We start from the raw sequence: 503,328 nt of genomic DNA on the forward strand, positions 1-503,328 counted from the left end.
GCTGGCTTATGGGGGCAAGTATGCTTTTTGCCTATCTGTTGAGTGCTGGAGAACAAAGACTTGTCTTTGTTGGAAAACCTAATTTTACAGGCTTGCACAGTCCATCGACCATCACAGTGATAAACATTTATAGACTGCATAGGCCATTTTAGGGGCATGTTTTACAAAAAAAAGTTGCTTCCTGTAATGGAAACCAAGGTTAAAAATGATATACAGTAGCTTACCACAATGTCCAACTGGCGTATTCAAGGAGAACTTTGTGTTAATATCCGTGGAAACCATTTCCTCTTGCCCTGTGATGTAATCTCAGGCTTGTCAGTGCACAGAACTCATCTGTGTACAGGATCTGGAGGGCGGCTGACGATCCCCCATCACACTTCAAGGACAGTATGGCACTTATATGGGGGCAGAGACAGTGCTTTGGTTTTGGATCTTGGCTTCCGGTGGCTTCTAGACATGTTCACACAGTTATTGCTTGCTAGTGCTTGTCCAAACATTCTGACCCCAGGACCCAGGAATAGATACATTTTTAATCAAATTTTGTCAAACAACTGTTGGCACGCTATCGAAAACGCAACATATATTAACAGTTAGAGCGATGTTGCTGGTGTGAAGGACAAGTGTATTTTATGCAGTATGGTATATACTGTATATAATAACTCACTGTTTGAGAATTAGCCCAATTATCAATACTGAGAAACTTCCAGAATATAATGCAAAAATGAATTTCATTTCCTCAACAGTAAAAATGATCTCAATAGTCATTACACATTAGTGCTTCAGTATTTCTAGCTTGTCTTTGGTATCAATTTAACAGCTGCAAAAATTCTTGCATGAATAAAGGCTTCATATAACACAAGTTTTACATAGTTTCCTTAAAAAATTTTAATTGCAGAACTATTTACAACAAATTATCATTAGCAATAATTTAATCTTTTTGAAAGAGGTAAAGACAAAACAGAAATGGGGAAAAACAGATAAGTACATTTGTACTGTCAGCAGAAAAAAATAAACACACATTTCAAACAGGAGGATGACATTTATACAAAATGACGAAAACAATAAATGTAATAAGTACATAAATAAATAATATATAACAATATGAAATGACCTGTGCTAAGCAGCAATATTATGAAGCAAATAAACATAAATTATACATTCAGTATCAGTCTCCTGCATGCCAATCCAATAACTTCTCAAAATAATAAATAAACAAACAAACAAATAACAAGTAAATAAATAAATAAATAAATAACAAAGAATATGTGTTTAAAAAGCATGGTAAACAGCATACAATTTAAATTAAGCATGTACATACATAGATGTATTTGTGTGTGTGTGTGTGTCTGTGTGTGTGTGTGTCTATTTTTTTGTTTGTTTGTTTGTTTGTTTTTTGGTGCACACACATACACAAATAATGAATGTTTGAATATTTGGTATTGTAGTAATTGATTATTGATATGATATTTAATCATTGAAAATTGTTTTAGCTAAACATCTACCTTTTTATAATTTTTTTTTCTGCCTATTTTACATTCCCAATACCCAAGGGTGCTGTGGAAATTAATTTCATGTAGGTTTCCACAAAATAACATGAAGGCTATCTCCCCTCATGGAAAAAGTACTATTTATGGTTTCGATTCCACATGAAACAATGAAACAAAAGGTGAATGAATACGTGAAGACAACTGCATTTATCTTGACTGAATATATGTTGAGTTTGACCAATTGAAATTCTTCAAATAAATGGTTCTTCTGATTATGGGTCATTTTTAGTAAGCAAATAAGCCTACTTATTGATAAATCGGCGCATACTAAATGAGTTACACTGATGACAGGCACATGTTTCCCTATTGGTTGTTACAATCATAAAAAAAGTGAATCTAGGGATATTATTATATCTCCTTACAAAAAGAGAAGTAGGAAAATGGTTATTGGTAGGCAGTTTGCAAGCTAATAGCTAGCTTAAATATCAGTAGGCAGATTGCTAGCTAGCTTGCTATATAGCCTACTAAATCTAGCTAGCTTTGCATGTTTTGACATTTTGTTGTCAGAATTATCCTCTGATTCCATAATGTGTCTTCTTCTGAACTATACAATTGACTTGTTTTTAGTGTCTGGCTTAACTCGCAAAACAAATGTTATGAACCCACTGTAGTGACCATGTTCACTACAAGACCAACTCCTTTTCCTTCATAATTGGTATAGCATACTTCAGTGGCTTAATGGACAAACAGGGTGTTTTTTAGGAGAGAGATTCTATTAAAAATCAAAAAAAGGGACATAACCAGTTCACTCACATTATAATATTAGAAGGTAAAATGATTTGTAATGAATTACTCCCGTTTTGCATGGGACAATGCACAAAAAAGGAGTAAGTAAAAAAAAAAAAAGAGAACATTTAGACAATGGTACATTTAGTCTTTTTTTTTGCGGTGATGGTACACATAACAAAATCATGTAAAGGAAGGCCATTTGTTTCTGTGGTCAGACAGCCAGGGGAGGAATAAAGAGGTTCTTGGGGAGCAGTAGGCTTGGTACTGCAGAAGGAAATCTCCTGGGCTATTCCCTGACCAAAGCTATAAAAAAGTGCTGAAAAACAGTAGATGACATTACAGAATACGCTGGATACTTTTTACAATTTATTTTTCTACAGACAGCCCTCTCTATCTACAAGTCGATAAATTCAGGGAGATTAAAAATGGGGAACACCTTGTTTTGGAAACAAAACATGCCAAATATGGAAAACATCCTAAAAGAAAACCTTATACTACTACCGAAGAACAAGAGTCATGGCTCTAGGTTGACTTTATCGCCTTCTTACACCTCAATACATAACATGTCCAGTTCTACATGAGATGTAAAAAGAAAACAATGCTTATAAAATCAACTTATTTTGAATTGAGATAAAAGGAAGGACTGTCTGTCACACATGAAGGACGGAAAGGAGTCTATGAGGATTATTATGCTTGAGGACTTTGTTTACACTCACACTTTAACAGCATATTTTAACTGCATACATGTATCCCTTAGAACATTCTTGAAGCCCTCTGTAGGAGCTATATCTCATTCATGAACTTAATTTGCATAACATGTGTTACATTGTCCCTCAAAAGGAATTTCATGAAGGAATTTCATTTATTTAAAATTCATTTTATGAAGGCCATATGCCACGTTTATGACGTTGTTATATGCACTACATGAAGGCTTTCAGAATGCAGCAGTCCCTTGCCTCTACAGATTCCATGTACCCAGAGCTGTCCCTTTGTTTACAGTTTCGTCACCCACAGCATTACGTTTGATGCAAGGCATCTACATTACTCTGCGGTATAATGTGTTGCAGATTTAATAACTCCACTCAGCCTCCCGTCCCCCACCACAGCTCTTCCGTACTTGTTCTGATCTAACAATGTTGCACTGAAATGCATGTTTTCATTTCCACTTCCACATAAATTGCTTAATATTTTTCACGACACATTTCTCGCGTGTTCTCGTGGTTTTTGAGTGTGTGGTTTGGAGTTTTTGAGTTAGCTTGATGGAAGACAGTTCCTCCTTTGATGAGTCTTAACTGTTGCCATGGAACTTAACCTCTTATTTTCTATAAGCGTTTCGACAACTGCCATTTTGCCAGCCGTGTGAGTATGTACTTAATTTTAATTGTGGCTGAATTCAGTATGTTCCATAGGAAGAACGAATGTATCTGAAGCATTATGATAAGCATATGACAAAATTACATCATAATAATACAATATAACTGTCACACCAAAGAACCAGGAAGAATGTGAAAAGAGTTCCAACATTTGGCACAAACACTACATTTTGGCTATCACCCTGAGCGAAATGCATGTAAAAAGACAAGTTGTAATGGTTCAGGTTACTGCAGTGACAGATAGAACAACAAGAATGCTGTCAATCAACTTCTAAACTTGTCCCAGGTCAGACGCCATTCTCCTGTAATGGTCTATTAATGGTTGGCTGGACTATTACCGATTACTGTGAGGACAGCCTTCCTTTTACTCTGGTAAATATAGGCTGTTCTTTTCCTTACTGATGCAGGTCTACAGGGACTACAAAAACAGTATGCCACTTAAACCATTCAATGATAACATACACATCACTGGCAAGTTCTCAATGCCTGATTAACAACTAAACTTCAAACCCCACTGCAATCCTACCTGTACAATACCTGGCCAAAATAGTTACATATATTTAGTCTCTCATAGTTTCACTTTTAGAAGAAGATGGACATGGACATGTACATATCAGCAATTGTTACGTTACATTTGATGACCCAATTGCAGCAAGGGACTGTATCAACAAGGAACTAAAGAGGTTACTTCCAAGAGAGGACACACGAAGGGGAGTAGCTGATGACTTCCTTTGATAGGCGACTGGCTTAGCATCTTGCACCAGTCCGTTAAACATTAGCCCTGTTGGCCAACGAGGCTAACGGCCATAAATCAGTACCCTTCACATACACTAACATTACGTCTGACCCCAATGGAAGGTATGTGGATGATTTATAACACCCCCATTATCCCAGCCAATATTTACAGTTCAGTACTGGGATACTAAGAATTTCCCAACTTGACCCCAGAGATATAAAAGGAGCATCTTTGCCTTCAGCTAGAATTTGATATGAATCCACCAGCTTTGCTGAAAAGCAATCGAGGTGTGCTCTGCATGAATATGGCAACAAAGACAGTAGACTTATGACTCTCCAACTACAACAAGTGTCCTCATCTCACTACAGTTCTCAAATATGCACACCCTCAGGTGTCACCACTGATCCACTGCTAATTGAAAAGAAATTCAAAGAGTTCTATATGTTGCTGGAGCAGACCAATTAACTTCTAGCCCTTGAGTTTTTCTGACCTCCTTAGAATTCTCTCTGTAGGTCCAGACTCCCGAAGGGGCTATTACTATGGAGGAGTTCACTCAAGTAGTGACCCGAATGCAGTCTGGTAAATTCCCCAGCCCAGACGGGTATACCATAACATTTTATGAAAAATGTATGGATAAATTGGCCCCAATATTGATCAACATGTACAATGAATCATTTCAGTTCTGCAAACTACCTGAAACCATAACCCAGGCATTTTAGCCTTACGCCGTTCTCCTTCTATTATTTCCCCCGATCAAGCTAGGTTTATTAAAAATAGGCACTCCTTCTCCAATAACAGAAAATTGTTCAGTGTTGTGTATAATTTGTCTCTTTCTCTTCCATTATCTCAATGGCTGTCCAGAAAGCATTGGACCATGTAGAGTGCTATATGTTTTTTTATAACAGATAAAAATGTGGACTCTGAGATAATTTTGTGACCTAGATTAAACTTTTATATTCCTCTCCACAGGCCTCTGTCAGATCCAATGACACCTACTCTGACTACCTCCCACTCTGGCAGTCAACAAGACAGCATTGCCCGCTGAGTCCTTAGCTCTTCGCCATAAGCCATCATGCCCCTGGCAATCGCTCTCCGGTCTAACCCTTTCATAACAGAGATTATTAGAAATAACAGAGAAGAACAAGTCTCACTTTACACAGACAATTTAGTTTTATATTTCTCAAATTTAAAGGTTTCAGTTCGCCAGTACCCTTGAAATATTTGAATCTTTTGGCACCATATCAGGTTAAAAACTAGACCTTTCTAAGAGTAAGCTCTTCCCATTAAATTCGGCAGCCTGTGAATGTCCTTTGCATAATCTCCCTTTGAAGGTGATGCAAGACAAATTCAAATATTTGGATGTTCAGGTCATGACCAAATTTAACGATCTATTCCAAAATAACTTTACTCCACTTTTAACCAAAATCAAACAAGACTTTGATCACTGGTCTCTGCTCCTATCACTCTTGGTGGCGAGGGTCAGTTCAATTAAGATGAACACCCTCTCCAAATGTTTATCTTTATTTAAATCAATTCGTACACAAATTGGATACAAAAATTCTATTATTCATCTGAAATGGGAAGCCACCCTGCCTGTTTTGCAGAGGCCTAATTTGCTCACTGCACGGCATGATTACCACATTTTCAGGCAATCTTCAGGTGTTACAGTACTGGTCTCTCTCCAAAACACTGGTTCACCCTCAGAATGGCAGCAAATTGAATCCTCCTCCTGTTATTTTACATTGATGCTGGCCCTCTTACACTCTCTTCTTAATCACCCCATCTCCTCATATACTTATAACGTTGGGGAAAGAGCTTCCCTCAAAATCTTGGAGGTAGTTGACCCTCCTTTACCTCTGATGCACTAGAAACTAATCATTTCTTTCCCCAAACCTTAGTAGACAATGCACATTAAATTGGTTCAACTTTGGTATTGAAACACTCAAAGACCTGTATACCAATGGCTTTTTTTGTTGCATCCTTATGGCAACTCCCAATTCCCTTCTCACTCTGAGACCACATAATTGGATATCTTTTTGAAACCCCTACCCATACCTAAAAGTTGATTATAAAGCTTTACAGTACTAATTTACTCTTTACAAAACTACTTCTTTAACCTCCACTATAGACCAATCGGAGGAAGATTTTGGAGAAGAATTTAAAGAGGAGGAATGGTATAACATTTTGCACTATGTTCATTCACCCTTGATACCTGTATGTATTAGCCATGACATAATCCACTGCTAAACCATTTATCCAGAAATAGACTCAACATTTGAGCCATGTCAATGGGCCCCACCCTCCATGATTCGTTCGTTTTTGTCTTGCCCATCCATGACAAACTTTTGATACTTAGTACACTTTCAGATGTGCTCCAAGTTCAGTTCAAACCCAATCCAACCATTGCATTTCTTGGGCTAATAGCCTCACGATATCAAACACAATTACTGTATATGACTGACCTTGTGGCCATTGTAACTCTTTTAGTGAGACATTAAATACACCTTCAATGGAAAGCCTCTGCTTCTCCCTCCCACTCCTCATGGATAATATATTTTTTAGCACTTGAATGAATCAGACATACCCTGAAGTCTTTCAATGGTAGATTCTTCAAAATGTGGATACATCTCCTTTCATATTTAGAAAATCTAGATTTGTCCATCATCCCAGAATAGTTTCACTCTCCCAAGTCATCATCCTTTCAGTTCATAGGATTTTACACACAGGCATTTACTACCTCTGCAAACATAGACTGACACTTCTATAAGCCTGCGGTATACCGTTGCTTGTAAGTAGACACACAAGCACGTCTGTCCAATGGCATACCTAATCTTACAGCAGACATGTGTCTTATACTGTACATGGGCAGCTTGCCCCTCTGCACTCTGTGCCCGTCACTGAGCTCTGTTTCTCAGTGAGATGCATCTCAGCTTGTTTCTTTGTTTTAACAGTGACTGTCTTTTAAGGGCTAAGTTAAGCAACTGTTTATTATAATTATTTGATTGATATTTCACTGCATTTATGAGCCATGTCATTCAGCACTATTCATACACTTGATGTATTGACTATAAATGACTCTTTCTGTTATTGCGATTAAAATGCAATAAAAAGGTTTTGGAAAAAAGTTTTTAAACATTAAACTGTAACAGGAAAGATTTTAAAGTACAATGAAAGTTGTCAGTCTAGTATTTTTTTAATTTCCTATCATAGGTTTCAAGGTATCGTCAAGTAGGATGTGTAAAGAAATCAGTATTTAAGGGCTTTTGGATTTTACGTAAGAGTAATCATTATAATTATATCTAATTTAATTTTTAAATAACTATGTCAACAACAAAAAAGAATGTTACACACATAACAAGCTCCCATAATTGACTTTCATTTTTGAAAGAGCCAGTGCCAGACCAGATTGTACTCTTTTTGCTCAATTTTTTCGAGTGAAATATACAGTATTTTAGATTCAGTCAAAAAGTACATGATTATCAGTTTTATGTTTAATATTTTCTGAGAAAATGGAACATATGGGGCAGTCAAGCGATCACACAACACTGTTTTATAGATGTTGAGTGACCGTCTCCATATGTTAAATTATCTATGATATGCTTTTTAAAAAAATAGATAAATATGTGTATGTACAGTTGAACAAATATATGTATGTACAGTTTATTAGATATAAAAACAGGGAATCAAGGGTTTTCTTTTGGACCTGTTGGCTGCTGGGCATTGCAAGTGCATCAGTGACGCATCACTGAACTTGATGAAAATGAAACACAGGCAGACTGCAAATTATAAATAACAAAAGAAAACATTAGCCTTAAAATAAATCAACTAATCATCTTTCAGCTTAAATCAAGCCAAAACAAAGCACACAAACTAACCAGCTAACATTCACCATGATTCCCTCCACTATTTCACTGGTTGACAACTAGTTCCCTATGTTGACAACATCATGCCTGAGAAGACTTATTCTGAGGTGCCATAAATGTGATGCATCACATTTATGAAAAATGACAAACCTACCAGGTGCTGTGGCCTTGTTGTACAGGTATAAAAGAGAAAGAAAGTGGCCAACCAAATTGACCACACTGAAACCAAACCCCTACCACACCCAGAGACAATTGACTCCTCTGAATCCAACTTCTACACTTTTTTCAAAACTGTGCTGCAGGTGCACTAGAGTCTGGTCATAGAATTACCTAAGTTGGACACATCTTAATTAGTTAGAGCTAGAGTTCCACAATTGCTGCTTGCCTTTGAAAACAGGGACTCTTTCTGCATACTCAAAATAGAGGAAGCACAGTTAAAAATGGTGATCAAGTTTTACTTAAATTTCAACACTTTTTAGAACTACATTATATATATATATATACACACACACTAGAGCATGCATGCAGAAACTAAAAAAATAAATAAATAAATACCACATAACACCATAAAATAATGTGGGGTGCTTCCACTTTTTTTGCCATAAATGTCTAAGAGCTCTTGAAAAACATATTATTCTGTCCAATTACCCTCAGGATACAGCAATAAAATAAAACAAAATAAAATGGAATAACTAAATAAATAAATAAATAAATAAATAAATAAATAAATAAATAAATAAATAAATAAATAAATAAATAAATAAAATGTCACATCTTACAGTCACTAAAATAAAGAGTATAACCTTCAGCATCTTCAGCTCTCTACACTTTTTTTTGTGTAAAGAACTATAGCTGGACATTTTTAGATATTTAGATATTCTTGGAAGTCATATCATGAAATGCAGTGAGTTTGCTCAGGAACTGATAATGACCCCCAGCACAGGGTTTACAAATGATGTTTCAATTGCGCATAAACCCTATTTGATCAGTTATTCTATACAGCCTGAAACACAATGACTTTTTCCCATAGCTCTTTGATATGAGATGGACTCCTCATTCAAACACACACATTCATACTTAGTGGATGGTCAAGTTTCTACCAATACGTTTCATTTCCTTCTAAATAACCACTTTGAAACTAAAAAAATAACTTCAATATTAAGACTTAATTTAAGTCTTAAGATTTAGAATTTTAAGGCACTAAAAGACATTTCCTCTCCATTAAAATTGTTAAAACCTACAATGAAGTGCATTCCTCAGCAAAGCAGCATCAAAAGAATGCATCTGTGTATCTGCTATCTGATATAATGTTTACGATTGTATCAGTGTGTATCAATCTAACCTAATCTAATTGTTATGTAATAAAAAAAAAACTGATTGCACACCGCTTCCAATCTGAATTCAAATTTCTGACTGTAAACTAACAGTGCAAGGTTTATAATTTACAATTAACAGATTGGATAATCGTTTGATTAACTTCCAACAAATGGTTATTTAAGCACCATACCCATCAGCAGTTGAATCTTAATAGCAGACTGGATATGGATGGCAGTATGGATACAGAATTTAATAGGCACAAAATACTAAGCAGTACCTACCAGTTCCGAATGAGATACATTTCATTATGTAAGACTTTTCATTATTATTTTGGTGCCATATCAGGAAACTTTATACAATAATTATATGGTACACTGCATTATTTAATAATAGCCAGTTCAGTGGGTGGTGCAAATCCCAAAAATGCAACCCCCTGAAAAAAATGACTCATGTATGTAATACGTATGTATGTGTGTGTGCGTGTGGAATACCTCAAACAGAAATGTAATACCTTTAGTGATTGCTTTCAAAGTGCTTTCTTGTCCATCTTTGGCACTAATTTGGCTACTTAAAACCCATTCCTTCTTTTATTCTCAGACCTTTCAGCTTAGCGGTAATCATGCAGTGAGTATTACAGAAACTCTGCCATAAAAAAAGGTCAAAAATGTGACTACCTTTAAATAAATGTTCATTCATCCCAAAAAGAGAGTGAACAAAATGATGAAATCATCAACTGTTTAAATATTGCAGCAAAAAAAAAAAAGGTGTAAAATTGTTAGTCATGTTTTTGAATGTTCCTATCTATTCAGCGGTTCTACAGTCATGGACTCAATAGACATGTGTATTTCACTTTTCATTAGAGAAAAATTTAAATATTTAAAAAAAAAATTAAATATTATAATAACAAACTATTTTTATGGACTGCGTCATTAGCCAACCGTGGCTTGTATTTCATTACAGCAGGGAAGAGTTAGACTTGTCTTACTGGGATAAAGTTAGGGTTAGGTTAGTCTTGCTTTCCTAAGTTAGCACCACATGCTCATCAGGCGCCTAAAGGTTACCAGTAGTCTCCTACTGTACATTCCCTTTAGCTTTATGACAGGTTAAAAACCTTTTTTCAAATCATTTTCAGAACTACATTGATGTAATACAAAACAATGCAAGATATGGGCCATAACACTCAAACGCTTGATATTTCAAACTTAACCACAAAAAAGAACCGATGACTCAAAGCTTTCCAAACAAATTAATTATTCATAATACCGCTGCCTGCAGCTATGAACCTTTGATTGCCTATTTGTTCTCCTCATTAACTCCAGATAACTCCTGCTTTCTGTGTCATTTCCTACAGTATTGCCTGGATGTGATTAACATTTGCCTGTAACTTTAATTTACAAAATCTGAGCGACTTGTACAAACACAGTTTTGTGAGGTCCTTTCGGGGTTGTCTGAAGGTCGAAACTATAAATGGAAAATTAAGTCGTCAGCCTGGATTTAATCCAGCATTCGTCTCACAACTAAACCCAAGTGGTTGTTTTACTCTTTGCTGACATTGTTTAGCATGTTCAGACATCACCAAAATAAACTCGCCAACTACTAAGGAAAAAAGAAATGCATTTGTTTTTGAGTCAAAGTTCAGTATAAATGTTCAGCCAACCCATTCCTTTGAGTCAAAGATAGGGACAAATATTAAATGAGTCAAGGCTTATTTCTGATTACAGCTTGTGCTGATTCTGTGGACACTTGAGATGTAAAAAACGTGAGTGAGTGTTAGCCGATAGGCAAAACTATATCACTGTCACATCAGTATTTTAGGATTTGTGTAGCACCAGTTATGAGCTTCAATCCAATACTCAACTAGCCTAACTTACTGTTTTCCAGTAGGCTACGTTGTGTTTGCGAGAGGTTTTGTGATACAACACTACTGTCACTGCCAGTGTCCAGAAAGTGTGTGCAGTGACTTGTGTCCACTGAAATGCAACTAAGCCACTTCCCTCCTTTATACGTGGTGGCCATGCTGGATCTTCATAGACTAATCAGACAGACTGCACGGATGTGAGCAAGATCATTTCTAAGCAAATTAAATTCTTGTGTGTTTGCTTCCCCAAATGAATAATTTAAAGATGCAATGACACACCAAACAGACTAATCCTCCCACTAGAACGTCTGTGTGGCTCAGGTTGTTTTCCTAAGGCTCTCTCATTTATAGCACCATTTTCATTTTCAAATAAATAAGCTTATAATATAATAATATGACATATAGAATATCATGTCACCAAACATGGGTGGGAATTTCTCACCCATGAGGACGAAACACTAACCTCTTTTAGTGTTTTCTGAACATTGGCCGTGCTGTACGTCCTCATGGGTGAGAAATCCCCAAACTCCCTCTAGGAAACATAGGCTTGGATTCAATCAACACCAGCCTGTAAATGACATTTGCAAATACGCACAAGTGAAATATTTTTTCTTCACAGTTTGGCGAGTAGATTTTGGTGATCACTGAACCATTTTGTGAAGGAAAAAAAAAGGTGTACCAATTACATTTAATTGATAATTAAAGTTACAGGAAAATGTTATTAGAGAGGGATCTGAAAAAAATAGCAACTACTGAAGATGAAATTCTGTGTCCTCTTCTGCCATTTTTCCTTTTGCTAGCCAATATACAGACCAGTTTCCCAGTTTTCTCCTGATGTTAAATACCACTTTCTGGGTTTTTAAAAATATACTACTTCAGTTTTAATGTCAGTTTTCAATTGGGCCTTTGTGTGTGTAATGAATGGAAATTCAGATATTTAGCCAAAAACACTGAAGTAAAATTTTTAAAACCCAGAAAGCTACCAATCCATTTAAACATGGATTGCCTTAAAGTACTGAATATCTGACATTGTGCCCGAAGAACTCTAAGTTTCTCAAAATAAGAAAAAAATGTACTTAAAAAGAAACATTGATAAATTGAATGTGAGCTCTTTCAATGGTCAGTTTGATTGAACAAATCTGCCTGACTCAAACACAAGGACACAAGGACACAAGAAGTAAATTAATCTCTGAAAGAATTTTAAGTTAAACTTCACTTGGACTCTAACTCACACAACCTAAATATCCTTGTCACAGGCATTGCACGACACCTACAGTATTTTACCCAGTCATGACAGCATATTTCAGTTCATGACCAATATCATAACACTATCACGATATCCAATAGTACCATTTTGAATCACTGCATACATTATAATGTGATAATGTACATGATATTATCATCTTACATTCTGAAAGGAAATGTCCATGTGTTGTATTGTATTTCTGAAAAAATCCATTATTTGAATACAGTAGGGTACATGGGCAGAGCACGTAAACCCAGTCAATAAGGTAGAGCCAAAATCAATAAGTAAATGAAAATCACTTTCTAACCTCAGCCAGTCAGATGTAAAAAAATGAGCATCATAATGTGCACGTGTTTCCCTTGGAAATGATCAGAATTATCAAAATTGTGTGTAACTGCCTCGGGGTGCTTTAAGACACAATTTGTACTCAATCACCCCCCCCCCCCCTTTTCCAAAAGCTTGATTACTAAAGACAACAGAAAACAAACAGTTGGCACAGTATGGCTCTTGCAGCAATGGTTCTGCTTCAAACTATGCTGAGAATACTGTATGGAGGACTTTCAGTGGAAATAAACGCTCAAGATGGCGGGAGCCTTAAATGTTGGGACAATTCTGGTCTATTTCAGCCCAAATCTAACGGCATCGATCAGATCATCACCTGTTATCCTGTTCTTCTACGGAATTGGATCAGGGGAAGCCGCATTTCCCAACGGTTTCCGAGCAAGGGCTTACAGAGGCGACCAGAGATCGATTCAGAAGCGATTGCTTCTCTCGCAGCTGCGAGCTATGGCACTGCATGCACGATTGAGGTATTTCAAGCATTGGCACTTTTTTTTGTCGTTTCCTTTAGGAAGGAGTACTCCAGCCACGGTGTGATTTTACACAGCCGGGGACGAGTCCGACAGAATCACAAACAAGAGGGAATTCGAGAAACCGTCAAAGTATGAGGTGATATTTTAAAAAAAACAGACAAACAGACAAACAAAAAAAAAGAAGCCTAGTATGGAGTCATGATTTCTGACCTCCACCTCAGACCCTGGAAGCGAGCTCACGGCTCTCAGGAGTTAGCCAAATACCACTGCTGCTGGTGGGTTTTTGTTTTCTCAAGTTGCACTTTGTGATTGCCTTTGATAGAAAAATCTGAAGCATTTGACGCACACACCCCATCATGGCTTGGTTAACACCCCAGGAATGGTAGCACTATAGATCTAAAGCACAGGGATTCCCTTTATAACCATCTCTTTCCCGTAAAACCAGTTTTAAATCCACGGCAAGAAAAAAACTAACTGCTACAGTAGATATATACTAATATATATATATAAGGGTAAGAGGGGGCAGTCAGTATATTTTACTGGAAGGAGGAGGGGAGAGTAGATAAACATCTCCTTTCTGCATTATGGCTGTAGTGAACGCAAAGTTGCTCTAGCTGTATGAAATGACAAAAAAAAAAAAAAAAAAAACATTTTTGGGATGTTTGGTTGGGGTGGAGGGTGGTGGGGAATTAAACTAGACAGGGTTGCGGGGGCGCCGCAGTGTCTCTGTTCTCAAAGGCGGGTCTGGGCCTCGGGGATGTAGATCTCGATGCTGTCCGCGCGCTCGGTCGCAGAGTTCTGCCGGAAGGAGGCGGCCCGCTTGGCCGCCATCAGCCGCTGCCGGGCCTCCTGCCGGTGCCGGTCCGGAAGGTCCAGAGACCTGTCCCGGGTCACCGACTTCCCCCTCAGGGTCTTCTTTGGTACGGGGGGTGGCGGCTTCTCCGTTTCAGATTCAAGGGGAGAGAAACACAGAGGTAAACGCTCTGAGGGGAACAGTGCGCTTCACAGAAACAGATTTTTCCAGGCACTAGTTCCCACCCTAGGAAGAAGCCATGCTGTTGGGCATTGCACTCTGTGTGTGTCAGCCTTGCTGACATGTCACTGTCAGGAAACAACCAAGCTGAGGGGGAAGTGTAAATGCAGAAAGCCAGTTTTTTATGGGAATTTGACCAGGACGCTGCTGATAACACCCACACTCTGTAATGAGCATGGCTAACGTCTCATCCGAAGGATGACACTTTCTGCAGCGCAGAGACCCCATCACTGTGCTGGAGGGGTACTGGATTTGATTGTTTTTAGTCCAGTGGGAACTGTCTCCTACTGGCCTGCAAATGGCTCTTCATAGTACCTTGTCTTCTTAGTGCTGTACCCAGACTCAGGTTCAAGCCATATAATTCAACCAATTTCCTTTTCCTCATTTCAGTGCAGAGAAAGTTCCCTCAGTACTGCCTGAGGAAGTTTGGCTGGAGAATACTGCTTGTGCCTGATTCTGAGTTTAGCTACGGCTGCATGTGTATTCCGCAAAGTTATCGTGGTCAGACCAGTGGCTGTATGAAATTCTCATGCTAACACCCAACCATTATGTGTGAGCATAACAACCTCAAAAAAACTCCAGCACCAAGGGCAAGGGTATTTTCAGAGATCGAGGAGTCATGTCTGAAAAGGTTCTTCAGGTCATAAACAGTCAAGGATGGACAGAATGGCCTGGATTCAATCAACATTTGTTTTTAACTTGACTCCCAATTAAAGTGTTTGTTGCCAAACTAGAGCCAAACTGGAGCTAAAATATTATATTTTTAAGTCAAAGTTAAATGAATGTTGATTGAATCTAAGCCAGTGTCTTCTGTTATGCCAAGAATATACCAGTTGAGTTTGGCTGTTAGTCCTCCACATTTAATTATCTCTGTAGTATATGTGTATAGTATATAATGCATAACTTAACTTGCTGATAAAGTAGTCATTAGGCCCAGCTAGCGTTAGTTATGAAGTCGTGTCTTGCCAATGATGAATTACTGCAGAACGAAGAGTCAGAGTATGTCGGGGTGCACACCTTCTTCTCAGGGCTCTCGATGGGCATCCACTTGTTATTCTTGATGTGCTGCAGTTTGTCGAACTTCGTGGTGACATCATCAATGGACAGCTGCAGCAGGTCCCAGAATCCAGCCAGGTCCTGAGATGTGGGGCGGGGCATGGCACTGGGATCCTATGGTGAAAAAGAATTTCAGTAAACATTAATGTACAAAAACAATGACAACAACAACAGCAATAATAATAATAATAATAATAATAATAATAATAATAATGTGGGTCATGCTTTGCACCCACCAACAGGACAGCCCCCATCTACTTGCAGGACATGACTCAATTCTATGTGCCTGCTCGACCACTCCGCTCTGCGGCAGCAGGGTGCCTTGTAACCCCTCCCACCCACCCAAAGGGATCACAGAGCTTCTCCACCCTAGCTCCCCAGTGGTGGAACGAACTCCCCGTCCCTCTCCGAACCTCCCCCTCACTACCCATCTTCCGCCGTGGCCTGAAGACTCATCTCTTCAGACTATACCTAGACTAACCACCACCACGCTGTTTTTCACTCTTTTATAATAAAAAAAAAATAATTAAAAAAAATAAAAAACCCTTTTCCTGTCACTTGTTACATGTTTCCCCATCCCAGCACTTCTTGGTAATTTGTATTTGTCCTAATACTGTAGCTTATTCTTCTGCCTAGTTGGCTTTGCAGATGTTAGGCTAGAATAGTGTTCACTGTTCTCGGCTAGAAATAGCTGTACAAAATAAATATTGTACCTTACTGAACCCGTGTTTAGCAGTTGTCTACGACCATGAAATTCACTTTTTGTACGTCGCTTTGGATAAAAGCGTCTGCCAAATGAATGTAATGTAATGAATGTAATGTAGAGGCTCACTCTCATTCTCATTCTTAATACAGAGTCAGGATTTTACCAAGCACTGCAAGTACTGCAAAATGTCAAACTCCAAAACCTCTTTCATCCATTTCAAAGCAGTTCCCCATAACTGGGGGTGCTGCTGGGTCAAAAAAGTTTCAGCAAGTGTAGTAATTTTATCCTTGCTTACCCAGCCAATTAACAGATCATACTGTAATATTTCTTGTGTATGCAGACTGACCATAAGACAGTCAGTCCACATGCATACGAGGACTTAACTGGACTTAAGGGTAACTGAAGTCTTGTCAAATGTCCAAAGATTGACTTACTGTAATGCCTTGTAGAGTTTTATGATTGGTAACATAAATAGTGACAACATTTATCAGGATTGTGACTGGTAATCGATACCAGACACACATCACTATGAAAGGGAATATTGTGAAGGACATTTTGAAGGTTTTCACCTATTTCTTCCCTGAACCACTAGGTGGCACTGTAAGCTCTTTGAGAGACACTTTCAGCCCTTTGTGGTGAGCCACATACCTGTTTTTTTTTTAATTTTTTTTTTTAAATTAAGCATTAAGAAAGCTTTCACAACAAGAACATGGTCATGTTATGAATAGAGTACAGTGAGCTCCATAATCTTAGGACAAAGTCACTGTTTTGATTTGACTCTGCACTCCACAATATTAGATCAGATCAGTGCATACTCTCAGCTTTTTTTATATACTGTAAGGGTATTTCTATACACTTTGGTTTCACCATGTATAAATTACAGCACTTTTTATACATAGCACCCAAATTTCAGGTACCATAATGTTTGGGACATACGAATGCTATGTGAATGAAAGTTGGTTATGTTTAGCACTTTCTCGTATGAAATGACTGTCCATGGCCTATAGACATTACCAGGCATCTTCTCTGGTGATGCTCTGCCAGGACTGTACTGCAGCCATGTTCAGCTCCTGCATATTTCAGGGAATAGTTGCCTTACTTTCTGTTCAGCATATCGATTGGATTCAGATTGGAATGGGCAGTCAAGAATTTTCCAGTTTTTGCCTTTGGCTTCCTTCACTGGCACAACCCTGTTCCTCCAAAGGCAATCAAAAGCCTAGAGTCAAGACTAGATACTGAAAGCTCTCTTATACCTACGCCAAAGAAGCAATTCAATACACCTGATTAATCAGAAACACCTGTGAAGCCATTTGGCCCAAACATTATAGTGCCCTCTATGTATAAAAAAAATGCTATAATTTCTTAATGGTGAAACTAAAATGTATGAAAATACCCTTTAATAAAAGCTGAGAATCTGCATGCTACCCACAATTTAATTATTAATAAAAATGTGTGCAGTACAGAGCCAAAACAAGAAAAAAAAAGTCTTTGTCCCAAACATTATGGAGCTCGCTGCATATGTTTCACTAATGACTGCAGACTCACAAATGAAGCATAGAAGCATAGGGCAAAACAGTTATTTCAGGCTGAGGAGGTAGATTGTTTTTCTCAGGAATAATATAAACCTATTAAGTAATATCCTTTAGACACAGTCTATACCAAGCTGGACACTAATTCAGTGCAGTATTGGCGCCCAGGAAAGTCTTGCTCGGGTCTTAGTCCTTTCTCTCAAGGGGCTGGGAATTCATATCTTTCTGACACTGAAGCCGCTCTGTTTGCTGTGAATTGTCAGCTGGCACACTGCTGCACTGTCATAACAGGCGGGAGAGAGTGGTAACCCGCCCCAGGGGAAACGGGGCATATAGCTGAAGTAAATGGGCAGTTACTAGTGTACCATTCTCATTTTGGCAAGGCCTGGTGCCACATAACTGCCCAAAAATGCTGTGCAATCGAGGTGACTTGATTGACAGTTGAACAATTGATGCTAAAACGAGTGGCTCAGCCCCCACATTGTCTCCAAGCAAACCACAAGGTCAGTTCTCCATACTTGAATATTTGAATCTGCGTTGTGGTTTTCTGGCTCATTAAAAAAATTCATGGAGGGGTGTCATTTAAGAGAAAACATTGATAGCCGATAGCACAGCAACACAGATGGTTCCAGAAACCTCTAGTAACCAGCCTGGAAACATACATATTTTTTGATCCATTTACATTTGCTCACAGTGCACTAGTTAGCGTGTACTTTAAGTAGTTTCTGAATTAGCCAAAAATATTTATGTGTACAGTAAGTGAATTTGCTCTTTACAGTGGGTCTTATGCTCAGAAAGTTTAGGAACCCTGCTGTAAGGCAGGCTGCCCATCCGAACACTGGCAGATACCGTTGCTCATACTGGCCACCTGTCGCTCAGTCGCAAACAGGTGGCATCTCTGCACAGTCTCCGCAGGGACCGGATGCCAACTCACATTGGGATCCTACGAAATTGAAGCCGCAATGTGTCAACATGTGACTAAATCCAACGCCGCTCTCCCCAGAGAGTTTCTGTCTCCATTTCATTTTTTTGTTCAAGCCAAGATCTACAATTAATCTGATGATAAAAGTCAGTATGAGCAAAAGCTCTTACTAAACTCTTCAACCCACTTGCTTGGCAAGCGGAGTCTTTCAAAATACCAAAATCTGTGTTCTCAATGTGTATACACTTTTAAAATAAGGCTTTCCTTGAAATGTCAGGGAAGGAAGGTGTATCTCACAAGCTTTGTAATTTCTGGTAGAAGTAAAATCCTGAAAGCAAATAACATGAAGGGAAAATACTAGAAAGAAATATTATTTAAACGGGGCACAGCAGTCAGTTCACAAAAGAGTCAATTCACATTTCAGTTACTTTGGGGATATAATGAGAAGCATTGGATTTGTGATTTAGATATAGCTCTTCACTTATAATGGAAAGACCAGAGGCCTGTGAGTACAGTTACAGAACAGTGCAGACATACAGAACAGACCTGGGTCAAATACGTATTTGTTTTGAATTCAAATACTTTTCTGTGCTCTATTGATGGTGTAATTGAGCCTGCCAATATGACCAGAAGGCGGGGTTTGCACTTTTTGAGAGTATTTAATTGGTTCCAATACACCGGACAAGATCAGTAAAGCGTTGAAAAGTATTTGAATCCAAAACAAATACGTATTTGACCCAGGTCTGATACAGATCATTTCTTCAATAGAAAATAAGTTTTTCCAATTGTACAGTTTTGTACATCTCAGAAGATGAAACAGTGAAGATAATTTAAATAATCTTGCGAGAGCCTGTGTACATTGACCATTAGTGTCACACACACACATGCACATGCACACACTGCCTGGTTTACATACCAGGTTTTGCTGACACAGCCAGTAAAACTGCTGGAATTTCTGAGACATGAGGAGCTGAGCACTTCCCACCGCGCTCCGGATTTTACCGAGAACTAAAAGACAAGGAGTGAGACACAGCTTCACAAAAAATCCACACGCCACATTGCACAGAGAATTCAATTACACGGCTCTGCAAAACAAGGATGAGACAGTTCGAAGGGAGCTTCTTAGGGTTGAATTCTGTGCATTTGCGTTCCAGGATCTGCTGGCATATCCCCTGCTTTTCAATCATATTTTTCTTCGCCAGTCTGGAAGAGGTTATTCTACCGATAAACTCGCCAAAGTACCACCCAAACTCCACAAAAAGAGCGCCGCAGTCAAACTGCCTGCACTCCCCCAAAGCCAGTGACTTTTATACACCCTTCATGCCACATGAAGCTACAGAAAAAAAGCCAGGGCTGATCACAGAGGCATAACTGTAACTGATGACTGGTAATAAATGAAGCATTGAAGCAGCGACCCTGGGGGTGTATACTGGGCTGCTGGGTGGTTTATCCTGTTAATGCACTGTTCTAGTGGACTGATGGTCCCCACGGTCCGAAACTGTATCCAGACCATGCCAATGCCGACTGTGGCCTGCAGCCCCACAGGGCAGCTCGCAATTAGCATCAGCCAGGAATAGCAGGCTTTCAACCGGTCGTGAGGACAGCACCTCGTCGCTCACTAGCGACCCCTGCTGGTCAATGATTGGGAATTCCAAATCAGGGACAAAAAAGGGGATAAAGCACAAAAGGGCATAAAAAGGTTGTATACTAAAAAGTTGTATATTAACTGCATTTCACATTTTAAATGTGATACACAAATCTCTGCGTCAGCCGTTCCTTTAAACCCCTCGCCCCCCCTGACCGTAGCCCCGGACTCACTGTCCTCCTCCAGGTCGTTCTCCTCGGCCTCCCTCTCCATCTCCTTGCACCAGCCCTCGATCTTCTTGGTCTCGGTGTGGAGCAGCTGCATGAACCAGCTGCCGTCGCGGCGGGCGGGCGAGGCGCGGCCGGTGTCGGCGGCCTCCTGGGGCGTGTCGGCCAGCCAGGGCTCGGGGCGCTGGGGGCTGGGGGGCTCGGCGGGCGCGCGGTAGTCGTCGCGGTAGGTGAAGAGGCCCTGCGTGCGGACGGTGCGGACCACGCCGTAGGGCGTGGGCGTGCTGGGCTCCGAGTGCTGCTGGCGCTGGAAGGAGCCGCCGAACTGCAGGCCCTTGTCCTCCGTGGCCACGGGGAAGCCCTCCAGCTCCAGGTCCGCCTGCACCGCCGTCGTCACGCTGTTGGAGCGCTTGAAGCGGCCCAGCCTGGAACGCGGACGCACGGGGACAATTACACGGGCACGTGAGCACGCACGCGCATGCACAAACACGCGCAAACACACGCACGCAAGCACAAACGCACGCACGCACACACACACGTGCGCGCCACACACATGGACACAGACACACAAACGCGTACAAACGCACACACACAAACCCATGTGCACCATACATACACACACACACCACACACATGGAAGTAAACGCACATGGACCACACACATGCACACACACGCGCGCAATCATACACACATGCATGCACACACAAACACACACGCGCATGCGCACACATACACACATGCAAACACATGTGCACCACACACACACACACACACACATGCATACAAATACACAGATGCATGTACACTCACAAAGACACACAAATAGACACACAGGCAAATGTGCACACACACACACACATAAATACATACATACACATGCATACACAAAGAGACAGAACAGAGGGTCAGTGACAAGTTGCTTCCTTTTATGTTAATTAACTGCTGATGCTTATCCAACGGTTGCAAATGTGTCACTACATAATGAGTCATGAAGACGTATGACAAAAGGATTCCCACAGAACTACAATGCTGTTTGCAGTCACTGTGCACAATACACAACATAATAACAGGCCATCAAATATGTATGTGTGCATTGAAATGATACCGTATTTCTTTTCATAAAACACTGGGTCTGCACGCCACGTACCTTTTCTCGTCCTCCACTTGAATCCCTATAGAATGGTATTCTGTGGGACGTTTGTTTTCTGGCTCTGGATCTGTCGCTGTCTCCACCTACCACAGCAACGACAGGAGCGACGAAAAACACCACAGGCTAAAGACCAAAATTCCCCCACAGTAGAGGTCACTGCATGGGTCATCATCCACAACATTATTTAAAAAAAGAAAATTATTACAGCATAAAACAGCATACAACAGCATACACAAAATCTAGCACTTAAAGCAAATCCTGAGAGATGAACTGTCTAACACAAATTGACAGAGACAAACCTTGAGAGGTTCAGTGTCGTTATTAGAAGAAAACCAAGAAACCCACTTCCCAGTGGAATCCTGGGATATGAAGCACTTGAAAAATGCCATTCTCATCAGGCTTTTAGAGACTTCAATAAAAATTCAATCAACATTTCTCTCTTCACAACCACAGCTTGATAGGTTCAGGGATCACCAAACCAAAATTAATGGAAAATCCTGTGCTTTCTTTGAAAAAAAAAAAAAAAAAAACTTTATCGGGAACCTTTTACAGCTTTATTTATAGTAAAGAACAACTGTTGACGGAATTCAGACTTCAGAGACGGTAGTCTGAATTCAATAGACGAATGTCCCTTCGACTTATAATTAAATGTTTGTTTGTTGTGTGCTGTGAAGAAAACAGATAACACAAAACCAATGCAAGCTCTCAAATTCAAGAGAAAATTGCCTTCAATCAGAAATCATATTAACTGTAGTTTTTTTCTTTACTGTTCATGTTTGGTACAAGTTAAATGCATATATGCGTGTCTGTGTGTGCAATTCTGTGATTGAATAACTGTTCTGCTAACCATCAAGCTAGGACTCCACCAGTACACCACTTCCTAGTTGTTACCTACCATCAGCATCACCTCTCCTGGGAGACAGAAGTAGCAAAGTCTTAAAGGGTCAGCACCAGATATTATAAAGAATTAAATACACCAGCCAAATGGAAGATGTTGCCCTATTTTGTGATTCACAATGTTACAAAACACAATTTTATCGCTTACTCCTTTTGCCCTGCCCTTTTCAAAATCTTCGGAATGATCACCTATGAGGAAGTGAGATGCTGTCAAATCAGCTATAGCTATCCCCTTTTCCATTAAAGAATTAGCTTAGAATTAGAATTCAAATAATAGATAATAGAATAAGAAAGTTATTGTGACAAGACTAATGGAAAACAAGTTCGACATGATGCTGGACTAATTCGCTCACTAGAGGTAGATCCTAAGATAGGAGCTAAGCTAGCTAGTGCTGTCCATCTGCAGCCATTGATAGAGCTAACAAAGTTAGTATGTATGTAGTATGTATCCCGTATTGTCTATTATCCTTGTACTGGACGCTCAGGGATGCACACAATTGGTATCGGTCTTCTCGTATGAATCTGGGCAGGATTACTTAAAAGGGAATTTCCCAGAAAGTGCTCTGGTTGTTGGCTTCGGGAAGAATCCTCCAACTCTGGCTCAAACCTGAGCTCAAACTTCCAAAACAGAATCAGTGATTATGTCTTTTACAGACTCATCAGAGTCCAAGTAATCTGAGTTGCTGATAATGTCCTTTGATTCAGATTCAAAGTCCATTTCAATCAAAGTCCATCTGTCCATTTCTGTCATCTTTCCAACCAAATGCTTTGCAGCCTAAAGGTATAATAGCAGAGCTATTTGTCTTCTGTGCATTACATCATGCATCACAGATTATTTTTCCAGCGTGATTTTGGGTTTTTCCATCAGGAGTGATCAATTTGTCCAATTTAAAGCCATACTAACAATTTCAGCTTAATTTAATGAAAAACTGGACTAAAATGAATTTGATCTGACAGCTATGGGGAATGCCATTATGTGGTGTTTAAATACAGTCAATTGAGGGAAACGACTTGTAATTACCTCAAGAAAACAAAATAAAGATGAGAAATGAAATACAATATATGACTCCAACTGTAAATTGGAATTGAATGTTGAATGAATCCAGGCCATCACCCTAGGGCCTACATTCAGGCAGTACAGAATAGGTATACATAGTCTTGATTCTTTTTTTTGTTTATCCAGGTGCAGACTGGATAACTGGGTGCATGGAAAGGCCGCCATTAACTGCCTGCTACATTATCACCACTCATGTTTAGGGCAGAAGACCTTTGAGGCCTGGGTCTCTCTCTCTCTCTCTCTCTCTCTCTCTCTCTCTCTCTTGCTCTCTTGCTCTCTCTCTCTCTGCTTGTTTAATGTAATTGTATCAGGATTGCTACATGTTGACACAATCCCTGATGAAAAATTCCAGGGCTTAGGTTATAAATCAAATGTCTTCAATCACTTTGCCCCAGTTTAACATCAATGATGACTCAAGATTTATATATGTGGGGAAATGTCCGGTAGTTGTATGGCCAATAAGGGTTTTAACGCAATTTCTTTCATTTCTAACCGAAAATAATTCAGAGTAAAACAAATTGAAAAGTTAAATGTTTTCTAGAAGATCATAATACTTCTACCGCAGAATTAATGGCTCAAATTAATGGCTTGAGACTGATTCTGGATGCGCAACAATACCTCCAAACAAGTAACTTAAAAAAAATCTTTTAAAACTAGGAAAAAATAACACTAATTATAACTCTAATTGCTCCCAGTCCGTGGTTGACAGGTCCTCATTTGAAGCCTTGGCACCAGCAAATGATTGTCTGTTTTATATGCAAACATGCACATTAGTGTGTGAGAATGAAAGGTGAAAGGTCATATTGGAAGTGTGACACATCCTTGATACATCATGTGTACTGCCAGACACAGAGAAGTCAGGCAGTGATAAAATTAAATGAATGCTGTGCTAATTCTGATTCAGGCCGGCAGGGGTAGAGCAGGTTTATGGTGGTCAGGAATTCTTGGGTTATGGCTACATTAGTCCTTTTAAATACAAAGTCATTAGACTCTTGAAGTGACTCAGCTGGTAGTCCACAGGCTACCAGTCAACCTCAATGAAAGATACACAACATGGCCAAATGTAGACACCAGACATCCAACATATCATCCAAAATAATGGGCATTAATATGGAGTTGGTCCACCCTTTGCTGCTATAACGACCTCCACTCTTCTGCGAAAGCTGTGTACTAGGTGTTGGAGCATTGCTGCGGGGATTTGCTTCCATTCAGCCAAAGGAGCATTAATGAGGTCAGGCACTGATTGGGAGATTAGGCCTGGCTGCAGTTGGCTTTCAAATCGATCCCAAAGGTGTTGGATGCGGTTGAGGCCAGAGCTCTGTGCAGGCCAGTCACACTGTTTTCATCAAAATAATTTCTATATTGACCTTCTTGTGTACCTAGAGGTATTATCATGCTGAAACAGGAAAGGCCCTTCCCCAAACTGTTGAGGAAGCACAGCATCATCAAGAATGTGACTGTATGCTGTAGCATTAAGATTTGCCTTCACTGGAAGTAATGGGGCTAGCCCAAACCATGAAAAACAGCCCCAGACCAAGGGGTGTCCAGATACTTTTGGTCATATAGTGTACACCTCGACTCCAAACGTGTAAGCTCTCCTGTAGAACTGAGTGACCTGCAGCACAGGAAATGATCAATGACTCAACGGTGAATGTATGTCCTCCTTGCAAGAGAGCAACTGGTGCAGCGCTAATGCGACCCCGTTAATTCAAAGCCAACTCGTTTGGTAATTACCCGTTTGGGAGAAAAAAGGGCAATGAATTGTGCAAAAACACGATGTCAACATTGTTTCACAGATGTCTCAGTGAAAGGGATTCTCCCAGGTCACATTGGAGTCCACTGCTAAAAACAAACCATTTTGTAGTTCACTCACAACATCGGAGTCCTTCTGAATACCAATACAGTCAGGGAGCCCGGCATGTGCTGGCTGCTTTCAAGATGATTAAAAACTGTGTAAATCAAAGCGGTCACCAGGGTGGTAATTTCAGTGGACAGGGACACAGCCACATGTGCATGTGCAGAGCCTGCAGTCCACCATTAAGCACAAGCCCTTACATTCATCATCTATCATCCTCCATGCGCTGGCTGTACACCAGCAACTGAACAAGGATGGCTCCATGACGCAGTATTCAGAGAGAAAGAGAAGGAGAGAGATTTAGAGGGAGACTGACAGCTATAGATCAGTAGCATCCCACAACCTTGTGTAAATACGTGAGGATTTCAAACAGATGGGCAGCAGGTTTGTAGACCAAAGTAGCAATAACAATGACCATAAAAGACAGCGCGATTATTAAAAATGATGAAAAAAGAATGGAGTTGACGTATTTTCCATTATACTTAGCGGCAGGTCTGGCAATTCTCAGAGGGAACTGTAAGATTGCATTGATTGGAGTGGGAGTAGTGGGGGAGCAAAGCAGCCATTTTGCAATGACCCCTTCAGAGAAGAACCAATGCAAAGGGAATCCTAATTACTGGACTGCTGATGCAGCTGGATGACTCGTCGGATGATAATTTCGGGAATGAGAGAGATGTGTTGCCGGGGGAGTGGGGGTTCCCCTGTTTTAACAGAACCCACCTGGATGCCGATGGACGAGCGCGGGGTCTGGAGGTACTCCTCGGCCCTGGACACCAGGACGGCCTTGTCGCATGTGAGCACCGAGCTGTGGCTGTCCGTCGACGGGTGGCGGTTGCTAGCCGCCATCTCCATGGCGATGGTCACCGCCTTGGTGCTGTCCAGGCTGTCGGTGGAGTTGTACAGCCCCTCTCCGAGGCTGTCCTGGGTCCACGGCGCCCCCTGGGGGTGCCGGCCCTCCTGGTAGGCGTCCTGCGTCGACTCTGTGCTGCTCTGGGCCGTTATGGAGATGAGCGGCTTGGAGGTGGTGCGGGGCGGGACGGGGGGAGGAGTCTTCTTATAACTGGGCGTGTATGTTATCGCTGAAGGACAAGCCAAGGGAATGGAAGAAAAATTAATGAAAAAAATTAAATATGCATCTCATGCTGAGGCTATTGATCAGAATTAAGCATCAATGTGCAGAACATAATGCATAATTAGAAAATAGAGTAATATCACTTGATATTACAGTATACTGTAAGTGCATATCCAGGAAGTGCACTTAATGTGTATGACATAGCAAATGGCCAGAAAGTTTGAGGGGGAATGTATCCTTTTGTAACCCCAGTACACCTACTGAATTAAAAACAAAAAGGATCTGGTGCTGACACCAGATCCTTCATGGTGCCCCCTCTCTAAAGTTCCTTTTTTTGATGAGTAAGGGCTCTTTTGTAGAATATCTTCTTTCGTGTGCAAATGAGATTATGACCCTAATCCACAGAGATGGACCCAAAGCTAAATTGTTCTCAGTTTGATTTTGGCCTCTTTTTTTTTCTTTTTTTTTTGAGCAACCTGAGAGACCATGTTTTTATCATCTTAAACCTTTCTTCACCAGCCTAAATTGGTTTGTTTATTAAAGGGATAACAGGTCCCACAGCCATGCTCTTAAGCTTCCCCTCACAGACAGTGTGAGCAGTATGAAAAGTTCCATTGTAGTGTTTTCGACAAAGACCCAACTTATTAACAAATACCTGGCCTTGACATACTAATGCACCTCTGTTGGTAAAATTGGAGGTTTAAGTTCACATCCTTCTGGAGCCTGTATCATGAAGCAGGATTACTGAGATAGCTGGAAAAATTCCGAACCCTCCTAAATCTGTAAAAGGCTGTTCAGGGTTTTACCAGCGCAGTTATCCTGCTACAGTAACTCAGTAATCCTTCTTCATGATACAGGTCCCTGGAGTAAGCTTTTCAAAATTGGAACATGTTTGGTTAGATTGACCAAAGAAACATGAAGTACAGCATGTGAACTATTAGCTGTCTTTCTTTAGTCACAGAAGAACATTCTAGGCATGTTGCCAACAACCCTGTTGGTAACCATCTCATGATAGCTATCATTTAGTCATGAGAAGCAATTGATATACCATATTTTTATCTTTGTTAGCATTTCTGATAACATTAAATGCACAATAAAACAGAGAAAAAGAAAATTCTCATTTTCAAGCACCATCCAGGAAACCAGACAAATGCATGTGAAACCCGGGAGTGTTCGCCGTAACTTTATGGCAATGGCCAGGCAACCAAAAATTCACCTTGTCTGGGGAATGGCATAACTGTATACACACCCCATTAGTCAACTTCATTTTCACTGTTGATTGACAAATTGATTTATTTCATGCAACAGAAAATAACCGCTTCTATTAAACCATAAATCAAATGAAAGTGCTTTCCCAAGAGACTGGTCTGTTAACACATAAACAAACAAACTGTGTGAGTTTTTGCACATCAATGAGAATCGCACAGATTGAAAAATTTCCAAACATGGAGCTCAAATAACGCACCAGTTTCAGGGTGGTTTCGTCTCTTGGCGTATTTGGTTAAGTATACACTTTTTTTCTCAGCTCAAATTTAGCATGGTGAAAAACACAGCATTTCAGTTTTATAAGCCTTTAGAGAAACACAGAGAATCTCTGATGAATTCCATCATCAGACATAATATTGGGAAATTAAGGGTAACTTCCCCATTGAAGTTCCCATGGAAAGTAAATTATTCTCCCTATTAGTGAACTGTAGTCTAAATACACGTTACGAAAACAGCATCTCTATCATTATGCCAATCATGGTATTCACAAGGCGTATGTTCAGAAGGCTGTATTAGTACCCTAAACATTTTTTTTTCTTTAGCCCCCCCTAAAAAGATCATGCTGTGGTTGAGGACCACCACATCAACAAAATGGAAAATAGACCCCAGTTTGCAAACCCCTGGTGTGTCTTAAGATTTGATTCGCAGAGAAACATGATTATTAAATTACAAGGTTATATACAAGGAGGCTATTTTCTGGAACCGTGCCATGATGGTCTGGTCACAGATTCGAGGGAGCATCAGTCAAGAGCGCCACTTTTGAAACAGAAGGTCACGTATTCCGATTGGCCCTCTCTTCCCGTGGCTCTGGGAGGAGGGGACAACAATTTCACATTCTGCGCCCGTTTCCAATCTTCTCGCCAGATAAACGCCGGCACCCTCATGAATCAATGCGACTGATTACACAGCCGCTCAAGGAGAAAGATGTATGGCGAAATTACTATACGAGACCCTGAAGGCTTGATAGCGAGCTGACAAGATATTTTTAGGGATTATTAATTAAAGTGAAGGTGAGGTGTATTGTCTTTTTTTTTTTAAAGTCTGTGAAGTATTCGGAAGGATATTAAGACAACATCTCGTTCACAATTTGGAGCTCCTTGTCTTAACAAGCACACAGAAGTGCTGAAAATGGTGCTTTCAGTCCATCTTCACATGTCACTTCAATAGAAATACAAATGCGTATTCATACATTTTAACACAGAGGACATTTATCACAGTATCAAGTATCAACTGATCTTGATGGATCCCAGTGCTTCTAATGAGAAATGGCCTGAAAGATCTATTCAGCAAGAGTATCCATAGAGATGAATAGCCTTTTTAACATGTATCACAAGTCTACAATGCTCAGGGGAAGAAAATGTCACTGAACCCTTCCCTTATCACTGTAAATAAGTATCAATATTTTGCACAAATTTGCCAATATTTTGTGCAAGGCATTATGCAACTGATTGGTCTGGTAATCCCTGTATAAGAGAGGCCACTTTCTTATCCACAGACAATTTCCTACCTTGGTTCCAGTAATATGTGGTTTCTGTATTTTTTGATAATTGACTAAACGTTTTTGTTCATTGCTTACAGATGATCTGACCATGTTCTGCATATAGTTCATCAGACTCTTCTGTCTTATTTGTTTAGTGCCATTTCTTCGGAGTTGTTAACACATCTGCAACTTCTTCACTGGTGCTGCTTGCAACACATTTTTGAACATGCAGTACCTGAGATGTGGCTGTTGCTACAAAAGCTGAGTGCTCTCTCTATTTATACCTTCACTAGCTATAAATGTCCTGCCCTGCTAGAATATTGAAACATATATCAATGTTTTTTTTTCTTTCCTTTTCATTCTTTGCAACCAAGATAATTTCGTTTTGAAATAGCCTTTAAATTGGGGTTTTACAATGAGATATATGAATGCAACTATTTTTGAATAATTGATTTTTAAAGTTTTGGAACACACATATGTTGAATGCTGTTTATAATTATTCATTCATATCACAACTCTATGTGACTGCTCTTAAATTCTCTCACTTAAAATGATTTAATATAAGTTTGAAAACCATAGTGTGAAGAGGAGGTGGCTATTTAATCACCTACAATATGATTATAATTTAATCCCTGTACACTTCAGTCACATTATGCAAGGGGTGTCAAAGGTACTATAAACAAATGTCATTTACAACATTCAATGAGCTTGTTAGTAACAAGTGCTTTTGGCTCAATTATTTCTTTAGATCTATTTACAAATTATCCATAAAAACAATTCAGCAGCCAAATAAAAACAGATCACCTTGATCACTTGTGTATTGGTGAACAGTATAATGTAAATCAACATTGACAGGCTATATTTGAACCCATTTATGAACTGTGAACAATTAATTGCATTACAAGCCATATAATATGTAGAGTGTTTGAAGATGCAGAAGTCATATTCTCATGCCTTTTAGTGGTATGGACAGAAGATCTCCACGGCACAGGCTCCACTGAGCAGAACAGCCCCTTACCTGGAGGCTGCTGTGTGGTCTGCTCCACACTGCAGGGTGAAGGGAGGCGAAACTGGATCCCTGAAACAAGACACAGATGGCGCTGAAAGTTAAGGGGTACGGTGTAATACCTTTCTAATGGCTGCCTAATAATGTGGTCTAATAATGCAGACTTCACCACCTCAGGACTTGTTCTCCTGTTTTTCTATTTCTCCCACAAATCACTGAATAAGTTTAGACAAATGACTCCTCTAAACGTTTGGCTATGTATGAGCACTATGAATTTCGTTAGCATGCCAATGTTAAATTCAAATCAACGGAACATTCATGTATTAATACACTAGATAGGGAATTGCTACCACCACCGAGATGGCTAAAGTCTTCAAAACAGATAGCTAGCAAGCTTTCCAATCTACCAAAGAGCAGCGAGTTCAATTAAACTAAATACATTTCTTAAATTATATTCAAACCATTATATTCATCCCTGCTGTGATTTATTTTCGATATAAAATAATTCCAAATTGCAGGGCAGAATTCCGAAGGCTGTTTCCTCAGTCTCATCATAAAAGACAGGACACAGACACACACACACACACATACACACACACAGTCAGTGAGTGGTGCTGTTGCTTCCTTAATTCCCAAGCCGTGTGTTCTAACCTTGTATTTTTCTATTAGCATCATTTTATTGACGTGTTAAACAGCTGCAAGCGTTGACATGTTGACATTGGGAAAACACCTTTTGTTAGACAGTCAGCAGTGAAATCAGGTGGGGGATTCAAAAACACAATCCGGGAGCTCTGAACAAGCATAACATTACTCTCCACATAGACACTATAGATATTCTGGTAATTATTAAAATTGGTATAATACAGCATACACATTCATATAGAAATGACAATTTATATGCCTATTGAAGTTCAAACTGGGGACAACATATACCATATTTATTGGACAAATGTCTTTAAAATATAAATTAAGTTTCTTGTGGCAGGTATATTAGCAGCAATATTAGTTGTTTGCTTTATTTTCAGATGTTGTGCTCCATATTTGCATATCAGTGATGCACAGTCACTCACTGAGTCATCTGCAAGACAAACGGCACTCAAATGAGGAAGTTTATTGATTTAAAAGCAAGTCAATTCAAACTGACAATCCCTCCAAACGGCTATTTACATATTTTCAAAGATATCATTTGCGCAACCACAGTATTGTGTAGCCTCATAGTGTTCATGGGTTAAAGATACATATTACAGCCTTTTGCATGACATATTCGTTTTGTTCTTGGTCTCAGACGCAGGCATTGATTCTGTCAGAATTTGTCCTCTACCAAAAAGATAAGTGTTAAATATATATAAATTTGCAATTATTTGAAGATGAAAGAACAAATGTTGATTGAATCTGGGATACAGACTAATGTCCAGAATCCCTACTTACTTCAGTAAAAAAAGCACTAAGAATATAATTGTAGAACACAAAGAGAACCAGATGACAAAGTAAGAATATGAATAAACAACTGAAAGACCTTGATGGGCATCAAGTAGGATCAGAAGAGTCTTAGGCTGTCTTCCGTATCTTACCATGTCCTATGGGACTCCAAAGGGACAAGGGGATCGAATAGGGAGGCTAAAGTCACAAAGGTGAAAAGGGTCACATTCAAGCAAGATTGAAGCTATTGGCTCATTTGCATCTCATATGTCAAGATGAATTTCTGAAAGCTTCCTGCTTCAGGCCATGGTATGGCTTTGTAGCTAAAAACACAAGGAGATTAAATGGAGCAGCACATATTGGCCATAGTGTCACCTACGAGTAACACACGCCAGCCTACTCCATACTTACTCAGTGTCTGCCCTGATGCCATATGGATGGAAAGGTCTAAATGATGTCATTGACTAGCCCTGAATCTTAAGGATAATGGATTCTCACTAACAAGGAAAAAGCAATGTCAAGTTTTATATTGAAGGCCTTTATATTCAAGGCCATTTTTATATTTAAGGCAGATGCACTTATTCGGAATGACTTATGCAGCTTACATTCTTTACAAACAATCAATTTATACAGCTGGACATGGAAATCAGATTAAGTAACTTGCTCAAGAGCACAACAGCAGTGATTCAAACCTACAACCGTAGTTACAAGCCCAGTTCCCTAACCACTACACTTCAGATGTGTCATTCGGTTATGATGTAGGATTCCACATCTGAGCAATATGGTGGGTTAAACCACACAGCTTAAAGACCTCCATGTTCACCGGACTCCACGTCGGTCTACTGGTAAAGATCAGATTTCTGAGGAACCTGCAATCAACATGCCTTCAGCTATCAACTCAACCTTTGAAAGAAGAACAAAACAAATGGAGACAAACACATCCATGAAAGCCAAAATGTATGCAAATGACCCTCTCCTATCTCCTGGATGAACAGACAAAAGAAAGATGACCTTTTGAACTTTTGAGGCTCCATAACTGGAATTTAAAATATTTTAATAAGGGTCCCTTTGTAGGTCAAGTCTTGTGACAGTAGTATGGGACATTCCAGCTCAACAAGCATATTATTAAATTCACCATAATTCAAAAGCTTGTACTTGGGGTTGAGTTTTCCTCCTGTGGTAAAATGTAGTTTTAACCATTTCAACCATCGTGGCTGGGTAGTAGCCTTGATCCTCAGCATAACTTTTTCTTTGTTATCCCCTACTTCTAATGCATATCTTTCAAATACATACTTTGAATTATGACATTTTGGGGAAACTTAATTTCAAGTAGAACATACTCAAACAAACACATGTTGATTGTGATCATTTTGTAACTCACCACAGTTTTGAAAAAAATAAAATAAAAAAATAACGTGAGTATGTGTGATGGGAACATTTGATTCTATTCAAAAAAGTATACAAATTTGTTCAAAATTGTAAAATAATTCCCATGTTAATTCAATGTAAAGCCTGGCATCACATGCCAATTTCCATATTTTATTCTATATTAATTTCATAAACTGAAGTGCAGCTTTTGTGGTTGAAAGAAAGCTGTTAAGAATCTAGTTTGGATTCATAGAACAAATTATCCGATATTACTCTAAAATCAATCAAAGTTGCCGCATGTACAGTATTTATGAATAAGGATTGAATGGGGCAATGTTTCAAATTTCAGACTTACACTTATATATTTCATAACTATAATTGTGCAACATATGCACTGTTCCATATCAGTAATATCTCATGCATACATTGGGGCATATTTCTACTGGCTTTCTTTATTAATACTAAGAAATGTATTGAGTAATGTAAAACATTTCCTCTATACAATTTACTTCCCCTAAGCTTCACTACAGTCACCTATTATTAAACTAAATGAAAAATAAAACATCAGTAATTATGGCATTATTAGGTACATTAGTAATTATGGCATTTCACAAAATTTTACTGACACATTTACAGACTTAATGCTTAATTAAACAGACAAATTACAGATATTTAGTATAATTTTCCAGGAGACCGGGGAGCCTTTATCTTTGTGATAAAGTGCCATGGGTTTTTGACCACTGGGAGTCAGGATCTTGGTTTAATGCATGGTCTAAAAGAAAGCTTCTCCTGCAGTACAGGTTCTCTTTTCTTAGGGTTTTTTAACAAGGCAAGGAGGAGAAGAAGTCATATATTCCCAGACCAAAAAATTCTGGTGATAGGTCACTGTTTTGGAAGGCCATGAAGACCAAGGAATTTTCCAGAGAGAAATTTAGTGACAAAGTTGTAGCACAGATAGGAGAAGGGTAGCTAAGCAAGGTCAAAACTAGTTAGAGAAACCACTATGAGGTCTAAATGCAATGATCTGAATACATTTGCAAAATGTCTCCTCCTGTTTTCTCACATAGTGCTTCTATGCTCTGCCAGCTAGAGGTCGCGATAGCCTCTTTGTCAAGCCACTTCTCAAACAATTATCCCATTTGCACCACCTCAATAATCTAAGTTGATAAAGTAATTGCCACTAATTAAGCACAGATGATGATTGACAGTGATGTCTACAAGCGACCCTCGTGTTAAATTCAGTTTCATTACTTACTTCCATGGACATGCTACAGAATCTTTAAATGTTGCGCATGGGCATGTTAGATTTTGTCAGAAGCAGTGGGAAATGCCTAAATTATAAATGATAGCAGTTACATAACATTTACCTTGCACAAAAAAGTCAAACAAAAACACTTAATTCATGATTCAAATAATTAACAAATCATGGTCCTAAAGACCTTAAGTAGAATGAATTGTCTTAGTGCTGGGCTAAAGCAAAAACCTGCTTTATATGGATGCATTGTTCTTTTTATCTTACTCAATCCTGGTTTTGTACAACGACAGAGTTAGTTAGGACCGCAACAAGCCGTACAAGCACGAATGTCTGTGACTGACTGAGTGACTGAGTGATTAAGTTACACCATTGGTCGGCCGTGTTATGATGTTACACCATTGGTCAGCCGGTCCAGACATATACTAGGTTTTGACCTGGTCTTGTTTCCTTAAGATCCGCAACCGATTCAGACCCAAAAACCGAGGTTACCAGAATTAACTGTGCAAACAACTGCTTTAACCAACACATTGCTATGGAACTCTATTTTAAACAGAACATGAATTATCTAGAATTATGTGTATCCCCCCCACCCCCCCAAAAAAAAAAAAAAAATCGCTATTATAAACAATTTTGCCCAATTTTTTTATTGAAATTGGGCAAAATTCCCAAGCATAACTTCCTGTGGAAAGTTTCTGGACAACCCAGCACTGGACTTACACATATTTTTATCTTTGGATATGGACAGTTCCTTTGAATATATTTTTATACTTCTGTGCTTCATTTTGCTTCTTCCTTCAGCTTTTTTTTTTTCTTGCTGTTTTATGTAGTTGTACTCTATGTGCGTTTTCCCAATGAGTCTACTTACGAAAAGCAGCCCTGTGGCTGAATTAGGTACAGTGGATTGCATGCCGTGCCATGGATGTTTAAATTGTACACTGTCCCTGAATAATGAAGAGTAAATAATGAATGAAAGCTAAGTGCTTTACCAAGGCCATCTGAGATTTTGGGGCCCCAGAAAGAAGTGCACTGTAGGTCTTACAACCAACATCTATGTACGTTCTCTGAGATACTGTGCATAAACCAATTAGTGAAATTAGCGAATGAGGAAAAAACCTACTAGCTCCCAGGTCTCACATCCAAATGTATACAAGTATGTAAATGACGTAAAGATACAAAGGTGTATGTTTCTAGGGCTTATGAAGTGCACAGTTACCTGTTGTAGATCTGATGGTGGAGGTGACCGTGGAGGACGTCATGGAAGGTATGCAGTCATCGTCTTGGGAGTAGCCGGCCTGGATGGCACGGAGGTAGCTGTGGCTCCGGGTTCGAAAACAGCCGGGGAGATCCAGCGCCTCCATGGCCTGCGTCTCCACTTCGCTAAAAACGGACTCGCACACCGATTCAAACTGCCCATTGAACTCGGTTTCACTCACCTGAGAGAAGGAAAGAATGGTACAAGTTTCTCCACACTGAAACTGAAATAAATCTGTACAGGTTAATTAAAACTGTGAACAAGCTTTGGTTGTGGGCATGGACAGAATGTAATTTCCCAGTCCTGTGTATGAGCTTATTTTATTTATAAGGTATACTGTATCTGTATTAGTTCAGTTGATTGGAATAACACAACTACATTTTAGTATTGTTTACTGACAATATATTAATGATTATTTCTGGAAAAGGATATAAAGCAAGTATGGGTATAAAGCAAGTAATTTGAATTACTTTGGGCATGTGAAATATGGCACACACTGTAAATCTCTTTACAATGTTTCAATAATTACAGCTCTTAAATGCATCCCTTGACTTTCAGTTCCTCCATTACTAAATTTCTGAGGTTACAATCTGACCTGGAACACCTATTTGCTGTTGTTTTAGACAACATCGGGTGCAACAAAATATAATAAAAAATTACTATCGAAGCAAATAGATGACATTAAGCCAAAACTATGGTGCCACATGTCTCATCATTTATTAACTTTTATAATATCATTATTATTTATCTTAGTTTTTAATGTTTGAGTATTCAGCTGACTAGATTTCCTTTCAAACTGATATTTATCTGTGTTAAGCTGTCTACTGGAGGTTATGCACCATTTTCAAAAACATGTCAAGCTAACAAGGTGACAACAGCTCTAAAACTCTACTGGCACCAGCATACTGTGAAAGATAAATCAGTGACACGCCATCACTCAATCCCATCGACCCAAATAAAATTTCTCTCTGTCTCTCTTTGTTTCATGCAGCTATCTCTCAAAAGGCAATATATTACACGGGCTTATTAGTAAAGGATATTATGCTACTATTGTGAGTCTCTTTCAAAGGCTTTATGGCCAGTGTCTTGCAGTGCTGCATTGTTAAAACATATCACAGATGTGAAAAAGTGATAAAGTAGGCCCATTTATGATTTTATAATTGGTTTACAGGACTGTTGTTCTTACTGGGTTTACTTAATATTTAGCCATTTTACAGAAATGTTTGACTTCATGTTCAAATATTTTAATAAACACACACTGATTCCTGAGGCTGAATGGCCAGGATTCAATGATCACTTCTTCGTAATTATTACAAAAGATTAAATGCATTTTTTCTTTTTCTTCACAAGTGCCTTTATATGATCACCGAAATATGAGTGCAATTTAAGTCTGCGCTTTTATTATCTTAAAAGAGAAATGAACATAGGAATGTAAATGCTTGTTAATGAGAAAATCTTAAATTGTCTTAGAGCAGGGATCAGCAACTCATGGTCCTCAAGGGCTGAGAACTGCTGGTTTTCCACCCTCCCTTTGACTGGGAATCAGGTGTGAAGACAGTCTGGCCAATCAGTAGCACTAATTACCCAGGAGAAAAGAAAACCAGGGCTGGATTTGGATTGGAGGGCCAGAGTTGATGATCCCTGTCTTAGAGTGATGGCTGAAGCCCTGCTTTAGGTCTCATGTAATGCTTGATGGCCTAAAAAGATGTCTGAACTGTTAACCACCGTTAATCAATCTTCACAATTACATTTTTACAAATACATTTGAAAGTAAGACATGGTCACCTGGTTAACTGGCCCTCCACTGAATCCTTTTTTAATATTTATTCCATACTTCACTTTACTGTTAAGTTGATTTTTGAGTGTTCATTAATTGAAGCAGAGGACCATTTGTTGTTGCTAAGTAGCATGTTTTAGCAATTAATAAAATGGGTGCGTTTTCAGAGATTCCTACAAGTCAATATCACTGCTCCAATCACAGTTAATTAAAACACAATGTGCATCTGGGGAAAACTAGATTTTACTTCCTTGCTTTCTCACACTCCCCCTTTCATATGGCCAAACTAAAGCTCTCTTACCCCTTCCTGTCCACATAGGGTCCCAAAATAGACTCCTTGCCTTGCCCTCTCTGAATAGGGCCACACTGCAGCCCTCTCCCCTCCCTGCACAACACTATAGTTCCCCTCCCTCTCTACAAAGACCCACCCTGTAGCCCTCCCTCTGTACATAGACCCACCCTGTAGCCCTCCCTCTCTACATAGAGCCCCACTGTAGCCCTCCCTCTCTACATAGACCAACCCTGTAGCCCTCCCTCTGTACATAGAGCCCCACTGTAGCCCTCCCTCTCTACATAGACCAACCCTGTAGCCCTCCCTCTTTACATAGAGCCCCACTGTAGCCCTCCCTCTCTACATAGACCAACCCTGTAGCCCTCCCTCTGTACATAGAGCCCCACTGTAGCCCTCCCTCTCTACATAGACCCACCCTGTAGCTCTTACTCTCCACATAGAGCCACGCTGTAGCCCTCACTCTCTACATAGAGCCACCCTGTAGCTCTCACTCTCTACATAGAGCCACGCTGTAGCCCTCACTCTCTACATAGAGCCTCTCTCTCTGCAGATGGCCACATTGCAGCTCTCCCTCCTCCTCTCAGTCTCAGAGCAGCAGAGACCGCGTGCAGGCCGCACTCACCTGGCTAACACAGCTAGCCTGGCTGAGGGTGCTGACCGCTCGCATGTAGCTCTGGTTTCGGGACCGGAACTTGGGGGAGTTGCAGTTCACCGACGGGTCCAGGGTGACACTGGGGTGCAGGTCTCTAGCAGTGTGCAGGTGGGAGCTCTGACTGAACAGAAAAAGGGGGCCACAGGCATTAACCCCATCAGTCCGTTTTTTCCCTTCAGAATTTTGTACGCCTGCCCCCATCACAATGACCCCTGTACAGGGGAGTACTGCAAGCATAACGCCTAATAGTCTGTCAGAGATCACAGAAGGACACTATTCACACAATGAAACTGTTGATTGCCCCCTCTGAAAACATGGCAGAGAACAGAAGGCAATAAAACTTTGATTGAAAAATAAACGCAGAGCTCTCAGACAGCAGTATAAACAGACTCCTGCACTCCACAACAAGACATTTGATCATTTACCCCCAGGGAAGGAAGGGCTTTTCCGAGAAGAAAATATTTGCAGCGTTCAACAAGATTCTCAAAATGGCAATTCGATTTACCACAGAGCTGAGGCGTGCAATCAATGCCTGGTAATGACACACGATGCAAATAAGGGGCTAGTTAGCAAGCAGCATTTCCAAAAGGGCACAAGCTGTACACAAGTTCGATGCTGAAGCTACTCTAGAGAGACGGCTTTCCGCATTCGTACAAAGTCACCTCTCAAACGCACCAGGAATGCAGTGCTGGAATAATTAGGTATAATTGAAGAGGTAACATTATTATTAAAATTTATTAGAAAAAGAAAATCATATTTGGAACAAAATTGTAAACGGATACTCAGGCAGTATAGATGAAACAATAAATAATGTGCTTTTGTTGCTGTCGCAAGACACCAGTGTGGTTACATGCAATGACCTCTTATGACACAGTGTTTTACAGCAACACTGCGGGGGAAAACTTGATAATTGATTTACACTACTTTTTTTGCTCTCCTTGTTATATGAAGAACGTCTACATGAGAATCAACAGGATCCATGCTAGAAGCTTGTCTAATTAGACATTAATCAGTTATGCTTGTTGGACACTTCCTTTGAATATATACAGTCTTCTACATTATTGGAGCTCATAAAGGACACAGGTTATTTAACTGTCCTTAATTTTTCAATTCCAAAAAGGAAAATGTGCAAGTATCTTCCCTTCAAGAACTGGCTGTCGTTATTTGGTTGATTGCTATTTAACACAAAAAGAAGAATCAGAAATAAGCAACCATAGCACCTGTTTTGTGCTGGTGTACTATTCTATTCTATTTTATTCGTAGATTAATAACCATTTTTGAAGTAAAAACATCAGCTACTTACTTCTGTGTCACAAGTGGTGCAGTTAATGCCTAGACAACTGACTGTTTATATGCGCCCAAATCCTCTTTGAATAATTGCACAAAGCAGAGAAAAACTGAGGAAATGGTCAGCTCAGCCAGAAGAGATCCACAGAGCGAGTCCCCATCGTATACTGTAGGTTAAGGGTACTCCAAGACTTCTATTCCATATAAGACCCCTTAGGCTAAAAGACATAGGCCTGAATTTAAATTAACCTCTGTGCATAAACTTTACCCACAAATCAAGGCAAGTGCTAGTTTTTTTCCCCCTCATACGCACAGTCATTTATGTTTTCACTAAAGTTGCAGCTGTGAAGTTCTTCCGATCTCTTTTATCTTGCTATTCCTTCAACAAATCAGGCACAATGACAAGCAATGGAGCATGGACTGAATATCAAATAAAGATGTCAGAGGTTGCTGTCAATGATCAATTTAGTATGTGTTTTGTCAATAAGTTGTAATGTAAGGAGCATGAAGTGTCAATAAAAAATGTGCCAAATCCATTGGCTCCAGTCCATGCCTGGAGTGGTGTTGAACGGGAGGAAGAAACTTAAAACAAAAAAACCTTAATTTACCTTAGGTCTGCTGCAAAATTTGTAATGTACCCTGACACGTCTCCATTCTTTTTTTCCACACGCCACAAGCTGTGAAAAGACAAACAAAAAAACAAAGTGGTCAACATCATTCACGGGTTGCAAAAAGAGGGAAGAAGATACTGTAACTCAAGAATCTAAGTCTGTGGCTATTTTCAGCAACATGATATCCACGAAACACCACATTCTTGAGAAGAACAACATTTATATATGAAATGTAAATGGTAAAATGACACCTGAAAATTATGGCCTGGATTCTATCAGAATTTGTCATAACCATGAAACTCATTAAATTACTTTGATGAATAGCTTTTGCTCTTCACTAAATTCGCAATTCACAATCACCAAAATCAACTCAAAAAAACTAAAGAAATTATTTCTATGTCAAAATTTTGAACAAATATTGTTTGAATAAGGGTTTTATTAATATAATAAAAATGTATATAATGGCTAATATTTATGCAATGGATAATCATTTAGAACATGTAATCATTTAAAAATAAATAGTTTTTATACTTCATGATAAATGAGACTCCACTATGACGAGATTGAAAGGACACTAGCAACACCAATTATAAAATCAAATGACCGCTAGAAAGATGCTGCCCATTTTCACCCATTTAAAGAACCTTCAGTTTAAGCCATGCCCACTTCTGGTTTTCTATACGAATACATATACAGTACATGTTGTGTCACCTCTGCATACCTCGTATGTATGTGTGCGTACATCTTATGTTCAAACACACACACACGCAAGCAAGGACACAAACACACACACACAGAACTGACATTGTTTTTCTGGCCTCTGCATCCTATTATATACTGATTGGGCTATTTCTGAAAATTGCATTATCAGTTTTATTTGCTTTCCCTGGCTCCCGCAGTTATTAAAGTAGCTCCGCTGTGGCCAGTACTAAACGGTGAGATGATAGAAACGACAGGTTTCTGCTTCCATCTTCATTTCAGTCTCGCCGCAAAAATCTCCCATGAATTCTTTCAGCAATGCCACGCAAACACAGAGCAAAGTGTTGATTCCCAGCTGTGAGGGAGCCAAAGAAGTCAACAGAGCACAGAGTGCTGAAATATATAAAACTAAAATGGACTTCACAAAGAGAACGGTTACCCTCAGAGTGAACGCTGAAGAAGGCGAGCAACAGTCTCGTAAAATGATTCTTCTAGGTTACGACCAGGAAGTCTACAGAAACACAGTGCTTGGAACGTATGGCCCTGACAACATAATTACATGGAAAATAATAACTTTTCCCCCCTCGCTGGTATGGCATTAGGCCGCAAATGTGTTTTGTCAATAAGACGCGAGCTTAACGAAAAGTGACGTTCGGTTTAATCTTGGATGAAGAGCAGTGTGGCTGCACAGGGTAAGGCAGGATTCAAGAGATGCGACATAACTTGGTTACACCACAATAAAGCCCCCATGATCCATCATGCTTGAATAATAAGTTGACTGAACTACATTAAGAGAAAATGAGGGTCACAAACAGGAACACGGCAAATGCATCCGTCTTCCCGTGCGGATGGCCTTTATTTAGGCTCATTAATGTTTTCCTCCACAAACACACAGGGCATTTCATAACCAAAAATCAACCTGATGAGGGTGCTCTGGAGCAGGGTATCAGCAGTATATTTCTCTGAGGAAATTTTTTCCAATGGATTTTCCAGATCAATTCAATCTTACTCATTTAGCGACTTTATAGGGATACTGTCACAAAGAAACTTTATAGTAAAACAGGAAATAGAAAAATGTGGAAAGACCGAACCTGAATCCCTTAAAATACAGAAAATGAGGAAGAAAAAACTTCCCAGTGGGAGTGAAAAAACACTCAAATAGGGCAAGAGAAATCTCCCCGGTGGGAATAAATCTCAGGAGGAGCCATTCCCCACTGGTCGGCCTGGTAACAGGAGTTAAATAAAAACTAAATGGTACTTAAGAGGTAATGGGGAAATTATTGGAGCAAATAATCATAGTGGCTGAGCAGATGATAGCCTGATAGCCAGAGGTATTAAACTAGCTGATAAAAGAGACCATCCAAGCAAAGAAGTGTATAGCAATACTTAGTTCATAAGAGCAAGATGATGCTACTTCAAGGCATCTTGGTTGCATCATGGCATGGGCGTGAACCAGGAGAGGGTTTGGGCTAACTTTTAATTTTAAAATGCTTAATCTACAATACAGATACTTCCTCTGCAAGGATAATTTGCAAGGACTGAACCAAGGGCGAAAGCTATTTTTCTTCAAGAAACCTGTTTAAACTTCATACAAAATTTTAAGGTCTGGATCAACCAACATGTGTCCTTAAAGGTCCAGGAAACTAAAATCTGTGAATTCGTTGCTGATGTGTTGTTTTAATTCACACATCAGCAAAAAAAATTTCATAAAATCCAAAATTGGCATGCTTTCTCCCTTAGCCAGGTTTTCAGTGGGCGGGGTTAAATGAAAATTTGCTACTTAACAAAAACCTTAAGTCCAATTAAATCTTCTTCTGTAATATGTAAATGACGCTCTTTCCACTTCTGTGCATATAAGGCAAGCTACGTTGAAAATGCCTAAGCATTGCCCCTTCTTTGGATGTGGAGAAAGCAATAGGTTTTTTTTTTTTTTTCCCCAAAAATGAAGGGACCAAGAGAAACAAGTTTTATTGCTGGAGCCCATGGGCACTACAATATTACAATAACCCACACAGTTAGTAGTTGCACTGCCCATTTCACCTGGAACCTGTAAGCGCTGGATTGGTAAGTACGCCTATCGTTAGCTAGTGACAATTAAATAGCTTTCAAGTAGACATGTGGAATCAAATACTTTCTTTATTTGGGTGTAATGTCTCAAGTTTGCTATAGAGTCTGAGGGTAGTGTTACGGTAGTTCAGCGTTACAACGTTGTTACATACCGAATGATCTTCAGGTTTAACTATACGATGGTTGAGTGAGAGCACCTATTATCAACCAACTGGGGGGGTGGGTGGCTGTATCTACCACCAGAAATGCTAACATATTTATTTTATATTTATTCGAGATGACTGGATACTGTTACATATTAAAATACACATAAAAGAATGTCCACATGAAAAAATCACCTTCATACATATACATTTTGTTATATTAAAATGACCTCTTTTAGACTAGGAACTCAGAATTCCTTAATCGCAACCATTAATTGGAATAGCATAAACATCACTTCACTATTTCCAACTGCTTTCCTAATGGCTATTTTGCTTCCTGCAACTTGGGTTACAACTTTGAATATGTATGGATTGCTAGTTAATGTTGATATGGGCCACCCTTTCTCATATTAACCTCAAATACACAAGATGGGACATATTGTAGAAGTGTCCCATCTTGTGTATTTGAGGTTAATATGAGAAAGACAAGTCCCATTAATCTCTATGGGTGGTCGATTCAGGTCCCCTTAGTTCATAAGAGCTCTCATCTTCATCAGGGTACACTGATGATAAAACACAGCACAACTGCTTAAGCGTAGTTCACCTGAATTCATTTCAATCAGGGAAACTGAATTTGATACAGTTGTACTTGTGTCTAGGGCCTGATGATCTTTTGAAGATATGACAGAGCAGTCTCTTTAGCTGCCAAAAAGGTTAGCACCAATGTTTTTAATTTGATGTGAGTCAATACTGGTAACCAGTGGAGGGAAATAAGAAGTAAAGTGACATCGCTGACCCTGGAAAGGTTGTAGATCGGACAATCAGCAGCCATTTTGACTATGAACTCCGGAGGTTTGATGGCAGAGACAGGAGATCAGCAAGGATGGAGCTGCAGTAGTCCAGCCAGGAAATGACCAATGGCTATAGTAAGAGTTAGGATGAGTATGTGGTGATGAAGATGCAGATTCTCTGGATATAAAGGAGGAATATACACACCTGACACACCACTGTGATATTCTCAAAGAGGAGTTCATAGTCAAAATGGCTGCTGATTGTCTGATCTACAACCTTTCCAGGGTCAGCGATGGCACTTCACTTCTTATTTCCCTAAACTGGTTTGTCTAGTACCACTCAGAAATGAATAGGTTGACACCTATTCACACCTGGTGCTGTCCAGGGTAAGTGAAAAGTCATGCAGGGGGAGGCTTTCACTGGGAACTTTTCATCTGCAACCACTGCAAACCAAGTTTGGCTTCAGGCAATGGTTTACCATCCAGCTCAGGGTGTCCTGTAGGCAAGCTGAGATTCAAGCTGTGTGCATAATACATTATACATGTATTGTGTAATCAGCCCTTTTCAATGAACCAGTACCAGCCAGCGACAGAGGGGCTACCCCCTCTAAGTTAGGTTCTACTCAAGGATTCTTCCTGTCACCAGCCAGGGAGCTTTTCTTCACCACTGTCACTCTAGGGCAAAATCTCTGTGAAGCTGCTTAGTGACAGTGCCCTTTGTAAAAAGCACTATACAAATAAAATTGAATTGTATTGAGTTCATGCTGAGACTGGTGTGTTGGAGGGAGAGAAGGAGAGAAAAATTGTGTCCTATCACTGCAGCACTGATAAGGCAGGCTATTAAAAGAAATGACAGAGCCAAGAGATGTAGAGAGACCAAGGACTGAACCCTGGGGGACACCTGTAGAGAGGTTACAAGGTCCCAAAACTTCCACCATGCAACCTGGAAGGGGCAACTATCATGGTAGGAAACAAACCACTTAAGAGCTAAGCCGCAGATCCTTGGGGTAATCAGGGAAGACTGCTGCAGACAGGTTTAGGAGTATTATAATGGAGGAGAAAGAACCCGTTTTTTGCAGAGTGGAGCTGCTGAAATATCATTACAGGAAGGATCATATGGCTCTGATGGACCAGGCTAAAGGGTCATGGTTATACATGCAGACACCAGCCCGTAAATGCAGGCCATCTGTATCTGCACATTTTAATATTTGAGCCAACTGACTTCTCAAATAAGTGAGTAGCTAAAGAGTCTATTGCATTTGTATGATATTTGTTAGAATGTAAAATGAAGAAATTGAAGAAAGACACTGCAATGTGAAAATAAGAATGTTCTTGATTGCTATGAACTAATCACCAGAACGTCTTGAGTGAAATAGTCACTTATGAGTGATCATCTGAAATCCTTTTTCATTAATCTGTGGTTCAAAGCCCGCAGGTATCTGTATCTAGTATCTATCTCATTATACTATCCGTCTTGGATATGAGGAACTAAAGATAGTAAAATGTTCTCTGTCCATCCGTCAGTGGCAGTATAAAGATGACTTCTCTCATCTTTATATCTCTAAGAGGTCTAAGATATCCAGCGAAAGTGTAACAGCAGGCAAAATAGTAGTTTCTCTGATTTTGTAGAAGGCCAGGGGGACAAAAGAAATTAAGTGAGTATCTACTAGTTCGTTCTCTTAGCCATGCCATTGGAAGCAGAGTATTCACTCATGGACCTTCAAGTCTTGAAAATGTTCTTCTGGGCTCCCTGTGGTTTTCTTCTAGCAGGGTGAAAATGTTGAGTTCATTTGTGATATTCCTCATTTAGGAGCCTGTCTCAAGGTGCCTTTGAAGTTGAGCCTGTTCTTCACCATTTTTCATTGGCAGACAGTGGCCTTTATCACTGCAGGGCCAAAAAAAGTTCCCAATTTATAGCAATACCTTCAGAGGAGGGACCTTGTCTCCCTCCTTTATGTTGGTGAGGCTCAGCAAAAGATCACAGAGCATCATGACAGATTATCCCTAGTCCTACAACTAGCAGCACTGCTTGAGACAGGCAGAGAATTGAATTATTTGTCAGAATCTCAAGTCTCAATACCTCTCTGCACAGAACAATATAATGGGGAAGGCAGGGGAGGGGTGGAGGACAGCCCTTGAGTGGGATTTGTGTAGAAGGAGCTAACAAGCTGGCCAATGAGGACTAGGGGAAGGGTCAGTAATGGCAGTTTAGGTATATCTGACACCCTCACCATGAGGACAGGGAACTCTGCTAACAGGGAGCAATCTGATGCCTCTTGCACCACAGTTGCTTTGTTTGGAGTCATGAGATGCATAGACAGCTGAGAAAGAAAAGTATATTTTTTGTTTGCAGCCTCCCACTCGTCCTCAGCTTTAGGTGAGTTGGAACGTGCAGGGAGCTGTGCTGGGGGGGGGGGGGGGGGGGGGTTTGGATGGAAGATGGGGGTGCCCAATGCTTTGCACCCCCATGCTGGATTGCTTTTGCCAGTATAAGGGGTTGAGAACAAATTTGTGGAATGTAATCGCCCTGCTGGTTTTATGGAGGTTCTCTGGCATAATTTTAATTCTCTGTCTGCAGCTGGAATAAAATCCATATGATTAAAATTTATGAAGGCTGAGTCAATGGGTACGAGACCCATTTATAGTGCAAAAGATGCTACCAATGATCAACAGCTGGCTTCATTTGAGCTTTATTCATTCTGCTATTAGATTAAAAGCTATTTCCTTATAGAGAGCTAATAACAGAAGATCTAGGTAAACTGGAATTCAGAAAACAAACACATTTAACCAAATTAAGGCCAGAATTTCAAGGAGAGTTCAAGCGATGGTCCTGTCCCGCTTGGACTACTGCAACTCGCTGCTGGCTGGTCTGCCAGCATCTGCCATCAGACCCCTGCAGCTCATCCGGAATGCTGCAGCGCGTCTGGTCTACAACCTCCCCAGACATTCCCATGTCACCCCCCTGCTCACTGACCTCCACTGGCTGCCTGTTATGGCTCGCATCAAATTTAAGACCTTGGTGCTTGCATACCAGGCAGCTAAGGGGTCAGCACCAGGATACATCCAGAGGATCATCAGACCCTACACACCAGCCAGACCTCTCCGTTCTGCCACCTCTGGACGCTTGGCACCTCCCCCTCTTCGCGTCTGTACTTCCCGCTCCCGTCTGCTGTCTGTCCTGGCCCCTCGCTGGTGGAATGACCTCCCCGTGGCGGTCAGAACAGCATAGAATCTGACTACCTTCAAACGCTGACTAAAGACTCATCTCTTCAGGCTGCACCTCTCCCCACCCCTCCCTAGCCTATAGTTTAGCTCAATGTACCTAGTTAGGCTAATACGATTACGTTAGTTTTTATTTGGCAGGATTGTTTTTGTTTTTGTCTGATTCTGATTAGGCAAATGTGATTTCAGTGCTAGTTTGTACTTGGCAGGATTGTTGTTTGCTGAACAGGTTACTCTACAGGGTTGGAGTCCTGATCTATGTGGTCACTTCTGGCACTACGATCTTTACTTCACTCTAGTGTGTTTCTTTTGCACTTCTGCACCTTGAACTAATGCACTTGCTTAAATTTTCAAGATATATCCAGAAATTCTGATCTTCTTGAATACCAATAATCCTCTCTCCACAAGGTAAACACTCAAAATTTTATACTTGGCATTAACTCCAACCGCATGCTAAAATTCGCACAAAATTGGCCCGAAACTGGAATAACACCTGATTAGTTGACACTTGTGCAAAAACCTACCCACAGACCTGAATAACAGACTCATTTTGTAAGTCACCTAACTTGCTTTCTAGGTAACATATTGTGTGCTTGAGTTTCTGAAACTTTCCATGGATTACGTTTCTTTTCTTTACCGTACACTGCATCCAGTATTCCAAGAGAAATCCTCTCATAATAGATTTCCTGCAACAGTAACCCAAGCAAGCATATAAGTGCTGTTCAAAAAAGGATGAAGAACCCCAGGAGTGTAAACTGTATTGCCCAATAAGCTCGCTGAGCATTGATTACAAAATCGTTGTGTAGATTCTTTCACCTCGCTCAGGTTTAAGAACCCTGCTGGGAGAATGACTTAAGGAGGAGGCTACACTGGGCTGATCTGAACATGGTGGGAAAAGCCCTGTCCTTCTAGATTCCAAAAGACCCCCCCGTGCCTTCCTTGAGCCATCTAGAACCAAGGTTTTTTTTTTGTCCTGGCAACTTTTTTGCAGCTAGTATCCTGTGCAAATAATTGCCTTACTTTAATCAGCAAATATAAGACATTGTTTAATAACTTAGGAAACACAGAAATAATTCCTTTTCGAAATCCATAAACCGCCAATTACCTTGTTAATGTTCTTTTGTGCTGTCTATAATTTTTTTTTCACATGATATTATTTCCACATAAATTTAAAAAAAAAATCCTCACAGATGAAATTACCAAGATCCAGGGATCCACTGTCTAAAGCAAAATTAAAAATCAAACCTGATTAATGCATAACCAGAATCCAGACTTAGCTCTTTTACATTTGATAATACTGAACAATCTTCTTCACAGGAAGTGCTGTGTACATTTTGCATTGGAATATTTTGATATGGGTGTGAACAAAGAGCAGCTATTTATACTTGAGATTGGGGGGGGTGGGGGGGGGGGTGGTGAATGACAGCTTATTTACCTCTACATGTGGCACCATTATAACCCAAAGCCACTGCTATAAAAATTGCACAGAGCACACGGAGTACACTTGGGGATGTAAGATTACTACAAGAAGGGGGAGAAAAAATTTCCCCTTTTCCCCTGACACCAACCACCACTAAATACAAATGAATAATGGTTCATGTGTGGAGCTTGGAGTGGTGGGCAATACAGCAGGTAAGTACACATGAGTTCACAAATTGAGGGCTAATTCTTACTAACATCTTATTAACAACTTTATAACAATTTATCATTAATAAATGATTACTAACCATTACTTATCTTTTTGATAAGGTATCGTTTGTACTGTACATCATTAGTCCCATCTTAAGGGGTTGTTAGTCATAACATCAATATTAATAAGTATTTTGCATTTTAGCTGTTTGTAAATAAGTTAAATCCTACTAATTCATTATTTGTGAGTACTTCATTAAGTTTCTTGCTTTCGGTTAGTGTATGTCACATGCCAAGCGTGACACACCGGGCAGGGAGATTCGACAGTACCGGGCAACACCGTTGTCTGTCGCATGGAGAGAGAGAGAGCACTCCCACACAAAGATGAAATAAAATAAATGGACCACTTCACCCTTCCCCCTCAAGGGTTCCGGGCAAAAACAATTAGCTAAAATAACAAAGACAAAAGAAAGTAAAACAGAGCAGCAACTTTTCAGTTAGCCTGCTCTGTAGCTGACCCGCCTTCCCGGCCAGGTCCAGCTCCTCCAGTATCCCAGCTGAGGACTAATTTTCTTTTCAGTCTTTAGTGCTTAAAATAAAATGAAACGAAACGGAACGGAAATCATAACTGAGCTCTCGGTGTTAGCTCCCGGTCTCGGCCCCGAACTGTGGAGTGCAGCACACCTTTAAGCACCTGGGCTGATTAGCTAACACAGCCCAGGTGCGTGTGCTGTCTCCACCAGCCGGCACAGCCAAGACCAATCCGCCTCTCAGGCGGACCGACTGCCACAGTGTAATATGATATAAACTATCCCACTTGATCAATTAGGCACCAGTTTGGTGCAGGAACTCCCAGCCTCGAGAAGAAAATGGTGAATCCGATTTCATGTTCTTTAAACAGTAAAGCGGTAGTAAATGTTTAATTGACAGCGCCAATACAATCAGCCAATCAAATGTTCAGGTGCCCAAAATCATCTACCAATGTGGTTCCAGGGTTCCGATGTGTCAGTGACTTATATAACACTCGTATAAACACTCACCAAAAACTTAACAACTTTGCTCTAATGGGAAAGGCACTTGTCTAATCAACAATACACACCCCCCTTTAGGACCTTGACAGACTTTGCTGCGCGCCACAACCCGCATTTTGTCTGATCATCAAAAGTGTGATCAGAGAGTTGGTCTGCTACCATCCGTGAAATAAACCAACCTGGGTTATTTCCCTTCAACAGCTGTTTTGAGTAACAAGAGTAACAGACTTTTCCTCTAAATCTCCCTTGTGGCCAGACCCAAATGGAGACCTGTGCACACCCAAGTTGTCTTGACTGGAACCCCATTGCGACCCCAACTTCAAAGTTTCCCAGGAGTCCACGCACCTGCCCTGACCTTGGATCAGCTGACGAGCGGACACATCACCTAACGGAATTAAGGATGAGCCTCCCCTTTTATTGCCATTAAGTATAGAACCACATTTCATATAACACTGGCATCAAACAGTAGGATAGCGTAAAACTTTTGATACCTGAATGGGTCATTATACTGCTGTTTGTTGTTGTGTTTTGTTTTGCTGTGTGTGTTGCTAATTCCCTGACCTTGTTGTTTTACCTTGTTAAAACATTTTATGAGAATGATTAAATAAACTCACCACTTAATATAGAGTAGCATGTCACTAACCCATAACACAAGTTAACCCTTGTTAAATGGTAGCACTGTTAACTTCTATATTTAGCATAGTTATCATTTGCTCTGATTAAGAATGGTATAATATTATTCCTCATAATGCAAATTATTGCTATCAATTAGCCTATTCATATATTCATTATCATAGCCAATAAATATATGTAATTTTTCCAAACCATTTCCTTGTCTGTCCTTTAACTAAGTTGGGTTCAACAGATGTACAAAATTCTGATTGGTTACTGAACTTTGAAATTTATTCTGAATAGACCTGACCAAACCTCACTACACAGCCTTGTTCTGACATGACATTTGCTGTATTTAGAGAAAAGGGTGAATCTTTGTATCTCTGGGCCAGCATGTTGTGCTCCACCTTTGCTTAATTCTCAGGCTGGCTTTTTGGTGGAAGGCAGGCAGAGGCTGTCAGTTTGGAAGTGCCCATAAATTGTACGACGTTGGGCTTATACTTCACACAGGAGACTATAATTTTCTTCTGTGTGAGATGCTCCGGACAAAGGCTTCGTAATGTTTTTTGTCTAGGCTCACTGTTTCTGCACTGTCACCAATTTTGGTTATCTGACACAAAGATAACAATGTGCTATAACAGCAGATCTAGTACTTATTTTAAGGATGTAAAACAGATGCTGACTGGCTACAAAGAGATCACATGTTTTTTGTGATTCTATTCAGTTACCCTGAATTTTCACAATGGATCATAAATCTACAAACTGGAGCTCTATAAAATAAAGATAAAATAAAGCAGCCAGAAACCACTGTAAAAATACATCAATGACAATTGACTGTACCAAGCCGTTCTTAGAAATTTTCCTTGTGAAATGTAATTGTAGATGCAAGGTCACCAGGGTGGAATAGCTGTATACCAGCAGCTACAATTTTGGCTGAATGTGTTAAAGGCTTCTGCTTTCTACGACTTGTGGTGTTTCTTTTTTGTTTGTTTTTTTTTCTGGGAAAGGCCAGTACAGAATAACAACAGCCACCCTCAGCTCAGGGGTAATATCGCATTAGATTCCCTCATGGCATGAAAATCACATCACAACAACTAGGCTATGTAAGCGAGGATCACTGGAACACGGCAGCACCAAATTACACGCCAACCCCCCGGAAGTCATCACATACTATTATAAACTTTGCTTGCTTTCTCATCAAACTTTAATTAATCAGGTCTCCACACAGTAATATGTTGTGGTTGCGAATGCCCTGCTCAGAACTTAAGAACATTAATTTATGTACCCACTGACCTCATATAAACACACAGAATACAGATACAACTTTGAACATCCACACAATAAAGCCCCAAACTTTTGCCATTTTCTCCTTTTTTCTGTCGATTTCATCATCACAAATTCTCCAGTCCCACAATCAATAATAATTCTAACCACTGGATTTATCTACATCTGCCAATGACAACACCTGATCAAAGCAGTCTGGTCAAAGTAGGCAATTGCAGCATACCCAGATTCACAGGCAATATGGACATATAAGTAAGTGCACATGTAATGTTACTTCAGCCATTTTAAACAATGTGGTCACCATCTGTGTTTTGTGTGGAAGCTAATGGCCAAATAATGCAAACCATTTGGTAATTATTAGTTAGCAAGCAAGCTAGCTTACATTAAATGACACATAATAGGGTTTGTGTTGTTTACCAGGACACCAGTTTTAAGATGCCTGTAACATGTCATGAAGCATTCAGGAGCATTGCTTACATGGCCTTGAAGGGTTCATGGGTAAGTGTTGCAGCTAAGCCACAGCACACCATGAATTTAAAGACAAAATTCACCAACCTTAGTTCAATCAATGTACTGTTCTAACATCCCTTTTAACATTCTGTGGTGCGTGGAAGAACTAGTCTTTTGATTTGGCACTGCAGTACATTTTCCATCAAGGAAATACATTTCGCCATCACCCCACATAAATCAAGACTTTGCAATAAACTATCGCTTGAGGCAAGGGAAACATGTAAATGGCTGCAGACACTCTCTTTTAAGATGAAGTTCTAAAGATAGGACCATTGAGTTGATATCCCACATTTCTAGACTGACATGTATCCATGGTGTATCTATAAATTGTAAGGATAATGTCAAGTAGCTGATAACATGAGTGCTCAAGTACATCCTGTACGGTACGTCTCTCATTGGGAGTGATTTGGAGCCCTATGTTGTGAATCAGAATATTACATATATCATGCTGAGGATGTTTGTATTATTGACAGAGATGTATTTTACATTTATGGATGATATTTCGTTCTTAAATATGTATGATCCGTATTTGTGTATTTACATATTTAATGCACAGTGAGCTTCATAATGTTTGGGACAAAGACATACTTTTTTCTTGATGTGGCTCTGTACACTACAATTGTAGATATGTAATTAAACAATTCACATGTGGGTAAAGTTCACATTCTCAGCTTTTAGGGTATATTTATACATTTTGCTTCCACCATGTTAAAATAACAGCACTTTTTATAAGTAGTAACGGCTTTCCGATTAATCAGGTGTGCTCCTTAGTGCCGGTATAAGAGAGCTTTCAGTATCTAGGTTCGATTCTGGACTTTGATTGCCTGTGCTGTCTGATATTGGCGCTTGTCAACATGTGAAAGTCAAGGAGGCCATAATGTACTATAAAATAAAAACAGTCAGAGACATACCATAGGCCAAACCAAACTCAACTATTTGAACATGATCAAGAAGGAAGAGAACACTGGTGAGCTCTATAATCACAAAGAGCCTGTAACACTACAAGATGCAAGCAACTAGTTAATCACAAAAACAAGATGGCCTGGTTACAGTTTTCTAAGAAGTACCTAAAACAGCCTGCAGAGTTTTCAAAAAGATCTGCTGGACAGATGAGACCAAGTTACAGTTGTAACAGTGCGATGGCAACAGTAAGGTGTGGAGGCCAAAAGGAACCACCCACAGCAACTGATACACCAATAGCAAACCTAAGGCAACTTGCCCCCAAAACAAGCAGGAGCTCCAGCACAGGCCTGGCAGCGCATCACCAGAGAAGATACTCAGTACCTGGTGATGTCAAGCAGTCATTGCATGGAAAGATGTGTGACAAAGTATTAAACAAGTATACTTTCATTTACATAACATTAATATGTCCCAGACATTATGGGAGTCTGAAATGGAAGGGGGAGGGGGAGGGGGGGCTATATATGTGCACTTCAACCACATGTAAACTGATTACAAATATAAAATTGTGGAGTACAGAGACAAATCAAGAAAACATTGTCTTGGAAAAAATGTCAAACATTATGGAGACCTCAATATTAATTATTCACTCTATAAATAAAATAAAACAACCATGAACATCACTGATATGTTTTGCATTAATTATTGAATTTACAGCACAAAAACAAATAGACAATTTTCAACAAAGCATTAAACCCTAGGAAACACAACAGTGTAATAGCTCACATTTTCTCCGTATAATGCACTTACTGGACTGAGTGCAGTATTATGGCTTGTAACAATGGCTTTATTAAGGGCACTATATTTAATGAGACTTGATTCATTGGTTCCGTTTCCTTTTCAACCCAAGACTGAACACATGCCCAAATGGCACTGGATTACGTGTGTTTGCTCTGAATGGCAGCACTCAGAACAGCCCATATGTCAGGGAGAGAGTAAAAAATTGGTGATGTCATTTGCTCAAACCGCTCACGATAGCGATAAAAACTGTGTTCAGCTGCCAGTGTTAATGCTGTGAGTCCAGCACTTCATCAAAACTGATCATCACATCATGTGCCATCATGGATGAAACTGAGGACGCCCTTTCATATGTAAGTAATACCAACCGTTTTCCTGCAGTACTTGCTTTATCATACACTGGGTGAGATGTGTTTGTCAATACAGTCGCTTATATCATATTATCATATAATATTCAAATGACAAAAAAAACAAAAAACATTTGAACAGCAAAAAGAACAGTTACAATTTAAGGAGGAACCAAATTTGCATATAACCTCAGTTGGTGAGAGAACAGTTTGTTAGCCTTGTTCAGTATTTTTCATTGGCTGTATGCGTATATAAGGAATAAACCAGGACAGGCTGTGCAGTTCTCATGATAAGCACACCTTGGGTGGAAACGTAGCAGGAGGCTGAAAGCTGAGTGCAGTTCTCGTCCCAGAAGTGGTAATATATCATGACAACCATACAGCTTGGAGTGGGCTATTTCACTAATACCACTGCACTTACCATAAATTAAAAGTAACATACTTATCAAGTACAAATGGCCACATGTTCACATGTGTACATCCACCAAAAAATATAGTTCTTACATTCTAACGATACCGGAATAGAGTGCATCATTACATTTCTACTGCACTAGATAGAATCAATAGTTTTACGTAGCGTTGCAGATTAGTTGCCCTCTCCGTTTGTAAGTTATTCAAATTTAGAATAGTGTTCTAACAAGCGGTGATGGAGAAGTAACGTTGATCCTTGCCCTATACAGCCAGTATGTTTGCCCTTGGCCTACCTTTGGGGGTCTATGAGGGGCCTCTGCATGACAGACTTTATGAGGGCGTCTGGGCGAATGGCCTTTTGGGGCGAGGTCTTGGGGCTGGTGTCGGACTCCCCGCTGTCGTCGTTCCCCATGGCTTGGATGTAGCTCCCGCTCCGCATCCTCCGGCAGGGGATCTCCTCGTCTTTGTTGATCCCCGGGTAACCCCCCCACTCATCCTGCGGCACCTGCGTAAGCGCGTGAGAGAGGAGACCGCCGTTACCGTCAGAATGAATCCCAGAGCGCCCGTACAAGCACCACATGAGACAGGAGAAAATCAGCAGCCCCCCCACCCCCCACCCCCTGATTCATCCTGGAACGCCTTGGCACAGTGATACATGTATGCATGTGCAGCAAGTCTGAACAATGCTCAGAAGCCATTCATAAATGTCACTGCTACCTTCCCATCAATTACAACTGCTCAACATTCATCTTGCAGTGACATCACATGACGTTACATCCCTTCTCAAGGGTGGCACGTAGCACGGAATCTCTGTAATCACAAGATGACAAGTCCTACCATGCTCTTTAGTCCCTTGTCATACCGAAGGTTCTGGTTAGTAACAGGTGTTCCTGGTGCAGTAGCACAGTTAGCAGATATGCACAAAGCGTGTGTCCTAGAACAGGACATTCAATGCCACTGGTATTGCCCTTTCATGAATAATGATTGAAGAAAAGAAGATAGATCTTTGAATGGCATTAATACAAGGTTGCATTACTTGAATGGTAGAAGCACTCTCTGAGGAACATCTGGTGAAAGGCATGATGAATATTTTGCTTATTTGCCACAAGGTCACAATATTGATGTCGGATTTACTAACGGTCGAAATGGGTCAAATGACTATTAGGATGTATTTTGTGGGCATTATGTCACTGCGATTTTCCACTATGACTTTGATGCACAGTTTAATATGTTCATGCATATGTATACTGTACCTGGAGTGAATGCACTAAAACAGGGTGGAGACTGGGCCAACTAAGTATTCTGTCTAATTTATTAAAGTATGCATCAACTGCGACTCCCTTCTTTTGCATGAACTCCTGAAAGCAGGAAGTAATGTGCGCTAAGTTAGCCTATGGCTCATCCACAGGGTTCCAGAGAAGGGTGTCAGGCTGTACACATGTCCTCGGCAGTCAAATCAGTTTCCGTTGAGGACTTCATGAGGTGAAGATTAATGAACGCATCCTCTGATGCATAGCACTCTGGAGAGGAGACTGGATTTAAAATATGTTTCGCACACATTTCTACAAATCATTTCTCATTTATTTTCAGATACAATGGGAAATTATATTTGTTTTATTGAAAGGACACAAGGCTTCTATTGAAGTCATCAGCCAGCAGTCAAAACTGCAGTTCTGAATATAAACTATTTAAACAACTGTCTTGCATATTCAACAGGATGATGAATATCAGAATTGACTTTTCCATTTTGCGGGGATTTTTTACCTGTTGTTCTGTCGGTGTTAATATTCTTTCTCTTAGTCGAACATACCACCCATGTCGTTTGCCCTCATAGAAGTTTTTCTTTTGGTATGCTGCCTAACATCATGCCATCTTTTCTTTACATTGTACACAATTTGTTTAATTATAATTATTCAATTAATTGTGTATGTGATGTCACTCCAAATGTTTATCCTCTCCATTGGTATTGCATTCCTCTGCTATAATTACAGTGTTGTGAAGCTGTAACGTGTCGGCCACTGCCTGTATTTCCTGATCTGTGAATTAAAGTATTTTTCTTGTGGTTCCCTCGCTACTGTGCCGTGTTGCTCTATATCCATTTTTTAGCACCCTGTAATCTGGGCGTGTAAACATCACATATTGTTTCTGACCCTTTTTATTGGTGTCTCCTACTGCAAAATTGCGAATGAGGCTGTTGAATTTATTTGACTGCCTAAATAGAAAGTGTCGTGGTAAATCGGTCATGAATGTGTCCACATCTGCAACCACAACAGAGCCACAATATAGAGAAAGTTTTTCACTGTGACTAATTCCTTAGTAAATTTGGCCCTGATTGCGTTACAGTGTCATGTGCGGATATGACAGGAGAAACAGTGAGAAGAAATGGGGACAGTTTTTGAAAAAAACTCCAGGAAGGACTTACATGAATATGATATGATTAAGTAGGCTAGGATACTGTGGTAATATTTACTTCTTAAACTTGTCATATGATTGTCTCTTTACTGTCTAAAATGCCAATTAGTTATGGAAGTGACACAGCTAACTTAACAAGTAACATTTCCATTTGAAGATACTTATTGATAGCTGAGGATTTTGTGATATGCATGAAGATTTTCTTATGGATCCATCCATCCATACAGTCATTATCTAACCCACCTATTCCTGATCAGGGACATGTGCTGGAGCCTAGCTCTGCATGCATTGTGCGAGGGGCAGTATTACACCCTGTACAGGTCCCCAATCCATCACAGGGCCCACACGCCATTGACTCACACACTCATACTTACGAGCAATTTAGACTGTCCAATTAACTTAGCCTGCATGCCTTTGGACTGTTGGAGGAAGCAGGAGTATCCATAGGAAACCAACATGGACACAGGAAAAGCATGCAAACTCCACACAGAAAGGTTCCAGCCAGGAACAGGGGTGGAGTTTGCTCGCTGTGAGGTGACAGTTCTCTCCAAATGGATTTGTAAAGGAGTCAGCCGCCTTCATATTATAAATGATGTCAGTGAGACACCACACCCACTGAAAGGTCTTTTTCCATTTTCCTAAAACATCATAAATGCATGTATGTGTAGTGATGCTAGATAAAATATTTGCTGCTGTCATTCAGTTTACTGTGTTCAGTGGTAGGAGGATGATGTCAGGGCTGTAACAGAAGCTGCAATACGTTTTGTTCATAGCTTTCCTAGCACCTTCACAGCTCATAGTGATTTCATGCCTAGCATTTGATGGAAACATCCTCCTGAGACCCGACAGAAAAAAAAGTATAAACATTTTTTTGGCATAATACAAGTGTCTTGGATGACAAAACAAGTTGCAGTGAAAATATTTTCGAAAATGTTATTTATGAAATTTTTACTGAATGTCTCTTGTAGTGTAGGTTTCATCATGAAATATGTGGTTCTTCAGATTATGACCAGAGACTTTCCTCCTACAGGGGAAAAAATGAATTGCCGGGTCTTAGGAGAATATAGAATACATCACCATAACATTTAACATTCAAAATTGTGTCAGAACCAATAACAAGTAAAATGGCCAGCTAATGTTAGCTACCCATGTTTTCATGGGCTATAAATTTGGTATATATGATTATACTGTTGTGTTGAAGTTGTGCTGTCAACAACATTTTTCTATATTTAAAACAAGTTCTGTCGTTAATCCATAGCTGATCCTGTAATGGGCAACTATCCCAAGCAGTAAATTGCAGAGGAAGTAGAAAAGATGTAATTTCCTGCATTGCAGCAAATATGCTTCACAGAGGATTTATGCCACTCAAATGATGCTGCAGCCAGCCTCTCTTGGGCCATCTGGTTAGGCAAGAGAATCTGAGCTTGTAGTGCACGTCATTCCATTCATAATGTTGACATTTATAGAAATCTCATAAAGGGTAGCAAAGACACATTCCTATTCTCACCACATAATTGCGATTCGGCCCGTCTTTCAGTGACATTTACGCTGAAAACAGAGAAAGCTCAGCTAATTTCACCAGGTTCACAGTTAGAGCTGTATGGCTTCATAAGACAAACAGTAAAGGAATAATCACAGAGAAATGACATACAAAGATACTGTATGTATGTATGGATATATTGGAAAATTGATCTTCTTGAGTACTGGAATGTACTGATCTGCTGAAGAGAAAAACCTGAAAGAAAATCTACCTGAAACAGCTGATATGCTGTGAATCAGTTTATATGTCTTTTGGGAGTAAATTCCATGGGATCTCTTTAACTCCAGAGCTATACTGTCAATGGTTCTGTATCCCATTCGATGCACAATGTAATGCTTTGGACTGCATGTTTAACGATTTATTAATAGTAAACAGTAACTTACTGATTGTACAATTAATGTACGATGCGATTTTTACTTACTCTAGCATACTCTTTTTTTGCAGATGTCTCACAGATAGTAGTTGAGTTTTCCTAAATACTGTACTTTTAGTTTCAGGTTCAATATACAGGCACTCATATGCTCATTAACCTGGTGGTCCTTGTACGCATCATCTTCACAGTAGAACAGAAGACTTTGGAACGCAACGTCCATACTAGCTGTGAGAATGTTAGAATGCACCTATGAGAACATCCAAACATATTATGAGAGAAGGAATGCAATTTCTTTCACGGAGCTACTGTTTACATATTTCTGTATTATGCTCACATCATAAAATAATTCATTTCAGGAATACAGACCTTTAACTGGCTTTTGTGTTTACAGACCACTAATTGGGTCTCACACATTATATTTTAATATTCATACATTTGTTAAAAATCAGTTTAGTTTTTAAATATAGAACGAGGGTTCCCACTCATCCTGAAAAACCTTGAAAACGTGGAAATTTATTGACTAGTTTTCCACTCATGGAAAACACCTGGAAAATGAGGAAATTTGTAAAATGTTCTGGAAATATTTGTGAGGTCCTGCTAGGCTAAATAAGTCAAGCTATTAAACAGTATATTTAGAGCTGAGATTTTTCTGTATTTTGTTCTGTATTTTTCTCCGCTTTTCTCATTTTTATTAGCTGCTGAGATTACATGGCAGCACAAAGTTTTGAATGGTTATGGTACTTGCACATTGCCCCCCACCCCCCGCCACCCGGTCCACCACCGGCTTTGGACTTCCATTGTCCATGTTTCATGTCTGTAAGTCTAAGTCATGGAAATTGTCCTTGAAAAGTCCTGGAAAATGATTCCCTAAAATGAGTGGGAACCCTAAAATGAGTGGGAAATGTTCCATTCTTACATTTCTAGATTAATATTAGAGGAAAAGCTTCTGAATGAAACACTTGCAAGTTTATACTTTCACTCCCCATTTATTCGATTATGTTTGCTCTCTCTACTAATATAACAACAGTCAAGCCTTCTCCAATTTGGAATTCTTACACTAATTGCCACACTAACAGCTTGAATAGTTGATCAATTACAGTGAAATTACCATTTGCCTTTGTTTTTACTAGCTTAAAAGAATTCAAAACACTTGCTGAACACGTGTAATGCTTGGCTGAACAGAACTCCCTCACTATTCAAGCGCTTAGGACTGATTAAAAGGCATCGCATGCGGAGAGCTCTGATCCTCGTGAGATTCTGTGACAGAAATAACTTAATTCTAGAGCCAGTGGAGAGCACATGCACCTTTCTTTCATGTGTATTCTAGTATGCACATGTACAACTGTGTAAACACAGTCTGCAGGTGGTTTCATGGCACCCCTTAAGGAAATCAGTATTTTTGCCATTTAAGTAATTGCTAAAAATATAGAGGAGTCTTGAAAGCTGTGGGAAAATTCACAACTGGCTCAATGTCATTTGCAATTAAGATACGTAGGAGGCCAGAGGAGAATATAAATGGTAAATGCCCTGGGACAGCAGGGAAACACTGCCTGTGGGTCCATTCCTTGGACCCTGAGGTAGAGGTTTGGTTTGGGTCAGGACTAGACGGGCTTCCAAAATTCAGTCCTGTGGACAGCTGTGCACAGTAGTATTTTGTTGCATTTGCCATTTGCAGCATGTAATTAGTTATTAAATGAGCTGTAAACGGCTAACCTCTGCTAAACAAACAACTGTCTTCGTTTGATTGATTTATTGATTAATTAACGAGAAGATTCACACACGAGTGTTAAATGCTAGCCGATCATAAAAAAGCAAACTCTAATGAGCCTGCATCCTGGTTAATCAGATACACGAATCACGGAAATACAAAAATTAATGTTGTCAATAACCTTAACTAATCATGGGACTGGCTAGAACAAAAAACACCCTACATGGGAACTCCCAAAGACTGTTTGGGAGCATACCTTTAGGGACTGAGTGCTGTGTCATGTGCGGATATGACAGGAGAGCTGGGATTGTCTCTGTTATTGTGGAGGACGGGACTCCATAGAACAAGCAGAACAATGCTGTAAATATTCTGCACTGCGAAGAGCAGTGACAAGAAATGAGGATGACAACCCTGTTATCAAGCTTACAGAAGAAATATCTGAGCATTGACCAGGGTCATCCTTCTTGCATTGATATTGCTACCATCTCTTAAGGTTATGAATGAATTCTTGCTGTGTGTGTGATGTGTGTGTGTGTGGGCGGGTGTGAGTGTGTGTGCGCGCGCGCGTGTGCATGACTATCTGTCTGTCTGTCTGTCTGTGCTATAGGAAATGAGCATTCTAATTTGTTTTTTCAGCCACTCAGAGCACAGTCTTGCACTCTGTATTCCTCACACACTAGACACATATTATCACTGCCGAAACAACAGCATGGTCAGACTCTCATCCCTAATCCCATGTTGTTTCTTTCAGTCAGTCAGCCTCCTTTTGACAACGTTTCCATGGTTCTGAGCTGTAAGTCACGGAATACAAAGTGACTAACTCTCCCGAAGGCTTCTCTGGAAGAAGACATGAGAGTTCTTCTGTTGCCGCGGTTTAGACATCGCTGAGCCTTGATGCTTCACAGAGCGAGCTGCGCCTTCATTGAGTCTGCGAAAGGTCTGGAGAGGCCACCGAGGGCCGCCCTGGCCCCTCCCCCTTCTTTCTGCGCTTTCGTTGACGGTGGCAAGGGGGCAAGCTCTCCGGAGGCACTGACACAAGGTGCGGACAACGTATTTATATTCCTCAAGCACTGTTAGGACACCGGGGATGCAGGTAGCCAGTCAATACAACAGGGTCTCTGAAGCAGAGACACTTTTCCTTTTATAATTCCAGTCATGCAGCAGTTAAGTTTGCCTTTTGTCAGGCGTTTTCAAGCCCAAGCCGGCAATTCAAAAGAGACATTTCATTTGCTTGTTAATTCCAACTGCAATATCCAATCAGCATAATTATCAACAAATGAGCCACCTTTTGTAACCTTAAAAAGCAGTTATTTGGCCAGTGACAGGCCCCCCTGCAGTTTGTAATTGCACTTGCAATTATCCCACTGGCCCCACATTGAAAATGTCACATGACTAAAGCAAGCAAAAGGCCAAAAATAGCAGTGGATTCTAGACAGTTACTGAAACTGAAGCAGCTACTGGCAAGATGAAGGAAAACATGAAGCAAATTTTTTTTCTGTTGTGTGGATTGGTTGGATTTACATTGCAGCTGCAACTGCTAGGACCAAGGTACTCAGGCCTATCTTACCACATGATCTCCTCAAATCTGCTATTCCCGAAGCCATGAAGTATATCAGACCGACACCGACAACATTAGCATTTGTACGTGGTATATGCTATATACTACAGTTTTACATCAGAGCACTCCCCCTGTTCAATCATTATATCATGCAGTCCTTATTTACCACTATGGAAAGGCAGTGAAGTTCCAGTGTGGGGAAGTGTTCTTGGGAGCCAGAACAAGGAAGCAGTTTATGATGAACGCTACTTTTCACTCTCACTTAATTTAAGACTTTATTGCACCATCAGCACCAAACACAGCTCCTTAATTAGGTCTTCCAGTTCTACTATCATGGGAGCTGGGGAAGCTAATTGGGACCTTTTTCTGGGCTAATTTGGGCTAATTTCCTCAGGAAATAAAGGCCAGCGGTTGGTGATACTCATGTCGGTGGACAATTTGTATGTTTCCTCGTTTAAGGAATACTTAAACGTGTCCATCCTTGAACTATTTTGATGTTCTATATTCTACTGAACATAACATTATTTAATATTATTTAAAGCTATATATCTTTAAACAGTTACCTCGGTAAGTTACTTACATTTTTCTGGCCACTAAGAATGTAACAGAGCATTTGTGGTTGATATTGAAATTTGATGTTGAATCCTGTAGTATTTTCAGATTATTATGAAAGGAACTCTGTTATGCATTTAATATTTTTACAGAAATTTAAGATAAAATTTTGCAAACTCTCCCTTAACCTTAGTCTGACATTTATTATTATTATTAGACCATTAGAGAAATGCGAAGAATTTCTCATTTTTAATCCATCCTCATTGTTCTGGTTAATGCAGTAGCCCCGCTACATTGATTACACTCACAATGACAATGGATAGCCAATGAGAGATGGACACTTCATAATGGCAATCGTGTTATCAGCTCATAATAATAATAATAATAATAATAATAATAATGCCAAAACCCTAAGAATAATGTTTTATGCAACAGCAAGGTTTACAGATTGCACCATCTGCCAGAAAATAATTCAGAATAAGAACGAACTTCTCACAGTGGAACACCCACCTTGTGTCTCATTGTTTGCTATTTCTAAGCTCAGATTTGTAAGGTAATGCTTTTCCATTCCGTGCTGACATTTGGCAATCACGACATTTAATCTGCACCATCTGTATACACAAGTGAATCAAAGCCGAAACACTTGATCTTTAAACAAGATGTTGACTAATATTAAATATGACTTATGCAACTGATTGCCTTTATGCATAGTCCGTGATACCAATAGCAATAAGTTTTTGTGGTCTCACCTTCAGAAACTTTTATATCTGAAAACATCCCTGCACCTTACTTCCTTGAAAATACATCATTGTCCGAATAGGATTGATAATGTTGACTAAAATACTTCTGTGACTGAAAGCTCTCTATTTTTAGAAGCATGTGCTTACCACAGCCAGGAATCTAATTAATCTGATAAAATGCATTTACTGTATGTCTGCCACTGTCTCAGAAGGTTTTACAGTCTGGTTTGGTGTACCTGACGAGTCTTGATCTTCCTAAATGCTATCATTTAACTTTTTCATCCTTTTGCTATGTGAATCAAGTACAAAATCACTAAAACAAAATAATTTTTTGTTCCTGTCACCTTTCAAATTTCACTATATGACATTTCGGTCAGGACAACTCATGGGTTTAGATGAAATATTTTAATGAATATGCGAGTATATTTTTTGGCTTGGTGCTGAATGGATCTGCTTCAGGTACAACAGTGCACACGCCAGTGTGCAATACCCTATCGAACAGCGAGCACTATACATTTCCCCGACTAAACAGGAGGAATACCAGAAATACCCCAGTATCTAGAAGCAGATACAAACAACAGGTTTTGTGTAGCAGCAAGTGAAGCATGCAAGAGCAGCACTGGCAGTCAGCTGCACCGGAGGCTTTGACTGCTGACTGGGTGCTCCATTGGTAACGTGTGCATGTCATTGAATGGCTAGGAGAAAATGTGTTTTGTGTAAGTGATTGGTTGATTATGGAATCATGTATGTGATTGCTGAGGCCGACCATTGGTCAGCAGCAGCAAAAGTTTTCTGACCAAACTTGCTCTGGGCATTCCAAACAGTAAATTTAAGTTTATTGGCCCAAATAATTTTGAATGCACCACACAACTGAACTGAAGAACAGAGAGGCTTAGTCCATAAAGGCACTTTACTAAGTACAGGCTACTGTAATCCAGGGATGTACAACTTTGGTTTTAGCAGGGGCTAAAAAATTTATGATAGGACTATGATGGGGCAAAAGCACACATATACCCACACACGCACTTCACACTAAAATCACATCCACACATAGCGTATACTCTTCATTGTAGAGAAATTGCTTTACCAAGCTTATACGCTCCCAACAGTGCTAGCCAGAGAGAGAGCAAACTTTCACATTTGAGGAAATGAAATGAGTTTCCAAAAGTCGATTGCCCGCTCCACTCTCTCCCCCGTGGACAGGAAAAAACATGTGGGCCTGTAGCTGACACACTTCCATTTGCAGTTCATGGGGTCGCCTATTGTTGACTGCGGAGAGTGGGCCTCTGAAAAGCAGTAAGCGAGGCCGCTTGCAGTGTCTCTACATCGGCAGCGTACCTGCTGAACCGTGACTCCCATGACGGGCACATCTAAGGCCAGCTCAGCGGATGCTGGGAGGTGGGCTAAATCCAAATATGACAGGTGATCGCTGCTGTTCCGTGCAATGGGAAAAAAAGTTCTTCAAGCACATTAAGTGTGCTGTCAGTTGCCATTGCGAATATCAGTAACTGGCTCATGCCTGTCCCGTTGGTATTCTCGTCTGAAGCTAAGGAAAGAACGAGCAGTCATTCACAATACCTTAGTGTCCCATTCACGAGGCGCTGCATGTCAAAAAATCTGTGCGTCACTCAGCAACTTGACAGAGATACACACTCAAAGTTCTCCTTGCCATGTTATCATCCCCAAACGCCTTAACCACATGAATTGCACATCGTTTCATCATAGAGGCATCACTGATTTTGCAAGTTCAACTGAGAAAAGAGAGGGTGCTGTAACAAGCGATTGCTGTACTGTGGTCAATCTTTAAAAAGTCTTTTAAAAATGGTGTTCATGAATCATGCTCTTGGAGAATACAACAACGGTGGCTCTAGTAGTGTTGTGTCATGCTTAATTTTTTGTTGGCAATAGTTCTGATTTGGGTTGAATCCTGTAATCACAAATACAAACTGAAAGCAAACCAAACACTGATTTCACTTTGAATTCAATAAGAAGTGATCCCGTTTTGATTTGACTTAATTGTTTTTGGTGTTAATGAGCAGCTGCAGCTGGAGGAGGAGAATTTCTTGGATGCACTAGCCATTAGCCAACCCACAGTGATTAGAGTGCCCCCTTCTGGTGAAGTGTATTTTTTTATTTATTCACATGTACTGTATTTTATAGCCTAATTGTAAAATTAAATCAACAAAAAACAGAACAGACTGAATTGTTGAGGGTGGGAGTTCCAAAGGATTTTTTTGGTAGTTTTCAAGCGACCTCTTACACCAGGGTTTTTCAACCTTTACCCCACCCAAACTTTAAGGCATCCAGGGGACTCCCATCAAAAGTTAAAGAGGGTTAGAGTTTTTTAAAAGGCTGTTTGTTTAGAGGGCCAAGCATCTCTGGTGCGAGGCATCCTATTGTATTGTTTGGGGGGGGGGGGGGGGGGGGCATGTGCTTTTCCGATGATGGGAAAAAGAGAGGCATGCTAGTGAGAAATACCTTTATTATTTACAAGCATAACACAGCCAGTTACCCAACATCTGTGCATTTCGCAGAATGTTCTAAACTGTTTTAAACACATGATATTCTGACAACTACCACCTAGTAGGTTATTTGTCATTATTATTAATATTATTTCTTCATTATTATTCATGTTATCCAATCACATCAATTCAGGACTTATTTCAGAGAATCGTACTGGTCCAAGCACATGTCTATCAATGTTACTGAGTTTGCTGCTGTTTTATGGTCTGTTAGAGGCAATGTCATGCGAGGTCAGTCACCGCATATGTTTCTCTGATGTTATTCTCTGACGGTCTGGTTAAAGTAATCATATTCACACTTGTTTGACACGGTTAGCATCTGCCCATTGTCCTTTATTGACAGGCTATTTAATAAGGTTGCCGTCTATAAAGTCAATATTTTAGACTGGTTGCTACAATGTCAGTTGAAACAGGATATGTGATACTAGTCTCGCCCAAGAACCATTAGAAGATGACAAAACGGGGACACCATTTTAGGTCCTACATGGAAGACTGACATCATAGTATCAACGATGTTATGCAAAAGGCCAGTTTTTGTTCTAGCTTTTGTTTTGTTTTGTTTTTGTTATTTTGGTTTACACCTTTTATAAAACTATATACAGTTCAGTCCATAGGTATTTCGACAGTTACATCATTTTTGTCGTTTTGGCTCTGTACTCCAGCACAGATTTGACAATACACAATGAATCTGCAGTTAAAGTGCAGATTGACTGCTCTAATTTGAGGGTATTGACATCTATATTGGGTTATCCACGTAGGAATTATAGCCCTTTTTATACATAGTCCACCCATGTTATTTATTTGAGTCCAAAATCAAATCCATAACAATTTCCTATTTCAGTATACAGCATGTCTTAATAAGACCCCTTTTGCACCTGATGTATTGGAAATGGATTCTACAGAATATATTATTATTTAATAAAGCTTTAAATCTCTACTTGCACTTTGTATCAATATCCTTGTGATTTGTTAACAGTGACTTGTATGGGATCAGTTGAAGAGGTGAATTCAGCATGGTAGAGCAGTAAGCCAACTCCTCCTGCCCTCTGCCCCCTCCCCCCTCTCCATATGTGTGTCGGTAGAAAATGGAACCAGATCTAATTTCTCAGTAGGTTATCACTTGGTCTAGTGACCCAAAAGCACATTTTCACAGAGGATTTCTGCACAAATGTACATACCCCAAAATGACTATGACTGCTGCTTCCTGCATAGTTCTGTTGGGCAGTCAGCAGTATTTCTTTTCAACCACAACAACAAAAAAAGAAACGTAAATGAGAACAATTAGTTACAGCATCCAGAGGCAAGGAGTTGATTCATTTAGCAAAGATCCCACCGTTCGAACCACAGCGAGTTTCCAAGAAAAGCCATTGTCAATATAGGATGAGTGGTTTCATGCAAAACGTTATCCGCCAGCAATGATTATCCCACCAAAGCGTTTAGCTGACATAAGGAAAAATACGCAGGGATTTCAAAGTCCTTTCTTCTCCCCTCTCAGCACCTTTCAGTGTTAACACAGTCATCGATTCTTCCTGCTGCACTGCTGGTTTCAAAGTCATCACCCACAGAATTATGGTGCAATTAAGAATTTTCTTACAAGCGGATGAACAGGAACTTAACTGCAGTGCGGCCCGTTTCTACTGCATAGGTCTCTCACCATTGACCCATTTAAGTTTTTTATGTGATGTACCAATACTGTAATGATTAATGCACGCCACTAGCCAACACCCTAGACGACTGGAATCAATGGTCTGGGTTGTTTTGACGTTTTTGTTAACATCAGCAAAGTAGGGTCAATAATCACTGGTTGAAACCCACCTAGATTGTTGCATAGTCTTCTCAGAAACTTCTCTAATTTCCCTCTACCCTAGAAAAGTGTTGCATGCTGAAAAAACGAGGCTTTTGGTATACTCCATTGGGAGTTGGCATTAAACACTCAAAGTGTCTCCTAATTTGTACTGTTTGTAAAACAAACAGAACATTTGCATTTGTTTGTTAATAAAAGGTAAGGACAAATTTTGTTTGAATCAAAGCCTAAATCAATACCCAGCTTGAATTATTTTGCAAACAAAGTGGATATCCGAAACCAGCTGACTCACCTGCAGGTAATGGCAGGGCCTCAGGGATGGCTTCAGGTCCTGATGCATCATGGGTTTCTCCAGGTTTAAGGAGGACTTGCGGTAGGCCTCCTTGGCCTGGCTGACGGTAAGCGTGGACCAGGAGCTCCTTTTCATGAACTTCCCCTCGGGGGCCACAGGGGCCAGGCCCTCGCAGGCAGAGCACTTGACGTCGTTGTTGCTCTTGGAGGTCTTGAGGGTGAGGTCCCCAAACTGGCCCTGCATGGAGTCGGGGTAGCAGTGGCCGATGACGTGGTCGCCGTAGTGACGGCTCATGACGCTGGGCGTCCGGTACGTGGAGTCGCTGTCCAGGTTGTCGTCGGAGCTCCACCAGCCGGTGGCCGGCCGGTGCTTGCCGTCGGCCTTGCGCTCCTTGCTCTTGCTCCTCTTGCTGTGCTTTTGGTGGCCGTGGTGGTGGTGGCCGTGGTGGTGGCTGTTGCCGTCCCCCTTGAGGCCGTTGACGTTGGTCTTGGACGAGCCCTCGAGCGAGTGGGACTTGGTGAAGAGCTTCTGGACCGAGTGGACCAGGTGGCGGATGCGGCCGGGGCTCTCGCTGCGCTGTTCGGTGGTGGAGGTGCGCTGGTACTGCAGCGTGTGGAAGCCGTCGCGGTGGAGCGGCAGCTGCTTCTCGAACTGGTCCAGCAGGTTGGCGGGGATGCGGTTCATCTTCCCTCCGCAGCCACCACCGCCGCCGCCGCCACCCCCGCCCCCGCCCCCGCCACCGCCGGACGCGTGCGAGGCGGTGCAGTCGTCCCGCGCCCCGTCGAAGTGGGAGCTGTAGTGCATCCTGGGGAAGGTGCTGCTGGAGACGTGGTCCGTGGCCACGGCGACGGGCAGCATCATGCACTCGGAGTGGATGGAGCTGCGCGGGGAGCAGCGGTGGTGCTCCATGGGGCAGCTCTCCGTGGGGCTGAGCAGGTAGGACGGCGACCGGGGGTCGGGGCCATGGTGCCCGTAGTCGTGCGGGTGCTCGCACTCGGGCAAGCCGCAGGTGTGCCCGGCGGTGATCTGGGGTTGAGGGCGGCTGCCGGATAGACCCTTCATGTTCCTAGGTGGCGGGGAAGAGTATCTGTCTTCATCGAAGTGCTGAGAAGAGCACCATGAATACTGCTGGTCTGTCAACAAGAAAAGAGGGAAAAGAGTCAGGCGTTTTTGATGTCAGTCAGGAGTTTTTGATGATGGGCATCCGCAATGGGTAATCTGCAAATTTGGGTATACTAAACAAAAAAAGTCCAAAGTTAAAAAAGCACATAGACACAAATGTCGGAGAGAGAACACTAATTATCGGATCATTCATTTCATTTGCTGTGTCTTATCTCATTACCAGATACCACTTGTATTGTGCTACTGTTTTTGTTGAGGAGTACAATGAAACATTTTCAAATTAAAGAATTATTAAAACAAAGATAGTATATCAAATAATAAAAACATGATTAAACTGTAACAATGCTCACATTTTTTCCTTAAATTGTTACCCATTTTATATTCAAGGAGCAAAGCCTTATTTATTAATAAAATAGAATTTTTGTATCCTTACAACCCACCACTCTTGATTGTAAATTTCGTTCTATTCATGAAGCTGAATAAACAAAAGTGAACAAAACCTGAAAAAAAACAGATCACTAAACAGCAATATTATAGACCATTGATCCCCGAATTAGAGTAGAATAAATATATGAAAATATATCAAAGTAAGACAAAGTAAGATAACTCTTCACACAATGCTGGATGCAGTGTGCTTTCAATAAATATCAACCATTCTAATTTTGTCAGCAAAGGAATTTATATCCATCCAGGAGAGGCTCTCTCTTACAGGTCATCTTACTTTTAATAGACTTATATCCCGAGATGTGAAAAACACAGCTGAGGCCTTCCATTCTCTCTATTCTCTCGTTCCCTCGTTCCTGTCTTTCTGCACCAAACCCCGCTCTCAGGTACCGTTTTCATTTATTCAATGCAAAGTAAAATAATAGGCTATCATTTCGGAGCTTGGGTGCCATCCATCAGAACAGGGATTGGTTTGGAGGGGGATCAGAGATCGTCCTTGGGAGGTGTCCGTTGTGCTCCTCCCCTCTGTGTCTTCATCTTGGGATTAAAAACCCATGCCGCCCATAATCTTTTTATCGCAGGTGGTCAGTGGGTCTTTAATTATAATGCGTTTAACTCAGTAAGCACAAAGCCCTGCCATGTCTGACCGCTTATTAAGGAACTTTAGAACGTGGGCACGTCTGTGAGCGCTGAGGAATTTAAATGAAGGGCTTTCCGAATGAGTGTTTCTAGCCACGGGACAAAGGCAGCTTGAGCAGGCAACTTTCAAGAATTCTCTCTGAAAAGCTTCTGTGTGTCAGTTTTCTGTAAAAAAAAGCACTATGCAAATGGAACTGGAATTGAATCAAAGAAAATATTTACTGTTGCCATGCACTTTGCAATCTTAACCCCACTGTATGTGGGACTGAGCCAGTGGTGTGAAAGACCAGCTAATGTATCTGCGCAGTGTTAGGCAGGTGCCAACCCCCCTATCCTCCCACCTCCCAATAGAGAGGGCCAAAAAGCTGATGGTGCTGAGAAATGGGGGGGGGGGGGTGTTCCAGTAGCTTGAAACCAGGCGATAGGGCCCCCCCCCCCCCCACCCATTAAACCACTGCCTGCCTGTGCAGTGTATAACTGAAATTTGCAACAGACACCTCCAATCATGGCTTCTCATTTACAATGCAGGATGGTTCAAGAAGAAAGGACGAGAGTGCAGCCCTGGGCTCGGTTACAATGAACCAATATTAATGTTGCAGTTTTGCTGAAAAAGCTCCCTGGAGTTTTGCATGTAGGGCTCTGGCTCTGAAAAAAGGCTTGCCCTAATGTTCATTTACCATATATCTCATTAGAACCTGAATTCAATTTCTGTTCTACAAAAAAAAACAAAAAACAAAAAAAAAAAAACAGTAAGCAACACCAAGGAATATATAAACGCACAATCCAGGGCCTTACCAATCACTGATTTATAAATTATATACTATACTATACTATACTATAATTGTATCCTACCAAATTGTCCCCGGATTGTTTTACATTTAGAAACAACCAATTTTATCATCCTAATTATGCAAAATCTTATGAAATTAAGTCTGCAGAAATTAAGTACTGCAGGGCTTCAGTCAGAAAGGTCTGACACTAGAACGGGAATATTCAGAACAGATGGGGCCCAGAACGGCAGCTCATGCCAAACACTTTGATTTATCTCATTCCTATGTGCTCCCCAGGTCACGTTAGTTCAACCACAGTGTGGTTCATGCTTTGGAGAACGATGTAGACGTATGACTCTATCTCTGAGAGAGCAACGCATTTTGAGTGCCTGACCCTTTCCCCGTCATGAAATGATCTCTGAAAGTCTTGGTTGAGGTTGAATGAATAACCCAAGAGCAGGATTTGACATTTCTCTTGAATGCACCACGGAGACCAACTACATCTGTCACTGTCTTTGACATTTTATATATAGAATAACTTTGCAGCAGAAGAGCAGAGGATCGAGAGACCAATTCTGTAATGGCCTATTAATATTCATGGCCATTGGCGAAAACCATCCATAGGAAAAGGCCCTATAGATAACAGGGTATGCGTACTGCATGAATGTAAAATGTCCGTGCGATTCATCCTCTACAAACCCACCATGTCAGAATAAAAATCTGAGTTGGATGGCTGTGGCAGGGAAGCATTTTGGAGAGACAAATGGGTGGTGATGTAACAAAAAGCCATACTCCACATGAGTTTTCCACCCTCAGCAATTGACTAGCTGAGGGTGTTTGGAGAGAGCGGTTTGGACTTGCAGCGATACATCACAGTCGGGAGGGGGGTGAGAATCTCATCTCCGCTTAACCATTTCGGTTCTCAAGCACCGCATGCTTTTTTTTCTTCCTCGTGTTTGCATTCGCTAGCCTCCCGCTAAGTCGCGCCAGCAGGGAAACCTGGTGGAGCCGCCTAGCAGGCTTCAGCCTGCAGAGGGTTGAGTTGTGCTTTCCAAGTACAGCACAGCCCCCAGCCTCCCGACCGCTTCGGTGCCAGATGGAGGGACGGCAATATCGGCCCATTTAAGAATCTGTCTATGTTTGTGGGGTGTGACATCCACAGATCCCCTCTGAAAAGCAGTGGCCATCTGTACTATAACCTAAAATCTTTACAGAAGGAACCAGGAGACCCTCCTCCCACTTCCCTGCTCTCCCAAAACAGGGTCCTCTATGTGGCTTGATTTGCGCCCTCCGTGGCTGCAGCCAAAAGCCACCGGACCCAAGAAATGAATGGTTTGTCTTCGCTTGTCATCACCCACAGCTCGACACTTGCGAGCTACGCTCCTGCTAGGGTGTCTCGGCACATTTAATTTAGAGCTGTAAATCCAATTGTTTTTCTCTTGTGCATTTGACATCCCCTGTGCCAGGTGTTCCCAAATTGCTTTTTGTCAGGAAAGGTGGCATTCTGTTTAAATTTAGTGAGCCCCACCAGTGAGGACTTAAGCAATCATTTGCATCAGAGAGCAATTGAGTTATTTTTATACCAACCAAGTGCGAGATAAGTTGGTATATTTTGTTTTGCTGTGCATTTAGAATAGTTATTTTTCATGTTCCCTATGAACTGTCAATATAATCTACAGTGGTGTTCATCTAACCTTATTATGCACACAGAGTCATCGCTTCGAGTAAGAATTTCTGCTGATTTAACCGTAAACAGCAAAATATTTTTGAAAGTTCATGCAAGCTTTATTGATTTAAGCTTTACCCTTTAGCTCACCCACTAAGTACATCAATGTCATCAATGTTATTCAGATAATACTGGTTCAATGTTATTTTACTCTTAAGAGAAAGGAAAAGGTCCTTCCAGATCTGCCTGGGTTATCTGCACATGAATGAAGGAATCAGTCTCCTTTCTTGCAATAATACCTGAATCTCTCAAAAGAGCAAGCATCATAGCATTTTGCAAAAAGTCAAGATTGGAGGCAGGTCACACTTTCTGAGTTTAGGTATAATGATCTCTAAACATTATGCAGGTACAGTGCTGCATTATTACATATTCATGAACTGTGTTTCCTTTAGGAATTTATCTGGGAGTGCTATAAACAATTGCCTGGAGCAGCAACAGACAATTGCTTTGTCTGGTGTGACTCGAGCAAGAACAATGCATGTTGGTCAGTGGAGACTTATACAATCAATACATCCATTGTTTGCAATCTCGGTTACTGCACAAATAGGCATAATACTACAGGTATAATTTTCCATTTCCATAAAAACTATCAACTTAGCAAAAAATCTAGGGTCTAGTCTAGCATTTGGTATGAAGGTATGAAATGTTATATTTCATTTATACGCACACAATGATCATTGATCATACTGCTGGTACATCTTACAAAAGTTGGAATTTTGACATCATTAAGCATCATGCATTCAGGCAAAAAGGAATATAGCCATGGAGATAAATTATGATGGCAAGGGTAGGTTGTGTGTATTGGTCTAGTGTGGGTGTATTGGTCCAAACAGGGGCACTGAGGAGAGTTAGATTAGAAAGGAGGAATTAAACTGTCGTTGTCACTGTCAGACTACTGCTGTATTATTCATTATCTTTGTGCATGTGGGTGTGTGCGTTAGAGAGAGAGAGAGAATTACACTATAACCGCATTCAAACTCACACACACACACACACACACACACACACAAACACTGCACAGTTGCAGTTGTAATCTTTTCCCGAGTACACGCTGAAACTCCTTTCCTGCGGCGTTGTTGAAGCAGTGGAGTAAAGCCATGATTTCTCATCCTCCTGCAAGCAGTTCCGAGCTCGTCTTTCTTGGCTTGCGAAATAATTTTTCGGCACCCCCTTGCTTTTCCTTTTCACAGCGCCTTGGACCGGCCAGCGTTATAAAGGCATCTTTCTCTCCAGCAGCACTTCTGTGGCCAAGAATGCAAACTTATAATCCTCTTATGATCCATCAGGTAAGCTTACAGCCCACAGTGCACAGGCCCTCTTCCTGCATCGAGCTCAACCTCCATTTGTCCTATTTGTGGGGTTCAGTGACCGAGCCAAGGGCGCTCACGCCTATCTCATAGAAGATTACAGGCCCCACCCCCTCACCCGATAAGATCAACAAGTTGAAGCCTTCAAAATCATAAAGGAACAAATTGTTACAATAACAACAAAGAACATCGTCCACTGCTTCCCTCAGCTCTCCACAGTACGCAGACGTGACCGACCCAGACAGAAAGATAACAGAAGATTCGAATTCGGTTTTCGAAATCAGTCCTCCATTATTTGAACATGCAGCTAGTCTAGCAGTTCCATTCTGCTTAGGAAAGATCAAAATCATTAGCGCTGAGCAGAAAAGGGCACAAGTTCCCCAAAAAGTACCCCGCCCTGGGCATGTCGAAGTGTCCTTGAGCAAGACACCTAACCCCTAACCCCTAACTGCTCTGGCGAATGAGAGGCATCAATTGTAAAGCGCTTTGGATAAAAGCGCTATATAAATGCAGTCCATTTACCATTTACCATTTACCATTTACCAAAAACAGCCCAGCCGTCTTCCATAAAGAGCAACAAATCTCAACCATGTCAACCAGTGCAGCTTACAAACTATTTTTTTGCAATGTTTCAGTCAAGATTGTAGAGAGTAACAAGCTTGTAGCAATATCTTTAACAATTATTTTTACCTCAACCAAAGCACAACACTTCATTAATGGTATTAATAGCTCTAGCTCACACAGCTCTATATTTTTTCCACGGGAAGTCTAACAAAACCATGAGCACACAAAACTGTCACAACCTTCCACAAGCTACATAATAAGTGTATTATCACCACATGTTATGTTCTCAAATTATAATTTTTTATCATTAACATTTTAATCAGGTACTGCAACCAAAGTTGCCAAAGAAACTACTCAGTCGTTCAGACATCTACAGGCATACATATGTACACATAAACACACAAACATACATAGGCACATACAACGAGCACCATAATTCATTAGACAGTGACATTGTTATTTTGGTTCTGTACTCTAGCACTTTGAGTTTGAAAGGATACAATAAACAATGAGGTTGAAGTGCAGACTGTCAGCTTTAATTTGAGGGTATTTTCATCCATATCGGATGAACCATTTAGAAATGACAGCACCTTTTGTACATGGTCCCACCATTTTAAGGTATTACAAGTATTTGTTGAATTGGCTTCACAGATGTGTTTTGTTAGGCAGGTGTATTCATTTGTGTCGTTAGTGAATGCAGAAGAGAGCTGTTGATGTCTAGTCTTGATTCTAGACTTTGCAGTTGCCTTTGGAGATTGTTGTTGGGGTGTGACAACATGAGGAAGACAGCAGTGTCGATGCAAATTAAGCTGGCCATCATAAGGCTCAGAAATGAAAATCAATCAATCAGGAACATTGCAAAAACCCTGGGCATGCCCAAGTCAACAGTTTGGTTCATCATTAACAAGAATAAAACAACTGGTGAACTCTATTATGTCAAAGACCTGGTAGACCGAGGAAGACCACTGTAGTGGATGACCGGAGAATACTCTCTATGGTGAAGAAAACCCCTCTGACAACAGCCCAACAGATCAAAAACACTCTCCTGGATGCAGGTGTAGATGTGTCAAAGTCTACCATACGTAGAAGACTACACCAGCAGGACTACAGAGGGTACACTACAAGATGCAAACCACTGATAAGCCTGAAGAACAGAAAGGCAAGATTACAGTTTGCTAAAAAGATCCTAAAAGAGCCCCAAGAGTTCTGGAACAAAGTCTTGTGGACAGATGAGACAAAGATTAACATGAACCAGAGTGAAGGAAAGAGGAAAGTGTGGAGAAAAAAAGGAAATGCCCATGATCCAAAGCATACCACCTCATCCCTGAAACATGGTGGAGGGGGTGTTATGGCTTGGGCCTGTATGGCTGCCAGTGGAACGGGCTCACTTGTCTTCATCGATGATGTGACTGCAGACAGAAGTAGATCAATGAATTCTGAAGTCTACAGAAATATTTTATCTGCTCAGATAAAACCAAATGCCTCCAAACTCATTGGACGGCACTTCATCATGCAACAAGACAATGACCCGAAACATACTGCTAGAGCAACGAAGGGGTTTTTGATGGCCAAAAAGAGGAAAATCCTTGACTGGCCGAGTCAATCACCGGATCTGAATCCAGTTGAACATGCATTTTACATGCTGAAGAGGAAACTGAAGGCAAAAAGTCCCAAAAACAAGCAAGAACTGAAGATGGCTGCAGTACAGGCCTGGCAGAGCATCACCAGGGAAGATACCCAGGGTCTGGTGATGTCTATGCGTCGCAGACTTCAAGCAGTCATTGCATGCAAAGGAGATGCGACCAAATATTAAAAATGATTACTTTATTCTACATTATGTTAAACTGTCCAATATTTTTGATGCCCGGAAATGAGAGGACTATGTACAAAAGGTTCTATAATTTCTAAATGGTTCATCCGCTATGTATGAAAATACCCTCAAATTAAAGCTTACAGTCTGCACTTCAACCTCATTGTCATTGTATCCTTTCAAACTCAAAGTGTTAGAGTACAGAACCAAAATAACACAAAGTTTGTGACTGTCCAATGAATTATGGTGCTCATTGTAAATACACATGCCCAAAAACACACACGCATACTAATATAGCATAAACATACATACAGCATGAGCACGCCCTGGACCGTGGACAAACATATATATATACAGGACATGGCACATGCGCACACACACAAACACACACACACGCACTCTCTCTCTCTCTCTCTCTCTCGCTTTCTCTCTCACACAGACACCCATCCCCCAAGCTGATGCCCGTGAAAAAGGTGATGAACTCCTTTGAGAGAGATGTACGCAGGCACACCACATTGTGAAATTTAATTAGCGTAAGTGGAAGCCACATTGTTTCCCTGGCTGTTTCAGCGACTGTGAGATGAATAAAGGCCACTGTTGACTTCAGCTGAAGAATGCTCCAAATGCATCACACAAAGGGCCATTTTACCACTGCTAAAAGCCAAAACCAAAATAACCCTTTGTGAAGTTCCACTGAGAACCTTCTCACGTAATACTATAAATGGCTGTCTGTAAAAACACACAAAGACACTGACTCAGGTACAGTATAAGGCAGGGCTCTATCCCATTAAGGTGAAAGAACCGTTCCAGCATTTTACACATAATTATCTACCAAATGGATAACTGATTCAGTCGTTTACGTAGGTTGATGATGATTCAGTGAAGTCAGTCAAGTGAACACACTGGGTTACAATGAAATTATGGATGAAACTCCAAGCTGGAGGTGGAAGGGTTCAACCCTGGAGGACTTGAATTCTGAGGAAGAGTTGTCAAAAATATATATTTACACATAGCCATTTACATTTTGTACTGCTGGCCAGAAATTCTGGCTCTACAAATTTTGCTGAGGGAAATACCTTAAAAGAGTGATTGATGACAAGAATAGACCATTCATCTAAAGCACAGACATTCAGTCTGGACAAGGGCCAATTTGGGTGCAGGTTTGTGTTTTTTAGCCCCGCACAAAAGACACATTGATGCTATTAATCAAGGTCTTGATTGAAGACCATGATTGGTTAATTAATTGAATCATCAGTCGTAGTGCTGGGATAAAACAAAAGTCTGCAACCGCATTGGCCCTTTTCAGATAAGATTGGCCACTGCATGAAGCCTGTTTATGAAAACCCCACGTTTCTGTTATATGACCTACCTAACAAGCCATCCCATGTATGTGCAATTTACAAAATGAATGCTTGCATTTTACAATTGATTTGTGGCACTGTCCTCTGTTTTGTTATATTGCGATATTGAATGTAGGAATACTGAGATGTCAACTTTATGCAAGACTGTCTTATGTTGATGAGATTATCCTATGTTGAAGTAATTTGACAAAAAAAATATCTGGCATACTTCACTTCTTTTAAGTTTGTTCTCAAGCTTAAAAAATCTTTCAGAGAGTACAGACATTTCAGTGGATGTGAGTGTGAACTATATTAAGAAGTACTACGCTGCATTGCAAATTACAGGAACTGCAGACCACAGATAATTGTGAATTTAGCACCTCAGAGACCTGTTAATCTGAGAAAAAAGAACATTCTTGCTAGGGCTTGCAAGTTTTTCCCCCGTCAATGCTAAAAATAAAGTTCCTATCTGTGGTTAAAAAACATTCTGTAATTTTGTCTATTTGGTTCCTCGTAATATAATTATACTTCCATTCCCATCCAAACATGAAAAGAGAAACCACAACCCATTGGTTTTTCACATGTACACGTTTTTACCATTCATTTCTTGGGTCCCATGACTTTATATGTGCACTTTTTTATACAGGTAGCAATGCAGCAATGTGCAATGTCGGTATTAATGCAATGCTTTTTATTCTGTTCTGTTAAATGTTTTTATTTTTTATTTTTTGAAACTCATTTTAATTGTGCGGTATTCACATGGCGCAAACAGCTTTTTTGATGCAATTGTTCTTGCGTTGGTTCCATTATGGAAGAAAATAAGGTTCAAAAAGATTGAATCTAAGAACACATTGAATCTAAAGGATTTGGATTTTTCAACTGTGAAATTAATATATTTGGAATTTAAAAATGTGAATTAAATACATCTGAATGTAGAGATTTTAATTCACATCTCAAACATTTAGCTTCCCAAAATTCAAATCTCAAAAAACCAGGCTCCCAAAAATTCAGGTTACATTTTTTCCAAATTCAGTTTTTAAGAATTTTTGGTTTTCAAATATCAGTTTGTAGAAATTCAGTTTCAAAACAAGTACAGAAAATCCAAATTAGCCAATCATCATCGATCTCTGTGAAAAGGGCCAATGAATGACGATTCCATGCTGATAATCTGAGACCTGAGCCAGCCGCAGCAGACCAAACACACACAGAAATTTACCAACATTAGCAAACAAGCAATGCATGAATGGTGAGTGCAGCTAGTTGTAGGCCTATTATTTATACTATTTATCATTAATCACTTTTGCAGCAAGTCAAGCAAACAAATTGCCAGAATGGTATATGTGTAAATTATATAACGAGTAAGCCAATAAATAGCATTCTAAAAGAGAGTTTAGCGTCGGTTAGTTTCTGCACTCCCACCCTTGTTTTTGTTTAACTACAAATGGCCATAGGCAATGTGCCATGGAAAGTGGAAAGTGCCTCACGGTTACCAAAGTAACAGAGTGTGAAGAAAGCACCCATTAACCTGGCTGAGGGGAGTCATGTATGTGATGGAGAGAAGTTTGCTCTTCCTGTCAAGTTGAGAAGCTTGCACGCTGTTATCTTTAAAAAGTGTGTTACATTCGTTCTTAGAGTTTCAGAGCATAAAATCTTACAGAAATTACCACCAGAATTTAATTTAAAAAAAAATTTTTTTTACCTTCGACTCACTATAGAGATTAAACATTTGTTTTAGCAATTTGGCATGCTCAGCAACTGATAGTCAAAGTTAATGCCAAAACCTTTTTTTTTCACTTTCATGAATAAGCTGTCATATTTTAGGACAGGCTAATCTTTTCAACATACTTCTTTCAAATTTGGGGTAACACAAACTACCATAATAATTCTCCACATCAAGTGCTTCCAACAACTCTGTAAATGTCTTAAGCGACAATGAGATAATGAGATTAACCATGTTTAACTTGATATCTCTTAACAAGTGACAGATCTACAATCAATTACATACATGCATAAATCCAATTATGGCATTGCATCTGTGTGCTGTATGTCAGTGTGATATCTCACTTGCAATCATGCATTAATGAGGGCTCAGCAGTTTTCCACAGTTTTTGCTCCTCTTTCTACAAAAAATAGAAAGCTGCAAAAATTTTAGCTGAACAAGTTTACATTTTTGAGCATGCACCTTTTTTGGTATTAACAGGCAGTTTAATGGAGGCGAACGTACCTTAACAACCAAAGGGCAACCAAAGGGTTGGTGTTAAATGAACTTCAAGGGCGTAATAGTCATCCTTAAATTAGTTTTTAAACAGTGCCCTCCCATTACAAATTAGACTGGATGTCAGCCAAGAAGTTCATCATCTGATTTTCAGTTAGTCACTGAATGACATTTACGAACCCCATAAGGACAGAAGAACTGTCAAATAGCGACAAGCCAAATTTACCACTTGATGATTTTTTTTCACCGCTATTGACAATATATACAAATGATGGTGACGTTGAACACATTAAAATGGCATCAGCGAGAATGTAATAGCACAACATCTGCTCATCCTTGTGTGGAGGCCAATTAAGGCCAATTATTAAAACCCACTTGCTTTCTACTACAAGGTGCCCTGGGGTATTGATCGCATCACGTCACGGTTGCTCCCTAATGGCTGTCCTTGAGACAAAAAATAATAATTCAGCAAGACAACCATTATCATTCATTCAAACATGAAATACTGTAGCTACCACTTGGAAAAGCAAACATTGAGGCCACTTTGGCCAATACCTGATAATTACCCTCAGCACATCTCTCAGAACAGTCTAGATGAAAGCTTTGACATACAAAGGCAATACAAATCTCCTGTGAAGATTGATGAACACAAATTGAGCCCAGTTTTTATTTATTTATTTATTTTTTCTTCATAAGTACACCAAATATGAGGTCTGTACAATCAGACAAACAAACAAGAAATATCATTTCCCTTTCTGCAGTGACATGTGGGCTGCAGTAGAGGGTAGAGCTTCATTTTATTAGTAAGATTGCTCACAGAGGTATAACGCATGTTCACTGTACTTAATGTACTTAATGACCCACCTAGGCCCCTTCTAGAGCCTGGCAGTGTTTTCTCAACCACAGCTTTGGACCACTGACTTTGATGGGCTAAATATAACATTTGTAGCATCCAAAAAAAAAGCTCTGACAACCACTTCAAAGTAGAAATAACCACCCTTTGAGTGACAGCACCAAGCCCACAACCTGAAGCCAGACAAATAACACAAGCATGTTTCCTTTTGAAGGACAAATAAAACCAGAAAATGATTTTTATTTAGAGGGCGGTTGGAGGAGCATTGGTCTGTTGGATGGATATTGTTTTGCTTCAGTGAATACTGAATATATTGCCATAAATATGGCCACAAATGTGCTTTACTTGAGCACAGTATTATTACCTAATTATGTTTCACTTGTCATTATTCATACCAGCTGGGTTCACAACTGAAAGAGAGAATTTACGCGATGCCCTCATGAAACCTTTGGAATCCTAATTTGATCATTGTATACAGTGGTGCTGAACTAGAGGTTTGTATGAGACTATTTTCATAATCTAACTATTGCAAGATTTCATCCAGCCCTAAAGGCTCTGTCCATGAGAGACATGGTTGCTTTACAATTATCCCCAACAAACATGAAAAATTGGATACTTTTTAACTACTTATATAAAATGACATTTGTATGGCAGAATAAACCAATTACACTTATCATATAACAAATGCCACATTTTTTAAAAATGATATGGCGTTTGGGAATACCATGGGGCGTGGTCCAGCCGTCTCTCCGTCCATATACAAATCCCCACATGCCGAGGGTTGGATTCCTCAATTTTACTATTATCCTACATAGGAATAACAGGAAATGTCAGTGCTTTAATTCATTTTCCATCGGTCATACTATATATCTTTATACATTTGTTCATGTGTTTTTCCTCAACTTGTGTTGCTATGTTTGGCTCTTCAGGGGACACCATAATTCCAGTTCTAGGCCCTGTGACCTTGACATGATAGGTTGGAGCTTGTACTTTAGCCTTAGGTAATGCTTCATTGTTTTACCAATACATTAGTTCTTCCTGAGGACAAGTCAGGCACAAAGAGGCAACCAGATGGTCCTGCCCTCTGAGCAGTGCTAGCTGCCCTGTAGACCTTTACACTGTATGGTGTAAACTAGAACATTGGGCAGTTAGTGAGGACAGCAGCGGAGCACATGCTTTCGTCACAGTGCTCAATGTGTGAGTGAGAATGGCACAGGGCTAGCTCTAGAAAAGAAAAAATGAAAATATAGCTGCAAGCAGCGATGTGGGGGGCCATCCACAGAGGATACCACAGTTGTGTTGCTGGGGTGCACTACATGCTTCAATGGGAGAGGGAGACAGGTTGAGGCCTTTCCTCTTCCCAGCTTGGCACATGCACACATGTGGTCCTCATGTTGGTGGAGCACCAGGTCATTTGCCCCTCAGGAGCAAAAGTACGCAAAATTGTTGATTTTCACCCCATTGTCTGCTGCACATCCTTGCCTTTTTGCCTGTACCATTTTCTCCCACACGTGGTCATGTAATGTGAAATGCAAGTAAAGCACACTACCCAAAAATATAGAAATATAGGCTATGGATTATAAGTAATATGTTCCCTGGGTTCAAACAAAGTTGGTTAAGCGACAAATAGTGTAACACCAGTAAATGGCACGTGGCAGCAACTGAATGCATTTAGGCATGTAGACATGGTCAAGACGATCTTCTGAAGTTCAAACCAAGCATCAGAATGGGGAAGATAGGTGATTTAAGTGACTTTGAACGTGGCATGGTTGTTGGTGCCAGACGGGCTGGTTTTAGTATTTCAGAAACTGCTGATCTATTGGGATTTTCACACACAACCATCTCTAGGGTTTACAGAGAATGGTCCGAAAAAGAGAAAATATCCAGTGAGCGGCAGTTCTCTGGGCGAAAATGCCTTGTTGACGGCAGAGGTCCGAGGAAAATGGCCAGACTGGTTCGAGCTGATAGAAAGGCAACAGTAACTCAAATAACCACTCGCTACAACCGAGGTATGCAGAAGAGCATCTTTGAAAGCACACCACGTCAAACCTTGAAACAGATGGGCTACAGCAGCAGAACACCACACGGGGTGCCACTCCTGTCACCTAATGAAGTGGCCAGTGAGTGTATGTTATTATTTGTTCAAAATGAGGTGGTAGATATGTGGAAAAGATTGTGGTAGATATGTGGAAAAAATGGTGGATGTACATCAGACAACATGACGTAATAATTTTTTCAACGTTGTAATTTTGCAGGTGGTGCTCTATCGCCACCTAGAGTGCCAGTTGTATGCATGTCATGCATAATAAATTGGCAGCCATACTGAACATGCCTGCCAAATTTCGTGAGTTTTTGAGCATGGGGAAGGGGTGAAAATGTAGTGAGTTAGAAGAATCCTTGCAAAAACATTAGGGGTTCCACACACCCACTGTGCTTGGGCCCCTAAAAATATTGAGGGCTTGTAGAATAATTGGTTGCATTTTAAATAATTTATCTGAGCCATTTGGTGGGACCCCACTTAGCACATGCTGAGCAGCACAATGGCATTTCTGCACCATGAACAGAACAGGACACGGGCTTTTGGCAGGAGCCACGGCAATCTGTCAGAGTGTGTATTCATACCAGCATACAGTGTGGAGCTATACCAAACAATAATCTACTATTCTGTGCCACTGCCCAATAGCTTCCCATTAATAAATGAAGTAGCAGTTTTTGCTATTCAGGCTGTGTATTGAAAGACAGATGTGTGCATTTGTGTGTGTGTAAATGTGCGTGTGTGTGTGTGTGTGTGTGTGTGTGTGTGTGTGTGCATGTGTGCGCACATATGTGTGTGTGAGGGCGGGGGTGGGGGGGGCATTCAAATGCAGATCAAGGGAGTCTATTTCTTGGGGTCTAATTCCCTCAAGCAAAAATGCATAAAGGAATCAATTAATATTATAGGTGTGATATCCAGAGGAGGAATTTGCCACCATGAAAACCATGCAATTGTGTGGGGCCCCAGACATTTTGGGGGCCCCATATTGGTTACAAGCAGTAGCCTATATATTAACCTTGAATACTGGTGAATACGTAGGGGCCATTTCCACAGGGGATGCAACTTTCTTAACCAAATGCAAACAAGGCGTGAGAAAATCCAGAACTCAAAAGACAAACAACTAGGCCTACTACCAAGTGTATTATATGCTCTCGATTCAACAAACATATTGGCTTCATGGTTACTCACTTTACAATTTACACTTTCACTTTACAAAAATTTACAATAGCCTCTGCAAATGTCACACGTGCAGAAAATTTTTTTGCAAACACTATGATATGTTCTTTGGCAGCAATTGTCTTTTCTGATATGCAAAGACTTCTGGGAAATATGTTTGTGTATGCTGTTGTCCAATGTCAGGTGTCTTTTTATAATATGATGATGCAGAATCATACAACAGGCAACCTAGTTTGGCAGTGAAATTTGAATTTCATCTAGTTAGATAGTGAGGAAGATAACTCTTGCAAGATAGGAGTCTTACATAGCTACAACTAAGCAAATCTAAATGCCTCATAAGCACAAGTGGATCTGAGTAGAGAAAATAGACCAGAAGAACAGGTAGCTAAGTTGTCACAGTTGGATTACTCTTATTAAAAGCGGTCGCTAGTAACCCGTGACCCTACCATGGCAAAACATCTGTGTGACCACTATCTACAGTAGGGATATATCAATAACCTTCCCAGCTCAACTGCTGTCATTCCGTACCTCTTATAGAGCTGAGATTGCTCAACACAGGTCAGTCTCCCAACTAGGAAAAATGCTTATAGTGGAATACCACCTGCGTAACGTCTACCTTTGCTGAGGTGTGTAGCTAAAGTACACGTGCGCAGGCCGGCTAGGTTGCAGTTTTCCCTCCTTGTTGTTAGTTCTGAAAATCTGTGGATTTATACAAGCGAGGGAGCATTTCCGCTTACCACAAGCACGGGATGGGGAGAGCTGGTTTGTTTAGAAAACACAACGGTTTGACCAATATAACAGAATTTATGTAACACTGTGGCTTTTACAGTGAACTGCTTTGTCAGCGAACTGTCAGTAGCTTTGATAAATTGATAAACCCACCACTGGTGATATCAACGCAATATGTGATAGGTAAGTGATCGCAAAAGCAAAGCCCTTGATATTATGAAATCCACTTCTTTGCAAAAAAGTTTGTTAAAACTTTGTGTTCTCATGATTATGTCAGGTTTTCTGTAGAAAGTGTAAGTACTTTTTGGGTCTATTTACAACAGAATTTGTGAAAATTGTGACAAAGAGATCTAAAAACATTGCTACAGTGCTGTTATTCGACACTTTACTGCAGCATTGTAAAATACATCGTGCTGACTGGAAATAAACTGAGAAAATCTAATTCCATTGACCTGTCAAGTACACATTCATTTTCAGGACAGGTATCAGCGCATCAAAATCACAACTATCAGGAAAGAAACAGCCGGTCCCTGAAATGTTTATTAGGGCAAACCAAACCGTCATTTTTTATGGTTCTATTCGGAGAACAGAACAAAACAGGCCTGGTTCAGGCAGTATTTACTTTTTCTCTTCACAAACAGCTTGTTGAGTTGATTTTGATAATTCTGCTTCACAAAACCATTTGTGTTTGTGAAGAAAAAAAATATAATACTAATTTATTTGAAAGTCAAGGACAAGTTAAGGACAAATGTTTTTTGAACATAGGCGCTAAATTCAATCGAGCATTGCACCTAATACGCGAAAAATCCATTTTTTGGGGGGAAGCTGAACGGACAGGCGTTTTCAGAAAGCAGACAGTGAGGCAGAAAGAGAAGTGTGAGATTCAAGGCTGAACAGGCTCCAGTGCCACATGGAGAGTCTCCACAGGCCTGCGAGAGAGATTTGGGGGCGGTTACGTAACCTGGCACCGATGAGCCCTCCGCTCCCATCCCACCGTTGTCGTGCCAACCGTCAGAGGGAGGAGAGCGAGACGCAAGCCTCGGGGCGTTTTCCACAGGACTGAAAGTAAAACGAGCAGTTGAACCGATTGTCACCTTCATCCTGGGAGTGTTGGGGGGCGGGCGGGGCGGGGTGGGGGGGAGGGGGGGTTGGGGGTGCTGGTTAGGAAGGATTGACCACCACAGTTTGTGGGCCAGTCTGCGCAGTCCTCTGTCCTTAAAATGAGAGGGATGTGCAACGCAACAGGGGGAAAGGACACCGTTTTCTTTCGCTGGAGCATTTTTTTACGCAATTTTTTCGCAAATTTGGAGTCACTTGTTAGAGCCGTCAAACCGCTAATGTGCTACCAGCACCAACTGATGAAGCGCTGCAGCTGGACTGCACGCACTCCTCTGATATACTTTCTCACAAGCCAGTCAATAGACCCATATGTAAGTGAACAGGCGTAGCTAGGCGCATCTCACACTGTGACTGACACATGAGGACTGTTGGCCTATAGGCTCCTGGTGCCTCAGTGGGAGGAGCTACTACAGAGGTAACCAGAGGAACCGTGACCTGAACCCCGAATTAAACCCACTTTACCCCTGAAGAAGCCAGTTTACGTTTCTGCACTGTGGACTTGCACAGTCCTAGGGTTTTTGTGGCCCTATACAAAAATGTTGGCCCAAAAATAAATACTTGAATTGCATCCACAGATGGTTATGGGTCTAGACGACTGCGCAGTGTTTATGCCAGCGGGCGGACCCTGGACTTGCTGCTATATTTAGCTAATGTTCTTAGCCCAGACTTGAACCTGCAATGTTTAAGCGAATGGCTTCCAAACTTTCTGTGCCAACGACTCACTTCAGTAAGCAATTGCATTTTCTGTGATCCATGATTCATAAAAATTGAAGATGACACACGATCAAAATATGCCATTTAAATATTTTTTACTAGCACCTTGCATGTAAGAGCGTGATCTTTGAATCTATTGCTATCAACGGAAAGGGTGTTATAATACATCATTTTATTTTCTTTTATGCATCATCTCTCAACCCACTCGAACACCACCTACAATCAGAGGTGGAATGTTACTTTTACTCAAGTGCTGTACTGAAGTGCTGTTTTGAGGCATTTGTACTTGACTTGAGTATTTCCATTTTGGAGGACTTTACATTTACTTATTACTCCACTATATTTATCTATAACATCTGCAAGTAACTATACTTTAAAGGGCTCTGCATATAAAACATGCAATCAGTTCATATAAATTCTGTATTTTGTATTTATGTGAACTGTATTTCAGTTTATATAAGTGCCCATCAGGGCAACATTTAGAAGTCCACCAACCCTTTTAGCTTCACTCAAAGAGGGTAATGCATTATAAACAACTGGCCCGCCAACCCTTTTTGATTCACTTACACAGGGCAAAGCATCAAAAATGGAATGCCTCTTTGTACCAGAACATGAGGACATATCAATCAAGTACTTTTACTTTTGATACTTGAATGTTTTTAACATTGTAATGACTTGTCTTCTGTGCCTCTCTGTTTCTCTGCTGGTGGGGATGTTTTCTTGTAATTACAGGTGTGTCGGGTAGCAGCAGTGCGCAATCTGATTTGATTGGCAACACTGGCCTGCCTCTATTTAGAAGACTGTTTGCTGTGGTTGTGCAGTCTGCTTATTATTTGTTGTTGGTTTTATTTGTGCCTATGCAACACCTACAGTGGCAACCAAGATGAATAAATGGACAGATAGATATCCAGCTAGCTAGGTCAACTGGTAACTACTGTTAGACTAGGTATTTAAAATAGTGAAGGATTTTGAATAAATTAGCTAGTTAGCATTGCAGACGGATCAAGGGACAACCCTGGTCCTGGAGGGCCACATGATCTGCTGGTTTGCAGTGTTATTCTGCATTTAATTAATCAATTAAAACAGTTTATTACACAGATAACTCAGTCCACCTGGTTACTTGGGTCTGAATTTGGTGAAGATTTTAAAGAGGAATTACACCGTAAAATTGATTTATTATTGTTGAAGAGCAGCAGTCTGGATTAAAATGAGCTCTCAGCCAGCTTTCTAGCTTTAGTAAGTGCAAAGTTGCTCAGCATCCTTATTCTGCATACCCTGAATAGAAAGTGAATAAAAAATTGTATTTAAAGAGGATCCATGCAAGTTAAATTTTTTTAAAATTCATATCACTTTATAATCTTTTGTATGAATTAAAATTATCAAATACAAATTCAATATAATCAAATTCAATTCCTAAAATGTATACACAATTTCAAATGAGGAAATACAAATTCAGATAAACTAAATTCAAATTGACTTGTCTGGTAGCACAAGATTTACACTATAGAAGCACTGATTTGGGCTACAGGGCCAAAATCTAATTGCCTGCTCTTGTACGAGGCTCCTTGACCAATTAAATCACTTGGGAGCCCATGTTCCGCAGCACTTAAGAGACACAGAAGGACTGATGGGAAATCATGAGATAAAATCTGTGCTTAGATATATTTGAAGACCGCTGGGAATGGACTGTAATTACAATTCAATCCAGCTCACGCTGAGGAAATCTCTGGGGAAAAGCCCAGAGAAGCGACTGTACTGCTGGCTCATTACGGCAAGATACTACACTGTGAGTGGGTGCAAGCACAGCACACGTTTTTTTCCAGAACCATTCTTCTTATCCAGCCAGACTGGGGTCCCCAGGCCATGCGTTCTTCAACTGTGTGCAGCGGTTTCGCATAAAAAAGTCTGTGTGTGTGTGCGTGCGTGTGTGTGCGCGTGTGTGCGTGTGTGTGTGTGTGTGTGTGTCTGACGTAAACGGAATCCAGGGAAACTCTGACTGATCTAAATACAAACGGAATTAGAATGAATCTGCCAGAGAGCATGTTCACCTTTGATTTCTCCGCCCACTCCCTCCTACAGCTACTCTCCCATTTACCAGACATCGGCTCATCACATAACGATGTCACCGGTGACTCTATACGCTCTCTCTTCCTCCTTCCTCTCTTTTCACTCCTTGTTCTCACTCCCTCCCACTTTCTTTCACTTTATCTTTTTTAAATCTCTTCCTGATTTGTTCATCTTTTTCATTCCACTTTTATCTCTTTCTTCTTCCCATTTACTTTGTCCTCTCTCTCTCTTTCTCTCTCTCTCTCTCTCTCTTTAATCAGAATCCTAATAAGGGCTGGGCTGTAGACATTAATGATACAGCATCCTCAACCTTGGTTACAAAGGCAAATCTAATCATCTAATCAAGCAACTAATTCAATTTAATTATATGAAACTGGACCTGCAACAGCAGGCATTTTGTATTCATGAGTTCAGAATATCGTTCTGAATTTTATTCCAAAGGTTACATGGCTCAGTGAAATATAAGGTATTTGATTTTCAAAAGGATCATAACCAGAAAGCAACCTTCTCCCTAATGGGCATGTCAATTTTCAATTGTGTGTAAAGACCACATCATTTAAACACATGTACAATTTACCACTGCCCAACACCATGAAAAGGGACATATCCTAGGAATGAAGTGGGTAAGGTTTTTATAATCATCTTCAGCCTTCTGGTCAGGTACAAGATTATGTGTGGGCTGGTTACTCCAGCAGTTGGTCTTTGATCTTCTAGACAGGCAATTTTTCCAAAGGGGAGGGTGTTTGCCAGTGGGGGAAATTTGGCAGCACATCACACTGTGGGTATTTTTACATGTCTGGTATTTGTAAAAGTGACCTTACAAGTGTTGCATACTGGCTTGGATTCAAAGGATGTTTGATCTTAACTTTGAACTGCAATTAAATTGAAAGGTATTTGTTTTCTGTTTATGCGTATGGTTTCTCTTTCTTCCTAAAAACACAGTTTGAGTTCAGCAATAACCAAAATTAACCAAAAGAAATAAAGATACAGTTCGCACTTGAAAAAGTTCAGGACAATTAATGTTGATCATATCCAGGCTTTGTGCATAACACCCATGAAGTAAATAAATACATAAAATCTAGAAAATGGCTCATTGAAGTGCATGCTGCTAATTGTGAAGAGGTGATATTAAATGCTACACATTTGTGCACTGAACTAAAAATGGATCTAGTCATCATTTTGACAATCTTAACGGTTAGTTTCTTTCTTTTCAGAAACATTTTTTCAAGTTCATTTTGGCTACTGCTAAACAAAAACTGCTTTTGTGAAGAAAAAATGAACACTTAAATGTGATTCAAAATATCAATCCAAACTTATAATGGGATACCAAAGGTCAGTAGGGTACCCCCCCCCCCCCCCCCCCCCACACACACACACACGCACTAGGAAACCAAATTTATCTTCTTGTCTCCAATCTCAGCCTGGACATTTATGTTGTTAAATTAATTTCTGGCTGTCTTTCATAAACCGAAATAAAAACCCAAGTGATTTTCAGTCAGGCAGGAGTTTTAGCTTCTTGTCACACAGCTGCCAAGACTGTCAAACAAAACATTTTTAGCTTTAACCCCCCCTTAGATGTCGTTACCTCCAACACTGTTTTCCAACTGCAGCATAGCTTTTCATGGTGTAAAACTGTATTAGCACATTACAGTTAAAGACATATGCACACCATACACGACCAGCAAGAGGAGTCAATTTAAAAAAATCTGTGTCTGTACATGAGCAGCGTAAAAACGGTGGAAATATATTTTTTATAAATAAAATCATTCTACACACTGAGCAAGTCCTAATTCTACTCAATAAATGAGGCAAGAGACCAAGCCAACATAAGCACAAAAGTTAAACATTTGAGAAAGTTTATGTTCTACGGTTCTAGAGAGACCTTTTAACCATACAAACTGTTGCCATTACTGAAAGCCAAATGGCTCTTGGTGACACTGTGTATGGTTGCGAAAGAGTGAAGGGCTTCTGGAATTCAAATTACATTACATTACAGGCATTTGGCAGACGCTCTTATCCAGAGCGACGTACAACAAAGTGTATAACCATAACCAGGAACAAGTGTATTTGTGTAAATGAAACCTACTAAACCAGTCAAAAAAATCGTTATCATGTTAATGCTGTCAACAACAAGAAACCCCCATTTGAGTGATAATGCACATTGTTCTTTTCTGTGCTAGTATTTAACAATGATTATACTGTAAATGATTTCTGAAGCCAATTTTAAGATAATCTTAACATTTAACATGCACTTAACATGACTACATAATTACACCACTGGATACATACTGGCCCATTGAGCATACAAATGAGCATACAAACTGAGAACACTGCAGACCCATTGAGAATACAAATGTAGCACCAGTTGTTGAAAATGATCAATAAAAGAAAGCCAGGCAATCCTTTGAGTGAGCAATCCATTAGGCTATTAAATTAAGAATTGACATTGGTTATGTAAAATATAGATGTGCTTTAATGTTACTGCTGAATGAAGAAAGAATCTTGTTATTAGAGACCTATTATTAGGTATATACTACAGTTACGTTAGGTTCACTCTCTAGAGAGAAGTCGGAAAATAATATTGTTAGATGTTAGATGAGTCTGTTCAAAAATTGTCCTACATATGTTCTCAGTAGACACAGAGATAAAATAATCAGCCCAGATGGGCTAGGCCCAGATGTTGTACGTCGCTCTGGATAAGAGCGTCTGCCAAATGCCTGTAATGTAATGTAAACGGCCAGGTCTTGCCATTACGTATTCTTGTGTTCTTATAACCTACATTTAATCATACACCAATATCACGGAGGGAATATACGAACGCCCCCCCGAGTTCAGTGGCACTGCGGACTGTCACTCAGACAAAATTAGCGGGACATTTCGCCCTGCGACTTCACCTCGCGTCAGCGATCCCAGAGCCCGCCGGGATGCAGGGGTCACGGGGGCGGCAGCGGGGGGCAGGGCCGAGCTCCAGACTCCGCCAGTGGGACAGCCCTCCAGAGACGGTGCCCCGTTCAACCCCCCACTGATCACATTATTGCCTCGTCAACAGCGCTGAGAGTTAGCTCCAACGGAAGCAAGCCCCGACGGCAGCATTCAAGGTCTTCAGTAAAGGGCACCCAGGCAGGCTAAAAAACACAGGACCAAGGCGCACCTCTGATCCACGGTTTAAAACCTTAGGCCCGCAGACGGTTCTTAAATCAATGTTTTTTTTCATAAGACAGACACCCATATCCAGAATTATTAGCAGAGTTTACATTTTACATACTTTACAGTTATATGGCTGGATAGTTTAACAGAGGCAATTCAGTTTATGTACTTTGCTCAAGGCTAAAGCAGCAGGGCTCTGCCTGGGATTTGGCACTGCAGTATCTGAAAAACAAGCCCAGTTCCCAAGCCAGTGTGCTACACTGCCCTTGTGAGGACCCTTGTTATTATTATTGTCAATAAATATAATAGAACTATTGTGACACACTATTACATACCTTTATATATACTTAATTCCTTCATTCATAATAAAAAGCTATGCTTCTGGAATTACATAAATATGTATATAAAATTAAATGCAAGACGAAACAAACAGATAGATATGCTACATTTCCAAAAGTATGTGGACACCCCTTCTAATTAGGGGCTTCTACTATTTCAGCCACACCCATTGCTAATAGGTGCATAAAATCAAGCGTACAGCCATACAATCTCCATTGACAAACATTGGCAGGTGTGGGTTGTACTGAAGAGCTCAGTGACCTTGAACGTGGCACTGTCATGGGATGCAACCTTTCCAGCTTGTCAAATGTCTCCCCTGCTAGAGCTGCCCCAGTCAACTGTACGTGCTGTTATTGCGATGTGGAAACGTATAGGAGCAACAACAGCTCAGCCGCAAAGCGGAAGGCCTCATAAGCTCACAGAATAGGACTGGCAAATGCTGAAGCATGTAGCGTGTAAAAATCATCTGTCCTCACTACGGAGTTCCAAACTACATCTGGAAACAAAATAGTTTGTCAAGAGCTTCATGAAATGGGTTTCCATGGCTGAACAGCCGTACACAAGCCTAAGATCACCATGCGCAATGCCAAGCGTCAGCTGGAGTGGTGTAAAGCACACTGCCATTGCACTCTGGAGCAATGGAAACGCGTTCTCTGGAGTGATGAATCACGCTTCTCTATCTGGCAGTCTGACGGACAAATCTGGTTTCTGCCTGACAATGTCCCCATGCACAAAACACGGACCAGAGGAAAATGGTTTGCCAACTTCGGTGGGGAGGAACTTGACTGGCGGGCGCAGAACCCTGACCCCTAACCCATCAAACACCTTTGGGATAAATTGGAATGCTGACTGCAAGCCAGACCTTACGCCCAAAATGCTCTTGTAGCTGAATGGAAGCAAATCCCCGCAGCCATGTTCCAATGACTACTGAAAAGCCTTCCCAGAAGAGTGGAGGCTGTTACAGCAGCAAAGGGGGTCAAACTCCACATTATTGCTATGATTTTGGAATGGTACTTCAACAAGCACATATGGGTATGATTTTCAAGTGTCCACAAACTTTTGGAAATGTAGTGTATATTCAAAAGATCAACTTAATAGATAGATAGATTAATAGAAACAATAGAAATATGTGTGTGTGTGTGTGTGTGTGTGTGTGAGCGTGTGCGTGTGTGTGTGTGTATGCACGCGGATTCGGATTTCAGCATCCGAATAAACCTCAAATATGATTTATTCATTCAGTAAATCTCATTCTACACATTGTAAGAAATTATCAGCATTCCTGTAAAAACCTAATATGTCTTTGCCACTATTTTATTTACCCCAGATGTGTTTCTTTTCAGGCCTTTATCTTCTGAGTAAATATATTCTTTATGACATTTTAAACCACTTATTTTGCAACTCTAAAAAAAGGCCAGAATCCAAAAGATGGTAATCGCCCCCAATGAGGAAGAATAAGTGCCTTTAGCTAAGCAGACTTTGCACATGAAATGATTTTAATTGTGTTTTGCTTGTGATTAGGGCAACCCAACTGAAACATGCTCTAGGACAAATAAATGTGTAATTAAAATAAGTGGTTAAAAACAAGACAAAATCAAACATTAACACATTTGTGTATTCCCAGCTTGTTCCAATGATCCCCTCCTATGCCAAAGTACTATGCCAGAAATGCCTAAGTGAATATATATATATATATATATATATATATATAATATTTGAACAGTTGTGACACTATTTTTGTTGTTTTGACTCTGAGAATAAAGTGCAGATGGTTTGCTTTAATTTAAGGGTATTGACATCCATATCCAATGATGCCTGTAGGAATTACAGCCCTTTTCATTCATAGTCCCCCCATTTTTGGGGACCAATAGTAATTTGTCTTAAATAAAGCCGTTATATTTAGTACTGTATGTGGTTGCAAATCCTTTTCATTCGATGACTGCCCGGAGTCTTAGAAATCACTAGATGCTGGCTACGATCCCTGGTTATGCTCTTGCCAGGGCTGTGCTGCAATCATCTTCAGTTCCTGTTTGCATTTTGCACTTTTTAGCTAGAGTAAATCCAAGCTGGGCATTCTGGTCCTGAGGCTTACCACTGGTTACCATCTTGTGGTGAACCCTATGAGGTTATACTGGTGTAGTCTTCTCTTAATGGGAGGCACATCTATGCCAAAATCCCAGAGAGTGTTCTTGATCTGTTTGGGGTTTTTCTTCACAATTGAAAGCATTTCTTTGGTAATGCATAGTCTATCAGGTTGTTTGCTATTGCTGAGCTCACCAGTGCATTCCTGCTTCCAAACAATGTTTCAAGCCGTTGATTCTGATAATGTTGGTATTTCTAATAAAGAATTTTAATGATTAACCGGATTTGGTAAAGTGAAGAATGAAAATCGGTGAATAACGATGCAAGGATGGCTGCTATGAATAACGATGCTATTCTGAAGACTTCATGTTACAGTGCAATTGTAACACTCTCTAAACTTTGCAGGAATTTGTTCAGTATTGATTCAGCTATGGATTTGCCATGCAAATACCCAACCGATAATGTTATGCAGGGGAACCAGAGGCACTGAATTCACCAAATCACCAAAAATCAAGATAAGAAGGACATTGGATGAAGTAAAAAGAAATGACGTCCATTTGAATGAACTTGAACGCTCAAACCACCATCCACTCTCAACAAAAGAACCTGCTGGTGGTACTGGTGGCAGTACCTGTGGCAGCCATACATGCCCAAACCATAACACCCCCACCACCATGTTTAAGAGATGACATGGTATGCTTCAGATCTTAGGCAGTTCATTTTGTCATCAACACTTTGCTCTTGCTACCACTCTGAAACAAGTCAATCTTGGTCTCATCTGGCCACAGTACTTTTTCTCAGAATTCTGCAGGCTCTTTTAGGTACTACATATATATGGAGTATATTTGGGAGGTGTCCACTATTTATAGTTACATAAAATATCTGTCTGCAGTAGTTGGCCATATCTCAAAAGCATTCCTGGCGCACTGTTCTGAATTTGAATGAATTACATCAGGGTTTGTAATACTTGCAGTCAAAGGTATGCATCTATTTCAGAGATAGAAGTGTATTTGAGTTTAATACAGTCAAATGCTCTGCTTCCAACTTATATGATTCACAAACAAATCATTTCAGGGTGAAATATCTCTGCATACTGGGGGTATGTGGCATCCCTTGAGGCCATACTCACCTGTAGGCAGTACAACCAGCCGTCTCAATTCAAAATATTGGTTGGTATGATGAGCTCTTCAATGTATAATCTCTAGAATATATTCAGCAGATGATAGATGGGCCATTAAGGCTTGTGCACCCCATGAATAAAAAAGACAAATGACACATTCTTAGTCTAAAATGTATCTAAACTCTGTAGCTTTACTTAACTGATGTTTTGTGCAGAAATTCTCCATACTGGGGAAGTATAGTCCCAAGGGAGACTGCGAGAAGTGTATACTCGAATGTAAACTTGTCAACCACCCTGCTGAATGTTAAGCTGTTAAAAAGAACAAGAAAAAACCTACTGAAATGAGAAAAAAAACACTGAATCACAGCATAGCAAGTGAACTCTGTGATCTGAGACTGATAACAAGGCTAGATTTTGGTAGCTAACCAATGGTAGATATCCAAAAAATGATAGCTAACTGCAAAAGCACGCTATTTAGCTAGAATTTAGAATTATATTCTAAAATATAGCAACTTTATTAGCTACCTACCAGTTCTGATCAGAGTACACCCTTGGTTGTTTCCCAGATTTTTTCAACCTTTTTTTGATTGGTTGAGCAAGTAAACTGGCTAAAAGAATAAGTGGTCTGAAGTACATGGAAAATTGCCATTCCAGATGAATTTAACCCCTGTCTGTATGGTATGGCACAGAAATAGCATGTAATTGACTGGAAGACTGTGCAAGGGATCCAGGTAGACAGGCGCATGTGACAAAATGCACAGTTGGGAATACTCTGCCAACTGAAACACACTCTCCTTGTGTGGCGGATGGCCAATTTTCCATCTTCCCACAAGTCTCTCAGCCACTGTCAGCACTGCCACATGTAGGCATTGATCCAGGCTGTGGGATACATCATTGTGCTAAGACCAATTGCCTCAGCCGGGTGCAGGACTGAGGAGAATTTGCCTAAACCTACTTGATCCAATGCCACTGGAGCAAGAGGCCACGTTTTATTAACTGAGAAATTCATCTGGTCTCTGTGTGTCTTTTCTTATTTACCTCTGTTACCCCAGGTTAATAGCCTGCCCAGATATGGCAATTTGCCGGCGTTAACCAGATGTGACACGGCGTATCAACCGTCACCGGTGAAATGAAAATGAAGAGTAACGTTTTAATGGGTTTTCAAATCAGCCACGGGCCTGGTCTGCCAGGCTGGCAGGTGAAAAAGGGTGGATGAGAAATACTCTCCTCTATTGTGGTTTAACAAGCTTTTCAAAGACTCCCGTGTCATTTAAATCCAACGCCGATACATATGCATAGATATGGGCGGCCATTGCATTGCATTCCCACAGCCTTCCTGGAATGTAAAAGGTTGCAGTTGCATATTAATCGTGCTAAAATTTAGCTTCTTGATCTTCAAGTAACATGAAAAGCGCTGGTGTCTGGGGGTCGGGTTGTCGATTTTGGTGACTTAGCGGCTGCTGCCACATCTCCCATGAAACGACCTCAAAGGTGGAGGCTTAGATGTCAAAAAGTTGCTTAGGCGAGAAAAAAAGGATATCTTTTGTCAAACAAGCTGGAATTTAAATTAAGTGCAGTGCTGTCTCTTATCTCCTGACAGAACCCCTGAATTTCCCGGCAAGAAAGGAGTCATTTTGAAGAACATGCTCTTTAATTTAACCTGAGGGCATACCTCAGTAGTTTCACATTAGGAAAAACGACACTTTCTTCTGGGGGGACGATATACTGTAAATCGACAGGTGGAAAGCTTCCTGTGAGTGATGCTGGAATCATGGCTTAAGGGAATAAAACCTCTAATCTGGATCTGCCATTTGCATCATGGTCCATCTACGCATCATCCACATTGTCTAGTCTGCCACAGCGTGAAGACACAAGAAACAGCAACCTTAATGAAAAAGCTATGAGAGCATGCTGTGCTCACAGCTATGCTATCGACAACTCAGCCCTCAGTGTGGCTCAACCGAAAGAACAGCACAAATTGATACTGCAGCATCAGCAAAGCGACTCCTGATGTGAATTGGTGGCAGCACTGTAGTCAATGACAGGGCTGTCTGGTACAGAGAAGGGCAAAAGTGCACAGTAACACACTGGAGTTGCATCATTCTCATTCCACAAACTGACATCTTCACTGGCTGTTTTGCTTTTTTTCTGTGTTTTCCTTTTCATGACTACAACACACACACACATACTTGCAGAACTGGTTTCCCCCCATAATTTCACAATCCCACAATGGTACTTGTCATTTTCATGCATAACCTTGGGAGGTGTGAGCAAAATATATGTGTACAGTAGGTAGAGCACAGTGAGAGTGGATTTGTGGCGACACTTAGCTTGACTGTCACAAACAGTAAAAACCAGTCACACAGAACATTTGATATTGACACAAAATTTAACGCTGCTAGATTAAGAAAAAAACATTTCTTTGTACAAGTCATAGCAGATACAACTTTCTCACGGCACAATATTTATTTCCCAACCAAAACGCTTACCTGTGGTGCGCACGTAAACACAAACTTTCATATTTAAACCAGGAGGTTATCTAAGGTGAATGATTAATGGGTAAGGAAGTCGTTACACAGAGACTATTAATCAAATCACACTGTTAGGCACAGGTACAGAATTGATCAAGATAATAAGAAAAAGCAACCATATTAAAGCAATTGCATTCACTCTATCTGCATATTTATGTGTTGTAGAAGGAATCCTGAGGCTTTGCCATTAAATAAAGTAGAGTATCAGGCCCTCCCTGCCTACCACTGTTTAGTTATACATGCATTCCCCCGTGAACAAATGCTCCTTCAGACCATAAAAAATGCAAATAAGAATTCTGATTGTGTTTACAATTTACTGAGAGAGAAAGAGAGAGAGAGAGAGAGAGAGAGAGAGAGAGAGAGAGAGAGAGAGAGAGAGAGACTGATGAGAGACTGGTTGACTGATCAATTTTGCAAATGTGGTTAGTTATTCTTTCCCTTTCAATTTTTCATATACTGTATATTGTATATTGTGGCATTTGATTGTGTGATGTAGCAATGTGTTTTTATATGCATATGCTTTGAGACAGAGATGTAAACCTCCAACCTTAAGCCCATAAATCACTTTTACATAAAAACATATAATAGTGAAACACCCATTGAATAATTCAGCTGTAACAAATATAGATATACAGTTAAATGCAAAAGTATCTGAACAGTTGTGTCAAAGAAAACTGTAGATGAGGGTCAGAGAACTGAATATGACAACCAAGAAAGTTATTGTGAGGATGAAAAAACAGAAAAATATCAATTAGAACTATTGCAGAATGTTTGTATATTCCAAAGTCAACATTATGGAATGTCTTAAAGAAGAAACTAACTACTGGAGGACCAGCAATCAGGTTGTCAGTAGAATACATCAGAGCCTTATGACAGGATGATGAAAAAAATGCTTGAGTGGTTGCTAATGATCTCTGTAAATTGGAGTGAAAGTATTGCAGAACATTGCACAGAAATTACAGAGGCTACACTTACAGATGAGAACCTTTCATCACCACCAAGAACAGAACAGCGAGATTGGAATTAGCAAAACATTTTTAAAAAATAGAATACAAAGATCAGCCTGATGACAGAAAGAAAGACCGGTCTTATGGACAGATGAGACAAAGATAAACCTTTACCAGAGTGATGGAAACGGGAAAGTGGAGAAGAGCTCTGGACGCTCAGCATGCTACTCTTTACAGTACATGCATACATCTGTCGAGCATGGTGGAGGCAGTGTGATGCCTTGGGCTTGTAGTTAAAAAAAAAAAAAAATAGGCTTCTTTTTTTTAAATAGACTGCTGAATTTAAGGGCAAAGAATTTTGTCACATTCGCATGGACTGCAGGCATTTACTGTAGATGGCGCTGCCATGAAATGACCTGCCGCAGAATAGTTTTGTAACTTCATTTAATGCATTTAATTTAATGTACAGAGCTTTAAATAAAGAGGAGGAATTTTACTATGTGTATAAAATACAGGCAAACAAAGGATTGTATATATAGCAATCTGCTATATTACCATTATACAAAGTACATAATTACTCATAAAACTGATTCCATTCATCTGGCAAAAAGTTAAAAGTAACTGCCGAGCTGGAGACTCTGATCTATAGGAAACAAAAACACAAGAAAGAACTTTGGAGTACGGTCTGTACATTCTGGTTGCCAGAGGGTGAGCAAATCCCTCCAAATGTAGCAAATTGAAAGAAAAAAATTGTGGGGTAATTTTCATTTATGAGAGTTAGTGGTGGTTGGAGGAGATGGATGCAAACAAATCCAAACTCAACAAACTGTGATCAGGGACAAATAAACCCTTGTGGGTCATTGTGACTAATGACAAATGGTGATTGAATTCAGGTCAATCTCCTGATGCGATGCACGTAATGAACAGAGAAGAGGACATTACATTCATTTTTTCTCATTACAGTCTTGTAATGCTGTTCTGTCTGGAAGTCCCGTAGGGCCATCTGCAGAATGCTAATATGCTGCAAAGGGATGGCAAAGCCATTATATAGGCACCATAGCGCATTTACTATAAGTAATATGTAAAAAAAAAAAAAGAAGTATAAACTGTGTGTACAGTAATAACATCAACACTCTTCTACAACCAATACTTATTTGTGCTATTTGCATATATTTAAAGTGTCAACCCTTAATTTTTTCTTATTAAAAATGCCACATTTGATATATTTTCATGCTCACATTTGTAGCAATATTCATTTGATGTATGTGTGTTCTGTAATTGCTGCTCAATATACAACATTGCAGACCGTCTTCTTTCTTCAAAATACGCTACCACTGGATTATCTTCTAAGAAAATTGAACACTTGATGTGCTCCTAGTGCTATGCAAATTAAGGATTGAATCTTTAAGCTGAAGATCAGACTTTTTTTTTTTTGTCCCGAAAAGCTGAAGAAATCAGTATTTTTAATTTAATACATCTTGCATGCTATTATTTCACATATGTACCTCAAAAACAGTTTTCCATATGGTAGAGGTCTGTAACCTTGGCCCTGGAGAGCCAGTGTGTGTTAGTTGATGTTTTCATCTTATCCAGCAACCAGTTCAGACCCAAGAACAAAGGGAGGTGATTTACTGGATAATCAACTGAACTAAGTGATACAACAAGTGCTGAGTTAAAAGCAAAGACCTGCAGACACAACAGCACCCGTGGTCTAGGGCTACAGACAATAACAAATGCTGGGATTTACTGGGGATATTTATTCTTTATTCTTTATTTAGCACATTTTAAAAAGCCAAAAAGACAATTTACACATACAAACATTGAATAAAAAGAAAAAAACATGCAAGGGAAGCCCAAAAAGCACTCAAGGGGCTTGACAGGAGGAATTCTCTGAATGAACATTACAGGAGTCATTATAATTCTGAGATATGCACACGAATGCATTCACTCTCACACACACACGCACGCACGCATGCACGCACACACACACACTCACATACGCACACACACACACACACACACACACACAGGCATTAAGATACGGTTCACATACTTAACACTGATAACATTATTCCTAGATCATTTGTTCTCTGGTACATCCAACAATATTATTATTAAAAATGTCATTCTTATCATTGTTACTGGCCAAGCATATTTCATTGTCAAGATTATTGCAATAATAAGGAATTTGATATAAAACAACTATATTTACCATTCTTATGCAGCATATACAGTCAAGGCAGGTGAGTGACAAAGCAATTTTAAACAGATTTGTGGTATTCCCTTTTGTCAGGATGGATTTTCAGACCTCCACACAAGCATACAGCAATAAAGGGAAGCTGTAGCTTTTCATAAAAATTCTCATGACAAAAATGTGCTCATGACTTGACATGTCCATGGGGCGTTTTGGAAAATGAACCAACTAAATTTGGTTTTATTGACAGTTTGACGCTTAGGGTTGTGACTGATTGGTCAGACAGCAGTAAAGGACACTCATTTGGTTACATAAAACATCAAGTTGACCGAGGACAAGGTCAACTTCTATTTGTGTTCTTTATAAATATAGCATCATTTAAAAATTTACCATGGTGTTGAAACATGAAGGTTTGTATTTGTATTTCACTGGTACATTGGTTTATTTAAATGGGTAACCAACAAGCTATTTTGTGAATGACCTATGCATTAACCCATGCAATCTGAGATACACGAAATTACACCCAGGGCCAGCCCGTGGCATAAGCGGTCTATGCGGTTGTTTAGGGCCACAACGATCCAATGCTTATCTAAGGTAAATAACGTTATTTTCGTAATTACGTTATTCATCCCCTATCGCGGAACTCGCGGTATAAATTTTAATTAGAATTGCTACAGATCATTGATGATGGATATACACAGAGATTTTTTTTTACCTAGAAAGTTTACCATAATTCAAATTCAAGTGTGAGTGGGAAAAACTTGCAATCAGTCAAGTGGTACAAAAACTTGGGTGTGCACAGCTTTTCTGGGCTTACCACCAGGTCACCAGCTCCGTAACCCACTCTGTACGAGAGCATCTGCTTAGTGATTGCAATGTAAGTGATTGTCACAGCACCAAGACCATCCTTGTAACCATAGAATACACATTGGCGAGGGTACGTTTTTTCATCTTTGAAAAACTTCCTCTCTGCCGAGCCTCTTTGATTGACCATCCAGGCTATCACAGGGAATAGGACTGGACCCGAATGGAGTTCATCAATACGTCAGCAAAAAGGACCCCCATGGCTTGCACCAGAGGATGAATTATCAGTCAGTGGGCCCACTGCAGAGTAGCTAAGTGTGGAGGAATTGATTGCTCCAGAGAAGGATCCATACTCTAAGGAGAAGAGGGCTATCTGACTGATGAGGATGGTGCTCCACTTTATATATCTTCATACAGCATTCAATACTTATTTCCCATACTCTATCATTCTGGTTCCAATGTAGGGGAAAAACATTAAGGACCAATTTTTAAAAAAGAAATTACAGGTTAAACCCTCGCTCTGTGGCAAAATATAGAAAAGTGTTTTTTTTATTTTATTTTATTTTTTTACTTTCTAACCACAGTTTTGTCCACCTCTATTTTTCTCCTGCTCAAATGGTTTTGAAATGGCTAATCCTAATTTTAAGGTCCATTTTCCAGGTCAGGGGGGCATACACTACCAAATAAAATATCTGTGCCGCTACCTCCTGGTGGGCAACCAAGAAGTGTAGATTTTAGTTATTGTTCCCGGAGGATGGTGAGTCCCTTCTGAGCGATGAGATTGAGAATAGCTAGCCAACCAAACCTTCCTTGCAACACCATGGTTAATTTGCAAGTGTGCACACAGTAATTCCAAAAGGGCAGTGTGTGTGTATGTGTGTGTGTGTGTGTGTGTGTGTGTGCGTGCGCGGCTTTTTGTTCAAATAATTACTCTGGCTTAATTTATTAAACAGTTGCGCACATCGGTGCTAGTTCCCTTCCATATCAGACTATAGTAAAACATTTTGAGCAAGGATGTATATCCTGCAATCTGGAGTTGTAATACATGACTTCATAAATGTTAGATGTAGGTCACATGAATTATTGGGTTAATTAAATCCTTAAGAGAGTACAAAACCCAGGTGCAATCAGTTTCAATGTCATTCAGCGAGCACCAAATACTTGTTATGGTCCCCTGGCAGACAACAAATCTCCAACCATGTGCCTCTTAGTGTGAGATGCACTTGTGTCCTCTAACAGCCAGGTTTACCATCAGGTTTTTAATCATTGACCCAGTAGTGCAAAGTTGCAGCTAGTGTCTATTTTATTTGTTTTTTGCCCCTAATGATGGATGTTACATGTGTGTTACATAATTTTAAGCCCCAGTAAAACAGGAAGCCTTGGGAGGTCAATACGATTCCCTAAGGTTGTAATCAAGTTAGCAATGAAATCCGAAAACCAATCCAAAAAAGCATTTGTTGTAGGGAAACTTTGTTGCTAGGATGGCCAGGCAGACAAAGGGTTAACTTTGCAGTTAATTAAGCCCTCCTAAAATACATTGCATGGCCAAAAACAGGAAAGGGCCTTCCCCAAACTGTTGGGGAAGCACAGAATTGTCTATAATGTGATTGCATGCTGTAGCATTAATATTTGCCTTCTCTGGAACTAATGGGCCTAGCCAAAACCATGAAAAACAGCCCCAGACCAAGGGGTTTCCAGATAATGTTGTGTGTCAAAATACTTTGGTCTTAAAAATCTTTTTGAAGTTTAAACATATTTTGTACTCATGAATTCAATTTTTTTTTACTGCTAAGTGCTTAATTTGTGTGTTGAGTTTGGTGTACGAACAGAACTTTTAGCTATTTGATAAGATAAGCTATGAAAACAGGACTTGGCCTGGGAAAATAGCTTTCATTTTAATGAACTGTTTCGTTAATCCACTTCATTCAGCCATAGTAAGCAATTTTAGATGTTACGTTTTTAAGATGGTGACAGGAGGCTTAAAGTAGGTCTTAGTGTTAAAACTGCAGGTCTCTTAATCATTCTTATGGATGGCAGTCATGTATGCCAATCCTCACATAGGAATGTTCTGCAATCTTTTACTCTATTATTTTGAAATATGTCAGCACTGTGTGTTTTTTAAAATGAAGAACAGACATTAAAAGAGAAACACACTCAAATGTAAATGATGTATGATCCCTGCTTACATCTTGGCATCAGGAAAGCTATACGGTCTCACTGCTTGAATAAATATTTAATCCCAATTCTAATTCTAACTAAATGTCTGGGGGGGGGGGTATTTCAGGAAGCAGGACTACTGAGCTAGCCGGACAACTGTGCAGAGCGAAACCCAGTCCGTGTTCCAGATTTTGGAGAGTTCCGAGTTTTACTGAGTGCAGTTAACCAGCTAATTCAGCAATCCTACCTCATGAAATGGCCTAGAATAACTAAATACCAAATGAGGAAAAACACAAAATAGCTGCATCAGCACCATGGAGTAGCTACCGTACGATGTTCTCATGTGCCATGGGGTGCACTCATTGTAAAGATCATTATAACACTGCATAATTACCGTTACCATCCATACAGAATCCTTCATGTTGCTAAAAATGCTATTTTCAATATCTTTGACCTCCCCTTTTCGCCTGACATTTTGCTTGCAGCGCTCAAGGGTGTGTCCTCATCAGAGGTGTGGGTGAGGTTCAGGACTAAGGTCGTGTGAGAGGGGTTTACAAACACAGACTCTACAAGGGCCACAAAATCCTACATAGTATGCCTTTAAATATGTTTCCGTCATTATTGTCTGACACTGGAAAAAAAAATAGTTGCACTAAATGGCTGATTTGACTGGAAATTGAATAAACAAAAGGGTGGTCTCTGACTTTTTCACAGTGTTGTGTGACTGTATATACAGTACATAAATGAGTCGCGCAGTTCTCTGTCAAAACACTACTTACAGGACACACAGTACTGTATATTTGAATGAAAAGTTTGCATGGACTTAAAATTTTGCACGAGTTATGTAAACCTTGCACCACACTTTATAAGTAAGCAAAACTGAATGTTAATAAATACAGTTCTGCCAATTACCTCAAAGAAGAATTTGCACAAACAAATTTTGTTTCAGTCATGCATTGACCTCAACTGGAACCTGGCACATGCACCATCTGTCGAGCCACTCAGCGATGTAAATGGATTATTGAAATTAAAAATCCATGTTGCTCAATTCAATATATACACTGCAGGGGGATATGCATAAGAAAATTATATTACTGCCCCACGGTGCCCCAGTAGATTAAATAACTACTGTCTTGCATCATATTAGATTACTGCAAAGTACAAGCCAGAGAGCACTTCAGAGTTGGAATACAAGCTTAGAAGATTTTATTTCTTTGTTTTTTTGACTAATGATTCAGGGGATCTTCACATGAAAACATTTTTAAGATGTGTTTGAACTCCCACAAAATCACAAATGTTTCCACAACAGCACACAATAAAAATACTGAGTTCTATCAGCTAATGGGGCTATCACTGAAAGTATTTGCTTTGCTATACTGAAAGAAAAATAAAAGCTTGTATAAATCTATTTTAATATCCCCACTTGTTCAAGATTCCACTTAAGTGATTATATTCAAATACCCTAAGTGCTGAAATCTCACAGGCGTTGTCATGACTTGCTCCATAAAGTTATGTGCTTACTGTAGTCGTTAATATAATTTGTGCAGAATATATATCTAGCCTAAGCAAATATTTTCAATGACAGCCTCCCCTCCATTCCTTAATATTTAATGCATTTTCTGTCAGAAAGCAGGTGAGTGTAGGCTTGCTATCTTTGGAAAGGGGCACATTTTTGTCAGCTCTCCACTGTGAAAATTCCCTGAAGAGAAGCAGGAACAGGAGATGCGCTAACAAGATTCAGTGCATGCTTTCACAATGCTTATTGACGCAATTTCCCAATAATGCGCATGGAATAGGACCTTCATGGTAATTACGAACAGTCTGCACCATGGCACAAAAGGCCTTGAAGTTTACAATGGCCTGTTGTTATAGCAACAACACGAACTGGCGGCATGTCAAATGTGATCCCTGACGTTACACTGTACATTGTACACACGTGAAAAACGCAGTGGACTTTCTCTGACAAACGCAGTGACGCATGTTCAGTTAGTAGTGTCGCATCTTGGATTGTTTTAAACAAATCTGAATAATAATTTTGAAAAACCGCTGTCTAAACACTTTCGCAAAAAATGAATCATAACAAAAAGAGGATCTCTGTCAAGTTGACAGCTTGGCCATATCTCATAACTAAGACTATGAAATAAAATATGCATGTGAGCTATAATACAGTATTATAAGTACTATAAGACAGCGAGCACCATTTGACAGCAGACTTTGCCTGTGCCAAGAGAATCAGGCTTCCTGTGAGAAGACAGTGACGCTCTACAACTGACATCAAGCACAATAGCAAAGAGCTAAAACTGTACCCCTTTGCTCTGGGGGATTCAAAATTCAACATTACAAATTAATTATGTCTGTCAAGCGCTTATGGGAAAAACATTGAACAACATTATTTGCATCGATGCCCCTGAGAGGTAGGTTTTGACGACCCTGTGTGTTAGAACATGTTGGTGGCACCAGGCTTTGCCAGGGCCAGACTAAGACTGGGGAGGTCACTCGGCACTTGTTCTGTATATATGAACCTCCACCATGAATATTGGCGATTAAGTAACACTGAATGTAACAGCTGAAATCGAACAAACTGAATGCAAATTATTATTTTTATTTTGCCATTTTCCTCCATTTTTTGCTGCCTAATTTAGTCGTTATCACAGTCCTGGTCGATGCGCTATCCTCTGTCGGTCTGGGGAGGGTATAGATTACCACATGCCTCTTCCGACATGTGGAGTCGCTAGCCGCTTCTTTTCACCTGACAGCGAGGAGTTTCACTGAATTTCACTGGGAGAGCGTAACGCGGAGGTTCATGCTATCTCCCCCAGATCCCCTCCCTGCTGAACTGGCGCCCCAACCAACCAGTAGGAACGGCTAATGCAACGATCAGGACTCATACCCTAACCGGTTTCCCTCCCGAGAACACTGCCAATTGTGTTCGTAGGATCGTCTGACCAAGCCGGAAGTACCACTGCCGGGGACTGAACCCAGGTCTCTGCGGTGGTAGGCGAGTGCTTATACCTCTACCCTACCCAGACGGCCCTGAACTGCATGCAAATTAAGCCAACTATGCTAAAAGATGTGTTCACCCGTCTAGTCTTTCTGGCAATGATAAATCACAGTACCTCCCATAGCAGATAGTCCAGTAGGCAGGGAAGAGGGAAGGGGTGCTTATTCACGCCTATGTGCTTTCGGACTGATTTGCACCATGATTCCGCAGTGAAGGACGCAAATGAAAAATCAGACGACAGTTACCAGCATAAATTCATATTCCCCAGGCACTGGGCAAATTATTATATTATTTGAATGCTCAGAAACATTCAGTCAAAAGCATTGCTTTATGTGTTACATATTTATAATTCTAGCATTCAATACAACGGCATACAGAAAGTGAACAAAGTGCATTAGGATTCATAGACTTGTTAAATCATTGACTATGCAGTATATAGGCAGGCCCTCACACTCACAGAGAACACCCAAAAACTAAAGTTAGACTGCACCGTGCACTTCTCACTGCCAGCATTCCCAGCACATTTGACCTTCCCATTGGAGACATGTAAACTCAAGCTACCCTGATGGTAAGACAACTCTATGAAATCCTAACAAGACATGCCATTATCTCGCTGCACTGTAAAACCTAACAGTACATCTTAATAAAAGAAGTAAGTTAACATAACTTAATCTTGGAAAAAAGTTGGAGTCACTCATCCCCATGAATTTAACTAAAAAATGAATTGGTGAAGTAATAACTCAGTTGTTTTGAGTGCACTTACATTTTTGGAGAATTTTAAGTATTGGTTATATAATTCCAGTTTGTTCCATTGACTCATTTTCTTTAAGTTGACTTTATATCATTACAAAAATGTAAGCCCTGCTGATGGGCTGCTATAATGCTGAGTATGGCTTAGGATTTTTTCCATTTTTGTTTTTATTTCAGTTTATAAATCATCATATTGCACCCAAGTAAACATTACATTACATTACATTACATTACAGGCATTTGGCAGACGCTCTTATCCAGAGCGACGTACAACAAAGTGTATAACCATAACCAGGAACAAGTATGACGAAAACCCTAGAGAGAAGTACCGGTCCAAGTGCAGGGAACAACCGCATAGTTCAACTTGGACGCTGAAGGTTAAACTGATTAACACTAACACAACGAGAACGGCAACAACGCAGTCTATGGAAAAAATACAAGCAGTAGTTAAGACAGTTAATGCACCTAAGTCACCTACGAAACAGCTGCCTAGTTACAAAAATTAATCAGCCACTATTTTGACAATTGATTCATTCTGTAAGTACATTTTCAAGGAAAAATGGCCATTATTTTATGTTTCTAGCTTCTCAAATGTGAGAATTTTTTGCTTTTCCTTGTCTAATAAGGAAATTGAATATTATGGGTTTTGGACAGATGGTAGGACAAACAAGGTATCTGATGATATCACCAAACAATTAATCAAAATTTATTTTTTTTGGCAAATTAAGTAGTTAGTTGCCCACCTAAACTTTATTCACTCTTCATTTGTATTTGGGCAACCCAGTTTGTTGTATCCTGCCCAGAATATAAACAATGAACCTGCCATTCACTTTGTCATCTTGCATGTGGCAATGAGAGAGAGAGATAGAGAGAGAGAGTGGGGATGTGACCGGTTCGGACCAGTCCAGTTTGCACTCAGCACTGGAATAACGGAGAAGCTTGGGAGGACCCATTGTTCTGCGATGTGTGTTTGTTATTTCCGCCTGGTGAGAGCCTGGAGGGGATTATGCGTTTGGTCGCGTGTGTGCGTGTGTGTATCTGTCCGCAGCTAATCTCACATACTACTGGGCCGATCAGCCTAATACTTGTTGTGCATGCTGACAGCAGGCCAAGGACCTGACTTATAGAATATTTTGCACATCGGTCAACAACAAGTATTTTATTTGAATTAATTTCCATCATTGTCCATTGAAATACATTGAATGCTAACTCCTCACTCCTCCCAACCGGCCGGTAGGGGCCGCAAGTGATCAACAACTGCTTCCATTTGGAATGAAAGATGAGCGATTTCAACGTTAAAATGCCAACATAATAATCCGCCAACTAACGGGGTATGTTAATATTTGAATCTGTGGCAATTATTTTGTTGGCATTTTCACGTTGAAATTGATATTTTACATCAGTGGTCTTTTGGAATTGTTCCTGTCCAGATTTGAAATGAAAGTGCCAGACTATAACGTCAACGTTAGCTCTAACACATCGTGGCTGATATGAATCAAATTAGTTAACATGTCACCACCTTTAGCGTTAGTTCGCTGAATCTGCGTTTTTTGGATTTTCAGTGGCACATGGTAAAAACTTGTAATATTGTATTTGTCTGGTTGCATTGATTGTGTAACCTCTATTGTTGCATCAGCAAAGCTAACATGCCTGGCGGAGATCTGCACTTTACTGAGTGCACTCTTCTAGTTTTGTATAGCAACTCAGAGCTGGCATAACTAACAGCTGTTACATTTATACAGACAGGGACATCATGTTTTTTATATAGCGCATTTCACAAACTATTTTCACAATACACTTTACAGACAATCCAGGCCTAAAAGGCATAGCATATTGACACTTAAAATAACCATTTCATGACAATGTTAAGTTAAAAATGGTACAACCAGTATTCTTAGTTACAGTACTTCAAAAAACATAAAAGATCCACATTTCTTTCCACAACATGATATTTAATTTCTGTTTTTGGTCCCAACTTGGCTAGGGCTGTATTATGTCTTCATAATATATTGTATTAATTATAATAATTAATATCATAATGTATATATTGTCTTCAGCCAATCACGATGCACCATTACAATAGATGTGATCAGTATGTGTGTCACATGCAATAAAACAAATATATATTTGATGAAGATCACATGATGAAAAGGTCAAATTAACAGAGCTGCATCTGCATTTTTCCAGACTGGGAGAATTGTCAAAGATACATGGACTATCTATGCTCCAAACATGCAGAAAGAAGACACCTTCTAAAGTTTCTTCTGAGCAAGTCAAATTACCTTTAAAAGGGAAAATAAAGTCATATTCTGTTTTTTTCCACTGCATATTTAACTAGCAAAAACATCAAGTTGGAAGCCAACAATATAATTTGTTATCATTATTGTTACAGTCTTTCAACTTTAGCACCATGGAGAGCAATGCTGACATTCCAAGTATAGAATTCCAAGTGCCTAATGGAATACAGTGCATACTGTTGCCTTGGCAACAAAGATGCCAGTAGATGCCATTTGAAAAATTATTTCTGCTCTGTAGAATTCCAGTAAATATTATGTTTTAAATGATTCATCACAATGGATGTACTTCACTATATATGCAACTCTCTGATTCAATTACACACAATTGCTATTCTTAACAATATTTGGAATTATAATATTGGTTACATAATTGGTTTAATTTGTTAAGTTACTTGTACTTCTTTTTCAGGAATTGTTGTTGAAAAAATATATTTAGCATAGCATGTGAGCATGCCAGCCAACGTGTTTTCACACTGGCGGCTGCTTATCCTACCCTTTACCCTTTTCCTTTTTCTAACACCTGTGACAATTTTCAAATTTGGTAAGTTGAGTAGGGGTGAATTTGTTTGAATTTGATGATACCTGTATGATGCTAATTGAGAATATTGATGGCAATCAATTATAACAGACACTTAAATCTGTATGATGCTTCTTGTGAATATTGAAGGCAATCAATTATAACAGACACTTAAATCTGTATGATGCTTCTTGAGAATATTGAAGGCAATCAATTATAACAGGAACTTAATCGGAGGAAATTATTTTCCTATCAAGATTATTTGGGACACATTTGTTGTTCATCTTAAATTTGAGCATAGCTGTTATGAATAATAATGTATTCACATAAGTATATTATACAGAATAAGTTTTATGTTAAATATCTAACCATCTCTCCATATTGGTTTATCTGCCTTTCCAAAATTAACCAGAATAGTAAGATTTCCTCTGATGGAATTTACAGAACCTTGTTTTGCTTGTATTTGAGAGAAGGTGCTGTTCTCTGAATTGTGATTTCAGTAATATTCCTTTCATTTCTTCCCCAGTGCAAATTTCCCCAGTGATCCCTACGTTCTCTACGGAACAATTTCATCAGCTGTCCAACTCGGTACATTATGCTAGTTTTTAAAGGATTTATTATTAATTACTGCTTGTATTTATATTATGTGATATACTCATATTACCAAAAAGCAATTGGTGTCAAGTGTGCATTCAAATACCAAGTTGCCATGAGTTTTCTTCCTCAAAAAACCTTAGTGATGAAGGGTATCAATCAATTTAACTGATGGGGATTGGCCTATTTTATACCCAGCTGAGGCTATGTAAAATCATTAATGTTGATTTTGTTTGTTGCTGTATAAATTGCGTTGAGACTGACTCAGGTTGGTTTTACCTGGATTGTTTTTATGAATCTTTTTCAGCTCATCACCCACCTTCCAGAGGGCTGGAGACCAGGTCCTAGCTTGGGAGATACCATCCTACTCCTGCTATGGGTGTTGACAATATGGAGAACCGGAATAGCTGTAAGCTCTTCTTTCATTATGTCTGCAAATAGTCTCAGAGCCCTTACCTATGACCTTCTCGATGATCAAAACTTATTCAGCTACTGTAATACAGTAGTTTATGTCAAGGGTATTGACTATTTTTTTCTCTTGTCTCTCTTCTGTTGTCCCCAGGTAAAAAACAGGATATACCAATGTAAGTTCAAAACAATTTATTGAGCACAATAATATATTTTATAACACCTTACAGGATTGCTTACACGTGTCAGAACTTTTGTGAATAACAAGGTTTGATTTTAACCTTGGGTTTTCATTTTGTTTAGGGACTAAAAAGAAAGTTGCGAGACTGTCTGCGGAAAGAAACGCTGCCATGAATGACATTTTAGATCTTCAGAAAAAGGTGAGTTTCAGAATCTCTTTTGCTGTATTTGTTGGGTATACCTTTAAACTAATAATTTCTTGCACTTGTGCATTTTAGAAAGAAGACCTTGAAGACCATTTCAAGAGCATGCAGAACACCATAACCTCCATCACGATGGACAACAGGCTTCTTAAAGTAAAGAGTGAACATTGTGATTTCCAATAACACATAGCATTGTGCTACAGCAAAAATTTTTGTATCAGAAATACCTTTATAGCTGTGATTTTTACATGTAATTCATGGCTGAAATAATTGTGTTTATCATTTAGACATTTTTTTGAATTTATTGTATGCATTGTATATTATATACAATTATATAGTATATATATGTCAAAATTGGAATATCTAATGACCACTTTTTATAAAATGTACTTTTCAAAAAGGAATGGTGCAAGGCATACGAAGACAGAACTTTGGCTTCAGATAAGCTGAATCGTGGATTGAAGATCATCATGGAGAACAAGGTGAAAGACCTGGAAACGGAGGCAGAAATCCTGAAAAACAGCCTGAAGATGACTGCCAAACGGCTGCAACAGAGGGAGGGCTTTCTACAGCAGTAAGTTTCAAGCATGGAGGAGATAGACCTTGAAGTGACAGGATAATGGTTTTATAAGCATTTTAGTTGCAATGATATTGGTGATTTTGGTAAATATAAATGTAACTGATAAGATAAGTCTTCACTCTGGATTGAGCCCTGCAGTATGACAGAAACTGTGCCCGTACTGAATTTTAAAAATGTTTTATTTGTTCAAATATGTGGTGAGGGATATATACAGTTACTGGACATAATAAAGGCATTTAAAGAATAATCTGTAAAAATAGTCTCAACACCCGGTGGGCTCAATCTGCTGTGGTCTGTTTCTCAGGAAACTTGCTCAGGAGAAGATGCTTCGTCAGGAGTCAGAAGAAAAACTGAACTTGGGATTTAAAGCTTCTGAACAGAGCATAAAGAAAATGAACACGGAACATGAAGCAAAAGCGAGTTCATACAAGAACCAGGTGAACAAGTCCAGCTAATCCAAATTCACTCTAGTACTTTTCCCATTGCATAAATCACTTGTTCATTTTGTTTTTGTGGTTCTACACATACTGAAAAATATTTGGGAACAGTGCTGATCATCATGTGTCCTTTCCTTTGCTTCTCCAATTCCAGTTTGAGGAACTCACAAAATGTTTGCGTGACATGAAAACACTGCTGGACTCCACTAAATTTGAACACGAGATGCTGAAGGTGAGAAGCTGAAATGGGCCTTTAATCCACAAGCCAATATTGTCAATAGCACTTTGCTAACCTTCTGATCATGTGAATAATGGCTGAAAGTCAAGTGTTTGCCATGCAGAAATTTCTTGTTTCCACAATTTCATATTTAAAACAGGAATCCAGCAAGGCCTTCCAGGCAATGACCGTGAATTCAGCTAAGGAAATCTTCAGGGTCAAGACAACCGCTGAAGAGGAGCGTAGAGCACAACATGAAGAAATGAATGCCCTCAAGACCCAGCTAAACATGGTCACCATTCAGGCCCAGGAAACGGAGACCACTTTACAGAAGTAAATATCAAGTAAAACTGTCATGAAAAATTAGCTTTGATGTGACAGACATAAAAATCAATCCAGGTTAACGGTGGTGTAATAATAATAGTTGTAATGATACTTATTTAAACAGCCGACACACATTGTCCTTATTAAATGTAACTAATAAAACAGTCTTAATCCTAGATTTGTAATGCAAAATTATAGAAACTGGATCTTTGTATTGCAAATTCATAATTTGTTCAAAAATGTATGGAGGATGTAACTAGCTATGGGACATAATGAAAGTATTTGAGAGTACAGGAGTAGTAATATAATGCTGATAATAATTGTGCACTCAATGACTTAACACTCCCTGCTCTGCTGTGGTCTGTGTCTCTTAGCAAACTTGCTCAGGAGAAGGCCCTCCTCCAGGAGACAGAGGCCAATTTAAAGGAATCTAATTTGCAGTGGGAAGAGAAACAGGGATCAGACAAGGCTCAGGTGACAGCAAATGTAAAAAAAATTTTAAAAGTACACTAGTGTAGTACTTCTCCCACTACAAATATCACTTGTGTGTTATTTTGGATTTGATTGAATAATTTATTAGTTTTCATGTTCCCTTTGTTTGTCCAATTTAGATCAAGGAACTGTTAGAACATCTGGCAAGCGCACAACAACTGGCATCGTCTACCAAATCAGAAAATGAAGAGCTGAAGGTAAGAAGCTGATTTGGGCTTTTTGGCCCACATGCTAACATTTTCAATAATGCTGTATGAACATTGTTATCATGTGAGATGCCTGAAAAGATCAAAAAGTGCTAAAAATGCAGCAACTAAGCGATTTCATTTTTTTAAAAGGAGTCTTGCAAGGCCTTCGAGCAAATCGTGAAAAATTCGACCGAGGAGATGCTTGGGGTGAAGGAAAACACCATGCAGGAGCGTAGCATCCATCAGGATGAGGTTCAGACCCTCCAGAAGAAGCTGGAGACAATGACCATTAAGATGGAGGAGAAGGAGACCGCTTTACTGCAGTAAGTGTCAAGCAAAAAGACCATGCACAAGATGTAAAAATGATTTTGGTGTTTTAATAATGTTAACTGCAGTGATATAGCATAAAGAAATCTCAGATTTGAGTGCTGCACCACTAGCTATAACAGACAGCACCAACTGTTTGGAGGCATAGTCCAAATACAAAAATTTGGTTGGAGTAACGTGTACTGCATCATGCTATTTTAAGGAAATGTGATTCCTTAAAAATGAGTTGTACAGCGGAAAGTTGGAATTTGTGCTTTGCTGAATCGCTTGGACTCTTGTATGTCACAGGAAACTGGCTGAAGAAGAGGCCAGAACAGCCCAAGCGCATGGGAAATTTGTAGAGTACAAAGACGACTTAATCAGAGTCACTAAAGAGCGCCAACATTTTCTGAAGAATGAGGTAAGCAAATTTACCCAGTAACAGCCGTATGATAGTGTAATAACATTTGTTTCATATTTTCCAGTGTAATAGCAGTTTACTTAACTTTTTCACATGAAATAACTCATGATAATTAGGGATTTTCATGACCATAGTGTACATTAACCAAGTGCAGAAGTTTGTTTATGTTCTGACTTACATTCAATCAATCAAGAAAGAATTCATCTGGTGAGTTCTCTCTTTTCAGATTAGACATTTTCAGGGCAGAGCACAGGATAATTTGGTAAGACATCCGGACACGATCACATCTTTATGAGCAGGTTAGCTACTTCATGCATCAGACCATAGCCGGATGTTAATTCCTCTCTCTCTCTATGCCTCCAGACGGCTTTTCGAGATGCTGAGAATCAGCTAGCCAGGGAAAGGAGAAAGACAGCAGATCTGCAGAGAAGGTGGGCTCAGTAGAGAATTCCATTGACATTGGATAGTGACCAATACTGACACAAATTACAAATGATTAAATCTGTTAATCAGATGCTGAATACAATCAGTCGGGTGGGGTGGTGAGTGTGAATTCACTGGACTAGGTTCCAAATTGCTGAAAGTTCTTGTAGGGTAAAGACTAGGGACAGAAATCAGAAGGAACATAAAGAATCTGAGGCTGAAACATGCAATTTTGCTTCATGTAATTTAGCCCACTAACAAACAATTAACTAATGTTAACATGTGAAAAAAACTTTTACAACACATTAGCCGAAACATGGTCTTGATTCATAACTGAATCGATTTTTCACCCATCCATAGTTAATACTGGGTTTTGCCTGAAATGCATTTGTTGGTTTTCAGGCTGGATGCACTGAATGAAAAGTTGGCTCAATGTTCCCAGACATCTTATTGGGCACTAGGTGAGTTCTGGGCCCTGTTGAATAGTACATCCTGCTATGATATAGGATTCCATTGTATGTTTGTGTCCCATGTACTGGGATACCTACAGAGCAGCAACAAACTGGGCTTAATGTCACCCAGGGAGGGTTTCAGTCAGCTGGATAATTCTGGTGTCATTGCAAGCATGCAAGTCATCAGGCGGTTGAAGTCTGTTACTGGTCTCAAGTCTTTCCCATATACTTTAATAAATTGTCATTTAAAATTTATTGTCTTCTCCCTGGTCATTTTATGATCTGTCCCTTCCAGATGCCACTGCTCAGGGAAGTGTTCAGTACAATTCAGAAAGATCGGTGAGTTTTTTATCACAGTATCTGTGAATATAACTGTGATTAATTCACATAATTCATCGTAACTGGTGGTGCATCAGAATTGGAGGTGCAGTCATCATTTGAACCAACATATTTATTTGAATGGATTTGGATGTTTGAATTAGTCGGTTATTAGCCTGGTCTGACACTAAATATCTGTGAAATGTTTGATTTCCAGTTGATTTATTTGATGAAAAACTAACATGAATTTCCCCTCCTTTTCCTACAATTGAAAGGCAGTGGATCTACACCGCCAAGAGAGACAGCCAGCCTTCAGAGCCCGTAGAGGGAATATGAAATATTTTTATTAAAATGATTAAGAAAGTGAATATTTGTTAGTGTGATTATCACTATCCTGCAGCAATAGAAGAGAAAATGTACTTCAAGAATGAAATATCACTTAGTTTAGGTAAAAATTGCAAATGTTTCTGGTTGTTAAGGATTCTGGTTTTAATACAAAGTGAATATTACTTTACAAACAAAAATGTTTTACAGAAAAAGTACATGAAAATCAAAACAAGGACCAAGGTTTAAAATAAAAGGTGTAAAAAATGAACATGCTTAAATGAATGAAGTTTGAGTAAATTGAAATACAATGTGAAGGCTCCTTTTAAACAATATATACTTTTTGAGAATGAGAGTGAGTGAAATGCACACTACTTGTTAGTGCTAAAGTTGTACAAATTTTCCTTGGCTTCTGTCTGTAGGAAAGGGCTTCAGCTCTTGGCCCCTGCAGAAGATGAGCTATTATGCTAAGTCCGCTTCAAAAATGCTAGCATGGGAGCAGGCCACGCCCCCTGAACAGCCTACGGCCCTTGTAGCAGCTCTTCTACCACAAGTCAACAGGAAGCCAGCTAGACCAATAGCAGTCATTTCAGGTGAGACAATTCAGGCCATAACAGTTGAGGTCTTTGTCAACCGACAAATTGAAAAGCTGTGTCAGTTTTGGTGTTTCATCAGCAGATACCCAGTCAAGGAAAGACATTTTTAAAAATACCCACAATCATGATCAAATTATATACAGTGAGCTCCATAACGTTTGGGACAGAGACATATATATTTTTTTTCTGGATTTGGCTCTGTACTCAGTTTCATAATTGCAATTAAACAATGCCCATGTGGCTAAAGTGCAGCCTCTCAGCGTTTATTACAGGGTATTTTAATCCATTTTGGTTTTGTAGAACCAGAACTAACAGCCCTTTTAGCACCTGAATAATCAGAAATCCTGTGAAGTCGTTTATCCCAAACACTATGGTGTCCTAAAATGGAGGGACTATGTCTAAAAAGTGTAGTAATTTCTACATGTTGAAACATGTTGTTTGATTAAAAATTCAAAATTGTGGAGTGCAGAGACTAATCATGAAAGAATGTGTTACAAACAGTATGGAGCTCACTGTGTGTGTGTGTGCACATGTATATATATTTACAGTACAGGCCAAAAGTAATAGGCCACACCTGTAGTATTAAAAAAAGGAATGCCATTATGTGCATTTATTGAATGACAAACCATTAGAGTATATGTATACACATTTATTTTCTAGTTTTACTTGCAATAACACAAAAAGATGAGTTTTACTTAAAAAATAATCCCAGACATGACTATAGCCACCTTCGGCTTCAAATACAATTGATCAGTATTGTTTTATTGGGAGGTGGAGGGGTGGGAGGGACGTGGAGGGGTAATGAAAGAGTGAAATGTTATCTACCGTTAGTTTTTTTTAAAACCATAGGTAACCCAATACCCAATTTAGTGCAATTAAAATAGGCCCTAAAATTGCAATAAATATCAAAAATAAGGAGCAGTTGTCAGTTGGCTTGATGTGAGTAAGTAAACATATTTGTGGCAAAAAGGTTATTCCCAGTGAGAAATTGCAAAGAAGCTTAAGGTTAAGCTTAAGCTTCCAGGTGCATTGTTCAGCACACACACCGAAGGGTCCAGCTGTTGGGCAGTAATATTAACAGGAGAAGACCAGGAAGATCAAGAGGCACAAAATATAACTTCTGTTGTCTAGCGAAAGAAACCATCATAAAACTGCACCACCACTACAGGAAGTCAATGCAACTAAGGGTTAGACCAGTTTCCCCAATACAGCAAAATGGCGACTAATATCTGCTAGTCTAAAAGGATGTGTATCTGTGAAAGAGCCCTTTCTACGGGCTGTTAAAAAGAAGAATAGACTCCAGTGAATCAAGCACCATTAACACTGGACCAAGAAAGATTGTGAAAAGGCAGGTAAACACCCTTTTTGACTAGCAGATTATAGTTGCCATTTCACTGTAGTCAGAGAAACTGGTTTCTCTCTAGTTGCGTTGAGTTCTTACTCTAGTGCAGTTTTATGATGGTTTGTTTTGCTACACCACAAGATATTTGTGCAACTGGCACCTACTAATGGTAAACAAGCACAGAGCTCAGTTTACCCTGTCCAGAATAGGGTTACCGGGACCCATCCCTGGAGCCAGGCTTGGGGGTGGTGTCCACAGGTGAGTGCCTGGTGCTTGGGCAGCCCGCGTATCTCTGCTGGGCCAAGCTCGAAAAGATTACATGAGACAACCATGTGGGCCCACCACCCGCAAGGTTCAGGGTAGGGATCGGGTGCAATACCTGTCAAGAAGGGGGCAGGAACAGGGTAGTTCCAGGGTTTTGTTCCAGAGCCAACACTGTATGTAGAGGTGAGTCCAACTATATCTAGTTGGCACTTCTCAGCCTCACACACTTCCCCACCAGTGAGGTAACATTCCCTGTACAAAGAATCAGTTTCCGTCGTCTGGGCAGATGACAACCGGATCTACCCTATTCCTGCCTCCTACCTGATGGGCATTGCACCTGATCCCTACCCTGAACCTTGCAGGTAGTGCAGGCCCACACGGTTGTCCCATGTAATCTTTTTGGGCTTGGCCCGGCTGAGGTACGTGGGCTGCCCAAGCACTAGGTGATCGCCTGCGGACACCACCCCCAAGACTGGCACCAGGGATGGGTATCAGTAACGCTATTCTGGACAGGGTAAACTGAGCTCTGTGTTTGTTTACCATTAGTAGGTACCAGTTGGACAAATATCTTGTGGTGTAGCAAAATAAACCATCATAAAACTGCACTATATGAAGAACTTAAATGTAACTAGAGAGAAACCAGTTTCTCTGACTACAGTGAAATAGTAACTACAACCTGCTGGTGAAAAAGGATGTTTATCTGCCTTTTCACAATCTTTCTTGGTCCAGTGTTGATGGTGCTTGAATCACTGGAGTCTTTTCTTCTTCTTAACAGCCCATAGAAAGGGCTCTTTCGCAGATACACATTATTTTAGACTAGCAGATCAAAGTCGCCATTTCACTGTAATTGGGAAACTGGTTTAACTCTATTTACATTGAGTTCTTCTTGTAGTTGTGGTGCAATTTTATGATGCTTTCTTTTGTTAGACAACACTAATTATGTGTTGTGCCTCTTGATCTTTCTGGTCTTCTCCTGTTAACACTACTGCCCATCAGCTGGACCCTTCAGAGTGTGTACTGAACACTGAACCTGGAAATCTTAAGCTTCTTTACAATTGCTTGCTCAGAACAAACTTGCAACAATCTGCTTATTTGGCTCCACACATCTAAGCTTAACTCTGCCATATTTCTTGCAACTTTAGTGCCTATTTTACTTACACAGGCTAAAGGCTTTAGGCTATTGGTGATTTACAAATAACAAGCTAGATAAGATTTCAGTCAATTTAACTACCACTCCATCTCTCTCCCACCCCTCCTCCTCCCATATTGTAAAATAATTTGTTCATTGTAATCAAAGACAAAGAAGACTATTTTGAGGTCATGTCTTAATATTATTTCTAAGTAAAAGTCATCTTTTTGTGCAATTATATGTAGAAATAAAAACAAATGCTAGTACTTTGGTTTGTTATTCAAAAAAGGTACATTAATTTAACTGAATTCTTCTCTACTGTACAATATATGTTTAAATATACTATAAAAAAGTCATTACAAGGTCACAGCAAATACACTAAGCATTTAAATAATGGTTAGGTGTCTATTGGGAGCTTTATATCTTTTAATGTTCCCTCTACTTTGATTAAAATGACTACTACTGAAAGATTGAAAAAATGCTTACATTTCTGAACCTTTTAAAAGGTATATAGCAAAATGTTTTCTCTAATAATGAGATCTTCAAATAATGGGCGATAATTGATCCGCCCATATTTCATGTGTATAAGGCCATATGGTTCATTAGACATTATGTAAACCTTAAATTTTCATTTTGCCTAAACTTAACCAAATACATTTCAGTGTAAATAAAACCAATAAATAAACCAATAAATGTCATATACATCAAACCAATATACATCATAATCGAACCAATAGATGCATAAATTAAAAACCAATATATGCGCAAATGACTAACCAATACATGACATGCCTATATTAATGCAATATGAAAGTGAAGCCAACCAATAAACACAACAAATAAAATAATATATGTCTAAATAGGAAACCAATATATGCGTGAATGACTAACAAATACATGCGTGCAGCAAACCAATATAAATGTGAAGCAAACCACTATACATGACAATGACATGTATAAACCAACAGATGTGTAAATAACAAACCAATATAAAACCAACAATGACAACACAATATTTGCACAAATCAAACCAATAAATGCGTAAATAACAAACCAATATGCAAGTATCTACGTCAAACCAAAATATATGTAAGCAACAAACCAATATATGTACTAATTATTAATTCATACATACGTATATCAAACCAATATACATAAATGACAAACCAATATAGACGTAATTGACAAACCAACAGATGCGTCAATGAAAAACCAATACATGCGCACATCAAACCAATATATATGCCAAGCAACCAAAATATTTGTACACAATATGGAATATTTTTCCCTAAATGGCGTCCCATAGTGTGTGGAGGTTTTTGTAATGTCTGATTAACCGTATGGCCTTGCAAGCTTGAACTGTTTTCAGGTCAACTCTCACCCATTTTTTGAAAATCTCATCATCAGGAAAAAAAAAATGCTACATGAATCTCAAAGGGTTCAAAAGTATAAGCATTTATTTTAATTTTCAAAAGAGTGAGTACATTCCAAATAAATAAATAAATAAATAATAAAGCTCCTCATAGACACCTCAATGTAATATAAAGAACACAATGTTAATTTAGGGATTTTGAATTTGTTATTTTTTCAAGAAAAGGTCTTTCCTTATTTATTTTAAAGCTGGGTATCTGCTGCTAACACTGAAACTCTCATGCTCTGCAGTTTTCCGGTTGACAAAGCCCCCAACTGTTATGGCTTGAATGGTCTCACTGGAAATGTCTGTTATTAGCCTAGCAGGATTCTTGTCGCTATATTGCAATAGAGCTGTGACAAGGGCGGTGGGCTGTACAGGGGTGTGCCCTGCCCTCTTGCTTGCCTGTTCTCGATGTCCCCACTTAGCATATCATTTTAGCTTCTGCAGGGGGCAACAGCGGCAGCCATTTTCTCTGGACAAAGCCTTCACAGAATCTGTGTAACTTGGCATTTTACATCTCACTCATTCTTCTAAAAAAGTATTTTTGTGTCTGAAGTTGCATTCACTGTGTAGCATGAAATATTAAAATTAGGCATCTTTTATACCTTTTGTTTCAAACTTTTACTATGTGGGCTTGTATCAACTGTATTTAAATTCTTGAAAAAGAAACTCATAAGACTTGTTGCACTTTGTATTTAGCTTTTTCGCACCTATTCCAATCATTTTTTCTCCTAAAGTAGCATTCACTTTGTTTTAAAGCTTTAGACAGAACCAACATCTTTCTGTAACCAATGATTGTTTTAATGTTTATAACCCTTTGTACAAATAAATTCTTTTTCTCCAATATGTCTTCTACCTGGCTTAATTTATTACACACTGTGTGTGAGTGAATGGTGTGTGTGATAAATTGGTAATAGATTGGTGTATTCCTGCCTCTTGCCCAATGCACACTGGGATAGGCTCCAGGAACAACCACCAGTCGTCTGCTTCAGAAGGTCGTACTAGCATCATTGGCATCATTACTATAGTTCAATTAGCAATTAAAGCAGCTTTTTGAATTAAAATTTTACATAATAGTTTATGTAAGGCCATGTACCACAAAAAGTGTGCACATGTATATGGGAAATTTGACTATGCATTTTAGAATTATTTTATTGTAGTGTGAAGTCATTTTTTATGTGTAGTTTTTGATTTTTAAGTGTTTTTATAAGTGAGTGGTAAAAGATGAATTGGGCTTAAACCAGTTTGAGGATTAGGATCTGTGGTCTCTGTCATCAGTGTCCAAAATATTTACTTAAGCTGGTGAGTAAAATGTCATAACAGATCATAGACCCATTTGGGTTCCTGTTGAATATGCATACACATTGTTTTATGTCAATTTGATTGACTTAGATCAGAGGCTGCAAATACTGATGATAATGTGAGGGTGAAGTCTACTGAACTTTTAAGTTTCAACTTTGAAGGGGTGTTTTTTGTGAAAACTTCATTAATAGGTTAAAGAACAAGCGCGAAACCATGCAGACCCATGGCGCAGCTGTACAAAGTGTCATGAGTAAAACTTGGCTAACTATATAGCTAGCTAGCTATGGCATGTCCTCACCTCTGTAACGTTATTTGCCCTCCGTGTATCCATACATCCGTATCGGTGGTACGTGCTAAGTAGGTTAACTAAAGTAGGCGAAATGCTAACACGTTAGGGTTAGCTAAAGTAACGTTAGGCGATAAAGCTGTGCCTAAAATTGTTGTGCTGTTCAAAGTAGTGATTTTGGGAGATGCACCTGCGCATGCGTCCTACTAAACGAAGCACCACCTGCGCATGCGTCCCACCAAACGTTCCTCTCAGCTCGTCCGTGAGTGAGTGAGTGAGTGAGTGACCACAATTTGCCATGCATATACCACAGCGCACAGGAAAAACAAAAGTAAGTGGAGAGGAGTAAACTATTTCGAGAGCTGTGAACATTGAAATGTTTTATGTTGAAATGTTATGTATTCAGTTATGACTGTTCATCATTCAACTAAATAAATTGTTTAAGTTGTGTCAGGCATGTGTTTATATTGTTTTAATCCAACTTAAAAGGTTCAGTTTCCTCAAATGAATTGAGTAGCTACAACAAAGTTTTAAGTTGTCACAACTAGAATGTAATAATTTGCTTTTGTGGAAGAAAACTGAGTAAATGAAACTTAAGTGGTAACATTTGTGTAAAGAAGATCCATTTAAGTTAGTCTTACTTAATTCAGATAAATTCTATTAACACATTTTTAATAAGTTTGGAGAAATGCTACATATGAGTGTAAAATACTTCTTAGTTTTAAGTTCAATGAACTGAATAGAATTGGTACTATTAACTTTATTTACCCAAGTTACCTCAACAATAAATACTTGAGTTACTTGTATGCAAATCAAATAATTTTTCATGCTTAAATTGTTTGAGTTAATAAACTAAAATGGTTCAAGGTCCCCAGCTAAAGGAGCTTCTCCCATTCTTGCTTCACATTCTGCCAATGAATGATCACCTGTAGTAGAATTTTCCCGCTGAACCTTACCTCTTTTAAATGGATTCTTTTTCCCACCCTTTGAAATTGCAGTACCAATTTATGGTAGTTTTCAAATTCAATTGAAATAACTTTATTTTCCTGTGAGGGAACTTCTTGTGCAGCAGATGCCATTTACATTCATGCATAAATAAACCCTGACGCTTATAACACCCAAGACAAGTAAAAATCTAGAAATTCTTCATTTCCATCTACAGTATTTGATGTCAGATGTCATCAACGCACTCATTGCCATTTTGCTTCACACCTTCATCCTGCTCTTATCCAAAGTCCCTATGTTTTCAGTCACCTTACAATTGGGATCCAAAAACCTTTTTGTTAAAAACACTGACCATACTTTTTTTACTTTACTCATACAAGGGGAAAGGAGAGTGAGTTAGACTTAGAGAAAGGATTGGCCCCCAGGTGGGAAGATGCATATGGGTTGACAGTCAGCTCGCCTATAGAATGCACCACCTGATCTTTTTTCTTTTTTAAAATGTATATTTTAGAATGTTATAGCCTTAACTAAAAATGTGGTGCTGCTAGCAGAAAAAAAAAGTTGGCTGAAAATGTTAGGGAAGTTGGGGCTGGCAGTGCGTGCTAATAAAATACGCTAGCTGGCTGTAATAGATTTTACCTTCATGTTATTCATCTAGCTGACTTGCTAGCTAGATGATCTACTGGTGCCTATGCTATGCTTCATATTAACTACCTACAAAATTAGCTACAGAATCTTGCAAATGTTATATTCAAAATCTGGTATTCCTCCTTTCTGGCAAACTGTCTTAGCTTTCCATACCTAGCTACCCAGCTAACTATAGCTCTCTTGATTATTTCACCTCAACAGTTTGATCATTAGCTAGCTGACAATGGTTGTTAGTTAGCAAGGCAGAGGAGGCTTTTTTGAGGTGCCATCAATGTATGTGACGATATGCTATGCCCTTGATGCACAGCCATTAATGGAGAGAACACGGCCAATCCGATTGGCTATGCCGAAACCAAACCTCCCTCACATTTATAGGGCTACCTATTCACAGGGCCTTGCTGCGCTGTTCACTTGATCAGTGCTTTTCACGTACATGGGGAGGACTCATGCGTTCTTGCATCACCATCTGCGCATGCACTGAGATGACCTTGAGGAAATTGGGCTCCTTGTATCTTCCCACGCTCACTCCCTCACCCCCTCCCTCTCTGCCCGTCCTTCTCTCTCTCCCTCTCACTGAATTATAATGCAGATCTTGTGACTGCGGGCACAGTCTGGCACTTTATGATCTTCTTGGCTCTCAAAAGCATAAATTCAGTGAATATTTTTTTTTTTTTAAAGCATCGTAAAAAGGGAAGGAATTTTTGGCTTGATGAAGAGCTGGCCTCATTTGTATGTGACCCTCTCCTCTCACTTTTACCTTTATAGTACAAGGAAGGTTACAGACGCTACCAGAGTAAACTTGATCATTTTGAAAAAAATTGAATAAGGAACAAGATAGCGCTCTACAGACTTTGAACTAATAATTTTCCAGAAAACTTTACATTTAAGTGGCTGAAACCTGGTGGTGGCCGGGAGGGGGGGGGTGCCATTTTCACATCATGTTAAAAATAAACCAACAATTGCTTTGGAAAATGTTGTTGCTATTTTGCTCTGGCATTCCTTTGTAATATTCCAGAATGAAATTAATCTCCTCCCAGCTATTCATTGTAACACTTGCCACACAATGCTACCATGGCAGATGGTGAGCTTCAAACAGGGGAAAATAAATTAAAATCTGACCTTGAGACCAGCCTAGGTATGTTGTTTCCTGCATTTAATAAGACTGCCAACTGCATAAATACTCCGTACCCTCTTATGAGTAGATTTTTTATTCTTTCTCATTCCAGTGCTTATGTTTCCTCTGGGTACTCTGGTTTCCCCACAATCCAAAGACATGCAGGCAGACTAATTGGAGACTCTAAATTGCCCATAGGTACAGTATGAGTGTGTGAGAGAATGGTGTGTGTGCCCTGCGATAGATTGGGGGCCCTCACCCAATGCGCACTGGGATAGCCTCCTGCACCGCCCGCGGCCCCGCCCAGGATAAGCGGGTATAGATAATTGATGGATGGATTCTTAAAACAAAACTCTTAATTCTAAAAGCAGACAAAGACGAAGCCTCCACAAAACAAATCCTGAATATAACACTTCTTATATGGTACATTGTTTGTTAATTGCTATGCAGAAATGTTGTGACTAGAAGAAAAAACTACTCTGAACTTGATGTGCTGTGTGCAGCCCTTGCACAGAAAATGATAAAAAATGAACCCATGTGGTCAGCAAATATAATCAGTGTATCTGTGCAAACGCTGCACAGTTTTGTTAAATAACACAAAGAAACACTAGCTCAAGATGCAATTAAGAGAGGGAGAATTACCTGCCAACTGGCTATTCTGCTACTTCACGGTTTAACTGTGATTTAACAGGCAAATGGCAAAACTTCCTGCCTCTATTTTTTTACCTCCACAGCTGTCATGGAACACTGCATGCTACACAGACCCAGTTTATACTCGCCTTTTTGTGCAACACATATTAGTTTCCTTGCAAAAAAAATACATGTTACATTTGATAACTGAACACACGCAATCAGATGTGGATTATCCAAATCTGCTTTGAGTCACATCTGATGGTTGCCTGGGTCAGATTCTGCCAGTATGAAATTGGAATGTAAACCCTCCGACGTGCCTTTTTCTGTCACCAACACACCAACATTCTACTGACTCATAACATCTCCGAAAAAGCATGTGACTCTCTGTTATAGAGCTGGTTGTCAGATCTAATTAAGCCCTGAGCACAACAAGAAGATCTCAGTCTAAACACACGGAAAGCAAATAAGCAGCACATTAAAACATCAAGCGCAAACACATGACCGCGTACAGTATATCCGACATGTAGAAACTGGAATTGCCAACTATATCAGACATGAGGATAATAGGTCCATACTGTCACATAATAGGCCTTAATATGCTGTTCTTACTTGACCCATCGATTTTATGATCCAAGTAATGTAAAGGGTAAAGTCTCCTTGTAATTCATGGCTATAGTTGAATGACTGAGAGCCTGAATCCTCAGTAACCCACCTCACACCAGCAACTCATTCCTCACTGCATGAGGAGACATTTGCGATGGAAAAAGGCTCAGCAGCAGTTATAGAAAAGCAGGCCCATTACATCACATCCATTGCTAGCATCGCATTCATCGAACACAACGAACGCAGATGACACATGAACCTGGTGCTTTATGTTCACATGTAATGGAGTTAACCGCCCAGGCCCGTTTGAAAGGTAAGCGTGAGGTAAAAAGATGAACTGAAAAAGAATCGCACTTTCACGGAGAGCGGTGAACCGGGCGACGCGGAGCAGACTGCCGCGGCGTGAGACATGCAGGTCTTTAGCGGAATGAGGGACGGCGATGGCGTTAGCGACCGCCGGTGGTTTCTCCCGTCTGGGATGAGCCCGGAAAGAGGGCGAGGGCGGGGCTCAGGGGCTTCGGCGAGGAAAAGCTTTTCATTTGATGGAGTAAATGTGTACCGCCCCACCCACAGGGCCCCGCCCACTCATGACACGAATGGATGACAGAGGACTCCGGGAGAATGGAAAGAGCAAAAAAATACATAAACCTCCCCCATCTGCCCAAGCATGAATGATGGCAAAAGCAGAACGTAAAAAACCCCTGCAAACTCACCTTCAGGTTCACCACACAGTGTGCACTGTGACTCTACAAACAAGAACCAGAGGAGACAAGAGGCAAGAGTTTGTTACTGCACATTTTTCTCACCGGTACTATCACAGATCAGTAGAATCTCTCCTCTATGCAAATTTCATTACCACAATAATTATAATACAGCAAAACCTCTGAGATATCTCTGCACCAATGACAATATGGAGCTTGATAAGGCATAGTTGCATATTCTCCATCCGGTTTCATACCCGCTCAGTCAGTCCATAACTATTCATATCTTTTGATTCCACTGCGATGCACTTTATTTACAAAGAACGTTTTTATCAAATAAATTGCCAATGCAGGTCAAAATTGAAACCAAATAGAGTAGCATATTGCAACCACATGCACCATATTTATACAAAGATGTTATTACATGAAATACAAGCATAAAATGTACAGAAATGGAATGATCAGCAGTTCCCTGTGAATATATAAACTCTTTATATTTTGCAGCAGTGAAATATTTTATCTGAAAGTGGCAATAATTTGTATTTTGTGTTACAGTATCTTCATAAAATATTTTCAGTAGATTCTATTTTTGTAAGTGAGTATAAAAAACAGATTCTTTTTTTACAATTGATGTACCTATTGCAGATTATAGTTTTCATAAAAAAACATTTATTTGAAAAATAAAAAAATGAAATCTAATTATTAAAAAAGGCAACCGTTCAGGTGGAAGCCAACCAATTTTTAAAATATAATTTATAAACTTTAATCAGGTATCATTCTTTTGTACATAGAAGCAAGGTTTTTCATGGTGATGGTTCACGAAATCTTAATCCTGACCCTGCTTTTGAGACCACCCATGGAACATGGAGTCATCTGGTATCAGTTTATCTAAGTATTCATTCAGTTTGTTTGGCAAAGATTAAGTGTTCCTCATTATGACCCTAATCCTATCATAGCCTTAGCAAACAAAACAACCATAGCATAGTTTGGAGATGAAAGAATTATATCCTGTCCGAGGTGAAGCCATTGTTCTCTCAGCATTCTACGCTGTATGCAATTCTTTTCATGTTTAAAATACAGCATTCATGACAAGAAGGAGGATTGAGTATAATTTGCACACACAATCCGAAACTCAAATCAGAATTGTAAATTACCCATACATTTCACACCTCATATTTACGGCTTTAAGCCCATTTGGGGTCATGTCCACAAATTAAATTCCAGCACAAGTCCACCTCCATTTTACCTCAATTGATTAATTGAATCAAATAAAAAATAATCTATATTGCACTGTTATGGTGATAAATGAAAGACTTTAATTTTTGTTTCATTGCTTTCTTTACACCAAAACTAACTCTGAATCACTTTTCAAAGTAATAACACCTACACTGACTTCACATGGAATGGAAGGACCAAAATTCATAAAATGGATGAATATTTTAAATACCAATCCACAAGCATATATATCTACAAATGGCATAATTTCTCATCCATTCAATCTGCATTGAGACACAAAATAGGGCTATTCCCTGTCACGACTACTGTTTAACCTGGCAATAGAACCACTAGCCTGCAGAATCAGATTCTCAGATTCCATCACAAGTATTAAAATCATCAATCAAGAATACCAACTACCCTTGTATGCAGATGACAAAATACTATGTATCCCAGAATCTATACCATCTATCAAAAATAAAGACTGATATTAGAAATTGTCAGGTTATAAATTAAAATGAAATTTATCAGAATGCATGCCCATGAACCCCATATGCAGAAGATCAGACATACCTGTGATCAAGATTCAATGGTCAGAAAAGGAAATAAAATACTTGGTCTTATGAATCACAATTCATCAACCAAATGAGAATCATGCAACAGATAAAAACAAATATTACAAAATGGCCCAACATGCCATTAACACTGTGGGGCAGAATAAATACAGTCAAAATGTTGATAGTACGCAAAATAAATTGCACTTGGAACATGCCGCCAGTAATAATTACAAAAAAAATGGTTTGACACCCTTCACCAACACCTGTCCAAGTTGATATGGGGGGATTAAAAGGCACACTGCTCATTCAGCAGGCTAAGCAGCCCAACCAACAAGGGAAGGTTAGATTCCCCAAGTAATATTTTCTGGTGGTATAACCACAAATAAGACAATGGCTTACTTCAACGTCAATCAAACAACTACTGCACTAGGAACTCCAGTTGAAGCATCACTGGAAGTAATAAAATCACCCCAATAAACCAACTTTATCACTGAATCAACCAATATGGATCCTGGTTTTACAAAGTCAACAATAAACCATTCATTTGGCTCAGCTGGGAGGCCTATGCCATCCACAGTCTACAAGATCTAATTAATAATAATACTTTCATTTCATTCCCAGACCTGGTCGCAAAACATTAAATATCTAATAATGAATTCTTATACTGGCTGGGTTCTACACTTAAACTGGACAAAAACACATTTAGGTTGGAGAACAAACTCACCAAATACCAAGACTGCTAGGGGGCTCCAGAACAATATTTATTCAACCGTTTACACTAAACAACCCAATGCACTTGAGCATCCAAGACATGACTATCGATTAGTTGAACCATTAAGTATCATTCATAATAAGATTTATTTGATTAAATGGCTGGCATTAGTTCATGTCCTCAAGTGTGACGAAGGAAATGGAGAGCAGGTTTGTTTTGGCATTCTTCTTCTGTATTACACATATTGTACCAAGTTGGACTAAATTCCATAGATTAAATTTCAATTCAATTCACGATTCCTGATGAATTTCCATAAATAAAATTCCAGTTGAATTCTCATTTTCCACTGAATTCCCATTACAAATATTGCCATTTTCAAAATTCTAATTCAATTCAAACACATACAGAATGTTTAAATTCCAACTCAGTTTCAATGCAATTGCATGAAGATTCCCGTAATTCCAATTCATGACCCCAATCATGGTTTTCAGTTAAATCGAAGCAAAATCTGTCTGTTTAGTAATGCTCTGCATGTATTTGTGTGAGGGAGTCTGAGAACACCAAGTCAGAAATATTTGCAAATATTTACAAATTGCAGGGATATCACAGGGTTTTCCTGTGATATAAATGTGTGTGTTCTCAGCACAACAGTGTGAATTATCATGTCCATGAGTAACATCAGCTGGAGGAATCATTCCCAAAAGAGAACAACAAAAGACTGAGATTGGACCTGTGGGAGGTACTGTATGACACAGACCCTCAAGAAACAATTCTAATAATCATAAATTGTTGTACAGAATTTCAAAAGCTGGGCTGTTCATACAGTTATTAATGCCTTATTAAAGCTTAATAAATGTACTGTAATCCTCAAAAGTGGGGCATATTTTACTTTGATTATGAAAGCAACAATAGCCTGACACAGCAGATTATGTACATTATTAGTATATTTATTATATATTATAATATTAATACAAATATAGATTAAAACAACTGTTAGATCTATTGGTGCTAATGAGAAAATGTTGAATGTTGAATGTTTTCTATACCCCAATGTACAAACACTGCCATACTGTTCCGTGGAATACAACAGACCAAGTTGAAGTAAATTGTTGGCATTCCACAGTACAGTCAACATAAGGAACTCATAACAGTGTAAATATGTGTTCCTTGAATATATATTGGAGGTTCACATATGTGTCATAAATGTTTTGTGATTAATAAATTCAAATAATTAAAGTTAAAATGATTAATTGCTACACACTTCCCATGACATTGAAAGAGCTATGACCTTATCAGTTATGGAAATAATTAAAAAGTTGCACATTTATTTCTAAGTGAGGAGTAGTTTTTAAAAGGGAACCAACTTCATAATGCTTCCTTCCTTCTTTCAGAGCCCGAGAGTCTCTTGGTTTCATTAAACCACAAACCTTATTTACCTAATGTAATGATTAACCTGCTTCACTGAATAAGCAGGACCATTTAACTTATTGTTTAAATGTTGTTAAAATCCGTCCACACGGTCGGCAGCCATGCCTCGGTGAAAGTCAAGGGTATCCATCTTGAAATATTTATCTACAAAACCTGTCGGGTGACACAGGCAGCACTTTGCCCTCAATTTAGCAGTACATCTGACCTCCCCCTGACCCCATCTGCCACAGAGGATGGCACTTGGCAGCCGCGCCGTGTTGGCTCAACACCGGGGTTTAAAAGCCTTGCTTAAAGGTGGTGAACACCGGAAAAAAAAGGTCTGAACCTTCGATGATTTGACATGAGGAGTCCTGTCCTCGGGCTCGTCACGTGATTGGCAGCGCTAACCGAGCTGTCGGCTTCCCGGAGGTTCACCTCCAGAGCTGCGAACGAGGGTCAGCGACCGCGCGGACATTGCAGCGCGGGGCTTCGAACCCCTGTTCAGACAGAAACCCTGCGAATGCTGCGCATTTGTTTGCACTTACTGTATTTAGTTACGGGGATTAAGAACATGCATTAATGTGCTTCCATGCCTTTAATTAAAATGGTCGCAGCACCTTCAGTGTTTGGGGGTATGAACTATTGAACTGCTCTCTGTGACTTAAAAGGTCTGCCAACGGTAAGATTTATGTCAAAAAGGAAACAGAAATAACCATTTCACCGATCCATTTGAGCCAGACAGCACCCATTAGTACTTTATTGTTCTGACTTGGGGGTGTGAAGTCCATCGTTTTCGAAAAATGGCCTTTGATGAAATATGTGTGATGATTTCATCAAAACTATTAGACAAGGCCTTCTTGAAGGCAGTGCACAGGATGAAGCTACAAGCAATAGCCTGCTAATTGCAGATTAATTGTGCGATAAAACGTGATAATTTTCAGTGATTCATCATAATAAGCTGAGACAACTGTTTCCATTATTTGTAATTGAATTGAACTGCAATATACGTGTGCATGTTAACATACAGGCATCTCTCTCTTTTTTCTTTTTTTACTTTATTTTGTTATTTCAAATGCAAAGTGTTTGTCTTCCAGTGTTTTCTATAACATGCCTACACATAACAAATGCATTATTTTTGCAATGGCAGGTAATTACTCTAACATGCAAACATTTAAAGGCATCATTTATGTTTGCACCAGATTTCTGGTGTTAAATCAGGATGCAAGTTTGGCTTGTTGCACTTGCTTTTCATACACATTTGCTTTACCCACAGGCAGCTATTATATTTCAACAACTGGTCATCCACATTTGAGGCATTTAGGACATCACAGTGGTTTTGCCAGTCAGCCGACCAATCAGTCAATAAATCAATCAGTCAGCCACACAGAGATACATAATATAGTCCCTTTACAGGCTAATAGCTGTAAATATCTATTTCAGCTGTATCCCTTTATTCTCTGAGGTTCATGCCGTCTCTCAAAAGCCCAGGAGGCCTTCAGCACCATGGAGAGCTACAATCTCACCAACAGGCACACACCTGAAGCTGAACTTACACAAAGCTGAGCCTGTACAGTACCTACAGGCATGCACAGCGGGGAATGATTGATATTCAGCCCAGGAGTTGCTTGTTGGCTTAATAAGGCCTTGTGTTCCGCCGTGTTCCTTCAATTCCACCGTGCCTTCTGGGAGATTAATTCGAAAACACAGCCACTGCAAGTTTTGACTCCCCAACTCCCTCATATTTTTGCTGCGACTTCCCAGTATCAGCAGAAGAACTTCCCGTGGGTACTGTTTATTTTTTATTTATTTATTTATTTAATGTTTTTCTTAGAACACAAATGAAGGAATAATACTTGATAACCACACTCATCACTGCACAGTTGTTCACAGGCAAGTTCAGGGTCAATTCAAAATTTGTACATTTATTCTAGTTCAATTCATGAATTTGCTATTTTAATTTAAAACAGATCAGTGCTGTAAAATTTGCACCTCAACTGGAATTACAGGATGTGTAATTTAATTCTATGACATTGAAAACAATTCGGCTCAATTATACTGTAGAACATTAGTTTCATCCATTTTCACAGTTATTCCTTCTAGTTTTTGGACAGCTTTCAAAAACTACCACAAACAGTGTGGATACAGTTTAAAATAGGACCTGATGTCGGATGCCATATAACCTTATGAAAATAAGTAATTCAACAATTGTTTTTCTTCAGTATTTTTTAGCACTGCAACCTGGAAAATGTATTTTCTTAAATGTTTAATAAAATCTAAATGAATTATACTACATTCTTAGCTATAAGTATAAGCAACCTACTGGGTTTCTTAAGGAATGACTTTTCAATCCATCAATGAATTTTAATGGTGAGTGTTTTAAAAATTCAATATTGGAATTATGTTTTACACATGATTCTGAAAACAATATGCCATTGATCAAAGTAAACATTATTTAATGTGGTAAATAAAATAAATTGGACATTCAATTGAATTCATGTGTAATGAATTCAATGAATACATTTTCATTTCCTGTAGTTTGTGTACGTTTATATATGTCATTTATTTCAAAACAAAATTATTATAATAGTATAATTCAGGTATAACAGCGCTTCCTGTGATGGTTTTATAGTTTTGTCTGTGACTCTTTTTCGCGGCTAAGAAGTCATTTATATTTCCTGGCGCCTCTCCATTGTGACAGATAGCATAATGAGTGCATATCACGAGTTGGTTTGAGATTGGGAACTGCACTGAGCACTGTAGAAATTTACTGGTTTAATTAACTCTGTCCCCACCTGTTCCTGGCAAGGAGGCGGGAAATTGGCTTCATTATTCATTTCAGGGTGTTTGTATTTAAAGTAGAGCAAAGGCCCTTAATGAATTCTCCTTTGTGGGCCCATGAATCTATCTTCTCCGCACCCCAAACTTGAGAGGAACATGGCATTATGGCGATTTCTCTCTTTAACAGGCAGAGAGAATCATCCATTTAGGTCCTGGATCACCAATTCCCACTCCAGGGACCAAAAGCATTGAGTTAAGGCATGCCACGTTGCTGTGGGTGGGATTCAATCTATGAGTTTCAATAATATAACTGACAGGTTATTTGTCTGCAAACACAGCCCACTAAATGTTGAATGCTCAAAAGCATAACCATTTCCTTGAATCTAATGTTGCACTACTGCTTGGTTCGTCTCTGTAATTGACTCTGATTTGTCTGTGATTTCATTGATTTTAAAAGTCCAGAACTGTTATTTTAGCCTTGCTATATGCTGCACTTATTCCTTGCACCGAATGTACCATACTGAATGCTTTAATGTAGATGGAACCAGATCTGGAGTTTGCATGTTCTCCCCGTGTCCGTGTGGGTTTCCTTTGGGTGCTCTGGTTTCCTCCCACATTCCAAAGACATGCGGGTAGGCCGATTGGTGACCCTAAATTGCCCATAGGTATGAGTGTGTGAGTGAATGGTGTGTGTGCCCTGCAATAGATTGGCGGCCTGTCAAGGGTGTATTCCTGCCTCTTGCCCAATGAATGCTGGGATAGGCTCCAGCACCCCCCGCAACCCTGCTCAGGATAAGCGGGTATAGATAATGGATGGATGGATGGAACCAGATCTAGACCATTTGAATCATGAAATATCTTGAATAAGAATTTTGGCCATGATATGCCATATAAGGGATATATAATGAGAACCCACTTTATACCATGTATATTCACATGGTATAACAGGGGACTGAGTACCATATCACTTCTGTAAAACGGATCCACTCGCAGATCATTATAGAAAAGTATGATTAGGACATTTTAAACAGAAAATATTGATGGACATATATAACTTCTTTTTTTTTTTTTACTTTTGCAAGCTGAATTCATTTTGCCACTAAGGAGCTAGAGTCCCATTTCTAAATTGACGAGCATTCTTACAGAATGTAATTAAAGGACCACTGTAATTTCAGTTGCTAATACAATGCTAATGGTTCAGGGCAAGCAAAGACAAAATGTGGCATTACAGTATAGAATTACTCTCTTAATAAAAATAACAAGAAAGATCCTCATGAAAAGCACTTTGAAGGACAAACTTTTCATTCACTCACCACTATTTTCTTCTACAGTACATGCACCAGTGAGTGAAACACTAAACAGACCACTTTGAAGATGCAGACATTTAACCAGGAATGCTTAATGAGTTGTCTCAGTTTTATAATGTATTCTAGGTTGTTTCGATATCTAGGTTGCTTGTGTTAGTGGAAGGCATAATGATATTAAAATTATATATTAAGATCCTATTTAGTTGTGCTATACTGTGGATATCAGCACATCAAGCAATGCTAACTGACCAACCAACATCCAGGACCAGAACTGTGATCCCATTTTTATCTGCAACCCTCTCTGTTTTCTCCCTGTCTGAATGATGTGGAAAAAATGCATTCAGAGGGCAGATGCCACCTATCTACTATCTGCCTTGATGTACTAATTAGTAATGTGTTCATTTTGTAGGTTTTGACTGTCATTTAATAAAACATAGAAATACATAGATTTTGCCTCAGCCCTGAGTCGATTGCACCTGTAAAACATCACACACATATTTTACACTCCAATACTATGAATGTAAATTTCATGTCTCACATTCTCAAGCAACTGCAAAACTCTTCCACAGATGTTTAGATAATGCCCACAGGCACACACACGCGCGCGCATGGATGCACGCGCGCACGCACATACAGCTGTCACTCCACTGGGCAGAACAGAAATGGAACCTTGCAAACTACGTAGAAATGTCTCATTAACATTCACGCTGCATAGTGCAGTGTCTGGCTATGCGCACGCATCAACTCACAGTACCTTTTAAATAAATGTTGCTTTTTTATACCGTTTTTGAATGCCCATCTAGCTTTTTTCAGCAATAAAGTCTGACAGATTAAATTATAATACCACAGTAAAATCAGAAATCTCATTAACAAGAACATGCCTTTTTGAGTACTCTGCTGTGGACTGAAACTCAAAACATAATCGAATTTCTTGACAAGAAAAGGACCACGCGTAGTACCGCGGCACCGATGATGCGTTAATGTTCAAACACATGATCAAATCGAGGAAGGTGAAACACCAGGGGAGCCCATTCAATGAATAGGTTCAATATTTTGGCGGTCTTCCATTAGCAGTTCTTTACCTTAAGTGGTACCGGTGATACAGTATAATTCCTCTCGGGGGAAATCACATTTCCCTTAGCGAAATAAGCTTCCCGATGCTCCATGAGCGAACGCCACTGTGGATCCGGAGGGCGCAAATGCTGATCTATACGGTCCTAGAGGCTTTTCGGAGTTAATTTTGGGTGACTAAGGTAACCGCTAACTACATTCATCCGTACTCAGCCTTTTTAGGCAAAGAACAGGCACGAGATTCAGTGCTTCGTTCACCAATGAAATCGTTACATGCTGACGCAGGTTTTTTTTACACACTACGCTTAAAAATCGCCGGAGGTATTCAGGTTAATTACGGAGGAACTGGCCATCGGAGTCACTATTTGTTTATCTTTCACCTCATCTTTAATGATACCACGTAAAGAATGTTCATGTAAACCTGAAAGAGAAATAGGTGCACAATCCATTTCTATTCAAAATGTTTATTACCTTTTGGATTTCCTCCCCAGAGTTAAGTACTCATTAATAGGCTACCTAAAACTAGAGGCACTTATTTGCAATTGCACTCTAATTGACCTGTACACCTGCGGTGATGTTTTTATTAGGCATATAACTGCATTTACTACCACTTCACCGATGAAGGCAGTATGCTAAAATATTTTTTTTAATTTTATAAATGAAATTACTGAATTCCCTTGATATGCACACCTCGTTTTTAACCTACAGGGTGTTCTATTCAGTAAGGTAATTAGTCAAAGGCACATATGTTTTTCCTTAACAGGAAAGGAAAAAAGGCAACAAGTGCCATTTTTTTTTTTTTTTGTACAGGATTTCACAGCCACCTCCAAGCATCTCTGTAATGGTTTTAGATGTGTGGATGCCTCAAACAGATATGCTTGCACTGCAGAAGGTGATTATGGGGGTGGCCCCAGCCATTGCGTTTCACATGTTGAATCCAGAAGAATGTATTGCAACATCCATAATGTCGCAAACAAACCCCAAAATTGCTACAATGTGCCAACCCTGGAATTAATTCCTGTCCTCAGTATCCAAATGCTCTTGACCCTCCTACCTTCTACCTTTAAAAAATAGTTGTTAAATTGTTCATAGATTCATAAAGAAGTGAAAATATCTACAATCACATCCAAATTATGTCATAATCACACACACAACCACGGACACGCACAGGTGCACACACATACACATGCACAAGCATGGACAGCAAACACACATGCATACACACACACGCACGCATGCGCGCGCACACACACACACACACACTAATATGTGTGCGCACACACAGAGCTCTTCTGAACAGAAAGCTGGCGCTTGAAGAGGTCAATGTCAGCTTTCACCTGATTAGCCTGTCCCCTGGCCACCTACTTCAGCACTGCGGTGGCCTCTCCACTTACAAAGGATCCCTCATGATAATGTCTTATTGTGTCAAGTCAAATTATTGCTCCTGCTCGGCTATATAACATCCTACAAGAACTATTGATTTTTCATAATCAGAAATAATCGCATGCATATATTATGAAAACAGTAGCCACATTTGATATTACTGATTATTGTAGTGTAGAGGGAGGGTCATATAATTCACAGACCGTATCATTTTAAAGGGCTTCACTTTTTCCGGAACATACTTTTCCCTTGGTACTTTCATTCGGCCTGCCACAGCAAACCCCTGGCAAACAGCGGCTGAACTTCCACAGCACTGTTTATTTCCCTGGGCTATGTCAGGGAGTGTGATCGTTCTCAAAGCCCAGGTGTTTCATTTCTGAGCTCTGCACAATAACTGATTTTTTTTTTTCAGTTTCACATTCCCCAATCTTCCTCCAATTTAAAATGCAGACCTGTCATTCCACCGCTGCATCCTTGGTTTAGCAGAGCACAGGCTAACACCTGCACATACCCGGCCACTTCCTGTGTAGCCCGCTAGCCGAGCAGTGCATTTACCGCGCCGGAAGAATTTTTAAGATGCCGTATGCAGATCCCAGATGCCCTATTGACCCGAGAAGCTCGGTCAGAGATATTCTTATAGACAACCAGATGGTCTGCTCCATTCCTTCCATTCTCCCTCTTTGCTAACGGCGGAAAATTCCGGTGCCTCTGAGCATCCATGGAAATCGTGCCGCATTTGGCCACCCCAGTCTGGAGATGCATCAGATTGAAATGTTTCCACATCAATGGATGGGAGAAACAGTAGAAAAACATGGGGCCTCATTCACAAAACATGAGTACAACACTTATTGTAAACTACGTGTAAGAACGTTTCCAAAGACATTTCAGCATTCATCATTTTTTTTTTCTTATCAGTATTTGTTCATGGCTGTTTCCTTATGATAATCACATGAACAGGATTGCACGTAAAATTATCTCTGTCAGCATTCATCATCTCATATATCTGGGATATGCACAAAAACAAATGTTTGCACATTAATTCCATATTGGTTTTTCATTGGAATATTTTCAAGAACAAAAATAAGAATAATTTAAGAAAATTTTTGTGAAAGAGGCCCATTATCTGGTTAGCCTATATTATCTGTTCCTACTGAGTGAATGGGGGGGGGGGGGGGTACACTACAGGCTGATACTCTCTCTCCCTGGGAAATCCAACTTCTCTAAGGAGACTTTTCATCTCCACCACTGTGAATTGTTCAGCACCAAAGACAAGTAGCGTTCTGAACAATTGTGGCTATTCATCTTGATAAAGTCTGATAAAGAGTCACAATGGTTCAAAAAGCTAGTTGTTTTAAATGCAACTTTAATTTAATAAAGATAAAGCGAGACGATGGAATCCTGGCCACGGTCTTTCATGCACATGAACATGAACAATGAGCATTGCGCTCAGCTGAACTTCAATACAATGTTTTAGGTTTTGTCTGATAACCTGCAAAGGCCAATGCAAAAAATGCATCAATTGATCTTATTTAACACTTGCTCAGCTGAAAATCTGTGGAGGTGGGACACATTTGGCTGCTATGGGTCAGCTATGGGTCCACAGGGTCACCTTGGAATTGCAGTACTTCCTCCCAATGACAGGTCAGGTTCTCAAAACTTGTGTCAACGTCACAATGTCATCCTCTCACTTGACTGGTGCTAGCTCTTTCCCGTATCATTGTGAAATCAGCAAAGGTACAATAATCAATGTAATGCAGGTCAGTGGAATTCAGACATAGCGCTCCTGGTATAACAGTGGACTAAGGGCAACACAAGGCACTTTCAAACTGGGGGGTGGGGGGGGGGGCAAGTATTTAAAAAACAAGGTTCCTCATGATGTCTGTTAGTACTTGTTAATGGGAGATGTGTTAAGTAAAATAGCAGCCATCCTTAGGTCAGAACAAAACAGCAAATAAAACCATCCCAGAATCATCTATAGTAAAGGGTGGCGTAGTAAAGGGACAATGAAAGCACAGGGCTTGGTTTTTTAGCAAAATGTTCTCTGAGCATTTAAGCAGAACCTACTCTGGAATACAGGGTCCAGGACGTCAGTGCAAATCAGATTACTGCACTGAAGTGTCTAGCTTAGCTGCTGATGCAGCTACAGCATCTTTCAAAAACAACAAATAAACAAAGTGAAAGGCTGTGTAAACAAGAGCATCTCAATGGGAGTAAAGCTACAGAAAGCAGTGCTACGATGTGTGTGTGTGTGTGTGTGTCTGTATGTTTCCCTGCACGTGTGTCTCCATGGGTTCATGCCTATGCGTCTGTCATTGCGCATTTATAAATGTGTGTACACCTTTGTGCATGCTTGATTGTGTTTACCCATGTCTGTGTTTGTGTGGAGCTTTTGTGTGCTTGGTTACAGTACTTTTCCTGGTGTGTGTTTGTGTGTGTGTGTGTATGTGTGTGCATGTGTGAGTGCGTCTGTGCAAGCGTGCGTGTGTGTGCACGCGCTTGTGTGAGTGTGTGCATGTGGAACTGTAACATGAAAAAGAGAGTTCACAGGGGTCACCATTTAGGAGAACTGACACAGTGTCACATATCACATCCTCACTCTGTAAAGTAGCCTCCCTCATTTGTCCATTTACAAGCCCCTCCCCCAGAAACCATAGCAGCTGGGGGCCCATAAAGCCTCATATCTATTTGCCATCAACTCCCAGGGTCTGCCCCGGATTTATGGGACTCTCCAATGGTTGCGTTTGTCACCTCAAGGGGAACGGTGCACACAGGCCGAATGTGTCATAGAGAATATTGAGCTCATTCAAAAGTTAGCTTCAAAGCAGGAAGTGTAGACAAAGCTGTTATTAATAACCTCCTTCACGCCCCGGTGCTCTTACGTCTTATTGGAACATCTATCAGTGAGCAGTCCGACCCGCTCACTCATGTATGCTCACACAGGCCCGCGCACACACAAAAGCGCACACACTCATAGACACACACGCACACCCTCGCACAATTACACTCGCACATGCACGTAATGTAAAATTCTAACTTGCACACAAACTAAAATAGACACAGATGCATGCTCACATAATAATTTTACACACGCACACACACACAAAGCAGACACAGACTGTCAATGTGTATACACCTGGCGCAAGGGCTGTTTTGCTTACTGTAATATATTCTTCGGCATTGGCCATTGAGCATAATCGCGACACTTAACTTCAGTGTGACCGCAGGCAACTTGACCTTTAACACCAGGCCACAGAGGGGACCGTAAAGCAGATAAACCTACTTCAACCGCACATTCAACCATGCACTCCAAACGAACTGGACAGGGAAGAGCGTCTGCTTCTTCCCCCTTAACAGACCAGCCCTTTCTCCCACGGCGCGGAGGAACTGGCGCCGTGGACTATGCACGGCAAATTGTGGTCACTCACCCTAACTCACAGATGATCTGAGAGGGACGTTTAGTAGGACGCATGCGCAGGTGGTGCTTCGTTTAGTAGGAGTAGGCTAAACGGGACGCATGCGCACGTGGTGCTTCATTTAGCATGAGTAGGCGAAACGCAAACACGTTAGGGTTACCTAAAGTAACGTTGGCCATAAAGCTGTGCTTAAAAATGTTGTGCCGTTCGAAGTGGTGATTTCGGGAGATGCAGACAGATAAAGGCGTCACGCTAACCCAGTTCGCGCATACGGATTGCCTACCTTAGTTAACCTAGTTTGCGCGTACGGATGCTATCCTGCATGCACACACAGCTACAACCACCGATACAAATGTATGGACACACGGAGGACAACAAATGATGTTACAGAGGTGACGACGTGCCATAGCTAGCTAGCTATATAGTACGGAGGGAAAAACGGAGCTTTAGAATGTCGCCAGCAGTGTATGCGCCTGAGCTCGACAACACATTTCTCATAGAAAAGGTCGTTTGTAGCCTTTTTTTAGTTCATTACAATGGTGGTAGAAGTGACAAGAAGTAAGTGGTACTGTGCTGTTAGCCTTTATTGATCGCCGTACAAGGTTAATGTAAAGTACCTAGCACAATCTGACAGCACTTACCCATAAAAATGTACTGTGAATGGTACTTCCTCAATTGAACGGTAAATGTGAAAAACATTCGATAGTCAGCGGCACCGAAATTTTCTGTCACACCCTCAATAAACGGCAAAACTCCCAGTAGAAGATTGAATTACGTCTTTTAAAGTTATATATTTTCTGAAACGTTATCGATTCCGCTTGGCCACAGTGAGTGAAACTAGGCGATCTGAGTGTATAGTTTCTATGTAAACTACGTCAAAAGGATTCAGCCTTGTTGTTTGCTACCTAAACTTCACAGCACAGTCATTGCCGTTATCATAATTGTAGCATGAAGTGTCCATTTTCAAAATCCATTTAAACCATTCACAAATGACCTGGGACTTTGAAGTTATAAGGCGGGATGTATCAAGTCTCCAGTGAAAACACTGACCTGCCTATCAGTCAGAATTCTGAGAGAACCAACTGCCAAATATGAGCGCGTAAAATCAACCAAAAAATATAGTTTGCCAAGTTGCGCCGTGGGTCTGGGCGGTTTCGTGCTTGTTCTTTTCCCCAGCACACTATACGCTTCAAGCTCAATGTTCAGGTTGACAGGCCTAACACAGCGCACACTGAACTTCACCTTCTAAGGTAGGCCCAAAGACATATTCCACATACAATGGTGGCCTTAAATACACAGACAGCTATAAGCCAATCAACTAATCAGCAATACCAGGAGGAATTTTGTCAGTTTCCACATTTTACAGTGGTGTTACACAGTATGTTAAAAAACATGGCTGCCATTAGCTTTTCTATTTGAAATTGCTATCATCATTATGCATAACACTTTGACGTCATTTTATGAACCATGCAATATCTTAGTGAAAAGTTATTTGTTACAATCTTCTACATTAAGCAGTGGCTATGAATAACCAAGATAATTTTAGCCTGCAAATTGCCTCAGAGTTGTGTGCATGTCGTAGTTGTAATTATAATCATATAATTGTATGCATGTATGAGGCAGAACAGAGTGTGCCATTTAGTCATTCGGTGATAAAAAAGACACTCAGGTGGTGACATACATTTGCATTTTTTTATTACTTGTGTCTCATTTAAAAGAATGCTGACATGTTGCTGAACTTGTTGCAGATCTAGATATTGTAAGTAGGACCGGACCTGTACACACAAACACACACACACACACACACACATACACTTTTCCCCCTCGTCTAATTACACGCATGTAAGGTTTCCGTGTTTCGTCTGTGTTCAATATCTGTAATTCTTTCATTATATTCATGTATTCAGCACAGTAATTATTCATTTCCCTCTTTATTACTGCTTGTTAATAACTTGTTTTTACTGGCGGTGGCAGTTATCAATTAGTTAGCTTGGAATAGACACCAGGATGACTATGTGTCCGGCTGGCACACTTAGCTCATTAGTCGCTCGTTCTTAATTAGAACTGCTACAGCCTCCTGTGTCATTGCACTCCAATACTGCATGAATAAAATTATCTATGATTATTCTGATTGTAAAACAAAGACCCGCCCCCACATCCCTCACCCCAGTGAGCAGTCCAATCAATGCTCACGAGCCTGGACAGCGGCCATTCCGTTCACCTGATGAACTGTCGGCCAATCAGCGCGTTCGTGTTTTGGACTGAGCGTCAGGCCCATTTGCATCGCTGCCACCGCTGTGATCATTCCTGTCCTCCAAACGCTAACTAACTGCCGCCATCAACACCTGCTTCTCTCTTCTCGTTGGCTGGCGGACAAGCTGTCGGAACGCAAGCATTTCCAGAGAGTGGCGGGTCTGTGCGTTTGTGAGGAACGGGGGCGCCTTGCAGTTCATTGTGGAAAAGGCTTGATCATACAGAACTTTGTGACATTCCAATGCCAATGTCCCCTCAAAGAGGCCGGTAGTACTGTGTCTATTAATTGAAACAACTGTCAGGGGGTATAGGCTATACAGGGGCCTGCAATCAGTATGCAGAAGTGCTACCTCTATCATCAAAATCACATTTTTAAAGACATTTTGGAATTTGCTGAAATATGTAAAAAAACAGCTCTTGAATTTCATTACAATTGTTATTTCATATGTAATTGTATAAATGTTGATTGAATGCAGTCCAGCACATGGTTTGGTTCAAATCTAACTCTACTGAAGGTTAAATAACTCAAAAAGGGATTACCTGAGTAAAATGTGCTTTCAGAGTGTTGAATTAATACTGAACATTTCGCAATGAGTAATTCCATAATTACACACGTGTAGCAAGGTGATGGCAAAACATGCTCTTCCCATGTTAGCGCTGCATTTACACCCGACGGTTTTGCACGCCTACGGAAAACAAGGCCGTCTAAATGCCGACGCTCGCACGGCGCGATTGAATAAACCCCGTCCGTCCGAGTCGAGATCACTTTTGTTCGCATGGCGACAGCGAGCGCGCCCGGGATTTCTGTGACGGTTAATAACAGGCTGCGGAACGTGAGCGAGCGAATCCGGGGAGATGGCTCCTTCCCTTTGTAACTTAGCAACCGTCTGCAGAACGGCCCTGTTTGGGCTGTAAAGCGCAGATTAGGGGGAGCACTTCAGTCAATTGCAGAGGCAGAGAGAAAAGAAGCTTAACAAACTGTTGGGTAGACAAGAAATGCGGCGGAACGACTCGGAACAGCTGTTAAAAATGTAGCCGTCCAGAGGAGAGAGAGCGCACACCGGGGAGCAGGCCTGCGGAACAGGCACAACAGCCATCCGCGCTACGCGGGTGATTCGCTAATGCGGCTGTCGTGAAAACGTGCGAGCAGAGGGGTTGAAGGGTCTGTGAGGTCTACCTCATGTAAATAAGAAAATATCTTTGATGAATTCCTTCATATCATTTTGCAAATGTTGGGTAATACGCCCCAGTTAAGCGACACTATAGGTTCTATTTCATTTAGCATTGAAGGTCAAACAGTATACTGAAGAGGAGGATGAGAAGGAAAATCAGCAATTAGACAATCACCAACACAACCCACACAGCAAGTTCTGCTGGTTGCAAGCCCTCCAGAGAACTGTGGTATGTGTGTGTGTGCGTGCGTGTGTGCGTGTGCTTCTTTAATGTTGTTCCTTCTGCACTGGAGTGTCACATACAATCCTTCGCTGCCCGTGTGCAGTGATCCATGAACTCCAGCCACACCCTCCCAGTTCTGCCCAATGGGAGCCAAGCATCGCTCAGGGCCGGGTTGTCCATTGGTTTATACAGGTCTGAGATTACAGCCAGCTTTTACTAATGTGATGTCTCACCCAACAGGAGAGGCTGAAAGAATTTGCACTGTTCCATCATTTTTAATATCCTTCACTGCTATTGACTTTAATTACCTGCTAAGTTTAGTGCGCTAATTTCACTTGTGACAAGAACGGGCATTAGCTGCATTAGCGTTTGGTCTCAATTTAACCAGGCACCCATATGGTGAGACGCAGAAAAAAGAGGCTACAGTGATGACCTTGTAACCAAAATGTTTTGAGTAATAAGAGCTTGTTAACACTTGTAAGGAGCTCCTGCCAAACCGTGTGTAAACAGCCGTGATGCAGTATGGGGAAACCATCCTCGATCCATCAAATTAGGGTGACATGTTTGACTCTGATAGCTCGCAGCATAATGTGCACTCAGGCATCAGAGCAGTGTAGTGGCAAGGAAGATGAATGCATTATGCATAATAAAGCCTTATTATTGCTAGGATTATTATAATCGGTTAATACATTATTATTATTATTATTATTATTATTATTATTATTATTATTATTACTATTACTATTATATCACCCTTGTAGGTTAAATTGAAGTTTCTAGATAAAAATTCAGTTACTACATTTATATAAGCTTTTTTAACTGAAGATGTTTTGGCACACTTTGTCAGGTGAAAAATGGTGTTATTTGCAGAATCATTTTGATTTATGCACCTCTATTTTTAACCTGAAGGCGTTATTTAAACCTAAATGAGGCAATTACAGTTTAGAACTGTAGGCACGGGAGTCCACACTTGAGAATGCAGCATGTTCTTTTCCCTCCGGTTTGTCAGAGGTGAACTGAGGAAGGCCGAGGCTGAGACAGGATAAAATGGCTGAATGTCTCCGGTCACATTCACAGGACACAAAAACGTGATCGACTGCCTTTCAGTGCCAAACAGGTAAACGGGCTGTTGTGTGTCGACCTGACCGTGAGAGCAGGAGTAGCAAGAGCACAGAGGGGATGCAATCAACACTAAATAATGTACTCTGTTACTCTGTTAAAATATATGTATATGTATATATATATATATATATATATATATATATATATATATATATATATATATGCCTATAAAATCTATGAGTCATCTTGCATCAGAGTCTGTCAGCTCCTCTTGAGCAATTACGAATATTATACAAATACATTTACATATTCATACTTTCACAAGAAGATTTTTCTCTCCCTTTCATGTAAGCACAGCACCATCAAGGTCAGATTTGTCACTGCGGTGAACTGGAAACCGGTAAGTACAGTTTTAACCATGATTTCTTGTTCCATTTCATTGCTTACACATTAGAATGTCCGGTTGTATTTTTAAGCTCACCCCATTGCTACAACTTCTTCTGTTATTATTTCTGCAGAGCAGTGACAAGCACGCACTTGAGTCTCCCAGCTGGGCTTCTCAGTCATCGACTCAGAGGAGTGCACTTCACACGCAGCTGGTGCAGGCAGAGCAGAAGGGGTTAGCCGGTGTGTGATGAGAGGTGGAGACGTGCATCACGGCAGCGGCTCGCGGGATCACATCTCAGAAAGTTCGTTATTGGCAGGGGACCCGGGCACCTTGCACGTCAAATCCTGGAAGCGCGCCGTCCAATGATTTACAAGAGCCGAGGCGGGCTGGAGAGATCCATTAAGACAACAGCCGGAAAGCCAGCCAAACTGATGACAGCGGACTTCATGGAATCCAGAGCCATTTGTCAACCCGAATGATGCAAACCACCGGCGAAGAAAATTTGTGTCTGTCGTGATGTGAAATTAACGCAAAACGTGCGCGTGCCGACGATGTTCAAAAATAACTAGTTGAACAAACAGAGCTGAACTAATTTGCGAGCAAATCGGATGTCTCGAACAAAGCCCGCGGTATGTCACGGAGGCGGAAAAGGCAGCATTGACATTTGGGTAGCGCCGACAGCCGCGCCGCAGAATAAACAGGAAACGTAACCGCAATGAGATTTCTCATGTCTGATTAGCCAGTGAGTCAACGGGCTGATTAAATCCAGTCCCAGCCTCAATTTCTGACTGATATGCAGGCTGGCGAAACAAGATATTAGACACACATCTCACAAACATAAACAGAATTTAAATCCCCAGTGCTATTTTTAAGGTATGAATGTTCCTGGAAAACACTACTTTTGGAACTTTTTAAATTGCAGTATGGCTGGGGTGAATAAAAGAGTAGAGTGGAGAGCAAGTAACTTTCAACATTAGGTGCATTCTGGGAAGGAACCTGAGCCTATTGACCTTTCACCTTACTGACAGCAATCATCTGAAAGTATCCCAAGCATGTTGCCCTTTTCAGTTATTGTCCCATGTTAGTCTAACATTGACCTGTGGTTTAACTACTGTAAAGCAAGAGTTCCCAGGACAGAGGCCGACCTTCATGAGGGGGTGCCATGGGGTCATCGGTAAACTGGAACAACTATATACTATTTAGTTTTTGCTAACAGGCTTGTTTTTCCTGGGTTACAGTATGATCAAGTTTGATGGTAACAGTATGAGTTTCCCCCCGACCTACAGTATTTAGCCTTGGTGCCTGAGACTGAATTTGCATTTCACCCAACTAAATGTCAGGAAAAACATGATTTATTTAATAGTAACAAATGCTCAGAGTTGCTTCAAAAGAAATTAATCAGCTATAGCTGTTGGTTAGGAGACAACATTGTAACTAACATTACAGAAACTGAGAAATGAGTGTGCCTGCGAACAGACCTAGAATCATTATTACATTTAGCCGACATAGACACTAGGTGAGGATTAGCTGACCCTTGACCTTAATTAACATCATTGGTATTTCCGTAAACTGCTGGACCGCTTATTGTTAAAAATATTTGTTTAACTAATTAGCTATCCAGCCATCATAGCTAGCTAGCCAGCAATGAATAATCAAGTTCAGTCCAGATATAGAGAACTGTTTTCCAAAGGCTCAAATGGTGTGCAATTTAAATGGTGTAATTCTACCCTATTCAAGAAATGTTTATTGGCTACCGTAGCAAATGTGTAACAAGCCCTACGTAAAATCTGCGTTGGCTAATTTTAAAAGTATGAATAACATAGTCTAGGAAAACACACACACACACACACACACACACACACACACACGATAAATATTTATTATAGAGAAGTTAGGTCTATCTGACTTTAAAAACAGATATGTTTGGAACAAGTAGAATAATAATAGCATTTTCAAAGACTTGGGCCTCCTTCAGTCTACAGTCAGACAGACTGTACAAATGGAGAAAATTCAGCACCACTCCTACTCGCCTAAGGAGTGGGAGTCCAGCTAGGATCACAGCAAGAGAATGTCGTAAAATCAGCAAGGAGGTGCAAAGAACCCAAAGGTAACAGCTATGGATCTGCAAGAATCTCTTGCACTTTCTAACATCAGTGTCCATGAGCCCATATAATGAAAGACAGACAGTACAGTCTACAGTCTAGTCTGTGGTACTAATCGGAGCACTAGGTACAATTTAGTAGGGAAAATGGTAAGCATTGTTGGGCTGAATGGTCTGTTCACATCATTATGTTATGTTATGTTATGTAGCAAAAGTCACAAATATGTAGAATAGATTTACTCATCTGTAAAAGGCTTCACAAATCAGTAGAATGGATTTACAAATCTGGAAATGATTTCCCAAATCTGTAGAATGGATTCACATATCTGTGAATGGTTTCACAAATCTGTAGAATGGATTCACAAATCTGAAAATGGTCTCACAAATCTGCAGAATGGATTCACAAATGAATGTGTAAATTAATGTGAGGAAACACGTAAGAACACTTTCAAACATGTACAACTAGAGCACAGACAACTCAGTAATTACAACCTCTCAAATCAACTATAGCAAAGACAACTCAGTAATTACAGCCTCTCAAATCAACCTCTTGACTTCTGCACCAAATTACCTAATCTTTCAGTGTACCTTGAGAAAAAGATTTGCAAACTTGTAAAATTGGATTTGTAGTTGTGCTATTGCTAATTCTCTAGTGAGAAGGGTCAATGCCTGTTCTTCCAACCAATTAGACAAGGGGATTGAGGATGACACTGTACTGGCGTTACTTTACTTTTAAGATGAGAACCTGACATCTAAAGCCAAATCCTAAAATAAAAAACTAAAAAAAGGCAAGGAATTCACCCATGGAGAACCTTCCTTGGTTTGACCAAGGCCCCTTAGTTCCAGTGAAGGCAAATCTTAATGCTACAGCATACAGCATTCTAGACAATTATATTACATTGTGTTCATCTATTGTATGACTTAGATAAAGATGAGACCATATTTCAGGTCTGGTCATTTAAAAGGGTTCACAAACCTTTTATCGCAACTATAGACACACACACACACATATATGTGTGTGTGTGTGTGTGTGTGTGTGTGTATGATATAATGACATCATATTTCCATGTACCATACTAGAGGGTTAAATACCCAGTACATCGCATTAATGCTTGCAGTGAGTGTTGCTGTTGGATATTCCGCACTGTAGGTGGGGGTCCTAAGCCACAAGACCTTGAGATGAGAAAATCCATGTGAGCTCCGGGCTCTAGCGATGGTAATGCATTGTCGTTTAATGCTCTGATAACTGTGAACTCGCGCACCATACCGGAGCATGGTTCACATTAGGCAGACAGCCTCACTGATACAGACGTGCTGCTCAGTGGGTTCCTTTCCCTACCCGCCTGGCTTAATAGCTCTCCCTTTTATTTCCCAGCATGCAGCTGGCAGCTGCCACGGAAGACCCACGGCAGACTGATCCCAGGTGAAGTGTGTGTGTGCGTGTGCGTGTGTGTGTGTGTGGGAGAGGACCTAAACCCATATGAGACGATCAACGGCAGACTTTAGCGAGATTTATGAAAGCGAAAGTGGAGAACGCATAATGAGAATTGAAGGGACAGAAAGGCATTGGCGGTTTGACCTTGAAAGTATTTCCCATACCACTACATTATTCAAGGGACAGTGTAAGCTTGCCAGCATGACTTACGCGCAGTGATTTCCGGCACAGCGCCCCCGCTAACTTCTCTAGTCAGAGGGCTCATCTCTGAGGCCCTAAATTGGCCCTTAAGCACATATAGAAAGCCTGCTCTCTGCCAGGGGACTGCTCCCTGTCACAACTGCTGAGAAATAGACTACCAGGCCAGAAGATTTTGTGAATGAAAACAAGAATATCCTGGCATTGAGAGGATTTGTTCAGTGATGCTCGAGGTAAAGCAGTGCAGTGCATTGGTAAGAAAACTGCTCTGCTATGACAATCTTATGATCCAATCCATTATATGGTATCTGTATAATCTGTCCAACCACATACTATTTTCCAATCTATTATACTGAAAGTATATTGAACATAGTACTGCTTATAATGTTGAATGGATTTCCCAATGTGGAAACCCTAGCATCCTCTTAAATATCACATTTACAAATACTTTTTCATGTCGGTTACAAAACCAACAGTGTACTTTTCCCAGAAGTATAAGGCCATCATTAGTGCTTTATTAAGCAGTAATAACCACATGGTATTCTAAAGTGTTGCCCAAGTATTAAAATGTCTCAAAGTTTTTCACTGACCACGACTGGGTAGGAGTGCATTCATCACCACACCTAAATTGCAGCTTTTGATTAATTAAGATATGGCAAAAATAGTGTGAATAATAAACCTGTCACTGAATATTGTCGCCCTCAACAGAATGCCATGAATTTCTTTTCTTCAAATTGATCTGCCGTATTAGGTTAACCGTCAGGAGTTAATTAAGTTTAATGATTAGCCCGGTCTTGCTCTTTTAGTTTGCCCCATTGTTGTTTTAATGATTTTCAAAAGCCAGAAGATAAATACTGAGATACGGATAAGGGGAAGGCAGAGGTAAATCATTACTGAGATGCTGATAAGCATAAGATAACCGAGGTAAAGACGTTTAACATGGGTGTGGCACTTTTGCCTCAGTACCCAAAGGCTTCGTTCTTTTATCAGCCCCTAAAAACGAATCCAGACCAATCGGGACCTACATTTTGTGTGATGAGAAAAACAATCGCAACCTACCATGCTTAAACAAATGCTTATTCTATTTCAGTGCATCAATTTTCAATCACTGGCAGTGCTTTAAAATACAGTTAAGCTGTAAAAGCTTGAACATTATCCATAGCTCTATTACACATTGCAAAGAAAGCGCTGCAGATGGTGTGTTTATTAAGCATTAAGGTGGCAAAATTAAGAAAGCTCAACAAAATGCATTGTCAACATGGGAGTATATGCTGTTTAAGATGAGCAACAGTAATGATTGCCACCTTGTGTGGGGTTTCTCAATTTGGAAACCACAGACTCCGCCTGAACATCACATTTACAAATGTGCCCATGCTGTTCTGTAAGACAAAAACACATTTATCAGGAAGTATAATTCAGTTATTAGTGCTAGTGTTATCCAAGCATTCATTACATGTTATGCACTTAATACGAATGAAAGATGTTTACACTGGAATTACCGTTGTGAACTCACATATTATATATAATGTGGCCAAGTTCTTCTCACTTACATTAAAGTTACATAAGTAAATGTAAGTACTGTGTACCTCAATCTATCAATCTACTTATTGATAGATCGTCTTATTAGACATTATATACTTATATAGCAATGTATATAGGGTTTTTTGATAGGACTTGTATTTATGGGTAGGACTGTAGCATTATGAATTATATTTACTAAATTATTCTCAGACTCTGACTTCCCTCTTTTTGTGTCCTGGAGGATAAGAAGTTAATTGGACCTGGTAACTTTTGGTCAAGGGTCGAAGGCAACATCCTACTTTGTTGGCACAGGTAAAGCTGGAGAATAACAGTGATTTATTCTAAGGGCAAATGACTTCTTTTTTTTTTTTTACATATTCTGTCAAAGATTAATTTCCATAAATCAGAGTTGTGCTCTACATTTTTCTGTGCCTATTTCCAGATGTCTGTACCAGTCACTGAGGCTAAAGTATAGAAAAAGGTGGAACTAGCTGCCAAAGCTATCAGCCACGTACTGTGGTGCAATGAAGATCTCGAATAAGAAGATAAAGTGTTATTCATTACTGTATCCCATAAGCTGACTAAAATGACCAGTGCTGGCAAGCAGAGTTATTTCAGTAACTCTTCAGTTCATTATCTTTGCAGTTTACTGTTCACACTGAAATATTTCATTGATTCTGCTTTCTTAGCAATTTATTTGCTCAAACAAAGCAAAAGAACATTGCACACCCCTCCAGTCTAATTCTCTTTCTCATTTTAATTATGATTATGCATTACATGTCTTCATTAGGCATGACACCAGTGTTGCAATGTTGTGTTTCTCATAACTACATAGTGAAAGCAATAAGAATATCATTAACAGCACATTCATGATATCATACCATTGATTAATGCTATTTATGTTCACTGTTGTCTGAGACTTATGCGTACACAAAGGGCATTTTGTTTTCTGTATTGGACAAACGGCGTATTTGTTTGCATATTTTCACGTCAATACAGGTTGGGCTGTGTAATAGAAAGCATGTAAAATTTGGTGTGGTGCACTACATGTCCAAAAGTATGTGGACACCTGACAGCCAACATCTCATCCAAAATAATGGCATTAATATAGAATTATTCTACTCCTTGCTGCTATAACAACCTCCACTCTTCTGGGATGGCTTTACACTAGATGTTGGAGCATTGCTGCAGGGATTTGTTTCCATTCAGCCAGAAGAGCATTTGTGAGGTCGGGCACTGATTGTGAGGCCCGGCAATTAGGCCTGGCTCACAGCTGGCTTTCCAACTGATCCCAAAGGTGCTAGATGGGGTTGAGGTCAGGGCTCTGTGCAGGCCAGTCAAGTTCTTTCACACTGACCTTGACAAAACCATTTCAAAACCATGGACCTCACTGTGTGCCTTGCTGTCAGCATGTAGTTGGAAGAACAGAATCGCCTAGAATGTCATTGCATTAAGATTTGCCTTCTCTGGAACTAAGAGGCCTAGCCCAAACCATGAAAAACAGCCTCAAACCAAGGGGTGTCCAGATACTTTTGGTCACATACTGTTGTGTAATTTGGTGTTAAACAATTAATTTGCATTTGAACTCACCCAGACCAGCTCTTAGCTCAAACACATGAACCTTGTGCTGTCTGTAGTGGCTTAAATAATGCAAACCTGTAAAGTTTTAGTACATTGGATAGACAAGCAATCAAACATGACTGTTTGATGGATTTTGAGAGAAGAAAGAGAGAACCTAACCTCGAAGATATTAACGCATAGTTAAACTGAAATGTTTCTATGGTAACTTACATCAATTTAAAGAAGTCAGATTCTTTCATCGGAATTGATACTTGAATTGCAGTTAACTTATCTATAAATAGGCTACTCTCAATGGCAACCCAATGGCAATTGGGTTTTCGCTGTTTTCAAAATCTGCTTTCTAAACATACATCTCCTTTTCAGTGATCCGTTATCCAGCAGAAATGTATTTGTGTTCATAATGCAGAGTAACCATATATTTTTCTTTCTTTGCATATATGACTTTTTTTATTTCACCACAACTCACCCTTTTCAAACAGATTCTTTATATCAAATAATATATAGGAATTATGCCACACTGTCAGTTCCAGTCAATGGGGGAAAAAAAGTCCACAGTTGGGATTGGGCAGGAAAACAGGGCTTTGCTTTGCATACACATATACATAAATAAAGTACACTTTGGATTCACTAAGGAGAAAAATAAAATAAAAAGCAAGAAAATAAATAAATAAGAACAATAATAAAGAAAAGTACATACTCCAGATGTACATGAAGGAAGATTACATTTTTCCAGTTATTCTTTTTGTTTCACTGCTGTTGAGAGAAGCATAACACCATACTCTTTGGCAGGGCCTCCTACCAATAGAGCAAAAACAGGTCTCTTATATGTTCTGTGGTCCCCACCCCTAAAGGTGATTATCCAATCATGGCAGGTGGTTTTTACAAAAACCAATACAAATACTCTTTTTCATTATTTAACATGATGAACAATATACTGTGCAACTACGTATTTTTCACAAGCCCCACCTTGGCTTGAATTTCCCTTGTCATGTTTGATAGACCGAAATGGATTTTATTTCTATCCTGTACATTCAGTCCATCTCCCTCCATGCATACAGCATGAATAGGTACACAGGCTTTGGTATACTCCATTCCAGATGTCATGTGACCCCACTAGTGAAATCCCAAACATGTCTGGCATGGTAAAACAAAATTGAGCTTAACCTCAATTCTCTGTTGGCTAGCAAAAGACTCAATAATAGAACATTCTTCGGCTTAGCTCAGCATGTCTGGAGTCATACCTACAGATGCAAACACACATGGATATGCAAAAGGCAAGCATGTTGTGTGCATGCAAGGAATGCGTTATTTTACATATTTGTATATGTGATACCCCTACATCTCTGAAGTTTTTGCGAATGCAAATATTCATGAAAACAGACCCCCGATTCTAATAAGGACAAATGATGCTTACACCAGTGGTATTAAAACTTAACAAAAACTAATAGAAAAAGAGAAATAGCAATGCACAAATTCCCCTGCACAGTGTATTGGGACAGAGTGCTCTGCCACACAAACACAGTATTTTTCCTGATTTTATTCTTTAGTGCTGAGGCATAGCTTTTTGTCTAATTCTGATAGCATTTTGATTTCTTATCATGGAAAGTGATTTGTTTCACTTTAATGCTCGTCTGCATTACAGCTCGATATTGATAAGGCATAATTGCAAAAGCTACTTTGGGTTTTTATGGGTTCGGTTGACAGCTATGCCGAGCTGCTTGCAGAGCATCACAAATGCGAAACATAATTGAACTGGAGAATATGTACTGTGACACTTAAATAGTTTGGTAAATTCAAAAAGTAGGACAGTCTATAAACAAGCTTAAGCACTACAATTTGTAATAAAATAGAAAGAAATTACTAATAATAAATCAAAGCATTCGGCTTAATACCTGCTCTGATGAAAATACACAAATTAAACAACTAACATCACATCTTAACCACCTCTAAATAACAGGCTATCTTGACAACATAATTTGCCTGAAGAAGTATATAAATGTGAATGTGGTATCTTCTGGACAAGTATATCAGACATGACAAAACAGACATGATGAAACTATGACTATTGATTCATATATCTGATTGGCCAAAATAAAGCCAAACCACCATACCCTCAGGTAATCTATTCCTCTTAAACCAACCTCTTGTACAGCTACAGTCTCCAGTCACAAAATTACTGAAATTGAATTGGACATGCCTCAATTCATCACTGCCATGCGCTACTGCTAGAATTTGTCAATTGCTCTTTCACAGTGGGGGAAAAAGAACCCAAAATCAATTTTTGTACCAATTGTATTAGTCACTAGCCGTTAACATGAGCAGGGAGTGTCACATCATCATTCAGAATGTTCTAGTATAAAAATTGCCTGGATTTGTCAAAGCTAAGAATGGACACACCGGTCTGCTGGTACATACCAAAGGGATAAGTATCACCATTTAAAATTGACACACGATTCATAGAGTACAACTTTCTTTGCGATTGAGGGTATGGGGGAATTGAAAGGCAAATGTTCAGTCTGCAGATTGCTTGAGTTAAGACAGTGAGGTAAAAACCATTATCAGGTACTTGAGAATTTCAGGTACCACAGTGAGCTGAAGGTGCATTTATTATAATGTAGTCTTGTACATAACTGTGTGAAGTTTGAGATTGCAGATCTTTTCCTTTGCTGTCTGGGTCCACACTGGGTCCCATAGACTGACACACATCACCTGGAAGGCCTTGGAATTCTCACTGGTTAGAAAGGTTAAGGAGGGCTTAGACATCAAAGTATTTCATTGGAGGGAAACACCGAGTCATTATTTTACTGTTCCTTTCAGTAAATGGTGAGGCATAACAGGGGGTTTATACAGAGTTCACAGTACAAGCAATCTTATGCCTCCATTAACTTGGACTGGAGCTAATTCTGTCAATGTATTACTCAACAGTCACGTAGTGTAAACAGACAAATTTCATATACTATTATTATACTCAGATATTATAGGAGACAAAAAATCCAGCACAGAATATGCCCTTATTTAAGCTGTTTTTCCTCTAAACAATTGTAGTTCATTTGAAAGTATTTCAATACATATATTATTCATTAATTCGCTTTCTCTTAAGAATTTAATGAATACAGTAAATGAACGTGAACAGTGGTCATTCCAGTGATAGTGAGCTCAGTTTAAACAAATGCATCTCTTCTCTTTCCTGTGTCTGGAGTTCCTGACCTTCTTTACTGACCATCTTCTTCTTTAGCTCAGTCCTGCACTCTGATATTTTCCCTTTAATTCACTTTCTTCTGACATGGCCCCCTACCGAATTAGAGATCCCAGCTGTGCTTCCAGCTGAGTTGGGTTATAACCAAACTCGATTGACTCATCAGATACTCAGCTCCATATTCTTAACATAAAATCTCCCTGTCACTCAAGCCAAAACGTTTCAGCTTGATTATTCCAATGAATATTCATGAAGGAGCATGGGCAAGTTGCAAACCCGTAGATGTTCTGTAATGTAATATGGGACTGACGCTCCTGTCACCAACTAGATCATCCAGTGTTAGGATGATTAGAAAGGATGGGAGGAACACAGGAGCTGACCATCTGGTTAGCCTGTAGAACTCAGAGATGTTCCAGTGGCTGGGCAACAGCAACAGCTAGGCCTCTCAGGCTGCCCTTCATTACACCAATCACCTGGAGGATATTGAATTCTTGTACAGAACACGGCAGAAGGCGGAGCATCTGTGTTTTCCCATGATAGCCGCCGATGTTCGGCTGTGATGCACAGGGGCGGACCGACGGCCTCATTGGCTAACCGGCAGAAGAGAAATGATTCCACTACATGGTCCGATGGCATAACAAATGCTTACAGCAAGGTCAATTTACCTGGTTTAAAATTCTCCTGTTTGATACTGTGGGGCAATTCAGGATTCATGTGTTCACTGCTCAAGGGCAAACCAGCTACTGGACTGAAAGCATACACAATTTCTGGACAGATGAATGGCTTTAGACTAACTGACCACAGTCTGATCATTATACGGGTGCATCAAAGGTGTACTGCATTGCTGTGGAATTGCTGTGGAATTTTCTGGGTGCCCAGTGAACCTTAAATGAATGGACATCATCCCTTAAGGATCCCGCAGCAGAAACAGCTCATATTTTTCACATTATCCCATTCACATATCCCTGTTCTCATTCAGGCTAGGCTCTGTGTGCAAAGTTACAGAAACATACATCCCTCTTGTTAAGAAAAACAGCCCCTAACAAACTGTTTTCCATCTGTATAACCGCAGTCATTACCTAAAGAGGTTAACAACAATGCAATGCTTGTTGATGTGAGTTACCCCCCTTTCACTGTACAAATGAAATTATTATTATTATTATTATTATTATTATTATTATTATTATTATTATTAAGAAGAAGAAGAGGAAAAAGTAAAAGTTTGGAAGCCAGCACAGGTGGCATCAGCTAAAATGGGCTGGTTGGCCAAAGTGAGCACCTATTGTGCTATTGTCATTGCAGATACAAATAATAATTGCTTCATTTACACTTGTCAAAACCAAATGAAACAATCATACACATTTGTAACAAAAGTTTAAAGCCTTAATGCATTTTTACCACATTGTGCTGAAGCAGAAACTAAACTGTGACTCACTAAATGATTCAGATGCTTTTTCCCTCCTACCCAATGAAACCAGTGAGAAATACGGCCAAAAAACCTCTTCAGTACGCTTGTGTCATCTATCCAATGCAGAATTATTAGCACATTATTGTCTGCTGGAAGCTCTTTTTTTCTTTTCAAAGTAGCTAAAAAAATATGTGTCAGTTAATTATTCAGAATGTTGACAAATCTGACAGATGCTAAGATCTTGCAGTCTTGGCTGAAAAAGGGGGACAGATGTTAGTGAGTGGGAGTGCCCGGGAGAAAAACAAACGTTAAGTACAGAACCGTTAAAGGCAAACGGGCAACATCGTTGAACCGTTCCTCGGCTCTGCCCGTGTTTACACTCTCGGTCTATTCCTCTCACTGTCTTTCCCGCACACGCTAGTAAACACACCCCCTCACGCCCACAGACAGACGCAGTGATCTGGTGAGTCCAAAGAAGTGACAGTGTTTGGAGCATTATGGAGTGGGGGGGGGGGGATGCTAGAGATAGAGGCTATGGCTCCTGTGTCTCCATGGAAACAGGAAGGGAGGGTAGCCCACGATGCATTGCAAAAGAGCAAAAGAATTTAAACCTCAGCAGAATGCCCGAGGACAACAATGAAACACAACCAGGGTGTTTTTTTATTATTTTATTTTAGTTCTTACATGAACAGAATGCATTACTGACCACCTTGATCTCTTTACTGAATGTATTACTGACCACCTTGACTTAACTTGTGTCAAGAACATTTCCACGGTTTAAAGCACAGCTGAGTGGCCATTTGTTTGTTCGTTCATTCATTCATTCATTCATTCATTCATCAGTTCACTATGCTTGAGAACTATCCGTATCGCCATCCAGGCATAGATGGACACAGATGGGAAGTACCCATGTGATTTCTTTTGTTATATGAAACTCTTTCTAAACCCTTAGTTTAAGCATGCAAATTGCAAATTCAAAATTAAAAGAAACAGGTATGGCTTACAGGTAAACATTTTACAATGATCTTAGGTCTTATTATTTCCTGCCCCCTAGTTCCACCCCTGCCACTCACATTCTCATATTAAAAGAAAAAATTTGTTAATCTGTTAAATATTTTATTTAATTCTAAAATAAAAAGAAATGTTGGTAATACATACACTTTTAAACACTAAGGCAGCCATAAGAAGGCTTATTCTCTTTGTAAAGATTTGGCTTTTTTGCTGGTGGCCACAACTGCACAAAGTTTAGAAATAAAATAAGCCTAAGAGGCCCCAACTGTGGCTTGCCACCATTATTGTTATAGTCAGGTTCCTGAGGTAGAATATAGTTTGCGATTTATTATAAAACTAACAACAAACTTCTTACAAACACAGGGGCAGAACCAAGGGTGGGAGGGGCAAAGTGTAGGGTGGGCTTTAGTTCATCCAATAAGAGGGAGGTCAAGCTTAAAAGATTTAAAGACAGGTGTGGCAAATGACAGAGTGCAGAATTCAGGCCAATCAGTAAGGCCGAGGGGAGAGGGTAGAGTTGGGACTAGCCATTGAGAGAGGCCGAAAGATGGACTGGTTAGCTCAGGCCTAATCCCTGCAGAAGTGAGAGGCGAAGGGCAGCTGTCAGCACCAACATCACACAGTCAACGCTATCAGAGATTCAGAAGAGATTCTCCCTGATAAGAGCAGCATGCAGCTACTGCACAGCCACAATCTGTCTATCACCTTTTATTACCATATATTTTAATTTTCATTGCATAGTGTTGCCCATGAATTAGTGTGTGTTGTGTGTGTGTGTGCGTGTGCGTATGTTTGTGTTTGTGTGTGTGAGCGTGTGTGTGCATGCGTGTGTGTGTGTATGTGTAAGCATGATTCATTCCCAGCAACCACTGATATGGCAAGTTTGGTGGCCAGAATTTGTGAGCTAGCAAAAGACAGAATATGCAAATATGCGCCATTACAGGCTACTTGGTTGACTTTTTTCCTCTATTAACTTCAGCTGTGTTCATGGGTACTCCCCCTCTTTTAATCCTGACAGTGGTATTTGTTAAATAGCCGGCTAGCTTGTCATCTCCAACAGGATTGGTAAGGGTTTTGCATAATTCACCAGCGGTAAAACAGCTTCAGTGACAAGTGCTTTTCCCCACTGTGCCGGTTGCAGCTGCTCTTATTTTGTAAACCTCTAAAAAGCCGGCCCTCTGTGTGTTGCACTAAAAGTCAAAGGCACAACTCGCAATAGGCCTTGGGGTCTTCTTGCTTTTGTAAAGACAGTTTGTTATTTTGACACATTTCGCTCAGAGACATGTCAGCCACCACAGCTATTTAGTGTCCGTGATGGCACTACTCTGTTAAAAAAAAAAAAAACTCAATATTGCCTTCAGTGCAAGCTGCATTGTGTGTGTGTACATGTCGTTAAATGTTCGTGTACGTGTGCGCGTGCGCCTGTGTGCGTACATCTAAAATTATACATGTTTGTATGTCTGTGCTTGCATGTGCATGCGCTTCTTTGTTTTGATTTTATGCATGTGTTTAAAGTACTTGAGACGTGAGAGTGAATGTGTATGAGCATGAATGAGGATGAGATAGGTTACATTCTCATTACATTAAGTAATCGGTAATGGGAATGTAATTTTTCAAAAATGTAGAAAACCAATGAGGTTTTCTTTAGTATTTAAAATATAGGCTGTCACATGCATACAGGCTCATATTTTTCATAAAAAGGCCAACCTGATATCTTAACAAGCCAAGGAGCAGACCTACAGCTAGAATTCTAATACAAGCATGTACATTTCTGACAGCCTATCAATATTGTTATACTGCTCGCCCATAAAATATTCATGCCCAAAGTAAAAGTCCCTCCTGGATTAAAGCTAAGAAGAAGGTGACAGTTTGAACTGCACAGGGATCAGTGATTGATCTTCTTGTGGAACAAGCTCAAATTTATGATATAACTCATTCCCCCCCCCCCCCCCCCCCCCCCCCCCCCCATAAAGTCATGCAGAGAAGGGAAACATTCATAGAGAAAAGACAATGTAAATCTCCATCTGCAATAAATGATGTGGCGATTAAGGGTGGGGATAGGCTAATTGCTGTCAAAATCGGGTCCGTGCTTCAAGAGGTAAAGTTTGTAAAATTTCTTCTCCTCAGCAATGCAAACCCAGAGCCCAGCAAGGGAAGGTGTACTGTAAGTACATCGAAAGCATTAGATGGCAGAAAGTAATTATGCTGACTGACCCAATAAGATGTTGTAGGGCTGTTCTCATTTTTGGTGATTACTGCTGAAATTTCAAAACTGTGACGTTAGTTAAAAACTAGCACTCGCATTTAATAATAAGTAAAGGTTCAGGATACATTTTGATTAAATCCAGGAAGTATCAAGAACGTATAGTCTACAGACTTAATTTATTAGCTATAACATCATTAGGCATTTTACACATGTAATTTACTCAAACAACTGTTACGAAACACATGTAACCATTGTGCAGATGTCGTTTAGGCAGAAAATGACCCATATAAAATTATCTCGCATAACATACAGCTCAAAGCAACATGATGTCTCAGCATTGTTAATACGAAAATCATGAGCCAACTGACATACAACACCTATAGGCATAGATTCTGGAACTAAATAGTACTAAAGTTATAATTACATCTTGTATTTAACAGAGAAATTTATCAAAGGTGTAACTGAAATTAAAGGTGCCACAGCCAGTCACAAAATGGTTTAACTTTCATCATTGGACAGGAGCAGATGCTTAAGATTCCTTTTTTGTGAAATTATGCTGAAAGAGCACATTAAGTACAGTTTCTTCCAATACGTCTCAACTAAAGGAGGAGGAACTCCGTGCCTTCTCTAAAAACAACATGAAAGGAAAATTATACAAAATCTTTTTTGTCTTTTTGCTTGAAAAGATCATTATCTTTGGTCCCTTTAATGTCCTGCTCCTGATGTGTACTAATATACTGCACAATAATAACTTGAGTTGTTTTCACACCATTGGATAGCATTCTCAATCAACTGCACATTTCTGTGATGGTATAAAAAAAATCATTTAGAAAGTTTGTTTTTTAATGAAGCTGTTGCAAATGATGTTAATTTGTAAATGTAAGGGATCGATCTACATGCAAGCCCACTTGAACCAATGGGTAATTTGAATTCAATCGTTTCTGGTTGAGTGCTCAATATCATACACACAATATGGTTGATTGCAGTCTCCAGATGTTCCATCAATATCCAAACTGATATTTTCTATAGTCACAAGCTATATATATTATAGCATGAGCCCCTGTACTCCTGCTATCCTGTACTTTTGAAATAATATCGTAGTATATTATACAAGAATGAAGGATTTAGGTGTATAACGGTTAAATAGAGGAAACCATTTTTATTATTTAAAAAATTACATAGTTTAAAAGAGCCATGCTTTCATCCAAAGCAAGCGTTCACACCCTCATCTTGGAATGAAAAATGCCTGAGGCATGACAAGGTAATGAAGACCTGGTGCATGCTGTTCCCTTGGCTATTATTTAAAGCTTGGTGTGAGTCTTTTATTCCGGTCTCTATTTTAATGCTTTGAATTAACAAAGTCGCTCATTGCTAGTACTCACAAAGAGCTTCAGCAATATTTCACACTATTTCCCCACCTGTACTACACGCTTTCTTTAGTAACTTCCTTTTCTTTTTTCAAGGGCACTTACAAAAACCTCCGTCCCTTGCTTGAAAACGGCTCTACTTCAGCTTCTCCTGTAATAGTCACCGTTTGTGTATGCTACTGGATTTCTGCCTGTCCTGAAGATGCAGTGCATGTTTGGCCATGTTGTAGTGCTTCGGCACAACAATAGATTTCATCCAGATTTGAGACAAATTTGCTCCCAGTCTCGATCATCAAAAACATGCTGGATGAGACTGAGAAACAGCTGGGAAATGTTTAATGTGTGAAACTACAAAACAAATTGCATCTGCGTGTGAGATGCTCTACTCTTTATAGAATGTATGTAGCTGTGTGACAATGCCTTTAGTATAGTATACTTTAACAATCCTACACAATGATATGCAGCACTAAAGTAGCTATGATTCATAGCAAAGGTGATTTTGCAAGATTAGCACTGCATAGGATGCACCTTGGACCACTAGAACAGTTTTGAAAAATAATGAGCAAAAACCACTACTGTACCATCTTTATATTTATATTTAGTGCTTTAAAATCATTCCGTTTATTGTAAATAAATTAATCATGTACATATCACAAGGATCATTACTAACCAGGTAGATTATGTACTACATTGCAACACAATTTCCCTAAGCTACACAAATACTCACAAGGTGGCTGCCTAGCTACCAATACTGCATATAGTCAGACACCCTGAAAATGCCATTAGCTACCTAGCTTCATTTTATTTCTTGGTAGATGTATATTAACTGTCAACATAAAAAAACTTAGGTAGACCATTTTTGCTTTTGCTAAATATATAATGATTAGAAATTGGAGACAATATTGAGGAGCTTGAAAGCAAATATTTTTTGAATGCATCAAAAATGTTGATAGGTGACTGGCTAACTCTCTCAAACTGCCTGCTATATTAATAATAGTAGATAACTAGAATGTTACATTGCATACAGTACAAAGACCAGCTACTGTATGCAATGTAACATTCTAGTTATTGGCTAGCAATGCTGTCTTGCTAGTTTATATTCGTAGTTTCATTTCTGTCAGGAGAGGAAAATTATCCACCCTTAACAGACTGGTCAAAAGCAGAGTAGGTCATGTGGTAGTCCAGTACCATGGCAATTGCTAAAATGTTTCAAATCTTGCCAGTGGCAAAATTACAGTGGCACATGGCAAATGTGAACATACACACACTCATGTGGTTAAATAAAGAAGAAATTGGAATTAAATTAAAAACTGAAACCACAGACAACATGAGAAAGCCAATATTATGGATTTCTGGCCTAGATGAAAAGTTTATGGTTAAAAGTTTAAGATCAGTCAGTCACAAGATATTTTCTAATATTGTTAATACTGCAAGCATACAGCCCACCAGTCTCACCCTCATCAACACATGCTCTAATATGGTAACTGGCTTTTAATATTGAATTCAAATTCTGTTCACATAAAAGGTTGGGAATGAGCAAGTCACTTCCTTTATATGGATGTTAAAATGTGCCTTTCAAATGTTGATTTAGTCTCCTATGTAATGTCTCCCCAATGTAATATCTGAGCAAGTACTTTTCATGTTATTAGTAGTAGAATTTTCCTTTGTGTTTTTGTTCCTGATTGAAGATAACAGACCTAATTATTTGTTAAATAATAATGGGCTCAGAGAGGAAGTCATATCCATAATAAATAACTTTATGTCTTTTGCAGTGAATCTGGTGATTGAGGAAATCACAAAACTGTTTGATGTTATTTGTCCGCCAAAAGGAAGATTACAGTCAGGCCAGAATATGCATCCACAGAAATTGAATCAGAAGAGCAGGATTGAGTGTGTAGGCCTGTAAGACTCAAGAAAACTAAAGCAATTTCTGTTGTTTTGGCTCTGTACTCCAGCACATCAGATTTAAAATGAAACACTGAATATGAGATTAAAGTGCAGACTGTCAGCTTTAATTTGAGCAATATTCACATCCACACTGGGTTATCAGTATAGGAAATATCCAACTTTTTATATATAGTCCCCCAATTTTAGGGGAGCAATGGTATTTGGACATTTGGCTGCTCAGCTATTTCTTGGCCAGCTGTGTGTCCTTGGATCATTAGTCCATGCACAAGAAAGTAAGCAAAAGGTCTAGAGCTTCTTCTAGGAGTGGAATACATAGCCAATATCACTCCAAAGAATTTCACTGCAGTGCATGTAGTGCATGCAGAGCTTTGACTCCGATGCTGCTGTGCTTCTGTGCCTGAGCCTCAGTTAATGGGGATGGTGGAGACGTGCAGGGGGATACCCAGATAGACCGCTTGTTAGTGACATCAATCTCCATCACCTCCACGCTGGGACAGACACGCCAGGGCAGCAGGGGCTCAGGGGCATGTGACGGAGTATGTGTGGGAACAAAATCATTTTTTTTTTAGTTTAGCCAGCTCCAGATGTGCACAGATGTGTCCCATCAGCACACTCATTCACCCAGACACTGACAGGCACGTGCACGCATGCACGCGCACACACACACACACAGATTACAGGAGACAGATATTTCACACTTTGTGAAGTACGCTGGACCACTGCAGTCTGCACTCTGTTGATGAGGGCTGCACTGTTTGCCACTCAAAAGGGAGAGTCCATTCCCTACTTAATCCAGGGGACTGTGAATATGAATATTGCTAGGCAACATTATTCCACAACTGTTCAATTACCACATTTGAAAAATATCTGGCACTACAAAATCTAACAAGGTAGAGAGATATCTGCAAAGGTTTTTCAGGTTAACTGATGCCAGTAGCATACTGTAGCATTTAAAGAACAAGAACATACAGCATCTCCAGCTTGCCTAGCATGCAGGTCCTACTTCAGTCACTTAAAGTTGTGACTGTCATTTTGATCCCTCTTGGGTTTGCAACGCCTGTGGATACAACACAGGTTGCTGCCTTTTCAGTTTTACCTTCTGAGAAACTAGAAGTATCTGCAATCTCAGTGAGATGCCTCAATCATTGCATGGCAGGATTTTCACTCAAAATCAGGACCTTAGGATGCCAACGCCAGATGCAGCTTTTGAGGCTCGATAACTACAACTTCAAGCACCTTGACTGCCTGTCCAGTCGCATTTCAGTCAGAATGTTGCAGCACAAGTAAGGAGCGAGAGTCTCAATAGAGGATTCAAAGAACAATTTGTTGCCTGAAAAATGTGAAGCAACAACTCTGGCCATTCACCTGCCATATCCAAATTGTAAAGGTAATATATCAAATAATCCACCATGCACTTACCTGGCAGGGTGTCTATATGATGGGGACATCTGATTACATGGGATGCCTTTTCCTCATGCAGTGACAGAAAAGCACAAAATAATCATGAAAGAGGATTGTCTTCCTGGCTTCCTGTAAATATGAACAGGGTCTGCTGCCAGATCTTGCTTTTCTTTTCTTTTTATCCAAGCCCCCAGAACACAGAGAAAGGGATAAAGAAAGAAAGAAAGAAAGAAAGAAAAAAGAAAGAGGAAGAAAGAAAAAAAGAGCTCAGGATGCTGTGCTTTCCCCAGGACCACTTTGCAGGAGAGCGTTAGATTCTCTACTGCAGCAGTGGGGAAGGAACGGGCTGGCGATGAGTTCCACAGAGCCTGGCTCGCCGGAAAACATGGAGCCGGAGTAGGATACGGGATTCCGCTGCGTTCTCTCACTCTCTCTCCCTCCCTCTCTCTCTCTCTCTCTCAGAGACAGGAGTCTTCTCTGCCTGTCCTCGCACTGCAGAGGAGCTCCATTTATCTCCCTCTCGTTTCTCTCCGTTCCCCGTCCCTCTCCCCCCCCCCCCCCCCCCCCCCCCCGTGCCTCGGCAGATTGCCAGGAAGCAGGACATCAAAGCCCTTTAAAAAACTGAAATGCCCCTCGTCTGATGACATCACTCCCTACAGTTTTTACCAAACATGGACAACTTCCTCGAGAAACATCGCAGACTCCGACAACAGATGTGTTTCTTCTTTCCAGGGGGGATCCTCATGTTTAAATGATTGACAGACTCCTATCCCTATATCCCTCTGCTCCGGTATTTATTTATTTAAAATCTTTGTCTATTCTAGAGTCATTCCATTTTATTCCACACTTCTCGGCTAATAAAAATATTTACACTCATAATATCTCTCTTTCCCATTCACTTACAAAACTACACACACACACAGAGCCACACACAGCCCACAAACACACACCGTTTGACTGGAGAAAATGCAGATAGAGAGTATTACAAGACACATATCAATTTGACAGACAGGCTGTAGATGGTTGTCTGATACTTCTGTGCTGTATCATAGAAACATTATTTCTTCATGAAATGTCTACACAACACCTCTAAAACATTTATGAATGTGGTCAGATACAGATTTTGGTGAAGTGTGTGTGTGTGTGTGTGTGTGTGTGTAGGTGAGCACGCACCTAGGCATGCATGTGGGTTTCAGACTGACCAAAACGTAGCTGCCCTGTCGATGATGTGTCCACTAAATGACCCTGTCCCTCTCCCTTTTTTTTAACGATTCCAATCACAAAGGAAGCCGTCCTTCTGAAAAGTGAACTGTTTGCCTGAAAGCGAACGGCCCGCACACCGCCCATGTCTTCAGTCACTTTCACGAGGTAGTAAAGAGAAACACGTGTAACAGATTGTTTAGCGTGGTTTTTTTTATCGGCGCGCTGCATTATTCATCGGGGAGTATTTTTAGCAAGGTGAACCTGCGGGGGGCGTAAACCGGCTTCTCGGGACCGCTACCCCGCGTCCCGTCACAGCCGCTGAAGGTCTGTCCGCAGACGCGGCGCTGAGCCATTCAGTGATTAATAATGACAGAGTCGATGGAACATCTGTCAATCAAAATATAAAGCCCGGCCAAAGACACAGCCATCTCCTCGGCATGCTAATAACTAACTGAGAGGCTGCATTTATATTACAGTTTTAAAAAATATTTTTGCTCACATATTTGCATATCTAATATACACAAAAAATGGAAAAATGTTATTTTCTGAAATGTATTTTTTCAGCATCATGCAAAAGTCTGGTACTGCCAAAAGCAGTGTTTATATTTGTCATTTAATAACACAGTATATTTTAGTCATATGGGATTTTGAATTTTTGTAATAAAAGTAAAATGAATGTCAAAAAATTGAAAAAGGTTGTTTTGCTATGTCACTAATATATACCACAACTGCATACTGATTACACAGTAGTTACAATGGAATTACTTTTGATTTATTAACGTGGTCAATTCCTTAAAAAAAGGTTTTACAGAAATGTCAAAAAAATTATAATTTATTTGAAACAGATATTTTTTTAAAACTTTATTTAACCAGGAAGTCCCCTGAGATTGAAAATGTCTTTTCTGAGGGAGACCTGGCCAAGAAAACAGCTATGCAGTATAATTACAAGATGAATTGTTTAAGGTAAAGGTCTGGTTTTAAGCCACTCTCAAAACAATATTGAATTTTAGTGTTTTTTTGTTTTTTGTTTGTTTTTTGAAGGGAGTGAGATTCATATCATACCAAAATGGAATTAAAATTCATCTCTACACACAAAATGTACATTTTATGTACAGTCCAGTGAGTCATGATGATGCTTAATCCAGATCGCACAGAATGAAAATAGAACGTGCGGTACGCATGAGTACTGCTCACAGCAGGGGGTCCCCACCCGAAGTACAACCAGCCACATCGTACCGTCTCATCTCTTTTAGATGGGGTTAATATTATTACACAAATTATCGAGATGGCCATTTTGCTACCATTCACGGCTTCTGAAGCATAGAACATGCAGTATCTTCAGAGCATTTCTCCCACCGTTTCGGTCTAAACTGCCAGCTATTTCTATCAATTTGATGTTCTCTCGCTGTTCCCTCTGATACGTTTCTCTGAAATTCTTATGCTTTCCTCAATAGCTCAATAAGCCTCTGTCCAATGCATCAGCAGGACTTTCGAAATATCTCTGTCAGCCCCTAGAGGGCAGAGGACCAGAGAAGGTGCTGTCAAATCATATGTCATGAATGCACGGCTTACCATTTAATTTCATTGTGTCTGTTTATTTAAAAGGGAAAAGTACAGACAACATTGACATTTGCAATAGCACTGCCATATGTCCTACATGTTTATAGCCGAAGCTAATTTCCAACACTAGTCCCTTATGGGCATTAAATATACATCAATCGCATCACAAAATCCAATTAATCTAAAAAGAGAAAATCTAAGAAATATGTTTAAAAATTCAAATTATTGCAAGCCAAGTATTTGTAATTTACAAAATATAATGACAGCAAAAAGAATGACACTACATTCCCAGTTTGTTCTGTCCTCAGAGAGCAAAGAGGAAACTAAAAATAAAATTCTTCGGCTTCCCAATGGCCCTTTAATCAAAATCTAAAGTTAATAATGTACACCTAAAGAGAAGCAATTTGCATAACCCTTTGGCATGACTAAATGACACTGTTCATCATTTTTGCCCCGAACATACATTTAATAATTTACCGCAATTTCTACTACTCTTTCAATTAAGTTTGTTTTAGTAAACTTTTTCATGCAGTGTATGTGAATTTTGTTGAGTGTTCCTCCCTCATTTTATGTAGAAACAAATTTCAGTTCATAGACAAGGATTAGAAAGGGAAAGAATAAACCTACAACTTTAACTCGTATGCAGGTTTACGCTTGTATCTTTCTGCTTTCCTGGCTCTCTCATTATACTGTTCTTGTGCTTGCTGAAAACATAATCATCATAGTAGCAGGCATAGCAACACATTCATCAAACATTATGATGTAGACTAGTCATTCATTTCACTGGCTGTTGGCAGATCACCTCGTAAGCTCAACTCGTGAAACCCGACACAAAATGTGATCCTGGTGCAAATTTTCAGACCTGCCAGAAATTGAAACTCATGAATGCAGATGGAATCTTCCATCTTTCTGTGGTAAACATGTGTAAGGGTTCTAAATGGTATTAACATCATTCACTGCCAGTGTTCACACTGCTTTTTCACGCACATTTTTTTTTTTTTGCATTCCGGTCTAATAGAAACATTAGAGGGGTATATTTACCCTCTGACCGTGAGCAGGTGTTCATTTTACCAATTAAGTAGGTAAGTAATTAAGTAGATTCTGCATTAGTTGTAATGAGGAGTGTTACAAATAGGAACATAACTTACTTAAGGACGGCAAGGTTTCCATATCTTCAGTTGTATTCTACTATGCAATCTGGAATTTCTTCAAGAAACTCTGCACAATGCATGCGTTGTTGCCCATATTGGGGCACCCTGTTCAGGGATGGACTGTGTACAAGCTTTTGCGATAAATTTTGCTTCCTTTTGGGATGCAGTTTGTCAGTTGGGTTTGCAACCTAGCAATGAATAAACAAAAGAATGCATTTGAAGTGTGTGTGTGTGTGTGTGTGTGTGTGCATGCGTGTGTTTTTGAGAGAACTCACGTAGGTGTTCTAGTAGCTTGCTACCACTCTCCACCTATTTTGACAAATTACTGAATAGATTTATAAATATATCTCTTTTTAACAACCATTTCAGACATTCAATAGTGCGTTTTCTTTCACGATACATTGAGCATATCTTAGCTGGTATGGGCACCCATGATACTTATGCCTGCATTGAGTATTACTGAAATAGTAACTAATGTTATATATTATTTAAAACATTATGCTACTGGGTTACTATGAAGTTAAGAATAGTACAATGGTACAACATTGCTGTCTTCTGAGTCTCAACTCAAATTAAATAATGTTTTAAAGTCAATGAGGGAATGTTCGCTTTCTAAGACTTGCTAGCTTGTTGGGCAGCTGGTTATACACTGATAATGATAACTAGCAATGTTATTTGTAATGAAAAGTGTTCTTAGTGGTCTCAATAATTTTGGTTTGAATCTCATATTGAATAGATTTTGTTCATGTCGATCAGCACTGCACAGGACACACAACAGACATGGCTTACCAGATTCTCCATTTATAGGCCACTGTTTCTCATGTGCAGTGCTTATCCACCAGGTCCTTGAAAGTTACAGTTATAAGCAAAAGTATTGAGACGGTGAAACAATGTTGTTGTTGTTTTCCCCATTTTATGCGAGTAAACGTAATTGAACAAATGAACATAATCTGAAATAAAGTCTGCATATTTAGTACTTCATTGCAAATCCTTTGCATTCAATGACGGTGGTGACCCATAGACACCACCAGTTGCAGTGAATCTTCTCTGGGATTGGTCTGCCAGGCCTGTGAAGCAGCCATTTTCAGTTCCTGTTTGCATTTGGTCTTTTCTTCAATTGGATTCAGGACGGATGATTCATTTGGCCAGTCAAGAACATTCCACTTTTTGGCCCAGAAAAATTAATTCGTTGCTTTAGCAGTACATTTCAGGTCATTCTCCAGCTGCAAGGATTTCAGGTATTTGGTTGGGTCTGAGGAGACAAGATGTTCCTGCACACATCAGAATTCATCCTACTGCTTTCATCAGCAGTCACATCGTCAATGAAGCCAGTTCCACTGTCAGTCACACATGTCAAAGCCATAAGACTACTTCCACCATGTTTAAAAGATGGGGGATGCTTTGGATCATGAGCAGTTCCTTTCTTTCTCCACAATCCTCTTTCCATCACTTTGGTACAGGTTAATACACATCTGTCCATAAGACTTTGCTACAGAACTGTACAGAATGTTTTAATGTACTTTTTAGCAAACTCTAATCTGGCTGTTCTGTTCTTGAGGCTTACAAGTGGTTTGCAACTTGCAGTGATTCTTCCAGGTTATGCTGGAAGTCTTCTCTTTATGTCTCTTTAAGTTTTTAACACACCACTTCCTATATCCTGGAGGGTGTTCCTGGTCTCTTTGACAGCTGAAAAGGGGTTTTTCTTCACAATTGAAAGTAGTCTTTGGTTATCCATGATGGTGGTCTTCTGTGGTCTACCAGGACATTTGTTATTGCTATATCAGACAGATGATTTTGACACACCCAATGTTTTGGCTACGGCTCTGATTGATGTATTCTGGGGATTTTGCAGCTTCATAATGGCCTGCGTTACTGGTATAGACACTTCATTGGTCCTCATGATGAGAAACATCAGTAGAAGACTTCAAATTCCACACCAAGAATCAACTCTAGGCCTTTTGTTAGCTTTCTTGTGCATGAACTAATGATACAAAGACACAAGTGGCCAGGAAACAGCTGAATAGCCAATTATCCAATAACTTTTGCTCCCTTTAAATGGTGGGACTAAGCATCAAAATGGCTGTAATTCCTAGCTGACAATCTGCCCTTTTTATTTCAAAACCAAAACAATAAAAATTGTGTCACTGTCTCAATACTTTTTCATTTTTCACTGTGAATTAGACAGTGTTGCTAATGCACCTTTGATACTTTTATTATTCTAGCTAGAGGACCTCAAGTTGTTCTTTGTACATCTCCCATATGAAGACAGATGTTTGATTAATACAAACAAAACTGTTAGGAACAGGTATTGCAAGATATTACATCTAACTCATAGCTTTAAGAACTTTTAAGTATTGTCTGATTGAATCCAAAACAACTTGTCTGATTTGATTGGATTGAATATGCCCTTACATTAGCTCAGTGCATTTATTTGAATCTACACAGTAAAATGTTAATGGTTAAATCAACTCTGACAAAGTGCATATGGTCCTACTCTGGTCCCTATTGGACTAATATGTACTCTGTCAGATTCAAATTAACACTGGACACTTTACTGTGTCGGGGAGAACATGACCTCATCACACCAGAAAAATTGAACATTTCCCAACATTTATTCTGATTTTTCTTTTTTCAGTTTAGTGGCTGCTTTGGGCTTTTTTGCTTGCTGAAATAATGTTGAGATTTTATTTCATCTTCCGTGACATGACATCTGTAAGCAGTTTATTTGCCCTCATTCTGTTGACATTACAGGGCATTAGACATTTTCAATTATATTCCGTCGCCCCTCCAGGCACCATCTCTCTAGGAGCCAACTTCAAACAGTCACTCATCAACTCCCGAGTGTGACCCTTTTAGTCCTTTAGTGTTCTGCCTCAGCGCTCTTTTCAATATTCAAACCTCAAAAAAATTCATGATACAAAAAACGGAATGCTGGTACCTCCAGTCCCCTCCCCGAGCAGTTGTACTCCAGAAAAGCCCATAGGCACACTCTTATACAAGCTATGAACACTCAGATGTGTGGGTAAGTCAACAGAAACCCTACTCGGGCTAGCACATTACACAAGGCAGCGATGGCCATTTGAGAGAGCTGCTAGGCTATGTAGCTACTATAAAGCAGGGAGAGTTCATTCCTGCTATCAAAATAAGGCTATCAATTCAAAATGATGAATTCATGTGAACCACAAAAAGGGCATGGCTCTTTCTGTGGTTCTCGTGAATGCAGGAGGGAGTGGAACCAACCTAATTCAAATGAATAAATGCACAAATGTCAGTTTAAATTGACAATGCTAATAAATGCCATCGGGAGGATATACAGCATAGCTGACAGGAAAGAAAAGTCAAAGTACGGACATTGATGAAAAGGCTGGAGGCAAGATGCCATTCGAGATTTTTATTTCAGCGCTCTCACGCATTCAGACAAGTTGGTCAAATAAAAGGTGTAGTTTCTTTATTCTATATAGACAGAATGGATATTTCATGTTTTAATAAACATCATAGTAATGTTTCAGTCTAAACTAATGAAAGAGATAAAGATCTCCACTCCACGTGAAGACAAAAAAATCTGCAAATCCTGTCCTCTTTGAACAGATGCATTGTTACCAGTCTATAGCCAGTATAGATACTGTGCCTTATTCTAAGTGACTACAAGTGTAAAAGAGGAGATTCATTTCCTACCAGCAGTGTCCTTATTCTTCCAATAGGCTTTTAAAATAATTTACTTTTTGTTCAAGGCAGCAAATTAAATTATTTTAGTGTATTTCCTCTTGTTTCAAGGCTGAGAGTTACATATATATATACATAAATAAATGAATTTATAGAAACCCTTTTGGAAACACTGCAACAAAAGATTTCAACATCTGGCTTTGACACAAATGCAAAATTAAAGAGTCGTTAGGTCCAAAATGAAAAAATCACCAAAGTACTTCATTCGACATTAAACCTGCTCAGTCCTCCGCGAATCTCAGCCTGCACTCACATCAAAGGAAAGGGCACATCTGCAACGTTGCAGAAACATCATTACCAAAGCCTTGCCTTCCCCACTTTCCTAAGGCATTTGCAAAAAGACAAATATCCACTAAGCAACGAAATACGCATTTGTTACACATTCGCAAGGCGCAAGACCCATCAACATCAAAAAAAAAAAAAAAACGCGCCCAATTAGTACCGCGATCAGAACGGCTGTCTGGCGAGAGATGACATGACGGGAGAAAGCGGGCCTCGCTAAGAGGGGGCCGTCTGCGTCGGCACCAGTTGGCGCCCGTGCGTCCGTTGGCTCCGGCGTCCTTCAGAAAAGGGCGGCCGCGCTGCTCTCTCCGCGTTCCTCGCAGATGTTGGGGTCATGTGGGAGAGCGGAAAGCAAGCGCAAGGCCGGTCTGCGCCGCTGATTCAGCCACAGAACGGAGGGAGGATGACCTAAGTTACCCCCCTCTCCAAAGGGGGAGGGCGGACCATGTCCAGCAGGCTCCCCTCGTGACTGAAAATTTTGCTCTTTCTGGACTCACTTGCACAGTAAGGAGTACAGTGGCAATAGATTTGTGCAGGACCGCTCCCTGTGAATCCATGCCTCGCCCAAGGATCAGAATTGCTTCACAAGGCATCCGACTCCAATGCCCGCCTCGCTGGGTGGCCATTGAGGCAATTTACTGTTGCCTTCATCTAACAGCGGTCGATGGCAGTTGAAATCTTATGTTAAATATTACTAGAATTCAAACAGATGAATCAAACAATGTGATTCTACATCAGGTATCTCTTGACCTATCTTGATATTTTTCCATCAGACAACATTCATTTGTGTTTACTTAACCTGTTATCTATGAATACAATGATAATTAATAATAATGCATTTTAAATCCCTTTCCAATCAATGCAGTTAAAGTCTTTTTATTTCTATGTATTATATTTTCATTTCTTTCTGGCGTGTACCTTTCAAAGCAGTGTAACAGTAGCGCGGTTCCAAAATTCAACAGTTCAACTGTTTCACAGACATACTGTACAAACCAAAGAAAAGCTCATTCTAAACCGTAGCACGTCCACCCAGACCATGAGCTTCAAAGATGGCGGGAAATGCTGATCGTCAGAGAGCAACAAACTTGTGACCTTTTCACATTTCAGAATCTGAATTTACGCTCTGGGGCCTGTGAATCACCGTCCAACGCTGGGGCCTCGCCGTGGCCCGGAGTCAAAGCGAGCGCCGGATGTTGGATGATTAGCATTGCTCCCGGAGATGGCTCGATGAAATTCGGGGGTGAGTCATTCGCGAACGAAACCGTGATTAATAGACACCGGTGGTCCAGGCTTGACCTTCCGGAATGGTCCTACTTTCTGGCATGGTCTCCGACAGAAACACTCCAGAGACCTCAGGGCTAAAAGAAGCGCCCTCTCAGCGCTTTTTCCCTCAGACTCTCTCCTTCTTCGCTCAGGTGCACAAACTATGCAGATGTTAAACAACTTAAAGGTGGGTTTGGGTGAGTCAGGTGAATATGTTTTTTCTCCGGAGCCATGTAAAAAAAACTTTCCTCTCCCTAAGTAATGTTATTCGATTCGCAGGAGGAGCCTTTTCACACTGTTTCCATATTTTTCTCCCAATCATGTTCATGTCGCTTCAGGAGATGCGCTCTCATCTGAAGCATGTGACGTCAGCCGCCACTTCTTAGCACCCCGCAGTTCACCATTCAGGCTCACACAGACATGAGTTGGAGAAAAACACTTCACATGCGGCACTGGCATAGTCCAGATTTAATATCCGACTGTGTGGCACATCCACACACAGAACAACGCATGAATAGGATGAGCCATCCAGCAGACCTATCACGTTTTTGAACCAGTTTTTTGGTTGTTGAGTTATGAGAGTACAGTTCATACAGCTGGATGACATTAAGTGGAGGGAGACTGTAGGCAAGTCTGCACACTCAAGATGCAAATACATCTTGTTATGTCAGGTTTTTGGCAAGCCGTTTTAGCTTTAATTCATTTCTAGAGGATATCGCAAATTCAAATTCTAACTAGTTAGAATGCAAATTCTTGATATCAGAAATTCAATTGTAACTAGTTATAATGTGTATTTCTGATATCAGAAAATCATTATTTTTAAAACGGGTAGGCACAATAAGCTCAGGCTTCAACCTATACCTTTTTTTGTGTGCAGAGAATGTTATGTTTTGATTTTGGTTTATTTTAATACAATGACTTGGTATTATTTAACCTTTTTTTCATAAATGTATGGTAAAATTGTTGTTAAGACCGAAAAAATAAATAAAAATAAACTAAACTAAAATAAACTAAACTAAGATTTTAACTAGTTAAAATGCATATTATTAATATCGGAAATTAAATTTTAACTAGTCAGATTGAAAACGTTTTTCTTATTCATTTAAATGGGAGTTGGAATTTGACCTAGTTAAAATACCTATTTCTGATATCATGAATTCAATTTTAACTAGTTTTAATTGGAATGTTCAATTTTAACTAGTTAAAATTTAATTCTTGATATCAAAAATGAAAGGTCTCATTGGAATGAATGGGGAAAACGCTTGAATTTTAACTAGTTACAATTTAATTTCTGATTTCAAGAATTTGCATTTTAACTAGTTAGAATTGTATTTGTGATATCCTCTAGAAATGAATTAAAGCTACAACGGCTTGCCATACAGGTTGGATGGCTAAGACAAGCAAGAGAAGCTAGCTGGTCTCAGCTGGTCAGACAGCTGAGGCTGGGTGACATGTGTGGTTTGTCTTTTCATTAGCTGGTTATACTTTCCAGATATTAAGCAGCATATAGAGAGTTGGCTATCAGCTACAAGTGAGCAACCAGTCAGTATGTACTGCATTTAGACATGGCAAGTTCACGCTTCTATAGCTACTGAACTCACGCTAATGAACCCAGTGCACGCTACAAAGTATGTGTTAGCAAAGACATTAGTATGCTTTTGGCTTTGTTGTGCATGGCTCTCAGGTACTTGCACAATGGAGCATGGATATGCAGGCCTGTATAGTCATTATATAACCTTCCCCAATAAGTGCAAAGTATGTGCAAGAAATACATAATTACAAAAAAGTAAATACAAAGTTTTTTTTCGCGTAACACAGATGACAATTTGCAATGACAATTTACCATCAGAATACAACAAGAATGTTCAAGCACTCAAGAAAACATAAAGATCAAAACAACTGACAAGAAATGAGCATTTAACATGCATATGAGTGAGGAGATTATATTTAAAATCATTGTGACCTTTCTACTGCAAATTAGTACAGAGATTAAAGTCCTGGAAATTGTTGTTTGAGATTTTATCACCAAAGGAAAAACATTCTTTTTACATGCATATCCCATCAGGCCACAGCAGGGGTCCTCATACCAAATTCACCCCTTTAAACTGTAAAAAAAAAAATTAACCAAGGGATGTTTCCTGTTCTACACATTTAAATAATAAAACCAAGTCTTGTTGACGCTCTGGGATTTGTTTCAACGCACGTGATTTGAATGGAGATGGCAAGGAGAGCTGAAGAGGCAGTTTTTATTTCCTGTGATTTAAAATCCTGCGATTTTATTTCCAAATAGGTGGAACAGGATTCATGGCAACTGTTAAAAACATGAAAGATTAAGGCAGAACAAATGCATAATTTTTGGGCACTGGGAAAGGTGATGAATTGGCAAACTACTATCAATAATTCCATTCTATATTTTATTAACCGTTGTTCATTTGTTGAGCCATGAGTTGACGTCTCGTGTAATGGGTTCAGGATTACCTAATTACTACATGAGTGATGGTTACTACATGGTAAATTGTTAACGCATAAATTTGTATATTCATCACATACAAATAATCATGTACTTTGCAACTGTGTTTTTCTTTTTTTCACAATGCAGCTACCCTCTCCCTCCACCCTTGCAGATGCAACCTCCACCCTTACCACCACCATCCGACACAATGCCCGCATTACTGCGCCCACCGCACCTAGATGGTGGTCGATCTCCTGATCCCTTTTTCTCTCACTCGTGAATAAGACCCTGAGATACATGAACTCCTCCACCTGGGGCAGTTTCTCCCCCTCACAAGCCATCTTTTGTCAGGAGAGGTCCATGGCCACAGACTTGGAGGTTCTGATCCTCATCCCAACCAAATCGCACTCAGCTGCAAACCATTCCAGTGCGCATTGAAGGTCACAGTATGATGAGGCTAAGAGGCCGACATCATCGACGAACAGCAGAGATGCCACACCTATGTCCTCAAACCGGACACACTGCATACCTTGGCTGCGCCTTGAAAATCCTGTCCATGAATACCAAGAACAGGAGGAAAGACAAGGAGTGTTCCCCAAGGTATCTTGTGGGAGGTTGCGGGAGTATGGGGTGCCGAGGTTGCTATTGCGAGTCACTGTACACTCAGAGCGAGAGTTGTGTTTGCATTCTTGCCTTTAAGTCAAGCTTATTCTCTGCCACATTCATTCTAGTCCCTGCTTATAGTCAAACAGAAAGCCAGCATTATGCTAGGTTTGCTGTCACTTGCGTTACTTAATATTAAAATTCTATTTGAACTTGGGTCAAAATGGAATCTCTATCATGGATGACAAGCTAGCCATCTACGACAGCTACAGCTATTACTGTCATAGCAAACACAGCCTAACAACACAGGCTAGCACTTAGTGGATACTTGCTAAATTGAATAAAATAATATTGCACATATTTACACCGAACTGCATAGCTAGCTCAGCGTGGATGTAACAATTTTATGTAAAACTTGAGTTCTTTATTATACATTTCATCTTCTGCAATTACAAGTTCATATTGTTTTGTAGCTACCTAGCACAGTGTACATACACAATTCCTTGCAGATGTTAAATTTAGCTCATAAGGAAAAGAAACGTTACACCATGTTTTACCGAATGTTGACATTGTCTTGAGAGTCCATTTAACATTGCCTGTGACTAAGGCATCTAGGCAGCACCCTAGATTTCAGTCATATCATTACAAACTTCTCAGCTCGAAAAAGCAAGAAAGAAGAGCTTCTAAATTAGTAGGCTACCCCTCTCTTGTTTCATTAAAGCCCTGATCTACTTGGAATGCTAATGCGACATGTTATTATTTTGATTATTGGGTCTATCAGACTACATTGGGCCTGTAAGGAGGTGGTTCCTCAGCTGTTTAGGCCTGCGCTTATGGTTGCCATCCATTCTCATTTGGATTTGACTCACTGTAGATTCTTATGGTATGCAAGATTGGCAGCTTGGTATTATTGAGCTATTGGTTATATTACTTAGTTGCAACTGACTGAAGGCTATAATTGATGTGTTCTTCATGTGTGAGCTGTTCGTTGAGTAGCAGTAGACGTACATATGGGCAGTATATTGATTATGCGTTCACGTTCAGAAACGTTAGGCCGTTGCTCCTCAGCCATGCCATGGTTGTCTCATAGTAGTACTAATTCAGAGATGTGAGCTGTTGTTTATTTGGTTACATTTTATAGTTTATATATAACCCAGGTGGCAAACCTAAACTGGGCACTTATGCTTTTCTGTGCTATCACTTTTTATTTTGGCTGGACGGGGGGGTGGGTGGGAGCTGATGGTGGGCTAAAGGCCCAGGACCCATGTAGTCTTAATCCGGCCCAGCGTAGCACGTGACAAATTATGCATAAAAGCAACCGTTAGCCTCATCCCAAACCTTGACATTTCGGAGTGCATGGCCAGTCTATTTTCAGAAGTCATTAGCACTTTGTAAAGACTTTGCGTTAATCACAGCTTGTCACTTTTGTATGGGCCAGTTGCTGTCTTTGTCTCAACCCAACATCTGCTGTCATGACAGCATGACTGATTAAAAGTTCTTTTTCAGTGTTCATTAAATCATTTTTTCCTTAAATACATAAAAACATAAAATTATTTTGTACAGTTTAGTGCCATGTGAACCTGGTTCATGGTGTAATTTTGCCCATGTCTGAAGCGGAACAACATGACTTTGATGAGCTGCATTACATTTTTCTGTCATTGTAAATGAGCATTTTTTTAAATTGTTCTTTACATGCATAAAATACATGCCAAACAAGGCAGTGCAGAGCCTGGTACAGGGTCAGAAGGTTTAGAATAGGGCCAGGAAATGGCCAGCACCTTCAGCCCGAACAGAATTAGCTGTTAAGTTCACTTCAGAGTCAAAAATCTATATGTTGCAGTCCATCTATCAAACAAAGCCAGGAATATAGACCAGGTAATATGAAAAAAAATAAGTTACTACAAATGTGACCCATTCTGCTGAGGAAAATGTATGCTTTGATGAAGCTGAGAGGATTATAAGAGCACAAGACAATGCTCCAGTCTTTACGCTGTATAGACTTCACAATCCTACAAGTTTGTGTGAGTCAGGTAGGTAAACACGGAGTGATAAGCACACAATGTTCATTTATTATTTGCCCCTCTATTCCCCAGAAAATGGATGAACACACATTACTTATTAATAAACACAGTAAGAAATAAATATAGCCTCGATAAAATTCTGAAATGACTATGAAGGAATAAATGAACAAAAAAGTAAACTGGATGAAAACAAGTGATTGGTGCCGTCCGTTAATAAACCACCAGTGTTCCACAGAAGAGGTGCATCCCACATCAGACAGACCTTTTGGAAAGCTACGCGTCTCATCCGAGCCCTGTAATGACCTCCATCAAGGTCACAACACGATGCTAGCAATGCCCATATGGTCCTCCTTAAAAACAATCGCCCGGGGGAATAGCAACGGCCCTTTTCTTGGCACATCAAGAGTTAGAGACACCGGCGGTTAGCGATGTTCACGCCACATCTGTTGGTGTGAGGTTTTCACATGTGGACCTGTGCACACGAGTGAGCGGCGAAGAACTGGGCCGTGATGTTCAGGCAGTTTTTAATGGGGAGAACAGAAAATGAATCTGCCGATCGGAGTAAGGGTCAGAACCTCAGAGTATTTCTGTTTTGTCAGGAAAATGCTCCTTTCCACCTGTCTTCATGTTTATGTTCCACTATTGTGCCATTCGGTAGAGCTCTAGGTGGGACAAGTGTGCTTTAAAAGTCAAGGGTGTAACCGGTAATGTTGGGGGGGGGGGGGGGTGGGGGGGGGTTGGGCGGTCGTCGTGGTTTCACCTTGAATCAATATGTCCTCATTTAACTGCAAGTTAAATTTCAGAGCGGTCGATGTATTTTAGCATGCATCGGCTGTGGTCTCATTCGAGGGGCATAACTCTATATGACACATAAAAGCTGTCACCTGGTTTAAGGGAAATGAGTATATGCTGCATATAGGCTGTCGTCTTATACTGTATGTTCACAGAGCTATCACCTCCGCTCTAGGGACGTGATACTCTTTAAAGTCCCTCGTCCCACTACTGAATTTGGTAAGATGGGTTTCAGATATTTTGCACCTTATAGTTGGAACAATCTGCAAAAGAATTTTAAACTTGACAAATTAATTTCAATTGTGGACTTTAAACATGCAATTCATGACTCGAAGTGACCGAAGTATGCTCCTGGCTTTAACCTCTTCTGTACTTTTAATTATTGTTACACTCTGTCTCATTCCCCAATGTTTGTACATTTTGTTAGGTGTAAGTCTTGTTGGGTAACTTTGTGTTTCATGTCAGGTCCCCCTTGCAAAAGAGATTTCAATCTCAATGGGGTTTTCCTGGTTAAATAATGGTTAAAAAAATACTGTGACCTCCACTGTACTTCTTTAAGCTGTTTCATTATTTATAACATTTATTCACACAAAGGAGACTGCTCATGCCTAAAATTCCTTTCAAGTCCCTCTGATTTCTGCGACTGACCTGGCTGCACCTTCCAAAATGGAGCACGGAAAATCCTCTCTCCCCTATATGATGGGTCAAAGAATAATATGAGAGAGAAAGCTTTATTCTCATATTCCCACTGTTTCACCTGATTTATATTCCTTACATTAACTCGCTCCATTTGCATTCATCTGATACGGGCATACCTTCAGAGACGGGGCGGTGCCACCCGATGAATTGGGAACATCGGGGGGGATTTTACAGCTGAGCTGGCAACGTTGAGGGGGATTTTAGCACTGAATCAGGGATTTTAAATTTATTTGGGCTCAAGAGGAATTTCTGGAATTCGAGAGAACACCACCCAACGTCATTAAAACTGATTGCTGTGTAGTAGAAACTTACATCACGCTGTCTGTATTTATATATAATCTACTTTAGCTCTATGTAACGGTAAAGGATTTTACATTTAATATGAACTCAGGGGATGCCATTTTCAGTGTGTGTGTGTGTGTGTGTGAGCGAGAGAGAGAGAGAGAGAGCGTGGGGAACATTTGGGAAGAGTTCCTCTCACGTTGTTTTGACAGTTCATGCCACTAAAAACTAAGCTCTATAATCTACAGATTTTTCCTGGTGTTCCAGCAAAAAGGGTTAACTGGCTGATCTCATGGTATTTTTAAAGATTCTGATGCTAGAAGGGCTGGCAGAGGAGTGAAGAGGATCTGCTTCCCCTTTTTGGCTTTATCAGCCGTTGCTCACATTTCCCGAAGGCATTCAGGACCTTGGACAGCAGCACTTTCACCAAAGGCCCCCACAACGGAGGCTGACTGGTAATTTACTCAGCCATAGCTCGTTACTTTTTACAGAGAAAATATTTGTCATTATCTATCAGGCAGCCTGCAGAAATTGCAATACTTCACTTTAGGGCCCTAGAGCTTTCATGACATTATATTAGATAACATCATTACTTTTTTCATCATGTGTTTACAGTTGACATACTGTGTATCCTATTATTACTACTGAAGAAAGTAAAGTCCTTACTCAGTGCTTAAAAACAGGGTATAACCCTTCTGACTGCTACCCTGGGCACAAATTCAAAAAGCGTATCTCACTTATTGTAGAACAGAGCTCTCACAAAAAAATCAGGTATTAGCATTAGGCCCGGTCTCCAACCATGCAGCGCATTTGTATCTGATTTGCAGGCACTGCAGACACATTAATATCGTAATAGCATGCATCATTTCACAACTGTCAGAGCCAAACCCTCCCTAGAGATTTTTGCATCAGACGATTGTGTCTGCATCTCTGTTCTCAAATTACGTTTACTGACACATGCCACTGAATCCGGTTTTCGTCCTCCTTCACTGTGACAGCGCAACTCTTTCAGAAGGCCAAACATCCACTGTGGCTACAGCAGCGCCATAAATAATAAGGCAACGCATGTCGGTGCGTTACATTGGGTTGGCCCTTCTAATGCAGACAAAATGGCTGGAAAAATCCATCTCCCATATGTATTACCTCAGCCCGGGAGAAAAACGGAGATCCAAGGTGGAATTCTGGTTTCACCGTGCGTGCCATTAAACAGCATGTTCTGTTCAAATGCAAATGGTACCATCCCCGGCAATTTCCCAGCGCTTGGAAACATTTTTCATGTTGCCTGATGCCCAGTTCTCCCTTTTATCCTTCATATTTTACCACCCCGATAGCAGCTTTCGAGCTTTCGATGCACTTTCGACCAGAATATTTCTACAGCAAGCATTTCATTTAGGTTTTACTTTTCAAGCATACTGCATATCTTTCTATATTTACAGTAAAAATAGTACATACTGTACATAAGGGTAAAAACAATACATAAACTAGTTAAGATTGACAATATTTTATAAACACCCCTTTTTTGCATCATAAATGTGATATAATTTAAGTGTAATATCAATATAAAACAAAAATTAAGAAATAATTTTCATTTGCGTTAAACAAGAAATAATCATTACACCTTCCAATATGTATTAGTTCATACCTACATAATTGAGCTGTCTAATACATCATATACAGATGTATCTGTACATCTAATACAGGTGACTGTTTTGAATACATTTTTACATATGAAAATGGCTCCTTGAAACAACTACAGAAGAAAGGACACAGATAAAAGATTTAAGAACTAAATTTAAGTTTCCATAATTTGTGCCTGTACTGTATGTCATGCAACAAGAATAATAAAATAAAATTGCATGTTTTATCTGTAGAAACAACATTTTATTTTGAGACACGAATACATTATATTCGGAATTACTTCAGTAAGTTTGGTATCCAGCAGTATAGATGTACAAAATATAGAGAAAAGGGCTATGTAAATCATTGTAGATTAGAGTGCCTGTTAATCAAATACATCATGTCAGGGGTGTTTTCTACTTGCAGAAATGTCTTCCTGATAGCACTCTCGGAACAGAAAAAAAAAACCATAATTCCTTTCTTTGAATGTCAGCTACTTCAGCTAGCTGCGCATGACAAATTGAACCGCCAATCATTTCTCAAGAGCCCGCCTTAGTCTCAGTGTCCCCGGTAATTCTCCCTGTCCTATTCATTTCCCTCACCTGTGCTACCAAACGCTTGTTACAGAATGAGAGAGATTGAAAGCGAGATTGAAATCCATGAAAGCGACAGACATCCTAAAATATTGAGGAAAAAAACTTCCCGTTAGGTAGAGCGAATCCTTCAACAAGTCGAGTGACTTTCTTTTCATACATTTATTGCACACAGCCTGACAGAGCAGAATTCAAATTTAAAGTGAGTGTAGTTAATGTCAAAGTAATGTGATAAAGAACCAGCGTAGATGTGACACATTTGACACAGGTGACACTGTTTCACCGGTTATTACTTAGCGAGGGAGGAGAGGGAAATGGTGGCTAAATCAGGGGTCGAAGCACAAAAAAATTAGCCCTAAAGGCAGAAGTCTGGTGAGATCCCGCTCTTTTAAAGGGATATAGGAAGTCTCTCGCCAGAAAAACCAACTGTTGCAAGGGCAGATCGATCTTTTTTGTGTCTCGGTTGCTGTTTTCACCACTGGTTTTTAGTGCTTGCACTAGTTGGGCGAAAAACCTGGTTGTGGTCAGTCGCTCGGGGGTTGGATCAGTGCGGATTGGCACGAGCAAATGATGTGGTGGTATTTCAATGGATTTACAGGGTCTGAAACTTCCACCACTAGAAACCTGGGTCAGAGAACACATGACCTTACACCGAGATCACCAAAGTCAGAAAGGCAGTGATTGTGAGATTCAGAAAATATCTAATGGCTTCTACGCATAAATGCTACTACAGTAACATAATTTTTTAACCCATCATATTTCAACAAATAGTTATATTGAGTGACCAATAGTTTTTATGTTATATTTAAAAAGAAAAAAGTTGAGCACACAAACAAGCATGTGTTATGCCGCTCACAGATTAATCAAGGCAGCTCTGGAGTTTATTACAGGAAGGGTAGCCGATACCATATATTTGTAGAGTCAACTCTTGGAAAGGCCTGTTTTGCTCAAGAGTAATGGTCTGTATATACAGCATGGTGACGCGAGGACAAGAAATTCTAAAATTGCTTATAAAAACCTTTAACAACACTTAACAGTCCAAAAGAATAAGCACTGGCCCTAAGACATCAGACAACCGTGAGCCAGGTTATAAATCTGTGATCTTAATATCATCACGTTTCAACATAACTGAGCTGTTACAAGCTCCACATCAGTTATTGGTTTATGAGATGTGTCGCCTGAGAAAACCATTTTGCTTTCCCTTATCTGTTGGTGTATTGGCAGCAGATACTGCATCGCTCAGCAATACGCTTATGTGACACGTATCAACGTACGGAAGGATCCAAATGCAAAATCACACATTGCTCACGGTTGCCAGTTTCCTGGGGCTGGGGCCACAGCTTAGTTCTCACCCTTTGGCAGAATTTTGCCAGCAGGGCTTAATTTATGCGGGGGCTAGAGAGGGCTCAGTCCTGGCAAATATGGAGAATTCAGTTTTGCACTCCGAGAAATGATTTACTCCAAAGCATTGAACCAGGTGCAAGAATGTTGATAATTAACTTTAAAAATGTTGAGAGCACTCCACTGAATCTCCCACTAAATGGTGATTATTATGAATGACATTCAAATGTTGATGGCCATTCGCTACAACGTGCAAACCGTAGTGAGTCAGGGTTAAGTGCGAGCCAATCAAGACGTACAATGTAAAATAATTGATCTATGAATGGACACTTTCTGCAGACTCAAATTTGCAACAAGTTGCAGATTGCAGTTCTTCCAGGCGAGCTTGAAAATGTACCGCAGGTGCGATCAGGCGTGGTGCAAAAACTGCATTTTTTCCCATAAAACTGAAAAGGTTTTCATTCCAGAACCATGTGTTTGTCTTATAAACCAACCCAGACCAGGTTTAAATCCAAATCGACTGTGCTATTTTGGTGACAGACAGAAATATTTTGTTTATTTTCATAAATTTTTAAAATGCATGAGAGAGTAGGGCCTGATCGACTGCAGAGCTGTTTCTCTTGTAAGTAAACACTCATCTTATCAAGTGCATAGCTGAAATGAATGAAACTTAGCAGAAGTGGAGTCTAATTAATTATTAAAATAATTAAACAAAAATTGAAAGCAAAGAAACAAAGAAGCAAGGACTGGCATATATGGAAAATCTATTTTGTTTAAGGGAAAATAAATATAAAAATTAAAATCAATCAGTCTCAGCTTTCATTTTTTTGTGATGGTTTGAATTCCTTTTGAACCAACCAACTGCGCCGTAGTTGCTTAATTAAACTTAATGCACAAAATTACCAAAATTGAGTTGGACATGCCCTGATTCACCAGCACCAACAGTTACCACTAGTGTTTTGACAATTAACACCTTAACAGCTAAAATAGGGCCTCTTATGTTCGACCAAATGAACTAGTGTATTACCATAATATGTGTATTGGGTTGCTATTACTCAAGTGTTGTTAAGGGAAGTTTCTTAAGGGAACATAAGGGAAATTCTACTGGACAAGGTTAGAAGAACAAGCCACTTCCTTTCTACTGAATTTGGATTCTAACATAACATCACAAAACAGTTTCTGCTCTTTCAGAAGTCACACATTGCATTTAGGCATGTAATACCCACACCCAAAAGTTTGCTCTGTTGCCAGACAAAGAGGAGAATAATAAAAACAATGATATCTCAAGCAAAGATGAAGGCCAAAAATAGAAGTTGTGGGTTCAGGAAAAAAATATTCATTCAATCAACTTTTGGCTCCACATGGGAATAAAAAAACAAAGTTTCGGCCAGGTGGGTCTATATCAGGTGAGGCTTCATGCATGAAAGTAGTGCACTGGTAGGTAGCACAAGCTCACAATACAAATAGTTTGTTCCAGGCTGGATTTGTGAGGGAGAACCAAAAAAAAAAAAAAGAAAATCTGACTCAGCAGATACCGCCTCTCATCTTCGTGGGCGTAAAATGCTCTTTGAGAAAAGAAAAAGGCCCTTTTGTTCTCCAACCACCTTTAAACGTTGCTTCAGAAATCCCCATTTATATTGCCCTAAAAGAGCTGAGTGTTCAATAATACCTTTTCTTGGAGTTATGAGTTTAAAAAAAACCTTTTAAATAGTGAGGCAAGCTCACTGCAGTGCTCACACAGGTCATCACTGTCATGATATAACACATTTATATTTGTATGGATGTCGAGTGAGTATTCTTCTGTCACACACTGAGGAAGGCATGGCCGAATAGGCATTCTTTGGTTCAGACTGCTGCGTTTTTCTTTTTCAATGAATCGAGACTAAACAATAAATCGAGACTAAACAATTATTCCATTACGCTCTTCTGACCCAGTAGTCAAAGAGTTTTTGTCTTATTTTTTCGCTGTTAGATTTCTGGGAGTTGAGCACATCAGACGTTCTCACTGCGTACCTTTAGAAATCCCCGATATGATTCCTCTGGTCTATTTGAAGGCCTGTGCGTTAATACCTTTTCTTGGAGGCACGTGCAAAAACCTTATTAAGTACTGCTGTGGCTTTCATAATGCAGCACGCTCCCTGCTACGCTCACATAGGTCAGCACTGTTACCTGTGATAAAGAGCATCCTTGCGTTGATTAATTACCGTGATCTGAAGAGCAACACAGGTAGCAAAATCGAAATGCATGCCTGCATCTATAAAAATAGATGACTTAGAAAAGAAAGGGCTTTCATTTATAACAGTGGGCCTTTACTGAATGGGTGCTCACAAATTGCCAATTAACCTTGATCATAGACATAATAAAGGCAAATTACAAAACACTACTCACACATGACCCCCCACATGTGATTATTACTACTTTTATCATTAAAATTCTAAAATATTTGTAAATTGCTCGAGACAACGGGGAGGTTGTTCAAGGAGGCTGGTGTAGAAAAACTGCAGGCGCCCACATGACCAGAGGAGGGCGCTACAAGACACATGCAATCCAGAAGAATGAGGCTCACCTTACCCGGGTGGCTCTATGACAACTCATGCCCCGCCCAGCAGGGCTTCCAGCTGCGGTCGGCACTGGCACAGTCTGGATTCAATACCAGACCGTGGGGCACATCCTCGCCCCACAATCCTTTAATTAAGTCATCTCCTATTCATTTGCAAAATGGGCGAGTATGGAAGATGTTGCACAGCTATAGATTTTGACTAAACAGTGCCGAAAGCTTGTGTGAATTGAGGAAAAAAGACAAAAAAAGAACAACCTAAATCGAATAGCAACAAAAGAAGTTAAGCTGCTCTGTCCTGAAAAACCAAAAAAATCCATATTAAGCACATAAGAAGCATGAATATATAATGAGGAGAAAAGCCAATTCAGCCCATCTGTGCCTACACAGCAGTCTCACCTTTGCAACCCTAACAGGACACCCCCCCCCCCCCCATCCATAGTGAATATGCAACTATACCTGTCTATGAAGTGCAAATACAGTGATGGGGCTTGCGATGTCAAGCCTTCCCTGGGCTAGCAATTAAGCCTATATGCAAAACGCAGTCACCTTTAATTCCAGGCTACGGCCTGCGGGACGTTCTAGAAAGCAGCTAGACGCTCTGAACGTGCGCAGACCGAGTGCTTTATGGTCCACCTTTTCATTTGCGTTCAGAACTAATGCATCGGTACCTGCGGTAAATCTAAAAAACCGGCCCCTTTGCTTAGCGTGAGATTCCCGCCGCGTCAGCAGATTTCAGACAAAGAAGAAAGACCACTGGCAGAATGCATAATGAGGTCCATTTATAACATTACAGCGTCAACCCCCCCCCCCCCCACCCACCCCCCCCACACTTCTACGCACTACAGGGATGTGTGTGCACACACAAACGGGCATGAAATCCCCTGTTCTAGAACCCAGAGTCAGGTGGCATAATTGGAATTGCTAATTGGATGAATGATCCAAAAGCTACATTTGTCCAAAAATATCAAAACAATTGCCAGTATGAACATTCATTCATAGACTAATGGAGACACATAGTGTTTCTCTTGATCATCCTTTCCATCCATTATCTATCCCAATTATCCGAGTCAGGGTCAGGAGGTGTGCTGGGGCAAATCCCAGCGTGAATACACCCTGGACAGGTTGCCAGTCCATCACCGGGCACACACACCATTCACTACTCATACTCATATCCACGAAACAAACACACAAAAATATTTGTCACAGTTCCTTCAAACCATTATGCCAATAATTCATTTAGCAAATGTGTTCAAGTGCTCTAGGTGGTATTCATTGCCTAACTCAGGAAAACAGTATGAGTGCACCAACTCAGGGTATAGACTAATGTCTGATGGCCCAATGTCACAAGCACTATAACTGAGGGGTTAGCAAACTGAGGTCCAGGCATAATCAGTGGAATGTGAAGAAGGTCTAGGGGCGTCCTTTGCAAAAAATGAAAAAATATTTCGCTTTTTCTTTCATATTTTGCATTTCCTTACTTGGTAAATTGTGTATTTTAGACCTTTGGTACTGTAATGATCACTGAAATTTGTGATATACTTGTGTTACATTTCATACTCATCTGAAGTATACGATACTGCCTTCTTAGAAGTGCTTTCATGTACTAGTATGTTAAATATCCAGAGAAATGCAGCAATGTTTTGGGTGCCGGATAATGGTGTCCACAGTTCACTTCACTGACGGACAGAGTGATGCCATTTGCAATGAAAACGTTTGGGAACGCCAGCTCTATCAAATGCCCCACATCTTACTCCACATATTGGAAAATGTTCATAGTTTTATATGCTTTCAAGCATTTTATTTGTTCCATTCAATTTCCACAATTATTTTTGCTTATAAAAGGAAATGACGTGTTTGCTTGTAAAAATATGAACATTGAAGTCAGTTTGCTGTGATCGCACTACAGAGTATGTCTGCCTGCGTTGGTGTGGAAAGTAAAATCCCTTATTGGACACACAGCACCATCTTATGGCGGGATTCAGGAATTCAAGCACTCATCAAGCTGTCCATTGCAAGAAATGCAGAGGGAATAGCAAGTAGATATGCTGGGGCAGGACCGTATGTACTGATTCAATACTTACAGTATGAAACATTTTATTAAACATACTATTACAGGACTTGCAACACATAGTACACTTGCATTAAATTGCATTAGGATTTTTCTGTCTGAATTGATTTTCAAGGTCATTGTGGCAAACAACAAGTGCAAATAACCATTTTAACTACAAGCCCCAGAACAATGCACAAAGAAAATCTATATATTTCTTGTCTCATGTCAAGACACTGGCGGTATTTCAGAGTAGAGGCACAGGAAGATTGTGTCTAATTTTCGACCTCACAAATGAATACAGTGGCAGCAAAATTCCTTAAAATCAATCTAGTAGTTAAGACATAATGGAGCCTCCCTGTCTTCAGAGGAGATATCAAAGCAAGAACAGCCCACAAAACATCAAAAATAATTGGTTCCTTGCAAGACTGCATAGCTTGGGCCCTTTGGGCTCTTTGCTCAGTGACACGGATTCTGAAGTTTTCATACATTACTTTAAAAAAGATGAAACATTCTTCTAAATAACTTCTTAAAACTGTGCGCAAATGTGCAATAACTCTGGCATATTTTTCTCCATCAATTTGTAATGCCCTATCATAATTTTAGGCTTGTCCAATCCCTGTACATCGCGCCCCAAATTGAACCCTGAGCGTGCCAGCGCTGACTGTGGTTGGCAGCCTTGGGAAAAGCACAGCGAGGATAATAAGCACCATCCAGGGAGGAAGGGTTTCACGCCTCGTCGCACAACAGCGACTCCTCTGGTCAACTGGGGGACCGCGGCCTGTCTGTGGCGGTTATGTAAGTAGTGCAGTTCTCCGATTCAATGTCTGCAGAGCTCAGCTGACGAACCGAAAAATGAAAAGCAGCGGAATGGTTACGTGCGTTTTAAAAGACATGCAAGCTTGTCTAATCCCACAAATTCATGGGATGTTGCAGCACCTGTAAATACCATAACATACAATGGGGGAAAAAAAGAGCTTTCTCAAATAATTACAATGTATTCATGTTTGTTTCCTATGAAAGGACACAAGAATGGCAAAATATTTAAGTACACAAATTTAATTCGTTTTATCTGAGAACCAAAGGTGGTCACGTGCAGGACTGGTATTCTGGCGATAGAACTGCATCAAACCGTTGCATTTTGCAGAATAGACCGCAGCTTTAATGTGCATGCTGTACTGTGACAGCAGAGCTTTAATCACCCATTAAATCTGCTAAAGAATAATTCAGCTAAAGAAAGGCTAGACATTTTTCCTTTCTCTGTGTTGCATGCTCACTGCATCCAGCCGAGTTGTGACTCTCCTTTCCTTTCTGTGTATTTTCCTGTACATAAAATATTAAATAGCTTAGTTGCTAACCTCCTCGCTTTTTACTTACAGATGAAACACACGCACTTACTGTACCATATCTAGTGTTATAGATCTTAGAAATTTTAGCATTTTGATGAGTAAAAAAATGCATTTATATTCAGGGGTTTCAGAACTGAATAAAGAGATCAGCATTAATAGAAAACCTTCTCAAACCATCCCGGAGTTATTATGGTATGAATGTGGTTGTATATGCATTTATAATGATCAAAATAAAATCAAAACAAAATTGCTCATACACTTTCTAACATCTGTTATATCAATGCGCGGATGCATTTCCTCTCACTACATAAGCAAGAAATCCTCCTAAGTGTCAAAAGATATTCAAAATGACAAGAGATTCCCACGTAGATCTCCAATCACTTTTGGCCACGGTTTATAGTGCATCATTAAAGTTTGGCCAGTATAGCCTCAATCCAAGTTCCATACCATCAGTTCTCTGGCAAGAGAGTGTTCCAATGACACATTGGTGCTTCACAGGAATTGAACCCCATATATTTTCATGACTGTCTGTTTTATTATCTTAGCAAAGTCCAGATCAACAGCCCTCCTCGAGGAAAGGCAATATTTTCCTTTCTCAGTGTCAGGGTGTTTGAAGAATGGTGGCCTAAGTTGGCTTGACTGGGTGAGTAAAATCCTTTGATAGCCAATAATGGTGTCTATAATTGAATTTTGCTACAGATAAGCGTAACTGCGAGAACAACTTGCAGCTACCAGATTCACTGGGGACACTGCAAAACTGATAAGCCTTTAGTGATAATGTAACAGAAGCAGAGCTGCCGTGGGCATCGAACTGCAGTCCACTGATGTACTTACGGCACAAGAGATGCGACTAGCTTGCTGAGCTAAAGGTCCATGGTCCTTTAATGTCAAATTAATGCCATCCTAACTTTGGTGTGATCCCATAATGTTTCAAGAACACTGGGCAACACTTTGGTTAGCAGTTATGACAAGACTGCTTATTTAGTGATTTGTTGTTCTGAAAAAGTTCTGTCAAGGTTGCAGACAAACATTCCGCTCATTTCACATGCACATTTATACTGGTGTACCCCCTCCAGGGGCGTGTCTAAAGGGGTGGCACCGCCCCCCCTGAAATATGATTGGCCCTCCCTGGTGCCCCCCCCCCCCCCCCCCAAAAGCCATTGGGCTAGAGTACTGTCAATCTGACAATGCCCAACGCCATTGGATCAGAGCGCTGTCAATCACTGCCTGATTCATGTAATACCACCTGTATTAGGGCACAGGGCACTGCACTAGAGCCTGAAAATCGTGCCCAAAGTTTTCTAAGCCAATTTTCAACGCTGTGCCACCTCATTTAAAAAATCCTGGAATCACCCCTGACCCCCTCATGGAGAAAAGACCATAGAGATTCACTGCGTTTTTCAGTGTTGCATATGAAAGTATTTTACCGCCTGAAACAGTGTAAGAATATGAATCACTTTGACTGACAATACAAAATTGAGTAACAGTTAATTTGTTAAGGAAAGTTTATGTACAGGTCCCTGTTTCCCTGTGAGTTAAACATGACAATGAAGAGACATCTACAAAATAGGACAACATGTTGGCAACATTTTGTGCAGTAACATTCAGAAAAATGCCTTGGAATAGAATTTCAATCACGCAAAATGTTCAGTTGTGCTTCCAAACTCTGCAACATTCCCTCACTATATCATTATATATTAAATTAATTCACCCTGAGAGGAACTACAAAAAAAATTGCTATTGCGTGTTTTTACACCAAATGAAAAAAGTTCCTGAATGTACCTGAATAAACCTTTAGTGTATTGGCTAACAAATCCCACCAACCAGCACAGTCAAAAACTGTTTAAACATCTGTGGAAATTTGAAACCATTAGAATTTAATGGTTGCATTCATTGCGTAATCATTACACAATGAACAGTTACACCCAGTTGTTGCAAATAATTACTTATTTAAATTTCAACTTAACATTTTCGACATAAGATTGTAAAGTAGCCAATATGGTTGGTGTAAAGTTGTGGTGAATAACATTCTTAGCAATGTTACTTTTCTACTACCCCAAAGGCGTGACTTTCCAGCTGTGTTGCACCGAGTAGACCACAGATACACCTTTGAAGGACGTGTTTGCAACCTGACAAAATCAGAGGAGCGCAAAACACCGTTGAGATGGGGACTCAGACAAGGAGCGGAGCAGATTTTGGCAAGGACATGTCTGTCGCGCTCGCTCTTGCCTTTTTAATTTGCACTGAGGCAGAATGGTAATCAGTCCCCGGGATTCGCAAGACCTGCTGGCTCATCGGGGGGGGCCGTCGGGTTGGGTCACGCACACAGCCGCTAAAACGCTCGCTCCCCGGCAGCGCGGCGAGTTGTGCCAAGCTAATAAGGCTAGCGATGATGAGGGCATCCCCTTAATCGGGGCCTTGGCATGCGTGGACGATTACTGGCGATATTGGCAGCTGAGGAACACGATGCCCAGCAACGGCTTCGAAACTGTTCGCATTCCCTTTCGGAAGCTTGTCTGTTATCACGTCGCGGCATTCTGAAGAGTGGACTGAAGCGCGCTTGTTTCCTTCTTCAGAAGAATCCACTGAATAATTGATTTTACTCAGAAAAAGGGAGCTTGCTTAGAGAAACAATCACTGCTGGTCAGACCGGCGCTTTAGCCTACAGTGTAGACAGTGAATCTGCCCGAAGGGGGAAAAATATGCTTCTTAAAAATGAAATTTTTAAGAAGCATATTTGCATATGTGCAGCATGCATATCTTATCATTCGAGCTGCACCAAAATCTTGCGTCTCCAAAGAAATTTAATTCTCAGGCACAGCATTGAAGCTTTTACGTTGCCGTTCACCAACCCAATGTTACGGATCGTTTATATGAGTTATAAACCAACTTTTACTTAATTAGGTATTGATCTACTGGACATTTACAAAATATTACATTACATTTAAGGCACTGAGCTGACACTCTTACCCAAAGAAACTTAAACAGTTTTCATTCTTTTTACAACAGAATCCATATATAGAGCTTACTGAAGCACTCAAGTTCAGTACCTTGTTCAAAGGTACAACAGCAGACTGAGAATCAAAATAACAACCTCAGAGTTACAACCCCAGTCCCGTAACTGTTACTCTGCCAACCTAATCCCCAAACACAGTCTGAGAACTTTCAAAATGTCTAACAAATTAATGTTTGCTTTTTTGCTCAAGGCCAGAGAGATACACCCATACATTTTCTATTTAACCATACAGTCACATCCACACAGCAGTGCTGGAACTTACGAAAGCACATCGCTTGATAGTCAAGGTCATTCATCATATACACATCAAGCTTCTTTCCCCAACATTGATTTTGGCTTTCTGTTATTCGTAAAGCAGAAGTGCTGGTACAGGATGGTCAATTTTTCATCTCACAAAATACAATCAGCAACAAATGCACTGCATTTGAAAGCTTTCTTCATTTTCAAGGCTAAGAGAAAAGAATCTGAAAAAATGTGCTTGGAGTTCTTGCACGCTTCCACCTGACATCACAGACAAACAGCAGTGTTGGGTCAATGCGCCTGGCTTTTTGTTTTTCTTGGCCGGTGCCGCTGGTCGTTTCATGGCCCTGACCGGCTGGCGTCAGCTTGTGCAGTACGAAGGCATTGTGCCTTGCATTCCAACAAATTATGCCGGCCACAGAATAAATCCTCCATTTTGATATCCTAGCCAGCTATGCTATCAAGCCCCCTGATACAATACCTACCTGATACAATGGAAAACGCGAAGTGAACGAAATAATATCTTTTTTCTGGTTTCCAATATGTGCTGAGAGATGCTCATCAAGAGGAAGATTAAGGAAATACAGCTTTTTCATTTTCATAACTGAACACAATAGTTCTGCTTTAGCTGACATATTTTTTCTTATTTCTCCACAAAAGAAAACCAGGTACAGGAAGTGAACTACCGAAGGCTGCCACAGACCAGGCAATGAGGATAGTATTTATGAAAATGATCTTATTTACTATAAGAGGTTTGAATAAAAAAAAGCATGGGTGCACAAAGAACAGTCCAACCTAATGTGCATTGACTGAATATATCTGTTATTATGATTATACATCACAGATGCACTCCAGTGTTTTCCTCATATCAATAGCTTTGCTCATATATCTAGCTATGTCAATGCACATTAGGTTGGCCTGCTCTTCATACACCCATGTTTTTACAAACTTAACATTATTCTCTAATTACCCAGATCTTTAATAATAAAAACAAGCTTTTAAAACCTGCAACACAACAAAATTGAGTCCAATTGCCATTTAACCGCATTTGCATGATGTTTACATTGAGAGAAGTTTATATTAGTCACGGTAGTACAATGCTTTTAATTCTTCAGATTTATTTAAAACTACATAATTACTTTTCGGTTGCTATGGCATTTTTTAATTATGCCTTTACTTTCTTGTTCAAAAATGTACAATGCTTTTACACCAAGGGTTCTCAAACCTTGAGGTCCTGGGGCCCAAATGTTTGTCAATTTTCATTCCAGCCACAATAGGAACTCCTGAACAAGCTATTAATTGTTCTTAATAATAAAAAAGTTTTTACCTTCTTAAGGACACATTAGGTCAGAAATAACTACACATGCCATTACAAAAGATCAATATTCCCAGGACTTTCAGTCAGCCACATCAGCATGTACTTTCATTGAACTTTTGTGCTAAGAGCAATATGGCAAATGATTCCTTTAGTGAGAGATTACATTTGTTAATTGATTAAATCATAGTGAAATCAAGTGGGGTAAAAAAAAAAAAAAAAAGTAATGAAAACTGCTTAAAGCACTTCACAGAAACTAAACCGTTTCCGTGACACATCAAATAGAAATTAGTCTGCGTTGTATTAATACCCCTATGGAAATAATTATGAAAGAACTTAAATAAATTCTTCTGAAACAAGACCCACCATACACCCACTGTTCTATACAATGTAGAATCATAGACTCCTTCGTGGCTGCAGTTCTATTGGAGTGCAATTGTCCTGTTCCTTTTGCCGGGATGTTTGAGGACTGCAGCATATTTTCCTGAGACCCCTCGGGAAGAGGTTTTCGACACAGTAAAACTGCCTTGGATGACAAAACAAGTAGCAGTAAAAATATTTTTAAAAATATTATCTACTTTATTTTTTATTGAATGTCTCTTGTAGTGTAGCTTTCAGCGTAGTAAAATATGAGATTTCTCAGATTAACACCAAGGACCCGCGCTCCCTAAAAGGGAAAAAAAAATGAATTGCCGGATCTCAGGAGGTTGTGCATTTACGTGCCTAATTTCAAAATTGTCCCAAATGTCAGCAGCTGGCCAAATGACAAGGACTCGAGGGGCCAATATCTGGGCTCAGCCGCAAAATGGTAATGCAGGAGAAAGGTGAAGTCCGTCAGCTAATCAATGCGCATGCAGACAAATGAGGTCCTTCTGACGAAGAAACTCGATGGATTGCAGCAGGGAAAGCATTGTTATTATCTCATCTTAGTCACCTAATAAAGAATGCCACAAGCACTTACGCTGTCTCATTATGTATTTAATGCAGAAATCAACGGCGGAGCGCTCAGCTTGGCTTATTCACGTGCCTAATACGGTGGGTTGAAAAAATCAACATATTTTGTCCGGGGCTGGCCAGATTGTCGGAGGAATTAAGAAATACCATATTCCGAGCCAACCTGAGAATGAACACACTGATCAGATCAGTATCTGAACAGCAATAATTTCCATGTTCTGGAAAATAAATATACCGTAAAAGATAATTGAGTTACTAAAAATGCTGAAGGATGTAAACCAATCTAAGTTCACATGGGTGTCAGAGACACCCTGGGTCCAAGGAAAACCCAACATACTGTAAGTACAAGAAAAAGAATGCCACACAAGTGGTCCCCTGTCCTCCTGGCCCCATATGAAGCAATCACAAAATTCATCCCTTCGGCTGAGGGGGAGTGGGACTAGTGACATAAGCAGCTGAACTGTGCTCAAACCAGAGCCATGGAGTTGTAAACCCACATGCAATAGCATGTTACGTACTTATTTACATAAATCGTGAGAGTATTCACAGTGAACCACTGCTGCTGCAGTTTCCAGTATGACCTCACAAGATACACATTTCAGCATTCTAGATTTTTATAGTAAAGAGAATGATGTTTACATGTGTATCATCTTCAGGGTGATGATGTGAATATCAAGGTATAGGAACATGACACATTGTTTTCTATATTCTCATTTACGCAAATGCTTCCTGAAGCAACATGAAATTTGTACCTCAACGTACCATTAAGCAGCGCAGATCAATTAGTATGCTAGCGTGTTATTCACGTGTACAAAAGCATTGCGCGTGAAATGCTGCTCGCCACCCGCACTGGGCAGGTTCAAACCTCCACGTCCCATCATGCATCATTGACCTCCGTTGATCAAACGGACACTTGCGGTCTGCCCGCGCCAGCTGTGCGTGAAATAGCCTACTCGGGCTTCTCCAGCGCGGCGGCTGCACGGGTCAGCGGGCAGACTGCAGCGGCGGCTCAGCCCTCAGAGGACAGCGTGCGCTCGGTCCGCGCCCTCCCAAATTAATGGAGGACGTTGCAGAGATGAGACAGGTGTCGTCAAAGCGCTACCCCGCTGTCTGTCTTCATAAACAGTCATTAGCCTTATGGGTTCGCTGGAGCCTGGGAGAACAGATGTGACGCCTGGTTGTGCCGTAGCGTTATTCTCAGAAAGATGTTAGCATTAGCGTCCTATCGCAATTCGGTTCAGCAGCAGAGGCAGCCGTCTCATGGCTCATGCTATAGGGTCAAAGGTCAAAGGTGAAATATCCAAGATACACAGGATGCTCCAATGCAACCAAAAAAGGGACGAATCTCAAATTTCGCTGTTTATCCATTCTGTCGACATTGTTTTCCATCTCCGGTGGCAAAGAAGTCTAGAAATTGTGAGGGGTAAATTGTCATAAGCACGGTTCATATGCCCTTACCCTCGTCGATAGTTTGCTCATACTGTACCCATCGCGCTTGTACAAGGGCCAGCCATGCCAAGCATTATACAAAGTCATCCTAAAGATCCTGAAGTTTTGGCTACATCCCAATATCCACTGCACTGCAGTCTGCACGGCCCCCTGCTATCAAAGGCAACACATATGCAAATTAATGCCACTCTAGCTTTAACCTGATCAGTTTCATAAACAGTTTTTTACCCTGTGGGATTTCAAAGGACGCGTGCTCTGAATGCAGAGATTTTTTCTGACCTTTTTTTTGCTGTCGTCTTCTACGGACAATTTAGCAGCTCTGAACCAGATATTTTCCTTTCTGTAAAATCATTTAGGCATGATTATATGTTTATTAGAGCATTTTACGGTGACATCTTTGTTTCAATCGTGTTAGAGTACATTTTTGTATATACACAGATGTTCATTAAACCTTATCGGCTGCCCAGTGTTGTAAGTCAGATAACAATGTCTGTTTTGGGAATGTAATACAGGGTAGTCCATAAATATTTGAACATCATTTTCTCTGTACTTCAGAGACTTGGAATGAAACAATGAATATGAGGATACGTGCAGACTGGCAGCTCCAACCTGAGGGTATCTACATCCCAATTGGGTAATCCGTGTCGGAATTACAGCCCTTTTTATACATAGGCCCCACGGTTTAGGAGGCCAAAAGTAATTGGACAATTGGCTGCTCAGCTGTTTCTTGGCCAGCTGTGTGTCATTACATCATTCGTTTTTGATTAAGGCAACAAAAGGTCTAGAGTTGATTCTAGGTGTGGTATCTCCATTTGGAGTCTGGTCCCCATGTCTCTCAACATGGGGACCAAAGAAGTGACAATACCAGTAATGAAGGCTATCATGAGGCTGACAAATCGGAGTAGATCAACCAGAGACACAGGCAAAACATTGATTGTGTCGAAATCAACCATTCGGTACATTGTTAAGAAGCAAGAAAGCACTGGCGAGCACAGCAATAGGAAACAACCTGGTAGATCATGGAAGGCTACTGTAACTGATGACTGAAACATACTTTCAATTGTGAAGTAACGCCCTTTTTAAAATGTCAAACAGATGAAGAACACTCTCTAGGATGTAAACATACAGTAGATGTGTCAAAGACTACCATAAAGAGAAGACTACACCAGCAAAACCTCAGAGGGCTCACCGCATGATGCAAACCACTGGTAAGCCCCAAGAAAATGACCAGGTTAGAGTTTGCTAAAATAAGTAAATTAAAAGACTGTAGTGTTCAGACTATGTATACAAAATGCTGTAATTCTAACACAGATCACCCACTACAGATGAATACCCTAAAATTAAAATGAACAGTCTGTGCATGTTCATTGTTTTATTTCAAATCCAATGTACTCGAGCACAGAGCCAAAACAACAAAAACTGTCCAAATACTTACAGACCACACTGACTTTAATAAGGAAATATTTCAACGATCAGTTATCAAACATTCTGATCATTGCAGTCGCCCTGAACATTCACATAGCTGTGTTAGGTGACGTAGGTATGATAACTGGTCTATATTACTATAAAATAAATGAATTCTCTCAGCCTCTCTCCTTGATGTCCGCAAAGAAATGTCTATCAAATAAAAGGAAATCTGAAAATGTACCTACAGTTAAAACCTTGGTGGAATGAACTGCTATCTTATTGTACACCAGAAATATAATGCATAGTTTTCATCATTTAAAGATCTTGGCTCTAGTCATGGAAAGCATTTCAAGTATTCAAACCAATGAGGACAATTCAATTTTCTCCATGAGAAACTCCAGTGAATATATAGAAATAAATTGCTGCAAACTGACTTCAGTTTTGAAATGCATAATGATATAGTAATTTTATGGCTAATATAATTTTTTTTAATGTAACCTTTATTTACCCAGGGTAGGTTCGCTGAGGACGTATGCTCTTTTTACAGAAACACCCTGCTTCACACTCATACACATTCACACCTGGGAGCTGCCCAGTACAACCACAATCCTCTATTGTTGGCCACTGAGCAGCTCCACTGGAGGGAGAGGACATTTTTTTAGCCAATTGAATAAGGGGATGATTAGGTGGAAAGTTTTGTGAGAGCCAGATCTGGGATTTTAGCCAGGACACCGGGGAACCCCCTACTCTTTGCGATAAGTGTCATGGGATATTTAATGACCACAGTGAGTCAGGACCTTCGTTTAACATCTAATCCGAAAGGTGGCATCTCCTACAGCACAGGGTCCCTGTCACTGCACTGGGGCATTGGGGTTTATTTGACCAGAGGGAAGATTGCCCCCTGCTGGCCCACCAACACCACTTCCAGCAGCAACTCATTATTCCCTGGTGGTCTCCCATCCAAGTACTAACCAAGCCCACACTTGCTTAGCTTCAGCCAGTCGGCAGTGTGCGTGGTGGTATGGCTGCTGGTAAATAAATATTCAAATAAATTATTCAAGGTGGGAATGAAATTGCCAATATATTTAACTGTTGCTTCTGAGATTAAACATGTTATTTGTGTCATCTATGAGGTTGATAAAGGATTATGTTCATGCATTCAAAACAGTATTGATAACAATGGTGATAAAATATGGTATATTTTTACATGTACATATGTAATTTTTTTACACTATTTTCTGCAATAAAGTGATAAAAATATGATTTTTTTTAAAATGCTGAATAAATGTTAATGTAAATAAAATCTGGAGTCCTCACTTTAGGACTGAACTTTGCAGTCAACTTTGCAGTCTTTGCGCATTGCAGTCAAGTGAATATGTCTCTGTGGCATTCACAGTGGAATTACAAATAGTTCTGAAAGACAGAGACAACACAGACAGACACACACACACAACACAAATCACACACATACTCACGCATACACACATATTCACAAAACAGAAAACACACAAATAAAACACACATACAGATGTCCAAACACACACACACATCCAAATCACACATACATGCACACACATACACACAAACATGCGTGCAGCATCGATTACTGCCATTTTCATTGGGATAGATTATTTTTAACAAATCTATAATCTATCACCTATATTGTACATAATTTTAATATGTAACCTATGCTCTGGCAACACAAGTGACTATATTTGTCATTCCAATAATGCACTTTGAAATTTAAGAGAGAGAGCGAAGGCAAGAGTGAGTGAGTGACAGAGAGAGAGAGAGAGAGACACGGTTGTCCAGAGAGGACAGGATTTGCCAACTGTGTCACACTCAGGACGTGGATTCATAGCTGTATTTCCTGACTACATGCAAAACGACAAGTAGGATAAGGGCGCTGATCCTTGTTGTCAAAATGCAAGAAAATCCACCCTGGATTTGAGACTCTGTCAGATTGGTAAATCCAGGTCTTCCCACACTTTTTCATCTCAAGGCTCCCGGTCTGACACCTTACGACTTGCCACTTTTAAAAATAGAAAACTGTTAATTGCTGTAATCCAGCACCCACCACAGGCTACAATTTAGCACAACAGTATATCCTCAGACCCAGCAATTCATTTCTGTCCCCCGTAGAAGACACGAGTCTCTCGTCCGAATCCCAAGGACCGTATACTATACTATGCTGAAACCTGCACTACAAGGCACATTCACTAAAAATAAAATTAATATTTTCACAGCAACATGTTTTTTGTCATCCAAGATTTTTCTATTATGCCTAAAAAAAATTTTTTTTTTTAAATAAAAACTTTCAACCAGGTCTCGGGAAGATATGATGCACATGGAAAATGGAATGTCATCCTATGTCATTAATTAACGCGAAGATTCAAATGTTAAAAATCTGGGCTCGTTCCAGGGGTCCCGGGACCCCAATTTGAAAACTCTCAAGGCGGGACACAGTAAGTCGTGAGAGGAATAGAAGGTGCCGGCGAATCCTCCGCTCCCCTCCTAGCCGAAAGTCGAACGTGAGCGAAATGCGGAATCCGCGCCGAAACCTCTCGGAACAGCGGCGGGTTTGCAATCAGATTGCAATCAGAGGGGTCCCGAGACCCCGGCTCCCCCGCTAGGAGCCTGCACGGGGCCGTTAATTACGGCTGCTAATACAGCGGCTGCCGGTTATCGCCTGTCAGTCTCACTCACACCGAAGCGGAGAGGAAGAATCGACTCCGCTACTGCGGCGGGGGTGGGGGGGTGGGGGGGGGAGCGGTGAGAGAGGCGTTCGTAAAAGGCCGTCCTCTTTCTTCTGAACAATCGCAGACGAAACAAAAAAAAAGCCATCTTCGGGGTACCGCTGAAGAGGGTCGCGCTGCGAACGAGCCACACACACGGTGAACTCGCGTGGGCTCATCAACGACTTTGTTTCCTCCGGCTAATGACAGCCTCGTCTCTTGCCAGACATGATCGCTAATTTAGCCACGACGCTTTCAGAAAAAACTGAAATTAGTTGCAATAAAAATGTGCTTTCAAAAACATGAAGAGCCAGTTATTATGAATTAACTGCTTGAGCTTGATTCATCTATCAATGTCCAAAAGTGTATTAAAACATTTCTACAGTGTGGGGTACATGGAAAAATGTAATCACTAACAGTGCTGGGGAGAAGTAAAACCAAGCAGGCATCCAGAGAGGAAATGAGTTTGACCACCTGTATCGGCGAACATAAAACAAACAGCCCCTTCTCCGTCTTTAATTTCACCTCGGAAGTGGATCGCGGGTAAATGGGTCCCGCGTGCATTACGGAGTCGGTGAGTTTGAGTTTGCCAGCGTTCTTGCACATCCGAGTGCTGGTCAGGGGGTACGCGAGGACAGCAGAGGCAGAATGTGGGAGGCCGGCCATCTCTCCGGACGCGTTGTCAGGGAGAGAAATGTTTGCCGAAAGAAATTACTACAAAACTAAAACGTGGACCTTTTCCAGGTTATCCACAATGCCAATGGGAGAAGCCCGTAGTAATTTTTTTTTAAACTTTAGCTATCATCTATCTCCGTCTTTCATTCAATATTTTACATTTAAATGTGACTACTTCACATTTGAAGCTGAAATTACATGCCACCCTATTGGTTTTCCATTTCCAACATGGTGCCAAGTGGCACTGCAGTTGGTTATATAGGGGTACACACTTTGTGTAGTGCATACTGTTTAAGTGCTCTGAAAGCCCAAAAGTGGTGGCAACTAAACTACGTCCAATTCAGAAGCCTGGAGACACAAAATTCTCTGTTTATTGAAAAATCCCAAATACTAAAGAAATGGTGCCCAGAGAGAACGTATATGATAAAAATAAGTTTCATATTCATGAGTAAAGATAAGTTTTATTAGTTGCTGCGTAAGACCGAGCATGAATTTTTCAGTTCTCAGCCTATTCAGAGCACTTCTTTTTCATATTTTCAATAGTGTGTATTAAACTATGAGATAAAGTAAAGAACAGGTACACCAAAAAAATAATCTGTACAACCAAAGATAAAAGGCATATCCAAATAAAAAGGCAGACCAAAAGGGTCCAAGGGTAGAATAGCAAATTTGGGAAGTAGCCATGAAATAAAAGGTCCCTCATTAGACCTAAAGAGTTGGCCTTTCTATACCCCATTAATTAGGCATCAGGTAGCAGCTGCCTTGATTGGGAGCAAGCCCCAGCTGCTACCCTGCCTGTAAGCATGGCTGGCGCTGTCTATGATTCTGCTGCCCTCCCCAGCAGGGCTTGACATTAACACCCACCACGCGCCAAATGCGGGTAGAATTTGGCAGTTGTGTGTAACTCCTTCACTCTTACCAGCCACTTTGGGGGGGTGACCTTTTGGGGGTGTTTTGTATTAACAAAATTCCATAGTAGTTTGCAAAAGGCATCGGAAATGATTAAGTCAATTTTGAGGTGATGCTACTTGAAACTACAACTCCCGTGAGCACTGGGTGCACGTTGTGTGCTCATCCCATTGGCGCATCCAATTTTCTCTCTCGTGTCCGGCCTCCACAGTGAAGCTGGGATTATAATTGATAAGAATGAGAACTCAGCCGAAATCGAACCACTGCCCAACATGGCGCCACATACAAACTCTGTATACTCATTGCGGCTTTAAACTTTTCTTTTAGCGACACTCCACGCTAGTGGAGAGTGCAGATTGAGATTTTGCAGTTGTGATCAGAAAACACAGAATTGACAATGATTGATGCACCAAACACAAAAAACAACAATAGCTCAATAAAGGAGCATAAACTTTGACTGACCGAAATTCATGATTTCAGAGTTACATTCTCCAATATATTTATTACTTTCTTTCTTTTTTTGTTGGGGGGGGGGGGGGGTGTTAGCCAGTGACCTTTGGAAAACCACTAGCCTCAGTGGCAAGTTAGCCAAAAAGTTAATGTCAAGCCCTGCTTCCAGATAATATGGTGCTAGCAAGACAGTGCCTTCGAAAACACAGAGGCAGGCCTCATGCTCCTGTCCAATCTGTCCGGGCATCACAGTACAGAAGATATATAAGTTCAGAATTGACACTCCTGAACTGGGTGCCATAGTCTGAAGAGACCAGCTTTTTGGCTATGAACACCATGATGTCGGAAGAACAATGCTTATGCAGAAAAGGATGTCATAGCTGTGATGAAACATCATGGCTGATCTTTCATCCTGGGGGTCTTGGTACAATAGAATCATTAAGTCATGACCGAAGTCAAGACATTTTGGCCTAAAATCCTCACAGGAAGCTCAACCTAGGCTGCAAATGGTTCCACGAGGCAATGATCCCAAGCATACCTCAAAATCAATCGAAAGGGTTAACTGGCTACAAAATTACTGTTTCGTAATGGCCACCTAAAGATCGAGAAGTGAACATAATTGAAAATGTATAGATTCAATTGAAGGGGGCAGTCCACAAGTGATGGATTAGGAAAGATTCTTTATGGAGCAATGGTAAAAGATGTTCACTAAACTCATAAAGCACTACAGAAGGTCACTTGGTTTAATCCTTGCAAAGAGATGATGCAGGAAGTACCAAAAAGGGGTGCCAATAATTTGAACAACTCATTTTAGGAAATAAAATTTATTTTAAAACATTTACAGTGCAATTATATTAGTATGAAAACCAAGAGTTAAAAAGAATCATGGAGATTTTTACAGGAAGCTACAACTTAGGCTCCCATCCATCAAATTTGGTTTCATGTCAGCAAGGAACACTTCTTCTGGTGTTTAAAATCCAACACCCTCCTAACACCATTTCTCACTCACCAGACTTCAAATCCAGCGTTGCAAGTGGCGTATTGACTGTTTACAGTGTTCAGTGATGCTTCACAGTGCATCTGCCAAGTGCTTCATGGATCAGACTTTGCCTCCTTTCACAGTAACTGTTTACACAGATTACTCAGGTCCTCTGCTAGCCTCCCAATGTCTCTGCTGCAACAATACCACAGGAGCTCACTTAGCATTTCGCTTCCTGGGAGTACGGCTCACTACATTATATCTCCTTGAGCAATTAAGATCGAAAATTAAACCTGTATTTACTTTCATGACTCACTCTCACACTTTGACCTCATGAGTGCATTTGGAATAGCACCAAAATGTAAGGTTGTTTCTTTTTAACTTTCACCTAACACTTCAAATTTAATGAAGGTCCTCAAGTTTCTAGCGCAACAGCTGTTGGCTTTTCAGGCAAAGACCAGGGAGCATATGTTCATTAAAACACTTGCCACCGTGTGTCAAACTGTATGAAAGTGTTTTCTATTTACACATATTTGCATAATTAAAGAGCACATGAGCAAAGGCAGGGGGACAGAGAACTTATTGCAAAGTAGCTGGGGACTGCAGTGGACCTTGGGTGCCACAGTGTCTGTGTCTTACACTGCTAGAAATCATCTGCATGTAAAGCATCAAATACTATCAATGCAAATCCAACTGGTTCTACTATGGGACACTTCCAGGCGACACAAGAGCATTCTTTCACAGAAGGGAGAAAGATAAATATTTAGAAGATTTTTTATCTCCGTTGAAATATGTTTGCCGTCTTCTCGAGGCCGCGAGGGAGCCTGACGTCTCACCCACGCCGCCCCAAAAATCCTGCAGCGCTGCTCCTAATAGACTCGACCGAACAATGCGCGTGTTTATGCGCTGCAGCTTAATTGCCCCGCTTGCAGTTTCGCCCCGATCAGCAGATCGGAGATGAAGACAAAGTGCTTTCCTTTGGCGGGGGGGACGTGGCTTCGGCATACTGAAGAGAGAGAGAGAGAGAGAGAGAGAGAGAGAGAGAGAGAGAGAGAGAGAGAGAGAGAGCCGCGGGGCCCGTCCCCGGGCGAGCGGCGAGGAGCCGAGACGGACCGCTGCCTCCCGCCCCGTTCGATATCTACGATGAGATCATCCGCTCGTCTGCGCCACTGCGTCGCTAAAGGATAGCGCCGCGCGCTCGGATCCAGGGCGACAGCTAATTATTCAGAGCAAAGGGCAGGTCATTCTCGCTCATTTTTCAACAGCAATCCCGGAAACTGTTCAGAACAGCAGTAGATACCTGTTGCGTCGTTTGCAACCTGACTGGGAGAATGTAGTCTGATAGGATGACCACATCCATTTGCGTCGCAGAGAGAGTTATACAGTCGTACAGCTCGTTATTTACTTAATTCGGGCTGAGTAACTTAGAACGGCTATTGCAACAATCTTCTTTTGTTTATTTTTATTTAACCATCGTTTAACCAGGATAGGCTCATTGAGATTCAAAATCTCTTTTTCAAGAGCAACCTGGCCAGGACATGCAGCAACTAATTATTTACACAAAGGTAGAGACAACATATATCAAACTAATGCAAACTGAGTTACAGTGACAATCGTAAATATAAAACACGGCACCAAATCTTCTGGTGTGGTGGTACTGCTCCTTCAATACTATATCCAATGCAGTACAAATACAACTTCCTAGATGGTTGCACTTTGTAAGGTGGAAATACCCAAACACTTTGTAAAGCATGTTTCATCACTAAAGTTTCCGAGCGTAACCCTGGTGTAGCGAACATCTCAACATGATGCCAAGTTGCTATCCTCAAAGTTCAAATCATTTGACCTTTGACCTTGTTTGAAGCGGACCTTTTGTAGCATGTCCAATCACATCACAGCTTTGTATGAAGCAGCCAGATGTAAACATCGAAGAACATTTTGGGATACACCCCGGAATTTTCGGTTTCACGAAGCGAGTTCACGATTTATATCACAGACAACCAACTCCCATCACCGCTTTATACAATTTTCTGAACCAACGGCTTTCCTGGACGGAGGACCTCAAATTCCACCAGCTGGCGGCATTCGATTTCTCTTATGTGTAGTCACCGCCTAACTTGGCGTCGAGCGTGGCGTTTAATGCCTGTCATATGAAAGCGACTGAAGGTACAAGCTCTCCAAACCAACTGTGTAGGCAATTTGGGTTTGCCCCTAGGGTCATATTTTATGTCACATCTGAGAAAAGCATGTTACATACAGCAACAGAAATACTTACACTTGCCTGTGAATGTTTTAAAAAGATGATATGGCACGGTGCTTAATATAAGCTTATTGAAGGCTTTATAGCAATACACATTATGCAAAAAGTGACCTTATAATTCCACTTTTATAGAAAAGAATTTCAGATCAGATGGCATATTTCTGCTACGAGTTCAGCGCCAAGGTTAGATAGATAGTTCCGAAACAATAACCACCTCAGACCCAGTGAGAAGTGTCTTAACCATAATACTGGATGCAACTCAGATGTGAACACTAGCAACTTAAGGTGTCCAAAGGTTCCACTGACAAATTACTTAGAATGATCATAAAGAGGCAATTTCCCAAATTGATAGTAGCAATTTGTTTGAGTGTAACAAAGACAGTTCTCTAACCTATTCGCAGGGAGTACTTTGTCAGTGTCAGTGTCTATCACTGTAAACGGCAGGAGAAGAACAGCTATTTTTCCCAGACCGTAGAAAAGGCTTTTCTAATTCAAGCCTTTTCCCTCAGTAGAATGGTGTTTTATCATGTCACAGTATAACGTCTCATTAGCACACATTCAAAAGGAATGAACCCCTTGAAGGTCAGTTCTGACTTAGAGAAAAATACCAATCAAAAGAGCAAATAAAAGCAAATCAGCAAGCCACATATTGGCTCTACACAGGCAAAGAGAAAACACAGAATTTGACCCAAAGTTTTACAACTGATTGTGTCATTATCATGTAATTAATACATGTAATTTAACAAAGTACATTTGTAATTTAACAACGTAAACAGAATTCTGCAGAATGTATTTAAGTGAACATAGCAAGAAAACAACCTTTTTACTGGTAAGGCATGCAGAGATGATTGAGAGAGCACAAGAAGACAGATTTCTTGTTTGACTGAAAAATTGATTGATTGATTTCTATTTTAAAATATACTAGTTGCTCTCTCTCTCTCCCTCTCCCTCTCTCTCTCTCTGCCACTGAGGGAAGTGGGCAGTCAGGCATTATGAGGACGCCTAGCTAACCGCAGCATACTTTCACATTTTCCCAGCAGCCCCCTCTCTCCCGCAGGAGCAACGGTGTGGCTCCTGGGCCCAGAGCGCGGTACGGAGGAGCCGTCCGAAACAGCAGAACTGACAGGCGGGTAACAGGCCCAGGGGAGGGCGAGGCCAAGGCCGAGGGGAAGGGGCGCAGGAGAGAAAACGTCAATAAGGGCTTTGGACTCGAAATTTAAAGCAAATTTAAAAGCCTGGCGAAAAGAGAGCGGAAACGGGCGACACTCTTCAAACTTGTCCGCCAGCCGACGCTGACTCGTTCGTCTCTGTCGCGTCTGCGTTCAGGTAAACCGAGACACAACAGCACGAGACTTCCTCTAAAATCATGCGATTGTTTGTGTTGTTATTGGTTATTGTTCCATTGGTCTTTCTTTTGGCCTTTTCAACAAACAAAAAAATATTTCAAAAATATAATAGATGAATAACTCTGCACATATTACCACATGAAAGCCTCTGTGAAGGACTAGAGGGGCATAATGGCATTTGAATAAATTAAGCATAAAACTGAAAAATGATTATACAATGCTGAAATATTAACTTGCTAATTAATTGCTATAATCAGGCACACCACTGAATACATTCTATACATAGGCCGATACATTTATCAGTAAGTCACTGTAGACTTGAGCTCTGAACATTTATGGGGGGATAGGATAGGAAGCACAGACAAAGTTAAAGACAGATGCAGTGTTTTGACTGTTGTTGTGTGTGTGTGTGTGTGTGTGTCTGGCGTATTGCAAGTCTATTCAGAACTTTTTGAATATGGCCTTAGGTTTTTTCAATAGATATGAATTCATTATTAAATACAGAAAAAAACTGTACTGATGACAAGCCATTTCAGAGCACCGCGCACAAAATGTGCACATAGATAAGCACACGCAGACACACACACACACACACTATACATTCATCACTATAAAGTACACAAAGGAGCAACAAAGGGACCCAAGGCATATGAGTTCTCCCCAGACAATGCTGATAAAGATCAAAGCAGAGAAATCCACACTGATTATCTGACTTCGAAATGAAGGAAACTTGTTCCATCAGAGAAAATGGTTATTGTAATTTTCTTCAGGTAATTATTCCTATATTTACAGCTAGTTTCAGGGAAAAGAAGAAAGAAATAGTCCTTAGAGGGAAAATGAAATGTCCTATCTTCTCAGAATAAACTATTACACCTCGAAGACCTTATTTTTTATCAGAACATTTTGGGAAAAGGAAGACAATACTTCTTAGATCCAAACCCAGAAACTGCAATCTTTTACTGTATTGATTGTTGTGCTGTTTCCTTAGAAATGGGATACCTAATGAACCAAGGACCACCGCAGCTTTTACTCAATAAATTCTCAGAGGGAAAGGCAATTCTCCACCAGCATGGTTTTGAAGATGGGTCTTCTTGCTGTAGCTCCATATGTTTAAACTTCTTGGTTTTATTATGAGGAAATGCATATATTCAGATGTTAAGCTGGTTGCTTGTCAAAAGTCACGTTCATTTTGTGTCAACACATCTTTGGCTTTGTGTCAACAACGTTAGGCTTAACTGGGTTAACACCATTTCACACCTGTGAATACTATTGTTGCCACACTGTCATGTCAAGTTCAAGTTTCTTTGAAATTGATACATCATATCACAAGAGGACGTGACATGTGTTTTATATGTTGCCATTGCCATGGGTGTTGGCAGGCATGTCCCAGGTTAAGCAGGTCCGAACTTGTTTTTCGACCACTATCACCACTACTTCAAACACTCAATGCAAACAATATTGACATTGATGTTGAATACACCCTCCCCCTCCCCCCTCCTAAGACTCCCACTTTGAACATGCTGCCTAAACAAATAGGCAGGTTACCATGACAGCTATCGCCGCTCCTGGAACACAGCGTATATATAACCAGGTGGGTGGTCGCTAACCACCTAGCGGATGAGCTCCGGCTGTCCTCTGTAAAGACGCCTGGCCTAGGAGACCGCGCCGGGGGGGTGGAGCGAGACACGGGGGAGTGGAGCGGGACGCGGGGGCGCCGCGCCATGAGCTGCCGCCAGCCCTCCGCCGCCGAGTGCGTCTCCACGTGCCCGGTGTGCGCCGAGCGCTACGACGAGCGCCGCCGCCGGCCCAAGCTCCTGGGCTGCGGGCACACCTTCTGCCTCGGCTGCCTGGAGGAGATCGCGGGTCCAGGGGGCCGGGGGGCCAGGCCCGGGGGGGTGCCGTGCCCCCTGTGCAGACGAGCCACGGGGCTCCCGGGCCCCGGCGTGAAGCACCTGCCCGACAACTTCGCCATCGTTGGATACGTAAGCAGCGGGGCCGGAGGGGGCCCGAGGGGTCTCTGCGACGCGCACCCGGACGAGACGATGAAGTTCTTCTGCCTCTCCTGCCACAGGTCTGTGATGCCGTTATTGCAGCCCCCCCGGCCGTAAAGCACCACCGCTTTACGATGTCCTTATGGGCCAATAGCGCGTTCGAGAAACAAACAGACAAGGGCAAAGTTGCCTTGTAAAGCACGGCACCGCTTTCCTTTCTTGAACTTTTCCCTTTTAACTTTTTCGCTTTCCTATATGGTTTTCAGGGATGAGGAAAGATTGCCAGCCGACAGGCATAAAGAGAGATAAGCTGTTTTATGACTGGATCGCATCTGCTGTGCTCTCTGCTCTCCACATGTTCTGATTTATCGTGGGAGAGACAGGCTGTGTTCCAAACTGTTAATTCCACAACAGTCCCCCCCCCCCCCCCCCCCCCCCCCCCCCCCAACGACGCCCTCTTCAGTTTCACTCAGTTGCAGAGCCAGCCCGAGGGTTTTAGTCACCCTAAAGAAGAATGTTTGGGGGTGAATACTGTACAGTTAAAATGTGTTCCCTAAAAAGAAAAACCGTTGTGGCCCTAAGAGCTACATGGAGTGTTTATGCCAGCGGCCAGCTCCTCTCAGTAGCACGCTTTCCCTTTTCTTTCTAGATTTTCTGTCTGGGACTTGGCCGCTGCAGGGGAAATTTCCTGTTGAAAAATGTCGACGAAGTGATCGCTTTGTTGAAGTTTTGAGCGATATACACTAAGTAAATGAAAAATAAAACCGTCCAGCGCCCATTTTCAGACTGCCGACCAGACTGCTGTCCATTTTCGGGCCAACCATGGCCCCCACAATGTGACAACATAGTTGCTTTTCTCCATGCCAACAAAATCTAGGGGAAACACTACATATTACAAATCCACCTTCTTGCTTAACAAAGCATTCGTTGAGTATGACAACAGTTGAACTTCATTTTCAAAATGCTATTTCTAAACGGGTGTGGATTGCACTGCGCCAGGTTTTCCTTTAGGATGGCGTTCCAGGAAAAAGTGCCAGAGTGAATTATGGCTAAAGTGGTCTGTGTTGCCGCCCCCCCCCCCCACCCCCCCCCACCCCTCGTCCCGAGGCGCTCGGGTGGCTGAGATGACTTTGTGATGAGGAACCTCAGAGAAGCAACGCAACGAGACGATAGCTCAGGGAGGGAGGGAGGGGCCGGGAAACAGAGCCGGGGTTTGGGCGCTCGGCGGAGGAGGGGACGCGCTCTCATCCGGCAAAATGTCGCCCTCGTTTCTCCTTTCGTGCCAATCAGCCGCGGTTCCTCTCCCCTGGGAGGAGGGGGAAGTACCAAAAAAAAACAAAAAAAGCATCCATATTTATAAGCTGTTTTTTTGTTAAGGGCTTTCTGTCATAACAGCCCTTCTGTTTACAGAAGAGAGCGGCTTATCTGCACCCGCGAAGATTAGACCGAATATCATAAGTGCTTCCCAAATATGAAACACACCGTATATGCGTTCCCGGCTTCGGCTCCAAAGACTGGCGTAGTTTTCACAGCAATATGATTCCTTCAGCTGATATTCATTTTTAAAATGGCTGCCCATCATTTCTGTGAATGAATGCTTTTCTAATTACCCCATGAAAAATAGAGAACACTCTAAAAAATGAATGATTATGACCTAGATTGAATTAGACATATTACAGAAAAGTCTTATTAAGAACAATTACAGCTGAATGACTCTCTCTGTCTCTCTCTCTCTCCCCCTCTCCTTTTCACTTACTCCCATTCTTCAAGGTTACTATGCTGCTACTGTGCTCTTAAGCACAAATCACAGGCTCCTCATCACGCCATGGAGAGTGCTGAATCAGCCGCTCTTCTGTACAGAGAGAAAATTGGCTTTGCTTTAGATTATTGCAGGGAAAAGCAAACATTTCTAGACAAGCTGGTACAAGACTCCACTTATGAGAAAAGGCAGCTGCACGGCCTCTCTCTCTCTCTGGAGCGCCTGGTGAATAATGCAAGCCACGTGGAGCTGCTGTCCCAGGGACGGACCCTGGCGAGTCTGGAGGGATGTGCCCCCCCGCGCCCCCCATCGCCGGACCCGTCGGTTTCCCTTGCGCCTCCAGCATTCTGGAGCCACGGGAGCTTTCGGCGAACTCGCGACAGAAGCGGCCGTTCTGGAACCTTCTTGCCACCGGGCCCCGACCTTGACAGCCCCGACTCCCCGGCGCCCACCATTGAGCGACCGCTCGGCGAGGACGCAAGCGAGGGAGTGCCAGTGCAGCCCGTCGGGGTGGCGGTCGCACCCGACGGTTTGGTTCTCGTCACCGGCCGCGACGGGCGAGGGGCGCGGGCTCTGGATCTCCACGGCAACCGGAGGACGGCCCCCAGGTGGGCCTCGGAGGCTGGGGAGGAGGCTTGCGCAGGCGTGGCCGTCTCCGGCCTGGGTTACCTGGTCGTCGTGGCGATGCCTCGGAGCGGGTGCGTCTCGGTCCACGGCCGCGACGGACGGCGGCTCTTCTCGTTGCGGCTGGGCTGGCGCCGCCCGTTCGGGGTGGCCGTGACCAGGACGAGCCGGGTGGCGGTGTCCGACTGCTGCGAGAGGGGGACCCTGTCCGTCCTGACCGTGGACTGGACCAGCGGCGGCGTCCTGCACCACCGGCGCGTCGAGGGACTCAGGCGGCCCAGCTTCCTGGCCTGCGGCGACGACGACGCCATTGCCGTTTCCGCCAGCGGCTCCGTGCACCTGTACGACGCCACGGGGGTCCTCGTCTGGAGGAGCGGCCCCGACCAGGGGGTCTTTCGTCCCGCGGGGGTCGCCATCGACGGCGAACGCAATGTCGTCGTGGCGGACCGCGTCTCGGGAAACGTCATCCTTCTCAGCCAAGACGGAAGGTTGCTGAGGTGCGTCGTTCAAGGGCTGAAGGGACCTCAGGGCCTGGCACTGAGTCCAGACGGGGTCTTAGTGATTGGTGACCATGGGAACAACCGTGTGATTGCACACCCTTATCTTCCTGCACACACCCTACCTCGGCCAACAGCATTTATTGACTGACTGCTTTTTCGCCTTAGCTTGCATGTTCACAACAGTTCAAATATTACTTCTGCGCTCAATAAACAGGGAAACAAATTGATTGTAGCAAAGTAAAGATCACCACGTAGGCGATGCTTAGCTTGGGCACTTGGTCTACATGCCGCCGATAGTGTCCTTGTGTTTCCTCTTTTTCCCAAAGGCAAAGAGTATCATATGTAGTGTAAAGTCAAAGTTGGACTGAACATGTCCCTCATTCACATGTACATAGTTAGGACTGACAGCCCAGCAACATAGAAAGAGCAACATTTTGTCACCAGTAATTTAAGGCACTCTCTAACTTGATGTATAGTTAGCAAATGTCAGTACATAGGGACAGCATATCTTTTCCAAGATAATACTAACCAGCTATTTGTTAGGCAATGTTAAGTATATAGCTTTGTTTATTAGTGCTAGCTAGCTGTCAAAAATTCAGCCATTTGCAGGGCCAACTAAACAGTTAAGTACAGGTAGGAATTTACAAGAAAAAGAAACTTATATATGTCTCTGGTGTAAATATGTGATTGGGGTCAAAAGTTTGACATCACTAGTTCATGATTAACAGACTCCCCCTCATGACCCCCTGCCTTGACTTTGGTAGCAAATCACAGAGTGAGTTGTCATTTAGGTAGCTTACTGGCACTTCTCTATCTCTACCTTCTCAAAGGTAAAACTTTGTTGGTTGTACAGTACAAAGATTGGTCTCCAGTACGTCTAGTCAGATGTTGGAAATTATTTTTTACTTTCCCACTAAACTGTATTAACAACAACACTCCATTGAAAATGTTTTGTGAAACTAAGATAGATTAGATTCTAACATCACACTTTATTCTATGGGGCAGTGGGTATCCATAAACAAAATTAACCTGTTCATCCTCATACTGCTTTATTGTAGCCATGTATCCATTGGTGATTACCCATTGTCTCTGGCAGATCAAACAAAGTGTTTACTGATTACTTTTTTCTTTTTTTTTGTTTTATGGTGTTTTTATGGTCAGCATGATTAGCAACAGTGTAATTCTTATCTCAAAATTCTCAAATTTTCAAATGTGTGACATTAGATTTATGCATAGATTTTTGCACACATTCTTTTTTGGATAATGCTAGCTTGAAGGATGGACTTCAGCAGGAACCTGTGCTCAGCTGCTCAGCAATGACAAATGTTCATTTTAAATCTAACCTTGCTGCAGATCGAAAAAAGAGAACAGTCACTGACAGTTTTGCTCAGTCAGTTCGTTCTCCGAAGGTAAGCCTGTGTCAACTTCACAGTCTGCTAGCTATGTGAACCTAAGAAAATAATGCTTTTACACTATGCATTGAGCTATCAAACATAGCATGTTTGCAGTATTTTGTTTATTTAATAATTATTTTAATTGGCTAGAAAAAAAAGAGTTAAAATGTTCATGATGCTATTGCAGTCTGTCAAGTTCCAGTAAACTCCCATGACTACACACAGAAAAGCTTGCCTGCATGTCTATCTGTACATTCAGACCGGCATTTCACCCTAGATCACTTTGTTGAAATAGATTTGATCTCTCAGGAGAACTGCTGCAAAAAGGTATGGTTTGAGTGGATATTTTTAACATCCATGCAAATGACCAGCTGAAGCAGAGCTGTATGATATAACGCGGTTATTGTGCTTTTCACTCACAACAAACATCAGCAATGAGGTGAAACATATGAAATGCTGTCCACCCCGTTATCGAAGGGATGGGGGGGGGACTTACTGCACCTGGAGACAAAGCAAGTGTCCAGCGAGAGCAAGCTCATGAAAGAAAGCGGCAGATACCTGAATATATCTCCCTGCTCTTCAATTTCACCAGCAACCTCTTCACACCTGAAACGACGCGAAGAAGCGATCAAATGCAGGGAAGAGCGTCGTGTCGTGGGCCGTCAGTCGCCACGCCAACCACGCCCCAGAGTCCCTAAATGTTTATTTTTTCAAAACCCCTCTGCCATTTTTTTATTTCTCTGCCAATTGAAAATGGCCAAACGTAACTGAAAGCCCATCCTGCCACTGTGCGTCTTTCTTTTGTTAATCCTTTATTTAATCAGGGAAGGTCCATTGAAAACATCTCTCTTTTGCAAAGACGCCCTGGGTGAAATGCCAGAGAACAGTTGCAAGTGGAGAGAGAGAGAGAGCGAGAGAGCAGTTTTTTCAGGTTAAGGGCCTTGCTCAAGGGCAGAGTTCTTTCTTTTGTGTAGGAACCCAACTTCACCTCTCCAGATACAAGTCAGCATCCCCATATGCCCACCAGGGGCTCAAGTTGAACACCTATCACGAGGCTACCCTGTCGCCCGACCAATTTGGGAGGGCACACCTGGCTTATGTGATGCATGTGTCTGGCTGGGCTTCTTTTCAGCTCCTCCTGGCCCACCGGCTGAGCTGAGCTTTCAGAGGACTGCGCAACTTTTGCAGCTGTAGCAGGCACCTTATCAAGAGGAGTCACTATCAACTACAGAGAAGTCGTTATTGACTCTAGGGAAAGTCGGTATCGACTCAAGATAAGTCGCTATTACCTTTAGAGAAGTCTCTATCGACTCTAGAGAAGTTTCTGTTGACACCAGAGAAGTCGCCATCGACTCTAGAAACGTCTCTGTTGACTCCAGAGAAGTCGCTTTTGCTCATCACTTCTCCTGCCCCCACCGCCCAAACAGAAATGCCTTTTTGTGCGCACTTCGGTAGCTGTGCCTTGAATGACAGGCTCAGTGCAGTTTCACACCTTATAAATTCCTTTTATATCTGGAACACCTCCTCCTTCCTGTAAGCTCTCCATACGTACAATAATAGCATGCCACTTGAGAACGCACAGTAAGTACAACACTTGGGAGGTTCACATTTCAATGAATGCTGTAAAATCACACAGTTCACATACCAGGCCACTCAATGCGTCAATCACAGGAAGTATACCTACATAAGACAACCCACGCAAATATTTCAGCTCTAAATTTTGATCAACTATTGATCAAGATTTGGATATATACAGATCATATATGCCACGCAAAGACCTTGTAAATCCTGTCATATTTTTTGTTTGCTTCTGTACACACTTTGAAAGGTCTTGCCAAGCTCTACATACTGCAGTTGTAGCACAACTGAACATTTGTATATCGTTAAACAATAATGCTGTGCTGGTGAATTGATGAAGTAGGGTTTTTCCTGTTCATGCACATTCAGTTCCTGAAGATACAAAGTTTCTGTAACAGTATTTATGAGTGAATTTATGGATCTGTGGATTGCTATTGGTGTAGAAAGGAAGCTGAAACAAAGTCACTCGCAATTGGAACCCATTTGCACTGATTTGGTTTCCACCATAGAAACAGTTAGAGCTAAAGCGGAACAGAACATGTCTACATTGTGTCACATTACATGGGCATCTGTCGCAATTCCTTTTGCCAGAAGCAGGCACATTTGCTTTTTGCGTGTGGGCATATTTATCATTTGGCAGCACTTCATTAAGCAATTCTAACTGGATTAACTTCATTACAACATTGCAGCACTGATAACTTTTAATACAACATTAACAATTGTTATTAAATGTGCTTTGTCAGGTTTGTCAGATTGAGAAATCACACACAAGGCTAAAACAAACATTGTTGGAATGGGAATGTATATCATAGCAACAGTACTTATTATAACTCCTTCATGACAGCATATTTAGCAACCACGTTTGATTAACCATCAAGAATGTACAATGTTTCAAGCATTTATTACAACTGAATTAAATATGTATAATTATGATATAATTTAAATTACTATGCTTTCTATAATGCTTTAAGACAGAGCAATTACCTGTGTTCCTGTCAGGTAAGATACAGCAATGCTTCTGCAGAATGCTTGGCAACACCTGTGGATGACACAATCACAATCAAGTCTTAAGCACAGGTGGCAGACCAGAAAATTAGATTTTCTGTCCCTGTCATTGTTGTTCTGACTTGCTAGCTTCTTATGAATATTCATAAGGGGGGTAAAGGGGTGTGGTTTACGACAGGATGACCACAGTTAGCGTAGCGACACAGGGCGCTTCAGAAACTCCGGTTGCCAACCAGAATTAATTACCTAAAATCATGTTAATTAAAACAGGGCTGAAGTATCCACTTGTTGGAAACAAACCAGAAGTCATGCAAGTAATTGGAGCTTCTTTGTTCCATCTTGGTTCCAGTAAGAAAATATACCACAGTATGCATTAGCCCTGTTTAACTAACTCTGTCCTAAGAAGTACAGAAGGTATAAGGTATAAGGAGATGACCGTCTGGCTCGTTCAGAGAGCAACTGCAGCTATAGCAAGGCAACATCAGCCAGCAAAGAGGCTTTTTTGCATTCCGCTCACATTTCCAACTCCTCTACAGCTTTGAGTAACGCAGCATCCACATCTCTCTCATTCATCATCCATTCCTTTTATTTGAGGAGTAAAGAAAATGCATGCGGGTGGGCGGGAAAGACTATGAAAACGGGTAACTTCTTCATCTAATAAGGCAACATAGAACATAGTCCCTTAATTGAAAAGAGTAAACAGGGGGCACAGAGATCGGAACTGCTCTGTTATGATGTAATGCATACGCATAGGTTTTGAGGGAGGCAGGGAGACATGTCGCCCACAATATTTTCAGATGAATTAATTACTAGTCTAGCGAGTATGCTTGTGAGACTTGACGCTTGACTATGCGAGACTAGCTGGTCCAGCAGTGTGTTTCCCAAAAGGTAAAATGGCCCTATGATGTGATGAAAAGAACAGAATATATGTAATGTACGTCAGTACCTACGCTGAGAGTCAGGCTAAAGCAATTAGCTCCAACTGACCTGGTCTCCCTCAAACAGCACAGCACTGAGGGAACCACTCTCGGTGCACTTACAGAGGAGGCAACCCATGCACAACGAAAAAAGTGAGAATTGCTTATTTTTTTCCCCTGATCTGTCCAAGCGTGTGGGTTGACAACTGAATACTGAAAATGCATTTATCCAACCGGGGTAAACACTGAGAGAGTGACTGACACATCATGATGGTGCAGCCAAGCGCGTCAGTCTGTGTATGAGAAAATCAGGTCACGCTTTATTTTTAAGGATTTGTTTCTACTACAGACAAGGACTTGACAGTTTTGCATGACTTTTTTATTTTTAAGTAAAACAGACAAATGAAAATGGATAGATATTGAATTGCTCATTTACATATAATTTAGTATTTTTGATTTTTTAGATCAGGGGTGCACAGCCGTGGTCCTAGAGATGCAGGTTTTTGTTCTGATCCTGGGGCCTCAAACTCCAGTCCCAGAGGGCCACGATGTCTGCAGGCATTCACGGTTTCCTGTCAATCAGCAGCCAGTTAAGGTCTTGAGAGCAAGGTGTGCGACTTCAGCCAATCAATGACTTAACCACTGGTGCTGAAACACATCGAAAACCAGCAGACACTGGGTGACCGATTACCCTGCCTTAGTTTTATAAATAGCTGTATACATCAGCCCTAGCTCAATCAGATGACAACAATTTTCACCAAGGATAGATCTGCAGTCTTTCACTGTAGCTGATGATTTTTTAAAATGTTAGATTAAGGCTGTTAAATATATTTTGCATGTTCTCCCCGTGTCCGCGTGGGTTTCCTCTGGGTACTCCGGTTTCCTCCCACAGTCCAAAGACATGCATGTAGGTTAATTGGAGAGTCTAAATTCCCCCAGGTATGAAAGTTGTGAGTGAATGGTGTGTCTACCCTTTGATGGACTGGCAAACTGTCCAGGGTGTGTTCCTGCCATTCGCCCAATGCGTGCTGGAATAGGCTCCCGTACCCCGCCCCCCCGCATCCCTGTCCAGGAATAAGCAGGTATACTGTAGATAATGGATGAATAAATTAAGGCTGATTGCTCAAGCCGGTTCATCATGTTTTGGTACTGTTCTAATGCATGGATGAGCCGCATGGTCTGGTATCAAATCTGGACCGTGTCATGCTAACTGTGGTCAGCAGCCCCCACAGGGCAACGCATAAATGACCTTAGGGTCAGCCAGGGGTCAGAGTGTTTCAGTCAACTGTGATTACATCGTCTCATGGCTCACTAGAAACTGCACTGGTGAATCGTGCAAGTCCACCTATTCACCTGCACATGAAGTGTCTTCCTCCACATCGTGTCTTTGCAAGCCTGACTTGCAAACTGTGGTGTGATAAGAAGCAGTGGAGATAGCATCTGCTTCAGAGGAGAGAATTAGCATATCTGCGCCCTTGATAGATGTTGCAGCAGTGAGGAGTGATATTCACATTATGATTGGGCATTCCAAATAGTGGAGAAAATGAGGGAAATGCATTAACAGGACATTTTTTAAACAATTGAGCCAATTCAATAAATAAGAACAAAAATTGAATCCTGAAATGGACTTGTCCCTGGTTTAGATAATTGAATTTAAAATGTAATTCTGAGCCGTTGTTCTCAGTTGAGGTCAGGTTCTTACATTGACATTCATAGTTAAAATATTAAAAGAAGACCAATAAATAAAGACCATTGCATTTTACTCCAAGAAGGGATGACCTCCTAGCTATAATTTCCTCATCTAAGCCATAATGGTTTTGCAGCCATTCAAATCATTTATCAACCAGAGACGATTCTGTAATAATAGCACCACATTGTCATTTCAATTGCTTTCACTGGTCTAATTCTGTCATAAATAATCTGTGGATTCTTCAAATATTCAAAGCATTTCATTTCATGGGGGTTAATTTTTTTTTAAAATAAATCATAAAAAACACATAAGAAAATTATATAAATAAATCTTGTTTTCTCAAGACATAATAATATTAATTTGAATAATAAATAACTTATGGTAAACAAAAAGGAGTTAAAGCTACAGCATTACATCAACGGTGAATTCCTATGTCAGACATTTACATACTGTGTACTAGACTCTACAGCGATAACAGCTTTATATTCCAAATGCAAATAAAGCAATCGGCAGTAAAACTATGCAGTGCAGAAGAACAGGTTTAAGTTACAGCGGCTGATGATGTCCTTTCTTCATTGACAGATCCCATCTACTCACTCAGACTATCATAATATGCCATTTGTGGGCCTTCGAAATATATTACCTTCTGCCCGTATGCACATTGCTATACCTATATATAAAAACTCGCTCTGTATAACTGATAACTTTGGAAAAGCCTGAAGCAGTTTGTTATCTTTGATTGATAGAGTTTAGGCGGTAATCTTTTAAGCCCAGGTCTGTGCTCTTCATTCCATAGCAAGTGACGTGCTGTTTAAACTCCAGAAACTCTTCAAAACTCAGGAGAGAGAAAAGCAGACGGGGGGAATTAATTTCAGTCGGAACGCCCCCCCAGCTTCTCCCTAATGTGCCGATCTTTTGAGTTTAAGAGATCGGAGATACCCCCCGTCTGTGCGCTACTCCGCCTGCCCTGCGACCGAAGTTCTTATCCTAGCTCACTCTTCGGCTCAGAGGACCGGCTCGCCTGCTTTTTTTCTGGAGCGTCCGGGCCGTTATCCTTCTCACAGAGTGCATCTTTAACCAGACGAGACACCGCTTTCACTTAAGGGAGAGAATAAACACAGAAGAAGGCAGTGACTGATGAGACGAGGCCAGCGGGGGCGTATTCGCACTGAAGTAAACAGGCGCGTCGCTGATTCTGCATTCGCTTTAGTCTCTCCTGTTTACGCAGTACAGCTGGCAGTAATAGGCTGTTATTCGTGGGTTTTCAATGGTCTGGGTAAGGTGCGCGTATATGCGCAGTGCGTGCGGTTGCCGTTGACACCAGACTGTCCCAGTCCTGACTGAGGTAGGGAACGGTGCGGGGCAGGTACATCATTGGGGACAGCGTTGAGGTACCAGGGAGGTACCCTCTCTGATGGGGTGTAATGAAATGACAACCATCAGGGGATGTTATCAATATAAATGTATGAGTGGATCATTTGGGCAACCCTGACGGAACATTTCTGAAACAAAAAAATACATTCCTATTAAGACTATTTTGATCACTTTCTAAGTATAAAATTATATCACCATCAAATGGGAAATGACCTGGGCCCCATTTCCAAATTCCAGAACTGTCGTTAGAACCCTCATAACTGAAATAAAATCTGATACTTCTTTATTTTTCAGCCCCTGCAGTATCTCCGCGTTAACGCAGAATTCTCCCTCAAAGTTGCGCGACGAAAGAAGAATGACAGCCTCGTATTGATAAATCGTTTTTTTCAGGCAGGGTTGTACAGGACACCCGGGGATTCTCAAAAGCACCCACAGCTTGGAAATGACAAATATCTACCCTCTCAGTGACATGGAGAAAACCGTCTCCAACACCGCAGTTATACAAGTTTGAAACCCTGATAACATTGTCTGGTGTCTTCGGATGTCTTTGACACCATCCATCCATCCATTATCTACACCCGCTTATTCCTGGTCAGGGTCACAGGAGGTTTTGGAGCCTATCCCATCTTGCATTGGGCGTGAGGCAGCAATACATCCTTTTGCAGGGCAGTCTTTGACACCAGCTTCTCACAAGAAACCACAATGACAAAAGATCCAAAATGAACGTTTTGTAAAATGTACTACCATTTAGCAGCAGTGTTACCTGTCTGCCCAGATGGCACTCGATCGTGAGCTGTCACGGTGTTCCTATTTCCAATTGGTTCTGTGCTATTCAATATTTGCCTGGCCTTTGTTCCTGTTTCTCTGTTCTCCTTGGATACACCCTGATTGTGTTTATATGTGAGAATATTTAATTTTTCTGTCTAGTCACATGAGGCCAGGTTCTTTTTTAAGTTTCAAAGATTTTCTAATTGATATTCATAAATTTGGGGTTTGTTTCAAAACAATATATAAACTTCATTTTGAATAAAATTTGAACTGTAAAGGTCATCTTTAACACAAAACAGTCACTTATTTAATGGTCAGCCGTATTGTCAACCTGGTCTCATGCCACTCTCATCAATAGGCTAGTTTGTGCATAGTGACACAAATGGAAGAGACCGGGTTAGAAAGACCTTGTTCTTTCTAAGCAGGCACGAACAACTCCTACCCCCACTTTTTTTGTTCATAACTTCCATTTTATGAAGGTGCAAAATGACAAATTGACTCCCCCTACCTGCTTTTAATAAATCAATTTGTCTCATTCTTGCTGAACACCACTCTCACACTTATTTAGAAATAAGAGTACACAACACAGCAGGGCCTTTAAGTGAGTAAAGAACGATAGCTGGCGCTAGATTGTGTGTACGCAAACGAATGATAAACGGTTTAGCCTGCGTGGATCAGACGTGGTGTAATGAGATAAGCGATAGCTTCCGTCTGTAAGAGTGCATTACACAAAGATGTTGTCGGGCTTCATCAATTCGTTCTCAAAGAATCACTTACTCGCATTTTTAAAAACCTAGCCTCAAGTCATATTCTGTCATTTCACATAAAAACATTGCATGTCGCAGATTTTTTTAAATCTTGTTTTGGCAGCAAACAGAAGAAGGATATATGCTGATCTGAACAAAACAAACTTGCAATGAATATGAAAACAAAAGAACAGCGGTGTTCTCAAAGTTATTAGCTCAAGTGCTGGCTTTGAATAACTGCAGTAAAAAAATACTATTTATGAATATACTAACGTTTAGGCCTACTGAGTAAATGAAACATAGGTAGTCTAGTGGGCATGAAGCTTACTAACAAAAACAGCCTTTTAACAGGTAAGGCAGATTTGTTGCTTTTCAAACCTGGGCTTTGATACAGTTTATTATATTAATTGTATTAATAACTGTTCATTTGTTTACTTGGCAGATATGTTATGGAGGAAATGACATAGCTCAGGAGGTAAGACCGATTGTCTGGCAGTCGGAGGGTTGCCGGTTCAAACCCTGCCCCGGGAGTGTCGAAGTGTCCTTGAGCAAGACACCTAACCCCTAACTGCTCTGGCGAATAAGAGGCATCAATTGTAAAGCGCTTTGGATAAAAGCGCTATATAAATGCAGTCCATTTACCATCAATCAACAGACAATGTGAAAACAGACTAAATCTAAGCAGGTAACAGTATATGTACATAGTGTTAATACTTTACCAAACATTAATCCTGAACAGCACAGCACATCATCACGCAAGCATAGAGCCTAATATGAATCTATAGTGTACATTATTGGAACCAGATTCGACCTGTTGTGTTTTCCAGGGTTACAAAATGTGTTAAGATCCTAACCAAGCTAGGATATTCAAAAACTACCTGGACCCATTTCACAATTTTCACAGAGCTTCACTGTAAAGCTATAATGGTGAATGAATAGTATTGTTTTTTCTTTATCGCACTTTTGGTCTTTACGCCAACAGAAAATATGAGACATTTATGAGGTTATTTCTTGCTTGTAATGGAGAGGAATTTACATCCTATTTCTCCATCGTAGTTCATGACACCATATGTTCTTAAAGGCAAATTTATTTGCTTGGCAAACATTCAATTCCAGGACAATTTACTCGCCTAAACACAAAAACATACTGGAGCCAGATGAAGTCAGATAAAGTAGCTTTCACATGGGCACAACAGCAATGGTCCATCTAGGATTAAAATTGGCAACCTTCTGTTTACAAGTTCAGCTGCATAACCTCAACTGAAAATTGCTTCTCATAAATTCCAATGAATCAATCACCGCTTGTTCCAGTTCAATACTTTTAGTGTCATGCAGGTCCATTTATTGTTATCTATATACTTGTGATATCTCATAATGTAACTCAACAGCTGATAAAGACGGTAGTCTCGTGTGACAACATAACACTGTGCTTGTAAATGGAAAAAGGATTTTGCATGAAATTAAGGATACTGGACCTCTGTTTTCTGGCAAAGGCGGTTTATCTGAGCAGAAGGGATTTCAGCCATGGTGGATGTAAGGTCAGGAAAACTGCCATTTCCACATGGTGAAGAATGACCTCATATTTCTGCCTTGTAATATTTTTTCCCAATTATTAGATGCTCCACAGTATAGCCCCAAGAGCGATGCTGAGGGAAGCTAATCTGCTCTGATAAATACTTCAGCCTTGACAATACATTGCTTGCTTTTCAACATCACCATCAGCGGCACAGGGATTAACAATTTACGCTGAGCCTCGAAAATTAAAATGGAGACCTTACATGATAAATGCAGTTGCATCACCCTCCCGAAATCAATCCCACTGCGTGTGGCCTTTTGTGTGAGCACGGTAAGCCAGGCCACAAAAAAATTAACTCGCTCCCTTTGTGGGAGACTCATATTCTCCTTCATTAACATCAGCCAAATGTGTATATTACTGCTTGTCTCAGTAAAAGCACTGTGGGAGAGCCCAAGGTTAATGCTCAAATCCTAAATACATGCACAGAATGTTTTTTTTCCATAAAACCTCATAAGAACACAATGGCACTAGACTGAGAGCAATTTCCACATCTACTAAAAGAGCACATCCATTAATATTCAATGATGAAAATACTAAGATAGGAGATATACTTTCATTGAACCCCGTGGGGTAATTTGTCCTCTGCATTTTGACCCATCCTAGTTACTTAGGAGCAGTGGGCAGCCACAGTGCAGCGCCTGTGAGCCTCCTTCTTGCGAGGCAACAGTGCTAACCACTATGCCACCATGTCCGCCCCATTGTACTGACTGACATACAACGGTGAAATGAATGATTTACTTATAAAGGTGAAAATAATGACTGACGTACAATAGGGAAAATGTTGACAATCACTGGCATGCACAGATGAATAACAAAATGTAAGCTTTGCATTTACTGAACTGCTTTTACTGCAACTATCAGAAAAGCAGGGTATACTTGTGATTCTGTGGTGATTGGCCCCTTTATCAAGATATGTACTAAGATAAGACCAGCACATGAAGAGCTGACATTTAATTCTAGAAATTAAGTATAGGAATATAATATGCAGTAGTTTTCAGACATAAAGATGAGGACGGTCCTCCTCCAGTGACTCAGATGTTCAGGCAAGGTCGATCACTGCCAGATCCGTGATAGGACATAGCGTTACCATCTCAGACTTTACAGTACCAAAGGGAAACGTGTACGCATCACTGTGGATAATCAAAAGGCAAACATGCATATTGCTAATTGCTAGGGTTGTTCCTCCAAAATTAAAACGCACTGCTGCTACCCCCAAAACTGTCAGTAGAGGAGAATGAATACCCAGGTGCACACTGGCAGAAGTCGGAAAACACAAGGCAGGTTAACAGGCTAGTGAACAGGCTAGAACACCACAAAGTTGCTGAGATGGTTCAGACAAGGTAGGCAGTGCTAAAATGAGAAGAGGCACTCAGGCTGTGGTCAAAAAAAAGAAGAAAGAAAGAACTGGTCGCAGAAGTGAGAAAACATGGAAGAGGAGAGGGAAAAAATGAAAGCACTGACAAGGTAAGATGGGGAAAAGCACTGTCAACACAGCTGTCAGTTGGTCAGATATGAGGACGGTCCCATAAGCACATCTAAGATTGTGTGACCTTGTCAGGCTGCAAGACCACGCTATCATAAGGGCTATAAGGATGGCAGTATGACTAAGTGATAAGGTAACTGGCTGAGACGCTTGAGGCTATTGGACAGGGGAAAAAACAAAGCATCCCTACCTTCAGAAACAAAATTAATCTGGTTCCTTGGGGAAGAAAACAAAGCCAGAGGTAGCAAGAAAGCGCCACTAAAGCTCCTCATTCCAGGTATGCAGCGCAGAATGGAAGACCTTGGAAAGCAGCTCTAGGGACCTAGCAACCAAAGAAGGTTGGTGCATGACCTAACGTCACAGTATGGTCAAGGGAATCCAAGACATGCATGTGGAAGTGGGATGCCTCGGCTTTGTCTGTACGCCACAACACGCCTACTCAAAGACCTGAGAGAGGCAGGAGTGAAGCTTATGAGGATGGCAGAAGAGCTGTTGGGGCAAAAAGGAAAAGGACGCCTTCTGGCTATGGCTTAGGAGGATGGTCAGGAGTAAGCGGGGAGATGTTCCAGCTATCGCTCTGGTATTTGGAGATGTGCCCTGACTGATCACTGCTCACCGCATTTCTCAAACAGTAGAATAAAAGTAAGTAATGAAAGTAAGTCAAATAAAAGTAGCAGGTATGAACATTACCAACTTATAATATGTTTGAATAAAGAAAACAGAATGAGAGACCGGTTTAGCTCATATCTCCACTGGAAAGCTCGGCATGGATAGGTTGTTACCATGGAAATGGTATGCATTTGCTGCATCAGGGTTCTGCTTTGCCCTTGCACTAACACAAGAAAACAGTATTATTACAGCATGATGCCAGTTAACAAAAAAACATTATCACACCATCACTGGTGGGAATCAGTGGTAGTAAGAACATTCATTAAGATTGAAAACCATTTTTGTAGCGATTACACAATCTTTAATAAACATATAATGAACAGCTACTGTAATATGAGTTAAATGATATTACAGTGAGAAATTACAGCATAGTGCAAATTAAAACAGCAAGGAACTATTTAAATTTTAAGTTTCAAGTACAAAACAATGACTCCTGGTTTGGAAAGAAGAGGCATATGCAAATGATGTTCATAAAACAAATTTTGTCCAGCGAGAGCAGTGAATATTTCACCAGCAGTCCTGTTGTGCATTCTCTCTGAAATTAAATGTTTGAGTGATGTGATGTTGTGTGCCCTCAATTCCTTTCCAAAAAACTAGAGTGAATGCAAAAGGAACTCACTATAGATTACGATGATGGCGTAGTCTACTTCAAGGGGAACTGTCAATCCAGTTCCCAAAATAAGCTCTTTTTGCCCCACTCCACTGGCACCTGACCGGTGTACATATTTGTATCACCAATAAGAACTGCAATACCTTTAAGTAGTTTCAACAATCTGCTTAGTTTGGGGTTTTTGAGGCTTGAGTCAGAGATTACTTTTGATGTCCCTATTGCAAAAATTGCACAGTCAATCAACCTCAAGTTTAATAATTTAGCAAGCTTGGGGAATACATAATTTTCAATATATTATTTTTGCTCGCGCAGTTGGCCACAATGTGCTGTTAGTGCAGTTTATTCTCAGGGCTAAACCTCATATTAGTTATATCCTTCCTACAGCATTGATTTACATTTTCTACAGATGAATAATTCTTGGTTTAAATTACATTTCTCCTATTATTTTCAATATATTTCAAAACAAAAATTAATAGCTTCACAGCAGCCACTGACCTCACCTTGTCCGTGGGTGAATGGGCATGCTAAGTCTCAACTTAACATGGCCATTTTTCAACGGAAAACACACTCATTACATTACAAGCATGTAGCAGACACTCTTGACTTGCATAACTTTTTGCATAGACATTGCATCCATTTATACAGCTAGATTTATACGAAGCAATACAGCTTTAGTACCTTGTTAAAGGGTACAACGGCAGTGTCCTACTGAGAAAACGACCCTATGACCTTTAGGTTACAAGCCCAGTTCCTTACCCATTATGCTACACTGCCGCCACACTCATCATGTATAGGTTCAGAAGTCTCTGAAGTGTAATCCAGGAAACAAGGAGTGTAAGGAAACAAAGGAATGTGTCAGACTTTAGTTTGGTCAGTATTAAATAGTATTATTAAATAGTATTATGTTCTTATAACTGGTTGATCAATTAGATAAGCGGAAATTAAAATGTAATCGAATGGTTCAGCTGGTAAAACTTTAAAGCCAAGCCAATTTCCTTGAGTGGTCCAGGCTGATGGGAGGGGCAAGGGGATAGGGGAAGGTCTGAGACATGGCCCTAGTCTCACATCGCCTTGTCTTCAAGTGATTTCATTCCTTAACTGTCAGGGGCTCACACAAGCTCACATTAAAAATAGATTCACAAAAATGAAACACTTGAGTTAGTAAGTTTATCACACCGCCTAGGTATCTTACTGGCCACAACTGAATGACTCCCCTGGATTTTATACAGGACACAACACAGTAAACCTAAGAACAACACAGAGTAATATGCAGCATAGTGGATTAACGCCAATCTAATCTAATTTGTTTTCAACTTCATCATTTTACACTGAAAATAGAACCAGGTAGTCAAACTTAAGATAATATTGTTCTTTTGAAGAGAACATTACAAAAAAAATAACTGTAGGAGGAACATAGCAGTCTACCAAGCCAACATAAAAAGCTGAATCCTTAAGCAAATTACAGAGCAAGCTAGACACCCAAAAAGCAGAACTAATTATCATTCTTTAATACACAAGATTCAACAAAGCACACTAGACTAAAGGCAGATTCTTGAATCCAGTGTGAATATGGGGAGAAATCAAACCCTATTGACCAGAGGTCCAGACAAACAGAACTTGATTTAAAATGCATGAGCAGATTTCAGAGCACATTTCAAACAGGACTGGATTCAAAATGTAGGATTAACATGTACTGTTTGTATTTTCACTACAAAAAATTTCCTCACAACAATGCATGTCAGTTTTCTGCAGTAAGGTTTGCTTCTCCAGAAAGGTCAGCCTAGTCCTCGAGTCTCAAATCAGCTCTGATTGGGTCAGCGATTAAAGGCAGCTTGTCAACAGAACACCAAACTTCCAGAGTTGTGTTCTGTTATGCATATTTGCATTCTGTGCACTTCAATGCATACTTCTGTATACTTCAAAATTATGTGAACTTTTGATTTTGTTACACTTGAAAAACCTGTGAAAAAGCGCCAGAATGCCTACAGGTACACAACTGCAGTGCCCTCCATATTGTTTGGGACAAAGACATATTTTTTTTCTTGATTTGGCTCTATACTCAATAACTTTTCTGATCAAATAATTAATGTGGTTAGGTGCTGTATGTAATATACAACGAAATGTATAAAAAGTCCCTTTAATAAAAGCTGAGAATCTGCATTTAACCACATGCAAATAATTTGATTAGACATCTAAAACTGTAGAGTAGAGCCAAATCAAGAAAAAATGTCTTTGTCCCAAACATTATGGCGGGTACTGTACAATAACACAATGACTGTGCTATCAATAAGTGACTTTCGTAGCGTTTACACCAAGCAAACTTATCTGTGGTTTCATTGGCAGTTACTAAGGTAAATAACAGGATCAAAATTTTGGGTCCTGTCAAGAACGTAAGTACACATCTGTAAATTATATTGTAGTATGCGCTTACTGTTTGCATACTTACAGCTCAGAATGAAATTTTGACAACAATATGGCAACAATACTTTCCATGTGTCCCAACCAGAATACAAGTATGCATCTTGATATACAGCCAATCTGTAGAAACAGGGGAGGCAGTTCCATTCTGTGCCCATTCAGGATTAACTGACAATAACATGAGGAACAAAGGGTAGGTTACATTTGTGGTGTGGTGGGGGACACAGGAATTACAGAGTTGCTTTCATTAATGTATACCCTTGGGCTAACCATGCACAAATTTGCTTTCATAATCTGTATGCCTTAATGTCAAATTCAGAGTAAAAATATTGTTTTAAAGGTTTCAAATGTAAGATTACAAGGTAGTACCGGAGTATCGCATTGTTTACAGGTCAAATATTTGCATCTATGCAGTAACATTACCTCTAATCTGCTTTTATGTAGCCCCGCCCACCCTGTCTGCTCTGGCAGCACTGGAACGAACAATGTGATTGATAGGCAGGCAGGGAAGAGAGCTGTCCTGATTGGTTGTTAAGATTTGGGCGTGGTGAAAATTAGAGTGGCTGATTTCACTGCCTGTGGCAGTCAGAGAGACTGGATTTTTTTTTCTTAGACCTTTTAATTTATTGTTATTTGTCAGGATGTGAGAGAAATTTCACCAAATATTAACAAAAGTGTTCTACAACAAATTTACGTACTGCACCTTCACAAATCCAGTAATCTGCAGGAATTTACTTGTGTCAAAAGGGGTAAAATATATAAAATCATAATTTAACCCAGGGCTGGTGGGAATCTAACTGGAGTGTTCCCCAACATGTTAGCCTACATGTTAGTTGGGTTGAACTACCTTGCCATTTCCAAACTGTCAAGTTATGAGTTCATTGCCATCACAGTCACAGAATGGTGATATGATTATGGTTAAATGTTTCATCCACACACGACCTCATATATTCACAATCCATAGCACCTGAAATATTTATGATTTATGAAAAAATCATTGCTTCTTTTCTAGCGTTCCTGTTGAGAGTATTATGGTACTATGCACAATCTCCAATTGTGTAACAATGCCCCGACTCCCAACCCGAGAGGATTTTCATCTGACGTTGATCAAAGCGTCTCCACACATTAAAAGACTGTTTATTCGTAAAGTGCACACAGCACATGATAAGCAGGTGGATTGCTTTTTCTGGACAGAGTAAGCCCATTCAGTCCAATATATTGAACATGACATCACTGTGAGTCTGCGGTCAGTCGGTCAAAGTTTGGCGCGCTGCCAATGATTTAATCACACCAACATCTATAAGACAAAGCAGTTATTACAAAACAAATGAATGCCCACTTGGGAAAAGGTTGTTAAAATATGCATATGTGAGACTCCACCGAGGATTATTTCTTTCTGGTTTGCAACTTCAGTACACGGCCCAAAAAGATTATTGATCAGGTCCCCACAGAGACACCCTGCTCAAAGGGCTCCACTACTAAAAATGTTGTATGATTATGATGATGATGACGATGATTAAACACAATGATGGAACTAAATAAACCACATGTTTTTCTACTGTTCCTACACATCCCCAGCTGTGTTGTCATTTATCAGTCTGTCAGGTAGGGACAGATGTTTCAAACATAAGGCTAACATTATCATCAGTGTCTCTCAACCATCTATCTCATCAAAGGACTGAAAGCAATAGACGGGTGGACACGGACAAATAAACACACACACATACACACACACACACACACATATGCACACGTCCACACAAGCACACACACACACTCTCTATCTCATCATAAGACTGAAAGCACTAGAGGGGTGGGCACAGAGAAATAAATAATCACACACACACACACACACACGCATGCACACACCATGTAATGCTATCGCCTAATTCCCTTCCTGCTTGTACAACAGTCGGTCCCACCTCCCTCTTTCATTGCCATCATCTGAAAGCTTGATGTTAATGAAAGCTTGCCTGCTTGCCGTTACTACTCTACCAAGCCACTTTTATATGAGTGCATAATATATGAGGCTCTGCTTCTTTACAGGGACTTGGCACGAATGCACACCCCCATGCTGGAAACGCAGTTCCTATGTTCTGACTCTGCTGGACCCCTATTCTAGATTAAAGAGATGCACAAGTAAAAGCATTTCTTAGTTTGCTCTGCCATCTCCTGTGAGATGAATGACACATTTGCTCTCCCTACACACTGTAAAAATAATTGGAGACCTTCAGTGTGTAATGAAAGATTGACCTGCGTTTGTGCAGTGCTAAACTACCACAGAGGCATAGCTTTAAATGAGCATGGCCTGCTGAGTGTTTGTCATCCATAAATATACCGGCTAATTATTTGAACGTTTAGCTTTACCAATATTTAACCAAATGCAACTACTGTACAGTACTTTCACTTTGAGTTATCATGAAATGTATTATATTTTAAATGAATGCTATTCACTACACTCTAAGTCCCCCCTCAATTATAGAAGCGGACAAACCTCTGAGCAGGCATCTCATTTATAAAATCCTTGCGCTATTTTATGGAACTACATTTGCAGTTCTACTAATCTTACTTTAATGCTAAAATATTCTCATCCATGAAATTAAAAACCCAATGACTACAGCATAACAACAGCAACGACCGAACTACTCTCAGTACTAATCAGTTTGATTGTTCAGTGATGAATACTTACAGAAGTGGAAAACATCCTTATGCACATCATCCTTTAATTTAGGACACTCGCTCTTACATATAATGACTTTTTAGAACTGCTAAAAAAAAGTGAGTTGTGGCTATAATAAATACGTTGGTTTAGATATAGGCGATAGTTGATATTTGTTCTCTATTACAAAGCACAAAACATTTATTTTATTTTGTTTTTAAATCTTAGTTTCTTAAATGTGGACTTACTTGAAAAATGGTGCATGTTATCAATTTTGATTACATGTGACTTCCCATACCTCAATAAGCCAGTCCAAAAAACCTACTGTAAATCTCATTTTAAATCAATGGTCATTGCATTTCCGCTGGTATTACTTGAAAATGAATGCTTATCTTGCAAAATCTTCCGTAGGTTGTATTATCGCACTTTTCTAGTGCTGAAGCATTATGCAATCACTTACACGGGGTGTTCTCAGGTCATATCTGTGAAGCTATTTAACGGCGCCTATCCAACGCCATTGTGAAGCACATACTGCAGGTGAAATTTTATTCAATAGAGACTGACTGCTGGTCTTGCTGTTCTGAACTGAAAGCAACCCAAAAATCCCTCGATCTGCTCTTTAGGGCGGTTGCGTGCCCGCTACAATATTTAACTTGCACGTTACCCTCTTTGTTCCGGACTAAACGAGCAGAAATTTTTCAATTGCATTCTGCAGCTGTGAAGTTCTGTTTTCCACTGGCTCCACCATAAAGTTGAATGAAGCGACCATTCAGAAAATGCATGATTGTATACAGGCATACATGTGCACTACAGCAATGTAAAAAATTTAAAATATAGCGCAACATTACACAACAATATCGACATGCCTCGGACACAGTTAAAGCTAAATTATTACAACAGTTGTCATCCCGTTTGTTTTATTTGTCTCTAACTTACTGCACACTGTACATGCAACGACAAATGGGCGTAATTGAACATGGAATCGTTCGTAGTTGGACAGTTAATGTGTCATGCCTGTTTTGAAGTGATGTAATTCAATAAATATTTCATGACATGCACTTATAGTCTGCATGTGACAATACAATCTAACCTCTCCGAAGAGTTGACTTTTGTTTTTCTCAACGTCAGATAATTTTAAAAGAATCAAGAAAAATTTAATAATTTATGTCAGCTTCAAACATAGCTATATTAATATTGAAAGGACACTTCAAAAACAAATAGTTCAATTTACTTCACGTATCGTAAACCATGAATTAACCCCGACTTTGTACAGTGTACAGAAGCCAACCAGACAATATTCACCCCCCGGCTTTTTGTACAGATAACATATCAGTATTAATTAAGTAATAACAAAATAAAAAATTACCTTCTTCAGCGCTGACATTCTAGGTAATTCCAATTTTTTAGATCCTTGTTACATGCTGAAGTTACCACGGAAGTTTTGAGGTGCAATGCTTAAATTGGTATGCGCTGGTACTGATGCTGAAACACTAGTAGCCTAGGTATTTGGTATTCCCGTCGCGGTTTCCATGCGCTGCTGTCAAAACCACTCTTCACAGCTGGCTTGGCTGGACTGCGCATGTCTAGCACTTTGCCGAAGCACTGGCGGAGCGCTGGAACTACACATGCGCTATTCAGAGAAGGTCCAATCGCCGAGCTGTTCCGTCTGTTGTCAGCAAGGCGCCAGTTGTGTTTTTTGAACCGGTTGTTAGATTTGTAATTACTATGGTTTTCCCTATTACAGAAACAGAGAAAAATATGCTGACCCAGTAACTATTAATAAATGCTAAATAATACTAGAACGTTTCGGCGTACCCGGCCTGGGAGGATGGCCATGGACACCCTTCTTCTTAACTCGGTGGATAGGTTGCCTAGTCTAAGCTCTTGGTTATCCTGTCCGTAACTAAACATGGCAAAATACTGATGAGTAGACACATGCAACACAATTGCAACATGGCAAACAGAAAAGAAGGTAAGAAACGCTACGGTGCACACTTTGTTACTAAAAGTCTTAACTCTGCCTCATAGCTAGCTAACCATTGACAGCTAACGGCGTTGACTAGCGTTAGCTAGCTAATTTAGCACTTTTTATGGTTGAACGTAAGCAAGCCATCCACCATTGACGTCATTTTCAAACTCGCTCATGTCGAATTATAGCTATCGATAGATTCTTTGCTACTTGACTTGTTGAGTCCTTACTACTAGCTAACAAGTTATGCTATTGTTGTGAGCGTGGGCTAGCTTGCTCGTGAATTGTCAGAAATAACTTAGCAGGTGTCATGTGAAGACAGTACGGTGTTAATTAGTCTAAGGATACTCTGGTTTGTTACTAAAACTCATGTGAGTTAACGTTGCTGCCTTCTGGTTAGCGAACTTGGATAACGAAGGAAAGCGTGCTAGTAGACTAGGTAGGTAGTTGGCCAATGTTTGGGCCTACGTTAAATGCAAAGCAAATAACGTGATTTTTGCACGGGTGTGGTATTTACTTATCACAGTACTTTTCACCTCGATTTGCATATTAACTTATATCTGTCTTGTTCACATAGTTACATTAACATGTATGCTCACAAATGTTCAACATAAATATCACATTGCAAGCCTCCTCACTACCACAAAACAATTGATCTTCGAAGGTAACGTGCAATTCAGTCAAACAACATTCATTATAAAAAAATTTTTTTTTATTTAAATGAGTTTCTCTTTGTACTCATGCTGTAGGGTGGTTGTTGTTGTATACATTTCACAGAGAAAGGAGAGTGTAACTTATGAAATAAAGTTTGCGGATGTATTTTTTAATTATTTGTTGTTTTAATTGTTTTTCTTTAATATAAGATACTTGTTTAAAAAAAATTTTTTTTTAAGAAACATGGCCTAAACTTATCTTTCTGATAATAACTTAATATATGTTTACCTCCTGGAATTCTGGTTAGAGAATCATACTACTCTTGATCGCTTATAAAGTCTTGATTTGTTTGAATAAAACGTGTCAGAAGAAAATTTGTTAAGAAACCTGTTCATTTTTAAAATCTATTGTATCAGGAATGTTATAAAGCCTTATTAAAGGAATGAGAGATTACATATTGCGGTCTTTCATGGTGAAAAAAACGTGATGCCATGGTTAACATGTAATTATGTGTGGAATGACAGTTGTTGCATCTATTGGAACTATGTTACCTTGTGGATTCATTCCTTAATACTGGTATCTTTCTGCTTTCAAATCATGTACGCCTTTGTGTGTGACCTCTGTGTGTGGAAACGCCTTCTTCACATGGTCTAAAAACATTAATATTCATTACTCTTTGGATAGCCATGACGTATGCACAAATTACCTAACTGCTTTAAATGGTAATTAAAATTATTCCCTTAATTGGCTTGAGAAAAACCATGTGGCAAACATTTGCTACTTTGAATCTTTCATATTACTCTATAGAACCATTTATAGTGTTCTTACTGCAGCCCTATTCCAACCTGAACCTTGAACAAGACAAACCTTACAATGGGTTATACTATGGGTAAAATAGGCAGGATTGAGGCCCATAAGGTTGTGCACTTTACATATTTAAAGGTTTAAAGGTGCAATCTGTCAATTTTACAATGAGTTCCATTTAAGACTATTAGTAGCCTATATAGTATACTCTGAAATTTAGGATTCATGACTCATTCCTATTCATTCTGGGGCCAATAACAATAACCTATATCTGTCTGGTCATATTGACTGATGCAATACCTCCCTGTTGTCCATTATAGCTAGTGTCACGATTTGTCTAAAACACATGACCCATAGAGATTTAAACTTTCATTACATTCTGTATCCTTGTTGGGTCGCCATAGACACTGGATTGGCACAATCACCTGACTAATCCAGTGGTCGAGTTAAAGCTGTATTATGCGTTTTTTATGCTGAAAAAAAGGCGAAATGCAGGTAAAAAATAAAAGGCGTTCTATAAACACCGATTTTCCAAGGTCTTTTTTTAATGGTCTACAATGGGTGATGACCCAGACTTGAACCACAAGAAAACAATGACTCCTGTTTCTTTGAGCCAGTCGTCTTTCGCTGTCTGACATTTGGGTTATCGACCATAATACTTACACAGCCGTTGGCAGCATTGCGACTTTCAAAGAGAAAGCGTTTAAGCTGAATTAAGTCGAAAACGAGATGTCACAATGATCTTGCTCTACGTGAGTAAATTAAAGAAGAAAGGGTTTTTAAATTTTGGTTTGTGTTTCAAGAATTTGTTTTGATAGAACACCAAAACATTATTTGTATCTTATTTAATCCCACTATTTTATCCTGCTTCTGTTACAAGTATCATAATAAAATAATTAATTTATTTAACATAAATTGTGTTATTGTTGTGAGTCGACATATTTAGGACAAAAGTTATTTTTATCAGAAAGCAAGTGATTCCGTGTAAAATACAGATTTTGAAATGTCCTGCTTACTAAGGACAAGGCACTCCGCGGTGGATTTAAAAAAATGTGGCCGCTTTCACAGCAGGTAATGAAAATTACATGTTGAAACCATACCAGGGAACCCTCCAAGGCCTGAAGCCAAACGTGGTCCATTTAGCCTCTAACGCCTATGGCCACTGACAAGTGGCATCTGGCCAAGCAATATACCCCGGAGCTGACCGAGCCGTGGGAGTTGTTAAAAAGGTTTTTTCCGGCGTTGTCCAAGCGGAAAGTTGCGCCACGCGTTGCTTCTGGAACGCAATAACGGAGCGAATTTCAGACACGCCGATAAAACCCCCACCTGAGCCATGCGAAATTAAATGGGCCAATCGGATTTACGCTGCGTCATCCCGTTCCCTGCAGCTCGGTTCCTATTCCGGATTTGTGGACCGGAGATGGGCATCTCACCAAATGCCACCGAGCTGGCGCCGCTTTAGGGCTCGTTCACAGCACGGGTTTTAAGAGCACGGCTCACGGTAGGCCGGTTGTGGCCATTTGGCGAAAAGCCTTGTCGAAATTATCCTCTGTTTTGAGGTTAGAGAAACTGGTATTTGTGAAGTGTGAAACTTAAAAAAATTATGCACAACAACTGGCTCAATGACAACTTTTTTTTCAAGTGTATGTACTGGAAAAACAAACAAAAAATGTAATGCATTTCTCATTTTGCTATACTCGGCAAACATAAGAACCAGTTGCTCAACAAAATGCAGTGTGATCATATGCAGTGTACGTTATGTGCTAACACGTGGTGACGTATTGTCATATTGATGTCAAATTTGATTGCATGCAGTGTGCCACATATTTCCACATGTGTATCGTGATCATGTTTGAATATTTTTTTGATGCATATTCTTACATTATATATTTCTTTTCATAGGTATTCACATGTAATCACATAGGCCTATATTCATGCGATTCACTTGTTACATAAACAGTAATTGTTATGTTAATTTGTTTGTATTGATATGATTTTAATATAAAATGTATCTGTTGTATATTTAGTATTTCAGGAGAAACTTATGAGGAGACTCTACCCAGTGCCTCCAAAAACTGAAAAACCGCAGGCGCCATTGACCAGTCCAGGATCAGTCTGTGACAAAGCATGTGCCAAAGTGAAAACCATTAGAGGCACAGTAGCAGCAGGTAAGAAACAACTCGGTACACTAGCTTCTCTGAAGACATCCAAAACAATCCAGCTTCCCGTGGGAAGTTAAATGGCATTGTAGGTAACCTTAGTTTCTTTGGCTTCCTTCCCTCACTGTTTGAAGCGCTAGAAAACTTCAACACAGTTCAAGACGTGCAGCGAGCATGGCTGAGCGCGTCTGTCAAGGAAACCGCTTGTTTTTTATGATGTGTTGCTGTAAGTGGGATCCAGACCATGAAATGTTATTTTCTGTTCCAAGAATTCAGGCTGCTGTTACTGCCAAGGCTTCAAAAGTTGCTTGAATCTCCCAGCTTAAATTGAGAGAATGTCCTACTAAGATCCCTTTCACACTGAAGCGACGTCCCCGGGTAAAGCCCATGTTTGCCGGTTGTGTGAAAGGGTCAACCCACATTATTTGACCTAGGTCCGCGACCCTGCTCTTCACCTGGGATTTACACGGGTACGACACAGCTGGGCTTTGGCATGAAAGGGGGGACATGGGTTACTCTACACAACTCATTGCTGTCTTTTGTTTTATTGGTCCAAATTTCCTGAATCAGTGCTTCAAGTCTCGCAACTGCCCTCATGCAGAACCGATGTTGCAAAACCTTTCACCTATATAAATGGTGAAACCCATATTCATGTAGAAGTATATTAGAACTTAACTCCTTGGCTTCATTTTCGCATATCTATATTTACGTAAGAAAAGGATTTCTCAGTTGTCACAGGTAAATATGTAACAGTGAATGTTAAATAACAAATAATACGTTACTTAAATCGTTTCTGATATATTTTTTACAAAGCATTTGCAATTCCGGAGTTAGCGGGTTAAGCCAGTGTAAGGGCAGCTACATTGTATCCACTAGCCAGCTGGCTAACAAGCTGTAATAGCAGGAGAAAACGGAACGTGTGCTAAGGTAAGATTGCGCATCCGGGTCGTGTGTGAACGGCGAGGACCCCGTGTTTACCCGTGGCCATTAATTAATCTATTAACTATCAGATCGGAAAATAAAATCAGCAGTACACTGCGCGTTGGGCAGTGCAGGAGTGGTCGTGATCGTAGCAGCGAGGGGGACTGTGACCACCCACCACGTACGATCCAACATAATTGCTTTGGTCTCAATGAAATGTTTGAAGAAGGGGACTATTAATTTTGTCCTGTACTCCTTACTCCTTCAAGACACAGCCCCTTGGTTGTAAAGCGCCGCTAGAAACACTGCATTTCTGTCTTATGTATTCCAGGAGAAGCAGGGAAAAGCAAGCCGCCGCTGACAAGGGTTTACACCGTGCTTCCTCCACCCGAAGGCTACGGGGCGGGTGACGGGGAGCCCGCCACACTTCCAGAGCCAGGAAGCGTCGATACCGAAGGTGGCCCAGCTGGTAAGAAGGTCATACCCTCACATTTACGGGGGCCATTTTTGCAGCTTGTGATAAGCCGTAAAGCACCAGATTTATTAAGAGGTCTTCCATCCCCAGGCTTATGGAGTTTAGGTGTGATGCTTGAAATTCACTGTCTTCAAGTACTCTCCTTAGGCTTAAGGTGAGCTCAGGGAAAAGTAGGTCCACGTTGTTGTCCTTAGTTGCATTGCGTAAGACGTCAGTGCAAACGCCGCTGGGATTTCAGAGTAAACCCGCTTCTGTCAGGCCCACTGACAAGCCCAGGAGTTGCATTTTATATGTGGTGTCATGCATACTCATTCTGGCTGACGGGTCCATGAATGAGTTAATGTTTTATTAATGTGTCAAATGTCACATGACACCCCGCCCATACAGGCTAATAAGACAACCTCATCATTTGCATATTTGCCAACTAGTACAAGTTAATTGTGGAGGTTCTGGAGTTTACCTTTGCAATGAGTAGTGGTAGGGAATTAGACTGTGGGTTGGCTGATATGGAATAGCAGTTTGAGTTCAGATCTTACCTTAAAATGGGTGTACCACCCACAGGCTGTAAATGCTCATTGCAGTAACCTGCTTATGGCGAAATCTGGATTGGCTCAAACTGCTATGCGTTAGGAGTGTTATTTCTGTTCCAACCCTCGGTTACTGATGTTTGCAGGTTTGAACTTAAGTGGTGCTCTCTAGAACCTGGATTTAACATAGCAAAGATTTTTTGAAGATTATGCAATCTTCCATCTATTATCTACACCTGCATATTCCTGGTCAGGGAAGGCAGAGGCAGGAATACACCCTGGACAGTTCGCCAGTCCATCTCCTGGTAAATGGTAAATGGACTGCATTTATATAGCACTTTTATCCAAAGCGCTTTACAATTGATGCCTCTCATTCACCAGAGCGGTTAGGCGTTAGGTGTCTTGCTCAGGGACACTTCGACACGCCCAGGGCAGGGATCGAACCGGCAACCCTCCGACTGCCAGACAAACCGCTCTTACCTCCTGAGCTATGTCGCCCATGGTACACACACCGTTCACTCACAACACTCATGAATGCAAACATGCAGACTCCACGCAGAAAGGCCCCCAGCTGGGATTCGAACCAAGGACCTTCTTGCTGTGAGGCAACAGTGCCACCCACTGCGCTACCATTCCGCCCCATTATGCAATATTGAATTTTTTTAAAAGTGTCCCATGTGCACAATGCATAATCTGCTGCTGTTCTACTCATGTTTCGTTCACGGTCAGGAATGGAAAATCATGAATGTTTAATCTTTTCAGCGCCTTACGACAGAAAGAAAGTGGCGGTGCATACAGTATGTTGTCATGATGGGTGTTCCTCACAGAAAGACTGCTCAAGTCCTTAACTCCAGGGTTTTCAACAGGGGGTCCTTGTATGTACTGTAAGGGGGTCCCTATCCAGAATTCATGTACAGTGACACATATATATTTGGGGAAAATTTCAAAGTGTAAAAGCTTTATATATATATATATATATATATATATACTATATATATATATATATATATATAGAGGCACTTTTGTAATGGGGGACCCCTGGATGCCTTTGAGCCTGCATGGAAGTCCCTTGATCAGAAGAGATTGAAAACCTCTGGCTTAACTGATCTGGGCTCAGATCCTGCACGGAGGACGTCCTGGCAATGAGGTATAAAGAATGCCCTCCCGACCTGGGAGCTGCAGAGCTTTTATTGATCTTTATGTGCTTCTGGTTGAAGTGCATCCAGGTTTTTGGTCCGTACCCTTAGAATGATGAAAACACTGAGCAGCATTGGTTCTCAGCCAATCGGAAGCACAGCCATGCAGGTTCCTTGTGATCGGAAAAAATGACTGGTGAAACTCATTATACCTGCTTAGCACAAATGCTAAAAAAAGCTGCAATTAACCTGCCTTTGTGGAGCTGTCATTTTTGCTCTGCCATACCAATAATTGTGGCATTGCAACTCGTGCCTTGCGTTGGCAAGATGTGCCTGACTGGAAATAAGCCTTGACTGCAGTATCAAGCCATGGTGATAACAAGGACATGCCATTGCAGGGGATATATTGTAATGAATCCTGTTGTTATTTTGAGATTCTTTGCACAGAGCTCACGTTGAAGCAAATACAAAAAAAAAAAAAATTGTTTTTGATCGGTTAACAAAAAAATGACTGAAAAGTGGCAGTGTATATACATACATGGTGAAGCAACGTGCACATTTCTTGATCAGTTCTCGCCTCAATCTCAATCTTACTCTTCAGCACCGCATAGCAAGCTTCTGGCAGCGTCAGCGCTTTGATTAAAATTCTGATATCTTTACACACTTTCATGACTGGCACCCACACGCGCGCTGGATTTCTTGGAAGTGCGGAGGCTTACCCCGGCTGACTGTGCTTGGAGCGTGATTGATCGACAGCCACGAGAAGGAGCTGGAAGCCGGGGCCTGCGAGCAAAGGCTTTGGACTCTTTTCAGACGTCATCTCGGAAGCACTGACAGGATTTTCAGAAAGCGGTGTTCACGCTGAGTCTGACGGCTAAAAGTTGCCATCACGGCACATTCGGGCAAAGTTTTTCTTTCTGCTCCTTTGGTTCGGGGTTGTTAAAATGAGGGCACTGTGGCTCTGTTCCTCGTCGATTTTGACACGGTTCTGAAGTTAACGGAGGACTTGGCAAAGAAGAGTAATATTGTAAAAATGGGGTGCGGACGACCGACACAAGGAAGTCGACAGCAATGACAAGGAACGTCCTCCTCGCGTCAACATTTCTGGAATGTTCTAGTGTAAAGGAGCGATTCTGACTTGAAATGTCTGTGGGATGACGTCTTGGACAGACTCGATTGAACGGAACGTTTTCTGGACAAATTGCGTGAAATCCTGAGAGCCTTTCTGTGGGTCTCCGGCTCTAGAGATATACTGCAACTGCCGTGTACCCGTTGTGGAATAGCATGTCACGGAAGCAAAGCAGCAGATAAAATACAAACCGGTTGTGAGGGCTAATGCTATCAATCCTTTGGTGAAGATCCAGACGTCTTTCTGAATTTGTATACTCTCACATGGCCATTGTTACCTTTCCTGTAACAACATGGAGTATGGGAAGGGTGTTTTTCCCCCCAAATCCGATCTGGCTATCAACTGGGGGCTCTCTCCAATCTCTTATTTTACCTGGCTTTACTTGTATCCTTCCCTCCCTTCCTTGGCTGCACCCAACAGAGGACACAAGGAAAGGGTACGAGGAAAGGACCCGATGATGGAGGAATTGAGGAAACTTATCAGGCAAGCGGGACCTCCTTGTTCAGTCAAGTCTGAAGCCATGTCAGTTACAGACATGGCAGATGGGGGGGGAGGTGGATCCACAGGTTGATCATTTGTACGTTGCGTGTTCCGAAGAAATACTTCTGCATGTTTCCTTGCTCAAGTGTCCTTCAAGAACCCCCTAGCTCCTCGCTCCTAGCGCCTTGAAAGAGCATTTAATGGGCTGGAATGTCCTTAAAGATGGCGGATCTCAATAAATTTCCAGGTGAGTCAAGGACAGAGAAGGCAGGGACTGATAAAATGAGTGATTGGAGTGAGCCCTGGGTGTCTTTCACATCACCTTGCTGGTAAGGAAGAGTGGACCACTTGCTATCAATCACTGGCTGGTTTGAGCCAATCAAAACTATCTGGAATGTGAAATAACTGATTCATACTTAACGGGTTCTTGATGACGTGTGGTAGTCCCACCCATTTTTGCACAAAACCCCGGAGAACATATTATTGACTTGATTACATTCGGTTAACCTTCAATTTGGTGTGCTATCGATGTTCTCACTAACTTTGAGCACACTGTGACACGGCTGATATAGGTGCACATTACTGACCTCTCTCTGCCTCCTCCCGGCATTCATCATCGACAAGCCTCTCGCATTGCTTTCATCAGCAAGAAGTTTCTCACACGCTTCCCGTAGTTCCTGAATAATAATGAACCTAAATAATAATTAGCATTGATTTCTTGAGGGAGAGGGATGGCTTCGCATCTTTCACGATCAGAACGGTAAGTGCAGCGCACGCAGCGCTAACGCTCCCCGGACGGGCGTTTGCATGTAGCGGCAGCGCTAGCTCTCCCTCTGGAGCGGAGCTGCGCGCGAGCGCGCGTCGTAAAAACGCCACGCCGCCGTAAATACTGCGGGGATCTTCGGGCGCGCGCCAACTGGGGGACTCGCCGTTCCGTGGAGAAGCAGGGCCTTATTTTTTATTTTTATTTTTCATTTTATTTGCACCGCGGCGCCCCACGAGCCCCATCGTTCTGACAGACGGCGCCCCCCCCCACCTCCGCCTGGCAGTCTCAGGCCCGAAGCCGTTAGTCTTCCGCACCCCGGTGCCGCGGGCCGGGCGGGGCACCTGCCTCCGAGGGCCTGGCAGCTCCTCGGACCCCCGGAAAGGGTGACGTCACGGCTGTCCGTGAGGTCGCGCGAGGGGAGGAGTCATCAAGCGGAAGCGGAAACGGAAACGAACTTGAAACTTGGCGGGTTCCACGCTGAACGCTCGCTTCGAAACGCGCCGTCGGGGTCGGGTGCGTCGATGACCGTTTCGCGAGCGCGTCGTCCCTGTGGCTTTCACCGCGTAAGCTCTTCCCGGATGCTGGAGCACCAGCAGCACGCGCGTTTTACCCGAGGACCAAATTAACAGAGCAATGGAGGGGAACTCAGCGGCTTGTTTACGCGTCGCGGTCATTCTCCGGATCAGCAAACGCGCCGAACGGACACGGTCGCAATTTTCATTACGTTTAGCGAAGGAAACCAAACACGGCAACTTTCCAGGCAATTACGCGAGAAGCGTTTTAATCGGACCAGATCAATCGGACAGTCTGCAGGACTCCGACACGTTATTTTTGGGTGGGGGCGGTTTGATTCTCGCCGCTGAACTTTCTGTGCTGTGATACTTTCCCGTTAGTCTCACTGCTGTCTACTGTCTGACTGAAGCAGAAAGTATGAAAGGAGGGCAGACCGTCCCACTGTCCTTTAAAAAAAAAAAAGAAATGTTCCAATCAGAATTTAATGAATGCTCTTTTTTTTTATTGCATTGTGTTTTCATCACTAAGCTACCATAAGGAATGAGTCATCGCCTTTCTGTGCCTCTGCCTTTGAACGCAGGCTCAGTAATGTATCAGGCCCAAGAAGTAAATAAATGAAGCGAAATAGAGTCTGCAATGTCTTCTGTTCTTTTTTTCCAGCCGAGGCCAGAGACGAGAGAAGCCCCGAGCCGAGCGAAGGAGGACACCAGAGGAGGAGGCGGAAGAGGAGGCGTCACGGAGCGGCAGGAGGAGGAGGAGGAGGAGGAGGTGGAGGAGGCGCGAAGGAGGAGAGCGAACCAGGCGGGGCCCGGGAGGAGGAGGCCGGGACCGCCGGAGGGGACGCGAAGACGAGCAGGAACAGGAGGAGGAAGGAGAAGAAGAGGAGGCGCAAGGAGAGGCTGACCTCCCTGGGCCTGGCGCCCGGCGCCGCCGCCGCCGCGGTGGAGTTCACCTACCAGCCGGGGCCGGTTGGGGAGGAGGAGGCGGAGGAGGAGGAGGAGGAGCAGGAGCGCGGGGAGGAGAAGATGGCGGAGCTGCTGGACTTCCTCCGGGCCACGCGGGAGATCTGCCTCTCCGACCGTAAGTGTCCTCGCGCAGAGGCGCTCCTGCCCCTCCCCCCCAGGGCAGCGGGGACGGACGCGGGGCTCCTAACGCGCAGCGCTCAAAGCCGTTCCTCGTCTCACTAGAACCGAGTAACCGCGTAGAGCGGAAGCCGCCAGCGGGGGGGCGACCTCTCGGGGGTGTCCCACGCAACTTGTAGAACCTCGACGGCTCAAACTGCCATGCAGTGGGACCGTCATTTGCATCCCTGGAAGCAATCGGTGTCCCGACTTTGGCTTTTTCCAGCAGGCATTCCCTTACCCAGCAATCCTTGAGTTTGAAATAACTGCCATGCTCAGCCCTCCGTTTAACTTTAAAACGGAAACTATGTAGTTAAACCAACTATGTGATAAAATCTGGTCTTCATATTGTGGTGTGGGCCCCCTATTTGCTGAGAGCTGGTCATGTACACATAGCACAATTAGATTTAGGCCATTTCATGACCAGGGATTTTCCTGGCTCAGAATCTGGCAAAGGTGGTTTCTCGACCAAAATCGAGCAGGGGTTAAACCCCAGCCACAACTCCTAGGGCGAATGCATCGTCTTGAAACTCCCCTGATTCATATAGACATCCTGAGACACCTATTTCACTCTTGTTTAACGTTAGAGTTAGAATTGTTTTCCTTTGGAGGAGAGCAAGATTTGTGCTCTACAATATGTAAATGAAGGTGGAAGTACAACAGTTAAACCCCAGCCACAATTCCCAGGGCGAATACGTCATCTAAAACATCTAATTTATATTGTAGACATTCTGTGGAATCCATTCCACCTCACTTTTATTGAGTTAAAACCCTTTGAGAAAAACAGTTGCATGGAGATTTGTATTGCCATATATTCAAATGACCCCAATTTTGTCTGTCCACGCAATAATTCTACCCCAGCAGCAATTTATATAATAGCAATGTGAATCTCACCAGATTTATGAACCAGACGTTTAGAAGAATCTGATTCACCACACCCTTATTTAGTACCTGTGTTTCTTGTGATCAGTTTTGAAGTCCCCAGATCCATATGGGAATTACATTCATTTCTTTCTTTACATAGTTCAGCAATGTTTGCGTAAACTACGTCATTTAACAATTTACTGTTCCGGTTTATTTCCACGGTAGTTCCATAAAGCATTTATATATTTGCAGTAATAATTAATGGCACAGGCTGTGCTGGCTGTCTCATGCCCATGAAACTAAGCTGTAAAGACTTCAGAACATTTTATTTTTTAATAGTTCATTATAAAAAGTTAAATAAACAATCATGAATTCAATATATTCATGAAGTTTAAAAAATGTATTCCCCCACCCCCAAAAGTAGTTCTGATAACTCATACATTCCCGTTGGTTGTATCAGTATTGAGCAGACCTGGGTCAAATACGTATTTGTTCTGGATTCATATACTTTTCTGTGCTCTGTTGATCTTGCCTGGTGTAATTGAGCCTGCCAATATGACCAGAAGGCAAGGTTTGCACTTTTTGAAAGTATTGCATTGGTTCCAATACGCCAGACAAGATCAGTAAAGCGTAGAAAAGTTTTTGAATCCAGAACCAATACGAATTTGACCCAGGTCTGGTATTGAGTCATCTAATTGAACAAGCTGTAATCTAGTTTTACGAACGCAGTTTATAAATCACGTCAGACTTCAGGTGTGGATACGCGCCGTGTTCTAAATTCCATGCGTGTACCCCGAGGCATCAGCTGTGGTCATATTTCCGTTCTCTCGAACAGCGCAACAAGGACTTTTATTTTAGTATAAAAAACTTTGCAGTTGGGGGTTTTACGGGTAACGTCAGTTCCTTTCCGGTAAATGGTTGAGTTTCATAGCTCCCGACGTTTACTGGAACTCGCCGTCATCTGTATTCACCACCCGTTCAGCAGAAAGTAGAGACTCTTGAGTTTGTGGCTTTTTTTCCCCCCCTCCACTCCACTCCTCTCTCCGTGTGTTATGAAGAGACGTTCAGACTGACCTTCAGAGCACTAATTAAGCCTCTTGTTGACAGTGCTGTAGGACGGAGTGAACTTCTCTTACCTTCGCCATCCGCCCCACCCCCCCTCTTCCTCCACGCCAGGTGGTGCGTCCGCGGCGGCCCAGGTTCCAGACGCCGTGATGGAGGGCCTGGCGGCCGGCCTCGCCGCCGGGACGGCGCCCCCTGCTGACCGGGCTCGGCTGCGCCGCCTCCTGGCCCTGGCGCTGCGGCGGGACGCGGGAGGCCTGGCGGGGGCCCTGGAGGAGTTCGGCCGCGGCTCTGACATGCCCCCCGGTGCGTGAGGCTTGTGTGGACGCGGTGTGCGCCCGGGCCTTGTTCCTTGTGTGTGTGTGTGTGTGTGTTTACGTGTGTGCATGCATGTGTGTGCGCGTGTGTGTGTTTATGTGTATGTGCGTGCGTGTATATGCATGTGTGTGTTTGTGTGCATGCATGTGTATGCGTGTGTGTGTATGCGTGAGTGAGTGTGCCCGTGTGTGTTTATGTGTATGTGCGTGCGTGCGTGCGTGTGTATGCATGTGTGTGTGTGCACGTGTGTGTGTGCCTGTGTGTGTTTATGTGTATGTGCGTGCGTGTGTGTGTATGCATGTGCGTGTGTGCTTGCGTTCATGTAAGAGAGTGTTTGTGCATGCATGATTACGTGTGTACGTGCGTGTGTGTGTGTGTTTGTGTGTGGTTATGTGTGCGTGGACACGCTCATGTACGAGAGAGTGTATGTGCATTCGTGCACATGTGTTGATGTGTGCATGTCTATGTGTACATTTGCCTAACCAGGTAGGTCGAATGAGAACTTATTTGCAGAGAATACACGAGTCATCAAAGCGTGTAGGGAATGTAAGGGATTGCGTAGCCACTCAGGAGTGGGCGGGGGGGGTCGCATGTGTGTGCTGATGATCGGCCTGTACTGGACCACCGGGGGCCTGTTTTTTCTTTTGCCTGTCGGAGCGTTTCGCAGATACAGTCGGGTGGTCCGGGCCCGGAGAAAAGAAACGGGCTCTTTAAGCAAACACAGTTCTGCAGTGCTGCAGCAGCCCGCGCGCGCGCCACCGCTTCGTCGTTTCGGGGGGTCGCGGGTCCCCGTCACGCCCCGGCGGCCGCCTCCCCCCCGAGGCCGGGAGACGGGATCGATAACCCCGCGTTTCACCGCCTCGCGCTCCGCTCCCCAGACGCGCGTCCTCCCCCCTGTTCTGCAGCCTTTGCTCTTCCCCCCCCCCCTCTCTCTCTCTCTCTCAGCCTCTTTAATTAATATTTATTCCCGTTTGCTTAACCTTTATCTGGCGAGCGAGATTCGCGCGAGGTCGTCTTTCGTTCGCGGCGACGTTCCTCGGGCAGAATCGGGGGGGGAAAAAAGCTGGCGAGTTCGGGTCGGCCGCGGAGGAGCGATCGCGAGGACGGGTTCGGGAAAGGCCAAAGTCACGAGGCTGCGCCGATTGAGACGTCGGGGCTGCTCAGCGACCCGGCCCGGCGAAGAGCCGCGCCGCGTAATTAACGCGCTCGTTCGGGCTCGGTGTGGAATTTTACACTGGGGTGACCTCCCCCGGCACAGTGTCCCCATCACCGAAAGTTCGTACTACATAGAAGAAGGACTCCAAGTGACCCTGTAAAATGGCCTCCAGGAGAAACGGGTTTCCTAAGCAGTTTCTTGCTTTGTTTCGCTCTCTCTAGGAGCATAGAAAGGGCTCGAGGGTGGTACGCTTTTAGGATATGAATTATGCACGCGTCCATTTTTTTGGAACCCGTTTGATGTATTCCTGCATGAAAGAGGGGGGGGTTTGCGAACACTAAATTAACGGTTCGGTTTCCAGTAGCTGCTGGAAACGGTGGCAGTTCCCAGTGCTCTCGGGTCGAAGGTCACCTTGCACGAAAATAACGACCGTTCTCTCGTTTCCGCAGCGGAGACGTCCGCCGTCTGCTCCCTGTTCCGCTATTGGCTGACGGACGTCCTGCCGGTGCGGAGCGATCCGAAGCCGGCCGGGAGCCCCGCCCCTCCGCCGGCGACTCATCAGGAACCTGTGCTGTGACCGTCTGTGAACTGTCCCACCCAGTTGGAGAGACATCTAGATTTATCCAAAAGGAAGAAATCTGTATTTTTATATATTTTTTTATTTTATCGTCGACTCTCATGTTTAACAAAGAGAAGCGTCCGTTAATAACACCGAATTGGTCTTTGAGTCCTTGATTGTTTTTGTCTCGTTCCTTTCCCGCATTTCCATTCCAATGTTAAGGTGCGACAATTCGAAATAATTACCGTTTCACAGGGGGGAATTGAAAATCGTTGGCCGCGATTGGTCTGTCGGCCCTTCGGGGGGACCGTCTTCGGCGCGGCGCGGTCCGGGGGGAAGACGGCATTGTGGGAGAGCGCCTCTCGCGCTGCCGCCCGAGGAAATGTCAGCCGCTAATTCCGCGCAGCTTTTTTGAATTGGCCTTTTCGCGAGCGCGCCCGTCTTGAACGGTAAATGTCAGCGCTCTTCCGATCGACCTCGTTGGCGTAACTGACTGTCCGAATCCCGTCGTCGGTCTCGCTGCGCCGTTATCCCCCCGTCAGTTAAAACTCTTCTACGCGTTCTCGCGCTACGCCTGGAGCGAAAGGAGCGTTCAGCACCTGAGCGCTTTGTCTTGCATTTTCACACTCGCCCAGGTACTCCAACCGTTAGTATCTATTTTGCATAGCTCAGGTAGGTAAGAGCGGTTGTCTGGCATTCGGAGGGTTGCCGGTTCGATCCCCCCCCCCCCCCCGGGCATGTCGAAGTGTCCCTGAGCAAGGCACCTAACCCCTAATTGCTCCCAACGAGCTGATTGGTACCTTGCATGGCAGCCTTTCACTGTTGGTGTGTGAGTGTGTGTGTGAATGGGTGAACGAGAGGCATCAATTGTAAAGCGCTTTGGGTAAAAGCGCTATATAAAATGCAGTCCATTTTACCATTTATATTGAGGAGTGTTTACTGAAGTGGTGCCGATGCGAATTCCATTAATGACTAAAGCCCTGTTTGCGCTGGACCAGTATTACCTGGGGTCCTCGTGTGCTTTGTAATTATTGCGGAGGGGGTCCGAGATCTTAATCACCACGCCAATCTGCCACGTCGAAAATTTGGAAAATAAAAATTCCTCTGCAAATGACCTACCGTATTTCACAAAACACGGAGGTCGTCTGATGATGTCCGTCCCGCGTCAATCGGCAACTCGGTAATTTGGGGGTCATTTCAAAGATTCTCTGTTTTTTCCGTGCCTTTTTTTCCACGTGTTTTTGGGTCGAGAGTTATGGAGGCTGCAGAGTAATTTCTCATTTTTGACAATTTTGACAGCATTTTGTGTGCAAATTCAGGAGGGTCCTCGGCAGCATGGAGTCCTGTTTGGAGAAGGAGCTAGCTCGGATGCAGAAGAACCAAATCTGCGAAGATAATGAGATGCATGACGTGCGTGGCAGCATTTGCTAAGGAAAGTGTTCCTATAGCTAGCAACCGGTCGTCTGATTTCTAATTTTCCAATGAGCGTTCCTCCAAAATTGCACACAAAACAAGCCTGGGGATGTGACTTTTTGATTGCATCCGGTGATAATCCTTGGGACTTGATTAGGAAATTCGAGTGAAATACAGACTTGGTTTATCTCATGCAAAGGTGCCACAGGAAACACAGATGCAGGGGGATTAGTCCTAGGTCCCCAGGTAATTCTACTCCAGTGCGAATAGGGCATAATTGGCCAAACTTACTTTGTTCAATGAAGTGGTGTTAAATAAAAGGCAGCTTCATGGTGAATTGCTCATTAAGAAGTTGCTTGCGTAGCAGCCTTTGCTTTAAAGAAGGTTTTCTGCATTACTGTACATTAACTGCTCTTCGGAAGGTACGCAAGACTGACTTCAATCACCCTTTTTTTCCTGTTAGCCATTTTGAATCAGGTTGATTCCACAGTGCTTCACGCTGGCTGTTTTCTGGAGGGAATGAAACCGTGAAAACACTTGTGGCCAATTGTGCCACTGTGGCAAAAAAAAACAGAAAATTATTCCCCGGCCCCTTTAAAATGCCATAAAGCTAAACTTCTTCTGAAACGCTCGACACACAAATTATTTACACGCTTGGGCGACGCAGATGGGCGGCATAAAATATTACGCTTATGACAGCTGGTAAAAGGAAATCTATGCGGCGTACAATGGAGCTGCCTGCGTGTGCTCATTAGCCGCTGCTGGGCTAGAATAATCGTTATTTTGTCTAGCGCCTTTCCCCGAACCCAAGGACGCCAAATGTGAGTCGCTTGATAAGGCGCACGATGCGATGAAATACCGAAATGACATTAACCCCCCTTCCCCCCCCCCTCCACTGTTCCTCACTATTTCTACATTCAGTGTCACACCGGGGCCAGAAGGCTCTCGGCAATAGCCGCCGCGCGGGGCGTATATCGCCAGCGAGAGCTCAAGGTTTTAGCGCTAGGCATTACTCAGCAGGCCGATTAATGCCCCTGTGTGCCTCTGCGTTTGGGGGGGGGGGCGGCAGGGGGGTGTGTGACGCACGGCAGGGGACCCATACGACCTGCCAGCACTGCCGAGGTGACTGGCGATAAATAAGGGGGCGGGGTTGGGTGGTTGGGGGCGGGGGGGTGGGGGGAGGGGGGGCGGCTGCCACGGCGATGCGGTTTTATTGGCGTTTTCCCCCCGTATGGAGAGAGCGGGCCAGCTGGCCCGGACGCGTCGGTCCACCCCGAGGTCTCACTTTGTTTAATATTATACACTCTGTCAGGCTGCCGGGGACTGCTTGTCAGGATAGTTCACTGCTAACAGCGCAGCGGAATTTAGTAGGTCTTCGCTAGCGCAATGCTAGCACTTCATTTAATACCAGATATACGTGTGCAGGCTTGGTGACTAAAGCTAAAGTTACTGTCGATTCCAGTACATCTTGCTACACTTGACAAAAGTTAATTATCCTTATCTGCGCTACTGCACTATGATAATAAAGGATTGCATTATATATGTATCACCCAGGTGGGAGGTACACATTCATGGTGGCCGAGATTAGCTTTGTTCACTGTGAATAAAAAAGCGCAATTTTTTTTTAATAGTTTTAACAAAATCTGCCCTAAACTGTCCTGATGCTTTCAAGAACAAAATATGCTTTGTTTTTTTATAGGTATTTTAGTATTTTCAGTTACTGTGTAAATTGACTTACTTGAGAGAATGTAAGTCATTTCAAAAATACTTGTTCTTCAGAGTGCTTTTGGAGAATGAAATGTAAACAGCAAGTCCAAAGCTCTTGGGGATGGCTCAGTTCCACGAAGCATATCCATGGTGTTATTACATGCTGTTTGCAATAACACAAAAAAATTCTGACCGTACATTAAAAACTGTGGATTTAATATGGCACCTGTTTGGCAGTATTCCCAGTGAGGGAGGGTTTTAATCGACAGGATTGTCCTGGTCTCAGAGTGCAAGGACGACTCCTGATCGATCAAGTGCCTGCAGTCCGTACCACAACTGCAGATAAATTGGCAATCTAGTCAGCCGCCGGGTTGTGGAGTGGAGCTGAGTGCCAGCAAACAGCTCATCTATGCTCTCCATATTAAGAAATAATCAGCGTTCCTTCATTCGTCATTTAGATTAAAATCAAGGGTTTTTTTTCAAACGCATTTCATATTTTTCAAATGTATTTAAAAAAATTTTGTTGGTTGTTGTAGATGCGACCCAGCAGCGAGCTGCCGTATATCAAATTAATTACTCCATCTCCTCTCCCCAGCGTTTCGTGGAGTTCTCATCCTCTCCAGGCAGTTAATGTGCATTCTTCAGGTGTTGAAAGCGAGGAGGGAGGCGATCTTAAATTCCGTTAAGGGAGTCGGGGAGGCGCGCCGGGGGACGTACCGGCCGAGAGTAAATTCTGTTTTCGATAATTGAGCTTTTACGCAGCTCTTTTCAGGGCTCCTGTCATAATGCTATTACCGCTTCCAGGGATTTATGTGTCCCTGACACATCCAAACGCACAGCAGTGATGATGAAGGCCTGAAGAAAAAAAGCTTTTCTGCTCCATTGCATGTTAACCACACAAGTGTTTATATGCGATGCATATTGTCCCTACATCAAGTTGGATATTGATTAAAGTTTTTTTTTAAAAAAGGAATAAAAGCACTGTCTACCACCCCAGATTCAAGCTTGCAATCACTATGGTTGTCATACACACGCACCACTGTGCTATGTGTACTGTGTACTTTTTGCATGAGCACAATGCATTAAAATTCAACACATTGTTAGTATGTGTACATGTACATGCATATGCAGTATGTGTAACAGATTGACATTCATTTAGACTGAACCTGGTCCTGGTATTTTGGTATAAGGTTTAAATATGTTAAGAAAACATACATTAAAAAGTAAGATGAACTATTTTTATATAGAAGATGAACACCCAGTATCATGTTTAACACAGCTCAAAATAAAGTAAATACAGGGTGTTGTAGTGCTGAGGTGATTATTTGAGATTCTTTTTGGTCTCCTTTGACTTTAAAAGGAATACTGTAAAATGAACAAAAATGTCCCAAATTTCAGGAAAGATGCCAAAATGCAAATTGGCCTATTTTGACCTTGTGAAATAGGATTCAGGGGAAGGTAATTGTCTCTTTATTTATTTATTTTATTTTTATTTTATTTTTTTCCAGGGGGTGGGAGGGGGTGGGGGGAGACATCACAGGCAGAATCGGCTCCAAACCATTGAACCGTTGAGGTCATGTCTGAAACTCGGGGGTGGGCGGACGGAAGATTCTGGGATGTGCAACTCCAGGGACTGTTGAGGGCCACATTTGCATCTTCAGGAAATTGTTTGCATCCTCAGAGAACTGAATGCCCTCATTTGCAATTGAGAATTAATTATTCATATGTAATGAAGACTTTGTGTATCATCTTTCAAAGTGTGTGAAGAGCTTCAGGAGAAACAAAGGACATCATTTATCCATCCATCCTTCTGCCCATCTGTGTCAATTGATTTCTGTGCTCCCAGAGAGAGTGTACAGTGTTGCTTTTATATTGCTGTATATTACAAATATATGCCAGTTATATATATATATATTAGTTGCAGGCAGTGCCTTGGCATATAAGCTGCCAAGACTGTCTGCCACCTGTTGACATTTCCCAGTCTGGTTTTGTTCCTCCCAGGCTTGGTGGCTGAACACATTGATCTCTTCCTGCTGTGATTCCAATGCGGATGAGTCAGTCCATCCTCGGGGTGCTGGTCTCCTGTGCCAGTCTGTTCACTGGCCTTCGTGAGCACATGCTTGTCATGAGGCTTTGTGGTTCACACAGTTATGGGAAGCTTTTTAAATAACTGGCGGGCAGTGCCGTGCCTCAGAGACGTTTCTGAGGGTCCAGACTTCCCGGAAGAGCCTTTCTAGCACTCCAAAGGACAGGAGGAAGAGGAGAAGGAGGAGGTCATGGGAAAAGAAGTGGGGGGAGTGGCTGTACCAATAAAGAATTCCAACATGTGGCACATGAAATGCAATCCTGGAAACCGTGTGCACATACCCACATCCAATACCTGCAGGTGAATGTGTGTGGCTGTGTACACCATAATTGTAGATTCATAATGAAACAATTCACATGTGATTGAAGTGCACATTCTCAGCTTTTATTTAAGCCATACATAAGCCTATAAATTTAAACCTACTATATTTTAGAAAACTAATTGATGCTTTGAGTAAGTTCTTTGAAACGAACCCTTAGCCTTTAGCTGGATGTGCCAGGCCTATATCAAGTCAAAAGAAAAACATCACTTAAAATGGTAGGTACAGCATCCAAGCTTTTTCACTGAATAATCCTACCTGTCCTTGATGCAAAACATTAGAGACGCAAACACAAACATCTTTGGATGTTTGATATATATATATATTATATATCAAATTTGAAAGACGTATCCACTGATATCCAAATTCCGGAACTGCTTCATTAAAGTCTGTGTTGTATTATTGAAGTGCTGAGAAAATGTAAGTAAGACCAATAAATTTGGTTCCATTGCGTAAGGTTTAATGCCTAATTTCAATGGGCAAGTCATTCACCTGATCTGAATCCAAATGAACATGTCTTTCAAGCAGTCATTGCATGCAAAGTATATGCGACAAAGTACTAAATATGACTTTCTCTGAGATTAGAGAACAGACAGAACAAATGACTCCCACGTCAAAAATTAGAGAACACTTTTTGATGTGGGAGTCACTTGTAATTTCAACATTTTTGGAGAATCAAAAACAAAAGAAACAAGGAAAGGCTTCTTGAGTTAAGAGAATGCTTCGAACAGACAGGATCCACTGAGGGCAGCAGTGTACCAGTCTGCTGAGCAAATTTCCCTAAGTGTTTTTCATTTTCATTTCTTCCGTATTGCTGTCCGGGGGCCTTGTTGAAGAAATTGCTCCTCTCACTAAAACGATTGTCACAGATAGATTACCATTTAGCCAAAGAAAATAATTCTGTGAGTGTGTGTGTGCGTGGGGGGGGGGGGTGTTCTAGGCAGTGATGTTTTGCACAGTGAATTCATTTGCTGATTTTCTGGTGAGGGAAGACTTTCCTCAAGGGTCCAATTTGACTATTCAATTTTTAAAGAGTTTTTCCTAATGCAAGTGTTTACAGAAATTAAATGTCTCCATTGGCCATTTTCTAAAATGGCTACATTTTAGACATTCAAGGACACACTCTTCTCATACACAGTCTCTCTTCATGGGAAACTGGAACAAAGTGGGTGTGTTGCATCTGGAAGTACTGTATCCATCTATGTACTTTTCGATCCCGGGTGGACTGTTGTGTACATCTAATAATTGGTCCCAACCAATTGCACTTTCTTCACAGCTGAACACACCAGTGCCCCAGTACCTGTTTTGGACTACAGCAAAATGTTTTCACCATGGTTACATGAGCAGCCCCCATTTGTGTGAATGAAATGGGCCAATTAAATCATTAGGACCAGGTGTTGATTGGCATAGAATTTTGAAACAGATCGGCCCTTATTGCACACCACTGGGTTACACAGACAAATTATTCCTGCTGGCTTGTTCACACCATTGGAGTGGCTTATACCGTTTTTGTGTGTGAAACAGAAACGTAGAGCTGGAAGAGTTTCCTCTGGTATTGCTATCAAAGGCTGTTTTACAGAGGAATGCCAACAGTCCAGATTTGTCACTGTGGATTGTTTCCAAACCATGCACAGTAAAATGTTCGGAGTGAATTAAACCCTTGAAGTTTATAGTTTATAGGGGTCCAGAAAATGCACTCGATAGATAAATGTGTTCTTATCAGTGCTGATTTAAAATGGAACATTTTTCTGGGTAGCTTATTCCAGAAACTAAGCTTCAGTGGAAGCGTATTTGTTTCTTCCCTTTCTCACAGATGACAAGAATTCATAAACCAATGGAGTGGACTGGTGGCTTGGCCGTGTTGCACAGGGTTCTGGGAGTTGTGGTTTCTGGGTACAGCTCTAGGCTGCTCACCCTGCACCACAAGCCCTTTGCCTGCACCCTGCAGTGGGGGGAGGCCTAGTTCAGCTTTACTCGGATAGAGAGATAGAGAGAGAGAGGAGAGAGCACAAGTTGGAGTATGAGCCCAGTGGCACAGAGTGACACAGCTCGCCCCACCAGAGTCGAACATCAGCCTGGACCTCTGGTAGTCCTAATATACAAGCTACAGGTGCCTCTCAGATACTATACTTTCTGTAGGGTATTCAGGGTTCCTGAATCTGAAACACCTATGATCCTACCTGTGAGTCCAGCCTACTGTGTATCTGGTAACCTGAAAGCACAACCTCATACTTTGAGCCACTTCAGGTCAAAAAAAATAAATAATCAGAACGAAGATCCCCACCATGGCAACAGTATTTTTCAACATGTATTCAGGGCCACGGATAAAATCTTTCATTTGCATATTAATATTGACTTATTTCCTTTTAGTAAAGTGTCGTTATAACACCCAATGAATAGTGTTTCCAGTATTCAGCATCCATTTTTTAAATTTAGTTTGGGGGGTGGGGGGGGAGCTTCCAATTATAGGCAAAGTAATTCATTTAGTTTAGGTTTCCTAATGAGATAGTGTCTGAAGTACGGCTGCCTAACCCTGTTAATGGAGATCTACCATCCTGTAGGTTTTCATTTCAACCCTAATTTGGCACACCTGATTCTGCTGATTAGCAGCTGAACGAGATCTCTTGCTGGTTTATCGAGGGGTGCTTTTTAAGTGTTGGAGTGAAAACCTACCGGACAATAGATCTCTGGGAACAGGATCGGGCGACCCCGGCCTAAAAGGGTCCAGTCAGAGAGTCCCGGGCACGGTTGGCACGGGCGGCGGGTGGCACAGATGGCGCGCCGCCACGCTCCTCCGGCGGGCCGCCGTTGATTAAGTGCAGGGGCAGCGTACACCCATCCAGCTCCTTCAATTGATGTCAGTGGATGGCGGCCCCAAGCCATTCATTATGTTAACACAGCACTCAGCGCAGGCGTGCCTACAGGCAGTGAGCGATGCATTCCAGGAGTGAATGAAGAGGATTTTCCATAGACTTGCAGCTGCTTTTCTTCCCGAATGGTTTTTGCATTCTCTCTTCTGAGTGGTTTTTCATTTTTGTTTTATTGTTGAGCGATGTCGAGTTTTATTTTTCTTTATATTGTTCTTAGGTTTACTGAGGTCAGTTTAGTTTCTAAGAGGGACCACACAGTGTTTACTGATCTAATAATTCACTGCTATTTACAAAATGATTCATTTAATTCACTACCATATATTTAATGCAGTTTTGAATGACACATTTTTAAATATATATTTTTTATGTTAATTTTATACATACATGTTCATATTAGTTGTATTAGTTTTGTGTTAAACAATTTTACACAAAACCATGCACTGAATCTGAGTGTAAAGAACTTATGTTCTTTTCTTGCACTTGCATACCTTGTCACTTAATACTCAGGTTTTCATGAAAACAATACCGTTGGTTTTAGCAGTTACACTGCTACTGGCTACAACATCATTTATTATCCTTTTTTGTAGTACTTAAGCTCTTATCCCATTTGATTCATTTATGTGCTTGGGTGTGTTCAATTGTTAACAAAAAAACTGATGCAAAGTAATATACTGCACTCTAGTTCCAAAAGGAACAGCGCCACCTGCTGGCCTATCAAGCCCACCAGCACGAGTTTTTGAATGTAATGAGATTACAATGCTGGCAAGTCAGCAGCCCAGCCCACTAATCCTCCAAAATGATTTGTTATTGACCCGTCTTGTGTCAGAGGCAGTTTGTCTTCCAACAGCTAAAGCCAAATTGGGGTCGGTTATCAGTTGAAACTCAACACTTTTAAATGAAGGCCATTTGGAGTCGCCAAATGTGTTGGATCAGGTATTTAGTTGGAAGCTTGTCTCCACTGCTGAAAGTTCCAGCTAATACCATGGGATGCTAAGATGGTTTAAAATGGTTTAAGCTGTGTTTTCAACACTTCTAGCTGGTCATAGCAGATCCGTGGCTGGTCAAAGCTGGTCTCTAGCTGGACAAAGCTGGTCAAGGCTGGATAAGGTGGCAGAGTATGCTGGTGGTCAACTGGTGGACTACCTGAGTATATAAGCTGATCAGCTTGTCAGCTACTGGCTGACCAGCAAAAAAAGTGTGGAAAACATATCTTAAAGCAGCTTGACCAGGTTAGGCTGGTTTAAGCTAGAATTTTCAGCAGGGTCAAGATCTAAAACAAAATTAAGTGTATATTGAAAAGGTGGTTTTAAGGTTTCAAACTGCATGTACATAGTAAAAATGTAATCGATAATTTCCTAAATACAGTGGTGTTAATTTATAGGCCTATATATTCTAAATGACCATTTTAAGGTAAGAAATATCATGTCACAGGTCCACATATTCAATCAATAAGTTTATATAACCACCCATTTCACATCATAAACTGAATTTCCTTTATTGTCAAAATTGAAATGGAATTGACACCCCCATCCTTGACACATACAGTGTATTACAATATAGGCTATACATGTGCATGTTCATTTCCGTTATTGTCTCTTTGTGCAATTAAGACCCCCGGACATAAAATGATTCAGTGATCTAAGCCATATTAGTTATGGTCCATGAACCAGCACATTTCGAGCGAATCTTCCCTGTGCCTTTCACTGTTCTTCAACACGCCATATATTTTGTTAATGAACTTACAGTCCAGATTAATTGGCTCTTTGGCTGGGCACTGAGGTAAATACTGAGGTGATCCAATTTGACATTTAGTAGCAGGAAAGTTTCTTGGGTCATTAACTTTTTTTTTTTTTTTTTTTTTTAATGCAAACCGCTTTATGACAACATAAATGAAAGACTTCTGGCCGGGATTCACCACAAAAGTCCTTCAACAATTGGCGAAGACTCGTTTCAGTAAACAAACATTGTGAAGTCCTACCCGTGACTAGCTTTTTAAAGAAGGACACACATGACTGCGTGCCCAACACTAAAACACCCAATTCATCTAATCAAGGTCTTGATGTAGAGAGAGCTTTGCTAAAAACATCTGTTGGTGAGCCAAGGGGCTTTCATTGTTTGACAGATTTTCAAGCAAAATGTATACAGTAATCCAAAATTATGAAAACCTTCCCAGGGCATATACACTATGAGGATCTATGCTCAGCCATCAATTATTCATTCGTGCATATGTAGTTTTTTAGAAGTAATGTGTCAGCGTGCATTTGGGCCAAGATTGACCATAACAATCAGCTGACCTCACCTGGCAGCACATGGGCCTGCGTCTAGGGTGTTGACAACACGTTCACAACGCACAGTTCCAGACATCAATTTCACATATTTTTCACCATTTTGGCCTTCCATACCAGGAAAGGAGGCAAGGAAAGGAAGCAAGGACTGATAAAATAAGCGACTGGAATGAATCTAAAGCTATGGTTTTGCCCTCGCTCGCAGTTTTTCACCAACAGGATAAGAATAGTTTTACTAACATACTGAAAAGATGCTTCCTTATGTTTCCTGGTTTAACCAAATGCCTATCTTGCCACGCAACAATGGCTAATGACGTTGCAATCAAGGTGCGGAATTGGCTGCACCAACCAGATCTGCCTGTTGCAGTACACATGTGAAGACATCACAGTGATGAATGACGATAATGTAGACATGGCCATATAGCTTGCTCTGAGAATTTTTAAAGTAAGATAATTTTGGTACCCTTTTAAGAAATATGTTTAAACCAACAAAGTGTCTAATGGTAAATTAGATTCAAATAAAGTCAATGAGGTCCAAGTCTCCACAATGCATCTGTAATATTGTGAGTTGCAATGCAGAATACAAGTGTAATCATCCATGTACTCAGGGCTGGTATGTAACTTCCTGATTAAAGGACAATCTACCAGGCAGTTATTCATTGCAGTTTTCTTCATTCGAAAAATGTATTATTTTTTTATTTATATATATTTTTTATTTGTCAATTTATTGATTAAGTTCATGCCTATGCAGCTCAGAAAGAGTCATCCCAATGGCCACCCAGTTTATTTGAATTTGCTACAAAACACCACTCAAAACGATTAGAAGAATCTCCACTGCAAGCAAAAATAAAAACAACCACTTTATCGGTCCTCTCTTACTTTAATTAACATATACAAGTGCAATACCAATTTTAACCCGAAGATGTCCCCAGGCTACAATTTAATAGTCCCTGAAAATATACCAGCATATATTTGTGCCCATTGATTAATCAACTGAACATGTTCTATGTCTTCTCCTCTGGGCGGCGGGAAGTCTGTTGTCACAAAATATGCAGATTCATAGATGCACATATTTAATATTATCAATGCTAGTTTTTGTGCGGTACGGGGAGGGCTGCCAGTTTCAAGTATTATGCTAAACGGCGTGAAAGCCTAGGATACGATTCTAGTATTTTCCCTTTCAATTAAATTGTTGATAGAGCTATGGCTCTGTAGCTATCTCTCAACCCTTTAACCCACCTTTACGTATCAGAATTTACTGTAGCCTAGGCTAGCCCACCTTTTTGTTTGTGTATAGGCTATTCACACGAATTTACATGCTCGAACTAACAATCTTTTCTTGAGTTAGCCTGATGATATTATCATAATCCTAAACAGGGGTTTTGAAACGTAGTTAGGTCAGGTAGCCTAACGTCAGATAACGTTATCTAATCTTAAATTATTTATTATAGGCCTAAAGCACATATTCGTAGCCTATAACATACACAGGGTCAGACAACGCAAATTGCGACAAATGTTGCCTACTTTCATCTAAGTAGCCTACAAACAAAACCTTAATGACACGGGCCTTTTCAGTTAGGGAGGCGTTGCCCCTGTAATATGTTATCGAAATATTATTCTTTCTAAAATTGTACACGTGTGCAAACTAAAGCCGAGTAAGGATCATAGAGGCAAAACTTGTATCCGCCTATTGCTTGGCGGCGTTGATTGAGAGCACGGGGACCGGTGCCGGGACACGAGGAAGGGCTTGCTTCCTTCATTCCTGAGCTCTGAGTTTACTTTAAACGGCAGACTAACTCCTACTCAGGCAGGCAATACTGCGAGTGCGTCTGTGTGCGATGCATTGCGGAAAACGGGCGAGTGAAATTGGACTGAAATCGGACAAGAGGTTTTACGCTCATCCAAACTGAAATTGCGGCTCTCCCAAAGGTGCGGAAAAGATCTATCTTTTAAGGTGAGTGCCTTGTCTAGAGCGTGTTGTAGGGAACACCTGTAACGAGCCGTTGTGTTTCAGAGAAGAACTATTGATCACTTTTGATGTTTTTGATCATTGTTTTTTTGTTTGTTTCTTGTTTTTTGTAACGGACTTTCCTTGAGTTTAAATAGGCTAAATTTCATTTTTAACTTTCAAACGCTATTCTCCAAGTCAAAAAGTGGAGTTGTCTATGGTCAAATAAATTTATTAAATACTTTTTCTTTATTGTTACTGTAGACTAGCCTACGTTTTCCTAACCCAGTTACAACAAAAAACACTGTCCGTGTGCGTCCTGCTTTTGATATTGATTTAAGATGTTGTTTTCAGCAAAGAAGAAGCATCTTGTCGGTAAACATTTCTCAAGCCGTGGTCACAGTGGAAAAACATGGTTCCAGCCTCTGTCCAGCTCTTATAGTCAGCGGATTTGGGTGGTCTCAGGATTAATCCATTTATCAAATGGTTAGATAGGAAACGGTGCCAGTTTTCTCAGATATAATCTGAAAGTGCAGGCTCCGTTTGAATTTAATTGCCAATTAATCAATAGTGATTGAGCTAATAATTTAATACTGGCCTTCATTTGACATCTCCACAGTACTCCATCATATTAATTGCGATAGAGATGTGATGTTGGTGGAATGTGGGAATAAAATGCAGAATGCGTTAAACAACAAAACATCATGGCAGGTTCAACCTTAATTAGTAACTGAGTTCATTGTCCTTGGCTTCATTGAAGAGCTAATTGGAACTCAGCTAAATTAAGTGCCTCCTTTGTATTACTATGTGTGTAACGAGAAAGTTTCACACATGGAAAATAAAGAAATCCTTTGCTTGCACAGTAATATACAAACACATTGTTAAAAATTATTTTTGCCTGTGGTCTTAAAAGGTAAAGGTGTGGTCTGGAATTAGGGGGTGCCCTGACTGGCAGAGGGGCTCAGAGCAATTAGGTCCAACAAATTTTTCCTGAAAGGGGATGTTGACTAAGATTAATTGAGAACTGACTGACTGAAATGAGACAAAACAAGCAAACTGGCAAAGCTACATAATGGAGAGATTGGGGATGGGGGTGGGGGTGTCTGGTAAAGATAGCTTGTTGGGTTTGTTTTCATACCATAATTGCTTTGGACTGGCTGAGGGAGCTCTTTAAAGAGCAAGTGAATCCAAGTCTGTATGCCTTTCTCCAACCACTTTAAACCTTTCAAAAAAGAAATTTCAAAAAGCTTTGAGTGAGTAATGGTATTTATGAGAGAACTTTATGTAACATTGGGTTTATGTGGTGTAATAGGAAGAAAAAAAACCTTATTTCAATTGTTATATAATTTCACCCTCTTCCATATTTTGGACATGTAATAGTTTGAGAGTTTTTCTGATCAGTCAAAGAGAAATAAGTCAAATGGCTTGGTATTGTTCAGAAATTCTTGATACATTCAAATCAGTTTTCTGCTTGGGTTTGTTCCACAGATAAATAGTTGGTGGTGGCTTTTAATTGTGAGAGGGTGTACAGGCTAGTGTATTGCTTGGATATAATGATAATGGATTGCATTTATATAGTGTCTTTAAACTCAAAAACCTTCTCAGTGAAAGTACATAGCATCAATGTGAGTTTTACAATAGTATACTCACCCCATCCAGTTAATTAAATGGGGGGAGGGGTGGTTACATGACCAGCCTAGGAGAGCCAGGAAGTGTAGGCAGGACACCAGGGATCCCCCAACTTTTTATGATAAGTCACATGGTGACTTCAGTGAACATAGTGAGTCACAACCTCAGTTTAACATCACTTCCTAAGACTTCCACCACAACAGTGTCTCAATCTCAATCAAAGCAATGGGGAATTGGTTTTATACTTGGTCCCGAGCCCAGATATGAGGACTGCCACCTACTGGCCTTACAGCATCACAACCAGTAGCAACCTGTTTTTTTTCTTTTTTGAGCCAATCCCCCATCCAGGTTCTAATGAAGTTCATGTCTACTTAGCTTCAGCTGCTCTATGAACATCAGAAGAAGGTAACAGGAAGGTATAGCTGCTGGGTGTGGAACTGCATACCTCACAGAGTGTGCTGGGTTAGTATGCGGTTTGCACAGCATTCAGATGTTGCACATGCCTCCGTACCATGTGACCAGGCTATGCGTTACCGATTTTAAACACCGTAATGCAGCTAGCGCTGTAAATCATCTGTAATCACGTCAGACATCTAGGCCCAAACGTTAACCCTGAAGGTTTCAACAAAATCTACCACTGTGCAAAAAGTGTAACTTCAACCCGTGGGTTTCAGCGCTGATTGATGACACCTGTGCTCAGTATGCGGTAATTGCACAGATATTTTCACAGTATTTAATTTCAGCTAAAACTTTTAGCATTACATTGGAGATTGATACGAATGGATGTTTCTGGACTCAGTGCTCTTTGTTGATTAAAATGAATCAGCATGAAATTGACTAGATGGCGAGTGATGTATAGCATGCATGCATTTAAATGCAAAATTATTGGGACAGGGACACAATTTTTGTGTTTTGGCTCATACTACAGTGCATTGGATTTGAAATAAAACAATGAACATGGGGTTGAAGTGCAGACGGTCTGCTTTAATCTGAGGTCCGTGTAGGAATTACAGCCCTTTTTATACATAGCCCCCCCCCCCAAGTTTAGGGGAGCAAAAGTAATGGGACAGATTAAAAAATATTATGTAAAGTCATCATGTTTTGTACTTGGTTGCAAATCTTTTGCTTTCGATGACTGCCTGAAGTTTGTGACCCATTAGACATCACCAGAGGCTGCGTATGTGCCCTGGTGATGCTCTACCAGGCCTGCACTGTAGCCATCTTCAGTTACTGTTTGCTGCTGGTGTGTTCCACTGTGTCTTCAGAAAGTGAAGCGCATGTTCAGTTGGATTCGGGATTGCTGATTGACTTGGCCAGTCAAGAACATTCCCCTCATTTCATCAATTTGTCCTCCTGCTGCCGTCAACAGTCACACCATCAATGAAAACAAGTGAGCCAGGTTCACTGGCAGCCATACATGCCCGAGCCATAACACTACCTCCACCATCTTTCACAGATGAGGGGTGGAGCGTCGAGTCAGTGGTTCCTTTCTTTCTTCTTGACATCACTTAGGTACAGGTTAATACTCATATAATTTGTCCCTAAGACTTTGTTCCAGGACTATACATACATGTCTACATCCTAGAGAGTGCTCTTGATCTGTTTGACAGTTGAACAGAGGTGTTCTTCTGTCTTCCACTTCAGTGGACGTCCGTGCTCTACCAGGCTGTTTATTATTGCTGAGTTCACCAGTGCACTCTTTCTGGCTAATAATGTATCAAACGGTTCATTTTGACACACCCAATGTTTTGGCTAAGTCTGTGGTCGATTCATTATGATTTTACAGCCTCATTGACACTTATCTGGCCCTCATTCTGAGAGAATGAGTCAACTGTTGACCTTTTGTTTGCTTCCTTGTGCATGAACTAATAATTCGAAGACTGGCCAAGAAACAGCTGTGCAGTCAATGGTCCCATTGCCTTTACCCCCCTAAAATGGAGGGGTCTATGCATAAAAGGGGCTGTGGTTCATACACAGATCACCCAATATGGATCTAAATATGCTTAAAATTAAAGCTGACAGCCTGCACTTTAACCTTGTGTTCATTGTTTTATTCCAAATCCAATGTGCTGGAGTACAGAGCCAAAAAACACAAATTGTGTCACTGTCTCAGTACTTTCGCATTGAATTGTTTGCATTTGTCAAAATGAAACGGTGATTGCATTGCATTTCAATATGACTATCTGACTAATTTGCAGCGATACTGTTTGAGCCACAAATCTGTATAAAAACGTATGAAGGCTTGATACAAAAGTTTGAGACACTGTTATTAACTGTGCACTTGTTCCTTTTGGCAGTTTATAGTGAAGAGGGTTAGGGGTTTTCATTTTTGGTGTTGATCAGGTTGCTTACTTAACACTGTCTCGTTAGGTTTGTACGCACAGGGGTTGTTGTACAGAGGAGCCAGGGCTCTGTGGGTCGATAGGAGAGACCGTGTTTCCGAAAGAAAATATTCTGGGGGTAGTGCAATGGCTCTGTTGAGCTCTATTAAGCAAATTGCTTTTTTCCATGGAAACTATTCAAATGAGCATTTGCAAGTTGGTGTAACCTGAGAATATCCGACGTGAAAGGCTGCGGATGTGCAGAGGTTAACCCTCGTTACCCCCCTCCTCGCTCCCCCCACGGGGATTCTGCTCCTGCTGATTTAAAAGATTTCTGTTTAAGGAAAGAATACCCAGGAAGGAGACAGTCATTATAAACGCTGATAAGAAGCAAGATGCTAAATTTAAAAAAAATTACATGTAAACAATGTAGTGCTGGAACCTCAACATTCAGATCAATTTATTTATTTTTTTTAAATGAAGACAGGATTCATGGAGCATGCAAAAATAAGCATTTTGGGACTCAGGGGAGTTGTTTTATCAATGAATTGTTAATCTCTTAAACTTGGAGTTTAGCTTTTTGGAGCTGCAACTATTCTGTCTGTGTACAGATTCCAGTTAGGACACAGTAAAACAGTATGCCAGAGTGCAATAGTGTTATTTCAGTTTCCAACAGTGGATTTAAACCTGCAGTGGCCTTTTGGAATACACTGATCCTCCACATTTCTTCCCCGCTGTTGCCCGGTGGGGAAGAAGAATTGCAGGAATCATTGTTGCACACAGTTTACTGTTTAGGTCTTTTAAAGCGTTTCATCAATGTCAGGGGTGAAATAGCACTCTAGCAGGTTGAACCGTTTCAGGCTTTACTGAAAGCAGGTTAGTACATCCATTGAAAATCCACAAACGGGGGGGGGGGGGGGTTTCCACGCTGGATACTCGATTGGATCGCATAAAACTCAAAGTGCCTTTAACATCCTGTTGGGTTTTGACAGGGGCCTTTGAGGTGACTTACTGTAGCACTGAAGGAGGGGCTATTGTTGGAATGGGACAGAACAGCTATTTAGGAAGGAGTCAAGTGGTTTGTGCGGGAGGTCATAGTGAAAGTGGTCTATCCGTTTCCTGAAGCCCTTCTCTCTGTCTGCAGAGCGATCCCGTCCCATGCTGTCTGCAGTAAGGAGCACCTGAGGGAAACAGGGGGAAGACAGTGAGAGAGGGGCAACGTTCAGCTGCCCCTGATACCACTGCATCATGGGTAACTTCGCAAGTAAGGAGGGCCAGGTTCCTACCGGAGGTAAGTCACCTCCACAGCCTTTGACAGATATGCACATGCAAAGGCACACACATGCATGCATACTTTATATGTGTGTGCAGAAAGATGCACACGCATACATTCCTGGAATTTAGCACGCACTGTTATGCAGAGTGTCTTACATAAGTTTTTGTTTTTCTTGCATCATATTAGCTTATACACACAGAAACAATTCATGTTAAGGACATTGCTGAATGGTATAACAACAGTGTCCTATGTGAGAATCAAATGTGTTAAAAAACCATTATCTTTAAGCATTTTACTAGATTGCCATGCATGTATACACAGACACACATGTGCATGCTCACACAAACACGCACATGCATGCATAGACATGTGCACATGCACTTGTACACATATATCCATGCAATGCATGCACACTTACATGTATGCACGCGCACGCACACATACGCACATACGCACTTTTCACAACTGTTTTCCGAACATAGCCTCGAGCTCCCCTCAGAGTCATCCTGTTTGGCCGCATTCTGGTTCCGAGAACCTCGGCATCTAGGCGTGTCGCACTTTCACAAATATCGTTAAGGACACGCCCGCGCCGGCAGCCCAACGCCGCGTCTCTCCCTGGCTGATCTGGCCCCGGGTTGCGACGCTGTCGGGTCCCTTCGCATTCTCCTGAGAACAAAGGGTCGCCTGACCCCGCGAGGCTCGGCTGCGCGCTCCGGCCTTTAGTCACCGCGGCGACGGGAGAGAGAGCCAATCGGGCGCCGCTCGCTCCCGCCCGTCCCTCCCCGGCCCCTCCACCCTCGGCCGTTCCTCTCCTCTCTCTCTGCGTCTCTCTGGGCGATGAATCGGCAGAATTCTTCAGCCCGAGCCGAGGGGCGCGAAACGAAATCGAGTGAAGTTGTGACCCCCGCACAAATATTGGCGATGTGTTACATTTTTTTTTTGTTATCCGTGTGTTTGAGGGTCGAAAATATTTACTCAGCGGCGGTGCAGAATGTGTTTCGGTCAGAAAGTCGCATTGAGAAACCAACTTTTTTTTCTTGACCGGGGTAAAGATGTGGCCCAGTAAGGCAAGAGTGCCTTTGATCAAGATAGTCATTTCCTTCAAGATTGTTCTTTCTTTGTCTCGCGCTTTCACTTTCGTGACATATTATAAAATATACAATGTCAAGGTTTATATAATTTAAGTATGTAATAATAATACTTGCATGTCTTTAGTAGTAATAAACAGCTCCCCCAAAAAATAGAGCTAATCCATGTATGACTTGTTTTAAAACCATTCTGAATTAAATCAAGACAAAAAACACGTGGATAAATACCACACTGCTTGTTTATCATAAACATCTTAACATGTAACCGGTCCAACGTCCCTTAAGATTAACTGTTATTCAAGACCTTTCTTTGCTCTTTCCCTCTCTCTTTTTCTTCTCTTTCCGTCTCTCTCTAAACAGGGGCTCATCTGGATCTGTATCATTCCCTCCCCGCCTCTCCGCTCGCCGCGAAACTTCAGAGCGCGCCCCTGCCTCTGGCCCCCGCTCCCAAGAAGCCTGACGGCTTAAAGCTGGGGAGCACAAGGGGATCGCACAAGGAGCGGCGCCCCCCCACCCGGAGCTCGTCTCTTACCGTGACCATGAAGCAAGGCACCCAGACAGGAAGTGATGTGGATGCTGTCCTCAGCGCCCCTCCCTCCCTCGCCTCCTCCCCCCTCTCGGAGTCAGGCCGCCTGGACAAGGACGGCGGACAGAAGACGCCGTGGGCACCGGGGGACGGGAAGGGGGACGGACAGGAGGACAGGCGGGGGGACATATCGGCCCTGAGGAGGCTGCTGTTGGAGTGCAGGACCTCTCTGGATTCGAGTCCTGAGGATGACGACGATGAGGACGGGACCCAGGGTGCTGCAGGTGTGTGCTTGTCTCAGTGTGCCATGAATTGCTGGAGGACGTTGAGATCAGGCCTATGAATACAGTTAGGCAGTCCGATAAGGAAACTGAACAAAGAGGGCAGCCGTGGCTATTCAAGTGTGACACTATGAACTAAGGTGCCCAAGTAAGAATGGAGAAGATATGATTAGCCAAGCGCACTGTGATAGAACTTCCATTTTATTATAATTTATCTTGCTGAAACTCAAATGTGTCTTAACCTTAACAAGTGAGATGTCTGTGTACAGCAGAAAATGTACCCCTGTTGGTCATCTTTGGCCATTATAGCACCTATTATCTATTTAAAACTGAAAGCAAGTACGTTTGCTTATGAACAATGTGGGCAAGACATAATTATATAAATAGAGAACAAGCCTGAGATAATTGTAGACCCCTGAAGGACACTGCAGGCACTAGCAGTGGTGGAGGATGTATGTTCACAAAAGGAACACCAAGATAATAATCGTATTATGAGACAAACTGTTATGAATGGAGAAATTAGCAGAATTTAATTTCATTTGTTTATTTAAAAGGGACAAGTAGAGACAACATTGCCATGTGCAATAGCATTGCCATATGTGCTACACGTGTTTATAGCTGAAGCTAATTTACAGCACTAGTCCCTTATGAGCATTAAAAATACATTAAACGCACCACAAAATCCGAGTCCATCTAAAAAAAAAATCTAGTTATTCACAAACATTCTAAATAATTTCAAGCCAAGTCTTATTAATTTTTAAAAAATGCAATCAACATGACAGAAAGCACTACAGCAGCCAAAGAGAGCCATCCACATACTGCATTAGAATTAGTTTGGTAAATGACAACAGTTTTGACCCATCTTCACCCAGGACTTGACATCTGTTCACATCTTGTCTCTACAACAGACTTGACAGCTATTGTAGAGACAATGGGGTCAAATATAGGAGGCACTAAATGGTGAAGGTACTTCAAAATTTATATGCAGTAATGGTGGGGAATGATCCAGTGAAATGGATGAAAATGTCACCTGATTGCTGTCTGATAAGTTTGTGTATTTGTTTCCTACATCAGACCTGCTGAGATGCGTCCTTCTGGAGAGAGGGGAGCTGGTGAAGGAGGTTCAGAGCCTAAAGGAGACCCTGGAGGTAGGGTCACTGATTCAGTTCCTTTGAAACCCTGGCTACTTCCTGTCATCCACACTGTGACAGAGATCCTTCTGATAAGTTGAATGGAATTCTGAAGTTCTAAATTATCTTGACGTTTTTCTTGAAGTGAAAATGCATTTGAAGTGCAGGCGTTTCACACCAAGCACGAATCATTGAAAGTACCGTGATGGCCACAGGAAAGTAAATTCAAAGTTGTTGGGCTATAGGGTAAGGTTTACTGAGTTCACCCTTAATCGTGGTGATAATGGACTGTGGTCTCCACCCATAAACACAATAGTGGGGAGACTGGGAGATAGTGTGATGTCATAATAGGCAACTTCCTGTCTGATGGCACTTAAGTCAGGGGGAAGGGGCTAGTAGATCTCAGTGATTTCATTCCCCACAGTTCCTGACAAAGCGCGCTCTGTGCGGAGGAGAGGGAGGAGACAGAGGAGCACGGAGGGCCTGCATTCTTTGTCTGTTGCTTGCTGTTTTGGCATTCCTCTGCGATTGAGATTAATTCCTCTTCTCTCCTCCTTTTTTGTAATTTCCTATTGAATCATAGCCCCCCGAGTGTGTGTGGACATGCTGTGAACTTGCACATGAACTTGCATTGCTTTGGGGCTCTATATTTTCCTATATATGTTTCACAGTCAAGGTTTCCCAGCAGCCTCTTCTTCAGCTGTCTGCTAAAGAAAAAATGGACAGTCAGGCTGTGCGGGCCTGCAAAAGCCTATCAGCTTCTAGAACTAGGTTTGTTTGCTGTCACAGCACACACACCTAATATCCCTTATTCCCAAGTGAGCTTTTACTAAAACAAGCAGGAGTGGGAGTCCTAAAAAAACATAAGGCACTGAACGTGCTGTTTTTAACCGCCAGTTCGGAAAGTACCGTACTTCCCGTGAGAGAAAAGAAACAGAATTTCGTTCTAACGTACTGCCGAGAAATCCATGGGAAGAGAATCGCGAGCGGTCTCAGCGTGTGTCCGAGGGTGCGGGCGGACAGATGGACGCGCTCAGCGTCCCCCTGGCGGAGCGTGGGCGTCGGACGGCCTTCCCCCCTGCTCCTCTCTTTTCTGCTCCCTCCTCCTTTCCCTCCCTTGCAGGAACTCTTAATAATGACCTCACCGCTCTTGCAGCCCTTCTCGTACTCTCCCCCCACCCCCCCCAGGAGACGGTGGGGTATTGTTTCCGAGGCGGGGCCCCTGGTCGCCCCCCCCCCCCCCCGGCCCACGCTGCTTCGCCCCGGGTTTCTCGAAAGCTGCGTCGCAGATGGGACTGATTTCAGATCCCCGGGCCTGACCAATGGGGGTCGGCAGTTCCGCTTTTACTTCATGGGACCTTAGCCGGAATATTACAGCGTAAATATGCACGCCTGCTGAGTCGAGAGGCGGTTTGGGGCATCTGTAAAAACCTGGCAACGGCAAACGTAGAGCGAGAGCGAGCGTGGGAGCGTTTCCCGGCTTTGTGGAAGAGCCGGTGTTTGGCGTGAGACACGCAGGCAGTGTGTTTGAGGTGACACCCTCCCCTCTGGTGTGAGAGAATGTGGGTGAGGATGTGCAGTGAGGTGTGGCACATCTGGCTTCATGAGAGATGAGGAAATAATCCTAGGGACCGTGCTTTGAGCGTGTGTGAGTGTGTGTGAGCGTGTGCGTGCATGTGTGTATGTGTGTGCTTATGAGCATGTGTGTGTGTGTGTTTGCGTGTTTGTGTGCGTGTGTGAGCATGTGTGTGTGAGCATGTGTGCGTGTTTGAGCATGTGAGCATGTGTGTTTGTGTGTGTCTGTGTGTGTGTGTGTTCCTGTGTGCATTTGGGTTAGTGTGTGTGTGTGTGTGTGTGTGTGTGCGCATGTGTAAATGCATATGTGTGTGTGAGCTTGTGTTTGTGTGTGTGTGTGTGTGTGAGTGTGTGCATGTATGTGTGTGCTTGTGTGTGTGTGTGTGTGCCAATCGATTTGAACGTGAGGTCGATCAGTCCTCTGGGTTGCGCAAATGGGTCGCCATGGATAAGTACAGATAATCGTGGCGTGTGAGAAAGCAAGTGGGTCGCCATGGCTGTGTACGGTTAATTGTGCCGTTGCTTGTTTTCCCTGAGCCTGGCTCCAGAGACATCAGCTGTGTGTAAGGAGACCTTTACCATGGGACTGGATCACCCCCCATACTGCAAGTCTGATTGGTTTGAAACTTCTGGTGTGGGGTTAGTAAAGTGTACCCACAATAATTGTATATGCATCAGAGAGCATCTTTATATCACGTATCAGAAAGGAGTGAGTATGCGGTGTACTTGTGTTTGTGAGCGTGTGTCTCTGTGCCAGATCCTGCATGTGTTCATCAGTCTGCTTCACTTTTGTCAGAAAGCAAATGCTTGTGTGCAAATGTGTGTCTGTGATTTGTGCATGTAAATATGTGTGTGTGTGCTTGCGTGTGCATATGAAAGCTGGCATGCATGTTATCCGTGAGTGTTACTGAGCATGTGTGTGCACGCATGTATTTTGGCATACAGCTGTGTGCGCATTTTTGCGCATACGTGCACGTCGGTGTCAGAGAACAGAGACGGCCATTTTGTTCCTGCGGCGTGTGTGTCTGCACCGACGCTGTAATGGTCTCCAGCTGTGGTGTGGGGGCTAAGCTCAGGCATTTGGCTCAAGCTCAAGTCCTCCTCCCCAGTCTAATGACCAGACCCACCCTCTGTCCCTCCCTTCTGCTGTCCTCTCCCTGCTCTCACACAATCTACCATGGTGCTCCAGCGCAAATCCACCAAGCTCCACAGTGTGCGGGCCGCTGTGGCCCAAACCGACCACCGCCCAGGCCTACAGTACCATTACTCTCCGAGCCTGTGGCTCTGCTGAACACAAAACCAGCTACAGGAGCTTTTCTATGTACTGTACCGACCAGATATCATACTGAATATTCTCCATATCAGAGGTTATATCTGCTGTGTTCTAAGCGTACTGATTGGCTGGCTTGTTCGTGAAGGGGTGTGGTTGAAGACAGACTATACGAGGGGTTCCCAGGTGGCTCCTCTGGGTAAATCATTCCAGGAAAGTACAGCATCATACAGCCTTGACTGAATCCCAACAGTGCCTGTGCCAGCTGTGCCTGGGAATTCCATGGGGCGGCACCCAGTTGGCCGTGATGTCACCTAGAGAGGGAGGGTTTCAGTGGGTAGGATGCTCCAGTAAATCAGGTGCCTGCAGCCGCCCTGAGTAAGGTGCATCAGCTCTTGTAGTTCTTTGGTAGGGTAGCTGCTGCTGAACTGGCAAATTGCAGAAAGGAAATAAATTATCAACTGACTGCTTAACTGCACAGTAAATTGTCCAGTGTTTATTCAACTCTAACAGAGTACATGTGAGTCCAACAGACCATATCCTGTAAGGGTTGATTTAACACATTTACTGTGTGCACACTCTTATGCACACATATCAGAGGATATTGCAGGGATATGACAAGCCTACAAGCTACATTTACATTTTAGCCATTTAGACGATGCTCTTTTCCAGAGCAACTTATACAGTTTACATTGTTTTTTTATCTTAATAGTGCCTGGATATTTACTGAGGCAATTCAGGTTAAGTACCTTGCTCACACTGGCCCCACCAATTCCCAGGTGGGGAATTGAAAATGCCACCTTGAAGTAGCAGGCCCAGTTCCCTAACCATTACCCTACACCACATCCCTGTGTGGTACAGGTTTACAAATGGGATTGAAATATAACCGCATTTCACGAGCCATTGCAAGCATGGTGGTGCGGTAGCCCCTTATAGCTCCTGTTACAGACTGGAGTCTCAAAGTTAAGAAAGAGCAAAGGACAGGCTGAATGCCAGAGCGGAATATCTCATTTTATGCGACATCTGTTCAATTACATCCCTGGACTACAATTCAGGTACTCAACTGTACTCAAAAACTAGAACAACATGGCACCCTGATCTATGTATATCGGTTCTATAAATCTTCCACTTCAAGTGCAATCGTGCATATTTCTTCAGTTGGGTTGAGACAACTGTACATGTTCTTGTACTAGCTGTTTTGGAAACTTCAAAATGAAAGTAAATGGATGCATCAGCAGTTCTTCTTTTTTAGAACTCTAAATGGAGAGGGAATGGCTGTCTGTTAATAAAGTTTTTGCCCTTTCAGCTGAATTCACGCACCACAGATTAACCGAGTAGATTCATTCTCATGCATGAGTGCCTGAACTGTCCACAACATTAAACAAATTTAGAAACCTTTTTTTAATTTAAACATTTTTAGCTTAATTTTTTCATCCTCATGTCTTCCTGTGTGAGTGTGTGTGTGTGTGTGTGTGCCAGATAGATCCCTACTGCCCATAGTGTGTGTGTGAGTATGTGTGTGCTTGTGCGTCTGCATGTGCACGCACGTGTGTTTGTGTTGCATGTCTAGTAATACTGTCTCTTCCCTAATTCAGACGGAGCGTGCGGAGTGGCTGCAGTTCCAGTCGGACCTGCAGGTGGCAGTGTCAGTGGCGGACCGGCTGCACCTGGAGGCGCAGGAGGAGCTGGAGAAGCTGCGGGGGGACCAGGAGGAGAAGGAGCGACAGCTGGCCACCGCGCGGGAGAGGCAGCTGGAGGCCGAACGGGAGCTGGAGACCGCGAGGGCGGAGCTTGAGGAGACCCGCCGGAAAGTCGCCGCCCTCACGGTCGAACTCAGCGAGCCGCGGGGCGGGACACAGGCACGGACGGGCCAGGTGGCGGGGGGAGGGTCTGCGATGGTGACGGACAGGAGCGAGAGGAAACAAGGGAGTGGCGGCGGGACAGAGAGCGGTTTGAGGGAGGGGCCTGTTGCTGAGCAACCGCAGGTGGATGGGAAGGGGGTGTCGGAGGCCAGCCTTCAGAGCACAGCTCCTGAGGAAAAGAACAGAGGGGAGGGGAGGAACTCGCCCTCTGCAATGAGAGCGGTGGAGCAGTCCAGGTGAGTGATGTCACTGGTCTGGACACATCTGCTAACCACAAATGCAGTTTTGCCTTCTGGGATTTGAACTCAGTCACTTTCACATCACCATATCTGATTCACATGCGTATAATTCTTGTATCTTTTATTACTCATCATTCCTTGTACATACTGTACAGCAGTAACAGTCATGCAGAGGCAATAAATAAATACATGAAAGACTTAAACATATTAAGCCATTAATCTACATTTACTGAAGTCAACATCAAAGTGCACAGAAGTATGACCAGCTATTCAGTGTTGATCAACTGACCCTGTGTTACTTAGCCGTCAATTTGCGGAAAACTGAATAGCAAGGACATTGGGAAAAGAAAGCGAAAGATTGCTGCAGTTCCCTGTTATTTAGCAGTTGTTTTTTTTTTTTTTTCTTTTTCTTTTTTATGTGCATGAGAACAGAGAGCCGGTCAAGTGTTATTTTACAAAGGTGGACTTTATGTCCTCAATTAACTTGTAAAACACGCTTCCAGTATGTCTGATTCATAGCCACTGTGTTCCAAAGTTCAGGGGCATAAAAAGGGGGAATTGGCTCTCCAATTTCAGTTTCGCTTGTCGAACACTGATCGAGCTTGCATTGTTTGAATTGAGATTCATTTGCGGCTTGTAGTCAGTTAGCATGTCGATTGGTGTTATGTTAGCATGTCATAACGTGTATTCAGTTATGTATATGCACGCTGTGCCATTGTTTTCAATTCAACACCGATGAGGACCTTAAAATCAATGGTGAAACTCACAGGAAACCAGTGCAGAGAGAGAACGGGGGCGATGATGTGTGCTGTGTTTCTGTTGTCATTGTTCCAGCTGCTGAATTTTGTGAAGGTTTCTGTGCAGCTGTGCAGCAGTTTACCACCATTTCTAACAGATTGCCTCCTTGTTATTATTATACAGGAGCCTCTCCAGACTCCCACTGCCCTCTTCTTCTACCTCTACCATGAATGGTATCTCCCAGGCTACTACCACAACATCGCAAGGTTCACTCAGCAAGGTATGGGCACTTCACTGCTGATTTGAATCCCACTGGATCCACAACCTCATCTTTAAAAATGACTACAAAACTAGTCAAACTGTGTAGCAAAAATATAGTAAGGTAATTGGAACTGAAGGGTGTGGGCTTGAAAACCATCCAGTCAATTAAAGCGCTCACCACAAGCATAGGCTTAGACTTGTAGTCACAGGTTTGAGCATGGGCTATGCCAGTAGCCTACTATAGCCATAGCACTGCGACTATGCGCCGTGAGACCTCGTTCAAAGCAAGGGGGAACAGCTGGTCCCACCAGGTGTTTCTCAGGTTACCACTGTATTAGATCCTCTCAAACTAAACATCAGGTGCCCACCTACCAGCCTTAATCAGTGAGTGATAGGCCTTTCGTCCAATCAGTGCTGCCAGCTCTCACTACTAGTACTGTGTAGTCAGTGAAGTGATAGTCACTGCACTACAGTCCGGTGTATCTGAAGTGCTCCTTGCACAGGTGTGGGATAGCAGCAGCAAATCCAGAGGCACAATTAGCAATTAGCAAAATTGGAAAGAAAAATTGAAACGGAATAATTATGGTCACTCAGTCTTTCTTCGTCAGAAAAAAGGAAAGGTTTGTGAGGTTGTACGGCTGAAAAGATACATCGATTAGAATCGGTGTTCATGTTTGACCAAGTTTTAGGATGAGTGGCCTCAACCTCATAGATTGAGACTGAGATTAAAGAGTTTTATTATATCCTTCTTAAAATGCCCAGTATTTTGGGGGTGATTGATTGGTACTACAACCCTGGCTTTCACTGTTTGGTATTGAGTCCTGGCCTTAGCATCACCCAAGGCAGTAGGGTTTCAAGCCACTGGGAATGTTGTCAACTCATCACGTACAAGCAGTTCCTCTGGTCAACTCCATTCTGCCAGTCAGTCAGCAATAACCGCATTTGAAAATGAAAATTAGCTTGTAACCGCAATCGTGTAAATCAGCCACGATTACTTCAAAGGTTGTCATCCTAGCTTTTTTGCTGGACGACTGCCACGGAGGGTCAACGGGAGTTTATTTTCCCAGTTACTCCGACTTCAACTTCTGGGAGCCTCACACTCTCCTGAGAAGAATTTGACTCAAAGGCGTAGATGTCTGGCGTGTGTATCTCCAGATACATGAGAATGCCGTATATTTTTCAGTTCTTCAAACCTATGCAAATATTTTTCTGCATTGCAGTTTGACTTGGTATGTGAGAAAAAATGTCCAGTATTGGAAAATATTTGGTGATTGCAAAGTTCTCAGTGGCCATGGAATGTGAAAACCTTTTCACGAAGTGCAGTCTTTTGGAGTGGATCGCTTTGAACTGGAAAGATAAAAAGAAGCCGACATTTTGTTTGTATTTTTTCACCCACTGAATTATGTGCAAAGACCATTAAGGAGGACCTGTAATGCAGTTGGCCATTCATTGCTCTGCACAGTACTTCAGTTATATTCAATGTATTTCTGCAGGCAAATACAAAATGAGGTTAAACAGCTCTTGCCTCAGATGTCTGTGTACAGTACATTCATTTCACATATGTTTCTGGAGTGTCCCTGTGTTTGATGGATTGTGTAACCGAAAGTGGATTTTTTTTTAATAGACCAGTTGTTGCTAAACTGTGGTCTGGGGATTGTGGGTGGTTCATGTAGTAGTTAGTGTGCCTGCAGCAAAATTGAACTTTTATCCTCTTTCAAATTATATTTTTATTGTTTTGTTTATATCTTGATTTTAACATCTCCCTGCTTGCAGAACTGGAACCCAACCAGGGGGAAGAGAGCAGACCCAGCCTTGGAAGGACAAGAGACTGGATCCACTGGTGTGTGTGTGTGTGTGCGTGCGCGCGTGTGTGTGTGTGCACTTGTGCATGCGCATGTGTATGAAATCTTGAACTGTTTTTGGGGTTTTTTTCCCATAGTGGTTAATGTAATTGTATTGGCTTTTTATACAGTAGGTTATTAATATAGGACATTAAATAGAAATGTAGAACCATTTTTTAATATAATTTTTTATATTTTAGTATTTTCATATTTTATTCTGTTCGACCTTTAGTCTCGCTTGATGGACTGTTTAATAGCGCTGACATGCTGTGGTGCAGTAATGACTTCTCTTTGATTGTTTGTGTAAAACAGAAAAACAGGAGGAGGTAGAACCTGCCAATAAGCACGACGCCACATCCACGGACGTACCCCACAAGGTCAGCAAGTAAGTCACTGGCCCACGCTCATTGCCCACTTCCTGCGATGCCGTGGCTTCCGTTTGTGTACTATATGTGTGCGTGTGCATAGGTGAGCCGACACACTCCTTAGCCCCTGTCTGTTAAGCCTCACGGTCTGTTCTGGTCACTACAGTGTAGTATAATGGGTCAGTGGTAAATGCCTGTGATGTAGTGCAGTGGTATTGAATCCGGATCTGTAGCTGGGAGCACCGCAGGGCCATGAACACTCGACCCACAAACAGGAGGGTTTCGGTCGGCATCTCATTACATTACATTACATTACAGGCATTTAGCAGACGCTCTTATCCAGAGCGACTTACACAACTTTTACATGGCATTTTTTACATTGTATCCGTTTATACAGCTGGATATATACTGAAGCAATTTCGGTTAAGTACCTTGCTCAAGGGTACAACGGCAGTGTCCTACCCGGGAATCGAACCTGCGACCTTTCGGTTAAAAGCCCAGTTCCTTACCCACTGTGCTACACTCCGTCCTGTGTCGTGTGCCGGTGACCCCAGCCCATCGGTCAGCCGCTGGCGAGTCCGCCTGTTTTCGCGTGAAGCAACGCACCTCTTCCTGCGGCTCATGTCATAATTAGTGATGATTGACATTGTGTTTGTGTGCTCCCAGAGGAGTTTGTGTGCTTGTCACGTGCTCCCACAAATCGATAGCAGAGGCCACGGCGATGAGGGCTGATATACGCATACGTTTGAGCATTACAAATTGGGGCAGAAAGAGAAAAAGTATTTTATAGGCAGACAGACAGATAAGTAAATACCTTTATCTGCGACTACCCCCACCCCCCAGTGCAGCAGTGTTATATGTATTGAAACGCAGGGATAACCCACTGACCAGTAATACATGTATCCGTGTCACTTGTTGAAATAATTTAAGTACCTGTTAGACCTGCATGCTTTTTTGCAGTTATAAACACTCTTTTCTGTTTCTTCTCTCTCTCTCCCTGTCACTTTCCCTCCCTCCCTCCCTCCCTCCCTCTCTCTAGGGCTCAGGACGGTTTCAGCTTGCTCCTGCGTCGCCATGGCGGCTCGAAGAGAAACTCCCTCCTGCGCTGGTGTCAGAGTCGCACGCAGGGTTACAAGGTGACGGGGGGGGGGGGGCCTCGACTTGCAGGAAATAAGAGGGGAAGCAATCCCCTTTGTTAAATCACGCATCAGAAACCCTGTCTCTTCTTAAAGCAACTGAAACTTGACTCGCGGTTAATTATTTACTCTTCCTAATCAATGAATTGGCTAAACTTGGTCAACCGTGTTTGCTAGCAGCTATGACTTGACTGATAAAGAGCTGTATCATTTTAAGAATAAACAGTCACTCCCCGAACTGTCACCCCCCCTCCCCCTAAACTTTATCCTCCCCCCAGTTAAAAGATCACTATTTGACCTCTGGGGGTTACAGATGTGAGGTGATGATAGAGGATGGGGATTATATGCCACATATAATGAGGGCAGTAGTGTGGGGGAGGGGCATGTGACTGTAGATCTGTACTGTGGTTTGCCTTTGTATTGCAGACTTGTGTTGGCTGCAGCTGAGTCAGCAGAAATGACTGTTTTTTTCTCTCTGCAGAACATTGATATCACCAACTTCAGCAGCAGCTGGTCTGACGGGTTGGCCTTTTGTGCAGTGTACCACACATACCTCCCCTCCCTCATCCCTTACTCCAGTCTATGCCCTGCAGACAGGGTAAGGGTGATAAGAAGTGGAAATTGGCTGTGGGTGCCTCAGAGGAAGCTCATGCTCTGAGAGTTCAAGAGCTATTTTTCTCTCTTGGTGTCTCACTACCCCCCTCTGTCTCTCACTCGCTCACTCTCTCTCTCTCTCTCTCTGGTACCTCTCACTACATTGAAAATTGTGCTAATTAAAAAAAAAAAATCTCTTGATGCTAATAATTGTGATGGCGATGGTGAGGAAGATGGTGGTGGTGGTGGTGATGATAGTAATGATGATGACGTTATAGACAGTGACCTGAGGGTAATGACGATGATGACGATTGTCTCCGCAGAGAGAGAACCTGAGCCTGGCGTTCCGCACGGGGGAGAGCGTGGGGATCACGGCCTCGCTGGTGAGTCTCTCGGCTTACGCCCCACGCAGGCTGGAGCCCGACAGCCTGGAGCTTCTCCTTTGCTGCTGGCAGGGCAGCATGGCTAGGTTTCCATTTCTGATAAACCCATGACTGGAATGATGGTAAATGGGGGGGGGGGGGGGGGGGTGCTGGTTGGTTCATCCTGCTAATACACTGTTCTGGTGTGTGGGTGCACCTTTGCTCTCTGCTGTCTAATCCTCACCATGCCAGTGCCAGTCGTGACTGACAGCTTCAGAGACCACACTTGATCCTTAGGATCCATTTGGTATGCTGGTGTTCATTCCTACCGTAATTGGAAACCCTGATCAGCACTGGGCTGATCATTGTTCTTAATTAGGCACCTAATGTCCACTCACTCACTCACTGTAAGGTCATATTGTCAAAAATAGCTATGTATGCCATGAAGAATATCTATTCCACATTCACATCCCACAATGTTTAATCAGTTAGATTAACTAATGCTTTTATTTTCTGCAGTGTGCTGTATGACAAATTACTCCTTTAGAGAGAGGTTAATTAATAATTGATTTTTTATAATCAATTATAGACTGACCAGCGAAGTTACCGCTGTCAAATTGTTGAAAGTGTGGTTACTTGGTCACTGACTAAACTATTTGTGAATAATATGACAGAGCAAAGTGCAATGAACTAAACCTGCATTCTGTTGGAATAAATGAGAGCACAGAATTAAGTTAGAATATAAACACATTTTCACCAACCTTAATTGATTGAAATATTGGCTGTGACCAGCATACACAGTGTTTGAAAACCACTACCGTAGACTGTTGATAATTGCCAGTGAGTAGGGTCAGCCTTGAAACAGTGACTACACAGCTCAGTTGGTGGACTGCAGAGAGAGAAGTTTAGAAGTTGCCCTCTCCCGAATTAACCAAGCACATTGCAGTGCTGAGACAAGGCTACGCATAGAGCTGGGCATAAAACAGGTTTCAAATATGTTAAAAATATGATTGCTTAAGTGACTTGGTTGACCTGTGTGTTTTTCCAGACAGTGGACGAGGTGTTGAGAAGGGGAGGTCCTGACTGGCAGAAGGTTCTGGGATACGTGGAGAGCATCTACCGCCATTTTGAGATGTAATTTTCTCCATTGCTCCGTGCCCACAACGAAGGTTCCTCTGAGCTGATTTGTCCCCAGGGTTGGGACACTGAAGGATTGACTACTGGCCATTTGAGGGATGAAACACAGACTGACCACTAGTGGGCAGTGCAGGGTGTTCATTTGGACTCTGATGACTAGAGCCCCCTTTCACTGGCCTGGAGGTGGAAGTACGGATTCTACTACCGTGAGTGGCAGGTGGCCATTAGCATCGCTGTACGGTAATCTCACTCGGCTGTAATATTCCCAGAAGGATCCGGAAGAATGGACAGCCGCGATGCCTGTGCACACTGACGGCATTCTTTCCCAAAGCTTCTCATAGAAGAATTTCATGTATGCAAGCAACGTCCTGTGGACAATGAGTGGGATTTCATCAGCCATTAGTGCTGGTTGCCAATGACAACTTATTTAATGAATCACTAGCAAACTGTTGATGGACACCACTGAAAGAAATTCTATATTTGGACATTTTATTACATGAGTTATTTCTGAGGGGAAAATGAGCCACGTCCTGTTTTGCACATTGACCACTGCTGTCATCTCGAAGGGTATAATGGCTGTTTCTGATCTTTGACTCTGATCAATAGCCAGCTTGCTCTGTTACTGTTATTCATCACTGTTGCCCTCATACACAGTGTTCCTTAAAGACTTCAGATAGCCTTATATTTATGAATACATAATTATTAATAACTGCATTGCACATGATTTAAAACAGTTAATTGATAGCTGGTGTTATTAGTTGTTTGTAGAATAAATAAGTCCAGGATGGCCAGATTGTGTTAAGTCTACAAAGGAGTATTCTGTATTATATTTTATTGGGCACAGCAACAGAGCATGTTTATAAACCTCTCAATCTGGAAACCATTGCTTCACTATAAATGTCACGTTTACTAACATTTGTTCATGTTTAAATTCAAACCAAAATGCAATGCTGTTATTTTATTAAACGTTGATAACTACGCTGTAATGAAGTGCAGTTTTATTCATTACCAGTACTATTGGTCAACTGTACACTGTACTGTAACTGTACGCTGTACTCTATTTTTCCTTCCTAAAGTCAAGCTAAGCACAAGATAAGTCTGGAGTTTATGGTTGTTTTTTCCCCTTTCTAAGAAGTCATTGTTATTTTTTTAATTATTATTAATTCAAGAGAATATCACTTGCCAGTCATTATGAGCATGATGTCACAATGTTAGAGTGATGTCATAAAGACGCCTGACCTTTCACCTTGGCTTTATTCTTTTGGCCTGCCCAGTTCTGACCTGCTTTTAAGTTGTAAACATAGCAATGTTTTCAATGATATAGTGTAGAAAATGTGCACATTCTCGCTTACTTTTGTGTGGTTATTTTTTTTAGGAGAAGAGATTGGTCTAAGCAGATAAATCCCAAAATCAATCCTGTACATGCAAAGTCCATTCCTGTTTGTGAGGTTGTGGTCCCAATGATCTGGGTTCACTGTTCATAATGGTATGCAGATTTCATAATGCTGCTTGCAGGAGGTTAGTACAGATTTTTTTGAAAAAACTCACTTTTAAATGGGTTTCTGACTCCAGGCTTTTCCTCCCAAGAAGCAATTATGCTAAAAATGCAGTATAATTTCCTTTTTTGAAAAAAGATTTCAGCGATTCTGTGCCATGCGTTCTGGATTTGGAAAAGCTGAGGATTCATGGAGAGATGCTGCCCCCTTGAGGATGCAGAATGCAATAGTTGTTAAATACAATCTTTTCTTGAGTTGCATAATATAAGACGTCCAAGGTTGCGACAGTGAGGAGTTGCCTGACCAGGAGGAATTTCAGTATCACATCCATCTGCTCATTTGTATTCCTGCTAGACTGCTAAGCTACCCAGGTTGCCTTACAATCTGAAATATGATCATATTGTATATTAGAGATTAGAGACATGGTTGTGAAATAGACATCAACAAGGCACACTCATTGAAAAAGGTGACTGGGCTGTACAGTTGGACCGTGACAAACTATCTGGAAGGCACTGTTGGGGTTAGATTAGATCAATAGCCAGACTGCCAAAAATTCACATGTTGATTATTTTCTAAATTAAAATATTTGACTGTTTGTTTGTGTGTATGTATATGTAAATAAGTCATAAACATGTTAATGTAAAAACCTGCACTAAATTTATGTTTGATTTGAAATTAGCAGTGTTACCTGAGTCTATAGTTGCCCCTTTGTGATTTCCTCTATTATTGAATATTTGCACAATGAATGGTTTTCGATTTTTAGACAAAATGTAATATTAGACGAAGCGAACCTGAGTAAGCAGAAAACACATTTTTAATCATAATTTTATTTATATAATGGAAAAAGTTAACACTCTCCAAATCCCACTGATATTTAAGAACCAGCAACCATTTCTTCAAACTGTGTTGTTGTACAGAAGGAGGGGCTTACTCTTCTGTAATGTTACAGGTGAATCTCTTTTATAATGTCACAAGTGATGGCAGAAGGTGGAGTAGGCTGCTTCCAGCACCTTCTTCCCCTTTCCCCTCACCTTGCCCTCCATCTTGAACCTGATGGCCAGAACTCTTTTTTGGCCAAAAAACATTTTACCGTTACATTTTACATTTAACAGTTATCCTAACTGTATGACCCAAATGTATGAATCTTTGCATGTGCATGTCATTGTTTTAACACATTTGCAAGTATAGTTGAAATGTCATAAATGCTACGCATACTTGTAATTCCATGAAACTACTCTGGTTTTACAGATTTCAAGTATGTCTTAATGGCAAGTATTTTCTTCATGGGCCACGTGGTATTTTTAAGTCATTTTTGATTAATACAATTGCTCAAAATGTAACCTTTCCTGGCACACTTAGCATTTAAAATGCTAACAACTTTGCCACTACATTTCTAGGTAATGGGGTGATTCCATAATCTTTTCTGTGAACTTGTAACAAACACACAATTGAAAACTAACATGAAGAAAACTGAGGTTAGAAAACTCAAGGACAAGATCTCACAATCTCACAATCTTTTTTATATGAACGCACTGCTGAATATGACATACTGTATGGGCACAGCTAATTAATTATCTGGTTGAATGACCAATGTGAGAGACTTAATATGTGAATACTTTCTTAATGTGTCCAGAAACCATCACATGAACATATCTGCAGAAGCAATTGGCTCCTCCTCACATAATCAATAGCAGCTAGAAATTCCAGACAAAGCCAACCAAGGCTCAATTCACTCATTGCATGCAACCTTGTTCTTTCTTGAACCTGGTTTACTTTACAGATCCAACTTGTATACATAATATGTCTGCCGTTCACACAAACAGGGGTTTTTTACATTCACATTGAAGGTACATCATTGTAACAAACTAAAAGACACAAGTGTCTGTACTTAACCCTACTGTAATCTGAAGTTAGCTTAACACAAAAATAGAATCCAAAGTAAAAGCTCAGACCTTGACACTTACTTATTCTTATTCACATACTTATTCTTGCCGTGCCCTTGTAACTGTCCATGTCCATTAGAAATGTTTGCAGTTAAATGCACACTCATCTCTGATGGATGCCTGGTGCTCTGTGTGTTTAGTGTTGGATCCAGCACTACGAGCATGACACAGGTGTTCTGTTTATCTGTAAACCATTGGCTGCGGTCCAAAGTGAGGTTAGGACAGAATATACGCTACAGGATACGATGGAGTACAGTAGAGTACAGTAAAGAGTATAGAACAGAGAATGTCGTGCTAAACCTTTCTTCTCTTCCCATATCCTTATTCCTTATTTCCAGAGCTTGGATCACATTGTCACACAGCAGTTCAGTTCAGTTCATTTCCCATTGGGCCAGTTTTTTCTTGTATGTATGTATGCAACGTTTACACTGAATCACCACCCTCCATGCTTTGGTTACAAATGGTTTAACCTTGGTAGTCCCCAGACTCGGGGTCACTGTTCTCGCTATCGTTCTTGGTCTCCTCTGTGTCGTCATAGTAATGATGATGATCTTCCTCCCAGTTCCCGTCAAATTCTCTCATCCCTGCCAGAGAGAAAAGATCCAGAAAGAGAAATGTGGAAGTTAACATGAATCCATGTACCACCCTCTAACATACTCATCAACGTGTACAGTGTATCTATGATGAGGTCTATGCAGAGCATTGTTAGTGACTGAATAACTTTATTACTGTCATCCAAGAACTGCGGTGATATAGCTGACATTTTTTACATACCATCTTGGGATCATTCAACATTTGTCTCTTCTCAGTTTACTAATAAATGCACACTAAAATAATTCAATGCTTCAACTCAAATAAATTAAAACAATAATTTGCAATGTGGTTTTTATTTTATACTTTATACTCATTTATACTTGGGGTATTAATAGCCCTCAGGCTGTGTTCATGTCATGTTTCTATTTGTGTTTCCATCCTAAATCGGGCAGTCTGATTTAACTGTTTATAAAGTGATCTCCAAGCATAAATTAGCACCTAATGTTGTGTCACTCCTTTTAACCAACTTCATTTTGCAGATTTACACTTCTTGGAATTCTTGACCTATAGAACTCATTCACCTAAAATTATAGCAACCCCTTTTTAAAAAAAAAAAAAACATTTTTAAGCAATTTATGCATTATTTTGACTTTAGTAAGGACCAGTGAAATACATGTTGAGTGAATATCACAGACTGGTATGTGTCAAAGTTTACCCAGGATACTTGTTTTGAAGTATACTGGGTACATTTTTGTAATGGTTCTACATAATGACATCTGTTGTGTTTCTGGTCTAAACTGACCGATGCGATTTTACTGAGAAAGAACAGTCATAACATCAAAGCTTAAGTACAAATGAACATTTGTGATTCAATATGGGCTTGAGATACTCACACGTGACCATTTTACAGGAGAGATGAGAAATATTGCAAAACCACTATCCGGTCAAATTCTCATTATCCAGTCAAGATGGCACTATCCAGTCAGACTTGTATTCCTGAAGCTCAAATCTACAATTTGCCTACATTTCTAAATTCAAATAATTGCATAATTATTACCAAGAGGTGTAAAAAAATATCTTGTGCCTGGAGCACACTACAGGTCTTTTCAAATCCTTACTGATATTGAAAATGCGGGAGACCCAACACATAACGACAGGTTTTTCTTTGTCTTTCAGTCATCAGAATATGCACACTAGCCAATCTGGCCACGAAGGAGCATCACACACATAACTGTTACACTCACAATAACTGTTCACGATTCTCAGAACCTGAGATCTCTCAGAAGCTTGTGTGGTCCGATGTAACTTTATTTCAAAATTAACATTTCTCTATCAAGTCCGTTTGGCTCTCATTGGCTATTGTGGGTTTCTGTTTGAAATTCCATTGCTGTTCCCCTTAGAGTACAGGATTTCAAATCATAAATATCAAAGATGTTTGAAATTTTAAATTCAAACAGTTGCGTAAATATGTGAAATCCTGTAGTGTACAAACACGTTTGATATTTATGATTCAAAATCAGGCAACCCAGAGCCAAAGGGGAGGGTTAAGATTCTGTATTTAAGCACCTCACACTACAAGATAATCTAGGCAGCTGCCTAGATTTTACAAACATCACAAATTCTACCTCAAAACAGATGATAGGATAACACGAACAGTCCTAATTTTGTTAATATAGTCTTGCCCATTCATTTCCTATGGCTGATCATATTTGAGGCCCACAGATGTACAAAATTTAAATAAAACACTTAACCCTCCTGTTCTGTTCATTTTTTAGGTACAGCAAAAATGTTCCCGGGTCAATCCCCATACAGGGGGGGTTTGCAAATACATGAAATGAACCATTTTCATTTAAAATGTTGATTACACTAATTAAGGCCAGTAGAAGATGTTTCATACTGAAAAAATAATTTTAAGTATTTTTCCTAGATTTTCAAACTTTAAAAAGGGTCAATTTGACCCGCAACATAACAGGAGGGTTAAAATGGAATGAAAGTCATGATCATTAATGTAATATGTTGATATGCCTAATATGTAAAAATGAATGAAAACATCAAAATTAGATGAAAGAAACAACATTTCTGATATAGAAAAGTTGTAAATTGGTCATTGACCGGAAATTGACTGGAACACAACAAGAAAGTTAAGTAAATGCAATGAGCCTGTCATTGTCAGACTAACACAGCTAGTTTATATACAATTGATGTGGTTTTCCTCCATATTTAAAAGCTTAATTACCTTGAACCTACCTGTACATAAATATTACTATTAATATTTATTGAGACAGTAAGCTAACTAATTATTAAAATTAAGTTGATTCAATCTCTTTTTCGTGTAAAAATAATATGCCAAGTAGAAAAACCTTTATGCAAATTGTTGCCTTTGTTTTGAGTAGAGTCAGTGAATTGTTTTTTTTTAGGACATGCTTCATTTTTCTTCTTCTCTAAAGCAGCTTGTTGAATCAAGCAGGATGATTGCTGAACTTGCCAAAATGTATATGTGAGGAACATTTTCATGTCCTGGTGAAACAGGACAAAGTTCAAACGTTAACGCCACCCTGGTGGCAGTCTCTCACATGCATTTCCCTGTGGGTGACCGTTAGCTGCATTGTTGCGCACAGTTAGCCTGTGCTGGACTCACCCTGTCTGAGCACCGTGAGGCGAGCGGAGGCTGAGGCCTCGCCCAGCGCGTTGCGGGAGACGCAGGCGTAGACGCCTGCGTCGGAGAGGCGCAGGCCTTCGATCTGGAGCCAGGTGGACACCGTGTAGCGCTGTGGGCCCCCGCGCGACTGGGGAAGCATGAGATGAACTTTGGGTAAAAAAGGACCCTTGGAATTACATGCCAATACATTAGATAGGTTAGCCAGGTAAATAGACATCATGCCTAAAATATCATGCCAAAGACTACTGGCCTGTTTATTTGTCCACCATCAGGCCCTAGTGGTGCCAGCATCTCTGCAAATCCCATTCATGCAATGCTATCATTTGTTAGTGTACCATCATACTTCCAATGCAAGATGGCCGTTAATGTCTATATTTCAGTTACAAGCTATCCGTTAACCCTGTCACCCTGGACACTGACCACGCCCCCTTTCCCTCGCTAGTCCAATGAAGATCTAGGGGATTAGAAGGTTCAAAAATGCAGTCTTGAAGTCTATTTTAAATACATGACTTAAACCACATTTCCTTCTAAAGCTTTTATTGTTTACAGTATATTAAATGGTTTTCTCCCATCTCAAAATGAAGCTTGCAGTGGTAAGTGGTTTAGTCAGGCATGAATATGCCTGGCATTTTAGTTACAGTTAGAAATATGGATAGTCATAGAGTTCAGGCAAGATTTGCTTTATGTTCAAGAGCTAGGGTTGGGGTTAATGCTATGGTTCACTCAGTAGTAGCTACAGAAAGGTAACCTTTTATGAGTCGGTAACAGAATAGCTCAAATTAACTATACAGTTCTACTATGCAATGAGATGCTAATCATGATCCATCAAGATTAGCATCTCGCTTGGAAACATATGAATTATACGCAAACAGGAGTACTAAAGGTGGCTAAAGATTTATTTGGATTGGATTCAGTCTGAAAAGGTGAGTTCTAAGTTTGTCTTACAGAATGGTTGGTATATCTCCTGTCCTGATTGCTGTGAACAGACAGCCATCATGCAGTTTCACACACAACTCTACATGAGGAAGGAGGTATGATTTAATCAGACCTGGACTGAGACATGAGGGTCGTCGCCGGGCAGGAAGTTCTCGTTGCCCTCCTTCTTCCAGTTCAGTTGAGGCAAGGGGTAGGCAGAGACTTCACAGCTGAAGATAATGTAATTTCCTGTGTGGTTCTCCAGGTCTCTTGGCATTCGTGTCATCTGGGGAGCTGAGAACGGCAGCAAGAGCACCAATCACTCTGGAAGCACCCATGGTAACAGTAGAGTAACGACCAGTCTGATCAGGAATTACACATCTATTTATTTATTTAAAGCTCTTTTTCTCCTCAATTTGGAATGGCAAATCATATGCATGTATATCAGCGATCGTTGATATAGCCTCCTCTATCAGTTTGGAAAAGTGCAGACTAGCACGTGCTCTCCACTGAAGCACATGTCAGCCACCACTTGTTATGACACTACAGTTCATGAGTCAGGCACACACAGACATGAGTCGATGGAAGACACTTCATGCGCAACTCGGAGGCAGAGAGGCAGACTGGGGTCATAAGCGAGCAATGTCATCCCAGCCAACTGAAACTTTCCCATAGGCCTGGGGGAATGCAGGCCACAGTAGGCACTGAAGAGGGTCCCCAACAAAAAAATGTTTTCTTTCAGGTCCAACAGAGCATCAAGCAGCTAGTCCACTGTAAACATTAAACCAATCCTTAGAAACCAGAGCTTAATCTTAAATTCACAAAACTCCTATAATTTCTCTGGGTCTGAAATGAAAATGCTTGTGTTGTATCTGCGATAAAGGTTCGTTTATCCTCTTTCCCTCCCTCACATTGTGCCATGACTTCTTTTTCTTAGTAGCAGCTTTTCTTTCTAAATTTTTTGCTTCAGTCATTTTATCTGTCTGTTCTTGTCTCCCGCTTCTCTTAGGATTTTCTCATCTCTTGCTTACACCCTTGTTCTTTCATTTTAAAGACACTTAATTAAATCTGTGACAAGTTTCAACTGCTGTGTACCTTCAGATTAAGTTTGTCACTGCACAAACCAGACACAGAAACCATTCATGCCAATCACAACCAGCCAGCTAAACAAGGAAAATGAAGAACCACCACCTCACTATTTGTTCATGCAGTCTGCTACTGTCCATTTTGTGTTTTTGTGCCATGCTGTACGGTATAATTTCTGCTACTATTTCCTAATGTCTTTTTGTGCTTGTGACACACAAGATAATTCCCTGTAATAATATAAAGGTTTTTAACAAATCACTCTGGAAGCATCCTTGAATAAGGCATGGTATTGATTTGTTTCCCAATTTGGAAAGCCACTTTTAAATGTAGACCATTTCCATTACTGTAACATCCTAATTCAGCTTGTGAAGGCATGCAGTAGCATTTATTGTAATCTACTTTGAGTCTATGAATGGTGCTCTACAAACTCAATCCACAATCCTAACAATAATAATAGTAGTAAACATGATGACATTACGAGAGTAGCATGGTCCTTGTCCAGCCAACCTCAGGGTGGTGTCTTCCTGGTTAGCCACCTCTCTCAGGTGGCACAGGTTGTGGTAGGTGCGGCCATCGGACCCGCACGTGAGGCCCTGGGAGAGGCAGACGCATTTGGGTTCCGGGTCATGCCCACCTTGAGCCCCGTGACCTCTCTGATCCATCCTCTGGCAGTAGAGCCCCTCCCCGCAGGGCCCATAGAAGTACTGGGCCCCGTCAGGGTCGCACGGCTGGCCCTCGGCATTTCCACACTGCTCGCAGCACCCGCATCTGTCCTGCACCCACCCCGCCGGGCAGCTAGGAGGCGCCGGCGGGCAGCGGCGCTCCTCGCACGCTCCGCAGCCCTCGCCCTCTTCCCAGAGGCGGAGCCAGCCGCGGTGCTGGGGCGGTGACCCGAGGGACAGGGGGAGGTACAGATCCAGGCCGACGACACACACCAGAACCCCAAACCAGGCCATTACCTCACCCCCCCGCCGTGAACACACGCAGAGTTAACACACGTTATTGAGTCTTTGCTCGCTCCCTCTTTCCCACTTCTCCCTTTTACCCTGAACCTTCTTTTAAGTCCTACAAATAGTTACAAAGTCTTCTTTTTCTTTCTCCCTGCTCAGAATCTTTTGTGAAACTTGCACAGAGGACACACTCCACTTTCTTGCACAGACGCAGTTACCCCCACCAGCTAAGAAGTTAAATTTCCTTCAGTGGTACAGTCAGATGGAGAGACTCACGGAGAGAAGAGAGGCTCCAGAACAGGGGATCTTTTGATGGAGAACAAACCTTCCCCAGCAAAAACTTATTTCTGGTCCAACAGAGAATATCAAACATCCAATCCACTTTGAAGATATAACCAGTCCTTAAAATCGTAAGAAACCTAATTTCCTCACAAACATGCTCTAATTTCTAGTTTGTATCTGAAGGGGATAATCCTTGTGATTAATTATTTTGTACCCTCCTTCTCACATTGTGCCGTGTCTTCCTTTGCTTGGTAGTCCCTCTTCTTTTTTTACTTTTTTTCTTCAGTCGCTTCATCTGTCCATTGCTGCCTTCCGTTTCTCTCAGGTTTTCCTCAACCTCTTGCTTGCACCCTCGTTCCAGTAGATTAAAAAATTTCTGGGGGAGGCTGGATACAGTTTTCCCCAGCTCTCCCCATCTCCTTCTCGGGCTTTCCTTTTTCTCCTCCTTCACAACAACTATTTCTTTCTTCCCACGCCAGCAGTTCAGAATTTGGGCAGGACTGGCACCGGGGCTTCAAAAGTGGCAGAGTGTATTAAAAAATGCCATCGATGCTGATCAAACAACACGCCCTGCCGTCCCCTCACGGTCCTACAAACCCCAAGCCCCAAGCAGCGAGCCACAAAACAAAGGCACAGAAAGAGAAGTGCAGGCACACATGAAAACTAAACAGGGACAGTAGTCTCTCGTCTCCTTTGTCTTCCCCCCTCCTCTCTTTCTCTGGGAAGGCATGGACTCTAATGCTGATCTGTGAAATTCCTAGTCCTTGGGTAGGCCTTTGTGCATGGCAGTCAGCCATGTGTGTGATTGTCTGTTTTTTTTGTCTGCAAATATTTATGGGATGGAGAGAGAGAGAGAGAGAGAGAGAGAGAGAGAGAAGAAAATGGGTTCGGTTACATCTTAATATGTTTATGGTAAACAAGCAATGTGGTATTATTTATCCACATCTTTTTCGTCTGGATTTAATTCAGGATTTAAAATAAAGAGAGCATGGATAATCTTGATTTTTGGGGGGAATCGGAAAAACTACAGTAATATTAAATTTGATTGTAAGGACAACATTATTTAGTATCTGGCAAATATTAAATAATATGCATTCTATAAGGTAATAGAAACCACGTGTTCTGGGGAATGAGGGGTTCACTAGGAGTATGTGTGTGTGTGTGTGTGTGCGTGTGTTTATATGTGTGTGTGTGTGGTGTGCGCACGTGTGTTGGCAGGATAGGATACCTCATCAGGAAATATTAGCATTTTCATTGAACAGGCATGGAGATTACAGTTTTCAGGAAAGGGATATATTAAATGCAATCAATGGGCAGTTAAAGACTCCCACTAACAAGATATAAAGTGGTATAAATATGATAGGCCCAAAAATAATATGCAATAAATTAGAATCAGTACAAAGGTCAATACACACAAAATTGTGTCACCTTATATGTAATCTCTGCCTTCAATAAACGATTACTGCGTTAAAAATCCTCTCTTCCTCTTACATTTGAACTCTCTTTACTGTTTAACATTTATGATCAGCCAATCGGGTTGTTCATGCCATTGCATTCTAAGGATGTTCAAACATTTAGGAGCCAAATAGATTTTTAAGTATGAACTGAGTGCAGAAATGTATATTTGAAAGTCTAAAAAGCTTGTACTTGTGCTTGAACCAATTAGATAGAATAGGGAACTGGTTATTTAATAAATGTATTCTCCATCTTCAAAACTTTGCACTGCTTCTATAAAAAAATTAAAGAACCCTTACGGTGGAACATGTTTATATGAATGGAATGCTTACAATTTGCACATCCAACTAGCTGTCACATTCATTTTAATCACATTGATTTTGGTAAAGAAATATCATCTACTGTTTCAGCTCAATAGATCACAAGAAAATATAAATAACATTGTGTGTCAGAGTTGTTTTTCAAAGGAAAAGGAAAAACTGAAGATAAATGTTTTTGGACATTTCAGCCAAACCAAATGTTATAGGAAAATAGATGTTTGTGGCTTTCATGTTATTTTGTCCTATTGATAATTTGAAAGAAAAAATAATTGTCTTCAGATCACATCCTTTCCGTACTCTCCCACAGACATATGGAATACACTGGTTAACAAAAAGGCATACATTTCTTATGTGATAAGCTACACAGAAAACATTATAATAAATAATAATTATTATTATTAATTCCCTGCTCCATCTTGATATTCAAGCTGTGTCCTTACAGTCCGTAATTTTTCCAACACAGTTCCATCTAATTAGATAAGTTCTTAAAGAGACAGTTCACTATCTGTTATTTATGTATTTATTTATTTGTAGCATTGAATTGAGCATGTTTTTCATTGGACCTATGGAGGCATGACGTCGCTGTGTGAACTGCTCTGTAGTTATAAGTGCAAAAGTTATATTTCTAAAATAGCCTGTCCATCGTACACTAAAAAAGATCTGGGCCGAATTAAAACTGAAGTGGCATAAGCGGCATACCTTTAATGATAGCGCCTTTAATGAAAAGGCGTTGCTACCAACAATCGTTCCTTTTGTCGTCAATCGGTTTCCGTACTGAAGTTTTTTCGCAAGAAACAAGAGGCTGGTAAAACGCATTGGCATGGGACACGGCTAATGATAGCCACTATCCAATTGAACTAAGGTCATCTTTTAAAAGCGTTGATGTGCTATAGACCTCATATAGAGGGAGAAATACCGTGACAGCTCGATGCTGCTGAGCCGGGCCGTAGCAGTTTGGCAGAATGTTGCAAGACGGGGACAGGTTTTCCGCAGGGGCGTCCTTCACCCCGGCCTCTCCTACAATCCTAGCCGCTTTCAAAGTGTCAACTCTTCTGGAGGCACTCCCCAGCCGTCCGCGGCTCAGGGAGAGGGCAAATACCGGGACAGTGTGCTGCTTCCTCGGACTGACTTCCCTATGAAACTTACTGGACAGAAGATCGTAGATCGGGAGCTGGAGATACAACGGGTAGCTAGCTTGCTAATGTTAGCTAGATAACTTGATCCAATGATGGAATTAACCAGGTTGCAAGCTATGCTAAGAATGTTATCTATATATTTGGGTTAGTTGGCTGGTCATATAGCTTGCAAGATATATGGTATCTAACCAACGTGTAGTTTAGTTGGAAAGCTAGCTAACGTTAGCTAGCTATATTGCGTGCTAACTAATTAATGGGGTTGACAATGTAATCTCTGGCTTTTACGTGACTGCGGTAGAACCTAAGCGAATGTTTCCAATGAGAAACACAACAGAAGTTACTCCTATGTTTTATAGCTACATAACAATAGTCGGAAAGTTATTGCTGTGCGAACGTAGTTAGATGACTGATGTATAAACATGGTCGCAATCGCCTCTTGCCTCGCTTGTTGTAGTTAGACGGAAGACTTAAATTACACTGTGTATGTTTGCAGTTGTGTGGCTTCTCGGAGCTATACTCCTGGCAGAGGGAAAGAAAGGTCAAAAAGGAATACTGCCTGCACGATGGACCCCCATACGCCAACGGTGACCCCCATGTCGGACACGCTCTCAATAAGGTAGATTGCCACACCTGTTTCAAACTCCTCGTTTTGCATGTCATTAGAATGAGACACCAGCAATGTCCCTCTATGGCAGTATAGGCTAGGTGCTTCATTAACAGCATAATTTGTAAGGAAGGAAATGCTTTTTTTAAAAACTTGACTTGAAGTGCAGAAAAAACAGTAAGTTTTTGGTTCTGTACATTTAAGATTCTTAAAGACATCAGGAATAGATTTGAGATGCTGCGTGGGAAGCTGGTTCATTACGTCCCAGGCTGGGACTGCCATGGCCTGCCCATTGAGATGAAGGCCCTTGGAGAGCTGGGTACCAGTGGTCTGACTCCTCTACAGATCAGACAGAAAGGTTTGTGGCTGGTGTTCAAACCCCGTGAGAGAAATGCTGTTTTTACTATTGGGGACACAATGTCACAGTGGTATTGTAGGCTAGAGTGTGCTGAGATAGTGTGTCGGAGTGGTGCACAAGCTTCAGCTGCAGTACCTCTGTGGAAAAGGGGAAATTTAAAAAAATCATAAATTCAAACATTTCCACAAGCCCCTTTCTTCCTTCAACACCCCTTCCAGCTCGGGAATTTGCAGAAGGGGCCGTCTCTAGGCAACGTGCGGCCTTCCAGCGCTGGGGGGTGATGGCCGACTGGGACCAGTGCTACTACACGTTCGACGGGCAGTACGAGGCCAGCCAGCTCCGCGTCTTCCAGGAGATGCACAGCAAGGTGATGAAGCCGGGCTCCCTCGTTCACTCGCTTGCTCACTGGCCAATCGCATCAAACAAACCCATGATCACCATGGTACCTACTGTGTCTCGCTCGCTTTAATTTTGATAAAATGACTTACTTCATACTCGCATTTATGCTGGAGTCGTGGCCTAAAGATTACCATAATGCGTGGGCCTGCGACCTTTGACCAACTAACCCTTTTCAACAGAAGAGAGCCGCTTCGTAAGAATTTAGAAATGACTGTCCTGAACATGAATATTAAACAGCAGCTTCCACACCTGTTAGTGAGTCTAGTTATTTGGTTTAATCACTCCGTCTCATGTACTGAATCCAAGCTGTTGTCCTCTGCAGGGTTTGATCTACCAGGACTATAAGCCGGTATTCTGGTCTCCCTCCTCCAGGTAAGAGGACGCTTCTAGAAGAGGTGCTTATTAGACGTTGATATGCTGACCAGAGCTTTCTGTGGCACCGATTGCCTCTCTTCCCTGCCCTCCATCTTGTGAAAAAGAGAGTGAAAAAGTAGAATAAATCAATATAACAATATCCTTACTCCCCTCCCCGCCTCTCTCTTTCTGTTCATCTGGCTTTCTTTTTTTACCCCGCTGCAGGACGGCCCTGGCCGAGGCGGAGTTGGAGTACAACCCCCAGCACGTGAGCCGGGCCGTTTACGCCACCTTCCCTGTGAAGACCCCGCCGCCCAAGCTAGCTTCATCGTCAGGTGAGGAGTTCCTCTAGCACCATCTCCAGGCACGCCCAGTGTTCTGGTGCATTTGACTGTGTGCACACAGCCACTCCCTTCTGTGTGAAGCGTTTGCTTTCGACTTTCAAAATGTACGGAGGACGAAACAGGTTGAAATTTCAAACGTTAAAGTTGTGAACAGTGGGTGCTGACCCTGCTGTTTTCTGCAGTTTTAGAACTGCTGCAGTTTTAGAAAATATTATTGGAATGCAGTCCAAAAAACCGTTAAACGTTTCGCAAGTCTATTTAATGTGCAGTTTCTCCAAGTGCTTTGGGGTTGTAAATCCACACCAACATCGAAGCACCCTCCTTTGTACTGAGGTTTGTGTGGCAACAGTATAATAAAGGCAACAGGCGTTGAGACGCTGGTGCAGTCCATTGAGGTGTGTGGTAACCGTGGTTACTGCCTGTTTGCACCGCGCCCTGATCTGCTGATTGAAAGTCTGGCCTGTCTGGTTTTTTTCATCCTCAGAGGAATGGAGCAGTGTAGCCGCGCTGGTTTGGACGACCCAGCCCTGGACAATCCCAGCCAATCAGGCGGTCTGCTTCATGCCTAATGCGAAGTGAGTGTAGAGCTTGGACAAGTTTATGCTGCAAACACAGAAACGCAGAACATACATACTCATTCTCAAGCTGCGTACATACACACACATGGAACGTACAAGCTTCTCAATCACTTGTATACAAGATGAAGTCTGGGATGAAAAGAACACTTATAATTCATGGCAGTTTGAACTAATCCCGGTTTCACTAGAGTCAGATTGGTGAGTTGAAACTGCTTCTTGATGGTGTGTGAACTTGCTCATAAAACTGCACTGCATTAGCACCGATTCATTCTTTCTGGATGTGATGGACACCAAACTCTTTGTTAAAAACACTATGGTATATTAATCTGGGAACCATGACAACGCAATAAAAACCACTTCATATATCTCTCTGCTGATATACACACCTTTGAATAATGATAATAAAAACTGTTGTTTTTCTGGCAGGTACTCTATAGTGAAGTGTGCTGATAGCTCACAACACCTCCTGGTGGCCACCGAGCGTATTGCAAGTCTTGCTGCTGCACTGGGCACTCAGTTGGACACTGTAGCCTCCTTCACCGGTAGGCTCTGGTTCTGCATGCCACTGTACCACGCTGAATTTGCCAACCAAAATGTTCTGGTTCAGCTGTCGTACTCACTTCCTGTTCACTAACTACCCCGGGATCCCACACTTCCTGTAAAATCCTAGTGAATATTCAAAATCAAGGAATTGAAGGTCCTTGGAAAATGTTTTGTTTATTTTGTTTGAGTATGGAAAAGATTTTGGCGATCATCTGAGAAGGTGCCTCATCCACATTATTCCCTTTGAAATAATATTGTCCCAGAACAGAATCCACATTCTGCTGAGAGCGGTTGTGGATTGGTTTGGGGTAGAAGGAGTTGAAACCGTATGGCAGTGTTCAGACTCCATTTTTATATTGCTTTATTGAAGACCTGCAGCTTTTGACATGACCTGTACAGTGTTTCTGCATCCTTGAACTGGAAAATGGGATGATGAAATGAATTGGACTGTGGACTTGAACCCAAATCACAGTCCTGACAGCCCCTTCTGCTCCTCTCTCCACAGGAGCTGAGCTGGAGGGCGGGGTCTGCCAACATCCCACGATTCCGGGCAAGGAGGTACCCCTGTTGGCTGCTAATCATGTGACCATGGGCAAAGGAACGGGATTGGTCCATACGGCGCCCGCCCACGGGATGGATGACTACAGCGTGGCCTCGCACTTCAATCTGCCCGTGGTGCGCTTGGTTTTTTTTTGTTTGTTTGTTTGTTTGTTTGTTTGTTTGTTTGTTTTAACCCCGCCCCATCAGAATCAGACCGAGCTTCTTTACTCCACCATTTCTGATGCTCGTCAGCGCTGCCCCGGGAAACCCATGCAAATGATTTGTCATGCAGAAAGTCACAGCGAAAACATCAAGGGAAAGTAGTCAAATGACCCACCGTCCATGAAAAGCAATGGAAAAACTTCCAGTTTTTATTTTAAAGGAGAAACTATCCTTGTATTTTTATTTTTTTTCATCTCATCAAATTATTTAATTTACTGTCATTCTCTCTCTCCTCCCCTATTCTCTCCCCCTCTCTCAGGAGTGTATGGTGGATGGGGAGGGCAGGTTCACAGAGCTTGCTGGTCCGGAGCTCTGTGGTCAGTCAGTCATGGAAGAGGGCACCAAAACAGGTTAGAGTGAGAGCGCTGATGTCATTCTCCCTGATGCTCACAACTTCACTGTGTTCCCTTTCATAAAGCTGGTGACGAGATTCAGACTTTGACAGGCCTGTGACTGTAATTAAATGGCAGATGTCAATATATTGAGGGTCGTGTATGTATGTAAGTGTAGGGCACTGTTGTTCAGGGTGTGTGCGTGCGTCAGTCCTGGGTCAAATATGTATTTGTTTTGGATTCAAATACTTTTCTGTGCTCTATTGATCTCGCCTGGTGTAATTGAGCCTGAGAGAGTATATGACCAGAGAGTGGGGTTTGCCATTTTTGAGAGTTTTTCATTGGTTACAACACACCAGACACGATCAGTAAAGTGTAGAAAAGTATTTGAATCCAAAACAAATACGTATTTGACCCAGGTCTGGCGTGCGTCTGTGCTAGAGAGACAGAGACAGAGAGTGTGTATGTGTGTATGAGAGAGACGAACAGAGAGAAGAGAGAACTTTTGGATGGCACTTATTCTTAAGGCAAATTGTGACTGGTTACAACTGAATATGTTTAGGGTAAACACACGGTCTGATATTATTTATTATCTTTTTCATCTTGATTTAATTCAGGATGGTTATAAAATGAAGAGTGCATGGATTATCTCATTTTGGGGAGCTGACTGGAATCGGAAAACTACAGTAATATTAAATTTGATGGCAAGATGAACAATTATTTACTATTTGGCAAATTATAAATAATGTGTATTCTGTAAGGCAATCCTAACTATTTGTTTAATGTGGGTGCACTGTTAGGTTGAGAAGGAAAGTCCTCCCTTGTCTTGTAATAAGGAGGCGATCCAGTCAGGAAAACACTTCACACTAGACCCAATTATAAGGGTCTTTATGTCTGTAAAGGATGGAGAGAGCACACCTGCGGACATAGCCGGCGGCGTACTAAAAACCGTTATTTACAGCGACTCTTTAGTGTGTTCAGCCGCGTGTGTCAGTACCAAGGACAACCACCTCATTAGGTAGAAAATCGCCTCATTAGGCAAAAATGAGTTTTTTAGTTTCCCCACCGTCCAGCTACACACTCCTTTAGCCGTTTGCTCAAGGCCTGTGGGAGTTGAAGGCTCGTGTTGAAGTTGAAGGCCTGTGATGTATCGGTGACTCGCATAGTTATTCAGCCCGCCCTTATCAGACAGAAGATAACAAGCAATGTCGAATAAGTCCAAATACATCATTTTATATTGCCTGTATGGTAAAATGTAATAAAAGCATGTTAACCCTTTAATGCTACATCACTGTGTTTGCGTTTTTAGTGATCTCCATGCTAAAGGAAGCAGGTGCTCTACTGAAAGAGGAGGACTGTGTCCACAGCTACCCTTACGACTGGAGGACCAAGCAGCCAGTGGTGATCAGGCCCAGCAAGCAGTGGTTCATTAACACAGGCAGCCTGAAGGACAAGGCCAAGGTCAGACCTAGCAGAGTACACACATACACACACACCACCTGCACACGTACACGCACACAGGCGCACATACACTACACACTACACACACACACACATTCAGTACACGTGCACACACAGACACACTAACAGTACACACACACACAGACACACACGCGCACAGATACATGCACTCTATATAACGCTAAAGACCGATTTCTTTGTCCACCGCGCACCCTGACCGAACGCATCGACGGCCACGCGCGGGCGCGTACAGGAAGTGCTGCAGAAGGTGCGGGTGGTGCCGGAGACGGCGCGGGCCAGTCTGCTGGCCATGCTGGACAGACGGACGTACTGGTGCATCTCCCGGCAGAGGAGCTGGGGCGTCCCCATCCCAGTGTTCTACAACAAAGAGACCGGCGAGCCCCTCATTAACAAGTAATGCGCCGCAGTAACGCTAGTCACACGGGCTACCAGCACTGCGCACCTTTAGCATACACACTAGAGAAATGAATGCTAACTCTGTTCTCAGGGAAATGGTGTTTGTGTGCTGTCAGCATTAAGGTGTATACAACCAAATACAGGATTTCACATGCATATATTTAGGTTTTACAGACCAGGATTTCACATACATATATTAAGGTTTTACAGAACAGGATTTCACATGCATATATTAAGGTTTCACAGAACAGGATTTCACATGCATATATTAAGGTTTCACAGAACAGGATTTCACATGCATATATTAAGGTTTCACAGAACAGGATTTCACATGCATATATTAAGGTTTTACAGAACAGGATTTCATATACATATATTAATGTTTCACAGACCAGGATTTCACATACAGTTTATATATTAAGGTTTCACAGAACAGGATGCTTTTTAAATTGGTTCTGTACAATGACTTCTTCTGGCTTTCTTCCGGAAAAAATGATTTTAGTCTAACCGATGGTCAGCTCCTGTATTCCTTTGGTTCTAGTTTTTAATTACAGGAAATTCCAGGTGGTCACAGGGGTGTCCGGTGCTGTGTTGTAGTTTATGAATATTCATGTGGAGGTATGCCCAATGGCAGAGCAGCCATTGCCACGGCATTGTCATCGGTCACACTAATTAATTACCATCCTCATGAATATTCATAAGATGTGTCAAATAAGGACATTTCAGCTTCATAGGCAGGGAGACAGAACTACTGTTAAGAATGTGGCTCTGACCATCTGGTTAGTCTACTGAAAGTGGGGTGTGGCTCAGTGGTAGGGTGACATACCCTGTGCTTTTGATTGGATTGGCTCAGTGGCAGGGGGGCGTGACCTGCGCTATCTTGATTGGCAGGCACACGGTGTCGCACGTGGCGGATCTCTTCTCGGAAAAAGGCAGCGACTGCTGGTGGGAGCTGCCCCTGGACTCGCTGCTGCCCCCGAAGGTGCGGAAAAAGGTGCGCATCCACATGGCGTCTATAAGATGGACTCTCAATCGAAGGGTGGCGTTTCGAGAACGGATTGAAGGTTTTCTGTGGGAATTGCCCTGATGTGAATCTTCAGTGTTTAGAAGATGATACTCGTACATTGTATGTAACAGACCTGGGTCAAATACGTATTTGTTTTGGATTCAAATACTTTTCTGTGCTCTATTGATCTTGTCTGGTGTAATTGAGCCTGCCAAAATGACCAGAAGGCGGGGTTTACACTTTTTGAGAGTATTTCATTGGTTCCAATACACCAGACACGGTCAGTAGAAGCGTAGAAAAGTATTTGAATCCAAAGCAAATACGTATTTGACCCAGGTCTGGTATGTAACCACCTGTGTCATATTGTCTTGCTTAAATGGGTTTTTTTTCAAGGGTTGTGAGAATCTGGTTGATGTTCAGGAGCTCATAGCTGTGTGTTTGTCTGTGCGTGCGTGTGTGTGTGTGTGTGTGTTTTCGTGTCTGTGTGTGTGTGTGTCAGAGCAAGGTGGGCAAAGAGGTCGAGTTCGAGCGCGGCGAGGACGTTCTGGACATCTGGTTCGACAGCGGGGTGTCCTGGGCCGCCGTCCTGCAAGGTGAGCGTTTCCTCTCCCGCCGCTGTGCCGGGTGCTTAACACGGTCCGTTCGCACGCTCAACACTGCGCATTCCGGCCCTCACAGCCGCGTGTTCAGTGGCCTCTCCCGCGCACGTGTGTGTGTGTGTGAGCAGGTGTGTGGGCAGTTGGCACGGTGTTGTTATCGCAGGCTCCGTGTGGAAGCGTCGATTTTCACACGCCTGTCAGCGCTCCTCGGCGGTAAAGTGTCTGTGCGCGTGCGAGGCGCCATTTCCGGGGAAGTGTCCGCCGTCCTGTCTGTACCTTAAGCGGTGACTCGTGTCAGTACTACGGTTAGAGGCTTCCCTTAGTACCTTAATCACTGACTCCTGTCTGTACCTCGGTCACTCATTCGGTTTAGTGCCTCTATCGGTGAGCGACTCATTTTGCTACGTCAGTCGGTGTCTGTGGTCAGTACCTTGGGCAGACGCTTGGGTCAGTACCTCAGTCACTCGCTCGGTTCAGTGACTCATTTTGCTATCTCAGTCACTCTCTCGGTTCAGTGTCTCATTTTGCTACCTCAGTCAGCGTCTGTGGTCAGTACCTCAGTCACTCTCTCGGTTCAGTGACTCATTTTGCTATCTCAGTCAGTGTCTGTGGTCAGTACCTCGGGCAGACACCTGGGTCAATGCCTCAGTCACTCGCTCGGTTCGGTACCTTGATCGCTGACTCGCGTCAGTACCTCGTTCAGTGACTCGCTCAGTTCGGTACCTTGATCGCTGACTTGTGTCATTCAGTACCTCATTCAGTGCCTCTCGTCAGTAGCTAGGTCTGTGACTCACCTCAGGACCCCAGCCAGTAGCTCATGCCACTGCCACAGGCGGCAATCACTCGACGCGCGGTGTTCGGTTTGTTGTCATGGCGCCCCCCACCCCAGCGTGAGCCTTGCTCTGTTTTCCAGACTGGGAGGCCGACGGCAGCTCGGAGTCCGCGGGCTCCCCGCTGAGCTGGCTCCCTCTCCCCAGCTCCCTGACTCCAGGTTAAGACTGCTCTGTTACCCCTCCAGCCTACCCTCTCTCTCCCCCATTAACTGACCTCAGGTCCTTCTCTCTAAGCCCCCAGCTCTCTTCACCTCCCGTTAGCATGCTGGAGATCTACCTGTGCATGTTGACCACTGCGTTGCAGGACGTCTATGGCTGTTCTTCAAGGTGGAGGCCGTTCAAGGTGGATAAGCTCCACGTTTGTCGCTTCTGAACTTTCATTCTTGTCCCCCCCGCCTTTTTTTAATCTCCACTAACTGGCTGTGGTTTCTCTCTTCTCAGACTGAGCCTTTCTAGACAACTTCCAGAAGGTTCTGTGTTGCCAACTTCTTTCTGTCACATAGATCACCGCTCTTCCCTGCCTTACAGACACAGCTTAGCAAAGAGTGGGTAGTCAGAGCAATCGGGAAAATAAAAGCTTCATTTCTCTCCCCCTCTTCTGTCCCTGTTCCCCTTTTGCTTTCGCTTTGCTCAGAGACAGACCCACGTGCTGATGTTTACATGGAAGGGAAGGACCAGCTGGGTGGGTGGTTCCAGTCCTCTCTGCTGACCAGTGTGGCCGTGCGCAACAAGGCCCCATACAAGTCAGTGAGAGAACTAGAGCGTGTGTTTGTGTGGGTTTCTGTGGTTGTGTGTGTGTGTGTGTCTTTGTGTGGGTCCCTGAGGGTGTACGGTTCTGTGGGTGTGTTTGTGTGGTTTCCTTTGAATGTGTGGCTGTGTAGGCTCCTGTGGGTGCCTGTTTGTGTTGACTGCTGTGGGTTGTGTATTTGCCTGGGTTTCTTTGGGTGTGTATGTTTTTTTGTTGTGTTCCTGAGGGTGTGCACTCGTGTGGGTTCCTGTGGGCGTATGTGTGTTTGTGTGGGTTGCTGTGGGTGTGTGTTTATATGAGTTGGGCAGAAGGGCTGTATATGGGGGAAATGTTTTGGCATGAGCTCTCAGTGTAGATCTGAGTCAAAGTGAGGTGTCCCTTTGCCTCCCTCTTGCATCAGAGCACTGGTTGTGCATGGATTCGCTGTGAGTGAGAAAGGGGAGAAGATGTCCAAGTCTGTGGGAAACGTGGTGGATCCTGACACTGTCATCAATGGGGGGAAGGTGAGAGACAGTGAGACTCTCAAAATCCTCAAATTCACTTGCGTATACTCACACACAAACACAAACACTCACGTGCATACACACACAAAATAACAAGCAATCTAGCCGTATGTGAAACGTGGCCACATCGAGACAAAAGCACAGCCCACAGCATTCAGCCAGAGAGGATTTTCCACTTATTTGCACACACACACATTTGTCATAAGGTCCCTGTTTCATGGGAACATTGTTTGAAGGCCCTGTAAACTCACAGCCCTCTGCCTGCCGTCCATGCTAGGACCCCTCCGTCTCCCCTCCCTATGGAGCGGACGTGCTGCGCTGGTGGGTTGCAGAATCCAACATCTTCTCTGAGGTGCAGATCGGTCCGAACGCTCTCAACTCCGCCAGGGACAGCATCAACAAGGTATGACGCATTTTCAGTTCCAATTCAGTTATTCTTCATTGGCAGTATGCAAAAGATACACCGCATGTTGCCAAAGCATAAACTACAATGGGCAGGAGAAAAATTATGTATTCTTACTGAGGTTGATTATTGTTATCATTACGCTTTGGCAATGTGTATTTTTAAATATGTCATGCCAGTAAAGCATTTGAATTTGAATTTGAAATTAACAAGGTGCAATGTTTGCATTTTTAATTCAAATTTATTCTTTATTGGGACTGTACAAAAGATAGACCACATACCGCCGAAGCCTAAACTACAGTTGACAGGAGAGAAACACAGAACAAGCCACCACTTGGTGAAATTGTGACCACATCCTATTAATATTTCGAGCAAAGGTTCCCGGCCTGGGTCCTGGAGAGCCACAGGGTTTGCTGGCCTTTATTAGCTAGGTTTATTAGCTATGTTTCAGTCAGGCCATTAGAGCTGAGCCAAAACCTCAAACGAGTTTGTGCCAAGACGGTCTGCTGGACCACGTGCTTGTCCACTGTTAGGCCTCCGAGAAGGCATCATTACAGTAAATCCCAACCATGCAGCGCGTCTTTAGGTTTAACGGCATACTCCCACTGAATGATGACCGCTAACCATTAACAAGCTTCCTCCGGGCTTCTCTCATCCTCGACCGTGACCACGCCTGTTTTTAGAAGGGATAAAAGCATGTGCTTGAGGTACAGAGATGTGACCAAAGTACCGCCAAAGGCCAGGAATGCCTGTGGAAATGCAAGAAGCACCGATGCATGCTACCTCGCCCACCACTGACCCAGCTGTGGGTGTGTGGCTACTGTGGCTCCACTTTTATTTGATTGGTTAAAGCAGTTAGTTACACAGTTAACTCGTCCAGTTTCTTGGGTCTAAATTAGTTGCTTGTTGTAAATTAAAAACAGAAGCCAGCAGATCCTGTGATTCTCCGGGACAAAGGTTGGTGACCCCTGAGTCCCCACATAATAATTTAAGTGTAGGGTATTAAACTGGTAAACAAATAATAAGTTGTGGTGTATTAAACAGACGAACACAAGGAAAGTCACTGACTTAATCACTTCCACACTCCGAGAATTTCTATGGTCCTGCCTGTGCTGTGACAGTACATTTACTGTGTTTCCCTTCTGCAGCTGAGGAACACACTACGGTTCCTCTTGGGGAATCTGCAGGGGTTCGACCCGCGCACCCAGGCAGTGGACCCTAAAGACATGTACTATATCGACCAGTACATGCTGCACGTTCTGAGAGACTACAGTATGAAGGTGAGTGTATTTCATATCGTTGTCTGTCTACAGTCACACCTGTGTGGTTTTTGTTTGTGTATCAGTGGTCAATGTTTGCCTGTTTATAGTAGTTCTACTGAAGTTCTAAGTGTGTGTGGATTGTAATTATAACTCTCTGTTAGTTGAGAGGTGTGTACGTGTGTGTTTTTGCATGTACTCATTCATTTGCATGTGTGTGTGTGTTTCAGGTGACAGACGCCTACAGTGAGTTTGACGCGAGCAGAGCGATCAGAGTCCTCCAGAGCTTCATCTCCAGAGATCTCTCCAGCTTCTACTTCAGCATCATAAAGGACAGGTACAGGCTACAGGCTTTCACCCTGCCTCAGTCAGGCTCTGGTGGCTCTGGACTAAACCATGCACCAAGGTCGTCCCCTGTATCTCCCTCTCACTCTGCCCCTCTCTCTTTGCCCCTCCCCCTCACTCTGCCCCTCCCTCTCTCTCTGCTCCTCCCTCTCACTCTGCCCCTCCCTCTCTCTCTCTGTCTCTCTCTCTCTCTTTTGCTCCCCCTCTGTCTCCTCAGGCTCTATTGCGACGCGGAGGATTCCATTGGCCGTCGGTCGTGTCAGACAGTTCTGGAGGAGGTCCTGGACGGCGTGACCCGATCCATCGCCCCCGTGCTGCCTCACCTGGCGGAAGAGGTGTACCTGCACGCTCCAGGGCACGACGGTACGTGGCCTCCGCGATTGCGTTTGCTCGCCCGAACATCGATGAAAATGGAAAGTGTCTTAAAATGGCCGAGTAATCTGCCATTTTAATTTGTAACTTTCACTGCTGTCTAAAGAGTTAAAGTATGTCAGGCAGTAACGTGACTCGGGTCTGATCTGCAGTGTTGTGTAACGTATCTGTATGTAGCTGTGCATTTGCGTGTGTGTCCTTCTCCAGAAGGGGAGACCCTGTTCCGCAGCGGGTGGATTAAAAGCAGCTCGGTCTGGAAGAAGCCGGGGCTGGAGGAGGCGGTGGAGGGAGCCTGCGCCGTTAGGGACTCCTTCCTCTCCTCCATTCCGGGCCGCAACTCCACCGAGTACGACATCACCATCGCCATCGAGCCCAGCCTCTTCTTCGAGCTCATGGAGGTACCGCCGCTCTTCTGTGATGGCTAATTCTAACCCGACCAGCTGTTCTTTACACTTGAAAATATAAGTTAAGTAGAGCGCGGCCGATATATTGGACAACCAATATATTGGACTACCGACATATCAGGTGCATGTTTGGACCATATATCTACATTTGGTAATCAAAGATGACGTGACCACTATATAGGTCTTATACAAGGGTAGAGATATATACAAGGGTAGAGAGCTAAACTCATCGGTCCCAAAGCATTTTCTACCTGGATATTCACTCCAGAACGGACGTATTTGCAGTTTCAGCTGTACCTTGCCATTAGCTGACATTTGAGTGACTATTATCTTTCAAATGGAATCGTACAGATGACAGATAGTTCTCCATGTATATCAACATCAGTCAAAGGCAAAATAATGTTGTGAAGCAAAAGAAAAAAAAAAGTGTTTTGAGACAGATGCCCTCTTATTTTTTAGTCTCGAATCCCATTTTGGTCAGGGAACCCTGTTAACAGGAATAAGCACGTTAGCAACAAGTACTTCAGGTCCTCTGCCTTTCAGTCCCTGCAGGAGGAGCCCACCTCCACCTGCTCCCAGCTGACGGAGATCATGATGGCGTCGCGCACCACCCTGGTCAGCAAAATGCCCCGGGACCTGCCTCCAGACACGCCTATCAGCAGGGGCAGTTTTCTCATCAACCTGGAGGGTGAGTCATTAGCTGGGGGCAATTTCCATTTCAACATGGAGGGTAAGAGACCTGCACTGTTCACTATTTTCCTATGAATGTATGTGGACTTGTTCAAAGTGCTCAGCACAAGCGTCAGATGTGTAGATCGAGACGTATCAAGGACACAATCTCAGACCATTCTCAGTGGCGCCTGCTAGTGGAAAGGAATTTTTCTGCAGTGTGGGTATAGAAAAACAAAACTTGTGGTCTAGCCCTGTGGTGTGAACATTTGGTGGCTTTTGTTGCCAAAATAAAAGCTTGGATTGATCCATCTTATCCCTCTCTGTGCCACAGATATTTGGTAACGATTCATTCTCAATATGATGTGCGATATTAAGTATTTACAAACACTGTGGTAATTGGTCGTGTTCTTCTTGGGGTAAAAGATAATTTCTGTAAAGGTACATCTGTCTCCAAGGTTATTAAATGCAAAATTTCCTGCCTGCTGCTAAGCCACAAACAAAATCAAAAGGCATAAGTTTTAAAAGTGCAGAAAAGTCATTACTTGATACAAACTCATTCAGAACATTCAAAATAATTCAGATGTTCTATACTGCTATCATTTGATTGTGGGCTGCCCAGTAAACTTCACATACATCAATGGCATATACATTTTTTGGCAAGACATTGTATGTTTCTGACCGTGGTTTAGTTATGTGTGCAAGTGACACTGAACTAGGGCTGCACAGTATGTAGAATTGCGTTTTTTTTTTTTTAAAAAGAATGACCGTTGCCATGGGGCGTATAGACAATCTTTCATCATGTTTCTTTAATCATACCTGATGCAGTAGTAAACAACCGAACATCAGAGGCCATGTGAAATGCTTCTGGGAAAGAAAATCACTGATATCTATTGGGTGATGATAAGAGCCAATCAGCAGCCAGGTTGTACTGCTTCTGTGTGATCATGTGATTTGTTTTTTCAATCACATGGAAGCTGCAAGGCCTTGGTGCTGGTTGGCTGTCTTATCAGCACCCAATAGACAACAGTATAGATATAAAAACCTAGATTCCTCATTTACCCCTATTGCACAGCCACCATATTAGGGTGGGTAAGATCCACAGATCCCCTAAACAAATGGTACTATATTGAGGGATGCAGACTTCCCCTGATAAAATAGGCTGTAAATCGCTTAGTTCTGTACCAGTTTTTGTGAAATTGGGCTTGTTACAAATGTATCCTTTAATTTTTTCCTATAAAGTCACAAAAATGATATGGTGTTGTTGCCTGAACCGATAGGCCTACCTTAAAATAAAGAGCAAATCATTAAGTTAATCATTAAAGAATGTTTTTTCTTGTAAAGGCAAAGAAATTGAATGATTTAATTGTTATATTTAATTGTTTGAATTATAGCCCACTATATACTTATAATTTATGTCGTTTTGCTTTTGGCATTTTGACTGTGTTTAACGTTGGCTAGCTTGCTAGTGGTGTCTGCTTTTGGTATTTGGTACAGTAGGTAAATGCGAAATGATCTGAAAGCACCCAAAAGATGTATTACCTTCACAGAACAGTGATTGGTAAAGTTCAGTTTAAATATTATTCATGAACAAAAAATATTGGAACAAACTGTGCTGGTGAGATTAAAAAAAATTTAAAAAAGAGAAAGAATAAAATATTGTTTTGGTGCTTTCAGATTTATGTTATTGAATTTGAATAAATCATGGCCCGGAAGAACTGGAAATATCATACAAGTTTTGAAATGAAAAGCAAATTAGGATCATAGAGGTACTGGGTACTTCACAAAGTTTTGCAGTGAGGATGAATATCAGAGGGGACACCTCTGTATCTGCTTTGCATCCTGTATCAGAGAACAAGATAAACTGGAAAGAGTGCACAACACAGTGTACAAATTCATGACGAAAATGCCACCGAGGAATTTTTATTTTGCCTTCAAAAGTCTGATATTCCCCATTCACTTTGATGGAGCTCCAATGTTTTGCCCTCAACATGCACAGTACCAGGCTTACTTCTAGGACTTGACAAGCTTAGGTTAGCTAAATGCGTGCTTTCATGTCTAGTTAAATATACATATTTATGCATACAACAGCCGTGAATGTGGCATCTGGGTTTTCATATCTATGAATAACAGTTTTGTTTTTCCCCGGAAGCATTTCACATGGCTTCTGACATTTGGTTATTTACTACCGCATCAGCTGCGATTAAACAACAGACAGACGAATGATCGCTTAATCCCCACGGCAGCAGTTATTCTTATGACGCTTAACGCAATAACGCGATTCGATATATTGTGCAGCCCTACGCTAAACGCAGCCAAGGGCCGCTAACCGGTTCCCCTCCTCTTTCTGATAGGCGGCGTAATCCGCGAGGAGAGCTCCTACAGCGTGGCGGCTATGCCCTCCTCCCTCCACCGCTGCCCGCGATGCCGCCGGTACACCGCCGAGTCGCCCGACTGCCTCTGCCCGCGGTGCCAAACTGTCCACGCCAAGACCCTCTGACCACTTCGCCGCCGCCCGCCACCTTCTGTCGTCTCTTTGCCTGTCCCCCCCGACCGACGGCTTGTCCGGCGAGGACCGCGGAGCACCGCTCATTGGCTGTGCACGGCCACCTCGGTGCACAGTCAACAACGCATGCCGTAACCAACATGCGCCAGCATGAGAGTTTGCTCCGAAGCTGAAATGAGGGTTTCAGAGGGAACCTAGTGCAGCACAAATGTTTGTTTGCAGAGGAAGAATACGGGAAGGGAAGGGAAGGGAAGGACAGGATGTGACATCGTATGTGCGCATCATGTGATCCCTCTTGTTGGAACGTGGTGCCCGTTCCAAGTAGGCAGGTGAACTGCACTCTGTAAGGCCTGTCTGAGGTGAACAGGTTGTTTGGGTTCCTTTTTTGAGACTCCTACAATAAAGTCGGGAGGGACCTTTTTTTTTTTTTTTGCTGTTGTTTTTTATATTATTATCAGCAGTGACAGATTACCATGTACCAAAATAATAAAAATAGAATAATGTCACAAAGAGGTCAAGTTTGGTGAGAATTTCTTCAGCACTTGCGGTTTGTCATAGCTTCTCTCTGGGCTTGTCTTCAGTTCCCTGTAAATACTGCATGTTTGTCGCGCGCTAGTGATAAACGTGTATTTGGTGATATTCAAAATCAATAAAGCTTTGAAGAAAAGAGTTTTCACCCATTGTCACTGTATATTACACTAACATTGAAACCTGACAACAACCAATATTCTCACTGTCTTATCCTAGGTGAAACAACACTTGGCAAAACCTTTAAATTAAATGGAGTCATAAACCCTAATTAGCAGAACACTTTGAATGTTCATCCAAGGTCTGCTTTTTCTTTAGTGTTAGCCTAGTTCTCACTGTGCACAGCCATCTGTGGGTTCACATCACTGTAAACCACAGTTCACTCTAGGGCCATAGTTATGACCTTAAAGGCATATTGTGCAAGATTTTTATCTTGAAAATATAAAATATCCATGCTAAGACGATCTATGATACACTGGCAATCTCTGTCGTACTTCGCTGAACTTGAGCACCTTTACGTTTATTTGTTTTTCTAAAATGTGTTTGGGATGTTTCTGGGTGTGGCGCTCCCAGATACAGCAAAGCAAAAAGGCAATCTGACAGGGCTCGTTCAACAATTGCTTTTCCTTAGTGGTGTCAGCTGAAGTTTGCCAAGGGGTTGAAAAGCGGCTTGTTTTCTGTTGGACCTGTAAGAAATGTTACCTCTAGCTATCCAACTAAGGTTACCAGATGTCCGGTTTTGACCAGAATGTCCGGTTTTCAAATTATTTGTACATGTCTGGTTCGTGGTACTGACCAGACATGCCCAGCCCGAGTAATTGATGGGAGAAATTTAACGATTCTGATGAATTTGCATATCAGTGACTTGGTGGGGTACTCAGGGGTGAGTGGGCGAGGTTGAAGACTTCTTTGATTGTAAATACAGGACCCCAGGAAAGATGACAAAATCTTGCATAGTATGCCTTTAAGCTCCACTCCTATTTGGCATAAAAAACTATTCTTGTTTAGCACGACCTCCTCTGCAGTGTCAGCACTACTCTTGAGCGGCACTGCCACACCTGCTGTTCTGTCAGTACTGATCCCTTTGAGCATAGACCCTGTTGGGTCCGTGCTGTTCCCAATGAGCACACCCTCCTCTGTTTTGTCAGTGCTGTTCTCAATAAGCATAGCCATCTCAACCCCTAGGGTCACAATCTGGTGGGTGTCATTCGCAACCTCAGGGGCCACAATTTTGTCATCATTTGCAACCTGTAGGGCCACAATTCTGTCATCATTGGTGACCTCTGGGACCACAAGGCTGTCATCAATAGCAACCTCAGGGGCCACACTGCTGTTATTATTAGTGTCCTTTGATGCCACTATGATGTAACCATTTGCGACCTCAGGGGCCACGATTCTGCCATTATTATCAACCTCTGGGGCCACAATTATGACATTATTAGCAACCTCTAGGACCACAATTATGTCATCATTAGCAACCTGAGGGACCATGATGCTGTCATTAGCGACCTCTGGGGCCACAATTACGTCATCATTAGCAACCTCAGGGGCGACAATGCTGACATCCTTATTAACCTCTACGGCCACAATGCTGTTAATGAAATTATGTTATCATCGTTGGCCATCTCTGGGGTCACAAAACCTTTAACATTATGCTCTGGTCAGTCCCATCAACATTCAAAGAAGCTATGGCTGAGACTTCTGGAGCAGGTCCCTCATGGTCACTTTTATCGTCAATTTTCTTTAGACTCATACAATAGGTCAGTAGCGCTTTCAAAAAGCACTGGGCTTCTTTCCCTTCCTCTAGTGCTTTGGTGAATGTGTCCCAAGTCCTCTAAAGAAATCTATCGGTGTGTAAATAATAGCTTTTATATATGTAACTTTAAGCTAGTTTTACAATTGTGGAAGCAATGAGTGGGTATGTTTACATGCACACTCACATATTCCGATGTTATTCCAAGCAACCTCTAGGGCCACACATTTTAAAGTCGTATTTGCAAGATTAATCTCATATTTAAAAGCCACATTTCTGAGATTTTAAAGTCATAGTGGAGCAGGTACTATCGTATAATTTTGTTGTTTATTCCTAATGGAAGAATTTTTTAATTACATTACATTCATTTTTAAATGAGGCAACATTAGCCTATGGAGGGCAAGGGTTCTTATGGAATGTATATGGCAGCTTTATGATAACTAAAGTCTTTATTTCGTTTTTTCATTTTATAAACAAAAATGAAAAATCAAATAAACAACTGTTTTTTATTTATTTTATTTTTAGCCTTGAAACAAAGTGACATTTCAAATAGTACGCTATTTTTTAAAAATGCTCATTATTCGGTTATTTACCCTCTTGTACGTCGAATGTGGGAGTGGCTATGGGTTTGGGTGCACTTCACGCTGGACCACAAATAGGCCTAGTTCAAGTTTCCTACTTGCTGTCCCACAGTTGAATAGACTTATCTTTCATTTCTTAATGAGGCAACATTAGCCTATGGAGGGCAAGGGTTCTTAAGAAATTTGTATGGCTGTTATCAATAAATAAATGGATGAATTGAAAATGTGGGAATATATAATTGTGCATAAGATAATAATAATTTCTAAATAAATCTACGAACAAGTAGATCCATTAATTAATTAATTAATTAATTAATTAAAACTGAAATGGTTGTTGCGTACAGGTGGACTAGTATGGAAACTCGTGGTGGTTGGCAGTATGTGACCGTTGTTGTAGTTTCAGTATAGCAACTGGTTAGTAACTTACGTTTTTAAAGCATATAAAAGCTTCGGAATTCACAGTTGTTGCATTAATCGGTGTAATTTATGTCGTTGAACAAAACGTGAAACTCTCTTAACTTTATGTAAACAAAGATTTTATTTTCGGCAGAAATTATCATCTCAATGGGGAAAAAGCATTGGAAATCTGCCAAGGGAACTCACGGCTCAAACCCCCTTCCGGGTTTTTAGGACTACAAAAATACGTTTTTTGGCCCTATCCGTCTTCCGTATAATCCACCTACATCAATGCGCATTTATTTTTCTACTGAACCTCAGAATTCGAATTTCGTATGTAAAATGCTCTAAAACCGTTGCAGTTACCCCTGACACTTGTAAGCTCACATTCAGTAGGCTTTCTATTAATTTCCGTTGCTCACTGCAGCAAGGTTTCCTAAACGATCAAATAATAGGAACGACCCCTATTTAAAAACGTAAGTAGTGTATGTAGTGGCTGCCTGTTAGCTAAGCTGCAACACCTGCTTTCTTAAAATTGCAGAAACCGTAGGCTGTTCGTCCAACTGCAGGCAGCCAATAGCCTAAAGCCAACTTTAGACAAATTCGGAAATGTTATTAGAAAACGTAGGCTATTTGTTTTAGACATTCGTAAAATTAGTTGTTAGTTCAGCTATTTTAAAAATAAACACGACAGAAAATCTAGCAACTTGTCTCACAAGACCATAACCTTTTATTTTAAATGCAGATTTATTTAATTTACTGTATCATATTAAGTTATGCAGCACAATTTTGCATTCTAACTAGAAAGTGGTATCGATAAGATGTTTAAATAGAATTTTGATGCATGAATGCGCTATAAAAATTTTAAGAAATTAAAGAGCCTCCAATAATTGTGTCACTTTCCCAATGTATTTGCATTTAACTGAATTTAACAGTTTCAGGTAAGCCTAATAGCCTAGCACGTTTTATGTTTACCCAAATTGCTTTGTGGAAAAAGTTACCAACGAACAGTATAAAAATGTCTGCTGCATCTGTAAATTTTTATAAACTGATACCATCATGTGACAGTGTGGAAATCTTGCTGTCAATCATAATCTGCTTAATTAGTGGTCGTATATAGATTAATGGGGAAGGGCAATAGATCATTTGACTGAAAGGCTCTGTTGACCTGTTGAGGGATGACTGTATTTCAGAAAACTGCCCTAGATAAACTGGTGTCCCTTGTGAATGTTGTGATAACAGATTGATAACTGGAGAAAAGGCTTAGCACACATAGGACAAGCCACCAGGGTGCTGCTATGCTTGAGCAGACTAGGAAAGCAAATGAGAATCAACCAGGGGTGTGAGACCGATGTTCTGGCAGTAGATCCTTTGTGACTGAGAGGCACAGACGCTCGAGGAGTTTGAAGAGAGGGAGTTCTAGATTGGTGAGTACCCACTGTGGCCAAAAATCAGTCCATTGAAGGGTAGGGCTCAATTCCATTTCAATTTAGTAATTTCAGGAAATTCACTAAAATACAGTTAATAAAAGCAGAATCCTCATATAACCTTTTGGGAATTTTTCAATTCGTAAATTAATTTAAATTAATTTACTGAATTGAATTGAAATCTGTCCCAACCCTGGTCTCTTGTAGTTAGTTAAGGGATTGGAGCAACCAAAGGCAAAATTGGTGGAGGATGCTGCTACACACCCAGCACCAGGATAGAAGGGCCAACAGACTGTATTAGACATTCAATATAAGGGGGGTTGGGGGGGGGGGGGTTAAGGATAAACAAAAGTAAAAAATACAGGCTTGTAGATATTACTAGCAAGCAGCAATATCCAGTATAAATCTATTACTCACGAATCTATCTAGCGTAAACTGCTGCCATGGTACTAAATTTAAGTGCTGGACATTGAACCATATATTAATATTTAACCTAGGTGAATATGATGAAGTGTAATGTAATATGTCTGAAATTACTTTCGGGTTTCAAGCAGTAGCTACAGAGGTGTTGTGTTATGTACTTCAGTAGTGAGATACAAGTTTATGTGTAGTACTAAAGCCATTGTCTGTTTCTGCTTGTCAATCCACAGCGTTGTCCTAAGTGGCTCAGTGATTTTGGTCACTGGGTAAGGGACAGTGACTTTGGGCGCTGGGTAGGGTCACTCTCCCCAACCCGGAAAGCGATGTTGCTGCTGGAAGCGGCACTGTGGCTCCTCCTATTGGGTCTGCTGTCTCAGCTCAACCTGGGGCTGCCCTGCCTCCTGCTGTCTCTCTCCTACTGGCTCTATAATGGGCCTTTCCACATGGCAGCCAGGAGGGTCTTGCGTGGGCTTCACAATAGGTTACATTTTTTATAGAGTTGCGTTTTGTGTCAAGACATAATTGATGTGCATACATTCTCACATCAGTAATATTGTTACCGACACTTCTTAATTCTATTTGTGCAAATTATTAAGAAGATGCTCATAAACATGCCATTCTAAATTTTTTCATTATTATTTTATTTTTATTTATTTAAAAAATATATATATTGTCATTATTGAATGGTTTGTTGGATGATCCAGATTTCTCTTCCTTCTTCACATTTCACAGCAATTAAACATCATAAGTGTTTTCTTACATGTCTCAGCAAGCTTGTTCTTTGCACACATCTAGTTAGGATCAATCTTAATCTAGTGCCCAGTAAGGCAGCACTAAACAAACCAAATAACAAAGCGTTATGAATGAAAAACATTCTCATCTCATATTTGAATCCTAATCATATACTGAGTTCCTAATATTTTGGAACCACTGCAGTGGTTTAATTAGTAGGTGTATTAGTTTGGGATTTTTCAAATTTAGCGTAAACTAATGCGTCCCAACATTACTAATAATAAGGTAAGTTATGCTAAAAGTGTTTATTAATGATTAAGCTATATACAGTGTACATTTTGGAAACGTTGGAGTTCTTGTACATCTTGAAAACGCGTAAGAAATGAAAAAACGCCCTCCCACTGTCATTGAACTACGATTCCCACAAAACCGTGAGCCGTTTTCTGATAATGTCAATATGGCTGCTGTAAAACAGACAAAGGCAAGAGAGTCTCGCTTCGATTTGAAGTCAAAATAAGGGGCAAAAAGAAGGCTGCACGGCTTTGCACACATTTCGGTTGCATGTTTAGTAACGTCGTCTGAAACGTTAAATGAAATTAATTTAGGACGCATATATTATTCCGTTAATGGTCTGGCAGGCGGAGGCCCTTGATTCACAGATCAAGGTAAGTCTTTGTATAGCTAGCTGGCTGGCAGCTTCGACATTCCAGTGTCTATCTAGGATCTGCTAACGTTAGCAATAGCTTGCTACCTAAACTAGCGAGCTGGCTAGCAAGCAATTATCAGTTGTCCTGGACGCCACACTGCAATCAATTATAAATAGCTACCCTGCTTACTATGCATCTTCATGATTTATGTATATCTAGCTAAGTACGTTAAACTAGGCGCTAGCTAGAACGGTTCATTCGACAGTTTACCAGCTGATGAACAAAAAGTGCAAGGAGACCGTGGCGTTAGCTTTCTAGCTAGTTGTTAGCTTTCAAGTTAGCTAATACTAGTAGCTAGCAGTGCATCAGATGCATGATGTGTACAGTTGGGTAATTTATTGCAATGGCTGGCGGCAAAGAGACGGTGTGGCCATGTTTAGTTCGCATCGCTAGTTAATTATCTAGCTACGCAAGGCTGACACATTTAGTAACAATGTCTTAACATTCGCCTACACATTGCTTGATACGTTTTGTGATTGAGTGGACTAAAGTTCACTTTATCTAGCTAACTTTAATTGTTTGTATAGGCTAGTTGCTAGCGGTATGTACTGTAGCATGTTGTAGACATAATGATAGCTAGCTTTTACTGTTTAGCAGTTTATTTGTCCGTCACATTGGCACGAAAAAGAGGGCGTCGTCTAGATAACATTGCCATAGGTAGCCAACTTGATATAACATTAGCTCACGATTTAATCATCCACCATTTAGTCTAGGTGGATCTATCATCAAGAGGGGCAGCTATCCTGGGTTTATATAGTCCGCCTTGCAGAATAATGGATTTTCTATGGGGTCAGTGCAAAAGTTAGTTCTTGGAAATACTGCTTCGATTTTTTCTTGCGGTGCTTCAAGAGTACGGATGATTATTCTTAGTGTCGCTACATTGTTGATAACTATAATGGATTGTATCGGAATCAGATTAGAGGCGGTTTTCTGTAGTTAGCTGTTACGGCGTAAGAGGTTTTGGAACTCCGTACCCCGTTCCCTTCCTTTTTAGGGATCTGTGTTTACCGGGACAATGGAATGCCTTTGATTATACGTGGATCGACGTATAATTGTTACTGTGTAGGCCTAAGAGATATGAAAGTATGTGAACTTGACATCACAGGACTTCCATTGCAGCAGGACGGTTTGAATGGCCTAGTTGTACTGATGTTTGTAATGACATATCAGTCATCACGCCTTATTTGTATTCTGTGTGAATCAACCAGTTTCGAACATTTCCAGATACAGAAGTTTATACTGACTAGTATTGACAATGGCGAGGGAAAATGGAACAGAGCATCGAGGTAAATTTCAAAGGCTTTAAGTAACCTCAGGTAGGTTAAATTGCCGATGCTGTGATTCTGTCCACAATAACTTTTTTGTGATCCAGTAATGCTAAAATCCTGACCTGAATAGAATTGGGTTTACTCACACCTCAAAGTAAAGATTTGGAGTTGAGTTTAATCACAGTAAGTGTGGGAGATACATAACGGATTGAACTGGGGTTGAACAGACTCAAATTGCTGGTAATAGACAGGTCCCATTGCTTGTTCAAGCACCTTCAGTAAAACTATTCTGTTATGCCAAGAGTCCTCATCTGGATTTGAAAGAACGCTGTAAAAGAAACTACTGTTTGCACTGAGAGCAGGAATAATGGCACTGCTGCAAGACCAGCCATTTGCTATTCCTCAAACATTTAGTTCATATGCTAATTACCTAATTGACTGCTGCTACTTTTACAAAGAGCCAGGTAAGTAGGTCAAATCGGTTACCGGGAGAAACCAGTGTGCTTTTCTCTCTTCTTAAATTAAACGCTTTTTCTTGAACAGCTTTATCAGTTTTGTTGCGTAATCACAATACAAATTTAATAATTTTCCAAAATCAGAGATTTATGAAGCGGCTGAAGTACTGTAGACCTGTGAAAATATCTTGGAACTGAAAGCACTTTTATTTTTGCTGGGAAATACGACAGCAGTGAAAGCAGTCAATTCGTCATTTGTTTATCTTTTTGCACTCTTCATAATTTTTTTTTTCCTGTTTAATATGCATGCAGAATAGTCCTTCAATTTCAGTCAGCTGTTTTTGCACAGCTCAATGGAACTGTTCAGCGGGAAATGGAAATTTTCCACATTCATTTTCGAGCCTTGTACTATTGGAGCGATTGTAGTCTTTAGGTAGTTAATGAGTCTTCACAAGCTAATGCTTGACGAGGATGTTACATTTGAACAAGAGGATTTTCCGCATGCCCTCAAGAGTTCTTAGTGCGGCAACAAGGTTCCCATTCACTTGTCAGGGAATACAATTGGTTCGTTTCTTCCTTTGAGTATGTCTTTTATGTGCTTTTTCAAATGGATGAAAATCAATAGTTTGTCCCAGTAATTTCCAATGATCAGATAACATATAAGAAAAGAATCCCAAACATTATAGCCTAGTAGCAAAACATTTATATGTCCATTGTTCCATAGTCCGATGACAGTATTCTCATATTCCATAGTAATTGTGAGGGTTTTTCTTTTTTATGTTCAATGCTGTTGAATTTTGCTTAGAATTTGTCTGAGTGAGTTTGTTATGTTTAGCAAAGCTGAAGTTTTTACCCAATCTTAAAATGTTTCCTAGGCTGCAAAATATAGCTTAATACTGTATTTCCAAGCTGCTAAAAAATTGTGACGAAGGTGATCATTTCTGATAATTTGGTGTCTGCCATTTTCTGTGTTTTTATTTATTGGTTACAAACTGTTATTACATTACATTTATATAGCAGGCCCTCGACCTACAATTTTGGAGAAACATAAGTGCATTCACATGGTTAGTATGAGTAATAGTGCCAGACCTGCTTAACCGCTGTCCCACCAGCGAGTAACATTGTTGCATCGCTAGTGCAGGCTAACTGGACTAACCAAAAATCAAAGCACAAATGATAAATACAGTGTATATTCATGACAGTTCCTAATACGATTAATAAAGGCAATGAAAATATTACCTAAAACCATAAAATACTTTAACCTGTATAAATTGGTGCAAAAGTAGGGAGTGCTATAGGTCAGGGTTGTGAGGAGAATAGAAATGCCCTCTGAAGAGGCGGGTCTTCGGTCTGTGTCGGAAGGTGGCCAGTGATTCTGCTGTCCTGACCACTTTGGGAAGAAAGTTCCACCACTGTAGGGCCAGACGCTGGGAGAGTCCTCCATGCAGGGAGGGGAGAGCCAGTCTCTTCTATCTTTCAAAGCAGAGACATCTGACTGGGTTCTAGTGTTTCTGAAGGTTAACTGGATGTTTGGTTAGTACTAGTATTGCTTAATACTCTCTCTCTTTGCAGGGCCTTTCAGAACAACTCTGTGTCACTAATTAACAAGTTTGCCAAAGCCAGCTGCTCTAACCAGTTTACGTTGCACTTCCTGCACAAATGGCCAGATTCTTTTTTTTGGTCAGATGCTGCACATTGACTTAAAAAAAAAAAATTCTTATTTAAGCAGATATTTTCTGAAGTTAAATGTCATCAAAACAAGAGATGAAAAAAACTATGGACAGTCAAACATGAGAGAGGGAACAAAGAATATAGGCTAAGTTGAACTCAGGGCTGAATGTGTAACTGCCATTTCAAAGCATTTTTATGCACATGAATTTTGTATGTATTCTTATCCAGCAGCTCTCATTGTGCATGCTGCGGGCTGGCCAGCCCAGAGTAAATGCAGTTATTATTAGTCTTTAACACTTTGCATAGGCTACTTTGTCAGCCACCGCATGCCTCTTATCTCGCATCATCAAAATATCTGTCGCTCGGCAACCAGCGCTGTTCTTCAGACTGTATGAAGATGTGGAGGCGTGGCTTTATTGAAGGTTATACGTAATATTTATGTTAAGACTGCTGCTGCCTAGACAGTGTGCTGCTGGGCATTCAGCAGTTGATCAGGATCGTATAGCCTATATTCAAGTATTATGGTTGAGTATATTTAAGCTCAGGTAGTGTTCTTTACAACACACTTTCAACATTTTAGCTTCAGTACATGTTAAGCTCCTATCTGAACATCCCAGTACCACAAAGGCGGATTTTCATTTGCAAAATAATCAACCTCCTATTTGATTTTTAGATAAATATTTGTTTGTGGGAGAAACAGGCGAGAATGAGTTTGTATCATAACAGTTAGCCTACATTTTTTTGGACTTGCTTTGTAAGCACTTTTGAAGCAAAATTGATTCTAGCCTCAAAAGAAAAGAGTTTGCAGATGCATCAGATGTTGGAGATATTTTAAAGTTCCTGAAATTGGATGGTGAAGACTGTTAAAAAAAAAAAAAACTTTTGGCTGAACGAGTATAAGGGATCCCCCAATCACTCGTCAGCAGAAATATAGTTTTCTTTTAATGCTTCCCCCCCCTTTTTTTCTTTTTGCTTACACTGCAACGTTGTTCCCGGCTTCCTTTGTCGAACTGGGAGAGCGCAGACAAAAACGTTATCTCCTCCGAAATGCAAAATGTCAGCTACCGTTTTTTTTATTGCCGAAGAAGATGCTTAACGTGCAGCTCGACAGGCAGACTTGCCAGAGCCTGACTGACCAGATGCCTGATTGCTGGTGTGCAGCGAGACGCTGGCGGACTGGAACCCTCCCATCCCTGGGCTGCTGGCCAGAGTCACCACTACTGCAGCAGCGGTCCAGATTAGACACCGGACCGTGGGATCCGATCGTTCACTAGAATAGTGCCTAAACCGGTTGAGCCACCCGGTAGCTCTCCCTCAGTTTCAGATTCTTGGTATGATGAAAGAAAGTTTACAGTAAGGTATGGAAGATGTTGAAATTGTTGTAACGGCTTACAAGTGCACTAAGGGCTTAATTTCTGCTACACGAAGTACAGTGTAGGCTAATCTTAATGTGTCAAGGTCCTCTCCCAGCTGCAAAAACAGTAACCGACAAAGACGCAAGCTTTCATCCGCTTGTGTGTTTTTGTGAAAAGATGAGCTGCCCGCTGTTTTGATAAGGAAATTCTTATTCCCGCAGAACTACTAATGAGATAAGGAAAACTTGTCTTGTTTCTGCTCTCCTCTTCTGAAGGTCAGTATTCTGGAATTTTCCACCGCTAAGAATCCTTCCCCTTTAGGAGGGGCATATGACGGTTGTATTCATCTGTGTTCAATGAACTTGCCCTGTCAAAGGTATAGCCCCCCATAGGCCGTTCGAGCAAAGCGCTGTGTTTGTCGAGGAATCGCCTCTTCGACCTGGTGATCGCTTTTCCGCAACACAGGTTATGATGCGAGGCCTGGCGTGGGAACCTGGAAAAAGCAGTGGAGGAGAGTGATGTATTAGCTGTAGGGCAAAGAGCCTGTGGCTGTACACATCGTACCCGTATTGTACACATCTGGCTTAGGAGCGGAATACATTTACGGGATGTTTATACTCAAGTGGACCAGAGGAAGTGTGTGTGTGAGCGAGATACCACTTTGCTTTTCTAAATAATGACTGGTGGCATTTGCACTGATGGAGGAAAGTGTTTTAATATTGCGAAGGTTATTTAAATGTTCCATTGAAATTGTGTATTGAAGAACCTTAGTGTGTAAGAGAGTGAGAGTGAGTGAGTGAGTGAGTGTGAGCGTGAGTTAGAGAGAGAATATCCTCTTCCCTCTAGAAGACGTAAACGAATAGGGTGTTTACACCACCCAAGTTGGAACCGAAACTATTTACATCTGCTAAAAGTTAGCGAGGCCCAGGCTATGTTTACGCTGTTTGCATATGTACCTTGGTCTGGGCCAGCACTCGGCCTCTCTGTTGGCTCGCCTTCTCTGCTGTGATTAGCGTAGTGCGGCGGTGTCCGCGTTTGCCCTTGGGGAGCATCAGTCGATCCGCTTTTTGCTTACGCTTCGAAATGAGCGTCGCGTTCAGGGCCCAGGTGAGGCGAGGTAATCGCCTCTCATTCGCTGCGTTAATTGATCGGGTCCAGCGGTGAATGTGAAATACTGATGTGAAAACCTGCAGACCCCGTGCCAGAGTTAGGATGCCACTGCAGTTGAAGCCCGGCTAGCGGAAACATGCGTATTAATTGCGATTTCATGGAGTGAGAACTTCCCACAGGCTTCCTGTTTCATTGCATGACCTTGAGGAACCCTGGACAAACGGGAAAGGAATCGAAAAGGATTTTAGATGTTGCCATTTAACTGTTCTGAACTCATGCTATGAAATGAGTTGCAAGAGTGCATCATACTCCCCAGAACGGGCTCAGGCCATTTCAGTGGGGCCCTAGGGTCAGGTTTGACCATAGTGTCACCCAGGAAGGTCAACTATTTATTCTTCAGCACAGGTTTTCCTTCATCCAGCACAGGTTGTCTTCCGTCTAGCACTGGTTATCCTCCGTCCGGCACAGGTTATCCTCATGTAGAACAAGTTATCCTCCTGTACAGGTTATCCTCTTAACACAGGTTGTCCACCAGCATTGATTCGGAAATTGCACAGTTGACGTTCAGGCAGCTTGAGCATACTTGATGTACACTAATGATTGAGGGGTATCATTATTGACCCCAGTGTAATGCTTGTCCAAAACCCCACAATTATTACAACAGTGTAACATTTTTAGCCAGTTTTTGACTCGTAATAACCTTTTGCTTCAGATAATTCCATGCTATTAAGAGTTACAGTCCGTGTGGGCACTTTTAAACGAAACGAGAGGCTGGCTGCCCACATTCATGACACGACGTGCTAGCCTGTGGTGGCCTGTCCAGATTACAAGAAGATGTTTGCAGTGATGGGACAGGATGGGCCTACAGTTGCGATTGAGCTCCCGCCGCCCCCCCCCCCCCCCCCCCTCCAAAAGAAAATCTGTTGCCGTTCCCCCAGCTGCAGGTGTTTGTTTTCTCGGCTACTCTTTCAGTGAGCTCTTAAGTCTGCAATTAGAGAGCCGAACCCTTGTGTTGTCTAATGCTGTGCATGAATGGTGCGCTTTCTCTCTCAAGAAAGCGTTCGTTCTTTCAGGTCGATGAAGCCGATTACCCAACATTACACCGTCAAGTTCCTCAAACAAGCCCATTTACTCCCAGTCCAAACGAGCTTAATGAGCTGCACTTGAATGCTAATTGCGTGTAACTTTGTTTGCTGCTAACTAAAACGCAATTAAATGTAATTCGAGCGGAGTGGCTGTAATCAAAGATGAGCAGCGAATCCGGTGGGTTCAGTTGAGACGTCGAGCGGTCGGGTAATTGTTTTCTGGGCGCAGGGACAGGTGTGCTTGTGTAAGGCTAGTGAAAATGCAAGCCAGGAATGTCAGTGTTTCTTAGCATGAGGGGGCGTGGTGCACTGAATGTCATCAAGCCGGAGGTGGTGCGAACCTCAACGTGAAATATGACGATATTGGAAAAGCATCTTCAGAGATGAATGCTTATTGCACGGTTTCTGGAATGCCCGTGTGCATTTTTGGCAGTAAGAACCAGCAGGCCGTAGCTCTTTGTGATGAATATCTTTAGCGTAATTGTTTAGCTAGATGTCAACGGGCACATTTTTCCGGGCGCTTTGTTATTGGGGCTCATATTTCCTCTAACTTTGGTCTTGATTTATTTCCGAAACTTTGTAAGAATGAAGTAGCAAGTTCCCTCTTCTCCATAAATCCCATATCATTGCTTTCCAACACTGAACATTTTATCGCCATTTCAGGCGAGCAGTGTTGTGCAGGGTAGCTCTGAATTGAGATTGTGCTCTGTGTCTGCTCTGTCAGATATCAAGGTGACACCACAGATGTTCGATGAACAAACCAGATGGCCTGCTCCTGCGGCCCTTCTGTCCTCTTTCTTATTCAAGGACGTTTCCAGCTGTCCGTGTTGCTATGCTGGCTGTGGATTCCGCCTTCAGCCATGCCCCGGAATATGAATTTTCATAACAAGCCAGCAAATCGCAATACTTTGATTCAGGAGTAACAGAGGTTAAGGATATGCTTTTGATTATCTGGTTTGCACACGGTCAGTCTGGTGATTTGTCATGTTTGTTTGCTTCTTTTTTTTTTTTCCCTGTATTTGTTGAAAGTAGATGATGCTTTTTGTTTTTTTGTTATCCTGCGACAAGAAACAGATTGTTCGGGATGCACTCCAAACAAACTGACAAAAAATTGGCGGTAGCTGCCTGTAGAAGAATAGGCGCTCTTCCCAATACAGAAAGCTGACTTTGGGAGCCAACGTCAGTGTTGAAACTGCAATCGAGACTAGAAAAACTGGCACAAGTAAAAGAAAAAGGTGCTTTCCTCTCAAAACAGCCTTACATGGGCCATTCAGTTACCAAAAAAACGCCACCGCCTGTTTGTTTCATAAATAGCCACTTGCTCAGCGTGCTATGTGCAGACACATTTGACCCAGAAGCCCAGATTCACATTAAGCGTATGGTATGTGTTCATTTCACCAAAAATGTACCTTTTTTGAGTTGCCCATGCCCTCACTATTTAAAATTAACTTCTTCCTCCCACCCCTTTTTCTCCCCCTCTTCTTTGTCTTTTCCTCTCTATCTCCCTGCTTGTTACCTTCCCCCGCTCTCCTGTCGTCCTCTTCTCCCTCCCTCCCTCCCGGCCGGCCGGCCTGGCAGAATGTCCCACTACACAGACGAGCCGCGTTTCACCATCGAGCAGATTGACCTGCTGCAGAGGCTGCGGCACACGGGCATGACCAAGCGGGAGATCCTGCACGCGCTCGACACCCTGGAGCGGCTGGACCGCGAGCACGGGGAGAAGTTCGGCCACCGCGCCGCCTACGCGGCGGGCCCCAGGGCCCCCGGGGGCCCCGCCGCTGGCGGCGGCTCCGCCCCGGCCGCCCTGTCCTCCTCCAGCAGCAACGGCGCGCCGGCGGCCTCGTCCTCCACCGCCACGGCCACCGCCGCCACCCAGACGCAGTACCGGAGCAGCCTCTCCCCGTCGCCCACCAATGGCTACGACGCCTCCCCGCCGGCCCCCGCCCCTTCCTCCGCCGCCGCCGCCGTCGTCGCCGCCCAGAACGGGCGCGACGCCCTGTCGGCCGTGCCCAACGGGAAGCTGTCCCCGCCCCGTTTCCCCGGCAGCAGCGGCGTCGGCGTCGGGCCCGTCGTCCCCGCCCGGGCCTACACCTACGACGTGGCGGACGAGGAGATTGAGATCGACGACAAGGTGGAGGAGCTCATGAGGTCAGTGGGCTGAAGCGCGAGAACGAGCCCTCTTCAGCACAGCCGGCTGCAGCCGGGGCGTGAAATCCGTGTTTAATATTAATGCGAGTCAGATGTGCAAAAAGGAATGGGATTCATAGCACTCTCTCACCCTTTCTTCACATCGCTTTTGTTTCCTGTTTCTCTTATCCACTGTCTTTCTCTCGCTCTCTCTCTCTCCTTCTCCCACCCCCTTTGCCGCAGGAGGGACAGCAACCTCATCAAGGAGGAAATCAAAGCCTTCCTGGCCAACCGCCGGATCTCCCAGGCTGTGGTCGCCCAGGTCACAGGTGCGTAGGACGACTCCTCCCCCTCCAGGAATGACACCCCTTACCATTCACGTTTACATTTATGTTCTTAGTTCATGGATCTATAGATATGCCGATGAGCTATTTAGTATCATATAAATATTGAATTGATCACAAGATTACCACGGATGTGTGTATACCAGACAAGGTTGATTTTAGACACGGTTGCTGAACGCTGGCGTTAGTGGACTGCTCGGTGGCTCATTTGGTTATGGCAAATCCAGTCCATGCCAGGGCTGACTGTGGCCAGTACCTCCACAGGGGGCAACACGCAATTGGTGATTGCATCGCCCTGGGGTATGGAAGAGTTTGGTCAGTTAGGGGTCCGTGTTTCATCAAAATCTAGCTATCGGGCACCCGTGGACTGCAGGTCATATCGTGTATGAAAGGTCTTTCTCTGATGTTACTATGTAAGCTTTGCTGTAGACTGTATTGTGAATAGAAATAGCTGGTGACACCACACGTTTCACACCACACAGAGTAGAACCACGAATGTCTACGCTTCCTCAAATTGGCAGTGCGGTTTGTCGAACGCAGTTACGGTCGCAGATAATCGGACTTTCCAAATTAGGGTGGGAATGGGAGACGTTCAACACCATGTTTGGCCCCAAATGTATTTCTTTTAAAAAGTAGTTTATTAAATATAATGATAATAATGGCACCAGTTTGGAACCCCCAGTCGACCACAGTTTGGGGCCTACTGGTGTAGATCTGTGGTGTAGTATTGGTGGTGATTTCTGTGGTGCTTCTCTCTCAGGGATCAGCCAGAGCCGGATCTCCCACTGGCTTCTGCAGCAGGGCTCGGACCTCAGCGAGCAGAAGAAGAGGGCCTTCTTCCGCTGGTACCAGCTGGAGAAGACCTCGCCCGGTAATGCCCCCCTCCATCCCCATCGCCAGAGCACACCGCCCGCCCCGCCCGCTCCGCCCGCCCCACCCACTCAGTCCCTTTACAGCTGTTCGATGCGATCGATCCATTATTAAAAGTATGATGTTTTTTTTCCATCCAACGTGTCCTTGTTTCTGTCTGTGCTTCCAGCTGTGTCTAGTCTCTGGCATGAAGCATCGTCTGGTGTGTGTGTGTGAGGGCGTGGAGGGGGGTGGTGGCGCCCTCTATGGGCTAGGAGGGGTATGGCACTCCCCAATCAGAGCAGTGAGGTCCAGTGAATTTTTCCAGCAGCATGGGATGTTTGACATTATACATAAATAATGTAAAATGGATACACAGTCTGATTTTACCTCACAATTTGACTCAAAGGGGATTTGAGTACATTGTTAGAGAGGAGACCTCAGTTAAATTTTTTCACTGTGTTTCTTTAGTATTCCCTAACATGCCCATTGAACTGGTCTGTTGGAGGATGGTGGTGCCCCTCAGCCTGTTGAATTGAGGCCGTATTAATATTTTTGTGGACGACGCAGAGTGAGATCATGGGGACAGACGGATCATGGGAGAAGTACATTTGAGATTTGATGTTCTCCAATGAAATTTGGCAGTTGAAACTGAAATTAAGATTGGCAACAGTCCTGTTTTGTCACAGATCATAATCACTGTTTTGACATTATTCTTAACATAGCACTTGTGCCGGGAGAGACTATGAGGCCAGCTTGGAGACTGACTGTTTTGACTAGTGGTGTCTGTTCTGTGTGAATAAGTGTGCATTTCTGTGGACATTACAGGTGTGCGAGAGAGAGAAAGAAAAGAGTCTCGCTGCACTGGTGTCCTTCAAATGACGGGCTATCTGCCAATAATGGCTGCAGAGACTCCATTATTTATGCGGTGGGGTGCAGGGTTCAGGGTGTTCTTATTAAACGCTGGGGGGAGGATGACTTCCTGCCGCTGCGGTGGAATTTCGCACCTTCCTCTGCCGGCTGGTCACGTTGCCGAATCAGCCCCCAGGTGGAGAAAGATTTTATCCAATGAAATTGGTTGATTTGAGTCTATTTGGAGGTGTCACACATTGCTTCCTAACAACCTGTGATAGCCAGCCAGTATTATGAAGACATAATATCACAACTCAAATGAAAGCATGGCAGACATACAATATGTGGGAAAAAAATGATTCTGATTATTGGAAAATGCAAGGCATTTTAATCTTCCGAATATTGCCAAGCTCAGTTTCCAAGGCACCGGCAGCCAGCCGGGTGAGCTTCGTCAGGATTGGGAAAGCCGAGTTGCGGCTAGCTCTCGGCTTTGTTCATGGTGAGTTTTGGTCCTAGCAGAAGAGTGCGAATCGGTGCACTCCATAACTCCATATCGGCAAACACTCCTGTTATCAGATAGGCAGGCAAGCTGTCATGAATTTACATTGTTTTTTGTACGCAATGCCATATCATACATCATACATTACCTGCATTATGATGGGGACTACAACTGGAATTGGCCAGTCGGAGGCTTTGCTTTGTTGTTTGTGTTTGTGCAGCTGTGTTTTTGCCCATTGTTGTCGAAGGACTGGTTTTCCAGTCATAACGTCAGGGGTCGGGTCGGGTGCAGGGCTCACCGGCTCTGCTGACGCTGCAGTGCGGCTAGCGTCCCCGGCAGCTGATATTGCGGCTGACATTGCGACGCTGTCCTCATTGCTCCGCCCCATGTCTTGACGCCGTTCGTGTTGCTGCCCCTGTGCCCCTCCCCAGGCGCCACCCTGTCCATGCGCCCTACCCCCTTGGCCCTGGAGGAGATGGAGTGGATGCAGACTCCGCCCCCTATAAGCTCCGCCCCCGGGAGCTTCCGCCTGCGCAGAGGGAGCCGCTTCACCTGGAGGAAGGAGTGCCTCGCCGTGATGGAGAGGTGAGAGACCTGAGGAGGAGAAGGAGGAGGGGAAAGAGTTTAAAGAAGAAATGGGCTGAGAGTGAAAGAGCATTGTATGTCTAAGGTTAATACCATGCATACAAAGTCATATATACCATGGTGAAGTAGTATTAAATCAGTTAAAATAATAATAACAAATGCATGTGAGCAATAATCAAGGGGCCAAGTACTGTAAATGGCCATCAAAAGGCATGACTTAGTGTCATGAGTGTGATGACTAAAACAAGACTTGAATGTGTCATTATTTTTAGTTTTATAGTTCTTTTTTTTTTTTTTGGCACCCGGCGGTGAAAGAAAATGTGTCATTGTTGCCATGCCAAGTGGCCAAATACAACATACCATTGAAACATAAATGTAGACATTGTAAAAAAACAGTATTGTGATAAAACCCCTATTCCAGTTGCAGCATTTAGAACCTATGGCTCTAGAGTCTAGACCCACTCCAGAAGCATTTATACTTCTAAGGCACCTATCCACTACTTTACATCTCTGCCAAACAAATCAGTTGCCATTTTGGTTCTTAAGATTCACCACACATCAGCTGAAGTTGGCAAAGATTTATTTAAGAAAATGATGAAACTGGGTGTGGTTATACAGAGCCATAATGGCGGCTTGGCCAGAGTAACAACCATTAACATACGACAATCAACCAGTGATCGTGAAATAGGGTTATAATAGTTGTGACATTGTCTGTCATCATTCCGCACGCAGGGGAGGGAGAGGGCATTGGCTGTCCGTACGCAGCCAATGAAATCCCAGCGGGTGAAATACCCGTAGCGCACTGCTTCTGGGTGAGAACTCTCACCCCACACTCTCTTTCCAGCTACTTCAATGAGAACCAGTACCCGGACGAGGCCAAGAGAGAAGAGATCGCCAATGCCTGCAACGCGGTCATACAGAAGCCAGGTGAGACGGGCGGCCAGAACGAATCGGATACGCTTGCGCACACTGTCGCGCCATCGTTAAATATGCGAGAAAGTCATAGTCAAGCAAACTGATTTGATTATGCAAATCTACATTCCATGAGTGTCTGGCTGTGGCCATATGAGGGTTTAGAGCCGTTTGTGCTGCAAGTGCAGACAGATGGCGGAGGTTTTTTTGAGACGGCGTCTGAGAAAAATAGGAAGTGATACATACAGAGGTAGCTCATCCCTGTTCTCATTTTCCCCGCGTCCAAAAAAAGGTTCTTCTCCCATTCGCTTCCTGTATCAGTGGTCAGTGCTTCGCTGTAGTTTTGACTGGATTATGACTGAAAAACATTTTTTGTTATCTTTAATTTAAAAATAACTGACATTTTTTTTTTGTCTTTGCAATTTTCTAGAACAAAAGTTTTTTTGAAGGAGGAACAAAAGCCCATGCTTTGTTTTGGAAACGAGTCTGTTAAAGATGATTAAATCTGCGTGTTTAATTATTGATGTGGGAGCATTATCTGCTTTACCCAGGGAAGAAACTGACTGAGCTGGAGAGGGTGACTTCCCTGAAGGTCTACAATTGGTTTGCAAACCGACGGAAGGAGATCAAGAGGAGAGCGAATATCGGTAATGTACTGGGCTGTATGGAGGGGGGGCCATATCTCCGGGTTCACTTTAGACAGCGTAGCATCTGGCTAGCCGGAGATAAGGGGGTGCTCTTACACGCTTCCGTCAAGAGGTTCAGTCACTCATGCAGACCAAAACCACATAAGAGACAATAGTTGTGTTCAGCTCCATTGCAGTCCTTATTTAAGTGCTTGAGACGTCGCTGCTCTTCCAACACCATTAGGATTATCCTCTATTGCAGTGGTACCCAACCTCAGTCCTGGGGAGCCCCTGTTTATGCTGGTTTTCGTTCCAAGCACAGTTGCAGACCCAGGATTTTAACAAGCTGTTAATTTTTCATGTCTAGAGGGATTATTTACCCTCTTAAGCCGCATTGTCACAAATAGCTGGGGTGAACAATTCCTCTAAACATAAAAAGAAAAATGATCAGTTTGTTAATATTCTGGGATTGCAGCTCTGGTTGGAACAAAAACCAACATACACTGGGTGTCCCCAGAACCAAGGTTGGGAACCACTCCTCTATTGGGACTCAGTCACGTGTGGCTCTTCTATAAGGAGTCAGTGACCTGTGGCTCTTCTATAAGGAGTCAGTGACTTGTGGCTCATTTATAGGGAGTCAGTGATGTGTGGGTCACCTGTATGGAGTCAGTGACGTGTGGCTCATCTATAGTAGGTCAGTGTTCTGTGGATACTCCATTGCAGGGTTGCCCAACCCTGTTCCTGGAGATCTGCCGTCCTGTAGGTTTTGATTTCAACCCTAATTTGACATGCCTGATGCTACTAATTAGCAGCTCAACAAGATCTCTGGCCGTTGAATGTGGTGGGCTTTATTAAGGTTGGAGTGAAAACCTACAGGATGATAGCTCTCCGGGAACAGGGCTGGGTGATCCTGCTCTACGGAGCCAGTGTTGTGCTGTTCCTCAACAGGGGCTCTGGGTCCTGTGTAGGATCCCACTGATGTGCGTATTATTTATAGGAAGTCAGCGATTTGTAGATTTTCTGTAGGGATGCTGTGTCATGCGGGCAACGCCTGATATGTTATGGAAAGCTCTGTTTTTTTCGAAGAAGCAGCAATCCTGGAGAGCCACGGGATCGATGTTCAGAGCCCAGGGGGCCACTCCAACAGCGACGACGTCGATGGCAACGACTACTCCGAGCAGGTAGCGGAAGACAGAGGGTTCCCTCAAGTCCCTAAAAACCTTGAAAGTGCTTACTTGAACGCAGAAAATCCAGTGTTGTGAAGCCAGAAGATACTTGATTTTATGTTGGTTTAATGCACTTAAGAAAAGCTGCTGCACATCCCACACAATGAAATTCCTAGCTGTAGTGAATTCGGTGACGTTATTGTTCTGTTTTCAAAGGCACACAACCTGGAAAACCCTGTTAAACTGGTTACACTATGAGAGTGGGATTTTCAATACAAAAGGTCTTAATGGTTTACTCTAGTCCATTATATGATCATGATTTATAAAAAAAGGTCCTTGAAAACTTAAGAAATGAAACTAAATACCCTGAAAGTTACTGGAAAGTCTTGAGTTTTGAATTACAAATAGGAACACTGAATATCAGGATTAAATTGCAATGTATAGTGATACCCAGTTCACTGAATGGTTCCCCCTCCCAAGTACATGGAACAGTCCATTCTCAACCCAGCCGCAAGCTTGCTGCTATTGAGGGTTATGGGCAACGTTGTAAGGGGAGTGAACACACATTGGCTCGGTCCATAGGTCCTTTGTACCTTTGATTGATTCCAAATCGTAACAACTGTGCAAAAATGACTTTCGTAAACTATTGCAGGCCTGCGATGCTGTCTTTTTTGAAAAGAGGCCATTCCCCCGACCCAGATTTGACCTCTCCCCGCCCACACAGGTATGCTAGACGCGCAACAGAAATGTTTGGAGCTGTCACCACTTTCTCAAGGTTGCCATTTGTGAAACACCAAAACTAATTGAGTCAATCGTTAAAGAACATCTTTCAAAACTTCTTTAACAAACCATGGCGATAACATTCCTGGGCCCAAACCCTACACAGAACAGATTGAAACAGGCTTCTGGATGCTTACAGCTCAAACGTAGCATACCTTTGTGGACATGCCACTGGGTTTGAAAGCTTTACAGATAAATATTATGAAGATGAAATGTATTAGATAAATATTTCAGGGTTTCGTGTGTTTGGGAGGAGATGATTTAACAGGCTTGCAGAATTATTTGTAATGAAAAATCCCACCTGTGCTTGACAGTTTTAGACGATTAATTCCATATTCCTTTTGTAAAAGGTACCAACTTCTAAATGAGGAAAACACATTTCATGAATGAACAGCACTGTATGTTCGTATACTGAACATCTTTTTAAAAAATGTATTGCTGTATTAGTGTATGATTTTATAAAAAATAAAGTACAAATATTTTAAACATTGCTTAAATGTTTTGCCATCAATTTGATTGATCATTCATGAATGACTGATGCCAGTGTGACTGATTGTTGCATATGCACTATTTCACCATTTTCATTAGAGTGGAGGGCTCGTGTAGTGAATTAATTACTTATTTGAATGGGGAATCTGGTAAATAGGGTAAATAAATTGAAACGACAAGAAACCCTTTATGTAGGGAACAATGCTTTCCTGCGAGTTAAGAATTTTTGAAAGATTCGATTAAGTGATCGCTAACGACTCACCGTAACGCGTTTGCGTGACTGAGTGGTTTAAGCGCTAAGAGTTTAAGAGCAGAAAGATTAACCGATGAAAGGGTTTAACCTGCTGAAACTCAAGCCGAAAACCAACAAAGCGTGAAAGGAATGGATTTGCCTTCATGCCGTTGGAATGTCGGTTGCTTGACTAAGTTACCCTTTCTCAAACCAAAGTCTGGGCTTCTGTCCTCCTTGAAAATTTTTTGAAAGTTTGAATGTTCTAGATTAATGAATAAAACGGACAGGGGTACCTTAATTTTGTCCAACAGGTGTAACAGTGTTAATTCAGCACAACAGAGAAGTATTAGACCTGCATCTGACAGTATTGAGCAAATACAAGCACACGGAGTAGTATTACAGTATTAGCCAAGTGTAACAGTGCAGAGTAGGTGAGCTTTACGCTGAAGCCTTAATTTTGTCTTTGAAAGCTATTTTAGTTCTTCCCTTTGCACCGCACCAACCTAAAATCAAATGCCCTAAAATAAACTGCCCTGATTTCAGGGGGAGCGGTGAAACTAAAAACGAATCCTTCTTGCGATTTTTAGGTGCCCGTTTTGCCGCCCAGTTGGCTGGCGGCCAGGCCCAGCCTGGGCAGCGCGGGACCGCAGAGGGCCCCACCGGCTGGACGGCCGGGCGCGGGGCCGGGGAAGGCTGAGGGGGGCCCCAGACTGACCGCTGTCTCCTGGTCTCCCCCATCCCTCCAGGACGACAGCAACAGCCACGGCGAGCACCAGGACCCCATCACGCTCGCCGTGGAGATGGCCGCCGTCAACCACTCCATCCTGGCGCTGGCCCAGCAGGGCGGGGCCGGCGGCGAGATCAAGACGGAGGTGCTGGACGACGACTGAGGAGGCGACCCGCGCGTGGGGGGGGGGGGGAGGAGGCGGTCAGGGAGCAGGAGCGCGGGGAGGGAAGGGCAGCGAAGCGAAGTGAGCGCGTGCGATGGGGCCGCGTTCGCCGTGGGGCGGGAGGACTAAACGATGACCAAAGCCGCGTGTGACACCGTGTGAGTTCCTGCTTCACGCCCAAAGCCACCCCCCACCTCATGTTCTCGTGGTCATGGCAACCCTGCCTGCTCCTTGATTGGACTCCACACGTTCCTCTTCTATATATCTACAGGTTAAGTGTGAGTACAGCATAACCACGTACGCTTTTGCCCATTAGAAAGTTCATTTCATAGGACCCCACTCGCCTCCCCTTGGCATGGATTCTGTTCACTTTCAGGGTGTTTTGTCTTTCCTTCACTGTAAAAAAAAAAAAAAAAAAAAAATTCTGTCTTAAGTGTTTTAGTCTCGTAGTCTCGAGATTTAAAATCTTATTTCTTTCTCTCAAGTGGAAAATATTATCTTGTTTTAAGGTACTTTTTGCTTGGCAAGTGAAATTGCCTGACCCCGTTGGCAAATCTTAGAATGAATCAAACTGTCCCACTGCACTGGCAATCGTTTTGTTTTGTTCAGTAAAAAAGCAATAGAAATAAGATTTTAAGTGTAAATCTAAGACTGAAATGCTTAAGTTTATCATTAACCTTTTTTTTGTTTTCAAAGTGTTTTGTTTGAGCACCTGATACAATAACCACCTCCGGACGCCCGACCCCTCCCTCCCTTCCTCCGTCTCTCCGTCCCTCGTGAACGGGTGACCGAGGAAGACGGCGTCCCTCTCTTCCTTGGTTGCACTTCCGTACCTCCGTTTCCCACTCTAGTCCCCCCCCGTCCTACCTCCCGCGCGATACGGTGTAGCGACTGGTGCCACGCCCCCCCACCGGCGCTACCTCGCGCACGATGGTCCAGTAGAACAGGCGTCGCTTCTCCAATTAGCTCACGTACGACGTAGCAGAAGAACGCAGGGTTGGAAGTCTCTAGCTTGTCTCATTTCGGGAGGAGACCGGAGGTTGCTAGCGTAGCGCGTTTTAGAGAGACGCTGGAGGCCGTTAGCGTAGCAGATTTTCTGAGCGAACGCAGAGCTTGCGCCACAGCGTGCGAGCCTTCGTTCCCGTGGTGATTCAAGAAAAAAAAGGGACATTATATATTTTGGACATTTTATGTTTTGTTTTTTTTTTCTGAATCATTGCTCAATCAAATGAGGGTTTTTTTTTATTTAAAATTTATGAAATACAAATGCTTCTGTGTGGAGAACGTGACTTTAAAATCCCAAAGTGATCAAAAGTGTGTTGAACTACAGGAGGAGGATCTGTGTGTCATAGACTAACTCAGTCCCAGGCGGCACGGTGCTCGGGTTGGCTGGGGGGTGAGATGGCCGTGATCCCCGTAGCTGCTTAGCTGGGGGGGGACACATACACGCACCAGCCTCCCGACAGTCATGCCAGCAGGGGGCGCCACCCCCAGCAAACACGCAGACATGACAGAGCCCTGCACTTGTGAGTCGCAAATGGAAATACATTTGACTGTTGCTTGAACCCAAAGTGATTTTAAAGTGGAATTATTTAAGAACATAGCAGATGCTCCTGCTGTCCAGAAATGCTTATAATACATACTGTTGAATACATTGTTTTATATCTAATTAATTTACCAGACACTGTTATCCAGAAATACTTTTTTAAAAGTATATAAGTACATTGAAATTGGTTACTAAGAACACTACAGAATATTATTATGAACATACATTGTTATAGAGGCAAAACTGCTACGGTCACTAGTCGTAGGGATTATTAATGGGTCAGCCTTCCCTGAGACATCAGGTGGGCTGGAAATGCTAATCAGTCCTTTGGTCTTATAAGGGTTGTGTTGGAATTGATTGTGATCGTCTGAGTTCCTTTTCTGCTGTTTGACTGTTAAATACCGTATGGCAAAACATTCTGGAGTGTATGCCTCCTGGTCAATATTGGTTAATCTAATGGTATGAGTTTCAGATGCTTCATAACCACAGGCAAGACGTTTGTTGAAGGAAATTCTGACTGACATGTTGGATAGTAGTATCCAATCCCAGGAGAACAACGCATCATTGTCTACTTTTTTTTCCCCCGTTCTTTGTCCCTGTTTAAAGAACGCAGATTATTAATCGACTGGGCATTAGGCACATGAGGGGACAGACTGTAATGAAGCAGGCGTGGTTCAGTGGTTTGTTTCTCTGGAATACGGGGGAAGACGGAAAAGCTAGCAACTAAACGGTCATTTCCCCCTTTGTGTGTTATCCTATTGGCTCTTAGGATGCTGCTGGTAACGTGAAATGAAAAATAATAATTTTTTTTTTGCTTAAGTACTCTCTGTCATGTACTTTCTTAAAGTACTGTCTGTTGGATGACAGCTAAGCTGACTGGCAAATTGTGCCGCTTCAGAATCTTTGAGGCACTGCTATCAAGTAACCTAACGCTTGTCTCTATATGAAATGCTTGTTGTACAAGGTAAACAAAAAACCTTGAAAAATTAATCAGACAAAATGTATTTTTAATGTTTTTTTTTTTTTGTTCGGGTTGTTCTTCCTGTGTATAATTCTGCTAAGCAGAGATGTATAGAATGAAATGAGACGATTTTTTGTTATGTTTTTGAAAACTTTTGTTTTGTTAATTTCCAAAAGTTTTAATATTGAACACTTTTGTTTGTTTTTTTCCATTTTATGCTTTTTTATGTAAACTACCTGCCTGTTTGTGTTTTTAACTGTGATTATTCTTAAAGGCAAAGCACCCCCGGTATTTTAGGTAAAGCTTTTTTCTGTTTATTTTAATAATTGGCAAATGATCCCTGAATTAGTAGTAGGACTTATTAGAACAGTGCATATCCAAACTAAGACAACCCACTGGAGCTGCAGGGCAGCGGTGGCATTGGACTTGCTGTAGCCAGTGGTCAGCCATTTTAAGATGTGTGCCTTGCTTCCACTTAAGTCTCTATTCCACCCTGCCAGGGTCCTCAACCTCAAGGGCAGGACAGCTAGCAGACTTCACACCTGTGTGCTGTCGCTCTGCACTCTCCTGTATATTTTATCTCGCAAACATTTAAAACGAACACCTGTGTGTTCTTCAAGGTACTCCCTTTTCTCAGCTTCCATGTGTTTGCGTATAAACCAGTGTTTCTCAACCCTGGTCCTGGGGACCCACTGCCCTGCACGTTTTAGATGTTTCCCTGCTCCAACACACTTGATTCAAATGAATGGGTCGTTATCAAAGCTTCTGCAGAGCTTGATGACGATCCATTCATTTGAATCAGGTGTGTTGGAGCAGGGAGACATATAAAACGTGCAGGGCAGTGGGTCCCCACGACCAGGGTTGAGAAACACTGGTATAAACCGTCTCTCCGCTATTAAATTGACTCACACGTTACAAGTGTTAAGGTTGATATTATTTTAGAACTTGAACTGTGTCAGAGCAGTTGTTGACCACAAGCAATTGGGTATCGAAACAAAGTTTGGCTTCCTCCAGAATGAAAGTAAACGTCGAGTGTGTTACGAGTTACCATTGTTCCGTGGCAAACATTACGAAAAATGTGTTTATACATGAAAATATCGTATAGCTGTCAAGCAGGCAGAATCAAGTATTAATCCAAGCCTGTGTGTGTGTGTCTTGTGTGTAGTATCGGTATATAAATTGTGTAAAAAGAAACAAAAGACATATTTTGTGGATAACTTGGTATCGAGGGTGGCTGTGAATAACAGAGTCATTTTTTCTGGCCTTGCTGATTCGTCGGCGGTCGTGGACTTGAAACTGTGCTCCGCTATGAGAGAAAACAAACGAGATGGCAATAACAAATCAAAGTCCTTGGTTTGGAACGAAGAGACTTCAGGACAGACTGTGTCGGCCCAGGGGCTCGCTCACTGTAACTTCACAGAGCGGTTGTGCTCCGAGCCTGTCGATGTGGGGAGGAAGGCATGACCCATGACCCCTTCCCTGAACGGGAGTGCTCTGCCTTTAATCTTCCAGGGCTCGGAAACCTTACCTGTCCCTGTCACCTGTCCTTGTCGAATATGTGGACAAAAATAATACATATAAACGAGATAAATTAAATCACTGTTGTATCATTATGAGAGAAAAATTCCTATATCTTCTATTTCAGAATTTAGTGCCTTTTTTGGAGAGTAGACTGTTCTGTAATTAAAATGTAGTATACAGTGTACATGCTTTTGTTACTATTTTTGTTTCAGAAAAACTTTTTTTAAAATGTGTTTATTTCGGTATTGTACTTACTAGAGAATCATAACTATATCAAATGAACAATAAATATGCAACCGATCCGTTTTGCGTGGTTAATGCGTTCCGTTCCGGTGTCACGTTTCTCAAACGGATGGAAGCGGGCGATGCCACAGGGGGCATCGGAAACCAATCAGGAGTTACTCTTTAGAACCAGCCACGCCCTATACTGCTGTAGATTATATTTAGCAAACTTTCCAGTTTTCACCCCAGCATCATTTGCTTACACAAATCCACATGGTGTGGATGTTTTGGCTCAAAAGAAATATCCAGATAATGTTCATTCAACTTTCGTAGTTTAACAGCAACTAGACGTACACTTTAATTGACAAATTAGCACGGTTCATTTTTTTTATTTTTATCAAGTTTATGGGAGCAGTGTGTGACTGGTTTTTAACTTCCCTTGGATCTACGCTGGTCAACAGATAGGCTACTAGAAAGTGGAATGGTAAGTTACAGGAAAAAAAACTTTGAGGTGTAAACATTTAGGGGACCGGTCCATTGAAAATCCTTATGGTTTGTACACTTGTGCTGGCCTGTGGAGAGCTGGTGTTTCTTTATTTCAGGTAACTGGTGAAGGGGTGGCTGGAATGTCATGAATATTTAATAAAGTGTGAGAGAATACTGTGCTTATAATTTGTTGATACAGCAGCATAAACATTGAGATGATTGGCAGAATTAACTGCTTGTCAACCTAAGAGCACTGCTTATTTGTCTTTTACAGTCCATGAAATACTTCCTCAAACATCCAATCTGGTATTTCACATCAATTTCCATTAACAATTTTGATCATATTTTCATGTTCCCCACATTGTTCTTCAAAGCATTAACAAAGCCTGGATTCATCTTACTATCATTTTCATTGTGTAAAATGACACGACTTGCATAAAATTTACTCAAACGACACTCAGACAACCTGCATTCAAACGTCTTTTATTGACAAGTACCGTATATTGTATTTGATGCATTTCAATTTGGGTCTGGGGCTATAAAGCCAAGGCTTCCATTCCCCTTTGGACATTACTGACAAAAGGGAAAGAAACGGAGTGAAAGAGCAGGTAGCGGAAACTGCTCATATAAAAAGGTTAGGGTCCCTGCAATTTATATATATATACATCTCTAAAGGAACCCCACTGTAAAGGGTTAAGGTTATATTATGTGGAGTAGTCTAAACGTCCCTTCTAAATGTTAATTTTCTAACGCGTTGCAAGTTATCACGTATGAAGGCATATGCTAATTTAGGGGATGGGGTCAGGCCTCTATCTATGCAACACTCATCACTATTAACCCTTCAAGGTGTAAGATCACAAATATGTGATTAGAATGTTCTTAACTGAACATCCTAATCCTGATGTAAAATATTACTACCGGTAATTTAAAGAGCAATGGAGTTCTAGAACACTGACTTAAAAAATAAAAAATTTCAAAAAAACCTACTCTGCAAAGGGCTAATAACCATTCTGAAATCCAACGCAATTTTCCTCTCCAAAATAAGCTTCTGTAATTTGGAATGTCAAGGACAAGATACTTGGACCAACATCTACAAATCTCTGGGAATTCCTCAGGATAATCTGTTCTTGGAGAACAGAGGCACAACAGCGACAAGCTTGCTTAAAGTGTAGACTTTCTCAGAAAATGTTATTTTAACAATGACAGCAAAGGAAATCTCACCTCAGAAGTTTCAGTAGACTCACATTTGTGTGGGCACCAGTGGTTACAAACTAATTTTAAGTTTCTGAAGCAGCAGCAGCTGTAGTTACCACCTGGCCTTTTATTTAATCAATTGGTTAGTTTCGATCTGCAAAACACCCACAGAGCCAATGGCTTTGCTCCTGGGTGAAGGAAGGACAGCAGGAAAATGAGAAACATCTTGTAAACACAAAAAATGTGCGTCACCTGATTAGCCAACTGTTTTGGTTGAATTCTGAGCCATAATCGTGGGAAATGGCTCCAAAAATGAGAGGACCGTTGACCTGGTCACTTCCTGTGTGATGTCATGAAATATTTTTTTTTAATATTCAGAGTGAGGGGTTTGGAATTCAGGTCCTGGGGAGCTGCAGGGCCTGCTGGTGCTGCAGTGTACGTGTTATTACAACACTGATCAATGAAAGCAGATGATTTCCCAGGTGACAACTCACCCGGTTTCACGGGTCTGAACTGGTTGCTCAATTTTACATGAAAGCAGAAAGGAAGATACCCTGTAGGTCCATAGCTGCAGATCCCTGAACCACAGCATTTAAACACAGGGCACCGTACAGAGAGAACATGAGGTACCTGGAGGCAGGACTGAGGTAGGCTATGGATAAACAGGTGAAGGTTTGAAAGGACATATTCACACACTGGTATTTATGCTAGGTATAAATGGCTAGTTTACTACCAGTTTGGTTACCTCACCTAACCTTCCTGTGATTCCACACATACAGGAACTGAGGAACTGGCTTTTTTAAAAAGAAGGATATTTACATTGTTGAACGGAATTGGACATTTAAAAATGGAATCAGGTTCCATTGTCTTTTAATTACTACACAGCAACCTTTTTAAATGTAATTGCCATCTCCAATCTCACCTGAATTTGGAATGACCAATTTGCAAACTATGTACAAGTGTGCACATGGTGCCAGCCAGCTGCTTCTTTTCACACCACAGACACAAGCCTCGCACGTGCAGAGCAGGGGCGGAGGAGACCCAATCACACGCGTGTGAAGAGAGCAAGCCACAGACGCCCGGACGGCCAACAGGAGTGCAATGAGCATTGCTATACCTGCCAACTGGATCCCTCCCATATATCCCTTGGGTGACGCAAAGCCAATTGTGTGCCACCCCGGCACTGGCATGGGCTGAAGTCTCTCCAAGACCATGTTGCTGACTCACTTATACCGAGTGAGCAACCCAGCAGCCGTAGCACAGCAGCTGTGATGATGCAAGTTAAAGACATACTATGCAGGATTTCTTAGCCTGTGTTGACAATCAAAGAAGCCTCCTCCTCCATATTCAACCTCACCCGCTCACACTGAGTAAGTCACCCCACCAAACACAGCCAGCTGGATAGCTAGCTAGACATAATGTTAGTACCATGAAATGAGCAACTGTGAGCTACAGTAAGAAGGCAGATTTGATTATAGCTTAATTCCATTACGTTGAACGTCATAGTGGTTTGATCGTTGGAACTTTCAGGATTTCAGACCCTGACCCTCCCGAAGTCCTTATCGTCGCCAGCTTCACACTTCAGCATCGTTACTTACAGGTCCAACAGAAAACAAGCCAACTCCGTGTCGCTCTTTATCGCCTTTGCAAACTTCAGCTGACACCACAAAGGAAAAGCAATTCCAAGGTTAACTCCAGTTCTTGAACGAGCCCCGTCGGCTTGTCTTTTTGCTTCACTGTATATGGAATTCTAGGCTAGCTAGCTCTGTAGCCACACCCACTACTCCCCACACAGGAAAAAAAAAAAGAGTGCCACGCCCAGACACGTCCCCAAAAACATTTTTGAATGACAAATACAGGTAAAGGTACACGGATTTGGCAAAAGTGCCTAAAGACAGATTGCCCATGCATCACAGATACGCCTTAGCATGGTAATTTTATAATATTTTTGAGGTAAAAAATCCTGCATAGTGAGCCTTTAGGGGTATAAGGCATGGAGGGCATCACTGAACAGCAGTGTGTTTGCCCAAGACTGGAGTGTATAAATCTCTCAGCAATGCCATGCTGTTTCACCAGAAAATGCACTCCAGCTTTGACTGACAGCTTTGACTGTGTGAACACAAGAAGCAGCAGCAGCAGGGTGAGAGACAGCAGCATGAAGTCTGCATGCCAACACTTATTTACAATTGAAAGAGGGTCTTGTCTGGCACCCGATCTTGAATTGAAATGCACTGTTATAGTTCATGCGTGGGAAAAAGTGGATTTAAATAATAAAAAAATAAAATAAAAAGTGGAAAATGCAGTGGAAAAAGAAGAATTAACCTCAACTGTCCCTTTTCAAAAATGCAATTGTTTTTTCAACCAAATGTTATCCCTGCGTTTTATCTTCTTCCAATTTGTAGAAGTGCTCCATCGGGCTTGTAAACCTGTCCCTTTGCTGAAATGTGCCCCACCATTTTGGGACAGTACAGTGTAGCGTGTGGGTCCTCAAAAGCTCTTCTTTTCACTGTGACCCACCGGACAGACTGTGCAGTCCCTGCGCCGGGTAGCATACCAGAATCAAGGAAACATTCATGAGCGATGAAATGGGGATGAACTTTCCAATTCAATCCCTCCCTGGGTGGGCTACAGCCAATCACACGCTGACCTGCTGGGCACAGTCTGTACTGGCACGGTTACAATTCCGCATGGTTCACACACCACTCGACAGCCCCAAACGTCATCCCTTTTTAAACGAAAACAAGAACAGCGGCCACTACCACCCAGGGCTAAGATAGACTGAAGTATCCGTATGTTTGTGCCAAAAGTAAAGTTTGTTAAACTGCTAGTTTGCTTCTGGATTGGCTTCAACAAGTCGATACATTTCAGTCTCAACCCTGTTTCTGTACCCTTGAGGCTACCAAAATGGATGCATGGTTTGCAGGCACACATGCATGTAGGGCCCATGTTCAAAGATTCTTGTCCGTCCTGTGACAACCTTACTCGCCACATCTCTTTCTACCCTGAACACGTCACCTGTACCTTCAGAGTTACAATGGCAGCAGCCACATGACTTTCGCCTGGCCCTCCCTAATTCCTGTTATTACATTCTGGGGATAAATGTTTTTGCAAACGGGGCTCGTTATTCTTGCATATAGTGAATAGGCCTTTGGTCGTAAGTCCGATGGTTCTTCTCACATTGAATTGGACCTGTAGGTGAGCCACTCCCCTGTATTCCAGCAATGCACTCTGGGACAGCTGCAGCCTCCTTCACAGCAGTAGAACAGTTCATTTACGCACCACGCTACATTTACACAGATCAGTTGGGACATTGTCTTTCACAGTATCCTTTCACTTTCACAGTATCTAAAAACAAACAAAAAAAAACCCAGTGTCCTTAAAGTTCAACCCTCTGGGGTTAGACAGGCAAAAATGTACACCAAACACAGCATCACCAAGTCTAGATGACCGTTGAATCTCAGACTGACGACCCTGAGGAACAGGGCGACGGAATACTGAGGTTGATGACCACCTCCATCTTTCGTCTCTAGCTGCCCCATGAGAGAACAGTTCAGCCACGGGTCCTGAGCCTCGCGAGGGCGGACCAATCAGGCGCTGGCACAGTCGTCCTCCACCACCTGGTCCACACTGGAGCCGTGGGTGACCTGAGTGGGCGGGGTCTCGTTCTGGTCCCGGGTGCTGCCGTGGCGGGATTGGTTGTTCAGGTGCTGGGTGCTGCTCCTGTGGCGCGACAGCGATTGGTCGTTGAGGTGCAGCGCGCTCCCGAACTGCAGGTGCTGCTCCACCTCCTGGTAGCTGCAGGGGGTGTGTCTGAGAAAAGAAAGGGGTGGGGTTAGTGCAGTGGGCTTTTGTGCTGGCTTAAGACTGAGTAAGAAATGAAGGAACTGCTACATAATTCTAAAGTACATTCTAAAGTATTCTAACTACAAAAAAATGTTCTCTGCAAGCTCGAAGGACCCAAATGCTCTCATATACTCAAAAGCATAATCATGAGACAGTCTGCTCTAGGACAAACTGCTTTTTGCTTTTATTCCACTATGGAATGATCTGCAAAAAACTTTTAAATTGAACTCCTTACTACCTTTGAGGCAATTTCAGAACCTAATTTTAGTTTTTTACCAGTTCTTTTCACTAATGTTTAAAATGTTTGACTCTTTTTATGCAGTGTTCCTGTTTCTTCCTTTTGTGGTAACTTGGCAGCACTGTAAATGAGGGGCTCTCCCTCAATACTTCTCTGAGGCTTAAATAAATTAATGAACCTGTTCTACTGATAATGTATTCTTCTGGTAAGAACAGAGCGTACTCTGAAAAGTGTGTGTGTGGAAAGAGGATTTGCCAAGACACAGCACAGCCTAAGGGACCTCAGCACTGGTACAGTCAGGGATGGATAGGGTTGGGTATCAAATGGCGGCACGCAGGCTAAGACGCGGGTTCGCTCCGCCCCTTTACCTGCCCTCGCGGGCGGGGCGCAGGCTGCCGTGGCGACTGCTCAGCTTGCTGTGCACGCTGCTGGCGCGGCTGTGCTGGCCGTCGGCCGGGGCCAGCTGGGTGGAGGAGGCGTGGGTGGAGGTGCCCTGGGTGGAGGTGCCGCGGGACTTGCGGACGATGGGGCCCTGGGGCTCGCGCAGGAGCTGGGAGAAGTCCGGCTCCCGCAGGGGGCGCCGGCTCTCCTCCGTCCCGCTACTGGGGGAGGGAGAGGGAGAGAGGGTGGAGGGAGAGGTGCAGGGAAGCGAGAGAGAAAGACGGGGGAGCAGAAAGAGATGAGGGAGGAGAGTAGGAAGGAAGAGATGGAGGAGGCAGAGATCATGGAAACAGAGATGGAGGGTGGAGGAAGATTGGGGGACATGGGCATTATTAATGACAGACAACCGGGTTTTGAAACCCCATTAGAGGGGGAAAAAAACCTGTACTGTGTGCCGGAGGAGCTCTATTAATGATTCAAACCATACTGCATCTCTATGAAGCAGAACCCTGGGCTAGTCAATGGAAGCATCTCTACCCACAACACATTTAACACTTTAGTGTTACGTGTTTTGGGTAGAGATATCCCTACTGCATTTACTTACTCCCTATTTGGGGTGTCTAACTGTACTTGTAGGCCCGTCTGATCCCAGTGCACTCGTCCTCTGACGTGTGTGGCCAGGTACCCAAATCCCTTTATACCCAGGAGTCCCGCAGCACCGGAGGACTGTGCGTCCGGGGCGGCAGGTGCCCGCGGGTTGTGCACCCAACGGGCCAGAGCCACCACGAACATGCACTCCGAGGCGGGATCACCCGTCGACAGGACACTCCCTCCCTGAGCATCTTTGTGAGTGAAATCACCCACTTCAGGGGACCGTGGCGCGAAAGGGAAAATTTACGAGTTTTAGGAAAACAAAAGGAAGAGAGGACTCACTTCTTGCAGTGCCGGCCGTGGAAGAAGCCGGCCCACTCGAAGCAGGTCTTCTTGCTGCCCACCCAGAAGACGGAGGGGATTCCCACAACCAGCCCCATCAGGTACTTCATGAGGAAGAGCATCAGGTGCGGGCGCCCGGCCTGCTCCACCTGCCACACAGAGAGGCCCAGAGTTAGGAGGGGTCTCCCTGTCCTCAGGGCAGGGGTTTGGGAAAGGGTCTCCCAGTCCTCAGTGCAGGGGTTTGGGGAGGGGTCTCCCTGTCCTCAGGGCAGGGGTTTGGGAAAGGGGGGGTTACCATTCATCAGGGCAGGGGTTAGGAGGGGTGTACCTGCCCTCAGGGCAGGGGTTTGGAGGCAGGAGGGGGAAATCATTGAGATCCACATTATGTTCAAATAACAAAAACTATTTGCTTATCACCAACAATGATCACAGTTGATAATGTACGCAAACCAAATCACCATCAGACAGTCTTACATGACAAAGGCTAATAAATAGGCCTACATAAAGTAAATAAAGCAAAAAGTACATACAGCAGTTTTCATATTAGGGGAAAAAATAACACTGATGTACGGATACATTAAAATGAATGATTAAATGATTACACAGGCTCTAAAGACTTACAAAATAGTTTGCTTCCCCACACCCTATCACTACTCTCAAATTGCCAACTCTTAAAAGCTACGGTAGCTATGGTAATTGTCTGTCACTGTGCAATTAACCTTGTACAGACGATGGCTTACTCCAATATGTACATTTAGAAGTTCTGAATTCAACAGCAGAGCAACTATGTAGTTGCACTTGGTGTTAAACTGCCAGAAGATCTTTGACAAATTACATCCAACCAGTAAGCTGGCCCATTCAACTGTGTGAATGTTTCCTTGGTTGCAAGACAACACATAGTTTAATTTTTTTTAAAGTAATATAGTCTATAGCCAATGCAGAACAAATGCAATGTTTAAAAGGTGCAATACTCTGAACATAGTTTTCCAGCCAAAACGGATCATCCCTCAAGTTATGCCAGTGTAGTACATGTGATATAGCATACGTGTCAAACTGAAGACAAAGTAGTTTTTCCGTGGTTTTTAAATCCAGCTCTTACAGAAGGTGATACTGCAGTCCCATAATCTTGTAATTAATGGATTCAACTTGTCTGGCCCCACCTCCAGACTTTCAATCTACCCCAACTGCTCCCTCTGCCTTTATTATTCCCATTCTGCCTCTCTTTCTTCCTGCTCTCCCTTGTTCCTCTCACTCCTCTCTCTCTCTCCATCTAACTTTCCCCCCTCCATCCTTTCTGCATTACTCAGCTTTCTGCAACTCTTAGTCCTGCTCCACTTTGTTGGTTGTGTTGCATGTGGGCTTACTTGCCTGTGCGTGTGCATGTGCATGTGCGTGTGTGTGCGCGCGCACACGTGTCTCTGCTTCTCAACTAGCACACCGCTGCCCTCAGACAATCCATACTTCCTTCTGCTCTGCGCTCGCTCACACACACACACACACACACACACACACACACTCACACACAGGCGCCAGCTTATGTGTATGTGCCATTGCATTGGTTCACTCACACAAATGCTTTGGCGTGGGCACGCACGCACAGACACACACACACACACACACACAAACTTCACCTCGCACGCAACACCCTGGCAAACACACAAATGCCGCGCCCTCTCCCTTTCTGTCTCTGTCGCGCCGGCGGTCGCCTCCGGTAACACAAGCCACGGAACAGACCGCAAGCCCCACCCACCTCCTCTCCTGCAAATTCTGAGAAAAAAAACTGCACGGATTACCTTTCTCCCCCATCCACACTGTAGGTGCGCAAGATACGTGCCAATTAATCATGCACAAGATATATGCCAATTAATCACGAACAAAAGCAGGGGAGCGTATGATTGAGGCACTCAATGTTCCACTATTAAGATTGAATATTTATGTGCAGGCTCTTAATAATTAAACTGAGCGAACACGCTTGGATTGAACAAAAGAACCCAGACAACACCGTTACTCCAGGATCATGGCGGCCTATCCCTACCGTATGTCCTGTGTTCATCGTCAGCTGGAATTTGATCGAGCTAGTAATATCCAGCGGTGGCCAATTAGTTATTCATTCACTTGTTTCTGACTCCAGTGAACAACTAATTAATAGTAATGAGGTAAGCCGTACAGCCGTCTGTAATCACTCATAGCTGAAGGAACATAAATGACTCCACATAAATTACAGAAAAGGTTTTGTTATACGACACTGGGGAGAACTGAGCTGTCGATTCATTATCCATTATTAACCACGGCGTTGAGGGATAAATTCCATCTCGCGAGGTGCGTTTAACCCTATATGCACAGCTGAGTTTTCTTCAGTCAATATTTAACTGCAATTCGGTCCTAGTTCTTTGTAACAGCTGCGAGTTCACAGAAACAGTTTTTGTTCTCAGCCCTTGTCCTGAAATGCAGTGGGTGGCCCAATTTGGAGGCTAAAATAAGGCCCTTTATTTTCCCGTCAATGCGGAAAGAAAAGGCGCCGAGGGTCATTGTTATACTGCAGTGGCAGCGTGCAACCGTGCCCAACCAGCGCACACACACAGAAACACGCGCGCGCACACACACACACACACACACACACACGCACACACAGAAGCCATCTCCGCCGGCACGCCTCGGTGCACTCAGGTCCGGGTGACTCTCCGACCTTTTCAGATTGTGCGATCCTTCAAAACGGCCGCTTCCTGTGCCCCTGCCTGCTGGGCCCATTCTGCCTTAATGTCAGCTGGCAGCTGCAACAGCAGAGCGCCCGGCCCCGCCCCATCGCTCTCTAGACAAATCAACATTCATCTGGATCCGAGCGCCTGTCGGAGACCACGTCATGCGCCGATGGGTAGGAACGCTACCCGTACCACTGAAGTGGTTGAGGAATTCACTGGGATGTTTCAACCTCTTTGTAAAGGCCTTGTCACACAGAAGATTTATTCATTTTCTATAAGGAAGATGCCAATGCTGGATTTTGTTATAGCCAATATCATGCTCAATTAAAACTGTTGAACAAATGTGATTTTATTTTTTTTCCCTTAAACTTTAACACAATGCAGGTTTGGCTCGTTATCATTTGCTCTGTCTTTGAATTATTCAAGACCTACCAGGTGGTCAGTTCTAGTGGCCATGCGTACACACTTTCACCAATTAGAAGCCTACAGACTCACGTCAGTCTTTAACTTGATCAGTTAAATAATTTAACCTCTTTTTATGTAGCAATTCATTTGCAATATAATACAATAAGCGCAATGAGAATATGGGACTTTTATTCTTTGTGGCATGAATAGTCTGTTCTGACAAAGTCAGACGGTAAATAATCCCTCAAAACTTGAAAAGCTTCTAATTAAGTAAAATGAACAGCTTGTTCAAATTTTGAGATTTGTTGTTGAAATGAAAACCAGCATACACAGAGGGGTCGCAAGAACCGTTTGTGAACCACTGTTCATGAGAATATGTAGTGCCATTGAGCCAAGCATCATCTTGAATATCCCAAAAGACTCCGCTTCATCTGCCAAGTCCAGTTAGCTGCATTTATCTGTATTATTTTTAATGAGTTGCATTTGTACGGAGGCTTTTCCATTATTCCATGTGCAGTTCCCATAGCAACGCCATACTGCCCGTAACATGCTTCCTCCTCCCACCATTTAGCCAGAAAGGTTTCTATTACTGTAAGTCAAGAAAAAATAAAGGTATAAACATTGGGAAAAAAAAACATTTTTCCAACATGTTTCGGTATTCAGCTTCACCATGGAACTGCCCTTTTGGTAACACCCTCACACCATCTTGCGTGACGCAATTTGGCCGCTAAGGGTGAAGCCACAGATCCTCCAACGAGATCGCTGGTCATCGCTTTCGCCTCCCACTATTCTTCTGTGGGCGTAATAAAATTTAGTTATCCCACAGACTCTCTGCCCTGGCTGTCTTTGTATTTCGATGTACGGTGCGATGCCGGTCTGGTTTTTGGCACGCATCAGTTCCCCGAATTTCATGGTGTGTAACTAAACTTAATCCTATATCAAAAACCTTACATGGATCAGGTAACAAATCTGATTAAATAAAAGAAAAAGTAAACAGGCCCATTTTTTAATTAGTGTGGAAACTGGTTTTTAGTGTGGTTGCTTCAGCAACCCACAACCTGTTCCTTTGCATAATTTTGAGTTCCTTTCCGTCTAAATTTCGGCTTGCTTTTCCTCCTGCAGCTTTTAAGCTAGATATGCCATTCTGACTTGATAATATTCAGCTTGGCATTGTCCTTGCACACAGCCTTTAGAAATTCCAAATAGTTTTTGATTTTTTTTCCAGAAAAATATTCCCCATAGAGAATGAATGGGGGATGTTGAGCCTTGTGATGACTTAGCACATGTCATACTATTTCAGCCAATAGGAACAAAAAAGCCACTATGTTTGTGGTGCTTGTGAAGCAAGCTACCAAGCTGATTAATAACCATAAATATCTTATTGTTAAATTACCACTATTGTAACAGGCATCATACATTTATAAAACAGGATTTAAATTTCAAATTGACATGTGTTGCATGAAAGTGCATTTTTCTACCGAAGCCAGTCGGCAGCGTCATTCATTCTAAATCTATATACGCTACGTTAAAATGTCAAAACTTTATAAATACTGTACCCCTAAAGACAGAAAGATTATTAACGTGTACGTAACGTGTTGCAACTAAGATATTTGCTGGATAAAAACGCTTTTAATCGGCAAACATAACCGGGCTAATTGGCGAGGTATGCCCGGGCATTCTGCAATAGTGAAAGTCATAGTATGTTAGTTCTTTACACGTTTAAAAAAACTCCGGCGCGTGCTTCCGTTCAGCTGGCTCCCGATAATGAATTATATATTTACCATAGCATTTAAACTGATATTAATCGATGAGAGAGAATGGATGTCTCAAAAGTTCAACCGGGGAAAAGCCAAATTGATAAAACGGTTAAAAAAAATTAAAAATAGAGATGGGCTTGTGTTGATAAAAAGGGAGCTGACGGAAAACCGTTTAGTTAGTGGTGTGAAAAAACTGAAGAAACCGGGCACCTGGGCTCGTGTTTGAACATTTATAGTGGAACACGACTTATCCTTCAGGATCACAAAATCTTTTGTGAAATTTAATTACGAAAATAACTGAGGACAAGCATGTGCTTGCACGATTAACTGTGTCCAATGTGAAAGCGCCATATGTGCGCACGCATGGCATCGCCACACACGCGAAGCTTTTTAGTTTTCTCAGAGGCAAAGGGCATATCCTGAAAAAAGTAGCGAAGCGAAAAAAATTCATGCATTAATGCAAAAGCACTCTAAATAAATGCATCTCGTGTTACTTAATGTTTGTGTTTTGCTTTTATATGAAGGGCAATATTGGATTTTTGAAAAAAGCAAAAAGGTTTCAATCACAACTAGATGACAACAAATACACCTGCACATAATATGGTATGGTATAAGCCACCACTAAAGTTTATTCATTAACTCTGAATTCTAGTTGTTCTGGTTTTTGGCTGTTTTTGATTAATCAAATCACTGGGATGTAGCAGGTATTCTCACAAGGCTTTTCCGTTTGGGAGGGGTCAGGGGCCTGCCCTGCCAACAGCAATAACACCTGCCTTCGTCTACCGTCCCCTGTGATTTATGACAATAAACACAGGGCTCCTAGACAGCCGACTCAACCACTCAGTCGAGCAGCACTGAGAGGGGCGGTCGCCATGACAATCACAGCACTTTAGCGGTGACGCGGCGACGATGAGGGCAATTCCTAAACGGCTCCGTTCTGAGGGAGCGCAAGAATAGGATGAGCTTGGTGTCAGAACGTGTGATTGTGAGGATGGTGAGGAAGAGGAAGAAGCAAGGGAGAGAAGAAGAGAGGAATGGAGAGGAAGACTGTCATGATGAATGCGAGCAATTCTCCACACGTAGCTCAGGGAGGGAGCACGGTCAGATAAAGCAGGACGAGGCGAGGAGGGGCGGAGAGATTCAGAGGGAAGAGGGGCTAGAGGAGGCGAGTGACCACAGACGGGAGGAGGACTACACGGTGTAGGGCCGACGGGACCGTACCTTGGCGGGGCAGGGGATGTGGTAGTCCCGGCAGCGCTCCTGCACCCAGGCCGTCTCCCACGACGCCCGGTGGCTCTGCTCGTAGACGTGGCAGCCGATGACCCCCAGCAGGGGCGCCAGGTAGAGCGCCGAGAAGGCCCCGATCCGGATCATGAACTTGCCCAGCTTGTCCCGGTTCTCCTTCTCCAGCGGGATCTCCGTCCGCGCCCGGTTGAGCGCCGCGATGCCCGCCAGCAGGAGCCCCGAGCCAGCCGCCACGGCCAGGCACGGCGGCGCCAGGACGAACCAGCGGAGCGCGTCGGCGTCGTAGAGCCCCACGAAGCACACGCCGCTCACGTTGTCGCCCTCGATCTTGTTGAGCGCCAGCAGGGCCACCGTCAGGGCCCCGGGGACCCCCCAGGCCCCGGCGTGGAAGAGCAGGGCCTTCTTCTCGATGGCCTCGCTGCCCCACTTGGGCACGGCCGCCAGGAACCAGGTGACGGTCAGCACCACCCACCAGGCGCTGCCCGCCGTGGTGAAGAAGTAGAGCGCCATGAACAGCAGGGTGCAGGCCTTGTTGTGCGAGCCCTGCGTGACCGTGGGGCCCCGCCCCTGGCCGGGCCGGGCCCCGTTGCAGGCCACGCGGTCCTCCAGCAGGAAGCCCAGGAGGAAGGCGAGCGACACCATCATGTAGCAGACGGCGTAGAAGACGATGGGCCGCTCGGGGTAGCGGAAGCGGGCCATGTCGATGAGGAAGGTGAGGAAGGTGAAGAGGGTGGCCGAGAGGCAGACGACGGAGGCGGCGCCGATGGCGTAGCGGGCCAGGCGGAGCTCCTCCCGGTCCAGGTACATGTTGGGGCAGGGCGGGGAGCAGTCCCGCGCCCCCAGGAACACGTAGCCCAGGTCGGGCTCCACCTTCAGCTCGCGCGGGCACCAGAAGCCGTAGTCCCGCCGCGCAGACTCGAGCGTGTCCTCCGTGGGCTCTGCCAGGGGGATCAGGTCCTCGGCCCGCGGGTACGACTCATCACAGTCAGGGAACCTGCCGGAAGAGGCCTTCATTAACCCTTTGAAGAGTATGTTTTTTAAATTTTATTTCAAGTCAGAACTAACTAGAACTAACTAACTAGAACTAAATTACCAATAGGGACTGTTACATCAGCATTAGAATGTTCAGGTAAGAACATTCTAATCACACATTTGTGACCTCACAGCTTAAAGAATTAAACATCCGTGGTGCATGGACAGAGGTACACCGATTCTCCTCACTGCACTAAACAGTAACTACAAAAACAGATTCCTATAAAGCTTTACTTAAATTATTTATTTAGCTGTTACCCAGAGCAACTTACAATGTAGCACTGAGCTCTCAGTCCAAGGGTGGCCTCACGGCACTTTAGAACTGGCATGCACTCGTTCGTGAGCAAAATCAAGAGGAGTACTTTCCTTTCTGCTCCTTCCCCCCTCCCCCAATGTCTACATTCCTCTGAAATGTCAATGAGGCATCTGAGAGATGCTGACGTGCACAAGAAGGAGAGTATACAAGGAATGGAAAAAAGAGAAGTTTAATGTTTTCTTAACTGGTGACTTGTCTGAACCGATCGATATGTATTGCACTCCACAGCAAAAATGCAGTGACTGGTTTGAATCGATGAGGTCACAATAGCACGAGGGCCATCACCATCTTCCCCAGTCCAACCCTCCCTCACCATATGAGGCGCCATTGTGGACAAAAGTAATGTGATAAATACGAGAGGAAATGAACCACTTTTACGCAAAAGAGATCCAGTTACAGGGTGTCCACTGGACTGCGCACGCTGTCTACTGGACCTCTCGGTCAGGGGTTTCAATTTCTCTCGCAGGGGTTCAATTGCTCTCGTGGGCTAAGAGGACCTTTGTCGCTAGGCAACCGGATCTCTCACGCGCAAAAATGGTTCACTTCCTTCCGCATTATTTGACCAACTTTTGTTCACGAGGACGGCTCGTATTTCCGCGACCACCAGTAGGCCCGCCACCACTGGCCACAACCACAAACCGGGGCGGTTAATTCACGAGCGGACGGAGAGTCTCGGGCACTTGTGTAGAACCTCCCGGCGGGCTCGGACGGCGTTACCTGGCGCATTCCATCTCCTCCGGCCAGGCGACGCCGAACACGTCCAGGAGCTGCTGGCACTCGCGGCGGGCACGCTGGCACAGCCGGCGGCAGGGCAGGGACACGCGCCCGTACTCCGCGCACACGGGGGCGTGCAGGGCGCACAGGAAGGGCCGCAGGTCCGGGGAGCACTGCAGGTTGACTATGGGGTGGAAGGGCTGCGTGGAGATGGGATGGGCAATGGGGGGGGGGGGGAGGAGGTTGTTACAGATGTCAGTAAGTACAGGAAGACAGGCCGCTGCACAATCATTTCTTAAAGGCTGTTTCATACTTAACATAACATTATATAAATAAACGACGAGAACAGGCCATTCAGACCAATAATGCTTGCCATTTTCCTAAATAAATAACTAGTGCTCCGCTTACCTACAGGTTAGATAATATTCAGTGTAGTCTGTGTTATTTGTGTTGAGTGTGACATTTGTGAACGAGCAGAGCATTTATACTTGCGCGGCATGTTGCACGGGTACAGGTTGTTTTTATAAAAATTCCTGAACTATGAGTGACCACACACGGCGTGACGTTTGGTGGTGACCAACCGATTATCATCTGCGCAGCAAATGCAGGCACTGGTTGCTAACTACGTGCTTTTAAATTCTTGGGGAGGTGTGCAACATCTACGCGGACGTGGTCTGCAACCTTCTCACAAGCCGCACAACCCCAACGCAGAGCCATTTTTATGTGTACTTCACAGAAGTATTAAACCGTCTTTAGTCCTGTGACAGCTACACAGACACATGCCCTGCTTTGGTTTTCAATGGGACCAATAAGGAGAGAGAACTCTCCCATCAACTCAAGAAAATAAACAAAAAAACATGGCTTGAGTATCGGAGAAATTACATGAATTTTACCAGCAGTCTCTCTGCTAGCCTCACTGCTAAAAAACATTCACTTTGCTGCAGCAGAGACAAACTCGGAAGAGTATCAGGGAGCTGTAATTCACACCCCTCCCCCCCCACCCCCACACAAACCTGTTTGTGTACGTGAAGCCACTCAAAAACAAGAGATGATGCACAGATAAGGCAACTCGATACCCCTTCAGCAGGTGCACTTGCCCTAGGGCTGGGTGTGGAGTGCACTGCATGCTGGGAGACGGAGCCGTTACTACGGCATGTAAATTTCGGTCTCCCCTGGGAGGCAACGACAGGCCCCGACTCATCTGCTCTCTGCTTAGACCTTGGCTCTGAGGCTCGCCCCACGGAGACCATAAACTCAGCATTCAGGTCCCAGTGTTTGCGTCACACACCATCTCAATACAGATGCACCTTCATAGTTCCTTATTTTCCCTATACTGAAGATAAGGACACATCAAATTAAGTCTAGAAAGGGAAATATACCATTCAGCCAGGAAAACAACTCATTTGGCAGTGAACCGTGAAAAGACTACAGAAATCTAACTGGTTTCATGTTTAAGAGCGCTTGGGAAAGCTGTACTATCTCTGCTGCACAGTGATCTTGCAAAATGTAAGACCTATTTTGCATAAGCAAGCACGCAGCAGCATGCATTACACATCAAGAATACTATATTACATTACCAGATTGGCATAAACTGCAAACCGAATTGTCCAGGAAGAATTTGTGGCGATTTTATGCATAACATAAAATTGCTCACCCCCTCATTTCTCACTAAATCTGGACACCTGGGTCTCTCGCTCTGTTCACCATTTTCTTGATAAATCTCAATTAATTTTTGGATTTTGGAGCCATGTTTAAGATGCAAAGATGTCTACGTAGCCTAACAAATACAGATGGATAACATAGACATAAAAGTGCACACTAAAATGAACAATTTGGTAGATAATGAATAAATCAAAGACAAAACTTATCTGGCAGTGAACCATGACAAGACTACCAAAATCTAATTGGCCCCATGTTTAAGCACGCTTGGAAAAGCAGCACTATTCCCAGTTGCACAGTGATTTTGATCCTGCAAAGTTTAAGACCTATTTTGCATGGGCAAGCATGCAGTCACGTGCATTACACATGAAGAATACTTAGAAACATCCATTTCTTTAACAGGCTTAGTTGTTCGTCAGAAAACACCCATGTGAATCATAGGATAATACGGCAAAACGGAAGTGTTGAACCATGGTGATACCAGAGACAGAAGAATGCACTGTACCTCCATGGCGAGCTCGGCCGTCTGCTGATCGTAGTGGTCCAGCAGGTTGGGGGTGAAGGTGGTGTTGTAGGGCAGATCCTGGCACATGCGCATGGTGATGGGCTCGCATGCAAAGGCGCTGTGGCTCTCTGACGATTCGGCCTGGATCGCCGAACATGCCGTTAGCATGGACAGAAATATCCAGAACAGCATCATCCTTCTGCAGCGGGGTCTCCGACGCGCAAGCGTAACAGTTCGGTTTGCTACCGGCGGATCACTGGCCTATACTAAGCAATACAAGCCCTGTGTCTGGGAGATTATTCTTCTGGTTATAGGTATAAGCCATCCTCCATATAATTTCCCAGATTTGTCGCTTCCATTGTGATCTGTAGCGAGTCCAATTCTATACATGACATTCATTGATCTTATTACTCTGGGAAATCAACTATGAACGGCCATTTATTATGAGACCACACAAAGAAACCCCATACACGTTTCCTAACGCAGCTGTGGTGTCCAGTTTGAGAAGTTCACCATCCTTCCTGCACCAGTATTTCTCTCAAAGTCACGGACCAGAAGATGACGCAACGGCAAACGCTACCTGGAAAGCAATAACAACAAAACGAAAGCCAATGTTACAACACAGGCTAAATATAGCATTCAGAGCAGGCCCCATTCAGATTATTCAATAAACAACTTGGTAAGCCGGTTAGTCACTAAAGACGGCGTGGTTAGCGTAAAAACAACTGGACGGTGGTTATGCAAATTACACCTGGATGACTGTGGCGGACTGGTTTTATAATGCTGTCGAATTTTGTGTCAGCTAGTGCCGAGTTAGCGAGCAATCCATTCCTATTATAGATAAATTAACCACCTCGCTAGTAGTTTTCGGTATATTCTTTGCTCAGTCAACTTTCTGTAGAAACCACTCCCAAACAGACAAAAGGCAATTTGCCAGCAGACTAAATTAAAAGCCCATTACAAGCTAGTTGCGTGGTACGTTACCCTGGAAATAATCAGACGCACCGCATTCGTTAGTTATCTAGCATACGTGCAGCCAGCTTAGTTAACGTTAGCCAAGTTAGCACCGCTAGCTTTGTATTTATACCGCGGATAAGCGTTTTCAAAGTACCATTAGTTAACATTAGCAAAATCGCAATACGAATAACACGTTACCTAGCTAGTTGGGTGTCTCGGAGGGGGGAAAATGCTTTGCAGTTAAAAAAAATATATATATAGCAATAGTCTAACGAATCAATGGCTGCTAGCTAGGTCTAGTTGACTGGTCACTTAGCTTGAGCCAGCCCTTAGCTAGCCGACTGAACGTTTATGACTTGCATTGAGGATATAGGATATTCAGCTTCGCTATAGCAAACTCCACTAGATAGCGACTGCCGAGACCACAACCATCGTTATTAACATTAACTATCTATACTTGTGTTGATCTGTTTTTATTCCAGTCGTGCCGGCCACATTACCTATCAAACTGATTGAATAACTAACGTTAGCTAGCTTTATGCTAGTAGCGGGAACGAAACAAAGCAATGGTTAGACAAGATCCAATGTTGGCTATCGAGCTAGCTCGTTAGCCAACTATAATAGTGCAAATGCACCTGCTACAGCCGGATAGCAATCTACTATATTCATCGCTACTTAAAATGCAACGTTAGGTTAATCTCATGGACTGCTTCGGTTGATTTTACTGTTGGATTTCACTTACCGTATTTCAATTCCAGTCCGCAGGTCCACGCTACTGGCAAACATCGGAGTTAACATCCAGGACAAACGACAATGCGCCTAGCGTGAGGCGAAGACCACACCACAGCGGAGTAATAAGATTAGTCCTTGTTGTTAGCATCAGCCAAGTCGAACGTGCCTGCCTGTCAGCATTACCAGATTGGGAGGAACTCAGAACCGAATTGTCCGGGGATGAAAAATGGTGGCGTTTTTATGTATAGCATAAAATTGCTCGCCCCCTCATATTTCTCGCAAGATGCGGTCACTTGGTTCTTTCTATCAGTAAACAATTTTATTTTAATTCTCGATTCATTTTTAGATTTTGTAGCCATGTTTTAATATGGATTGCCGTCAACGTAGCCACATAAATTCAAATAGACAACATACATTAGAAGTGCACACTAAAACGAACAATTTGGTGGATAATGAAGAAATCAAAGACAAAGCAAATGATAACGAGCCAAACCACCATTGCGTTTAGGCTAAGGGGGAAAATATTAAAGAACTTAAACACATACGATCTTGTTGATTGACATGAGTCTTTATTCCGATCAGTTTAAAATATGGTTTCCTCTTTATGGAATTGTTTGCAAAATAGCTCAATATGTGAACATGGGTGTTTCTAGAATTTCAATAAAGTTATTCCATTAATGATTCTTCGTGGCATGCACAGCTATTTATGACATGATGTGTCCTGAGACGCTGAATAATTCCTCTAAACACGAAAAACAACTAATTAAGAAAAATAACCACTTGGTAAAATTCTGGGATTGAATTTGTGATTGGAAAATCGGCATACATAGCGGTATCACAGGACTGAGGACCTCTGTTTTGCAGGATTTAAGGGAAGAGGAGTTTTTATATTTTCTGGCAACCCAGCTGAAATAGGTATCCCTCTCCCTTTACCTTCACAATTGACGCCTCAACCCCATCCAGGGATTCCGTAAGAGGTTTTCTACCTAGTGAATTGAGTAAAATATTCATTGTTATTAACTAAATGGAATTAAGATGTCCACACATAGTATGCCCATGCATGAGCAAGGGTGCAGTACAGGTATTAAACGAAATAAATATCTTGTTAGTGCTCCAAAAAATGTTACATAATGATGAAGCAGTAGATGTGCAATCAGTCATTTCCTATAATGTGTTGAGTTCTCTATTCGTATAGTGGGTATCCCATTCACCATGTTATGTGTTGGCCTAAACCAACAATAAAGCTAATTGTAACCCTTAACACATTTATCATTTTGATCCAGCATAGAGGGCCTCTGAACAAATTGAGAATTATCTGCACAAACGATAAGTGATGATGATGATGATGTCACAATAATGCAAAGGTAATATCAAGTGCAACAAATTCAGCTTTAGTCATCACACATCATATGAGTCATTCTCAGCCACCAATTCCTTCTCCCTATTTCCCATTCTCAGTAACAGGGGTCCGGGAACCAGTTGTACATTTTCTACAAGGTTTTTACATTCCGTAGAGCTCAGTTATGATGTCATATCTTGGAGCATGACTCCTTCTAGTGTCTGCTTTTACCATCTTTCTTCTGTCTCCTTCTCTCCCTTTCTTTCTCCTTCTCAACTGTCACAGGCAGCCTCTCAACCATTTAAAATTCAGGTGATATTCAGTTTCCATCTCCTGCTGTCACATGCGATCTCTCAGCCAATGGGAAATATGGGCAATGGGCAATCAAACTTTAATTATGTGTCATTCTCTCCCCACCTACCTCTCATCATCCTTCCTTCTCTTTCGTATTTACCCTCTCTTTTCATTGTGGTTTCAAACTACTCACGGTCCTTTGGCAATTGTGTACATGATTTTACTGTATCATGTACAATGTGTATAATGATGGACAATAGTGTAGTGTATAATAAGAGTATTATCTAACACTTATTCAGCTTTTCAGTATATGACACCTCGCCTCATAATTCACTCACCCCCTTCATTTGCCTTTCTCTTACTTTTTCCACTGTATTACCATTTCTGTTCTTCGTCCACAATTATTTCTACTTCTCAGTCTCCCTCCACTGCTACAGCCTCTGAACCAAAGGGAAGTGGACACTGTTTTCTTAAGTTTAAATATGCCCAGTTTGGACCAGGGGTCATCACCATCACCCTCCATGAAAGACACTTTTAGAAATATGTGGGAACATGAACATTTTTAACAGTTAAACTTTTTGAACAAATAAAATAAATATTTTTAACACTGAATTATTTTGATACTTACATGTACATATATATTTATTTATGTTTTGAATTACACATTTTGTAGTTCTATATAAATGTTGTTGTATTGACTGAATTTGTTAAAGAGAATTCCCTGTACTGAAATATTGTACGTTTTTCAGACCCTGTATAGATTCTGAGTAAAACATAACATGTTTCATCAAAAATAAAATACACAAAAGAGACAGGCTACTAAAGGACCATTTCATTTTATTTTCAGGGCCTCCTTTTGACTGTAATACACCATTCAACAGTAAAAAAAAGCCTTGCATTAGTGTGCTAGCTGCAATTAGACACAGTTGTCAGTAAGCTTGTGGGCTGCACAAAGGTGGCTTTCACACCTAGTTCGATAAGATGGGATGTGTTCATTTAACTGCTTCAGTTTGGTTCATTTTATCACATGTTCAAGCATTCCCTTGGAAAAATTGGAAACAAAGTTCAGTACTGCTCATGCTCATTATATGTGTGTGTGTGAACGCGTGTGCGTGCGTGTGCGCATGTGTGCATGCTGATGTGTGGGCATGTAAGTGTGCACATGCACAAGCATGTGTGTAAATTATGAATGGGAAACAAAGAACATCAGAACCTATTATGCTTGGTATCTTGTCAGCAGCACCAATCCCACAAACAAAATGACCACAAGCAGCATACAGCCCTTCCAGTTTAATATAAAAGTTTGTTTTGGAATATGCAAAATATTTTCTCTGATTTTGCTTGCAAGTTAGATTTCCAGCAGGTTTTAATTACTGGGTTGATATTGTCTTTTTCTTCATTTTACTGAATAGAAAACTAGATGTCAAAAGGCACAATACTGCCACCTACTGTACTCGAAGGTGAGCTAGGATACTGCAAGTCAAACTCTTGTAATATTTAACAAATAAACAAATTAACAATTGCATGAACTAGGTGTGAAAGCAACCAGTAAAATTAATACGACCTTCATAAGACATTCATTTTATCAGTACACCAAGCTGCCTTTCAGTATCCACTACAAGCACAATGAATCCACCCAGCAATAAGCAAACCCAAATTGAACCATCCACATCCACTGGGTCCCTCGATGTGTTTTTCAGACAGGACAGTTACACGCCGAATATATTTTTCCTGCATGTCCATTGCTGATTAAAATCAGCTTGTGGATATACCACACAGGTGTCGACATAATTACCGAATTAAAAAACCCCAAAGATAGACAAAAAAAACGGCAGGTTTAAAAATGTAGCGTGTACAACCCTCGTTTCTGCTAAGGATTTTGGCATGCGAAAAGAATATAAGAACAGTTGACAAAAAAAACCAAGGAAAAGTGCTTATTTTATTACAGCAAACAAGAAACTGGACATGCACCACACTCACCTCCTCTCTGTAATGTGCATGAGAGGAAGTTCTAAAAGGCGGCGGTGACTCGGTCGCGCAGTTGTTTTGGAGATGGCTGCTTCAGGTTCGCGTTTGACCCTAGCACATAGACGACTTTATCATCAGTTGAGACACCAGAGGGCAGTAACGTTCTTCACATACCGGGCCTTACCATAATAAAAGAGAATTTATTGTTAACACGTAATTGCGTTCTCTCATTGCTGAGCGTGTTATATTGTGCAGTCCAGACAGAAGTCCATACTCGTTGAAAGATTTACTCTCAGGACCGTTAGGCAACGGAGTGGTTTTCCCCATTTTTTTTGACTGCTGTTTCCTGGGGTAAAATAATTTTCAGTTTCACCCCTCAACTGGCTTTGGGTTTGTTTTTTGTTCTTCCACTGTACTTTGTCCAGTGTTTCTGACAGTGCAGTTTGAAAACGAGTTAAGTCACATAGTCTTTGAATGAAAGGTCCAGTTAAAAAATAAAATAAATAGAAAACGTTGTTATCCCTTAACCTTTTTTGAATCCTGCAAAGGAAGTTACACAATAAGAGCCAATGCCGTTTCTGTCTCATTGCTATGAATGAACACATCCGGTTACTGCAACATTCTGCACATGCCCAAATAAAGAGTAATGTGATGAACTACAGATGATACTGGTTAAGGGCAGAACAACCTTAATGCATGTAATGATAATACTGATCTTTGACAGAAGGTTAGAGGTGGGTTGGAACTGAAATGGTATTCAGCTGGATGATTCATCTGTATCTTGCCTATACTATGTAAATAGGCATTAGCAGCACATAGACCTTTCAGCTGTATTGTCTTGTCAAACTTGTAATATCTTACCAAAACAAAAACAAAGTGTTATATCACCACAGTGGATATATCAAGTTTGTCTTCCAGTTTATTTTTGGTAAACTGAGCTTAGGTAATGTGATCACCTATGTGTCTACTTGTCTGTATCTCTTTCTCCCTTGGAATAAAAATGTTTATTTTTTCAATGAATACTTTTGATTCAATAGCTTTTAGCTCTGCAGACAATTTATCAGCTCTGGCTGAATTTATGTCTTTAAACAGGATAACTAAAAAGGTTATTTCGACATTGGGCTATGACTCGTTGATTTATTAATTTAGCTTATGCTGCCAGCAAAATCTTCCTCCATCAGACAAAAAGATCTATTCTGAATTAAGAGCAAATACAAAGGTGCACAAATCAAAACAAACACAGGAAAACAAAACATCAATGAATCTGCAGATATATACTGCAAATCAAAGAACATATTTGTCATTCACATCCTATATATTAAACTATTTCCATTTTAAGGCCTGTCCCATACTGCACAAAATCTTTGAAGCAAGCCATGCAAAGAAAAATATTCAAGAACTGAGCAGTTAAATAAGACATGTCAAACCACCTAAAACAAAACAGCAGTGTGCTTAAATTAATAATCAGTCGCGTCCCACAATCCTCTCATTCAGTCAGTGCCTCTTTGAGGGTACGCGAGGGGGAGCGGGGGGAGTGCATAGCCCAATTTTCCCGAGGCGTCACGCGTTTCTGTCGGCCCTCTCCGGCAGGCTCAGGACGAAAGGGAAGAGGACGCCTTTGGCCTCGACGGGGGCCTTCAGCTGCTCCGGCGCAAAGTGCGCCTCGTCCTCCGCCACCATGAAACGGAGCGTCTGGGAGCGGTTGACGCAGTAGACGCAGCCCCCGATGACGGCGCACCTGAAGGGCTGCGGGTTGGCCTGCGGCAGCGAGGCGCAGTCTCGCCACATCTTCACGATGGCGTTGTACTTGAAGACGTTGACGCCCTGCTCGCGGTTGACGTCGAAGCGGTAGATGAAGTTCTTCAGCGCCACCATGTCCGCCGAGCGCTTGCGGCTGTTGTTGTAGGGGCACTCCTGCCACTCGTCCCTCTTGGGGTCGTACTTGAGCAGGCGGTAGAACAGCGAGCCCCCCGACACGTACACCTCGCCGTTGCAGGTCGTGGCCTCGTGGGCCACCGCGAACGCCCCCTTGGGCAAAGGGGCCACGGACGTCCACCGGTCCATCCGAGGGTCGTACTTCTCCACGGTGAACAGGCACTCCCCTCCTATGGCGTACAGGTAGCCGTCTGCCGAGACCAGCTTGAGCTGCGACCGGGCTTGGTTGAGCGGCCGGACCTCGCTCCAGCTGTCCGTCACAGGGTTGTAGCAGAAGACCTTGTCCGACACCTTGCCTCTGTCTCCGGAGCCCCTTATCCCGCCGGCCACAAACAGGTAGTTGTACATGGTGCAAATCCCGCAGCCCTTCGTGTTGACGTCTTCCGGCATCAGAGTCAGGGACGTCCACTCGTCCGTCGCTTCGTTGTAGTAGTGAATCATGCGGAGGTCGTCGCAGGACGCCACGGACAGGGGGCTCTGGGGCCGGCTGTTGTTTCGGCTCGGCGGCCTGCTCCCGACCCGGTCGAAGACGTCGTTGATCTCGGCCACCATCAGGGATTTCTTCCCTTCCATCCTGGTCTTGAGAATCAGGTCGCGCTCCGAGCCCGTCAAGCGCCCGTACACGGCGGGGTCCCTCAGCACCTGCAGGAAGTTGTCGCTCATGAACCGATACACCGTCTCCTTCAGGTCGCTCAACCTCTGCTTTTTGGCTATGGACAGGATCTCGTAGCAGTTCTCGGCGGTGATCTGGTCCGACACGGCGTCCATAGCGGCCTGGACCGCGCACGGTATCTGCAGGATCTTCGCCCCGGTGATGACCTCCACGACATTGTCCTTGCTCACTTCCATCCGGGAGGTATAAACATATTCTATCAAAACGGAGAGCGTCTTGTAGCTCACCCCTTTCACCTTCAGGATGTCGCGAGACTGCCGCGCCTTGAAATAGTCGCTCTTCTCCGCCAGAACGGATTTGTGTGCCTGGATCTTCTTCCCGCCCACCTCGATCACCAGATCCGGCTCGTCCTTCCGAGCGCGGACGGCTCGGACCCCGCAGTCCAGCTGCCCTTGAGGCGATTCCGGCCCCGCGTTTCCTCGAATTGTGTCCCGTTCCTGCCGGTCCCTCCCCAGTCCTGAGCCGACCAGAAGGCCCAGGTCATGCGATGGCTCGGATCCCGTGGAGTTACAATAAGAACCGGGAGACAAGGGCTCTCCCTCCCCTGGTACGCAGTTGGCATTGCTAATCTGCTGCTGGCCCCTGCTCACATCGAACAAGGAAGAGGGTCGCTCCACTTGCTCTTTGGTTTTAGCGGAAAAGCAGGGCAGGCTGCTCTGGTCTTTCCTGTCCATCTCCCCCGCGGTTCCATTCCTGCTGACCGTGTCACTCCGGCCTACAGTCAGATCAAGCACTTGGACTGGGGAGGTGTTCAGTGACTGAGGGCTCTCCTCGGGACTCCCACCAATGGGGGCGTGGCTTTTACCGGTGCCGTAACCATGGTTACTCCCCGGCGCAGGCCCCGCCCCTCCCCCAGGCGCTTCGGTAGCTCTCTGAGGACAGTGAGCCTGGCTGTCCTGCAGGGTTCTTTTTTCCGCCGGGTCCGCTAGGCAGCCGGGCTCCCACGCGGCGTTTCGGCCACACCGGTCCACCAGAGAGACAGGCGCATCATCACTGGCGGCGTGAAACAAAAAGTCGGCTTTGACCTGGAATTTGTGCTCATGCTGCGGTCCCTCGTTCATTATTCCTTTGTCAAACGTTTCCTTTTACAGCCGACGTTTGGGTTGATTGTTCATTTTGCGTGTTGTAAATCTGGAAAGCACCGTGGTTGCAAGAACAGCATTTAATAATCTACGGGATTCATAGGAAGGCAAATCCTACAAGGTTTTAGAATGTTGCAACACGAGATTTCTAATTATTTTCTGTTGATCCTTTACCCCTCCAGGCACACAGCTTCCATGAAAAAGTCCTTTTGAAATCTTCCAGGGCTTGTCTTTCATAAAGTACACCACTGGAGAGTAAGATTATTGTCCAAAAATAGCACGTCCACAGCACTCCACTGGTTGACCTCTGGTCTGGTTTTAGTCCTTGAAAAATGAAAATGTAAAAAGTCCTGTCTTGAGCTCGGGAAAACCTATCCAGAATCAGTACATAAAAGATGGGGTGCGAATGAAAGCATGGCCTTCTTTAAGCTCCAAGGCATTGATGAATCCATTCAAAGGTAAGCCGGTAGCCTCTTTTCACACTTGCGTCCTCTGAATCCAGCCGAACTCATCGCGTAATCTGTAAGGGTTGAAAAATAATACACATCAGGCACTCGATAGTTATGTGCATGTGACTATAACAAAATGTATAAATGCCACAAATTTTGTGCTTTTTTCCCACCTAAGGTCAGCAGTTGTGCATTAGCCCTAACTGGAATTACCATGATACAACGCTAATCATTGTAAATCCAATATTTCAATGTACATTTGTATCTTATCCCAATAAAACAAAACTAAAATGAAAAGTAAAATGTATATTTAATGCCAAATATATATTGTAAGATACTATATTGAATATCATTTAGTGTGCATGCAAATGATCTGAATCAAAATTATATATGTTCACATGTAGTTTAAGTGCAAATTTATCAGCTTATATTAAATCAGCTTTTATTTAAGGGCATTTTTTATACATTTTAGTTTTCACCATGTAGACATTACAGCACTTTTTTATAAATAGTCCCCCATTTCAAGGCACCATAGCATTTGGGACAAATGGGGCCACAGGTGTTTCTGATTAGACAGGTGTGTTCTATTGCGTCCTTAGTGCAAGTATAAGCGAGCTTTCGGTATCTAGTCTCGATTCTTGATCTTGGTTGCCTTTGGACTTGTCAACATGAGGGCCAAAGCTGTGTCAATGAAAGTCAAGGAAGCCATTACGAGGCTGAGAAATAAGAAGAAAAGAAAAGCAGTCAGAGACACAGGCAAAACCTTAGGCTAACCAAAATCATCTGTTTGGAACATTTTTAAGAAGAAAGAGAGCACTGGGGAGCTCAGAAAACACAAAGAGTACATAATATATATATATATATATATATATATATAGATGGGTGACACATTAAAGGAAAAACTTGAAAAACCTGAATAAATGAGTGGAAAAACATAACGAATGCAGATGCTTCCATACAGGCGTACTGCATGATACAATTAAGCAATTCATATCTATCTTATCATGCTCTGTGGCATGTATAAAAATGCTGAGCAGGCCCAGTTCACCTCAATTTTGGATCAAGATGGCAAAAGGAAAACATCTAAGTGACTTTGAAGATGGGTTCGTTATTGGGGCATGGATAGCAGGAGCTTCAGTCACAAAGACTGCTCAACTGGCTAGTGTTTAAATAGGAACAGTGACTAAAGTGACATCTGCATTTAATTCTATGGGAAAGACATCAGTAAACAGAGTTGGAAATTGTGGTCGAAAGCACACATTCGATGACCATGATGTTTGTGCATTAGTGCGATATGTAAGGAAAAACAGAAGAGCAACTCTTCCTCGGGTGACTGTGAATGTCTATGCAGGACGTGATCAGACTGTGTCAGCAAGAACAGTATGTCGACAACTATATAGAGAGCGATATTATTGTTGGGTTGCAGTGCATAAATACCGCATTATGAAGACGGAGGCACATTTGAGAGTTCAGTGGTGCAACAACCATTGGCGCCATACATAGATGTGGAAAAAGTGATATGGTCAGAGAAGTCATTATTCACCAAATTTTCAACAAGTGGGCCAGAGCACTTGTAGCGTATGCTAAAAGTGAGGGTGTCCAGTGGCTCTGTTAGGTTGTGGGGAGCATTTTCCTGGAATGGTTTGGGCCCACTTGTCCCCTTGGAGGGAAGGGTCACTGCAAATCAATACAAAGTTATTCTGAGTGATCACCTTTTTCCTACTATGAAACATTTCTATCCTGATGGGAGTGGTCTCTTCCAGGATGACACTGCCCCCATCCACAGGGCACAAGGAATCACTGAATGGTTTGATGAGTATGAAAATGACATGAATAACATGCTATCGCCTTTGCAGTCACCATATCTCAACCCAATTGAACACCTATAGGAGATTTTGGACCGACATGTCAGACAGCGCTCTCCACCACCATCATAAAAACACCAAATGAGGGAATATCTTTTGGAAGAATGGTGTTCCATCCCTCCAGTAGGGTTCCAGAGACTTGTATAATCTATACCAGGGCGCACTGAAGCTGTTCTGGCAGCTCGTTGTGGCCCAACAGCTTACGAAGAGACACTTTATGTTGGTTTTCCTTTAATTTGTCACCCATCAGTGTGTGTGTGTTATATATATATATATATATATATATATATATATATATACACACACATAATGCCTTAACAATCTTACCAATACACATACCAATACCACTTACACATTGGCGCTGTAGACAACCTTAAGCAAGAGGAGTAGGACAGAGGACTAGTTGCTTAATATGTTCCTGATGGATGAAAGGGAAACATCATATACTAAAAAGATATATAATTTTAATAAACCTAACTTAATCAGAACTATAGTTTTAAATTAAAGATGATAACATTTCATTTGCTGGAGATCAAGCAAACCAATGTATTTTCACTGTATTTATAATGAGTTCAAATAATTTTTAATAGAAATCATGCTAGTAAGATGCTGACCTTTAAGACGAGGAGACCCTACATGATAGCGCGCTCTGTTTTCATTGTTACCAATAGCAACAAGCAAAGTGTTAGCCATCCCCAATTTTGTGTAGCGGTTTGAGATGAATTAGTATTACCACGATAAATCATAAATAAATTCATAGGCATCTGGTTTTATTTAAGCAGAGATCAAATAGGGCGTTGAACTTTTCCACTCGCTTTTTTTAAAGTTAATGGATGAGCGCATAGGTATTTAAATATAAAAGGGAAGGGGAAAAGAGGACAGACTGAAAACCGCTGACTAAACTGTGCGCGGTTGGGGGATTTGAATAAGACACCTCACGGGGGCGCTTTTATTCAAACGACAGCAACCAGCCTCTATACGTCCACTCAGAATATTCTAAACTGAAACTATTTATGTTTTGTACATGTCACTCATGAGTGTATCTATTCATGATGATGCCTATAATACTTCCATTTAATTATCTCTTTAAATCGGTACAGTGTGTCAAGACAAAACAGGTGTCCAGTTTCCTGTACTTAACTCCTGGAATGCGCATATTCACTGTGCTGGCTTAAACGTCTGCGACTTAATGGTCCATGAATGAGGCAGTATAGGGATGTATCAACTTCATGTAATAATTGCTGATTTCAACCATTTTGAAATTGTTCAGAATAACACTGCGTAGAGAAATTACGCAACGAAAAATAAAGAACAATGCAGTGGAATGAGAGGGCCTACTGTGCGTGTTATCACCCAGCACTTGTGAATTCGGATGTGTCGGCCCATTATTTAACTTCATAGCCTGTCTGTGGCAGACGTACACAAAGAGCATGCTCTGCTGATGGAGACAGGAAAGGCTGTGTATCATCATTGGCGCTGTAGCCGAAGGGGTCTTGCAGAGGTACCCTGGTAGAGATCGCTTGGATTAATTAGGTGCGCAACGGGATGTGCGACTGTCATCCCCAAGATCGAGTCTTTTGTATGGACTATGTTACCAAAATATCACATTCCGCAGTATAATTTCCTCATGTCGTACTTCACTTCCAATAGTAATGCTCATTCTACACATTATGTCAAGTAAGGCGATACTATAGGCTACTAACACGACCAGTTTTTATGACAGCATTTATTTTAAAAAAAAATTAAAGGCAGTGGGTAATATTTTCCTTATACAGCCTAGAAACGTGAACATGTAACATTTGTAATATAATGAAAACAAAATCCTGCAAAGAATTCATGTAGATGTCGTTTTCCTGTAAAAATCGCAGGAAAAGGTGCATCATACTTACACGTCAGTTGCAGAAAACTGAAGTAATTTTTCGCAAACACACAGCCCAGTTATGTAAGGTCTTAATGACTTGAAGATGGTCGCAGTTTCTCTACGAAGCGACCACAATAATTCCTGAGGAATCTTAACTGAAAGCCCCTTTAAGCGAACCTGTAACCTCGTCACTTCACCACACTGCTACCAGCATCGCCCTTTAAATTATAGGTAATCTTTATGTATAGTCGAGTAAGGAAATTATTCCACTGATACTCCACGAGTAGGAACAAAAGGCGGATTTTTACAGTGGGATATATTTACCTAGTTCCGCTCTTAGTCGATATGACAAGACTGCAAGCACGAGTCCAAAGTCGCACCGAGAAACTGTCCATCAGCAGGAATACGGCACAGAATTCCAACAGGAAGGTCCAGCTTTTGTCTACACTGAATGCTGCGCAGCGAACGTTACGTTCGTATCCAAGTTGACGAGAGACAGTCCAAATGTAGGTTATTCTTCGTTTCACTGGAGGGATAATGTTTTGGTTTTACAGTAGGGATTGAAGTAAACCACACCCCCTTTTATGAACTCCAGCTACACATCAGCACTGCGACTGCGTCTCAAACCGCACAGTCGCCTTTAAAGATAGGGCTCGGTTTATGTTCAAGTGTCTGCCATCAAAGCAGTGTGTGGGACCTTCTTATGACGACACAGACACACGGTGTGTATAATAATAATAATAACAATAATAATAATAATAATAATAACAACAACAACAATTAGTAGTACTAATATTATAGTAATAACAACAATATATTTTTGTTGTTATTATTACTATTCTTAATAATAATAATAATAATAATAATAATAATAATACATATTATAAAATAATAATTATATATATATATATGCTAATAATGATATAAATGATATAAACCAATAAGATTTTAGGGGAAAGAAATTGTAGCAACAGGCAACTTTCTTTTCAGGTTATTTCCCTATGATACCCAATGGTGACACTTCAGCTCTCTAATATATTAAATATTTTAGCGATTTCTACGAACCTTGACCTTGAACTCCTTTTGAAAAGCAATACATATGACTCTCTGTTGAATTGTGTCTGTTGCCATATAATACAGGTTCCTGTATTATTTTTATATCAGAGAAATGGCCAGCAGGGAGTTCCTTTAGCAAGCAAGCTGATTTTTTAGCTTAGAGGTCCCTATAATTTCTGACATACCAAGATGGTAAAATGGTTTGTATATTATGTGCCAAATAAACATACTTTTATTTTTTTTTTGTACTGAGGAGGCATGCAGATAAACTTGGGAGGAAATCACAAGACCACATTTCCAATGCAATGAAACCTTAAACCATAGGTTAAAAGGTGTTCTTCAAGTTGAGGCTTGTCAAACACAAGTACTTAAGTTCAACAAGCATCCTGAAGAGTCACTTGAAATAGAAAAACGTAAGACACTGAAAGAATATCACTCAAAAACTCCAAAACACTCATACTGTACATGCATACATTTAGGAGTAAGTAAGTATATCATGACACTGTGTGTGAACTTCTTCAATTCGCTCCCATGCGAATGCTAATGGGGAGCCTCAACTGGAGGAGAGGTGAAGTCTACTTTTCTCCAAAGTCACCTCACAGTTTGTGGGTACCTGGTACATAGTTGGGACTAAGACAGCTATACCCCAAGGAACACTGGGTAATTTAAACCCACCCTACCCCTAGCAGGATGAAGCCAGCTGCGTCCTGGCCCAGGCTGGAACTTCCAATGTCTTTAAGCTGTCAGACCTAATTACTGGGGAGGCTCAGCACAGAATCTGCGAGAGCTCATTTAGCGTGGCACGCTGTAATTGTGGACTTGCTTTCACAGTCTGCTTGTCCACGGTGGGGGAGCCACGGCAGTCAAATTTTGCAGCAATTAATAGCCCCCTCCCCCAAGAGGGAAGTCAAGCCAAAGAGGCAACAGACCCCCCGTGAAGACTGTGAGTCTTCAGCGTATCACTGCCTGTCACATTACCACACAATCTGACAGCAGGCAAAAATAGATAGAAGATGCCATCACTTGATCAGATTACTATATTAAAATGACAGGAGAAAGTGTAATTCAGCTGGGGCTTATAATTCACTTTCAGCAATTGTCTGGGGGTGCTGGTTTATTGCCTGGCTTAATGTATGGCAAAAAATAGAAGAGCAATTTGGGCTGCAGTAAAGGGGGGATCTGACTGAATTCCAAACTATTTCTGGATGCTAATGCGAGGGAACAGAGGGACTGCAAATCCCAGGAACTCTGAACGGGAGTGAACAGCCAATCCCCCCCCTCCTGTTGTTGCACACAATCTGCGCTTCCTGGAAACCGGACTCCGAAAGATTCTGCGCCACTCCGGCCCCTGGATCGCGGGGCGTCTCTGCCCCAGACAAGAAGTCGGCCAACACCGGTCCTGAAAACCGCAGGGTCCGCTGGCTTTAAAATATGCCACTGAGCAGACCAAACAATAAGCAGACAATAGGACTCACAATGATCAGGGCTGGGGACCCCCTGACCTAGACAAATGGGACACAGGGACAAATAAGACCGTGGAAACATCTGCTAAAGATATTTCTATCGTAACACACAAGGAGGTCTTCAAGTTCTGCATTTATTTCTGACGTTTACTTTATGTGACCTGACTTCAGCTTTTAAGAGTTAGACTTGTCACATAGACTTGTTTGGTAAAATGAGATCAGGGAAAAAAGCTGAAATTACAGATAACTTCACAGAGAAAGTATTATGACTGACATTACCTGACATTTTCCTATTTCAGGCACCAGTGTATGCTCAGGGCATTCAATTGCCAATAAATAAATCTGGCTCCAATTGTTTAAAAAAAAAAAAAAAAAAAAAAAAAAAAAAAGGAGTGAATGATGTCATCATGTTATTTTGCCCATATTTCTACAGCCAATCATGAGGGCTGGGTGGCCTACACACCTCAATATATGAACTCAGTATTGTAGTCATAGAAAAAATGCAATATTATAAAAGAATATGCTCCTCTGAAGCAATATACAATTTCACTGGGACCAAATTCCATATACAACCATATATGAAGCGAATACAATGAAATAATCACGTTGACATCATGCATTTAAATGAAACATACAAATTACTTTTATTAGAAAAATGCAGGGGCACACATTTCAGACACAGTGTTAGAGGCACAAAGCAATATTCATAACATTCAAATCAATATTCATTCCTCTGTGGGCAAGAGCAGCCAATGTTGCTTCCCTTTACTACGTGTTTTCATCGCACATAATATTTAAGACAGTGTTTTAAAAAAGAACCCTTGAACTACTGCAAGAGTAGCTTCTTTTCCATTAATGCGAAGCTATGTGAATGCTGATTCCTTGGTTTGCGTGGGACGTCCCTAATGACAACAAGAATTCAACATGTCAGGGAAATGGAAAGCACTAGAAAACAATGCAATATATAAAAAGAACTGGTGCAAATACACATTGAGGCAAGTGGAAACTATTAGAATTGATACAAAACTGACCACGCATCTTGGTTGCATTAAAAAAATTAACTGTCCTCACAAGTATTATTAAGGTGTCAGTGATGTGCAGTTTGCTCAAATTTATTAATTTTCGTGGCACCATATGATTTCAGCAAACTCCATTTTATATCAGTAGCACCTTGTTTATTGTCTTAATGGCACACGCCATTAAGTCATTGCTAAGTAAAAAGCCATTTTCTGAAAGTTCATTTTAAAATTCTCACAGAAATTATGTATTATATGTATAATATTAAGACAGAGGTTAACAGTCTCAAAGGTTTCAGTCAGACAGAACACACTCAATAGGGAATCCTGCCATTTCTCGTCTTGTCTTGTCTCTAGTTATTTACCTTTAAGATAACTTGTGGAACCGACACATGCTTCTTAAAGTGCATTGCATAATCTTACATCTGCAGCAACATTAGTGATCCTATATTGTTAAACATCACTGAGTATGTAAATTAAAAAATCTCTAACCTTTCTTTCCTCCATAAAACTCACTTTTGTAATCTAATAGATAATTAGTATATAAACAGTAACTTTAAAAGAAAACACAACTTACTAATATAATTGGCCCCATAGTCCAGTTACAAACATAACTGAATTTTTACAGAAAATAGAGAAAATCATAGATGTTAAATAAAATATTTTCATTACAGATTGGTGAATGTATAAAATAGAACATATATAATAAATCTTTTTCAAGATTTCTTATTGCTTTTAAATACCCTTAGTGTAAAAAGTTGTTGGGTAAATTTTGAATCACTCTTATCAAGTGGAAAATAATTATTGATGCTGACATTATTTAACTGAGATGCAAACAGCACACAAAGACTAGCTTTAAGATAAATAAGACATCTGGCCAGCCAGAATTTTCCCATCATGCATCACTCCCAATGTTGGCAGTCAGTGGTTACTGTTACGGCATATAAGACCATGAAGAAAAAACTAGCTTGTGAACTAGCATGTGATATATTGAACTAGCCTTACTTATAATTATGCAGTTGATCTATAATAAGATGAGCACTCTCCTTCACAGGAATTGCAACAGAAGCGTACAGAAAACACTTTATATGATGGGTCATACAAATGTGCAACAAGAGGCTTTCGCATGAGCTACATAACATCTTTGTACTGTAACATTTGCTAACGATATAGACTGCCTCGCTGTGTCATCCAAAGTTTAAATTACATTATAATAACGCAATAAATAAAATTACAATAGTAATCTCCCCTCTGTGAAAGGGACACATAATAACCAATTACATGTGCATGTCTGTCATCTGCACAAGTGTTTATGAATGCTTATGAAGTTGTTAGGAAGGTGTTATTTCAGGCTTTATGCCACTCAAATGTAGGACCTTTCAAAAAGTGTTACTGGTATACTTTTTTATAGATGAATGCTGATTAAGGTAACTCTCTTCATGCAACATGATCCCTTCTGCATCTTGGACTCTAAGACAGGAAGTCTGAAGCCCCACCTGCTTTAGTCACTGGCCAAATAAGACACAAGGGTGCGCTTAGCTCCAGGTGATTCTGCTGAGTAATACTGATAAAGCTGGATGCGCAATTCCATTTTATTTGTTATTTCATTCACTTTGTTCCCCATTTTTCCCTCCTGCACTTCGGAACGGCCGATTTCACTGCCGACATCCGCCATCGATTTGAGAAAGAGCACGAATTAGCCAGCGGTCCAACACCTCAGCCCGAGGGCTACATTAAGCAGCTGGCGCAAGCATTCCGCAGACACCAAACTGACCAGAGGGGTCGCTATTGAGTGACGAGGTAAGAAATACCGTTCTCTCCCTGGGTGACGTTACGCTCAATTATGTGTCGTGCCCCCCCCCCCCCCCCGTAACAGTCGTTGCTGGCGTAGTCAGCTTTCGATACAAACCACGTGGTGCATCGCTGCGCAAAAGGAGCCCCATACCATTTATACATCAGTCTGCATGTCCAGCTCAAAAAACATCAAACCCTCTGGTTCAAATAACCTGCAAAAACTTAATCTTAATCTTAAAACATTGTCAAGTATGCTCAATGCATATGGAATACTTATTTGCATTTGTTAGGAAAAGGAGTGACATTAGTAGCGATTTAATTGGGAGTTAAGAGGCTCATTGCCCAATTAAACCTTAGAAAAAAAAGGAGTGGAAGTTTTACAATCGGCTGTAAGAATGTGCAACACTTTTCTGTCCGAAAGATGCCGAGATAGAGTGGTTATATTTAATTAACTGTTCCCTCAAACACATTGGCCCTGTTTATTATAACATTGTTGATGCCACCGCATGCGGGGTCGTGTCCCTTTGCTGCTAGGCAACTACATTGAACATTCCAATGGCAATGTTCAGCGATTACGCGGGACTCCTAGCACGTTCCGCAACACTCGTTTTATTGTTTCGTCCGCTAGTTCCTGTAACACGGCGAAGGTTTCGTCTCGTGGCGAAGCACGGTGAGGTTTCCTGGGGGGCCTGCAATTTTACTGGTTCAGGCAAGCGAGCGTCCGTGGGTGTCGGCGAGCGCTGCGGACTTCGAGTAGGAAACGGCGACACCTCCTCGTCCTCCCACGCTTCCCGGCCAGAGAGCTGCACTGTCACTCTGGGAAGAGAAGAAAGGAGAGGAGATGAGGAGAGGGGGTGGGGAGCATGCGATCCACTTGCAATTAAATTTCTAATAGTAGCATTTCGTTTCTCTTCTATTCAACTGTTTGATTCAAATCCCTCCTCTTTTTTTTTCTGTTAAACAGATTGAAAAAAAAGAGTGTGCTGCACCAGTGCCCTTACGGTCTCCTTTTTATTTACTTAGAAAAGGGCTGATTGGTTTTGCGTTAAATATCCATCGTGCTACTGCCTACTGTGTTCTGGTGCTTGTCGTTTCCGTTGGAATTTACATTCAGTGTTGTTCAACAAAGTGGCCTGTTGCTTCGGACGAAAGCTTTAGACATATGAATACATTGAAACGTAATGTAAATATTTGACGTCCTTCACATAACTCTTAAAAAAAAAACACACACACACACACACACACGTAAAAAAAAGTTTATAACCAAAATCTTAAAAGTTTCCCAGAGACAGTAAACGCTCAAAGGAAGTGGAGTGAGCGATGACAATCAACAATAACAATCAACGTTGCTACGCAAGGCCACTTCAACACACGGCACGCCTTCTCGGTGACCCTTCCAGGTGAGCTCACTGCTGAGTAAATAAGACGTCCCAGCTGCTGCGATGACATCAGCGCTTACCTCACCGCCGTGGGGCGGCGGCCTCCCTCCCTCTCCCGCTCTCTCACAGGTTGAGCAGGGGGATCTGCCACACCATGACGGTGGCGGCCGCCTCCTCCTGGCGGGACTGCTTGGTCTTGCGGTTGACGCGGCGGTGGCCGGCGCCCCCCGACACGGCCAGCGCGGAGCCGGCGGTCACCCGCTCGGCGGCCCGGCGGCCCCAGTGCGAGTGGGCGGGGTCGTTGAGCAGGTCGTAGATGGCGCCGTCCTCCGGCCCGTGCTCCAGGGAGCCCTGGGAAGGCACGAGCGAGCCGCAGGAGGAGGAGAGCGAGGCCTGGCAGCCGCCCGACTCGCCCAGCCACACGCCCCGCTCCCTGGGCGCCGGGGTCGGGGTCGGGGTCGGGGTCGGGTCCGAGGGTTCGGGGGCGGCGGGGGGGTCAGCAGCGATGGCGGTGGCAGAGGCGGTGGCGGGCGTGCTGGGTGGGTCCCCCGGGGGACGGTTACACACGGCTGCTGCCATGGTGAGGAACTTCACTGGCCCGTTGTGAGCATGGAAGGACACCATGCCACGGCCTACGCACACACACACACACACACGCACAAACACACCCAAACACACACAAAAGTAACATCAGTCAGCAAAAACAAAATAAAACACACACAAATGAAACAGCAAACATTTGTCAAACTGTCCAGTGAACTCACACACAACAGATCTGCGAATCAACGTTCTGGTAACTACCCACACAAAGAAGGAGCACAACAGAAGAACTGAATCAGACCTCATTAAAAAGGAGAACAAATTCACTAATTACGTCCGAGGGAATATCACTGAAGCTTAGACGTCCCATGACAGCATCGAGTAGAAGCACAGACTAGACTCTTTTTTAATTGGAGGCCTATTTTAAAAGTGTGTCATTAAGTTCAGGGAGTACAAAAGGCCCAGAACGAAGTTCTTCCATCATAATGAAGCCACCTCAATACAACACAGCACGTACACAAAGGGAGAAAAGACTCATTTCTAAAAATATATTTAGAAACATCAAAGGTAAAGCTTGGCAGCATTTTGGCTAACACAGCTTAGCTTCAGTAATTCACTTCAGGAAGCGCTTGCTGTTTCTCCAATGCTAGCTAGCTCAATTTGCTGCCGAACTCGCTGAGAAGGAAGACCTCCACTCTCCCGAGGCTTCAGCAACACACAGAGCTAAGTAAAGCCCCATCAATCCTAACAGTCAAGCGTATAATGACAGACACAAATAGCCAGACACAGAGGAGGACTGATAAAGGCCTCACTGCTCAACTAAATCGAATGACATGCCAAATCAACAAAATTCCAGTGTTAATTATATTTTAGAAATACGCGAAAAATGTAACCCCATACCCCAGAAATGCATCGTTTTTTTTTCATTCCATTCTTCAATTCACTTAGCCGAATGCATCAGATTACTGGGCCACTGTGGCAGTGCATGAAAATTTTTTTCGTCCTCCTGAGTAGGGAGCACAGTCTGTTTAAACGCGAAACCGCTTAGATTCCACCTTTCAAACGGCAAATGAACTGAAAAAGTAAAACATTCCACGTTTCGGGGCCTGTGAAATTATCATCTTTTCGCAGTGACCGTTAAGGTGCGACTTTAATAATTTGTAATGCTAAATCGTATCAGTACGACTGCCTTGTTTCCGCAATGTCTTCTGTCAGTTTGAGAGACCGCGCTCAAGCACTTCTTTTTCACTCTCCAGTCCACTGGCCAAGCTGCAGACAGCCACGGTCAGCCATGTGTGGCCCCAGGGACTCCTGGGAGCAGTCAGCCCCGCGGCGGTCAGGGTTTGATTATGGGTATTGGAGAGCGTCACCGTGCCACCCAAGAAGCAACAGGGCACAGGTTCAATGAACGGCCAGACTCCCTCATCCAAACAGTACAGTGGCAATTTTGCCATCATTTTGACTGCTTCCAGAACAGGGCACTTCAGAGTGCATGTCCAACAGAAACAGTAGTAGCGGGTGGGCTAACGTGCCTAATGGGGTGGGGGAGGGAAGGAGGCGAACCCACCTGTGACTTTGGGGATGCCCTGGAGTCGGGGGACCGACAGGGCCACTGTGACCCCGAGGTTGGTCCCCACCAGCAGCAGGCCATGACACACCAGCAGACTGCTCACAGAGACCCTCTGTTGCCCTGTAGGCACAAACAACAATGACTGTCACGGCAGCATGACATCACAACACAACACAACTGGCACTAGCTGAAGGCCCACTCAGTAATTTTGGTTGCTAATAAAATGCTAATGGCTGGCAACAAGTAAAAAGATGAAGAAACGTTATTATAGTATAGAACTATTTTCCCAATAAAAATAACAATAAAGGTCGACGTGAAAAGCACTTCAAAAATAAAAAATAAACATTTAAGATAAGTGCCGGGCTGACACTTATTCCTTAGTTCATCTTCCATCTTCCTCATTTCATTCTTGTTCTTCGTTTTTGATATCTGAGCATTTTTGTAGTCCTTGTGCAGTAAAAAAAAAAACCACGAGTACCACTATTCACCAGGGTACTGCTGCCATGTGCGTAATTTATATCGTTGAGCAACTCAAATTACTTTTCACTAATGAATGTTGTAATGTTCTTGTATCTTCCTAAGACCTTGCAATTTATTTTCATTCAGTCTCTGACACGGATCTCAAGAACCATATACTGTGCTGAAACCTATGGGACATTCAATAAAAATAAAATAAATAATATTTTTCATAACATTTTCACTGCAACATGCATCCGTCATCCGAGACACTTGCATGTTACGAAAAAAATACATACTTTCCACCAGATCTCAGGAGCATATGCTGAGACAGTAAAAAGAATTAAGTCATATCTCCAATGTTAGCATATACTTATGGCCCTCTTAATTTGCCCCAAAACCAGAGTGCTTGTCAGGGTCATGCACTCCTCGCACATAAAAAACAGAAAGTACACACATATACACATAAACAAACACACACACATACACACACACACACGTAAATGCACTAATGCGTGCACACACGGACAAACTAACGGCTAGGAACAGAAGACTAGACCAGGCATGAAAGTGAACATAAAAGGCCACTTCAACAAAAACTATGTAGGGAAATCAGATTTATTTATACTAGTTGTGTGGGAAAGTATCTATGGCAACCATTCATTACAGCTAAGGGTTTCCGGGGAAACCTAACACAAGTGTTTTGGAGAGCAAAATGTGTGTAGATTTGTTCTTTTCAATGTCCCACAGTTTTTACCCTGCTTGCACTGTACTAATGCTGCAAATTTTCAGTTTTTGAAAATGGTAATGTGGCATTTTCATATTTTTATCAGGATTTTAAAAACACCTCCACAGTCTGCACACATCTGAACGCACTTCATTAAGATAACGTAACAACGGTTCAAAACAACCCAAGAAACACCCTTTCGGTTATAACTGCAAAGTGAAACTATGTTTAAAATGAGTCATCAAACAATCACCTTTTACTAAGTGCATTACAAATTGGTCTTGTTATTCTGCAAAGGCAGGGACCCGCTAAATAAATTATACGCTCCGATCTTCAGTTGTTAATATTCAGTTGGATGCTTTTCTAATGTAGCTGTTTGAGAACGTGGGTGTGTGGTGTGCACCATTTGTCTGAAATGAAGCCATCTACAGTAGCAGTGTGTGAGGGAAAGAACTGCCACGACCAGGAATGCTATGGTAAACTGGTTTCACTTTATAGTGCGGTTTTAATAAAGACAGTTATGAAATATTTTTGTGAGCAGTCACTGGAAAATCTACATGCCTTGCGTGCAGCTAATGCTGTTCGGTGCATGTAATTACTGCGACTGCTAATCACCTTGACTGTTGGTGCGTGACTACTAAACACGTTGCTAATTGCAGTAATACCTTTCAAGATTACAAAGGAGGTCATCAATGAAGTATTTCCATTTTTTGTTCTGAAAGTATTGTTTATAATACATGTGAAAACAATAATTACATAATACAATGAAACCATTAAACCAATTTGACTCAAAACATCTCAGGAATATACATTTGATTACTATTGTGTGACCCTTTATTTTATTAAGTAAACCTTATTTCATTTTAAGTAAATATGGCAGCCCATCACAAACTCTGGTATCCTACATACATGGACACTTACACAGGTACTAGATCACACAGGTTTTCGTGAACAATTATTTTTTAGCAGACAAACATCTGCAAACCAGCAAATCTGAGAAGACGCAAGGATTCTGGCTCTAACAGGGCTCAGATGTGTGATGGTTCAAACCCGTGTGCACTCCATGTGAACCAACAAATGGTCCTGTTTAGTCTGAACCAAAGCCAGTGATGACAGTAGACCTGAGTTCTGTTGGGTGAAACTTAATTGGCCATACCATAACCACAGAGAGATTTAATGAGCACACAGTCTCGCTTCCAGATGCTAAACCTTAATATGTGACCAACACGTGAGGCTAATCAGCATGATATGGCCTGCTGCATTGCTCAATAGTGCCCCCTCTGGTCAACTGCGTGTTTGCAGCTGTCAGCTGCGCAGTGCTCCAGTATAATGGCTAAGCAGCTCAGCTGGTCGCAGGGACAATGTTGCAGTGAAGCAACCACCACGACTCGGTATTCCATTAGGTGAAAATGAGAAAACATAATGTACGCAACACATTTGAAAATACTGAAGCTCCATTTTCTTATTTTGTCTGTTGTGCCTAATAAAGGCAATTCCTAATAAAGGTTTCAGTAGTAATTATTTACTAATCATTATTATGTCATTTAAAAATCTGTCCTCTTTTTCCACAAAGTCCTTTGTGAGCACCAGCTTACAAAATACTATAAATATACCCTATAAATACTACACCAGGGCCTGGGGTCCACATCCTGCTGTCCACGGTGTTTAAATCAGTGGGGCGTGCCTATCCCTGAGGGGGGGGGGGGGGGGGGGGGCACACACACCATCCTGCAGCCCTTTAAATCCATCACCGGAGTCAGTGCCGTTGCCTGGGAAACACCCAATAACAGACACTGCTGTCGAGAGACACCGTGCGCAAACAGCTCAGAGGCAGGCAGTCCCAGGAGCACAGTGTCCCCCTATTCAGCAGTAATGACGCGTTTCCACGGAAACGTCAGGAACCGCCGTTAGCTGCGGCCGACGGCAAGCGAGCAACCGTGAAAATTTGGCGAACTAGGGGGCACCAAGGACAACGCACAACTTCTCTTCCCATTCGAGTTTGTTTCTTTGTAGGTTCTTGACTCAATTGCAGTCCCAAGCGTCAAATAAAATCCATTATTAATATATTCATTTTTGAGCAAGTGTTTACCCTCCTCCCCAAATCTGCCTGGCTGGAACGACACCATGGCCAAATACGCGCTGCCCTAGTGAACTCTTCACTCGTCGGTACTGCAGCATTAGCAAACCGAAAACCAGGGATTTATAAGGACAAGCGACTCACAAAACCATAAATTGTATCCATTATTAACTTGGAATAAAACACACGTGTGCACACACACACACGCGCGCACACACACGCTGCTGTCAGAACGTGAAATGGGAAGTTAACATATCTGAATTCAAAATGTCAGGAAATCAAAGCCAGGACCAAAAAAAACAAAACGAGCGAAGCATATTGGGGCCACTTACGTTACATTTTAAGCACTTAACACTCAACCCTTAAGCACTTAGCAGTTACGTTCAAATGAAAAGGCGATGGGTTCTGGATTAGAATAAATCTCCATGACAGAAGAACCTTCTGGAATCAATGCCAGTTTAATGCAAGCCTCTCACTTACCTCTCCTTTTGTTGAAGAAGTCACTCAAAGTGATGCAATAAGAAGGCAATGCTTGTACATAAACAGACCTTCTCTAACATATAACATGTTACATATCAAACATATTTTTCTCTGACCCTACAGTCCTGTTACCTCAAAAAAATCTGCATTATCAGAAATTATTGAAACCAATTTGTTAATAGACAAACACTGGAAACTCCCAGTTTCTTGCTGAACCTTAACAAACGTTGAGCAGAATTCACAAATTAAGCCACTGATGGAAAACACCAACCCGAAGCAACCTCATTTAGTAGCAAGAAACAGAAATTTGAGAAGTTTATCTGAGAAAGACTCAGCTGCCACTCCAGAGAGACACAGTATTATTTATCTCTTTTAACTACATCAAAGAAAAAAAACAATGATTAAGCTTCAAAGCTCAAAGAGACAGGGAAATTTCACCACCGCAGAATCCTAAATATCTGAACTCAAAGAACCGTCAGATAAGAGTGACATCTTCTCAAAGACTGGATGTTCACCTTTCACTACAGATCTTTCCAAAGACCCGTCATAGCAGAAAACAGCATTTATCCCTCCAGACATTTCACTCTGTTTAAAGACAAGATGATACGTGAAGGGCACAAAACAGCATACAAGAACTCAAAACTCACCAGATCCTTCGTAAACAACAACCAAATTATAAGGCTTCTTAAGCTTATTTTTCCAGAGGAAAGTTCTAAATAGGATTAGATTCTACTGTCTGCAGCTGTCTGATTGGCCACTAGCCTGAAGAAAACTGTATGATTTCATTCTCGTACAGGAGATATAGACACACACAAGCACACACATACATCCAAAAATGTGAAAAAAAAATAAAAAATACAATACAATCTGTTCAGTTGGGCAGTCAGTCAGAACTGCGGACTGACTGGCCAATAGACAGGTGTGAAACAGGAATTACTATATGTAGCTATGCTTTAGCTCCTATGAAGTTCCTCATTATCAATGACGCAAAATGGGAGCATGAAAAGAAGTCACTTAAAACTAAAATCCTCAGAATTCTATTACAGTGTTATGTTTTGAGCACAACTACAGAAAAAACAAACACTATATTCCGGCTGGTGAATGGCATGTTGTAAACGACTGGAGTGGCAAAGTGGTATTTTTTGGTGCTGTGCCTGAGCTGTTTGGTAATTTTGTGCTGAAGTCATTGCAATTTTGGTGTCAGTCTAGACTGCCATTTGTGCCCTCGCCTCCCACATGCTCGGACCATCTCTACAGTGCAAGTTGCAGCCCAGCATATGAATGCTAACTTCAGCGCTTTCCCATGAACAGTTTTTGTGGATCATATGCTGTCCAATTTGACTTTGATATAAATCCCAGCAGCAGGAGAAGCTGCATACTTTCCTTTTATTGTTCATTGTCCGTTTTCTTTTTTATAAGTTTAACTCTGCTTGAATGTCTTTTTTTGAAATCTGAGATATTATTGGTCTTTCAAGCTCCAATTTATTCTCAGTCGCAGTTACCCGTCACAATTAACATTAACACAAAAAAAACGTACAGGCAATAACTTTCTAACTTAGTAATATGCAAAGCATGCCAGTAGTAGTAGTGTTTGAAAACAAAACTTGCAACCAGAAATTTCCTCTTGTTTAGGCAATGTTTTATTAAAATTCTGACGAAAGAAAATTATTGATAAGATTCGTTCGGACTTGAAAAACAGTGACAGCTAAACTCTACACCTCCCGCTAAAGAACCTCGGGAGAAACATCTGATTAGTATCCTTATCCTCGTCCTCAACTGCAATGGTAGGCCGCGGAAATTAAACGCAGTAATTTCCGCGGTAAACACACAGCTCTTAAATGTAATGAAAAGAGATCATTTGAAAGTGTACGAATGAATCCACCTGCAACACACCCCCTGATAATATATTCAGCGTAATCCAGCCCATTTTCCACCCGTACTGCATGCTTTGAGCTGCGCACTACTTGCCTCCGGAAACAAAAATACCAACGTTCACTAGCCACAAATAATTCACCCAGGTGCTACCAATTTACTGTGCCCATACGCCATGCAGCATTGATTATGAAACAATAGGGGCCAATGTGTGTGTTAAAGAAAGGTGAGAAGAAAATCAAATAGTTTGGAAAAGGTAGTGACTGAAAAAGACACTATACCATAAAAAGTAAAGATTACATTTTTATAATTTGTGCATATTCACATCAACAGATGTAACATTGAAGCTATGAACATTTTGGAGTTCATATTACATAGATATTTTATATCTTGTAAATTTTTACTGCATATAGTTTTTTACATATGCATTTCCTTCTTGGGGAGAATCTATCTGAATCACAGAACTTTGTGAATGAATAATTGTGCTTTGATGGCGCAGGGTTGCTAAAGAGTGTGGCAACCTACAATGCATTAGGCTTGACTCTGAGCCAGTAATCACTGTTCACATGCCTCGCTTCTGAGTGAAACCTCTGCTATGACACTGCTCTGAATCAAGGCCATCTCCCATAATCCCCCAGGGTTTTAGTTAAATCGCCACTGATCCCTTTGCTAGCTCGATCCTTCTGAGGAGAACATCTAACGGGAGTGCGCTGTCCCAGCCAAGCCGTTAAGGGTTTCATGTGTTCCCACAAGCATCCAGACGTAATCTTCTTCATCTGTCATACTGAAATACACCTTTCACCGCTCCCCGGTTTATGGCCCAGCCCATTGCACAAGGACTTTATATTCACCCTAAATCACACATGTCCAGGGTTAATATCCACCCTTAATCACCATGCTCCCAGGGTTTATACCCGCCCATCGTCAGCTCAAACCTAGGCAAAGGGCTATCTCTGGTCAGTACCAGCTTGGGTCACGTGATATGATCCAGAATACAACACAGAAACACTGTAAAACGACCTTTTCTCTAGGCTACATGGAACGTAATGCAATAAAATAGCCACAAAGTATAGCAACATAAAATGAAAAATAATTGTATTTTGTATCCTTCATTTCTAAATGAATCATTCTGCACATCTGATTTGCTGTACACAATGATTTTTGGACTACCCCCGCCATCACCCCCCCCCCCCACCCCCCCACCCCCCCACCCCGAGCGCATTGTGCTTCACCAGGCCGAGCAGCGTGGCTGTCCAATGTGCACTGATGAAGGGCTTGGTGTTTACTGGCTTCCCTTGTTTGTGAGCATCACCGCATGCACGGCTGGGCATCCGCCTGACCGCAGACAAAGCTGCTGCTAGCTCTCGGACCCCCCCCTGCCCCTCTCCCACAGCGCAAACAATCTGCTGAGTCAGACACCGCCTGTACCTCACAAATGTCAGTGGCATCGGTCGAAGCGGACAGCGCGGGTGGCAAACCGGTCTCCCGGAGAGATGCAGGGTCCGCTGCTTTTCGACGTTACTCACGCTTCAGTGACCGATTAAGGTGGTTTATCTCACTTGGTTTCCCGGATCTGAACTGTTCAAGGCCGACAAAAGCAGGCCTTTGCGAGAGGGCCTTCCCGAGTTGACCTCACGCTCGTATAACACTCCTCAGGGCTCCTGGGTGGCTCGGGCTGTGGAGGTGCTCACTGAGGCAGACTGGAATAGTGCAGACTGGGCCCTACTGTTCCAGGTTTTGGCCTCAGCGATACCACTGATGGACTACAAATCAGATGCCTGCAGTGGTGGGACACATTTAGTCCACACTATTAGCTCCTCCCAAGGTTGTGCCAGGTACCCACATGCTACAGGCTAGCAGCTATCTTCAGTGAGCCCCGCCTATTATATGTGGTAACTCTCCCCTGTAGCACAGAGGGGTCAGTAGCCAATGAAATGGCTTTTTGGGTGAGTGCATCAGAGGACAGCATATCCTTCAAGTGCGGTGTTCCTTCTAATGGATATAGTTGGCATAGCAGAAGCCATAACGTACCCATTGTAACAATGGGAGTCATTAGCTAGTTTTTTTTTCCCACCAACCCCTCCTCCCCTAAGGCAAGGGAAGAGAACGAGACAGAACACGTGCATCTCCCATTAGGGTTTAATCCGCTTTGATCCACCCAAGGCTCCCTGACATTACGAAACTTTTTTTCCAAGGGACAGTGGTTTTGAGGTGTATCAATATCAGGATTGCGCCAATTTCCTCATTGTGCATTTACAATGAACTTGCTTTTACTGGCTAGTACCTTCCCTGCAACAAAGCCTACCACTATAATTACCACTATTACAAGAAGGCAGGTGCTGGAGTTGGTCTTGGATATCTGACGATTTTTTTCTTCATTGCAGAGGGCATTTCAAATTCAAGAACGATCATGCCCTGTATTAGTTTTTATTTTCACACTAGGAGGGAAGGACTGGTCTTGCCAACACCCTATGAATTTAAGTGTGACTCATGGGTAAACCCACTGAAAACAAACTTGCAGGCACTTTCAATTGTTATACCTGTGTTTGAACCCACTGAAGGCAAGCAGGGTGGGTGGGTCTGCCTTTGTCATTTGGCTACTTTTAAGTCACACATGCCACTATGCTCCCTCAGTACCGCTAACAGGCAAATGTTATCAACCAATCAAAGGTAGCCATTTATGTGACATACATGACATACAGGTATTATCCTGTATACACTGCATATGCACATTTCACAAACTGCCCACAAAATTAGGTCGCAAGCTACTGGTCTTTTACATCAGAAAAAGAGATAACGAGTTCTCAATAATCAGTGTGATGAATGAGCATCAAAGTTTAAGGTGTATTTAGTAGTAGCAGCAATATAGCAGTCATAGCTTCTTTATTTTGGCAAGAAGTGGCAGTGGCACAAAAATAACTAATGGTCAGGCAAGACATGATAAAAACAATATACAATTTAGTGGCCAGTTGTGATGCTAATAAAAGCAAGTTGCCCTAGTTGACCTATATAGGGAGAGTGAAAGGAAAGAAAGTGAATGTGGATGGTACATTAAATGTACACATGACGAAAAATGCACACTGAAGAGGCTCAACAGGGTCTAACTCTTCTTAAATTTTTAAACCAAATTTTTTCCCCCCAATTTGGAATATCCAATTTGGAATAAATCATATATAGGCTCAGCTCGTCACTGCGATATCCTTCATGAATCTGGCAGTACACAGAGAAGCACATAAGCTGCCAGTCACTGCTTCTTTTCATTAAACATGCAGATACATAGCTGTGGGGTTGTTTAAGCTCCACAGAATCCAAGCAGCAGTAAAAGCTGTTAGACAATTTTGTTTGACAATTCGTCAGTTCCGGTTGGATTTTCGAAACCCCTCTTCTGAACTGAATTGGCTACGCCACTGGAATGATGGGTTGGTGAATATCACATGATTTCCTGAAGGTCTTCCCACAATAAGAGCATTACACGAGTAGGAGTCGGGAGCAAGACAAGTCCTCCTTTAGGTGAGATTCGTGTGGATTCATGTCCACAGATGAAGGGCAACCGAACACTGAACTGGAGAAAGTATAACGGGTAAGGAGATTTCATCTGACACAGAGCTCAACAGAACTGCAAGATCAGGCCAGGACAACATGCACTCGCAGAGAGATGAACTCCTGAACCTCCCCCAAGGAAAACAATGAGTCTGAACAAAATCACCCTGATTACTTACCGAGAGCGCATCACTCTGGAAATATGTGTGCTTCTTCTGCAAGGAGGCTAAGTGACTGTATGTGTGTGTGTGTGTGTGTGTGTGTGCTTACCATGTGGGAGAGTAACCACAGTAACCACTTGCTCTTATGCATAATTCTTTTTGCCGTTATTATAATTGCTAATATTCGCCACGTTACAATTAATATAAACCTCTCTCACATCACATACTGCATCATGTTGTGCACTGACATGTTGACAGAAAGAAGAACGACGAAGAAGAAATAGAAAAATTATTCTCAGGGCCGAACCAAGAAAGGAGAAATAAACAATACATGGATGTAGTCATTCAAAGTGATTTCCCATGAATATTCTCACAAAGAAAATAACTTGTGTGAACAAAGAAAGATATGGAAAACAAAAGTGTTTCGTTATTGTGTTTACATGATAATGACAGCGTGACACAACGAGTACAGTAAAATACTATTGTATTCCCAAAAAAGCCTTGAGTGGGCTTACATTTCTAGCACTCACATTCACAGGATTATTTAACGCTCTGACCCTGGAAACCAAGCAAAGCAACACAGAAAACATGACCTCTACTGAGGAAAGAAATACAGCAATCTGTCCTCAGTCCATTTTCCCTTTTCAACACAATTCAGTACATTAACATGACATGTTTTCCACAAGACTGACAGCAGCTACAGCAAAAGTGCTAGCGCAGATGCCGTGTTGATAGCGCCGCATATTTACCCACTAAACGGCACCGTGCCGTCATTTTGCCTCTCATTAAAAGCGCCAAAAAGGAACGCGCGGAGTGTTAGAGGAGCGGGAGTGAGTTCGAAAACACTTCTCGCTCCGCGAGCGGTACAGACGCCGGAAGCGCAAACCGGGCAGCGACACGCTGTGACAACGGCGAGATTTACGGAGATACACAAACGTGCTGAATATTTAATGACGCCCGTCCTATGATTGCTAAGTAGCATTGCGTTCAAGGCAACAAAAAAAAAAAAGCCACTTAGCAATACACAGAGAGAGTAGATGGGGTGGGGGTTGGGGGGGGGGGGGGGGTCACTGGCCATCAGAGGCTGTATTTATTACCCATTAAACATTATAAACAGGACCAGCGCTCCTGTAATGCGTCTCTCGATTCGGTCCCAAATTCCTGGTTAACGGCAAGAGAAAAATGGGAGCGCTGCTCAGCTAGCGTCAGCGCCCCGCTGACAAACGCAAACATTTGCGAGCGCTTCAGTGAGCCGCCACAGCTGCTGCTGGGTATAAATAAGCCTCCCGCTACGGACTCCAGGGCAGTACCCGAAATACTGAACAGGCGGCAGAAGCCCTTTAGCGCAGTATTATTAAACTCCGTTTCGGTAAGAGAGGCCCACGGGAGACCGCAGGACGCTACGGGCCAGAGCGCGGTCAGGCTCAGGTTCGGGGACGGACGAGGGCTCAGGGGCAACAGGAAACGCTGACATCCCCTGTGCAACTTTAGCAACGTGTGCCACATCGCAGCGAAAGAGAAGGCAGTGCTTCCAAATCACTAATGGATAACAGCCCCGGTATTTTATGTGGTAAAATGGGAATCTACTACTGTGGAAAAGGACGCTCTGTCCTTGGGCAAGCCTTTTCATCAATACCTATAAACTGTAATACAGAGCCATAAGATGGGGAAGATAGAAGCACAAGGGCTACCATATGTTTGCCAAGAAAGGCCACCACCCTCCTTCCTTATTTTTTGCATTACTCAGATAGAAAGCAGAGGGTAACATTCCCTCCCAAGGGGGAACCGCATGTGACTGAAAGTCGGCTGTCCTACGGACGTCTCGCAAGCCATCTGTTTTTCGTTTCATTACAGAGTCTGTAGTCAAAGCAAAGCCCTCCGATGAGCAAGAGCTCCGACAGACCACGAGCCACGAGTGCCCGGCTGAACACGTTTCCACGGCGCTCCACGTGACGGACGGTAGAGCAAGCGGCAGCAGATACAGAGGTGTTTCTCCGTGACTCGGCACTGAGTCGCTCGGTTAACCCACAGCAATTAGCATGCTAGCCGTGCCCTATTGTGCTCTGTAGGCATCCGCCTACAGCTCTTTCACGGCCACACACACACACCACACAATCTTGCGCTTAAGGGCACTTATGGGGTGTATCAGGAGTGCATCTGTTGAACGTTTATCTGGTGATGGAATTGATTCTGAAGCCTTCTGCTGGCAGCTGAGACAAAACGAAAACCTATTTCATTTGGAAGGCAATTTTTGGGAGCCAACTTCTCAAATTTAAAAATGTTTCCAACCCACTTTTTAAATGTCACATAGGTGCAGTAAACCAAACCTTTGGTCCACATTATGTAGCCTGTAGCCTGTAGCCTGCGTTACAGAATCTCTACTTCTCAACGTCTGGAAGAAACGTTGATTTCTTGGGCAGGGCACAAGTTATTTGAACATGTAATATACATAAAAATTCTGGGAGATGAAGGACACTCCCAATGAACAGCAGTTTGAACAGTTCCACACCTTGCCAGAAACACAAAGGTGCTAGATCGGAAGCCACTGATTGGCGGGTTCCGTACGATAAGCTAGCTCGCTATCGGGAATGGCAAACACGGCCACGCACTGGGATTTACATTCCTCTGTTTTAATAAGGGGTTGGTCTCAGGAAGTTTAGTGGTTTGCAGGCTTAGACATTTTGGGAACGAGTAACCTACTTGCCTATAGGATATTGTAATAAGTGTCCCCTTTCATTGACGCCTGAATGACAGGGTGAAGGTCTGACGAAACGTCTGCATTTTCCCGAGCACAGAATGCCAAAGGCTGTTCTGCTTCCTGGTGTGCGCTCATGTGCTCAACGTTCAGCCGTACCTATTCAGGTCCGGGCACGAAGGACGGCTGAGCTTCCAGCGGTTCGCTGCGGCTCGAATTTTGCAACGCGGCCCGCTGGCGCTGGCGCAACTAAAACAGGGGGGCGTTGTATTTCCACCGCAGCTGCGACGACTTCCTCTGCCCCGAGTCCAAAAATAAGCACGCAGGATGACGGAGGGAAACGAGAGGAAGGGAGAATTCGCAGCAAACGCGAAAGCAGAGGGAAAGCGAGGAAGCGGCTGGATTCAGCACTGCGCTGCAGGGAGGAACAGGGACAGGCGCTGGAACACGGTCTACAGCAGACCCATTTTAATGGAGGGCAGGGTTTCCAAAAATGGAAGGGTTTGCAAAATGGAGCCCTGGGGGTCCACGAAGGAGTCCTAGTGGATCCTTAGCAGGAAAAGGAAAAATATTTCCATATTTAAGGTTGTGTTTAAAAAAAATAAAATAAAACGTGTCAGCTTTACACATTCTTTGAAATATCATGGCTGCTGTAATTATTAAAGATTCATATCATATTAAATTAACAACTAAAATCCATGATACAATGAATGATCCTATGTACTAATTAACGAGCCTTAAGTACACGAAAATACTGACAGCATTGCAACCTGTAGTGAGTATTGGGTAAAACTGTCAAATGTTAACCACTTCACTGCAGGGGGGTAGGCCGTCAGCCACGGGTGTGGTCATTTTTGGGGGCTTTCAGATGAAAACGTACGGTAATCCCCACTGCATGGCACTAATTGTGGTGTTTACTGAGGGTCGATAAGGAAACCTTTGAAGATAATCAGAGCGTGTTGTCCCCAGTCTAAATGAAATGGTAGGAGGCGGCTTGTCTGCCAGCCACGTCGCCTGATTTGAGGCAGCTGGTCTTTTGAAAGCTGTGACCGTGAACACACAAAGGACATTCCAACACTGGGCAATATTAATAAGGTGTTTATTAAGACACTGTTGTGACTGAAGCCTAGCAGAAGATGTCAAAAACATTTCTCACATGAGGAGGCTGAGCTATTTACAACTACGAAGGCTGCCATAGGACAGCATGTAGTTATTCTCGCAACGGCGCGTCACCGTTTCTGCAATTAAATAAATTCTTGACAAAAATAATTTTTTAAGTTTTAAAATAAAGTTTTAATTGAGCTGAAAGAAAAGGGAAATTACACAGGTGAGTACACTACTCTTACCTGACAGCATGTGGTGCACAGGTGTGTACACTACTCTTACCTGACAGCATGTGGTGCACAGGTGTGTACACTACTCTTACCTGACAGCATGTGGTGCACAGGTGTGGCGATGTTGATGTCCTGCAGGTGCTCCAGCGTCTCTGTGTGGAAGAGGCGCAGGGTGGATCGCGAGCTGAAGGCGATCCAGATTCCCACCCCTGCCACCACCATGTGGGACACCACCATGCCCTCCTCCTGGTGGGCCTCCAACTGCCTCTGCAGGGAGAGAGAGGGAGGGTGCGTTACAACATAGCGCATTAGATACACGCGTGTTCAAATAAAAATATAAACACACGTACACATCACAAGCAAACACGTACACACCCAAATTGCATGCATGTACACACAACACACACAGAAACACATTCTCTCTCTCTCTCTCTCACATACACACATTACATACGCAAGAACACACTACATGCAAGCACACATGCATGCACGCACGCACGCGCGCGCATGCATGCACACACACACACACACACACACACACATCCCCATTATGAAACTGAACATTGTCTAGTTCCAGTGCGCCCATTGTAACAACCCAGCCATGCCCAACTGGGAACAATCTACTCCTTTGGCAGCACAACAAAGAGAACCACCAAGACCTTCACACAAGAAATGTAACGGTGTTCAAACAGCATTCAGGTATCCCAAAACACACAGTTTGGCAGCTGCCCCAACTAGCTGGAGACCCAGAAAACACTGACTCTGTCCCACTAATAACCAAAATGAATGGAACCGAATGAGTGAAAGCTCAAGTTGTGTGTTCTTTTTGAGCGCTCAATGGCTCCTTGCAGTGTGGAGTGATGCAGATAAATGTCGATGCAGCACAGCTGACCTTAAGTGTCACCCAGGGAGAGGGAGATTTAATGTGCAGCATGTAGGAGCAGCAGAAACTAACCCTGAGGAACTGGCCTCGCACGCTCTATGAACAAATCTCAACACTATTACCAGTGTATTTAAACCTTGTCAGGGAACACATGCAATGCAGTTTATGAACCAGCCTCAAATGTAAATACAACTCCAAAAATCAGTAGAATAAAATCTTCTCACTGTATTGAAAACTAAAAAACACAAACCAACTCAAGGAAAATCAAGGAAAGGGGACACAATAACCTCATTGATTATTGAGAGACTAAGTATTTGCACTTGAGAAAGCATTGTGCTGCTGGCGGATAGCTGGTGTTAGCATTTGTTCACCGAGGCACACGTTGTGCATTCCAGCTGTTGCACAATCCACTTTTGTCTTCTCCAGAGAGGAGACAAAACACTGCTGTTTCAGTGAGAGCTCAGGCCACAGCAGAGGTTGCCCCAACCCTACTTATAATGCTGAGGTTTCTCCCTTCCGCTGGCTCTCGAGACTCAAAGTGGGTGAACGTGGTAGGGGGCTCCACTCACAAACTGCAATCAAGCTCAAATGGATCCTATCTTAGGCCTTGAACCTGCCAACTTTCACCCTTAATAGGGCCGTCTGGGTAGTACAAGCACTCGCCTACCACCGCAGAGACCCGGGTTCGATCCCCGGCAGCGGTACTTCCGGCTTGGTCAGAAGTTCCTACGAACACAACTGTAGGAACGTGTTCGCGGGTGGGAAGCCGATGAGGGTATGAGTCCTGATCGTTGCATCAGCGACTGTTACTGGTTGGTCGGGGCGCCTGTTCAGCAGGGAGGGAATAGCGTGAACCTCTGCACGCGTTATGCTCTCCTCGCTGTCAGGTGAAAAGAAGCGGCTGGCGACCCCACATGTATCGGAGGAGGCATGTGGTAGTCTACACCCTCCCCAGACCAACAGGGGATAGCGCATCGACCAGGACCGTGATTCACACGGGGAATTGGTATAACGACTAAATTGGGGAGAAAAATGGGAGAAAAATGCCAAAAAAAAAACTTGCACCTGAAATTGCAACTAAAGTTTTGTTTCTTCTTGCTCGTAAACACAGTTGGGGAGTTATAGCAGGTGACTGTTAAACCTTGTAAAACATGTTTATGAAGAGTATAAATCAATGTATAACTGAGAGTCAAAGGTAATGAGTCACATAGAATGAATCCTTGTCTTCATCTCTAACAGAGGACAAAATGGCGGAGGTGGAGTCCCATGCAGTCCCAACCCAGTTCAGTTCAGTCCAGTGACAGAACTGAACTCAAGTGGTGCCTACGACATCAGCGGCTGCCAGTACAGTTAAGGCCTGGGGAGGAAGGGGTTAGCGGGTGGAGGGAACCACCTCTCGCCCTCCGCCGCCGAGCCGCCATTTTCTCCTCTGCCAACAGGACGCACGCGGCTCCCGGAGAGGAAGACAGGTGGTGCCCTAAATGAGCTTAGCGATTCTAACGGGATTATTATTCACCGCACGCCGCAGAGGAAACCCGGGGCTTTGCTATTCCAGGACGACGGCAGGTGCGGGGGGAGAGGAGCAGGGGCGGGGACGTGACTCATCTCCCCGGCTCTCGAAAGAGGAATGTCCCCTTTGGGTCTCGACTTGTTCCCTCCCCTCAGGCAATCAGGGAAAAAGTCACAGAGCGTGACATCGCTCAGATCAGGCCAAACGGCATAAGCAACCAAAGAGCGAAAACTAAAGTGAAAACTCGCCGGGCCACGTTCCAGAAATTTCCTGCGAGCGTATGTGTGCGTGCGGTAATGGTCTCGCATGCACAGAAGAAACCACCAGAGTCAAAAGTCAGAAAACATACAAAAACATACAAGAATACATACAAAAACCATGTATATAGTACGCATTTCAAGACATTAAATATTTCCTTCAGTTATATCGGAGCCGTTGCAACTCAAAACATCTTGAGGGAACCCAAACACAGCATCTCCAGATAGTGTCTGAATTTTTGCGCAAAAGTATTTCTGAAAAATATGCAGCAAACATTTCTGTTACATTTCCAAATGAGTGAACAATGGGAGCCTGGGAATAATGGCTAGACTTCACCAAATGATACAAAACATGTATACTCTCAGAGTAGACTGCTGCTGTTAAAATGTGCAACACATCCATGCAAGTCATGGCCACTCTTACACACCTCATCAAAACACATAAATCAGCTTTTAAAGGAAGGGTTAATTTACTTAACCTTAATTTCTTTGCTAATGAATCACGCATCATATAACCACTAAAGTGAATTAATCCCTACTCCATATATATTTAACAAAACAAAGCAAAGTTAAAAGACTGCACACAGTTAAAGACAAGGTCAATGTCTGTAAGACCATTGCTCACCTAGTTTCTATAGCCAGATGGGAACATCTAGGTCACCTGATTGGTCAAGTGACATCACAGTATCAGGGAGACAGACACTGTTACGGTCACGTCACGCACTCTTACTCATACACGCTGAGCCGCTGGCCTGTAAAGAGCCAGGACAGGTGACTAGGACATTCTACAATTCCTGGGGCTGATGTACCTCATGGTGAGAATGCTCCTAGGAGGGCTGGAGCCTACTTTTTTCCGCTTTATTAGACAGGATAGTGTAGAGAGACAGGAGGAACTAGGAGGAGAGAGAGAGAGAGGGAGAGACATGCGACAAAGGTCGGCGGTGGGCCTCAAACCACCGACGTCTCGGCTCGCAATGAGCATGTGGAAAGCGCTCTACGGGCTACGCCACTGGAGGCCCCCAGGGCTGGATCTACTTTACTGAATTCAAACAGACTCACCATGCAGAGGGTTAAAAAATCGAGTGGAAAGTCTGCTTTCTTTGCTCTCTGCGGTAATAGTATCCAGGGTGGATAATCAGTCGAGATCAACCCTCATTCAAGCATCCAACTCAGCAAACAACAGATGTTACGGTGACAGCAGGGAAGGCTAAAAAAAGCAGGCCAAATCTGTGCCTCGGAAAATGTGCGGTTCCTTCCAACGAGTTTCCAAGCAGTTCACAGTGGGCTGTGTTCCATTTTTTTGACTCTGAAATCAAAAACTGAAATGTCTTGGGTTCGAAAGCACCAAAGTTACTTCACGTAGAAGCTCAAATGGTCTTCAAAAACCTGCATTCATAAGCCCCTAAACTTAGGAATGGTTTTAATGCAGCACATTTTTCTGATACATTTGTTGAGAAATAAAACTTTATGATTTTTAATATGTATAGACGACTGCTGCCTCCTGAAGCCTGTTACCTTATCTAGTCCAGTGTCAGTGAGCAGTCAGATGAAGAAGGAGACTGATGAGGTCCACATGGCTCAACCCGAGGAAGTCAACAAGCAAAACATCCTCATCCTTTGCTTGCAAAACCTGTGGCCTTTTTTCCTCCCAGTATTCAAAATCAAAACGGCCCTTTGACCTGAGAGTGCATGTCTTAATAATCAACTTAAACACATTCAGGTCAGTCTAAGACCTGTGCTCAAAAAAAGGTTTTTTTTTTAAAACATTCATTCAGATGTTTATTTCCTTTTTGAAGACAGTGTTGGTTTTCTTCAATTATTCCACAGTCGCAGCCCTCTCTTTGTTAATATTTTAGTTACACTTGAACAAGAAAAGCCACAGCATGAAGTCAAAGACAGTCAGTTTCCCAAATTAGGAGAACAGGGTCCTGCATTTTCCTGAAGACAACACTAAACTTGTACTGGGGAGTCCCAGCATTGGTCTATGCAGCTGGTGCACTTGGCCTTATCACCACGATTTAGAGTAGCCCCCATGTGGCTGGTAACCCATGGGGTGGGGGGGTTGCGCGCAATTGACCGTTAGTGTAGCCCAGAGATGCAGGGTAATCAGTTTGCAGGGTATCTCCATCTCATTGTGCAACAGCACCTCCCTCTGGCCGATAGGATAGCAGCGATCAGTCTGTACCAGCGGTGAAGCCCTCTGGTGCAGTAGCTGCCCACCTCAGCTAGTACACTTCAGCCAGTGCACTTCAGCAGGCATTCGGCTGCACGCAGAGGAGAAGACTTGCTAACATGCCCCCGCATAAATCGATGGGGGACATTTCATTGGGATATTCCAGAAACTGACGAGGAGCACTTCAAACTGGGGATGAAAATAAAAGGGAACGGAAGTTGTTCCAAAAAAGAAAAACCACAGCGATAACCTTTTTTTCTTGGCTTCTTATCGATCTCGGATAGTAGCCTGCACTTGTATCATTTACAGTAGAGCAAACAAGCTCAGAATTAATCTAGATGGCCGTAGGACACCCCTATCAACTCAGCAAGTGTGGGAAGCTACAGCATTATACCGCTATGCGCTAGTGCACAGAGACAAAAATGTGAACTATGCCGACAGCATCTGCTCAGAGCATCTGAATTCTCCTACGCCCACTCCTCTTGCTAAAGAAAGCCATCGATTACGCAATGCTGCCTGCACACAATGATACCGGGGAAGGTTTTCAGGGCAGCAGGCTTTCTTGGCAAAAAACTGAGCTCTAAAAACCTGCTATAAAAAATACTCTCCCGAAATATATTCATACTGTTCTAAATTCTTTTCGCTGCAGCAAAGGCCGCATGTATATCCTTGCATTCCACCTGCATTGATGCAAGGGTTTAAATACAAAGAGAGACAGATTATAAAGCCAAGATGAGGCCTCATACAATTAGAGAATCCTAAGAGCATGACGGGTAGGTGCAGAGGTGGGTTCAGACAGTATGGGTTCAGACAGGAAATGACAGTACCTCGATGACATGCGTCTTGGTGCAGATGATGAAGACTTGGCCACCAGACGAAGCCCAAACGTGGTCCTCCACAGCAAGCATGCTCTTCACCGGCAGCACCCCAAGCTTCACCACCTTAGGAGAGTCAGAGCTCCAGGAACCATCTGGGAAGAAGGGGGGGAGCTGTGTTATCCTTAAGTAGGCCCAAGTTGAATTTACATTAATCCTTAGACGCACAGGTAAATGCAGGTTTCTTTTTATTCACAAATGCAGAATGCTAAATTTGGCGGTAACCAAAACAAATTCACAAAATTGTGCTTGTGAAGAAAGAACGTATCCCTTCAAATTATTCTTAAGCCAAGGATGACAAATACAGACTGAAACCAGGCAAAGGTGCTGTTAAATAGTGGCAAGTTCACTCTGTTTGATGTTGAACGCATTAGGGTCAAGGGAATATCAGATTCAAGGCTATGGCGAGGAATGGACATGTCATTTATAACTCGAGCATGTCTGTAAAATCAGAGTCAGATACGAACAAAGGCTCACTGATTCTGCACCAGACAACTGCCAGAGCCATTAGCCATCACCTTGCTCTTTCCCCCGGGCTGAGCCAACACAAACATTACTCAGTGCAGGTGTGTGTCAATACGCCTGAGAGAGAGAGCGAGTGAGTGCAAATGATTGCGTGTGTGCGCGTGTAGGTCCGTTTCTATGCGAGTGTGAGCGTGTGCAGGGGAAGCGAGCGAGTGTGTGGGTGTGTTTTCGCCTGTGGGCATGTGTATGTGCCCCCACGTGAAACCAGTGGTTTGTCAGGCTGTGCTACTCTGCAGTCTCCCGTAGTGTAACCCTAATATAAGTGCAGAAGGTGTGGGCTGAGAGATCACCCAGGTTACCCAATTATGGTACTGTCACACAATTCTGCATAATCACAGCAATTATGAAATAACTGCATGTAGGTGCTAATGAATGAAGCCATGTTACGCAACAGATTTTGATGCTGGAAATTTAGACATCAAGAAGTAGCTTCTAAATTTCTAAATCTTTCTGTTTTCTGACAAAGAGTTCAAAAACATATAAATAAAATATAATGTCTGGGTAGCTAACATGCAAATATAGGCTGTTAAAAGCCAACTTGACATGTCGAAAGTGTAAAGCATAGATGAGCGCATTAGCGCTACTGAGATTAAAAATGTAAAACCGCAGAAAACTGAATGACTCATCAGTCTCCAAGAAGAACACCTGGGATATAAAGTACTTGCTTCAGCCACACTGGCGTATGACCAAACTAATGAGAAAATAAATGCATGATCAATTACAAAGCAAATTATATGCCAATGCCATTTATTTCCCCGGTAATTAATATTTACACAGAAGATTTTTCTATCAATCATATGATTAATTAGCCATTGTGCAATCAGTTGCTGAGAAGCAGTTGGACCATAACTCATAAGTGATAATGGAGTGGCTTAGCAAGTAAACGTGCTTGTCACAAGCGCAGGCATGGCATCACAAAGTCATTAGCCAATTATGAGCTGGAGTTCACAGTAGCAGAAGGCACTGGACTTCCTCCACTCAGGATATGGTGGCCTTAATTTGTGTAGGGCGCCTCAGGTTTGTATCAGTGACCCCCCCAGTTATTCGCCAGGCAGCAGCAGTGGACCTTCTCTTATCGCTAACGCTAGCGCTGCTGTAGCACTTTAGAGTGGGAAACAGTCCAGGACAGTGTAACGGATGACTGCAGCACCGCACAGAACACAGTAGTAGCTGTCAGGCTTCCTGCACAGGTGTGGATGCCAAATGGCAATTCAAAATAGGCTTGAAAAGCTTAGAAAAAAAATTCCATCCCAGCAGTAGCCCCCACACGCTGAGCACGGTTCACGTGGGATGAAGCGCAAACCTAGGAGTGAGGCGCCTAGGTGTCGGATCTGCAGTACTGAGAAATCTGTCCCGTTTCAATCGGTTTCAAAGTGGCCACACCCAAATGCTAACACGAAAACCACGAGAACAGGTCCGTTCACGTCTCAGAGTCTCGCCGACGGTTCACATCCCGACTTTCGAACAAGAAAGAGAACCGCTGCGAGCAGACAGTTCAGATTCAACGAAGCACCTCCACCAAAGTGCACAGGAGTTGCAGCACACCGAGTTCCTATGAAATTTTGAAAGTTAGCAACAGAGAGGCGGACTACGCTCTGTCAGGATTTCACAGGACAACAGTCACACCGGACAGGACCCTGAGAGTCTCATTCCAGAAAACGTGTCGCTTAGCATGCATATCGCTAACATTACAAAAAAAATATTTTTTTAAAAACTAAAAAAAAATAATAATAATTAATTACGTGACATAATAACTTACCAGCCTCTTTTATTCAGCACATCTAACAAAACAAATTACGTAAGGGCATTAAATAGGCTAATTATTAAATTACAGAAAATGATTCTCAGGAACATTTTAATATATTTTTCCATGAACCATTCACAGACCATTATGGTTTAGTCGCATGGGGCTTTGATATTTGATCAGTGTTAAACTAATTAACTGACAAAAAAAATACATTGGCACAATATTTCTGCAGGACACTGATTATTAGAAAATTTTTGGAACTTTAGAAACAGCAAGGAAGATGACAGCAACGTTGAAATTCCACGACTCAGTAGTCACGCCAAGGGCGAAACACTGGCTAGTTAAACAAAAAAAGGATATCCTCTGGGGATGTTTAAAATAGACAAATACCTGAAATCTAGCTATCATTGTGCTAACCTGTCAATCAAAGGCTTGCAAACCCTCTGTTAAAAGCAAGCTAATAACAGGACTGAATTGAGTAAGACCAGAGTAATGTGTTTTGGTAATTTAGAAGGGGTATAGGATTAACTTGCGTGGCAAAAAGCTAGGAACGTGTAATTACACTTTAAAGAGTTAGCAGACACTGTCCCAGACACATGTCTTCAGCATTACGAAATTCCCATTTTCTGTGTTTGTCGGTTGACAGTTTGGGGACAACTTTAAGTTCGTTATTATTATTATTATTATTTTTTACGAGCCTCGACAGCCGATATCCACTCCCCCCACATGGGAGGTGTCCCCCAGCGGTGTGAGAAACATGGATCTATACCTGCCTTTTGGAGTTTGGGATTAGGGATTTATAGCACATGCAGTCTGCACTTTCTGAATATTTTAATATTTGAGCTGTCGGGGTGAGGTGCTCAGCGGGATACAATGCTTCAGGCAGCAGGTAAAGGCATCAAACATCAAGGGTGCAGACGGGAGGATCAAAGAGGGGGGAGAGGGTGGATGGGTTCAGGGGCCACGGGCAGCCCCAGGGCCACACCGAAAGCGGGCCCCAAGAAGACCGGTGAGACAGAGGGGAAAAATGAGTGACAGTTTCCAAAAGAACTAAAAAACAAAAAACAACCAAAAAAAAAAAAAAAAAAAACGTGCTGTATCAAAAACTTGAAATCTGACTGAGATGAAATTATGCTTGAAATGTAGGGCAGGAGTTTTTGAAGACTTTTCCGACCCCCACTTTCAATTTCATCCATTGGATTTCTTTGGGTTACCAAGAACTCAATTTTAGAAACAGCAAACAAAAACGGTAATAATTCTAAAATATCAAGCAGAGAGACTCTTATCTTGTCTTATGTCTGGATTATGAATGTTACAGTCTTCTAAAGCCATGTAAAACCGATAACGTAGGAGATGCCAAGCTAACACAGGGAATCCCTTGAAAATTAGAGAAGTACCCCATGTGTTTCAACCCTCCTCTGGTGATGCACAGTACAGTGACACGCAGCAGTTTGGGAAATCTCTCAATTCAAACAGCCTTTTTCCTTCTCCTTCACTCCATATCAGAGCAGAAGCCAGGGGGGAGACTGAAATGAGACAGCGATAAACTAAAGCAGAGGATTCTGGGACAGAACCAGAAAACAAACAAGAGAGCCCCTGGGCTTTGTTCACCGCCCTGCCAGAACGCAGGCGCGGTGGGTCAGCCCGCCCCTATTTGTGTGTGAGGGCGGGAAAAATAGGTCACCCTGGCGGATTAGTCATTTCTCCCGGGCAACGGTGAAAGGCTCAGCCTGAGACACCACTCCACAGGACTGTGTCTCTTGGGGCGTGGCCAAAGAGTGACTCATCGTCCCTCAGCCAAGCCCCTCCCCCCCACTCTCCATAGGGGAGCATGCAATGAATTCTCAGGTCACTTAACGAGGCCACAGCCCCCACAATGCTGCATTTCAAGTCCCTCTCTACTGGTTGAGTTTCAGAGGCGTTGCGAAATTGGCGATACACGACGACAATTATCTATAATTTATTTTTTATTTATTTTTATTTCACAAAGAGACCACAAAAAGAAGAGGTTAAACAAAAGGCTGAAAGGCTCTCAAATAGGAGAGAGGCCTGCTAGTGCTGCCCACAATGAGCACCTGATAATGTAATTCAGAGAGGTTTCTGCCAAATGTGAGCACAGTATTTGATTTCGAGGGTGCAAAAATTAGACGTGACAAAACCACAAGCAAACTCGAAATACAATGGTCATCCACTGTCGACCCGGACATTTGAGCCGGCATTACGTACGTCTTGCACATTAAGTGGAACACCATTGTATTTATTTTATTTAACTTTTATTTAAGGACAGCCAAATGTGAGCTAAACTCTTTTACAGTGATGATGTGGGACGTACAGGATGGTAAAGTAGCTGAGATTGTAGCTCAGAGACTGTGGGTTGAGGGTACTGACACACCCGTGAACAAAGTACTTATCCTGAACTGTTTCAGTAAAAATAACCTGCTGTATGAATGGTATATTCAAAAATTTAAAAGTAAGTGGTTTGTGAACAATAAATGTTTGTTCAATTGTGAAGAAAAATATGGATCGACTCCAGAACAAAATTTTAAATTCTGAATGAAAAATTTGCTGACATGAGCGTTTAAAAAAACAATTTTTTAAGGGCTTTTCAACTTTATTGAACAGGACAGTGTAGAGAGTCAGGACAAAGTGACAAAGGAGATGTGTGATAAACGTCACGCGGTAGGACTCGAACCGCCGACGTCGCTGCTCGCAATGAGCATGTGGACAGTGCTCTACAGGCTACGCCATGAGACACCCCGACATGAGGATTTTAAGAGGGATTTCCCATAACAGAGATTTCCCATTACAGGTATTTCTCATCACAGAGATTTCCCATCACAGGTATTTCCCACTCACCTGGCGACCTGGAGAAGATGGCGACCGAGCCGCTCACCAGGCCGGCGTATAAACACTGTGCCGTGTACACCAGGCTCATGACCGTGGACTTGTCCGGCGTGAAGAAGTGCTGGAGGCGGATTTTCTTGGAGCGCTGGCTGCTCTTGTACACCGAAATGCTGCGGGATCATCACAGAGAAACAACAGATGCGATGCGCGCACAGGACCTGCCAATCTAAACCGACTGCATCACGCGTGTACTACGTCAGGCAGTGACAAATGAGACTAAGGCCACGTTCGCCCTTTTGCGGGAAATTCGCTGTTGTTTCTTCTTCCCGATTCGTGAGCGCGATCACCCAGTAAATCAATTTTCAATTTGCCCGGCGTCACTTACCAGCCGAGCTGACACACGGTGTTTCACACTCAACATTTCCCAGCAGGAATAAAAAAAAAAGGAAAAATCCCATTTGAGCCAATATGGGGGGGGGGGGGGGATGACTCCCATACCCCCTAAAAGGTAATCAAGCTGAAGTCCTGGAAAATATCATGCGTGTGTAACAAGTCTGAAACGATTTCTCAGAAAATGTCAAAAAGTAATTTGAAAACGTGCTTATTGGATGAATAAGCACACATACCACGTGATTGGCCTTTACAAGGCTGGTTATAAATACTGGTTCACATCCAGCCACTTAATTTCCCTGGGTTTGCTTTTCCTCATAAAAACCACATTAATTGCCTTTCAATTCCTTTATAGCAACAGTCTAGTTTTTGATTGCATCAGACATGGGTGAAGCTTAAATGGTACGTGGTGACACCAGAACTAGATATGCAACTGAATTATCTTGCCTTTTGATACAATTCAGCAAGTCATTTACATTACAGCCACATAAAACACTCTTATCCAGAGTGACTATCCAGAGTGACTAATAATACCAACAGAAAATGATAAGTCATGTTCTTATCAGTAACAGTGTAATAGGAAGTTAAGCTATAGTTCAGCTACACTGTTAGCATGTGCAGCTATCTGCTGAAACATATTCAGCAAACCTGACACCATATATAGTTACTAGGAAATACTGCTAAGAAATACTATGATTGAGAAGTGCGAGAGAAAGGACAGTCGAGGTTTGAGAGCAGAGATCACGTACAGAGAGGGGTCAGTGCAGGACGTACCTCCCCTCCTCCATGCCCAGGCAGACCGTGGGACTGTCGGTTCCCCTCCCGGGGCCGACGTTGTTTTCGGGTGCCTCGCTTCCCTCCGCCTCCTGCACGTGCTCAGGGGGCACGTGGACCATGCACAGGATGCGCGACTCCACGTTGAAGCACTCGGTCACCTTGGGGGCGGGGCTCTGCAGGCTGACCACCGAGATCTGGCCCATCTGATTGGTGCAGCTGGCCACCTGAGACGGGAGGCACGGCGGTGAGGGTCAAAAGGTGAAGGCGATGGCTAGAGTTCCCACTGCTGACCGCTTACAGAGACAACCCACAACACAACGAAATAGGCCTCACACATCAGGCTGAGGGGTCAAGCTATCTGGAGTGACCTTTAAACTTTAGGACAGGTTTTCCAAAGTGGACTCACTGGTAGGTCAAGAGGTTGTGAGAAAAATATGAAAAATATAACCTGTATACCATGCACCTGAAAACCCTTAAATTCACAAACAGTCATATATAGCACTAGCTGTTTTTATTTTTGTTAGAAAATGTCATTAAATCCTGTACTTTGGATTTTGGGAACCCTTTTTAGAGGTATAGCCATGGACCCAAAGGCATTTCCAAAGGTAAACGAAAGGACTTTTCAAAGACCTTATTTGTAAATGACACATGCATCAGACTTCAGTTAATACTGAAGCCTTCTTTATTTTTTTGACTACAAACCCACTGTACTAACACTACTATTTATAGCATATGACATGACTTTGAAAGCACAGGACACTATGGCACATAATTGACAAAAGTCTGGATTTTCCTTAAAGGATATGCACAGCTTCAGAAAAAAGGGGTTCCGTAAAGTGCACAAACCAACAGAAAATGAAGCACCTCTAAGCACAAATCCAATCAATTTTATGACCTCCAATTTTCAACATCCACAAGCAAGCACTTTGAACTAGACCCACAGGGAACCCGTCTCTCCAGCAAGTATGCACAAAGCACTCCATGCAATATAATGACTCATTTGCTAAAGGAAACCCCCATTATGGGCATTAAGTAAGCAGTGATGTGCTGGAATGGAGCTTGTTCATTAAGCTCTGCCTTTTACTGATGTTCTATGGCTTCAGGTGACTATAATGGCTTTAAGACCACACCTACAGTATGAGGGAAAATGGAGATCCTGTTACATCTGCCCAGACAAGCAGCAGAACAAGAACCGAGGCCTGGATTCACTCCACATTTGTTTTTAAATATGTAAAAAAAAAAATTAATGGAATGTTCATTTTTGTTCATGTTCTCTCATGAATACCTTATCCTCTCATATCTCGTATATACTTGTCAAGTGACACACACGTGATGAGGGCCAATGTGGACCGCCTTTCCCTCAGTCGGACACAAAAGCTTGATTTACTTTTGAATTAGCTGTTTAGATAGCCTAATTTCCAATGTACTAGCTGGGTGGCCTGAACAGCTTAACTGCCATCACTAATAATCAAATTAAAATTCAAACGGACCTTATAGGAATAGCTTTTATCCCAAAGCGACTTACAATAAGTGCATAAAATGGAATAATTAAATAATAATAATAATAATTATATAGATTATTATCAATAATAATATTCCTCATGACCACATGATGGGAGGGGCATGCTTACCCACACGCAGCCGTATCCGAGGACGGGCGTGTCCGCCGTGCTCTCGGTGTTGTACAGGGGCTCGGGGTTGTGAACCGCACACTCCACCTGACGCACAAAGTGAGGAACGGAGACTTCACCAACTGCTAACAACTACAATCAGACAAAGCCTTAGCGCCTCTGCCTTCTTAGAAAACAGTAAACAGCAATGCTTTCGACAAATACTTACGTACAAGAAAACTACTCACAATATGAAAAATAATACATCGACATTATTAGGTACGGTTAGCAAACTCAGGGGTCTATAACCCTGGTCCTGGAGAGCCACAGGCTCTGCTGGTTTTCATACAATTCCACACATAATTAATCCATTAGTTAGTCGATTTAGTCGAGTTAGTCGATTACACAGCTAACTCACTTTCACTGGCTACTTGGGTCTGAAGTGGGTGCTGATTTTTAAGGCGAGAACAAAACCCAGCAGATCTTGTGGCTCTCAAGTTCAAAGGTCGCAGACCCCTGAGCCAGTTAGCGAAGGATGAGAAGGTGAGTTTTGTAAATGCGCTGGTACTGCAGTGAGCTCCAGATGTGTCCTCCTGCTACCACATTAAATGCATCCCACATTAAACATTAAATACCTCCCACCACTTCTAGCTTGTGTATCTTAATAGAATAATTGGGAGTCCATGGGTTGAGGAGAGGCCAGCCATATTGTTTTTCTGTTGTGGGGGCGGGCATGCCCACCTTGAACTCCTGCAGCTTGGACATGACCACAGGCATCTGCCTCAGGAGGAGGGGGTGTTTGCGTTTCTTCATCTGATTCCCATCGTCCTCGGCAAAGAACCAGCCCTGCAGGTTGTCCTCCTCTGCCGATGAAAAAAAAACAACAAACACCCACACTCTCTCAGCTGGCTCGGACTGCGCCACATCACAGGAGAAGGAGGGGAGGAGGAAGAGTTTTCCATTTCATCAGAGGAGAAACGCACTCGCTGTGCATCAATAAAACTATATACCGCCCGCAGAACTGGACACTCACTACTCCCCCGTTTAATACAAATGTGTTGCGAAAGACCCGTATCCGTAATTTACATTCCAGACGCCACGACTTCAGAACTTGCTGTTTTAGCAGACCAAGGAGCACGGTGTTCCCCTTACCGAAGATAAATATGAACGTTAAAATTCGCAAAGAGAGCTCAATAAAGAGAAATTGTGGCGAAAATCAAACCTTCTGAGAATTAATGTTGCAATGGAAGGGCCGTACAGCTTTTGGAACAGGAATATCTGGCCTCTAGTGTACTTTATATGTCTCATTTAACAATAATTACTTTGCGACAAAATACTGATTTTGCAATGCGAATAAAGCACACTGAATGAATTGAACTGAGTTGAGATGGCTGATGGGGAGTCATAGAGTGAATTTGGCCGCCACGGTGCTTTTTGGCAGAGGGTGAAACGCCAGCCAGCCACTGGCGCACCGTAACGCCCGGACGTACCCAAGGCCAGCTTGGCCATCTGAAAGCTGCTGATCCACGACTGCTTGACGGCCGGCGTGAAGGTGTTGAACACGGCGGTGAAGTGCGTCGGCCGCCCGGACCTGCGGAGAGAGGGCAAGAGAGCCGCCGATTAGCCCCGGGGTTCCCAAACTGAGATCCGAAAAGCGGTCCCAGGCGGTCGTCAGCGAAACAGAAAAAAACATCTTCAATAATATCTTGTGTAGATTTTTATGTTACGTTATGAATAAACTGATTATAATTAGGTTTTCAGATAAAATAAACCTTGTTATAATTCATTACATATGTATATGGAACTGAATGCGTATATGTAAATCCATGGTGTAACTGCACGTTTTTCAGATTTAGGCACCCATGCACCAACTGCAGACAGGGAAGCTCTGTCGTGACATGACTGCCATGCCAACTGCAGGCAGGACAGCTCTGTTGTGACATAACTACATGCCAACTGCAGGCAGGACAGCTCTGTTGTGACATAACTGCATGCCAACTGCAGGCGGGGAAGCTCTGTTGTGACATAACTGCCATGTCCACTATAGGCAGGGAAGCTGTCGTGACATGACTGCCATGCCAACAGCAGGCACGACAGTTTTGTCGTGACATAATTGCTTGCCAACTGCAGGCAGGGCATCTCTGTTGTGACATGATTGCCATGCCAAATGCAGGTGGGGAAGTTCTGTCATCACATAACTACCATGTCAACTGCAGGCAGGCAGCTCTGTTGTCACATGATTGCCATGCCAAATGCAGGCGGGGAAGTTCTGTCATCACATAACTACCATGTCAACTGCAGGCAGGCAGCTCTGTTGTCACATGATTGCCATGCCAAATGCAGGTGGGGAAGTTCTGTCATCACATAACTACCATGTCAACTGCAGGCAGGCAGCTCTGTCATGACATAACGAGCCAGCCCAGGGCAGCCCTGCAGAGACACTGCAGAGCCAACAGCAGGTGAGGAAGGTGCGTGAGGGATGCCCGTGGAGCGGTACTGACTTGTCATGCTTCCCTGGCAGCTGCAGCTGGATCCTGCAGCGATCGGCGGCCCGGATTTCCTCCTCCTTCTTCAGGATGAGTCTCTGGAGGCCCGACACCCAGTCCTGGGCCACAGCCGAGTTCACATTCTGCATCAGAGATCAGGGATTATTCATTATAGAGATTACAGCTTTATTGACATCGAGAGGAGGGTTCTTTTTCAGAAACAGAAACACAGGTAAATAGAAACGCAGACAGGAACACAGATACATCTAGACATTACATACACACGTTGGAACAACAATTTATCATCAGTGGACGTAACAGACCAGTAGTTTTGAACACATTGAGGGTGGTATTGGCATAGGGGACAAAGCTGGTTTTCCATTTGGCATGTTGCCACACAGACAGGAACACACACAGCTTAACGAAACCCCGAGACTCCAAGAATGTCTTGCATACAGTGCACACAGCAAGAACGCATAAAGAAGACGGACCGGATTCCCTGCTAACGCAAGGCCGCGCGGGCGCGCGATTAATTCCGACTCGGCGGCGCGTTCGCCCCGACAGACCCGCGCGGAGCTAAATCACCCGGGCTTTGAAGGGCAGAAACCGTTAGGGTGTTAAAAGAGCTGCCCGGAGGCAGTGCCGCGTGCTGCAGTCTGTGGCGTTCGCTCTCGCCTTCGCGCGTCGCAGGGCGTGAAGGTTTTCACCGGGGCTCAGCGCTTACTGAGCAGTTTCAAAGCAGCCGATTTACGCAGCCGACACATCTCTCCTCATTTATTGAATGGTGAATTTATTGCTAATTCTACTTTACACAGTTGACACATCTCTCCTCATTTATTGAATGGTGGATTTATTGCTAATTCTAAGAAAAAAGTAAAAAAAAAAAACAGAAAACGGTGGACACTATTGCTCAAGGTGGTAGGCAAAATGACAAAGCTAAATAGACTAATAGACTAAATAGGCCTCTATTTATCAGGTATTCCCATTCTCTTGTTCTTATGAAGAGAGACACCAGCTGAAACGTTAAACACGCCTGCTCACCTGGTAGTTTCCTTTCAGGCTGCCAATCATGCTGGAGATATGCTTTACCAGTCCGAGGTCGTGGATGAGGTTCTGCAGGTCCTGGTACAGCTGGCCTGGACCCACGTACAGCTTGTCTGCAAGGGTTGAGTATGAACAAGTGAGGTGAACAACTTGTCAGTGAAGTAAAGCTTTCATTGTAAAAACCCCACATGTGGACTGCAGTCACTAATGTTCATTTCAGTCTTGCTGTTTTAAATGCATTCAGGAGGATTATTTGTAAAAGTGAAGTAGTCCCTGACCCTGTGATTTTGTAACCGGCAGGTTTCAGCTTGACTTTGAGTTGTGTGCGTGCAAGAAACGGCAAATGTTTTTGAACCTGTCCCTTAACCGGTAAATGCATTTTACTTTGAATTTCAATCATGCATCAAGTACCCTCCCTACTCAAGCGTACAACAGCAGTGCCTCATTAAGGATTTGAACCTGCAACCTCTCACAAGTTTCCTAACCACTACAGTACACTGCCATCCACACAACCAATTAAAATGCCTGCCACACAACCTTACACCTTCTATGAAGATCTTTTAGAACATTATACAGATACATAGAGACAACCTTTCACAGATACACAACAGTTTAGGTGTCATTTTCCACCTAGCTACAAGGGAACAATTGATTGCCCCAATGGCCAGTCTGTATTGGTTTCAATATACAATTCATGGGCTTACCATGTTAAGATGTGCATATATTCTTGCCAGTGCACATAATTTGAGTTTCCAATTGCATTTAAAAGCACAATATTAAGATACAATCTCAATGAAATATTGCATTTCTGCCAGCCTGGTAATGGGGTTTAAAATTTCATTTTGGGTCCAGCATAACTCTGAAATGAATGAGCAACATCCATGTTTCCAACAAAGCTGCAGCACTGGTGCCAATCTGTGATATGAATGAAAGAATGCAAGTGCGTAACCTGTGTGCAAAAATGTCTATGAATGAACTGGGCCCCTGAACAAACTCTGAAAGGTTGCCAAACTACACAGCATCTCCGTACATTCTTGTGCCGGGGAGAAAATGGACAGAGTTGACTGAATTACAATTAAAATAATCATGAAACTACTTCAGGACACATTCGTAGAGAGACAAGAACTTCAAATTCACTTTAAAATGAGTCTGGAGTGCTCAAATCAGTCAGCGACGACTGCGTCCGTGTCTGAAGACGCATTCTCCAGCTCTCGAAGTGTCCTCGTTCAAAGGACGCTTCAGCGCTTCGGCCTCCCACCTTCTGCCGCCACCGAGGCGCTCCCCCGCCGCAGCACGCTAATCGAGCCGGTGGGAGGAAAAGCGCCCGTTGCGAAGCTTTTCACCCCGACCCCGGCAACAAAAGGCAGCTCCGTCCCCCACCCCCCCGCCTCCGAGCCAACCCGCGCGGCCAAAGTCCACACCGGTCTGACGGCTCCTTCGCCGTCTGCCAGAAGGGCCTCGTCCTGTTTGTCGGAGAGCCGACGCGCCATAAATCCCAACGCGCCCGCCTCTCGCTCTCTCTCCCAGAAGCGCCGGCCAAGGCGTCTCACCGCCCCGCTTCGAGGCTCGGAAAGCTCTTCTCCGCTCCTCGAGCGCTGTACCTTTGCACTGGGAGTGCTTTTCACGTTTGAAATTTAACGTTCGCATTCATGCTGAGTTCTGGAGACTTTTCTGATTGGATAAACACTTGTTTCTTCTCAAGTACCTGCACATTAGGAATGCTTTTTATATGTGATATCTGATATTCGCCACTCGTTTTCGTGAGGTTGTGGTATGAGGCGGAGGGTTTTTTGGGTTGAGTTCTACAATTTAACACGTTCTCCACCGTGAGAACAGGAATATTATGTATACACCACCTTAATGCCACCAAACTATTCTTCCAAAGAATTTTATTCACAATATTTACTACCTGGAATGTATAATACGATTTTAAGCTTGAAAGTCTTCAATCACAGTGTTTCATACACTATTACATACATTTACCTGATTATGTGAAGTAGGCATATATCCAGTAAAAAGGTAAACTTGCAGAAGTTTCAAGAGCATTCAAAAATTATTTATTATTTATATAATTAAGGACACTAAAACTGGAAGGTATACTGTCATATACCTAGTGTTGGCAGGTTTGCTCAAAAAGCTCAGTATGACACAGGCTGCAACACCTATAGCAAGCATTAGACACTCTTATAGTACAGTACAGATCGAATGTTCATGCATTTAATATAGCAGAGATGCTGTTAGCCAGTTCTGACACTATTACTCATGTAAACCAGGTGAATGTACTTATGTTCTCCCACATTTTAAGTCACTCTGGATAAGAGCTTCCAGCTAAATGAATGGAACGCAATGTAATAAAATGTGCTCACAAATTCATTTTGCTTGAGTGCACACTAGCTGCGCGCTAGGTCGCTATGGAAACCGTGATACACACACTTAATGCCATCTGACACCTGTCCTCATTTTGCCCCCAGTTTTTTCCCAAATGATGGTTCGGAGTCCGACAATTTCAATTCAGCGGCTACCTGTTACTGCCTGTCACTTTTAAAACCCTGGTACTAGCCTACAGAGGAGACAAAGGAACAGCTGTACCAAATCCATAAGCAGTCTTCAAACCCCACACCCTGACCAGAGCTCTCCGATCCTCAGTCTTGAAGGGATTGTCTCTCCACTCCCGGCCATTTCTCCCAGTCATGATGCCCGTTTGTACTGGCCCCACAGTTGTGAAACATACAGTACTTCCCAAAGCGGCCATGACAGCAGAAACACTGGCTATTCCAACACAAACTGAAAACCTATCTCTTCAGACCATCTTGGTTCCTCTCCTATCTCCACTCCATACTGCCCCTTCCTTCTGTAATTTAGCTAATGGTTTTTCATGGTTTTCGGGCTATATTTTAGGGTTTTATGTTTCTCTTCGTATATCTTCTTATTAATGTACTCTACTTACAGTTTGTACCTTGATTCTGGGTCAGTGTAGTTAACTTGCACTAGTGATTTAGTGAAGTTGCATCTTTACTCGCTGGTCTGGGACTCTTGTTAGCCAGGTCTGGCACTATTACTCATACTAATCATGTGACTGCATTTATGTTTCTCCTATATTGTACGTCACGCTGAATAAAAACATCTGTTACATGAATACAATGTAATGTAATTACTAGTTAATCTAGTAAACAACCAGTAAATCTTGAGTGGGAAAACGATAGGATGATATTATGTGATTTATTTTGGTGATATTTTTGGTGCGTGGGAGGGGGGGCATAGTAATATTCCAGTGGTGAAGAAAATATATGTGATCTAATAAGCAGGACGCAGCAGGGCCAAAGGGAAAGTTTTTCCGTTCGCATCCAAGCACAGGTATAGGAGATTGCTTATGGGAGTTGTGATACTGAAAAGAGTATTGTAACTGCATAAGAATGCACTTGGAACAGGGTATCTTATCAGTGTATCACTGTGGAGAAATATTAAGCAGGACTGGGTTTAAGGTTTAAAAATACCAGGCCTAAGAATAGAGAACATACTTAAATAAAACAATCTTAGCTGCAGATAGCCAGTGTCACTACTACAGCATCAATTCAGAGCTGGCCCCGCACAGGTATTTTATGTCATCAGAATAGGTTTAATGTTGGAATAAGAATTGGACTAATGCTTCCCTATGACATAAGAATGTGTGCATCTGTGTGAGAAATCCATTGGGAAACACTGACCAATCCAAAAGCATGCCTGCATGTACACTACGCTGGCACAGACAGCTTATCTGAGAGGGGAGCTTTGCTTTGGCAGCCAGTCAATAACACGTCAGTCCCTGGGGGAGACAAGCAAACAGGCATGGATTGGCAAATTAAATGGATTGTTTTCCCTAAGGATTCATTACTTATAACTGTGGCATCAGGTTCCTCCTGCCCTGTACCTCAATAAAGTTAATATGGCATAGAAAACTAAATATACATACATTACATATACAAAAAACTCCATCAATAATATCTGCAGTGTGTCGGTTCCAGAACTGCCATGTACCTCAATAAAGTTAATGTGGCATAGAAAACTAAATATACATACATTACATATAGAAAAAAACTCAATCAATAATATCTGCAGTGTGTCGGTTCCAGAACTTTCCCTGAATGGTTCCTGTCGAGCTTTCGAGCGTTGTTTAACTGCAGCCTGCGCAGGAGAGCTTATCGTGCACTGTAACCTGATGAACCGTGCTGAACCTGACCTCATTTCCCCACACTACCACTATGTAGGACACTAGTGAAAGCCTGTGTGATACAGACACCCTCTGAGACCTCACAGCACACAAAGCTCAGCGATTGCTGACTGAGATCGGAGGGTACGTTAAAGTCGTAATTAAACAGACGGTTAAAAAGAAAGAAATGAATCAGAGACTGATGGGAAACAAATGTACCCATTCTACTTGTTTTTTCTTTGCTCTAAAAGACAGGATAGTGAAAAAGTAGAATTTGATGTAGAACATGGTTCCATTTCAACCTGCACCTTGGGACTCCATTTTGAGATTATAACTAAAGCTATTTATATCCCGCCTATTGCATTGTTAGCGCTACACAGCTAACACATCTTCAGCAATGCTAACACAGTACTGAACATTAGAGGAATGCGGCTCATACGAACTGTATTGGCCTATACTTATCGAAACATGCTCCCCCTTTCCTCCCGATTTCAATGGTCCAATCATATTCCTGCATCTTACTTCTGCAACCTCCACTATCACCATGACACTATGGCGCTGGCATAGACCAGATTTAATACCAGACCTTGAGGGTATCATTTTTAAAAGACAAGCCAAGCATGGCCTGACATGACCAGGACAAAGACACTCCTTCCCTTTGAAGACAGGAAAGTAGACTGAACTGACGCAATTTTACAGAATAATTTAATATACTCTCTCCTTCTAGTTCTACAGTATGCATTCAATAGCTTATTCCTGATCCGCAGATTAAAGATGACATAGCAGTCCAGTGGATAAGGATGACAATGCACTTTGGAGAGGAACATGCTCAGATGGAGTAGCACTGGGACCAAATTTAGTCCCGAAAGCCTTTGAAACAACACATTAAACTTTTCATTCAATGCTAAAGATCATGGGATCACAGCTGACTCAGATCTCTCTTTTGAAACCCGAAGCATAATTTCCTTCACCGGAGGAAAATCGTCAAAACGAGCCACTTCTTTTTGCTAAACGACGCAGAAAAAGCCATCTGTGCTTTTAATGGAGGACCGCAGTCACTCAGGGGGCTCGAATGTCACTGAAAACCGCCTTTTGAATTGTTAAAAAAATCCGCTGCTAGGATCCCAACCAGAACCCAAACAAAACAGTTTTAACTCGCTTCGCCAGCTACCAATAAACAAGCGGGCCCGATTTCAAGTTGCTGCTGTTACCCTATCGGGCGTTAAATAGGCTTGTGTATGCTTATTTACGACAATTCTCCAACCCCAGCAATCAGTCAACGTTGCTAGGTTCACAAGATACTGGCTATTTGGTTCAGCCCAAGAACAGGAACATCTACATCTTGTTTTGTGTGAAGGTGTGGTTGGCAGTCTGTAGGCATGTACTGATGGATTGATAGATAAAATTATTATGCAACTCTAATTATGTTCAGTTTTACCCAATGTTTCCCTTAAAGGGATTATACTAGTCCTAGTGAATTTAACTGAATTGTTGGTACTGCTTTTCCACAAAGAGACCCACTACCGTGGCTGACCAAGCGTTAACCGGAAACACGTTCCCGTTTACAGAAACCGCTCCTGATCATACTGCTTGATGGGAAAAGGGAGAGATGTAGATGTCCAGACTCCTGTTTACGCTGACATCAAGTACGAGGACAGAGAGCACAAATTAAAGTCCGGATATCACGTCTGTTTTTAACAGGGCCTGAAAACGAGCCTGACCAGCTACCAACGGGCCACAGCCCCAGTGAATGCAGGGAAGTCACATGACCCTGTAGTACAGAGCACAGGGAAAAGCCTCTCACAGACCAGACACACGAAAAAAAACCCTTACATAACACACCCACCACAAGCATAACCTAACATTAACATAGAGGGTCTCAAACTAGGGTCAGAGGTTTTTTAAGGGGCCTGCAACAAAATGTGAAATTAATTTTCACATTAATAATATATTTACATGTTTCCTAATTTAGATATTTTAACCTTGGATAAAACAAATATGGTCTAATAAGAGTGTGGCTATAAAGTCCTTGGTAATATTATGATTGTAATCATTAATTACATATTTGCTTTGTACTGAACACAGGATTCATGTCGTATGACTCTCTGTTCAGCTTCCACACTTCCAAGTGCTAGTAAAAGTAGCCTGTGCTGTAAACTGTAGTGGGTGCTGGATGAAGCTGCTACAATACAGTTAAAATATTATCAAGGTGGGGTGCTCAACCAAAGCCCGGCCATTTTGTGTGGGTCCTTGAAATATCAGTGCTGAAAATACAATGGACAAAAATTCTGCCATTAAGAGGAGAACAGACAACAATGCTGGAGCTGTATGAAAATGGCAATGACAGAGACCGTGTTACACGCACGGCAATCCAGAAAACATCTTTATCCTGGTTCTGATAATATTCTGAATAAGCTTTAGCCACACAATATGAAGGCCCCTAATGTATGCATGTCACCATAGTACCCCAAACAGTATGTTGTAAATTTATTAGCCAAGTGGAAGGAATATTCCGAACAATGTCTTTCCATGACTATATGACTATGACTATATTCTATCCACATCTTAAACTGGTTACTCATAAAAACCAAATACCGGTTTTTGTGTTATAATTGGAATACTTGAATAGTCTGGTTACCGTGATAATATTCATGTGCACGAAACACAGTTATTGACTAAAACAAGACCTCCAACGTCTGCAGTCTCTGCCTAAAGCTGAAGAAATGGAACGAAATCTGCAGCACAAACAATAGTTTGATCCACAAGAACGTCGGCGCCCGACCAACCTTACGTTATACCTCCAGGAATAAAATTCTAATCTTGTGAGCAGACAGATAAAACTGACCGCACAGGGGAACGAGAGCAGTGTGCAGAATTGATTTCTTTGCAGCGTAAGACACGCCGGCGACTATTCTTTATGTTGCTTCTGGTCCGGTGGCACACACAAAGGGGCAGAGACACTGAAGAGAAGCTGCACTGATCACCTGTGGGCTCGTTAATATTTAATGCGGCCCTTCAGGGGGTGGGGGGGACGTGAGGGGAGTCATTGATTTTACTGCTACTCAGCATCACTGTCATGATGTCACGGCGACATCTTGGAAGCATCAGCTATATGTAGCACACACAGCCCAGGCCAGGCGCTGTTTCAATAAATGCTCTTGTTTAAGTTTGAATATTGTTATTAATGTGTGTTTAAGTATTGCAAATACATTCTAATGATTCTTTTTTTCTTGTCACGAATGCAGTTTGGGACAGCTAATCACCAAAAATAAACCTGAAAAACTGTTTGTGAAGAAAAATAACCTAACACTTGGTTTTAAGTCAAAGTTCAGGACGAACGCTTGGCTAACACCCAGGACTCCGTCAGATAAAGCGCGAAAATTAGCCGTGAGTCTCTAATGAACACTGAGGCACTGCGGACGGCTGAAAGGCCGAAGCACGCTAGTCTTCAGTTTCACAATAAAGAGCTGAAAAGAAACTATATTGTCAAGATACCTACGATGTAAAAACTTTTTGTTTTGAGTGCGGGCTCCCGTCTTTCTACTTCTCCAATGAGCATGAACATTAAAAGGCCCATCTTTACACATCTTTGCCGTAAGTCGTAAGCGCGCGGGCTCGGGGCGGCGTACTTGGCCTGGCGTTGATGACCACGTTCTCCCCGGAGTGCGGCGCGGCGAAGCGGCCGCCGTCGCCGGCCTCCTCGCTGGAGCCGAACTCCACCACGTCCACCAGGCTGAGGGGCACGCTCCACTTCAGCAGCAGCTTCTGCCCCAGGGACGCACCCCCGCCGCTGCCCCCGCCGCCGCTGTCCTGGCTGCCCCTGTAGGGGGAGGGGAGGGGAGGGGCAAGGCGCACACGCTCAGACTCGCTTATCCTCTGAGGGTTTATAGCACTGGCTCTCAAACTCAATCCTGGGGACTTGGGTAGGCTGGTTTTTGTTACAGGCAATCTTTTTTCAGTTATAGTTGTTACAGTTCTAGTCAAGGTTGTTGGACACAAGTTCGCAATTAGTTCCTGGAACTTAACACAATGCGGGTCTGGCTCATTATCATTTGCTTTGTCCGTGGGTTCTTCATTATCTACCAAATGGGTAGTTTTAGTGGTAATGTGTCCACCTTTTTACCAATTAGGAGCCTACTGATTCAGTTTGATCACTTTATTACCTTCTTTCATGCAACTGTTTGCAATATAGCACAATAAGCACAATGTGAATATGGGACATTTATTCTTCATGCATAGCTATCTATGTGTAAAATGTGGCTTAAGAGAGTAAATAATCCCTCAAAGCCTAAAAAGCATGCAATCAAAAAAAAATTAACAGCTTATTAAAATTCTGGGATTACAGTCGGAACAACGACCAGGAAATACAGGGGTCCACAGGACTGAGTTTGAGTACAGCTGTTTTATAGGGCTACTCAGTCCGATAAGTGCAAGGCAGGCACTGCAGTCCCACATTCAGCCTGGATCGTGTCACTGGCCTACCGTGAGCGAGAAACCGCAAAAAAAGGCGGGAAAACACAACGGGTTTACTCCCACCAGCTGTGAGGTGTGTATCAGCAGGCCATCACTGCAGTTCAGTTGTCTGAGTTACCACTGAACTTTCTCCAGCCGATAACCTATCAGGTGTTTGCCCGGGGCCAGTCGTCACCAGCGAGATAGCGCCGTCTTCAGATCAGCGCTAGCTCTCTCCCGCGCAGCTGTGCGGTCCCTAGCGGGAAAGCGCTCGCCATCCTGCGGGCAGGCGCGCCAGCTGCACCTCGTTTGGCGCGTGGGCGCACAATGGCTCGGCCAAACGGCTGGCGGTTGCCAGCGGTAACCAAAAGAACGGATATGGCGCTGTTTTTTTTAATAGGAAACGGGCTCTCACCGAACGTTAGCCGTGGCGCACATCAGCACGTCGTTGAGCAGGAAGACACGCCGCTCCTTGGTCTTGACCATCTCCCCGCGGTCGTTGTACACGGTCTCCACCATGTCGTCCGACCGGATGAGGTACCGGCTGTCACTGCTCAGGAGCTGAAAGAAGAGGAAGAGTTATTATTACTGCCAGCCGTCCACCTTCTGAAATATTTACTCCTAGTCAGGGTCGCGGGGGGGGGGGGGGGGGGGGGGGGGGCTGGCGCCTATCCCAACGTGCACTGGGTGAAAGGCAGGAATCTGCACAGGTTACCAATCTATCACAGGGCCTGTTGTTGTTGTTGTTGTTAGTCGTGGTGTTGTTGGTGTTGTTTTCATTGTTGCTGTTGTTAATGTTGATGTTGTTGGTGTTGTGGTTGTTGGTGTGTTGTTGTTGATGCTGTTGTGGTTGTTGGTGATGTTAGCATTGTTGTTGATGGTGTTGTTGACTGTGTTGTTAGTATTGTTGCTGATGGTGTTGATTGTGTTGTTAGTATTGTTGCTGATGGTGTTGATTGTGTTGTTAGTTTTGTTGTTGATGGTGTTGGTGTTGTTGGTGTTGTTGCTGTTGTTGGTAGGAACCTTTATAAGGTCCAACATTCTAATTGTTATATATTTTTTTACTTTATTATTTTGTTCACCGTACCTTGTTGAGGTAGCGCTCGTTTATGGCCTTGGCGATGTGCTTGACTTCGCAGCGCTGGTCGGCCTCCCTCTTCTTCTCGTTCAGCTTCTCGGCCAGCGTCTCCAGCTCGGTCAGCGCCATCTGGAGCGGCAGTCTGTCGGCGTGGCCGACGGGCGTGTTCTTCAGCATGTCCTTAACGCGGGGCCAAAAAACGCGTAACATTGTCACACGGCCAATCGTCAACCTTACGCCCTGCTGTACACTCATCATCACACCACAACACGTACATTTGTCTCAGAAAAAGGAGGATGAGTTTAGGCTACGGTAGGTCACATAAACAAATTGTGCCGAGGGCAGGAGACTGAAACCACATCAAAAAAGTGACTTGTAGTATATTTAAACACACGGAGTGACTTGTATATTTAAACACGCCTTCACATGATGAGGTCTGTTTCACATCAATAAAAATTCCTTCCCCCTTTTAAAATTGTTATTACTTCTATAACCCCTGGTTGATTGTCTATTTTCGTCATGTACTGTCTGTCTTCCACCACGCACACACATTTTATAAATAAATTTTATAAAAGCACATGGCACATCCACTGTTATTTGGGACAAGCAAATAACACAAATTAAAATGGAAGATGATATTCTTTTTCTGATCATTATTACTTCAACAAACAGTTTCACAGTTGAGCTACATCATCTTTGGTTTGTGAGTCCAGGGCGCCCTCTGTTGGTCAATCCAAACTGGTCAATCCCCAGCACTAAATTTCTACCACTCTAAACACGTTGTAGGCCAATAAAATAGTGACGTTCTGCCATTATATTTTTTCATTATAATTATAATTTACAATTGCGCTTCTGGAGCCTGAGCCACTTCAAAGCTGTGACATTATGCAGTCCAAATAATATCTCTCCTTTGAAACAGGCTTAGTAACTGCGCTGTTAAGAGGAGGTGACAAAGGACATACATTTCAAGAATGGCAGCTGTGACTGCCTGTTTGCACTGTGTTTCATCATGTGGTTCTCCAGCAGACACCCAATGAAAGGGAGCTGGGAGAACCGAAAGTTTGGAACAGACAGGCGGGACCCCAGGGAGGTGGGGTGGGGTGGGGTGGAGATGTGGGGGAGTGTACCTGCAGGAGCAGGATGAATTGTGGGAATCGCTGGATGGGCTTCATCATTAACCCGTAGAGGGTCACGCGGTCGCCGCTGCTGTCCTGGCAGTGCTGTGGGCCAGGCCGGGCAAACACAGGGGAGGTCAGCTGTTTTACAACAGTCAGCGAATTCAACCGATGCGTTACGATACGTTCCACAGATTTTTTTGGAAAAGCACAGTTTCTCCTCCAAAACACTCGCTGCCTACATTCAATTTCATTCCACTGGCACGGGTGAGCTGTCCTTGTTTCAGTGGAAGACAACTTATATCCTCCTGGATCCCAACAGAAAAAAGTTTGAGTATTTACATTTTTTGTCAGGTTACCGGATGACAAAAACATGCTGCAGTCAAAAATACTTTCAACAAATATTATTTATTTTATTGAACGTCTCTTGCCAGTTAGGTTTCGGTATTGTAGAATATATCAGGCTTCTACAGTGTTCCCTTTTTAAAAGCATTTTCTCCTGAGAATTGATGTGTGGTAACTGGAAGAATAATTTAGGAGCACATCTCCCAATTAGGATACATTTGTGTGCTCTTGTTGTACGTCGCTCTGGATAAGAGCGTCTGCCAAATGCCTGTAATGTAATGTAATCTCTTGGAGAAAATGCCATTGTAGAGCCCTGTATAGACACTGCTGTGAAAAAGTATTTCCCCCCTTCTTGATAACTTTTTTTTAATTGAATAAATGTAATTACAATTTTAAAATATGTTTTGTGTTTTCCTTCTCTAAAATTAAATTTTGCCAAAATATCTGAAACCATTCAGTGTGACAAACATGCAATGATAGAGGAAATCGGGTAGGGGGCAAATGCTTTTTTCACGGCACCGTAGCTCTTGAGATTAAGACCGGAGAATCGGTCACACATGCTCGTCTTAGGAGGATATGCAGCTGGCGCAGGTCACCGCTGGTTCAGGCAGGATTACGTACTGCGCCAGACAACGCATACCACACACTGGATCGGTGTCTTTACAAGTGGAGCCGGGCGATAGCCACATTAACGCTCATTTTCACAGAAGGTTTCGCAGCGCCGCTCGCTGGGGTTGATATTTAAGCCTAGCGTAGCGCGCGGTCGTCCCGACCGCGGTTCAGTCGCAAAGCCCCTTCCAAGTTCTCTTACTTTGAGGAATTCCACGAACGCCGGTTTGGAGGCGCACGTCTTCTTCAGCACCCCCATAGCCGTGCTGAAGTTGTTCACGTACTCGCTGTAGGCGTCCAACACCATGGATTTGGAGAACTTAACAGGGTGAAGAAACAGAAGAAAGAAAACCCCATCAAGTTACATTGCGCGTGTTACATACAGTACTAAACATATTATGGCATTTGTGAGACTTGGAGCACTTGCATACAGACATGCCACTTTTCAGTAAATGAGTCATCTGTCGGATCTGTGCAATCCATTATACTGTGTGGCATGTGAGAGAGACACACAGGCTGGCACAGGCTTTGCCCCTCTTTGCATCGGTCACACACGCGTTAATCTTCCCTCACAAGGGCTCCAGCTAAAGGCATCCAGCCATCTCTAACAATAATGAGGTCAGGAAGGGGTGCTGGGGGGAGTGGGGGGGTGGGGCTTGTGTCAATGCCGAAATAGACTTCCTTTGTTTTCCGGGAAGCGCCTGCACAGCAGGGGGGTGGGGGGGTGGAGACTCCGCAGGGGGGTGGTGGTGGTGGTGGGGGGGCACATCTGGAGATTCCGATGTGGCAGCGCACAGCTGCGTGGGGGGGTGTCGGTGGGAGTCGGGAGCGGAGCCGGGATTAATCCGGGTAAACAGGCCCTGCATTGAGGCCCGCTGCTCGTCTGGCCGACCGTTATCAGCTTCTGCGACCCCACGCCACCCTTCCCCCCCACCGCTCGCCCATCCCCCACCGCCCCCCGACCCCCGGGAGGGCGACTCACCGAAGCCACGAAGACGTCGCCGATCATCTCGGAGGCGTCCCACTCGGCCACGCGGCTGGCCAGGGCGATCTGGAACAGGGCGTGGCACTGCAGGATCTCCCGCACGCGGTAGAACGTCATCTTCAGCTTCCGCTCGCTCAGGAGGCGGGGGTCCATCTCCGACAGGGGCCTCTCATAGTGCTGGGGGGGGGGGGAGGGGGGGAGGATGGGGGCAAGGAGAGGGGGAGCAGGAAGAAGAGAGAAAGCCAGTGCGAAGATTGAGAGAGAGAGAACATTAGAAAGAGAGATTTTGTCCCCATTGTGTTTACACATTGTGATCAGTTTTTTTTTTTTTAAACTGTAAAATTGTACAAATCATTTAACATTCGCCTATTTCACTTGGCTATTTTTGAAGAGACACAAAACTAAGAAAAGAGAAGCAAAAGAGAGAGGGAGTGAAGAAAAGAGGGATGTGAAACTTTCACTCATGTCATTTATTGTACAGCTTTTCACCACACGCAATATCAGTAGTGTTACTGCTTATGCTGCTCACGTTTCTGCAGTTACCCTACGTGTGGACATGGGGTTACTTTGCCATTATGACCTCATAAGTCACATAAGACAACAGCATCTGTCAAATGCACAGATGCAATTTAATACATTTCTACCACAAGACCATAGAGACAAACACACATATCGTTGTCCAAAAACAGTGGCGCCCAATCATATGTCACAGACACCCAACAGCATGCAGGTTTTCATTCTGACCAATCACTACACTTGCTGATTTCACTCGCTAACACACCAGAGAGGAAGGAACTAATGGGAACTAACTTCATGGCACATGACTGAGCACCACAGTCCTACAAGGATGTAAACTTTTGCCAGACAAAGCAGAGAGGAAATACAACCTAAGCCTGCGCTGCGCTTGTACACTACTCATGCTCCCGTGATAAACTAGTACCATTTTCAATATTTGAATTCAAGTAGAGTTTACCTGCGAGTGGCACACACTTTCACTTCCCTTACCTCTAGTATGCGCTTCAGTGCATCCAGATAGTTCTTTTCGCTTTCCAGTATCGACTGCAGTATGTACCTCCTCACCACCTACGGGCAGAAACGCAGGGACAAATGAGTCAGTAATGAGAGTAATTATGCCGCGTAATTACGGTCGAAAGCATTTAGACACGCTTTGGCTCAAAGTTGCAGCAGTGCATCACCCAGGTGTATGTGCTACATATTGCTGATAGCCATAAAGCTCCAAAGCACTTAGAGATAGTGAAAGGTTCTATATAAATACAATCCAGTATTTGTTTATTTTAGACCATTTCATATTTTTAGTTTTATGGATTACCAGCCCAGAGCGTATATATGTATATTTCAGTCTAGAGGTATCACCTCTTGACAAAGAGAGGAGATCTACTAGTACCTCTATGTGTCTCTAACCATTCGAATAGCACACGGACAGGCTGAGCAGACTGGTGGAGTTGCAGTCTCGGAAGGCTAGCAGCTTCTAGGTTAGCGGGGAATCTAGGGTGTGGTAATGTTGTTTTTCTCTTTTGCAGTGTTGTGAAGCTGAAAGCAGGCAGTGGTGTAGATGGGACTGTGGGTATTTGATATTTGATTTTTTTGTCTGTTTATTTATATTACTGACTTTTTTCAGCAATTGTTACTATAGTGACTTTGCCACAACCCATAACTGATCAATAAATCACTGCAATCAATGTTGTTTTCTTGTATTGTAGACATATTCTATTCTGTCTATCCTGGCATAGGGGGAGGTTTTGTCTCTTCCTGGTAGTTGGTAATTGGTTAGGCATGTTTCACCCTACGTTGGTGGTTATATGCTACCTGGCGCCCGAACATAACAAGATAGCCACGTCCATGAATACTACAATACCGCCACAGTGGTGTAGATGAGAACAGTGAGGCAGTGGTGCAGTGGTGTAGATAGGAACACTATGATGCAGTGGTCTGAATTATAATGCTGAGACACAGTCATTACATTACATAACTACCATTTGGCAGGTGCTCCTAACAGTACAAACACAAGTGCAGATCAAGGACCAAAATGCAGCAATTCCCCAGAGGAGAAAATTATAGCACAGAGAGAGACAGCAAGAGCAAATGATGCAGTGTTAAGTGAATGAGAATGACTTAGAATGAGTGAAAGAGAATGAGTATGAATAAGTGAATGAGAATGACTGTGAACAAGTGAATGAGAATGACTGTGAACAAGTGAATGAGAATGACTGTGAATAAGTGAATGAGAATGACTGTGAACGAGTGAATGAGAATGACTGTGAACGAGTGAATGAGAATGACTGTGAACAAGTGAATGAGAATGACTGTGAACGAGTGAATGAGAATGACTGTGAACAAGTGAATGAGAATGACTGTGAACGAGTGAATGAGAACGACTGAGATTGAGTGAATGACGACCGTGAATGAGTGAATGACGACTGTAAACGAGAGAATGAGAATGACTGTGAATGAGTGAATGAGAACGACTGAGAATGACTGAATGACGACAGGGGTCGGGCGTACCTGCTGTTGAGAGAGTCCCTCTGGCATGGGGCTGAGCTCGGGCTCCACGTTGAAACACTCCACCTCGATGAAGAGGTCCCCTTCCTCCTCCAAGCAGGACGACTTCCGCTCTGAGGAGCCGGAGGGAGACGAGAAGGCGCGCGTCAAACGCGTTAGCGTGCGTGCGAGCGAAAGCGCGCCCGCGCGTGCGTGCAGAAGGCTCGCCGCGCTCTTACCTTGGCAGAAGGATTTGGTTTTTATGAACGACCTTCCCTTTTTCACTGCAGCTTTGGTCTTCTCTAGGCCGTCTTTGGTCCCTTCTTTCGCCGCCTTCACCAGTTTCTGCATCTTATTCGTAAAAATTTGCAAGCGTTAGAAGGACGAACCACGACACCAGCACACTTTGAATTAAGCACAACTTCAGAGGAACTCCATAAAAACACATGTAGTGCTGTCATAAGCCTATAGCAGCCCATTTTTAGATACAATGGGCCTCATTCACAAAACCTTTCTTTAATTATTCTTACTTTTGTTCTTAAAAAGGTTCCTGCGAAAAACCAATATGGGATTCACGCACACACATGCAGACCTTTGTTTTTGTGCGTATCCCAGGCGCATGAGAAGACAAATGCTGACGGTCTGTAAATTTTATGTGCAATCCTGTTCGTGCGCTTAACACAAGGAAACAGCCATGAACGAAATAAGAAAAAAAAAATGCCAAAATGTTCTTGGAAATGTTCTTACACACAGTTACAATCAAATGTGAGGCCCAATATCTTGTAGCAGACACTCATATGCATGGGAAAGCACAGAGAGTACACTGTTTCTTCCCCTTGAACTCTAACACAACCTGAGCCTGGTGTAGAGTAGAAAATGTCTGTTACAAAACTCCTTCTTTCATTTGTTACTGTTCCACAAACTGAATCATAAAGAAGTAAACAAAAATGACGGCAAAGCAAGTGTACAGAGGAGGCAAGATAAGCATACATAAGCATTATGACCAGATCATAACAACTGACATTAGTTTATAAAGCATGTAATGATATGCGTCATTGCATGAGTTACGTGACATCATATATCACATGTCCTATGAAAACCAACTGCCATGTGTTATGATACTTATACAACAACGCTTATAATGCACTCTGTAGCACTTATTAATGTTCCCTGTTATAGATTACAGTGGTACAACCACATAGCCTGAGTCTAAGATCTGGCCCTCATCCAGTCAATGATGTAAGTGGCCTTAATAGCAGCCACAGCTTCTTACTGTACTTTGTGTGGGTTGAAACTCACAAAAATTCAGGGAAAGTGTTGGCAGTAAACGGCAGCCAGATGACTTCCACACATTTTCCCCATTGCAAGTTTCACCGTTGTCGGAGCACAGAAACACTCAGGTGCAAAAAATATATTTACTGTTGTCTATGTATGGGATACTGAAATGTGACTGTATGTATTGTCTATTGTATAAATGTGGGCAGGTATGAAATGAAATGAGAAAATCAAAAACGAAAAAGTGGACTTCATATGAAGCTAACTACAATTTGCATTGGACAAAATGTGCAGTTGTCATTCCTTTTTAAATTGAAGACAGTTCCGCAAATTAACTAAAATGTATTCAATTATTTAAAAGAAAATATAATTTAATATTATGGGTATTTTAACTGATGTTTTTTATTAATTAAATTTACATTATTTCAATGGGAGGAAACAGCTGTGGTTCACTGCAAGCAATGCCTGAAAATGTCAGAACTTCTGTGTGCAGACTGAGAAACGTGCCAAAACACGCACAGAATAAAATTTTAATGAGGCTTGAATCCATCTGCACTCCAATCTGAATACCTTATTAACAGTTGGATCCACCGTGCTCATTTGATATGCTCTGAATGCAAAGGTCATTTTAGTCAATACTTCAAGACAGAAACATTCCACTCCCTCCAAAAAATCTTTTATGCTCTTTGTTACAGAAAATCAAGATTAGAATTTCAGAAAAAGCAGTAACTGCTTTTGTAAGGTTCCTGTGAAAGGAACAGGTACAATGGCTTTGTGTGAAATCGTAATAGGGCAAATAAAGAGATTGGTTAGCTACTTGAGGTAAGGTCTCAGGTGGACCGAATGCACAGGTGATTAAACAAGTTGTACATTTGTGAGCACTTACCCACAGACACACAGAGAGGTACTGTCTATAATCTAACGCCTTTTGAATTTCCATTTCTGTTCCATTTCTAAGGTAGGAAATCAAACCAGGATATATACAGTGGGCTCCATAATGTTTGGTACAAAGGCATACATATATATTTTTTTCTTGAGTTGGCTCTGTACTCCACAATTTTAGATTTGTAATAAAAAAAAATAATGTGTGGTTAAAGTGCATTCTCAGCTTTTATTTAAGGGTATTTTTGAATTCATTTTGGCTTCACCATTTTGGTTTTGGTTTCATTACAGAACTTACTATAAATAGTCCACCCATTTCAGGGAATCGTAGTAATGTTAGGGACAAATGGCGTCACGGGTGTTTCTGATTAGTTAGGAGTGTTCAATTGCTTCCTTAGTGCAGGTATGAGACAGCTTTCAGAATCTAATTTGGATTCTTGCCTTTTGATTGCCTTTGGGAGTCTATTATTGCACTTTGTCAACTTGAGGACCAGTGCTCACAAAAGGGTTCGCAGAGAGGCAGCACCCCACATCCTCCAGACATGAGCAACACCTGGGCTGATTACCAATCACCCTCAGGTGTGCATGTCTGTGGGTGACACTGCTGCTTCCCATAGACCTGAAGGCCTCCCAGGATGCTGGAGAAAGCAGGAAACACTAACAGCAGCAAGAGCAGCAAAAAGTCCTCTCTGTTCCTTCCACACCTGTCCCAGCAGCAATGGCCATAGAATCTAATGAATCCTTCTAATGCTTTAAGTCAGTAGTCACAAGTTTTTTAAAATAATTTATAAGATGAATTAACTACATCTATCTTTTGATTCAATATACATTTCTGAAGAATCACAGTGCAAAAAAAGGGCTTCTTTATAATATTTTTGTAGATCCCAAGGACCGAGTACAAGAGTTTTTTTTGTAATACTGCCGAGGCACTAACACTATTTCTAAATACATAAAATAAAAATTAGACTTGCCAGAGCACCAAAGGCCTTTCACTAGTCAATCTCAACAAAAGGTTTCAATTCTGAACAAGTTGTTGGTTTTATTCAATTCACCTACACATACTAGACAGTTAACCAATATCGGCCCCCTCAGTCAGTCTCTATCAGAGCAGCTGTTTGGGTAATGGGTGGGGCCAGTTCAGTGACATCATTGATACAGTGACATCATCATGGCACAATTTACCTTCTGTTCCTGTTTCTGCCTTATCTGCTGCAGCTCTACAGTCCCCACCGTGTTCGCCACGAGATCTTTCATCTTTTTCTCATAGTGTTCTTTCAACCGCGTCAGATCTTGCGAGAGCTAAAGTGGAGCAGAGCAGGCATTACCAAAAAAAAAAAGCGCCTTTTTTTTTTTTTTTTTTTTTTTGAAGAAGCGCAGCCGGTGGCAAACAGGACGCGCACCATCTCCAGCCCACCACCGCCATCACCAACACCACCGCCACCGCCATGTTACTGCTGAACATGTACTATGCTATTAATGAAATGTTAGCCCATTTCATATTGTCAAATCAAAAAGGTGATTTCAACCAAAGTAAATAAAAGCCAGACTTGGACAATTGGATTTAGTCACTTTTGTGGCTCAGTTGGGAAATGCACTCGCCATAAGCACTGGCTAAGCCCCAAATCCCAGACAGGATTGAGCCCGGCTAGGTCACTAGCCTAGAGTGACAGGAACATTCTTACTGGCAGGATACTGGCTTTGTCCAATCAGGAATATGGGGGAATTAAGCCAGGCTGTGTTCCGCAGGTTACTGCTGCGTTGTTTCCTTCCAAAGACACCCAAGCTGCTGATAGGCTACCAGCTGTTTTCAGTGCCAGCTGTTTTCACTCCTCTCCTCCAATCAACGCAACCGCTCCTGTAGATCTGTGTGGTCAGTAAGCTAAAATACATTTGCAGGCTAATGAATTGAAAGGGTTGCTCTCTTGCATGGACAGCACAGCAGTAACTCTGGCCAACTGGCCACACCAAATTTATAAATCGGGAAAAAACTTTTTTTTAAAAATAAATAAAAGCAAGCCATCACCACCCCACATTCTGCAGTGCACATCTCTTTTGCTTTTGAGGCAGACTCAAAAGCAAAACAGAAATTATAATTCCAAAACCCTCATGGTGAGGAGTTTATAATCCTAAATGCCACTGTATTGGAACTGGAGACAGTTCTAATACATAAAACAAGACAGCCGTCTTCTAGCAAAACCTGCATAAGCATGTTGAAATGCTTCAATCATGTTTAAAGCCAGATTGTCTTTATGGATAAGTGGAGCGGCAACAAAGTGGGAAAAATTCATTCCCTATTGCTCTCAGGGTTTCTTTAATAATTTACTCATTTCCTTTTTCAAACCAAGCTGCTCTTGCCGATATTTCATAAATATCATTTTTGCAGCTTCACGGCAAAACTAGACACATTCTGTTTGTTTTTATGCCTCACAGGCACAACAATAAATCCGTATTCATATTTTCCACTTTTTGAACTCGGATATTGAGGTACAATTTATCAGCAATTATATGCATTGTTCCTCACCTTCACTATAGCAGGTATCCACCCGATAAAACATTATTTCTTTTTTAATGAAGCAATAAGATGAGCAAATTTACAATTCTTTCATGGTTCTGTAATCCACCCAGTGGTATATAAATTCTTGTACAAAGTCCAAAATGCACTTCTCTTTTTCTTTCTGTCTTCAAAGTGCCGTCCAAATAAAGTGAAGAGGCTACATTCAAACGTTTCAAATAACATTTGTTTCCAACTGTGTCTCTATGGCTCTACTTAAATATAAGCGTAACTTCTATCCTCCTCAACAGAGAACGAGTCCAGCAATCACCTGCATTAATTCACATTAACCGGTATAAATGGTGTTTTTGAAGGAAGTTACACTTGCATTTAACTGCGGGTCAAAGTCGAGGACAAATGTGAATTGAATTCAGGCCCAGTCTCCACAGTTGCGAACCCGGCGGCAAAAGTTTTTACAAGGAGAAAGTTCAAATGAAAAACCTGCCCTCATTTGAACACTGCTGATGGAGAAATAGATGAAAGGGTTCCGTACTGAAATTTACAAGGGTTCAACGGGGTCGACGGTACGGCAGGTAAAATATAAACGATTTAATCGGTCCAGGCTCGTTCACTTCTAATTTAATGGGGATTGAAGTAATGTTCTGACATCGGAGGGAGTGAAAATGGGAAAAGTGGAAGATTAAAGGGAAAGCCGGCAACCCCTGGGACACGTTTACACACTTTATCTGGATCCCCACTAAACGGAAAGGTAAGGAACAACTTAAAATAGCACATTCGCTAACCTCAACCAGCAGGCAACCCACCCCCAGTGAAGTGGAATGAGGCTTTGTGAAACCCAATAATGGGAAGTTAAGTCAGTCGCAAATCTGACCCAATCAATGTGCTTTGCTCTGGAGAGCAACGTCTTCTGGTTGGTTCACATAAGACTGCTTGTTGAAGCTATGCCCACAATGGGTTTCAGGGAGCCACATTCTTGTACCCCCCCGCCCGCCCCCCCCCATACACACACACACACACAAATGTGCAAACACAAATGCACAAATGTCCATATATATCCACGTGTATACACAAATATACATACAGCTCATACACAAGTACACCCACCCACGACCACACAAGCACATGCGTGCACACACACACACACACACACATACACGCAGAACGGCGAGACTGTACACACGTGGGTCTTGCTGCGGGGGGTCCTCCCCCTCATGAAGGCGTCGGGGAGCCCGTTGCGGCCCTCCCCGTCGCTGTGCTCGTCGTAGCTCTCGAACTCGCTGGAGCTCCAGCCGTTGTCCAGGGAACTGCTGCCCCCCTCCTCCCCCAGCTCCACGTCATCGTAGATCATCTCCTCAGGATCTGAGCGCCAGGCACAAGATCAGCACATTCCTCATGTAGATATTACACAAACTCTACTGTCTCTGACTGTGCCTACACATGACTCAGACCAGTGGTCTCCAACCCTGGTCCTGGAGAGCTACAGGGTCTGCTGGTTTTCATAGTGACTCTGCACTTCATGAATCAATTAGAGCAGTTGATTACACAGTTAACTCAACTCACCCGGTGTCTTGGGTCTCAATTGGGTGCTGATTTTAAGGTGAAAACAAAAACCAGCAGACCCTGTAGCTCTCCAGGACCAGGGTTGGAGACCACTGACTTAGACAAACCATTAGCATATTCACTAAACACCATAGTTACTACCAAAGCGCTCCAGTCAAGTATGTGTAGGAGTTACATAAACAACAGAGTCACTATATATATTCTCAAAACTGTCCTGCCTCAACTGTGCATGCCTTGTACAAACACAAAAGCAAGCACAACCAGGAGCTACAAAAATAAAACATGCCCCCAACAGTAAAGACATATGACCATATACTAATACCAATGCGTTGGAATACGCGGTTAACAATATCGTATATATCTCAACCATATTATTATTGAACATTATGAGTCTAATATGTGTATATAACAGGTAGGGAGGGACGAGGAGCGTGTGTTGCAGCCTCTCTAAGTAGCTTCCTAGTAAAAGAAACAAAGAGCAGGGTTGGCGATGTCCGTAAAATACAGACACGCCTTACGCACTGCCGAGCACGGGACAGGAGAGAGACCGGAGGAATAATAAAGCAAGATGGCAGCAAACCGCACCGACCTGTAGTGGAATCCGAATTCTCTCTGGGGACGTCATCATAAATAACCTCGTCTGGATCTGTGAAGGCACATCGCCACGGACGTTTAGAAGACAAATGGCACGCGGATCCGCCCGTTCGGCAGGACCGACGGCAGGGGCCATCTCTCATTGGATGGCACCCAGGAGAAATGACGGAGAGGCAGTTCCGCAAAAAAAAAAAAGAAAAATGAAAAGAGGAAGGAAACTAATAGGACTGGAGCTTGCGGGAGGAGGAAAGAATGGCTTATGAGGGACACCGCAGTGCAGTAACGACCGTTCAAAAGGACTGAACGGGAAAAGAAAGCTCACTGCATGCTGTGATGGGACTTGCTACCCTCCTTCTTCAGATCTCCTGATACAGTATAGTGAACGCAAAAGATATCACTCAACATATCCCACAGGAAAGAGACGTTGTTACATTATAAAATTGTTAATAGAAAGAAACTACAGCTAAACCTTCTGAAATCTTCTTTTACCAATGGCCTAGTGTTATCCAAAGATGTAAGATTCAGACGAAAAGCTAGTCTAACAAGAGAAGCCGAGGATTTATTTATTTATTTGAAATGTATTATGGTTTTATGTGAGAGAACATCATTTCTTGCTTCAAGGTCATTACATGAGTTTCACTTTCACACAGACAAATGAAATTTTGAAACTTCACCATCTTGCGCAATTGCAGATATTCTATTTACTGACAAGTCATTCAACTCTAAAATGTTTCTGTACATCCTTCTTATAGAAAAATCCGGTGGAAACAAAAGATTCTGGAGCTGTCTGTGTTACTTTGCCAGCTATGGATGGTCTGTCTTCAGTCACAGCCCTTCACAAGTTACCATGAGCCCACATATCAGAACATAATGAATTTCATCAGTGGAAGAGCCTTCTAATGTAGACACCACGAGCTGAACATCTGGTCAGTATATACAATAACTGTTGTGGTGTAAGGCCAGGTAGATCTCAATGATATGAACACTGAACTGAATATCTTGTCACAATATAGATATAGATATATCTGTGCGCTGGAATATTGGCGATTGCTTACTGTCCATCCAGGCCGTGTTTGCAGGATCGGACACCCATCTGGACAGTGCATCTTCTTCTCTAATGACCGGATATTCTTCACTGATAGCATTCCGCATCACATTGGAATATAACACACAAGAGGGGTCCACATCAAGTACAGTATAGCAAGCAATTCCGTGGCATTTGCAATGAACGCAAAGCGAATACAAAATGAACGAGATAGAAAACATGCAATATATTTCCATTATTAAGTACTTTTTAGGTTCGCAGAAACATTATATATGCAAACCTCTGTTTCAATTAGGAAATGTGATGTTCATACAAAATTATATAACCATTCATTTAGCCTTAAGCTCATTTAGCCTTTATGGTAGTATTACAGTGAAGTTATATAGATGACACACTCAAGAGTAATTCAATTGTCTATTAATAATAGAAAAATTATCTTTGGGATAATAGTATAAAAATAGTCATCATAATAACACCTAAACTGCTACATTTACCCACAAGCCCAGCGTTATTTATGAGGTATGACACTCACCTGTCCACTGAAGTGCCGCACGTCCTGACCACAGTCACTGCAAAGATAAAGAAAGAGGCTATGAACCAGAGGCAAAGATGAGGACAGATACAACTTTCACTCAATATCACTCACTCAACTTTCAACTTTTCACTTCATGTAATTCATAACATGGCCAGTGATGCCGGTTTAAGAAATAGTTCACCACTAGGGGGCACCAAGACCTCGGAAACTTAAGTTTGCCCTCATATGACTCAACATACTTTAAGTAGTTATAAACAAAGTTGGGTAAAAGGTGACAGGGACAACATGATACATGTTAATGCTAATGGCAATGCACAATTCAAACTGAAATAACAGGGAAACTATTTGGCTGGTGGCTTAATTATGAGACATTATTATTTTTATTTACAGCCTTAATTTGAATTTTTGGCAAGTCCTTGGGGTCCATTTGTTGGAGAACGTGTAGTTCCTCTTTCTTGGTGTATCGAAGCTGTAATCTGGAGGGTCCCTTTGTCACTTGTTCATCCAGAGACACCATGAATGTGTCCCTTGTTTGTGGTTCTCTTCCTTCTCTATCTGATGGGATTCCCATGAGCCTCTCTGCTGACCCTGGCTCAACATTTCTCTCATTGTACCACACATCAGCCATGGCTGCATGTAAACTAAAGATGTCTATTGTCCATTCATGACATACGATTACAATATTATAAATGTGCACTTTTCAGTTTCAGCTCATTTCTATTTAATCAAGAAACTTCAATAAATGTACGGGAAAGACAGCATAAGATCTGATTCAGTCACACGCGATTTTGTGAAAATATGTGTAAGAATGCTAAGCTGTTTTAAAATGAAATTGGTTGATAAAGTCATTTTATCAACAGGTTGATAATCTCAAACTTAAAGCTAAAATTTACAGCCTGCAGAATGAGGGGGTGATTCATCCTTTCATCCTTTAAATGTCTCGGAGAACACAAAGGTCACCTCAGAAGATAAGGTGGGGTACCAGAGAAAAATGTTTACTGTGTGAACTGGACTTAATGTGTTCATGGCTGTGAACAACTGTTACAAAATGAGTATGGTACCTTATCGGACCTGTGTTTTGTTGTTGTTCCAATGACCTTTGGCATGCACTTATTGTACGTCGCTTTGGTTAAAAGCGTTTGCCAAATAAATGCAATGCAATGTAATGTAAAAATATGGGCCCTAGCTTTCAGGAATATTGCAGCATTGGATATTATGTTAAATACACTGTTAAGTGCACCTAATAAAGCAGTCTCCTCAATATTTCATGAATGAAAACGGAGGTTGCCAAAGAAAGTGGTTTTGTTATGCACTCAATGCAAATGTAAAAGATATGAAAATATATTAAAAGATATTAAAAAGGTATAAAATGCTTTATAGGGCATAGCTCGATCTCAGGACTGTAGTCACACGCTTTTCAAAAGCAACCAAACAAAACTTGTTTTAATACTTGTAATAAAATTACAGCTTTCCGACGGCTGGCAACTCATATTCATAGCGTCGAGCGCTCAGTAGGAGTGCTGATCTAGGATCAGTTTTGCCTTTTAGCTTATGGTAGGAAAAAATGAGGATACCGACAGGGAGACCTGATCCAAGATCAGCAGTCCTACTGAGACACTTGATGAAAACGGACCTCGGGCAATGCTACTGTGAAAAGAAAATGGTAGGAAAACAGGAAAACCTGTGAAGCCAAAGAAGGGCTTTAGGGAGGCCAAATTCTAGCCTCCAACTTCCTCTTGGCCAGGCTTTAAAAAAATAAAAATAAACAGACAATACTGTGACAAGTGATGAACGTTCTCATAGGACAATCCTCTGGGGACAGGACAGGAAGGGAAGAACAGGGAATTTCCCCCGGTTTGGCCATGGAAAGGGAAGGGAAGGGGGGGGGGGGGCGGGCTGGGGTCTAGGGGGGAGGTGTGCCTTCCTTACCGTCCTCGTCCACGGAGAGGTGGCGGATGATGACGGGGGTGGTGTAGGCCGGCGGGATGGCGGGAACGTTGGAGGGGACGGCGTACCCGCAGGCCATGGGGACAGAGTAGCCCAGGGGGGCGGCCGTCTCGTCCGGGGCGCCGGGCTCGGGCTCCGGGGAGGAGGAGGAGGGAGGGGGAGGCGGCGGCGGCGGCGGCGGCGGCTGCTGGTGCTGGAGGGGGCCGATGTCGATCACCGAGTACGGGCTCGCCTTTCCCTGTGCGGCCGCCGGGCGAACGGCGTCCTCGCCGGCGCCTTCCTCCTCTGAGGGACATCAAGACATCATCGTCATCATCATTATTATCAGACGGAAGATGACATTTTTTCTTTTAGCTTGATGACAACCATGACCAGCAATTAAACGGTAGTTAGGCTTGTGTTAGGCTTGGGAAAATCCGCACCCAAACCAACAAAGTTTGGACAAATTTGATTCTCTTAATAAAGGAAAATAATGTGACGTGCTCTCCTTTCAACGAAAACCAAATTAGAATTGGACAGACTTGATTCATTCAGCAATTGTCATTAACTCATAATTAAATGACGTGTTTCTGTTTCTTTTTTCTTCATAAACACACTCTGCTCAGTTGAGGAGACTGAATCCAGGCTTACGGCTCGTGAAAAGAGAGGGACCATGACAACCATCCAATTCAAAAGCACCCACCTGCGAGGGCACCATCCATGACAGAGTCCACAGCGCCCTCTGGAGGCGGTGGCAAATCTTGCTCGGGTTCCGATTGGGCGCCGTCCGCGCTAGAACTAACAGCACCTCCTACAGGTGGGGGCAAATCTCCCTCAGTTCCCAGGGGGGCCCCACCTTCGCCGTTCACTGAACCTGGGGCCTGCCCCTCCGTGGGTTCAGGCATGCCCTCTCCGGAGGGTACCCCGCCTTCGACGTCGCTCGGGGGCCCGTAGTCAGCGGCAGGGGGGGCGGGCGGCGGCCTGTCCGCTTCGGGAACCTCGTCTCCGCTGTCGTCAAAGTCAAACTGCTCCCCCTCCTCTTCCTCGGGGAACGGGGAATGCTCAATAAACACTGAATAAAGAGAGAAACAATAAGTAACTTTCCAAACCAGTTCAATTTCACAAACCATTTAAATTAGGCTACACATAACTAAACATATCAATAATGAGAAACACATATTTCAGTCTACTATTTGATCAGGTATCAAACATAATTATTACTGTTTTTCAATGAGTGAACTAAAAATCGCAATTCATATTATCACAAATATACAAAATCAAATAACAAGGGGAGGGAACAAACTGACATAAATAATTTCAACGAAACCTTGCAGATCAGAGAGACACAGACAGACTGCACGAGTGAAAAGAGTTTTTCCCTTTTCTTTTTTCCTTCTACATATGCAACTCTAAACATCTAACACCGCAAACTCTCGAGACTTCCATCACAAACAAATGTGCCTCCAACAAGCAGAACTGTAGCAGCAGCCCATTAATTACAGACAAAACCGCGGGTAGCAGTTGAGTAATCTTCCAGGACTACACACAGCGTAGCGATGCCATTCATTTGAATGGGGCACCAGTAAGTCACACCGTTGCGGTTGCCGGTTTGACCGATATTTTGAAGCAGACGGAGGTAATAAAAGGCAATAAAATGTCTGACCTGCCGTCCTCAGGCTATTTATAACCATTGATGGTAGTGGGTACAGTGGAGACCCCCCCCCTAACTGGTAGAGTCAAATATAGCACTCCAGCACTAAGCGAAGTTTGTAATTTGCACTGGGTGTGACCGTACTTTTTGATGGAGCCCTGGCCAAAAAAACGCACTTAAAAAAGGGAGGAACAACTTAAGATTAAGGTCAGAGAAAACACCGGCCACCACAACTGGGAACCGTAATTTGCAAACATCGAGGTAAAAATTGTGAAAAGCAACAATCTGTGGCCCACTCACAGATTCGACAGTAATAAGAACCATGTTTAAACCTGTCTAAAGGATCCCACCATGGCCGATTATGCCATTTGAAAAGCGGAACTCGATTCTGTTGAATTTAGAAGGGTTAGATAGAAATAAAGTCAACTGATGAAGCGTTTCTTTATAAAAAAGCCATTATAGGACCATGAATGCACTGAATTGACTGTTTAAAAAAGGCTCTTTAATCCCTTTTTTTTTTTTTTTACTTTTTCTATCAGTCGGAAAGCAGCCAATCACAAATTTTTTTTGGCCCACCACTACTCCTCTTATTGAATGAAGGCTTTATTACTTTATTAAAGTTGACAAAGAATTCATTAGGCTAGTTGAAGCCACTCCGATACCCCCGCCGATAGCCCTTGATAAGGTGAGGAAAAAAGGAAAGAAAAAATAAGGGGAAAAAAGTATAATAGGAGGGAAAATCAATTCAGAATATAAAATTACAAGACAATGATGCAACACAATATTATAATAATAACAATAATTTGGACATCATTTTCAAAGAAAATAATTTGAAAAGCAACAAGAAACAAAACAGAACAAAATAAATAAATAACGATAAGTAGCCTAAATAGATTTTATTAAAATACGACTGGAGCTGAAGGGATTTTGCGCTTCGTCGACAGCCAATCACGTCTGAAGGCCTGTCCTACTGCTGCCATGCAACTCTGTCAGTGTGGCGGCGGCGGACGAGCCCGCAGGCCCTGTGTCCCGCGCACGTCCGAGCTCCACTCCTCGCCGCGACGACCACCAGCCGAGCTGCGCGGTCCGTCTGAAAGGCCCCATCGAGCTGTCGCGCTTCAACAGTGATGTGAAGGAATCCCCCGCTGACTGCAGTCTCCCGCCCTGCGCTACGCTACGCCGCGACGGACAGCTCGATGCCACGAGGGACTCGAAGGCCAGCTGGCACCGGCGCCAAAACGATAATTATTTTATCCTCTCACACACGAGGTGTGTCGTCGAACCGCGCGCTACAGCTTGACCCCGTGCACGGCAGCCAGGAGGCCATAAAATGGCTGTTGAAGATATAGCACTCGTCTGCACAAAAACGTGAAACGCAAAGCTGCTGAAATACTGGTATGGATGCCAAGGGGCAAACAGTGAATCACGTTCTAAATATCACCCACATTCCCAACAGGTCACGGCATTAAATTGTACTTCACCAGATGAGCAGAACAAGTTCGAACAGCGCCATTTTCTAAGCTCGATTGGAAAAAACGAAACGGGGAAATTAGTATTTACCTGCTATCAATCAAAAACAAACGAAGTCCGTTAAACAAACCCATACTAAGCATACCAAGTTGGATATTGGACTGCATCACCACCAACTATGGCATTTTTCACTTCAAAGCTCCAGAAGCAGTAGCAGTTCATTAAAGGAACTCACAATCGTAAGAAATACTGGCAGATAAATAAAGATCTTCAGGATGCCAAACGCAGATTAAAAAAAAGTCGGCGATAAAATTTCCTCAAGCAAAAAAAAAAAAAAGAAAAGTCTTCCCCTAAGAACAATACAGGCAATTTCCCCTGGATAGGAGCACTAAATAACAGAAAGTGCCTTCTCTCGCTAGGCACAGAAAATGTAATTTCTCCCGCTCCCCCCCCCCCCCCCAAAGCTGTGCCAAGGGAGTGTTAACTCCGCGGGCAAGGGCGGTTAAATTCACGCGGATGACACGGGGAAACCGGGAGCGTTCCTGAGGGCATTTCCGCAGCGAGCGCGTGCCCTGACGGCGCTAACCCCGCGCCGCAGACAGGATGTGCTCAGGGAGGGGGGCGAAGGGGCGAGGCCCCTCCGCCACAGGATGCAGTCGCTCGACCTATCAGGAAAAAAGGACACCCGGCAGATCGGCCCCGGCGGAATGTGCGAAAGGAATGCGCTCCATTCGAAACGTTCGACCGTCTGCGGCGCGGCTAAGCGCTAACGCGTTCCTGTGGGCCTCGCTCGTGCAGACAGGGGCAGGGTCTTCAAGCCCTTTGGGCCGAAGCTTTTTAAAAAAAATGTCTTTCAGTTGAGCGACACTTAAGGGCGTGAAAACAGGCGCCTCCACCTTCCGCCGTCTCGCGCTTTCCGTTTTTCTCCCCAGGGCACATTTTTTTTAAAATTTCGTTAGCGTCTGCCGCTGCCATTGTCCTCCGCCGCTCCCCTCTGGTCAGCTGCGTTTCCCCTTTGCCGACAGGTTTCCATTTTAGCGCTGTTTTTTTGCGTGCCTGTCTTTTTCCAGGCTCATCAAAGGACCGCACCGCTCAACAAACGACCAACTGTCACCAGCTCTTTTTTTTTTTTTTTTTTAAATCTACATTTTTCACTCCCAGTCTTGCCCAGATTTCGCTGTCGGAAAAAACGCTTTCCCATTTCTTTACCCTTTCATGCATCAGCAATATGCTATGTATATTTCAGGGCTGATTTTACATTACTGTCAGACACAGTAAGTGTGCTCTCAAATGTATTTGTGCAGGATCTGTCACTGTTAAGGCCTGTCGTTTTGCTCACAGCATTACAGCCCTTTAGATTTTAATGGAAAAAAAAGACGGATCGCGCTTCAAGTAAGAACTCGTATGTCTGTATTCGGCTTAAGAACTGGAGAAACAAACTGTCGCCATGCGACATAGGCCAAAGTGTCGGTGGTAGCGTAGCAGAAGGGTTAAGGAATGGGGCTTGTACTGTTTTGGGTTCAGTTCCCAGCCAGGCCCCTATTGTTGTAAGTAACTGAATTGCTTCAATAAAAAGTGTCTGCTAAATGCAAAAATATAACTACGACATTGGACATTTCTTTCTATGACTGACAACTGAAGCTACCTTCATTTTTAAATCTTTCATTTAATCTCCAACACCCATTCACATTGCATGCTTTCTCCAAGGAAAGTGAATGCAGGGACAGAAGCATGAAAACTTTTCACAATAAATGTGTGCGTTGCATTTGTTATCGCAGCGTTCCAAAGAGATTTTCGAGGAAACATCTGCGGTCTGTTCAGGAGACACGCCGTGTAGTCTTTCTTTTTGGCCCTCCTCGCGGCTGACTCACTGAAATTAGTCACCGAGTGACGCCGCATTCTGATGTCGACGCGGCAACAAAGGGAGCAGGGGCCCAGCCGGGAGCTGCATTTTTTTTTGGCCGAGGCCCGCCAAGGCAGGCGCCTCGGGCGCAGCGGCGCGGAGATACTCGGCACATTGTTCCTCCCTGCGGATCCCTTTCTATTCCTCCTCCGCGCTACCGTCCCACGCGCCCCGGCGAAGCGGCATGGAATGTGTTTACCGCTGCTCCGTCACAAATGCCCCCCCCCCCCCCCCCCCCCCCCCGAAAACCCCCCACCTCCCTTTGGAACCCCACCCGCTGGGGCTATCTGGAGCCCGTGCTTGGACGCGGCAGAGAAAAAAAAAACGCTTCTGACTCATATTCTGACAAAAAAAAAAAAAAAAAACTCCCGGACGTCTCCAACTGCCATCTTGGGAATTCTGGCAACTCCAGAACAAAACGCAATTTCTCTTTGATCTCCCTGCTGTGTCATCCAAAAGGAAATTGAATATCTGTCTCAAACAGCGGTGCTAAAAAAAGTAAGTTTTATGTTCTTGTGATGCAAAGCAAACAGCACTGGTACAGACCAATACAGAATCACAAATGTACTTTTATCATGTGGGACTGAAGGCACCTTAAACGCAAACCACCTCTTTTGCACTCTTCGTAGCAACCTCACAGCAACAACTGTTTCGCCCTCTTATTACGTCTGGGCTCAATTTGACCCCAAACATAAAAGGTGTCAGAAAATGTCAACATAACAGGAGGGCTAAAACACAATTTAGACCCAGCTGAATTAAGGCCCGGGCACACCGTGGTCGGCCAAGAGAAAGCAGTGGTGGAAACGGAGGAGGTCCAGAGGTTGACATTACTTTCGGGAGGTGGTGGGGGAGGAAACTCGTTCAAGTCCATGCTGAGAGTTCACTGCCTGGAGAGGACCCGCTCAGCAGCTGGCGAAAAAATCCACTGGCCTCATGCACGCTCCTGTGGGTGGGAGGGGGGGTGGGGGAGGGGCGGGGAGGAGGAAAAAAAAAAACAGAAGTTACAGAGTGCAGAAAATCAATCAAAAGATAAACAGCGCAGACTCCACACTTTAAAAAGAGAGAGAAAGAACTGCGCGTGGCTACGCATACACATCCTCCGACTGCTTGTGCTCTGAATTTCCTTTTTGGCTCTAATTCCCTCGCTGTCGAGCTAACGCCAGCAGGGAGAAAGGGCTGCATTGTGGTCGCGGGCCTTTGTGTGTGTAAATTAAAAGGCCTCAGCTAAAGTCGGGGCTAATTTGAACCGACAAAAAAAAAAAAAAAAAAAAAAAAAAAAAAAAAAAACAGGACTGACACCCCTGGGGGCTCTTAAATGACAAGGGTTTGGACCGTTAACATAGGATGGCAAAACAAACAAACGCGGTATTATGTCAGCACGCGTTTCGCCTCTGTCCACAACAATCGCTGTGTACAAGTCGGCTTGTCTTTCCCAGAATAAACACGAGCATGTGTGTGTGTGTGTGCACTGACCCCGGGTGTAAATCATCCTGTGGCTGACAATTTAACACCATCGGAATGGAAATAACATCAGTGAGTAATTGTTACCAAAGGGCCCAGAGGCTAAAAGTTTAACTCCTCTAGTTTGCATTCTACTTTAAATGCAAATTAGGTTGTGTTATTTCAGATGCACAGCGGCTAAGTCAACCTTTATTAATATATGGTTAATGTACCGAATTGAGTTAATTATTGACTCGCCTTTGTGAATTTCTTACTTTGCAGCCACCAAGGTGCACTTTGCAACTAAGCATATATTTTTCATTAATTATGCAAGTACATTCCTGATTATTTGCACCAATCTGCATCAGATTCATAACCTAGCTTATTACCATGCACAGAAATAGGCCTACATGAAAACAACAAACACCCACAATCTTCAGTCCAATTTTGTTGTAAAGGTTATATTCATTTGAAATGCAGCAACTTCTTTGAATATTTATGAATAAATAGCAATTGGCTACTTTAAACTCTATCTAAACACCCAAGAAAAATAAAAACATTACACAGATGTTATAAGGGTCAAACAGGGGTTAAATGACAAATTCTACACCATGTCTGGGGTCAATGCAAGGGATAGGCCTAGCCTATACCCCATATCGCTAAGAACTGTGGTGTGAAACAAAAAAATACACAAGGCTTGTCATCTTTTTGGTCCATCGTTTTGGTACATGAGGAGACAGTGCATACCTTAAACTGGTAAAAAAAATAAAATAAAAAAGTACACATTTTTGAAATGTTGCGCTGCAACCACACATTCAGAGATATAGGCCCACTGGAAATGAAATGATAACACTTGCTCACTGAAAACAAGATTATCAATTCCCTGTGTTGAAATCTAAAAACCACAGACTCAGTAAATTCTAAATATTGATTGAATGATTCATGTCTTGGATTCAAAATTCAAGCGCCAGTCGAAGCAAAGCTACGTGTGCATATCAAGGCAAGGTTTCATGTGTACAGCAACAGAAAGAAATTGTGTCCATAAGTGACTAAGTGACAAGAATTCTATTGAAATCAGTCATTTCATGTGTTCACTTGCAGAGATTCAGAAGGCATAACATGACACTGCAACAAGGCTCTATAATACAATCTTCTACAATAAGCAGATTGCTCGGTTCGACATCACTGAAAATCCTGGCAAACGTTCAGTTCCTTTCAGCATCGCTGCCATAGTCAACATCTGCAAATTGCAGACATGTGAATTTATTCCACCTGAGAAACATTTCATGGTGAAAAAGCAGGACTACCTTGCATTTAGATTTGCATTTTGTTCATTCTCAATACCAGTATACAAACTGTGGGGTAGCCTATACTGTGTAATCAGCTTAAAGGATCATAGTGATTAAAGTGTGTTTGGACTAGGAAAAGTGTCTAAGAAAACATTAAACAGGGAAAGACACAACACCGTTAGATTAAGGGAGTCAACCTGCATTACACACCAGGACAAGCACTGAGAACAATGTCGAACACGTACCCTGAATATTGCTTTTAAAGGTATTCAGATTAATAAATATATTTCAAATGGCAAGGATAATTCAGCTCCTTTCGACAATACCAAACTTTTATTTAAAAAACATAATCTACATAAAAAATAAACACACACCATTTATAATGTTGTTTTTGAAAATAGAGAAATATTTCATCAAACGCAAGGTGTTTAGTATTGTTTCACAGGAAGCTCACTGGAACACAGGAAGTTTGATTGATTTCTGTTCAGGAAGTATTTTATCTCATTCTGTTGACAGCCCTCACATCAAAGGACCAAAAATACTCCAGAATCTTCCCATCTTTAAAACATTTTTTACATCCTATCCTTTCACACAGGACCCCCTAATGGAAAATCTTGACTTGGACTTTAGCCTTTGAAACCTGCAATGAAAAATAGGCTATAGCCTATAGCCTACTTCTAATTGACTCTTTGAAATATATTTTATTTGCTTAAGTCTAAGGTGTTAGCCCACCAGCCATTAACTCAAAGCCCTGGATATTTGTTAACATCCATACATCAAACTGACTGTCATGTATGAAGTTTCACATCAGCTTATTGAAATGAGTTATTGGTTTCTTGAGGTATTCAGTTGCATTATGGGAAGGAGGACACACACAGAGGAGCTGAGTGCACACATGTGCTATCAGTGCATAGGGCTAACTGATAGTTTCAATAATATAATATATTTTGAATTCTATAAGGCTAACTGAATTCAAGAAAAAAATTATCAATGTGTAAAGAGAGAACAGGAGTTATACATTGTTGCTAGATTTTTTTCGAATATGACCATATAAAATGACCCTTCATTCCTCTCCTCGCTTCTACCTGACTCAATGGCACGGGGATATACTCGCTTTAGGATTCAGGCAGACCTCTATTCAGCTATAATCACATATTATTTTTGGCTTATCTGACGACAGACTAAAGATAAAAGCTTCAGAGCAGACAGTACTCCAGAAATAAGAATGATGCTATCTCCGCAATACAGAAAGGAAATCTTTAGAAAGACGCCTTAAGTTTATTTCTTCTTGGACCTTCCTTCCACTCCCCCCCCCCCCCCGCCACCCCCCGAACCATTGATTTCTTTATGTTGCCCACCATCTTGTTAAAGAAATCTGAAAACGGCTAGGCCAGACAGCAGACTGATGCTTTTCGTTGACAGGAAGTGCAATGAAAACGTAAACAGGGCATGGCTGTTCTGTAATTGGCTGCACTGTATGAGACGCATGTGTTCTGCGATGCAGACCCGGCCAGAGGAACAGCTCGTAGGGAGAGAAAGGCTTAGATGCCTTTGAATGACCCATCACCCTAATCATGGCCGTGGACATATCAAACTAATCTTAGGAAATCCATCATATATCAAAGTATTTAAGCAGAGACCTTCACACAAAGTATGGAACAAGCAGATCTTCACCAAGGTTAAAAGGGTGCACTGATACGGTCACAGATCTTTCGTATCAAAATGATCTTGAAACTGATTAATAGCCTATATAAAATTGAAATAAAATAGAAATGCACTCACACAAAAAAGTTTTCAACTGCTTTGAAAGTAACTTATATTGGAAAGGTAACTAGCATTGCACTAGCCGTATTTTGAACAAGCTTTTATTTTGCAGCTATAAATCTTAAGTTATTAACCAAAAATCAAACAAACCACAAGCAGGATCATACTGGAGAATTCATTTATTTCTATGTCAAACGAGGCAGCATAAGGCTGAGCATAATAACCTGTCTGTTGCTGACATCTGTTAACTTTAAACTTCTACCTGTCTTGTCTTTGCAAAAACACCACAGAGAACATGAAAACTACCAGAAAAAGCTAGATAAAAAATACCCAGACCAGACTGTGAGTTCAAAGACAGCAAGGCATAATTCTAGCAGTATAAAGAAATGATATCAGTGAGGGAACACACTGAAGGGGGAACAGCAATCTGTTGAAGAGTAGGTGGCCTCAAACCACCCAGCTCCACCTAAACTGCTTCTAGCACTGCTAATTTGTGAAAGCATCCATCTATGTGTCAAGCAACTTTAAAATGGGTGTTTTATTGTACACAAGAATGTTCCATTATTTTTGTTTCATCGTGCCACTCCCTAGGAAACTTGCACCCTGATTTTAATTGGATTCGACAAATAGTTACAAAGAAAGAGGGAAAGTGCTATTTATTTATTAGTTTAATACTTGATTTTTCTGCATGAGTGATAATAACAAAGATAATCGATGCATAGTACAATAATCATTGTATATGGGGGCGACATAGCTCAGGGGGTAGGAGCGGTTGTCTGGCAGTCGGAGGATTGCCGATTCGATCCCCCGCCCTGGGTGTGTCGAAGTGTCCCTCAGCAAGACACCTAACCCCTAATTGCTCCCAACGAGCTGACCGTTGGTGTGTGAGTGTGTGTGTGTGAATGGGTGAATGAGAGGCATCAATTGTAAAGCGCTTTGGATAAAAGCGTTATATAAATGCAGTCCATTTACCATTTAGTAATAAGGAGCTTGAAAATGCACAGTTGCTTACACTATTTTCAGCTTCATACCCTGTTCTATTTACTGCAGTTGAGGCTTGTATCTCTTAGGTTCTACTACAGTATATAACACAGCAAAACGGTGAAAATTCAGGTATTGTTTAATTAAACCAGATGCAACACTTGGGTGGCTAAGGAGCCTGACTGTTATGGTATTTTTTAAAACTGTTACTGATACCAATTTTAGAGGGGAAATATTCACTGATTGCCAATATGGTGGCTGGTATAGTGATTTTTTTGAGCAAGAATAATAACAGACCATTTTCTGTGCGGATTGTGCATTGATTATGTCGCCCAATTTTACATTGAACATTGTGACCTAAGTAAACATCAGCATGTTGGACATCAATCAATTACTGACTATCAATACTGCCAGTAAATTAGTGACACAAGAAGCATAGCTTATCTGCACTTGCACCTGCTAGAGAGGCTCTTGTCCTCACAGATGTTCCCTATTGTGCAGAGCCAATGCTGCACACTTCTAGAATTCTGTCATGCCATGGACACCATCATAATTTGTTACAGTGTGATTGGATAGCCCAAGGGAATGTTCTAACTTGTTTTGTTTTTTCGCCCCACTTAATTATTTTGGTTTTGACTGGAGCTGAAAACATAGAGAGGATAGAGGAAAAACTATCAGAAATAAGAGTGTCATCATCTGTTTGATTCCTATTTAAAAGAATAATATAAAGATGCTCAAATAATGACAAATCCAGATGAGAAAAAGCTTCAGGACCAGCGAGTTTATCTTTTGCCACCTACCCTTGATAGCAGATACCTACAGTTAAGTCATAAACGACACCAGACATATCCACAGGTTATAGGTAGGACTGTCACTATTTCCAAAAACTGAGTTCACAAAATCTCATAAATAAGAGAAATTAATTTAAATTTATTTGAATTTTCTACCATCAAAATTTCATTAAAATGTTGCCTAAATGTATCATTATTATGGCCCAGTTTTTATTTCCCATAAAACCTGTAGCTGAATAGTTTAAATGTGCTATGCCACGGCTATGAAATAATGACAACAGCATCTTTACAATTCATTAAACAAAACAAAATTGGGGAATAGCAATGCCAATGATTCTGCTCACAGCAATAAAATGAGGTAATTCTACTCTAAGAAGCAAATGTTGAATGAAAATCCAATGAAAAACAAAGGTATCCCATCAATCTGCTGTAGAGCTAAAATCTGACACACAGAGGTAAACATAAATCAAATCTGTTATGTGCAGACATGCTTTGCAGCCAGGAATGTTTATGTAGTACAAGGGCTGGGTGAAAAAAAGACACCGAACTTGCTATACTGGAGGTCATGTGGTTCATTTCTGTAGCAAGTAACTACACCACAGTCTGGCAAACACTGCCAAACCTCTGGGCAAAATTACATTTCTGTTGTTCCATAAAATGTCAGTAGTGATGATATGGGATACTATAATATAATTATTGTACTATTGTTTTATTATATTTATTTTATGATCATATTGACTATGATATTCAGGATAGGTGAAATGTGAAATATAGCTTTAATACAACAGGCTGTGCTCTGAAATAGCATGGTAGCTTTAACTGTAGTACTGATATGAGCCAGGTAACATAGCATCTACAGATCCGTCACCAAGACACCTGTCCAACTTTCCTCTCAGACCGCATCTCAATCTCGTGCAGAGGAGTTAGTTGTCCATCTCTGCACTGGTTCCTAGTCCCTTGGATGCCTAGCCAGCTCAAAACTGAAGAGACTCCGTTGGTCCTTTGTTCATAATTAATTGGATATTTAACCTTGTAAACCTCCATTTTGGGATTCACCTTTCTAGTTGTACGCTGCACCATAGCCATCTCTGTGTACAGACTCCCTTATTCTATAGTTACTCTTTTATAGGGCTGTCTTTTCCAGCTGGCGCATGGCGTGTTGTGAGCCATCACACAGGTGAAGTGGTATTTTCGTCATGGATTTTGATGCGCCTGAGCTGTTTTGTAATTGTGTAATTCGCTGTGGGCCGAAGTGGGATAAGAACCTCTGCTGGGGGTGTGTCAGTCAAGATCGAGCAGTGCACTGCAATTTCAACATATAACTAAGGAGAAAGTCTTCAGCAAAGTACGCGAGTGGCAACTTCCAACCCCAAAGGCAAAGGCAGTTGCCCCTCTAAAGGAAATCACTGAGCTCAGTTTAGTTTAAATACGGCATTGTTATGATTTAACGGTGGAATTGTGTGTCATTATTTTTTTAATTAGTTTGAGCGACGTTTCATACCAAGTCAGTCACTGCTGTGAAAGAGACCATTGCCATTGTTATGAACTTCCCTGGTTTTATTTGTTTAATAATGTACATTTTTTCTTAGTTGCAACATAGCACATTTAAGCTATTTAGCAAAAGGTTTAATGGGAAATTAAAACTGGCCTATCATAAACGTTTAGGAAATGTTCTATCGAAATTCTGATGAAAGGAAAATCGAAAAACAAACTTCTCTTATTTTTAAGATTCATTTGAACTCAATTTTTGAAAAAAGTGACAGCCCAACTCTGCACCACCCACAAAAGAACACCTTGGAAGGTATATCCTTATGCTTGCCTTCCATTTCACTGGCAGACTACAGAAATACGCAGTCCACCCTGCACAAAGCACACAGCTCTTAAAGTTAATGAAAAGAGCTCATTTGATTGGCTACAAATGAATCCAGCTGCAACACACCCACTCATAATATATTCAGCATAATCCAGCCCATTTTCCACCTGCGGCACGTGCTTTCAATTGAGCACTCCTTGCCTCAGGTAAGGAAAATACAAACATTCAATATCCATGCCCATGCACCCATGCGCTATGCACCTGACTGTACCCATGCACCATCCGACTGGCTCCAGAAAATAGGGCCCTTTGAGTTCGCTGGAGCAAATGACAAAAAAAATCATGAAACTGCTATATCATTTTCCCCAATACATTATCAATGGGGATAACAATCTAAAGGTTGCACTTAAACATTTACCTTCTGATGTGTGCCACATGCTTGACAACTGTTCAAGAAAACCCAGCTAGTGCACAAAACGATATTCAGACTTACTACTCATTTAAGAGTCTGGTACAGTGCTACAGTCTACAAATAGATGCACTGGGTCTTCTGCAAATAGGGTTTAAGCTAATCCTCTAAACAAGGTCTAAGCTACACCTGTCGCACAAAAAGAACCCTAAAACCTCCAGGTTCAAGTCACATAGCTGAACATTATAAACAACCAGCTGGTCAAAAGAAATGAAAGAGGAAAGACTTGCGATGACACATTCAGCAGAGCGTGTCATTACACGTCTGAACAGCCTTTGCCTGGTGCAATTTCTCTCAGAAAGAAAACTCTCATCTGGGGCTTCGAGTTAAAGCTGGCCAATTTGTCTGCAGTGCTTTCCACTTTTCTCACGATCTCCAAAAATGTGCAGGCTACGTGATACGTTTTGAAAAATCGATTGCGCCGGAAACATGACAGTTGGTAAGATGGTGGATTTCTCTGAGGAGTTATAAATTAAATCTCTCTATTTTTCTCTAATGCATTCTTACACACACACACACACCATTAGTAAAATGATGGATATGTTTAGGCCCTACTTATTTCATGAAAAAAGCTGCCAATCATACAATTTATACCCATATTTCAAAGTAAAATATTCGAAGAACAAAAAATGAATGAAAAATAAACTACAGAACAACACACTCAAGTCCACCCAGACCTTGTTCGATTCCTTATGCTGCATACGCTTTTACCAGTTTAAGAAACATTTAAATGAATTTGTTCTTATTTGGATGAATGTACACCACTGTTCAGATCCATTTTCATTTTTATTTCATTTCATTATACATTTTCTCTCTCCCCCTCTGGAGCACGGTCATAAACTCTACAGTACAAAGAGGCTGTAGGTCTGCACCTGTACTTGCAAAACAATTGAAATTCCTAAGGCTCACTCATTAGTTTGGAAACATAAACCCACATAGCTCCAGGACCAGAGGACATAGCAGTATAAAAGAATGATGAAGCAGCCAAACAGAAGACAGGATATACAATATTGTTATTAGCTGCCAACCATGCAAATAATTTAAATATCGTAAAAAAAAACATTTGCTTCACAATTCTTACACATGAAATACAAACATGAGCCCGCTAGTAGGCCTACATTTACAATCGAGATCAGTCTGCGTGCATGTGTGATGTGTGGCTCGTGCATGTGTATGTACTGTATAGGTGCTATTGTCTGCTGATTTATGAAATGACAACAGCTTTTATTTGATCATGGCCACAGCAGAAATCAAGGATGTTGTGATATCCATCAGTGGTTTGCAAAGAAAATGGGTGGATTGGTTAGTTCAATGTCCACTGGGAAGAATATTCATAGTAGTGATGAGACAAAATGCAAATTCAAATGTTTGACAGCAGAGGTATTTGTGACTTTAAGAACACAGATTTCACACAGCTAATATTTTTGCGATTATAGTTTAACAAAGAAATTAGCAGCTCAGTGTGCAGTTCACATACAACTGAAGGGCAACTATGGACCGCTAGGACTGGAATCTAAAACCTGTGCTCTAGAGCATGCATTTCCATATGCCATTGTACAGCCTAATTGCTGTTCTCCATCTGAGTAATATTATGACTCCTGTGATTTGCATTGTTTCTTGGCATTGTTTCATTGCTGTTGTAAACTTGAGCAAAGCGCTCAACCTACTGTAAATTATGCAAATAAATACATTCAGGGAATATCCTGGATTTAATCCAGATTCCTGCAAGAATGCAAAATCTCCCAGAAATGGTTCCCAGTAAAAGAACATAGATCTGAACGAAATCTCTTGAAATAAACCCATATCCCCATCTGCCTATATATACTTCAATCTCCTGATATAAACTGGCAGTTTGCATATCAACGGAATGTGTATTATATAAAGTGCATTTGTTTTGGATGCACTGTAACTCCTGATCCACAGTTCGGAAAGAAGAGAGCTACAGCAGAAAGTCAAAAGATTACACCAGCAAATTGGCTTGCATCACTCTCCAATATTCACAAACAGGAAAGAAACGTTACAGGGATTGAGGATCAACCAATCTCGGAAGTAGACAGCAGCATAACTTATTTCGACGTAGACCTGCCATCTCTTTGCCAGGGAAATGTGCTTACTCATAGCATCCTTGTTTTGGGCCTAAAGGGTTTCTACTGTATAGCTCACATCACTGTTCCTGGGCAACAAGAAAACGCACTCTAAATCGCCAGTGAAAAGCATAATGTCTCTATGAATGGTGAGTAAGATCACCAACAAATGCAGTCTGGCTCCTCCCACAAAACAATGACAGTTTTGCAACACCCTGGAAATGCACAACTTTTTGTGCATGAACTTCATTGGATGACACCGGTATTGTAGTGATGAAACTATGCTCCGCAGATAATAATATATCCGGATGGAAACCAAGAAATATTCATTATTTTATTGGGAAAAATATTGCCTCACATGATACAGTATACAATAAGGAAGAGAAAATTAACAATAGCTGTTTGTGGAAGGATGGGTGTTTTCGCCACCCATTTTTTCAGAAATAGTAGGCCTACGTCTCGCTTAGAGTTTTACTGGCTGACAAAGCAAGTATGCAGTAGAAAATCAATAATATTTGGCATTGCTCCACAATGCTTCACATCACCCATTCTAAAGAGCATTAGGTGTGTAAAATAAATACACTATTAATAGCATGTCCTGAGGCAAAAACAACTTTATTTTCTGCTGAACTCATCATCAGTTGCATTTGGGCGCAGTATTCTCCTTACTGGAAAGCTTCCTTACATAGTATCTTCAGCAACCACCATACCTCCCCTACCTTTAAAGTGAACTGAGAAAAATTATCAATGATTAAGTGTCTTTTTCAGCAATTCTCAATGTGTATTTGCCACATAACAACCAATGAAAACGTCTGAGGGGCTGCAGCACATGTACGACCTTGTTCCATTAATAAAAAAGATGTATTAGTACTAGAGGTCAACAGATATGGGTTTTTCAAGGCCAGTGCTGATGTTGATGTTTACGTGGGCAGGAAGACCGAGAGGTTAGTATTTTTTAGGTTTAAATTTTTCCCTTGTGAAAAGACACCAGGCAAACTGCACATGGGGAATAAGTTTCCATAGCAAATATTGTACTGATTTCGAACTGGACCAGAGCATGAGACAAAAACCTGAGTACACACAAAGATTATTTCAAAATTGTTATTTCTTTTTTTTAAGTTATCAAACCCCAATATCACCCATGCAAAAAAAGTAATTGCCCCCTTAAACTTAATAACTGGCTGCAACACCTTCAGCAGGAATAACTGTAACCAAACGCTTCCTATAACTTTAACATTAGTCTTGGTTTAGGTCCTGCTACAGCATCTCTATTGGGTTCCAGTCAGGAACTGCTTCTTTTCAACCATTCAGATGTAGACTTGCTTTTGTTTTTTTGGATTATTGTCTTGCAGCTCATGGACAGATGACAGGACATCCTCCGTAAGAATTTTCTGGTGCAAAGCAGATTTCATGGCTCCTTCAATAATGGTAGATCGTCCATGTGCCGAGGCAGCAAATCACACGCAAAAAACCCCATCACACCTCCACCACATTTGACTGTTGGTATGATGTTCTTACTGTGAAATTCGCATTATGCCAGACCTGATGGAACCTGTGTCATCCAAGAAGTTCTACTTTTGACTCACATTTCCATAGAACATTACAACAAAGGGCCAGTTTTTTTTGCAAATGTGAGAGGAGCATTGATGTTTCTTTTGGCTCACAGTGGATTCTGCCTCGCTACTCTTCCATGAATCTCATTTTTGACCAGTCTCTTTCTTGTAGAATCATGAAGACCGACCTTAGCTGAGGCTAGAGAGGATGTTCTTCTGCAATCTTTCACATGGGTGATAAGGGTGTTTTATAACTTTTAAATAACTATTAAATAAACCAAAACAGTTAAAATGGGTTTTGTTTACACAGTTTCCCTTTGCCTAATATTGCATTTTGTCTATAGGTCTGAAACCATTCAGTGGGACAAATATGCAATAATAGAGGGAATTAGGAAGGGGGAAAAATACATTTTCACTGCACTGTGCATGAAGGCCTTAGATTATGTTTTCAAAAATAATTATACAACTATATATTGTATATTATACAACCCATTAAAATTTTGTTTTATGGAGCGCAGATAATTTGTGAGCACTATACTATACTATACACCATGCTATATTTCTCTCAACACCAAATAATACTGATGCTATTGTTCAAGTGAGAACATCATTATCGCTTTGCCAGTTCACACATTTGAACAGTGGTCTAAGGCCTTCTGGTACCCCAGCAGGCCAAAGCACTCCCTTAAAATAACATTCAGCTCAAGGCTGCCTTTACAAATGTAAGAACAAAATAAGAATGAGGCAAGGTGAGAAGGGAATTAGCTCAGTGACTCCAGAACAACATCCTAACCCATACAGCATTTAATGTTCGCCTCAATAACTTAGGCCCCCGAGCTCCCTTAAAAGACTATTTCCGTGTGACAGGTGACAAGCTAACAGGCCAAAGGGGTGTCTTGTGTTCAGAAAGCCTTTTGGTTTTCAAGCACAACATGCTAACAGGCCAAAGGGGTTTTTTGTGTTCAGAAAGCCTTTTCGTTTTCAAGCACGACATGCTAACAGGCCAAAGGGGTTTCTTGTGTACAGAAAGCCTTGTGGTTTTCAAGCACTTCAATAACAAAAGAGCAGGCAGTACTGCAGCCTCCCAAACAGAAGGTTCCAGAAAACAAACAGCTATTACATCAAAAGCTTCAGCTTCTCCAAGAGAACAAACCGGCTGTGCTCTTTTCCAGCGGTGGCGCTGGAAAATATCACCTGCAACAGACAAGAATACCAGCAGCCAGCCTGAGAGTGTTTCAGTATACACGTTTCAAGTGTTAAAGACCTAACATTAAAGTGTTTTGGCTCATGGGCTCTTAATATCAAACAAAATTATACCTGCAATATTGCTCATGGAGTGGTTCACCTGTAAATGTGCTTGCTCTGAGAGCACACTGAACCCTGCAGCCTAGGTTCAAGAATACTAGGCAAACGCACCTTTTGAATAAGTGATATTTTTAATTGTTCATTCATTCATATAATTTAATGGAGCATTTATATATTATATGAGTTTTTCATGTCTACACAGTTTGCATGTGTTTTACTTAAAAAGTCTGAAGTGTTGATTACAAATGGTGAATAAACTTTGAAATTGCTCATTGTTGTTTGAGTCTGGGCTATATCAATAGGCAACTACAGTGTGAATGAAGTATGTAACTACAGTATGAATGGGGTGTAGTAAATGGTAAATGGACTGCATTTATATAGCACTTTTATCCAAAGCGCTTTACAATTGATGCCTCTCATTCGCCGGAGCAGTTAGGGGTTAGGTGTCTTGCTCAAGGACACTTCGACATGCCCAGGGCGGGGTTTGAACCGGCAACCCTCCAACTGCCAGACAATCGGTCTTACCTCCTGAGCTATGTCGCCCCTAACTAAGTGTTATGAACTTAAACAGCATTTTAAAATACAATTAAGCTCCAATTGTGTCCAAATGAAATGTTCCAAAACAGATTAAAATAATTTTTATCCAACTGATTTATTTTTGTGCTTTTTTATTTTAACGTGCACATGTTACAATCAACACTGAATGCAAATGTTCGTCTACTTACACCCATTTTTGTGGACTGCGTGTAAGTGAGAAATGTTTAATTATGTCCATTACAAGAATATTGTAGTTGATATATATTGATGGAGTTTGACGGGTTTCGCAAAAAGACGATTTGAGACACACCCAGGCGGCTCACTGAAGAGAGAATACCAGGCCCTTTATTCACACCAGTGAATCTGTGAGCTACATTGCAGCATTAAATGTTCGAAGGAATTGGCAATCTAAGCACAAAAATTACATAAGCACACGCACAGACATAGAGAAGAGATATTTTCTCTGACAAGAATTGAAGTGGCTCTTAAAAGAGCCTTTGTTGTATGGATTGCGTGTAGTGCACAACATCCAGAGAACCTGCCCATTCCTCACCACCTACTCAACCCAGCTCTTAGTCCAGGCCCTGATAATCTTCCGCCTGGACTGCTGCAACTCCATACTTACTGGACTCCTTGCCTCCGGCATCCAACCTCTGAAGCACATTCGCGTGCCGCTCCTCATCTGATCTAAAACCTTCCTGACCTCCCTCCACTGGCTACTCATACCAGCTCGCATAAAATTCAAAACCATGGTGTTGGCCCATCGGGAAACTAAAGGGACAACTCTGTCATATCTTCAAAAGATCATCAAACCCTACACACCAGCCAGAAGTCTCTGTTCTGATACTGCTAGTCATCTGCCCCACCCCTGCCCCCCCACCATGTGCCTGCCCTTCTAGGTCATGTCTCCTGTCAGTTCTGGGCCCCCAGTGGTGGAATGGACTTCCCACTGCAGTCAGGACAGAAGAAACCCTGCCCATCTTCCAACACAGACTGAAGACTCACAGTTTAAGACTGAACCATGGTACCTCCGACCCCCTTTAGATATAGCCTACTATCTTCAGATATCTTATATCTTTCTTTCCCTGAATTTCCTTTTTGATAATGTTACAGCTATAGCTGTGTAAAGCTAGGCTATCTGTTGCAACAGAAACTGTTGTTTGTTAGGTTTGTGTGACACTTATTGATTATAAATGAGTTCTTGGTGATACTGCATTTTTGTATTCCTGAGAGTAACACTGATGTTCTCTACTACTTTATGCCGCTCTGGATGAGAGCATCCACTAAGTGAATGTAATGGAATGTAAAAGAGGGTATTAAGGAAGCCTTAATCAAACCCTCAGGTATATGAATCTTGCCAATGAGTAACTACAATCAAATCATGAGATGGATCAAACTGTGAGTTATCTGATTTGTCTCCCTCAAGATGACAAAAGGGGCCAACTGTTTTGTGAGCCTCTCCCATTCCAGGGATTACACACAGCCAATCCAATGCCAGGAAGCTTTCCATGAATGCATTTTTTAAATAAGCTTCATATTAACAATGTGCACCAGCAGTATGCAATTTTTGTTATCGGTTATAGGTTCTGTACTTGTTTTAGTCCAGCTGTGACTAAAATATTTGCTGGATTTGTTTTGTATGGTTTGTGAACTGACGGTATGGCACAATTATGAAGCAGGATCCCTCAGTCCTCTAGAAAATGACAAATATGTCCCTCTCCAAATGGTGTTCACCCTGGCTCCAACAGTTAGCCTGACATGCCAGAATGCTTTCCATAATCTTTTGTGGTCAGGGCAGACTTACGCAATTGACACAGTTGCTATATGAATTACCAATGTTCTGCAAACTGATTTAAGATTTGGGCACAGCATCCGCAACAACCGGGTGCCATTCCTAAGACACCATGGTCGGCGGGACCATGATTCAACATCCCAGCTAACACAAAACATTCTCACAACGTTGCTGCAATGTGGTGGCAATGTTATAACACTGACAAACGTTCCAGTAGCATTGCGAGAGCATAGTTTCATTTTTTCTCATTTGTTTTGCTTGTACAGTATGAGCACAATTAAGTACACTATACGTTTGGAACAAGCAACAATTAAAAGTTTTATTATTCATTTCCAGTTCAGGTCTTCACATAATGCTTGTTGTGATTGCCTTCAGTTTGGAGCATTGCTAGATCACACACAAAAAAACTTGTGCCACTAGGTAAAACACACCACTACTGCCATCTAAAACAATTAGGCCTACAGATTTACAGACTTTTCCCTCTGAATTTATTTTTTGTGATGCAGCACCATCCAGATAAACTACAGAACGCTTCATTAAAATGAGTGGTTTTCCAAATAGGCTATATTTAAAGCAAATCTTGCAGGCTTCCAACACTTCGATGCCCTGATGTGGAGTGAACTCAACAGCTGTGTTGCCAGACAATACAAGCTAAGGTCAGTGTACTTACTGTGCCTGAGCCATCTAATGAATGGCTTACACGCCAAATTAGAGCCTCTTAAAAGAATGCTTCAACCTGGGTGCTATCAGTCAACATCAATGACTTTGCCAAACTTGGGAAAAAAAGGATAGATTACAGCAAGGTGTTCTTATCAGTTTAAATCTGCTCTTTGCCATTCTTTTTTCAAACAATGCTGTGCTTAAGTGTGTTTATGGTTCAGTAAGGAACAAGAATATGGTAAAAGAAAGGGGGAGACTCCTCTTCAGACAAAAAAAGAGTTGAGGAAAAAATTTAGAAAGGAACCCATAGTAATAAGCATGCTCACTATCTTCCATAGATGAGACCTACAAAATCTGCCTGAGCACATAAATGGACCTCAAAGCATGAGTAAGTGTAAATTAAAACAGACACATTTCCAGGCCTGCACAAAACCAAACTGTCCATTTGACAAACACTGGGTGAAAACCAGAAGCAATTAAATCACCTAAAGCAGCTTTGTGTTACTATAGAACAACTTATGGAACCTTTCCTGATCACCTACAACTCGATATGGAAGATACATTTCAGGCTAACACTTACTAAACTCTTAGCCTGTGTAACACCATTATACTGGCTAAATAAATACCAGAATGAATACAATAAGTTTAAGTATAAAATGCTGTATACCTCATAAATATGACGAATATCACTTAGAACAGCACCTGTAACCTTGAAAAGGGCAAAATGTGCCCAGTACATCATCTTCGGCTTGTCCCTATAAATCAGATGTGACACATGGCCTTCCTACAAAACTTCTATATATCACTGCAGTCATCGGCCACAAAGTGTAGTGTGAAAAAAAAACTGTATCATTCATACTGTATTTTTTTATTTATTTAACCTTGTAGTCTCATTGGGATTAAAGTTTTTTGCATTAAAAACTTTGCCATATAAGCAGCAGTAAATTATACAAATAACACATATAACAATAGTTTACAAAACAACACAATACATATTGCATAGGCTATACAAATACCAAAATATAAAATTTAAAATGGGAAAATGCCAGAAACACTTGCATTCACTGCATGACCATTTGACAGGTTTTCGAATTAAAAGACTGAAACCAGTTTATCAATTTTATATTTCCTGTGCTTATTAAAATTACGGTTTTCATCCTACCAAATTCCTAAATATTTTTAAGAGGTTACTAGCTCAATAATTCTGGCCTTCAGGGATTTTAATTTAAAACGTGTTCCCACTTTTCTTTTTTGAGAAAACACACACTGCAGTTATGATTTCTGCAGCAATATTCAAAAGCCAGAGGTCCTGACCACTTTCTTTTCTTGAGTTGATGGATTTAGGAGCTTTCACCACGACAAGATGCTATAAAGGTACAAATGTGTAAGAAGCAGCAAAACTCCCAGAACCGTGGTAAACAAGAAGGCAAGATTCATTTACTTATTTTGATATTTTGACATAAAACAAATTCAAAAATATAAATGATCTATATTTCACTATTAAATATACAACTTTATAATAAACTACGAACATGTGACATAGCATCTGTTGAGGGAATATATTGATCAAGAACCTGGAACTCAAGGTATCTTATCTCCCACACATCCACTGACATACCGCAGCCTAGCTATATGTTTCTTTTTCTTCAGCTGAGCTTCCTTTTGCACCTATTTCACTGACACTGGAATTCTCCTCCAGTCACATCCAGCCTGCTTTGCATAGGCTTAATCAGTACATTTTCCCCAACCACGTCTCACGAGTGCTTTCATCAGCATTGCGATAATTTGCATGACTCCATTTCTCGTTGCCTACGGAGACAGATCTCTCTCTAGGCAGCAAGCTGCAGAGTATCTGAAAGAGCAATATTAAATATATATTCAAGACATTAAGCGGGTTACTCTTCACTACTCTTCACTTCGCCAAATTACTAAAAAGTAAAATGATGCTACATTTAGGCTTAACTGTCAGAATACGTACCACATTTCTGAAGAAACTTTATAACTCAAGTGAATTGTAGTAATGGGAGAATGAGGCTACATGAGCCCCAAAGTGGCTGCAGCTGTCTGTGTTCCATCAAGGATTCAGCATTTTATTGGTTCATGGGGTCATTTTGTGATTTGTCATGTACAGTAGCTCCACCCATTGCATGTCTGCGCCACATTACACCCCAGCCTCTGGTTTTTACCCTTTTGTGAATACCAAGATACACAGTTATAGCACACCGCATTCTTGAGCAACTACTGCATATGGATGAGTTGTACGGTACATGTCAAAACCGTACTATGACCTCATGCTGACATGTAGCAACTGTATTGTTTTTTTTTTTTATCATTCTGTTGATGTGCAAAGCACAACACAGCCAATCTTATTTTGCAATCAGACATCTTTAACAATGTCCAGAAAATTCCTGTCAGGAAATATATGCCATGCACGGGCCTACTGTTTCATAGAAATGAAACATACCATAGCATTTTTTTCCATGTTAGTTTAGGTCTTCCCTAAGCAAACATCTTGTAGCAGGAATGGGTTGGACATACCCTTTGTTTTCAGTTGTACAGACCCCCAAGCCAAGTTATCCATCAGTTATGTTTTGTCTTTAACTTGGATGTTAAGTATAAACGTAGCCTACACGTTGCTTGTTGCACTCCACCCAGTCAGACTGTGTTTTGGAGCCGAACAGATGATGTGTTACTTTGGACGGTTCCAGTTCCGCTCCACAGAACACAGTGGAAAAGCGGGCGGAGCCATAATTCCACAGTTTTAGCTCTCGGACAGTTCTCGCTCCTAGTTCTATTTCCGACCGTGGAAATGGAATCGGGCTAATAGTCGATATTTAAACGACCGAACAGGGCATTCCACTTGCAGTTAAACTATCGAGTAACGGTGCCAATCAAAGCGCCAACCTTCTATCAACAACTAATTTGATCGCGAAATAATTTGACTCAAATGTACAAATATTTGTAAACAAACGAACAAATAAAAAACATCGTGAGAACGCATTTTAATAGACTCTTAGGAAATAAAGAAGGTGTATTCTATTAGTTTAAGAGAAATCACGTCCTTGTGGCAAATGTGGCGAGATAGGCTAAATCCCTTCAGATGCAGTAACAAGTGGTCTTGAACTTTGTCTGTTAACTAAGAACCAAAAAGCACAAAACAGGACTTCATTTTATTGGTAGGACTAGGCTACATGTATAATATGCTAAATAACAGTTTTTTTAGGCTACTTCAGACAGAAGCTTGCAAGTTTGCAAACTAAAAACCTTATCAGAATCAAAAAGAAACTTCAGCCTACTTGTAGCAAAACCTTAGCCTAAATCGGTATGTAGGCTACAACTTTAATTTCCCTTCTTATATTTTGAAAGCATGTCAGAACAAAATCCCTGACGAATTGTGGCTGGAATTTGGATTTGTGTGTAGCCTATTCACTGGCTGGCTACGTGTAAGATCAGCAGAGTGTGATAAATCACCCGCACTTCCAGTGTTTTACGGTGTTGGTTAGGTTACTTTGCAGATGCAATGGGCTATGTGGCAGAGTAAGTAGGCTATATCGGGACTGGGTGTACGATAAACCACACGCCTTGAAATGCCCGATTTCTTTCTAATGTTGACTAACTGTTGCTACTTTCCGCTGAAATTACGACTAGCCAACTGAAATATGTATGATGACTTCATAAAGAATCTAATGTCCGACTCACCATATTCAAGGCACTGAATGTATGATAGTTAATCCTAATACCCACGGATTCTTCTGTAAATTCCTCACAATCGCGTACTATGTCCATACAACTCTGCCATCAATCGACTCTTCACTTTCCCGTTTTCCTAGCCCAGTTCTCGACTCCCGAGCCATTTGGCGAGGCAATACAGACTCCAAGCACAACCCCTCCCCTGGTGGAAAGTCATTGGTTTGCATTGCTTATACGAAGAATTAATAGGCTGAAACCAACGTCAATCACATTCCTGAGGTCTCCTGGCCTGGATGAAAATTCTACATTCCAATGTCTCCCACGTGATCCATGAAGTGGCCTGTCTTTGAACAGCTGTACAAGAATGGAAACGTCTCAAGCCAGTGTTGTGAACTCTCTCGAGGATGCTCGAGCGTCACAATGCCACGTGGAAACGTACAGTATGTTAATGCATGCGAAAAAAGAAGAATATCAAAATACATTGATTTCAAATAGTCGTGACTCCTGCATGTTATTGAAGTATATATCAAACCGACTTTCCATTGTAGTAAAATGTTCTATAAAACCAGTAGGTTCTATAAAGCCAGTTGTTATCTCGATCCTGGGGACTTGTGTATGCTGGTTTTTGTTACAGCCAATCTCTTGCTCAATTAAGGTTGTTGAACACACGAGTTTAAGTTCTTTCATAATTTGTTCCTTAAATTTATGAACGCAATGCAGGTTTGGCTTGTTATCATTTGTGTTTTCTTTTTGAATTCATTATGATTAGTTTTAGTGACCATGTGTCCACACTTTTTCACCAGTTAGGAGCCTATTGATTCACCTCCATCATTAGTTTGACCAGTTGGCTTTTTTTTAAACCACTTTTAAGCAATTATTTACATTAGCACAATAAGTATAATGTGAACATGGGACTTCTTTTGTTAATGACATGCAACGAGATTTCAGATGTGGCTTAAAAGGGTAGATAATCCCTCAAAATTTGAAAATGAACAGTTTATTTCAATCTGGGATTGCAGTTGTGGTTGGAACAAAAACCAGAATACACTGGGGGGGCCCCCTGAATTGAGTTTGAGAGCCACTGCTATAAATTTATTGATCATATTTTGAAGGTGGCAACAGGTCATTTGTCAAAGCTGCTAAATCAATACATTCATGAAAAAAGTAAGATGAGTTCAATTTAACTCGAAAACTTTAGTAGTTAATTTGAGGTGAATTCTGTCCTTTTGTTTTCAGTTTATGTACTGTTGTGTCAATAGTCAAATAGAGTTAAATGTCTGATGAAAAATTCCACCTCCACAGTGTTCAAAAAATAGCATACACGGCAGTACACAGGTTTGCAAAACATTGCTCAGCAGCAAGGCTGGAGTTTTTCTCAAGACAGAGGTGGGCAATTCCTGTCATGGAGGGCCAGTGTGTATGTAGGTTTTTGTTTCTGTCAATTACCCTGGCTAAATGAGCTAATTGGCTGTCTTAACCAACTCTGGTTTGCTTGTAGATTTGATCACAATAAAATGTTTCATATAGAGATGTAAGAACAGTCTTTAGCTGTCATTCTTGTGTCATGATGCAATACTGTAAATGATAGGGATAGCCTAATCAAGTAATTAAAGCCAAGAAGTTGGTTTGAACACCAGAAACAGATATGGCCATCATTGGTTGAGGTAATCAGGCAAACAACTGGAGGTGAGTTTTAACACACCGTAATAAACTGCAAACAAAAGTGATAAATAAATAGCTCACAAGCACTTCCCTCGGGTTTTCCTTGATGTCAACTGGTGTCTCTAACAGAAAAACCCTATCCTTAGAGTTTCCCTGAAGGACCCCCTGGAAAAGGTTTTACTGTATCTCTGCAGGAGTCATTATCTTGTCAGCATCACTTCCCTAGCTGACAACCTGCTGCCCAGACATGTCCTGACCTCTCAAGTTGAGAGAAACCAGTCCCTTTCAAGTACAGATGAGCTAAGATGGTGAAATTCTTTGAACATTATTGTACTTTTCATGACATCCTTGCCGCGCCTCAATGAATAATATCACGATGTCAATAATACACGGTGAATAATATCAGGTGTTCAGGACCATTGCGAGAATAAAGAAAAGTTAGAAACGAGTTAAATGCAATAAAGTACTCTCATTTCGAAAAATAATAATAATAATAGTTTTGTGATAACTATACAAATGAAAATTTTGCATTGTTGCACTGTACAGTGCTTATCATTGGAAGGTTCATCTAAAAACCTCTGGGAGTGTTATGATTTTCAAAAAAGACAGCTTGTTATGAGTGCCTTTCAATTATCTGTCTCATAATCTGAGCTCAGTTGAACAGGTCATTTCCCAGCATGTCTAATTAGAAGATACAAGTGACACTTCAGCTGTTCTGCTGTTCCCGTGAAAGCAAATGCTGCTACCATATGTGTTACAGCACACACACACACACACACACACACATTCAAACACACACACACACACACACACACACACACATTCAAACACACACACACACACACACACACACACACACACACACACACACACATTCAAACACACACACACACACACACACACACACACACACATTCAGATTCAAAGGTGCCTGTATGGAGAGGGCCTTAAATGCAAGATCCATGTTTCTTATATTTAAACCATGAACCCACTTGTCATTTTTTACAGGCTTTTATAGAAAATGCTGATCGATCTACTTTTGTAAAGTGTTCAAGCACATTGCAATCTTCTCAAGAGTTGGCTCTTGAAGATCTATTGGAACATCTATTCATAACTTCATGAATTCATTTAGTGGTAGGAGGTCAAATTAAAAACAATTTTACACATAATATGCATCTAAATAAAACCTAAAATTACACGTCTTGCAATGGTGGTATTGGGGAGGTTTTTTATATCTACAATCATATGTATACAAAGAAATTTCTGTGGTTTTATTGCAGTTTCTTGAACTCAAGATGAACTTCAAACTTCAACAAATTTCAACTTGTCAAACTTTAGTTCAACAAGTTGAATTTGACTCTATTTTGCATTTGATTTATATAATTTTTTTCTCAGTTAGATTAGGGATAATAGCAAGATATTTGCATTCAGATGTAATGTTGTTTTTTTCCCTCCTTGATATAAATGATAGGGTTGAGTATTTCATTTCATTTTATAGAGAAGTACATTCCCACAGTTTTTCTCATGTTTACATTAATAAATGAAAGATCAATGTGATCTGCCATACAGCAAACTTGTGAGGGATCCTTCGTAAATGGCAGAAGGCTCATAGTAGGTCTTTGAGGTACCCTCATTGTACATTTTCCAAATAAGAAATTCTACAGATTCTAACAAGGTGCAGACTGTAAGCCAAATATGACTGTCCGCTTAATTGCAGCGAGGAAAAGTTAAATAAGGATAGTTTTGATCAAAGGTTGTGAATTATTGCACCAGACGTTCCATGCAGATCAAAGAATATTGCACCAGCTACTACTCCTTGTCAGGTGTTTTTTGTCTTCTTCAAAAATAACAACTAGCTGGGTGCTCTAAAATCGAATTACATTACACCTACCTTTTCTGCAACCTTTGAAACTTGAATTTAGGAGTAAGATGTAAGAATTACCCAATTCTGTATTAATTTTCATGGATAAATTCATTAGATTTGTTATAAGTGATATAAGAATATCTGTTTTGCAGAATGTAATATCAAAGCCAGATACCTCCATTGCTTTGGATTTTTAAAAAAGTGTTTTCAATTGTTCACTCTTAGGAAATACACTTATGCTATTTAAGTGCCCCCCAAAAACTCCCTTACGTTTCAGTTATTTTTCAAGAGTTTATTTTCAGCTAATTTATCTACAGTTGAAATCAATGGAATAAGTGAAATCAATTTCTTCTTTTTAGATTGAATCACTAAACTATTTTACTACAGATGACATTCTGTAGGATCCTTATCTGGTGCGGAAGCCACAGTGTTCTGTCACTTTTGTGCTATGGTGCTACATAGCTACCAGCTGGACTATACTGGCTGTGCTGGACTCTTGCTCTATCACAGTGGTCCTGGGTAGGTTCAGTATGTATTGTACTGTGGGCTATGATCTCAGAGGTTGCTAGTTCCTGGGGGTTTTAGGTTGTTGGTAGACTCCCTCCTTTCTAGTAATGGTTTATTCATTTGATGACAGAGAGAGAGAAACACAACACAAACAGCACTCTCTAGAAAGCTAAAATTTATTCTCTAAATGTATGAAGCACGATAAGAACAAACATTTCAGCTACAGCCTTTTTTAACATGCTAAACATGAATAAATTATATGTTTGCGTTTTCTAAAGAGTGCTGTCCATGTTTTTCCTCTATTATCTTTGGGGATTCAACACCCAATTACTAAAAAAATAGGCTTGAGTTGAGCACATTTTATTCTCTGTTGATTTGTTTTATGTGCTGTTCCTGATGGTGTACATGGTCCTCCATATAGTCTGGGCAAATGCCACGGTGCTATGGCAGATATACATTATGCACGACAGCACAACCTCTAGGTCTGCATTGTTACTGTGAGTGATATGAGAAGGAGCATCTCCACGTGGCTACGGGGAAGGCAATTCTAGCGTTGGGAAATCTCTTTGAATCCTTGACAGCCACCTGCTACACTGCAGGGACCACATTTCCTCACATTGCATCATCTGGTATTAATTCCAGGGCGCCAGATCTTTCTCACCGACATGCCTGGGAATATCAACTGCGGAGAAATCTACTGTTAGTCACACATGATAACTGGTTCAATTTCAGCTGTATGAGGCTCCAATGTTTTGGTAAGGAATAGACAGGCGTGCAATGTGGAGGTGTGAATTTGGGCCTGGTCTGACTGGCCTGAAGACCCAGGTCAGCTCGAGGGGTGTTGGCAGCAGTAAGGAGCTCCAGTTGCTCCATCAGACCCTGGATGGTGTCATCTCTGTGCTGGAGGTCCGCTCTGCCTGCTGAAAGTATCCTCATCGTGGCAACCTCCCTTTCTATGGGTTTCCTGACCTCATCAGCTAACCTCTTAACTCCAACGTATTGTCTCAGAACCTGATGTTTCAGCTTCTTCACCAATAGTAGGGAGAAGTTACAGTGAGGCAAAGTACCCTGGTCCGTGTCCTCACTTTCGTATGATGTATGAGCTTGTAGGGGTCGTGAGATTCTGATTGATTAGTAGTTTCTCATTAATTGAATTTTCTGCTTTCAGACTTGTGCTCGCATTCTCAATTTCCCCAAGGTATTTCAAGATGTTAAAAATTAATATAGGAGTTTCAATGGCCTGGACCTCTATGGTACCATTGTCATAGAAGTTCATGGATAAAAATAAACTTTCATTATTCTCTTCTTTGTTCTCCATTAGAATCTGCCAGCCATTGCTAATTATTTTCTCTGCAAAGTAATGAAAGTGCCAACATATGGATGAGTGCCATGCATCAGCATTCACTGTGTAAAAGAGCTGGTTAATGATGTTGCTCTCGTCTTTGTTCAGAATCTCTCGGGGTTCCCGCTTAGCCGCATAACACTGTTTGAAACATTCAGTTCTTTTTTGCTGGGCCTTCTAAAGGGTAAGGCCAAACAACAGCAGTCATTGCTGTTATCACGGTTGGTTTTAAAATGATTTTCTTTGTTTAAGAATCTCTAACTGGGATTAGGAAGGAGGTGTCTCTCATCTGGCTAGCTTGTAATGTATGTCGTTTTTCCTCATGGAGTTGATTTTCCTCCCTCATACAATGTCCTAATACTTTTTTTTCAGCTCTGTTCAAGCTGCCTCCAAAATTCCTTTCTTTATTCAAGCCTTTTTTTCTCATTCTTGCCCTGCTCGTCAATAATTCTGTTCTCATTCACAAATATCGTTCATCTTCAGTGAAAAGATGCAACCCCTGAGTAGAACTTGAACAATGACCAGTACAATAGCGATTGTAGTGAAATTTCAGTTTCACCTCATATTTCAAAATGTTATAAATAATAAACCAGGAGCTTATCTAAAGCATGACCTTTTAATCAGCAAACCTCAGGATTTTCAAATTCACAATTCATCCATTGTGACATCATAGTATGCAGACAAGGAGTACTGCCACGTGATTGGTTGAGAGTTTCCATACGACAGAAGCTGTGAGAAAAAAATAAGGCTGTCTGGATGTTTTGTCTAAATCAGTTTCCTCTAGGGACGCTGTAGACAAGACTGCTTTCCACACAATTTCAAGTCATGCAGTCACAATCACCCAGCTTATTTCCCCAATGATCTTTAAAAATAAGTCCTCTAAAAATTTCTCAGACATGAAAAACCCATTTTCCAAATCCTTCCGCTCTCTCATTTTGGCAAGAGTATGGTTTTGGCAATTGTGAGCATAGGTGAGAATAGATTTTGGGCAGATTTGAGATCATGCCCCGAAGAGGTCCTCTGTCTATTTCTGTTCCCTCTGATGTTTTACAGTTCCTAAGAAAACCATTGTCCATATCTGCCGTTGCCCATCTATTTAATTTAGATTTAGGTTAACTGTGCCAACAGCATAATACACAAGAGCGTACCCTTAAATGCTTTTGCCAAGCAATGAAAACATACCCTGGTATGGACATGTAATGTCAACCCTCAGTCAAATAAAAAGTACACACACTGCTCACATAGACTTCAAGTAATCCATATATGAACATCTAAAATACAAATAGTGTCACCGGTAACTTACACAAATGGCATGGACTGGTATATGTCAGATATCTTATACCAAGGCTGCCTAATTCTCTTCCTGGCAATCTGCCATTCTGTAGGATTTCATTCCAACCCTAAGAAAGCACACCTCATTCAGCAACTAGAGTTCTCGTTGAGCTGCTAATTAGAATCAGGTGTAGTAGTAGAGTCAGGTGTGCCAAATTAGGGTGAAAATGAAAACCTACAGGATGATAGATCTCCAGCTACAGGACTGGGCAGCCCTGTCTTATACTAATGGTGTGGACTGGTGTATCCCTTTTGTTTCTTAACTGCAAAAATAAAATGAGATCGAACTCAATAAAATACGACACAAGAAAAGTTTGAATGTTACATATAGCCATTAAGGACATTTATTTGCCATTCACACGACAGTCAGAAATTTGTCATCAGTAACTATTACATGGTCTATTAGTGCTGCTGATTTGCAACCATGTTCTTTCAAGTAAGGTTTAACCTGAAAATAAAAGGGTGTAACCGTTTTAAGAATAAATGACTCATTGGTTTAGGCATCATTTCACAATATGGCAGTCAGGTACTTTCAATACAGGAAAAACAGCACAACACCGTAAGTCTTCATTAACAGGTGGGCATGAGACAATTTGAATGAAGTAAAATGAAAAAGGAAAAAGGAGGCTTGTTTAGTACCTAATAAAATTCATTTTATTTCACTCCATAACACTCAAAGGAATAGCTTTCAAAAAATTTTTTTTTTTTAAATTTAATTATCAGTAACAATCCCACGGCACATCACATTATTGCATGAACTGCCACAGACCATGCTGTCAGTATTAGAAACAGTAAATGTGGGGAAAACCAGACACACAAATTGTATTTTTAAAGATCTTTCACGAGTCAAAACCATTTTAGTTCATGCCATAAAAAGGTAAAAGCAACATAATAATGAACTGACAAAGTCTGTCAAACCATATTTCAAATATCAACAAAACGGAAATTAAACCAAAAATATTAAAAGAAAAATCTTAGACCAACACTAATTTCAATACTTTAAATTAAAAGCTGAAAGATTGGTTTTTGTTTCTTTAATACTTTGGTAAAGTATTCATATGAAACCTTTCATGGATCTCAGTTTTAAAATGGACTCTTCTCAACCAAGCCAATGAATAGTTCCCACCTTAGTGATAAACGGCAGACATTTTGTGCCACAACAATCACCACACATCTGAGGTAAAGTAGGAAGGCTAAATAAAGGTTCAATTTTCTTTGTTTATGATTATATTTCCAGTTTTGGAAAATCAGTTTTAAAAAGAGGCCATAATATCCTTCAAAATCTTTTGGGGATATGTGCTGACCAAAAAAAAAAAAAAAAAGTTGACCTACTAATCATGTACCAAAATTCTAAATAGCATTTTTTCCCCCTTCATTGCAATTTGAATATGCAGTGTTGCATTATCAAGGACTTCTGGCAACTTCAATCATAGTTAGGGTACACTTCAGTAGATATACACCAAAGTATGTGAGAACACATACAGGGAACTTGCTATGCATACATGCATTCACATTCCTGAGTTTGTGAATAGTACTCAGTATGTCAACTGTTAACTAACACATTGTAGGTAGTATGCAAGTACACCTTTGGAATATGGCCCCAGTTTTCCAAAGTCTCCTGTCCAAATACTGACAATGGCCAGCTCCACTTGGCTTCAGAAGGCAGAGTGGACTGGCTGCTTTTGTAATTTCTAATGTTGACTGTAAAGTGCTTATGAGCACTTACCACATGGGAGGTATAGCAGAAATAGTCCTTTATCATTACTAGTAAATATTATTACTTTTAGAGGGCTTTATACTTCATTTTTTATCACATATTTAAACCTGACTGATCAATAGGACATTTGAAAAATAATATGCAGTAAAAAGAAAAAAGAAAAAAGAAAGCCACCTCATGTTATACTACACCACACCAATAGGTGGGGCTGAAGTCATTTTTCAAGATTCATCTCACTCGAGCAGGCTAATGTCTCCACGTCATAGACGTGTACGTAAAATAGGGTTTCTCAAGATGGGCCTGTGCACTTCTCTGATTCACAATCTCACCTTAACTGAACCATTTAAATGTCATTTTGATGAAAAACCATTCCCATACAATTTAAGGCATTTTCGCTTTGCATGTCGAGTACAAATTTGTCATGTCATTTTAGGAGTAGAACTTATGACTCAAACTCAGTACATCTGAGTTTTGTGAAACAGAACCCTCAATTCAAATGTACTCTGTTATCATTAATTACCATTATCATTACTATACTACATATAGACATATACATTAGTCATGAAATCTCTGGTTTCCTTTTACTGCAGTTTCATTAGCTTTGCAAACCAAAGAAGTGTGTTTGCACCAATCAACTGCCTCAACTGTGATTCCGACACTGCGATTCATACATTTTGGGACAGGTTTCTAATGGTGTGGTTATGCCACAAAACAAGTCCGAAGAAACACACTGAGCTCCTACTTCCAAAAAAGGTAAGGCTAAAATTAGACCATGACCATAGAAACCAGAAGTTGCCTATGGGGCCACTATTCAAGATGACCATCAAGTAAAGGCAACTCTAGCTGGTCTAGCTTGTCAGTTACATTTCTCTAGTGCTTATTTCATTTACGATAGCGGGTCTGTACGTGGTTTTACTTCTGCTTCATGGGAGGAACAAAAAAAAAAAAAAAAAAAAAAAAAAAAAAACAAAGTTCAAGTTCCTGGTTTGTAAGAAAAGAGTACTGCTCTTCAGAAAATCCCCATTGTACTTTACTTCTATCTGAACACAAATTCAATCTCAACCCATTGGGAACACCGCCATTAGAACTGTGATTGTGATTGATTAATAGCAGGCCAGGAGGGTTGTACTTCGACTGCAGCACACAGCACAGCATGTTAAACTTGTTTTTACATATTACAGGTATTTTTATTTATTAGGGGAAAAATTACATGCTCTACGAAAGTATTGCTCATGAAGAATAATTTAAACACACTTCAGAACATTTAGAACAGTAAAAATGTCAAAAAACCTTATTCATACCTGACGGGAGTCAGTTACCAAAAATATGTTGTTGTTTTTTTGTTTTTTTGCAAGAGCAGTTAGACTTGAACAATATCTCATGAAATATGAGCCACTCCTTAATGTTGTTTTCGCTGCTGAGCCAGGTTTATGAAAGGAAAATCAGACAGAAATATGCCAAAGAGGTTGAATAAAAATAAGACAAGAGAATGAATATTTAATACTGAATAAGTGTCATGCAAGAAATTTGCGGAACTGAATCTGCAAATTTATGGGGGGAAAGGTACTGAGCAGAAGACACCCTCTGCAGTGTGTCTCTGTGTAGAGAAAGCTCACCAAAAAATGTAATCTTGGAAAGTATTTGTTTTCACTTTCACAGATCTCCTATTGTCATGCTACAGAAATGCTCCAGGTAAAACAGGATTTTTTAAAAACCTTTACATTTGCGGGGGAAAATGAATCAGTTAAATGCAAAATTTTTTTCAATATTTTATCAAATACAACCTGCAACTCACTAAAATTAATTGGTAATATTAAGGAGATAAAATACAACCAATTAAATTTTTCCTCCTGGGCAAATAACAGTAAAATTGAAGGTTAAATTAATTACTGGCCCAAGCTGGTTCCTTTTTAGCGAGAGAACGAAAACATTTCTCTCTGATGTATGTCAAACCACAATGCACATCTGACATTTTTTACTAAATCTGGCTAGCAGTGTAAATAAACACATTTTGCACAGTACCATTGTTGTTATAGAGCTTGGCAATCAGTTAATGACCATTTCTGGAACATGATGGGTTTTTAAATCTTGAAGCAGGAGTACGGGGGTAAAACCCAGAACAGATCTTTTTACTTCAGTCCATTTTCTAGATTTGGGAGGGTTATGGGTTTTGCTCATTGTAGCTATCCAGCTAACTCAGTAATCCGGCTTTGTAAAATATCCCCCTGGTCTCCACAGTGATAGTCTCTGGAAACACATTCAGGAACATGTCAAAGAAACTGGAGTTGCACAGTGGCGCGCTCCAGCATTCAGTGGTACCTATCGGGTTTTGTGACGATCGGATGATAGCACAGACTATATGAGCTCCTGACCAGATCAGATAAAAAGTCAGCAAAGCACAGCGGGCAAAACGTCATACGCAAAACCACCCCCTGTTAACTCAACAGGAACTGAAAAACAGAATCCACCTCGCATCATACCTGATGAATTCAAACAGACAGTGACCAAATTATTTTCGACATGTCAAAAAAAGATTGGGAGCCCATAAACCAGAAGGATTGGTTTAGAGAGGCATCTCATACCTTGTGAGTTGTGACATTAAGACCTAATGTTTTCTTACAATTTGGTCCCGAACTTAAAAAAAAAAAAAAAAAATTAAAAATCCAATCGGGAGCCTGCAACTCATATAAATGTACGCCAACCCTTAGTATGGGAGAGCCACCCTAGAACAGCACTCAACTGGAGAGCATTTTTTTCCATGTAAATCATAAAACTGCAGCCCTCTGTCCTTGCCTGGGATTCATTTCAATAAAAGTCAAGTTACACTGTCAAACTTTTACGGACTAGACTGATGTGGAATAACCCTCGACTGGCTTCCAAATCTTCAAATTACCAATACTTTGTACAGTGCCACAGCCCTGACATTGAGAACGTGAGGCACAAAATCCAGCTTTGTTTTTGCCGTTCTAAATGAAATGATCTAAACTCAAAAAAAAATGTATATGACAAGGGGGCATTCTAACCAAAACACTGAATTATTTTATATCAAATCTGACTCATTTCTTCCCCCTCTATCCCTATTAAGGAAGCCGTGAGCCTGTTTATTTGTCTCCCAATCCAATCAGAGTACAGTAACACTGAGTGTCGGCCAATATCAATCTAATACCTATATTTTTTGTTATTTATCTTTTTTAAATTATTCAACTTCTAGCCTATACACAAGAACAGCCAGCTTGGCTTAAAATCAGTAAAGCAACTCTCGGGCGAGCAAGGTAAGCTAAAAAAAAAAAAAAAGAAATTATACAGAAAATTACTCATTTTGCTTAAGAATAAACAGGCCAAAATATGGCGGGTACACAATATGGCTGGCTGCATTTTGTTTTTTCTTTAATGGCCTCCTAGCGCACCATTATCAGTTGGTACAGACTTTGAAGTAGTGCTGTACGATATGACCAAAATATAATATCATATTTTTCATATACTGTAATTGACGGTATGACAGGATTTGATTTTCCAATGAAAATTACAGAAGTAAACTGAAAGCCTACTCTGACTGTAGAAAAATATGGGATCAATCAAAATAAAAATTAATTTCACTATTTTTATTGGGAGCATGAACACTACTAGGTGTTAAATATTGAATATTTTAAAATTGGATAGTGAACAAAAAACCATATGTTCAGCCGGCAAATGTCAGGCTAACATACAAAATATTCAAGCAGAAATGTTAAAATCTAGCTTCTAGGTTTGTAATTCAATGCAAACATATACTTCTAGGTAAGACTGGGCGATATACCACATCTATAAGATTATGGAATGTTTCAAGGATACAGTCTAATAACAATCAACGTTGCCATGATGTATTGGCTGTGTTTCTTCTCCCGCCCCCTTTAATTGTACCTTGGCACATCTCTGTGCGTGTTGTTTGTAAAGTCATGTCACGTTTTTTTACATTTTTTTTTTTTTTTTTTACATTTTGCAAGTTTCATTCAAACCTGACAATTCACTTTAAGGTCACTTCTTTATCATACTGTTGCAACGAACAATTTTTTAAAAATTCATTGGATGAAAAACAATAAAACACAGTTCATATACCAACACAAATGGTATATCAAAACCACATACTGCTGGGTGAATTCATACTGGTAGCTATATCCTACCTAAAAATAAGCCCTGCTTTGAAGTGGTGTAGCATTATCATCAAGCTTGAAGATTCCAATAAAAGACAACTGCAAAATGTCAGCATACTCCTTTGAGTGGTGTTTCTTTAGATGCTTTATCACGTTTGTTGCATTGTAAGAAGCTGCGTTAGTGTCACCCTTGAAACACTGGCATTGCAAATGTTGCACGTGGTCGTTCCACACAGCAGACATCGTAGCAGATGGCTGCGTGTTTCATAAACAACAGCCTAATTCACGGTGGTGAATGAATGGTGGTTTTTCACAGGAGTGCATTCAGACAGCTGGTGTAAACGGAGTACAGACAGACTAAAAAAGTGCAAAGGCGAAGCTTTGCTACAGGCAAGAATTAGCCTAAGTTTTGTAGTATCGGAGAGAATCAGATTCAGATTGGGCGTATCCAAGCCGATCCATAGATCGGATCGGGACATCCCTAATCCCAATATGAAACATTTCACTGTGATCTATGAATGAACCAGTGTTGGCGTATATAGCCAGTCAGCTAATTTAGCCAGGGTAATTGGCGGAAACAAAAACCTGCATACACATCGGCACTCCACGACTGGAATTGCCCACCTCTGAGTTAATGTGACCTGGAAATTGGGTTTACCCTGGACACACCAACACAGGGAAGAAAATCCATATTCCCAGCATTTCCAATGATCAAGCTGGAACTGCCTCAGAATGTTTCTCGGACTGCGATTACTGTACATTCTACAGTAGACCTCCCTGGTTGATTGTGGCCATTTCATCTTACTGATTGTTCATATGAGACTAAGTGAAGGAGGATGGGTGGAGTTAGGCTCTGACATGCTGTGCACACCAATAGTCCATTTCCCCACGGTTATAAAATTTGTTCATCATAATAATAGTTATTAAATGTAGGCTAGCCAAACATTACATCACAGCCAGTGCTATCATCATCTACATTGTAACTACTTTGCACAGCCAATGTGAAAACCTGGTGCAGAAAAATGCAAAAATGCAACAGTCCCAAATACCATTGTCAAGCTGTTGGTCACTACCATTCAGCCAGCTACGGCCTCAGGCATTCCAAACAGCCAGCACCTCATCCCAGACCTCTCTTGGTCTCTCAACACACTTCTGCCAAAGGTCATAAACTGAAATTACTCCCTCTTTTCCTCCTTCCATTATACATGAACATACACCATACATTTAAAAATTATTAATATTTTAAAAACTAAATTTAACTAAATCCCACACCAACAGAATATTGTGTGGAGTCCATAAGAGAACAAGGATGAATTTGTAAAGCAGACAACTCTTTCCCTGCAATGAAGTAAGGCTTTAAAAAGCCTTTTTAAAAAACAAAATAATATTAATAATAAAATATGATGTTTACACAGTCCGTGCTCACCTCAGAATCCTCAAAACCCATCACGCAAATTGCAGGCCATCATTCACAGCGTTAGAATTAGTGCTTCGCTGTGACCCTGTGACCTGCGGTTTGACCTCTGACCTCTGCCTAGAACTGGCCTCATCCTGTGCCTCTCCGGGTCCTAGTTGGCGTGGGGTTTGTCGTCGCCCGCGCCCGCCCCCGGGGCCTCTCGGGGGGCCGGCTTGTCGCCGAAGTTCCAGTCGACGGGGTTGAGCAGCTGCATGGTCTTCTTGTGGGTCCAGATGGGGTTGATGAGGACGGTGAGGAGTGCGAGGCCGGTGAAGAAGAGCAGGCGCTGCGGGAGCACCACATGTCGGTTAATGGCGTCCCAGTGGCACCAGCTCACCCACCACATGTAGTAGGTCAGCACCATGCGGCAGTGAAACATGTGGATCATCACCCACTGGTTGGCCTTCCAGAAGACTGAGCGTGCCCAGCCGGCCTGCAGGGAGGGAACACAGCACACAGACATGGGAGAACCACATCTTTGGTAGGTAGCATAGAAGAGAAACATGGGATGGAGTGTAGTACAGTGGCTAAGGAGTTGGTCTTCTAATCGTAAGGTTGCAGGTTCGATTCCCTGGTAGGACACTGCTGTTGTACCCTTAGGCAAGGTACTTAACCTGCAGTGCTCCAGTATAAATCCAGCTGTATATCTGGATACAATGTAAGTCGCTCTAAAGTTGCGTCTGCTAGAAACAAAAAAAAAAATGCAGTAGCGGTTTTCCACCAAAAGTCACATAAAAGCGCAAGAGCTTTCATTTGTTACTCCAGGTTAAACGGGAAGAAACCTACAGGAGCTGACCACTGGGGTTATAAAACTCAAACTCGCAGAGCAGTTAAGATCCGCCTTGGTTCGTTATGAGTCGAATTGCTAAATTGAATGAGGGTGGGGATTAATTAGACTAAGTGGTCATGCGCTACTTGACCAAACAATTCAAGAGTGGAAAATATTTGTGCTCTTTTTGAACAGAGAGCTTACCCTAATCACCAATTCAAACGTTCCCTCTAAATGGGAATTCTGACCTTTAGTGAGTGAGCAGTTTGTCATTTTTCCCCCCAAACCACTTCAACATACACCACGTCCCATAGTTGCATTGGTCAACACAGTGAGCGCTGATTGGTTAAATTTGGCTCGTGTAGCGGTGCTGAATTTGGTCTTTTCAATTTACTGCACTACGTATAGTTAAACGCGTGCTAGCTGGCTACAATTCATTGGATCTCTACCGAGATTTGCTATTTGAAGACGTTTGAGTAAACTGGCATCTAATGTACACTACATTCTTGTTTGTGCTTAGAGTTCGGTCTTTTTCAATTTACTGCACTATGTATAGTTTAACGCGTACTGGCTGGCTACAATTCACTGCATCTCTGCCACAATTTGATTTGACTGTCAACTGTATTTGAAGACGTCTCACCAGCCCACCAGTCTTGTTGATTTGATTTTTTGCAAATGACACGCTATGGAATGGATCCTTCAAAATGTGCCTTTAGATTCATTCCACTTAAATGTAAATAAAAGACCTTATTTAAATGTAAAGATGAAAAATGATTTAATGCACTAAGGTTAGTAGGGAGGTTTTCCGTGCAAAAACTATGGGGCGTGGTTTGGGGAAAAAAATGGCGCGAGCAGTTTGGGTGAGAAATGAGTGTATCATTCCAAGTCCTTTCCTTATAAGCCTCAATCTTTTGAAGGTTTCTCTCCATTCTTTTGAAAGACAATGGAAAACGTTACCCAGAAAAATCATTCTTAGATTCAGTTACCCTAATTGAAAATAAAGTTCCCAGCAGAATGAAACACAGAAATGCAACAGCTCTTGAAGATTGCTGATCTAGCAGTACAAAATGAACTGTGCAATGAACCTAAAATACCTCTTCAAGAGGAAGCGAAACAAAGGATGTGAGACTTTAGGCACCTTTTTTTACCGTTCTGCTTCACTTGTTGTTCCAAAATTAAAGTTTAGAAAGGCTGAGAAAAAGATGTTCCTCTTTCTTTGAAAAGCAACTATGCCTCACTTCACAGTTGCTGCATGGTGAAGACAAGGTATCTCCGATTCATATCATCATCATTTACATGATCTTTAACATGGCAGTGTTCAGGGTTAATGCTAAACCCATAAAAGGAAGGGAGCTGTAAATGTTGCAGCAGTTTCCCCACCCTAAAAATCCAAGCAATGGCTGATCATAATATTTTATAATTATAACATATAGAACATATTTAATAACTTATTTAATAATTCATTTCATAACATATTCTGAGCAGCGGCAGAATTAATGCAATATAATTAAGCATTAAGCTGAATTAATAAAATACGAAGCTTCAAAGTGACATCAAGAAGGCCTTGGTAGGTTAGAGGCAAAAAAGTAGCTTAATTTCATCAAATAGTCATGCATAGTGCACAAAAAAGAGAGGATCTTGTGAGGTGATTGAACCTGTAATGAGCTCACTCAGTTCAGAGGCATGAGGGTTAAACTGAGTTTAACATATGACAGGGGGCCCCCAATCCTGATCCATCTGAGCCACCATCACTACCTGTTTTTGTTTTTGCCTTTAAATTTATACTCAGCAACTAACTAATACTCAAAAACCAAGCTACAGTGAGTTTACCATACTACTACGTTGACCGATTAAATAAACTGCTGACCCTGTAACTCTGCAGGTCCAGGGTTGGGGACTCCAAACCTGTTGAGAGCCTCAAGCATACCTTTAGAAACATCCACGATATACAGGTGAAGGGCGTGCTCATCTCTAGGAGCAGGGTCACCATGGGTAGGAAGTGGCCCAAAGAGTCCCACACCACCGCCCCGGCGTACCCCGACAGAGCGAAGAAGTGGTGGGTGGCCAGGGGGAGGTCGAAGCTGCGGAAGGCCACGCTGGAGGCGTGCAGCGCAATGTTCTCAAAGAGGAAGAAGCCAGTGGCCGTCAGGATGGTGAACCAGGACCAGTCTTCCTGGCCGGCCACCTTGTCCGCCGACAGGGCGGAGTCCTCGGTCAGTGCCCGCAGGCCGGCCACCGAGCTCTGGACCCCGAACACGGCCCGCGTTGCCGCCAGGTTCCAGAACACCTTCTCCTTGGCCTGCAGGGAGCGGTAGGTGTGGAAGCTGAGGGCCGAGAAGACGTGGCAGAGGAGGAAGACGCCGGTGTAGAAGGCGAAGCCCAGCCCTATCAGCTGGAGGCACGCAGCCCAGGAGGAGTAGACCAAGGCAGAGGTTTGGGGCAGAGGGAGGCTGTCCTGGACAGTGGCCATTGCTGTTGTCACGTTAGTCTGGGTCTCAGCTGGAGATCTGGCAACCTGCTACCATGCATGCCCATGGATCACCAGTCACTGGCCTGCATGAACCAAGACAAAATACTGTAACCAACAATATCTTCCTATGACAACTTTGACTATGCATAAGCGGATGTCGCAAGCTCTCCTTTCTGCAGCTACACTTCCTAAAACATTCAAAATAACGAAGTAGGGATTTAAATATGAGGTTAGATGGATGAAGTTGACTTTCAGTATTGCTTAATTATACATGCATGTGTATGTAACTATATGTGGATATCCAAGGGGGTATACGCATGTATTTCTATGCATGCATAAGTGCATGTAAATGTATGCATGTAGGCCTACAGTCAAGTCCGAAATTACTGACACCGTTGATGAAAATGAGAGAAACCCGCTGTATAAACGAATAGATAATGGGCTATAATCCATGCTCAAATACGAAAATTTTATTCTACGATTATTCTTTTTTAAATAAATGTTTCATTAAGTAGGCTAATGATGGCATCTCAGACTCCAGACTTAAACCCCGTCGAAAACCCAGTGTCTGAATTGAACAGGGCAGTCCATAAACACAAACTATCAAGGATCTTGAAAGATTCTGCTCGAAGAATGATTCACGATTCCTTCTAATGTGAATTATAAACCGTTATAGGAAAAAAAAAAGAAGAAAAAAAAAAGCTGTCATTATTCTTGCCAGAGGAGGCTGCACCAAGAACTTATCAAAGGGATCCTAATAACTGTAAACCAATAACTGTAAACAGTTTAACTGCTAATCACAGAAAAACAACAAACAAAATATTAACGTTAACTGCACATGTCTGTCTGGCACAAACTATTACGTAGCTAGCTACTGGGCAGACGCCTGAAAGTACTTGCAATTGCAAACTATGCCAACTATCAAAAGCAGTAAGTAGTTAGCTGAAGAGTTAGCATAACTCTTCAGCACAACCTATAACATCGGCCTACCTAGGATTTGTTATTCAGCCTAATGTTTATCAGTTAGCGAACCTGGCTAACACCGGTATGGCGAACAAACAAAAAGTCGAGCGGGTCTGCGCATGGCTTACAGATTGCAAACTGCTTGGATGCCTCTACACTACAAAGTTACTCAAAGCAAATTATACGATACTGATAATTTGAGGATTTAATACAGTCACACCAAAAGTACCCCAAACACATTTTACGACAGAGAAAATTCTAACATTTAGTAGTGAACGTTCCCATAACCCTTAAAGTTAGCTAACTAGATATTAGAAAAACATACTAGTCACCCCTTATTGTCTTTAAAACCAAACACATTGCTACAGTCACAGCAAAGATGTTCTACTGTACCAAGAAAATAATACACACTGCACTCGGCAATTCTCACCGTCAGTGAATCATGTGCGGCATCGGAACTGTACACTCTTCAAAACACGAAAAGGAGCGTTCTTAAATAGCTGCTGCGAAAACAGAGATAATAGGCAGTCAGATGTGCATCACTCTTTTCGAGCGGAGACCCCGCTACGTTCTCTTACTTGGGACCATGTGACTTCGATTTGGTCATGTGACATGATTCTCGGTTCGTGACAGTCGAAAAAGAACATCCCCCTCCGCTTGCGTTCGCTAGAATCACACAGGACGTAAGCCAACGCAGGACAATATATGCCAAAATAAAAGTGATGATGTGCAGTAAAATACATCTTTAAAAACACGTTTTGAACGTACAAAAATGCCAAGCTTGTCACACATAAAAAGCGCCCTCTAAGTCATGACTTTCATCTTGCTAAATCTAAAACGTTAAAAGTACTGATATCAAAATGAGGCCACGTTACAACAAACAATATCTTTACTCACAAATTAAACAGGTTCGGTTCAAAAGCAATGCTACATAGTGTTTCCTAAATTATTTAGTGTAACGCTACCCTGTGATTTTAAATCATCTAAAGATAATGTCGTCATTTTTGCGCTCTGTTTGTTATGTGTAGCATAGGGCCACCAGTTTGTCTTCACCATGTGACCTGCAGATATTTAAACTGGCATCTAAATCATTATCCTCAAGGGCTCCCCATAGGCGCTCCAACAGCACATTCAAATGAGTAATTGTACAATTGAGTTTCTTACTGGGACATTTATTTTAAAAAACAAAACAAAAACAAAACAAAAAAAAAAAAAAAAAAAAAACAATTAGTTGATCTAACAAGGGGAGAGTCAGGAAGGAAAGGTAACATTCATGGAATGCTTCCAAAAGCATGTCTTTGAGCCAGTGGTCCTCACTCCTGGTCATGGACAGCCACAGGGTCTGCTGGCTTTCAGTGTTACTCAGAACTTGAGTCGCACAGCAATTGATCAATTAAAGCAGTTGATTACACAATTAACTGAGGTCATCTGGTCTCTTGGGTCTGAATCAGTTGCTGATCTTAAGAAATAAACAAAAACCAGCAGAATCTGTGGCCCTCCAGGACCAGGATTGAGCATCACTGCAGGATAAATAAAAATGCATCTACATAAAGCAAAATTGCCTAATCGTATTTGAAAAGGCTGGGGTGGCCACTGGCTTTTGTTTTAGCCCAGCTCTAAGACGCTTGATTCTACTTAAAGTCTTGATTGACGATCTATCTTGATTAGTTATTAAATATTAAATTCATTAATGAAATAATTATACCTTTTGTGCAAGTTAAATGTTATATAACTACTCTCATTTTTAATATGTGTGTTCCCCACTGCTTCTAACAAAACCATGCCCATGTGCAACATAAAAAAAATTGTGATAGGTTCACGGTTGAAAGTAATCAAACTGAATTTAACAAGCGAAACTCACTTGTAAACATTGCTGTCAACCATCATCTGTGCTTTATTAGCAATTACTTTATCAATTTAGATTTCTAGGTGGTGTAAATGGGATCATTGTTTTAGAGGGGCATGACATCGAGGCTATTGTGAGCTCTATCTGGCATAAGACTCAATGCAAGAATACAAGGACAGACAAACTGGTGGTCCTAGTTATAGCTGATAATATACAATGCACATAAATGTATGATCCATGAGATCTTAAATCTAGAGAGAGACATGCATACACATACATATATGGAAACACATACAATCTCACTCAAAGAAAGACATAGGTATATCATTTTTCCTATACCACAAATTACAAATAAATGGATATATATTGTTTTTAATAGGTTATTGTATACACGATAGACCTATTAATTGTTTGTAAGTCAGTAGATGATCTATAGGCCTAGTTAACATTTGGTAGCTATAGTAACCTGGTTAAAAAGTAGTTAACACTAGAAATGCTACAGTGATCAATTTGACCATTATCACTTTTAGAAAATCAATAAATCTGCCATCATGAAATCCATATGGCAACCCTAGTGTGACTTTTCCAAAACACATATATTTAACATTCTGGTATCATTTAAATATCGATATTGCATAAGAAAATAAAAAGTTATGAACACTTACTTACTTAAATAGCCATGAACGGTCGAATTAATCGTCATGTATCTTGCCTGTATGCTTGAGCATTATGATAACTGCGTGTAACATTGTGGCAAAAGGACTCCAGTAGTATCCAGCTGCTGGTCCGCAGAATAAGCTTGTGGCTGACTGAAGCCTGCAATAGTAGTCCAATGTTTCAGGGCCTACCTTGTAGTCATGAATAGGGTTGTGTACAGAAACCCGTTAACACCGTTAACACTACAGTTCCCATACAACTGGTACCCACTGGACCAAATCGCAGTGCAGATTTGATGCTTCATTTCGGGGACGTTTTCACTAATGTTACACTTTGCTTTGTCGATTAAGTCAGTGACAGGAGGTGCCGTTAGCATGCTAGCTAATGTTAAATTTGGTCAAAATACTATAAGCGAAACTGTCTAAAGTATGGTTGTATTTTACTCAAAATAATTCAAACAATGGGATGTGTCTTTGCAATAAAAAAGCCAGTATTTATTGTCAGTATTTGCTCATTATTTTTCAATAAGGTGTAGTACTGATTCAGGCACTGTACCATTTCAAAAGTTATTGTTTTAGCAGGGCATATGTGGGGTTTGCATGTGAAATGAATATAAAAATATAAATATAAATCCCACAAGTTTCCCACAAAGATTATGCAGTTGTACAAGGAATAGTTTAAATTTTCTGGCAATTATTTGTTAGCATGCAAGCTAGCTTGTACACAAAACAAAGATAGTGACCACAAAGTTTAAATTGGGTTTGTTGTATTGGCTGAAATATCACATATGCACTTCCTTATATGTCCATTTTGTCTATGTATCCGAGAGACTACTTTGATGAGATGATCAAAGTACAGTTATTGGCTGATGTTGCTAAACGCTCAATGGGGAGAATGATTAACTATGGGACTATAACATCTGTGATGATGCAATTGACAGGAAAAAAGAGAAAAGTGCAAAATAACCCAAGTTTGGGGCTTTATTGTGTAGAATTGTGACGTCGTACCTGAATTCTGTATATTTACACAAGGTTCTTAAGGGCTGAGAGTGTGTGGTCATTGTCATCTTTCTCTAGGAAAAATGCCAAACTCTCTGTTCTGTATAGGTATGGGGCATAACTTTATAGATAGCATACCTGCCATACCAATACATTCACGTAAATATTCACATTTGCAGAAAAGTACCTTTAGTAATCTCCTCCATAAATTCACAGAATATTTATATTTAAGCAACAGACTGTGATTGTGATATTTATATTATGTATGTAATATAATATTTCCAAAATCCCATCCATACTTTCTCAGAACAGTGGGATGTAGCATTCTAATGATTTCAGTGAATCTGTGGACTGTTCAGTAACACACATAAGTGTCTGTCCCATTACAATAAAGGGTGACTGAAAGTATTGATGACTAAACATGGAATGAGTAGATAGAAAGATGAATGTCCAGTTCACCTGTTCCACACACATTTTTTGTCAGGGTCTGGGGTGGGACTCAGAAGCGGACCAGAGTTAGTAGAAGATGCGATTTATTTTGCGAAGCACAGAATCAGAAGCAGTCTCTTAATCAAGTACAGGCAGGGGTCAAAATCCGGGAAATCAAATAGACAGGGCAGAGGCACAGAAACGGGAACCGGGGGCAGGTTGAGTAAACAGGCAAGGGTCAAAAATACCAAGGCAAGGAATAACACGGGCAGGCTAAACTCGAGGTCGGAAAAGAACAAGCAAAAGTCGAAAAACCAGGAAGGACAAAAACACTAAACAAGGCTGGAAAGGCTACTCGAAAAATCAGAGGCACGATCTGGCAAAGAAAAAGGTGCACACAGAAACTAAATAGCAACGCCAATGAGTGAAGATGGGACGCAGGTGAGGAAGGTAAGTGGAGGCTTGATTGCAGATGAGGAAACCGGTGGAACTGGGGCGGGGCGTGGGCGTGGACAGGAACCAGGAACCTAAGGGGGAAAAACAATAACAAACGCACACCCAAGCACACAAACACAGAAAACACAACCGCAAGCGAAAACAAGTAAACTGAAAATAAAAATAAATAAACACTAGAAAATAAAAAATAAACAAAACTAAAACGGAACACAAGGAGAATCAGGCAGTATTCCTGACACTTTTCAGTCCTTCAAATTCAGATAATTATAGTGCAATAAAAAAATCATATCCCATAATAAGTGATGCACAAAACGACAATAATGAAATAAAGAAGCAATAATTTTTAATGTTTTAATTGAAGACAAGTGCCCATTTTGATGGCTGACATAGAAATTTATTTCAGTGAATGGAATGAAACAATTCAGTGCTGGGACTTTTTTTTTAGTTCCATTTGGCGCCAATAATCTTTGACACTTGCCTCTACCTTCTGTACTAAGCCGTGTTTTCAGTAATATCAATTGTATCATGGCCTTCAGCTCCAAAAAGGTTTTCTAGCAATAAAGCAGTTTAAAGTATAGCCAAATTTTGAAATTTTAAGAACTCTTTTATGATGACCAGGTAAGAAACCATTGACATGGCATCCAGTACTGGCACACACTCTTCAGATGATCTCAGACAGAATGAATATGCATCTCGTTATAGAGTTGAGACTGTCTCTGTTAATTAATGAATCCTTTACAAAAAATTTCCCCGACTGTCAATAACACTCACATCACAGGATTTGTACCAGTTCTGTAGCCACCTTCAGGAAGATAACAGATGACTGCAGTCAGCTTAATTCTTTTTATATTTAGTTTTATTCTGTTTCTTTCTTATAGAACTGTTAACTGCAGACTGCCATGTTATTGTGTGCAACTGACAGTGAAAAATAAAGGAAGAGTTTTTTGCTGTTTTTTTAACACATGGTTTTTTCATTCGTTTTTTGTCGATCATAGATGTACATAGTTCTTATCATGACAAATGAAGAATTAGAACAAAATGAAACTTAGCCTGTTAGTGTGAAAACCACTTACCACAATTATATCAAGAACAGACTCTTGGGTGATGGGCTGGCAGGGCTCATACCAAGGATTTCTCCTTTCACTTTAAAGTTTCAACGAATTTACATTTCTTCGCTCTTAATAGATATGTGATTTGGCGAGGCCACGGGGGACCAATAAAAGCCTGGCTTTTATAAATTCCAGAGGTGTTTTTAGCATGACCGCATCTCCACATTAGCCAATTCTCTTTATGGGTCCCGCGCTACGGGAGATCAGGTCGGGTCTCTCCGTGTGGATGAGAAGAAAGTGAAGTGCTGCTCATTTCCCCAGGCAGCTGCTGACCTTAATGAGCTCATTAAGGTCCAGAGAATAGTACCATCAACCATCTATCCAAGCTTAACTCCACCACTGAACGAATCAGAGCCTCTCCTTGTTTATCTCACACTTGCAAAAAAACATCATTTTACCACACTGAAAAGATAACGACAACATATGTCTAAATCACTGGGTTAATCTTGTGGCAGGACGTATCTCATCGGGAAGAACAAATTCACAACTTCGCCTTTTTGACATTCCTTCTGTCATTATGATATGATAATCATATACCTTTTTTTTTTCGTAAAACACTGGATTGCACAATAAAAATTAGATGTACCATCAGGACCCGCCTTTTTAATGAACATCCCTATAATCCTTTCCTCCCTTTCCTTACCTATTATTTCTCAGGTTTATTATTCTAATATCAATCGTCCTCTCTCGCACACACACACACAAACACCTTAACACCTTTTTCTTCTCCCCCTCCCTCCACTGTCCAGTACCTTTTTGTCTGGCCTGACTGACCCATCAAGCACATTAGTAGGTTGCTTTCATTTTCAGAATTTTTTTTATTATTGATATATTTATTTAACAAAACACAGAGCTTGGCAAGAGACATATTGATAAAGAGAGTAACAGGTTGTTTATCTGTTAAAGGAAAAAATACATTAAAAGCCTTATAATTACAGAGCTAAACGTACACAGTAGCGAGTGCAGCTGTCTGACATTTAACGTTTTTGTTAAAGCTTTATAGAAAAAGATTAATGGGTCACTGGTTGTATTGATCTCGCTAATCACAGAGAAGATTAATTATGCATGCAGCTGAAGCGAACCTTCAATGTAACCATATTACATTTACATCATTTGGAAGAGGCTCTTCTCCAGAGTCACTTACAATAGTTATTAGATCAAATACATTATTTATTTATTTGCATTGATTTAAGGAATAACTCAAATAGTTTCAGGAGTCACTGATGCTTGACGTGCGAGCAGGCCAAAAAGGCCGTCAATTCACTGTTCTAATCCTTTTCAATGATATTCCGCAAGAAAGCTCGAAATAACTCAACAAATCCATCCATAGTCAGCGGAGGTGCAGGCGATGTGCCTGGTGCAATGCTGGGTTGTGAACAGCAGAGGGCAGTGCAAGTTATCATGTCACAGCAGCCTTTGAGGACCAACGCTGCTTCAGTAAATTGCGCATAGTAAATTTACTAATTTTTTTCAAAATGTAGTAAAATGCATGAGCGTACTCATGAACTTCCAATGAAGTGAAAACTATTAATGATGAATGTTTTCGATTTTCTAGAATGATGCAACTGTCTTTGCAGAAATGGGAAGGAAGTAAAGATGAAGGTATTGGGGAAAACAATGGAAATGCCAAAGTCATTGACTAAAGCGTTTGGAACCATCCCATATAGCCAATACAGGCTGTATGCTCTGTTATTTTCTGGCGAGACATGACACCACTCTTTCCCAATAAAATCAATTAACTCCCACTGAGATGATGGAGGTGGAAAATGCTCTCGAAGTTGTTGTTTCAGAATATCCCAAAATCTCTTCTGGGTTCAGGTCTGTTGACTGAGAAGGCATGACATGAATACAGTGTCCTGCTGTCCTTCTCTTATTTCGTGGATGGGACCATTGTTGTTTTGAAAGTCACCTCTCATTACAGGAAAAAAATGATTTATGATGGGATGAGTTCACTCAGTAACGTTAAGAAACAAATTATGTTGAGCTTGTCTTGGGATGGAAATAGCAGGAAAATATAAACCCCACATTACAAATCCAGTAGAGCCCTTCAGTGTTAAATAACTGGTATGTTTAATTGTTTTCTTCGTTCGAACACACACACACACACACACACACACAAACATGAAACTTTCCTGGAACAGGTCAGAGCCATAAGCCATATAACGAGAAATGCAACAATTAAGCAATTAAACAATGTTCAGCAATAAAGCCAGAAAACCACAACAGAAGGATTGTTTTGCCCTGAGCGCTGAGACTCTTTTTCGTGCCAGCTACAAGAAGGTATAACCACAGAACTGTGCATTATATGGCTGATTTATGGAGAGGAGTGATTTGGGATTGACTAAAAGGTTTTAAATGAAGTGTTTAATTACTCCACTGCGTTTAAACGAGGTTTGCCTTGTGGCTTCCACTCTGTGAAAATAGCCATTAAAAAGATGTAAAAATGACATTTTCCTGGAACCTCAGTACATTCACACCAGGGGCAAGAATTTAACCCTTTTTCTTCCACAGGCAGGGATTTGTAACACCCCTTGGGGCCAGAAACAAAATGTAAAAATACAGATTCAGCTACGGCTTCAACATGATGCTAACGACAAGATTACTAAGCCTAGTTATGGAAAGCAGCCAATTACGCAGTCAAGCTTGTAAAACCTCCCACTGTCACAGATACCTGCATGAGCATCATGAATCATACCTCACAATGGATGGCGCGTCAGTCTCACGAGTCACGTGCACGTGCGTTTTGCACATGCAAAAATGACTGTTCTCCGAGAGAAACGAAGAAAAAAAGCCTAACAATGCCGAAATGTGAAATTGCAATTGCATAGCTGCTGATCACACACGCACAATAAATGGTATATTCCAAAAGGAAAAACTGAAAGAAAAAAAAAAAAAACAGAGGAAATGATAACAGCATGATAGTCGTAGGATCACCAATAAAAAAGGTACTTTTCTGCAAATGTGAGTAGGACAATGCACAAATGGATGGTAATTTACATGGACAAAATAGGTCTTCTAATTTAGTCAGTAATAGGTCTATCAGGTAGGGCAGAAAACCCCCGGTAAAACAGAAAAAGTTTGTATATCTTCCGACTGAAATATACCCTATTCATTCAATTTCAGACAAGATAAAAGGCACATTGGCACTTTTGATGTCTGGGGGCATTATATTTGTTCTCGGCTGTTTGCCGAGAATACAAATTTCATAGCTGTTTTCGACTAACCTATGACAGATCCATCTCTCTACATATCTGTGATATTATATCCGTATATCTAGGTTTATGTATGGCTCTGTTATTCTGGTCTATGCTCCGTAATGTGAGATGCATTACAATTTATGGGTGAAGCTTCAGGAAAGCAAGGATTAGATGTCCAGATGAATGATTTGTTTTGTTGCTTCACCGTGCTCAGTTTAGGCAGACATATTGTGCCAAAATTTCAAGCCTAAACACCTGCTTTTCAATGGCCATAAAATGGAAAATTTCCACATAAACATAAATCTTTTGCATAATTATGGTTCAAATAAATCCAGCTGGATGACTGTTGAGCTCACACTGCTAAATATCTTCCTATCTTTAACATTGTCACTGCAATTATGCAATTAAGATCTTTAGAAAATATAAATCTGATTAATAAAGCCCATTAACATTTTAGCAGCCATTTTCTGGCTGCACCGCATGTCCCATAGTAAATATGGGTCCCAATGTTTTATTCTGCCATGTTTTTCACTAGAAACAGTCAGTGACCTCACTCAGGAGTTTTTACTAAGTTTTTTCCACAGCTGGTGTAAGATCTACAACTTCAATGGTGAGGGTGCGGTCTTCCTTCCATGATGGACAAGCATCTCCAGTCTTGATAGCCCCTCAGGGCCAGTTTATTATCTCAAAGGTGTGATCAACCACCTTTTTTTCACCCATATCAACATGTTTAATATTGTCATGATGCGAATGAGACTCTCACACAGCCACCCAACAACGTCAAAACTGGACACGGTGGTGGCCCACTGCTCACCAAATGTCAATCTACCTCTGTTGGAAGGGGGAGGAGGGGAATTATAATCCTTTTCAGCATTGACCTGGCATACCCTCCCTTCCCTTAAAGTGCTGACCAGGGGAGAGGGAGATCCTTGCTCAGCAATCTGCACCATCTCATCGCACCATAAAGCACATTAACAGCCATTGGCATTTAATGAGAAAATCTTTGCCTGAAATAACTTTTTGGGAGGGCGAATCCTTAATGGGGAGAGCTAGGTTCACACGATCAATCTAGCGGAAAGCATTCCCCATTTCCAAAACCACTGGCGTGCCACCGTTAATCACTTTTCTAGTTTCCCTGATGAGTACTCTGTTTACACTGATGCTCGGTAGTCAGCCCTGAAGATCTACTGAGAACAGAAATCTGTGCACTGTACCAATGGCTTATATTATATCTTTCATTCCTAATCTACACCTCAAAATTGTTGAATTTATCCCAACTGTACAAAGTTGGACACTTGACTGATTGCGGCTACATGCTCTAGTTATTTAGATAATTTGTGTAATTTATACATGGTTCTTTGGTTGAATGTCTACATAAGCATTGATTCTCTGTGCGGTGATGAGCCAATGAAAAGGCTTAAAAAAGTAAATATGTTCAGTGGTTCCCACAAAGAATGAGTCTTACAATTATTCCTTGATGGTAGGTTAACAGGGATAAGTTTAAACTTCCATTAAATTCAGGATAATAATCAAGCACTTGTACTCTGAATTTTAGTTGACAGATGTCCAGTTTATTACAACTACTTTATGAATACTTACACTTGTGAATCAAATTACAAAACAGTTACTTTCTAGGACTAGTATTAAAATAGTCCCAATCATGTATAACACAATATTTTTAAATAATAGGTACTTCACAAAGAATATTTTAAAATGTTTAACCTCAATTTAACTTAATTTTTTACACAGCTCTTGACTGTAGGTACAGAAAATGATAAGCTTAAATGGGCTAAATGGCTTGTTCTCATTATTAGGGGGCAAAGCACCACAAGGTGCGTGTGAGGCACCCTATTGTATTCCCTGGGATTAATATTATTATTATTATTTCTTCTGCAATATTTTTAAATACCTTTTTTTTTTTTAGTCAAAACTGCTTGGTTGCTTTTTCCAAAACTTGATGCACTGATAGAGGGGGACAATTGGCCACTTGTTGGCGCTGCAGGAAATGATTGAAAATGTAAACTGACAGGCAATAACTCTTGAATCCCTTGACCCAGAATCAAAATTCTTTTTCTCTCTAGATTCCCCTTATCTCAAAGAACAAACTAATCTCTACCACTGAAAAGTGTGTGTGGCTAGGGTTTCCACAATTTGGATTTTTTAAAATAACCTTAAAAATCTATCGCCTCCTAGACACATTGATTGATTTGCATGAAACTTGGAATACAGCATCATCACCAGCATATCTTAAATCCCAGTATAAACAAAGTTGCTGTACTTAAAAATGCGTTGGCAGTTAGCCAATTCATTTGCATATGGGCATGGCTTTTTACCAAAAAGCCAATAAGTCCCAAATGGTTTGACAAAAATTAATGCAACCCTTGGTGGGTCTCTTGATAACCCCATCCTGAGGACAGCAATAAAGAACTGGCCAAATGAAACCACAGGTTGGCACTATAGAGCTCATTTTAAAAAAATGGGGAAATTCTCAGAAAATTACAGTTTTTATGTAGTAATTTGAAACTTGCTACAGTGACTGAACACCCCATTATGAGGATTGGCAGAATGATAGAAGGTACCTTCCAACCAGAGCTGAGCAAATTTGGTGTCATCTGGACACATATTGGCAATATAGCAGTCAACTGAACTTCCAAGTAGAAACAATGATAAATCCTGCTCCGTTTGACATAGGGATGATAAAGTAATGTCTCAAGATCCCCCTTCTCAAAAAGAATAAATTTACCCCAGGGACCCATTAGCCTACCATTATGGATTTTACCACCATTTTGAATTAATTGAAAAACACTTAAAAATCTCCTCCTAAATAGTTTGTCCATTTCGCACAAAACTTGGATTGTCACAGGTACACGTGAATGTCTATATACCCAGTATAAACAGAGCTACTATGCTTAAAAACATGCCAAATATTGCAGGCATGTTTTTAAGCATAGTAGCTCTGTTAAAATAGAGCACTTTGCTAATTCATTGGCATATTATGCAAAGTGCTCTATTTTAACAGTCTTAGCGCATGATCTATGATCTAAAGTGCAATGAGCTAGTGCATTTAGGGTGTGTCCTGCTAGTTTAATGGTGGATAGTTTGAACACACAGTAAGGCACAAGGTTCAAAAGGGCTGGACTAGTTAATAGTTATGTCTTGGGTGTAACGTGATAAACCAGTGTCATCTTACAGGCATATTTTTTTTAAAGCTGCTCTTATCCAGAGCAACTTACATTGTATCCAATTATACAACTGGATATATACTGGAGCAATGCAGGTTGAGTACGTTGCTCAAGGGTACAACGGCAGTATCCTACCAGGGAATCGAACCGGCGACCTTAAGATTACAAGACCAACTCGTCTCCTGCTTGTGTACTGCTAATATAACGGTGGAATTAGCAAGACTTTGAAAAGACAGATGTACCTCTGAAGAAAAAGTCCTTCTACACGAGTCCATTTAAATTCTCAGAAGTAGCCTAATTGTGTAAAGTGGTGCAAATTTGGTTTGGCGACTGACTTTTAATAAGTTTATTTTTTTTCTTTATTAGACTTTCAGTTCTCCTTAAAATAGTTTTGTTCAGTTATGTAGTAACTTAGTGGGGTTTTAACTGCTGAAGGGATGGAAACCTGCTCACTGTAATTACAAAAAAACGTGAAGAATGAAGAAGAGATAAAAATTGTGTTAAAATGGTGAAATTTGAGTTATTCTTTGTTTTTTGAATCATAACGAGATGTAAAAAACCGTCATGCACAGTGAATCATCGGGACTGTATAAACATTGCAATGCATTAAGGCATTTTAAAATGTTCAGATAAATGCAATATTCACTGGAGAGCATTGCATTTCAAATAAGCCATTCCGTCTGCTTACCAGTCTACAGGTGAAGCAGCATTTCTGCCTGCTGATTCCTCCTCGCCCGTGCCGCGGGAGGATCTCGGTTTGTAAATTGGCATCGGCACATGCGGTTCACCATCACACCTTCTGCAATGCGTCTTCATTTGTGTCAGATACATCCACGGCTATTGCCAATGTTATGCAACACACCGCAAATAATATTCATATCTTGAGGGCTGTATCGTGTTCCACCTGACCTAAGCAAAACTGAAGCGCATTTTCAGTACTGAATGTCCTATTTGGCTAAAGCGTGTGTTTTTGTGAGTTTTCATTGAATGACAATTCATGCACCACATACAGTACGTGTCATTTTTAGCAAATTGAAAAACACTTAAATATATCTCCTCCCAGATGGCTTGTCCTATTTACATTTTACTTAGCATACAACGACAGACCAATCCCTCTAAATGTCGCATAAACAAAGTTGCTATGTAAAAAATTGTGGCAGCAGTAAGGCAATTCACTCGCATATTGGCACATATTGCAAAACGATAATACACTTTAAATGATTTAACATAGTGAATTAAATCTGGAATGTTTATTTTCACATAAATCATGATACAACCCTGAAGAACTTGGACAGAACAAAATACATTATTGTGCTATGGATCTCCAAATATGAAAATATATGAATAAATATTCATTAAACTTTTACTTTACAGATATTCCAAATATGCCCCAGGGATAAATCTCCACGTGCGAAACATACATCTAGTGGATTACTGCCTACATAATCTAATGAACATTATGTATTGATTTCTATTAAATTCCTGCATTCTGAAGGTTGCTGACATGCAAGACGTTCTGTATTAATTTGACATATGAATGTGTCATAGATTACAGTCAATGCTAGAACTGATACTAGATCTGTGATGCTAGATCTGTGAACACGAATGCAATAAGTTAATCGTTCAATGCATTTCTGTTCAATTCAATACCTGATCATCATATAATTCACACTCAATTGCACAAATTTTTTTTGTGAATTTGGAATTATGTGGAATTCAACATTAATTACTCATTAAATGTGGTCTGATCTCCATTTGTCGCAATAATAATAGACACACTATCAACATCTAATCAGTTGCACTTTTCATGCCTTTCTTGAACATTGTGTTGAAGTGGACAAAGCGAAGGAACTATTTGCCTCTTCCCAAATGATTTAAATGGCTGGGGGGATATTGTAATCACAGTGGGGCACTAAAGAATGCTCTTCAATAAAGTTTAATGCAACCTCCTTCCTTTGTTCACAGAGAGGGATGGGTATGTGTGTGGCTTTATAAATGCACGCACACGAGTCTCCGACTGTGACGCTGTGCAATATTTCACCAACAACAGCAATACTGCTCTTAAACAATGGATGCAGCAGGTTCTGAACTTCCACTTCCACTTTTTGGACTAATAAAAAGCGTAGGATGCTCTTCATACATAACATGCGTTTAACGCAACAGAGATTAACCGATCACCAGAGATGTTAGCAGGTAAGAGGCGGGACTAAAAGGGGGAACTAACGTCAGCATAAAAGCCTTCCTGACACATTGTCTAAACCAGTGGTCTCCAACCCTGGTCCTGGAGAGCTACAGGGTCTGCTGGTTTTTGTTTTCACCTTAAAATCAGCACCCAATTGAAACCCAAAACACCAGATGAGTTGAGTTAACTGTGTAATCAACTGTTCTAATTGATTCATGAAGTGCAGAGTCACTATGAAAACCAGCAGACCCTGTAGCTTTCCAGGACCAGGGTTGGAGACCACTGGTCTAAACATTCACAGTTCAGGCTGGAAAAAGTATGTGAATCCTTATATCTAGTAACTGGTAGGACCTCTTAAGCAGCAATAACCTCCGCCAAATGTTTCCTATAGCTGCCAATCAGACTTGCACAATGCCTGGCCTGGTCTGGACTCTGACTTGGCCATTCCAAAACATGAATTTTCTTTTTAAACCATTCTGTTATTGATTTACTCACGTGTTATGGGTCACTGTCTTATGGCATCTTCTATTAAGCTTCAGGTGACGGACTGCTACCCTGACATTCTCCTGTAACATTTTTTGACACAATTTTGAATTCTTTGTTCCCTCAGTCATTGCAAGCTGGCCCCAAGGCAGCAAAGCAGGTCCAAAACATGATGCTCCCTCCACCATGCTTCACAGTTTGGCGTTGATGAGCACTGATTTTTCACTCCAAACATAGAATTGTGCATTTCTGCAAAGAAAGTTCTACTTTTTTCTCATCCATCCATATAATATTGTCCCAGAAGCGTTGTGGAACATCCAGGAGGTATTTTGCAAACTTGAGACGTGCAGCAATGTTTTTTTTGGAGGGCAGTGGTTTTCTCTGTGGTGTCATCCCATCAATACCATTCTTGTGTAGTGTTTCTCTTATAGTCGGCACATGAACAGAGACTTTAGCAAGTTCAAGAGATTTTTGCTGGTCCTTCGCTGTTACCCTAAGGTTCCTTTGACCTCCTTCAGCATTGTATGAAATCATATGTCAACAGTGAATGGAAAACTACTATTTACAGTTTCAATAAAAAGTTTGTGAACCCTTTGGATTTACTTGGATTTCTGCATGAATTACTCATTAAACGTGGTCTGATCTTCATCTAAGTCACAATAATAGACAAATACAATCTGCTTAAATTAATAACAAACAAATAATTGCACATCTTGACAGTACCTAATGCATAATTTAAACATTCACAGTCTGTGTTGGAAAAAGTATGAGACATTCAGTGTCCAAGCGTAACTAATTATATAAGAACATATTTTAATCATATTATATCACTTTTCATTATTTCACAAAGTTAGAATGAATTACTGTAAGATCACTTGCTGCATATGTGCATACACTGGCCATGTATAAGTATGTTGTTAATGTTTTGCCTTAAAGTTTTACCTTGTGGCCATTTGGTGTAAACACAATCTTTATGGAATTCATTCAAATGAAGATGTTGGATAAAATGAACTGTTCTATTGCAAGCTGAATGGTTAAATAGATAGTCCAACTTTTTGACTATCTTACCCGTACTTATACAATAAAGTAAATACCAATTCCATCCCTTTGCATCCAGTACATAAATATTAGACAGTCTGTGCTGCATGCTAACTGTGCTACCGCAAAGAATGGCAGCACATGGAAGCAACTTCAGCAATACTAATTAGTGAAGGAGATAGGCTATTCCTTCCAGCATCTCCAAAAGCTGATTTATTTACGCTTGCATTTTGCTTGTTTATAAGGAGTAAAAAATGGTTGGAGTGATTAGTAGCTGTGCAGCGCCATTTGAATTGCAAGTTTGGGGTGGCAGTACTATTGGCTGAAGTGGGAGTGGCAGTGGGAGTGCAGGTTTACAGTCAGTAAAACACATACCTGGCAACCCCTAATTCACGTTTGTGTTTCCGTCACTTCACTTTAGCAAACCTAATGTTGCTTCTGTCTGCAGCCATTCATAGTGGTAACACAGTTAGCCCACAGCCCACAGATATATCCTGCTATCGTTTTTTCTGGACTAGAATAAAATTGGTATCAATCCCATTGTCTAACTATGGATAAGATAGCAAAGAAGTGAATTTCCCAAAAAGTTGGTCTGTTCCTTTAAGCACTTCATAAAAAAGCTCCACTTGTTGTTTTCTTTGAAAATTACTGCTATTATTCCCTTCTGCAGTTTCAAGGCACTGCATGCATTAGTTGTGTTTAATACTCCAAAACAAAAATGTCATGCTGCACTTAACATTTCAGAATCTAAACTATATAACAATCAATAACTCTTCACTCTTGATGAACTCCCATACTCCTTCAACAAATTTATTGCAAAAAGTTTGCTAAAGCCCAGACAGGTTCCACAACCAAATCTGGGGCCTCCCACAAGATCACTGTCTGACCTTTGGTACAAGTAAAAGATACAATTAAGATATCACAATTCACATGACATGTGACCAATAAGCAACTGCACAGACAACTATCCATCCATCCATTATCTACACCTGCTTATCCTGAGCAGGGTCGCGGGGGGTGCTGGAGCCTATCCCAGAATACATTGGGCGAGAGGCAGGAATGCACCCTGGACAGGCCGCCAATCTATCGCAGGGCACACACAACATTCACTCACACACTCATACCTATGGGCAATTTTAGGGTCTCCAATTGGCCTACCTGCTTGTCTTTGGACTGCGGGAGGAAACCGGAGTACCCGGAGGAAACCCACGCGGACATGGGGAGAACATGCAAACTCCACACAGGAAGGCCCCAAGTCGAGATTCGAATTCACGACCTCCCCCAAAGACAACTAAAGCCTATAAAATAAGACTTACCTTTTATTTCACAAACTTAAGAGCAATATCAGTAATATCAATACAGAACGTCAATACGTCATGTTTGTACAAATTATTATGACACCCTAATGCAGGGTTCTTCCTGGCTCATAATAGGGCTTAAGTGGTGACTTTGCGAGACAGCGACTTTGGTCGGTCTTGGCTTTAATGTTAACTCCCCCTCCCCAATATATACGACTTGTCCCATACCCCCCCACCCCCACCCCCAATTTGCAGCCCCGAACACTGCAAATTAAAAATACTGTATATGTACAAAGGTTAATTTGAGGCAGAAATATATTTAATAAACATTAAGTACTTCATGTGATAGCACCGACAGTTGGGTGGGTGTTTGAGGCTATTTGTGTGTGTCCCCCTTAATTGCTGCTTGCAGCTATATTATATTCTAGCGTCACTGAGTTTAAACAATATACAGTATCCATCCTTTTCTAGGATGTTAGGAGTTCACACTTTAGGAGCATTATCTGTGAGACAATGAATAGCATAGTTTGGGAAGCTTGTCTTTTGAACAATGCATTTAAGTCACTGGAAATCTTTTCCTCCAAATATAACAATTTTATTTCATTTTAGTGGCAAACAATTTGACAGTTACATGATTACATTTTACTTGTTAGCTGTACAACAGAGCAAGAGAGCGTGGCACTAACCATAATTAATCTATGCAATAATAATTTCTATACAAACAAAGAATTTTAGCTGTTTCAGTATCAATGATGCACAAGTGAGCAAAAATAAAGTAACCCAAAAATGTACTCATAACATCCTTGGAAGCCTCTGAAAATGCAGTTGATATGATTATTCATCTTGTTCACAAACTCCCGAGTGCGGAATCTCACACCCAGCTGTAGGCCTGCTTTAAAAACTATTACAAAACTTAATTAGTTTAACGGTTTTATAATGGTGTGTTTTCCTACACGAGTGTTAATTACAGCATCCGGGCATCACATTTTGAATTGCAATATCTTGGGGGACTATATCTCCCCCTCTTACAATATCTTTGGAACTAGTTCCGTGCTTTTCTTTGTCTAAAGCAAACTGTTTTGACTCACGAGGGTCACATCAGGGATCAAGATCACATCTTATGTTGAAGAACATATCAAATTCACTGTTGCATATCCCCCACACACAACTGCTATCAATTTTGTTTCTTCCTCCATGCGAGACGGAAAGCTGACTTCCTTGTTTGGCTCATACATATTCACTGCCACCAGCAAAGATAAAACCCGGATATTTAAAATTCCTTTGAGGTCAATTTTGCTGTGAGGATAAGCACAAGTGCCCGCGGTTAAGGTTCTACGGTTCGGTATGTCATCAGCCTTGAACCGACAGCCTTGCGCCTAGCCCTGGCTCTGGGGAACACACACGAATTCTGGGAGAAGAAACACACCGATCGTAACTTTGAAAAAGGTTTGTCCATCGGATCCGCGTTTTGCTTTGATCTGCTGTAATTTCGGCATAATTCCTGGTGTGTAGTTTTGAAGCAGAAGCTTCCTGCCAGGTGCCTTGCATCACCCTTTTCCGTCTTTACTCTGCCCCCGGAGCTTGAAAACAATCTTCACACACAGATTAGACGAATTTCTGAAAGACCCCATTCGCTGTGACGTGTTTGCTTTACAGCATCAATTCACACAGAGGACGGGAAATGCAGTTTTTTTTTTTAATAAAACAAACAAAGCACAAGGGACCTGCAGTAGTTAAACTGTGATTTTCATTTTTCTGGCTGCAATTTGATAGCCACATTCCATAATCTAATACTAAAATCAAAAATGTAATTATATTTCAGACACAGTGAGAGCAAATCATACTTTGCATTGTCAAATGCTGGTGTTCTCACAGTCAAGCAAATAAATATTTCAATTTTCCTTTTCTCCCTCAATCCGCAATATCAATCAGAGGCTATTCCCATCATTGCTATGTCTTCCATAAATTCAGGAGTGTGCACACTAGAGCCCCCCATACCAATACGCTTCATTAAGACTGAACAATACAAAAGTAGGCCTACAAAATGCAGTTGAGGCCAAAAGTTTACATACACCTAGGCTAAAGATATTCAAACTCAGTTTTTCACAACTCCGCACATTTCATGTTACCATACATCTCTTTTGGCAAGTCAGTTAGAGAATCTACTTTGTTCACATCAGAGGTCATTTTAAAACAATCCATTAGAGACAGATTTATTTAAACAAAGTTAAAGTATTGGAGCGGCCTTCACAAAGCCTCGACCTGAATCTCATAGAAAATTTGTGGACTGAACTGAAACCTGACTGAGTTACGCCAGTTCTGTCAGGAGGAGTGGGCAAAAATTGTGGAAGGCTACCCCATGCATTTGATTCAAATTAAGCAATTAAAAGGCAATGCCACCAAACAATAACAGAGTATATGTAAACCTTTGACCCACTGAAAATCTGGTATAGTACATAAAAGCTGAACTAAATCTGTCTCTTAGCTATTATTTTGAAATGACCTCTTATGGAAATAAAGTAGATACCCTAATTGACTTAACATAGGGAATGGATGGTAACATGAAATGTGTGGAGTTGTTAAAAATTGAGTTTGAATGTCTTTAGCCTAGGTGTATGTAAACTTTTGGCCTCAACTGCACATTGTAATTTATAGCAATAACACAGCTATGCTATTAGTGAGAACAATTACATCATGTTCAATAAACACCAAATTTTCAATGCAATTTTACTAATGCGATTAACATAAAAGATCCTTAAGAAGACTGAATAGAGTATCCTATGAGTAAATTCACTCAAGTGCTTCACACTCCCTAAATATTGTATGTTTACTGTGATTAAAATCATTATCATGCCTATAATATACACGAGAATGAGTGAACCATGTTCAATAAATATTACATTTTCAATTTCCATTTGCCTTCACTGATTTTTTATTTTTACAAATGTGGGTAGCAGAAGCAATCCTTAAGAAGTCTACAATACAGTGCAAATTCACCCATGAAATTCTCCCAGCTCCTCCTTCCCCTCCCCCTCCCACTCTCCCCTCAGTAATATGAAAAAGGCTCTTCTGCATTGTGAGCACTCAGCGTCAAACCAAGTTTGAGAGGGAGCCGCATCAGTGACATCACTGTAATGGGGGTGCTTTGCAGCTGTCAGAAGCAGACGTGTCACAATATCAGATGACTCCACAGCACTAGCATATTGTACCACTCCACACTTTCTAATGCCTCGGGGCCTTATCATCAAACTTACATTGGCACCGGCCACATGGGATTTTCTATTACGGTCCCTGAAAAATGTATGGATCTTAGTGTCTGCAGGTTAATCTGGTTTCCTTACCGTCAGCTGCCAAATAAGGCCTTGAGAACAAGGTGTGTGGATTGCTTAGCCAATTAATGACTTAAATGAACCACTGGTGCAAAGAAAAACACCAATAACCAGCAGACACTGCCACCTGCGCTGGACACCAATCAAATGGTCACCTCCAGTGTTCCTTCGATCCTCTCTACATCCTTATTTTAGAAAATTCTGTTTGGAAAAAGAGTTTTGTGCTATATTACAGTTGCATATTAAAGACACAGAGCTGACTGATCTGTACCATTCAACACATCTATCTGGTGCAGATTGTGTTTGTCCTACTAAACAATTTTCCTGGGGATAGTTTCCCTTTGAATTATGACAATGTCTCCGGATACTTGGGGCAACTTAAATGCAAGATAATAGTAACAGGGGTAAACTGTTATTGGAAGTTTCTGGAAGAATTTCCCCAGGTGCATTTTTAAGGAGCACTTTTTTAATGAGTCGACGAACCAGAAAAAGTCATCAAACCAAGCATTTAATGGGTCCCCTCCGTCCCTCTGAGCACATGGTTTATCAGAGATGCTGTGGGGGCTTTCATCAGTTTCAGTCTGGTGACGGAACCCCAAGCTCATTGGGGCCCTGTATTTTCAGCCCAATTTGGAGAGCCGACCTGTAGTTGCTGAAAATATATCGAGCTTGGCTTGCCTTTAGCTAAGCAACAGTGCAAGATCATCTTGTGCTTTCTGATGGTTGTCTGAGTTATTTTTAAACAAGGTTTATTTATTTAGGAGAAATACCACCATGTGTGAGCCCTTTCGTTGAAACGTTAGCCAGGTTTTGACCAAATGTCACCAAACAATTCTAAAAGCTAGATAGAATGAATGAATCATTGCATTTATATAGCACTTTTCCGTATGCTTTGCAGTGATGAGGGGGATCTCACCTCACCGACCACCAATGTGTAGCACCACTTTGGGTGATGCACGCAGCCATTTTGTGCCAGAACACTCACCACACATTGGTTAAGGTGGAGAGAGACAGAACACTTTTTAGCGAATTAAATCAGGGGATAATTAAGGGAGAACCAGGTTGGGAACTTAGCCAGGAAGCTGGGTAACCCCCCACTCTTTGCGATTAGTGTCATGGGGTCTTTAATGACCACATCGAGTCAGGACCTTGGTTTAATACAGGTCGTGTATTTAAACATTACAATACAGGTTCCCCTTCACTGCACTGGGGCAATGGGACACTGGGGTTTATTTGACCAGAGGGAAGATTTCCCCCTGCTGACCCACCAACACCATTTCCAGCAGCAGCTTAGCTTTCCCTGGCGGTCTCTCATCCAAATACTAACCAAGTCCACACTTACTTAGCTTCAGCCATTCAGCAGGAATAGAGTTAATGGTGGTATGACTGATGACAAGGGAGTGATAGACAATACCACTCTTTGCTTACATGTATGAATGTATTTTTAATGAATTACATAGAATATAATAAGATGACTTTGGTCTGTTGACCACACACCGACCACAACGTATCAGCACAGAGTTAAAAACTTGACAACGTAGGCTGCGCTATCCAGACTGCACGTGCCACATCTTACAGCAGATAAAAGTTAGGCTTCAGAGTCATAAAGGCCATAAACTGCTCAAGCTGATGGGTGGCTACATTAAAATTAGATGAGAAAAGAGCTGAGCGGCTTCCCTGTGACAAAAGTTCCTTTTCGTGTTCTTCTCAGTGGGGCAAAGGTCCCGCGGTGCCATTTGATGTTCACAACATCCCTTTAATCCTGCTCCCAGCGAGGTCATCGCTCCTCATTCATTATTTTCTGCTGTAACCCCACAACGCCCCTGTGAAAATTGCTTTAATCTAGTAAGATATCCAACTTCTCCAGTGACTGGGTCTTTGTAATATATGTAGACTTCTTAATAGCTTTGCTGTCAAATCAGAAGTGTGTACACTACCATACCCTTCCTTAAAAATGCATGCAAAGAGGCCCCGCTTCTTTCCTTTATTCCTGTCCAACAGAAGCCTCTATTGTACCCAATTACAAATCACCTTGCTGTAGTCTTGGCAACAGTTTCCACCGGCACAGTCAGGATTTGATCACTACACATTGAGTGGATGGAGTGAAATCAGTACCAAAAGAAGTTCAAAATGTACAAAATGAATAGAATAATCCAATAAGCATAATACCCAACCCCGTCATTGGGGAATCAAGGACACGTTTTTTAAAGTAGGTCATGGTGTCATTAGCGACTTTCACACAGTGAATTTCCATTTTAATTTTTTTTGGCCACGTTAGCAGCTAGTCTTATTCACAGCACCAAGGACTATCCATTACTTTAATGAGTTGAGAGCATTCACACACTACAGTGCTAGTAGGCCTAATTGTTGTCTGAACATTTACAGAAATCAATTACTAAAAGAGTCACAAGGCACTGTTCGCCCGTTCTATCTACACTACTAATCCACCATAACAGAATCTCCATGCACCTTGCCACCCGTCCACCAACCCCTCTGAGATGCCACCCACTGCCTCACGACTAGTGGTGAGACAACAGAAGCCACAGCTCAAGGGTGACACCATACAAGTGAATGGACAATTCTACTCCTCTTGAGTGGACTTTGGTTTAAAAAAAAAACATATCTCCCTGCAAACAGCATTTACCACAGGACTGGAACTCCAGATACAACAAGAACACTCTTCTCTGAGACACCAAGAGAGGAACCACCTCACCTTTAGGACGCAGTGAACACAACGTCCAAGGGTGGCCTTTCTCACACACAGGAAAGCACTCTAATTTCTACTTGCCTGTTGGCTATCGCATGCAATAACCAAATATCCATCTCCAGTAATGTGACTCTAGCTCTTCCCCTCCACGTAGTTCAATAAAGTCTTGTACTTCTTCCCTCTTTCAGCACCGCTCTCTACAGAGCCAACACTCTTGTTTTCAGTCCCACTCCTAGTCTCTGACGTTTACTCACAGCAAGACACTGCTTTGCCCAAGAGCCAGGCCTGACTCAACTTTCAAACTCCTTTTATAGGTTTGTACCACCCAATCCCTCCATCATGAGACCGCACCCACATTCCTCATGAGCACTCAACAGGCTGCAGGCCAAATAAATGACGACAACGAAGTACACGAGGGAATTTTCTCAAAGGGGAAATGTATTGAAACAATAAGGAAAACTACTGCACAAAACAGCAGTGTGAACACTAACAAGACCAGGTCAAAACCTAGTATATGGCTGGACCTCTCCAGCCGACCAATGGTGTAACTTCATAACTCAGCCGACCAATGGTGTAACTTCATCACTCAGTCAGTCACAGACATTCGCGTTTGTAGGGCTGGCCCCGCTGTTGCAGTCCAGCAAAAAAAGCTAAACAATCTAAATGCAACACATTGAAATACATTCAGAAAAAAGGAGAGTCACGTGGACATTATCCGATACAATACAATGTGGGGCTGTAAAAACAAACTGCTCACACATGACAACTTTATTTACAACGACAAAAAACGATTTTTCTTGCTCGGCTGAGTCACATTGTGCAAGACATGCATTAAGGCATGGCAAAGAAACATGGTGCTAGGCTAATTATATCATGGCTCTATATAACACATAAGGCTTACTTACTTATTTACTACCACGTAAGTATCTCATAATTAACTAAACAACAGTGCTACTAAAGTGCAATGTATGGGCTGGAGGGCAGAGCCACCAGGTAGTGGAGTAAGCCATGGCTCTCATGTACCAAGTCAGATTTTTTTCATATGCTTTTCACGTTCTCTGACAGAAGTCGCTTCAGTGACCATGATGTGCTTATTGCTCATTTACATGGAAAAAGGCAAGAAAAAGGAACAGTGTGGTACACAGGCTAATATACATACTGCTCTCATTGACCACACATCACTGTCAATCATAAATTGCAAACACCAGTTATATTTACTCTGTTGACCTGTTTTTTTAGGGCCTATTCATTTCCCAAGTGTACTTTAGATTATTTTATTGTTATGGGAAATGCAAGGAAAAAGCAATTTCATGCACCAGGAAACCTGATATATAAACTAAATGGAGTCTCTAATATCCTCCTGATATTAAAAATAAATAAACCTTCTGTGAGATGATCTGTTTAATTTAAATCTTGGGGGCGATGTGTAGAAATGTTCCGATCACTCCAGATCAGCGGAGTGTGTTCCCAGCTATTCTCCAGCGCATTCTATACAACCCAATGTGTTTTTCAAAAACGAAAACTTTTAAAAGGAAATCAAGCATGAAAAGAATACTTTGGTACTGCGGAAGGAAGTTACGCCTTTAGTGTTGCTGACACTGCACATCACCCACACACACCTAGGTACCTCAGTCAATCCTTACACCCATTTTCCCTCTTTTGGGCACACTGTGAATTACCTCTCTCAGGGGTGAGGGTTGAAAACTTGTCAGTTGAGGGTTGGTTGATGGGTCAGTCGCCATTCACTTCAGATAATAGTTGTGACAACTCCCCCCAAAGTAATATTTTTATATAGACCTACAGATTTGATCCTACGTTCCACTTCTGTTTGCCCTTTTGGCCTGTTAGAATGTTACAATAACAGTCATTTGAGTGAGTAAGTCTCGTTCTCGTTCGTTAACTTGTCACTTACGTAGTAAGACCTAGTTTGGAAAGTCCTCCACTGGAATATATCTTTTTGGAAATGCATAAGACTGTTAAGACACTTGTTGATTTTTTTAGTTTTATCAACTGGTTCACAACTGGCCAAAATCAATCAATCAATCAATCAATCAATCAATCAATCAATCCATTCATTCATCCATCCTTTATTTAAATCTCAGAGATGGAGTGAGGGAGAGACCCTCACTTACAATGCCGCTGAACTACGGCAGAACAAACATCACGTAAGACATGTACAAAGAGATATATTTAAACTCGAAGTCAAGTTAGAAAAATAAAACTGATTTAAACTTGAAATCAAATTTAAAAACAATGAACGGAGTTCTGTAGCATGCATACTACCCATGTTCTCCATTCGTGGACATCGCCATCACGGTTCAACAATTTTAATTGACCTCCTTCTGAGAATGCATCACAGTCACGGTTTTTTCACACACGTCTCCACGTGAAGCAAACCACACTTCTGTTTGATGCAAACTAACTAGGTGTGAAAGTCTCAGTACACTTTCACATTGAGCCTCTTCCTCCAACCTGATAATTTACTAATGCTTAAAATTATTTTTTTGTTCATCTCTGCACATATCAGCGTACTCGTCACTTATCAGCATGCAATTCGTATATTGTACGTATTAATGACATCTGGATGCCTATAAATCATTTTAAACTGAATAATTTTTTTAATGTGTCATATAGTAATGTCATGAAAGCAGAGATACGCTTAATGTTTAAAGTGCAACTCCAAACCTATTCTTTTTTCATTCAAGATCAGTCTTGGTTGAAGATCTCTGGGGTAAGTGCTTTTTACCAGTTGTATAAAATATGAAACTAGACTAGACTAGAATGAGTGACATTATACCATACCTAAAAAAGACAGTGTTCTGCAAGATTATAGATGGTACTGAATGATTAAACTACATGTTTTTTTCATGACAGTTCACTTTGTGTAAAACTTGGCAAACAAACCTTAAATGCATGTTCTGAACTCTCAGTGCCCTTTCATTATTTTGTTAGATTATCAGTGAAATCTACTTCAACCAGAAATTCTCAAATACTTTATTTGAAATGATTTTGACACAGTAGCGCAGATTTTCATTATTGCGTATTCTATGCTGTATGCGACATTGGCTAAAACTATAAGGGAAATCACAAGCCTTCATTCATATGATCGGTATGCTCTCTACAATATCACAAGACCTGCAGTCTGTCTGTATTATTTGACAAAACCATATATTCATTTTTTTAATAACTG

At 41.8% G+C, this 503,328-nt stretch overlaps 10 protein-coding genes and 2 long non-coding RNA genes across 35 annotated transcripts; 6 read left to right on the forward strand and 6 right to left on the reverse strand.

The window, feature by feature from the left end:
• Positions 1–10,682: 10,682 nt before the first annotated feature.
• Positions 10,683–234,387, reverse strand: dlgap2a (discs, large (Drosophila) homolog-associated protein 2a). Of its 3 annotated transcripts, XM_035413153.1 has the most exons (16): positions 234,213–234,387; positions 217,916–217,970; positions 215,912–215,959; positions 127,551–127,583; positions 68,182–69,314; positions 54,974–55,185; positions 40,234–40,302; positions 38,309–38,459; positions 35,579–35,798; positions 30,336–30,395; positions 26,220–26,578; positions 21,688–21,773; positions 20,546–20,964; positions 19,644–19,735; positions 15,532–15,684; positions 10,683–14,420 (listed from the first exon to the last, which is right to left on the reverse strand). In XM_035413153.1, exons 1-16 carry the CDS (start codon positions 234,228–234,230, stop codon positions 14,214–14,216), a joined length of 3,315 nt encoding a protein of 1,104 aa, XP_035269044.1. In that variant the 5' UTR covers positions 234,231–234,387; the 3' UTR covers positions 10,683–14,213. The 3 variants fall into 3 exon arrangements, with proteins under 3 accessions (XP_035269044.1, XP_035269125.1, XP_035269201.1); XM_035413234.1 differs by lacking the exons at positions 215,912–215,959; positions 217,916–217,970; positions 234,213–234,387 and adding an exon at positions 165,831–166,253; XM_035413310.1 differs by lacking the exons at positions 127,551–127,583; positions 215,912–215,959; positions 217,916–217,970; positions 234,213–234,387 and adding an exon at positions 165,831–166,253.
• Positions 115,432–116,240, forward strand: LOC118225356. The gene is made up of 3 exons (XR_004764817.1): positions 115,432–115,475; positions 115,870–115,928; positions 116,215–116,240. It is a non-coding gene; the product is annotated as an uncharacterized LOC118225356 (long non-coding RNA).
• A 104-nt stretch (positions 234,388–234,491) lies between the features above and the next one.
• LOC118225249 (myristoylated alanine-rich C-kinase substrate) lies at positions 234,492–249,612 on the forward strand. Of its 2 annotated transcripts, none has more exons than XM_035413439.1 (6): positions 234,492–234,818; positions 238,301–238,441; positions 239,685–239,822; positions 245,040–245,459; positions 247,541–247,732; positions 249,350–249,612. In XM_035413439.1, exons 1-6 carry the CDS (start codon positions 234,770–234,772, stop codon positions 249,475–249,477), a joined length of 1,068 nt encoding a protein of 355 aa, XP_035269330.1. In that variant the 5' UTR covers positions 234,492–234,769; the 3' UTR covers positions 249,478–249,612. The 2 variants fall into 2 exon arrangements, with proteins under 2 accessions (XP_035269330.1, XP_035269403.1); XM_035413512.1 differs by lacking the exon at positions 234,492–234,818 and adding an exon at positions 235,034–235,254.
• Positions 249,613–261,824: 12,212 nt separating this feature from the next.
• Positions 261,825–283,070, forward strand: si:ch211-195o20.7 (cytospin-A). 4 transcript variants are annotated; one of them, XM_035385456.1, is made up of 12 exons: positions 261,825–262,093; positions 267,182–267,328; positions 268,762–269,211; positions 270,283–270,356; positions 274,779–275,281; positions 276,206–276,302; positions 278,057–278,123; positions 278,437–278,509; positions 279,529–279,625; positions 280,107–280,223; positions 280,543–280,602; positions 281,630–283,070. In XM_035385456.1, exons 2-12 carry the CDS (start codon positions 267,286–267,288, stop codon positions 281,717–281,719), a joined length of 1,671 nt encoding a protein of 556 aa, XP_035241347.1. In that variant the 5' UTR covers positions 261,825–262,093; positions 267,182–267,285; the 3' UTR covers positions 281,720–283,070. The 4 variants fall into 4 exon arrangements, with proteins under 4 accessions (XP_035241347.1, XP_035241427.1, XP_035241511.1 ...); XM_035385536.1 differs by having other exon boundaries at positions 261,825–262,068; XM_035385620.1 differs by lacking the exon at positions 261,825–262,093 and adding an exon at positions 263,238–263,340.
• A 965-nt stretch (positions 283,071–284,035) lies between these two features.
• On the reverse strand, positions 284,036–292,383 carry LOC118209995 (kazal-type serine protease inhibitor domain-containing protein 1-like). The gene is made up of 4 exons (XM_035385822.1): positions 290,830–292,383; positions 289,399–289,559; positions 288,330–288,477; positions 284,036–285,741 (listed from the first exon to the last, which is right to left on the reverse strand). The coding sequence occupies exons 1-4, from the start codon at positions 291,305–291,307 to the stop codon at positions 285,623–285,625; spliced, it is 906 nt and encodes a 301-aa protein (XP_035241713.1). The 5' UTR covers positions 291,308–292,383; the 3' UTR covers positions 284,036–285,622.
• A 1,732-nt stretch (positions 292,384–294,115) lies between these two features.
• Positions 294,116–310,969, forward strand: iars2 (isoleucyl-tRNA synthetase 2, mitochondrial). Of its 4 annotated transcripts, none has more exons than XM_035385317.1 (24): positions 294,116–294,544; positions 294,988–295,110; positions 295,303–295,456; positions 295,675–295,823; positions 296,178–296,227; positions 296,435–296,544; positions 297,038–297,128; positions 297,558–297,673; positions 298,180–298,349; positions 298,696–298,786; positions 300,078–300,229; positions 300,483–300,643; positions 301,538–301,640; positions 302,152–302,245; positions 303,165–303,242; positions 303,719–303,827; positions 304,233–304,335; positions 304,613–304,738; positions 305,887–306,018; positions 306,228–306,334; positions 306,560–306,705; positions 306,922–307,112; positions 307,662–307,806; positions 310,142–310,969. In XM_035385317.1, exons 1-24 carry the CDS (start codon positions 294,287–294,289, stop codon positions 310,285–310,287), a joined length of 3,105 nt encoding a protein of 1,034 aa, XP_035241208.1. In that variant the 5' UTR covers positions 294,116–294,286; the 3' UTR covers positions 310,288–310,969. The 4 variants fall into 4 exon arrangements, with proteins under 4 accessions (XP_035241208.1, XP_035241220.1, XP_035241229.1 ...); XM_035385329.1 differs by having other exon boundaries at positions 301,538–301,628; XM_035385338.1 differs by lacking the exon at positions 303,165–303,242.
• A 2,815-nt stretch (positions 310,970–313,784) lies between these two features.
• LOC118212310 lies at positions 313,785–316,002 on the forward strand. 2 transcript variants are annotated; one of them, XR_004762200.1, is made up of 3 exons: positions 313,785–313,928; positions 314,794–314,978; positions 315,629–316,002. It is a non-coding gene; the product is annotated as an uncharacterized LOC118212310 (long non-coding RNA). The 2 variants fall into 2 exon arrangements; XR_004762199.1 differs by having other exon boundaries at positions 313,786–314,027.
• A 556-nt stretch (positions 316,003–316,558) lies between these two features.
• LOC118230336 (homeobox-containing protein 1-like) lies at positions 316,559–336,352 on the forward strand. 12 transcript variants are annotated; one of them, XM_035423237.1, is made up of 10 exons: positions 316,559–316,795; positions 325,360–325,929; positions 326,152–326,237; positions 327,013–327,123; positions 328,884–329,037; positions 329,882–329,964; positions 330,501–330,596; positions 331,662–331,756; positions 332,394–332,465; positions 333,830–336,352. In XM_035423237.1, exons 2-10 carry the CDS (start codon positions 325,361–325,363, stop codon positions 334,130–334,132), a joined length of 1,569 nt encoding a protein of 522 aa, XP_035279128.1. In that variant the 5' UTR covers positions 316,559–316,795; position 325,360; the 3' UTR covers positions 334,133–336,352. The 12 variants fall into 12 exon arrangements, with proteins under 12 accessions (XP_035279128.1, XP_035279199.1, XP_035279156.1 ...); XM_035423308.1 differs by having other exon boundaries at positions 333,989–336,352; XM_035423265.1 differs by having other exon boundaries at positions 331,665–331,756.
• A 2,983-nt stretch (positions 336,353–339,335) lies between these two features.
• On the reverse strand, positions 339,336–358,021 carry LOC118207505 (frizzled-3-like). Its single transcript, XM_035381162.1, has 7 exons — positions 357,489–358,021; positions 355,790–356,369; positions 353,629–353,825; positions 351,540–352,557; positions 345,458–345,606; positions 344,512–344,745; positions 339,336–343,872 (listed from the first exon to the last, which is right to left on the reverse strand). Exons 2-7 carry the CDS (start codon positions 355,982–355,984, stop codon positions 343,650–343,652), a joined length of 2,016 nt encoding a protein of 671 aa, XP_035237053.1. The 5' UTR covers positions 355,985–356,369; positions 357,489–358,021; the 3' UTR covers positions 339,336–343,649.
• Positions 358,022–359,928: 1,907 nt separating this feature from the next.
• Positions 359,929–369,625, reverse strand: LOC118225004 (kelch repeat and BTB domain-containing protein 11). 2 transcript variants are annotated; one of them, XM_035412963.1, is made up of 2 exons: positions 369,269–369,625; positions 359,929–365,289 (listed from the first exon to the last, which is right to left on the reverse strand). In XM_035412963.1, the coding sequence occupies exon 2, from the start codon at positions 364,746–364,748 to the stop codon at positions 362,640–362,642; it is 2,109 nt and encodes a 702-aa protein (XP_035268854.1). In that variant the 5' UTR covers positions 364,749–365,289; positions 369,269–369,625; the 3' UTR covers positions 359,929–362,639. The 2 variants fall into 2 exon arrangements, with proteins under 2 accessions (XP_035268854.1, XP_035268942.1); XM_035413051.1 differs by lacking the exon at positions 369,269–369,625 and adding an exon at positions 368,973–369,262.
• A 2,457-nt stretch (positions 369,626–372,082) lies between these two features.
• Positions 372,083–459,199, reverse strand: arhgef10 (Rho guanine nucleotide exchange factor (GEF) 10). Of its 2 annotated transcripts, XM_035379936.1 has the most exons (30): positions 459,025–459,199; positions 439,679–439,790; positions 434,527–434,895; positions 433,827–434,129; positions 431,895–431,931; positions 431,373–431,452; positions 430,313–430,369; positions 429,344–429,522; positions 426,834–426,950; positions 423,734–423,845; positions 423,519–423,628; positions 422,001–422,078; positions 420,993–421,172; positions 420,213–420,329; positions 419,069–419,161; positions 417,951–418,121; positions 417,279–417,424; positions 416,041–416,231; positions 408,223–408,338; positions 407,197–407,324; positions 406,186–406,286; positions 405,437–405,558; positions 404,717–404,803; positions 403,083–403,309; positions 401,931–402,088; positions 396,755–396,897; positions 391,197–391,371; positions 377,760–377,882; positions 375,733–376,284; positions 372,083–375,089 (listed from the first exon to the last, which is right to left on the reverse strand). In XM_035379936.1, the coding sequence occupies exons 2-29, from the start codon at positions 439,716–439,718 to the stop codon at positions 375,776–375,778; spliced, it is 4,269 nt and encodes a 1,422-aa protein (XP_035235827.1). In that variant the 5' UTR covers positions 439,719–439,790; positions 459,025–459,199; the 3' UTR covers positions 372,083–375,089; positions 375,733–375,775. The 2 variants fall into 2 exon arrangements, with proteins under 2 accessions (XP_035235827.1, XP_035235837.1); XM_035379946.1 differs by lacking the exon at positions 426,834–426,950.
• A 6,836-nt stretch (positions 459,200–466,035) lies between these two features.
• On the reverse strand, positions 466,036–477,824 carry cln8 (CLN8 transmembrane ER and ERGIC protein). The gene is made up of 3 exons (XM_035429929.1): positions 477,658–477,824; positions 475,722–476,347; positions 466,036–473,458 (listed from the first exon to the last, which is right to left on the reverse strand). Exons 2-3 carry the CDS (start codon positions 476,262–476,264, stop codon positions 473,138–473,140), a joined length of 864 nt encoding a protein of 287 aa, XP_035285820.1. The 5' UTR covers positions 476,265–476,347; positions 477,658–477,824; the 3' UTR covers positions 466,036–473,137.
• Positions 477,825–503,328: the final 25,504 nt, after the last annotated feature.

This window comes from Anguilla anguilla, chromosome 1 (assembly GCF_013347855.1).
Source record: "Anguilla anguilla isolate fAngAng1 chromosome 1, fAngAng1.pri, whole genome shotgun sequence".
Taxonomy (NCBI): Eukaryota; Metazoa; Chordata; class Actinopteri; order Anguilliformes; family Anguillidae; genus Anguilla; species Anguilla anguilla.

Excerpts from the sequence above, each read along its gene's own strand:
- dlgap2a (XM_035413153.1), bottom strand. Across the intron at positions 35,799-38,308 it reads AGGCTAGCTGTGTTAGCCAG|GTGAGTGAAACCGAGTTCAA; the intron begins GTGAGTGCGGCC and ends TCCTTCTCTCAG. Across the intron at positions 30,396-35,578 it reads CACCATCAGATCTACAACAG|GGATCCAGTTTCGCCTCCCT; the intron begins GTAACTGTGCAC and ends GTCTTGTTTCAG.
- LOC118225249 (XM_035413439.1), top strand. The coding sequence starts at position 234,770 with ATGAGTAGACACATGCAACACAATTGCAACATGGCAAACAGAAAAGAA. Across the intron at positions 238,442-239,684 it reads TAGAGGCACAGTAGCAGCAG|GAGAAGCAGGGAAAAGCAAG; the intron begins GTAAGAAACAAC and ends TATGTATTCCAG. Across the intron at positions 245,460-247,540 it reads GGAGATCTGCCTCTCCGACC|GTGGTGCGTCCGCGGCGGCC; the intron begins GTAAGTGTCCTC and ends CCTCCACGCCAG.
- LOC118225004 (XM_035412963.1), bottom strand. The coding sequence starts at position 364,748 with ATGAACGAGGGACCGCAGCATGAGCACAAATTCCAGGTCAAAGCCGAC.
- si:ch211-195o20.7 (XM_035385456.1), top strand. The coding sequence starts at position 267,286 with ATGGGTAACTTCGCAAGTAAGGAGGGCCAGGTTCCTACCGGAG. Across the intron at positions 276,303-278,056 it reads CGCAAGGTTCACTCAGCAAG|AACTGGAACCCAACCAGGGG; the intron begins GTATGGGCACTT and ends CCCTGCTTGCAG. Across the intron at positions 280,224-280,542 it reads GTCTATGCCCTGCAGACAGG|AGAGAGAACCTGAGCCTGGC; the intron begins GTAAGGGTGATA and ends TTGTCTCCGCAG.
- LOC118230336 (XM_035423237.1), top strand. The coding sequence starts at position 325,361 with ATGTCCCACTACACAGACGAGCCGCGTTTCACCATCGAGCAGATTGAC. Across the intron at positions 325,930-326,151 it reads AAGGTGGAGGAGCTCATGAG|GAGGGACAGCAACCTCATCA; the intron begins GTCAGTGGGCTG and ends CCTTTGCCGCAG. Across the intron at positions 332,466-333,829 it reads ACCTCTCCCCGCCCACACAG|GTGCCCGTTTTGCCGCCCAG; the intron begins GTATGCTAGACG and ends TGCGATTTTTAG.
- LOC118207505 (XM_035381162.1), bottom strand. The coding sequence starts at position 355,984 with ATGATGCTGTTCTGGATATTTCTGTCCATGCTAACGGCATGTTCGGCG. Across the intron at positions 344,746-345,457 it reads CACGGCCGGCACTGCAAGAA|TAGCGGGACGGAGGAGAGCC; the intron begins GTGAGTCCTCTC and ends TCCCTCCCCCAG. Across the intron at positions 343,873-344,511 it reads CGCCCCGCCCGCGAGGGCAG|ACACACCCCCTGCAGCTACC; the intron begins GTAAAGGGGCGG and ends TTCTTTTCTCAG.
- arhgef10 (XM_035379936.1), bottom strand. The coding sequence starts at position 439,718 with ATGGACTTGAACGAGTTTCCTCCCCCACCACCTCCCGAAA. Across the intron at positions 423,629-423,733 it reads AACCAAATCCTTCTGCCAAG|AGCGGAAGTCGTCCTGCTTG; the intron begins GTAAGAGCGCGG and ends CCGGCTCCTCAG. Across the intron at positions 419,162-420,212 it reads CGTTCGTGGAATTCCTCAAA|CACTGCCAGGACAGCAGCGG; the intron begins GTAAGAGAACTT and ends CCTGGCCCACAG.
- LOC118209995 (XM_035385822.1), bottom strand. The coding sequence starts at position 291,307 with ATGGCCTGGTTTGGGGTTCTGGTGTGTGTCGTCGGCCTGGATCTGTAC. Across the intron at positions 289,560-290,829 it reads ACAAGGACCATGCTACTCTC|CTCCCCAGATGACACGAATG; the intron begins GTAATGTCATCA and ends TGCCGTTCTCAG. Across the intron at positions 288,478-289,398 it reads ACCCTCATGTCTCAGTCCAG|TCGCGCGGGGGCCCACAGCG; the intron begins GTCTGATTAAAT and ends ATGCTTCCCCAG.
- iars2 (XM_035385317.1), top strand. The coding sequence starts at position 294,287 with ATGCTGCTGAGCCGGGCCGTAGCAGTTTGGCAGAATGTTGCAAGACGG. Across the intron at positions 295,111-295,302 it reads TCGGACACGCTCTCAATAAG|ATTCTTAAAGACATCAGGAA; the intron begins GTAGATTGCCAC and ends TGTACATTTAAG. Across the intron at positions 306,019-306,227 it reads TGAGAGACTACAGTATGAAG|GTGACAGACGCCTACAGTGA; the intron begins GTGAGTGTATTT and ends TGTGTGTTTCAG.
- cln8 (XM_035429929.1), bottom strand. The coding sequence starts at position 476,264 with ATGGCCACTGTCCAGGACAGCCTCCCTCTGCCCCAAACCTCTGCCTTG. Across the intron at positions 473,459-475,721 it reads TATCGTGGATGTTTCTAAAG|GCCGGCTGGGCACGCTCAGT; the intron begins GTATGCTTGAGG and ends CCCTCCCTGCAG.